The sequence below is a fragment of the Bos mutus genome, chromosome 11 (assembly GCF_027580195.1).
Source record: "Bos mutus isolate GX-2022 chromosome 11, NWIPB_WYAK_1.1, whole genome shotgun sequence".
Lineage (NCBI taxonomy): Eukaryota > Metazoa > Chordata > Mammalia > Artiodactyla > Bovidae > Bos > Bos mutus.
In genome coordinates, this window is record NC_091627.1 from 18,576,472 (window position 1) to 19,133,387 (window position 556,916).

General features: G+C 46.7%; 7 protein-coding genes, 1 long non-coding RNA gene and 1 pseudogene across 11 annotated transcripts; 4 read left to right on the forward strand and 5 right to left on the reverse strand.

Annotated features, from left to right (window-relative positions):
• Positions 1 to 88,722: 88,722 nt before the first annotated feature.
• Positions 88,723 to 249,439, forward strand: ASAP2 (ArfGAP with SH3 domain, ankyrin repeat and PH domain 2). Its single transcript, XM_070379081.1, is given in 29 exon segments — positions 88,723 to 89,220; positions 136,015 to 136,087; positions 154,065 to 154,210; positions 176,054 to 176,128; positions 177,983 to 178,032; positions 181,653 to 181,782; positions 186,187 to 186,272; positions 192,966 to 193,041; positions 193,314 to 193,400; positions 199,936 to 200,039; positions 201,118 to 201,152; positions 201,155 to 201,186; positions 206,551 to 206,638; positions 210,572 to 210,620; positions 210,698 to 210,864; positions 213,339 to 213,472; positions 223,995 to 224,089; positions 229,648 to 229,837; positions 230,578 to 230,663; positions 232,580 to 232,695; positions 233,721 to 233,788; positions 234,962 to 235,075; positions 237,314 to 237,566; positions 239,833 to 239,967; positions 241,457 to 241,625; positions 245,953 to 246,002; positions 246,460 to 246,551; positions 246,907 to 247,029; positions 248,309 to 249,439. Coding segments are annotated over 29 exon segments (3,024 nt in total). The 5' UTR covers positions 88,723 to 89,094; the 3' UTR covers positions 248,384 to 249,439.
• Positions 147,391 to 150,180, reverse strand: LOC138989960 (uncharacterized). Its single transcript, XR_011466149.1, has 2 exons — positions 150,076 to 150,180; positions 147,391 to 148,081 (listed from the first exon to the last, which is right to left on the reverse strand). It is a non-coding gene; the product is annotated as an uncharacterized lncRNA (long non-coding RNA).
• Positions 171,699 to 173,311, reverse strand: LOC138989864 (E3 ubiquitin-protein ligase KCMF1). Its single transcript, XM_070379080.1, has one exon. It carries the CDS (start codon positions 173,206 to 173,208, stop codon positions 172,063 to 172,065), a length of 1,146 nt encoding a protein of 381 aa, XP_070235181.1. The 5' UTR covers positions 173,209 to 173,311; the 3' UTR covers positions 171,699 to 172,062.
• A 673-nt stretch (positions 249,440 to 250,112) lies between the features above and the next one.
• ITGB1BP1 (integrin subunit beta 1 binding protein 1) lies at positions 250,113 to 266,425 on the reverse strand. 4 transcript variants are annotated; one of them, XM_070379085.1, is made up of 9 exons: positions 266,273 to 266,425; positions 260,328 to 260,436; positions 259,264 to 259,367; positions 256,279 to 256,357; positions 254,829 to 254,965; positions 252,882 to 252,974; positions 252,300 to 252,449; positions 251,711 to 251,802; positions 250,113 to 251,444 (listed from the first exon to the last, which is right to left on the reverse strand). In XM_070379085.1, exons 3-8 carry the CDS (start codon positions 259,333 to 259,335, stop codon positions 251,731 to 251,733), a joined length of 603 nt encoding a protein of 200 aa, XP_070235186.1. In that variant the 5' UTR covers positions 259,336 to 259,367; positions 260,328 to 260,436; positions 266,273 to 266,425; the 3' UTR covers positions 250,113 to 251,444; positions 251,711 to 251,730. The 4 variants fall into 4 exon arrangements, with proteins under 4 accessions (XP_070235186.1, XP_070235183.1, XP_070235185.1 ...); XM_070379082.1 differs by lacking the exon at positions 250,113 to 251,444 and having other exon boundaries at positions 251,576 to 251,802; XM_070379084.1 differs by lacking the exons at positions 250,113 to 251,444; positions 266,273 to 266,425 and adding an exon at positions 265,429 to 266,174 and having other exon boundaries at positions 251,576 to 251,802.
• Positions 266,426 to 266,518: 93 nt separating this feature from the next.
• Positions 266,519 to 299,911, forward strand: CPSF3 (cleavage and polyadenylation specific factor 3). Its single transcript, XM_005905511.3, has 18 exons — positions 266,519 to 266,713; positions 271,458 to 271,521; positions 272,940 to 273,037; positions 273,947 to 274,075; positions 275,565 to 275,742; positions 277,054 to 277,143; positions 278,210 to 278,360; positions 281,098 to 281,273; positions 282,253 to 282,411; positions 283,699 to 283,845; positions 286,492 to 286,644; positions 287,643 to 287,751; positions 289,092 to 289,190; positions 293,690 to 293,784; positions 295,512 to 295,599; positions 296,542 to 296,611; positions 297,661 to 297,757; positions 299,727 to 299,911. Exons 1-18 carry the CDS (start codon positions 266,664 to 266,666, stop codon positions 299,826 to 299,828), a joined length of 2,055 nt encoding a protein of 684 aa, XP_005905573.1. The 5' UTR covers positions 266,519 to 266,663; the 3' UTR covers positions 299,829 to 299,911.
• A 7,056-nt stretch (positions 299,912 to 306,967) lies between these two features.
• IAH1 (isoamyl acetate hydrolyzing esterase 1 (putative)) lies at positions 306,968 to 318,177 on the forward strand. The gene is made up of 6 exons (XM_005905510.2): positions 306,968 to 307,109; positions 309,191 to 309,243; positions 313,722 to 313,870; positions 315,968 to 316,129; positions 316,734 to 316,855; positions 317,763 to 318,177. The coding sequence occupies exons 1-6, from the start codon at positions 307,029 to 307,031 to the stop codon at positions 317,943 to 317,945; spliced, it is 750 nt and encodes a 249-aa protein (XP_005905572.1). The 5' UTR covers positions 306,968 to 307,028; the 3' UTR covers positions 317,946 to 318,177.
• A 79-nt stretch (positions 318,178 to 318,256) lies between these two features.
• ADAM17 (ADAM metallopeptidase domain 17) lies at positions 318,257 to 362,558 on the reverse strand. Its single transcript, XM_005905509.3, is given in 20 exon segments — positions 318,257 to 319,990; positions 319,993 to 320,059; positions 320,508 to 320,558; positions 322,085 to 322,173; positions 323,148 to 323,226; positions 323,950 to 324,080; positions 324,209 to 324,343; positions 328,984 to 329,087; positions 330,074 to 330,273; positions 332,042 to 332,194; positions 334,916 to 335,004; positions 335,118 to 335,262; positions 336,777 to 336,890; positions 338,765 to 338,854; positions 341,179 to 341,312; positions 342,810 to 342,978; positions 345,249 to 345,337; positions 346,215 to 346,345; positions 347,595 to 347,727; positions 362,214 to 362,558. Coding segments are annotated over 20 exon segments (2,475 nt in total). The 5' UTR covers positions 362,305 to 362,558; the 3' UTR covers positions 318,257 to 319,709.
• Positions 362,559 to 386,896: 24,338 nt separating this feature from the next.
• On the reverse strand, positions 386,897 to 418,101 carry YWHAQ (tyrosine 3-monooxygenase/tryptophan 5-monooxygenase activation protein theta). The gene is made up of 6 exons (XM_070379086.1): positions 417,947 to 418,101; positions 417,081 to 417,454; positions 391,543 to 391,666; positions 389,610 to 389,773; positions 388,880 to 388,975; positions 386,897 to 387,942 (listed from the first exon to the last, which is right to left on the reverse strand). Exons 2-6 carry the CDS (start codon positions 417,372 to 417,374, stop codon positions 387,883 to 387,885), a joined length of 738 nt encoding a protein of 245 aa, XP_070235187.1. The 5' UTR covers positions 417,375 to 417,454; positions 417,947 to 418,101; the 3' UTR covers positions 386,897 to 387,882.
• Positions 418,102 to 418,322: 221 nt separating this feature from the next.
• Positions 418,323 to 425,884, forward strand: LOC102281591 (large ribosomal subunit protein eL42-like; annotated as a pseudogene).
• Positions 425,885 to 556,916: the final 131,032 nt, after the last annotated feature.

The window sequence follows — 556,916 nt, forward strand, 5'->3', positions numbered from 1 at the left end:
CTGCAGCTTACTTCTACTTTTTGTGAGGGGAGGCACACTAAGATACCTGAGATTCCAAAGAATACTCACAGGAATTGTGATGGAGTGAGCAGGGAAGGGGAATTAAGATGCTTCATTTCTTGTAAAAAAATAAAGTTGAGAGTGTAGACCATCTATGATAACTCCCAGCAAATGCCATTTAAAGCCAACAGTCCTTTAAAGTCCAGTTAATAAACTGCCATGTGATACAGGATATGTGATAAGAAAAGTATCTTGTTTGGACTAATCTCACTTTCACTATTAACTGTATAAGTGACCATAGCACCTAATAATGTTGAATATTTAATATCTAGTTGGACTTCCCAGGTGGCTCAGTGGCAAAGAATCCACCAGCCAATGCAGGAGATGCAGGTTTGATCCTTGGATTGGGAAGGTCCCCTGGAGGAGGAAATGGCAACTCACTCCAGTATTCTTGCCTGGGAAATCCTATGGACAGTGGAGCCTCGCAGGCCACAGTCCATCAATCAGGTCCCAAAGATGGGACACGGCTGAACATCTGAGCACACACACACACAGCATACTACGCAAGTCGTCCAGTTTTATGTCTACCTTTTCAAACTCTAAGTTTTTTGTTTCTTTTTCTTGCCTTCTAGCATTGGCTGTAGCAATAATCTTATAATATCATTTACTATAGAGAGAACCGGAAAATAATTCAGCCTTTCCTCTAATATGGCTGACTGAAATGTTTTAATTATTTTTCTTTATTCCTGATCATTGGACTACATTCAATATATAACAACACACAGATATATTCACTGGAATTCTGATGACTTTACCAAAAATATTTTTGAAACGTTTGTAAATAATTGTATGCTACATGATCTAGTACATTCCTTTAATGAAAGGTTGCTGCTGCTGCTAAGTTGCTTCAGTCGTGTCCGACTCTGTGCGACCCCATAGACGGCAGCCCACCAGGCTCCCCTGTCCCTGGGATTCTCCAGGCAAGAACACTGGAGTGGGTTGCCATTTCCTTCTCCAATGCAGGAAAGTGAAAAGTGAAAGTGAAGTCGGTTTAGGCATCATTATTTTGGTTAGGCATCAATAGAAAACAAATTTTCTGCTCATGAATATACATCTGATCATTGTAAACATATTCCAAGACAAGCTGACTTTGTATTTTCAAACCTTATTTCATCAGTGGCTACACACACGCTCCCAAAGCTGTGCAGAGGGGGACACATCTTTACCTGTAAACAATCTAGGTCATGATGCTGTGTTGGTGGATGATAGGATTATTCCTGGAAGTCATTTGTATACGGAAACAGCTAGAATGATCTTAAATATGCACTGATGTGACTGCAAATCCCCAAACACATTTCAACAAATGGAACTAAATATAATGTCAGCTTGACTGCCCTTTAGCCAGGTCCCATGTGTACATAGCCAGTGTTTTGTTAATATTTTCAGCATACAGATTCTGCACAATTTTGTTAGACTTATATCTAAGTATTTCATAATTTGGGGTGCTATATTAAAGGGCAGAATTTTTTCAGTTCCAAATTGTTCATTAATAAAATATAGAAATATGATTGGCTGGCTTTTTTATACAGTGATATTGTGACCTTGATAAACTCACTTATTCTACTAATTTGGAGTCGATTCTTCAGGAATTTCTACAATCTTGTTGTCTGAAAATCAGAACGGTGCTGTCTTTCTTCCAACCTGTATGCTGTTTTTTTCCTGTCTGTGCCTTCCTGCTCTGCTAGGACCTCCAGAACAATACTGAGTAGAAGAAGTGATAGCAAATATCCTTCCTTTTTCTTGATTGTAGGGGGAAAGCATTAAGCCTTTTACCATTAAGTGTGCTGTTAGCTGTGGGTATTTGCACAGGGCTCTTTATCAGATTGAGAACATTTCCTTCAGTTCCTAGTTTGTTCCTTTTTGTATTTGTTTTGCAATAAATGGATGCTGGATTTTGTCATGTGTTTTTCCTGAACTCATTGAGATGATCATGGAGTTTCTTTTCTTTTGTCTGTGGATACGGTGAAGACGCTTGCTCATTGAAAGGAAAGCTATGACAAACCTAGACAGCGTATTGAAAGGCAGAGATATCACTTTGCCGACAAAGGTCCATATAGTCAAAGATATGATTTTTCCAGTAGTCATGTATAGATGTGAGAGTTGAACCATAAAGAAGGCTGAGAGCTGAAGAACTGATGCTTTTGAACTGTGGTATTGGAGAAGACTCTAGAGAGTCCCTTGGACTGCAAGGAGATCCAACCAGTCCATCCTAAAGGAGATCAACACTGAATGTTCATTGGAAGGACCGATGTTAAAGCTGAAGGTCCAGTACTTTGGCTACCTGATGTGAAGAGCCAATTCATTGGAAACGACCCTGAAGCTGGGAAAGATTGGGGGCAGGAGGAGTTTGAGCACACTCTGGGAGATAGTGAAGGACAGCGAAGCCTGGCATGCTGGGATCTCAGAGAGTCAGACACAACTTAGTGACTGAACAGCAAAATAGTGAATTACAGTGATTAATTTTTAAGGCATAAGGCATGTTATTGATTGATTCATTTGACAAACACTTATGGGCAGTTACTTTGCCCAGGCATGATGTTAGGTGCTGGAGATACAGTTCTGACCCAGGGGCAGGCCCCACCCTGGGAGAGCTCAGGGAGAGCTGAACTCCTTGTGCTCACTAGCTTTGGAGCCTGCACCCCATATCACTTCTGCTTGGAGGAGCATGTCACCAGGGTCCCCCTCAACCAGGATGGCATGCTTTTCCTGCACTTCTAGGGTGAATGGGCAAGATGCTGCAGGCCCCAGGAATAGGGGAATCAGGAGACGTGGGCTGGAGGATGCAGGGCCGGCCCTGTAGCTTCTACTGCTGTTTGCTGTTGTTTAGTCAGTCATATCCGACTCTTTGTGGCCCCCTGGACTGTAGCCCTCCAGGCTCCTTGCTCCATAGAATTCCCCAGGCAAGATACTGGGGTGGGTTGCCATTTCCTTCTCTAGATGAAAGCGGGTTCAATTCCTGGGTGGGGAAGATCCGCTGGAGAAGGAAATGGCAACCCACCCCAGTATTCTTGCCTGGAGAATTCCACAGACCAAGGAGCCTGGTGGGCTACAGTCCATCACATCACAAAAGATTCAGACGTGACTGAGCGACTAAACTACCACCACGCATCTCAAGCAAGTTCCTGGAGCAACACCCCACTCTGTGCAGTGGACAGCAGGCAGGACATGGCAGCAATGTTCGCTTCTGGGGGCAGGGAGAGGTTATCAGTTCTAAGGGGAATTGTCATCAGGTTAACTCGTCAGTTAGGCTTCCCTGGTGGCTCAGAGGTTAAAGCATCTGCCTGCGATGTGGGAGACCTGGGTTTGATCCCTGGGTTGGGAAGATCCCCTGGAGGAGAAAATGGCAATCCACTCTAGTATTCTTGCCTGGAGAATCCCATGGACAGAGAAGCCTGGTGAGCTACAGTCCACGGGGTCGCAAAAAGCCACGCCCCTCACCATCCCTTTGTGGTGGAGATGTTCTGAACTAAAGTTCGAGTAATCAGTAGCTGGGAAGGTGTGTAGGAAGTATTCAGGAAAGTCAGACGTGTGAGGAGGTATATGTGAAGCGGGCACTGGTTGAGCAGGGAGGCACAGAGAGTGAGAGGACAGCTGTCTTCATGGCCCAGTCATACACGTCCTAAGCTGCACAGTGGCAGGGCAGAGTCCTCAGAAATAAAACCGCTCAGGACGGCCCAGACTTGGCTGAGTTCTAGTATGTATGAAGCCCTGGTCTTCCAGTGTGGAGCCGCAGGGCCTGCACCTGGTTACCCAGCTGGCCAGGGCTGTAATCCCCCCAAGCCCTTTTGTTAATTACTCCTGAGATCCGAAAGCAGAGGAACCTTCAAGGGGCATCTAGCCAAGACCCTTCGGAGAAGGCAATGGCACCCCACTCCAGTACTCTTGCCTGAAAAATCCCATGGACGGAGGAGCCTGGAAGGCTGCAGTCCATGGGGTCGCTGAGGGTCGTACACGACTGAGTGACTTCACTTTCACTTTTCACTTTCATGCATTGGAGAAGGAAATGGCAACCCACTCCAGTGTTCTTGCCTGGAGAATCCCAGGGACGGGGGAGCCTGGTGGGCTGCCATCTATAGGGTCCCACAGAGTCGGACATGACTGAAGTGACTTAGCAGCAGCAGCAGCAGCCAAGAACCTTAAACCATCTCCTTAAAAATCTCTCATTCCCACTCTGCTGCATCTAGAGTGAATATTTGCTAAAAGCAAGCCCCTCCTTGGAGAAATTTACCTACACTCTTGTTGAGCTCTGAACCTTTTAACTTCAGATGTGAAAATGAACGGAAAGTGTCAGAGGCAGGATGGAGGGGGTGGGCGGGAGTTTGAGTCTCAATATGTACATAACACCTGTGGTAAGTGGGTGGCTGAATAACACCTAGAGAAGTTGGGAGAGCAAGGTGATGGCTGAGCCTTCTACAGGAAATTAGTTTGTTCTATCCTTGCTTCTCAAACTGGGTCCTTGCGGGGCCACGTCAGAGTGGCTGCAGTGTGCCTTCCTGCTGTGTCAAATTTACTCCGAGATTTTGGATGAAATCGGTAAATTCAGTGATCAGTCAGTGATTGAAAATATTACTTGCACATCAAAGTAAACATGACTATATTAAGGAGTAAGGTAAAACTAAGATGGGAAGCCTCGTGGACATGTGATCACTTTGGAAGCTTGGATGCTCCTCTGTAATCAATGCTCCCTCTTTTCTGAAGTCAGGGAAGCGCAGGGGAAAGGCACTGCCCACAGTGATGTGCTCCGCCCAGGAGCGTCCTTTCTGGGAGACAGACGGGCAGGTGTGGAGGTGTGACTTCCCTGCCCACTTCCCTGTCATTGTTATTCTTGTCGTTTACGCCATCGTGAGCTAGGGAGGTGGATGAAACCAAAATCCATTCCTGTGTCTGGGTTTGGGAAGAGCCGATGCGCCAGGCCCCCAGCAGAGGTGGCAGCTGGGGGGCGGGGGAGACGGGAAGCGCTGACTGAGGCCTCCCAGGCCTGCTTGATATTCTGGGGACGCAGGCAGCAGTGGTCAGAATCCTCAGCTGAACCTGCCTGGCCGCTCCAGAGGCCAGAGGGCGCTTGGCAGGAAGGCCAGGAAGTGAAATAGCAAACAGTCTCCAAAGAGCACACAGCCAAGGGGCCGTTTGCTGCCCCCACCCTGCCGAGAAGTCCGGTTGGGGGGCGCGGCAAGGGCTCTGAAGGGCCCAGCCAGCATCACCCCTTCCCCACAGGGACCTCTAGCCCACTTGTCTCTCCGTCTCTACGGGTGCAAGTGACTCTGGGCCGTGATGGCAGTTGTGGTGGTTGGGTGTGTGGTTGGGAGATGGCTCTCTCCCCTAGAGAGCCATCTGGGGAGACCCAGGACATGGGGGAAGTCCAGAGAGGGGGAGGCCAATGTGCCAGAGACGCCCCTGCCTTCACGGTGTCCCAGGAGTCTAAGTGATGTTGTTGTTCAGCCACTAAGTCGTGTCCGGCTCGGTGCGACCCCATGAACTGCCACCTGACATAGGAACAACCTAAATCATATGGAAAGCAGAAAGGGGTCTGAGTGACGCAGGGTCCATCGCCTTCCGACACTGAGGGATAAGCTGGGGTCCAGTGAAATGAAAATGTTTCCTTATTGGCAAAGGAGGACCCACACACGGCCCCTGGGTGGGGAAGTCTCCTCTCCTGAGGAGGTCTCCTCCGTGCTGTCCTTCCCGCCTGGGCTTACTCGTCCCAGGTTTGCTCCGGGACCTGCCCAGCAGGACTGCAACACCCTAGGGAGACGTAGCCCCGCAGGACAGTCAGGCCCGGCTCCAGGTCCCCGGCAGTGGGCTCCTCTCAGTCCAGCTGGCCCACAGGAGCGCTTGGTGTTATCAGAGGGGCAGGAAACTCCACAAGCCCTTTAGCTGAGCTCATTGTGGCGGTTCAGTCGCTCTGTTGTGTCTGACGCTTTGCGACCGCACAGACTGAAGCACACCAAGCTTCCCAGTCCTTCACCAGCTCCGGGAGTTTGCTTAAACTCACATCCAGTGACTCAATGATGCCATCCAACCGCTTCATCCTCTGTCACCCCCCTCTGCTGTCTCAGCTGAGCTGGAGACCTGCAACAGCCCGTGACTAGGTCCCAAGAAAGGAGGGGACCCCGGTTGCACAGAGAGTGAAAGAGTGAAGAGCAGGGATGGGTGCAGGCAGGAGCCACCTGCTGCCACCTGGGGGGTGGGCCCTCCGCCCAGGATGGGGGAAGGAGGGGGTGGGCAGACCCAAAGAGCTAGTCATCTGAAGCCAGGAGAGAGAACGGCAAACTGGGGGCCGGAGGAGCCCTTGGGCCAGCAAGGGGAGCAGGCGCAATAGAGGGGGCTCAACAGAGTCTAGGCGCCAGGCTGAGGGCCGCACACACCCTCTTACAGCAGGAGGGACAGGGAGAGCAACCTGACACGCACCTGATGCCCCATCATCCCAAATGAGAGCTGGTCCTTTTTGAAATTCTCCCTCCACAGCGGAGATGTAGACACAGCCAAGAGTTAGGCGATGGTTGGGCTGTCCGTGCAGACCAGGAGGGGAAAGCCATCCCGGGTGTGGGTGCTGGGGTCATGGGGATGCAGGGTAAGGAAGAGTCTAGAAGACCCCTGGGGGCTCTAGGGACCCCTCTCCAGCCCTCAGGCTCTTTCTTCCAAGACTTCAGCTGGCCGGTGGCCCCAGGGACTGCTCCAGGACTGCGGTCTCCATGGCTGGCAGACACTGAAATGTCAGGAATGTCAAAGTCAAAGCTTCCTGCTCCACAGACCTCTCCCCAAGGCCCCGGGTTTGGGAGAGGGGGTCTGTAAAGGATGTGACATGACTGTTACTATTCATAGTACATGGGCCTGCACTCAGGCCTGGGACCCTCCCCGCCCCAGTGTGTGCACGCATGGTGTGCATGTGTGTGTCCACTCCCCAGACTCTTGAAAAAGGGTTACAATGACCGGTACCAGGACCTGGGTTCTAGCCAGCTCTTCCCAGACACGCCACGAGGCCTCCAGCAAGTGGAGCCATTAATATTCTCTGGGCCTTTCCTCTCAGGTTTAAAAAGGAGTCCGAGCCATCTGAGGTTGTTCAAGAATCAAGGGAAATAACAGATGTGAAAGGAGACCGCCTAAAATTCACTTTTTTGAATGAAGCCGTGTGCATATCTTCATTTATTTGTTTTTGCTCACTCATTCATTCAGCAAACACGCCTTGTCAGGTGTTGAGAACTCAGCAGGAAGAAGAACTGGCATGGCCCTTGTTCTCAGGAAGCTGACAATTTTGTTTGGAAAGACAAACATTAGTAATAAACACAAATGCACATACCATGTTCGAGATTATAGAGGGCAGGAACAGCCAGCTCTGAGCAGGAATAAAGCACAGACGTGGAGTGGGAGATGGGCTGGAACCTCAGGCCTAGAATGGCCCCCCAGGAGGTGGGCCCAGGAGGTTCTGAGCCCAGAACTCTGTCCACAGGGAACAGGACACAGGCTTATTAGCCAGGACAAGACCAGGAACCTGGGAATTTGCCCAGACAGGCATGGGGTCCATTGCAACAGACAGGGTCCCAGGCGGCAGACTGGCAACAGGACAGGAGGCTTAGAGTCAGGGTGTGTAGGGAAGTAAGACCATCAGAGTCCAGTTCCTGGTGGAGGAAGGTGCCAAGGTCACAGGAGGACTCCTCCATAGGAGTGGGGCCCTGACCCTTAGCATCCAAGCCGGCCTGGGGTGCTTGCCCGGGAACCCTGCTCGCTGCCCACACTCCTCTCCTGGCATGGCCAGCTCGGCATCCTGTGGCTTTGTCCCTTGTCTCCAGCCCCAAGCAAGAGCCAGGGAGGCTAAGACTGGTTCCGAAGACTCTAAGACTGGTCCTGGCTTCTCTGCTTTTCTTCCCCATACTGTTCAAGGCCAGAATTCACATAACTTCACCTTGTAACTTCCTGGGGCAGTGCTGGTCTCCTGACCAGGGCGCCACCCTGACCTCCTCTGACCCTCCTGAAAGGGTTTGAGCATAAGGCTGCCGCCAGCCTGGGACCCGCTAGTACACGGCTTATCAGGACCTGAGTGGATTTCAGAGTCTGAAACAGGGACCGTCATCTTAATGGAGGTTCAGTGGTCCCAGGCCAGTGGGCCGATGAGTGAGTGAACGGATGACTGAGAAAGAAACCTGAGGGCTGAAGGTGTGTGGAACCAAGATGCTCTTTTGCATTTAAAAGAAACAGTTTGAAGGCCAGAATTTCCAATGTAGATGGAAATGGCTAATCTTCCTAAGTATCTTTTCTAGAGGGACTTCTAAAAGAGTCACACATACTCCTAAACAGGTTTTACTTTTGAGCCCTACAATCACAGAAAACAAATAACAATCTAGCTCTCAATATTGAGATTATATTCTTAAGTAGTTATAGATAGAAAGGGCTTTCCTCACTCAGTCCTTATAATAACACCACAGGGTAGATGCTGCATGTGTCCACCGCAAAGAAAACCCTGAGCTCCAAGAAGGATGGCATACAGCCAGTGGCTGGAGGAACATAGGCGGCTACACGCACAGCGAGTCTCGCTCATGACCTTGAAGTTTGGCTTCTGCAGTTTGGTGCTGGTTAATTTCGTTTAAGCAACTAAGGCTATGAAACGATTTGGCTCCTTTTTGGTGTTTGTTTTCAAACTTTAAAGGCTGATCCAGACCTCTGGCTGCCCCCACGGTTCTCCTCCTGTATTCAGTCCTCCTGACAGTGACTTCCAAAAAATCACGTGCTAAAGAAGGTGGGGGTCGGGGAGGAGTCTGCTGCTGGAAACCTTCCCGGGCGTTGTGGGGGGCAACCAGCAGGCATCCTTCCTCATCAGACCCCCATCAGGGAGACAAGCGTAGCACCGGTTCCCTGGGGGGTGGGGGGTAGGGAAGGAAACCAGTGTCCCAAGGTGCCTCCGTTAGTCATGAAAAGCTGGAGAGGTATCCTGGTGCCCACCTACAGCGCTAGGCTTCAGCAAGTATTTCAAATAAATACACAGACAATGTCATCACCAAGATACTTAGATGGCAAGCCTACTTAAGGGAAACACCTCTTTTTTTTTTTTTTTTAACTCTGAGAACCCTCGGGGAGCCTTTCAAGCATCTACTCTACATGACTTAAGTTGTATTCGGCTCTGAGAGCATGTTAGAGACCTGCAGAGACCCTCCTTGTAGATCAGGTGATTTAAAGGTATAGCTGAGAAAACCTAGTGAAGCAGTATGACTCTCAGAAATCAAATATGCCAAAACTGTAACTTCATTTTTCTATTTCACTAGCCCTCCCTCTTCTGGGTTGCATGCATGCTAAGTCGCTGTAGTGTCCGACTCTTTGCAATCCTATGGACTGTAGCTCACCAGGCCCCTCAGTCCATGGGATTCTCTAGGCAAGAATACTGGAGTGGGTTGGCTTGCCCTCCTACAGGGAATCTTCCCAACACAGCGATCGAACCCTTGTCTCCTGTGTCTCCTGTTTTGCAGGCAGCTTCTTTACCACTGAGCCACCAGGGAAGCCTTACCTCTTCTGGGGTGGTAACAACTCATCTTGGTCGTTTCATTGTTCCCTTACCCACTTTCCCCTGTGGTTCCTGTAAGTTCCAGTGGCGGAGTGATGCTGGCGGGAATTCCATGGCGCTGAGGGCTTGGGGAAGGGGACATCTCGTCTTCATGTCATCATTTCACACTGTCACCAGCTGAAACTGCCCACTTGCCCGTTGGTCAAGTGGCTGTGCCAGCTCTCCTGGTCTGTCAACCCTCCCCTCTTCCTGGTGTTCCTCAAAGACCCATGGACAAACTTCAGCAGCTCCTGTGCGTTGCTGGGGACAGAAAACTCTGGGAGGTGGACAAAGGCCCTGCCCACTGGGACACATGGTGCCACTGCTTCTCCCAGAAGACTTTCTTCTAAGTTAGGAGCTTACACGCTCATCGGGGATTTCAGCTCCAGCCTGAGGCTCACAGCCTGGGAAATTGGTCTCTCGGCATCTTGTTGTCTGTGCCCGTCAATCTAAACCATCAGTGCTACAGAAGAATCTGAAGGGCTCCCCATCTCCTCCCTTTATCTATGTCCCCCCAGTTCCCAAGGACAGCTTTCCTCTTTTTCTTCTCCATCAGTTTTTCCTGAAATTTAAGGCATTAAAGATCTAGTAGGATTGTCCCTGTGGAAAATGCCATGGAGACCTGGTGCGGCAAACTGACCCCAAGCAAGAATCGAGAACTGGAATTGATGCTGTGTGAGGGGGCAGTCCAGTGTGGCTGGAGCTGAATTCCTTGGGCCAAATCTGGTCTTTCTCACATGCTGTGTGATTCTTGGACAGCTTATAAAAATTAAAAATTTAGAAAGCAACAACAAAAACTCTATGCTTCCTTTTCCATACATAAAGAGAAAGTAATAGAATCTCATGCAGAAGGCTTATCGCGAGAATCAAGCAAGATAAAGCAGGTAAACCACGTGACTCGACCCTGCTCACTGGTCTCACTGAAAGGAGGCTATGACAACAGAGATGCTAATATTTCACTGTGTTATTCACGCTGCAGAAGCACAAGCTGAATGTTGTAAGTCCCCTTTGGTGTTCACCTGGAGAGGCTCCTGGGAGTGACCCAATGTGGCTGGTTGCACATGGAGGCAGAAGTCAGCAGATAGAAGGTAGAAGAAGCCACATTCTACTTTCCAGGCAGAGCAGACCACAGACGAAGGCTCATAAGGCAAAGGGAGCCATCCCTGAGAAGCAGGCTGGAATTCAGCAGAAAACTTAAAAAAGCAGGCAGGTTTGGGCACGTTCATTCGGGGACTATGTGCCAGGCAGGGAGATGCCAGGTGATGCGTGTCCAGAATGAGGGCTCCAGGGCAGCAAATGGCCTCTGGACCAGATGGAGACAGAGATTATGACAAAAGAGCCCCTGAAGGTCAAAGCCAGCACAGAACTGGGCATGGGACTTTGGGGATGTCCTTGGGACATGTCCATGGGACTTTGGAGCAGGTGGGCAGGGGCCCTGGGCAGACTCATGGCCAGTTGTATAGAAATGGAGGGGACCGCATTTATGTGGGTGTCAGGAGGGCTCAGGGCACAGGGCTCCACGTCTGCACTGGAACCGGGTTCTGAAAGGAGACTGGCCCCCCCAGTGGCCCTTTGGGGGAGTGAGGAGACTAGTTTGAAGCATTAGGAATTCTTTTGACCTTTTTCTCCCTCGGAAATTGGAATCCGAACGAGCCTCTTAGCTTATTATTGAAAATCATCAGTATCGAAAGGATTAGAAGCTGAGACTGAGATTTCCACAAATTTAAACTTACTGGAGCGAAGTGGAAGGAATTATTGTAGGCAAATCAGCTCCTCTAGAAAACACAAGAAGTGAAGATAAGCCTCATTGGAGAGGTACATTCCCTGTGGTCACACCCACGGGGGAATTCCTGATCTCTTCATCATCCCAAAGGGCCACAACAGACAGACCTGTGTCCCTCGGAATGCTTAATAAATACCTGTTAAAGGAATGAATCTGTGACCTGTCACCAAAGCTTAAGTACATGAGTGTCACAAGAACCCCCTTGGGGAACCCAGGTCTTAAGCAGTACAAAACTAGCAATTTTCTAACATGTTTTCATTTTAGCATTAGAGTTTTTTTTTTTTCTTCTTCTTTCTTCCACTCTACTGTTTTGTGATGTCTTAAGGCATCATGCAATTCCAAGGAGATGGAACACAAGATTTGAAAAGCAATTCCACCAGTAAGCTGAAGAATGGTAGAACTGAGATCCGTGTGACACCTTTCAGTTTACAAAGCACTTCACTGGCCATTCCAGGGTTTTCAGCTTTAGAGGAGATGGAACTGAGGGGCATGATGTGGAAAAGAGGTCGCTGTCTCTAACACACAGAAACGGACGTGAGAGATGTACTCAGAAGTGAAACCCCGGGGCTACACGCAAGTCTGTGTCATTGACAAACTCTCACTCTGAGATTTCCCAGGTCAGTAGATGACTCAGATTCTCTACCACCAGCTGCAGAAGAAAAAAAAATGAAAAGAGTAGGGAGAAATCCAGGGCTTCCCCTGGTGGCTTGGTGATAAAGAACTCCCCTGGTGGCTCGGTGATAAAGAACCCCCCTGCTGATGCAGAAGACATAAGAGTTTGAGCTGTATCCCCTGGAAGAGGGCCTGGAAACCCCCTCCAGTATTCTTGCCTGGACAATCCCATGGACAGAGGAGCCTGGCGGGCTACAGTCCATGGGTTCACAGTCGGACACAACTGAGTGACTGAGCACACAGGGAGAAATTCAGCTTCTGTGCTCATCTGCGGAGGAGGTGAGCTGGGATCAGGATCTCTCCTGAGTGCAGAAGACTTGGACAAGAACAGCAGTAGCCAGGCACCAAGCAGAGTCTTGACGATCTGGTCCAGACTCTGGTCCCCTCTTAGTAGGTGACTCTGAGTCAGGGGGGAGGTTTGAAACCATCACCTGAGCACCTGAGCTTTCAGCCAACGCATTTGGAAAATATTCTCTCTCTCTTCGCCAGGGTAGGGAGGGGTCATTCACATGTGCAAGGATCACTCTGATCCTCGCTGGAAGGTTCCAGGCCAGCTCTGGTTATCTGGGGCGTCCACTGACACTCACTTTTCTCTCTCGGCACAACTCTGCCATGGAAGGTGTCAAAGGAGATGGATACTTGGTGACCGTCAGGTCCGGCCCTGGCGCTTCTGGCTGTTGTGATTGTTTATCTGCATTTTCAATTTACTGTGCAGATTCCAAACCTCCGAGGGGAGATGATATCTCGTTTGGGGAAGTTGTAACACTAGACCTGTGCCCCTTCCACCCCAAGAGACAGTGGTGCATGGGGTACAATTGGACAGACTCTTAAAGGCCTCACACAGCCAAGAACAAGCCCCATGACTTTCATAGGGGCTGGAAATCCCTCCATTAAAAATTCACTTCTGTGGACTTCCCTGGTGGTCCAGTGGTTAAGACTGCGCTCTCAACGCAGGGGGCCCAGGTTCCATCCTTGATCAGGGAACGAGATCTCACATACTGCAGCTTGGGGCTTCCCTGGTGGCTCAGATGGTAAAGAATCTGCCTGCAAGGCAGGAGACCTGGGTTTGATGCCTGGGTTAGGAAGATTCCCTTGAAGAAGGGAATGGCTACCCACTCCAGTATTCTGGCCTGGAGAATTCCCTCGTACAGAGTTGGACACGACTGAGCGACTTCACTTTCACTTTACTGCAGCTAAGACCTGGAGCAGCCAAATAAATAAAAACAAGCATTTAAAAATAAATTAATACTTTTTTTAAAAAAAATTCACTCCTTTGGTCTCAGATATTTTTCCTGAGTCAGGAATATTGGAGTAGAAAGAGAACACAGCAGGAGTCAGAACACCTGGCCCTGGGTCCCTGCCCCTGGTGTGAGGCTGGCTCTGCCCTTTCTAGCCTGATGACCTGAAACTCCAATACTTTGGCCACCTGATATGAAGAACTGACTCACTGGAAAAGACCCTGATGCTGGGAAAGATTGAAGGCGGGAGGAGAAGGGGACGACAGAGGATGAGATGGTTGGATGGCATCACCGACTCGATGGACATGAGTTTGAGTAAATTCCGGGAGTTGGTGATGGACAGGGAAGCCTGGCGTGCTGCAGTCCATAGGGTCGCAAAGAGTTGGACACGACTGAGCAACAACTGAACTGAGCTGACCTGGCCTAAACCCCCTCTCTTCCATTGCTTCTCTCTCTTTTTTTTTCATCTAAAATGGCACCACTAATGCTTGTCTCGCAGGGCTGCTGTGAGGATCAGGCGAGATAATGGATGTGAAAGCTGAACACTGCAGAAACCTAAGAAGGACTGTGATTACTGAAATGCTGGTCGGCAGGGCTGGCTAATCCCTAGTGGGGATTAGGGGGCAACTCCTCAGGCCCAGGCACGCACCTGGGGTGGGCAGAGCAGAGGGGCCAGGGGATGACAGTGGGGAGGAAGACTCCGGGAAAGGAAAGGCAGGGTACCCCCCCCAACTCCTGCTGGCATGACTGAGAAAGCTTTGGGGTGAGGAGGGATCCAAGATCTTTCTCTGCTTATCCCAAGGACTGGGAGCATCATGAGGGTCCCAGGGCTACAGGCCCACCTCGGCCTTTGCACCCTGCTCTCCTGTTGGCCACGGATGTGAAGCCCCGGGGAGATTCACTTGGGTAAAGAACCATTAGCAGGGGCTTCCCTGGTGGCTCAGCAGTTAAAAAAAAAAAATCTGCCTGCCAATGCTGGAGACACAGGTTCTATCCGTGGTCCTGGAAGATCCCATGGGTCACAGAGCATCTAAGCCTGAGAGCCACAACTACTGAGCCTATGCTCTGGAGTCCAGGAGTCACAACAACAGAAGCCCGAGTGCACGCCAAACCCCACACTGCACAAGAGAAGCCCCACAACAGTGAGAAGCCTGCACATCCAACCAAGAGGAGCCCTCGCTCGCTATAACTAGAGAAAAGCCCCACAGCAACAGAGACCCAGCACAGCCAAAAATAAATAAATTTTTTTTAAAAAAAGAAAGAACCATTAGGAAAAACAACCAGCCATGTCTAGGTCTATGCAGACATATCACGCAGGTAATTGAAGCAGAAGGTCTGGTTTTTGTGTGAGAAGCCCGCATGCATCAGAGTAATTGCTTGCTTTGTCACAATTTCCTGGATAATCTCCTCCTCATTGTTTGGCTGAAAGAGCCGACCTCGCGTCTGGGAGCTTGCTTGCCAAACATGATTGGGTCCTTGGAGATGAAAGGCACAGACAGCATAGCGATTTTCCACAGACACGTTGGCATACATGTTAATTATCACGAGGGGGAAGATATGACTGTGTGTTCCACTGGGGAGGGTGGTGCAGGATGAGAGGTGTGGAGAGGAGACAGCTGGGGAGGGAACCACAGAGCTCCTTCTTATCGGGAAGCTGGCGGCATCCAGGCTCTGTCCTGGGTGAAGTGAGTGAGTGAAGTTGCTCAGTCATGTCCGACTCGTTGTGACCCCTGTAGCCCACAAGGCTCCCCTGTCCATGGGATTCTCCAGACAAGAATACTGGAGTGGGTTGCCATTCCCTTCTCCAAGGAGATCTTCCCAACCCAGGGATTGAACCCAGGTCTCCAGCATTGCAGGCAGATGCTTAACCATCTGAGCCACCAGGAAAGCCACCCTGTCCTGGGTATCTTACATTAAAAAAAAATCTCATTGAATTCTCACAAGAGAGTGGGAGGCCTCCGCCAAGATCGTAAGATTTGATAATCAACAGCTGCCGTTTGCTGTGGGAATGAAGCAAGAGGTCTGGTCTTCTCTTCTGTTTGTGGAAGGGAGGACAGTGGCCTCAGAGGGCAAGGGGAGCCGTGATCACGAGTGTGGTGCACCCGGGGGCACAGAGCAGGCATGTGACAAGTGTCCGACTTTGCAGATGAGCCTGACTGCCCAGCAGGTGCAGAGCTGTCTCCCGCCATCTGGCAGGCGTTGCGCTGAGAGGTGATTTAACCCACACCCTTCACGACACCTGCTGCAACCCTGAGGTCTTACCTCCAGGGATTGCAAGCAGGTCAAGGGCACAATCATGCATTTCTCTCTGCATCCTCAGTGTCTCCCACACAGCACCTGGAACACACCCAGAATTCCTCCAGAATGTGTGTTCAGTTAAGTTCATTTGCTCAGTCGTGTCCAACTCTTTGCAACACCATGGATTGCAGCACACCAAGCTTCCCTGTCCATCACCAACTCCCGGAGTTTACTCAAACTCATGTTCATGGAGTCGGTGATGCCATCCAGCCATCTCATTCTCTGTTGTCCTCTTCTCCTCCTGCCCTCAATCTTTTCCAGCATCAGGGTCTTTTCAAATGAGTCAGTTCTTCGCATCAGGTGGCCCAAGGATTGGAACTTCAGCTTCAGCATCAGTCCTTCCAATGAATAGTCAGGACTGATTTCCTTTAGGATGGATGTGTGTAAAGTGCGTTAAGAATGTGTGTTAAGTGAATGGGAAAAGCCTGGATTGACCGTGCTAAGTCAGGTAACCCTGTGACAGGGATCCCCCGGTGCCTGACAAGTCTGGGTTGGGCTGTGAGCTGCCCTCTGGCCACAGGGAACACAGCATGAAGGCTCTGTGATGCGACCATCCTTGTAGGCAAAGGGACAGCCCTGCAAGGAGGAGGTGGCGGAGGTGGCCAAAATGACACAGACTGGGGCCCATAGGGAAGCTTGTGATGAACAAGCCCTGGGAAGACCAAACAGGATAACAGCTGGAACACGCTCTGAAAGATGCCACAGCAGGGGAAAATGAAAGGGAGGGTTTCATGAAGAGTAGCACATCCCAGACCAAGAGTTAGGGCGTTGGGTTTGGGCTTCCCTGAGTTGCAGTGAGAAGACAGGAAAAACAAAGGCCCAGACAAGAATCCCAGTGGTGATACACACCTCGGTCTCTAGGTGTAGGTCTAGAAGAAGACAACCAGAATCAGCGCCCTCACCGCCCAAGGACACAGGGCAGTGGCTCCCTCAGCCCCCAAGGAAGGCAGAAAGACGCCCTTGATGGAAGAACTTCAGTGAACTCCAGAGGGGCTGGATGGGGTGATGCCCTCTGGCCGAGGCCAAGCTTACTGCGAGCCCCAGTCTTCCTTCTGCAGGACAAGCCCTCAGCAGGCAGGCTCCCCTCCCAGCCCTACCCAGCCCCAGGCCCCAGCCTGCAGGGCGTGCACCTGGGGTGGCACACACTCTGTCCCTACAGATGGAACCAGAGGCTCCCCTAACCCAGCCCTTGGTGCAGAGCTTCCCAGGGGCGGGGCTCCCCTCTGGGCAAAACATGGGTTCCTGTCCCACCCCCAGGGCCTCGGTCCAGCCACTGGGAGAAGTCACATGGCTTCCAGCACAGCTGCAGCACCTCGCAGAGTGGCTAATTATGGTCCCCCCCACCCCCGACAGTCGGCAGCCTGCAATCCCGAGCTCACAAGCTCACAGCGGCTTCCTCTTCCCTGTCCCTCCAGACCCTCCCCCCTCCCTCGTAGATGGCATCTGACTTCCTTGATTTGCATAAACAAGTCCAGTTCAGTTCGGTTGCTCAGTTGTGTCCGACTGAGTGCGCCCATGAACCGCAGCACGCCAGGCCTCCCTGTCCACCACCAGCTCCCGGAGTTTACTCAAACTCATGTCCATTGAGTCGGAGATGTCATCCAACCTTCTCGTTCTCTGTTATCTCCTTCTCTTCCTGCCTTCAATCTTTCCCAGCATCAGGGTCTTTTCAAATGACTCAGGTCTCCGCATCCGGTAGCCAAAATATTGGAGTTTCAGCTTCAACATCAGTCCTTCCAATGAACACTCAGGATTGATCTTCTTTAGGATGGACTGGTTGGATCTCCTTGCAGTCCAAGGGACTCTCAAGAGTCTTCTCCAACACCACAGTTCAAGGGTGCTGCTTTATTCAAACAGCAATAACTAGTTGGAGGATGTGCCCTTGGCAATGATGGGGGAGTTAGAGAGACATGTACGTCTCCTGATGTCAAGGAGTCAGGGACCTGGAAGGGAGAGGGTGGCCAGAACCAAAATCCCGACTCACATGCTGGTGGAGGAGGGCAGGCTTCCCAGTGAAGTCCCCTTGAACTGGGCCTGGAAGGGGAGGCAAACAGGAAGTGGGACAGGATGCAGTGAGGTGTATTTTACTATGTTGACGGGGTGAGGGATGCCCAGGTGGCTGGTAAAACATTATTTCTGGGTGTGTCTGATGGGCTGTTTCTGGAAAAGATTAGCATTTGAATGAGTAGACTGGGTAAGAAGATGGCTCTCCCTGTGTGGAGAAAAAGGAACCCTCTGTTGGTGGAAATGCAAACTAGTACAGCCACTATGGAGAACAGTGTGGAGATTCCTTAAAAAACTGGAACTAGAACTGCCATACGACCCAGAAATCCCACTGCTGGGCATACATACCGAGGAAACCAGAATTGAAAGAGACACGTGTACCCCAATGTTTATCGCAGCACTGTTTACAATAGCCAGGACATGGAAGCAATCTAGATGTCCATTGGCAGACGAATGGATGAGAAAGCTACGGTACATATACACAATGGAATATTACTCAGCTATTAAAAAGAATGCATTTGAATCAGTTCTAATGAGGTAGATGAAACTGGAGCCTATTATACAGAGTGAAGTAAGTCAGAAAGAGAAATACCAATACAGTATATTAACACATATATATGGAATTTAGAAAGATGTGAGACAGCAAAAGAGACACAGATGTAAAGAACAGACTTTTGGACTCTGTGGGAGAAGGCGAGGGTGTGATGATTTGAGAGAATAGCTTTGAAACATGTATATTATCATATGTGAAATAGATTTCCAGTCCAAGTTCGATGCATGAGACAGGGTGCTCAGGGCTGGTGCACTGGGATGACCCTGAGGGATGGGATGGGGAGGGAGGTGGGAGGGGGGTTCAGGATGGGGAACACATGTAAACCCACGGCTGATTCATGTGAATGTATGGCAAAAACCACCACAATATTGTAAAGTAATTAACCTCCAATTAAAATTTAAAATTAAAAAAAAGAAAAGAAGAAGACGGCCCTCTCTCATGAAGGTGGCAGCATCCAGCCTGCTGAGGGCCTGAAAAAAACGAAGGAAGGGCTAGGACATCCATCTCTTCTGTCCTAGGATGTTGGTGGTCCTGGGCCTTCAGATGTGAGTTGGAACTCCCACCACCACGGGCTTCCCTCGTAGCTCAGTTGGTAAAGAATCCACTTGCAATGCAGGAGACCCAGGTTCGATTCCTGGGTTGGGAAGATCCTCTGGAGAAGGGAATGACAATCCACTCCAGTATTCTTATTGGAAAAATCCCATGGACGGAGGAGCCTGCGGGCTACAGCCCATGGGGTCGCAAGAATCAGACACAACTTGGCGACAAAACCGCCACCACAGTTCTTGGGCCTTTGGACTCAGACTTGCGTCTTGAGCTCCTCATGCTTCTCAGTCCTGCAGACTTGGACTCAGTTACCCACTGGTTTTCCTGGTTCTTCAGCGTACAGAGTAGTAGACCTAAGGACTTAGTTTTCAGCCTCCATGGTCACATGAGCCACTTCCTATGAAAAATGTCCTCATATCTGTCTATCCATCCTGTTGGTTCTGTTTCTTTGGAGACCCCAATACACTCCTCAAGAGACTTAGGCCTCTGTGTTCAGTCGTGTCTGACTTTTTAGGACCGCAGGGACTGTAGCCCACCAGGCTCCTCCGTCCATGGGATTTTCCAGGCAAGAAGATTGGAGTGGGTTGCCATTCCCCTCTCCAGGAGATCTTCCTGACCCAGGGATAGAACCTGGATCTCCTGCATTGCAGGCAGATTCTTTACTGTCTGAGCCCAAAACATTACTTAACACATTCCTATTCAGGCACAAATTAAGAAGCATGACGTAGCCAAGTACTGGAGATGACGTGGATCCACAGATCCTCAGAAAATGGTTGAACAGTCCCCAGGGCAAATTCACATATGCCATGACCCAACAATTCCACCTCCAGGTTTATTTCCAAGAAAATGCACATACAAAAAATGTTCGTAGCAGGATTGTCTTAAATAACAACAGAAGACTAGATAAACAGACTGAGATGTACTCACACCACTGAGGATCAGGCAGCAGTCAAAATAAATGGACCACAGTGACAATAACAGTGAAGGATGCTTATCAACTTAACATTAAGTGAGAAAAACAAATCCCAAAGGACTACATACAGCATGACCTTCTTAAAGAAGGTAGAGATGGTTAAAATTTAATAGATATATTTTAGAAATACGTATGAAAGAGATAAATATCTGTAGATGACATGAGATGATATAAAAAGGCAAATAAGAAAGAAGGCACTGAGGTTTAAGGATGGTGGTTACTCAGGAGAGGGAAGGAAGAGAGGAGCGACAGGGTGATTCACACAGCTGCGTGCTTGCCTAGGGCCCTGGGTGTCGGGTTGAGAGGTGGTTCCAACCTGACAACCTGAAGTGTTTATCTCATCATTTTTATACTTATTTACTTAGCTGCATGGGGTCTTAGTTGCAACATGTAGGATCTAGTTCCCCTACCAAGGATCAAACCCAGGCCCCCTGCATTGGGAGGGTGGAGTCTTAGCCATTGGACCATCAGGGAAGTTTCTATCTCATTGTTTTTTAAATGTGATGTATAATACAGGTAGGGGGATAGGTAGGTATGTAGCAGGACCATGCATGGACCAATAATAAAAGTATATCATGAACCAAGGATATAATTTAGTCAATTTTGTACACTTAAGGTCCATGAGATTTTTTTTTCAAGTGGTAGAAAATTCAAGAAAGGGGGAACGGCATGAGCAGAAGGAGTGAGTCTGGTCCGCACTGGGGGCAATACAGGAACCTGACTTGCTGATGCAGGGGGTCATCTGAACGCACAGAGCTTCCGGACTTTCTCCAGGTCTCAGGTTGACAGGTCAGGTGTTGGTACCTGGAGCCCCAGAGCTTGGAGACCCAAACTGTGCCCTTGGAAACCAGAACCAGAGCACTGGACAGCTTCAGCCCCCAGAGGAGAATGAAGGCTGGTGTGAGCCGGAGAGGCTGGTGGGGCCGTCCAGCACTGGTCACACGGGGCCTGGACACAGGGATGTGCCTTTTGTTGCAGCAATCTGCCCATCCTTAACTGGTACCTCTGCCGGGACATACCCTTCCCTGAAATCACGTGCACATTCCAGGACTGGAGCGGACCCACACCCAGGTTCTAGAATGTGGCCTGGCAGAAGGTGTGGAGCCCTGGACTCACAGGGACTGGGTGTTCTGCCAGAATCCTCTCCCCCGTCTGCAGTCCTCCAGGCCCGCTGGCTCTCCCAGCTCCTGCCACACTCCACCTCCCACCCCCAACCCCGACCCCCCAATACCCCCCACCCACGACCCTGAGGTCCCCTGAGAGCACTGGCCCTGGCCCCTGCACCCCTCACCCTGCCCTACCCCAGGCTTCCGGAGCAGCCATCCTCAGACGACACTGCCTCCCAGGACACCCCCACACCCCTGAGCCCCAACTCAGCCCCACCTCTTCCTCGCCCTGCAGTCCGGGTGGGTCAGCTTGACCACGCCCTCTCTGCCCTGACCACGCCCTCTCCCTGGGCTTCCTCCACCCACTGTGTCCCTCCACCTTCCACGTTGGACCTTCCTTCTCTCTGACCAACTCCCTCCCTGCTCAGTCCTCACACATGCTCACTGACCTCCTCTTCTCTCCGCTGTTCCCTTCCAATCTCTCCAGGAAAAGTCTACACTCTGCTCTCCACACCAGCTTCCCTCCCTCATTACCAGATTACTTGCAATTTAGATTTCACCCCACCCACCACACCCATGTTTCTGAAACTCGCTTCCCAGGTGGTGCTAGTGGTAAAGAATCTGCTTGCCAAAGCAGCAGACCCAAGAGATGCAGGTTCCATCCTGGGTTGGGAAGATCCCCTGGAGGAAGGCATGGTAACCTACTCCAGTGTTCTTGCCTGGAAAATCCCATGAACAGAGGAGCCTGGCAGGCGACAGTCCATGGGTTACGAAAGAGTCAGACATGACTGAGCAACTGAGCACACACTCCCAAGTCCCTGAAACAGGTCTGCTTCTCCAGGCCCTTAATTGCCAAACAGAACAGAACAGCATTCTTAGTCCTTATCTTTCCAGCCATCTCTACTGGAAGCTCTCTTGTAACTTTCTTCCCAAAACTCACTGGTCCACTGGTTTCCACGGTCTGTCTTGGCTTCCCTCTTACTTCTTGACCTGTTTCTTCCTGGACTCCTTCTTTTATTTGCCCCTAAATGTGGAAGCAAGATTTCCCTAGAACAGCAAGGAGATCAAACCAGCGAATCCTAAAAGGAAATTAACCCTGAATATTCATTGGATGGACTGATGCTGATGCTGAAACTTTAATACTTTGGCCACCTGATGTGAAGAACTGACTCACAGGAAAAGACCCTGATGCTGGGAAAGATTGAAGGCAGGAGGAAAAGGGGACGACAGAGGATGAGATGGTTGGATGTCATCACCAATTCGATAGACATGCGTTTGAGCAGGTTCCGGGAGTTGGTGATGAACAGGGAGGCCTGGCGTGCTGCAGTCTGTGAGGTCATGAAAAATTGGACACTACTAAACTGAAGTGAAAGAGGAGGGTGGAAAAAGTTGGCTTAAAGCTCAACATTCAGAAAACTAAGATCATGGCATCTGGTCCCATCACTTCACAGCAAATAGATGGGGAAACAGTGGAAACAGTGGCTGACTTTACTTTGGGGTGGCTCCAAAATCACTGCAGATGGTGATTGCACCCATGAAATTAAAAGATGCATACTCCTTGGAAGGAAAGTTATGACCAACCTAGATAGCATATTCAAAAGCAGAGACATTACTTGGCCAACAAAGGTCCGTCTAGTCAAGGCTATGGTTTTTCCAGTGGTCATGTATGAATGTGAGAGTTGGACTGTGAAGAAAGCTGAGCCCTAAAGAATTGATGCTTTTGAACTGTGGTGTTGGAGAAGACTCTTGAGAGTCCCTTGGACTGGAAGAAGATCCAACCAGTCCATCCTAAAGGAGATCAGTCCTAAGTGTTCTTTGGAAGGAATGATGCTAAAGCTGAAACTCCAGTACTTTGGCCACCTCATGCAAAGAGTTGACTCATTGGAAAAGACTCTGATGCTGGGAGGGGATTGGGGGCAGGAGGAGAAGGGGATGACAGAGGATGAGATGGCTGGATGGCATCACCAACTCAATGGATGTGAGTTTGGGTGAACTCCAGGAGTTGATGTTGGACAGGGAGGCCTGGCGTGCTGCAATTCATGGCGTTGCAAAGAGTCAGACACGACTGAGCAACTGAACTGAACTGAACTGAACTGAAATGTGGAAGGGTCTGTTTTTGGCCCCCTCTTCTTCCTCTTTCATCACTCTCTTTGGATAATTCAACGATAGCTGATTTAACCATCAGACACTTGCTCAGGCCTCTCCAAGCTGTGTCCACAGATGAGATGTTCCTTCTGACATCAGCTTCTGTTAGTTGTTAAATTACCTGGGCTACCTGCAGTCACCTGGAGCTCACATGTCAAACGGGACTTGTCAACTTCCCCCCAAAACTTGCCTTTCCTCCTTTATTTCCTCACACAGCGGGCACCGCCACTCTCCCATCCAGACTGGGACTCACTTGATTCCTGCCTCTCCCTCAACCTCCCCCCAGGACTGAATCAGTCACTGGGTCCTTCTAATTTCACTTCCTACCGGTTTCACTCCCTCCGCTCCCCAGTTCAGTTCAGTTCAGTTCAATCGCTCAGTCATGTCCGACTCTTTGCGACCCCATGGACTGCAGCATGCCAGGCCTCCTTATCTATCACCAACTCCCAGAGTTTACTCAAATTCATGTCCATTGAGTCGGTGATGCCATCCATCTCATCCTCTGTCAACCCCTTTTCCTCCTGCCTTCAATCTTCACCAGCATCAGAGTCTTTTCAAATGAGTCACTTCTTCGAATCAGGTGGCCAAAGTATTGGAGTTTCAGCTTCAACACCAGTCCTTCCAATGCATTCAGGACTGAGTTGAATGTTGAAGCTGAAACTCCAGTCCTTTAGGATGGACTGGTTGGATCTCCTTGCAGTCCAAAGGACAATCAAGAGTCTTCTCCAACACCACAGTTCAAAAGCATCAATTCTTTGGCACTCAGCTTTCTTTATAGTCCAACTCTCACATCCATACATGACTACTGGAAAAACCATAGCCTTGACTAGATGGACCTTTGTTGACAAAGTATGTCTCTGCTTTTTAATATGCTGTCTAGGTTGGTCATAACTTTTCTTCCAAGGAGTAAGCGTCTTTTAATTTCATGGCTGCAATCATCATCTCCAGTGATTTTGAAGCCCAAAAAAATAAAGTCAGCCACTGTTGACACTGTTTCCCCATCTATTTGCCATGGAGTGATGGGATCGGATGCCATGATTTTAGTTTTCTGAATGTTGAGCTTTAAGCCAACTTTTTCACTCTCCTCTTTCACTTTCATCAAGAGGCTCTTTAGTTCTTCTTCACTTTCTGCCATAAGGGTGGTGTCATCTGCATATCTGAGGTTAACAATCAACCATCTCTAGCTATTCTATGGAAGCAGCCTCTTAATCTCTATTGTAGTTGTTGTTCAGTCGCTAAGTCGTGTCTGACTCTTTGCAACCCCGTGGACTGCAGCTCGCCAGGCTCCTCTATCCATCACCATCTCTCAGAGTTTACCACTAACACCATCTGGGAAGCCCCAAAACCATTGGAATTAATCCTATTTCAAATGAAAACTTTTCATTACAATAAAAGTGGCAAACTTCTATTTGATAATAGAAGAATCAGCCACCTATTTGTTCTAGGTTCTGAGGAAGTAAAATGCTTACAGTCTGGATAAAGGGTTAATTTTAATGCATTGATTTTTCTCCCCTACTTTAATCTCATAGTTTATAAATAACATGAGCAGTGGCTTGCAGAGAAGGCAATGGCACCCCACTCCAGTACTCTTGCCTGGAAAATCACATGCAGGGAGGAGCCTGGTGGGCTACAGCCCATGGAGTCACTAAGAGTCAGATACGACTGAGCTTTCACTTTTCACTTTCATGCATTGGAGAAGGAAATGGCAGCCCACTCCAGTGTTCTTGCCTGGAGAATCCGAGGGATGGGGGAGCCTGGTGGGCTGCCGTCTGTGGGGTTGCACAGAGTCGGACACGACTGAAGTGACTTAGCAGCAGCAGCAGCAGTGGCTTGAATTTATTTTTGCAGCCTCCAGGAGAAAATAGGTTCAGTGTGACCTCCCAGGGGCCAGCCTTGTTCATCAGACCTGCTGTGTGATGAGGCCAAACTCTGAAGAATGGGTGGGCGCCTGAGTGGCTCCACTTGGCACCTCCAAGCTGGGCCAAGTGCAAGTCTACAGCTGTCCATCCTCAGCCTGTCCTCCTCGTCCCAGGCAGCTGCTGTCCTGCCCTGGAAGAAGATACACCAGGAAGAAAATGGGGCAAGAGGGTCAGAGAGTGCATGGGGTGTCACAGGGGGCACGCCATGTAGGACACATCTGCTGTGAACCCAGTTCATGTTCGGAGTTTGCAAATACAACTCCAGACTGGTGACTTGGGCTCTGCTGTCTCATCTCCAGGATGTGACCTGCAGGGTCATGGAAGGACAGGGACTGTCACTCAGCAGGCTATGACCTGGCATCACTTCCTACTGCTTCTGTTGGGTAGAATGCGGTCCAGTTGCCCCAATCCAACTACAAAAAAAGGCCAAGGAATGCACGCTTCATGTGTGCAAAGGAAGGAGAAAGGCCAGTTTCCTATATCCTATATTCAACAGCAGCCCATCCCAACCCCACACACCTCATCCCTCTACCTCACTTTGCCTCCGTTTTTCTTTCCCATAGCTCTTCTTCACACATTGAGAGGGTAACAGGCAGAAAGGCCAAGGGTCTCCCAACCGAGGAAATAGGCTGCAAGTGTCAGACATTTTTTCTTTCTCTTAAGTGGCAGAAAGAAACAAACAAGTGTTAAATTTTTTCCCCTTCACTATACAAATTTAAAAAGAGGTTTCTTTTAAAATTCTGTGTTGCCATGACAACACCTGGTTCCACCTGAACTCAACTTTCTCAAACCTTATGGGAATGTTTGTTTTAAACTATGTTAATGAACTCACAAGCTAGTAAGTTCAGTTCAGTTCAGTCGATCAGTCGTGTCCGACTCTTTGCGACCCCATGAATTGCAGCACGCCAGGCCTCCCTGTCCATCACCAACTCCTGGAGTTCACTCAAACTCACGTCCATCGAGTCAGTGATGCCATCCAGCCATCTCATCCTCTGTCGTCCCCTTCTCCTCCTGCCCCCAATCCCTCCCAGCATCAGAGTCTTTTCCAATGAGTCAACTCTTCATATGAGGTGGCCAAAGTACTGGAGTTTCAGCTTTAGCATCATTCCTTCCAAAGAACACCCAGGACTGATCTCCTTTAGAATGGACTGGTTGGATCTCCTTGCAGTCCAAGGGAAAGTAATGCTCAAAATTCTCCAGGCCAGCCTTCAGTAATACATGAACCGTAAACTTCCAGATGTTCAAGCTGGTTTTAGAAAAGGCAGAGGAACCAGAGATCAAATTGCCAACATCCACTGGATCATCGAAAAAGCAAGAGAGTTCCAGAAAAACATCTATTTCTGCTTTATTGACTATGCCAAAGCCTTTGACTGTGTGGATCACAATAAACTGTGGAAAATTCTGAAAGAGATAGGAATACCAGACCACCTGACCTGCCTCTTGAGAAACCTGTATGCAGGTCAGGAAGCAACAGTTAGAACTGGACATGGACCAACAGCCCGGGTCCAAATAGTAAAAGGAGTACATCAAGGCTGTATATTGTCACCCTGCTTATTTAACTTTTATGCAGAGTACATCATGAGAAACGCTGGACTGGAAGAAGCACAAGCTGGAATCAAGATTGCTGGGAGAAATATCAATAATGATGTTGAGATGCAGATGACACCACCCTTATGGCAGAAAGTGAAGAACTAAAGAGCCTCTTGATGAAAGTGAAAGAGGAGAGTGAAAAAGTTGGCTTAAAGCTCAACATTCAGAAAACTAAGATCATGGCACCTGGTTCCATCACTTCATGAGAAATAGATGGGGAAACAGTGGAAACAGTGGCTTACTTTTTATTTTTTTGGGCTCCAAAATCACTGCAGATGGTGACTGCAGCCATGAAATTAAAAGACACTTACTCCTTGGAAGGAAAGTTATGACCAACCTAGACAGCATATTAAGCAGAGACATTACTTTGCCAACAAAGGTCCACCTAGTCAAGGCTATGGTTTTTCCACTAGTCATGTATGGATGTGAGAGTTGGACTATAAAGAAAGCTGAGTGCCAAAGAATTGATGCTTTTGAACTGTGGTGTTGGAGAAGACTCTTGAGAGTTCCTTGGACTGAAAGGAGATCCAACCAGTCTATCCTCAAGGAGATCAGTTCTGGGTGTTCATTGGAAGGACTGATGTTGAAGCTGAAACTCCAATACTTTGGCCACTTGATTTGAAGAGCTGACTCGTTGCAAAAGAGCCTGATACTGGGAAAGATTAAGGGCAGGAGGAGAAGGGGACAACAGAGAATGAAATGGTTGGATGACATCACTGACTCAATGGACATGAGTTTGAGTAGACTCCAGGAGTTGGTGATGGACAGGGAGGCCTGGCGTGCTGCGATTCATGAGTCTCAAAGAGTCGGACACGACTGAGCGACTGAACTGAACTGACTCAACTATGTGTTCACCCTAGACTCTGTCTTCAAGTTGGTTCTGAGTCTTTGATGGAAGTTGGTCTCCGTCTAAGACTCAGAACCAACTTGACAAACCAGTATGTTTTACTTATGCACATGTTCTCTTCAGTTCAGTTCAGTCGCTCAGTCATGTCTGATTCTTTGCAACCCCATGAACTGCAGCCTGCCAGGCCTCCCTGTCCATCACCAACTCCCAGAGCTTACCCAGACTCATGTCCATTTAGTCTGTGATGCCATCCAACCATCTCATCCTCATCAACCCCTTCCCTTCCCGCCTTCCATCTTTCCCAGCATCAGGGTCTTTTCCAATGAACCAGTTCTTCATATCAGGTGGCCAAAGTATTGGAGTATCCACTTCAGCATCAGGCCTTCCAAAGAATATTCAGGACTGATTTCCTGTACGACTGACTGGTTGGATCTCCTTGCAGTCCAAGGGACTCTCAAGAGTCTTCTCCAACACCACAGTTTAAAAGCACCAATGTTCTCTTAATCTATGTTAATGAGGCTGTATTTGATTGGAAACCTGCCTTTCCTCGGAAACCTGCCTTTCCTCAAGATTCATGTTAATCATTTTACGGCCCAGGACAACTCACCTGGTCCCAATGTTATCTCCAAATACATGTTGTGGGTGAAGGGCTTGGTGCCAGTCTCTGAGTTTTGAGACATTTCCTTTCTCTGATTAGCAGACTGCTAGTTGCTGGAGAAGGAAATGGTAACACACTCCAGTATTCTTGCCTAGAGAATCCTGTGGCCAGAGGAGCTGGTGGGCTGCTGTCCATAGGGTCACACAGAATCGGACATGACTGAAGCAGCTTAGCATGCATGCATGCATTGGAGAAGGAAATGGCAACCCACTCCAGTATTCTTGCCTGGAGAATCCCAGGGACGGAGGAGCCTGGTGGGCCACCATCTGTGGGGTTGCACAGAGTCGGACACGACTGAAGCAACTTAGCAGCAGCAGCAGCAGTAGCTATATAACATTTGGCTATAGACTAGCAGCAGGGACACTGTTTCTGTCCCCTTCTGATGTCTGTGTCAGAAGCTTTCTCTATCTCTTTTATACTTTACTAAAACTTCATCACACAAAACCTCTGAGTGATCAAGCCATGTCACTGGCCCCAGATTGAATTCCTTTCCTCCAGAGGCCAAGAATCCTGGTGTCTTTCAAGGCTCAGCAACAACTTTTCAACATCACATGTATTTATTTATATGTGAATTTATATATTTATTTATTATGTTCCTGTTAGTCCTCCCCTACAAATAATATAGGCTCCACTCAGGGATTTCTGTCTGTTTTGTTCATGGGCCCAGAAGGGTACCTGGCACACGTGTTAGTTAAAGAGACATTTCCTGGTGCTTCCTAAGGTCCTCATGCTCCCCACCCCTTCCCTTTCCAGCTCCATCACTTCCCCATCACCTGCCTGTCAGCAGCCTGTTCATCCTTCAAACTTCAGCCAGAATCTCCCCTGCTTTATGAGGTCTCCATGACCTCCCTGTCCTCCTGCAGAACTTGTGCCAATTTCTACAGTGGATCTATCCCACTATTTCAAAGAAGTAGATACCTTCCTGATGAAACAACAAGCTCCATCAAGACCAGGAATATAGGACTTCCCTTGTGGTCCAGTGGTTAAAATCCCACTCTCCAAATGCAAGGGACCTGGTTTCAATCCCTGGTCAGGGAACTAGATCCCACCTGCTTCAACTAAGACCAGTGCAGCCGCAAACAAAAATACAAACAAAAAAGTGTATTAAAGACTTCATGCTGCCACTAAATGTATGCGCAAACACTTGGAGTGGCCAACCGACTGTTCACGATGTGGATGGTCTTTAAAATGCATGAAATTTGAATGCAGACTGGGCAGCAGATGATATTGTTAAATTAGGTGCAAAACTTTGGCATTAGAGTTAGATCATGTACAGTTACGTACATCAGTGAGAAATACATCCTGGCGTTTGTAAGTGAACTAAGAACATGTCTGACATTTGCCTTAAAAAATTAAAAAGTGCGTTAGGAAGAAGCATGCTTACCTAATGGGAAAAGATATTTGCAAGTGGTACATCCAATAAGGAGTTAAAATCCAAAAAATACAAAGAACTCATACAACTCAACAAGAAACCTAGGTCAAAAAATGTGCAGAGAGCTGAACAGATATTCTTTCCCGAGATATGTAGACAGCCAAAAGGTGCATGGAAAACTGTGCCACATCACTAATTATTAGAGAAATATAAATGAAAACCACAGTGGGATATCACCTCATGCCTGGTAGAATGGCCGTTATCAAAAAGACATGACAAGTGTTGGTGAGGATATAAAGAAAAGGAAACCCTCGTTCTCTATTGACAAATGTAACCCAGTGGAGCCACCATGGAACAGTATGGAGATCCCTCAAAAAATGAAGAACAGAATTATCGTATGGTCCAGTTATCCCACTTCTGGGTATTTATCCAAAGGAAATGAAACCATTAATTCTAAAAGATGTGTGCACCCCCAGGTTCACTGCAGCATTGTTTACAACAGCCACGATGTGGAAACAACTGAAGTGCCCTTTGATGGGTGAATGGAAAAGAATATGTGACACACGCACTGGTTGTATACACAGTGGAATATTACTCAGCCATGAAAAAGATAAAAGCTTGCCGTTTGCAACAACATGGATGAGCCTTGAGGGTATTATGTTAAATAAAGTAAGTCAGAGAAAGGCAACGATCATACAATTTCACTCACATGTGGAATACGAGAAACAAAAAATAAACACACACACAAAATAAATGAACAAACCAAACCAAAGCAAAAATGTTGATGCAGAGAACAGGGTAGAGGTCCCCAGAGGGGAAGCGGGAGGAGCGGGGGAAATGATGGAGAGAATCAACTGTGTGATGACAGACAGAAACCACACGTTCAGTGGTGAAGACCTACGGGGCATATGGAAGCAGAAGCACAGTGTTGAACACGTGAAACATACAAAGCTACAAACCAATGTTCCCTCAACAGACAACCTGTGAGGGGAGGCCCATGAAGAGCCAACGTGGGGAAACCGTCATCCCTGGTGACCCTTACACTGCTCTCCCCACCTGTGTATATGTTTGAAATCTCCTTCATAAAACCCAAAAGCAAACAAAGCGATGGCAGCCTGGGTGTCACCGTCTGGGCTCCGGCCCTGCCGCCCCACCCTCAGCCCAGGCCCTGCCGTACAACATCTCAGCTTCCCGCTTCCGACGAAAGTCATCTGAGTTCAGAAAGTGTGGATTGAGTGTGGAGATTAAGATTGAAACCAGGAAGGCCTGACCACAGCACAGTCCTGTCTCCCAGGCCCGCTGAGGAATGAGGGCTGGTAAAACCACTTCATTGAACTCCTTCGTGAATGGAATCCATGAATCACAAGGTTGAGTGAGTTTCCTAACTTCACTGCTGCTGCTGCTGCTAAGGCACTTCAGTCGTGTCCGACTCTGTGCCACCCCATGGACTGCAGCCTACCAGGCTCCTCTGTCCGTGGGATTTTCCAGGCAAGAGTACTGGAGTGGGGTGCCATTTCCTTCTCCATCCTGCAACTTCCCTGGTGGCTCAGATGGTAAAGCATCTGCCCGCAATGCGGGAGACCTGGGTTCAATCCCTGGGTCGGGAAGATCCCTGGAGAAGGAAATGGCAACCCACTCCAGTATCCTTGCCTGGAAAATCCCATGGATGGAGGAGCCTGGTAGGCTACAGTCTTCAGGGGTCGCAAAGAGTCAGACATGACTGAGCTACTTCACTTTCACTTTCTCCATTCTAACTTTACTCAATAAAGCAATAGGGACACCAGAAGTAAAACCCAGGTCTGGGGCACCTAGAGCCAGCTTCCCTCCACCCCTGAGTCTCCAATCTGTCTGTGAAGAGTGCCCATGTCTTGGACATTTTTCAAATACTTTCCCTTATCTAAACTCATCAGAGAGGGAGGCCTAGAAGATGGACTGGTATGTGCTGGTTAGGTGGATAAATATTTGTAAAATACTGAGCGTGGCTCCGACGTGCAGTCATACTCGCTAAACATCCATCAGGGAAAAATTCAGAGTCCCTTGGAAACCCATGAGTTTGTGGAGCTGTGGAGGAAGGGTCATTTGTGGGGACCGAGAAGCAGATGAAAGCTGCTGGCCCTCCATTGTCTGCCCCCAGGTCAGACTCCCCTGGTAAGGCAAGGAGTCTTACCGGGGTCAGGGGCAGACAATGTTTTAACAGAGTGGTCAGCACTGTTCCAGCACAAGCTGCTCATTGACTATCTCCAGGCACTCAGTGTTCATCACCAGATGCGCTCAGCAATCCTTCTCTTTTTCCTCAGATAAAGGCAATGAGGCTCAGAGAGAATGCACTTACTGAGGACTGTGAGCCCGGTAAGTGATTGACCCAGGACGGAAATCGAGTTTGTCCAATCTGAGCTTCTCCTCTTTCCACTCTGCCAAGCTGTGTGTGAAGAATCCTAATGATTTTGGCCAAATGAAGATCACTGGTATAGGAGCTGGAGGCAACTGACATCCTGACACAAGACGGCGCCCAGTGAAAAGGGGGACAGACAGTGCATCCTCTCAGCTCCCCACCAGTCTGATAGACACTCTGTCTCCTATAGACTCAGGGGCCCCCCAGGATCGAGCAGGACAGGCCACGGCGACAGGAAGGTGATCTGTGGCTGACTCACCAACAGCCGCCAAGTCAAACTGAGTGGATCTGACCTCGGAGCTCAAAGCGCTAAACCCTTCTCACCTGCATCTTGCTCCAGCTCAGCAGAGGGGACGGGGAGATGAGAGAGGATAGGGTCAGTGATCCACCTCTCCCCTCCAAGAATGTCGTCCTGAATTCTCCAGGGCTGGGCTGTCGTCCTGTTCTGAGTGCTTCTCCAGCCCCCCTTCTAGTCTGTTTCTTGATCAGCTAGCCTCCCCACCTTCACTCCAGCCCCACACAGGGAAAGATAGATATACGTGCATGCATGCACGCACACACACACACGTGCACGCATGCATGCACACACACACACACACACATACACACACTGTGCTGTTCTTCCCAGATCTGTTTTACAGACTAGAAATCTGAACCCAAGCAGACGAAATGTATGTAGTGCCATCCATGAGGGACCTACAGAAACCACAAATGGCTCCTAGAAGAGAATCACATTAACAATGAAGAATAAATGAAAACACATGGTCACACAAAAAATCTATGCACGGACGTTCAGAGAGCATTATCCGTAATAGTCCAGTGGGAACAGCCCAGTGTCTGTCAGCAGACGAATGGGTAAACAACATGTTTCCCACACAGGGGAATATTTTTCTACCTTAAAAAGGAATGACGGGCTGACATGTGCGACAAATGTGAATGAACCTTGAAAACATGATGCTCGGTGAGTGAAGCCAGACCCAAGGGGTCACATGTTGTATGTTCCATTTCTATGCCACTGAACTGGCACGTCCATAGGGACAGAAGGCAGATTAGTGAGGGGATGGAGGAAGAGGGGTTACTACAAAACCATGTGGGGCTTCTACTGGGGGTGATGAAAATGTTCTAAAATTAACTGTGGTGGTGGCTGTGCAAATTATCTCAATAAAGTAAAAGCTATGGTATTATATACTTTCAATGGGATGATTGTACAGTATGTGAATTATATCACAGTGAAGCTGTTACTAAAATTAAAAATGAATGCTAAAATCTCCTAAACGTCTGAGGAACCTGCACAGTTCACTTTCAGAAGCCTTGAGAAATGCGGGAGGCTAAAATAATGAATCTGACTATCTTTAAGAAAGATAAATATTGTATACTAACGCATATACTGATGTTGAAGTTGAAACTCCAATACTTTGGCCACCTGATGGGAAGAGCTGACTCATTTGAAAAGACCTTGATGCTGGGAAAGATTGAGGGTGGGAGGAGAAGGAGATGACAGAGGATGAGATGGTTGGATGGCATCACCGACTCAATGGACATGAGTTTGGGTAAACTCCAGGAGCTGGTGATGGACAGGGAAGCCTGGCGTGCTGCAGTCTTTGCTTGGGGTCGCAAAGAGTCGGACACGACTGAGCGACTAAACTGAACTCATGTATATGGAATCTAGAAAGTTGGTACTGATGAATTTATTTGCAAGGCAGCAATGGAGAAACGGACATAGAGAACAGACTTATGGACATGAGGAGAGTAGAGGAGAAGGTGAGATGTATGGAGAGAGTGTCATGGTAACTTACATCACCATATGCAGAATAGATAGCCAATAGGAATTTGCTGTATGTCTCAGGGAAGTCAAACATGGGCTCTGTATCAGTCTAGAGGGGTGGGATGGGAAGGGAGATGGGAGGGAGGTTCAAGAGGGAGTGGGCATATGTACACCTATTGCTGATTCATGTTGATGTTTGACAGAAAACAACAAAATTCTGTAAAGCAATTATCCTTCAATTAAAAATAATTTAAAAAAATAATAATCAAACTGGCTCTCTTTAGACACTTTTTTGGAGTGACCCATGATAAAAACCCCCAGAAGCCCCAGCTCAGGGAACACACTGCCCACAGGTGTGCAACACAGGTAACAGGACCCCAGGTGGGGAAACCAGGGAGACCCAGACCTCAGGTTGACTCTGTCCCCCTCCCCAGTCAAGAAACACAGGCCAGTTCCCTAAGTTAGAGTGTTGTCTGTAAAATGGAGAGGGAAGGAATAGCAGTAGTAGGTGTGACTTAAATGAATCCTGGGCATGTAGTGTGAGTTCAAAGAGGTGACTGCTGTGGAGACCATTACTGCACCATCCAAAGGGCAGACCTGGATGGTCAAGACCTGGCTGATGGGAGGAAGGCATCGTGTCTTCATTTCAGTGTTCCAAGCATCTTCAGGGGAGGTTTTCGAGGGTCTGTGCACAAAATGAGCAGGGTCTGTCATCCTCTCGTGTGAAACCCAGGGTGGCAGAGTCTGGTGGGCACATTGGCACAGGACACCAGACGGCATGGTGTGACAGCATCACACCCAACCCATCACTCGCGCGGCTTTGCCTGAGACATGTTCCTGCATGAAATTTCCTCATCAAGCGTGACCTGAACCCATACTAAATGCAACGTGCTGGACTGGATGCACACAAGGTGCAAAAGGAAGAAGGTGAGTCTCTACACTCGAGGCTGCTGCTGCTAAGTCACTTCAGTCGTGTCCGACTCTGTGTGACCCCACGGACGGCAGCCCACCAGGCTGCCCTGTCCCTGGGATTCTCCAGGCAAGAACACTGGAGTGGGTTGCCATTTCCTTCTCCAATGCATGCAAGTGAAAAGTGAAAGTGAAGACGCTCAGTCGTATCAGACCCTCAGCGACCCCATGGACTGCAGCCTTCCAGGCTCCTCCATCCATGGGATTTTCCAGGCAAGAGTACTGGAGTGGGGTGCCATTGCCTTCTCCACTACACTCCAGGAGCTCCTAGAAATTCCAGGGGGTAGGAGGGGCTACTACTTGCATGCCGGTTTTACAGATGAAGAAACTGAGGCCAGGAGAGGCCAGATGACCTGCCCAAGGGCTCATGGCAATTTCAGGTGCTAGCAATACTGAGAGGACAGTGCTGAGAGCCAGCCTCAGGCTTTCTTCCGCTGGCTCTGAGTTCTCTCCTTCAGACACCTGAGCGTGGGTTTAAGACTGTCAGTGGCACCACTTGCCTCACAAATGACCAAGCACCAAGGACACTCATCAGGACTGCTGTGTAATTTGCAGGGACCAATACAACATGCAAATGCAGGACCCGTTGTTCAAAAACCTTAAGGATTTCAAGATGGCCAGACTAAAGTGTAAACTGAGCCCAGGGCTCTTCTAAGCACAGATCACACAGCCCTGAAGCCACCCTGTCCCATCACTGTCTCACAGATGCCCAGATACACGGAACAGATGGGTCTGTTGCAAGAAAGGAATTCTCCTGGGCTGAGCTGTGGCTCGCTCTGACCCCAACATCCAGCCACCTGCCCTGTGCACGTGGATCTCTTGGGCCAGCTGACCCAGCATCCTTCAGCATTTTCGGCTCCGCAGATGTGAAGTCTCTGGGCTGACACTGCACTGCCTCCTTTGCATGAGAAATCCAGTCTCCCAGCCAAGCTTCAACAGCAGTGACACACGGATCCATTAACAAACCCCCAGGCACGGAGAAAAGGAAATATCTACTCAGAGCTCCGGCGTGTTGGGGCTTCATTTGTCTTATTCAACTCTTTCCTTCCCTAGTTTGCCGTGCCTGTAGCTGTCTTGCAGAAAACAAGACAGTCCACCAAAAACTAGTTAATCTTTCCATCCGCCATACAAATCTTCTTTTTCTTGAATAATAGGTTACATAGCAATTGCAGACAAGCCAGAAGCTACTAGAATTTCAACAATCAGAAAGATAACTGGATTTGCTGTATGATGCAGGAAGCTCAAACAGTTCTGTGTTGACAATGTAGATGGGTGGGATGGGGTGGGATGTGGGAGGGAGGTTCAAGAGGGAGGGGACATACGTATACCTTTGGCTGACTCATGCTGATATGTGGCAGAAACCAACATCATATTGTGACGCAATTATCCTGCAATTAAAAATTTTAAAAAGAGAGAGAGAAAGAAAGATAATATGGTATTAATTAGGCATCAGAGGCAGACTAAAGTGAATTAATTAATGAATTAGTTGTAAGGCTTTTAGGAGGTCAAAGACCCTCTGTCATGGGTGAATTGCTCCAACCCCAGGACCTCAGAATGATCTTATTCGGACATAGAGTTGTTCCAGATATAATAAGATGAGCAGAGATAGTGAAGGATGGGGAAGCTTGGGATGCTGCAATCCATGGGGGTCTCAAAGAGTTGGACACGACTGAGCCTCTGAACTATAAGAGGAGGTCACACTGAAATAGATCAGTCCCAGGTGTTCATTGGAAGGACTGATGTTGAAGCTGAGACTCTAATACTTTGGCCATCTGATGTGAAGAGCTGACTCATTTGAAAAGACCCTGATGCTGGGAAAGATTGAGGGCAGGTGTAGAAGGGGATGACAGAGGATGAGATGGTTAGATGGCATCACCGACTCAATGGACATGAGTTTGGGTGAACTCTGGGAGTTGGTGATGGACAGGGAGGCCTGGCAGGCTGCAGTTCATGGGGTCACAAAGAGTCAGACACGACTGAGGGACTGAACGGAACTGAGCTGACATGTTTTTACTACTATGTATGATATATGTGTATATTTTTCTGGCATGTATTTATGTATGTTTCCTGTCGTGCACACACACAGAATGCTCCTTGGTGGACCATACATCCCCTAGATCCCAGTCCCTACTGCTCCCTTCTGCCCTGCTCTTTGGGGTCTCTTCCCTGCACTTAATTTGCATGTAAGGGTGCAGAGCTGTGACCCAGCAGCGCCACCTTCTGGTCACCTTGGGATTTCTGGCAGAATCTGACTGGCCACCTGTGTTCCAGGGGAGGGAGAATCTGAGGGAAGCCCCCAGAATCACAGGGCCCTCAGATGACCCCAGAAGCCCATTTGTAACTGTAGAGATGGATTCAAAGAGCCAGAACCCTCAAGAAGTCAGTGATTCTGGATGAGGGGGAAGGTTGAACCCCAAAGGAATATGAAGTCTGGGTGACCCCAGGAAGGGAGAAGAGTCTCCACCTAGCAAGGCAAGCTTGCTGGGCACCAGCTGGTACTTCTGCCCCATCTCAGCCCCACACCCAACCCCGTGGCCAGGCCCCAGAGATGACATCTGGCGGGGGGGCAGAGGGCAGAATTTCACATGCAGATTAGAGGGTTGCTACTGCTGCTAAGTCACTTCAGTCGTGTCTGACTCTGTGTGACCCCATAAACGGCAGCCCACCAGGCTCCCCCGTCCCTGGGATTCTCCAGGCAAGAACACCGGAGTGGGTTGCCATTTCCTTCTCCAGTGAATGAAAGTGAAAAGTGAAAGTGAAGTCGCTCAGTCGTGTCCGACTCTTAGTGACCCCATGGACTGCAGCCCACCAGGCTCCTCGGTCCATGGGATTTTCCAGGCAAGAGTATTGGAGTGGGGTGCCATTGCCTTAGAGTAGAGGGTGATGGGAGTCTAATCCAGGAGGAGGGAAGGTTCCAGGGGGCCCTGGGGGGTGAATTAGTCCCTGGGGAACCTGGAGAGAAGAGAGATTTAGAAGAATCAAGCCAGAGACCCAGACATCAGGGTGTGGAAAAGGTCCCCCAAGCCTGCTCACCAGAGCAGGTGTCGGCAAATCACGGGGGCAGAGCCAGAGAGGAGCAGGGAGCCCCCACCACCACCCTCCTGGCCGGAGCCCCTGGCAGCACCCACGGGGGGGCAGGCAGGGAGCTCACCACCTCCCTGTGGCCTCATCGCCTCCGTGACCATCATCCCTTGGTCCATCCTCCCCTCAAGTGGCGTCTGCTTCCTTACAGGGCTCTCGTCCTGCCTTTGGGATGGTCCCAGGTGAGCACACTCCTCCCCCAGAAGACAAGCCCCCGTCTAACTGACCAGAGCCTGGAAGGCAAGGTCAGCCTGGCATTCCTCCCTCCTCTTCCCAGCCCATATGCGCTGGATCTTAATCCCATAGTCGCCTGGGTCTCAGGTCCTTCAACTGTAAAACAAAGGTTAGGGGACTTCCCTGGTGGTCTAGTGGTTAAGACTTCCCCTTCTAGTGCAGGTGATATGAGTTCAACTCCTGGCCGGGGAGGTAAGATTCCACGTGACTCACAGTCAACAAAACATAAAAAAGTTTAAAAAAAAACAGAAGCAATATTGTAACAAATTCAATAAACATTTTTTAAAAAATTGTCCACATCAAAAAAATCTTAAAAAAAAAAATGAAGAGGTTAGACTGGATTGTTTCGAAAAGCTTTAAAGTTCCATCGTTCTCCAAAAGCTGAAAAGCCATCTACGAGACGGATAACATTAAAAAGGGTTGATAAGTAGGCACACATGTAATCTAAATATATAAATAGGTATAGAATATAGATGTCAGTGTGTGTATACAAAGACACATATATTCCGCTGAGAGTCTGGAAGCCATGACCCCTAAGAAGTACACCTGGCACCTAGATCAGTTCAGTTCAGTCGCTCAGTTGTGTCCGACCCTTTGTGACCCCACGGACTGAAGCATGCCAGGCTTCCCTGTCCACCACCAACTCATGGAGCTTGCTCAGACTCATGACCATCACATTGGTGATGCCATCCAACCATCTCATCCTCTGTCTTCCCCTTCTCCTCCTGCCTTCAGTCTTTCCCAGCATCAGGGTCTTTTCCAATGTGTCAGTTCTTCGCATCAGGTAGACAAAGTGTTGGAGTTTCAGCTTCAGTATCAGTCCTTCCAATGAATATTCAGGACTGATTTCCTTTAGGATTGACTGGTTTGAGCTCTTTGCTGTCCAAGGGACTCTCAAGAGTCTTCTCCAACACCACAGTTCAAAAGCATCAATTCTTCGGTGCTCAGCTTTCTTTATAGTCCAACTCTCACATCCATACATGACTACTGGAAAAGCCTTAGCTTTGGCTTGATGGACCTTTGTTGGGAAAGTAATGTCTCTGCTTTTTAATATGCTGTCTAGGTTGGTCATAGCTTTTCTTCCAAGGAACAAGTGTCTTTTAATTTCATGGCTGCAGTCACCATCTTCAGTGATTTTGGAGCCCCCAAAAATAAAGTCTCTCACTGTTTCCATTGTTTCTCCATCTATTTGCCATGAAGTAATGGGACCAGATGCCATGATCTTCATTTTCTGAATGTTGAGTTTTAAGCCAACTTTTTCACTCTCCTCTTTCACTTTCATCAAGAGGCTTTTTAGTTCCTCTTCACTTTCTGCCATAAGGGTGGTGTCATCTGCATATCTAAGATTATTGATATTTCTCCCGGCAACCTTGATTCGAGCTTGTGCTTCCTCCAGCCCAGCATTTCTCATGATGTGCTCTGCATATAAGTTAAATAAGCAGGGCGACAATATACAACCTTGTACTCCTTTCCTGATTTGGAACCAGTCTGTTGTTCCACATGCAGTTGCTTCTTGACCTGCATACAGATTTTTCAGGAGGCAGGTCAGATGGTCTGGTATTCCCATCTCTTGCAGAATTTTCCACAATTTGTTGTGATCCACACAGTCAAAGGCTTTGGCATAGTCAATAAAGCAAAAGTAGATGTTTTTCTGAAACTCTCTTGCTTTTTTGATGATCCAGTGCATGTTGGCAATTTGATCTCTGGTTCCTCTGCCTTTTCTAAATCCAGCTTGAACATCTAGATACTGACTGTAAGTTCTATTCCCCACTAGGTGGACTGGGGCTCCTTGGAGAACTGACTGCTTCCATGGCGTGGGCAGAGGAGAGGAAGAACGGAATGAACTTGGGTTATCTTACTGCACCAGAAAATGGGGAGCACTCAAAGAATGAGAGAGCACACCAAAAGGACACAGAAGCCAGCTCCAGGGGCTCCTGGAGCCAAATCTGAGACAATTTGCACATAGACATACAACAATAATAATGGATTGTAACCCACTGAGTAAACAGAATAGAGATAAATAAACAGAAAGTCTGATGAGGAATGAGATATTCACAGAGTGTCAACGTATCCCTCCACAGAATATTTATTAATTGCAAAGGTAACTTGCAGGGAGAAGCCAGGCAGTCATCACTGTAACCAGTGGATATACCATGAGTGTGGCGTCCATCGTTAATGGGACGAACTGAAAGTGCCACATAAGCAGCACTTCTGGGATGTTCCTGCCAAAGACTTTTAACCTGAATCCCATCACAAAGGACCAGCAGACACTCAAACAGAGAGACAGGCCATAGACAAACAGATCCTTAATCCTCCAGTTGTCAAAGTCATGAAAGTCAGGCTTTCCTTAGCTTAACTGAGGAGGAATTGTTCCAGACTGCAGGGGACCACGGAGCCCACAGCCAGATGCAGTGTAGATCAGAACTGCATCCCTTTACAACGAAGGAATCATGGGGACAGGTGGTGAGACTGGAACCACAATGCCACGTTGTGATGGCTGTGTTGTGACTAAATAGGAGGAAGTCTTTATTTGCAGGAAATATACTGAAGCGTTCAGGGGTGAGGTATTCAGGGGAGGCCTGGCATGCTGCAGTCCATGGGGTCGCAGAGTCGGACACAAGTGAGCGACTGAACTGAACTGATTCAGGGGTGACAGAGCATCATGTCAACGTGTTGTCAGACGATTCTAGAAAAAAATATGTAATTTGTGCTGAAACTTTTCTGTAAGTTTGAGATTGTTTTGCATTTTTAAAAAATGACATCAGTTCAGTTCAGTTGCTCATTCCTGTCCGACTCTCTGCAACCCCATGGACTGCAGCATGCCAGGCCTCCCTGTCCATCACCAACTCCCGGAGTTTACTCAAACTCATGTCCATTGAGTCGGTGATGCCATCCAATCATCTCATCCTCTGTAGTCCCCTTCTCCTCCCACCTTCCATCTTTCTCAGCATCAGGGTCTTTTCCAATGAGTCAGTTCTTTGCATCAGGTGGTCAAAGTATTGGAGTTTCAGCTTCAACATCAGTCACCCACAAAACGATCTCTGGAAATTCCTGAGAAAGGAAAAGCAGAGATCTCTTCTTTCCAATAAGGAATTGCAACCAAGAAAACCTTTCTAAGTGTGTGCACCCAGCCTGAGAATCTGGCACCCTGAGTGGGCCTCCCTGGCCCCAGGCCTATCTTCCCTCCAACCCTAACAGCACAGATGTCAGGAAAACATGACACCAGCACCCCCGGCAGCCCAGCACTGAAGAGCGTCAGAACTGGGGTTGTATCTGCTTTCACTGAGCACGAGCCACGTGCAGGGGGTTTGAAGTCCAAACCACCAGGAAGTGAATCTCAGCTCACATTCACTGTGTGATCTTGGGTGAGTCACTTAACCTCCCCGAGCCCCAGCTTTCTGCTGCGTGCAATGTCTACTTCGCTAGGCTGTGGTGCAGCTTAAAGAGAATTACGCAGAATGCTTGGCAGAATTATGGTTTTCAGACATTAGACCTTTGGCAGGAGGCCTCCGAATCCCCAGGGAATCTTTGTAAGAAACACAGAGTTTTCACCCCCTCCTAGAGATTTTTAAAGCTCACCTGCCTAGTTTCAGTTCTACCAGCTCTATGTCCCCCTCACCCCAACTTCTGCTTAGATTAAACTATGTGCCATTTCCCAAATGCCATAGTACTTCTTACTGTACTTTTGTACATGCCGTTCACCCACACAGAATGCCCTTCCCCTTAGTTGGACTGGAAATCCTTCAAAACTCAGCTGAAATGTACCCTCACTTGGAAAACCTTTCCTGACCCCCACCTCCCAGAACCCCCTTCTCTGTCTGATCAGTTGTTATTACATCAGTAAGAAATAGAATTGCCTTCCTTTGAAGGCAAGAGGAGAAGGGAATGACAGAGGATGAGATGGTTGGATGGTATCACCGACTCGATGGACATGAGTGTGAGTAAACTCAGGGAGTTGGTGATGGACAGGGAGGCCTGGCATGCTGCAGTCCATGGGGTCACAAAGAGTCGGACACGACTGAGCAACTGAACTGATGTACTTTACATTTCACAGTGACTGTCTTTTTTAAACAACCACACCAGGAACTAATTATTAGCCTTGTTTTCCTGTTTAATACAAAACAGCTGAGCCTAAAAAGAGCCTAAGCCGCTTGCCCCAGGTCCTATAGCCGGCAGGGGCAGAGCCAGAACCGCACCCCCCAGGCAGCTCAACTCTTAAGCATCATTGTCTTGGTTCTCGTCTTCCACCAGGTGTGAGTTCTGGGATGTCAGGGACCATTTCCCTTTCATCCCTGATCCTCATTGTAATTTCTGAGACACAGCCAGTAGGGATCCCTAAATATTGGTCCCTGTCTCCCACGTCCACATCTGGGCTTTCCCAGAGCTGGGACAGCTGGGAGCCTCTGGGGCTGGGTAAACCGGATGCTTGTAGAAGATGTAGGAGAGGAGAAAAGCTTTCGGTTTTCTCAGGGTGCAGCTCTCAGTTCCACCAGACGATGGCGCCGCTGCACCATTTAGGTTTAGCGGAACAGCTCCGGACGTTCCGCTGTGGGGTTTTCATTGGGCAAGTGTCCATTCTGCTGTATAGGCAGAATTTGCAAAATTCTGAAACTTCATGGATGAAAGAATTAATGTGCAAATGACAGAATAAAAATAGAGAGAGCATGGAATTGATACTAAGGCACCCCCTCCTCCTTGGGGAAAATACCCTCCTTACTTAAGTAGGAGCTGACTAAAACAGACAGCATGGCTGTGTGCTCTGATGGGAAAAGATACCAAAAATCATAACACTTAACCACAGACAGCTGAGTGCACACAAGCGTGCCCTGTGCAGCGGGCTCTGTGATGGGGTGAATGAGACTCCAGTGTCCAGCCTCACGACAGTGACACCAGGGTCCCCTCAGCCTTGGTTACAGTATTGTGTCATTGACATATTATTCAAGTACATTTACAATTTTCCAAGCCTAGGGAAAGTTGTGACAAACCTAGAGAGCATATTAAAAAGCAGAGACATTACTTTGCAAACAAAGGTCCATCTTATCAAGGCTATGGTTTTTCCAGTGGTCATGTATGGATGTGAGAGTTGGACTGTGAAGAAAGCTGAGTGCCGAAGAATTGATGCATTTGAACTGTGGTGTTGGAGAAGACTCTTGAGAGTCCCTTGGACTGCAAGGAGATCCAACCAGTCCATCCTAAAGGAGATCAGTCCTGGGTGTTCATTGGAAGGACTGATGCTGAAGCTGAAACTCCAATACTTTGGCCACCAGATGCGAAGAGCTGACCCATTGGAAAAGACCCTGATGCTGGGAGGGACTGGGGGCAGGAGGAGAAGGGGATGACAGAGGATGAGATGGCTGGATGGCATCACCGACTCGATGGACATGTGTTTGGGTAAACTCCAGGAGCTGGTGATGGACAGGGAGGCCTGGTGTGCTTCGATTCATGGGGTCGTAAAGAGTTGAACACAACTGAGCAACTGAACTGAACTGAACTGAACTGAAGCCTAGATTTGGTACACAGGCTCATGTCCTCAGTCGTGTCCGACTCTTCAACCCCATGGACTGTAGCCCGCTAGGCTCCTCTGTCCATGGAATTTTCTAGGCAAGAATACTGGAGTGGGTAGCCATTCCCTTCTCCAGGGGATCTTCCCGACCCAGGGATCAAATCTGCGTCTCCTGCATCTCCTGTGTTGGCAGGCGGGTTGTTTACCATGGAGCCACCAGGGAAGCCCAGATTTGGTACCCAGGGTGCAACAAAGCATTCCAGATGCAGATTGCTTTCTGAGGAGCCTGGCACAGGGACCACCATGCTGGTATTTGAGGCTGATGGTTTGGGGACCTAGGAGGAGGTCTGGAAAACCCGGGGCCAAGGGCTGAGATGGGGTAGGCTGGGCTGAGGACAACATGGTGCCTTTGAGGGGAGGGAGCCTGAGCCCCTTCCCTTCTCAGAAACGTCTCTTCCGGGAAGGCCCTCCAGGAGCCAGAGCAGAACCGTCTTCCTCCATCTGGTATCTGCCACCCTTGCTCCACTCAAGCCTCCTCCTCTTCTTCCTCTGTGTCCTCTCCTTGGAAATCTCAACCAGGTCTGTAGCCTTAAGTGTCTATCACAGATGCTTCCAAGACACCATTACTGAACACAGAGATATCCCATCAGCAAATAAATACACTCACAGTTGATGTCGGTGTGGTTACCCAAATCTAACGTGTCATAAAATTGCCTAGACCTGCACACACAGACAACATATGAATCTGCTGAAATCTGAACCAGCTCTCTGGATGGCACCCACGGCAGCTCCCTGGCTTTGATACTGTACTTATGCAAGACATCACCATCGAGTGAAACTGGATGACATCCTAACTGTTATTTTTATTTTTCTTTACAACTTCCTGTGAATCTGCAATTATTTGAAATTTTAAAGGTTGTAGGGAAAGAGCAGTTAGCCAAGATGGCAATGGTCAGGCTCTCTTGCCCCATGTTTTGTAAACACTGACTTTGCCTGGTTATGTAACACTTGAGGTTATTTGTAGCTCTGTGCACGCACATCATGATGTATTTGCTTGGCCACATGACACTTTTATTTGGTCCTATATAGTGAAAATCACTCAGTTGTATCCAACTCTCTGTGACTCCATGGACTATACAGCCCTTGGAATTCTCCAGGCCAGAATACTGGAATGGGAAGCCTTTCCTTTCTCCAGGGGATCTTCCCAACCCAGGGATCGAATCCAGGTCTCCTGCATTTCAAGCAGATTCTTTACCAGCTGAGCCATAAGGGATGCCCGTCCTATATAAGCACCCCCTGAAAAGCCCTTGCTGTGCATTGCAGCGATGTCTGCCATTAGAGGATAAAGAATATCTGCAGTTCCTATGGCATCTTCTCCCAGCTTCTTCCCTTTTGCTCCCTAGCGCATGCCTTGCCTACCCTGGGTTCAGTGAATAGTGAGACAAAGCACTTCTTTTGAAAAGTATCCAGCCCATGCTTCTGTCCTGGGCTCCAAGATTGTGCCTCCAGCCACGACCCCCCCCACCCCACCCCCCCACCACCAATTCAGATTCCTGCAGCTTCCTCAAACCAGCTTGGTTGAGGAACCCCTTCACCCTCCCCACCCCCACCCCACCTCACTGCTCCTGCGGCTTCCTAGTCTCCCCAGGACCTCCAGGCCACAGTCTGGACCCCTGCCTCAGGCCTGTCTTCAGCCTGCAGCCCCAGCGCATTTTTTAAACACAAAAGCCATCCTAACATTTTGGCTTCCAGGTGCTGCACATGCTCAGCCGTTGCTTTGAAGTCTGAGAGCAAGGCTTCCCCGGTGACTCAGTGGGAAAGAATCCAACTGCAATGCAGGAGATGAGGGTTTGATCCCTGGACTGGGAAGATCCCCTGGAGAAGGAAATGGCAACCCACTCCACTATTCTTATATGGGAAATCCATGAACAGAGGAACCTGGAGGGCTACTGTCTACGGGGTCGCAAAGAGTCAGACCGACTTAGCAACTAAACAACAGCAATATGGTCATCAGGGAGAATCCATTCAGGTGGTGGCCTCACTCACTCAGGTTCTCTGAACCATTGAGGCCTCTACCTGGGTTGTCCTTGTTGGGCCTGCACAGCCCAGTTGTAGCAAGAATCTTGTTAAGTCAGCTGAGAAGGAACCTCACCCTCTAATCACCTTGAATATCTGATCAAATTCTACGACTGATCCCCCAGGCCTGCCTCCAGCAAGAATCCAGTTTAACCAGAAACACCGCCCGCCCCCCACCCTTACCCCAAAGCTTCCTCTTAGCAATTTTCCGTTCACTGACCCCTACCTCATCCCTGGGCCATAAATGCCCACGTGGCCAGGCTGCTCTCGGATTTGAGCCCAGTTCTGTCCTGAAGGCTCTTTTCCCCACTGCAGTAGCTGCTGGTTAAAATCTGCATTGACTGCTTTAACCACCATCCAGCTCTGTGGCTCTTGGACAGTAGCTGAAGTAAAATTCGCTTCTTCCACTGAAGCTTGATATCAACCAGGCCTCAGAAACAAAGGGCTGGCACCCTGGGCTGGTGAGAGTCGAGATGTTTGATTTAAGGCTGACGGACACGCAGGACTTGTAAGGGTCTAGTTGGTCACGTGTGTAGTGTGCTAACTCGCTTCAGTCATTTCCAACTCTTTGTGACCCAATAGACTGTAGCCCTCCAGGCTCCTCTGTCCATGGCATTCTCCAGGCAAGAATACTAGAGTGGGTTGCCATACCAGGATCTTCCCGACCCAGGGATCAATCCTGCATCTTTTACGTCTCCTGCATTGGCAAGCAGGGTCTTTACTATGTCCACTAAAAAGATGCGCAATTTGAAAGCTGTGAGTTAAGTTTTATTTGGGGGCAAAATGAGGACTGCAGCCTGGAAGGCAGCACCTCAGAGAGCTCTGAGAGACTGCTCCAGAGAGGCAATGGGGGAAGGTCAATATATGAGATTTTGGTGATGGAGTTGAATGCAATCCAGCACTTACTTTACAAGGTTTTCTGCTAGTCACAAGATCTGATGTCATCTTTAAGGGATTTAATGCTTATCTAGATACCAGAAGATGCAAAGATGCAAAGTCAGTTCCTGAAAATATCCAATTATCTAAACACCTGTCCCACCAGATTCCCTGCAGCACAGAGTGCCTCACTCCACCCTGAACCGGTCCCTCAGGCCGTGCGGAAGGTCAACAGCTGCAACAGCACAAGGTTCAGTCTCCACAGATGTGTGTGCTCAGTCACAGTCGTGTCTGACTCTCTGAACTCCCTTGGACTGTAGCCCGCCACGCTCCTCTGTCCACGGGATTCTCCAGACAAGAATACTGGAGTGGGTTGCCATGCCCTCCTCCAGGGGATCCTCCCACCCCAGGCATTGAACACAGGTCTCCTGCATTGCAGGCGGATTCTTTTACCGTGTGGGACACCACAGGGAAGCTCAATCTCCACAGAGTCTGAGTCTAATCTCCGCAGAGGCAGATGGCAAATGCGCTTGTTGTTCACTCATTGGCAATGCTATTGGCACGTGCCAGTTGGTAACTGACAACCACCAGCATCACCTGAGAGCTCCTAGTCAGTCACAGTTCAGTTCAGTTGAGCTCAGTTGCTCAGTCGTGTCCGAGTCTTTGCGACCCCATGGACTGCAGCAAGCCAGGCCTCCCCCACCAACTCCCAGAGTTTACTCAAACTCATGTCCATTGAGTTGGTGATGCCATCCAACCATCTCAGCCTCTGTCTTCCCGTTCTCCTCCTGCCTTCAATCTTTCCCAGAATCAGGGTCTTTTCCAATGAATCAGTTCTTCGAATCAGGTGGTCAAAGTATTGGAGTTTCAGCTTCAACATCAGTCCTTCCAATGAATATTCAGGTCTGATTTCCTTTAGGATTGACTGGCTTGATCTCCTTGTAGTCCAAGGGACTCTGAAGAGTCTTCTCCAACACCACAGTTCACCATAGTCAGTCACATCAAGTAGCAAAACCTGAACCTCTGGTTTCTAGAACCGATGGAGCTTCAGAAAAAACTGTATCCCTCTGACTGCACCATCTGCTGGGTGTGGACCTTGAACAAGTTACTTCATCCCTCCCAGCAGCTTGTTGTCTCTTTTGTGAAATGGGGACAAGAGTGCCTGGAAATCACGCTCCGTGGGTTAAACAAGGAGCTCAGTGTGTGTTCCGTCTGTTACCGAGTCCAGGCTTGCTCAGCTCACCATACAATAGGCCAATGAATCCGAGATGAAGTGTTGGGACAAGGAAGGGACTTTATTCCGGAGACAGCCAACCGAGAAGTTGACAGGCTAGTGCCTCCAAATAACCATCTTGTCGGGGCTTGGATGTCAGATTCTTTTATGGATCAGAGATGGGGGGAGAGGTGAAGAAACAAAGTAAAAAGACGATTCAGTCCTTGCAAATGTCCCCTAGAATGGCGAGCCCCCGGTAGGCGGTTGTGTTAGTTTCACTTCCTTACTGTCCTTCACAGGTGGGCTGGCTCATGTTATCTCTCTGTGGCAGGCCATCACGTATGCCTACAATAAGCTGGGAAAGATTGAGGACAGGAGGAGAAGGGAGTGACAGAGGATGAGATGGTTGGATGGCATCATCAATTCAATGGACATGAGTTTGAGCAAGCTCCAGGAGATAGTGAAGGACAGGGAAGCCTGGTGTCCTGCAGTCCACGGGGTTGCAAAGACCCCAGTCGTGTCCAACTGAGAACCTGAACAACAACAGCTCCTACATTTCTCAGAGGCCAGGTGGTGGGTCAGGGCCCTTTGGAGACAGATGGTCTGAATCCCCATAGCACCACCCTGAGATCCCTGTGCCATCTGAGAAGTCACTTAAGCTCCCCAAGCCTCTGCTGCTTCCCATGTCAAATGGGGCTAACCATATCTGCCCATGCAATTTTAGGTGAGAAACTGAGGAAAGTCATCTGGATAGAGTAGGTTTAAGGCGTTTACTCCAAGATTCCTGGGCGCGAACCCCAGGTCTGTCACTGTGCGACCTTGGGAAGGTTTTCTAGCCTCTTGTGCCTCAGTTTTCTCATCCATAAAATGGGTGCAGTTATGGCACTTGCTCCGTTACGTAACCACTGGGAATTGAGTTTGTCTTCCCCTGGGAATTGAGGTGCTTCCCCTGGCCTGGCACGTAGTGAGCACTAGTACAAACATCTTGATAATAATACAAGCGGTTGTCATGGTCCTTTCAGGAAGGGTCTGGCAAGCTTCATTCTCACCCCACACCACTACCACGCCTCTCACATATGCTCCATGACCACTCAAACCAAACCGAACAGTGAGGAAGCTTTGTCTCCCAGCCGGGGCAGGGGCAGGAGAGATCACAAAGCCTGATTTTGTGCCAAGGGATCTGGCTCACTCCTCTGGGGTTCCCTCTACCCCTTCCCCTCTTTCATGGGCTGTCTTCACGTGTGGGCGGGGCCAGGCTTGCCTCTCATTCCCCAGACAGCACACCAGTCGCGTCCATATTCATCACTTCCCAGAATCATCTTGACAGTCTCTGAGATGGGTCCCTTTGAAACCCGTTTTACAGCTAAAGAAACGGTGGTTCAGAGTGGTCAAGCAGCCTGTCCAGGATGGCACAGCCCACTGGAGACAGAGTTGGGACTGAATCCCAAGACCCTCAGAATGGAACTCAGTCCAGGACTTCCCACCGCCCCTCCCTGTGCTGAACTTGAGAAGACAGGCCCTGGGAAGGCCACCATCGGCCTCTTCCCCAGAGGGGACAGACCAGTGGCCGCTGATGCAGACCGCTTTTCTGTGACCACAAAGATGATCCTGGCTGTGGCCGTGACACCCCTGGGGGTGGTGGGGACCACGAGGAGGGCCAGCCCTGCGCTCTGCCACTCAGCCAAGTCCTAGGGCGAGAGGAGGGCTGCTGGGGGACCTGGAGAAGGAAGACAAGTCGGCGCTCACAGTGGACCCCCTCTGCCCCAAAGCTGTCTGAAAAAAGAAGTCAAGACCCAGAGAGGGCAAGCTACAGAGAGAAAAATTACACTTCTCCGCAGGCTCGAGGGCAAGATGTTTAGCACTAATGGCTCCTTTTGTTTGTCCCAAATCATGAGAGAAAAGCCTACCATAAACGGCTACCTTTGGGGTGTGTTTCATCCACTGTTTATGCATTGAGTCTCAGATACAGCCCGAGGGCCCAGAGGACGTGTCTATAATGTCCCCCCATCCTGAAGCCTGGCTCCCCAAGACTGGCAAGAGGAAGACAGAAGAAGGAAAATCTCTTCTCAAATCACCTCCTTGCCTAAAGTCCTGGTCAGAACAGAGGGCTAACCACGAGTAGCTTAATGGCTTTCACTCACTTTAGTAAACAAGAACTTTGAGCCAGGTTTTATCAACCAGAATAGGGTGTCTTTTCCTGGCACGATGTGAACCCCTCCAAAGTCAGTGTGATTCTGGCTTCTCTTTTACAAGAGAAAGTTAGCAATAGTCTCTCTGGAGGGCGCCTCACAAATGGCCTGGTCCCCACTTTTCCCTTTTCAGCTCAAGCCTCAAATGCCATGTTTAAAAAGCAGAGCTTTGGGAATTTCCTGGTGGTCCAGTGGTTAAGACTCCATGTTCCCAATCCAAGGGGCCTGGGTTCGATCCCTGGTTTGGGAACTAGATCCCACATACTGCAACTAAGGCCCAGAAAAGTCAAATAAATGAATATTTTAAAACTTTTCTTATTTTTTTTTTAAAGCAGAGTTTTAACAAACCCTGCAGCAGTGTTTCTCTACGTGATGCAGCTTAATCCTGGGAGGTGGATTCCTGTGTCTACTTTTAGAAGAGGAGCCTCAGAGATGGACACACTCCTCTCAGAGCACCTGGGAGTCACAGAGAGGGTCTATCTGCCCTGAAGCCCGGCTCTCTCCCCTGCATGAGGTCTTCAGCCCAGACTTACCAACACTGAGAGCCATCCGGGGCCTCCAGGGACAGCGTCTCCCCCCGCTGCTGCTGGGGCTTCTGTGATTTTATGACTCCATCAGCAGTGAAAGTGTGTTTTAATGAATGGGCTTTCGACAGCAATTCATCAATTAGTTAAAAATTGCATCTGATCGATCTTCCCAGGAGGTTTGGCTTCTCGGAAAGAGCAGCCAGAGCGCCAGCTGTGTCCTCTGACCGCATCTGTCTCCATCTCACTGGCTTTTGTCATGTCTAACAGCCAGAGTGAGATAAATCTATTTAAGCCTGGGGAAAGAGGTAACTTTTACTTCCTTAAACCATGCTCCTTTCGGTGGCAATTTTTAAAAGTCAACAAATCAAATGCTTTACATTTTAAGAATAAAACAAGTCCATTTAAATAGCCTCCAGCTGTGTGATGCCTTGTTATAAAGTGTTAGGAGTGCGGATCCTTGGAATTCTACACATGATGGATCCGATGTGGGGCAAGAAGGGCAGGAGAAATAAGTCAGCAGGAGCGCAGTGTCAGCTGGAACCAAGGGGCTGGCGAAGAGCTCGGAGCATCTCCCAGATGCCTGACCCAATAAAGTGGTCCCTGGGCACACAGGTACCTATTAGGATGTTAACCAAGTTCTGGGCATTAAGTCCTTTATCAAGCCCATCTTTGCATGAAGTGTTCCCTTCGTATCTCTAATTTTCTTGAAGAGATCTCTAGTCTTTCCCATTCTGTTGTTTTCCTCTATTTCTTTGCACTGATCGCTGAGGAAGGCTTTCTTTTTTTTTTTTTTTTTTTTTAAAATTTTATTTTATTTTTAAATTTTACATAATTGTATTAGTTTTGCCAAATATCAAAATGAATCCATCACAGGTATACATGTGCTCCCCATCCTGAACCCTCAGAGAACAGTGTGGAGATTCCTTAAAAAACCAGAAATAGAACTGCCTTATGATCCAGCAATCCCACTGCTGGGCATACATACTGAGGAAACCAGAAGGGAAAGAGACACGTGTACCCCAATGTCCATCGCAGCACTGTTTATAATAGCCAGGACATGGAAGCAACCTAGATGTCCATCAGCAGATGAATGGATAAGAAAGCTGTGGTACATATACACAATGGAGTATTACTCAGCCATTAAAAAGAATTCATTTGAATCAGTTCTAATGAGGTGGATGAAACTGGAGCCTATTATACAGAGTGAAGTAAGCCAGAAAGAAAAACACCAATACAGTATACTAACACATATATATGGAATTTAGAAAGATGATAACAATAACCCTGTATACGAGACAGCAAAAGAGACACTGATGTATGGAACAGTCTTATGGACTCTGTGGGAGAGGGAGAGGGTGGGAAGATTTGGGAGAATGGCATTGAAACATGTAAAATATCATGTATGAAACGAGATGCCAGTCCAGGTTCAATGCACGATACTGGATGCTTGGGGCTAGTGCACTGGGACAACCCTTGAGGAAGGCTTTCTTATCTCTCTTTGCTTTTCTTTGGAACTCTGCATTCAGATGCTTATATCTTTTCTTTTCTCCTTTGCTTTTCGCTTCTCTTCTTTTCACAGCTATTTGTAAGGTCTCTCAGACAGCCATTTTGCTTTTTTGCATTTCTTTTCCATGAGGATGGTCTTGATCCAGGTCTCTTGTTCAATGTCACAAACCTCTGTCCATAGTTCATCAGGCACTCTGTCCATCAGATCTAGTCCCTTAAATCTATTTCTCACTTCCACTGTATAATCATAAGGGATTTGATTTAGGTCATACCTGAATGGTCTAGTGGTTTTCCCCACTTTCTTCAATTTAAGTCTGAATTTGGCAATAAGGAGTTCATGATCTGAGCCAGTCAGCTCCCGGTCTTATTTTTGCTGACTGTATAGAGCTGGTGGCTCAGACGGTAAAGCGTCTGCCTGCGATGCAGGAGACCCAGGTTTGATCCCTGGGTTGGGAAGATCCCCTGGAGAAGGAAATGGCAACCCACTCCAGTACTCTTGCCTGGAAAGTCCCATGGATGAAGGAGCCTGGTAGGCTAGAGTCCATGGGGTTGCAAAGAGTCAGACATGACTGAGTGACTTCACTTCACTTCACTTCATAGAGCTTCTCCATCTTTGGCTGCAAAGAATATAATCAATCTGATGTCAGTGTCGACCAGCTGGTAATGTCCATGTGTAGAGTCTTCTCTTGTATTGTTGGAAGAGGGTGTTTGCTATGACCAGTGTGTTCTCTTGGCAAAACTCTATTAGCCGTTGCCCTGCTTCATTCTGTATTCCAAGGCCAAATTTGCCTGATACTCCAGGTGTTTCTTGAGTTCCTACTTTTGCATTCCAGTCCCCTATAATTAAAAGGACATCTTTTTTGGGTGTTAGTTCTAAAAGGTCTTTTAGGTCTTCATAGAACCGTTCAACTTCAGCTTCTTCAGCGTTACTGGTTGGGGCATAGGCTTGGATTACCGTGATATTGAATGGTTTGCCTTGGAAATGAACAGAGATCATTCTGTCGTTTTTGAGATTGCATCCAAGTACTGCATTTCAGACTCTTTTGTTGACCATGGTGGCTACTCCATTTCTTCTAAGGGATTCCTGCCCACAGTAGTAGATAGAATGGTCATCTGAGTTAAATTCACCCATTCCAGTCCATTTGTTTGCTGATTTCTAGAATGCTGACATTCACTCTTGCCATCTCCTGTTTGACCACTTCCAATTTGCCTTGATTCATGGACCTGACATTCCAGGTTCCTGTGCAATATTGCTCTTTACAGCATCAGAACCTACTTCTATCACCGGTCACATCCACAACTGGGTATTGTTTTTGCTTTGGGTCCATCCCTTCATTCTTTCTGGAGTTATTTTTCCACTGATTTCCAGTAGCATATTGGGCACCTATCAACCCGGGGAGTTCCTCTTTCAGTATCCTATCATTTTGCCTTTTCATACTGAAAAGAAGCAGAAGACATTAAGAAGAGGTGGCAAGAATACACAGGAGAACTGTACAAGAAGGAGCTTTACGGCCCAGATAATCATGATGGTGTGATCACTCACCTAGAGCCAGACATCCTGGTATGTGAAGTCAAGTGGGCCTTAGAAAGCATCACTATGAACAAAGCTAGTGGAGGTGATGGAATGCCAGTTGAGCTATTTCAAATCCTGGAAGATGATGCTGTGAAAGTGCTGCACTCAATATGCCAGCAAATTTGGAAAACTCAGCAGTGGCCACAGGACTGGAAAAGGTCAGTTTCCATTCCAATCCCAAAGAAAGGCAATGCCAAAGAATGCTCAAACTACCGCACAATTGCACTCATCTCACACGCTAGTAAAGTGATGCTCAAAATTCTCCAAGCCAGGCTTCAGCAATACGTGAACCGTGAACTTCCAGATGTTCAAGCTGGTTTTAGAAAAGGCAGAGGAACCAGAGATCAAATTGCCAACATCCACTGGATCATCGAAAAAGCAAGAGAGTTCCAGAAAAACATCTATTTCTGCTTTACTGACTATGCCAAAGCCTTTGACTGTGTGGATCACAATAAACTGTGGAAAATTCTGAAAGAGATGGGAATACCAGACCACCTGACCTGCCTCTTGAGAAGCCTGTATGCAGGTCAGGAAACAACAGTTAGAACTGGACATGGAACAACAGACTGGCTCCAAATAGGAAAAGGAGTATGTCAAGGCTCTATATTGTCACCCTGCTTATTTAAGTTCTATGCAGAGTACATCATGAGAAATACTGGGCTGGAAGAAGCACAAGCTGGAATCAAGATTGCCGGGAGAAATATCAATCACCTCAGATATGCAGATGACACCACCCTTATGGCAGAAAGTGAAGAACTACAGAGCATCTTGATGAAAGTGAAAGAGGAGAGTGAAAAAGTTGACTTAAAGGTCAACAACATTCAGAAAACTCAGATCATGGTATCTGGTCCCATCACTTCACAGGAAATAGATGGGGAAACAGTGGAAACAGTGTCAGACTTTATTTTTCTGGGCTCCAAAATCACTACAGATGGTGACTGCAGCCATGAAATTAAAAGACGCTTACTCCTTGGAAGGAAAGTTATGACCAACCTAGATAGCATATTGAAAAGCAGAGACATTACTTTGCCAACAAAGGTTCGTCTAGTCAAGGCTATGGTTTTTCCTGTGGTCATGTATGGATGTGAGAGTTGGACTGTGAAGAAGGCTGAGCGCCGAAGAATTGATGCTTTTGAACTGTGGTGTTGGAGAAGACTATTGAGAGTCCCTTGGACTGCAAGGAGATCCAACCAGCCCATTCTGAAGGAGATCAGCCCTGGGATTTCTTTGGAAGGAATGATGCTAAAGCTGAAACTCCAGTACTTTGGCCACCTCATGCAAAGAGTTGACTCATTGGAAAAGACTCTGATGCTGGGAGGGATTGGGGGCAGGAGGAAAAGGGGATGGCAGAGGATGAGATGGCTGGATGGCATCACTGACTCTAAGGACGTGAGTCTCAGTGAGCTCCGGGAGTTGGTGATGGACAGGGAGGCCTGGTGTGCTGCAATTCATGGGGTTGCAGAGTCGGACACGACTGAGCGACTGATCTGATCTGATGTATGGATGTGAGAGTTGGACGGTGAAGAAAGCTGAGCACCAAAGAATTGATGCTTTTGAACTGTATGGTGTTGGAGAAGACTCTTGAGAGTCCCTTGGACTGCAAGTAGATCCAACCAGTCCATCCTAAAAGAGATCAGTCCTGGGTGTTCATTGGAAGGACTGATGCTAAAGCTGAAACTCCAGTACTTTGGCCACCTGATGAGAAGAGTTGACTCATTGGAAAAGACCCTGATGCTGGGAGGGAGTAGGGGCAGGAGGAGAAAGGGACGACAGAGGATGAGATGGCTGGATGGCATCATCGACTCGATGGACATGAGTTTGAGTGAACTCCTGGAGTTGGTGATGGACAGGGAGGCCTGGAGTGCTGGGATTCATGGGGTCGCAAAGAGTCGGACATGACTGAGCGACTGAACTGACTGAACTGAACTGAGCTGGGCATTGAGTCCTTTCTTCCTTCTGGGCTACTGTTTACCATTCTCTTCTGTGCTAATATCTCTTCTGGGCTTGAGAAAGGGGAACCCAAGAACCATTCTTCCTTTCTTCCTATTAACTAAAGTGAAAGTGTGAATCACTCAGCCATGTCCAACTCTTTGCAACCCCATGGACTGTAGCCAGCCAGTCCATGGAATTCTCCAAGCAAGAATACTGAAGTGGGTTGCCATTTCCTTCTCCAGGGGATCTTCCTGATGCAAAGGTCTCCCACATTGTGGGCAGATTCTTTACCATCTGAGCCACTTGGGAAGTCCTTATTAATTAAACCCACATTCAATTCAAAGAAGCAATGTGTCAGTCTAAATTTCCCAGTCTTTCTGTAATTATGTGAGTTTCTGTGACACAGTTCTGTCAAAGGAGAGTCAGTGGAAGATGTTGGTCCAGGTTTCTAGGTCCTTCTTGCCTTTTAACCTCCACCTCTGTCTTCCTGGGACAGAGACATGATGACTGGAGCTCCAGCAGCTATCCTGGGGCCACAGGGCAACAAATTCCTGCCAAGGATTGTTGTAAGGAGGAGTAGAGGGAGCCTGGGTCTCTGAGGAGCTGCTGTATCCTCTCCTGGACTTCTTTTGCATGAGAGAAACATACATCCCTATCTTGGGTTCAGTTCAGTTCAGTTGCTCAGTCGTGCGCAACTCTTTGCGACCCCATGGACTGTAGCATGCCAGGCTTCCCTGTCCGTCACCAACTCCCCGAGCTTACTCAGACTCATGTCCATTGAGTCAGTGATGCCATCCAACCATCTCATCCTCTGTCATTCCCTTCTCCTCCCTCCTTCAATCTTTCCCAACATCAGGGTCTTTTCCAATGAGTCAGGTCTTCTCATTAGGTAGCCAAAATGTTGTAGTTTCAGCATCAGTCCTTCCAATGAATATTTAGGACTGCTTTCCTTTATAATTGACTGGTTGCATCTCCTTGCAGTCCAAGGGACTCTCAAGAGTCTTCTCCAATACCACAGTTCAAAAGCATCAGTTCTTCAGTGCTCAGCTTTTTTAATAGTCCAATTCATACATCCATAAATGACTACTGGAAAAACCATAGCTTTGACTAGACGGACCTTTGTCAGCAAAATAATGTCTCTGCTTTTTAATATGCTGTCTAGGTTGGTCATAGCTTTTTACTGTTATTCATATTATCTATTAATTGCAGCCAAACTCAGTCTCAGAAAGTGAGAAGGGAGTAGTTGTAGTACATTAAGAAGGTATCAAAATAACCATAACATGTTAAATGGTTGGCAAGAAATAACCCATACAGTGCCCAATGTGGAATAAAATCTACAGAACTATTAGTTCCTAAAGCTGGGCTTCTCTTCTACCCTCATGGCTATGAAGACAGAGTAGTAAGGGGGTGACAGATTCTCCTTCTTGGGGAGAAGTCCCCATAGCAGGAACAAAGCTTGTCTTGGAGTTTGCAGAACTATCACAAAGGGAACCACCCCAAACCCCTAAGCTGCTCCTGCCTCCTGGACCATCATCTGTGATGGGTTGCAGTTTCTTTGACAGGGGAACAGGGGCTCAGAAGGTTACCAAGATTTTTAATTCTTGGAAATTGTAAGTATAGCTCAAAAATAGCCACAAAATCAGCATGTAAGTAAGGTACACCAGTTAACAGCATTTTTAGGACACTGTTAATGAACCAGTTTTAATCAGGAAGTTAATATAGTCTTATAATCAATATTATTTATTCAGGGCTAGATTATAGAGATTATCTTTAAAATCTGGTATGTCAAGAATTGTTCTTTATGTGCTTAAGCAACCCCACATAATATTACCTTGCTACAGCCCATTCAACCAGGGAATGATCAGCCAGCAATATGCAAGTGAGTGATTGAAAGTTGAATGAATGATATTGTTCCCAACAGAACACAGGCTGGACAGGGAGAGAAGACAGTGGATATCAGAGACTCCAATCAAGCATTTACCATCTGCCAAGCACTGCTAAGGAACTGTCCCACATTACCTTGTTAATCCTCAAACACCCCACGAAAGAGGTATTGCGACTGTACACATTTCACAGTGGAAGAAATTGAGGCTGGAGAAGATTAAGGTGCCCACAGTGACTTGCAAATAAAAAATGTCTTTTATCCACACCTATGTAGTTTTATTTACTGGCATTCATTCTTTCTTCATGTGGAATTGAGTTCCTATCTTGGGTCCTTTCATTTAGGACTCCTTCTTGTATTTTTTGTAGAGGAGGTTTGCTGGGACAAATGCACTCAGAAAGTAATACACTTGGCATGAATCCTACCTGAGCAGAAAGTTCCTCTCTGCTTTTGGTGTGGGTTCGAGCTGCTATTTCTCCAGTGGCCCCAGGGGGTCAGCTGCAGCTGTGGGGCTGTCAGATTGGGAGTGGGGAGCTGGGAATGAGGAACAGGCCCCATAGACTGGGGGTCCTCACTGCCGTCTCATGTGGACATCAGTCTCCGTCTGAGGGAGCTCACGCTGGCCTCCCATCCTAAGGGCATGGCGGTGTTGGTGGTTGTTTAGTCGCTGAGTCCTGTCCAACTCTTTTCGGCCCCATGGACTGTAGCCTGCCAGGCTCCTGGGACTTCCCAGACAAGAATACTGGAGTGGGTTGCCATTTCTTTCTCCAGGGGATCTTCCCAACCAAGGGATGGAACCCGAGTATCCTGCATTGGCAGTTAGGTTCTTTACCACTAAGGAAGTCCTCAAGGGTATAGAATAATGAAAGGGACTTAAATACATTTTGCCCTGAGAATTCCACATCCAACTTGAGATAATAGGTGAAGCTCGAGACTTCATAAAACTGGGACTGAGACTTAAATTGTTGCCCTGGGCTCTTGCTTGGTTTGCTTATGGATGAAGGCCTCTCTGATATCAGGAAAGCAGAATTCTAGAGAGCTAGAGCTGGCAGGCTGGAGCAAGTTCTTGAAGCCAGCGTCCTCACATACAGATAAAGGTGATGTGACTTGCCCAAAGCCGTGGGATGAGTTAGCAGTCATTCCAGGCTTCCTGCCAATCCACAGAAGCACCCATGTCTCTGGATGACTCACTTCCCAGAGGCCGTGAATCAAAGAAGTGGGAGAATTAGCCAGAAAGATGCTGAGTGCTTCCTCAGTGGTCTGTGTGACAGAGGTGTGAACTTTCCTGGCCCCACTGGCCCCAGCTGGCACCCAGGTGCTAATCAATGGTCAGAGCTGAGTCCTGGACCCTGAGTCAGGAAGGCAGGTTCTCACCGAGACTCTGTTGTTCCCTGGACTCCAGAGTCAGTGACCTTTAACGTCCCTTCCGGCTTGAGGATTAATGAAATCTGTCAGCCACTCACTGTTCCGCCTGTCGTTTGATCAACAATGTCTGTTTGCATAACAAGACTCTTTCATCTCAGGATTGTGCATTTAGTTATGTCCACTTGACCCTTCTGTCAATATTCAGCAGGGCGATAAGACAGAGCCTTCCAGTCTGGGTCCCCAAACACATCATTAGCTGGAAAGACAATGGAAGCCGTGCGTTCTCCAGGCTGTGCTGTCAACTCTGACTTCAAACATTAAAGGACAGGTGACACTTAAGTTCGCTGAGAGTTGACCAACATTTGAAAAATCTGAAGAGATTGCACTGATGACTCTTATGACCCTGGGTGAAGTGTGCTTTTCATATTTATTAATAGTCTAAGGCTATTTGCTTTCCCACGAGATAGGCAGTTAAATAGAATCTGAACATTCTCCTTACAATACGGGAATTTTCCTGAGCTGATTCTTGTCTAGGAATGTCAAGATACTTTATGCTCTAAGACCAAGACCTAAACATCTGGCTAGAAATCATGGGTTTGGTATTCATTTTACCCCAAAGTTTGCCCTTTACCTCAATATCCCCATTATAAAGCCAAGAGTCAACACACAGATCATGAAAAATAAGTGGTCAGTGCACATAAAGTGTTCTGAAAATAGAATAACTGCATATGTGTTTTTATTAGCATCTTGGACAATAGTAGCAAAATGTTAGTCATTCAAACAGACAAGTTCAACTGCATTGTGAAGCTTCTAACCATTCCAAGGCAGAAATCTCCACTAAGCAAACAAGTTGTTAATATTTGCATCGAGACCCAAAGGTAGTTGTTGAATTTCTTTTTTAATCTTCTCCTTACTGAGGATGTAACCCACAGGGGTTGAACATTAGATGATTAAAAGCAAAAGTGTGAAGCAGGCATTTTCCTGCTCTCTGATAGTGCTTGGCCCTGTCTCTTTAGAACAGAAGGAACAGGCCATGCCATGGAAATGGGTTTGTATTGCTTCCAAGGGGAAGTTCTCTTCCTGCCACTATCAGAAGCCAGTTCCTCTCCCACAACTCAACAGGATTTCCTAAGGGCGAGATAAACAGATGGGATTACAGAGTGAGTGACTGAGAAAACCTGCAGACAACCCTGGTGACGCAGCCCAGATGCCCAAGGGGAGTATATCTGATGCTTATTACATACCAAGTGGGGCTTCCCTGGTGGCTCAGTGGAAGAGAATCTGCCTGCTTATGCAGGAGACATGGGTTCAATCCCTGGAGAAGGAAATGGCAACCCACTCTAGTATTCTTGCCTGGAAAATCCCACGGACAGAGGAGCCTGGTGGGCTATGGTCCACGGGGTTGCAAAGAGTAGGACACGACTTAGTGACTAACACTACTACTATTGTATTGCTATGTGCCAGCAATGAGAAATCAGAAATTGAATTTTTTAAAAATTCATTAACAGTAATGCCCCCAAGTCTGAAATATTAAGGATCAACATGACAAAAGGTTAAGACCTGCACTCTTACACCTACAAAATATTGCTGAGGGAAATTAAAGAAGACCTAAACAGGTCTCTGAATTGAGTGATCTCCAGGTTCCTGGTCAGTAGATTGAAGCTACTCAGGAAATATTTAGTAATTGCTTTTTTAAAAAAATGTCCATTTAAGCCTTATTATCAAATAATGAACATCCACTGAGTAGACTTCTACAAGATTACTTTTTTCCTATAGCCAAAGGCAGAGACATTAAGAAAAAAGAGAGAACGTAGAGCCTGAGATTCTTACTGGGATATCCGCACGAAACAGCAGATGTCCTGTTATGTAAGCTCCATCAGTTCAAATGGGCCAGACCTGGGTATCTCTGCCTCAGCATTACTGCTGTCATTTGTCGTGGGGGCCTGTCCAGCACACTGTGACTTGCTTGGCCTCTCCTCCACTAGACGCCAGCATCACCTCCCCGGGTGTGACATTCCCCAAATATCTCCAGACCTTGCTAAATTGCCTTAGCCGTGAACCACTGGTTTCAAGCCCACAGGGCAATCCCATTTATTGATAATGTTCTAACTCAATCTTCAAGACGTTCCTCTGACAATTCTATCTTCCTGTAACAAGAAACTGCATCAAAGAATAGTGTCACAGTAATGACCAAAGTTGCCACGGCTATTTTTCAAAAATGGAAACCAATTAAATACCTACCGTGGATAAATACCACCAGGAGCCATCTCAGAGCTTTTAAATGGGAGCGAAAGTGGGCAGACTTCAGAATCTTAAATGAACAGAATTCCTGAGAGACACATGACTCAGAATGGAGGTTAAGGGCTGCCTTAGCATACACTCAACAGCAAGAAAATGTTTCTATTCTGTCAGGAGTTTGGCTGGTGTGCGTTTGGATCTCTTCTCTGCCTCTGACCAGCCGTGTGATCTTTCCTATCTCAGCCTGTTTCCTCATTGTACCATGAGGATAAAAACATATGATGAAGACAGCTAATTGCTCACTCTGTTATCCATTTTCACCTTTCTCCTTCTTAACAGAACCCTGAATTTTGGTGGCCGTATTGCCACCAGGAAAAAAAGACTACAGTTTCCAGCTTTACAAGGATAGAGGTATGACCTTCACTACTACCAGCTGTTTCCTTTTTCCTTCCTGTTGCTTGAAATAAGAATATCATAACTGGAACTATGGATGTAATAACTGGAGTTCTAGCAGCCATCCTGGGCCCAAGAGGAAACCTTGAGAAAGGAAGCCATGTGTTGAGGACGAAAAAGAGTAAAAAGAGGCCTGGCTCCCTGATGACACCTCATAGAGAATTTCCAACCTCTAGAATCCCTCTGCATGAAAAAGAAATAAAACGTCTTAAACTTTTTTTAAAATGTTTTGGTCATACACAGTTTAATCTTAGCTTGTGGTGGGGATGATGAGATATATACTTGAAGTCTCTAATGAGGTACCTGCATTTCTGATGGGACCAGGACCGGCGGTTGGTCAGTATACCAAAAGGGCAGAATAAACTTGAAAGTCATCAAAAATGCTTACCTATTCTTAAACATCTTATTTTAATTTAAAATGTACACTTATTCGTTCATATTTTGAGTAGTTGTACTTGATGAGAGCTCCACATGTCATGCACCCTCATGAAGTCATTTTTCTAAAATGAATTTGTTGGTAATGCCCTGGTGTCCAGGGGTTGGGACTCCACCCTTTCACCACCAAGGGTGTGGGCTCAGACCCTGGTTGTGGAACTAGGGTCCCTCACACCACACAGTGTGACCAAATAAAAATTTTAAAAATAAATAAAATTGGGCTTCCCTGGTTGCTCAGACCAAAAAGAATCTATCTGCAATGCCAGAAACCTAGGTTCAATCCTTGGGTCAGGAAGATCCCCTGGAGAAGGGAATGACAAGCCACTCCGATATTCTTGCCTGGAGAATTCCATGGACAGAGGAGCCTGGCGGGCTGTAGTCCATGGTGTAGCAGAGTTGGACATGACTGAATGACTAACACATCGGTTGTTTCTAGATGACGCTGTTTACACCCACATATTTTATTGCATTACATATAATTAAATAATATAATTAAAATAGAAGGTGCTACCAGGGTAAACAGGTTTGGGAAGAAGCAGCTGCCTCTTGATAAGCATGCAGCTCGGCTGTCAGGTGCAGTGACAGCGGTGTGAGTGCTCCGGGGAGTAGCCTGCTGACCGTGGACTTTCAGCTTGCACATGGCTTTCAGAGTGAGAGTGTCAATTCATCTGTCAAGCAGAACTCGTTTGAGTTCCACTCACCATAGAGAAAGAGGAAACGAATATTATCGGTTGCCTATTACATACCAAGCACTGGACACATATTTTCTAATCTAAACTTCACAGCTGCTAGGTTAGATACAACTTATTACCTCCATTTCACAGAAAAGGAGCTGAAGGGTCCGTATCTTAGGTACTTTGCCCCAGCGGCAGGAATTTCGATGCTCATCTGCCTGGTTCCATAACTTCAGCCCTTTTCACAGAAGGAGAGCAAGAAGGTTCAGCAACAGAGCTGATTCAGTGCAGTTGTGTCTGACTCTGTGAGACCCCATAGACGGAAGCCCACCAGGCTCCCCTGTCTCTGGGATTCTCCAGGCAAGAACACTGGAGTGGGTTGCCATTTCCTTCTCCAATGCATGAAAGTGAAAAGTGAAAGTGAAGTTGCTCAGTCGTGCCTGACTCTTAGCGACCTCATGGACTGCAGCCTACCAGGCTCCTCCATCCATGGGATTTCCCAGGCAAGAGTACTGGAGTGGGGTGCCATTGCCTTCTCCAGATTCAGTGTCTGGTCGATGATAAAAGATTCTTGGTGCTCTGTCGTAGAAGTGCTGGCCGCCAAAGTCCACAGAGTGTTTGGCAGGATACAGAAGCTCCCATACCCGGAGTGAACAATCTTCCCCAAACTGCCAATTCATAGGCACCTACAACGGGCACTAGGCATCATTGCTCATCAAACAGCCTCCTTGTCAGGCGTGGTCACTTAAAAAAAAAATAATTTTGTTTATTTATTTATGGCTGTGCTGGGTCTTCTTTGTTGCTCAGGCTTTTCTCTAGTTGAAGTGAGTGGGGTTACTCTAGTTGCAGTGCACTGGCTTCTCATTCTGGTGGCTTCTCTTGCTGCGAAGCACAGGTTCTAGGGTGCTCAGGCTTCAGTAGTTGCGGCACATGGGCTCAGCAGTTGCGGTTCCTGGGCTCTAGAGCACAGGCTCAGTAGTTGTGGACCACGGGCTTAGTTACTCTGGAGCATGTGGGATCTTCCTGGATCAGGGATTAAACCGTGTCTCCTGCATTAGCAGGTGGATTCTTTACCACTTCTTTACCAGGGAAGCCCTCAGGCATGGTCTTGCTGGCCAATCAGACTGACCAGTGCCTGGGCCTTACCAGTTGTTAAATATTTTGAACATCACTGGTGGCCATCCCAAAACCAAACCCCAACAAACTGCACTTCCCAAGCAGGCTCTAGAAAGATGAATAAGATCAAAGAACTGAATCCAACGCTGAACACAGCTGCCCTTGGAGAGGATTTTGTGCAGTCCCACACCAAGTGAGCACGAGCCACCCAAGCCATTTACTCCTTTGCCAGGGCTCACCCAGCACAGAATAAGGCCCTTGCTGGCTGCCCCGTGGTCATCCAGTGAGGCAGGGCCTGCGGAAAAGGACTTCACAGTCTAGGGAGATAGACAGATGGACGATGACAATAGAGGACAGGAAACGATTGGGCAGAGGTGACCCAAAGGGGCTCATAAAGCACCAGCTACGGTGCTGTGTTATTGTCCACTGTCCACTGTCCGGGTAGAGGGACAAGAGCACCCAGCGGAGTCTGGAGGGACCAGAAGAAGTCAGCCAGAAGAGGATGCTGCTCACGGGTCTAACAGCACATCTGGAGCTGGTGCAGAGGGCCTGGGGCCTCAGGACACAGACACGGACAGTGTGTGAGGAGACGGATGAGGGAGGGCGGAGAAGAGGGCCAGCTCTGCACACCTGCCGGATGCTCTCCGCCAGGTCCTGGAGAGCGAGACTGCAGCAGTGTCCCATCCCCACCCCCAGGGCCCATAAACTCTGAGGCATCCTCAAATTTCAGCTCAGAAGTTGCTTTCAGGACTTCTCTGGTGGTCTGGTGGTTAAGACCTCGCCTTCCAATGCAGGGGATGTGGGTTTGATCCTTGGTTGGGGAGCTAAGATTCCATGTACCTTGTGGTCAGAAAAACCAAAACATAAAACAGAAGCAATATTGTGACTAATTCAATAAAGGCTTTTAAAAAATGGTCTACATTAAAAAAAAAAGTCAGTTTCTCAAGGTCTTCCCTCCCGCCTGACTCCCTTGCTCCAAGGGGGCAGAAACTGGGGACTGTTTGTTCACCACCCTGCTGCCTGGGGCCAGCACGTGTGTTGAGTGAGTGAGGACACAGGTCGCCAAGGGTGTTATGAGTCATGGGTGGAGCTGACAGGTGTACCCAAGTCATGGGCAATCACGAAGGGTTTCCAGAAAGACAGTGAGAGGCTCATAAATGAACTTAGGGAGCCGACTCTTAAAGTCGAGTCGAGGATAGATGGGAATCGGGAGAGGACGGGAATAAGGGGAGCCGTTAGAGGTCATGTAATCACCCAGGAGTGCCGCGGGGCCCCACGGGCTGACTGAACCACAGGGCGACAGGGGCGGGCACCCAGCATGACCCAGACTCCTGGCTGGTACTTCACGTGCATGAGGTCATCTGATCCTTGCTACGACCCCAGGAGGTGGATTTATTATTTATTATTCTTGTGCTGAAGCTGAAGCTCCAATACTTTGGCCACCTGATTCAAAGAACTGACTCATTTGAAAAGACCCTGATGCTGGGAAAGATTAAGGGCAGGAGGAGAAGGAAACGACAGAGGATGAGACGGTTGGATGGCATCACTGACTCAATGGACATGAGTTTGAGTAAACTCCGGGAGTTGGTGATGGACAGGGAGGCCTGGCATGCTGCAGTCCATGGGGTCAAAAAGAGTCGGACACAACTGAGTGACTGAACTGAACTGAACTGTAAACACGGCTGGTGAAACAAACCCAGAGACACCAAATAACTTGCAAGGTCATTCGATAAGGAGTGGCAAGTGCCTAAATCAGAGATGCTTACGTGCTGCCTGCCCACCTGCGGCTGAACGTGGACAGGTGGGCACAGGCTTGGAGAGAGCCAAGAGGCATCTGTCTAGCCAGGCCGGGTCTGGGTGTTCTGTGGTGAAGGCACTGGGTGCCTGGGAGTGTGTGGGACACCCCTCCCTGTTCCTCTCGCCCATTTGCCTCAGGCGTCTTCATGTTGATGACAAGGGACAAAGCTCAGATGTTGGAGTTGCCTCTAAGAAGAGAACTGGTTCTGGCCTGACCCTCCACTCCTTGTGAATCATGGCAGTGAAACTGAAACACGCCAGGCTCCTTGGGCAGAAGCAGTAGGAAGAGTGTCAGGGCCGATGCCCAGCACACTCGGCTATCACAGAGCCGTCCGCCTCTGCGTGCGAGTGATGGCGCTGCGCTCCGACAAATAGTGTTCATGTTTGGAATCCAGCTGTTGGGAGAGAGAACAACCAGGATCAGGCGCTTTAGGCACCTCTAAGACATGTTTTCAGATTTCAGAAAACCATGTGAACCGCGCTGTTTCAACTGCTTCCCCGTGGAAGTCGCAGACTGAAGCTTCTTTGTTAATGCCGAATGACTCATGGATGCCCTTTAAAAGAGGACGAAGCAGACGTGTTCTGGTGAGGAAAATACATAAAGAATGCAGTGCATTTTCCCAAATAGCTGTCAGACCATCTGGTTTAGGCCAATAAGAGCAAAGCCTCTGAAGCTCTCAGGCTGACCTCCCGCGTGAGGGTCTCGTCCTGAGCCTGGGCCCCCAGGGACAGACTGACCAGGACGGGAGAGGGAAGACCGGCTTCCCCAGGGTTATTAGTGCTTCCGGGGTTCTATTTGAAGGGAAACCGCCTGTTCTTCAGGAACGTTGTTTTTCTGGGTGGTCACTTTCAGTAGCAAGTAGATAATAATAATAATCTTTTTATTGTAATAATTATTATTACACAATAATAATTTGTTATTATATTAATAATTAATTATATATAATATATTTTATATAAAATATAATAATGATAATTATATTACCTCCTAATTATTGTAATAATTGTAAGAAGCTAAGGACACACTTTTACAGCTCTCCTTGTGTGATAAACATGGTCTATGTACAATAATTCCTTTAATTCTCATAGCCTTCCAGATGAAAAGCTAAGGCTCAGAGACAGTAAGTCACTTGCCCAAGGTCACACAGTGAGTAAGTGACATGTACCGTGCGTGCTGAGTTGTGTCCGACTCTTTGTTACCTGCCAGGCTTCTCTGTCCACAGAGTTCTCCAGGCAAGAATACTGGAGTGGGTTGCCACTTCCTATTCCAGGGGATCTTCTCGACCTGGGAATCGAACCCACACCTCTTATGTCTCCTTTATTGGCAGGAGGATTCTTTACCACTGAGCTACCTGAGTAAATGGCACAGCTGGGCACCATCAGGTGGTCTGACCCCTTCCAGCATCTCTGCGTCTCCAGCCTTGGTGCCCACCTTCCACATCTGGCCTCAGGCACCCCGGGCTGCAACAGCCTCCTCTGAACCTGCTGGCTCGATTGATCTCAACCTTGGTATATTTAGGCCTTCTCGTTGTACAAGCCGATAAATTCTCTTTTGTATGTTTAAGTTCTTTAGAATTGGATTTTAAATCTCTCAAACATACAGAGTTCTAATATAGAAATATTCTATAAAGTGTGTAGAATGCCAGACTCAGCAGCTTGAACACTGACTTGTTGGCAGTGGGAGCCTCTGGAGGTTTTGAGTCAACAAGCTCCTCCTTTGGTTTACGCTAATGCTTAGAATACATTTGAGCACCACAGGCGGTGGCACCCCACTCCAGTGCTCTTGCCTGGAAAACCCCATGGACAGAGGAGGCTGGGAGGCTGCAGTCCATGGGGTCGCTAAGTCAGACACGACTGAGCAACTTCACTTTCACTTTTCACTTTCATGCATTGGAGAAGGCAATGGCAACCCACTCCAGTGTTCTTGCCTGGAGAATCCCAGGGACTGGGGAGCCTGGTGGGCTGCAGTCCATGGGGTCGCACAGAGTCAGACACGACTGAAGCGACTTAGCAGCAGCAGCAGGGTACCCCTGAGCTGGATCATATACTGATAAATACACATGACCCCTACCCTGAGGAAAACACTGTTAAATTCTCCCTCAAGTGATGCTTGACAATGTCTTGCATTGTGTAAGTGCTTGTTGACCTAACACACTTGGCTCACAATGGTGGCAAAATGGTGCTATTGGAAGGATGAATGGTCTGTGTACCAGGGGGTAAAGGTCTGGGTGGGCTGGACGTGGTGGGGATACCGTCGGGGGCTGCTGTTGGGGTGGGGGGGCGTTCCTGAGCAGAGACGAGAGCACAGTAAAGTAGGGGCAGCCTGGAAACCATCCGACTGGCAGGAAGATTGAGGACAAGCTGAGCAACTGGATGTGGAAGCAGAGAAAAGAAAAAGGAGACGGGCGTGAGGAGAATGGGACGCTGTGACTAGCAGGGCATCGGGAGTAGAAGCTGGTTTGAGAGGGTGGCAAGGAAGACTGAGCTCAGTTAGACAGGTGGAGTGTGAGCACCTGTTCCAAAGCAGTGGGAAAAGCCACCGTGTGCCCTCCAGGGGGAGGGGGAGGAGTGGTGGAATTCTGGAGCAGCTCAGACCCACAAGACCTGGATTTGAGTCCCAGCTCTGTGCTCTCTTTGCTCCGTGGCCCCAAGAGCATCACTTAACCTTTCTAAATTTCAGAGGATAATGGTGCCCACCTCACTCCGCCTGTGCATGGGCAGACGGAATGAAATGATGTTAACGGGGTCACACCAAGGACAGGGTGGTTATTAGTTTTATTCCAAAAACTGATAGGGGCGTTTCCTGGTGGCTCGGTGGTAAAGAATCCGCCTGCCAATGCAGGGGACACGGGTTTGATCCTTGGTCCGGCAATGATCCCACCTGCAGTGGAGCAACCGAGCCCATACTGAGCCATGCTCTCACTGCAACTAAAGAGTAGCCCCCACACAGCAACAAAGACCCAGCACAGCCAAAAATAAATATATAAGTAAAAAAAAAAAACTTTTAAATTAAAGAAAAATTGATAGGAGAGTTCCTTTGTGGTCCAGTGGTTAGGACTCGGGGCTTTCACTGCCATGGGGCCAGGTTCAATCCCTGGTTGGGGAACTAAGATCCTAAAAATAAAATCGATAAACTGTGAAAAAGCATTAAAAACCATGTGCCAGTGTAAACAGTTATCGACTCTTTGGATTAGAAGTTCGAGATCATCAAATGCTCCCTGGATAACTGTAAAGACAGAGACAGTAGGGATTTGGGGCCTAAATGGTGGAAATAATGACTTTGGGTCTCAGTCTGACCCCTGCACTGGGATAAAAGCTTGAATATGCACTTTTTCTCACCCACTGAACTGCCATCCCAAGCAGAGCCTGTCACTAATGAAAGAGACAGGCATGGACTCCGCATTTCAAAACTTCATCTGGAACAATGAACAGAAGTCAATTATCTAGCGCCAGAAATCGCTTCCCAGATGATTGATGGAGCTATTAGCAGGTCCTTGGCAGGCTCTGCTGCTGCCTCTGGGCTGCGCGGTCCGACAGCAGCGGCCTGACCCTCCCCGGAGCCCCCTGTCTGGGACCAGTCCACCCCTCGGTATGGAGCTTCCCAAGGTCAAGTGGGCCCCGGGTGGCTCTGCCACGAGCCCACGAGCCACCTCTGTGCCCAAGCCAGGCTGTGTTCTCTATTCTGACTTACTCGGTAATCTGGGCTCAGCACAGAACAGTTAGAACCAGAACTTCCACAGCATGGGGAAGCAAAAAGGGTATCTGCCCCCAGGGGCTTCCCTGATGGCTCAGCAGTAAAGAACCCACCTGCCAATGCAGGAGACGCGGGTTCGATTCCTGCGTTGGAAAGAAGGAAATGGCAACCCACTCCAGTATTCCTGCCTGGGAAATCCCATGGACAGAGGAGCCTAGCAGGCTATAGTCCATGGGGTCGCAGAGAGCTGGACATGACTTAGCGACTAAACCACCATCATCTGTCCCTGGTGCCAGCTAAGAGCAGCTTCTCAGCCAGCCCCTTGGAACAGATGTGATATCTAAGGGGCTGAACAGGCATGCCAGGTCCAGCATAGGTCAGACTGTTCTGAAAAGCAGCCATTTGATATTTTGACTCTCTCTGACTTACCTTCAACCTTCCAGAAAGATGCCCAGTGGGTCTAGAAATTTGTGAGGAGACAGAGGAAGGCTGAGTTGATGAGTGACCCCTGCTCACAGGTGCTTTTCCCAGGAGGAGGCAAAGTTCCAGGAGCCATGGTGGGTGAATTCAGAAGTGCCTTCCTCCCAGGGATGCACCCTAGGCACAGGTGGTGCTGGTGGTGAAGAACCTGCCTGCCAATGCAGGAGACCTGAGAGACACGGGTAAGATTCCTGGGTCGGGAAGATCCCCTGGAGGCGGGCACAGCAATTCACTCCAGTATTCTTGCCTGGAGAATCCCATGGACAGAGGAGCCTGGCGGGCTACAGTCCGTGGGCTCTCCAAGAGTCAGACACGACCAAGCGACTAATACTATTACCTCTACTAACCCGTGTAAAGTAAATGGCAAATGAGAAGGCCCCACAAAGACGCTCCATAATTATGTTGAGTGACAGAATAAAGGATTGAATGAGTGAATATATCTCCATTTTCACCAATGAGTTTTCACTTGCAGCATCAGCAGAGGTGTTTACCACTTGAAAGTCTCTGGAGTCCCAGGCCCCAGCTCTGATTTCAGAGCTGCAAATCAAACAGCTCTGCCCGACTCCTCTTAAGACCCTTTCAAAAGAGCCAGCCGTCTCCTTACATCAATCAATCCTAACTAAAAACTGCCGGAAGCTACTTGCAAATAATCCAAGTCATCAACCACATCAAGTTTCTAACCTCTTCAATGAAGACCTACTCCTGGGACTTCCATGGTGATCCAGCATTCAAGACTCTTCACTCCCAGTGCAGGGGGCCTGGGTTCAATCCCTGTCAGAGAATTAGATCCCACTTGCCCAGCTGAGAGTCCAAATGCTGCAACTAAATATCCCGCAGGTCACAATTAAAACAAACAAACAAACAAAAGATCCCACGTGCCCCAACTAAAACCCAGAGCAGACAAGTCAATAATATAAATATTAATAATCATAAAGACTTACATCTTTTAGTTTATCAAACCCACACAGAGCCATTCAGTGCCTGGTTGGGAAAGGGACTCCTTCAGAGACACTACTGCCTCTGGGACCGTGCACTCAGAGAGTCTAATAAATTCGCAGCATGGTGGTGACCGACAGGAAAGGCCCCGAGCTCTGAGCTGCACAACCAGCCCTGGGCCCCTTCAATGAAAACAATTTTAAATTCGACTATCTGACTAGGCCTCTGCCCAAACTGAGGTACAAAGTCTAGGGGTTCCACATCATAGAAGACTAGAGGAGGCTGTAGAGACCACGTTCCTTCAGGAGCATTTGCCAAGACACGCTGCGTGGGAAAGAGAAAAGGGACGGGCAAACCCATGAGGTTTCTGGGTCCAGGATGACAGGGACCTCCAGTGGGGAGGGAAGGACTTGATATGAAGGGAGTCATGGAGGTCTTGAATCTCAACTTTTCTGTTTTTTTTTTTTTTTTTGCCTCTGGTGTAAACCCACACATTCAAAGCATACTTAACACATTTAAGGCCACTACTAAATGCTGGGTCTCAGGGATATAAAGCTGAAAGAAAAACAGACTGAATTCCCTTTATAAACACACAGTCTAGTAATGGGGACTGACGTGATGTTTTTCCAGTAGTCAGGGACGGATGTTAGAGTTGAACCATGAAGAAGGCTGAGGGCCGAAGAATGGATGCTTTTGAACTCTGGTGCTGGAGAAGACTCTTCAGAGTCCCTTGGACAGCAAGGAGATCAAACCAATCAATCCTAAAGGAAATCAACCCTGAGTATTCATTGGGAGAACTGATGCTGAAGCTCCAATACTTTGGCCACCCTATGTGAAGAGCCGACTCATTGGAAAAGACCCTAATACTGGGAAAAATTAAGGGCAGGAGGAGAAGGAGATGGCAGAGGATGAGGTGGTTGGATGGCATCATTGACTCAATGGACACAAGTATGAGCAAACTCCAGGAGATAGTGAAGGACAGGGAAACTTGGTCTGCTGCAGTCTATGGGGTTGCAAAGAGTCAGACTGAGTGACTGAACAACAACAAAAAAGGAACCACATGCCATGGGAGCAAAGATGGAGATATGCCCGACTCCACCTGGACGGAGGGAAGGGGTGGGCTCTGAATTTTAAGGATTATGAGCTGAGCTACGAAGGGACTCACTAAGTAGACAAGAGCCACAGGGCATCCCAGAGACATGAAAAGGCTTGTGCTAAGACCCAACTGTGCAGAAATGTTCAGCACCTTGGGCGCTATCGGTGGTTTAACCCATTCCCTAAAGTCAGCCAGAGACGTCTTTCAAAAATCAAGTCTGCTCTAAATGGTTCTGTGGCTCTCTATTCCTCTAGGTTACGTCACAAAGTCCTTAATATGGAATCTTCTGAGCTCTTCCATGACCAGGAAGACCCACGGGCCTCTCTAGCTTTCTCTCTCGTCACTGACAGGCCACGTTTCCCTTCGGATACTTGAAAACACTCAGATCTCTCATCTGTGACCCTTCTCATATACAGGCTCTCACTACCAACTTCCAACTCACATCCATCATTTCTCATTCATTCCTTTGGATCAGAGGGATCCCTGCCTTTGAGGTCAGGTGATGTCCATCTGCTGTGCTCTAGCAAAGCACCTGTTGAACTCAATGAAGTATATACCTTCATGTCCAAAGTCTGTCCTCCACCTTTGATTGCCAGCTCTAGGGTATCAGGGACTGTGGGTGCCTTGCTCGCACTACTGGATTATCAGAGTCCAACACAGGATCAGATACACGACAGGAACTCGAATGAAGGAATGAGTCAAGTGTGATTGCATCTCTGGATGTATGTGAGGCTTGATGAGAGATTAGGCTGAACAGTTACATACTCTAGATTGTGAAGGACCCTATACAGTACACCAAGGAATCTGGGTTTTATTCGCAGACTGTGGGAAGCCATTACTAGACTGGCATTTTTAAAAGATCATTTTCGGAAAGATAACCCTGGTTCCCATGTAAACAGGAGGGACTGGAGAGGGACTTTTTGATCCCTGGGTCGGGAAGATCCCCTGGAGAAGGAAATGGAAACTCGCTCCAGTATTCTTGCCTGGAGAATCCCATGGACAGAGGACTCTGGCAGGCTACAATCTCTGGGGTCGCAAAAAGTTGGACACAACTTAGCAACTAAGCATGAATGCACACAAGCACCCTGGGCCAGAAACAGGAGGACTTGTCGTAAAGCCCATTCTTCATGCACGGACAGAATGAGGACCTGAATCAATGAAGGATGAGGTGGGGAACTGAGGGGACAACCATGTGGATATTAAACAGGTGGAAGCAAGAGCATTGGGTGACTGACTGAATGTGTGGAATGAGGAAGGAGAAGGATTTAGGATGGTGCCACAGTTTCTGTTTGGACAACTAGATGAAGTTAAATGAACAGAAGCATGAATTGAATTGTCTTTTTGCTTTGGTTTAGCATTCACTGGGGCCTGAATCAAAGAAAGCCATCTTTCCTCTGGTTTGGGGTTAGCCTTTCTGAGCAAGGAGGTGAGGAGGTCTGGCTTTTAGCATTGCAAGAGACCCTTACACTCAAGAAGTGTGGAGACTACTTATTCAGCCTGCAAGCCAGGGATCTCTGAAGCCCTCCTAAAACCATGTGAATCAGTCCTACGCTGTTTTAGCATCCCTATCTTTGCTATCTGATTCAGGTCCATAAGCTTTTGCTTCTAAGAGCTCCAGGCTGGACTGCAGTGCCAGTTTATGGAGCAGGGCACAAAGGAGTCATTGATAAGCTGCTTCTCCTCCCATCAAATCTCTCGGCCATTCCTCTGCTGGGTCCTGTCTCTGGGGTAATGACTCCAGCTGACCCAGTGTGCCCGACCCTGTTTCCGGAAGTCTGGCCCTATGGGGGGCCTTCTGGTCATGTTGAGGGGCAGTGCCCAGGGGAGGTTCAGGACAGGACCCTGGTGGAGCCCAGAAGCCCAGGCTTAGAGCTGTTGTGCTCAGAGCTGATGGAAAATCTGATCAGGGCCTGAGCAAACAACACAGCTCACATCTTGGCATCTGTAAGTGGGACTCACCAAAATGCAATGTGGAGTCAGTGAGTGAAGTCAGCTTTGGCTGCAAACCTCGAAAGGGGTGAGTGGGGGCAGAGTCCAGGGAGGAAGGAAAGGACAAAGCAGCACATGTCGCTAGGGTGTCACCCTGGTTTGAAAATGAGAACATAAAAAGGAGCCCTTGGAGGAAGGTCCTGACTCCAGATCCAGAGGCATCAGCCATCGCTCAGCTGGTGTCTGCCCAGGGAAGCCTGAGCACCCTCCAGTCAAGTTAAACGGCCTTAGGAAAGAACTCACAGACCCTTTCCAAGGAAAATCACACATACGGCCTCGCAGACACTGGGAATTCCACGGAACCGAGCAAATGAAGTCTCTGTTTAAAGTCATGCCAAGGTCTCTTATATGACTAAGGGTTATTACTTCTGCTTAGAGGCAGCACATGTCTACAGCTCCAGATCCTACTGGCAAACCAACCCCTCCCCAAGTGCCAGTTAAGCAAGCACTTTCAGAATGAGTAGTGGGCATTCTCAGATCCCGTGGGAACACTTTTGCTCTCAGATCATAATTTTATCAGGAGTTCTCACCTCAAACCTCCCCTCTAGGATTTGTTCTGACACAGGCAATGCACTTGAAAATGAGTCCAAAAGTCTTGGTTTGGGGTTTCTTCTTTAAAATGGTAGATGTAGCTTTCCAAACTTGCTTTATCTAAAATCTCCTGGAGTTCACATAAAAAATCCAAATTCCCAGACCCCTTTCCTAAACACTGATTCAGTGGGTCTAGAGTAGGGCCTTCTGGAATATGGATTTTACTTGTTTTTTGCTGTTTTTAAAAAGGATATATAATGTGGACTATATAGCCCTCCAGGCTCCTCTGTCCATGGAATTGTCCAGGCAAGAATACTGGAGTGGGTAGCCATTCCCTTCTCCAGGGGATCTTCCTAACCTAAGGATCAAACATTGGTCTCCTGCATTGCAGGCAGATTCTTTACTGTCTGAGCCACTAGGGAATAATACAATACATATATATTATTGGATTATAATTGCATTATCATTTTGTGTTAGTTTCTGCTACAACAAAGTGACTCAGTTATGTGTATACATATATCCCCTCCCTTTTGAACCTCCCTCCCCCCCATCCCATCCCCTCCCACCCCACCCCTCTAGGTCTTCACAGAGCCCCGAGCTGAGCGCCCTGTGCTATACACAGCTTCTGACTGTCTTACACGTGGCCGTGTATATACATCAGTGCTATTCTCCCAACTCATCCCCTGCTCCCCTTCTCCCGTGGCGTCCACGTGTCCTGACTCTACGTCTTCATCTCTGTTCCTGCAAACAGGCTCATCTGTACCATCTTTCTAGATGGAATCTGGCTTTTTTAAAGGGTCCCTGGAAATGCTTGGGATTAGGCAAGTAAAAGCACTGTTTTTGAGTCATGGGCTCTGGTAGAGGGTTTGGGCCAGCCCATGGTCATTCCTACCGCACCCCGGACAGGTAAGCAATGACCAAATGAGGAGAGCATGCCGACCTGGGTGACCAGAAGGTGACGTGGGGACAACAGGCAGGAATGCTTCGGGGGGAAGGAAGCAGTGCCAGGATAGGGTGGAGAGGCGGAGGGACTTTTGCCAAGCATTCTGCATTTCCTCAAAGTTCACAAGAAGATCATCTCTGAATAAGATGTTCTAAATAAGGCTGCATCTGCCGGGATTATGAATCACCACCGCAGGACTGTTTGGACAGGACCTGTTTGGGATGTAGCGACAGGATGGAATTAATAGACTGTCAGGAAAGTTGGGAGAAAATGTAATTATCGGGGAGGTTTCATTGGCTCTGGATGCCCAGACCACAGGCACTGATCATAGGTTCTGCGTGTGACCTTGAACTCCTGTTACACAGACCGCAGAATGCCCCTGTGAAGGGCGTGTGTTTGCTTCTGTGCACGAAACCAGGGGCCTCTGCAGACACCACTTCACCATCATCTCTGCATCCCCAGGCCCAGCACAGCACAGGACACACCATCCATGAGTGCCACCAAATGGTTTTGCACAGCATCTTGTATCTTTTTGGACCTTACATCTCCTGGCATTGTGATGAAGGCATCTGACTCATGGCCAGGGCGAGATTTGATTCTGATTTCCTCAATAAAACATCAGGAAATGCTTAGACCTGTGGCATTTCAGAGACTTATTCTTAAGTCTTTCTGTATTCACTTCAGACTCAACGCTGACTCAGGTCCGTCCCTTCAAACGGATGTGCTGGGAAACACCCCCAGACACAGATTTAATAACCCAACAGCCTGGAAGCTCAAGGGTGGGCTCCTTCCTGGGGAACCTTCGCTCTCTGTCTCCAACTCGGCAACATGCCCTTTTGTCCCAGCTGGAACATGTTGCTGAAATACCAAGTAGTGTGAGCCTTCTTTGACAGCTTCAATTATCAGCTCAAGGAATAAAAACAAAAGACAGGAAGGGGTGTCAGGGGCAGAAAGGCAGCACGGAGTTGGTCCTCCTGTGGCATGAAAAGTGTGAAGGGATGTTTTTCTTCTAAGTTTTAATTCTCTTTTGGGAGTTTGATTGTTGAGGGGCATGATAAAGGTCTTATTGGACCATTTAGAAAAATAAATGACTCAAAGAAAGATTTATCCATGATAGAATCACACTGTGTTTTCAAGGGTAAAATGTATGGACTATTAAAGATTTTATTGAGCAGCTACTGTGTGCCTGGGGCTTCCCAGGTGGCTCAATGGTAAAGAATCCACCTGCCAATGCAGGTGATGAGGGTTCAATCCGTGGGTTGGGAAGATTCCCCTGGAGAGGGAAATGGCAACTCACTCCAGTATTCTTGCCTGGAGAATCCCATGGGCAGAGGAGCCTAGAGGGCTACAGTCCATGGAGTCACAAAGAATCAGACACAACTCAGTGACTAAACAACACACTGTGTGCCTAGATAATCTCTAATTCTTGAACAATCCTGCTAGACTCCTTTTCCCATATCCGCATCTTTTCGGTGGAGAAGTTAAGGCTATTTGCTCAAAGTAACAGAAAGTCGGAGAGCCAGGATCTGAATTTTGGACCCAAATCCTAAGTTACATTTTTGGAAAATGTCTTCAACACTTTTTATGATGTTAATTTGTGTTTTGCTTTGGTAATTTCTTTATTCACATACCATACAACTCAACCATTTAAAGTATACAATTCAATTATCTTCAGCATATTCACAGTTGTACAACCATCACCACAAGCAATCTTAGAACTTTCCCATCACTCATAAAGAAACCATGTGCCCTCTAACTAGCACCCTCGTATTCCTCCAACCTCTCCCGTGCCCTAAGCAACCAGTAATCTGCTTTTGTCTTTATAGATTTGTCTTCTCTGAATGTTTCACATAAAGGGAATCATATAATATGTAGTTGGCTTCTCTCACTTAGGACATTTTCAAGGCTCATTCATGTTGTAGCCTGTTTCAGCACTTCCTTCCTCTTTATGGCTGAAGAGTATTCTGTTGTTTTAGGAATGGAACTGTGCTCCCTCAAATCCGTATGTTGAAATTCTATCCCCTAAAACTTCAGAGTGTGGCTTTATTTGGAAGTAGGATCATTGCCCGAGAAGGTAATGGCAACCCACTCCAGCACTCTTGCCTGGAAAATCCCATGGGCGGAGGAGCCTGGTGGGCTGCAGTCCATGGGGTCGCTAAGAGTCGGACACGACTGAGAGACTTCACTTTCACTTTTCACTTTCTTGCATTGGAGAAGGAAATGGCAACCCACTCCAGTGTTCTTGCCTGGAGAATCCCAGGGACGGGGGAGCCTGGTGGGCTGCCATCTATGGGGTCGCACAGAGTCAGACACAACTGAAGCGACTTAGCAGCAGCAGCAGCAGCAGAATCATTGCAGATATAATTAGCCAAGTTGAGGTTGTATGGAGCAGGCGGGTCCATATTCCAGTATGATCAATGTCCTTATAACAAGGGGACATTTGGACACAAAGACAAGCACACAGGATGAATACCATGTGACCACAAAGAGAAAGCGAGATGAGAGTCACGCTTGTACAACCCAGGGAAACACCAGAGATTGCCAGCAACCCACCAGAAGCTAGGAGACAAGCACATATTCTCCTTCCCAGATGTCAGAAGGTATCAGTCCTACCACAGCTTTGACCTTGGACTCTAGCCTCCAGGAGTGTGAGATGATAAATTTCTGCTTCAGCCGCCCAGTTTGTGGTTCCTTGTTGCAGAAGCCCTAGCAATCTAATACACATTATATGAATTGACCACACTTTGTTTATCCATGCATCAGTGATCGGACATTTGAGTTATTTCTACTTTCTGGTTATCATGAATAACCAGGTACACATGTGTGGACAAGTTTTTATGTCACCGTGTGCCGTCATTTCTTTGGGGTATATATCTAGATGTGGAATTGCTGGGTCATTTGATAACTGTGTTTAAACTTTTGAGGACTGTTTTCCTTAGTGACTGCACCATTTTACATTCCCACCTGCAGTGTATGAAGGTTCCAGTTTTCTCCATATCTTCGCCAACACTTGTTATTATCTGTCTTTTTTTATTATAGCCACCCTGGTGGGTTGGAAATAAATTATACTTTGGTTTTGATTTCCATTGCTCTGATAACTATAATGTCGAGCATCTTTTCATGTGCTTCTTGGCCATTTGTAGATCTGTTTTGGAGAAATAATCTATTCAGATCCTTTGCTCATTTTTAAAACCAGGTTGTCTTCTCATTATTGAGTTGTAAGAGCTTTATATTGCACATTCTAGACACAAAACCTTTATCAGATGTCTACTTGCAAATACTCTTCCACAACTTGTGGATTTTCTTCAATTTCTTGATGTGCCTTTGAAGTACAAATTTTAAAATTTTGATGAAGCCCAATTTATCTATTGCTAATTAGGGTTTCGGCCCCCTGCTTTGCTGCTACACCTGCCTACAATCATTTTTCCAAGAGCAGTCAGTGACCTTTTTCGTTTTTAAGTATAAAGGAAAGCCTGCCATCCTTTTTGTGCAGGAAAATCTCCAGGATTCTGAGGCTTCACGTGATCTGCCCCCATCCTCCTCTTTCATCACTTCATGTCCTCTCTCTCTCCCTCTTTTTTGATATTGTTTTGCCCACAACAACCCAGATGCTCTGTCCTTTTTTCTCTAAATGTCTATCCAGTTCCTGCTTTGGGAACTCTGTGTTCACTCTGCCTTTGTAAAAGGCTCCCCTGCTCCTTCTTTTCATTCTGGGCTCAGCTCAACTGTTCGTTTCTCCAAGAAGTCTTTCGTGATTGCCCTCCCTAATGTCGCCACCCCTCACCCACACCAGCTACTCTTTACTACCTCATCCTGTCCATGTGTGTTGATGGGACTCACATGAAATTATTTTATTTATGTATTTACTTACTATCTGCCTTTTCCTGCTAGAATCTAAGTATGATAACAGCAGCAACCTTTTCTGGCTTGTTCGCAACTACATCCTAGTTTGGGGGACGGTGTTTAGTCTACAGTAGAGAGTAAGTACTAGTTGAATTACTGAGCAATGGAGTGCAACAGCAAGTACACAGAATGGGTGAGAGCATGGCTTTTCAGAACTGAAAGGAATCTTCATGAATCTCAGCATTAGAAAGAACCTAACCCTTTAGGTTTTATCAAGTCCCGTGGGCACAGTATAGTTTACATATTTTGGAATACTGGGCTTCAGACAGGATGGGAAAGCCAGGTTCCTGCTTGTGGAGTATGCATCCTTTGTGTATGCTAGACCACGGCTCCTCAAATTTTAAGCAAATGACTTGGGGGTACTGTGAAAGTTCAAACTCTGACTCCGTAGGTCTGAGACTCTGCGCTTCTACCAAACTCCCAGCTGATGCTGATGCTGATGCTGCCAGTCAGGGGACCACACTTTGAGAAGTAAGGGTAGAGGGGACAGAGTGCCTTGGTTTACATGGGGTGAGGTCACCCCACCACCAGGTGGAAACCAGCCACACAGTAGGTCTTCTGGTATTGATATCAAGGGAGGAAGACTGAACAAGTCCATTTCTGAAGAAGTCAGGCCATCAAGCAAACTGCCCCCCACTCCCAAGTCTTGACTTCCCTCTGCAACTGTATGTTTACCAGGATACTCTAGCCAACCGAGAAGGAAAAACCCAGGAGGCTGCCTACATCTTCATCTCACAACCCTACAGATTTTCCTTGTATTGAATTCATATGTCTTCTCTCATTTTGTGTATTAGAAGAGAAGCACATCTAAGCAATTCAATTCGTGTTTATTAGGCACCTACTGTGTGCATGTTCTGCGTTTTGGGGCAAAGATAAACCAAACCTGGCCCCTTTGCCCCCAGGAGCCTAGCCTCTGAAGGCAGTGAGATAAGAAACAGAGGCTCTGGTCAGGCTGTAACGTGGAACTTCCTGTCATGGAAGCATCCAGTTCTTTGGGGGAGGTGAAGCACTTTTTCTTTCCAGGGAGAAGTTAAGGCTCATCAGTGGAATGAAACAAGAGCCCCCATCTTGTCTGGCTAGTGCAGTTGCTCCACACGCCAATGAGAGGAGAGACGGTGGTGGGGAGCACAGGAAAGGAAGGACTGGAGACCTACTCCGGGTGTTAGGATGCGGCAACAGGCACTTCGTTTCACTTCCGGGCAAGAGCATCGGGCACAGGTCTGAAGCACAGTGGAAGCACAGAGACGGCTGACCCTGCCTGGAGTGTTCAAAAGAGACTTCATGGAGGTGAGGTTTGCCTTTGACCCTGAAAGGTGGCCAGAGGTGTGTCAGATGGACATAAGACGAGGGTTCCAAGCCAAGCGGCTTGCGGGTGAGGGAACACTTAATGTTAAGTGAACAGTGAGAGTTAGGTGTGGCCTGAGGTGGCTGGGGTTGCAGGGTGGTGAGAACCTGGGGATGGGAGTGGGGAGGGGATGAGGCTGGAGCAGAGAGAAAGCTATGAGAGGCCTTGCTAACCGAGTTAGCACTTGACCTTCTAGGAAGCAGGTTAGAGGCAGAGAACTGCATTAATTCACTTCATAAAAGGACTCTATGGGCCGAAAAAAATGAGAAGCTTGGTGAGGTTGGAACAGGGTCAGCAAACTTCCTCTGTGAAGGGCCAGATAATTTCTTAAACATTTTAGGTAGGTGGGTTGTAGGTGGGTTGCAACGACTCAACTGCACCACCACCCTGGATAATTTGTAACTGAGTGGCTGTGGCTGGGTGCCAATAAAACTGTGGTTTTTGTTCAGTCACTCAGTCGTGTCAGACTGTTTGAGACCCCATGAACTGCAGCGTGCCAGGCCTCCCCGTCCCTTACCATCTCCCAAAGTTTGCCCAAGTTCATGTCCATTGCTTCGCTGATGCCATCCAGCCATCTCACCTCATATCATTTTTCATATCATTTTCATGTATTAAAAAAATATTCTTCTCCTGATGTTTTTCAACCATTTAAAAAAATGTCAGTGGCTTCCCTGGTGGCTCAGTGGTAAAAAAAAAAAAAATCTGCCTGCCAATGCAGGAGACTGGGGTTGTATCCTGATCCAGGAAGATCCCACATGCCGCAGGGCAACTGAGCTTGTGCACCGCAACTATTCAGCCTCTGCACTAGAACCCAGAAACCTCAACTCCTGAGTCCACGCACCGCAATTACTGAAGCCCAAACGCTCTAGAGCCTGTGCTCTGCAACAAGAGAAGATACTGCAATAAGAAGCCCAGGTATCACAACTAGAGTAGCCCCCTACTTGCCACCACTAGGGAAAAGTACATGCAGCAAAAAAAGACCCAGCACAGCCAAAAAAAAAAAAAAGTCTAACCATTCTTTCCTTGGGGACAGTACAAAGTCAGGCTGCAGGCCATCTTTAGCCCCTGGGTAGTCTGCCAACCTGGCTGGGAGAAGGTTAACAGTCAAGGGAGTTAAGACGGAGCCTGGGACACATTAAAGGGTTTAAACTTTATCCTGTGGCCAATGGGGAAGCACTGGAGGTCTTTAGAGCCAGGATCATGTACAAATGGACTGCTGGACCACCTAAGAAGGCGTCCCACAAAACCTAAGAATGGGTCTAAATGGTGGGAGAGTGACTGGACTCAAGAAATTATTGCAGGCACTCTTTAATAAAAGTTTTAGCAAAATTTATGGGCATACAGAGAGCTAATTAAAGGGTTTTTTCTTTGCTTTTTGATTCAAACAGACCACACCCTCTGTTGGCACTGGTTCGTGTTGGCCTAGTTCTTGAAAACAGCAAATGGCATTTTCTTAATTAATCTAAGACAATTTCTATGAACACAAGTTGCCTTTGCGTGTATAGTCCAGTTTATTGAGGTTTTGTCCTATGTGGGCTTTATCCTGTTAGCATGACTCAGAGTGGGAAGGTCTCATGTTCTGCCTCTTGGCAGGGAAGATGCAATTACACTCAGCAGCGGGCTGGTAAATGTTTAACAACCTGCTCTGCAAAAAATGTCTGTGTGTGCATACATATGTAAGTTTATTTTCATTTAATTCTACAAAGGATGTATAGCACCCAATTTGTAAATAATAATAAATTATATAATACTCTTTATTATAAATTCCATTTGTTGTTGTTGTTTAGTTGCTAAGTTGTGTCCAACTCTTTTTCTGTGAAACCACGGGTTGTAGCTCCTCTGTTCATGGAATTCTTCAAGCAAAAATACTGAGTGGGTTGCTATTTCCTTTTCCGGGGGATCTTCCTGACCTGGGGATTGAACCTGCATCTCCTGCATTGGCAGGCAGGTTCTTTAACAGTAAGTTACCAGGTCATTGAGCTCACTGATTTTCACAGAACACTGACGTTGATTTTTGCCCAGCTCTTGTATTCAGAGCCAGTCGGTGTTTGCAGTTCAACCATGATCTGACAAAATAAGACTATAAATAAGTGCTTGATTATTACCCAGTTTGGCAGAGAAGTTCCTCATGTCACTGACAAATGAGTGTGATTCCGACATGAATGCTGGTTGACATTTTTATGTTAATGGCTAAGATGAAAGTGAAGCCATGAAATGCCTGCTGTGACTTCACTCATCTGTCAATGAGATGAGTGCCCTCTTTGCTGAATCATACGACAGTTTGCAGATACTGGAAGAATATTACCTCAAATATTTTCACAACTCATAATGTAAGGGCTACAGACACGACACACTTTTTTTTTTTTTTTTAAGTTTACATCTTTTTTGGGGCAAAGTGATGCCACTGAAAGGTATAAATAAAGGGAGTGACAATTATGCCCTCTATCTCTGAGCTTTGACATCTGCACTTTTAACATTTTCTTGACCCCTTTATTACACTTAGACAATCAGCAAAACAATAAGGTTGTGCTTTTTTTTTTTTTTAACATTTGCCAACTATGCTGGTGTAAACAGTCCTACTGTGGACAATTTCAAACTGACAGAATGTAGAGTTAGGAAGAGTTGTGTAGTAGTACACCATTATAGTGGTATTTATACCACACAGATACAACCTACAGTTTGCAAAACACCAGGAAATTTAACAGTCAGCTCTCTGGAGTCAGCAGGAGCTGCCTGCAGCACAGTAAACGATACTTTACTTATGTAGAACTGATTTTTGCAACAGATAAAGAAGCTATAGTACACGTATAGAATAGAATATTACTCAGCCATATAAAGGAACGTGTTTGAGTAAGTTCTAGTGAGGTGGATAAACCTAGACTAGCCTGTTATACAGAGTGAAGTAAGTCAGAAAGAAAAAAACAAATATCATATATTAATGCATATACATGGACTCCAGAAAAATGGTACTGACAAACCTATTTGCAGGGCAGGAATAGAGACTCACATAGAGAACAGATTTATGGACACAGTGGGGGCAGGAGAGGGTGGGACGAATTGAGAGAGTAGCACTGAAATACATACATTACCATGTGTAACAGTGGCTGACTTTATTTTTCTGGGCTCCAAAATCACTGCAGATGGTGATTGCAGCTATGAAATTAAAAGACGCTTACTCCTTGGAAGGAAAGTTATGACCAACCTAGATAGCATATTTAAAAGCAGAGACATTACTTTGCCAACAAAGGCCTATCTAGTCAAGGCTATGGTTTTTCTAGTGGTCATGTATGGATGTGAGAGTTGGACTATAAAGAAAGCTGAACGCCGAAGAATTGATGCTTTAGAACTGTGGTATTGGAGAAGACTCTTGAGAGTCCCTTGGACTGCAAGGAGATCCAACCAGTCCATCCTAAAGGAGATCAGTCCTGAGTGTTCATTGGAAGGACTGATGCTGAAGCTGAAACTCCAGTACTTTGGCCACTTGATTCGAAGAGCTGACTCATTTGAAAAGACCCTGATGCTGGGAAAGATTGAGGGCAGGAGGAGAAGGGGACGACAGAGGATGAGATGGTTGGATGGCATCACCGACTCGATGGACATGGGTTTGGGTGGACTCCGGGAGTTGGTGACGGACAGGGAGGCCTGGCGTGCTGTGGTTCAAGGGGTCGCAGAGTCAGACACGACTGAGTGATTGAACTGAACTGAACTGAATGGGAAGTTGCTGTATAACACAGGGAGCTCAACCTGGTGCTCTGTGACAGCTTGGAGGGGTGGGATGGGGTTGGAGGTGAAAGGGAGATTCAAGAGGGAGAGAACATATGTATACTTATGGCTGATTCATGTTGATGTTTGGCAGAAGCCAACACAACATGGAAAGCAATTATCCTCCAATAAAACTAAATAAATATAATGAGCTTTATTAAAACAAAAAAATGAACAGACTGAAAGTATCTTCTGGTGAAGTTAGCTATGAATAAATCAATTTGCCATCTAAATCTACCAGCTTAACAAAATGACAACATTCTCAAAAATTAGCCCCCAATGTCATCTAAAACAGGCCTGTTCTCAAGCGAATAGGACCACTGATTAAATTTCCCCAGTAGCAATGTGGCCCTTGTAGCAGTTCCCTCTGGTGCCTAAACTAACACAGAATACGGATGATGGAATCATGAGATGCCTGCTCAGGAAGTAGCCTTTGAAATTAGCTCATCCAGCTTCCTTCATTTTACAAATGGGCTGAATCCAGGGAGGTTAATTATTATAACTTATTCAAAGTCACAGAGAAGCAAAGCTGACATCAGAACCTAAGTTTTCATTTGTAAAATAGTTTCTGCATGCTGATTTTTCCCCTTCAAGTGCTAAGGTGGGATCACTGTGGTAAGTGTATTCAAATTTCTCTCACTTTGTGGATAATGGGTCCCTTCAGAAACACTGAGGGTGAATATTGTTAAGCATGGAAATGAAACTTCTGCTTAAGCTTACATGTTCACATCTCAGGGCGGGGTGGTGGGGGAGCATTTCTTTTTGTTTTACTATTTAATTACACTGTTTACCATAGTTCTTTTAAGACATAGATCTTTCCTTTCCAAGAAAAATCATTTACAAATTAATCATTTACAGCAAGTGAACTGGCTAAGTCTTGTGTTAAGTCAGCCAACCCTCAAGCAAATTTCAGAGATAAGAATGTATTTTAAACCTTGATTTCAGAGTGAAAAATCTCAGGTTCTTGAGAACTACTAGGGTTAGAAAATTCCTTTGGAAAATGGGCTGTTGGCCAATCTCAAAGGGCTGCTGAAAATTTCATTTTTGAGAGAAGAGTTTCTTTCCTCTTCTTTAGAAATGATAAGTCTGCAACACCATGTTTCTTTCCTTAATAATACAATCCTGCAACCTCTTATCTGAAACCAACCCCTGAGGTGAGATGTATACGAAATTTGTCAGAGTTTAGAGAGTTAATACAGCACATACACTAGATTTTCTAAGTCATGCCCAGTGAGGTCTGGGGCCATACTCCATAAGCAAGTATATTTATAGTTTGCAGGAAAACATAAATATTCCGATGAAGCAAGACTGTAAATAGTCATGTCAATTTATTTTAGGTCAATTTTACTACTAAAAATGTTGCTTTTGAACTTTAGATTTTTCAGAGATATTCAGAATTTTAAAGTTCTAGATAAGGGAGTATAGGCCTGTAATGGTTTCCCCGGCATGTTTATCTTTTCTTCATGAATCCCCACCCCCTGCCCAAAAAAAGGCATGTGTCTATTATGTCTTCTAGATCCACATTCAACTCTCATTTTTAAAATTTATTAGAAACTACTCATTCTATTAATTTCAGAGACACATTAGCTACGTTTGGTTCTGATCTTGTTTAATTCTGGCTTCTGTGCGGGCAAGGTTTTCTGAGATTCTCAGGGATGGCTAGAGGAATGAACTGCTTGGGTGTTCTGTCATGGATGTTCTGCAGTGGACTTGGTAGGATGACTTGCTTGCCACCAGCCTTCTCTTCCCTGTGTATAACGCAGTGCACCTTCGCCATTTTATTTTTGTTTGCTACAGGTTTCTGGGGCTTCCCTGGTCTATCAGACAAGAATCCCCCTGCAATGCGGGAGACCTAGATTCAATCCCTGGGTTGAGAAGATCCCCTGGAGGAGGGCAGGGCAACTCACTCCAGAATTCTTGCCTGGAGAATCCCCATGAACAGAGGAGCCTGGCAGGCTACAGTCCATGGGGTCGCAAAGAGTCGGACACGACTGAGCAACTAAGCACAGCACAGCACTTCTGTACCTGAAAAATACTATTACATTATAAAAAACAAGGGCAGTAATTGCCCACGAAGAGAGGATAGAGAAGAACACGAAGCTCAACTTGGTCCTTGTAGAAGAAGTTTGGATCAGTCTGGTTAATGCCATACTAGTTGTCAAGGAAAAACACTACTTTCTTCTCTTCTTATATCCTTAAATCTGTAGCCTGATAGATACTATTCCTCTAAAAATCAAAACTTAAAAACTTACCCAGGATAAGAAAAGCAATACAACTGTAGCTAGAAAGCTACCTAGGAGGGAATAGAATCTTCATGGTGTAGGAGAGGATGTGTGTGCTCGGTCGTGTCTGACTCTTTGTGACCCCATGAACTGTAGCCTGCCAGGCTCCTCTGTCCATGGGATTTCCCATGCAAGAATACTGTAGTGGGTTGCCATTTCCTCCTCCCTGGGATCTTCTAGATCTAGGGACTGAACCAGCATCTCTTAAGTTTCCTGCATTGGCAGGTAGATTCTTTACCACTGTGCCACCTGGAAAGCCCATAGGAGAGAGTATATTAGTATAAATAATACCTACAGAACCTGAATTGTAGAGAGGAGCAAATAGCAGAAACTATCAAAGACACCAAAAAGGGTGAAAAAACATAAATAGAAGATAGAAACAGAGATGCTACATCTTTAAAAACAGTAACTTATTGCCTGGTACAGTTATAAAAGCTATCCACTCATACAGTTATTTCAGAAAAACAAAATTTAATATGAAATGCTACTAAAATACCAAAGGCCATACATAATGTCTGACCCATGCTGCCACTGCATATAGCAAATTCTTACAAGGGAGCTTTAAAAAGATTGTTTGACTGGTCCACTGTCCTACAGTGTCAGGAGACTGCTTTGTCTCAGATATTAAATTTCCAATGTCTCTCACACTTCCTCCTTTTCTGATGAACAAAAGGTTTTTGTAAAGTTTCTCTTGGTTTTCCTGCTGGCAGCTACAGAAAACACACCATATGCTTGGTGTAGCGTTATGAGGTCGGATTTTATTTGACCAGTGTCTTCAGAACTTCTGGATTTAAAAAAAAATTTTTTTTTATTAGAGTATGAAAGTGTTAGTTGTCCAGTTGTGGCTCAGTCCTGTAAACTCTTTTGTGACCCCATGGACTATAGCCTGCCAGTCCCTCAGGCAAGAATACTGGAGTGGGTACCATTTCCTTCTCCAGGGAAATCTTCCCCACCCAGGGATTCAGCCCAGGTCTCCTGCATTGCATGCAGATTCTTTACTGTCTGAGCCACCAGGGAAGCCTTATTAAAGTATAGTTGATTTACCACGTTGTGTTGCTGCTGCTAAGTCGCTTCAGTCGTGTCTGACTCTGTGTGACCCCATAGACGGCAGCCCACCAGGCTCCCCAGTCCCTGGGACTCGCCAGGCAAGAATACTGGGGTGGGTTGCCATTGCCTTCTCCAATGCATGAAAGTGAAAAGTGAAAGTGAAGTTGCTCAGTCCTGTCTGACTCCTAGTGATCCCATGGACTGCAGCCTACCAGGCTCCTCCGTCCATCTGATTTTCCAGGCAAGAGTACTGGAGTGGGTTGCTCTGGTATAAGGTAAAGTCAATCAGTTATACATATACATATATCCACTCTTTTTTAGATTCTATTCCCATATAGGTTATTACAGAGTATTGAAAAGAGTTTCCTATGCTATATACAGCAGGTTATTAGTTATGTGCTTTATATATAGTAGGCTCCTCCTGTCCCCATAGAATTTCCCAGGCAAGAATACTGGAGTAGGTTGCCATTTCCTTCTCCACGGATTTCCCTGGCCCAGGGATTGAACCTGAGTCTTCTGCATTGGCAGGTGGATTCTTTACCACTGAGTCCCACCTGGGAAGCCCATAGTAGTGGTATATCAGTCTTAATTTCCCAATTTATCCCTCCCCCCCAATTTAAAAAATGATTATGATAGTTTCTTTAAGAGCTGTTCAATGGAAATCTGTACTAATTCAAACTCTTTACTGAACCAGTTGTGTATAAGCTTTGCCCCCTCTTGTTGCATGTTCTGGATGAAATCATAAGAAAAAGCTCCTTCTCCTGGTTCTGTCTTACTCCCCACTGGGCCCCTCTACTTCCCCCAGGAGAACCATTTTAGCATATTCTTACCTGCCTAGAGTGAGTCCTGGCCTAGTACCCCGAAACTATTTCTAACTAACCGAGAACGACCCAGGACGGCAGGAACACGGACCGGGACATTGACCAGGGGTCCTATTAACCCTCGGAGGAAGCGCCCCGACTTGGATCTGAACCCCAGTAGGCCACTCAGTGTACTCTCGGGAGCACCGTTCTGTCTTCCGTGTTAAACGAATAACCACCTCTTTACTTGCCTCACAAGGTTGGGAGGACTGGGTGACTCCATGGTCGTTTCTCATTACCGTCACCGAACCCCAAAACTGGCTAGCGGGGGGCGTGTCGTCCTGTAGGGGGCGAGCTCCTCCCACACTTTCCCGAGCGCCCGGACGGGCATCCCCGGCGACTCGGGGGTGGGGGACGGCCAAGAAGGGAATCCACTCCTGGGGTGGGGCGGGGACGGGGCAAGGGGGAGCCGGTGCACCGCCCGGGAGGTGTCCAGAGCACCCCGCGCGCGGGTCCGGGCCCGGGGCGGGAGGGGGGCCTGGGACGCGCCCGGGAGGTCTGTCCGGCCGGCCCGGCGGGGCGCGCCATGGAACCCCGGCGCGCGCGGCTGGGCGCCCGAACGCTGAGACAATGCGGCGCGCGGCGGCGGGCGAGCAGCTCGGCGGGCCCGGGGCGCGCGCCGCCTTCCTTCCTGCAGGATCGGCTTCCCGGCGGCGGCGGCGGCGGCGGCGGCGGCGGCGGCGAGCGCGCGGATTGGCGGCCCGGCCCTCCGCGCCGCCCCGCCCAGCGCCCGGCCGGCCGCCGCCCCCCGGCCCGGGCCCGCCCCTCTCTCCGCGGGAGTCGCTCGGGGCCCGCAGCTGGCTGGCGGGCACTTCCCGCCGGCTGTGCGCCTCCGCTTCGGGGACCGATCGCGAGCGCAGGCGGCGGCGGCGGCGGCGGGCGGACGGACGGACGGACGGGCCGCGCCCGAGCTGCGCGGGGCTGCGCGCGCGCGGCCCCTGCTCCCGCCGCCCGGCCCGGCGGGCGGCCCACCCGCGCCCTGCGGCGGCTCGTGCGGTTCCCGCGGCGGCAGCCCGCGCCCCAAAGCCTTCCTTTGTCCGCGGGCCGGCCGGCGGCGTCCGGGCGGCCGATCGGAGCCCGCGCAAAGAGGCTGAGGCGGCGGCTGCCCCGCGGCTGGCCGCCCGCCGCGCCGAGGCGATGCCGGACCAGATATCCGTGTCGGAATTCGTGGCCGAGACCCATGAGGACTACAAGGCGCCCACGGCCTCGAGCTTCACCACGCGCACGGCGCAGTGCCGGAACACCGTGGCGGCCATCGAGGAGGTGAGCGGCGCCCGCGGGCCTCGCGGGGCGGCGGGGGGCGGCTCCGGCCGCAGGTAGCGCCGCGCCCCGGCGCGCCCCCCACCCCGCCCGCCCCCGCCCGGGCCCGGCTTCGGCATCCCGGGAAAAAGTTTCTTTCCCTTGGAATCCGGACGCGGCCGGGCGATCCCTGCCCGAAACAGAAGCCCTTTGTTCCAGGAGAAGGCTGCTGCTGCCAGGCTACCTTGGGCCTTTTTAAGACCATCCCCCGCCCCTTCCCTCCCCAGATCCCCGCGGGGCAGCGGGCCGGACGGTTCACACCCCGCACCCCCAGCTCGCGCCCCGCTAACTTTGGCCCGAGAGTCGGGGCGGTGGTGAGCGGGGAGCCCTCCCTGGCCGTCGCGGAGGGGTCATCGGCTCCCCCGCGGACCCCCGGCGCCCACCCCGCCACCCCTCTCCCCCAGCTTGGGGAATTGCCCGGTGCCCAGCCTGCCCGGCGCGGCGCTCTGTGACCCGGGTCCCGCTCTGCCGGACTCGAGGGCCGGCCGGGGGACCCCGACTGCCCAGGAAAGGTGTGCGCACCTTTAGCCAGGGAGGCCCGCCCGGTCCCTCAGCGCGCCCGGGGAGGAGTGCGGGGAGCCGGGCTTCTGATCCGAAGGCCTTTGCTCCCCTCCTCTCCCCAGCCCCCACCACCCCGGGATGTGTATGTCTTACCTGATCGCACCCCCCGGACGCCTCCCTTCCTCATCAGCCTGGAAAAGGCCTGATTTTTAGGCGAGGTGCAGAGTCATCCTCTGCTGCTAACTAGGAAGCCCTCCACGTCCTGGGCGAGCGCACTTAGGACCAGCAGGCTTTGGTGACGGTCAGAACGGCCTGCTACCGAAGGGCAGGGTTTGGGAGGCCAGGGCCACCGATGACTGTGGTTTGGGGCTTTTCCTCCTTCTCTGCCCTCATTTACCCTTACCTGTCAGATGGGACGAGCAGTGCATCCTTTCCAGGGTGGTGATGAGACAAGTGTGTGTCAAGTGCTTGGCTTATACTAAATAGGTATGTACTAAATATACTAAATAGGTAACTGGTTTACAAGCCCTATGATGCCGCTGTTGAATCGATGATCACCTTCTCCCCCACAATGTCAAGGTACATTCTTGAAATGGGGTATGGTAGGTATTTCAGAAGGAGAGGACTGGGCCTGAGTGAGTGAAGGGAGGTCACCAGAAGAGCTTAATTAAGCGATGGCATTCAGTTTTTTGCCCGCTTGAACAAAGCAGCTGCTGTTAGGAACTGCTTGGGAAAAAATAAATCCAGAATGTTTTCCTTTAATGAAAAAAAATTTCCTTTGTAGGCATTAACAGTCAATAATAGGCTAAATGAAAAGCAGCAGATTCAGCGTGCTGAATGTTTTAAGAGTAGTAAGGGCATCCTCCTCTCCTCCTTCCTCACCGCCCCCTTATTTTTGGAGGAAGAGAGCTGCATGCAAACGTTCTGGAGTGAGCTGTGTGATCCCACATCACTTAATTCTACTCTTATTAGCAAGGCTTCAAAATGATGCCTTCAAATTAGGCTGATGGGGGATGAGCATCATAAGTTTCTTCAGAAGTGCTGGTTGAAAAACAAGAAAAAAACTTTGGCAGTGTTTTGAAAATACATCATTAATAATGTTTATGGACTGATTGCAACCCAAAAGGTAGCTGAGTATGTTTTCAGGGAAGGGAGCTTTTATACACCATGCCTTAAAAAGAATGCTTAATTGTGTTTAAAGTTCTGTTTCTTTTCCTTACTGCAGTTTGTCGGTTAAATATTATTAACACTGGCAGATGTTGGAAGCTAGGCAAATAGGAGTTGCTATTAAAATTGGCATACCCTTTCGTGATTAATGTTAGTTTGCGGTGTGTAGTTCCAAAGCTGTCTTAGGGTGCTGGGCAGATTACCCTAGAGCTCAGTTACTGAGTGGATGAAAGAGAGACTAGATTTGGTGATTTTATTAAACTGCAGGCTTGCTCTATGTTGCGTCTAAGAACACGAATTGGTTAAAATCTCAAAAAAAAAAAAAAGAAACTCATTACAGGTCTGTCTCACTTTAAGCAGATCCTGTACACATACTAAGATGATGCTACATGTGAGCTTACATTAATGAGAACTGGATTGGGAACAGTTTTATTTAACAAGTATGTCTTCATATTTTGATTTTAATCAAGCATGTGCTCTTCCTGCAGACCGGTTTATTGGGACAGAGTTACTCATTTCACAGAAATAAATATAAAATTTGCAAGTGTGTGGTCCTATGTTTAAACAAATGTGTCACGGAGTTAGTAAACTAATTTTGAACTGAGTAACCTTTGTGTATCTGTTATTTTCAGGATAGGCTATGTCTGCTAAAAATCATCCTATAACTGAAGTGTACTTTTTCTTTGATACGCACGCCTGTAGCTGGACTACCCTACCTTGTACTCTGAACCTCTCATCTGTTGTATTTATTTCTCATCCCCACGTTACACGTGAGGAAGTTGAGGCTTAGAGATGTTAATTTGCTCAAGGTTATAGAGCTAGTCACTTAGATGCATTGGAGAAGGAAATGGCAACCCACTCCAGTGTTCTTGCCTGGATAATCCCAGGGACGGGGGAGCCTGGTGGGCTGCCATCTATGGGGTCTCACAGAGTCGGACACAACTGAAGCGACTTAGCAGCAGCAGCAGCAGCAGCAGCAGCAGCACAGAGCTAGTAAGTTGAAGAGCTAGAGTTTGAACTTGGCTCCATGCTGTTTTCAGAAATAATGCTGTTAATGTGTTACGTTCAGTAAGGCTGAATTCTCTAAATGACTCTTTGGTCAGATTGTCCAAGTTCAGATTCCGCCTCTGGCCAGTTGTGTGAACTTGGATGAGATACCTAATGTTTTCTCATTTGCCTTGATGTTAGTCTGGATAACAATACCTGTCTGCCTTGGAGAGGTGTGAGGGTTTAATGAGATAGTCCGCAACACAGTACCTGGTGTATTACACAGACAACCGGTGTAATACATGCTAACTGCTTTAACAGTTTGTATTATAATTAATCCATAGAACCTAAAGGGGATATTTGGCCCCAAGATGAGATGTACATGGGTGGATTGATGTGGCCTAGGAGAGTAAGGGGAAGGAATGGTTGAATGAGTAAGTGAATGGAAAGCTACTACGTGTCTGTTAACCATTGCTTTTTAACTGGTTTGTTGTCTTGGCAGCAGGTCAGCACAGCAGTGTTTTAAAATTTTCACTTGGTGATCTCTTGGTGAAGTAATTGTTTTGCATGGTTTTAGCCAAGTCTGGTGCTTCAACTGGGATCTGCCCTGTGTTTTGGGAAATAATGGAAAAAATCAGTAGTGACTGAATCTGAAAACCCTCCCCTCTGCTGTTTGTGGGGGTTTTATTGCTGTCTCACTTTCTTTGAGTCTCTGAGCTCTTTGAAATATTCTCAGAATAGGGAAAAGTTGTACACGTGTGTGAAATGTTCATAGTTAGAGACCCTTCTGGAGCATCAGCCATTCTGTCGTGCTTATTTGGCTTTGTCAGATACATAGTTTTAAAAATAAATTTGATGTTGACTTGTAAGTATTAAAATTTAATCTGCTTCCTTCCGGGCCATAGTTCTCCACTCTGTTGTCCTTGGTTGCCTTGGAAATCTCATTGCTGTCACAAGCACAAGGTTCTAACTGCAGGGAGAGAAGGAGCATCTGGACTGCCCAGACTCCCAGGGGCCTTGCTGTCCTTGGGGCCAGATGCCCCTCCCAGCAGCTATTAGTGGGAACCCGGCCTGTGTACTTTTTAAGCAAGAGTATGATTCTAAACCTTAGCCCTGTGTGACTTGTTTGAAAAACACCTCTTCCAAATAGCAGATTAATGGATTTTAGATTTATTGTCGGGTTTCCCTGATGGCTCAGACGATAAAGAATCTGCCTGCAATGCAGGAGACCCAGGTTTGATCTCTTGAGTCGGAAAGATCCCCAGAGAAGGGAATGGCTACCCACTCCAGTATTCTTGCCTGGAGAATCCCACGGACAGAGGAGCCTGGTGGGCTACAGTCCATGGGGTCTCAGAGTGAAAGGACATCACCTACTTGCCCAGTCCATTCTTATTTTCAGAAATGAGCCTGTATGGGTCAGTTAGGACCACTGTAAAAAAAATAGACATATATGTTTATTTATGTGGCTGCGTCGGGTCTTGTGGCAGGTGGGATCTTTGCTGTGTCCCTCTGACTCTCTGATTGTATTGCGCTGCCTTCAGAGCCTGGGCGCTCAGTAATTGTGGCTCAGGGTCTTAGTTGCTCCATGGCATGTGGGATCTTTATTCCCCGGCCAGAGTTCAAACCTGTCTCCCCTGCACCACACAGGGCAGGTTCTTAACCACTGCACCATCAGGCCCAGGGCTGCCTTTTTATGCTGTGTTCTGTAATCCGGTCATAGGCGTCTGGAAATCTTGGAGTGATTTGAGAGAATGATCTCTGCTTATGAGATTCCTATTCTCCACACCCCGCCGCTGCCCCTTCAATTTGTCTCTTTCTTGTGATTAACAGTTAAAGTACTAATGCCTTCCTGGTTGGGTTTCAGGCCTGTCCCTCATTCAGTATTTAGTAAGTGCTGCTGTGTGCCAGGTGATGGGAAGAGAGTTCCCAGGAGGAATGTGTTCTATCTTTGAAGCAGCCTGCAGCTGAGTGGGAGAGACAGCCATCCTATAAACAAATCAATGCAGTAAAACATGGTTAGGCTGTGACCACAAGATTGTCCAAAATCCTGGATTGGCAGGGGTCAGGTGTGTCTGGGGCCATGGATTGGAGGACCTTGGTGATGATGTGGGATGGAGTCTCAAAGTCAAGATAGTCATCTGTGGGTTACCACGTGCTTTAATTACTAAGCTGTCTCCATAGAGCCTTTTGTATTTGTCTCCCTGCCTTAGGTAAATATTGACCCACTCCTGAGGTGATGGCCATCTAGGCTTCTGGTTGGATTTTCATAGCCAATTCATAGAGCACTGCTTAGACCACGAATTTGGAATAATCCTTGATTCTTACCCTCCTCATTCCCAGGCCTTGATGCCTTTCCTCAGGGAACACACACATTCTAGATCTGCACTGTCCAGTTTGTTGTTGTTCAGTCGTTCAGTCGTGTCCGACTCTCATGACCCTATGAACTGCAGCACATCAGGCTTCCCTGTCCTTCACCATCTCCTTGAGTTTGTTCACACTCATGTCCATTGAGTCAGTGATGCCACCCAACCATCTCATACTCTGTCATCCCCTTCTCCTCCTGCCCTCAATCTTTCCCAGCATCAGGGTCTTTTACAGTGAGTCCGTTCTTCACATCAGGTGGCAAAAATATTGGAGTTTCAGCTTCAGCATCAGTCCTTCTAGTGAATATTCAGGGTTGGTTTCCTTGAGAATTGACTGGTTTGATCTCATTGCAGTCCAAGGGACTCTCAAGAGTCTTCTCCAACACCACAGTTCGAAAGCCTCAATTCGTTGGTGTTCAGCCTTTTTCATGGTCCAACTCTCACATCCATACAGTTCAGTTCAGTTCAGTCGCTCAGTCGCGTCCGACTCTTAGCGACCCCATAAACTGCAGCAGGCCAGGCCTCCCTGTCCATCACCAACTCCCGGAGTCCACCCAAACCCATGTCCATTGTTTCGGTGATCCCATCCAACCATCTCATCCTCTGTCGTCCCCTTCTCCTCCTGCCCTCAATCTTTCCCAGCATTAGGGTCTTTTCAAATAAGTCAGCTCTCCGCATCAGGTGGCCAAAGTATTGGAGTTTCAGCTTCAACATCAGTCCTTATGAACACCAGGACTGATCTCCTTTAGGATGGACTGGTTTGATCTCCTTTCAGTCCAAGGGACTCTCAAGAGTCTTATCCAACACCACAGTTCAAAAGCATCAATTCTTCTGCGCTCAGCTTTCTTTATAGTCCATGACTACTGGAAAAACTGTAGCATTGACTAGACAGACCTTTTTCAGCAAAATGATGTCTCTGGTTTTGAATACACTGTCTAGGTTTGTCATAGCTTTCCTTCCAAGGAGCAAGCATCTTTTAATTTTATGGCTGCAGTCACCATCCACAGTGATTTTGGAGCTCAAGAAAATAAAGTCTGTCATTCCTTCCACATTTTCCCTTACTGTTTGCCATGAAGTGATGGGACTAGTGATGGTTAATTTTAGGCAGTATCCAACATGGCAGCCTGAAATCAAGCATTCAGTTTCTTGGCTGCCCCAGCCACATTTCAAGTGCTAATTAGCACGTGTGCATTGGACAGTGTAGGTTTAAAACATTTTCGTCATCAGAGAAAGTTCTGCCAGACAATACTTTTTAGATGCTTGCAACTCAGAAGGGTCTACTGATAGCAGCATCGGCATCACCTAGAAGTTTGTTAGGCACTCAGACTGTCAGAGCCCACCTTAGGCCTTGAAATCAGAATCTACGGTTTCCCAAGATCCCCAGGTACATTCTGTACACATTAAGGTTTGAGAAATGCTGTTCTCATGGTGACTGACAGTAGAATCACTTGCAGGGAGGGAGGAGGTTGTAGAATAGAGAGATGCCTGGCCCACTCCATGAAATTCCGACTTTATTAGTTAGGGTGGGCCCTGAAGCATTGGCATTTTCTAAAGCCACCCCCTAAATGGGGGTGATGATCACTGCAGTAAAGTAATGTAATGCCAGGTAGTGGTAAGTGATAAGTCACACAGGATACAGGAGTAGAATGAGACTCTGAAGAGCAGGAAACTGAAATCAGGAGAGGCCTCTCTGAAGAGGTGGCATTAGAGCAGAGCCCAGGATGCAGGGAGGAGCCAGGGAGGGGCAGCTTGTGAAAAGGCCCCAAGATGGAGGTGACTCAGCCATCCTGGAGGAGAGGAGGGGTGAGGGTGGGGGCCAGGCAGGCCAGGAGGCCTTGGCGATGTCGGGAGGGAGTTGGATTTTGTTCTCATGTGGTGGGAAGCTGTTGGAGGGTTTGATCTGATTTACATTATCGACATTTCAGGGCGGTTGTTCCAGGCAGGATAGACAGGCAGGGCAGGAGAGAACAGACGAGACTGGTGGGGGCGGGGGTCTTCCCAGCAGGCAGTGGGGGTGATGAGAGTCCGATGGAGACCCTCTGTGCTGACGGTTCTGGTGTGCGCTGGGGCCAGGTGAACAGAACTGGGTCCCTGTCCCAGTGGAGGCAGAGGCCAGGCTCCGGCCCTCGAGGAGTGGACCTCCTGGTGTCCCCCTGGCGAAGCTGACACCCTGGTGCTGCTTAGTGTCGAGGCCCGTGGTGTGCTGCTCAGCACGGCTTGCTCTAGAAGTTGTGTTGAAACCAATGCTGGACGTTCACGTGGTTTTCCGTAGACACAGATCAGAGAAGGGAGAGAGGATGTAGAGCTGTGTGGACAGGGTGTTTGCTTCTCTCCTCTTGTTTGTAGGTATATGTAGCCGGTGACACTTTCTTAGCAGTGTCAGATGCCTGGGACACGGTTCCCATTCAGCTCCCCAAACACTCTTCTTTCCACTAAAAAAGAGGTAGTGAATTCATTTCCCTCTCCTGCCGCAGTAGGAATCTGCCTGCTTTGCTTATACTTTGTCTGTGTCATATGGCCTTCAGGTGGTTGCCAGGATCCTTCCAGGTACTTTTGTACCATTATGGTTTTATCATGTGGATGATGTGGAATAAATGAACCAGAGCTGGAATGCTGGGGCTGTGTTTTCTTTTGTATTTGGTTGTGTTGGGTCTCCTGATTCGTAAATACGTCTGGGCACCTACCTGTGTATTGTCACTGTGCGGTGCCAGTGATGTAACAGCAGGTGGGACCAGCTCCTTCCCCGTAAAGCCCTTATTTTCTCAGGCTTTTGTGTGCAGTTAGTGTTTATCCCTTCAGCCTTTTTTCGTGCCATGGACCCTCTGGAACTCTGGTGAAGATGTTTCAGAAAGACGTTTTAATGCATTGAATTAACTGAACCCACTGGAGTGCAGGAGACCGGGGTTCAATCCCTGGGTGGGGAAGATCCCCTGGAGAAGGAAATGGTAACCCACTCCAGTATTCTTGCCTGGAGAATCCCTGGTAGGCTACAGTCCACGGGGTCGCAAAGAGTCGGACAAGACTGAGTGACTTCACTTTCACTTTTCTCCTGCACTGCAGGCGGATACTTTACTTTGTCTGAGCCACCAGGGAAGCCCAAGAATACCGGAGTGGGTAGCCTATCCCTTCTCCAGGGGATCTTCCCAGCCCAGGAATCAAAGCGGGATCTTCTGCATTGCAGGCAGATTGTTTACTAGCTGAGCTACCAGGGTCTCCACATAGACTCTTAAACAGGACGAGATATATTGAAATACAGTTAGAAAAATGTTTGAAAAAATCTATCATACTAATATGTATTTCTTTACTAATGCATTGAATATCAAAATTTGGTTGGTTGTGGGTCTAATAAATACTTTAATTTTGAGGTCCTGATGAATGTAAGCAATGTGGGGAGCTATTTCTAACGACTCTAAAACTATATTAAGTCTTCTCTTTGGAGTCACAGTACTGCTGATGTTACCACGGTGTGTTGCTTACATTCATAATTGAGGGAAGTGCTAAATTTCAGTTGGGGGCTAATGAAATACAGATGTAATTATTTTTTCCAATCCCAGCTCTCTGAATTCAGACTAAGAATTCCAGGCTTGACAAGATTATTTTAGTCGATTGTCTTTTGGAGTGAGTGAGTGAGTGACTCTGTAACAGTGTTGTTTAAACAAGCCTCGTGATTATTACAGTGTCATTGTCATGAATTGGTTCTTGGAGTTCGGCAGAGGGGTGACACCCCGAGCCTGTGTTACAGTCATCGAGTCGTAAAGGTGCGTAGAGGAACTAGGGGTGGAGGGCAAAGCTGTCAGTTGTGGCTGGACAGCCATGCTCTCTGCATTTTTGTCAAGGTTGGGGCTTGGCAGTTTCTCATGTGATCCCAGGTTAGTTCTTACCCTCGTGCTTGCCTTGGAGTTCAGGGACACTATGAATTGCCTCTGTGAGTCCTGTAGTTAGGACCCTGAGCTGGGCTGCTCAGTTCTCCTATTTTTACCTTTCTTGTTTTTCTGGTTTGTCGTCTGCTGTCCTCAACTCTGAAGGGCAAGCTTGGGTGTGAAGTGATAGATTTATAGGTACCTTCTGCCCAGAATTCTAAGGGGAGACTTGGACTTCCGCCTTGTTGAGGCTAACGTATTTGAAATGATGCTGTTGTTGCATGAGTGTGTTTGGGGTGTCTACAGCATAGCTGAAATGTTACTGTCCGTCCTCCCCCCGCTTTTTTTTCCTTTTCTCTTGCCTCTTAGCAGTTATTGGATGCTTACAGTATGCCAGGCTTGCTTTAAATTTTTTACACATATTAACTCTTAACTTGTTCAGTGATTACAAAGATCCTGTAAGGTCCCCGGAACCTAAACCACTTTACCAGGAGCAGAGAGCTAGGAAGTGGTGGAGCCAGGATTCAAATGCAAGCATTCTGACACGCGAGTTTCCGCTTCTGTAGCCGCCGGCTGCCTCTGTGGAGCCTGGCCTGGAAAACGCCATCCGTGTTGATGCCTCTGTGATTAATTGGCACGACCTGTCTCTTGCTGTCCAGTTTAGTACCATGCACCTGCTGCCTTCCTTGAGTGGGTGCTTCTGGGGAATGCTTGCTGCCTCTGCCTCCTCTGTCTGTGTTGCCCCCCAAATGGTTCCTCTTTACTCCCTTCACCGCTCTGCTGACATGTCCAGCACTACAGAGCCCAGTGGCCCCAGGGACCGCTCACACCCTGGCAGGAGGCAGCCCTACTAACGGGATTATCATCTTCCTGCTCCAGCTGAAGATGGCTCTGTCAATATGATTTTTATGCAGGTGCTGGCAATCAAAGTCCTTGGCTGGTGAAGGCAGTTCCCGCAAATGATGAATTGCCTTGGCTTTTAGGATTCTAGCCAGGCACTCCGGATTTGAGGGCCTCTTTCCCTAGTTTCCTAGAAATCACAATCTTAATAGAGTTTTTGTTGTTGTTGTTTTAATTTTTTAACAGCAATGGCTGACATTTCTTTGAGCCCTAATTCTGTGTTAAGGGCTGTGCTGTGTTTTAATTGGAAGTTTTTGATAATTGAATCCTTTCACTTGGCCTGTCTGGTGTAGATCCTGTTACCTCTGTTCTATGGTTGAAGACACCAAGGCTCAGACAAGTGCCGTGACTGCAGGTAGCTAGCCTGTCCCACAGTTAGCAGATGATGGAACCAGGAACCCCAGCCACGTCGAGATCAGCCTGTGTGCTTAAGACTGTTTTCCTGTTGGCCCTTTAATGCCTCCCTGCTAGTCTCCTGCTGGCATCTCTGTTGCCGGTAAAGATCCCTCTTTAGGTGTTTCTCTGGGCTTCAATCGTGCAGGCTGATAGTCGTCCACCTTCTGCAGGTGGGTCTCCACTGTCGATGCCATCGAGGTGAGGTTGCCTGAGCAGGGTCATCAGACTCTAACACTTGGGGAGGTGCTTCACATCAGAGGTGTTTATTAAGTGGCCTTGCCTGCTTTGGAGTGAGTTAGAAGGACACACACCCTTACCCCCAGAGCTGAGGACACTGTCACAGCTGCTTGTAGAGGACTCCAGAGCCACATAGGCAGTGAGCAGTCCATCCAGCGTCCCCGCAGTGTCAACAGATACGTGTTTGGAGAGCGACCACTGCAGGGTTACAGATGTGACTTGTCTAGGCAGTCAGGGAACTCTGGGGGAGATTCTGAGGGGAAGAGAGAGTGTTCAGTCCCTGTACTGTGTCTGTTCCTCTGCTAGCCCTGATCTGACAGCTCTCCTGGTGTTGGGCCTTGGGCAGCTGATTTCACTGGTCCAGCCTCAGTGGCCTCAGCTGTAAAGTGGAGGGTGGATGAGATGTTTCTTAACATTGTGTCTGCAACACAGTTCACCTGCCTCTTGCCTTCTTTCCTTTTCCTGACCATCTCCTCCACTTTCTCTTGGCCATTCAAATCCATACCTTTAGAGAGGTTAGAAGTGAAAATATCTCTTTCTCTACTCCCCTGTTAAACATTCCCTCCTCCAAAATACCACTGGAGTCGATAAGGTGGTTGGCCCAGAGGCTGGAATTTCCTTGGGTGCATCACTAGTTTGTCTGGGACAAATGGGGCTCTGTACTTTGCCATCCCATCTCACGGTGAAGGGTCTTTCCAGGTGCACACCTTGGTCTCTTGATTACAGCTCTGTTGTGCTTGGCTTCTCTGGTGAAAAGAAGTAGGACTTGCCCACGTGGTCTCTGATTGCAAAGTCTGTTAGCGGGAGTGTCACTGTTGATCTCCTGGTTGCAGATACGTGCCTCATTCAGCCGGATGTGCCGTGGTACCTGGGAGTTTTCCAGTCCAGGGCCAGGCCTTGTCTGTCTCTGCAGCAGCGAGCTTATAATGGTCCATTGTTTTTCGTGGTTATCCTGGCCTTTTGGCTGCTGCTTTCTGTAAGCATCATCTTGACCTGTTCACAGTGGGAACCCCTTGCTTCTTGACCAAAGGGAACTGTTGAGCTTCCCGGTTTTCTTCTAATCTTGTAAATTCTCTTGTGGGTTTTTCTTCTGTGGCCAGTAGGAATGAGGTGTGTTTACTCCTGGGTCGTTGGGCTGTCAGAACCTGCAGCTTTTGTTTGCCCTGGTGGTAGCTTGCCAGGCCACAGGCTTTTCTCATGGGGAAGAGGTGTCAGGCAGGCTGGTGCACGGCGGAAATTGTAAGGAGGCAGAAGGCTCCCCACCTCCTCCATCTCCCTTCCCTTTCCTCCTCCATGCTATGATTTCTTTTCCTTGGAGACCAGGTTGCTGATGCTGGTGACTAGACGGTGTCCAAAGCTGAAAATTCTCACCTGCCTTCTTTTTTCTCCTGCGTTCTCTTGCCTGCACTCCTGTGGTGTATTTCCAGACCCCCAGGCCCTGTATGTCCTTTTTAAAGCGGATTTTCCAGCCAGAGGAGACTCACAGGGGAAGATTTCGTTTGGGGTTTCAGTGTGCAGCTTTCTTTCCTGGGGAGCTGCCCTTTGGTGATGACATTTCATGGTGGCCTCCTTTACTACCACCCTGCCTCCTCTCAGTTTTCTAGGAACTGGGTTTATTGTTCTGTCTTTTAAAAATGATTTATTGTCTTCTGTAACAGTGTGGAAGGAGCTTAATTTTTTGAAGTGCACCGTCTTCTTCTTTATGGCCAGAGCAAAGTAAAGGTTTGATTGATCTTATGACACAGTTGCTTTAGTCATAGCTAATGTGAAGTCTCTTAAGGGCTTCTGTTTTATTTGATCTTTTTAATTTATGAACCTCCTTGCATCCCTGAGCATCTGTGCACAAAGCCAGTGAGGCCTGGGGTGTCGCATTCAGGGCTTTATTCCTGCTTCTGATGCACTGCGAGCTAGTAGAGCATTCTGACAGTTGGTTAGGTTTTGGGTTGAATTAGGGAGTAGTGATGGAGAAGGAAATGGCACCCCACTCCAGTACTCTTGCCTGGAAAATCCCATGGATGGAGGAGCCTGGAAAGCTGCAGTCCATGGGGTCGCTGAGGGTTGGGCACGATTGAGCAATTTCACTTTCAGTTTTCACGTTCATGCATTGGAGAAGGAAATGGCAACCCACTCCAGTGTTCTTGCCTGAAGAATCCCAGGGACGGGGGAGCCTGGTGGGCTGCCGTCTCTGGGGTCGCACAGAGTCGGACACGACTGAATCGACTTAGCAGCAGCAGCAGCAGGGAATAGTGGTGTCAGTAGATGACTGTTTCAGGAATTTGTTACTGGTTTTCCCAAGGAAAACATACTGTTAGGTTGAATAATTAAAGCCAGTGGTAGACGTGTGTTAGAAGGTAAACAAGAAGAAAAGGCTGTTGTCAGTAGCTGCTGGAACACCCATCTTGTTTCTCTGTAGGGCAAGGTCATCCTCAGGGTTCTTGAAAAGGCCGGGTAGTGAAATAGAAATAACAGGGACCAGTGCTCAACAGCTGAGACCAGTGGAAGGGAGGAAGAGAGAACATTGGACTCACTCAGAGTGTGGGGCTACCCCTTCTCCAGAGATCCTCGAGGTTTCTCCCCGCTCAGCAGCAGGTCTAACAAATGAGTCAGTGCTCTCTGCCCTGATGGGCAGGGAGGCATATGATCCATTGAGGGGAGTTTGCACGAGGATGGTTTTTGAGCTTTGCTGTGTAATTTTGATGACTTTTAGTTCACTGAGAAAATTCACCTGGAACAACTCCTTCCTTTGGTGTTGGTCCGAATGTAGCATTTAGGACATCTTTCAGGATGGGGTTTGGGCCATGGCAGAATGATGTGGAATCAGTTTCTGGGTCACGCAGGCTTTTGAGAGGACAACCCTGGGCTCTTAGATGTCTGCTGTTAAGGAGCATGCGGTTTGCTGTCAGACCTCAGAGTGTCTTGGCATTTCCTTCTCAGGGGCGAGGGAGGCTCGGAATCCACAGTTAGGCCTGCTCTTGGTTTTCCTGTTGGACCCTCCTGCCAGACCTTGAGAGTGCCTCAGGTTAAGTGGCCCTTCTTTTTGAATCCTCAGAGTCCCAGGTGGTTCCCAGACCATGGTTCTCAGAAATTGTCTGTTGAGTGTGAAGGCCCAGGTAATCGTTGTTTTTGTGATTTTATGTCTTGACCTTCAGATGGCTTGCTGTATGTTTAGAAATAAATTTGTTTTGATTTGTACAATCAAGATTGTCATGTTATCCTTTGAAACAGGTAAATCTCTATAAGAATTACAGAAATCTCCTCTCTCTAAAGCACCCTGATATCAACTTTCTTCATTGAAAAATATCTCTTACTCTGTAAAACCTTCCCTAACATCCCTCATCTATCAGAACTTTCTTCTCTTTTTTAAAAATAATTTTTAAATTTTATTTTTTGGCTGTGCTGGGTCTTTGTTGCTGCATTGGGTTTTCTCTAGTTGTGGCAAGTGGGGGCGACTCTAGTTGCAACGGGTGGGTTTCTCCTTGTGGGAGCTTCTCTTGTTGTGGAGCAAGGGCTGTAGGGCCCGTGGGCTTCAGTAGTTTTGACTCCAGGCTCAATAGTTGCGCTCCATGGACTTAACTGCTCCGAGGAATGTGGGATCTTCCCAGATCGGGAATCAAACCTGTGTCTCTTGCATTGGCAGGCAGATTCTTCACCACTGAGGCACCAGGGAAGCCCTTCTCTGAAATCTTAAAGCAGTTACTGTGACTCACTTTTGGATCAATCTATCCGTCCATTGATTCAGGGTTTGGTTGATCCATCCGTCCATCCATTGATCTATTGATCCGTCAGTGGTGGATTGAGGCATCCATCTGTCTGTCCGTCCGTCCATCCATCCATCACTGGGGCAGACCTGGGCTGTCTCGTGCTTGACATGAAGTGTGCTGCGTGCAGTGTGGTGGGCCACGGCCGCTGTGGGTCCTGCGTGTGTGCCGAGAGTGGCCCGTGCTTCCCTCCTTGGTGCTCACTCACTTCTGCAGGGCCGGAATCTCGTCAGGGAGCACACAGGAGGGGGTCACTTGTCTGAGGGTTTGGGGTCCTCAGGGTTGTCCCTGTTTGGTCAGGACAGAGGATGGCAAGCTTACAGTCCACCCTGTTTTTGTTTGCAAAAAAAAAAAAGCTAAAACAAAAACAAATATGAAGACTATACAACAGAAACTGTGTGGATGTGGCCTGCAAAGCTTGAAATACTTCCTGTGGGGCCCTTTACAGCAAGTGCTTGTGCTCCAAGTACGCGGATGGGCTGTGAGTGGAGAGAGTCTGGACTGAGTGGGCAGAGTGCTGGGGTGTGTGGAGCCTTTGGGTGGCTGAGTCCAGTGGTCTGTGTGTCACACAAGCGTGCTGAGCAGGTCTAATCCCTGTGGAAGCACCTTCTGTGCCCCAGGCTGCAGGAAAACACCACAGCTATTGAGTAGAGGAGTGAAGTGAGCAGGGCTGGGCTTCAGGCAGCCCATCTGGTGTGGTGGGCAAGGGGGGCGGGGGGAGAGGGTCAGCCCTTCGTTGTGGGGGGCCCTCGGAAGGGGTACCTGCTGTTCTGCACCCCGAGTCCTGCGGGGGCCAACCCCAGGCCAGCCCGCAGGAGTGGTCAGGGGCGACTCGCCTGAAGCAGGCATGCGTTCCCACCGTCAGCCTGCTTCCTGTGTTTGTGTTCTTATTTCCTGAAACAAAACTGATGACTCCTGAGAGCAGGAGCTCTTTTTTTAAAAAAATAATATGCTTATATTTTTATTTAAACTTGACTATTTTTCAAAACACAGTTTGGGCTGGACAAGTTTTATGCCCATTTTACAGCTGAGAAAACAGCCTCCCAGGTGTCTCGTGGCTTCATAAAAAGACAGTCAATGGTAGCCCTGAGAACTGAGCCCAGATCTCACAGCTCTTGTCACTGAGGGATCTTTCTGTTTCCCAGAGCAGCTGAGTACCTGCTCAGTTATCGTTTTATGGAGCTAAAAAAAAAAAGGTGTGGGTACAGTATTTATGCAGAGATTCTGTATGCTTAGAAGCTTCTTCATTCAGTCTATTTTAAGAGATTCAGAATGATGTACATGTATCATTTGCTATGAGTTACTGTCTTTAGAAATGGCTAGAGAGGACAGATAATTTAGAAATATTTGCACCTTACATCAGAAGAGAGTTAATAGTACCCGTTACTATTAATACTAGTGGTATTAGCTGTTCCGGGAAAAGGTGCTATTTATTCATAATAAGCAGATAATAGCAGCAAGATTGGAGAGGAAAGCCCAGATAACATTGAGTGTAGGTGTAATTATAATTTAAATTCCATGGTGGGGGAGGGTATTTAAATACAAGGTTTTAAGAGCTGAGTGGTAGTGTAAGGCATAACTCCAGTCTTGTCTGTAACAGGAGGTACTTTTTGGCCCTGTAACCTTGGAGACGTCATCAATCTTGAATTTTTCATCATTGGAATGAAGTATCTTTTGAGAGAAGCATATCTTCTTCAGTGTTAAAAATATGTTTCTCTCATGTGTCATAGTGAGTATTCTAGTTACATTGCATATTTCTTTCTTTCTTTTTTTTATATCCTGCCCACTCTACTTGGTTATCCTTGAGAAGAGAGAGAGGGTTTTAGGTGATAGCTATGTGGTACCCAGTCTTTGGGTCTATAATCATATTCCACATTTTTACAGTTTTGTCAGTCCTTTTTGTTGCTGTTCTGATATTTGACTGTAGATCTCTTTCTTTGGGGAAGGTCACTTTGGTGGCTGAAGGAGAACTGGGCTCATTTAGGGGCTGCTAGAGGATGTATTTTTGTTATGCTTGACAAGTAAGCAGCGCCCTTCCTCCTGAGTGGAGCTGATCAGTGATCGACAAATGAATGGTCTCTTTCCATCTGGTTGTCACACAGACAGGCGAAAACGATGGTGCCGTTTGAACACTGAGTTTCTCAGACTCCCAGGGGACAACAGAATGTGTATATGAGTTGGCATGCCCAAATGCAAATGATTTCTATTGATACCTAATGTATGTAAATTTATGCTGCTTGGTTGACAAAGACATTATGAATGATACTGTTTCTCAGTAGTGTTATATAACTGAAATTTTTGTTTCATCCTCACAATGGTGAAGTACAATTCCTGCTGAATTTCTGTGACATTTCCAGCAGCTCCAAAGCTGGCTATGGGGCTGTCGCACCAGAGATGGAAGATTCCACATCTTCCAGAGTGAGTGAGTGCATGCCTCTCTCCTAAAGGCCTTGACTGTCTTCTCCCCACGTGGAAATGCCCTGATTGAGGGCAGGGTGAAAGTGGATGGTCAGGGTAGTGCAGTGACTCAGCAGAGAAGAGGGGTCTTAGTCCAGTTTGGGGGGTCAGGGTGTGGCGCTGAGACAAGGGACTGCTTTGGGAAGAAAGTTATCTTTTCCTTTTTAACATTGAGTCCTTCGTTTCTGCTTCTGGCAATTACATTACATCTCAAATTCAGGGACAGAGAATCCAGACAGGTTGTGAGAGAGAAGGGTTTAGTCAGTAGAGTTGGTGGGATAGGGCCCCGTGTGCCTGGTGAACCCCACTCAGCCCTGGTGGGGGAACGTTGGGACTGGGTGTGCTTCACCTAGTGGTCATGACAGCGGTATTAGCCCCGCTTCTTCTATCTTCACCTCTGCTCTCCCCTGAGCCCTGACTGTGGGGTCTCCCCATCTGGCAGTTAACCCACCTAAGGACTGTGTGCCCACCCTTGCTGAGCTGGGTGCTGGGGCAAGCTGCCCAGTGGGTAGATGTCCCTGCCCTCCCGACCATGCCACTAGCGTGGCGGGAGAGGCCGGTGGCCAGTGTGCTTCCTGCAGGACCTGAACTTTTGCTAGGTCTGGAAGCATAATCAGGCGTTAGGTAGCGCGCAACAAAGCCTAATGCACAAAAGAGCCCTCTGGGATATTTGCTGAGTAAATGGGAGAATTGAATGATAGCAGGAGGTGAGACTCTTCTAGAAAGGGGACTAAGTACCTGAGCCCAAGGTGGAGCTGAGTAAATGAGAGAATGAATGATAGCAGGAGGTGAGACTCTTCCAGAACAGGGACTAAGTACCTGAGCCCAAGGTGGAGCTGAGTAAATGAGAGAATGAATGATAGCAGGAGGTGAGACTCTTCCAGAAGGGGGACTAAGTACCTGAGCCCAAGGTGGGGCTGAGTAAATGGGAGAATGAATGATAGCAGGAGGTGAGACTCTTCTAGGTCGGAGACTAAGTACTTGCGCCCAAGAGGGGAGACTGGTTGCATGCAGAAAGATAAGATAGCGCAGGGCTCTGGAGGGCTGTGCCCAGTGGGTGATTCTTGCTTGGGGTGGGGCAGTGTTGGGCTCTTTGTCCGTGTGGCTGGGAGAGAAATGAGCATGTGGAGTAAAGAGTCCTAGCCTTGCTCTAGGAGGACGGAAGGCATTGGTCGAGAGCAGCTTTATGATTTCTGCAATAGAGGGGATTTCTGCAAGAGGAGATGCTTGTGTTTGCTTTTCCCCCATCATTCATTGAAGGTCTCCCTGGCCCGTTCCAGCACTGGGCGTTTACTCATGTGAGTGAAGAGCATCCTGGATTTTTAGGCGTTCACAGTTTCACATGGTTCATCTGTGTAAACAGATGAGTAAACAAACAATTACAGTATGGTTTGATAAATACGGTAAGATGCAGAGGCGGTTGCTACGGCAACGCCAAGTCACTCATGACATCCTGTGAGAGCCAATAGGCTTGCTTGCTCAGGGTCTTCTTATAGGGGACCCAGCGGAGGAGTGATGGTGAGTGGTAGCCTGCCGCTACCACTCAGATGAGCCTGCTGCTGTGTGCCTGGGTCAGACCTGACCCCAGCAAGTGAGTTTGCCCATGCAGAAGTCTTAACAGCAGCCGTGGGCTGAGCCTGGGCCCTGTGACATCTCTAGCACGAGCAAGAAAAATCTGCGCTGGGACCAATTCCCCAGAGGGCAGTCCTACAACCAGATTGTGGGGCGCTCTCCCCGGGTAGATGCAGCCTCGTGAAGGGGAGGGTGACGGGGATGGAGAGTGGCTTCCGCACGCCGACCTGGGTTCTGCCAAGAACCAGGATGCTAAATATAGTCCCTGTGTCTCCTGAGCTACTGGGTGAAGAGGATGTTTCTTGTTTCCCATCTAGTCTGGGAGTGAGGGCAGGTATGGGAGAAGCAGAGTAGGTTTTTCCCCCTATTTAGGGTCGATTACCAGGAAAGCATCTGCATTTCATAATCAATGGAAGAATCCTTTCAGTCAGATCAGGCAGATGTACCAGGGTCTTGACTAGAACGTGGAGAAGGCAGTGGCATCTCTGTGGCGGGGACAAGACGATCTCTGTGCAGAGTCCGGCTGTCTGCGCTCCAAGTGTGGACCACAGGGTTCATGGGGGCCCAGCTGTCCACACTCTGAGTGTGGACCATGGGGTCTGTGAGGCCCAGCTATCCAGTGCTCTGACCAGAGGACCACAGGGTTTCGTGGGGCCCGGGCATTGTGTGCGGAGGTGGAGGGGGTCCTTGGCTAGTTCCAGTGGCAGGGGACAGGTCAGCTTCCTGCCTCCTGACAGCACAACCACCTGCCCGTTTTCAGAGAGGAGATCAGGTTGCTCTGTGGTTGTGTGTTACTTTCCCGAGCCTCTGACTTCCTGTTTCCTCTTATATACCAGTCTGGCGGGAGGAACTCCTCTTCCAGCCGCAGGGCAGGTGGGCGGCATTCCGTCTGCTGGAAGGATTTTTCTGGTACGACTCTGCACCTCCCATCCCTCCAGCCAGGACTCGCCACTTCCAGGAGGCAGGTGACAGTCTCCCCTTGACTCCTGACTGGGCTCCCAGGCTCTGTGACTTGACCTGTGATCCCCTCTTCCTCACTGCCTCCGCTTGCTCTGGGATGTGTGCGGAGTCACATCTAACTTTGAGCCCCGTTTGGATGGCAAAGCCGACTCAATGGACATGATTTTGAGTAAACTCTGGGAGTTGGTGATGGACAGGGAAGCCTGGCGTGCTGCAGTCCATGGCTTGCAGGCAGTCAGATGCGACTGAGCGACTGAACTGAACTGAGGAGCGTTTGGTGTGGTTGCAGCCTGGACTTCATATAAATGTGGGTTTGAGTCACAAAGCAGGCTTGCCGTCTGCTGAGTGCGTGCCAGTCACCAGGTGTGATCTGGCGAAGGAGTTGCTGTTGCTGGTGTTCGGTCCGAATCTTCCCTCCTGGAAGTGGCGAGTCCTGGCTGGAGGGATGGGAGGTGCAGAGTCATACCAGTTTTTCTTAGAGTGAAAGTCCCTTGATGAGGGACCCTGTGTTGTCTTCCCGACCCAACCCCACCACCCTGCTCCCAACCCCACACTGCCTCCCGGGGACTCTACTTCAGAACCTTTCCCCGCCGTTCATTCTGCCCAGAACCATCTTCTCTCCTCACTGCCCATCCACACGGTTCACCCCACCCTCTTACCTCTTTTAAATAAACATCACCTCCTCAATGTCCTACCCTGACCACCATTTAAACCAGCTCCCTGCTGCCAGCCCTCTGACCATCTCTTGTCCTGCACAGCTCTTAGCGCCTCATAACCTAGGACATAACTTACTTAGTTGTTATGAAAGTGAAAAGTGAAAGTGAAGTCGCTCAGTCATGTCTGACTCTTTGCGACCCCATGGACTGTAGCCTACAAGGCTCCTCAGTCCATGGAATTTTCCAGGCAAAAGTGCTGGAGTGGGTTGCCATTTCCTTCTCCAGGGGATCTTCCCGACCCAGGGATCGAACCCGGGTCTCCTGTGTTGCAGGCAGACGCTTTACCAACTGAGCCACCAGGGAAGCTCCAGTTATTATAGTTTTAATTTATTTTCTAATTCCCTCTTCCCTTCGTTAGATCATGAGCTCCGTGGGGGCAGGGATTCCTGGCTGTCTCAGTTAATGATGCATCTCCAGCGCCCAGAATTGTGCCCTGTGCCTGGCACACAGTCCATTAATAGTGCACATTTGTTGAATGAATAAAACTGGCCAGCAAATACAATTTGGATTGCAGGAAGTGAAACACGTGATCCACGAGCACTGGTGCTGTTGGTTCATAGAAATCTTGTTTCTCGGGAATTCTTTGGTGGCCCAGCGGTTAGGACTTTGCCAAGCCGAGGGCTGGGGTCTGATCCCTTGGTGGGGAAACTGGGATCTTGGAAGCTGTGTGGTAGGGCTCCCCGCTCCTCCCCAAAGAAATCTTGTTTCTCTGGCTATAGTGAAGACACTTAATTCTTAGAGGGTACTGCTTGAAAATTTTTATTAGTGAATGAAGATCCCTGGAAAAGTGAGAGCATGTTTGCATGGCTCAGTTCCACAGGGCTTGAGGCTGCTGCTTGCCTGCAGGGGTTCGGATCCAGGGTTAGAAATGTGCCCAGCCTCTCTCTGTATCCATCTCCAGACGGGCTCTGGGATTCCCTGTATGTTTCCAGATTGCTGCTTAGTAAAAGTGGAGAGTGTGGTTCCTTATTTCTTTTACTCAGTGGATCCAGAGTAGTTTGGAGTTAGAGTAATTCACAGACACAGCTTTAAAACTGTGAGTCAATTAATTATTGTCCAAGAGAGCTTGGAGGTTCATCTCCAGGGTTGCTTTGGTGACAGTGATCTGATGTCTATGTGACAGTTATGACAAAGGCTGGAATTATGTTGGGACCTTGAAGAGTCTATCAGATGGTAAAGGAATTGAGAAGCAATGGTTACCACCTGTCCTATCTCACCCTTTTTTCTGGTTTGGACTGTTGCCTTGTGGAAATTTATTTATTTGTTAAGGCCTCCAAAATAAACATTCTCAGAATGGTTGCCAGGATTACAGGGTTATCATGATGAGAGGCTGGTTTGCTTTTTCAACTTCTTTCTTTTGTAAGCCCTGGTTGTTTTTTTACTGTTTATAAACTATTTTTAAAGAAACCATATGAATTCTTCATATTTCCCTCTCTTAGTAACATGACACTTCTAAAACTTGTATGGTGGCCTGGGACCCATAGTTTTGCAGAAATGACGAGATGGATGAGATGTGGTTCGTGCCTAAGAGGCGCTTATGTTATCCCTGAGCCTTGGACTTGGACTCCACCACTGATTTCACCAGTTAATGCATGTGTTAAACCTATTTAGTCCTTACAACAACTGTGTGGGTAGTAGGTACTGTTGTCATCCCCACGTTGAAAGAGGAGGAAACTGGGACACAGAGATTAGGTCCCTTTCCTAAGATCATTGAGCTAGGCACTCACAAAGCTGGAATCTCCACCCCAGATACTCTGACTTTTTGAGTCCATGCTTCTCATCATAACACTCTGCTGCCTCCCTCAAGCTTCCTACCAAGCTTGAGCTTCCTAAATCCATACAATGGACGAACTGGTCATAACGCTGCCTGGATGAGGATTGGTGTGAGAATCAAGTCAGAAAACCCCTGTCAGAACACTCAGCCTGTTGCGTGGTGAGGGCTTGTGGCAGCTGGCACTGCTACTCCAGCCTGGCGGAGGGAGATAAGATGGTACACAAATTATACTCATGGAAAGTAACATGTGTTAAGTGTCCTCGAAGAGCACTGATAACAGAGATGACTTCCTGTGGGGCCCTGGGAGGCCTTAGTTGGAGGAGACACCACCCGGGCGCTGACCATCAGTCCCGTTTGATTAGCTCCTGGAGCTAACTGGGGCTCTCATCAGTTACCAAGCCCAGGGTTGGACTAGATGGGAGATATCACAGGGTGGAGGAAAGGTGGGTCTGTTGGGAGGAATCAGAGGGTTGGACTCTTGAGTTGAGCAGGAGTTCAAGGAAGGCTGACCAGCATGGTGGGGCCAGGAGGGCCCACTTCCAGCCTTGTGAACGCTTAATTAGCTTTGCATATTGTCCTTCTGTTCCCTCTCTTTGGAAGTTTTCTCCCACACCTTCCTTCCAGTGGATTTCTAGAAATACCCTGTTTTTCATGACTCACTGACGGAGCACATCCTGTTTGGGGAAGTCCCAGGGGAGGCGTTTCAGGACGGTGTGAAGGGTGCTGCCTGTGATGTATGGTGCGGGCACCAGACGGCTCTGCTTTTCTGAAGCAGAAAACCTCCAGAAAACCCTCCCTGCTGTGTACCCATCTGAACTTCTCCACATGTGGGGTTTCAGTGCCTTGACCCAATTGTGCCCACTGGAATCTCCCTCCTCGTGTTGTAGGCAGGGACCTATGTGTGGCTGGCTGCAGCGTGACTGATGACGGGATTAATGGAATTAGATACGGGGCCTGAAGTTTGAACCTGACTGAGTCAGGTGACCTTTTGAACCAAGTGGGTGGCCCCACTGCTTGTGCCATCGGGGAGGCCGTGGTGGAGCCTCTGCCCGGTGCCCTGGACCGATTGCTTGCAGAGTGTTGTTGAGAGAATTAGAGAAATGGGGACGGCCTCTCAGGGCACCCAGAGCGCACACAGTGCAGTCAGCTGGCCCTTCCCTTGGATAGTCTGATTTTACCATGAACTGCTGCTATTCCGGTTTTTTTTATTATTGGCCTTCCTCCTTCTAACAGAGGCCGGATGTTTTAAATCATCATGCAGTGGCTGTCTTCTGTATGGCCCGAGGCCTTCTGGCAGGCTGATTGGAGAGCTCAATACATTAGGTGGTGAAATAATAGAAAAAAAAAAAAAATAGGAGAGGCTGAACTTGAGCTGTGAAGAGGGCTGGGGTTGGGGGGTTGGCCAGGTTTAGATGGGAGGAGTGGGCACTGGTGTGGGAGGGGCTGGCCACTGTGATGTGGGGCTGGACCCAGGGGCTGGTGGCAACATGTGAGGAGCCAGTCAGGCTGTTTTGTCAAGACTCTGAACCCCGAGGGCGGCCGTGGTGGTGGGGTACCTGGCATGGGGTGCAGAATGGAGGCTGATAATGCCCTCGTGTGAATGGTGAGGGCGGTCGGATTAGGCTGGCACAGAGCCGCTCAGCCTGGGCAGGTTTGCCTCCTAGGGGACTTTTGGCAACATCTAGAGACATGCTGGATGGCTTCAGCTGGGGGAGGAGCAGGGTGCTGCTGGTGTCCAGTGGGTGGAGGTCAGGGATGCTCCTGAACCCCCTCCAGTGTGCAGGGCGGCTCCTGGGTGTTATTAGTGCTGTGCCCAGAACTGCAGGGCTGGAAGGTAGTCAGGTCCTGGGAGACTTGGGGGGCTCAGGGGGCAGCTATCTGTACCCCCGGTGGCTCTTGCTTCCCTGGTGAGATGAGGGAGGGTCTTGGTGGGCCTGAGTTTCTTCTTAAATTGGGACAGGATGAAGACTGTTTAGGAATTCTGATAAGCTGAAGCTTAATCAAGTGCCGTGAAGTGAGGATCATGATTTATTAAGGATCATGATGTATTAAGTCGATCAAGACCTTCAAAGGATTGCATTAAAGTGCTGATCCTCTTAAACTCCTGGCATGTTCTCATCTCTCCCTGTGTTATTCTTTCTGTCCTTTAACCTTGTGCTGTGCAGAATACTAAATGACCTCCTTTGGGGTATAGTTTGATACCTTACTTTTATGATATGAAGATTAATAAAATTAAAACTGCTTTAGTACTGATATAAAGAGCTTGAATTTCATTTACTTTTATAAGTATCTGCACTTAAAAAATCTTAATTATCTGTAAAAATAGGAAGACTTTTCACTAGAGAGGTAAAGGGAAGCATAAAGATTGATAGAAAAAAAAAAAAGGCAACCCATCACCCCATTATTGTGTATGTACATGTAGCTATGAGAGTTACATGATACATTTTGCTTTTTTTGAAATGCCCTGCCTGTAAAATTTGGAATTATAATTTATTTCCAGCAGAATTAAAATCCTTTTTTTCCTCTTGCTTTTCTGTCTCCTTTTCTGTGTCAGATAAAAAGTGTTTATTTGCTTCTGAGAATGTGTTGACTTCTGATTTATCTCTCATTTAAAGTTCTGCCTTAAGCTGAAGAGCTTAGACTTTATCCTGTTTGTGTAGGGAGGTGTGGCCAGCTTTTGAGCGAAAGGACAGGGACAGGGCAAGGTCTGAGTCAGAAAGAGCCCTCGGAGGCTGGAAGCAGGGAGACAGGCTGGCTGGCCAGGGAGAGGCTGGTGAGAGAAGAGGATGAGGTCTGAGCCTGGGCCAGAGCCAGGGGATGGGGAGGAAACAGACAAGAGGGACAAGTCTCAGTGACCTCTTGGTTGCGGAGGCTGAGGAAGGGGTGGGAAGTCAGGAAAACACCCAAATTTCTGGCTTGCATGGGTAGAATCTTCTTAAAAAAAGAAGTAGGGGGGAAAAAATCCCTGGTTTGTACATGCTTTGATTGTTAATGTTGCTTTCTGGCTTTGGCCTTTCAAAAGTGAAAACGCCGTCATGTCTTGGGGCTAGACTGAGACCTTTCTTACTTTACTGTGAATTTTGGATTAAAAGGTGATGTCTTTGGAAAGATGAGGATGCTTCTGCTTCCTTCTGCTGTTTAGGAAGTCCTCGTTTGGTCTGTCCGCTGTGTGATTGGAACGCTGGATTCTGGCCCTCCAGGAGGATGGGAACTGGTCTTGATCTTCTGGTGAGGCGCACGCAGCACACACAGTAGGCAGGCACCCAGCATCTGCCTTGGATTTGAGGAGTGGTTGTCCGGACAAGTGGACGGTCAGATAGAGTTTGAAAGGGGTCTTGCACCTATTCCCAAATAAGAGCAAGCGGTAAGACTGAGGAGGTCCTGGCTGGTGTGTGGCATCCTGTGTCTGCCTTGTGGGCCCACGTGTGCAGTTCCGTGGCAGGTGTGGAGCCCAGATGGTGTCTTGCGTGGCTGTCTCGTGTTCTCTGTTGTTTTTTTCTCTTCTGCGACCAGGCAGTGGCGAGTGGGTAGCCCTTGCCTCTGACCCTGGGTTCGAATCCAGATTCCGGCACTCCTGGTATTGCTCCTGGACGGGCTGCTTAGGGGTCTTTCACACGCACTGTCTCCTGACGACGCACACACACTGCAGGTTCAAGTTACACAGTGCGGCTTTGCGTTTGTTCCATCTTTAAAACAGAAACTCACCTCCTTCTGGTCTTCGGTAGAAACGTCTGTGTTCTCTTGGACTAGTCACTCGTCCTCTGTTTGGAGCCTCTGTCTGCTTGCCTGTGACACCAGAGAGCTAGACTAGGGGCCCCTGGAGATGCGAACCGTTTGGGTCCTGACGTTCAGGTCTTTGTCAACGCCCATCTTCCTTGGAGAAGGAAATGGCAACCCACTCCAGTGTTCTTGCCTGGAGAATCCCAGGGACTGGGGAGCCTGGTAGGCTGCCGTCTATTAGAGTCGGACACGACTGAAGCAACTTAGCAGCAGCATCCTCCGAGCAGCCACGCTCAGTCCCCTTCTAAAGCTGTGTCCCTCCTGGTCACGTTTGTCCTTATGTGGAAGTTGTTTTATCCCTGCGTTACTTAAAAATGTCTTTCTCAAGAGTCTTTTCTGATTTATAAGTCAGAAACCCCTCTTCAAGGCAGGGAAACCGCAGAGCTTGAAGCATTTTAGGTCTTGAAAGTACAGTGTTGTGTCCCAGTGGGGAGGAGGGTGCAGGCCTGCAGCCTGCAAGCAAGGAGTGGCTGAGTGTTTCCTGTTGTGGTCAGCTTTATCCTGATGTGATTTACATGTAGTAAAATGTACCACCTTTAAGAGAACAATTCAGTGAACGCTGACAGATAGTCATGTAATCGGCACCACAATTACGATGCAAAACTTCTATCACCTCTGCAAAAGTTTCCTCCTGTTTCAGACTAAGGTATTGGTGGTTCTTGTAGCTTTTTTGTAGGTTCCTTAGCATTTTCTGCTCAGATGATCATGTCATCTGTGAATAGCAAGTGTTACCTCCTTCCGTTACTGTTTGTCTTGTTTTTTTTTCCTGCTTTACTGCACTCCTGGGTGCTCCAGTGCAACATCAGTGGGGGGGAGTGGGCATCTCTGGCTCGCTCCTGATCTTACAGGGAAAGCGTTCATTCTTTCACTGTGAAGCATTACATAGCCGCAGGCATCTTCTGTAAGCCCATTATCAGGTTGTCTTCTGTTTCTGGTTTGCTGAGGATTTTCCGACATGAATGGGTGTTTAATTTTGTCAGATGCTTTTTCTGCATCGATTGAAATGACCATATGGTTTTCCTTTTTTAGCTTGTTAAAAAGTGGTGAGTTCCATTACATTTTTAATGCTGTACTACCCTTTGGTATGGAAGCCTTATGTGTAGGGTAAGCACAGATTTTGTGTCATATTGGGATTTGAGGATTAGCTGCACTTCATTTTCTGATTTTTTTCTCTTCCATTATGGTTTATTATAAGATATTGAATATAATTCTCTGTGCTATACAGTAGGACCTTGTTTATCTGTTCTATATATAGTAGTTTGTATATCTGCTAGTCCCTAACTTCTACTTCATCCCTCCTCCACCTCTTTTCCCTCTTTAGTAAACGTAACTTTGTTTTTTTATGCCTCTGTCAGTGTGTGTCCAGGAGCATATTTTATTAATATTAAGCAGCGATGTTGATACTGTAGAATTTGGGTTGAACTGTTGGCATGTAAAACATTCTTTACTTGCCTAATAGTTTTCAGTGAAAGGTTTTCTGGTAATACACACATTGCCACTGTGTATGCTAAGCTATGGTTTGATTATGAGTTCCTTATACACAATTGGAGTTGGCTATATATATACGTACTTGAAAATGAAACGATTTAAGTAAATGCTCATGCCTTCACAGCGAAGTGTCCCATAATTTTCCCATTGTGGACACAGTCAACATATACTAAGCACCTACATCATGCCAGACATCCTGCTAAAACACGGAAAGGGAGATGAGAGAAAGGCCTCAAAGGATGAGTTCAACAGGCACAAACAGGGTTGAGGGCTGGCAGACACAGAATTCCCTGGTGGCATGTGTTCAAGTCCAAATAAGTTTAATGTTTCAGGCTGCCTATTACACTGATTGAGAACTTTGTTATTGGACAGACATGTGTGAATTTCAAGCCTGATTCTGCCGTTAGTTCTGTACTTCTGGGCAAGGTGGTTTATCTTGTTTAGCCCTAGTTTCTTTGTATGAAACAAAGGAGATGAAGGTACAAAGGGTATTTCACAGGGGTTTAGTGTGTGTGTGTTTCTTGTCTTGGAAGTGAGGTGAGAGGTCTATGTTCTATGCTGGAATGAACGTTATTTTTTTGGCCGGACAGTAGTGATGGGTGTTGTGTTTGGGCTGGGATCTCATGGGAGCCTGTTTTGGTGGTTTACAAATAAAATCTGCTCTGGCCTGGATCTTGGGAAGTGCAGGCTCAGTCCCTGATTGAGACTGTCAAGTGCCCTTCCAGCACGCAACCCACTGTCAACACATGGGTCAGGCAAGGTAAATATGTTTGCTGAATCAATGCACCAAGGTTTTACAGTAACCTCTGGAGATCTGCTTTTCTAAGTCTTTCCTTCTGGGAGGATCAGACCTTAGGAGGCTGGATGCTAACAGATGGTGACCAGTCCCAGCTCTGTAGCAGCTGTGTCCAGTATGGTGGTGATGGGTGCTTGACAGTCTTGCAGCCTGACCTGGAATGAACATCTTGTGTTGAACAGAGCCTGGCTCCTGTTTTCTGAGCCTTCTGTTTGAAGCCTTTGGAGAGAATAGCTGGTGGCTAGATCACTGTTGGCCTTCCCCAGTGGCTCAGTGGTAAAGAATCCACCTGCAGTGCAGGAGATACGGGTTTGTTCCCTGGGTGGGGAAGATCCCCTGGAGGAGGGCATTGGCAACCCACTCCAGTATTCTTGCCTGGGAAATCTCATGGACAGAGGAGCCTCCCTGGCTATAGTCCATGGGGTTACAAAGAGTTGGACACGACTTAGCAACTAACCAACAATAACAAAGATCATTGTTAGAAGAGGATCCAAAGGCCTGTGTCTCCTTGTAGTTCCAGGGTCGATTCAAAGAGAGAATTCACAGCTGATCACCATCTTATTATCTTTTTTTTCCTGTTTCCTTTTCTGTTTCAACTTTTCTTTCTTTTCCTACCTCTTTTATGGAGGAGAATTGCCCTCTGCAGGGCAGCATGATATTGGGGAAGCAGCTTTTGATTGTGTAACGATTGTCAGATGAGACTTTACATGTTTTCAGACCATTAGATATGAGAGCTTGGAGAGTATTCGTTGCTTGGATATAACTGAGGCCCAGTAACATAAAAATCAAATTTTTGCTCATACAAGATACATAAGTGGCCTTGTGTATTTTCTTTATTCTGGCTTTATTATACCCTCAGTAATGACTTCAGGTATAATGGAGAAAAGGCATATGGATTACTAAAAGTTTGTACTTTGACTTCCATCAACAGGAATGTTTTGCCCCAGTGAGCCTTGAAAAATTCTACCATGCACATTTTTGTTCACAGATTATAATCACAGTTGGTAAAGGAACTCAAATGGAAAATGTGACTAAATCAGAAAAGGAACTGTTGAAATGATATTTTTTTAAAAAGCATCTGCTTACTGTGTCATGCAGATGAATTTTAATTAAAATACTTTCAAGATCTAGTTAGGTGGAAAACCAAAGATATACTCTATTTTTCAGGGAGGTAGGGTCCACTTGGAGAAATGGAAGCTGGTCACGTTTGTAGATGGAGTAATTGGAGGCAGAATGAATGGGTAGGTAGGTCACTCTGGTGTGTATTTATTCACTCATTCACTTGTTCATTTACTCATCAAGCAATTTGATTGTATTCTGTGCTAATTGCTGAGAATTGTATAAACATGGACCTTGCAAGGCTCACAGTCTAGCTGTAAGGGACAGAGAGGTATAATCTGGAAATAATGTGGTAAAAATAGCCAGCAGACTTTGTTCCCCAAAATGAAAAGTGGTGCATGTGTGTTAGTTTTTATGAAACATGTATATGAAGTCTGCTTTTGGGAATTAGTGGAAAATGTACATAGGTTTATCATTAAAGAATTTGAAGCTAATGAGGTTTTAAGAAGCCATTAAGATTAGGATTAAGAAAATTACTAGAGTTAATCAATGAATATAGTGAAGTTGCAGGATATAAAATTAATACCCAGAAATCCCTTGCTTTCCTCTACAATAACAATGAAAACTCAGAGAAGTTATAACGAAACAGCCCCATTCCCCACTGCAGCAAAAAGAATAAAATACCTAGGAATAGACCTGCCTAAAGAGACAAAGGACCTGTATGCAGGAAACTATAAGACGATGAAAGAAATCAAAGATGACACAAACAGATGGAGAGATGCACCATGTTCTTGGATTGGTATTTTTCACAGAACTAAAACAAAAAAATTCACAATTTGTATGGAAACACAAAAGACCCCGAACAACCAAGGCAGTTTTGAGAAAGAAGAAGGAGCTGGACTTCAAGTGGATACTTAACTGTGATGTAGAAGGTCAAGACAGGAAACATACAGGCCCAGGAAGGATGTTAGCTTCCACCTCTCATTGTAGGTGTGGCTGGGGCAGTTTCCTTTGTCTCCCAGTCTGCAGACTGTAGGGCTTCCCTGGTGGCTCAGACGTAAAGAGTCTGTCTGCCGTGTGGGAGACCCGGATTCAATCCCTGGGTCGGGAAGATCCCCTGGAGAAGGAAATGGGAACCCACTCCAGTATCCTTGCCTGGAGAATCCCATGGATGGAGGAGGCTGGTGGGCTGCAGTCCTTGGGGTCACAAAGAGTCGGACATGTCTGAGTGGCTTCCCTTTCACTTTCACTGCGGACTCAAGGCTCAGGAGGCTCAAGGTCATAATGCGTGTCACGTGCCTCTTCCAGTGTGCAGCTGTGGTCAGGATTCAGTACTAAGGTGGTGATGATGTTGTTATTGTTATTAATAGAAATTCTGGGAACTAGGGTTGATTTTCATACAAAGAGCAGGAATCCTCCTGGACAAAAGCTTCTGGTCTGAGAAAGACTAGTACTGCCTCTGTTGGGGACAATGTTTTTTTCTAGATCTTTGATGACTCTGGGGTGGTTGTGCTGCTGCTGCAACTCCTTGACATCTCGGGCTGGGGGGATGGTACTGCCTGAACCAGAGCTGGCCTACAGGACCAGTCAGTGTATCCTGGGCCTGCTCGGTCACTCACCATGCTCAGTGTGGAGCATTCTGTAAACACAAGCCCTAAAAGATGAGCCATACATTTATATTGGGGCATTTTTTGAAGTAATGGCAATTATGTCCTGTAACACAGTTGCTACGTCTTTTTGCACATGTTGCTCGAGTATCACATCTTCCTGACTTCCCTGTCTGGACGAAACGCTCTTCACTGTTGTGTATTCCTGGGGAGCTGTGCACCAGCAGTGTGCAGAGGACACAGGAGGCCCTGCCTTGGGGAGCCCGGTGATGCTCTTGCTTTGCAGTTGCCTCTATTTGATGCGTCGTGCCCGCGTGTATCACTTTCTGTGTCTACTGGGGTGACTCTGGACCCTCCAAGGGTGTAGAGACTTTGTTTCTTGTTCTCTGATTTTTACTTATTTATTTTTGGCTGTGTTGGATCTTTGCTGCTGCGCATGGGTTTTCTCTAGTTGCTGTGAGTGGGGGCTACTCTCTACTTGCGTTGCGTGGGCCTCCCATCGGTGGCTTCTCTTGTTGCAGAGCACCTGGGCTCTAGGAGCACAGGCTTCTGTTATTGTGGTGCACGAGCTTAGCTGCCCTGAGGCACTTGGGACCTTAGTTCCCAGACCAGGAATTGAATATGTACCGTGCATTGGCTGGTGGAGTCCTAACCATTGGACCACCGGGAAAAGTCCAGAGACTTCGTTTCTGTTTGCCGTCAGCTCCCTGGTGCTCTGAACAAAGCCAGAGACATGACCGGGGTCGCAATAAATATTGATGGTTGGGGCCCAGGTGCAAGAAGAGTGAGCCCCACCTTTGACTCGCTGATAGAACGTATTAATACAAGTAGTGTGTGGAGGAGATGGTTATTTAAGTTTAGCGAAAGGACCACAGGGTTGTGTCCTGGGGCCAGGATGGAGCTCTGGACTGGGGGCTGTGGGTCTGCTCCCCAGAAACTGCTTGACTTTGGACAACACTTTCCATTTGTGAGCAAAAAAATTGGATGGGATTCTCTCTAAGTCTCTTCAGACTCACCCTCCCTGCTCATTTAGGATAGGCGATTTAATCACTGTTCAAGGTGTACGTATCTTTTCAGTAACCCAGATGCTGCTGAGCAGGTGAGCGGTGTGAAACTTTTAATCCTTCAGCTGTATGTAAGGTTTCATCCTGGGTCCAGAATTCTTTTAAGCGAATATGCCTGCAATTCAGTAATCTTCAGTACAGCCTGCCTTCCTCGCTCCTCCGTCCCCCGTGTTCTTGATCCTTCCTCTGCATCCCAGTCATTCAGCCACCGTGGCACCCCTGTGTGGGAAACGCTTGTCCCCGGGAAGGCCTGGTGTGCAAGTGGCGTGTGCAGAACCGTCAGCCAGTGGGGGTTTCATTGAGGAGACAGCTCTTTGCCTGGCAGCAGTTCATCTGTTCTCGAGTTTTGATGCCACAGGCTGCAGGGGCCGGGTGTTGAGGAGGCAGCCGCTGGGAGCCTTGATGAGGCTGAAGTCTCTGCTGTCAGCTGGGGGAGACCTCCTTGTGCTTTGAGCTTCCCTGGTGGCTCAGATGGTAAAGAATCTGCCTACCATGCAAGAGACCTGGGTTCAAACCCTGGGTTGGGAAGATCCCAAGGAGAAGGGAATGGCTACCCAGTCCAGTATTCTGGCCTGGAGAATTCGTGGACAGAGGAGCCTGGCAGGCTACAGTTCAAGTGGTTGCAAAGAGTTGGATAGGACCGAGTACCTTTTGCCACCACCTTATGCTTTGGGGGAGAGGCACCATCTCCGCACAGTTCCACATCACCAGGTGCCTCAGGTGGGGAGTCTCAGATGGTCCCCTGTCCTCCTGTGCTCCAGGTGATTGATGGTTTAGCCGTTTGCCTCCCTGATAGAACATCAGCCTCAGGGACCTTATTCCTCAGGTGCTCCTGTCGCTTTTTGATTCGTGTGCTTCTGTGGGTTTGCTGGCTGCTTCCCTGGTGGCTCAGACTTTAAAAGCGTTTGCTGCAATGCGGGAGACCCAGGTTCGGTCCCTGGCTTGGGACGATCCCCTGGAGAAGGAAATGGCAACCCACTCCAGTGTTCTGGCCTGGAGAATCCCATGGATGGAGGAGCCTGGTGGGCTACAGTCCACAGGGTTTCGGAGTCAGACACGACTGAGTGACTTCACTTTCACTTTCTGTGAGAAGGGTCTTTAAGGGAGCGTGAGAGGCGGAAGGAACCTGGGAGGGGGAGCACTGGCATTTGTGTTCCCGGGTTCAGAGCTCACCCCCACTGCTCGCTGTCTTGTGTGTCGTCCGTCTTAAAAGCTCAGTCTGGCCCTCAGTGTCCTCATTCTACAGTTTGGGAATGGTGCTAAGTCAGTCGTTAAATGAAATGGTGTCCGAGAGCACAAGGGCCAGCAGCAGGCACAGAGCAGGTGCTCGGGGCGTGGGCGCCGTTCCTGTTACTGCTGCACGTGCCAGCAGTGCCCGTCCTCGCCTGGTCTCTCTCCTCCTCACTGCACGCGGCAGGTGTCCTCAGGTTAAAACCTGGCGCTCCGCTGGGCTGATCGGAAATGGTCCCCCCTCCACTCCACACAGACACATGGACACACACTCACTCACACACTCTCACACTCACTCTCACACACACTCTCACACTCACACACACACTCTCTCACACACACACTCGCATACTCACACATTCACACATACACACTCTCTTACACACTATATCTCACACACTCACACTCACATACTCACACACACATTCACTCACACACACACACTCTTACACACACACTTTGTCACACACACATTCACTCTCACACACACATACACACACTCTTTTACACACTCTCACACACACTCTTTCACACACACATATGCACAGTTTCTCATACACACACTGACACACACACATAGACTCACACACGCACACACTCTCTCACACACACACAAACTCTCACACACACACTCTCTCTCACACACACACACATTCTCGCTCTCTCTGTCTGTGATTACCTTTCTGTGACATGTCCCCCAGCTCTTAGGCTCAGTCTTGCCCCACATATCTAGGGGTCAGACACTTAGCAGCCCCGGCTGCCTGAAACAGGTCCAGGAACTGGAAGTCAACAGAAGAGGCCTCAGCTCAGCCGCCCTGGAGTCTAGGCTGGCCCAGAGTGGGAGGATGGTGGCCGAGGGCAGAGAGGACGCGGCGCGCGGGCGGGGCTGTGGCGTGGTGCCCAGTGGCCCTACTTCCCACATGGACCGTCCAGGTGTTACAGGCCAGGTGGTCTTGGTGCTCCCAGCGAGCCTGAGCATTAAGCAGAATTGTGCTCCATTCTCTATTTAAGAAAACAGGACAATAGAAAATTTGTTTCTCTGGGATTTCCAACCAAGATAAGTTTTTTTTGTTTTTGTTTTTGTTTTTTAAGTTTTATAAGTTTATTTTTTGAAGTTTTAAAGCTAAAACTTTTTTTTTTAGTTAAAAAAAAAAAAAAAAAAACTTTTGGTTTTTTCCATGTTATTTTTTCCCCCCAGATAATCAATTTATGTAGAACTCTTAGTTTTCAAATATGAGGAAATGTTAGACCGTGGGCTGTGGAGTCACAGTCGAGGGTGTGACTCTTGGTGACTTCTGCCACCTACTTGCTAGGTGACCCAGTGAGAGCTAATTGTTTGAGCCTCAGTTTCTTCTTCTCTGAAACAAGGGTAATGCCCCCAGCTCAGAGGGTTCCCAGGAGAATTCATAGCACGCTGAGCAGAAGGCATCAGTTGCGGGTGATTGGTAGGTATGGGAATTTGCTCTGTTTCCCTGGCATTCACTGATTCTAGCCGTAACACCCCCCGATGTTTGCTAGTCAGTTACCTGGTGAATTTTCCTGGACCATTTAACGTGTAGGTTGTGTATTTCAGTTAGATTGGAAGTCCCTTATGGTCAGGGACCCTGAATCCAGGGATGAAGTTTGTGTTAAATAATGCCGTTCTTTGTGATCTATCCACTCCCATGTGCATAGAGGCATAGACTCCTGGAATTTAAGTCTAGAAAAAACTCCACGCTAGCATTCCTGTGGACAGTGGCGAGTTTTCCGATGAGCCAGCCCAGGCCAGGGCTGAGAAGCTGACCGTTGGCCAAGGCCACACAGACAGTTAGTGGTGGAGCCAGGTTGGCCCCGGGGTGTCCTGCGTGACCCAGGTTTCTTCCCTCTTTACGGCCGATGGGGGCCTAATGCCTTGTTCTTCTGCTTGAGGTTTCGGGCTCAACATCCTGCTCTGAGAGCACTTTAAATGTGGCATGAACCTGGCATGAACTTGGCCTGCACAGCAGGTCTGTGGCTTCACCCTGCCCTTTAACGCTCTCTCTGTCTACTCCATCTGCCCCTGGGTCTCCAAAGTGGGCGGCAGAGCTTTCCGCACATAGCAATTTTCATGTCTGTGATGGTTGTGGCATCTATAGGGTTACGTAGTTATACACTTGAACCACACACTCAGGCTTGCCTTGTGCTCAGATGGGGAGGGGTTTGCAGGGATGTCGTCGGCTGTGTCTGCCACGCACGCTCCCTGGGGGCCTGCCGGCAGTGTGCCCTAGAAGCGCCTTGCTGAGGTCATGGGGAGAACCCCTGGGAGGAAATCACAGGTGTCACGTGCCTGCCCACTGGGCCTTTGCGGGGTGGGGCAGCACCAGTGGTGCCATGAGGCCCAGAGAGTGGACACCGCGGGTGTGCTGAGTCCCGCCGGCGGCCTGCCTCCGAGGGCCGAGTGGAGTTGGCCGCCCTGCTCCTTCAGAGGAGGCCAGGACCTCCCCGGGGGCCCTGGTCACAGAGGACGCGCCCTGGAAGCCCTCTGCCAACCTCTGGTTTCTTGTTTGGGCTGGTTCTACGTGGGGTCTGTGAAGGGAGTGTGGGCCCGTCAGGCTGGGTGCCGTGGGAGAGGGAAGGCAGAAGCTGGGGGTCACACCCCAATTACAGCTCCTCCCGTCTGTGCTGTTTCCTTACGGAGGAAATGTACTTCATCTCCTGAGCCTCAGTTTCACTGTCTGTTGTTGGTCATTCGCTCAGCGTGTCCAGCTCTTTGTGACCCCATGGACTGCAGCACGGCAGGCTTCCTTGTCCTTCACCATCTTCCAGAGTTTGCTCAAACTCATGTCCATTGAGTCGGTGATGCCATCCAACTATCTCATCCTCTTTTGTCCCCTTCTCCTCCTGCCTTCAGACTTTCACTATCTATAAAATGAGGGAAGTAACACCTACATTAACTACCTCTGGGATTGTTATGAAGCTGAAATAGTACACGTTGTCTCTCTCCTTGGGGCTGAACCTCCATCCATCCTCATCACTTCTAGCATTTAGCTTGCTGCCGGACACAAGTGGGCATTTAAGGTTTGTTGACTAGCATTCTGTAATCTGCAGGGTATGCTGCACACATGGTGATTGTTCCTCATAATTCAGCCGTTAGTGTTTGACCACAGACTCTATGGTTGGTCAGGGGAAGGGGCAGGAAATGCCAGGCAGTCTCATTGCATCCTCATTTCTAGAACCCTGGAGTCCTGGCAACTCCCAGTGCCACGCACGACTCTGGGGATGTCAGGCCCGGGGCCCTGGGCAGCGGTCATGGTCTCAGTCTTAATCATTTAACACGCTTTAGAATGTATGAAGTGTTACCCCATCCCACAGCTGGTCTGAAAGGATGTGGGGACATGGCCTGGTTCCCCGAGGAGAAATACAGCATGGTGTGTTTTTGTCTAAACCGAGTCCATAAATAGCTACCAGACACGGTTGGAAAGCAGTAAGCTGTAGCTGAGAGATTAACCGTGGCCGGTCCAGCGAGGGAACCGGCAGGAAGGAAGGGTGACCTGACAGGACCACGGATGGGCCTGGGCTGAACTGAGGGACTTGAAGAACAGGAAGTGCAAGCCAGCGTCTCTCATTTTCTCCTTTCCTTAATTTTCTTTTTTTTCTCCATTAATTAACTTGTCTAGTTCACCAAGTTTCTCTCATCAGTGTTTTGTAATGAGCCAGACTGTATGCTTGGCATGCACCGACAGGGAGACGTTTGCATGTGGCCTGTAGAACATGGCCCTCAGGGAAGGGCTGGAAGGAGAGCTGTCCCCAGTGTCAGACAGCCGGTGACACTCCCTGCTCAGATGCTGACCGGAGGTGCTGTTGCCTGTGGGCAGGGGGGCAGACGGATGCCTGAGGCCATAGTGTTGGAACTGCATTGGAGTTCAGGTAATTGAGGAACCGGTGACCCTAGGAGTTGATCTTAAAGGCCTTTGGAAGGTACTTGAAGAACTGAGAGCTCATGCAGGTGTGAGATTTATTAATACCTCCACCCCTAAGGTGACTGCTGGCCGACATCTCCATGTTGGTAGCTTGACCTTCTGATGAGTTGTACTGACACACACTTGACATTTCTTCCTCTTTTGAGAAGTCCAAGCCAGGGAAATACGACATTTTTTAGTTAAAAATTAAGTTTTGCTCTTACCAAGGATTTGTTTGTACGTTTGGATTAGGATTGATTATTCACAGCATTAATGATCGCTCTATTCTGTTGAGATCCTTGGGCAGGATTCTCAGTCACCCTGGAAAATTAATCCATTGTGTCAGGTGTGTTTGGCTTCCCTGGTGGCTCAGAGGGTAAAGTGTCTGCCTACAGTGCAGGAAACCCGGGTTCGATCCCTGGGTCAGGAAGATGCCCTGGAGAAGGAAATGGCAACCCACTCCAGTATTCTTGCCTGGAGAATCCCATGGACAGAGGAGTCTGGTAGGCTACAGTCCACAGGGTCGCAAAGACTCGGACATGACTGAGTGACTTCACTTCACTTCGGGTGCATTTGAATGCACTTACAGTCTCTCCTTGGAAAGATGGATAGGTGAAATGCAAACTGCCTTAAAGACAGTAGTTTCGTTGACTCTCTTGTCTGGGACCTCAGAGGAGAAGTGACTTGTCTCAGGCCATGATATGAGTAGGTGACAGAGCCTGCCCATGCCTTTTCCCGGCCATTGCGCCCACCCTTGGTTTTGCACAATCCATCATTCCTATCCCTGTAATAAATGTAGATGGGGCTGCTCAGCTTCTACTAGTAGAACGTCTATGGACACTTGCAGCTTCTGCAGGTTTCTTGAGAAACAATACGCATTTTGTATCTTTGCTTTTTTGAGGGATAGTAAATACTTCACATGTTAGCTTTAAAAGCAGATAGCATTCTGGTCCGAGAAATGTAGGATATCTACTTTTATATCATCTGGGATGGCAGCTGCAGTGGCTGTGTGTCCTGAGTGGGGCAGGTGGTGGGGTGAGTTGAGGGTGGAGAGGAGAATGAGGACTGACCGGGGGTCCTGCAGGCGGGAGGGGGCCTCTCCCCTGGGCTGTGGGAACCCGTCTCCTGCTCTGTCTCTCTGACTCTGTCAGCTGGGGTTTAGTTTTCTTTGGATAGAGAACAAAGAAAGTAAAACGAATGGTCTGAAGCCCTTCCTTGGGGAGAAACACTCACATCCCCAGATGTTGAAAATAAGCAGGCTCTGAGACCCCCGGCAGCCGCCTCAGTCCACCGAGAGCTGCTCTTGCCTTTGGCTGCCCGTCCCTGCCCCCAGGTCCAGCCGCACCCCACCAGCTCGCCTGGCTCTGTGGCCGCCTCTTCCTGCCGAGTTGCTGGCTCCTCTGAAACCTTACCTTTCCCTCCGCCCTGACCTGGCCGGTCCCGCGGTTTTGTCCAAGCTATGCTCTCCACTCCCCAGCTACCCACCCCAACCCACCCCCCGCTTCCTGGGTGAGAGAGTGCCGTCTGGGGGTGGAGTGGTTCAGAGGGAGAAGAAGGGGTGAGGCCCTCTGCCCCGCTGCGGTCCTCCTCTCTGGTCCCAGCTGGGTTCAGTTTGCTTTCCGTCGTGGTGGAAGCCATCGTCCACTGTGTGTGTGTGTGTGTGTGTAGCAGAGGTTTCTGTTCTTTGGATGAACTCATCTGATGCCTTTTCTGTAAAGCAGCCCTGCCGTGTTCCAGGCTGGGGTTGCTGATGGTAAATTCCCCCCACACCCTCTTTTCAGCTCTCACACCCCTGAAGGGTTCTGCACGCTCCTGAGATTAAACGGAGCAGGGAGCAGGGGGCCCCTGGTGTCTACCCACCTGTAGGCTTCCTGGCGCCAGGAGTCCCATTTGGAGCGCCAGGGCTTCGGGCAGGCTTGATGCCCTCATGCCCTGGGCACCTCAGCTTCACCCCTTACACAAGTGTCTGCCCAGTGTTCGTACAAGCTCTATCACTCCTTACAGATGACCACCCTTAGGTTCTGGGGTGGAGCACCCTGGGGAACAAGCCCATCCAGACCCCAGCTGTGAGTGCAGGGTCCTGGGGTCTAGGTATCCTCCATGCCATCTGCGGGGTGGGGGGGGGCATGGACTCCCAGTAGTTGGCCCCCTTGGCCCCTGTTGTTCTCACCCTAAGTGGACCAGGGCCGGGTCTCCCGAAGCAGCCACCAGGCCCTGTGCTGCCCTGGGTCTGTCCCAGCAGTGACCAGCCATGTGATCCGCCCATGGGGCTGGGCTGTGCAACAGGAGTCCAGCGAGCATGTGTACTGATTTGCATTTTCACCTCCTTTTCCCCCCTGGAAAACTCCCGCTGCCGTGCTGCTGCGAGGGTGGCTCTGTATGTGGCAGGTGTCTCTGGGGCCTCAACAAGCTGGCTGGTTCCTTCCTTCCTCCTTCTGGGTTTCCCTTCTCCCTCCTTCCTGCCTCATCACAGGGCAGGGTGCCAGGCCTTTGGGATGGGAAACAGGAACCGAGAAGTGGAGGATCAAGACACGGCCAGATAGCGGTCCTCTCTCTGAGCTTCCCCTGGAAAAGCCCGGAGTCGATGGTGGAACTAGGCCCTGCCTACCCCTCCTCGGCTCTTGGAAGATTCTGGAACCCCAGACTGGTTACACCCGTGGTCTGGGCAGGTGTGCCCCTGCACCTGGATGAGCTTAGAGGAAGGGGCTTAAAACGAAGCCCAGGGAGTAGGGTGCAAGAGCGATGATTTCCCAACATTAGGAAAGGTGCGTGTAGAAGCTTGCTAAGCTCCCCTGGCCACTCTGGAACTCTGGACGCCCAGCTGTCAGCACACGGGGTTGGGGGTGCAGTTCTGGAAGCTTGCTCCTTAGCTTGCAGAACAAAGTCTTACTTTGTGCTCCTTGTCTGCACACGGGGCCCGAAAACAAAACGACATCTCCAGTCCCCCCTGCCCCGTTTGTGCTGACAGCATGGCGTTCGTGTGGCTTGCTCCTGTGCCCCCAGGCTGACCTCACTCCCAGCCTCCCATGCTGCTTTTTCTGCATGGCCAGGCCTGCGGTGCTGGGTCCACGCCTGTTCCCCACCCCGCTTCCTGCAGGGGTGTGCTGGCACCTTCTGGGATAAGGTCCCTTCTGTTTGTGAGCAGAGCACTGTGGGAGGTGTTGGGGGACCGGGCCAGGCCCTCCCCCCACCCTTCATCTGTCCGGGAACAGGGCACCAGGGCCAGGTGCCTTTCTTTGCTTTTGGTGGATTGTAGCTCTCTTTCCGAAATTCGCCTTTGCTTTTTAGCTCCTCAGATTTCCCAGAACTCACCCCCCAGTAAAATCAGGATGGAGAGCACTTTTATAAAGCTGGGTTCACATCATCTGTTTCCGTTTCTCTGCATTAGTGATTCTGATAAGGCCTGTGTTGGGGGCTGACTTTCCAAGGAGAAGGGTCCATGGGGAGCCTGTGGATACTCGGTCCTTCAGCCTTACATGGGCCTTATTGAGCCCACATCCCTCAGGGCTCTCCTTTGTTATCCCAGGTCTTTATACATGGTCTGTGTTCTTTTCCACTTCACAGCTTCAGCTATGTGACCCAGTTGGCATCAGTCATCCTAACAAGTCTAGACTTGGATCCTAGGAGGGCACTATCGTGTGTGAGGTTACCCCCCTAGTTGGGCATTTGTGGCTCTTTCCCATTTTTTCTCAGTAACATCTACACCCTTAAATATAATCTAAATCCCTGAACACAGTCTAATTTTGTCTATCTAAAAATTTTTTATGGTATTGTGCATTTACTTTTGCAAATTGCTTCTTTAATATTTCTGTGAATTTTCATTTGTGTTCTGTGTGGGCAAAGTTTGCTCGTTTCCATCACTGTGTAGCATTCTGATATATGTATATACGACAGTTCATCCATTTTCCCATTGATAGGCATTTGGTTTTGCCAAGTCTTCAGCTCCATGGAAGTGTGCCACGAACATCTTTGTATGTATCTTCCAATGCAGATATTCACATACTATGAGTAACTTTGATTGTGTTAGGCAACACCAAAGTTCGACCTTCTGGTTTGTCCTCACGCACACGTTGCACACAGCTGTGATCCAGCTTGGCTATTTATTTGATCTTTATTCTTCATGACACCTGCTATTCTCCTGGCCTCTGCTTTATTCCCAGGAGGAGGGCAATCCATTATTGCTCTTGCTTTAAACCGAGCCTGCAGGCCACAGTGCATTTCTGTGCTTCCCAAAAGGCTTCTGGAAATATTTGACACTGTCATTAATGTTCTCCGTGACTTCAGAAGGCAGGTCAAACGTGCGATGAGGCAAAGCCGCCATCTCGATGTCTGTACAACCCTTTCTTGGCAAAGCTGTCCTTAGGGCACAGGTCTGCGCATTGTTTTGTTTTGCTATTTGGTCTTCTGTCCTTCAAATCTGTCGTTTTCTCTCCAGTTGGTCCTTCTTGAAAGGACTGAGGGGACAGGAGATGGGTCAGGCTTGGATCGTGGCCTGAATGGGGAGGCCTGTGGTCCGCTGTCCTCCGGGGCAGCATCTCTGGTTTCCAACGGTAGGCCAGGCCATTGCCACCCCTGCTGGCTCCAGTTGTGGCCTTAGGGAGCTGGGGACGAAGCTGGGGACGAAGCTGGGCCTCCAGGTCAGGGCAGGAGCAGCAGGGCGCCTGACGGTGCTGGAGAAACGTTTCTGTGGATCCACAGGTCAGGGGTCAGCAGAGTTTATCTGCAAAGGGCCAGATGGTAAATATTTCAGCCTTTTCAGCCCCAGAGGCAAAATTGAGGAAACTGTGTACATGCTTAGATAATAAGAGATAAAATAAATTTCCACAAAAATGTTTTATTAATAAAAATCAAAATATAATAATGATGATGATGAAGTGTAGTTCTTTTGGTTTTGTTGTTGCTGTTCAGTCTCTAAGTTGTGTCCGACTCTTTGTGACTCTGTGAACTGCAGCATGTTAGACTCCCTTGTCCTTCACTATCTCCTGGAGTTTACTCAGATTCATGTCCATTGAGTCCGTCATGCTATCTAATCATCTCAATCTCTGCCATCCTCTTCTCTTTTTGCCTTCGGTCTTTCCCAGCATCAGAGTCTTTTTCCAACGAATCAGTTTTTCGCATCAGGTAGCCAAGGTATTGGAGCTTCAGCTTCAACATCAGCCCTTCCCTTGAATATTCAGGGTTGATTTCCTTTAGGATTGACTGGTTTGATCTCCTTGCTGTCGAAGGGGTGCTTAAGGGTCTTCTTCAGCACCGCAGTTCAAAAGCATCAGTTCTTCAGTGCTCAGCCTTCTTTATGGTTTTTTGGTAATGCAGGTCTACTAATGAGAAGAGTGGAATTCCTTCTGGGAGGGATGACTTTTCTTTCTCTCACTTTCTTTTTTTTTTTCTTATTCATTTATATATGTATGTATGAACCTTTCTTTTAACGGGGGTTCAAAGTTGGCATCCCGCATCACCCCATCATCATGTATTGGACAGATCTTTGGCTCATGGCCGCCTGTAAACAGACTGAGGGGCGGACATTCCTGTCGACCCCGGATGCCCGAGGCTCGCCTCAGACAGCCTCGAGGTGTGGTCCCGCAGTCCAGCATCAGGACCAGGGTGCCTTTGTGCCAGAATGGAGGTCCCCGTACGGCCCTTGGAGCAGGGGAGACGGGCGTGTCACATGGTGATGTTGGTGCCAAGCTCACCGAAGGAAGAGGGCGTGGGCCCCTAAGTGCTCCCAGTGTTTTATGGGGCAGCCCTGGAGGGTGGCACACAGAGGGACCCGCAGAGAAGAGAAGAAGCATCGAGGGCAACCTGCTTGGAAATGGTCTCTGGTCCATTACCGGAGGGAGCTCCAGAGAAAAGGGAGCGAGGCTGAGGAATTGACTCTGTAAGTTTACCCTAAATATTCGTCTGTGGCTAGTGGCTGCCATCCTGGACAGCACGGGTCTGAAAAGGAGAAGCGTGTGCGTCCTCCCGGGAAGATGTCCTTTCCCACGCACAGCCCTGGACCAGCCATGGACTCAGAGGAGAGCTGCTTCCGTGAATAAATAAGAACTGTGGCTATTAATACAACAGTTTAGGGGATCAAAAGAGAGGCCTTAAAAGTGGTTGTAGACAGTTGTTTATTTTCCTCTGAAATATCTGAGACACATCCCCACAGCCTTGTTTATGTGATAAATTTACTCTGTGAAATTTGCTTTATAAACTAAAGGTCAGCTGTGGTCGGGCTCCTCAGAATTAATGAGCTTTGGCCAGACGTAGGCTGTTGCAGGGTGCCTGCTTAGGGCTCAATTGTCTATTAGATTTTTGCTTGTTTATAGTTTTTACATGCAAATTCTGGTTGTAATTACAGCTTTTTTTTTTCTCTTTTCCTGAGCTCGTGTAGATTTTAGAGAGGGCAGGGTGTGGGTGAGGGTGTGATCTGGTTAGAAATCTCAGCCCAGTTGGTACAAGCTTTTGGTTCCTTGAAACTCTCAAATTTTTATTATTTTTGTTCTAAGATTCCTGTGCTGTTTTTATATATAAATGACAGAGGCTTTTTGCAGCACTCAAGTCTTTATCACTTGAACTTCTAAGTTCAACCTTAATTATCTGTAAATATGCACTATAATGAGGGGTGTGTTTTTGAGTGGGGCGGTAATTGCATTTCCCTCTTGTAATTTTAATTAAAAATTACCTCTACCGCCCACCTCACCTTTACTTCCAGGCTCTTCCTAACAGACTGGAAAAGCAGCTGTTACTGCTTATCTGCTCTTTTCTGAGTTCAGGAAACAGCATGGCCCTTTAATGACAAGGCGAGAATTCCATGGGGCGGCATATTTTTACAAGACTTTGATCAGAGAGGGTGTGTCCTACAGTATAACCTGGGAGGAGAATGTCAGAGTTTAACCTTGTGATAAAGCCTGTTTCCCCTGCTGTCAGCCTTCCACACTGAAGTTCCCGTTTTTCTCAGTGTGATCGAGCCAAAGCCTTCGTGGACAGATTACTCTCTTGGAGGACCAGCAGCTGGAGAGTTGAAGCCTGGTTGAGAGAAGATCTCGGTGGCCACTTGCAGACCTTTCCAGCGTGTCTGCTGCCCTGCCTCGACCTTCCCACTGTGGGGCCCGGCCAGTCCGCCACCTTTGGTTGGGCTTTCCCTGAATCCACTCCCCTGCCTGCCCAGATCCATGTTCTCACTGGGTCCGCATGACCTTCTCCTCCCCTCTGCCCTCTGCCAAGAAGACTTCAGTGGCTGCTCCTTGTCTGTCCTTAGAAGAGAACATTAAAGAACAGTAAGATTAGTTTTATTTATATTTTACTTAACCTAGTATGTCCAAAACAGCATCAGTTTAAGGTGTGCCTGAGCCACATTTCCATACTTAGCAGACACTGGGGCCTGGTAGGTACCCTACGAGACAGCATCCATATCGAGGCAGAGCTGGTCAAGTAGAAAAGCAGGTCAAGCTCAGTCCTGGACCCCAGCTGTGGTCACAGTTAATTTGTGTTTATTTCAGGCATTGAGTTGCTAGATTATAAACTCCATGAAGGCAGGGGCAGGTCCTGTTTTGCGCACCATCGTATCTGTATAATGTAGCTCATATTCAGCTCCTGGTAGGTACTCAGTAAATCTTCAATTCAGTCGCTCAGTCACGTCCGACTCTTTGCGACCCCATGGACTGCAGCATGCCAGGCCTCCCTGTCCATCACCAACTCCTGGACCTTGCTCAAACTCATGTTCATTGAGTTGGTGATTCCATCCAACATCTCATCCTCTGTCGTCCCCTTCTCCTCCCACCTTCAATCTTTCCCAGCATCAGGGTCTTTTCCAATGAGTCAGTTCTTAAGCAAAAAACTCCTCGGTACGAGAAGCTGTGAGGAGCACCCAGATGACCCATCCAAGAAGACTTTGAGGAGGAAGAGGTACCTCTAAACCAATCAAATCAGATTCAGCATGGAAGCTGAGGGTCATGAGGAGGAAGGGAGAGTGTTCTGGGTGGTGGGGGGAGGAGGTGTACAGTATTTGGAAGCCAAGAGAAGGTAGCAGGTTGATGGGAGCCTCATTAATTCATTGTAACCGAAGTTCAGGGTGCAGGTTCATCAAGCTTTGCCGAAGAGCTGAGAGGTTGTCCTAGGACCTTCTGGGCAGGGAGCGGTCCCTCCGACTCTTGTGAGTTTCTCTCTTCTGTGCAGAATGTTTTCAACCTTCACACCTCCTACCACACAGGAGGGGCTTAATATGAATACTGGCTGACTTACAGTGTTTCCATATAGTCTGACCAGGCTGCTGTTGATGTCTTCTGCTGTCTGAGGGGAGCTTTAGAAAGAGGAGCAGGTTTTATTATTTGAAGGCAAGTCAGACTCTTTTCTACACACTTTTCTACATAGCGCAGTGGTAAAGAATCCACCTGCCAAGGCAGGAGACACGAGTTCCCTCCCTGAGTGGGGAAGATGCCCTGGAGGAGGGCATGGCAACCCACTCCAGTATTCTTACTTGGAGAATCCTGTGGACAGAGGAGCCTGGCAGGCTACAGTCCCTGGGGTTGCAAAGAGCTGGACGCGACTAAGCATGCAGGCACAATAGATTCTTTTCTAGTGATTCCAAAGTCTGGGCAGGACCAAATTGCCTCAATACTCTAGGTGAGATGTTGAGTAGAACAGATCAGATGTGGCCCCTTATGTGGGGATTGGGCCCTTCCGGAGCTTTTGATGCCTGTATTGAACTTGTCTTTGTATGTGAGAGCCGTGTTCTCTGACACATCATTGTCCAAGCTTCAGGAAGTAGGGTTTCTGACACAGCCCTGAGCAGACCCTGTCTTCTTGCTGGCCCTGGGAACCCTGGGAGTCGGTGCATGTGTGGGCAGTAAAAATTGATGAGATTTTGTGAGAAAGATAGTTCAGTAGTGATGTTCATTTTTATTTGCTGTTTCCAAATCTCTTTTTATATCTCAAGGGAAAGTCAGGAATGGATTAGAGATGACCTCCTAGGAAAATAAAAGCTAATTCTCTATAATTATGTTTACTGTCCCTACCTACTCTTTCCTACAAAATATTGGAAAACAATGCTTTTTTATTGCATTCTTTCTTTGTATTTAACCACTCTGTCAAATATCTGATGCCTTGGGATCATTTTTCTGTTTAAAATTGTCAGCAGCAGTCACATCTGTTTTTAGCATCCAGCAAAAAATAGTCATTGCTGCGTTAGAACTAGGACTTAAGAAGCAGGTATTGAAAAGGGCTTCCCCGGTGGCTCAGTGGTAAAGAATCCACCTGCCAAGCAGGAGATGTGGATTCTCCGTCCCTGGATCAGGAAGATCCCCTGGAGAAAGGGAATGGCTACCCACTCCAGTATTCATGCCTGAAGAATCCTATGGACAGAGGAGCCTGGTGGGCTACAGTTCATGGGGTCTCAATAGTCGGACACGACTGAGCAACTGAGCTCACGTTGAAAATGGATTCAAGAGGAGATTCAGGAAGGCTGGATGTCCAGAATCTGTCTCTCTGGGCAGAGGTGTGCTCTGTGTAAGATGATCTGTCGTTGTACTTTTTGGATCAAACTCAAAATGAGTAACAAGTACTGTTATTGATTATCTGTTGTACACCAGATATTAGCTGGCTACTTCCCTGCAGGTGTGCCTTGAGTCTTCACGAAAGTCCTGTGTTTGGTGTCCCTGTCCCAGTGTACAAATGCTTTTTCTCTCCCATCACAACAAAAAGTGACACCCCTTGCTCTTCTGTAGAGTTTTGTTGGGATAAAAGGACATTTTACCCCTGTGTCTTTTGTGATTAAAACTCCAGGTATGATTAGTCATTGAACAAATATTATTTGAGCCCTTACCGTGTGCTAGGCATCGTAAGAGCTGTATACACCTATGGTGTGGTGGTTGGTCCAGGCCCTGGCAGGCTGGCACGTCCCTGGGCCTGGCTGGTTCATAGGGATAAACTGAGGGTTGGTGGAAGCAGAGTTGGTCCAGGTTGACTTGCTACACCGTGGGAGGCCAGTTTCTAGCGGGCACAGCGATCAGAGACAACTCGGGTGTGGCAAGGCGGTGGCTTTTAGGGACCACCTGCCTCCCCACCGCACTGAGCCCTGGTCCCAGGGAGGTGGCCCCAGACCGGCCTCCTCGTGGCTCTCGTATGGCTGTTCTCTGTAGCTGTGATCTAAGCTCAAGCGTGTGTTAATGAGTACATTCTCTGTATTTTAGGCCTTGGACGTGGACCGGATGGTTCTCTACAAAATGAAGAAATCCGTGAAAGCAATAAATATCTCTGGGCTGGGTGAGTATGCATTCTTTTCTAGTTTTCTTTGTGGACAATTTTGTATTCGCAGTCCTCATATCATAATGTTAATTACCGTGAGTGAATAATCAACCAGACTTCTTTTTCTGGGTGTGCAAATTAGAGAGGTGAGTTGGGATGTGTCATTCTTAGGCGCGCGTGTGTTTCTTGTCTTCTGAAGTGCAGTTGAGTTTGCTGTGATCACCCTGTGTGAACAGCTTTGTCAGACTGGTTGGCGGGTGGACTCACTTCTGCCTCTGTTGTTTGGTTTGTGCTGCTTGTTAATTATGCCAGATACCCTTTCCATTTTCTCTCTTACCTGTCTTATCTGGAAAGAAAATAAAAAAGCATAATCAACTAATTTGATTGTAGTAATATTTGATCTAGGCTTTATTATATGTTAAAAACAAACATGGAACTTTTGACCTAAAAATGATGGGCTGCACGTATGTGGTGGGTCTGCTCCCTGGACAGGACCTTACAAGTGATAGAAAATGTTTTTTAAGTCTTTAAGTGACTGTGAAGTTTGACTCAGAAAGAAGATGGCAGCCTCGGGGGACCAGCAGTTGTGAGGAATCCTGAGGAGGTTGGAGCAGGAATGATGGCGGGCGGAGAGAAGTGCTGGCTGGTAGAAGACACACACCGCTGCTGAGGGAGGCAGGTGCCCCGGGTGCCTATGGGCGGTGCCTAGGAGGGGAGGGGCCCGGGCTGCGCCCCCGGGAGCACCACGTTGTGCCCTTCACCGCCGTGGCCCCTCCTTCAGGGAGGACAGTGACTGGAGCAGAGGGCAGGGAGTGCTGCTGGTGGTGTGGCGTCAGGAGGAGGGCTGTGAGACCTTCTGGAAGTGCAGGTCCCACGTGACATCCCCGCCCCCCCAGCTCAAATGCAGGTGACCCACGCAGGTCCCATGTAACAGCCCCATCCCCCAGTTCAAATGCAGGTGACCCTCACAGGTTCCACATAACAGCCCCATCCCCGAGCCCAAATGCAGGTGACCCTTGCACGATGCTGGTTTGAGCTGCGCAGGTCCACCTACACGGCGATATTTTTCAGTAGCAGATTCGAATAAGGTCCATGGTTGGTTGAATTTGAGGATATGAAGGAACCACAGGTATAGAGGGCTGGCTATAAATTATACCCTGATTAATCCCCGCCTTATTCAAGAGTCACCTGTAAAACAGACTCAGAGAACAAACCAGAGGGGGCAGACGGGGGAAAGAGGCAGGGAGTTCGGGATGGACGTGTACACACTGCCATAAAGACATTAAAAAAGAGTCCCCTGTCATGTGAGCACAATTCTATTAGCTGCTCTGTCTCTCGTCCAGGGAGGGCTGTGCAGACCAAGACAGTGAAGAATAGTAGATTTCAGCTACAAAGATGATACTGCAGTTGAGAATAGCCAAGTATATTTAGGAACAGATTTAACAAAAGATACGTAAGAAACTGACATTGAAAACTACAAAACGCTGCTGACAGAAACTAGAGAAGACCTAAATAAATGAAGAGGTATATGGTGTGTGTGGGGGTTGGAAGACAATATTGTGAAGATGTCATTGCTTCTCAAATTGATGTTACTATTCAACACAATCCTAATCAAAATGTCAGCAGGGGAACTGACAAGCTGATTCTAAAAGTTAACAAATGCAGCCAAAACAGCCGAATATCTACATGGAACAAGGGAGCCACGACCCTCTCCCATCCCTTACACAAAATATTAATTTGAAATGGATCACAGATTTAAGTATAAAAGCTAAACCTACAAAACTTCTTGAAGAACACAGGAGGATATCTTTGCCCCCTGGAGTAGGCAAAAGTGTCTTGGGTAGGGCAAAGAAAGCTATAAACAAAGAAGAAAAAAAATGGGTAGACTTCATCAAAATGAAAATCTAACTTAGATAGTATCAAGAATAGCCTAACAGTTGAAGAGAAGTTGAAAATCTCATACTTGAAGAAACAGATTTAATAAGGCAATCAAAGCAAGGCTTTTCAGTAAGAATGAATGATTTGGATTCTTCAAGGGGCTAGGGAGGTTATTAAATTATTGAAATGGGCAAGTACTAGTGAAAAAGAACCGGTAAAAGGCTTGGAGATTTTTTTTTTTTAAGCAACTTGTTGAAATGAAAACTAAGATTTGATAAATGGCAAGCTACACACATAGGAAGACGGAATGAGTGGGGCCCCATGTTATGCGAACACAAGGAGCTGATGGACACTGAAATAGAAATTAAGAGCCAATGAGAATAAATTCAAAAGAGTCAATATTAGCATCCACCTTAAAGGAGCTCCAGAAGAGGGAAAAGAGAGTAGAAAGGGGGGAGTTTTTTTTAACTGATAGCTGAAAAAGAGTCCCTGGAACTAAAGAAAATTTCCGATCTCAGATTTAGAGAGTCCACTAAATTCTCAGGGAAACAAGTTTTATGTAAATGTGTGTGTACTAATATCCACATGTACATATATGTATGGGTGGATATGTGTGCATATCTCAAGACTTGTCCTCCTGTTGTGACATCAAGGATAAAGAGAAAATTAAAAATTTACCAAGATGGGGACAAAAGCTTATCCATAGGAGAAAATATTTGTTGAGGAAAATAGGCTAAAAATGAATGTTGCAGAGTTTTTACTTTATAGATATTTCTCCTCCCTTTACTTTGCATACTTTATGTGTTGTAATTATATTGATGTTAAGATGATTAGACAGGTGTTAATTGTTTACGACAAGTCCCACATGCATGTGAAATAAGTTTAGGAAAGCCAAGAAGAGCTGGGAGCTAAGTTCCCCACTGAGCTGGTCCCCCACTAAACTGGAAAGCTTTTTGGGCCTGGAGTTTGTAGCACGGGGCTGCTGTGCCCTGGAGTAAGCACTTAGCGTCTTTTAGCCCTGGCTTCCTTGTCTCTGAAATAGTGCATTTAGGTTAGGATGCGGATCAGTGGTTCTCAGCCGGAGTGATTTGCCACCATCAACACAACACACACACACACTGACAACTGAAGAATGTGTGTGTGTGTGTTTCGTGCATGCACACTCGCTATTGGTACCTAATGTTAGAGGCCAGGGATGCTGATGAAGGTCTTGTGACACACAGGACAGCCCCCAGCAAAGAATTATCTGGTCCCAGATGTCAGTAACGCAAGCTTGAGAAACCCCCGTCTAGATCCTCACAGTCCTCTGCAGCTCTCTTTTGAAATTTATTTTATTGAAGTATAGTTGATGAACAATGTTGTGTTAAATTCTATGCAGCAAAGTGATTCAGGTGTACATATATACACATTCTTCTCCGTGCTTTTTCCATTATGGTTTATCACAGGATACTGAATGTAGTTTTCCCTGTGCTATACACAGTGGGACCTTGTTGTTTATCCTCGACAGCTTTTTAAAAAAAGCAACAAAAGAAAAACAAAACCACCACCATGCTTAGCTTGCCAATACGTAGGTGTTACCTGACTACCTGACAACCGCTGATTTTATGAAAGAAGGAAGTGGGGTTTTCAGTGACTAACACCTAGCTGGAAGTAAACATGTCGGGAAATTTTTATTAATTTTTTTTCCATAAACGTCAAAGACAAGAGTATAAAGCTTCTTCCACTTACTAGAGCCCTGACATTTGCTGAAACAGGGGTTTTTCAATACCCGAAAAGGTAGTCACCCCCCAAAAAAAGCAATTTTCCTGGTTAAAGTGGGGGGTAGACAGAATGATGATCGTCTTATGTTTTCGAACGTTTCTGTGTACCTTGGTGTTCTATACCTTTATACTCTTTGCAACACATGGTCCTCGTTTACAAAGAGGACGCTGAGGGCAAAGGCTGCAGGCGTTCTCTGGATGCTTCTGGCGCTCAGCCTCCTGCTGGCAGGGCTGTGATCAGTGGCCGCTCTGCTGCACGGCTGCCACTGTTGACCCTGGCAGGCTGTCTTCCAGATGTCAAGAAACCACTGAGAGATGGATGTCAGTTTCTTTGACAAACAGCAGATTGCAAAAAGTATCTTAGGAGATTGTTTTTTAATTGTGTTCACTTATAAACATTTGAGTTAATCATTTAAAGCTTGTGTAAAAGGGATATTTCATAGTCTGATCAGGTTCAAAAATGACCTTGAAGTCCTGCATTGAGAAGTTGTTCTGATCAGAAATAATGTGAAGTCACGTGCACACGTCTGCGTGGCCGCTGCCCGCCTCGAGGAAGGACTTCCCATGGCTCCCGAGGCCGGCCCGGGGCCCGGCAGGGCAGCTTTTCAGCAAACTAGCATTAGGAGGGGAAAGTGTGTGCACTTTGGCGTCCGGAAGCTGCCTGTATGAATTGAACACTACTGGTGGCTGATCCGCCTTTCTGACCTGTTGTGCGGAACGCATGCCTTAAACCTCATGACCTGCCCCCCCTAGAGTCATTTTCTGAAACACGCCTCGGTGATGTCGCTTCTGTGCTCACAACTCTGCAGTGTTTCTTGGTTGTCCACATTGATGTTCGTGAAGTTCCAATACTTGAGAGAAATGAGGAAGGACATGCTTCTGTGGACTCCAAACATTTTAGGGAAATTGGACCAAAGCACGGGTGACAGGTTTCTCTTCCTGCGAAACTAGCCAAAAAGGGTAACATGCTAGAGTGGATTGTGAGGGGGAACTGGTCTTAACCTTTTCCAGATTCATTTGTCTGTGAAACTGCTGCTGCCTCCCTGAACCTGCCCCCACCTCGAGCCTCAGCCCAGTCAACAGGGCAGGAGACCAGACGCAGTCCCAGCTCCTGGCAGCCCCTAGACCCTAGACATCTGTGCAGAGTCCCTCCCACCTCTCCACACCCTTCTTGGTGCACACGCAGCTCCATGTGTGCCCAGGTGCCACACTTTGTGTCCTCTTTCCCCGGCACACGCTCTTCCATCTGCTTGAAATGGCATTTTGCCACTTGGTTGGAAGGGAAACTGAGACTTCAGGAGGTTGAGGCGTTTGCCTGGAATTTTGACACCGTATTCTGGGCACCAGCCTGGTCTTTCTGAAGCACCGCACAGAGCAGGCTGACCGTCAGCCTGACTTTGCAGGGGGGGGCCTCTATTTTTGTTGCCTTTTACCCATCTTTACATCATGCCAAGTTTGAGTTATTATAAGGCTGTGAGTCTGAATTTTTTTTTTTTTTAAGCCAGAGTACTGATCCTGGAATCTTTATTTCAGAGCAAATGTTGTCTCCTTCAAAACAGTCACCCGAGGAAACCCTGTACCTCCTCATGTGAGCTGCTGACATAGTTCACAGCATTTTGAATCTCTTCTCTAGCACATTTTCTTGATTATATTTAGTAGGGGGATTTAAGGATAGATTAAACCGTTTTAGAAATAGATGTCAGAAGTAAGCCAGGCAGATTCAGTAAGGGTTTGAGCTGCTGGCGACGATTCGGTTAGGAGCGTTGTAACTACCGTCCTTCTGGCTCTGAAGACAGTTCCAGGAGGAGTCATCATAGTGGTTTGATCATCCTTCTTGTTGTTCAGTCACTAAGCCCTGTCCAACTCTTTGGGACCCCATGAACTGCAGCACACCAGGCTTCCCTGTCTCCCGGAGTCTGCTCAAATTCATGTCCATTGAGTTGATGATGTCATCCAAACATCTCATCCTCTGTCATCCCCTTCTCCTCCTGCCCTCAATCTTTCCCAGCATCAGGGTCTTTTCCAGCGAGTCAGCTCTTTGCATCAGGTGGCCAAAGTATTGGAACTTGAGCGTCTATCCTTCCAATGAATACTCAGAGTTGATTTCCTTAGGCAGGTAGGAATAACGCTCATTTTATGCACTATTAGAAGAACAGTGAAGATTATTTAGTATTTATGCCTCACACTGCCGTATACTTTTTTCTGTCTCATGTTCCTTAATTTATGTGCCAGAGGGACTTCTCTGCCAAGTCTCATGGTTGGAGGTGGGTTGGCCCCATCCGACCTGAGGGCTCTCCCAGGCTGGCCAGTGCCTCTTGCTGCAGGAGCGTGTCACCTCTGTGTCTGTGTCCTAAGTGGCTCTGCTCCTGGTCTGTCCACACGCTCTCCTGTCCCAGGCCTGCCCAGCCTTCCCCATCCAGCCAGGACCTGACACGGTACTGGCCTCCTTTCACTCTCTTGTAGTAGTGTCCCGTGGCCACTGTAATTACCACAGGGTGCCTTAAAATGACAATGATTTATCTTCCAGCTCTGGAGATCAGGAGTCCAAGCTGATCTCACCAGGCTGAAATCACAGTGTGAGCTGGCTTCCTTCCCGGAGGCAGGGAGGTTTCCCTACCCTTTCCGGCTTCTAGAGGCCCCTGCGTTCCTCTACTCAAGGCCCCCTTCCATCTTCAGAGCCAGCCACGGCTGGTGCAGGCTTTCTCATGCTCCATCACTGTCTTCCTCTGCCCGGGGCTGCCATAACAGTGCCACTGGCTGGGGGGCTTAAACCTCAGACATTTGTCTCACAATTCTGGAGCCTGGAAGGCCAAGGTCAGGGCTCCGGTGTGCTCATGTTCTTGTGAAGGCTCCCTTCCTGGCTTGCAGACGGTCATCTCCGCACATGGTAGAGAGCGAGATGGAGAGTGTAGGCGTCCTAGAGCTGGTGGGCTCTCTGGTGTCTCTTTTTATTAGTGTGAGGACACTAATCCCATCTTGAGGCCCTGTCCCCCTGATCACATCTAAACCTAATCACTTCCCAAAGGACTGGCCCCCAAGTATCATCAAACTGGGGGTTCTGGCTTTGGGGGTGGGGGAGTGGCTCACGGCTCAGGCCCCAGCAACACTGCCTCTTCCCTCGTCCCATGGTTACGTCGGGGGAGCCCCCCGGGATAATCCCAGATAAGCCTCCCGGCTCAGCTGAGCTGATTAACAACTCAAATTCCATCTGCAACCTCAGATGGCAGCACACCCTACCGTCCCCCCTCCAGGGATTAGGAGGTGGATGTCTTTGTGGGGGAGGAGACAGCGTTCTGCTGACCACACTTCCCCTCTGAATTTTGAGTTTTGAGGTCAAAACTGAAAGAGACTCTAATATGCAGACTCTGTTCACTCTTTAAATCTTGCTCTTTATTGTTCCCTAAGAGTTTTATGTCTCTTGGTCTTTGCCCTCCAATTAGATGACAAGCCCTGAGGTCCGTGACCCATTCTGAGAGGCAGTGTGATTTAATGGGTATCAGAATCCTGAAGGCTAAGTGGGTGGTGCTGCTCAGAAAGTCACTGGGGAGTGTCATTTACTATTCTGAGCCTCAGTTGCTGCACTTGTAAAATGAGAATGTTAATATTTCACAGGCCTGTTAGTGACAGCGAGCTGAGATAACATGGAAAAGTGAGAGACGTGATTCTGGACATACAGTGAGGCAGGTGCAAATGTACTTCTTGTGTGTTCCTTGCAGTGGCCGGCATGGAGGCTGGCAGATACACAGTGCGTGCTGGTAATACTCATTTGTATATTGTTATGTTTCTCCTGTAGGTTCTCACAGTGTCCTCTTAGCGCAGGAGAGATAAACTTATAATCCTACTTTTCTAAAATCCTTTTTTAAAATTGGAGTATCGTTGCTTTACATCCCGTATCAGTTTCTGCTGTACAGCAGAGTGACTGGGAAATTTAGATCGACAGACAGCTTCCTTGAAGTGAACGTAGATTTAATTAATAAGGGTTCCCGAGGTGGCTCAGGTGGTAAAGAATCTGCCCACCACATAGGAGACCTGGGTCATATGTATACATATATCCCCACTTTTTTGGATTTCCTTCCCATTTAGGTCACTGCAGAGGACTGAGTAGAGTTTAAGCTTGCAATTTTAGCTGTAAACAGGATGTATATAGATTTGTGTATGAAGAAGGGGAGGCAGTCGAGATGTCTCGGAGCAACCAGCTGTGCTATTTACAGCCTATGAGCAAAGAATGGTTTTTAGCACCTGAGTGCATATCTACCCAGTAACCTCAGGATTGCCTCTTGGCCTGTAAAAGCTTTTAATATTTCTCTCTGGCTTTTAGGAAAAGTTTGCTGACCCTTGTCTCAGAGCAGTGGTTCTGACATGTGAGAGTGCCCCAGAACCCCTTGCAGGTCTTGTCAAAACCCAGGCTGCTGGTCTCTGCCTTCAGGAGCTTCTGGCTCAGTCAGTCCAGGATGGGGCCTGAGTATGTTCCACATGAATGAGTTCCCAGGTGATGCTGAAGCTGCTAGTCTTGAGAATACACCCCACCCCCACTTTAAACATTGGACCATGCCCCCATATATGCAAAACAATAATTTTCTCGCACAATAACAAGTATATTATGTTTGCTCCCAGTTTCCAAAAGGATATCAACACAGCTAGATGTTGTTTCTCTAGATTGTCTTGTGTACAGGTTTACAAAAGCAGTTACTATGATGATTTGTTGAGAAACTGTTTCCACAGTAATTTTTCCCACCTAAAATAGACTGCTGTCTGACCTCTTAAAAAAAACCCAACAGTTCATATTTATTCTAATCCTTTCTTAGTCTAGACTTTTCGCAATCTCTTTCTCAGCTCTTAGGTGCTTTCCCCCCCGCCGGGAAGTCGATGCCAACATTTTTCAGCTGTTTGACATATCAGTGGGTGGAAAATTCATCTTTATCGAAAAGGAAGCAACAGAAGATTTTCATTTTCACTTCTCTAGAATTCCTCTAGCTTAAAAGTTTGGAGCTATTTTTACCGAGAGTGAGATATTCCTTCTTTACCCTTAGTCTGAATATCCTAGAGAAATTGGCACATCCTTGAAGTAAAAAGTACAAAGAAAGAAATGCTAATTTTTCTTGAGACCCTTATTATCTACTACCTACAAAATAAAATGAGTTCAACTTTGTTTCTCTCTGTTATTTGCAATGCTAAAAAGAATGTGGCTGTTAACACAGAGAATTATTTTTATTACCATATCATAATTAGGATAGAACGATTCAAAAATATATGTAATTATTTAGGTAGTGAAGTGTAATGTGCATTAAGCAGGTAGTATATCTGGCATGATTTTCCACCTGTTACATGAGAAAATAAGTTATAATCCTCAGTGTTTGTCAAGAATAAGGTGAAACTGGTATTTTGTTACTTTGTTGTGGCATTGAGAACTGGAGCCTGGAGTTTTTAGAAAGAAATTTGGCCATGCATATCAAGAAAAAAGGGAAGCACTGATTCATTGGAAAAGACTCTGATACTGCGAAAGATTGAAGGCAAAAGGAGAGAAGGGCAGCAGAGGATGAGATGGTTAAATAGCATCAGTGAGTCAGTGGACATGAGTTTGAGCAAACTCCAGGAGATAGTGAAGGACAGGGAAGCCTGGTGTGCTGCAGTCCATGGAGTCGCAAAGAGTCAGATGCAACTTCATGACTGAACAACAACTACATCAAGAAAAATAAAATCATTTTTGGGGAAAGGCACAAAGATGCTACTTGCATTACTTATCAACGTGAAAACCTGAAAGCCTCCTATAACTAAGTCAGAATATAGCTCCTTGATTGAATAATGGTTATATAGCAACATGAAGAAAAATGCTTATGGTGAAACTTTCAGACAATAAAACTGAGACTACAAAATATGTGTATACCATTATCTGTGATTTAAAAAAGAATAGATTGTAATCCATGATGATAAAGCAAAGAAAGTACATCTGTTGAAGCACTTTTATAAATTTAAGAATGGAAACAATAATAATAATAATAATCTGACACTCATATAAAGTGTCGTTTATAGGCCAAACCCTCTTCTGAATAAATACATTGAGTCCTCACGCTGTGAGTTATGTAATTCCATTGTAGATGAGGTCCCTGAGCCGTAGAGGAGTGACTGACCCGGGGCTGTCCAGCTGGCAGTTAGAGGAACTGAGATTCAAAACCAGGTCTGCTTCCCAGGCTCTCCTGTGACCATGGCAACCTAGAGACACTGCCTGGGGCACAGGGGTGATGGGGTGCCAGCGGGGAAACACTGGGCAGTAATGCCGTGGGGGCGTCCTAGACCTCATCCGGCTGAGCCGGAGCGGCTCTGATGAAAAACCTCCCGGTGGTCTGGTTGGTCACACGTTCACTGTGAGCCTGCATGTGACCGGTGTGCCAGAGGTGAGCACAAGTGACCTTCGGGAAGTGTGTAGGTAGTGGCCCCACTACCTGCTGTTGTTAGAGCAGCTTTCTAAGAGGAGACCCACATGAGTGCCGGAACCCCGTGGCGGTGGCGGGGGACGTGGGAAGGCCCTGGGATGTCTTCACTTGCAGGGGGGTGGGGGTGAGCAGAGGGTGCATCTGAAGGCTTTCTTAGAATGAGGAAGTGAGAGGATTCCCTGCCCCTCTCTCTGGGGTAGTTTCAAGATAGCAGGTTTTGACTCAGGTCTGAGGGAGAAGTTAGCTGGGGGATCAGCCCCGGGGTGAGCTGGTCGTCGAAAGGGCTCCAGCAGAAAGAGGACTGGCGGGTAGCCTGGTGTCTCTAGGGCAGTTTAAGGGGGAGCTGGAGTCGTGGACTCGAAGACTTTGAGGTGTCTTCCAGGGACAAGGCTCTGAGCTCCTAGTTGTCTCTTCTCTGCTGGTTAAAAACAGTGACTGGAACTTAGATGGCTAATTTGTGGAATCCCAGCAACTGTGATCAACATATTAATCATGGAAGGATAGCGCATCTGAAGGAAGGCTAAGATCTGTGACTTAATGTCCCAAGTATTAACATGAATCATGTGTGGTTTGTACGTAATCAGGTATGATCACACATAATTAAATATGATTAACATGGTCATATTTTGGGGGTAGGGCATTTATGCTGGTCTAGGCTAGGGCTTTTTTACCTGGTGTGTTGGGTCTGTGGACAGGCCTAAAGGGTCCATGCATCCCAAAATCTGTATGAAAAATTATGTCAGGATACCTTTTCCTGAAGAGAGAATCTACAACGTTCTACTGATTTTTATTGTACATCATCCAGTCCCTTGGACTGCAAGGAGATCAAACCCATCAGTCCTAAAGGCAATCAACCCTGAATATTCAGTGGAAAGAACTGAAGCTGAAGCTCCAATACTTTGGCCACCTGATGCGAAGAGCCAACTCATTAAAAAAGACCCTGAGGCTGGGAAAGATTGAGGGCAGGAGGAGAAGGGGACGACAGAGGATGAAATGGTTGAATGGCATCACCAACTCAATGGACATGGATGTGAACAGGCTCTGGGAGATGGTGAAGGACAGGGAAGCCCGGCATGCTGCAGTCCATGGGGTTGCAGAGTCGGACACGCAAAGAGCGACTGAACAACAACATCCAGTAGATAGGTCTCGATTTCTCACCCCCTCCGCACCTCCCCAACCCCGGGTATGCTGCTGCACCAATTTTATACAGAGGTGACTGGGGTTGTGTTCAGTTAGTTGCACAGACTCCAAGTGTCATTTTTAAATTTTTATTTAACTGTTTATTTAACTGCACCACTTATGCAGGATCGTAGTTCCTCAACCAGGAGTCAAACCGACGCTTGCACTGGACCACCAGGGAAGTCCCCCCAAGTGTCATTTTGTTGCCATTGATATAGGGCAGGATCAAAGAATATCAGGTGATCACAGGCAACAGTTGACACATTTTAATAGCTCGCACCGTGACCTTCTGAACTGATTATTGGCTTCCTGTGCCAGACATCCGCAGCGGTGACATCCAAAGGTCTCCATAAGTCAGAGGGGACACCCCAGGGAAGTCTTGATGGAAGTGAGTTCCGTGTGAAGTTTTGAAAGTAGGAGGGGCCCAGTGTGTTGCAGAGAGCAGAGGACATGGTGAGACCTAGGGGCGAGGCCGTCTTTCCAGATGCCTGTGCGCCTGGCTTGAGCGGGACCCAGAGGGCTTGTGAGAGAGGACAGGAGTTCTCACCAGCCCTCCTGGTGGCAGGTGCTTGCGTCTCATGAGGGACGATGCAGGTACTCAGGCCAGCTTGCAGAGGCTGTGTCTGTCATGTCAGCTGGCCCAGGAGAAGCTGGTCCAGAAAGACGGATTCTGGTCATCTCAGAGGCACAGAGAGCCAGGGTCAGTGAGCTGTTGTATCTGGCATTTCAGATTTCTCTCTTTTATTTATTCCTTGCATTGTTGTCTGATGATAAAGATAATATGAGCTTAGTTTAGAGCATTTTAAAAAATCCAGAAAAGCAGTGGATCAAAGTCAGGGTCCAGTGCATGCCCGCCTCTCTGAGATGGGAGGGGCTGGGCTGTACTCCTAGTCTGAGGTTCCCAGGCTGTGACTCTGGCCAAACAGAATTGCCACCTGGCCCCGCAGACTGTCTCCTCCAAGAAATGCCCTCTTGAGGAGGACACAGCGATGCACAGGAAAGCACCTGGCTTGCACCAGCTGCCAGGTACGGAGCACCTGCTCTTTTAACACCACCTTAGCATTTTGATGTTCTTTCCTTTCAGCCTTTTGCCTACGTTTTACATTTTTAAAAAATTGAGATGAAATATATAGTTCTGTGTCCTGCCTTTTTTTAGCTTGGCATTCTGTCCCGACCATATTCCTACATCATGATGTTGAAAGCTTACATAATATTCCATTTTATAAGAGATACTCTTAACCATTTCCATATCGTTTGAGCTTCATGCAGTTTCAGCTTATCAGTGGTTCCCTATATATATCTCTAAGCACTGGATTATTTCTTTGGGATAAATTTCTAGAAATAAGAGGGAATGACAGACAACAACGTTTGAAAAACTTTTCATGCAGATTACCAAATTGTGAATGGAAAGATTGTTATCTGGGATGACTCCAGAAATAAACGTTCTAAAAATGGTTTTCTCCCATGGGGTGTTCACAGGGTTGAGATTCTGTTAGGCAGAGAGGATTATCTTTGACTCCGGGAAACTGCTTTCCCATGTGCTGTTTGCCGAGAGTCAGATCTGGAACCAGGGATGTGCAGGGCCCACGGCCTGAGGGCAAGTGGCCCGGCCTCCTTGCCATTGAGTTGTGCAGGTTCTCCTGATGACACAGTTGTGGCTCATATTTGAATGTTAATCATCCTCTAGGTAGGGTTTTTAAAAAGCTGTGACTGTAGAGAATGTATTTCTCTCCCTTGGTGCACCCTTGGTGGAGCTGTCTGCATGGATGCTGGGTGTGTGCAGTATCTGCTTGGATTTGCTTCCGCCTGACCCGTGAGTGGCTGGTGGGCTGGAGGGTCCCAGTCAAGGGGAGCACCAATGGGCTGCCTTCCCCCACCCCCACCCACACCCCCGTTTCTCTCTAGTCAGGGCTTTTGGAACTTTGGGTCACTGGTGCATGTGCTTGGCCTGGAGGATTGTAGCACATGCCTGTGTTAGCCTAGAGCTGGGAATAGTGACTGTGTGACGAGCAAGTGAAGAAACGTTTCCCCGCATGCTTGGGGGGACTTGGGAGGACTGGGCACTGGGAAAGCTGAGTTCTAGTTCTCTAGCTGCATCAAACTACCTTGTGTGAAGCTGAGCAAGTCAGTGCCCTCCCTGAGTTTTGGTGTCCTTGTCTGTGCAGAGGGAGTCTCTGTCCTGGTTTCTTTTCAGGATCCTCCAGACTGTCAAGACCCCAGGAATGGCTGTGGGTGGGTGGGACAGTGAGGCCAGTGCTCTCCTGAGATGGCCTTGCGTCAGGAGCTGGATGCTGGCGGGCACTTGCAGACTGGGACAGTGGTCACAGCCTCTGCACACACGGGACCCTTCGGCCATTCCCCTGGGGTCAGTCAGTACCTTCCTGTTCCTGCTCGCCTCTCTTTGGTAGCACCAGGCGGGCGGTTGGCTTCCCCGACATGCTGTGGTCCATCCAGTGGGAGTAAAAAGGCTGCCCTTTTTCCTTTTGGATCCAACATTTTGCTTGAACGGCATGCACTGGGCCTCTTCCTCGTATCAGTTTTTAAACTGACATAATCAAGTAAACTAAAAGGCACCCAGCAAGGCCCGGTCTTCACCCCTGGACGCACTATGTGCACCTGTCCGCTGGCCTCACGGCAGCTCTTCCTGCAAGAGTCTCTGATTGCACCCCCTTTGACGGATTGGTGGAGGGTCTGACCTTGGTGCAGTGAGGTGGGGGAAATGGGAGGGCGGCCGGCCAGGGGAGAACTGGGGTCTCACCTGCTGTGGTCTCAGGGATTCACATTCTCATCCTCTCAAGCCCGTCCCGCGTCGGAGTTTCTTGGCCCTGGATCATGAATGAGAACCAGTGAAGATGCAGCTGAGCAAGGAGGAGGTGGGGAGTGAGCTCTTCTGAGAGGGACAGCCTTCACAGTGCTCTAAATAGGAGATGAGAGACCCGGGTTGGGCTCTTTCCAGAAACTTGATTCCCAAGCCATTTATTTTAGGTTCCTATTTTAAATTTAGTTTTGGCAAAAGAAAAATAAAGCAGCTCAATGACTTTCTCTAGTAGGAACATCTCAAACTTTGGGTGATGTGGACCAGTAGGCTAGACAGACAATACATTATGTGTGAAGAGTTTACCGTCCTGATGGTGGGCACCAGGCCCAGCTGTTTCAGGGAGACGCCTGCATGGGCTGTGGTCATTTTTCAGGAAGCTTTTCAAGTGTGTTTGCAAGAAGAGAAATTGGTCTTAAAAACCTCACCTCGATCAGTGTGTGAAGAGGTTCCTGTTGACCTAAGCTGGGACAGTTTTGCACATCAAAAGACAGTGATTGCAGTGGATCAGAACGCTTGAAGTATAAATACATGAGGTGATGGTGACAGTGATGGTCCAGAACGCTCATTAATCACCATCGGGGTTGCTGGGATCAGTGCATTATTTTGAAGGTTGAAAAGGGAAAGAATTTTTATGAAAAAAAGTGACCTATACCAGGTGGTCAGTTAAAAGGCCCAGAAGGAGGAATGAGAGGAAGTGCGTCTGTCCTTCCTGGCCTTGCTGGCTGTTTGTCCTCTGTGCCGGGTTGGTTGACTACCCCTGGAGAGAAGGCAGCATCCTTTCTCCCAAGGTTGTCCCAGGCTGGGGGCAGCCTGCATGAATAGAGGATGGACTTGACCCCTGACCCACCTTCTTGTGTGATCTCGGGCAGATCATATAGACCCTCTGAACCCTACTTCACTCAGCAGATAACAAGGGATGCTGCAGCTGGTACCATGTAGTGTCATTAGGTTTAATTGAATGAAAGGCTTGTGCGCCACTTAACTGCCTTGACTGAAAACTGACACCCCCTCTCCCTGCTCACCCAGAGCAGCTGTGAGGGTCCAAGTGTGTTGTGAAGGCAGCACGTGGCTCCCGAGGTGACTGTAGCCTCCGAGTTCCTGTCTGACTCAATGGGGGCAGGGGTGGGGGGTGGCGATAGTGACATCAGCCCCAGACAGCTGCTGGTGGCCGCCACACCCTTACAGAACCACACGGAATTGCCCACGTCTTGACCGCCAGTTTTTAAATAGTTACAAAACGGTGTGTGGTTTGAAAGGACCTGCCCCTCACTGTTGGCCGTGTGTTCTAGAATTATAGGGCAAAGGAGGAGTAGCCGATCTGCCTCTGAAATGGAATTTAAAAAATATAAAACTTGCATGCCTTTGGCTTTGGCAAGGTAAGCTATTTTTAGAATGGCCCGCACAGCAGGGAGACCTCAAATGGGCTTTGGGGTCAGGCAGACTTGGGTTTTGCACCCCAGCTCAGCCACTTTCTGCCCTGCTTCCGTGGACAGTTTCCTCTCAGTGTTGTGAGAAGTCATGCATTCACGTGTAGGTTGTTGTGAGATCTGGAAGAACTGTGGACGTTGTCTGTGCTCAATGTGGATGACATCTGTGCTGCTCTTCACCGTTGTCACGGCTGCTGGCGTGTGCTGGGTGTGGGTGAGCGGGATCCTCCCCTCATTCTTTGATTCTTACCTTCTCCTTGCGAGTGTCTCACAGCAGGTCTTTGTCCTTCACGTGGCCCTGCCTGTAGCCCCGTGAGAGTAAATGCATGTGTTCCCAGGTCATCTGTGTTTACTAGGAGGTACAGACTCCAAGGTCTGGACCTGCTAAGGGCTCTTCCAGCTTTACCGCCTGTTCAGCACAGGGTGGGCTGTGTGTGTGTGTGTGTGTGTGTGTGTGTGTGTGTGTGTGTTTGCTGAGTATAGTCTCAGAAAGAAAAGAAAGTGAAACTCGCTCAGTCATGTCTGACTCTTTGTGACCCCGTGGACTGTAGCCCACCAGGCTCCTCCATCCATGGGATTCTCCAGTCAAGAATACTGGAGTGGGTTGCCATTTCCTTCTCCAGGGGATCTTCTTGAGCCAGGGATCGAACCCGGGTCTCCCGCATTGCAGGCAGACGCTTTACCATCTGAGCCACCAGGGAAGCCCACAGATACATGCAATGCATCCAGAACTCTCAGGCTCTTTTCTAGCATAGAAGATAGTCGTAATAGAAAGAAGGAAAAGGACCGAAGTGGTAGAATTAGTGTTCTCTTGTCTTTGTTAGATACTCAGGGGAATCCCGTAAGGCACCCACATGACCCCGATGAAAGCCGAGGGCCCAGTGCCTGCCGGCAGGTGGGTGGGCGCACCATCAGTGTATCCTGGGGTCCAGCTCAGGCCCAGGGCCGCCTTCCGTGAGGACGTGTCCCCTGTAGGTCCCAGCACTGCTGACAGTGGTCCCGTTTCCCTGAGGAGGACTTTGGGGGGGCCACAGGTGGTTTTTCAGGATCCATTCTTTGGTGAAGGAGCTGCAGCACGGGGCTTTCTGTGGTCACCTGGCAGCCTGGGCTGTCCTTGTGAGGCAGCAGTCTGGAGACGTGGCTGACGTTGCCTAGTGTGGTTCACGTGCAGGCTGACACGCCCGCCCTCCCGCCCTAATACAACTGTAGAGTTGTGTCACATTTCTGACTGGAGCCATGGAACTCCATGTGCCCATGCCAGGAGGCTGTTTTATTACAGACTGGCGGGTTCATTTAAAAATGCTGGCCCTGAAGTGAGGGCTCACATCCAGCCACATTGGCTAACCAGAATTCCGTGTCCCCTTCCCACCCTGCTTCTAACCCTGAGATGGGACTCTGGCTTCTGCAATTTGACAAGGATCCATGTATGATTTTGATGTCCCACGGGGCCTGGGACCCTCAGAGTTGGAGACTCAGAACCTAGGCTTTTCACGCATTAAGCTACTGCTGCCTTGGAGCCTAATGGTGATAAAACACCTTCAGATGGGTGACCAGGGTTTGCTTTTTTCATTCAGACAACACATATGTGGTCTTACATCTCAAGCACAAAGATGAATAAGACTTAGTCCCTCCCCTGTAAGCACCCGGTGTGTTGGGGACCACGCTTCCCAGGTGGTTGCATGCTTACCATGCTGAGTACAAGGCCAGGATGGTGTTGAGGACATGGGTGGGGGCATGGAAGGCCTGGAGAGGAGGGCAGGGCTCCCGGGCAGAGGGTATGTCATGAGGAGAGGTGCCCCAGCCTGTGCTCCAAGGACTGTGGCTCGCCTGTGTTGCAGGAGAAGCCAGGGTGTGTGGCTGGCTGAGTGTCCTACCAGAGGCTGGGTTCCAGGAGAGGACTAGGGCTATGGGCTGCGAGTCCTGCAATCATGTGGGCCGTGAGGGGTGGAGGGGGCGTCGCCTTGGGATTTCATCGCATCAGTTAGAGATTGTGGGGCCATGGGGGGAGGTCCCCTTGGGATCTCATCGCATCAGCTGGAGACCATGGGACTTGTGTGAGGTGCCTCCCTCCTGGTCATCCTGCTTGTTCTTTGGGGTCTGTTGCTGGCGTGATTGGGGGCTTCCCTGGTGGCTCAAGTGGTAAAGAATCCTCCTGCCAATGTAGGAGATACACGTTTGATCCCTGGGTCAGGAAAATAACCTCAAGGAGAAAATGGCAACCCGCTTGAGTATTCTTGCCTGGGAAATACCATGGACAGAGGAGCCTGGTGAGCTACAGTCCATAGGGTCGCAGAGTCAGACACAACTGAGCACTCACACACGCACGCTGCTCCGATGGGTGGTTGTTGGGACGGCAGAGTTATTTCTGTCCCTGGTGCAACTTGACTTTTCTCAGATTTTCAGGCTTTTAACAGGTCCAATTTTGCTCACACGTCAGGACCTGGCAGAGGGCAGGCCTGGAGTGCTGATGCCCTGACCGTGCCTCTCCCGTTACTGTTGCAGCACACGTGGAAAACGAAGAGCAGTACACACAGGCGCTGGAGAAGTTCGGGGGCAACTGCGTGTGCAGAGATGACCCGGACCTGGGGAGCGCGTTCCTCAAGTTCTCAGTGTTTACAAAGGAGCTGACGGCGCTGTTCAAAAACCTGGTGAGTGTCATGAGCGTGCAGGTGGTGCGGAAAGTGCCGGCCGACGCTCTGGCCAGGAAGGGGGCTCCATAGATGGTAATTGAGGTTTGCCTGATGAACGAGGAATATGTTTCCTACCTGCAGTACCTAAAAGAATTATATTTTCTATGTACGTTAGGTCACTTTGGAATAATTTTAGAATTGCAATTTTTACTCTAGTGAGACTTTTTTAAAATTTAACTCGGTGTTTTACAGGTGCACAGCTCAGGCTCAAAATGGATAAATGCATTCATCTTCTTAAGGGGCTCTGAGTTCAATTTTCAGTAGTTTCTTAACTGGGCAGAGTAAGCCTGTTTCTGGTGATTAAAGTAGGTATTTAAACTTCCAGGATTTAATAGATGTGTTTCAAACTCATCTTACACAGCAAGGTAACCTTTAATCAAAGCCCAGAAATGACCGTGAATATTTAAAGGCCATTCATGCTCCCAAATGCAGAACCTAAGAAAAAAACTCACTTTTTAAAGCAAACGGAAGTATGGACTGAGTAGTTCCTGCCTGTGGTAGGAGCTGGGTAAAACGGGGTGAATGGGCTCTTTCTTGTGCTTGGCAGCCCTGTGTCACCCCTGTTATGGGAGCCGAATTCTGAAGAAGTGGGCAGCCTGAGAGGGAGGGGGTGTGACCCTTTGGGCGGTTTCTTCCATGAGGGGAATGTACTCGGGGATGGTCCCGGCATCTCTTTCCTGTTTTTCTCTCCTTAGCTTCTCCCAGAGGTCATGGACAACCAGACCAGGTCAAGAACTCAATAATGCTTTCTGTGTAGGTCACAAACAACAGCGTCTTTTCCGTTTGTCCTGTCAGCAAGCTCATAACAAGTGAGAAATGAGCTCCTCATTCTTGCAGTGGTGATGGTGGCTGGTTTGGACATCTGGCCTTGGAAGGGCGGAGACAAGGGACCACAGCGTGGGGGTTAATAACCAGGAGGGGAGAGGACCAGATCATTACGGCTCTCTCGGTCTCTCTCCGTGTCCTCTCTCGTGAAATGTTTCAGTTGGAAATGGTAAGAGTAAGAAGCCGTTGCTGTGCTGAAGTTCTTTACTCGGGTTAATCTGGAGCCTCTTGGGGCTGTTGTCATGTTTGTCTCCCGTTTGTCAGGTGACAGGCTGATGGCACGCGGACCATACCTGGAGCCCGGCGCCCCCCTTCCAGCCCCACTCCCTCCCCGGGCACCGGCACTTGGCTTGTTAGGGCCTCACCGCTGAGTCACAGGGGAACTTTTCTTTCCTTCCCCCACCCCCCCAACTGGAGAAACTGCATGGTCGCTGGGGAGTTCTCTTTAGACACTGACATGCGGGGGGTCTTCTAGTGTAAAACCAGCCTGCGGACTAATCCCCCAAGCCCCTAATCCCCCAGCCCCTCGGGAGGTAAGCCCCTTTCTGTCTCACTGAGCTGCCAGCCAGCTGCCACATGCCTCCCTCTTAAATATGAATGAACTGCCCCCAGAATCAAAGAGACCAAAATAAACAGAAGGAAGATCTGAGGGGGGAACAGACAATGCACAGAACAGAAGATAACTTTAAAGAAGCTGCATTTAATTCCTCAAAAGAAATTGGAAGGGAGAGTGGGATACAGCTTGTCATTAAAGAGGGGGAGACGGTTAATGTAGGAAAATGTGACATTGGAAATCCTACAAGAAGGGATAGAGTAAGCCAAGTCTCTCAAAAATAGATCAAAAGGACCAACCAAGGCCAACAAGTAGGGGAGCATTAAAGGATGGGTCGGGGATTCATCCTCAAGGTCCATTGTCCAACTGACAGGCGTTTTACAATAAGAGACTAGGAGAGAGAAGAGGACAACCAAGTGAAGCTGCGTGTGAGCTCAACCGAGTGTAAGACAGTTCCTGAAACTAGATGGAAGGGCCCAGGGCAGTGAGGGAAAGGACCTGCCCACCCCAAGGCATCCCCTCCGAAGTGGTGAGAGACCTTAAATGCCTTCAGAAAGCATCACCATGGCACTGGCTGTCTCAACAGTAACTCTGCTGCTGCTGCTGCTGCTGCTGTGTCACTTCAGTCGTGTCCAACTCTGTGCGACCCCATAGACGGCAGCCCACCAGGCTCCCCCGTCCCTGGGATTCTCCAGGCAAGAGCACTGGAGTGGGTTGCCATTTCCTTCTCCAATGCATGAAAGTGAAAAGTGAAGGTGAAGTCGCTCAGTCGTGTCTGACTCTTCGCGACCTCATGGGCTGCAGCCTACCAGGCTCCTCCATCCATGGGATTTTCTAGGCAAGAGTACTGGAGTGGGGTGCCATCGCCTTCTCCACAACAGTAACCCTGGAAACTTTGAAAGGTCTGGAACGTTGCTGCTAAAATCCTGGGGAACATAGTCTAACCTAGAATGAGACCCAGCACCTGAGCGTGAAAGTGGACTTAAGAGACGTTTCAGGCATGCAAAGCTCCCAAGCGTCATTTCTCTGAAACTCCTAGAGGTTGTGCTTGAGGACCGTGAAGAGGGAAGCCAAAAAAGAGGAAGATGTGTGAGTCAGGGACCAGGATCCAACCAGAAAAAAAAGCAGTAAAAGGGGTCCCACGAGGACGGAGAAGGGAAAAGTCAGCGCCGCAACTGAGCGGGCGGCGTGGAGGCAGGAAAGGGAGGCCAGGGGCCAGGGTCTGTCCCCACCCCAAGCAGCCAGCCCTGGGTCTTCTTTCAGCTGATCTCCACTCGGGTTTTCTCAGCTGTGAGATGGAGATGATGACGCCATGCCTGGTTTTGTTAGGAGCACAGCCAGTTGCTTTTGCATATCTTAGCTTATTTTATCCTTGTAACAATCCCATAAGGTGAGTCAGTATTGTCCCCACTTTGAAGGTTAGGTAACTGAGGCCCTCCTGGTTTAAAGAGCTCATCTTCCTCCCGGCGGCTTGCAGTCCTTGCCAGCCTTTGGACGTGCGCCTCCAGGTGTAGACGAGCCCACCTGCATCGATCCATATGGTGGATCCTACGTGAAGTAGCTTGTCCTCAGCTTTAACATGAGCAGCCGCGCAGCTAGACAAAAGCAGCCCCTTCGTTTCTTGATTTTCTGCAAAACTAAAAGCAGAGCAGGGCCTGGACATTGTGACGCATACGCTGCCACGTGCGGCCACTACCCCATGGTTCTGCCACCCAGGGCACATCAGAATCCCCGCCAGGGACAGTTAGGAGTCACATCTGGGTCTTAAAACCCCAATCCCATGCCCTTTCCTCTTGGTATTTAAAGGAATTTAGGCCCCTTGTCACCTCCTTGGGAGGAAAAAGGGACAGAACAAAAGGGAAGGCAATGCAGGGAAAAATGTGGCATAAAGACAGGCCCCTGGGTTGTATTGCTGCAGCCGTGAGGCGCCTGACACCGCAGCTGCCTCATCCTGAAACAGGGGTGAGAAAACCACCCTGCCTCACCTGGCCAGCATCAGGATAACAGGGATCAGTGGGAACAGCTGTTGGTAAATTAGAAACCCAGCACACAGGTGTCATGTCTGTGTTACTGTGGTCAGGTAACTTATTACAGGGCTTCCCTGGTGGCTCAGACGGTAAAGAACCTGTCTACGATGCAGGAGACATGGGTTCGATCCCTGGGTCAGGAAGATCCCCTGGAGAAGGGAATGGCAACCCACTCCAGCATTCTTGCCTGGAGAATTCCATGTACCGAGGAGCCTGATGGGCTACAGCCCATGGGGTTGCCAAAGAGTCAGACACGACTGAGTGACTAAGCAAAAGCAGTTTACTACAGCTCAGACAGCAGTAGCTCTGAGTCCAGGTGCATAACTGTCATTTTGGTTTTTACTTTTTACTATCCTGTTTCCAAGCAGATATCTTATTTGTGTGCAAATTCACGTTCCCAGGCCAGGTGCCCCTGTCAGGGTTGGTGCTGCAGGTCTGTGGCCTTAGGGATGCCAAGGGGCCTCTAAGAAGCTATCACTGAGAGTGAGCTGCTTATAGGAGAATTCTCCTTTTTTGGTATTTTGTATACCATTCTTACTCCTATTTTGGTCAAATCTGTTCTATCTCTTGTTTTAAAAGCCTGGCTTTTGCTTTTCTCTCAGGCATTCAAAAACCATTTCAATTCCACATGGCCAAGACCTTCAGTTTTACCTCCTCGTCCAGAAAGAATAATTACCACCTACCTGCTCTTCAGGATGAAAGAATGTTTATAAAGCAGTTAGAACATCTCCCAGAGAAAAGCTAACTTAATAGAGAGTGATGATTTTGTTACTAATGGGTGAGATTCTCACCTTCAGAGAGGCTATGAATTCTCTCTGCAGTAATTCAGGAGAAAGCAAAAAGCAAGGTTGCCCCCAGAAATGTAACAGGTGTGAAGTCAGGCTGGTGATAAAGTCAGCGCAGTTTCCTGTGTTCCTCGAAAGGTTTTTCAGGGCTGCTTCAGTGTTACAAGGGTGCCTTCTGAATGCATTTGACTCAGTTCTAATCGGATGGATGAACCTAGGGCCTATTCTACACAGTGAAGTCAGTCAGAAAGAGAAAGACAAATACTGTTTATTAATGCATATATATGGAATCTAGAAAGAGGGTACTGACGAGCCTGTTTGCAGGGCAGAGGTGGAAACGCAGACAGAGAAGAGGCTTGCGAGCACCAGAGGGTGGAAGGAGAGGGTGGGATGAATTGAGAGAGTAGCATTGAAACATATACATTACCATGTGTAAAATTAGAGAGCTGCTGGAAATTTGCTGTATGGCGCAGGTGGCTCAAGTCCAGTGCTCAGTGACAAGCCAGGGGGTGGGCTGGGCTAGGAGGTGGGAGGGAGGTTCAAGAGGGAGGGTGCATAGGTATACGAATGACTGATTTCATGCTGGTGTTTGGCAGAAGCCAGGGCTTCCCTGGTGGCTCAGTGGTAAAGAATCCGCCTGCAATGCGGAGACCTGGGTTTGATCCCTGGGTTGGGAAGATCCCCTGGAGGAGGGCACGGAAGCTCACTCACTCCAGTCCTCTTTCCAGGAGAATCTCATGGACTGAGGGGCCTGGCAGGCTACAGTCCATAAGGTTGCAGAGAGTCGGACATGGTTGACTGAGCAAAAGCCAACACGATATTGTAAAGCAGTGTTCCTCCAATTAAAAATAATTTTTAAAATAAGTGGCCTTTTAGTGAGGGGCTGCGTGAAAGAACAGATTTCCTGAAAGTTCAGTTGCAGGTATGTCGTGTCCAGCTCTGTTTTCAGAGAAAGGCTCATGAAACACATACCCTCAGATCATAAACCTGCCCCAGGTGATAGCATGGCCCAGGAAGGAGCTCCAGGGTGAGAGCTGACAGCGGCCCAGGGGTTGAGGAATTTCACTTCACTCACATGGAAAGAGGAACCTAAAGTCCCACTGACCAACGTGCACGGAAGTTAAAAAAAAATTTTTTTTTTAATACACGATTGGAATTAGAAGACGTAAATAGCAACAGAGCAAAGAGCTAGTAAGGTTGTTGGGAAGAGTGTGGCTTTGTCCCTGTGATGCAGGCAAGGCCCAACATGGAGGCCTGAGGCAGTAGATGCTGATTCTCCACGATAACAAAGCTCATCGCGTTTTGCTCAATGTGGAGCTCACTTAAGCAGAGGCCCTCAGCCTCAATGATCCCGTAAACTTTCTCCTGTTTTCGTGTCTACTGAAAATGTCTTACATTCTTTCTCTTCTTAAAGCATTTTTAAAAATTGCAATAGAGTTAATTTACGGCGTTGTGTTAGTTTCAGTGTGTAGCAGAGTGATCCAGTTATACAGGTATATTCTTTTTCAGATTCTTCTCCTTTGTAGGTTATTATAAGACTCTGACTATAGTTCCCTGTACAGCCTGTTGTTCCTGTGTTTTATCTGTAGTGTGTGTGTGTTAATTCCAAACTCCAAATGTGCCCCTGTCCCTGCTGTCTCCTCTGATAACCGTAAGTTTGCTTTCTATGTCTGTTTTCCGTTTGTTTTCAAATGCCCTACAGTATTTATTCAGCGGAGGCATTGATCGTAATTTCATCTTTAGAGGAGGAAGGTTTACTGTTGTCTCAGTTCAGTTCAGTCGCTCAGTCATGTCCGACTCTTTGTGACCCCATGGACTGCAGCACTCCCTGTCCACATCCCCAACTCTGTAATTTACTCAAACTCATGTCCATTGAGTCAGTGATGCCATCCAACCATCTCATCCTCTGTTGTCCCCTTCTCTTCCCGCCTTCAATCTCTCCCAGCGTCAGGGTCTTTTCCAGTGAGTCAGTTCTTCATATCAGGTGGCCAAAGGATTGGAGTTTCAGCTTCAGCATCAGTCCTTCCAATGAATATTCAGGACTGATCCCCTTTAGAATAGACTGGTTTGATCTCCTTGCAGTCCAAGGGACTCTCAAGAGTCTTCTCCAACACCACAGTTCAAAAGCATCAATTCTTCGGTGCTCAGCTTTCTTTACAGTCCACCTCTCACATCCATACATGACTACTGGAAAAACCATAGCTTTGACTAGACAGACCTTTGTTGGCAAAGTAATGTTGTACAGTTGTCTAGGGCATAAATTAAGGAGCTGTGCTGAACTCTAGAGAAACCCCCCCAGTGCCTGGTACCTGCTGTGTAGGAGTAACTGCCCTTAGACTGGTGTCAGACTGTCAGATTTCCATTTCAAGGTCTGTTTTTTTTTTTTTTAATATCCTGACACTGTTTGCCGCGCTAATTGCTGGTCTCCACCTCTCTTAGTGCCTGCTTCCCCAGCACTGTGAGCTGGAGAACGCCATGACCAGCTGCTTAGGTTGTACACAGAGTAGGAGTCTGTGATGTCTGAATGGGAGGGCTTGAAGGCTGGGGCTTTCCTAGGGGAACAGAGTTCTGGATGGACCTACTGACAGTCATGTTGGACACCTGGAAACCTCTGCTGTGAATGATTTTTGTCTGGCCTGATACATGCTTGGAAATTCTCTTCACTGAAGAAGACCCTTGAGAGTGCCTTGGACAGCAAGGAGATCAAACCAGCCAATCCTGAAGGAAATCAGCCCTGAATATTCACTGGAAGGAAACTGATGCTGAAGCTGAAGCTTCAATGCTTTGGCCACCTGATGCGAAGAGCTGACTTGTTGGAAAAGACCCTGGTTGATGGGAAAGATTGAAGACAGAAGAAAAGGGCAAGAGAGGATGAGATGGTTGGATGGCATCACCGACTCAATGGACATGAGTTTGAGCAGACTCTGGGAGATGGGGAAGGACAGGGAAGCCTGGCGTGCTGCAGTCCGTGGTATTGTAGAGTTGGACACAACTGAATGACTGAACAAGAACACCACAAGACTTCAGCACTGCAAGCTGTTTCCTATACTTACAGATTCCTGACCCAAATGAGAGCATGTCCTTAGTCGGACCAAAACAACAAAAGCAGTAGGGCCTCTTACTGTCAGAGCCTGTGTTTGGTTGCAGCACAGACACTACTGTGTACGCGTTGTACTTCGATTCTTTTTTTTTTTTTTTTTTTCAGAAAGGCAGGGCCACTTCATTGTAACTCTTATGGTACACTGACTCCTCAAGGTCAGAGAGGGTGGGAAAAGCCCTGGAGGGGCGGGCCCAGGAGGAGAGCTCAGCTGAGAAGAGTGAGCGAGTGCCTGTTGAGGGCACCCAGTTCCCTGGGCAGGAAGCACTCACTGCTCCCATCAGGGCTACTTTGATTAGGATGCTGTGTGGGCCGGCCCAGCCCTGTACGAATGCCGCGGAGGCCTGCGGTGCGACCTCAGAAGGTGTCGAGGTGACTCTCACAGCCTCAGGTGCTTGGGTCCTTGGTAGAGGCGGGCGGGGGTTCTAGGGGCTATCCCAGGGTCCGTCCACGTCCAGGCCCTTCACCAAGTTCATGAACACATCCCTTACCTTAAAAGTGAAACTGTTCGTCGCTCAGTGTGTCCAACCCTTTGTGACCCCTTAGACTGTAGACTGCCAGGCTCCTCTGACCATGGGATTTTCCAGGCCAAACATACTGGAGCAGGTTGCCATTTCTTTCTCCAGGGGATCTTCCTGACCCAGGGATCAAACCCCTGTCTCCTGCATTGCAGGCAGATTTTTTACCCCTGGAGCTACCAGGGAAGCCCTCCTTTAAACCTAAAATTTGACAAGCTACATCAGTACTTGTAAATTCTGGTTTACAAAGCTCTTGGACATCATTTGTTTCATTTGCCATCCCCAGAGCCTCGTCTTGCCCTCAGAGAGCCCTAGCCTTGCACTCAAGTGGAGTCAACTGGAACTACTTAGAAACTCAGGACCCCACCCCCAACCCCCAGGCCCTTGTCTGCTAGGCCTGCCGAACTCCATTTTCCCAGGGCACAAATCAGCCCATTCTAGTCTGAGAAGCATCACCTGAGAGCCGAAATTCTCAAAGTATGGTCCGTGGACCAGCAGCAGCAGCATCTGCAACTAGTTAAAAGACACAGGCCCCACATACACCTGCTGAATTGTGGTTCTCGAGCTTCACCCAGTGACAGCACCTGAATAGCTGCTAGAACACTCTCTGCTGGGCACCGTCTCCCAGAGTTCACCCTCCATTCGCATTTATCAGTCCTGGTGACACTGAGCTTGGTGTCGGAACCAGCTGTGCTAAGGACAGCCCAGTGGACCACTTCCCATCTTCCCCCGGGGAGACTGAGGCCGGGATACCAGAGTGTACACTCGGCTGTGTGTCCACCCTCAAGTTCTCAGAGCTGATGCGTTGGAAAAGGTGCTTTCGTTTTTGGTGATGGCTTAACTCAGCAGTTTTAACGTCACGTGGGTCTTAGAAGACACTGTGGATTGATGAGTCCTGGGCTTTTCTGTGCCGGCCCCCGCGCCTCTCAGAGTTGACCACATGGCTGTAGGTGGGCTGTGGTGGGTCGTTTCATCATCTGCTCCCCAGTGGAAGAGGGTCGCTGTTTTCTCTGCACTTAAAACCTGAAAGATCAAAGCGGAGTGACTGCCAGAGACGCAGCGCTAAAGGCAGAAACCGGGTCAGCTGTCTCCCCTCTTTCTTGTGTGAAAGTTGCCAGTGTTTTTGGCAGCTGCCTGGTTTTGATCTTTCAGTTTGCGTTAAACACTCAGGAACTGCGTGGGCTCCCCATCTCCCTTTTTAATTAAACAAACCATCAGAGTGACTCTGCTGCCAAGAACCAGGCCTGGGTGCGTGTGTTCATGAGGGCCCCACGTGAGAGAGCACGCAAGACACTGTGTGGTGTGTGCACGTGTGTGCATGCGTGGTGGGCCTTCGGCAGTGTTTTCACCAGCCCCTGGGGAGAAATCTCCAAAAATGAAAGTGGGCTAGGTGGTTTTCCTTTGTCAGGTTTTCCTGTGTGTCTCTGAGGAACTGCTCTATGGACTGGAAATAGGGAACCCCGACATAGACGGCACATCGTGGAGGGTGGGCACCTCCAGGGGGAGCAGGTGTTCGGCCTTCCAACCCAGGAATGGAACCCAGATGTCCTGCATCACAGGCGGATTTGTTACCGTCTGAGCTACCGGGGAAGGAGGCCCTTTGTAAGATCTGTAGCAGCTCCCAGATTGGGAAGAACTCAGAAACTTGTGGATAAGCCAGGTGATGGAAAACTGTTTCACAGGAATGGGAGGGAGCCACTGATGCAACAACACTGATGGCTCTCAAAGCAAGGATGAAAAAAGCCGGCAGAAAGCAGTGCACGGTGTAGGATTTCACGAATGTGAAGCCCTGGAAAATGCAGGTTACTCTGTGAAGACAGAAGCGGATCAGCTGTTGCCTGGAGACGGAGATGGAGGAATGAGCAGCTGGGAGGTAGGGACTGCAGAAAGGCCCCGGGGTGACGGGTGCATTCACTGTCTGGATTTGGGCAGTGGTTTTCTGGGTGCGTGTACCCATCATAATGCCCACACTAATGTGGGCAGATTATTGTACTGAGACATTAGTTACACCTCAGAGCTGCTTAACGTATTCTTGAGGTTGCTCATGTAAAGCACTGCTGTCCACCAGAACCGTGTGTCGATGGACATGGTCTGCATCTGCTCTATCCAGTATCAGAAGCCACTCACCACCCGTGGCTCTTGTGCACCTGAAACATGCTAGCACAGCTGAGGAACTCAGTTTCTAACTTGATTCAGTTTTAAGCCACTTCACTTTGGATGGGCCTGTGTAGCTAGTGTCTTTTGTAATGGACTGCACAGGTGTAAAGCCTTTCCTACTACTGTAACACACCCTGCAGCGGACACACATGCATGCACACACACACACACACTCTCTCTCTCCCTCTCTCCCTGCCCCGGGTCTCAGGCTCCAGCTCCTGGAGAAGACTTCGCAGCTCCAGGCGGGTGCAGCCTGTTTCCTCCGTGCATGTCCTTGGCTCATGCCAAAGCCTCTGCTAGGAATGCCCTTGTTCGAAGCAGTGAGATCTGAGGTCTTTGAGCTCTCCGCCCTCCCACACAGAGGTGTGCACGTGTGAACAGGTTTTTGCCCTTCTTGAAGTCTTGACTTTACCTCCTTAACTCTGTGATTTCCAGTAGTCATGTATGGATGTGAGAATTGGACTAAAAAGAAAGATGAGCACCAAAGAATTGATGCTTTTGAACTGTGGTGTTGGAGAGGACTCTTGAGAGTCCCTTGAACTGCAAGGAGATCCAACCAGTCCATCCTAAAGGAAGTCAGTCCTGAATATCCATTGGAAGGACTGATGTTGAAGCTGAAGCTCCAATCCTTTGGCCACCTGATGCAAAGAACTGACTCATTGGAAAAGACCCTGATACTGGGAAAGATAGAAGGCAGGAGGAGAAGGGGATGACAGAGAATGAGATGGTTGGATGGCATCACCAACTCAATGGACATGAGTTTGAGTAAACCCCGGGAATTGGTGATGGACAGGGAGGCCTGGTGTGCTGCAATCCGTATGGTCGCAAAGAATCAGACACGACTGAGGAACTGAACTGAACTGAACTCTGTGATTGAGCAGCATTTGCTCAAGTTAAAAAGGAAACAAAACCCTGCAGATCCCAGTGTTGTCATTTCAGTCTCTGCTTTCATAGATTAGGCATATTAAAATAAGCTTACGTGACACAGCTGCATTTCAGGTAAGGCACTTTAGCCATGTTTTATATATGACCTTTTAAGGAAACACTGATCGTCCGTGAAGAGTTGGCCACTATGAAGGGTTTTTGAGGAGAGCCCTTAAAAGACCTATTCTTTTCTAGACTCAAAAGCCAAGAAGATTCTGCCCAGCAGCTTTTGTCCTGAGTCTTCTTGTTGTTTGTTGTTCAGCTGCTAAGTCATTTGGACTCTTTGCAACCCCATGACCTGCAGCACACCAGGGTTACCTGTCCTTCACCATCTCCTGGAGCTTGCTCAGACTCATGGCCATAGAGTTGATGATGCCATCCAACCATCTCATCCTCTGTCATCCCTTTCTCCTCCTGCCCTCAGTCTTGCCCAGCATCAGGTTCTTTTCCAGTGAGTCAGTTCTTTGCATCAGGTGGCCAAAGTATTGGAGTTTCAGCTTCAGCATCAGTCCTTCCAGGGGGTATTCAAGATTGATCTCCTTTAGGATGGACTGGTTGGATCTCCTTGCAGTCCAAGGGTCTTCTCTTTGCTGCTTCTGAGAATAGTGTGCTGAGATGTGAGAATACTTTCTAGCTTCAGGCTTCTGGACGGATCTCCAGGGCAGTGTAGGTGTACTCGCTGCCCGAGTTGGGAAGGGGAATGCTTGCGGGGTCCTGGGGGTCAGGCTGGGACCACGGGCGGAGCTTTGCCTGGCTCAGCAGCTGCTGGTGACCAGTGATGAGCTGAAGGAGCAGCTGAGACCTTGCCCCTGTGTCAGGGGAAGTGTTGGGGCGGGAGCGGATTTTAGAGTATGAAAGTGGCAAAGCTAGGGTCGAGGAATTTTGAGACCAAAACATAATAATTAGGAAGAAGCCATGTGGAAAGATGGCTGCTGTCTGGCTGTATTCCCCCACTGCCCCCATCTCCTTATCTGTCTCTGCTGATCAGCTGTGACATTACCGAGGCCGCCCTTGGTCTCTGATAGCCTGTCTGCCTGTCTCTCCATGACTGACTCATTCTTCTCCTTCTGAGATTACAGACATTTGATCACTTATCAATTCTTCTTGTCAAGACATATCCAAGTGAACCCAGGAAAAGGGAAGACAGAGAAGGGGAGGACTGTTAAAGATTGCCTGTGTGCTCTCGGTGTTGGATCCGTACTTGCAGCGATTAAGAGTCATAATTTGTACTCAGATCGAGCTTGGTGTTTCAGAAAAGCCGTTTTACTTGTTAAAACTAAGTCAGAAAAGTCAGAGGATAAGAGAAAGCCCAGTGCTTGCTCGGTGCTAAGGAAAATATTCGCGTTGGGTCGCCCAGGGGTAGTTTTAATTCTTCCCATAGATCATAACGGTTGCGTTGCTGGTAAATTGAGGCTGGAGCCATTGAGCACGACGTATGTGCGGTGAGCCCTTGGCTGTGGTTTTCACCTCTCGTGGCCGGAATGGGGATGGTTTGTTCAGCTGTGGACCTGAGACTGCGGGACAGCTCTGGTACAGGCTGTCCGAGGGAGGCCCGGAGCTGGTCCTTCCTGTCCCAGACAGGACACCTGGGCTCCGCACACGGTTCAGGGCTCAGGCGGAGACCTGGACCAGTCATTTCCTGGATGCTCACGCTGAGTCATTGTGTGTTGTTCAGGTTGCGTATGAGAGCAGGTAGATGCAAAGGGCAGGCAGAGGCTGGGGCCGGGAGTGCGGGTGGGGTGCTTTGCTTGTTGCAGCTCTGCATATGTTCATAACAGTTTCTTCTTTAAAAAAGGAAAAGCAGCTTTATGAGCTGTATTGTATATCATAAAATTCACCCATCCCATTTCTACAAGTCAGAGATTTCTAGTAGCTTTACCAAGTGTGCAGCCGCGACCTCGAATCAATTTGGGGACATTTCCTCACCCCCGCCCCCCCACTGTAAGGTCCTTCCCGTCCCCTCATAGTTAATCCCCATTTCCACCCCCAGCCCCAGGCAACTACTGATCTACTTTCCATCTCTTTTGTAGTAATTTTTGCTAATTATGTTCTAATTAGAGAAGTAATAGCTTCTTATTTTAGATCACTTAAGTAACCCCAGAAAGAGAAGTGGCTGGAAGGAGGGCCGGAACCCCCTTGGTGGGATCCTCTCCGGACTGCTCTTTCTAGCTCTTACCTTCCGCTGCCCCCTCCTCCCACCTGGCTGAGGTGCTTCCCTTCTGCTCGGGTCCTGTGCCGGGATGCCCTCCACCCGCTCCCACAGCAGAGTCCTCCCCGTCTTTGAAGGTCCGTCCCATGTAATCCCCCGTCAGCAAAAGATTTCCCTGGTGTTCAAACTGAAAGCGATTCTCTCTTCTGAGCAATTCCGTGGTGTTCTATTTATGGCTCATAGGGTTTCCGTGTGGCACATACATGCTTCATCTTCCTTACTAAACGGTGAGTCATGAGGACCGAGCTTCTGTCTAATGCGTCTTTGTCGCCCAAGCCCTCTCACCTGCTCCATCTCCCATTGCTCCCTGAGTGCCCCGTGTGCCGCCTCCATCACTGTCGTCACGGCTGTGATGGCTGTTGCGTGTCACGCCCACCTTGTCCCCAGTGTCCAGCGTGAAAGTGGGCCCTGTGTTTGCATGTTCTTAGCTTTTTACTCTAATGTTTAATTCTTGGATGCTGAAGCCAAGTTTACCTCTTCTCACCTAATACCTGTCCTCACTACCCGACTTCTTATTTCAATTAAAAAAATAATAAGAAATAATAATAAAGTCTTTTTTTTTTTTTTTGGCCACACCACACAGCTTGTGAGATTTTAGTTCCCTGACCAGGGGTTGAACCCAGGCCCTCTGCAGTGGTAGCGCGGAGTCCTAACCACTGGACTGCCAGGGAACTCCTGGTAACAGTCCTAAAATAGACAAGTAAACAAATTCTGGGTACTGTTCTTCTTCCCTGCTCTGCAGAACCTTGTTTTTCTCTCGTTCATGCATGCACTCACACGTAATGCACCTCGTAGAAACACACCAGAGTTCTTCCTAGAAACACAAGTTTTAATCAGCAGGCACCTTATTCTTTTTTTCCCCCAACCCACCGTGTATCTGTTTGTTCCAGTATCTTTAGTTCAGCCTCCTGCCCTAAGCGGCTCTGATGCCCCCTCCTCAGGCCATTCCTGCTGCTCCTGGTCTTACACTGGCCTCGTCCAGGCAGCACTCAGGACTGACCTGTCCAACTCCAGCCAGGACTCTGCAGTCCAGTGGACAAAGGGACAGAGTTGAGGCTTAGGAACTGGAACAGTCACGTTTTTTCCAAGCCCAAGTCAGCCCACCTGACTGCTCAGAACCACTAGTATCTGTACAGAGTCCAGCATGTTGCATGTCGTGTGTCTTACACTTTCGTTTAATTCTTGGTGTCTACATATTTATGAAGACTCTTGAGAGTCCCTTTGACTGCAAGGAGATCAAACCAGTCAACCCTAAAAAAAATCAACCCTGAATGTTCATTGGAAGGACTGATGCTGAAGCTGAAACTCCAATCCTTTGGGCACCTGATTTGAGGAGCTGACTCATTGGAAAAGACCCTGATGCTGGGAAAGATTGAAGGCAGGAGGAAGAGAGCAGCAGAGGATGAGATGGTTGGATGGCATCACTGACTTGATGGACGTGAGTTTGAGTAGGCTCCGGGAGTTGATGATGGACAGGCAAGCCTGGTGTGCTGCAGTCCATGGGGTCGCAAAGAGTTGGACACGGCTTAACGACTGAACAACAACAACATATTTATTCTTCCTCTGAAATGGCAAACATTGATTTGTTCATTTGTAGCCAGCTTTCTGCTGTCTGTAAAATAGGTGCTCAATAAATACATGGTGAATGAGTTAACAAATTCCCACATTCATAATGTGATGTTTAAAGCTATTAATGTATCTCTAGATTCTGTCTCTTATTGTTGTTCAGTTCACTCACTCAGTCGCGTCCGACTCTTTGTCACCCCATGGACCGCAGCACGCCAGGCTTCCATGTCCTTCATCTCCCAGAGCTTGTTCAAACTCATGTCCATTGAGGCAGTGATGCCATCCAACCATGTAATCCTCTGTTGTCTCCTCCTGCCTTCAGTCTTTCCCAGCATCAGGGCCTTTTCCAATGAGTCAGTCAGCTCTTCACATCAGCTGGCCAAAGTATTGGAGCTTCAGTAACAGTCCTTCCAATGAATATTCAGGGTTGATTTCCTTTAGGATTGACTGGTTGACTCTCCTTGCAGTTCAAGGGACTCTCAAAACTCTTCTCCAACACCACAGTTCAAAAGCATCAATTCTTTAGTGTTCAGCCTTCTTTATGGTCCAACTCTCACATCCATACATGACTACTGGGAAAACCATAGCCTTGACTAGATGGACCTTTGTCGGCAAAGTGATGACTCTGCTTTTTAATATGCTGTCTAGGTTTGTCATAGCTTTTCTTCAAAAGAGCAAGCATCTTTTAATTTCATGGCTGCAGTCACCATCTGCAGTGATTTTGGAGTCCAAGAAAATTAAGTCCGTCACTGTTTTCATTATTTACCCATCTATTTGCAATGAAGTGATGAGACCAGGTGCCAGGATCTTAGTTTTTTGAATGTTGAGTTTTTTTTTTTGAAGGGCTTAAATTTATTTTTTATATTGATAATCTGTGTCTTTCTACCCTAATACATTATTATTGATTACATACAGGATGAGGTGAGGTATTTGTAAAATATCTGGTAAAAAATAATATACAGTATTCTGTATGAGATGGAATTTTATGAACCTTTAGGTCTTCTGAAGTGTCAAATTGATCATCTAAGTTAAATTAAACTGCCCTGACTGGACTTACAGCTGTTCCCTCAAACCATGTTTAAAAAAAGGAAGGATCTTACATTTTCCCAGAATTTGTGCAGAAAAGGGAAAGCACATAATTGACAATTTCTATTTCTCACATCCAAAGTAATGCATTCATACAAAATCAGGACCTTCAAAGTCAAGCATGAAAAGAACAAAAAAAACAAAAACAAAAAAAATAGGTTAGAGATATATAATCTCTGAATAATGTTTAGGCTAGTTCACCAACACCAAAGAAATCCAAGTGGCCAACAGTCTTGAAAATGCTTTATTGAAATGTGTGACGTATGTGCAGAAGATGTGTGTGAAAAGACCACAGCTTGAAAACTGGTTTTGGAAACCTCTTAACAACCGATTGAAAAAAAAAAAAAAAAATCCTACTGGACTGGACTTCTAGTGTAACCAGAAGCCTGTGTAAAATTTTCCTTGAAAACATTTTCCATCACAGAGACTAAAGAAAACAAAGCTAGGGTATCTGGACATTGTTGGAGGCTGAAGTTTCAGAGGAGGAGAAGCCACAGTTTTTGTTTTGTTTTTAAAGAAATGTGGGTGACATCTTTTTGGTTACATCTGAATGAGCATGGACTTCACAGTTCTCAGGAGAACACCGAGGGTGCTCGAGTCTGTATGCTTCTTGAAGAAACAGAGAAACACAGATGGGAGGAGAGGGGGAGACAGAGGAAGGGCTTGGAGGAGAGAGCACTGGAACAAGACATGATTAGGTTAAGTCTAGTTATAAATTTATCAGAAGCTGTGCGCACCTTTTTAAAAGTCCTAAATTTACATTCCAAAACTGCCCCCCCGACCCCCAAACCCACTGTCCCTGCCTTGGAGCTATTGTGAAAGTCTATGCACAAAAACTGGAACAGAAAATAAAAAATATCCCAGCCCCTTCAAACCCCAAAACAAACCCAAGAAAGCTGTACATTTTTTTTTTAACACATAGGATTAATAATATAGGCATATAGGTGGCATGATTCAATTAAAAGGCTTTACTTTTTATGCTTGAAAAAAAAACCCAATAAATAAAAAGGTGCTAAAGTTAGCATTAAGAATTTGGTTGTAATATATTGACAAAGTCTGGGAAGGCAAATCCTCAAAGCTCCCCTGATACTGATCTGTCTCAGCAAAACTATGAAGCAAATACATAAATAACGCAACATATGATTGAGAAGGTGAGATTTTCAAAAACAAAGACAACATAATCCAGGTTAACTTTGTTGAACAGTGAATAAATGAAATTCATCTACACCTGAATAGAACATATTTAACAACTGAAAAAAATTTTCAACAACCACAAAAAGAACTTTTTCAACAAAGAGAACAAGACTTGTTTTCAGGACACACAGACGCCTGCAGCAGATTCCCACAGCAGCTGTACTGGTGTATCTTCTATGGATGAGTTAGACAGGCTGAGCTCCACACGGAAGATGACTGACAGGGCGACGGGACAGCCACACAGGGCGGAGCGACACCGGCTACGACCCCAGGTCCACTGCAGAGCTGGCTTGTGCGTAGGAGGCACACAAAGAAAGGTGATTCAGGCAGACATTATTCAAAAGCTACTTTGTCAAGGAACTCTCTTTGCCTCGTAACCATTGAATAATGTTTGGGAAAGCTTTGGGCTTTTATGTTTGTTTTAAGTTTTACTCCTTGTATTTAAATTTCTTAAATAACAAGGTCACTAAAACTCATGCACGCTGCAAAAAACCTCATGCAGTAGTTAAGGTAAACCATCCAAGCAGTTTTTATTCATTAATATTCATAAATACACACAGCAGCTTCATTAGAGATTTCCATTTTCCTCTTCAGTTTGAATGTGGAGTATTACGAGAGCCTTCTGCATGTCAGGGTGCAGGAAGCAGAGATCACCCCTGCACTGCTACCTACATTTACCTGCTAGAAGTAAAAATTAGTTAAGTGGAAATGATTATCATATATATTTTCTCTCTTCCTTTTTGAATGTACACAATGTAACAAGAGTGACAGACCTGAAATTACAATCACCAAACAAACCCAAGATAGTTGTTGTCCACTTTCATTGGCAAATACAGCACAGAGGACATTGTCTGCGAATTGGGATGTCATCAAAGAGGAGGTGGTGGAGGCTCATTTCCTTTATTACTCTCTTTTAAATTTAGGTTTTCTAAAGCAACATCTAAAGGCATAATATCTACACAGCCCATAGCACCAAAATCTGCCATTTCCCCCCGTTCATCCTCGTCTGAGGACGAGCTCTCTTTGCGCACTAAAGTGGACAGAAGGAGCTCTTGGACAAAGAGGCTGCGGTCTGCGCGCTCACTTTCCATGGACTGGCGCTCTGTTTCAGACATTTTAGGATCATTCAACCTTGTTAAAAGAAACTGGGAGTTCTGGATCGTTTGCTGACTGCTTTCTGTGTTAGCTGTGTTGGTTGTTGCTGTGGATTGCGTGATTGTAGTGGTAACACTGCTTGTGTTAGTGCGCCGGGTTGCGTTGCGTGCGGTCTCCAGTTGTTGCCGTGCCGCCTGGGCATGCTGCCGTTCGAGCTGCAGCTGCATCTGCAATTGTTGCAACTGAGAAGCGGAAGGGCCAGAGGAGTTCAGCTGTCCTCCTGCAGAACGTCTCACTCCCGATAACTGAGATAAAAGCTCAGCTATAGGATCCATGGCTTCCCTATTGCTTGGAGAATATGAACTCTGAGAAGAAGAAAGTCCACCAGTAGAACTGCTAGTAAAGTGCATGTTTGATCTGCGCGCACGAGGACCTCCTAACCCCTGGCCAGGGTGAAACATTCTACGTACATGTCGGACACCGCTCGACTCATCTAAATCTCTAGGGGCTCTGTGTTCAAGTGTAAGATGAGCTGCAAAGTCATCCGTGACATGATTAGGATCGCCTCCAGGTAACGCTGCACATATTGGACAAATCACTTCTGTTGATGTTTCTGCGTGTTCAGAAGTAACATGTTCTTGAAGAGATGTCTCCGTATAGCCCATTTTTCCACAATAGGGACAAGTAAAAGACTGTGGCTGCTCTACGGAGAAAGCTTCCCCACCATAGTATAAATCAAAATCTACCCTTGTTAATATGCACTGCATTGGGTGGTCAGTTGTATGCCTTGTTGTTGTTGCACCACTCTCATAACAAGATGCACAAAGATCGTAATCGTAGCAAATTAAACACTTGTATCTGCGACCTCGAAAATTTCCTTTTAAACATGCATCACAGCTGACACCTTCATGTCGGGACATCCTAGTTCAGACGGTGGCGGCGCGGCCCCTCCCGGGCTCCGACTGCAGTGTCCCCTGTGGGGTCCCGGCGCTGCCGGCGCCGGCCGACTCCCACTCGACTCCCGGGCTCGGCCGCGGGGGCAGGGTGGGCAGGGGAGCGCTCCCGCGGCGGCGGCGGCGGCGGCGGCGGGGAGGCGGCGCGGGGCGGGAATGGGGCCGGGCCTGGCCGGGGCTGAGCTCCTCCAGGAGGCGGGTCCGACGCCGCGGCTCCGCCGGCGCCCGCCGTGACTCGGTCACTCTCGGGCCCGCCGGCTCCCGGCTGCGGCGCCGCGCTCCGCAAACCCCGCTCCTTGAATGTTGAGTTTTAAGCCAGCTTTTTCACTCACCTCTTTCACCTTTATCAAGAGGCTCTTTAGTTCCTCTTTGCTTTCTGCTGTAAGGGTGGTGACATCTGCATATCTGAGGTTATTGATATTTCTCCCGGCAATCTTGATTCCAGCTTGTGCTTCAACCAGCCCGACATTTTGCTTGATGTACTCTGCATATAAGTTAAATAAGCAGGGCCACAATATACAGCCTTGACGTACTCCTTTCCCAATTTTGAACCAGTCCATTGTGTCCTTGACCTGCATACAGGTTTCTCAGGCGGCAGGTAAGGTGGTTTGGTATTCCCATCTCTTTAAGAATTTTCCACAATTTGTTTTTCCTACGCTAAAGTCAAAGGCTTTAGTGTAATCAGTGAAGCAGAAGTAGATGAGTGCAATGGAGAACAGAAAAGCTTGAAGCCTCCCCTTAGAATTTGTGGCATGCGTGAGCTTGATAAGACGAATGCAGGGTGGAACCTGTTAAGTCCCTTAAGATGTTTTTAAAAATGAAAATTCTGGGTATTTCCTGGGTGGTCCAGTGGTTAAGAATCTGCCTTCCAATGCAGGGGACCGTGGTTCAATCCCTGGTCTGGGAACTAAGATCCCACATGCCACAGGGCAACTAGATCCAAGTGCCACAACTAAATCCTGACATAGCCAAAAATAATAATTTTTTTTTAAAAAAGAATATATTGGAGGATCAGTGTGGGGGTGGGCATTGCTTCTTGCTGAGCAGTTGGGATGTTAATGAAAATGATGGCAGCTGAGTCATCCTCATGGATGGGCAGGTTTGGGGCATCAGGGGCACAGGGAAGACCGTGAGCTCAGGACGGAGCATGTCATCCATGAACTTAGACTCCGGGGAGCAGGAAATGAGAAAGACGTCTGTTCAGCTAGACATGGGAATGAAATGTGGCAAATGAGGTTGGACTATGAGGGTTGAGATGCAGAAATAGGTTTGGTTTTTATCAGGGACACATCAGAGAAACCAGACAGCTGCGAGGAAGGGGTTGGGGTGGGAGGGGGAAGTGATGCCTCAAGTCCAGAAAAGGGGCAGGGAAGTGAGAAGGCAGAGGGAGCATGTGGACGGGTAGCAGCTGGAGAGGCCAGAGCCCCAGGAGGCAGGCTGAGTGCTGAGCTGGCGGGTGGAGACGTGGGACACGTGTGGGGAAACCCAGGCGTGAGTCACCTGCATGGCCTCACCTTAGACTCAGGTTTTCAGTATTTAAATCCGAACTCTCCAGGCTGATCCTGGCAAGTCATTGCTGAGGGCGTTGTGCCTCTGCTGGTGCGTGCCTAGTCGAGCTGTGGAAGCCTCAGACAGCAATTACCCCAGAAGGCATTTCGGAGATTACAGTCATGACTTGACCATTTATCTAGCAGGGGAGATGGCTGGTGCAGGCATGGTTACACACCTTGCTAGTAGTAGTTTTCAGGCAAATTTCTTCCTCCATTTTGAAAGTTCGTGTGCTGAATAGTGCATGGAAGTCAGATCCCACATGGCTGTAAAAGTTGTGGTGGTGGTTGGCCTTCCAGCCCAAGGTAATTCTACTAAAAGTGAAATTTTCCTTTGTCGGGTTGTAAGAAGGAAGGGTCTTACACAAGGCTTCTCTCTCCGTTGACGGTCCCATAGTTTCGGTGCAGGTCTCTGAAGTGACACAGGCACGTGCCACAGCGGGCCGCGTGGCAGCTGTGCTGACTTGGGGAGCACGTGCGGGGGAAGGTGAGGACGGAGAGCCTCAGCTTTCTTTTCCCTGGGGCGGGACTCTCATCAGGTTGAGAACCCAGGGACTCTGTGCCTTGAGCTTTCTTGCTCACTGAAGCTTGGTGTCTTCAAGTTGGCTCACAGCTGAGTGGCCGGCGGGGTCAGGCCCCAAGTGTTTCAGGAGGCTTTGGTTCTCCTTGATTTAATCCATAGTGACAACTTGCTAAGCCACCATTTCTTGCCTTCTTGCTTCAGGGGGAAGAACAGGGGACCTCGAGACCGCTTGTCCCTCCTTTTCTCGCTTACCTGCTTTCTCCAGCCGCCCCCCACCCCCCTCGGTACTGTTCCCTCTCACTCTTTCACACACGTTCTCTTTTAGTTTCCTTTGTTGGGGGCCGTGCTGTGGAGACTGGGGGTGCTGTGGACCCCCAGAACTGACCAGAGCCACAGCCCCAGGCCATGGATGGAGCTGTGAGAGGAGGAAGTGTTGGTGGGTTCCCGTTCCTGGATCTTTAAAGTGCTTCTGTCGTTGAGTTTTTCCTTCATTGTAATGGTTATCTTTCCACAGACTTCATAGCCCAGTAATAGGTTAATATTTTGTGAAATATAAACAGCTATAGACGTTTCACTGTTAGGTTTTCATTCATGAGATGACATCATTACAGAGAATGTTAAGGATGATGGGGTTTTAGGGAAAGTTTATTACCACGTGTTCTCTTAACCTCCTTACTGTCCTTGCTTTAGATTAAAAAGGAAATAAGAATATTTTTCTGTTGTTTTTTTTTTTGTCTTTTAGATTCAGAACATGAACAACATAATCTCCTTCCCTCTGGACAGTTTGCTGAAGGGGGACCTGAAAGGAGTGAAAGGGGTACGACCTGCGGAGGCCTGTCTGGGGCTGGCGGTCCAAGGACAGCATCGTGGTCTTGCTGGCCCGTCCGGGCAGATACCCCTCAGGCCTTCCTGAAATGGCGGGACAGCTCCGTGCCACCTCAGGCTCCCTTGACTGGCCGCCTTGGCACCACCATTCACCCCTAACAGTGGTGACCCGTGGCTTTCTCACTTGTCCCGCTGGTGCTTGAGATGTGGGAGGGAAAGCGACAGAAAACTATGAACAGCCATGGGCTCGGCTGGCGGAGCAGGGAAGCCTGTGTGCAGTCCGGTTTTCCAGCTAGTCTGGCCCTGACTGGTCCCTGTAACAGGCCCCTTGCAGGGACGTGGTCTCCCCACTGGGAGATCAGCACCAGCAAGGCCTGAGCCACCTTTATTTTTCTATCCTGCAAAGGGCACCCATTGTTGAGGCCTCATCAGCCTCCCACAAACTCTCAAGTCGTGGTCTGTGTCCTGAGCACGTGCTGTGTGGGGCCAGGTGCTGAGCAGAAAGTCACTCGTGCATATCTCTGGCACAGACAGGTGTGTGATACAAAAGGGAGACGACCATGTCCCAGTCCTTAGGAGGCCGAGCTCTCTGATCCCCAGCAGCCTCCGCAAGGCCAACCTGGCCGACCTGGGGTCTCTGCAGAGGCAGACCATGCACGGAGAGCTGTCGGGGCAGGGAGTCTGGCCGGGTGAGCCGTTAGGAGTGAAGACACTGAGGAACGTTACTCATCATCCCCTGGGGCCCCGAAGAACCTGTCAGGAGAGGTAGGCAGTAAAACGAGAGGGTGGAGTGCACAGGGCAAGTCGTGCCCCGGGGCCTGCAAGTCCGGCCTGTCTGCAGCAGCCAGATGCAGTCCTGCCCGGTGGCCTGAGCTGGCGGGAGTAGAGGTGAAGCTGATGGGGTGGACTGGCCCCCTTCCTGCAGGCTCTAGGTGCCAGGCTGTGGAGCTTGGGCCTTGTCAGAAGGCTGGAGAAGAGCCAGAAAGAATTAGAAATCCCCGCAACAAAAGGGTTTTCTCTTCCAAAAGAGCCCTGTTAAAGGGAGCATACATAGGTGGGAACAACTTGATGGAATTTTTGGTGGCTCAGTACATTTTTAAGTCAGGTTTCATCAGAGAATGTGAATCAGAATCGATCCCCTCGTAGCTCACATGGTAGAGAATCCGCCTGCAATGCAGGAGACCCAGGTTCGATTCCTGGGTTGGGAAGATCCCTCTGGAGAAGGAAATGGCGACCCACTCCAGTATTCTTGCCTGGAGAATCCCATGGACAGAGGAGCCTGGCGGGCTACACAGTCCATGGGGTCACAAGAGTCCAACACAACTGAACGCCTAAACCATCAGGTCACAGGGGACAGTAAATGGCTTTTATATTCTTGTTTTGGGGCCCACGTCAGGGGTACGTGTGTTGAGATTCCTGTATTAATAAAAAAAAAAAAAGCCAGAGTCCTTTTATTTCAGAGGGATAAATATTTGCAGATTAAATGTTATGTCTGTCTGGGTTTAATTTCAGAATGATTCTAGGGCAGAGGGCACAGTCTAGGTGAAACAAGACATGCTGAGTTGATAACTCATTGTAACTAGCCGACTGGCACATTACACAATTCCCTCTTCTTTGTGCATTTTGTATATTCTATAATAAAGATTTCTTAGGAAAGAAATGCCACCACTAGTCTAATTAAAAAGCCTGTACTTAGAGCTTAGGCTCTTTATTTTTCATGGGATCACATATGTCATTTATTACAGAAATTAATACTCCTTTCAGGGCTAGTCTTGGGAGACGTTAAGTTTATCTTGCCCAGAAGTTCATGATTAGTTCAGTTTAATTTATGCCTCTCTGTTTACAGGATTTGAAGAAGCCTTTTGATAAAGCTTGGAAGGACTATGAAACAAAAATGTGAGTGTTTTCGTTTTAAAAAAATAAGCATGGGTGACTTGAGGCTTTAAGATGGCTCTTTTATTGCTTAAAGGTATTGTCTGAATGAACCTTAATCCAGGAAAGAATTCACCCAGAACTGTGTTGCCCTGTTCTGCTGTGATTCTAGATATTTCCTTCCATGCCAGGTGTCTGCCTTCCTGATGTTAACCTCTTCAGACAGGCTTTTTCTTGTCCCTCCTCTTCTGTCTGTCCTATGACTGCCTGATTGTTGTTTTCAGGAATGTTAATTGACTGCCGCTGGTTGACTTTAGGCAGCTGTTGTAACATTTCTGATCACAGTTTCTCGATTCCTGGAGTGGAAAGGATCTAGCTAGCTAGAACTGGGTGAGCAATGGTGGTGATAATAGTTTCAGTTATTTTAAATACCTGAGAAGTAGAAAACATGTTTTAATGCCTCATGTTTACTTTGTAATGGCTGTGCATTGGGTAATAGAGTTTTCTCAGTGGAAATAGTAACTTTTATATGAAGCCATCTGGGAAGGTGGGAAGTGTTCAGAAGAAAGCCTTTTCAGATATCTCGGTTGTTGGTCAGTCGCTAAGTCAGGTCCAACTCTTGGTGACCCCATGGACTGCAGCACACCAGGCTCCCCAGTCGTTCACTATCTCCTGGAATTTGCTCAGATTCACATCCATTGAGTTGGTGATACCATCTAGTCATCTCATCCTCTGCTGCTCCATTCTCCTTTTGCCTAAATTAATCTTTCCCAACATCAGGGTCTTTTCCAATGAATCAATCTTTGCCAAACAGGTGGCCAAAGTGTTGGAGCTTCAGCATCAGTCCTTCCAGTGAACATTCAGGGTTGATTTCCTTTAGGATTGACTGGTTTGATCTCCTTGCAGTCCAAGGGATTCTCAAGAATTTTCTCCAGCCCTACAGTTTGAAAGCATTGATTCTTCAGTGCTCAGCCTTCCTTATGGTCCAACTCTCACATCCATACATGACTATCAGAAAAACCATAGCTTTGACTATACGGACCTTTGTCAGCAAAATGATGTCTCTGCTTTTTTTAATACGCCATCTAGGTTTGTCATAGTTTTCCTTCCAAGGAGCAAATGTCTTGTAATATCATGACTTGCAGTCACTGTCAGCAGTGATTTTGGAGCTTAAGAAAATAAAATCTGTCACTGCTTCCACCCTTTCCCCTTCTAGTCCATGAAGTGATGGGACTGGATGCCATGATCTTAGTTTCTTGAATGTTGAATTTCAGGCCAGCTTTTTCACTCTCCTTTTTCATCCTCATAAAGAGACTCCTTAGTGCCTCTTCATTTTCAGCTATAAAGGTGGTATCATCGGTCTATCTTAGGTTGTTGGTATTTCTCCTGGCAATCAGATGGAGCTACATGTAGGTAATTGGGTTTGTTTGCTTTTACCAGCCCCAGGCATCTGTTCAGAGGTGGAGGATCACAAAGCTCACACCAAGCAATACCAAATCGTTGGTGCTCATCCTGTCCTAGAAATCTAAAGTTCTATACTCCAGATTCTGGAGTTTTTCTAATGGCGCACATTCACATATTAACACAGATTATTAAACCAGAATACTTTGAAGGTTGGCTCAACCCAGAGAGGCTCCAAACTCACTATGCTTGGGCTGTTAGCGTCCTGCATCCATGTGCCAATTCAGTTCAGTAAATAAGAAGGGGATCCAAATTCCTGCTTTATAGATGGGACACCAGGCCTCAGGATTTGCTCTGGTCAGTCACAAGAGACAGTTGAGCCAAGGGCAGGACGTGGGTTTGCCCACTTCCATTCAGCTGCTGTCGCTGCCAGACTCACGGCCCTTAGAGAAAATGCTTCTGTGCATTTCTGAACCCGGAATGTGAGGGGGTCTCTGAGGAGGATTGCTGGAAATGGTTTGAAAGAAGAATGAGATCAAATTCTATAAAATCAAGACACACATAGATATGGTGAGGACTCACAAATCCCAGAATTAGAGGACAAATGAGCACCACCCTTTAAAACTCAGAGTAATTGTGGTGCTGGAGAAGGCTCTTGAGAGTCCCTTGGACTCCAAGGAGATCAAACCAGTCAATCTTAAATATTCAACCCTGAATATTCATTGGAAGGACTGACGTTGACGCTCCAATCCTTTGGCCACCTGATGCAAAGAGCTGACTCATTGAAAAGACCTTGATGCTGGGAAGGACTGAGGGCAGGAGGAGAAGGGGACCACAGAGGACAAGAAGACTGGATAACCTCACTGACATCATCATGAGTTTGAGCAAACTCCAGGAGATGGTGGAGGACAGGGAAGCCTGGTGTGCCACAGTCCATGGGGTCGTGAAGACCTAGCAACTGAAAAATAACAACAATCCTGGGATAAATTTTAAAACTCACTCTACCCACTTACACGTGAGATTAGATTATTCTGAGAGGCCCTGTGATGTGTAACAAATAGCTTTAAGACATCTTTAAAATTCCTGGCCTGCAGTTCCATACCTGACCATTTTGAGAGTGACCGACGTCTGTCCTGGATCTCAGGCCCTTTGCAGTAGCGGTGGCGTCAGGGGCGCCTCGGGGCTGCGTAATTGTCCTGTGACCTCAGGGGCCTCCAGTCACACTCCCTCCTGGGGCGTGAGTCACTGCAGCAACATCTCTACCAAGTGGTCACCTGCTGCTCACCTGTTCAAGTCAGTGACTGTCTACTGCGTGCCTAGTGCTGTGCTTCAAATAAAAAACAAGAATTAGAAGCTCTGTCTCTTGCCTCTTCTTCAATACCCCCTCCCCAAACGATGGGGACTCTGGACCCAGAGGAACCCATTTCATGTTGAACACTTTCTGAGGAGTGCTGCTTGTGTGGTGTTGGTGTCCGCCTTGGGTGCTGTGCAAAGAGTCTCTGCCCTTCTCTTGGTGGTAACCTTGACACTTCTGAGTGCTTTCTGTGGCTTTTGTTTAGTTTCCTTTTTCTCCCGAATAAAAGTCTAATTAGTATTTCAAGCCCTTCCTAACTGATGTGACTTGTAGTTATCCAGGTCCCCCGTCTTAGGACACACTCCAGAGAGGGGTCAGCTGGTATCCTTTACTGCACGCTGGACTCAGGAGCACAGTCGAGCAGGAAATAAAGACAGAGGGGAATAAAGCTTAAAAACGGGAAAGGTCATCTGTTTCCTTCTGTGACTGTGAAAGTGTTAGAGCTCAGTTGTATCCAACTCTTCGCAATCCCATGGACTATAGTCCCCCCAGGCTCCTTTCTCCATGGAATTCTCCAGACAGAAATACTGGAGTTGGTTGTCAATTTCCTTCTCCAGGGCATCTTCCCAACCCAGGGACTGAACCCAGGTCTCTTGCATGGCAGGCAGATTCTTTACCATCTGAGCCACCAGAGAAGTCCTCTGTGACCTTGAGCACTGTCCTAGTGCAGTTGCTTTGGAAGCATTTGCTGAGTTCAGTACTCAACAGAAAGGGCCAAGACGGATATTTTTGGGGACAATTCGCATCTTTTCTTCCCAGTGAGTTCAAGTCCGTCCTGTGCTGAGACATCTCAGGGAGCATTTGTGTCCAGGGTGGGCGTCAGGATCGCAGAGGGGACTCCCCAGTCTAGAGGTGTCTTGACTGATTCTCTCGCTTTTCCACATGTTAGAACCAAGATAGAAAAGGAGAAGAAGGAACACGCCAAGCTCCATGGGATGATCCGCACGGAGATCAGTGGGGCTGAGATCGCGGAGGAGATGGAGAAGGAGCGGCGCTACTTCCAGCTGCAGATGTGCGAGGTGGGCGTGCGAGGTGGGCAGGCAGGGCTCACAAGAGGCCTCGGGGCAGCGCCGAGGTGCCGTGGATGCTGTTGTCCACTTTCTGCCTCTCAGGCAGCCTTAGGCTCCTGGAGTGTGGGATTAGATTAATCTGACATCAAGATTTATTAAAGGTAGGGAAAGACTCATTTGAAAGATGGAGGAGGAAATGGCAACGCAGTCTAGTATCCTCGCCTGGGAAATCCTGTGGACAGAGGAGCCTGGTGGGCTACAGTCCATGGGATCACAAAAGAGTCGGACGTGACTTACAAATAGAACTTGGAAGAAGGTTCTTTCTGCCTCACACAGATCCTCCTGGAAACACCTCTTCTCTGCTTTAAGTCAGCTAGAATACCCCCTTAAAGTGAAGTTGCTCAGTTGTGTCCGACTCTTTGTGACCCCAAGGATTGTAGCCTACCAGGCTCCTCCGTCCATGGAATTTTCCAGGCAAGATTACTGGAGTGGGTTGCTGTTTCCTTCTCCAGGGGATCTTCCTGACCTGGGGATCGAACCTGGGTCTCCTGCATTGCAGGCAGATGCTTTACCATCTGAGCCACCAGGGAAGCCAGAATACCCCCTTAGGTGCTTTTAAGGAGGTACCGGGTGGTGAGACCCCCTCCCCCAACAGCCGTGGTCCCCTCTGTGAGAGTGAGGGTCTGTTTCCAGAAGCCCCTGCCTTTGCAAGTGTCCGCCCCCCACCCCAACCCTGGGCTCCACCTGCTCGGGGTAAGGATGCTCCCAAGGCCTGAAGTCCTCTGTCCCGCTCCACCTGCAGCCTGAGTCCTCACCTCCGGGAGGGGAAAATGGCAGGACCAACACTCAGAACTTTTCTTTGCTGGAGGCTCAGGGATGGAAAGTCCCCAAGACCAGCCATGCAAGCCTTTGCTTCCAGCCTGTTTTTCATGCCTTGCTTGGAGGTCTGTTGGTCGAAACAGCTCCTGAAAACAGTTCCCCTCGCTCGAGGGCTCGTGCCTCCAGGCAGCGGCAGTGGAGTATCCGTGCTTGGTGGCGTTTGTGTTCCCCCACAGCAGTACGGACGTACGTGCTGAGTGTGCCCGTGCAGGGGTGACGTTTGTGACAGGCACCGAGGCTCGGTTCAGCCAGCTCTCCTTTCCCTGTAAGCTGTCCACAGCAAAGCTCATCAAAAGGCACTTTGTGATTTTAGGATGTTTGTTAATTACAGCAAGCACCTAGCCTTTCCATACGTGTATCTTAGGAGTGTATTTAAATGACTTTCTATTCCCAGAGCACACCAAGTGGTCCACAGAGGAGAATCCGTCCCTGGGACGAGAGACGTTTGTCTGATATTAGTACAGCCACACCGACTCTCTTCTGGTTTCTGTTTGCATGGGATTTCTTTTTCCAGCCTTTTACTTTCAACTTACTCATATCTTTGGCTCTGAAGTGTGTTTCCTGTGGGCAACCTATATTTGGGTCATGATTTTTTTATCCAGTCTGACAATCTCTGCCTTTTGATGGGATTCTTTAATCATTCACACTTGATGTTACTGTGTATGTGGTTGCGATAGTAACATCAAAAAAGTCTGTTCTTTTACTTTTTTTTTTTATGTCTTAGGTCTGTTTTGTTCCTCTGTCTCTCCTTTGCTACTTTGAATACGTGAATCCTTTGCTACATGAATATTTAGAAAGGTGTAACTAGGCTCAAAGTGTTCCTGTAGACAGGAGAGTGGATGTTTTTATCCACATGCTGTTTTATCACAGCAGGCATCACTTAGACTAACACCTGTCTAGCCCATTTCGCACAGTGTTGGAGAAATCAGCCCGGACGACAGGAGACAGGGATGAGGAAGCAAAACTGCTGCACGTCATGCAGACACAGGGCGTTGCTTTTATTGAAGGGGGATAAAATGAAGTAGAGTGTTTCACGGAGAGTGGATTTGGAGGGGCCTGTGTGTGAATTCAGGTTGTGCTCTCTCTTTGGCTAGTGAGGAGGAAAGCCGTCGACCTGAACTCGGCAGGACTGCTTATTCAAGTACGTTTAGGGACGAGAGACTCAGCCTGGGTGTTACTGGCATTTCCTCATGGTGAGGGTGTGCTTTCTGCAGTGTGCACCCAGCACTGGGGCTTGTCCTTGTCTGGGTGAATGGGCTGTGAGGACTGTCAGAAGGGTTATTTTATTGGAGGGGCTCTATCTACTCGACACCACTAAGTCACACACATGAGTCGTCTTTTGGGCGGGTCCCCAGGCTGTGCTGAGCGTCACAGGGTCCCCGCTCTTCAGAGCTGGCTGGGGCAGGGCCCAGCCCTGTGTGCAGACACAAAAGTGGAGGTGGGCCAGTGGGCTGTGAGGTCGGAGTTTGCAGAGCAAGACTCATCTGATGAAGCTGCAGACGGTGACCAGCCAGACCTGGGCTGGAAAGAGAGCGTGTCTGAAAAGCAGTCCCCGAGAACCTGGCCCCTCAGTGAAGACTGCTGGAGTTACAGTGGCTTTAAAATCGTTCAACCGCTTCCTCAAACTGAAGCCCTAGAGCTTTGTAAATGCTCGACGTTATTCAGGTGTTTACCATTTTAGTTGCCTCGGATCTAATGTAGAGAAGTGACTTTCAGGTGTTTATATTCTAAACCTGTGGGATTTTCTCTTCAAAATGAATTTTATAAAGACATTCAGTATGCCAGATCGGTAATACAGATGAATAGAGAATGTATGAGAGATCTGTTCTTGCTTTTCTTATGATTGTAAAAATATGTGCTTTAAAACATTGGTCAGTGTATATGTGTGTGTGTATATGTGTGCATGCATGCATACTTAGTTGCTCAGTTGTGTCCGACTTTTTGCAACCCTACGGACTGTAGCCCATTAGGCTCCTCTGTCCATGAGGATTCTCCAGGCAAGGATACTGGAGTGGATTGCCATGCCCTCCTCCAGGGGATCTTCCTGACCCAGGGATTGAAGCTGTGTCTCTTATGTCTCCTGCATTGGCAGGCGGGTTCTTAACCACTAGCACCACCTGGGAAGCCCATGTATATATGTGTATATGCATAAAAGAAATTAAAAGTCACTACACATTTTACTTATTAAGGTAACCACCTTGACATTTAGTGGCACATCTTCCAGATGTCCCTGGTACGCATACGTTAAAGACAGTGTGTATAACCAGGATCATTCTCTACTGCTGCTTTGTATTCTGATTATTTTCACTCACTAGTGTGCCACAGACATCTTTGCCATCAGGAAGTCTCTGCTTTATTGGCTTGATTACTAACAGCCCTTCTTTCTATGGATGCACCACACTGTAGTTCCCCATTCATAACATTTGGCCTGTTGCCATTTTTCACTTTTACAGGGAAGTCTGCAATGGACCTTCTTTTCCATTCATCTTTGTAAATTTTTATGATTGTCTTCTTAGAATAAATACCCGAAAGTAGAATTTCCAGGTCAAAGTGCACATGGATTTTAACATTGACACATGGCCAAACATCTCATTAACCATCTAACCATTTTGCTACATTGCCAGACATCTTTATTTAGTTAACAGTGAATAAGTATCAGAAAGGAGGGAGATGAGGATGTAAAGGCAATGATGTAGTTACCGTTTCAGAGCAGCCGGGCAGGAGGACACTTGAAGGCGAGTTTCCCAGATTATAGCTGAGACGCCAGTGGTCAGTGGGGGTCAGCAGCTCTCTAGGGGGCTTTCAGCCTTAGAGGTGACTTATTCTCAGGATTGTAAATATCTCCTATTTCGATAGTGAAGGGGACAGGGAATTTATGGGATCTTTTGTTCTATAAACTCTTAGCAAAGAGCAAATGTACATCCTGATACTAGTTCTATATATCCCTGGGGTTTCCTGTTGTTTTATGATTGTTAATGAATTCTCCAAGTTAAAAATGATTTTAATTTATTTGAATTTAAACTTTGCTTTTTTAAATTCAAAGAATCACAATGTTTATTTAAAGTGTTGGGGAAGTGTTTCAATATCAGAGATGTGGAGACAAAGCCTTAACTACAGAAGACCAGCAGTTAGTGTTTAGACGGTGACCTACCTGAAGAAAGGGCCCTGGAACAGGGGATGTGGACAGCTGAGTCCAGAAGGTGGAACCCTTTCATTCTAACCATCCTCACTCTTCCATGCAACTGGGGCAAAAGTTTCCCCTAGCTGGTAAAGACAGGCTGTTTTATTGCAGGGAGTTCTTGGCACTTAAAGCTAAGTATTTGATTACCCAAAGGTCAGGTAATTCATGTGGCACCAAAATAAACGAAGCATTTAGTTGTGGCATTCAGAAAACATTAAGCATCTATCATGAGCCCTACCCGTAATACAGGATGTCAGAGAAGGTAGGGAGGTGACCTGCCCTCAGAAGTTCATGTTCAGCTCATATTCTGTTTCTTTGACATTTCCCGTTTGTTTGTTTTTTTTTTTAAACAGTATCTGCTGAAGGTCAATGAAATTAAGATTAAAAAGGGAGTGGATTTACTTCAGAATCTGATCAAGTATTTTCACGCTCAGTGCAAGTAAGTTCTTGGTTCTTTTCCTTCATTATCATGGTATTTCAGATGTTTCTCTCTTTACAGCAGCTTCTCGGAGATCTTTAGTATTATGCTGAGGAAAGTATGCATGTATTTAAAAAATACTAGTAAATAAGTAAAAAGAGTGAAACAGTGAGGCATGCTGCAACACAGACGAACCTTCAAAACACACAAAGTGAAAGAAGCCGGAAACAGAAGACCACAGACTGAGTCCACTTGAAAGATCGGAAATGGGCAGACCCCCTGAGACAGGGCTTGAGGGGAGGAGAGGAGTGGGGAATGACTCCCAGGGGGCACAGGGTTTTTTTGGGGGTAATGAAAATATTCTGTAATTAGACAGGGCTGATGATTTCTCAACTTTGTGAATAATAAATATACTAAAACCCACTGAATTGCATGTTTTAAAAGGTTGAATTTTACAGTTTGAGAATTATATCTCAAAAACTAAAAAAAAATCTCAAAATCTACATTACTTTATCAAATATAATTTTTTTTTGGTAAAGTGCCAAATTAGTTTGATTCTTGGATGTTCTTTTTGTTAAAAGAGAAGTGAGATAGTGTTAATGCAGAGTCTTAAATTAGGAGAATACTTCCATGTATTATTGATCTATAAAACAGATGATGTGCTAAGCAAAGGCGGCTGTCTGGAGAGAGAGGGAGAAACGTTCAGGTTCAGGGGCCTGCTTATGTGCTCATCTTCGCGGTGACTGTCAGCCCTCCACACCCCGGGCCTCATCTCTTGGCCTCATTATCTTTCCCGTTCCTCAGTCTGCATCTCACCATTGACGTGAACAGGCTGTGGGCTCATTCGCTGCTGCTGTTGGGTGTGTGCTGTGTTTTAGGAGCCCCCTGAGATGCTGGAGACAGGGTGGTGTACATCCCTGGCACAGCGCCTGCTGGAGCGAGACGCAGGCAAACCCACGTATAATCGGACGCTTCGCTAAGTGTTTTCAAGTACCAGAGTCTGAGAGAGAATATAACAGAAGGACCTAATTTATAATTTAGATTGAGATGGAGGGCAGGGATTTCTTCTCTGTTTCATCCTTGCTGTGGTTTCCAGCTGGCAGAGCACAGTGCCTGGCCCACAGGAGGTGTTCAGATTCTTGAGTTACCTGCAGGTCTCTCTCAGGGATGTGGATTCAGGGGTCTGAAGGACACGGAGGGGCCGGCAGGTGGGGAGCAGAGGAAGAACCTTCCAGGCAGGGGCAGGGTCTCGAGGCAGGAGGGAGGCCAGCCCACCTGAAGCCTCGTGAGTGAAGTGAAGCTGCGTGGGAAAGCTGGAGGCGGGCACAGCCTGGCGTCTTGTTCACAGCATTAGATTCTGCCCCACACGTATGGGGAGGCGCCCAAAGTTTCAAGCAGGGGATTTGTTCAGCAAGTGTTGGTTGAGCTCCTGCTGTGTGCCGGAGGACATAGAGTGATACAGAAGGTCCAGGTGATGCAGCAAGAAGGAAACCGAGCTCCTACCTGTGTGGACTTACGGTGGGACTGGGCACAGCAGCTAGCCAGCCAGCAGGGGTGTGACAGTCTCCGGGAGTGGCTGTGACCTTGAGGAGGCTGCTGCAGGACGAGAGTGGAGTGGAGTTGATTGGGAACGTCAGGGAGGTGTCTCCCGATCCAATTCTGCTTTCACGGGGTTGCTCTGGGTGCCGAGAAGGACCAGATGGAATGGGGTGGCTGTGTGACCACTCAGGTGCAGGGTCGTGTCTGAGGGGGGCTGGAGCCCGGGCTCCCTGGGCCTGGGGATGTGTGAGTGGCGTGGAAGTCTCTCAACAGTGTTGTTCCTACATGCGTCCACATGCCTTTCCCTTAATGGGCCGTGCCCCGCACTGATACCCTTTGCCCTGCTGTCCCCTTTGCCTGGAACGCCGTTCTGTTGCTTCTGTGCCTTCCCCCAGCCTCTGGTCCTGTGAGACCCGGCTCAGGTGTAGCTGCCGCTGTGAGAACGTCCGCCCGCCCCACCTGCGCATGGCTCTTCCCTCTTGTCACCATGGTGCTGCCTGCACATGCCCGCGATGGCGCCTTTCATGTGTCGTGTCTCCCGCCCAGCATATCCTCTGCAGAGATGTCCTCCGTGACATGTACGTTTTCACCTTTGGCCATGTCGCGTTTCCTTGGCCCGGTTTGCGGTGATGAATTGCACTGAATTGGGTGGAGCCGGGCTTTGGAATTCTTAACACGCCTCTGGCCATGTTGTGTTTCCGAAGTCGAGGCCCAGCAGCAAAGGGAGATGTGTCGTGTGGTTCATCCTGGGTTAAAAGAAGAGCTCCCGGTGTGGAGTTCAGAAAATAGGAAGACCCTCAGTTTGTAGAATTTGTAGGATGAATTCTTTTACAGAAACTCAAAATGCTATGTGATGATCATGCAAGTTACTTGTTCAGTCTTCTCCTCGTAACCTTATGTGAGGCCATTTAGGAAGTGGGTCGCTTCCTTGCTGATATTTTATTTTTGAAGAAGTTATTCTGGGGTTTCCTTTTTTATTTTTTTTCCTTTATTTTGCCCAAACTAATCAGTTGGTTAGCAACAGACCACTTGTGGAAAAGTGAACGAGTTGGCCTTTTATGGGCCTGAGCTCAGTAACTTTTAAAAGTGATGAGTCCTTCCATTACTTCCTTTTTGGATGGAGCTTGTGTGTGTGTGTGTACACATGTATAATACTGCATGCTCTTCAGGTAATTTGAGAAGCTTCGACTTTTCAAATGCATATTTGGAGGGCATAAAACGTGGAGCTTGAGTGCTTCAGCCATTGGATGAAGGAGCCTGTGGCCACACACGTGTTTATCCGCCGGGCAGTTCCCACGTGTCCCCATTTCACACTCTCCGTCTCCACGTCGTGAGCACGGCCCAGCCTGGCGAGCGCGGTGACCCCAGGGCAGAGGCAGCCTGCTCAGCAGGGGCAGCTGGTCTCTGCAGGTGCCCAGAGGCCTCGTGGTGAAGCCTAGATTCCCTGGACGCGTACTTGCGTGTTCTTCCTGAGAACTGCTTAGACAGACTTTACTCTTCTTCCTTTTTGCTTTCTCCAGAAGCCTTCTTGAAGAGTATCTTCTTCATCTTCAGTTGCTCAGATGTGTCCAACTCTTTGCGACCCCATGGACTGTAGCCCACCAGGCTCCTCTGTCCATGGGATTCTCTGGGCAGGAATACTGGAGTGGGTTGCCATTTCCTCCTCCAGGGAATCTTCCCAACCCAGGGATCAGACTCTGTTCTCCTGCATTTCCAGGCAGATGCTTTACCACTGAGCCACCTGGGAAGCTGATCGTCTTATAAACTTATGATCTATGCCTTTTATATCATGTAAGGAAAGAACTTGCATCTCCAGTTCCTAGAAGAGCCTGGACAGTGTCTTACTAGCCTTTGCTGCTGAAGACTGAGGCTCCTGTTCTCTAGTGGAATCTAAAACTAGGCAGTCTTTAAAACAAAAACGGTGACGTTCTAGACAGTGGTGATGAGCGCTGCAGTGACTCGTTCTTTGTACCTGCTGGGAACCTCTGTGACCAGTGGCGGCTGATGTCCTTGGTGTTGCAGATGGAATAAGACCTTCTCTGGTGCCCGGGAGAAGTTCCCTCCAGGAGAGAGAGGGCCAGAGGCCATCAGCCGTGAGGGGGTGCTGGTGGGAAGGCTTAGGAGGGGGAGCCCGCCCTGCTTGTTGGGCACATGAAGGTTAAATTTCAATGGGGGTGTTATAAAGCCTGGCGAATTTGATCAGGTAGGCTAGAAAACATTAGATAAAGAGCAAAATGTGGTATTTGGTAGTATGGGCTGCCGTCTCTGGTCGCACAGAGTCGGACACAACTGAAGTGACTTAGCAGCAGTATGGATGATACTGTGGAAGCCTGGGAAAGCGCTGACAGGCTCAACCAAAGAAAACTGCCTGGGAGTTTGTACTTAGGCTTGAAGTGACAGCAGTTGGTAAAGAGGCCCCTTGTTTTGAAGCATTCCCCTTAAGGGCAGAGAAGATAGACACGACACACATGCCTCAATAAGGATTGGTGCACAAAAGATAGGAGTTTTGAAAATCAGGGGGAAGAGCTTTCTAGGTAGATGGTCAAGATTGGCAAGGCTTTCCACAGCGACGAAATCTAAGTCTGGATCATTCTTGCAAGCACAGGGCCCAGTGTTGCAATGCGGACGGTGTCTGTGATGAGAAACACTTCTCTGGGCTCCTGACTCCGCTGTGGGGTGCACCGGAGACCGTTGCCAGGCTCGGAGGTTCCGGGGCCAAGCACCTGCTGCCCCGCGCCGGGAGCAGGACCCTTTCTGGGCCAATCCCCTGTGATGTTTTTCCCCCTCCCTAAACTAGTGTGTGTTCAACTTCCCTTCCCTCTCTGCCTCCTTCTCTCCCTCCCCACCCCCTGCCCCCCAACCATCACCTCTTGCCTTCACCTATTTTACAAGAATTTGAATTGATTAGTGGAATAGTTATACAAGAAAAAAATAAAACTCAGACAAAACGTCAGAACCAAATGAGTTCATGACAGGAGGGAGATGTTTGCCCTCTCGTTCCTGTGTTTGTGCTTCCCAGTTTCCTTTTCAGTTTAAAATTGCTGCTCTGGGTCGGGCATTGTGCTCAGAGTGGAAACACAGGGACATGCAAGACATGGCATTTCTGCCCTGGCAGTGGAAACAGACACGTGGAAAAGTCATTATAACCCGGACACAATTGCTCTACCAGAAGCATGTTCTATATTTAGGGGAAAAAAAACACAAGTTAGGCAAAATGCAGGAATGAGAATGTAAAGTGAAATTACGCAAATATCTAAAGATTAAAGTAAGAAATGCTGATAGCCCAGCCTCTTTCCTAATAACCAGCTCGTCATGGTTTGTGGCCCGCATGCCATGTGTGTGTTTCCCCCTTCCTTCCTTCCTCCTCCCTCCTTGGAGTTATTGTACTAAGTGCCATGCAGTGTTGTTTCTACAACCCCTCCTATTAATTGCAAACTTGATACAGGAAATTCCCACAGGACTGTTGCTGAGTTTAAAAGAAAGAAACGTGCGAACCCCAGGTCACTTTTTGAAGATAGTCTCCTTGGTACCCAGTAAACCGGCAGAAGTTAGAGACACCTTCCTTCCTTCATTAATTTCTTCCTTCAGCAAATATCGTGTGCTTGAGATGTGCCAGGCTTTGCGGATACTGTGTCCTCACTCTCCCAGAACTTCGGATCTGATGGGGGAACTATATTTTAAACTGTTACCCCAATGAACACATAACGGCAGTTGTGGCAAGTGTTTCGAAGCCAGAGACAGGATCTCTGAGAATCTGGTGAGGAGGCCTCTTTGAAGGGAGGGGAGTGTGGCACACCTTGCTGATGAGACTGTATTTAGCTGAAAACTTGGAGAGTGAGTGGGAACCAGCAGGTAAACCAGAAGGCAGACTTCAGGGCCTCCTCAGAGGGAAGAACAGTCTGTGCAGAGGGCCTGAGGCAGGGATGGCTGGGTGGCCACGGAGGCGTAGGGAGAAGTGAATAAGGGGCAAGGAGAGTGGACTGGAGCTTGGAGGTGGGCGCTTTAGGCCTTCTTACAGGTTTTGAACCCTCGCCTAAGCTCCCGGAAGCCTCTGCTGCCCCTCAAATGGGCTCAGAGGCCGAGCTGCAGAAAAAACTCGTCCAGCCTCCATTCTCATTCCTGAATCGCTTGTTATAAGTGACTTTATGATCCCTGGGTTCTGAGTGTTAAAAATGTTCCTTTTGATATTCGATCTCAAGTTCTCTGACCACGTCTCCCTGCTCTGCACACACGGCCATCCGTGTGCATTTAAGCCAGCTTGCTTTTTATCTTTGTCCTTTGTCTTTTCCACTTAGCTGTGGCCTGTTAAGGAGCCTAATTTAGTGTCTTACTCTTATATTCACCCTGTGCTTCTCTGGCCTCAGACTCTTCTACTTCTGAACCCAAGCCTCTGCTGCGATTTGTCGGGAGAGTCCTGTTTTCCCACTATAAACTGAGAATTTAGGGTTCATTTTATATGAAACGGTAGCATTTCAACCTTTTCTGCTCTGTTCGTCGCTAGATAAGTAGCTTTTAGCGCCTAGGCACATGGACTCTTGTTATTCAGATGGTTGTTTCTCTCGCTTGGGCTCTGTGGTTCCCCTACCCTGGTGTCCACAGACTCTGCCTGTGTGGCATCAGCAAGTGACTGGTGACCATCTGAATCTTCCAGGAAAAATCACAGACACTAGGCTTATTGCCAGAGAAGGCAATGGCACCCTACTCCAGTACTCCTGCCTGGAAAATCCCATGGGTGGAGGAGCCTGGTAGGCTGCAGTCCATGGGGTCGCTAAGAGTCGGACACGACTGAGCAACTGGACTTTCACTTTTCGCTTTCATGCATTGCAGAAGGACATGGCAACCCACTCCAGTGTTCTTGCCCGGAGAATCCCAGGGATGGGGGAGCCTGGTGGGCTGCTGTCTATGGGGTTGCACAGAGTTGGATACACTAAAGTGACTTAGCAGCAGCAGCAGGCTTATTGTGGTTCCTTCTCAATTCATCGCTCATAGTTTTGAACATCACTTTGTTCGTGGTTTGCCTGATATTTTAAGGTTTGGTTCCTAGGTTCCTAGTCTTTCCCCCCCAGGAATTACATCATGATCTCAGCCATTTCCTTTAAAGAAGTCTTTTTTCTCCATCTAACAAAATTCTTTTCTCTTTTATGAAACCCAGCCTATGCTCTTTTTTCCTCCTAGTTTTTTCCAGGATGGACTGAAAGCAGTCGAAAGCCTCAAACCTTCCATTGAAACACTTTCCACAGACCTTCACACAGTAAGTAACTTCCCTCCCACGTGCGTGTTGTAAGTATGCACTATGCACTTGGATTTAAACATTGATCCCGTGCAATCTCGTGTTTATATGCCACGCTGCCCAGAACGTGACTGCCCTGGAGCACCCCCACGCAGCTTGGGGAACGGGGTTCCCACTCTATCCTCCGTCTTGGAGTCGGGGGGAAGGTTGCAGTTGTTGAGAAATGACCATGAGCTCCACCGTCTCGTTGCACCTCAGCCGTACTTTCTCTGCTTTGTTATATTTTTTTAAAGATCAAACAGGCCCAGGACGAAGAGAGAAGGCAGTTGATACAGCTCCGAGATATTCTGAAATCGGCATTACAGGTTGAACAGAAAGAGGTGAGGGGATTTAAGTTTGAAAAACCTTTCATCCCTTAGTCTTGGGGGCTCTAGGACTGAAGAGGTGAGATCCAGGTCTCTGGGTGCTCCTTCACTCCGGGGTTGTATTGGACAGCATGAAAATATGTAGTTTGTTCTTTGAGTTGGTTTTATAAAACCATCTTTTAAAATACACTTGTTTCGTGGAGGAACCATTACCATAAGCCTTGCCTTAACGGCAGCATTTCAACAATTGCTGCTCCGTCCGTCTTACCGTCTCTTCACGTAGACACTCGTCGTTCGTATCAGTTACTGTTGATTCGCTCCCCGGGGCTCTGTGGTTCCTCTGCCCTGATGTCCATGGGTCCTGCCTGTGTGGCGTCAACAGGTGACTGGTGACCATCTGGATCTTCCAGCCCAGAGATGATGTTCCATAAAATGGGAGGAGCTCGATTTTCTGCTTTCTGAAGGGTAGAAACCTTGGTTTCTTACATCATCTCTTTCATATAATTATTCCTTCTTTGTGTACTAACACATTTGCAGTGATCATTTGTATGTGGGGAGCTTAGTAGAAAAACCATTAAAAGGTACATTTTAAAGTGATTTCATATGTTTGCTACAGTGCACATATTATAATGTGAAATTTAATGCAAACACACATCCTTGTCGATGAAATTAAGTGAGTTTCAATTGTCAATGAAATCAATCATCTATTAAATGACAGCAGAGTGTAAAGTTCACTGCTAGCATTTTGGCATGCTCTATTTTGTTTGAAGTTCTTGTACTATAACTGAATATTGTTGTTTTTCTCCCGAATGCATTTACCTTTTGTGACCGAAGTCTAGGAGAGTAAGTAGTTCAGTATTTTTAATAAATCGTAGAACTTTGCATGCTTTCTTCATGAACTTCAAAAAATAGATATTTCTTCCGAGAAATGTCTAGTAGCAATTTTTATTTTTGTGCTTCCTCTTCCACAAGAGCTGTGGGTTTTATTTAAGACCAAAGAATTTGAATGCATAACTGTTAGTGAAATGGAAGTTTTCCAAATTTCCAGTTTAGCCTTTGGGGGTCACTTCTTTGTGAAGGTGAAACCACTGGCCCCCTCCCCTTCCATTGCATCACGGCCTTCTGCCTGTCTTCTGAAGCACCTCAATGTCTGCCTTGGGAGCGGGGGCCGCCTCTGTTCCCCCCAGCCCCAGTGATCTGTATTGCACATTCTGTTTGAGTGACTTTTAAAAAAAATGACAGCATATATATTTGGGGGCTTGTTGGCCGTGTCCTCAAGTGTACAGATGCTTTTTTCTCCAGCTGGACCTCGAGCGGGCGGAGGAGGCCTTCCAGCCTTCTGTGCCCGGCCGGCCATCACGTCATCGCACCATATTGCTCCTTCTGTAGGCTCTTGGTAAACACGGGTCAGCTGAATGAAAGGTTGGCAGATTGAGGTAGGATGTAGTGCTGGAAATTTCTCATAGCCTGGTGACTTCCTCCAGGGCTAGAGAAATCTGGGTCCTGATATTCCCAAACATGGAATATAAACAGCAAAAGGCGGGGGGTGGGGGGGGGGTGCGGGGGAAGAGCTTGGAGTATGGAGACTACAGTGGCCTGATTGTAACCAGAGGAGATGGCATTGATGTAGGAGCCACCAGCCCCAGAGAACTCAAAGGGGATCCCTGAAGAAGGGTCAGACCTGTGAAGCAAAACCCAGGTTTAAAATCCCGGAGAGTAGGTGCTGGGGTTCAATAGCCTTCTGGGCACAGAGAGGGAGGCCAGTGTTTGCTTTGGCTGGCTAGGAAGAGGAGGTTATTTATAGCTCTGCAGAAAAGTGTAACAAACTTACCAGCACAGACCAGAAGTCTTTAATGGCTTGTTGTTTTTGTTTTTTTGTTGACCAGCCTGTCTGCCCCAGATGCACACAGGGGTCAGGTGAACCTTCTTGACCGGCTCCTCTGGCTTTACACCCAAAGATGGAACCCACCCATCCACTGGCTGTGAATGTGTTGTCTTTTCTGTGTCTCACACTCTGTGTTGCTTTTTGATGATGATATTTCATCAGCTGGACGTTATGTGAATACACTGCAAGTAGTTAAAAAAAAAAGTGTGTAAGTTAAATTTGATCTATTTTAAAATGATTTTTTAACTGAGGTCCCTGCAGTTACAAGAATTGAACATTTGGGCGTTGCTGTTGTTTAGTTCTCATTGCTTTTTGGATTCTCTTCTGTGACGCAGAAAAATGAAGGTGTTGATGGATTTTATTCAGTGTTTTAAAAATTCTAAATCTCCATGATTATAGTTCATAAAAATTAGGTAACATGCCCCAAAGAAACTGCATTGTTGGTTGGTAGGACTTACCCTCTATGTCCTGCCTGCTTCGCTTCTCAGGACTTTCCAGGCACTTATCAAGTGTGACTAGTAATCAGGCCTTACAACAGCATGGCAGGCAGGTAGTGTTAACCCATATTCACAACTTGAGTCTGAGAAATGCAGTTGCTGGAGTGAACTCAGGTTTGAGCCCTGGTCTCTTCCACTGCAGGGCTCTTCTCTTTCCAGCTATATTATGTGACTTTAATAATATCTCTGTCAGATAGTATCTTTTAAGAAGCTACTCAGAGGAAAGTCTCTGGCGGTCCAGTGGTTAGGACTTGGTGCTTTCACTGCCAGGGATCGGGTTCAATCCCTTGTTGCTGCTGCTGCTGCTACTAAGTCGCTTCAGTCGTGTCCGACTCTGTGCGACCCCAGAGATGGCAGCCCACCAGGCTCCCCCGTCCCTGGGATTCTCCAGGCAAGAACACTGGAGTAAGTTGCCAGTTCCTTCTCCAGTGCATGAAAGTGAAAAGTGAAAGGGAAGTCGCTCAGTCGTGTCCGACGCTCAGCTACCCCATGGACTGCAGCCTTCCAGGCTCCTCCATCCATGGGATTTTCCAGGCAAGAGTACTGGAGTGGGGTGCCATTGCCTTCTCTGCAGTCCCTCGTTGGGGAACTAAAATTCCACAAGCTGCGTGGCAATGGCCAAAAACAAGCGCTGCTAACAGGGAACCAGTGGTAGGAGATGTTCGCAGACCACAGCTTAGCGCTCACTTAGCAGAGCCCCGCCCTGGTGTGTCTATGCACTTGTGCCCAGGGACATGCCCGGGGAAGACGGGGGCAGTTGGAATCACACCCATCCCTTGGCAGAGAGACTTGAAGCCTCCAATCCGCTCATCATGACAGGTGTCTGAACATAGACTTTCTGAGAGGCAGATGGATACAACGTAAAAGTGTTTGTGATGTTCTAGATTCCTAGGAAGCTCAGGGATATTTCTTGGGTGTGTGTGTGTATCTCTCCCCCTGATACTTCTCGGGTGTGTGTGTGTGTGTGTAAAATAATATGCAGCATCCTCCTTCTCCCAAGGCCTTCCCAGGTGGGGCAGTGGTAAAGAATCGGCCTGCCAGTGCAGGAGACTCATGAGGTGTGGGATTGATTCCTGGGTCAGGAAGATCCCCTGAAGTAGGAAGTGGCAACCCACTCCAGTGTTCTTGCTTGCAAAGTCCCATGGACAGAGGAGCCTGGCGGGCCACAGTCCATGGGTTGCAAAGAGTCAGACACGACTGAGTAACTATGCACAGGTCATGTCCCCACCCCATTCCTGAAGATTTCAGATACGGAGTCTACTGTTCATCTGGGTGGTTTCTATCTCTGCAGGCTCCAGTGGCTAACCCTTCATAAGGCCACACAAAACTGAAGATCTTGGTTGGTGCCTGGGATCTGGGAATTTGTCTGGGTGTCACAGGACAGAGGCTATATGGGTATTGATAGAATTTTGTGAGCTCTTTCTGAAGTTCTATAAAATGCCTACATAACCTGTGTGCTTCAGACATACAAACCGTCCCCACAGGGAGGCTCACTCAATTGGGTCTTAGGTCGTCCTTGGCCCTTCTGGGGAAGCATGGGTATGTTGGAGAGTCTTCCAGAGTCTGGGCAGTGTGGACGCCCCGGCCAGTTGTCCGTGTTGTTAGGTGATGGATCTCCTTAGAATGAAAGGCTCTTGTTCCTTGATGTACATTCCATTCAGCTGAAATCTTGGTTATATGAAAGGGCCAGCTTTACTTCCTTCCCTTGATCACATGTTGTTTTTTTTGTTGGGTCACAATAGAAGTCTCCTGGAAGGTGTTGAAATAGTTCTAAAGCAGGTTCAGTTTTATGTTAGAGGGATTACATTCCTCTTACAAATTTTAAATTTTATAGTTTCAGATTTGCTTGCACTTTTAAATTAATTCAAGAAACACCTTGTCTGAAGAATAAAACAGTAATTTCTTCCCCAGCCTCTGGCATCGCGTCTGATTCTGTTGAAAAGAAGAACGTCCTTAACATCCTGTTCATAAGACCTGTGAAGAGTTCTGATTAATATGCATGGCATGAACACTTTTAGCAGTGTGTCACAGGTTGCACCACTTACTTTGTTCAGGGTTTTTATTTTTTTTCCCTCCCCAGATCAATAGACATATTTCTTGGTTGTACAGTGTAGCCTTTTGACAGGTCTATTTTTAGTCTTTCTCAGAGATTCAGATAAGTGAACATGGTTTCTCCATTTCCCCTCTACTGCATTCAGTTCCAGTGATTTTAAAGCTGGTTTGCTCTAAATGTCTGCAGAAGGCAGTGGCACCCCACTCCAGTATTCTTGCCTGGAAAATCCCATGGACGGAGGAGCCTGGAAGGCTGCAGTCCATGGGGTCGCTGACGGTCAGACACGACTGAGCGACTTCCCTTTCACTTTTCACTTTCATGCATTGGAGAAGGAAATGGCAAGCCACTCCAGTGTTCTTGCCTGGAGAATCCCAGGGACGGGGGAGCCTGGTGGGCTGCCATCTCTGGGGTCGCACAGAGTCAGACACGACTGAAGTGACTTAGCAGCTCTAAATGTCTAGTGCCAGTGTATGCTGCCCTTCTGAGCGAATGTGGGAACTGGGACCATTCTCATCTCATGAACGAGCTGTTTGACTTAGTTGTTTAGGGGCATGAATCCCCCTGGAAAAGGAGGATGTTTCTCCTGTCTGGGGCCTGCTTGTTCAGGCTCTGTTGTCAGTTCAGTTGTGGAATGGTTGTGCATATTATTGATTTCTCAGATGAAGATTTAAAAAAAAAATTTTTTTTGTTTTGTTTTTTTTTGCTGAATTATCTCACCTATATTTCAGAGTTTAAAAAGTCAGTGCCAGACAGCCCATGTTCATGGATTGGAAAACTTATTATCCTTGGGATGGCAGTATGCCCCCAAATTGATCTACAGATTGAGTGCCATCCCTATCAAAATAAAATCCCAGCTGCCTATTTGCAGAAATCTGCAGGCTGATTCTAAATTCATATGGAAATGCAAAAGGACCCAGAATGGCCAAAGCAGTCCTGAAAAAGAAGAACAAAGTTGGAGGACTCAGCCTTTCTGGTTTCAGAACTTACCACAAAGCTGTAGTAGTCAGGACAGTGTGGCATTGACAGAAAGATGGGCACATAAATCAGTGAAACCCTCACACTACAGTCAGTGGATTTTCAGCAAAGGTGTTAAGACGGTGCAATGAGAAGGGCTTCCCTGGTGGCTCAGATGGTCAAGAATCTGCCTGCCATGCAGGAGACCTGGGTTCGATCCCTGGGTCGGGAAGATCCCCTGGAGGAGGGCATGGCAACCCACTCCAGTGCTCTTGCCTGGAGAATCCCATGGGCAGAGGAACCTGGTGGGCTACAGTTCATGGGGTCAGACAAGAGTCAGACACGACTGAGTGACTTTAATTTTCCAATGAGGAAAGAGTCGTCTTTTCAGTAGATGACGCTGGGACAGGATAGCCAGAGCAAAAGAACGCATTTGGCCCCTGCCTCACGCCATAATAAAAAATTAGTTCCAGAAGGCTGGAGGTTGCCGGATGTGGTAGAATGGGCCAGATTCTCAGCTGATGGGGTGGATGGTCTGCCCCGAGGGATGCCCACGGCCCCGCTGCTGGGGTGCATGGGGTCAGAAGGAGGGTGGCATTCATGTGTGTTACGTCCCAGGTGTTCACACAGGTGGTCTCCCTCGAGCCTTCCTGGGTTTACGGTCCTGACTAGCAGTTGTCTCCTGTTTTCCCGAGAGGAGACTGAGGCGGGGAGCTTAGTATCTTGCCCAAAGAAAGAGGCGGGATGTTGCTTCGTGTGTTTTGCTTGAAAGCCTCACCTTTGTCAGCGCGCTGCGTTTCCTTTCTTCTCAAAGCCTGCTTTTGCTGCACCAGGAGCTTCTTGCCATTGCCAGGGACTTAAGGCTTGTAAATAGGTGAAATCTAAGGAACTTCACGAGTCACTGCCAGACAGCCCCTTCTTCTTTCAGCCAGTTTGGGGATGCCGGTGTTTGTCATCTCCCTCTCCAGCCTGTGGGTGGCATTTATGGGTCCCAGGATATGAATTGTGTATCCCTTTTTGGATGTGTTTAAGAGGAGAAATTCTCTAATTAAAAAAAAATTTTTTTTTTTTTTTGTAAGGGCGTAAGTGTCTTTGTGTGCTACCTTTTGAAAATTGGAATCTGGACAGGATTAAAAAAACTCGCTTCTTGACCCTTTTCAGGACTTGCAAATGCGCCAGAGCACGGCCTATAGTTTACACCAGCCTCAGGGGAACAAGGAGCACGGCACAGAGCGCACCGGCAGCCTCTACAAGAAGAGCGACGGGTGCGTAGATGGGGTCGCTACAGGCTAGGGATGTGTGTGTGTGTGTGTGTGTGTGTAGACGGTGTCGCTACAGGCTAGGGCTGTGCATGTGTGTGTAGACGGGGTCACTGCAGGCTAGGGGTGTACGTAGGGGTATGTGTCGATGGAGTTGCTACAGGCTAGGGGTGTGCGTGTGTGTGTAGACGGAGTCGCTACAGGCTAGGGGTGTATGTAGGGGTGTGTGTGTGTGTGTGTAGATGGCGTCGCTACAGGCTAGGGGTGTGCATAGGGGTGTGTGTGTGTAGACGGCATCGCTACAGGCTAGGGGTGTGCGTGTGTGTGTGTGTAGATGGCGTTGCTACAGGCTAGGGGTATGCGTAGGGTTGTGTGTATATGTGTAGATGGTGTCGCTACAGGCTAAGGGTATGCCTAGGGGTGTATGTGTATGTAGACGGGGTCACTACAGGCTAGGGGTGTGTGTGTGTGTAGACAGAGTCGCTAGAGGTTAGGGGTGTGCATGTGTGTGTGTAGACAGGGTCGCTACAGGCTAGGGCTGTGCGTAGGGGAGTGTGTGTGTGTAGATGGCACTGTTAGAGGCTCAGGGTGTGTGTGCATGCATAGATGGCATCGCTAGAGACTCGGGGTGTATGTGTTTGTGTGTATAGACCGTGTCTCTAGAGGCTTGGGGGGTGTGTGTGGTGCACACATAGATGGCATCGCTAGAGGCTCAGGGTGTGTATGTGTGTAGACGGTCTTGCTAGAGGCTCATGGTGTGTGTGCACACATAGATGGCATCGCTAGAGGCTCGGGGTGTGTGTTTGCGTGTGTGTAGACAGTGTCTCTAGAGGCTTGGGGTATGTGCGTGTGTGCAGACGGCGTCACTAGAGGCTCAGGGGTTGGGTGTGTGTGTGTGTGTAGATGGCGTCGCTAGAGGCTCAGGGTATATGTACATGCATAGATGGTGTTGCTAGAGGCTCAGGGAGGGGGGGAGGTGTGTGTGTGTGTGTAGACGGCATTGCTAGAGGCTTGGGGGGGTGTGTGTGTGTTGTCCTGCGTCCACAATCTCTGAACTCCTTATCTTTCCCCATGTATCTGTAAGGATCCGAAAAGTGTGGCAGAAAAGGAAGTGTTCGGTGAAAACGGCTTTCTGACCATATCCCATGGCACCGTAAGTATCCTCTCATCGCGGTCCCCATGGTAATGGGATGAGAGGTGCGGGCTGGAGGCCTGGGGAAGGGACCCGGCCCTGGGTGCTGGCCCTGAGGGTGCATTTTAAACACATTTCCTGCTGAGAAGAGCTTGTCTGGGTTCCTCCTCTGTTTGGTATCCCTGCTCCTTGTTCACGGTTCCCTGATCAGGGGCCCTTGCTGCCTAACAGCATCAAGAACATCTGAGGAGTCGGGTGGTCTGTGGAAATTGAACGTCGCATTTGGGATGATTTCTTCTTTTCCATTAGAGGAAAACAGGCGGTCAGGACTCTGGGAATCAGAAACCTAAGAAAGGAGAGATTTCAGTAACTTCCCTGTAGACACACTGCACCCAGCCTTCATCAGGTTCTTTTCTCTAACCCTGTATACAGTTGCCCATGCAGGAAATTGAGCCAACATAGGCTGAGCCAATTGGAAAACCAGTTGGAACAGGATGGTTGGCTAATCTGGCTTGCAGAGACTGGGACTTGTAACCACAGTTACAGACACAGCCCTTGTCCGTGGTGGTCTTGAGGCTTGTTATCACCTTACCGGGTGTGGACGTGGGATCTAGTGAAAGCCACGGAGGCTGGTAGACATTTGTTAAATGTCTGGAGGTGGAGTTGGTGGCCATTTTGCTATGACCAAGGACGCTGGTGGTGGCCTGTGTTCCCACGCTCCTGACCTTAGGCCCATGATGGAGAAGAGCCTTCTTCTCTCCCCCACCATCACCAGCTCCCCTGGGAGGGGCAGAGCTGGGCAGAAGCGCACACAGGCTCTCCGGGCACCCAGACGGAGCTCATGGCTCAGTGTGGTTCCAGGGAAACAGCCCTTGTCTGTGTTGAGGAGTCAGGAGACAGAGTAAACCCAACCGAAGGATGGCACTGCGGCGTGGGCTGCGTTCCACTGGGAGAGGCGGCCTCCTTCATGTCCTCTGACTCTGTGTGGGGAGGGAGAGACCATAGAACTAGTGGGTGCCAAGAGGCAGGAGGGGTCTCTGGGGACCTCTGACCTGGGGGTGGAATGGGGCTCCTGCCTGCACAACTGAAGGTCATTTCTCTAAAATCTGGCCTTCATGGGCCTTCTTTACAGTCACCTCGTCCCTGTGGGGCCTTGCAGTCTGGGTCCTGATGTGAAGTTCTGTGCATATAGGGGTGTGTGTGTGTGTGTGTGTGTGTGTGTGTGTAAGGGTGACAGTGCTGTAGACTAAGGAAAGCAGATTGATTCAGTCATCAATCCTCTTTAATGTGGAGAATGGAAAAAATAGAGTAAGGCCATGTTCCCTTCCTGCCTTAACACCTGTGATTCTGTGGTTTGCTTTCCAGCTGTTCTCTACTCTGTTTTAACTCAGGTTTACTGTCTCAGTGCAGAAAATGCTATAAAGTGAGACTGGGTTTCCCTGCATGCTTGTTTATAGCCCTAAAGTCATCAGGTCTCTTCGGCTTCATTGGCATGTCCACAAGACCCAGGGCCTCAGCTTGAACCAAAGAGTGGTTCTGCCTGCACTTCAGAGATGACAACAGGCCTGGTCATTTCTGCTAATCCTTTGCTGACAACATTGGTTCTCATCACATCTGTTGCTTGAGCTTCCTCTTGAAAGATACAGAGGCTTAGTTTTCTTTAAATGTTGCCGGGTTGTCCCAGTTTTCAGCAGATAGTACAGTTATACCCAGCTTTACTAGTGTGGTGACAGCTCAGCTTGCCATACCACCGCCTGTTGAGTGAGCGTTTCCTCTTCGGGGGTTCTTCTATAGGGAGTCCTTCTCTCTGGACGCCTCCTCCTGCCTTTAGCTGCCTGGCCCTCAATGACCTCTGCCTCCAGCCCAGAAGAGTGGCAGGTGCGGGCTTCGTCCCTCTGCCTCCCCTGGGAAACAAGTCAGCCCTCTTTCTTCAGCAGGGTTCCCTGCATGCTGCAGAAGGCAGACCCCAACACCCCAGTGCCACCGCACCCACAGAGCATTCACACGTGAATGAACCCCTACTGAGAAAGGAGAGAGGCCTGTTTGGTTTGGTCTGGTTTGAATCTGGCTCCTTGTGTAGCTTACCTGTTTAGCCAGCTTCTCCCTTAGTGTGCTAATTTATCATCAGGAAAAAAAGGGGGCAGTTTTTCCAAGACTCGACCAAGTAAATGGGAATCTTAAAAGCAGAATCCACCACCCAGCTGAGAATTAGGTCTTTAAGTCGTGCGGAAGCTTGGGGTATATTCACATTGCTAGGAAAGCTAATTTCTTCCCAGGGAGCTGGCAGCCTTTGGCACATGAGATTATTGTCTTCTGTGTTTCAGCAATGATGACATCCAGGGTGGATTCAGTAGGAAGCCCAAGTTGGTATTCCCCATTAGCCAAGGCTAATTGTGTTTTCTGGCACCGGAAAGAAGTTATCCTTGGGACAAAATGAGTCTAATTAGATATCCTCCTTGCCAGATTCATCACTTTGCCACACTGCCAAAGACTGGAGACTGCACCAAGCTGGAAGAGAAAAGTCTGTTGGCTCTTAAAAAAATTTTTTTTTTAATGATTATCAATCAGGCAGAAGGAAGAATATAAGCTTCCTTTTTAAAAACCTGACAAACTGGGGAAAAATGAAATAGCCTGATTAAAATGGAGCCTCACTAATAACCCGTGTCTTCATAGCAGACACTTAGGGCTGTAGGTCTGTTTTCTGCTCCTTCCTGAGTTTTTTCCTACTAAACTAGGGCTCTTCAAATTAGGCCCTCAAGAAACATTGGTATCTGATGAACTAGACGGACCTGTTCCACAGCTGAATTTTAATGATGGGAGCGTTGCCCCCAAAATTGTAGCACGGAGGGAATTTAATGGATAGAATATTCTCTGCTTAAAATTTTTCTCCCATGAATTTTTCGGACAGCTTTGCTGGCAAGCTCATCATTAATCTGAATGGGCCAGTAGCAAGCCCTTGTTAGTGTAAAACTCGGAACAGCTCAGTGTGGTCGGCTTTTGTGTGTCGTGGCCCATTCTCATGGTTGTCCTTTTGGAATGGTAGCCACATTCACTCCATCGTCATTCCTATTTCATAGATAGGCACTGGATATTTTTCCAGTACTTTGTGTATCTCATGGTGCGCTCACGGTGAAGTCAGAAGTCTGTCTTTGAGAGGAGTTGTGTCTCAGTAAGAATGGACCACTTTCCCAACTGCCCAGGGAAAACGAAAGAACGCAGGTTGGCGGGGGATGGACGGAGGGGAACGCTCACTCCAATGTGGTTCTTTGCTGCACTCAGGACACCAAAGATGATCCAGAAGTGGCTCTGCTTCCCAGGAAGCCGTGTCGAGGGCCGTCAGGAGCCCGGGCTCCAGGGCCGCGCTGCCTGGTTCCATTGTTGACGTCACTGCTCCCAAACTGTGCCTGCATCATCAGATTCACTGTCAGGCTCACTTTCTTTGTAAATGATGGAGCAGTTCCTCCCTGCTAAGTCACTTCAGTCGTGTCCGACTCTGTGCGATCCCATGACGGCAGCCCACCAGGCTCCCCCGTCCCTGGGATTCTCCAGGCAAGAACACTGGAGTGGCTTGCCATTTCCTTCTCCAATGCATGAAAGTGAAAGGTGAAAGTGAAGTCACTCGGTCGTGTCCGACTCTTCGTGACCCCATGGACTGCAGCCCACCAGGCTCCTCCGGGGTTTCCAGGCAAGAGTACTGGGGTGGGGTGCTATTGCCTTCTCCTAAAGTTCCTCCCTAGGAGAATTAAATGAGTGAGTTCTTTAAAATGCTTTCAACAGTGCCTGCCTCATATAAGCACATACGATAATAACCAGAAGAACAACAGCAGCAACTGAGTAAAAGTATCTATTCTTATTCAAAATCATCTTCTCGTCCATGGAAGCGTTTCTACATTGACCATGGTCTGTCATCACCCCTCTAACCGCTCCTGTATCTAGATTCAGTGGACACCAGCACTTGGAAGTAGTCCTGAGTGCACCTGAACGGTTGTGGGATCCCAAGAGGTAACACAGTAGACGGATACCTCTGGTTGCAGTTGTGGTGGTGTGGGCTCCTACTGTAGAAATATACCATTAGATCTCCCGGTTCCCGACGAGCCAGTTAACTCTCCTGATACAGATCTGAAACTGGGTTTATGGTGCTTGGGATTGTCAAGGTGTGCTGGATCAGGCCAAGCATAGAGTCCTGAAGCACGGATTTCTGATGACCCAGGGTATCTGTTGGGCATCTGCTGTGATGGACACCCCATGGTTTCCACGTGAGGGATGAGGGCAGCATGGCCATGACCAGGAGAGTCCAGTCCAACCCTGTCTGTCCAGCTCCTGCTCACCCCTAAGTTCCTTTTATCAAACCCTTGTCACGCTGCTGGGGTCAGTCCTCTTGGAATGGACACCCTCACTCGACTCCGAGCTCAATGGAGGTGGGTCTGTAAACGCTGGTCTGCCCAGGTGTGCATGCGTGTGAGTGTGTGTCTCGGTTAGTCCCACATCCAGGCGTCTGCCATTTCTTGCCTCATCTGGTGGCCTTTGGAAGGGTGAGTAAGAACGGCTGAACTCTGAGACATTTGACTCGGTCTCTGCTTTAGCAGCATGGTGGGTGGTAAGGTAAGCCATTCCTATTGGGAGGTTTCTCCGAGATTTCCAAGGGCATTTTGCCATTCGGAATTATTTTTTTTCTGAAATTATCTTCTTATCCTCTGCCCTTTGCTTTCTGGGGACTAGGTATGATGTTTTTGAAATGGTAGTAAAGTAGTCATTTTTGCCACGTCTCTGACAAAAGGGTGCTGTGATCTCTTGTTACCATTGTGTGTGGAGTGGGGAGGGGATACATATGTGAATGAGGTGGGTTTTGTGGAAAGTTCAGTCACAGATGGCTGGCATTAAGGATCATGAATCTATCATCTGTCATTATTTCAGAAAGCCGGGGATATGATTTCGCTATTATGTTTGTGCCCTGAGATTATTCTCCCTGAAAGTGCTCAGGAAAACACTTTGAGGTCGCTAGAAGCTGATCTGGGAGCCCGTGTTCCCAGCTGATCAGGATGGAGTGCCTCTGGGCTTTGGCCAGGGAGCATTTTGATCTCAGGGAGCCCACTGCCCTTTGACCTCAAAGCTGGCCCAGCATCACATGTCCCCCTACGCGGGTAGGGGTGTAGGCCCCCGAGTGTCCCTTGCAGGGAGGGGCAGCTGCCCCCTGGGAGCCGAGACCCAGGGACACCCTGCCAGGTGCCTGTGTCGTGACTTCCAGAGAAAGCCTGCCTTCTGGTCGCTGTTTCTGCAGCCCTGAGAGACCCTGTTCTCGCTGCATTTTGATGAGGAATGACGCTGTGGTTTCCCATTCCCTTCCACCCAGATCTGTTTTTGTTTTTTGTTTTTGTCTTTCAACAGGCTAACCGGCCTCCCGCAAAGCTTAACCTGTTAACCTGCCAAGTGAAAACCAACCCCGAGGAGAAGAAGTGTTTTGACCTAATTTCACGTAAGCTTCTTTCTCAGACACTCTGCTGCAGAGAAATTATTTTAAACTCTCGTCTAGGGCATCAACCCTATTTCAAACAGTGCATTTTGAAGAATTGGTTTTCATGGAGAAATGCCTTTTTTCCGGTGACAGCATCCTCTCTTTCCCCCTCTGGTGACTACAGTCAGCTTGCCGGTCTCTTGGGTTCAGGACATGAAGCTGCTCCACTCAGGGGCTCTGTAAACCCGCCACATCCTCTCCGGTTCCCAGGCCTCTGGTTTCCTCTTTGTAAACAAGGAGATTGTGCTACATCAACCCTCTAGCCTACAGTCCTTTCACTGTGAAAACAGGGCAACTCTGTCTTCAGAGCCCCTTTGACTTGGGGGATGTTAGAAACGCTGCCATACTGGTGTGATGCGGCCCCCAGGAGAGCCCTTGAGACCCCGCAGGTTGGAAATCAACTTGTTTTTCCACCATAGAATCAGTGTTTCTGTTCCTGCGTGCTGCTTGTTTTGGGGGCACACCCAGAAGAACCCCACAGACTGCTTCTTTGTGGCGTGAGGCCTCTCGACCTCCCCTGAAGATGAATGCTGTCTCATTAGCCTCAGTCTCTCCTCAGATCACGCGGCTTTTAAAGACGTGTGTGGAGGTGTATTATTGATGCTGGGGAGTTTACTATGTAGTTTAATGCTCACAGCCCCTGGAACGATCAAGGGAGACAGGGCAAAGTGAGAAGACCCTGGCCTGATGAGCCTCCTGAGAGGCCGGGGAATCAGCCTCCTGACAGACCAGGGCTCGGCCTCCGGCCTGACTCTGCCTGACTCTTCCTGCTGAGCAAGTTGCTGGGGGCACGCATCACTAAGATACCTTTGTTCTTTTAACACACATGGGTGGTGGGGAAACACAAGTCAAGCTACAGACGGGCAGCAAGGGTGCAGTTTTGAGTGTGGGTCCACCAAGCCCCCAGGAGCACCCATTCCTCCTGAGCCTCACCCTGCAAAGCCAGCTTGGCTCTCTCACCCAGAGAGCCCAGAAGAGGAACAGACGGACCACCGGCTTCAGCTGTTTCCCTGCAGGATCCTCCTTTACCCATCTTTCCCCTAGAGGGGGATTGCCGTGCTGATCAAGCTGTCTGTGAGCCTGGCTGCTCAAGGAGGACATTCCTACGGCCAGGCCAGCCCTTCCGGGAGTGCGACCTACCCCCTTGCCCTAGATACCCTCTCCCCTCCCCCCCATTTATAAATCCAAGTCCTGAGCTGTTAGCCTCAGATCACGTGGTCCACTTGGTTGGGTTGGAGGTGCAGAAGCCAGAGATGGTCTGGGTCAGTCCCCTGAATGGGACGGACCCTCAGGGTCCACACAGAGGGCAGGTGGCCAGCTGGAGCCCGAGCCCGCAGTGGAGGAGCAGCCCAGCCCAGGACCTGGCGTAGCGGGGCGCCGACCGCATCCTCTTGCTCTTCTCCTTCTGGCCGAAGGTGCTAGAAACTATTCTTGGTGTAAAGGCATCTTACTTAGTGTGCATGCCAGGGAATTCTTATTTGGCAATCTTCACGGACGTGGGTTGCTTTACACACACACACAGACACACACACACACACACCTTAATTTTCCTTGGGACACACACACACTCCTTGATTTTCCTCAGGACACACACACACACACACACACACCTTGATTTTCCTTGGGACACACACATACTCCTTGATTTTCCTCGGGACACACACACTCTCTCTCTCTCCTTGATCACACACACACACACACACACTCTTTCTCTCTCTCTCTCTCTCCCCTTGATCACACACACACACACTCACTTTCTCTCTCTCTCCCCTTGATCACACACACACACACACACACTTTCTCTCTCTCTCTCCCTTGATCACACACACACACACTCACTTTCTCTCTTTCTCTCTCCTTGATCACACACACACACACTCACTTTCTCTCTCTCTCTCGATCACACACACACACACTCACTTTCTCTCTCTCTCTGTCTCTCCTTGATCACACACACACACTCACTTTCTCTCTGTCTCTCCTTGATCACACACACACACTTTCTCTCTCTCTCTCTCTCCTTGATCACACACACACTCACTTTCTCTCTCTCTCTCTCTCTCCCCTTGATCACACACACACACACTCACTTTCTCTCTCTCTCCCCTTGATCACACACACACACACACACACACACACTCACTTTCTCTCTCTCTCCCCTTGATCACACACACACACACTCACTTTCTCTCTCTCTCTCTCCCTCTCTCCCCTTGATTTTCCTCGGGGCCTGTGCCTGGTCTGACCGTGAAGTGACTTGGGGAGAATGGAGGGTGTTAGCCTGACGTCAGATTGGGGCCTCTGGACAACCTGCCGTGGCCAGGGCTTCCCCAGGACCCGGGGTCTGCTTGGGGTGGGTGAGGCCCTGCACCCCATGTAGACTGGAGGCAGGGAAAGTGGCCTCTCCTCTCTTCCTAGCATCAGGCAGCGATGCCCCACTCGGCCACTAACATCTGCACTGCAGGATCAAGTTTATTTTTCTGAACTTGACACATTCTCTTAAACCCCTTTCGTTTCCTCAGTAACGGGGGTGGGGGTGGGGTTTCCCCTGGGTGTCAGAAGAAAGGCAGGAGGAGGCTGGAACCTGGAGTCAGAAGACCTGGCACACTCGTTCCTACCCCTTCACCTCTCATGGCCTCGGCCTCCTCTCGGCCAGCTCGCCAGAAGTCTCCTGAGGACTAACGTGCCTGCACGGGTGTAATAACAGCGGAGGCTGGGATGCCATGTTTGCGCACTTCAAGGGGCACAGATGTTTATTGTGAACCCAGAGTATAGGCACGAGTGTAATAACAGCGGAGGCTGGAAATGCCATGTTTGTGCACTTTGAGGGACACAGATGTGTATTGTGAACCCAGAGTATAGGCCCTGCCCGGCCCTGCCCTGCTGGCTACAGAACTTGGATCTCCCTCACCCCTTTTTCTTTCTTTTTTTGTGTTTTAAGTTTAACTTTGTTTTTTATGTTGTTTCTGGACTGATTGTAGACAGAATTTCTGTATATCCCTTATCCAGCCCTCCTAATACTGACAGCTTAGTACAGAACTGCCAAATGCCATTAGCTAGTCACTCAGTCGTGTCCGCCTCTTTGCGACCCCATGGACTGTAGCCCACCATGCTCCTCTGTCCGTGGGATTCTCCAGGCAAGAATACTGGGTGATCCCACTCCAGGGGATCTATCTTCCTGACCCAGGGATCAAACCTGCGTGTTCTGCATCTCAGGCAGATTCTTTACCATCTGAACCACCTCCAGGCCATGTCTGGAGCTGTGAAAACCAGGACGTTTGCATGGCTGCGATGCCAGTAACTGAGAGTCTTACTCACATTTCACCATTTCTTCTGTTAGTGTCCTTTTTCTGTCCAGGGCTTCACATTGCTCCTGCTGTTTCGTCCTAGTCTCCTACAGCCTAGAGTGGTCCCGTATCTTTCCTCGTCTTTTGTTACTTTAATACTTTGAAAATTATTGATCAGCTTTTTGGTCACCTGACTCTAAGTTTGTGTTCCTCTGATGCTTTCCCACAACTGGACTGAGGTTACACATTTTGGGTGAAGAACCCAGAAAGCTTGTAAGATCCTTGCTTTAGAAAAGGCTTTTTTATACTATTCAAAGGGCCATAGCAATTGGGACCAACTCTGTAGCAAGTTAAAAAAAAAAAAAGACTGGTTCTCTTTAGACTTGGAGGAACCGAGGCGGCTCGCTAATTTGCATCACAAAGCCACACTTTCAGAGCCAGGGCCTGCCAGCGAAGGGGTGGGAGTGCCTGATTGTACACAAATCTTTGACTTCCTAGCGGAGTTTAGACTCTTCCCGAGGTTAATTACAAACCACTTTCTTTTGGAATTGTGTGTGAATTACTGTCCAGGCTTACAATTGACAAAAACCCCCTCTTTGCCCTGCAGATGACAGGACGTACCACTTTCAAGCCGAGGACGAACCGGAATGTCAAATGTAAGTCACACAGCGGAGGAACCTGGGACGGGCCATTGTCCTTGGGATTTAACAGAGCGTCACTGTTACTTCTCTAGATGGATGTCTGTGCTGCAAAACAGCAAAGAAGAAGCTCTAAACAACGCATTTAAGGGAGATGACAACACGGGGGAAAATAACATCGTCCAGGAGCTGACCAAGGAGATCATCTCGGAGGTCCAGGGCATGACGGGCAACGACGTGTGCTGTGACTGCGGGGCACCAGGTGACTCAGCGGCCCCCTCCCAGCCTGGGGGCTGTGGAACCTGGTCACGGATTTTCGCTGTCCTGTCACATGTCCAGTTCAGAGCAGCCCAGCCCAGCCCAGGCTTCTTGAACTGTGTGCAGACTGTGTGGGGAGAGGGTGCTTGCCTCACAGCCCTCAGGACAGGCCCTGGAGGGGAGAGAGCTGGAATTTATAAATGCTTTCTGAGAACTGAAAACGGAAGCACACAGCAAGGGTGAAGCTGGGGTCACCGGTCACTGTTGGCTGGAGGCTGCGGTTCCTTCCGGGGTTTGATCCATCCTCTCTTTGTACTACATCTGAGGCAGCTTTAAGCCACTGTCTAGCCAATAACCCTGGAAGAGCCACTGGCTTTGTCAGATGGCAGTTTTCCTGTTTGGAAAGCGAAGGGACCAGTCCAGACCCCTTCCAGCTGCCATGTTCTGTGAAATGAGGTTTTTATTTCTGAGTTTTGATAAAGCCTGCTGGGCTTCCTGGGTGGCACTAGCCATAAAGACCCTGCCTGCCAGTGTGGAGATGTAAGAGATGTGGGTTCGATCCCTGGGTCCAGAAGATCTGGAGGAGGGCATGGGAATCCACTCCAGTGTTCTTGCCTGGGGAACCCCATGGACAGAGGACGCTGGGGGTGACAGTGCATAGGATTCCAAAGAGTCAGACATGACTGGAGCAACTCTAACACTCACTGGGGTTTCATTTTTAATGGACAGAAATTATCATTGTAGATTTTAACAAACAGTACTTTAAAAGTTTAAAGAGTTGACTTACTTTTGTAATTCAGATGGAATGGTGTTGGTCAGGGGAGCTGCAGAGTAGTGTTTTCTGAATATTTGTAAAATGGGAAAGGTTGTGGCTTGGTTAGGATGGCCACTTACCTTCTCGTTCCTCTAGTTCTATGATGATTTTTATTGAAAACAAAGCAAAGATAGAGTGGACAATTGAGACGTGCCGTGGTGTGGGGCGGGGGGTTCCTGTTAGGTTGGGGGCTGAATTTGGGGGTAATTCGAAGAATTACCTCATGAGGCCTTGGGCCATTAATAACATGTCTTTGGCAGGAGATGAGGTGGGTAGCAAAAGTAGTAAATCGCACTTTTTTCTTAGATGAGTACTTGGACTTATAACACTCTTATAAGGAAGAAAGAGCTACAACATTTTTGTTTTAAAATGCTAAGACAACACTAAGACTATAAAGTATTAATAACCTACTTTAATATGACATGGCATATTAAAGCTTGTCACTAAGCATGACACAGTGGATAACAGCAGAATAGGTCCAGAAAAGTGGAAACACAGGTGCCCAGAAGTGTTTCCAAACTCGGATAAAATTTTTATAACTTGAACATTTTAAAAATAACTTCACGATTCATATGACCAAGGTTGTGGTATTTACCTGCAATGAGTTTCTGAGGGCAAACAAGCAGTTCTAAAGAGAATTGAACTTCCGGGCTGTGCTCACATGTTCAAGTGTGTTTTATTTTGAATTCAGAGTTTTTCAGTAAACCTAGCATGCAGCAAACCTTTCTTGACTGCTTACTGCGGCACGTGGTTAGGACACTTTCGCGAATAAGTGAGCATGCAATGCGAGCTGGGCTTGAACCTGGCTAAAGGCAGGGCTGCGGTCTAACTCCGCAGCATCAAGCAAGGCCCCTGGCCTCTCTGAGCAAGATCATAAAGGCACCGGCCCTGTTTGCATCCAGATCCTCCTGTAGGTGTTAAATGAGTTATTCAAGGAAAGCACCTGTAATTTCTAAAGCTCTTGTTACAGGTGGAGCTATTCCTACTGTAATTGCTTCAGCTCTGTGTTGAGCAGAGCTTGGCATCATCACATAGTAAGTGTTCTCTGCTGGCATCATTAGCATCTTTGACATACAAACATGTGATTTAAGACTGTCCCCCATGTGGCACTAGACTGTCCCCTTTGCTGATACAACCTGGTTGCTGGTGGGTGTGGTCTGTGTCCAGGGACCCATGACCGCTAGAGGGCACTGTGTCCTATTCTACACACAGCCCTGTCCCTTGGGAGTATTTATTCACTGAATGGAAAGATGGGCAGGTGGAGCTGTAGGAAGAAAGGGAATAGATATGTGCACGTGTGCACTGTGTGTGACTTGTGTGTGTACTTAGTTGCTTAGTCGTGCCCGAGTCTTTGCGACCCCATGGACTGAGCCCACCAGGCTTCTCTGTCCATGGGATTCTCCAGGCAATGGAGTCGGTTGCCATGCCCTCCTCTAGAGGATCTTCCCGACCCAGGAATCGAACCCAGGTCTCCCGCATTGCAGGCGGATTCTTTACCATCTGAGCCACCGGTGGTAACTAACGATGGATGAGGGTTCCCACTGCACCTAGGATCCCGCTGCATGGTGCATCAAAACTCCATGTTGAGTAGTAACTGTACAAGAACAAAGTTCTGACCCTGGCCCCTCCTCACAAGCTTTGGTGTTCCTCGCTGTCTTTGGCAGATCCTACGTGGCTCTCCACCAACCTTGGCATTCTGACCTGCATCGAGTGTTCCGGGATCCACAGAGAGCTGGGGGTCCACTACTCCAGGATGCAATCCCTGACGTTAGACGTGTTAGGAACATCTGAACTGCTGGTAAGCTTGAGGTCCCTTGATTTTGGGATTTTGGAGTGAACACAGATGAGCTGAATGTGAGGTTTCCATTTTGGTCTTCTAAAATTCCCCTGGGCCTGGTAGCTGTTGATATTGCCAAGTACATTTGGGTAATTAGAAACTCACGGGTAATCCCTCCTCCTCAGCTACTAGCGGTTTAGGGTTGCAAAGCTTTATTCTTAAATGAATAAAATGGAAGTGAACTCATAAAGGACCATGAAGACTGGTGTGAGCGTTGGCAAAGTCCGATTCACCCCAGGCACTGAGAGGACACGGAGTCCAAAGTCCAGAGACAGGAAAGACTCCTTCTCCAGAGATGTCTGCCAGATTCTGCTGAGTCTGCGGACACTGCCTGGCTCGAGCCTCGGGTGGACTTTTTCTCTGCCCCTTATTGTTTGCCTTTTGGGAGAGATAATGATATTTGCTTCTACTGCCTGTATTTCTTTAAAAAACAAACAAACAAACAAAAAAACCTCTCATTCTTGGTTCAGCAATACACATAGCCATGCACTATAGATCACTATTAAGAGGTTGAAGCATTTTCTGTGAAGTGACTTTCAAAGCCTGGAGACTGTGGTCCCATCAGGGACCAAGTGCTTTGGGGACACCTAAAACATGAGCTCTTTGGAGTGTTTTCAAAGTCTGTAACTGCTGATTAGAAGGCAGTATTTGAAGTTCTTTGTTGAGATAGCCAAGCATTGGATAGTAAATATTAAGAGGATATTGATTACCATTGATTTTAATGTCAAGAGCAATAGTCTTGGCAGAAAATCAATTGCTGTGGTCAATAGACCTCTCGAGGGGCCGTAAGTCTTATTGATGACCATTCTGGAACCAACGTGTCTGAACTTGTAATGCATTTTGAACTATCTTGTCAAACAAATCCTTCGTGTCTTTCCAAGGACTTCCTTTATAGTCTTGAAAGACAAAGCTGGGAGAAACTACAGTGGGTACTGGTAGCCCAGTTAGTAGCATCACTGATTAACTGAAGTTTAAAACTAAGCTATATCCTTAGAGCCAAAGCAAAAAGAATACCCAGCTGTGGATGTGACTGGTGATAGAAGCAAGGTCCGATGCTGTAAAGAGCAATATTGCATAGGAACCTGGAATGTCAGGTCCATGAATCAAGGCAAATTGGAAGTGGTCAAACAAGAGATGGCAAGAGTGAATGTCGACATTCTAGGAATCAGTGAACTCCAATGGACTGGAATGGGTGAATTTAACTCAAGATGACCATTATATCTACTACTGCGGGCAGGAATCCCTCAGAAGAAATGGAGTAGCCACCATGGTTAACAAAAGAGTCCGAAATGCAGTACTTGGATGCAATCTCAAAAACGACAGAATGATCTTTGTTCGTTTCCAAGTCAAATCATTCAATATCACAGTAATCCAAGTCTATGCCCCAACCAGTAACACTGAAGAAGCTGAAGTTGAATGGTTCTATGAAGACCTACAAGACCTTTTAGAACTAACACCCAAAAAAGATGTCCTTTTCATTATAGGGGACTGGAATGCAAAAGTAGGAAGTCAAGAAACACCTGGAGTAACAGGCAAATTTGGCCTTGGAATACGGAATGAAGCAGGGCAAAGACTAATAGAGTTTTGCCAAGAAAATGCACTAGTCATAGAAAACACCCTCTTCCAACAACACAAGAGAAGACTCTATACAGGGACATCACCAGATGGTCAACACCAAAATCAGATTGATTATATTCTTTACAGCCAAAGATAGAGAAGCTCTATACAGTCAGCAAAAACAAGGCCAGGAGCTGACTGTGGCTCAGACCATGAACTGCTTATTGCCAAATTCAGACTTAAATTGAAGAAAGTAGGGAAAACCACTAGACCATTCAGGTATGACCTAAATCAAATCCCTTATGATTATACAGTGGAAGTGAGAAATAGATTTAAGGGCCTAGATCTGATAGAGTGCCTGATGAGCTATGGAATGAGGTTCGTGACATTGTACAGGAGACAGGGATCAAGACCATCCCCATGGAAAAGAAATGCAAAAAAGCAAAATGGCTGTCTGGGGAGGCCTTACAAATAGCTGTGAAAAGAAGAGAAGTGAAAGGCAAAGGAGAAAAGGAAAGATATAAACATCTGAATGCAGAGTTCCAAAGAATAGCAAGAAGAGATAAGAAAGCCTTCCTCAGCGATCAATGCAAAGAAATAGAGGAAAACAACAGAATGGGAAAGACTAGAGATCTCTTCAAGAAAATTAGAGATACCAAAGGAACATTTCATGCAAAGATGGGCCCGATAAAGGACAGAAATGGTATGGACCTAACAGAAGCAGAAGATATTAAGAAGAAATGGCAAGAATACACAGAAGAACTGTACAAAAAAGATCTTCACGACCCAGATAATCACGATGGTGTGATCACTGACCTAGAGCCAGACATCCTGGAATGTGAAGTCAAGTGGGCCTTAGAAAGCATCACTATGAACAAAGCTAGTGGAGGTGATAGAATTCCAGTTGAGCTATTCCAAATCCTGAAAGATGATGCTGTGAAAGTACTGCACTCAATATGCCAGCAAATTTGGAAAACTCAGCAGTGGCCACAGGACAGGAAAAGGTCAGTTTTCATTCCGATCCCAAAGAAAGGCAATGCCAAAGAATGCTCAAACTACCACACAATTGCACTCATCTCACACGCTAGTAAAGTAATGCTCAAAATTCTCCAAGCCAGGCTTCAGCAGTATGTGAACCGTGAACTTCCTGATGTTCAAGCTGGTTTTAGAAAAGGCAGAGGAACCAGAGATCAAATTGCCAACATCCGCTGGATCATGGAAAAAGCAAGAGAGTTCCAGAAAAACATCTATTTCTGCTTTATTGACTATGCCAAAGCCTTTGACTGTGGGGATCACAATCAACTGTGGAAAATTCTGAAAGAGATGGGAATACCAGACCACCTGATCTGCCTCTTGAGAAATTTGTATGCAGGTCAGGAAGCAACAGTTAGAACTGGACATGGAACAGCAGACTGGTTCCAAATAGGAAAAGGAGTATGTCAAGGCTGTATACTGTCACCCTGCTTATTTAACTTCTATGCAGAGTACATCATGAGAAATGCTGGACTGGAAGAAACACAAGCTGGAATCAAGATTGCCGGGAGAAATCTCAATCACCTCAGATATGCAGATGACACCACCCTTATGGCAGAAAGTGAAGAGGAACTAAAAAGCCTCTTGATGAAGGTGAATGTGGAGAGTGAAAAAGTTGGCTTAGAGCTCAACATTCAGCAAATGAAGATCATGGCATCCGGTCCCATCACTTCATGGGAAATAGATGGGGAAACAGTGGAAACAGTGTCAGACTTTATTTTGTGGGGCTCCAAAATCACTGCAGATGGTGACCGCAGCCATGAAATTAAAAGATGCTTACTCCTTGGAAGGAAAGTTATGACCAACCTAGATAGCATATTGAAAAGCAGAGACATTACTTTGCCAACAAAGGTCCGTCTAGTCAAGGCTATGGTTTTTCCTGTGGTCATGTATGGATGTGAGAGTTGGACTGTGAAGAAGGCTGAGTGCCGAAGAATTGATGCTTTTGAACTGTGGTGTTGGAGAAGACTCTTGAGAGTCCCTTGGACTGCAAGGAGATCCAACCAGTCCATTCTGAAGGAGATTAGCCCTGGGATTTCTTTGGAAGGACTGATGCTGAAGCTGAAACTCCAGTACTTTGGCCACCTCATGCAAAGAGTTGACTCATTGAAAAAGACTGGTGCTGTGAGGGATTGGGGGCAAGAGGAGAAGGGGATGACAGAGGATGAGATGGCTGGATGGCATCACTGACTCGATGGACATGAGTCTGGGTGAACTCCGTGATTTGGTGATGGACAGGGAGGCCTGGCGTGCTGCGATTCATGGGGTCGCAAAGAGTCGGACACTACTGAGTGACTGATCTGATCTAATCTGATCCTTGGCAAGACCCAAGCAGTGTATTCTTTGTTACATGGTACTGTTATTGTTAATGTCATAATGCATACAGGCTGCATCATAGATCTGTGTATGCAGGCAGTGTCCTGGGTAACTGGAGACAGCGTAGACATGAAACCTTGGTAACTGGGGACAGCACAGACGTGAAACCCTCACGTGTATTTTCATTGAGCACTGCTAAACCAGGGTAGCTGCTATACAACCATTTTTGTTGTTCAGCTACTCAGTCATGTCCAACTCTTTGCAACCTAGTGATTTAAAAAAGAAAAAGAAAAAAGAAACAGTGGGAAGTGTTAACTGGTTTACGTTGAGGTTTAATTGCTGATTTTGCGTGCGGCACTTTGCAAAGCACTTTGTGTGTATTAGTTCATTTGCTCTTCAGCCCCGTGGCCTTGGTATATTATCCCCATTTTACAGAAGAGGAACTGAGGCTTAGAATGTTGTAACAAGCCCAAGGTTATGTGTTATCCACACACCAGGTCTGGAATGGGGGCCTCTTTAGTCAGAGCTCACACTCTTAACCCCCGAGGACTCACCCCATGGGGAGTGCATAAACCTCACTGCAGCCCCTCTGTATATCCCCCTCCCCATCCCTGACAGTGTCTACAGCCAGCTCTCCGGGGGGCAGAGACGTCCTGCTTTGTAGTCTGCTCAGTGACATGATGTAAACACTCCCACTGGGGCCGTTTTCAGGCCACCGTGTGAATCACTGAATGAGCCGTAAGAAAGAGATTTGGTCACACACACATAGTAAGGTCACCCCACAAGAACACTGTTGTTGCAAGTATCTTCAAAAACAGAATAGTAAGATGTAGGAAAATCAGAAGTGATGAGTTTTGCGGACTGTTTTGTTTTTAGTCTGATTTTTATATTAAAGCCACGCCATACTGCTTTCAGGGTCTTAGTTCCCTGACCAGGGATCAAACCTGGGTTCCCGGCAATGGAAAATGCGGAGTCCCAATTCCACTGGACCACCAGGGAATTCCTTAGTATAGTTTATTTGATCATGCGTTTATAGAATGTAATTTTTAATAATGACTGTTTAACAGCTGAGCTCGTATAAGCTGGTGGGAGCCTGATACCAGCACATCTGTTACACCTGCTTAAACACGTCTCAGAAATTTATCTGATGGTCTGCATGAGACTGTTGCCTACTGCAGAGGGAAGCGCCAAAGAGGGCTGGAAGGAAAATGTTTCCGTCTCAGTGAAAGGAGGAGGTGACTTCTGATCCCTGGCTCAGAGCTTCCTTCCTGTCTCTCATCTATGTAATCTCTCAGGCGTTTATAATCTGACCAACTCAGCCGTTATGGAGAAATCCAGGCAGAGGCCGCTTAACTGACAGCTGCAACTATTTCTGATGTCTAATCTCTGCCTAAACTCCCTTATCTAAGCCTCTTTTCCTCCGTGATTGTCAGAAAAACAAAGGGCAGAGGCCTGAATCACGTGGCATTTATTCCCACCCTGTCTTTGCCCTGAACTCTAGCCACTCGCAGGCAGGGGAGGTCTCCCCGCCTCTCATCCCAGCCCGGTTACTGCGGGAGTGACCCCACGCCCAGACCCTCACTCCGCAGGTGCAGAGTGTGTCAGGTGTTGGTAACACTTGTAAAGCATGAGAATTTCAAGCCTTTTTAAAGCACCCGGTTATTTTGTTTAGACAGATGCTGCCTGAACAAAAGATCTCCTGAAGGCTTGACTCACACATATCCTGTGTGTGAATGTATGTGTTTAGAATTCCACCTGGTACATAGTGAGAACTGTCAAGTATCGTCATCTCCTCCTCCAGAAGGATTGGAACAAAATCCTCCCAGAAGAATGATCTGCGTGTCATAACATGTGAATCCTCCAGCTGGACCGACTGCTTCCTTTGTGAGCTTTTCAGGTTCACAGAGCCGTGGTGTCAGGGTCCTGGGCTGGTGTGTTCATCGGAGTGTGTCTTCTGGGGTCGCACATGGTAACTAGACTCTCTGAAAGAGATATGAGGGTAAACTGGAGGAGGACTTGCGGGCGTATCTGAGGCTGCAGCCTGCCCTGAGCCAGGGTCCCAGCCCCACACGGGGACTGCTGTGACATGAGACGGGGTTTCGAACAGCCTGATGGAGACAGCAGAGACATGAGCAGGCAGCTTCGTTTCCTGTCGGCATTGCGTTCGGAACAGACAGATGCTCACCCCGTAAAATGCCGCCCCTGTCCCCCCGAATGGCCTCAGCGTAGCCCTCATGATGGAAGTCTTTAATTCTGTCTAAATTGTCTTGCAAACAGCTTCCCCTGATGTGGTGCTTCACCATTTCTTTTTTAATTTGTTTTTGTTTCAAGCACGCTAGAGTCCCCATGTTTACTGCTGCAGTGGTTTTAGCAGCATCCGTGAAGGTGGCTGGTTGGCAGTCATCTTTTCTTCCCTTTTCCTTCTCCTGGAATCACTTCTTATTCAGTGGAAGGAAACGGGTAATTGAAGTATTAATTTGATTAGTTCAGGGAAGCTGTGCCATCTTAACTGGCGTGCACCAGCTTAATACCCTTAGATGTTAAAGCAACTCTGCTTTCAGAAGGCCTCCTGAAAAGCAAAGATTTTAAAAAGATAAATTTCCTCCTTAACATGGAAGATTATGATTTCAGCTCCAATTTTTAGATCCTTCATAGAACGGTATTGTTGGTATGAGACTCCTAGTTTCATATGATCAGTTTCACATTGTAAATGAAGTTACTAAAGAAAACTTCAGTGTTCTGTAATTGAATTTGAGTCAGTAATTTAAAGGGCTTCCCAGGTGGTGCTAATGGTAAAGTATTCACCTGCCAATGTAGGAGACGTAGGGGACATGAGTTTGATCCCTGGGTTGGGAAGGTCCCCTGGAGAAGCGAATGGCAACCCACTCCAGTATTCTTGTTTGGAGAATCCCATGGGCAGAGGAGCCTGGCAGGCTATAGTCCATGGGGTCGCAAAGAGTCAGACACGACTGAAGCGACATAGCATGCATCCACAGTAATTTAAAAATCATCTAACATCAGAGAATGGGGTCAGAAACCCCAGGAGCCCACAATCCTGATTCAAGCCCGTTTTGTGACCTCATGCCTCCTTCTCCTGAGGTTGTTAACAAGCTATTAAATGCAAAGCAAATGAACTAACAGCTGGATCTGTGAGAGAGGTGAGAAGAAAACCCTCAGAAACTGAGAGCCTCCTTACAGATGACACTGCTGTCTCACTTGGGGCTGAAATGAAGCCGTTCAGGCTACAAAGAGCAACCGGAAGTGGCAGCATCGGTCCCCGTTTACTGAGTGACTGTCATGCTCCAGACATCGTCCCAGGCCCTTTGTCTTATCTAGCCTGAACAAGAGCTCTGTTTTAAAAAGGTGGCTAAAAGGTTTATTCTTAAATCACAATTATGAACTTTTTAAAAACCACAAACCCTATCAGAAAAAATTGAGCGCCAAAACCTAGAGCTGTGTGTAATGTATAGTTGCATTTGTCCCACTTACTAAAAGTGTGTTGTATACTTCATAAAATATATCTAAAGTAGAAATTTTCAAGGCTCAGGAGAAACATACAGTTTTTCCCAGCATATTTTTTTGTGCTCCCTTCTTTGGAAGCAGCAATTTAGAGCTCACTGCTCTTTCTTAGCTCTGCCTACAAGGGTCAAGTTCTTTCACTTTCCCAGAGCCTTTCTTGTCCATCTGTGTGCCATGGACTCCAAGCTTTCCAACCTTCTGGGACCTGAGGGGGCCCAGGAGATGACACCCCATTTTCCTGTGTTGATTTGAAACCGCTTGAGAGATTGAAGGTCCGATTCATTGTTGAAAATCGCTGCATCCGCTGACCTGGTTCCCACGTATGGGGGTAGCCAAATCCCAGACTTGGACTCGGGGCCCAGGCGGGGCCAGAGGAGCAGACCCACCCCTGCGCTGCGTCCTGGGGGTGTCCCAGGGGTGTCTGTCCTTCTGAGCCCCTCGGGCAGGGAGATCTTTTCTCTCACTGTCCACTCCTCTCCTCTGGGGCATAAGTACAGGAAGACAGAATGTCTCAGGAATGGTGACCTTCCACCTGGAAGCATGAAAACAGGGCACCAGAGGCTCCCCGTCCTCACCCAAACTCTGGAAACCAGAACCTACAGCCCCTTTCTGGCTCAGGGGCCCGAGAGGGTAGGTGCCCCGGGTCTCCAGGAATGTGTGACTCCCAGACCCTGTCCTCAGGTGCTTTGAACATCAGGGAGACGCAGTCCCAGGGCATGGGGTGGGGGGTGTGTCCAGTCCAGACCCCTGCTGTCCCACCATCCTGCTGTCTCCATTCCTGCATTGCTGGTTCAGCCCTTATCACAGGTCCCTTCCTTTGCTTTTTTGTTCACCGCTGTCTTGTTAGACTGATCCTCTTGGAACAGACCTAGAGCCCAGCCTGCCTGAGGCCCCATGTGTGTTCTGGCCATCCCTGAGGCTCACTTCCCTGACGACATGGCTTGTAAATGCCCTGGACCCCCCAGATCTGCTGGGGCCCCATGTCCCCTCGACGAGGCCCCTTGTCCAGGGACAGTGCTCTGGGAGCAGAGGTTGTGTGGGTCAGGGCTGGTTAACCCGCCTTCCTGCTGCCCTGGCTCCTGCCCTATCCTGCCGGGCCCCCGTCTTCTTGACATGATGCTGCACCCTCCATCTGCAAACACTGTGCTTTGGCTCATGGTTCCAGAGGGTTCTCCGCAGGCTGGACCATCCACTAGGGCTTGGCGAGGCTGTGAGGTGGCCCATTGCCCGCGCTGGGCAGCTGTGACGCACAGCCATGGTGGCCCCCTGGACCAGCTGGCCCCTGTGAGCCAGCCAAGCCCAGCAGAAGGAAGGCAGTTCCCAATTGCCGGGAATCCTCCTCCTCCCCTCGCCCCCTCCCATCTGCCCACAGCCCACGGGCTCCCGGGTGCGGTGCAGGGGTTCATCCTGTCACCCCCCTGAAGGTGGCTATGTTTGGCTGCGGGATGCTGTTCATGTTGCGTGGAGCGGTGGGGCCTTAGCAGGTGCCTGGCTGTAAACTGAGGCTCCGATACCAGGGTTCAGTCTAGATTCTCAGTACGCCACATCACCCACTGTGGCATGCTACTCTAATCTTCAGCTTTGTCTCCGGAGACAGAGCAGTGAGGCACCTGGAGTTTTGCCACCGTAGACCCTGGGCCACGCTAGAGGCCCAGGCAGGGGCTCCTGAGAGCCTGGAGCTCAGGACACCCTGAACTTGGTTCACAAGGACTAGGAAGACTCAGGAAGCCTCCCCACCCCGATCATGAAGCTGGCATGTTTCTCTGTCCTTCGCACCCACCCCCAAATGACCCCCTCTCCGTGTCGTGTGACCTGCCACCAGGAAGCGTGGCCTTCTCCAACCCAGACCCCTTGGCTGTTCCTTCAGCCGCGCCCCCTGAGGGGCTGTTTGGGCACAGCTTAACCTCCCAGAACATCCCCCTCACCTGTGTCCCTGTGGTTCACTGAGGGCAGGAGCCCCAGAAGCATCACTGCTCCCACTGTTGTTGTTTCCATTGTGAAAACAGGAAATGAAAATACTTGTTCGCTGCAAAGCACTGGGCCTGGTGTTCCCGTTCAGTTTCTTTGTTTCATTAGATGTTGGAGAACCCAGTCTCCATCGGGTGTTGAGCAGGGTGCTGGGGGTGGGATGAATAAGTCCCTGTTCCTAAGACCCCAGTCACCCGATTTGCACTGGGCCTGGTGTTCACATTCAGTTTCTTTGTTTCGCCAGATGTTGAAGAACCCTACCTCGGTCAGGTGCTCAGCTGGGTGCTGGGGGTGGGACAAATAAGTCCCTGCTCCTAAGACCCCAGTGACTCCGGATTTGCACATCCATTCAGGAGTGTGCCAAGTGCCACGCTGCTGGGGTGGCCTGGCTGCCACCAGCCATGGTGTTTACGGGGTACCCACCACATCCAGTACAGAGCCCGTGTCAGCGAGCAGTGATGAAACCTGCTCGTTTCTAACTAGGTCAGGGGGTTGATTGGCAAATAAGAACCTTACCTTGAAACAGACACATTTTCAGTGCTTTGGTGTATTGAATGCTTTCATGTAAAATCCCATTTTATCATTATTTGCAGACTGGCAAGGTAGGTATCATCCCCATTTTTCTATTAAAAAAACCGAAGCTCAGGGAAGCCACCTTGCCTGTGGTCACAAAGCCAGTAAATAGAACCACGATTGAATGTGAATCTTGGCTTCCTGGCCCAGGTCCCCCCTCGCTGGCAGGAGTAAATGCTGTTACATCTCTCTCAGCTAGAGTGCAGGTTCTTCTTGGGGTGGGAGGTTGGGGAAAGAATAGAAACTTGAGTTGAGCCGAGTTCCTGCTCCTCCCCGTCCATGGAGGCTTTCTGTCCAGGGGACATTTTACGAGAGCCCTCCTCTGAAACAGGCATTCTTGTCTCTGGTTTTATGGGTACCTCTGGGGTTTGGGTTTTGTCCAACTTCATTAAAGGCAAACCACTTTATTGCTCTATTTCTTAGCGACCATTAAATAAATCATCAGCTGTGTGAGTAGTGTGGAGCGGTGGAAGGTATTAATAATTGAGTGCACTGAAACAGACTTTTGTTTTTGCAGCTTGCCAAGAATATCGGGAACGCAGGCTTCAATGAAATCATGGAGTGCTGTCTCCCCGCTGAGGACTCAGTCAAACCCAACCCGGGCAGCGACATGTACGTATGCGGCTGGCGGGTCTCGCTGGCTGAACTAAGGCTGGCTTGCCCCGGGCCCCCAGAGGCAGGGGGCTAACAAGTCTGGGTGTATCGACTGTTGCTTCTTCAAGGAAGAAATCAGCCTGTGTTGTGTATAAAGTCTCTGCAACCCTTCAGGGTGTTGAGGTAGAAATTTGATGTGGCAGTTTTTCTTAGAAGCCGTAGGCAAGCAGATTTCCCTGGGGGTTGGGGGGGAACACTGAGTGTCGCCCTCTGTGTGGGCACCGCCTTGCCTCTGTCTCAGGGCAGGGTCGTCGCCCTCCCACCTGAGTTCTCTCTGAATTCTGAGCTGCTGAGAGGGTGGGTTGTCATAGATACGTGGTTACGTCTGGTCCTCAAAGCAAATGTTTAGTGTGTCGTTCCCTTCAAAAAAAATTTTGTTTCTGTTTTAACTGTTGACACGAAACCTGATTAAGACACGTTCGTGCCTTGTCATGCACCCAGCTGCCCCACTGAGGCAGAGCTGATAGCAGGGGAATTTCCTACCAGTCTTATCATATAAAGCATAAACCACCCGGGCCACACACTGCTCCTTGAGAGAGGTAATGGGTGACTGGGGGCCAGGGCAGTGCCTGGCCTGCCCCCCAAGGCTCCAGCCCTGTTCTCCCTGGGTGGCCTGTCTGCTGCACCAGGACTGGGGTGATTTACCCACTCTAGGAGGGCACAGTCAGGCAGATGGGGGTGGTCCCAGGCCAGTTCAGCATTTGAGTAGTATTGCTGTTCAGTGTCTCAGTCGTGTCCAGCTCTTTGCAACCCATGGACTGCAGCATGCCAGGCCTCCCTGTCCATCACCAACTCCTAGAGCTTGCTCAAACTCATGTCCATCGAGTCAGTGATGCCATCCAACCATCTCATCCTCTGTCGCCCCATTCTCCTCCTGCCTTCAATCTTTCCCAGCATCAGAGTCTTTTCCAGTGAGTCAGCTTTTTGCATTGGGTGGCCAAAGTTTTGGAGCTTCAGCATTAGTCCTTCTAGTGAATATTCAGGGTTGATTTCCAGTCAGAGTGTGTTTTGGCAGGAAAGGGAAAGTGAGAAATATGTGCTCAGGAACTTCCCTGGTGGTACAGTGAATAAGAATCCACCTGCCAATGCAGGAGACACAGGTTCGATCCCTGATTCTGGAAAATTCCACATACCATGGAACAGCTAAGCCTGTGCTCTGCAACTACTGAAGCCGGCACACCCTGGAGCCTGTGCTCTGCAGCAAGAGAAGCGACTGCAATGAGAAGCCCCACTCACTGCAATGAGAGGAAGCCTGTGTGCAGCGGTGAAGATCCAGTACAACCAAAAAATAAATAAAAAGAAGAAATAAATAATTTAAAAAAAAGAAATATGTACTCAGAGAGAAGAGAAAATCCATTCACTGAGACAGCCGTCCCCTGGGAGTAACCAGAGCGAGAGCTGCCGGCAGGGCTCCCCCAGGTGTCAGGCGAGGTCCCCGAGCAGTGGTGGGGAGAGGGTTTCATGCTGTGGGGGCGGGTCTTTGGAGCCAAGGTCACAGGATCTGTGTTCTTTGGCCTTGGGTGAGGTGACTTCCCTCCAGGGAGGAGCGGGTATCAGGAGGTGAGCGTGGGTGGGGTTGGATTAGCATCAGTCGTCTGGGTCCTGGAGCAGATGGCGGTGGTGTGGCATTTCCTTGAGATTGCACGAGGTGTGATTTTAGATTCCAGGCACGGGACTTACCGAGTTGGTATCCTCTCCTGCTAAGGATCTGAGTTCCAAGTCTGTATCCTTACCCAGAGCTGGAGAGACAACAAGGAGGTGTAGAAACCTGCATCCTTGCCTACCGCGGGAGCTGGGAGGGTTCGTCAGCTTCCCCGGGCCCTTTTCCTTTAATAGAAGCAGAGGGACAGCCATCCCCCTGCTCACAGAGTCGCTGGGACGTACATCGGGGTGAGGGGGTCACTCACCTCGTGCTTGGTCGGTGTTGGCTGCCCTTGTTGCTCACTGTGGGTGTGGGTGCTGAGAAGTTCGGGTCCTCTCGAGGCAGGTGTCCGTGGAGAGGTCCCTTGACATGGGCTGACTGGGTGTATGAGAAGGTCTGTTAGGACAGAGACGTCGTGGTCCCCTGGGGCACTTCACTTAACTGTCTCATAGACACCTGCTCTCACGGTGAAGGGCGTGGTCTCCTGAAACCCTGTAGTATTGATCCACTTTGAACAAAGTATAAGACATGGTCACTGATTTCTTCCAAGTACCAGGGGTACTTTATAAAAGCAGAGCATTTGTTTATTCTGGGGGAAAATGGTTCTAAAAAGTGAATCCTGTCTGCGTGGGACTCTTGGATATAAATGTTCCATCTACATTGAGACCCTGCCCCGCCCCCCAGCCTTGGCACCAGTGAAAAGATGTTTACTCCCCTCCTTTTTTTTTTTTTTTTTTCAAAATGAGGGCAGATGACCAACCTGACAGCAAACTGGCACCCACGTGGATGCCCCCTCAGCTGAAACCAGTTGCGGGCGGAGCTCTGTTTTAAAGCATTTCATCCCACTTTACATTGTACCTAGGTGTCCACATACTTTTTTCTGGTAAATCTCACCTTACTCGTGTTTGCATGTCCCACCACAATATGTTGCTTGTGATGGGAAATATTTGTACATAAACAAGGAATCAATGAGTAAGAGGTGAAGCTCTAGTTCAGTGACTACTTTAGAGAAGCTACTGTCTTACTTCCAGATTAAAAGGAGTGCACTGCTCCTGGCTTTATCTCAAAGCAGCACACCATCTGCAGATGAATCTGTTGAAAGGGAAGCCAGAGACCGTCTCATGGCCTGTGAATCCCCAGATGGATTTGGGGGTATGTTGAGAGATATAAATAGGCAGGAAGCAGGGAGCTTCCTGCTCACAGAGGCCAGAACCATTTCTCTCCTGTGATTCAGGTCGCTCACGCACGCCCTGTCCTTTGGAAGTATAAGAAGCCTCCCTCTCTGAACGCATGCCAACACATTCTTATTAAATTCATTGCTTTCCTCCAAAAGCCTTAACCTTTCCCAAAAAAAGAGGGGGTGGAGGGGTCACACTGGCAGAGTCAACTTCCACCAGGAATCCGTGGGGCCTGGTGTGGCCCAAACAGACCTGTACCTGTGCTGGGGGAGGGACCACCTTCCGGGTTTGGGACCCAGAGCCTGGACAAGTGGATAAAACATTTAAAAAATATAAGGTTCAGTTTATCAGTAGCCCCTTCCTGAGGGTCCATAGTGATGCTGCCCCAAAGTGATTATTGGAGCCATCTAAGCCTTGACACCTGTTCAGCCCTGCCTCCCGTCATAAGAGACCTGTAGAGTTTCATCTGACGGGTTGTTGGTTTTGTCAAGCCAGGACGGTCACCAGGCAGCAGCCAGAGCATCACTCTGGCTGGGAGCCCCTGCAAGGAGAGTTCAGTCCAGCGGAGCAGGGCGGCCCTCGGAGCTGCCGGGCTGCTGGAGGCCATGGGCTCACGTTCACAACGCTGTTGCAAGGATCAGATGGACAGCACAGCTCCACCCGACCTGTGGCCTGCAGTAACCGTCCCCTGTGGGGGACACGTGTGAAGTCCCCCAGCACAGTTCAAGCGAGGCAGCGTCTATGGACACCTAGGTGGTAGTTTATTAGGTGAAGCTGGCAAAGTGTTGTGTGCCCCCGCTGGGATCCTGGAGTTGACCCACCCACTCCTGAACCCTGGTGGGCTGCAGCAAGGACCCACGTGGGTCGACCTGGGGGCCTTGGGCCCTGATGATCATAGAAGCAGGTGCGGTGGGTGTCCTGGTCCCAGGGTAGGAGCGAGCGGTGCCCCAGCCAGGAAGAGCCGGTGGGTCCCCCCAGCACCTCTTCACTCTGTGCTGCCCTGGTTATTGCATGCGGAATCCTGGGCTGAAGGCCTCAGTGTGCTGTCTCCTTCTCTGTGATCCTGCAGAGGCCTGCGCGTAGACGTCGTCAGCTTGTGCATGCCTCAACTGTGTGCTTTTGCACAGGATAAGGAGGTTTGAGTCGCTGGCCCAGAGTCACCAGGGTGGGGGTCCGGGGGGGAATGCCTTGATCCGTGCTGAATTTTTGTCTTTGGAATTTTTAACACTTTGGTTGAAATATGACTCACATACCATCACAGTTCACCCATTTAAAGTACAGTTCACTGGCTTCTAGTATGTTCTCAGTTGTTCTTCCATCACCACAAGCAATTTTAGAACATTTTCTTCATCCCATCACAAAGCCCTGTCCTTGTAAACCATCCCCTACTCTGTCCCCTTACGCCCCCCCCTCCACCTCCCCCTAACACCCCATCCCCTCCAGCCTGGGGCCGCTGCTCCCCGCTCCCTATCTCTACGCATTTGTCGGTTCCGGGCATTTCAGTGAACGGAATAACGCCATGTGTGGTCTTCAGTGTTGGCGTCTTTCATTTAGGATTTCAGGATGTTTCCAGGGCTCATCCACGTGAGTGCTTCATTCTTTTTGTGGCTGAGTCGTACTCTTGTTATGTGGACACCACATCTTTTTCACCTGTTCATCAGCTGATGGACCCTTATGACTTGGTTGTCATGGGTAATTAGTGTTTACTGTCCCTCAAACACCGTGTCTAGGTTTTTATTGTTGATGTTGCTGCTTATTAGGGTCCTTGGAGTGAGATTCTCAGTCCTCTGGACCAGGAGCTGCTGTTTTTCTTGCTCTATCTTTCGAGTTCATCAGTACTTTCCGAGGCCCTAAGGACCTGCCGGGAGCGCGGCAAAGTGTCATCTCGTGTGCTTCGCCCAGGCTGTGTGCATTTCTTAGATAAGATTTGGGGTCACATACCTGCCCAGGGTCACTTGACAGTCTACGGCGGGGGAGGATTTTGACTCCCCTGGAGTTGCTGCTGCTCCTCCACGCTCCTTGGAGAGGTGGGGTCTGTGCCCTCAAGACCAAACTAGAGCCAGGAAATAGACCATGAAGATGGACAACTTGTTTGATTTCATGGGCACGTGGGGAACCTGGCTGCCAGGCATGGTGTCCACAAACAGGAAAACAGTCTTCCCTTGGAGTCTGCCAGTCCCCTCACCCGGCTGCTTATCCCTTAGACCCAGACCTTGATACCTCTTGTCTTGGGTGTCCAGCCTCCTGAAAGTGGAGAGGCAGAGTGGACGCTGGTGCTGCAGGAGAGCCACATGCCGCCTGCCTCCTGCTCTGTACTTTTCTGCCCGTGCCGCTTGTTACCATGTTGTTGTTCAGTCGCCAGGTCGGGTCCAACTCTTTGCCACCTCATGGACTGCAGCATGCCAGGCTTCCCTGTCCTTCACTATCTCCCAAAGTTTGTTCAAACTCATGTCCATCGAGTTGGTGATGCCATCCAGCCATCTCATGCTCTGTCACCCGCTTCTCCTCCTGCCCTCAATCTTTCCCAACATCAGGATCTTTCCAATGAGTCAGCTGTTAGCATCTGGCGGCCAAGGTATTGAAGCTTCAGCATCAGTCCTTGTTACCATGAGGGGGTGGGATTATTTTTAACTCATTACAGATGAATGGATGTTAAGGCCCTTAATCATTTACAGGGCAGTTATGTTTGATTTCAGGAACGCAAGGAAGGACTACATCACTGCCAAGTACATTGAGAGGAAATACGCACGGAAAAAACATGCGGATAATGCGGCCAAGCTTCACAGTCTTTGTGAAGCCGTGAAAACAAGAGACATTTTTGGATTACTTCAAGCATATGCTGACGGTGTGGATCTTACAGAAAAAATCCCACTGGCCAATGGACATGTAAGAAAGGACATGTAGAAACAGAAAGGGTTTGGGGGGTTTGATGGGGAGTGACAAAGCAGTGTCATCAGAAGTGCTGACAGTGTCATGAAACACCCTGAGAGAAGAGGCAGTGAGTCCTGGGTGAGAGGAGATTCATGGTTGATTCTTCAGCCAAACTGTGGTGGCAGCTCCGGGAAGAGAGTCCATCCCCAGGGGAAGGAGCCTTTTCTCAGAGGCCGAAGCTTCATCATGTTAATGATGCAGGGAGGGGGTCAGAAACCTTGAGAGGACTTTGCAATGAAACTCCCGAATTTCTCATTCTTTCCCGGGGAGGGAGGAGGACTAGGACCAGTCTCTAAATGATAGGCAGTCTCTAAATTCCTAAGGGCAGAATTTGCCATGGGGATTGGCTGCCATGGGGATTGGCTTCCCTGGTGGCTCAGCTGTAAAGAATCTGCCTGCCAGCGTAGGAGACTCAGGTTTGATCCCTGGGTTGGGAAGATCCCCTGGAGGAGGGCATGGCAACCCATTCCGGTATTCTTGCCTGGGAAATCCCATGGACAGAGGAGCCTGGCAGGCTACATACAGTCCATGGGGTTGCAAGACACAACTTAGCAATAGGTAACATGTTTTAGAGATAGATTTTTCAAAGAACAGACTCAGAGGCTTTTAGAAGAGAAATACATGCTTTCACTCACATTGGCCGCAGAGCTGAGTGCCCCCCTTGGGATTCTGGAATGTTTCTGTTTGGTCTTCAGGAGCCGGATGAGACTGCCCTCCACCTTGCCGTCAGGTCCGTGGACCGGACTTCTCTCCACATTGTAGACTTTTTAGTTCAGAACAGGTAGGTGTCCTTAAATCAGGGCCAGTGTTTGATTTTGCTCCTGGGTGTTTCTGGGGAAGGGATCAGGGGTTGCCTCACTGCTTCTGCCGTGTGGCCAACGTGCTGGAATTTCCTCAGGTGTGACTAGGATTACGCGACAGCGAAACGGCTGCAGGTGTGGGGTGTTCCCGTGCAGTCTTAACCCCTCCTGGTGTCAGCAGCATCCAGCTTCCAGTGTCTGGGGCTCAGGGGGATGCCCCGTGAATAGGTCTGCTGAATTCTAAGCCCCTGGAAAGCAGTCTCTGGCTGCAGCCCCCTTGACTGTCAAGTGGGGGAGTGGTCCCCATGACATCAGGCAGGGCAGCCACCAGCTTGTCCTGTGAGGTTGGAGTCCCACGACATCAGGCAGGGCAGCCCCCAGCTTGTCCTGTGAGGTGGGGGTCCCATGACATCAGGCAGGGCAGCCCCCAGCTTGTCCTGTTAGGTGGGGGTCCCATGATGTCAGGCAGGGCAGCCCCCAGCTTGTCCTGTGAGGTGGGGGTCCCATGACATCAGGCAGGGCAGCCCCCAGCTTGTCCTGTGAGCTGGGGGTTCCCATGACTTCAGGCAGGGCACCATGAGCAAAGGGAGAGGGAAGCAGGAAGCGGGGCTCCACCTCCAACGCGGGCTGAGGCAGGGTTGTGGGTGTTTTGTTTGGTAGGAAAAGCTGTTATTTTCAATTAGAGCATGCCTGTGGAGAGGACATGCATGGGCAGTTTCCTTGGCCCCAGCGCTCCCATCAGGTTCGTCCTGCCTTGCTTGGTGCAGGGCTGGCCTGACGGTCGGAGTCTAGTCGTGAAGCCCAATCGAGGTGCATCGTGTCTCCCTGAGCGTGGGTCTGGGTGGGGGTCAGGGCAGGGAATGGCCAGAAGCCATAGAAACTCTTCAGCAAGTGCAAAGCAAGGAGACGTTTTGCGTTTTGTGTCTTCTGCCGTTTCTAGAGGGAAGAGGGAAGAGATGGCTGGGGCTGGAGGAGCTTGGGGGCAGTCAGCTCCTTCCCCAGGAGCTGGGAGCTCATTGGACGCCTGCGGGGAGCTGCCCACCCAGCACCAGGAGTGTGGAGGGGCTTGGAGCAGTTGTGCGGTGCCAGCTCCCTTAGAGCAGACTCTCAGGGGGCAGAAGGGCAACCCTGGTCCCTCTTCTCAGGAGCGGAGAGTAGAAAGATCAGAGATCAGGCTCTTTTTTACTGAAAATATAGCTGCTTGGAAAAAGGCACAGTGAACGTGGCTGGTTTCCTCCTGTCGGGATCCTGGGCATCGTCTCCCAGTGGGCCCTCCGTGTCCCCACGTGTCTGTCCAGGGCGGAGCCCTGCTGTCCCGCTCACAGTGTGACTACGGCCGCCCCACCAGTGGGCTGAGTGGCTTGTCCTGGGATTGCCCAGTCCGTTCTGTGTTGGCAGAACCCGTGTGGTCCTCTCATTCCCCCGGAGCCTGTTTTCAGGGTGGTCCAGGGCAAGCCAGCTCAGAGGAGCCTGGTGACTCTGAATTTTAGAAAAAGTGGCCATTCCCCTTCCTGGTAAGAGTGTTGTCAGTAGGATGAAAAGAGCTCAGCCCAGCCTTCCGTGCGGTGGGACACACTGGTGGGGCCTTAGCAGTGCAGTGGGAGAGACCCTAGTTCACCTGTCCCTCTCCCAGCCCCTGGTCAGGGGTGTACAGGTGCCTCGCCCCCTTTTTTTGGCCGGCTCTGCCATCGCCGTTTATTCCCTGTTGGCCTTAAGTCCAGGCCACCTCCTGCCACAAGCTGGGCTGGCGCTGTGGCCCCCCACCTGGAGGAGGACGAGAGGCCCTGCCAGCCACGAACCCCAGTCCCCTGCGCAGCACCCCAGCCCTCTGACCTGAGACTTCCCTGTCCTCCAATCTCTCTCTCTCTCTCTCTCTCTCTCCGTCCGTCCTTGCCAGCGGGAACCTGGACAAACAGACGGGGAAGGGCAGCACGGCCCTGCACTACTGCTGCCTGACCGACAGTGCAGAGTGCCTGAAGCTGCTGCTACGGGGCAAGGCCTCCATTGGCATCGGTGAGCCTCAGCCCCGCCTCCTCACTGACCCCTCCGGCCACTGGGCTCCGGGCAGAGCTGGGAAGCCAGCGCCACCCAGCAAGACAGGGCCCACTCTGCCAGGCTGCTGCAGTCCAGTACTTATCAGCAGTTTTCCTCTGCTGTCTCGTGGACTTGCCCCCATGTTGCAGGCGTTTTCTGGGCTCTGAGAGGCAGAGGGTGGCCTGCAGCTGTTAACTGGTGGCCAGGTGACCCTGGACAAGGTTCAGGCATCTTGCCCTCCTTTTCCTGACTCCACCTTAGATCAGACTTGGTCCCTCACTGGCCCTGGGTGGGCACGTTTACTGCTGGGAGTCACTGCCCACTGCCCCTCTGTTCACTGGCATGAAACCTCCTCCATGAGGGACCATGTCTGCTTGGCTTCCATTGCTTCCTCCTCCCAGGGCCCTGACCTGCAGCTGGCCGGGCACGGCCTAACCCCCAGGACATCTGGCTGTGATGTGTCCTGGGGAGGAGCTTTGAAGAATTATCAAACTATCCAGACAAGACTGGAAAAAAGGCTCATGCCTGCTTGAGAGCTGAGTTTTTTATTTTTTAATTAATATCCAACCTCATTGACTGAGGCTTGTTTAGAAGAAACTACACAATTCCAAATTTACAGACTACTTATTAATAAAAGGAGGTGTAAAGTCTTTCAGCCAGGTGCCCGGAACTAGATTAGCAGTGCTTTTGGTTTGACAATTACCATGAACTGCTTTACGCAGTGAATTATGCCTTGGATATTTAGTTTTACATTAGTTGGCTTAACTTTAGTGCTTTTACTTTCATGATTAGTTCAAATCTTGTCTTTTAAAATGTTACTGACTGCATACTGCTTAGGTCTGTATGATTTCAGAACAGATGAGCCCTGATGGGGGCTAAGTTGCCGGAATTCATTAGTCAGTTTCATTTGGGCTGCTTGACTGGGTCTCTATTTAATAGCCTCCGGGTATCAGACCTTTGCTTGATTTGGCCACAACATGTCCTTTCATCCCACCGTCCCTTAGCTAACGAGTCAGGAGAGACACCACTGGACATCGCCAAGCGACTCAGGCACGAGCGCTGTGAGGAGCTGGTGAGTCTCCCCCGGTGGGGTTGGGGTTGCTCCTTGGGGAGGGTCCGCAGGAGGGTCCTGAGCAGATCCCAGTGTCCTAGAGGGGACAGCTCGGAGCAAGTGTCCTGGGGCACCTTTAGAGAGGAGGGGACCACCTGCCTAGAGGTGACACTTTTGGAACATGAGTCAGTATTTTCTGGTTGGACGTGTTGGAGGCTCTGGCTTTGGGGGTGAGTGGAGCTGAGGCCCCCTGGGTTTGCAGGGAGCTCCACTGCTGTGGCTTGGGAAGGTCGCGCCAGCTCTCCCCACTGTTGCCTTGTTTGTAGAGTCATCTACACCAGTCTGCAGGGTCGTGGTGTATTTGAACTCTGTGAAGCTGTGGGCACATACTAAGTGCTCAGTAAACAGAGCCATTAACAGTCACTGCTGTAGAAAATGAGGAACGTTATTATCCTGAGCTCTTGGTGTCCATTAGCTCATTTAATCTTGATAACCCTTAGGACACTGATTAGTAGGCACCTACTGTTTCCCCTTAGGATACTAATTAGTGGGCGCCTACTGTTACCCCTTAGGACACTGATTAGTAGGTACCTACTCTTACTCCATTTTACAGATGAGGAGACAGCTTCAGAGGGTTAAATAACTTGCCTGCAATCACATGGCTACTGTCTGGCTTTGGAGAAAATTTAGACCCTGATGTGCTAAGATACCCATTTATCTGATGCAATAACTTCTCACCTGTGCATCTAGAATGAAACCAGCTGTCCACTTTCCCGGAGAAAGCTGAGAGAGCAGTCATTCACATCATTTTCCGCAGGGCTTAATTCTCTTGCGTTGGTCAGGAAAAGTGGGGTCTACAGTTAGCGGGCTTGTTCCTTCTTGAATTCAGTGCTCCTTGTGTGGTGGTGGGTACCCAAGGGCTGGCCATTGCCTTTTAGACCTCAAACACTCCTTGGCTGCATGCTGTGACTTTGTAGCTTACAAAGCACTAAATGGGAATTGTTGGGTTTGAGCTTCCAGGGTATGTGTAGATTCGGGAGGGGCGATTGGCCTGAGATGCAGCAAATTAAATAAGCCAGCCTCATGCTGGGGCACAGCTTCTCTGGGGCACAGGCCTGCTGCCTCTAGATCCACATCTGCTTTACAAGGTTGAGTGTGTGAGCAGCGTCACTGACGGCCCGTTGTCATTCTTAGCTGAACCAGGCCTTGTCTGGAAGGTTTAATTCTCACGTTCACGTGGAATATGAATGGAGACTGCTCCCTGAAGACCTGGATGAGAGCGACGACGACATGGACGAGAAGTTGCAGGTCTGTGCCAGCTTGTAAAACGTGAAGAGTTTTATGATGAGCATCCTTCAGAGCAGTGTGGGTCCTGGCCTATATTTAGGGCAGAAAGCTGTTGTAGGAAAGGAAATAGAGTTTACTTTGTGCTTCTGCTCATCTCAGTAGTTCTTGGGTTTTAACCATCCCACAACTGCCCCTCTCTCACAGCTCCTACAGATGTGACTTTACGGGACATTGTGTTATCATGGCAGCTGCTCACCTTCTGATACGAAGGAGAGATACAAGAGGGCCTCTGATTCTGGTGGATGTTAGAGGAAGCTCTCTCACTGAGAATGACGTGATGAAAAGCCATGTTTCCCCCAGGAGTGGTTTTTGTGTTCACCGAGTTGATCTTTAAAACCTTCACTGAAATCAGTGACCCTTAGAGCTCATCTGGTCCAACCCTTTCCTATGTCAGATGGGTCATTCAAGCCTCAAGACTGAGAGGCTGGCTTGGCCACAGTGAAGCCAGCACTTGGAGACTGCCCGGGGGCTCTTACCTCTTCCTCTAGCTGCTCCTCAGGATGCTCTGGCTTGGGGCCACCCCTGGAAGGTAACCACTTGGGGGCACCCCTGGAAGGTAACCACCTTCACAATCGTCTCAGAGTCAGAGTCAGACCCAGGACCACTACTCCAAAACCTGTATGCCTAGAAGCTGTGAAATTAGTGGGAGTGCCATGATGTAATGTTTTAATTCTTACTGATGGACTTTAATGTCCTCACGTGTGTATTTCAGAAATATATGGCATTTCTGAAAGCTGTTGGACTCTTCTGTTTCTTAGAATAAGGAATTTCTGAGTTCGCTGTAAAACAGTGTCAAAGTGAGAGGAGCTGGTTATTTTATATTTAGATTTTCCTTTTAAAAAAGTGAAGGTTTGGGACTTCCCTGGTGGCCCAGTGGTTAAGACTCCACGCTCCCAGTGAGGGGGCACAGGTTTGATCCCTCCTTGGGGAACTAAGATCTTGTATGAGTCAGCCAAAAAATAAATAAATAAAAAATACAATAAAGTAAATATTTTTTTAAAAAAGAGAAGCTTTGAAACATCTGCCCCGGCATGAGTGCCTCTTGGTCAGGCACATATCACGTTTTCAGGTTCCCAGGGTCATGTGGGCAGTGACTGGGCGGGTCCTATGGTCCCAGTGAAAGCCCAGCAGCAGTGCTAACACTCATGCCCCCCACTCCACCGCGCACCCCCCGCCCCAATGCCCCAGAGCAGAGAGCGGCGGGCATAGTTCACACAGCTGTGCTCCCTGTTGGAATTTAAACTCTGTAGGAAGAACCACTGGCCATTGAGCTCTATGCACTGGAGCTGAGTGTGAGCCTTTGGTTGGCCAGAGCCTTGACCAGGCAGGTGGTCGTGTGAGGGCAGGTGGGTGTGACAGCCGATACTCATACCTGCTAAATTCTAGGCTCTGGGCCGGTAGTTAAATTTGTACCCATTTAACAGATGAAAAATAGGATCAGCAAGGCTAGTTTGCTCAAGATCACAGCTGTTAAAACAAAGCTGACATTTGAGATAGGAGTTTGATTGAATTTACCCAAGTCCCTGTGTTCCATGCACATGACCATCAGGTGGAGCAAGGGTCAGCAAACCCGTAAAGGGCGGATGACAGATGTTCTAAGCTTGTGGGCCTGAAATACGAGCCTGTGTTCCAGCTCCTCTCCTCCAGGGTGGTAGGAGAGCAGCCATGGGCAGCGTGTAAACCGCAGGCATGGCTGCTTTCTGCTCACGTTTTACTTATTGAAAACAGGTGGTGGTCCCACAAGTCATAATTTGCTGACCCTGAGCTAGAGGACTCTTTAGAGTCCTAGTACTATGGGAGGAAGACATTGATCTCCCCTGAATTAGCTGTGTGTCTGTTGGGGATCGGTCACAGCTGTGGGTGCTGTCTGAGAAGGGTGCTCGTGGAGGGGACGTGCCGTGAAAACAGAGCTAAACTCAGCCAACTCTGGCTGGTACAGATAAAGCAGCTTATATTATAAGTTCTTCCCAGAATGAAGAATTGCAAGTTCTTATAAAGCACAGCTCTTTTGGTGGGTGTGTCCATTAAGAGACACTCTAAGAGTGAGGTTTAGGTCTCGCTGCTGTCCTGTAACGGCAGAAATGCGCTGTGCCCAGGTGGTTGAGTGGCGTGCCTGGGCTTGTCACCAGCACATCCGTAGCCATGACTCGGAGGTCAGTGCATCTGTGTCTCACAGACCTCTGCCCACCACCCCCGCAGCCCAGCCCTAGTCGGCGAGAAGACCGGCCTGTCAGCTTCTACCAGCTGGGCCCCAGCCAGCTGCCATCCAGCGCTGCAGCTCTGGCGAGAGACGCCGGCAGCCTAGCCAAGGACAAGCAGAGGGGCTTCGTGCCCAGCCTCCTGCAGAACGAGACATACGGTGCCATCCTGAGTGGCAGCCCGCCGCCCACCCAGCCTGCGGCCCCCGGCTCGTCCAGCGCCCCTCCACTCCCACCACGGAACGTCGCCAAAGGTACGTACCAAGCTGTTGGTCACCCTGGGTGCGGGAGCGCTGTGGTTGGGGTCACGCTTTGGGGACTCTCTACTTGCTTTGTCCCCAGCTAGCTTGCCTGTGGGCCAGCGTCAGGACATGTTTTTCTTTTGGGTCTCTTGTTTTGCACATAACGTTCTTTGCTTCCAAAATGAGCTCCATCATTCTTAGGATGGTGGGAGTGTGTCTTGGCTTCGTTCTTGTTCTGGGCAGGGAGGTGGCTCGTATGACTCAGGGAACACGGGGACTGCACTGGGCAGGCCTGGATGGCCGGGTGAGCCCGGTTGCTGTCCCTGGGTGTTTCCCACAGACCTGCTTCCTGGTGCTTTTCTCTTTGCTGTCCACCCCTCCCTTTGCCTCCATTCTTCCCCTTTCTATCTCTCTCCTGCCTGTACACGGCCAGCTTATGACGTCTGATTATTTCTTCTCTCTGTGATTCCCCATGAAGTGAAAGATAGAAAGATGCTAATTTGGGAAGCAGTGCTCAGCCTAGCTGTAAAAATACAGAATAGTCCCTGAGGGTCCTGCTGGCACTTCAGGTGCGGCAGCTTTGCTGTCCTGGCCTCAGTCGCTCTTTCACAGCATATTGAGTTTGACACCACAGATGCTATTTCTGTTTTTATAAAAATGGAAACTGAAATGAAATGAAACCTTGCGCCTGCCCGCAAAGGTTAAGTAATTTACCCAGCACTGGAGGCCCACTGGCCATTTTGCTCCTTGAAGGTTCAGCAGGTAGCCAGGCTGGCTCTATGCTGGGGCTCCAGGAGGCTTCCTGGGGGCAGGGGGCAGGAGCCTGCCCTGGGTGTGATGTCCAAGCCCCACGGCTGCTCTAGGCTGATGGCAGCCCCAGAAGTAAGTCCCAGATTGTGTTTTGCAGGAGCTACTCTTGGAGAAGGGCACGTAGCCAAGTGGCGGTGATGCTGGGAGGCCTGAAGGCTGTGCTCACAGTGTGGGATGGCTGTTGCCCCCCCAACCCCATCCCCCCACCCTGGCTGTGGTGCAGTCCTTTCCACACGGCTCTGCCCCGGTGCTCAGGGAGGCCCAGAGGTCACGGGCAACCCTGGGCAGACCTCAGAAACCAGCCTGCCCCCTTCCGCAGAGCCTGTTCCTCCTCCTAGGCCTGCAGGGAGCCCGGGTGTGAGGAAGGAAGTCACGTCCCACAGCTGGAAGGGCCTGGCATGTGAGGCCGCTGTGTTCAGGGGGTCTCATGGGGGCGGCTTGTCGCCTCCCCCTCCGTCCTCCCAAGTCCCAGGCGTGTGTGTTGTCTTGTGAGGCTGGAGCTAAATGGTTAGGTCGTCCCCACCTCGTGAGCGGCTTTTCCTGACTGTGTGTGTCGTGGGCGGAGAGGTTCTCTTTTGCTCTGTTGGGTCACAGAACAGCGGGAGAAAGCTGTTCACCTGTTTTTCTTGGCTTCCTTCAAGTCTTAGGATGAGAAGGGTTTGGAGGATTCCCCATGTCTTCCTTTGATGATGGAGATCGCCCTTCACCCCCTCCAGCCCCCTAAAGCCTATCTTTGTTTTCCGTGTGTGCTACCCTTGACCCACGTGGAGTATCCACCCAACAAATGGAAGGTCGGCGCTGTCCCCGTCAGCAGACGTGGCAAGACTCCCCCTACCCCAGGTCTGCCCTATGTGGCCGTGGCCTGTTTTCATCTCCAGGCCCAGCCGGCCATGGGGCCACACGCAGCCTCAGGCATGGTCACGCCTGTGCCCTGGGCAGACACTGCTCCGTGAGGAGGAGCGGGCAGGGTCCAGCCAGAAACACATCCACCCTTCACCAGCTATGTGTGACTTGGCCCTCCTCTCACGTGCTCTGTCTGAGGACAGGTGCCCCCTCGGGTGAGGTGCTGACCCCACAAGAGGATGTAAATGGGTAGAGACGAGCAGATGTCCCATCCCCGAGCGCAGAGCTCAGGAGGGTCACTGTGGTTATCATTTCCCTTTTCAAACTGTACTTCCATTAGCGAAATCGGTAAGATGGAGACCAACTGGGAATTTTCCCAGGAGCATCGTTGGTTTAGTGTGTATTAGTATCTGTCTTCCAGGTGCCAGAAAGAATTTTTTTTTTTTTAAACAAATGAGTATCCTATTTGTGGTCTTACCGCTGTTCTGTCCACAGAAGGGTCATGTTTCCCGTCGTACAGGGAGAGGATCAATAATGCCGTGTTCTGTTTCTGTTTTTGTTCTGTGCTCCTGCGTGCGTGTGCATGCCTGCGTGTGCATGGGCGTGCGTGTGCGTGCGTGTGCAGCTCAGCCAGCCTCCTCCGCTAACGCCCCGTGGAAGACAAACTCTGTAAGCGTGGACAGTATAAGCCGGCAGCGATCTTCGTCAGATCCGCCCGCTGTCCATCCACCGCTGCCCCCTCTCCGCGTGACATCTACCAGTACGTTTTTTTTCTCCTTTTTCCTTTCTTGCCATCGGGCTTCGTACTACACGGATGGCTGGTGGGGAGGAGGGGGGTGGTCCTCTTGGCCGCCATGTGGGGAGCAAGCCCCGGCCTGCACACTGCTGGGGGCTCCTCCGTGGCTGCCTCCCTGCGGCCCCCCTTCTCCCCAGCGGCTGGCTGCTGTCTGTCCCACTTCCCACGTGGGCCACCCCCGCCCCTCCTCCGTCTCCAAGCACTCCAGCAGCGTTTCTTTCTCTCTACGGTGGTGCTGGGGCTTCCTCTGGCTGCTCCATGCTTGGGGTACTGGGGTGTGTTCCTGTGGATTAGAATCTGCTCTGTGTTTCCCTTCAGTGTCACGTGTGCACCGGGGGGAGGGGCGGGGGGCTGCAAAGCAGAATTGGGGGGTGGCGACTGGACCAGGAGGCGAGGCCTGGAAGCTGTAGGAGGAGGGGCTCCGGCCTCTCCGAGTGTGGGTCTGCTCCGAGAGTGCCGAGGGTTTCCCTGGGTTTCCATAGCTGGAGTTAAGGTGGGAGAAGCCACCCTGGCTGCAGTCGGTGCCCTCCGGGTGCTGGAGGCCGAGCGGGCACCTGCCTTGGTGAGGGGCTTCCAGAGGTTGGGGTGGGGCAGGGGCACCCAGGTCCAGGGGTGGCAGCGAGGGGGTTGGTGGTGAGAGGCTCCCAGCAGGTCTCCGAAGCCCACTTTTCTGCCTCATGGTCCTGCGTCCCCAGGGCTGTAGATAGGCATGCGAGAGTCTGCCTTTTGACTTTGCTTTTAAAGCTTATGAAAAAAGGAAAGAAAGCCTGAACTGACCCCTCCCTGCTCAGCCAGCACTCCCCGCCTCCGCCGTCCGGGGCTGAGGCTCCTGAGGTGTCCACGTCCAGGCCCAGGGGCAGGTCGCTGCCTCTGCGCGGACTGCGGGACGTGGGTGCTGGCCGTTGAGAGGGGCGCTGATGTTTGTCAGCAAACGGGAAGGAGGCTCAAGGTCCAGCCCCTTGTCTTACCAGCCCCATGCCCTCGTTGAAAGCCTTGGCTCCCTCATTCTCTGTTAAACGTAGAGAATATAACTTGCTGCCCTGTCCCGTTACAGACAGGAAGCCTTCACGGAGTTGGCTCTTCACAGACTGACCCCAGACTGACCGGTGATACGGGTGGGCCCCAGGGCAGGACCCAGGCCAGGCCTCCTACGGCTGCTTCCCCAGGTTCCCTGGAGGATGGAGATGAAAGGTGGCTTTCCCAGGGGGTGGTTCTAGCTGAGAAAACATCTCCAGGCCCATGGAATCATTTTAATCCTCCCTTGAGACCTGGAAGGACTCTCCGCCAATACTGCTGTCTGAAAGTCTTCGGTGGAAGTGGGTGTTTTTCCCATGAAATAGTGGAAGGAGAAAAGGAAGCCTTTGTTGGAGGAGCCTCGGGTGGGGAGCCTAGGAATATGATGCCTGGAGGCTGACCCTCTGCGTGTGTGTCTCTTTCTTTTTCCTCTCTGCAGACCCCCTGGCTCCCACGCCGCCCCCTCCAGTGGCCAAAACGCCCAGTGTGATCGAAGCCTTGAGCCAACAGAGCAAGCCGGCCCAGTCCGGACTCCCGCCCAGCAAAGCCCCGCCGCCCTTGCCGCCCCAGCCGCCCAGCCGCCTCCCCCAGAAGAGGCCTGCTCCCGGGTAACTGCTGCTCGTCTGCGTCCCCCTCGGGCCAGCCAGGTCACCATCCATGCTTCCTGCCTTCAGGGGGCTTCCCAGTGCACCTGCCCCACAACTTCACCTGCTGGGGTTTCTTTGAATGTTTTAAATTGTCCACGTTTCAAATCCTGCTGTGACCCCTGAGGTCAAGTGTTGCATGACTAATTCATTATGTTTCAGGGGTCTTCAAAATAATTTACCAAGAATATTTAAACTGCAAACATTTCATACCAATGTGTGTCTTATATCCACATGATGAATTTAGATTTCTGTCGAATACAGACACTGGGACTGGGGGAGTTAAAGTCCTCAAGACAGGGCCTCTAGGTCTTACTTGTTCACTCATAGGATTATCTTGAATACATGGACTCTTTGCAGTGCAGGGCATATATTTTCAACAAACTAGGACATTTTCCCACATAAATATAATACAGCCAGCCAGATCAGGAAATTAACGTGGTTGTTATTGTTTAGTCGCTAAGTTGTGTCCGACTCTTTGCGACCCCATGGACTGTAGCCTGCTAGGCTTCTCTGTCCATGGGATTCTCCAGGCAAGAATACTGGAGTGGGTAGCCATTTGCTTCTCCAGTGGATCTTCCTGACCCAAGGATCGAGCCCATGTCTCCTGCATTGGCAGGCAGATTCTTTATCACTGAGCCACCTGGGAAGCTCTTAACCTGGGAAGCTTCCACCTGGGAAGCTCTTAACCTTCCAAAATTCAGACTCCAGGTTTGCCATTTGTCTAAATAAATGTCCTTTACCACATTTATTTTAGTAAAGTTCATGGGATCCAGTTCATGGCTTTCAGTCTGGATCTTTATGGTAGAGAAGTGGTTCCTTTTAGTGGAATGATACTTAGACGCCAAAATCTGGGTGCTCGGTGTCTTCATTGCCATTGGAGTGTCAGTGCTCCCAGGCAGGCCTTGTGAGTGATCAGAACTAGGGATACACATGTGTATCTTCATACATGTACATGGATGCTTGTATACATGTATAAACACATTTATTTCTGTTTCTTGTCTATATGGATGGAAATCCATGAGTTCACACACTCTCCAATTTCTCTGGTTCTGAGTAACAAACCACACAAAAATGTATTGACTTAAGACACAACTGTCTTATGCTCACGAGTTTGGGTCAGCACAGGGGGAGTGGCTTGTGTTTGCTTGACAACATCTGGGCCTTTAGCCAAAAAGACTCGAGGGCTGGGGGTTGTTCAACAGAGATTCATCAGGAGAGGCCTCCCCAGTCCACACATATGGTTGGTGCTGGCTGTCAGCTGGGACTCCAGCTGGGGCTCTCGGCTGGAATACTTAGCATGTCCTGGCCCATCTCACATCAGGGTGACTGGGCCCAAGAGCAAGTCCTGGAAACCAGCAGGACATCACATCTGCCTTCTGCTACTGCTCGGCACAGGCAGAGCCTGGACTCGGTCAGGGGAAGGTGGGGCACTGCAGTGGCCATGCAGTCCATTCTCGATGTTTTAAATGCTCCACAGGGTTCATTCTATATAGCTTTTTATTCCTTTCTGCATTTGTCACTCCCCTTTCTAATGGTAAAAAAGTCCGGCTCCCATGTTTACTTAACCCTTAGGAAACACATCTCCCATCTCCGCCTTCTCCTCTGTGCAGAAGCCTCCTCTCCCTGCTGGAATCTGGGACCCTCCTGGGTTTCCAGCTCCCCTGACAGGCCAGCCCCTGCCCCCAGCCAGGTGGATGCCTTCCTGTGTTCCCTCAGGCAAACCCCCCTCCGGGCCCCATCCATGGACACCTTGGGCTTTGACTCCCTGGGGTGAGGTGGTCTGTTTTCATCCCTGCTCCCAAGTAGGTGATGGAGCCTCTCAACATAGAAACTACATCCTGCATCTGAGAAATCTTCATTGTTTTTTTTTTAATGACTTAGCATCTGTATTTTTCTGTTCTAAGTTATAGTCTAATTCTTACTATTTGGATATCAGATCCCCTTGGCCTTTCCTCTATGTGTATCACCTTTTCTCTTTATTAGAGTAAGCTGATTGCTCTAACAGCCGACCCCTGGACCATCTCAGTGGTTTAACATAAGGAATTCACTTCTTGCTCCCATGAGGTTGAGTGTCCCCATTCTTGCTTGTACAGCAAACCCAAGGGGGTGAGTCAGAGACTCAGACCCCTTCTACTTCTGACTCCACCATCTTTATCCCCTGGGCCGAGGGTTAATTCAAGATTGCCGGGAGAAATATCAATAACCTCAGATACGCAGATGACACCACACTTATGGCAGAAAGTGAAGAACTAAAGAGCCTCTTGATGAAAGTGAAAGAGGAGAGTGAAAAAGTTGGCTTAAAACTCAACATTCAGAAAACTAAGATCATGGCATCTGGTCCCATCACTTCATGGCAAATAGATGGGGAAGCAATGGAAACAGTAGGAGACTTTATTTTGGGGGGCTCCAAAATCACTGCAGATGGTGACTGCAGCCTTGAAATTAAAAGATGCTTGTTCCTTGAAAGAAAAACTATGACCAACCTAGACAGCATATTAAAAAGCTGAGACATTACTTTGCCAACAAAGGTCCATCTAGTCAAAGCTGTGGTTTTTCCAGTAGTCATGTATGGATATGAGAGTTGGACTATAAAGAAAGCTGAGCGCTGAAGAATTGCTGCTTTTGAACTGTGGCATTGGAAGAGTCCCTTGGACTGCAAGGAAATCCAACCAGTCCATCCTAAAGGAAATCAGTCCTGAATATTCATTGGAAAGACTGATGCTGAAGCTGAAGCTCCAATACTTTGGGCACCTGATGTGAAGAACCAACTCATTTGAAAAGACCCTGATGCTGGAAAAGATTGAAGGCAAAAGGAGAAGGGGACAACAGAGGATGAGATGGTTGGATGGCATCACCGACGTGATGGTCATGAGTTTGAGCAAGCTCCATGAGTTGGTGATGGACAGGGAAGCCTGGCGTGCTGCAGTCCACGGGGTCACAAAGAGTCAGACATGGCTGAGCAACTGAACTGACTGAGGGTTAATTCTGCAGGAGGAGAAACAGGGAGGGCTGGCAAACCCCTGGGGCCGGAGTGATGCTCTCACTCAGGCCAGTCCCGTGGCCCCACCTAGAGGCAGGGGCTGGAAGTGCAGCTGCACTGCAGAGGGGCCAGTTCCCAGCCCCCTTCTGGTTCTCCATTCCGACCTTGTTTTCCTGCTTGCTTGCTTTTTGCAGTCAGCTTTCTGGGAGATTTTCTCAGCTTTTTGCCATCATATAATGTTCATGTTAATAGTATCCTAGTGGTTTCACAGACTCATTTTCTCTCATCTCTTCCACAATTCTTTCTGTTCTGACTTCTGTTATGTCATGGACGTTTCCCATAAGTGTGGTCTTCCCTGTCGCTAAGTTGCCCCTTCATATGCAGCATTAGAAGCTGGCAGACTGCACCCTGATGCACAGAGCTGCTGGCATGGGTCTTGCCGTAGAGCAGTCTCCCTGGGAGGCCCTGGTATTGGACACTGCGGGTTCCTTAGAGAACAGACTTCTAGTCTATTGCCCGAATGGAGCATGTTCTCTGGGAATTGAATGTAGAAGTAAAGATAAGCTTTCACTTGGCCCCTCGGTCCTGAGGGGAGCCGAGCCATGGTCAGTCTTGGGGGGTTACACCAGGGGTCACAGTACAGAGGACGACACGGGCCAGAGGGGCCCGGACAGTCCTGGCAGAGCCCCCAGGGCCTGCGGATTGATCCAGCCCCACCTGACACAGGAGGAGAACTGGGCCACGTGGGACAGGAACATGGGAGGCAGAGCTGATTCCGTGCCCAGCTTCCTGCCCAGACCTGGGGTGTTGGCTGCAGGCTCATGCAGGACAGGAGAGTCCCAGGAGGAGCCTAGTTTTGTAATCAGGAACCCTTGGGGTCTGGTGCTGTCCTCTGGGTCTCTCATTCTTTCTTTTTCCAAGAGCAAAAATTAACTTGGATTGGCAGTTGATAAAATTAGCTTGCCCGTTTTCAGTTTGAACACAGGTCCCGTAGAACAGGGAGTGAGGTAGGGCAGTCACGTGCCTTTCGGGCTTCCTGTACCAGTGACTCTTGGCTGCCCAAGGGGTGCTTATGGTCAAAAACCTGCCTGCCGAGGCAGGAGATGTAAGCAACGCGGGTTTGATCGCTGGGTCAGGAGGTTCCCCTGGAGAAGGGCATGGCAACCCACTCCACTATTCTGGCCTGGAGAATCCCACGGACAGAGGAGTCTGGTGGGTTACAGTCTGTGGGGTCGCACAGAGTCGGACACGACTGAGCAACTCAGCATGCACGCGTGTGCCAGTGACACTATTTCCCCTTCTTCGTAGGCCTGACAAGTCCAGCCCACTGATTAACAAAGGCCAGCCGAGAGGACCTGGTAATTATTTCACCTGAACTGGTCTGTGAGGGCAGAGTGGGGGATGTGTCCCGTCGTGGTCAGCTGTCTCCTGGCCCAGCTGTCCTGTCCAGGGCAGGGCAGCCACCCTGCCCCCGGCAGAGCCCCTGATGCCCCTGTTCCTGGGGCTGCCTGGTACCATACCCCACATTCCACTCCCCTTCTTTCACTGGGGGTGGGTGAGGGGCCCGGCAGGGGGTGGGGGGCCTGGTCAGTGGAGGAGGTTATAGCATCTGTCCCATGGTGACAGCTGCAGGCCAGCACTCTACAAAGGCCACAGGGGAGTCACAGTTTCTTCGGCCTTCAGGGGACTTTCTGTCAATTACAAAAACCTCAGGAAACCTGCCTTGTGAACCTGACACAATGGCCTTTACGTTGTTTCTGTCTCGTGGTGATGGCTGAGGGGGCATATTGTGAAGTTTTCATTTTGGCCCTAAAGCAGTGGACCTCTCTGGAACAGAAGCTCTGGGTCCTCTGTCCAATGCCGTGGTCATGCAGCCCCCAGCGCCCATGCCCAGGAAGTCCCAGACGGTGAGTGGATGAGCCCCTTCTTTTCTGCCTCTCTGCTCTGGCAAGGAGTGTGCGGGTTATCCTCCAAGGGCTCAGATCTAAGCCAGACGCAGCCCGGAGCTCACAGCTGAGGGGCTGGCTCTAGGATTGACCCCTGTCTGCACACCAGGCACCGGGCTGCCACTCTCTTCCCTGGGCTGGCCTCCTCCAGGAAGTCCCCCTGCCACCAGCTGCACTGAGCCTCCCCAAGTTGCCCCGGGTTGGTATGCAGGCCTGCAGGCCCCAGGGACCCGTTGGAAGCAAGGCAGCCCGGTTCTCCCCTGAGCAGGTGTGTCTTCCCACACACTGAGCTCTGAGCCCCCTTTCCTTGACGCAGACCAAGCTGAAGCCCAAGCGGGTCAAAGCCCTGTACAACTGCGTGGCCGACAACCCCGACGAGTTGACGTTCTCTGAGGGGGATGTGATCATCGTGGATGGCGAGGAGGACCAGGAGTGGTGGGTGAGTCTGGGCCTGAGGGGGTCTTTCCCCAGGTGAGGCTGCCCTACCCTGAGCAGCTTCAGCTGTCCTTTCCGTTTCCCCCTACTTCTGAGGGGTTCCCCCTCGTGGGCGAGCCACGTGGGCTGCAATTTCCAGAGTGCACCTGAGCGTCTGCGAGGAGGATGTGGCCTTGGGAGTCTCGGGCTGCTGCCTCCTCCGCAGTGCAGCGACAGATCAGTGCTTTTTAACGTTTAGATTCTGACCAGCAGTGGATGTGTGCTTAGTTAGTTGCTAAGTCGTGTCTGACTCTCTGCAACCCCATGGACTGAAGCCCGCCAGGCTCCTCTGTCCATGGGATTTCCCAGGCAAGAATACAGGAGTGGGTTGCTGTTTCCTTCTCCAGGGGGTCATCCCGACCTAGGGGTCACACCTGGGTCTCTTCCATCTCCTGCTTTGGCAGGCGGGGGTTCTTTTTCCGCTGAGCCACCAGGGAAACCTGAAGTCACAGCCAGCCTCTGAGCCTTTTAAAAAAGGCTCAGAGAAATATACAGCATGGTGTTCCCTGGTGGCCTAGTGGGTAGAACTTGGTGTTTTTCACTGTCGTGGCCCCTGGTTCAATCCCTGGTCAGGGAACTAACATCCTGCAAGTTGCATGGCATGGCCAAAAGAATAAGATATATTTTTTAAAGTATCAAGTACGGAAATGCTGCTCGTAACTTCCAGGGCTCCTCCACTCATAAACACACACACACACACACACACACACACATTTAAATTTTGGTGGTTTTCTTTTAGACTTTTACTTACCTACTTAATTTACATCGAGATCAGACTTGATATAGAACTTACATAATTTTCCCAAAGCAAAAGTGAATGATTTACTGAAGTCTCATAAATGCTTGCCTACATTTAAATAGGGCTCCCTCATGTTTGCCACTTTCTGTGACTTTGAAGCTCACAAACTTCTGACATTCAGTCCCTTCATCTATCAAAAAAGCAAAAACACAGATGGGGTGGTGGTCAGATCCTGTCCTATGTGCCCCCCAAGACTGCCAGGACTGTGGTGGGGGCATCTTTGAGGGCACCGACTGCCCTTGAACAGGAGTTCCGAGTAGTAGGCAGGGACTGTTTGAAATGTGAGTGGAAGAAACAACAGTTCAGATGTTTTACCCAAGTAATTCTTTCCTAGAAGTTCTTCCAGACAGTCTTTTTTTTTTTTCCCCCTCCAAATGCTAAAATGCCCTTCAGAGTTTCCAGCATTTAGAATTTTTATAACCACCTAACCTTGTATTCATTTCAGATCGGCCACATTGACGGAGATCCCAGTCGCAAGGGAGCATTTCCTGTGTCTTTTGTGCACTTTATTGCTGACTGAATTGCTACTGAAGAAAAACACTTCTTTTAAAAGTCATGTCCTGTTTCATTTTTGGTACCAGTACTCTTGCCAGATAACCTGTTTCATGACTTGTAATGTACCCACTTTCTCTAATGCCACTGTTCTGCTTTATAAACTCAAAAGCCAATTTATATATATATATATATCAATGAATTGTTTTTATATTTTGTGTTTTTCATGAAACATTGCTATACTTTTATTAGGAAAAACTCAATTTCCTAAGAGGTGAACTGAAAAGTGATTTTTTTTTTTTTTTTCCGAAAAGTGATTTTAACTACATAATCAAGCCTGAATCTACAGCATTAGCTGAACCTCAAAATAGTTTTGAGTGTTGGGAAGAAATGTGTCCTGCTTTTCTTGGCCCATTTCTTTACTCGGTGACCTTTAGCACAGTTATTCTTTTTAGAAAGCCAGTAAACTTTTGCTTTCCAATTCTGCAGCTAACCTGCACTTTCTAGATAAAATGCTTCAGTTCACCTTTAAAGACTTTTTTTTTTTCAAGATACCTTGAAAGTTTTCCTTTGAAATCCACCTGACATTTATTTAAAGCAACTTGGGATCCTACACGTAAGCGTCGTATTTTCCAGCACCTGGTGTGCGAGGTTGCAGCTGTCATTGTGTCCTGCATGAGTGTGTAAACTATTATGAACAAGCCTACCTAAGCCAACTAAAGATGGTTTGCTATGGCATACGTCAGCTCCAGATTGTATAAAACTGCATTTCCTGAATTCGGTTGAAAACTAAAGATGACAGATGGTGACACGGTTCTTAAAGCTAGTTTATGCGCTTTAGGTGTCCTGGGATTCGCTTTCTCGAGCCCCCTGGCTACAGCCAGAGTACCGTCACCAAGTCCTCGCTGTTTCCTGCCGAGTGTGCCGCTGCCTTCCCTCCTAGCTCGAGAGAACGTTTCCTCGATTTAGTGTCTTGTGTTTATAGAATATACCAACAGGAATGGTAGTTACACTGTCTTGCAATTTAATCTGTCCACTTGTTTGTAATCACGAACATATCAGAAATCTGTAGGTCCCAGGTAATAAAATAACCCCAGACATCTGGATTTCCTGTTGAAGTCCCATCATATCATTCTTAAACTTAAGCTACTGGGGGCAGGGGGTGGGGGTTAGGTTGTATACAATAAAATAAAAACTCATTAGGTTTAATGAACTTGACTATCATACCTCTTCTTAGTCATGGTGAGCGTAAGATTCAGAGTAGGTATGTTGAAAAATTTGGCGCTCTCTGAGAATAAATAGGCATGTGATGCCAACTTAGATTTTTACCAAAAGCGGTAAATTTAAGGATAGGCTTGGAAAGCAAGGCGACGATGCGGTTTCTGCATGTCATGATGGTACATTTGATTGAAGCAGCCTGTCTTTATTATGCAAGACTCTTGTTGAGTGTAGAGCTTTTTTTATTTCATTGTATTTTTTTTTTCATTGATATTATAAAGGAAGACAGAACAAACTGGAATGTTTTACGATGTTGTATGGCAATTGCGTTTTTGCCTTTCAAAGTTCTGGGTAAAAATGTGTTAGATCTGTAATTACAGTCTTTATTTCCTTTTTGTTTTTAAGCACTACATCTGTTTTCACGAATTGTTCACTTGTTTTTGAACCCTTCATCTAGTTACTTCTCTCACAGACTGAAGGACGTAATCAGCTGTTTTGCACAGTGCACTTCATGTGTCTATCTTAGCACAGCCCTCCCACATCTGTACCTTATGCTCAGTCAGCCTTTTGCCTACTTGGTGCCAGCTATGTAAGGAATTAAAGCTGATCCATATCAACAGTGGAACACCAGTCCCAAACTGATACATCAGGGTCACTGGTACACACATAAATACCTAGGAAATATTTTCCCAGTCTACAATTTGGTGGTGCTATTGTGCAGTAATTAATATCACTCTTACCAGAAGAGAAATTATATTAACTTCCCTACTAATGATGTCCTTTCCTAGTTATTTGCTCTTTGCAAATTAAAAAAAAAAAAAGCAACTGAGAAAAAGGAAAACACTGTAGATAATCTATTTATATTTAAAGTTTACGTTTTGTGACCTCAGCTGCAGGATTCCGGCATTTGGCATGCCATCCTCCATCAGGTCTGACCTCTAGGGATGGCAACTCAGAAATCTGTCCACGGACTAATGGTTAGCGTGTGATCTGTGAAGGGTGGGAACCACGACTGCAGCCTGGATGCTATCTGAGATGTATGATATTCAATTCATTCACTCGATTATTTCCGTCTAGTTGCAGCGCAACTGTATATATTGTATAACCTAAATCAGTTATTTTCATTGTCCTAATTAGAGCATGTTTAATAAGTTTACTCTTCTTGTTAACTAGTCATCTGACTGGAAAAAAATAAAATACTTTTAAATGGACATGGTGTTTTTCATGTTTTTAATCTTTTGAGTGTTCAGTTTTTCATGTTTTTAATCTTTTGAGTTGCTTCAGTTGTGTCTGACTCTTTGCAAACCCATGGACTGTAGCGCACCAGGCTCCTCTGTCCATGGAATTTTCCAGGCAAGAACACTGGAGTCGGTTGCCATGCCCTCCTCAAGGGGATCTTCCCAACCCAGGGATCGAACTACCATGTCTCTTTCGTCTCCTTAATTGGCAGGCAAGTTCTTTACCACTAGCGCCACCTGGGAAGCCCCCTTTAGTCTTTAGTAAAGCACTGTATATAAAAAGTCTTTTAAAAAAAAAAATACACTAGTTTACTGAACATGAAATTCTTCACAGTGTATGACTTCTAACATGATCAGTAATCTTTGAGGGTTTTCAAAGATAATTACTGTGATTTATATTGTGGTTTGCTAACAGGTTATCCTGACAATACACCTTTTAAAGTTTCCCTTTTTGTGACTTGAGTTGACAGCATCACTGTTTCAAACCAACATGATTCGTGGGTCCCTGGACCAGACCTCTGCCTGATTAGAGCTCTGAGCTGGTGAGACTGCATCGACAGCCAGTGCTGCAGGACAGGTGACCTAGGTCTTCCTCAGAAAGTTCTCCATGCTCATTACTCATCCAGAGTGCTTCTGTAACACATAAAAGTCATTAGGCTTATTTGTGTCTAAAAGCAACAAAAGATGTTGCTCTTTTAGTTCCAGTAGGTAGGTAACTTCAATGAGCTAATTGGCTGTTAAATAAGACACATTTTACTAGAAAAACAAATGACTGGTATTTTATACACTTGCATTTTCTTCAGAAAATCCAGAGCAAAAGATCACTCATATTTCTGTAACAGTTCAAAACTGTAGACTGGAAACAAACTATTGAGAAAACAGCTGAACATGAAGCTTACTTCCTCCTTGACTGCAGAATTCAAGGTTTCTCAGAAGTCAATACAGAGTCGAAAGCAGTGGATAAAACTTTGCAGATTGCTTGTGCTTGTTCCTACATAAGTGAAGATACAGTAAAAGAAATAGTAAGTCTGTTCCCCAACTAGATCAGACCCTCCTAATACCTGTCCTAAACCTACAAACCGCCAGCGTGGGGACATCCAGGACACGGCCTGCCTGGGTCACCACTTCCTGGGCCCCTTTAGTAACTGCACGCGTAACACAGGACCCGCGGCCATTGGGAGGGACCCTCACGAGTCAGGACTACGAGGTGCAAGAAAGTGGGGCTGCTGGTGGACGACACACCCCTTCTGCTCACCTGCTTTGCATTCCCTCAAGAGGCAGGAGTGCTGGTTCTGGGCTAACAGCTCACAGCCTGCAGTAGGCTGGTCCGCTGGCTGACCTGCTGTCTGATACATGCATTTCCCTTATGCCAGGTATCAGACAACGTGGCAGACAGCATCTCTCCTGCCTTTGAAAAACCTAAATAATATGGTTTCACCACTTGGTCTGATGAATGAGACTAGTAACCAAGGAGACTGAAAACCTTACCAGGCTGTTGCACTGGTAAACCCACAGGCTGTATTCTTGGTTGTTTGCATCTGTGGTCTTCAGAGCCAGTAAGCTCTTTCCTGCCCCGAGACCATCATCATAACACACCATCCGGATGATTAAATACAGAGCGTGCCGATGCAGAACGTCCTGCAGAGGTCGGGGAAGAAGAACCGTGCTATTTCTTCACATGTCCACATTTTCCACTGCAGAATTTACCGTGAGGCTTTAAACAGAATGTATCCATCCATGGGTCTATCTGGCTGAACACAGTTTTTACAGGTTTTTCACCAAAAGGGACATTCCGGTGAGCTTGGTTAGGGGCCAGTTTGCCTTTAGAATCATGCCTCTCTACATAAGTTCTAAGAAAACTGAGACAATCTAAATTCACGGCCCTGTTTTCTACACCCAGCTGACAGCTGCTCTGAATTGGCGTGGGGTCCTAAGCTGAAAACACATGATGGACCAGCCGTGGGTGTGGGGTGGGACAGGGGGGGGGTGGGCTTGGGCCCTGTGCTGTGATTCCTGGTCTGAACTCCCCAACACGTAAAACCCATTTTCCCCTTTAATTAAATTACTTACATACTGATCTGATGTAGACACTTTTATACCGTACTTGGAAACTCCCATAATAAATTCTTCCTCCAGAGGAACGAAGGGCAACTTTCCATCTTGCTTTAAAGTAAAAATAAATTACATTTAAAAAATCATGTTTCCTTCTTGATTCTGATTAGTCAATTTTAGCATCTGGCCATCGCAAACCCAAACCCTTTAAAGAATGTGGGGCACACAACAGCCCCGCCCTCTTCTCTCCAAAGAGGCAGAAGAAATACCCCCTCACCTTTTTTTTTTTTAAGTAAGATGTCCACAAATTTGACCAGAACTGAGATCCATGTGCTCCATGGTTCTTGTTTGTAAATTGACACTCCTCACAGATACCAGTGGGGCTTATATATTTACACTAGAAAAACATAAGGCTCCTTTTTCAAAGTTTACCGTAACGTCAGCACATTAAATAATAGGAAACATGCTGCAGGAACCACTCTCAAACAGTTTATATCCTACGCAGGTGATGATATGTCTGGTTATCCCAGTGTCCCAGGGCTTTGGGCGAATAAATACAGCTTGACAAATGGTTTTTCAGCTCTTGAAAACATCCATCAGTACTTTGAGCTCTTCAGAAACAAGGAAGACAGCAGATAATGCCTGATGGTTTTCCTAGCAGAATATCACATTTTATCTGCTTAGTGTGCCTGACTTGCCTTCTCTACAACAAATACGATACTGTCAGCCATCAGTAGATGTTCCACACGGTCGACATTTTTGTGGAACCGTTTGCCTGCACTGAAGAAATTACAGTCATGAGCTGTGTCCACCGACCTTAGTTCGAGTCCTCAGACGCAAGCACACCCTCATGCCTATCACCTCTCACACAGGGTAAAGCAACTCCAAGAACCCACAGCAATGCTACTGTCAGTCGTGAAGTTCTGACAAGCCCAGTTCTACAGTGCTGTGAGAGACTGAGCAGTCCGTCAGTGTGAAAATAATCCTCGTGTACTTTGTGGGGGGCGGGGGGAGCGCTATTAGCAAACTTTCAGGAGACTATTAGTTGTTGCTTGCACAATGCTGGAATGACTTTATAGATTCCAAAGTAAAATGCTGGGATAATCGTGTTAGTTGCCTGGTCAACGGCAGATGAGACTGGCTGATTTCCCCTCAGACAGAGGAGACTTCCTTCAGGAGGACACGAACGGCATATGAACCGAGCTCACCTCCGTGCGTTAAGAGACCACATGATCTTAAGAGTGACTGACATGCTACAAATTTGGTAAGGGAACCTTCCCATTGCAGTAACATCCCTTTGTTCATGAACACAAAGATGGCAGTTCCATCTTCTAGAGACTCGGGGAGCAACTGACTGTGGCCAGAGTCAGGCTTCCAGCTCATCCACTCCCTTCACTGCTAAGAGTACCGACCTCACAATACTTGATGCACAAACCTGACACTTTTGTCTTCATTTTCACTCTGAATTTTCTTTCGTGATGAATTCATTCTTTTATTTTCTCGGCCTGGATATATTTTCAAAACCCACCTCACCTCAATCCTTGCTGGAGACAGGGTATGAATAGAGAGAGATGGGAGTTCAACACCATGAATGAGATTGCTCATTCAAATAACTGAAAACAGTTCCATGGAGACACAGTTAAGACTTGCCAGAGTGCTCTAAAGCTAAGCCTGTGGTGTGCACTCGCTCACTGCGCTCAGCTCCCCGTTTAAACAAAGAGACATCCTCAGTCGACCCCAGAAAGAGTAAAAATCCACTGTTTGAAGGGAGGAACTAAGTCCCTGTGTTCCTCCATGACTCGGTCCCCAGGTCCCTCCTCTGACCACCGCGCTCAGTGACATCTTAACAGTGATAAAAGCGTGGCTTCAGGAGAAGCAGTGAAGAGACTGGAAGAGTGGCATCTGTCTCCAAAGCCACGAATTCACCCCAAAATCTGAGAAAAAAAATTCTTTTTTTTCTTTTACCTGAGCAACATCTATATAATTTATCAGGTCCAGTGGCCCCTCAAGACTTTTCCCCTCTGAGAGTTTCAGTTTCTCAATGGCACCAACATACTTTATTCGAAATTCTGCACAGGTGTCTGAATTGTTGTTGCTTTGTCCTAAAGGTGAAGGAAAAATCGTTTAAGAGTAAGACTTCAAAAGAAACAGCTGCGTTACAGGGTATCTTTAACCCCTCCCCACACAAGAAATCGACTGTATCATTAGAACTAAAACTTTAATAAAAATTAAGAATTTTTAAATGCAAACTTTTTGATGTAATGGGAAAGAACTTGAATTTTCACTAACCTTTCCCTCAGTGACTCACAATGTACTAAATGTATAAAATCTCAGTAGGAATAAATTAAGTATTAATAGCCTTCACTTCATCAAAAAGAAAAACTAAAATGTCAACTTGACAATGATTGAGCACCTCTATAATGCATATGACATTTGATTATTTTTTTGGTTTCTTCTCCCACTTTCCCGGAACTTTAACTTTCTTTCCTGATTCAGGAAACCTGATCTACCTTTCCCATTCAGCCAGAAAAGACCAGGCTTTCTTTCCCCCAGTGTAGATGAAGTAATGCCAGACAGGACCAGATGGTAAGAGGTGAAGAACTCCATGTGCCATAAAGTCCAGCCAGTACAAAGTACCACAAAGGATTTACAACATCTGACATAGTAAGGGAATACCATGGTCATTCTTAGATCATGTTTATGTAACACAAAGATGCCCACATTTTAAATATTTCAAAGCACCTGGATAAAGACAATAGACCTTATGCTACCATATCCCCTTATACACCTCTCCTGCTCTCACCACCTTGCATGGACTGAGTTGTCTGTGATCCCAAAAGAAGAAGGATTTTGTGTAACAAAATGAATGTAGTAGGTTTCCAATTAGACACCAGCTAACAGGTGGGTCAGAAGCCACCTTTTGATTTCTAGAGAGCTGTCTTTCAGGAGGCTGCATAAATGTTTCCAAGGGCCAGTGACAGACCCCTGCTTATAACCATGTGCTCCTGATGTTAACGAGCTGGTACATCTCTGGGAACAAGGCTCCTTAGTCTTTTTAATCAGCAGGACATTGTTCTATCCCCCGCAAACAATGTAACTCCAAAATAACTCACCCTCCACCAGCCCACTTCTTAACAAAGCTATTCTAATACTTCTAAACTGTCACTACCAAGTAGCCACACATAATTTCACTCCACAACCATTACGAGCAGTTTGCTCCCATGGCTTTCACTACCCATTCCTCACCCCAACCCTCCTTCCACCAGATCCTGGGCCATTTCTGAACTCTTATCAAAAATGACAGAGCAGAGAAAGAAAACCCCAAATACTCAAGAACTCCTCGTCCACTCTGGTAAAACCATGTGAACCTCAGTTAAAAGCCCGAGATGATGAACGACCCCACCTCCGTCCATACCTGAGCTCTTGGTGGAGTCGGTGTCGAGGCTTGCCACCGTGCTGGACCGTGAGAGCCCCCCAAGGCTGGAGTCTACAGACTGAGAAATAACAATCAAACACACACACACACACGCTTTTAAACATAATCAGAAGCACTATCTTCTTTCAAGTTTTTTACCAAACATTCAAATGACTTATTTACTATCACTGAATTAACACATATAAAATCAGGTCAGTTATTCATGCAGATCGACTGCGACAGAGTCTTTTGAAGACAAATTCCATAGCAGACTTCAAAAAAAAAAAACAACCCATAATCCCAACTGCTCTTCCCATAACACAATAAGTCTGGGATCAACACTTTCAGTTTAAATTAAAGCCATTACCTCTATAGCCTTATAAGATAGTTGATATATACATCATATTGAGACTTGAAATTTCACATCGCATGTGAAAAATCTATACTTCACTTTCACATTATTTCCACAGAACCCAAGAAGAACTCTGTGCAGAATGCAGGCAGGGAGTGTTCTCCTGTTTAGTAAATGAGTAGAGAGATGCAGAACGGTGAAGTGATTTACCCAAGGTTACGTCTAGTCACCCCAGATCTCAACCCCACGTCTCCTGACCCTCACCCCGGTATCGCAATGCCTCCAACTACTACCTGGCCCCAGCAGGTAAACACAGGTGGAGCGGCAGACCAGAGAATAACTGTGATGTAAATCTGTGATGTGAATTACAAAGAAAAACCAATGAAACTGTTCAGCAAAATTCAGAGAATCATACGTGTCAGTGTAGTTTGTTCTACAGAATCATACTCTCAGTGTGCTTAATTTTTTAGAAATAAGTAAAAACCTTTGATTAAAAAAAAAATCACTTTTTGGGAATTCCCTGGTTGTCCAGGGGTTAGGACTCAGCACTTTTACTGCCGGGGCCAAGAGTTGATCCCTGGTTGGGGAACTAAGATCCCACAAGCTGCACGGCTTGGCCAAAAAAAAAAAAATCACTTTTTTATGCTTCAAATCAAAATTACATTTTAAAAATACAGTCAAATTTTCATGTTTAAGAAGTGAATCAAGATGAATGTAAAAATGTATCAAGTCTTCAATTTTATTTCTTCCCTTTCTTAATAATTGCATTTCTGGGAATCTCAAACAAGAGCAGAGCTATATGCATAGAGAGGGTCATCATCACGTTGGGCTTCCCTGGTGGCTCAGATAGTAAAGAATCCTCCCACAATGCGGGAGACCTGGGTTTGATCCCTGGGTTGGGAAGATCCCCTGGAGAAGGGAAAGGCTACCCTCTCCAGTATTCTGGCCTGGAGAATTCCATGGACTGTATAGTCCATGGGGTCGTAGAGTTGGACACGACTGAGTGACTTTCATTTTCAAACAAGAGCAGAGCTGTATGCACAGAGAGGGTCATCATCACGTTTGTGTGGTTCTGACAACCTGGAAAAAACCTGAATATTCAAAGAGTGAAGGAAGGGGACCTGGAATTAAGATGCTGTTACAGAGTCAGGCTGCCTTCTGGGAAGGGAGTAACAGAGCGAGCTTTTGTGCTTCCAGTTACCCCCATACGCAGGAGAAGGCCAGAACCTAGCGACCCCCTGAGCAAGGAGGAAGGGAAGGGAGAAACTGGCCTATTTCCCTGGTTCTGAATGCAAGAGCAGAAGCTTACTTCATCCTAGAGCACACGTCTAACTGTCACAAGCCTGCATAGAAGCCACACGAGACTCCCCGTCACTTGGGGGTAAGACCTCACTCAGGAGCACGGGTCTTTCTGGATCCCCCCGGCACACCCAACCCTGCCAGGGTGGCAGGTCCTTGAATCTGCACACGAGCTCTGGTCCAACTCGGCCAGCAGCAGGTCCGTGCGTCTCCCCTTCTCCATTGTCTGAACTAGAAAACAGGAAACTGGGCCCAGTTCAAGCCTACGGGCCTCATGCTGAGGTAAGAGCCAGGCGATTCTCTACGAGCTTCAGGAATTTAGATGCCTTAAAGAAAATCATAGTCGTCCCATTCCCAGACTGCACAGGTCTCCAAAAATGTCAGGTTTCCATGGTTTCGGCTACACGCTGAAAGCTCAGCCCTCCCGCCTGACGGAAATTCCTGCAGGGCAGTGGTGTCAGTGGTGTCATGTTCTTCCCTGAGTGTGGCTATCCTCACCCAGGGCGCTGCCCCCAGGCTGGCAAGAGGCACCCCCTGGAGGTTCTAGGCCTTGGGCTCCTCTCCTGCCACCTGCCTCGCCCAGTCCAGGTTCTGGGCACAGACACCTTTCACAATTGGGAGCTCACAAAGGTGAAGAATGATTTTAAAAAGGCTTTCTAGTCCTGGGGGCTTCCCTGGGGGCTCAGACAGTAAAGCATCTACCTGCAATGCAGGAGACCCGGGTTCAATCCCTGTGTCGGAAAGATCCCCTGGAGAAGGAAATGGCAACCCACTCCAGTATTCTTGCCTAGAGAATTCCCTGGATGGAGAAGCCTGACAGGCTACAGTCCATGGGGCTGCAAAGAGTCGGATACAACTGAGCGACTTCAGTTTCAGTTTTCTAGTCCTAGTCCAGTGGGCCAGGACTCGGGACTCTGAGGGCCCTGAACACTCAAATCAGCACATTTGCCTCACTCTCCAACTCACTCCCTGTGGTGGACACAGAATTATAATGACACACACACAAGTCAAGCCCTAGAATCCAAGACATCCAGTTCCTTGACCGCCTGTCAATTTCCTTGACTGCCTGTCAATTTCCTTGACCAGTGTTTCAATGAGACCTCTCACAGGTCCCAATTCATCTACATTAGTGGATTTAAGGACTTCAGAAAAATCTACCAAAGCAAAATAAAATTAAATCAAATGCAGGATGTATCTTGTGCAAAAAAAAGAATGTAAAAACCTCCAGTTTGAAGAATATCAGCAGGTCTGCCACACTTAGTACCTTTCATGCAGCATCACTCAGAAGAAACAGTTCTCACTGTTATGACCGAAGTCTCCGCTCCACCACCTACCTTGCTCTTGGTACTGATTTCACTGCTCTGGGAACTGCTACTGCTGTGGCGCTTTTTGCCTTTCCGAAACATCTTCCACCATAGCTTGATCTGCAGGCGCTCCTCTGGAAAAGCAAGCTTTATTTAGATATATGGAGAGAAGCAACTTTAAATCCCTTTACAACATAGTAGGAATAAAATTAAATAATAATCATCAATTCCTCCCAGTTCCCTGGTATACTTCTTTTCCTTAAAAAATAAATATTCCCTGCCAACCCACAAAATTTGGATACTATTTCATTCTTATACTTTTCTTGAATAACCAAGTTTTAACCCAGTGAACCTGAAAGGTAGGAACCTTTCTGTCGTCTCTAGAAGTATGAAAAGCACCAATCTGAGGTACCAGACACCTGTCAAATAGTCTCAAAATAGTCAAGTGCCTGCCTTCTCTTTAATCAAGCCTAGACGTTAGTAAAATATGTGACATATTAGTTTATCAACCAAGATTCTGAGATCAGTTACCGTCTCCACTTGCAGTTCTGTAAACAGCAGGGCCAAGAACTGAAAGCACTAACACCTCTGGGGTTTGGTGCATTTTTCTTAAAGTCGCAAACTATGTTTAGGGAAAGGCAGACATGACAATAATGTCAGGTGCTACCTCTCGCCTCATTCCAGTAAGGCCAGGAAGGTGACCTTAAATATTCCAGAGTCAGCCTTATGTAGATCTTTAATGAACTATTTCTCCTTACCCACTTCATAGGAGCAAGCATATTATACTTGAACAATGATGAACTGGCCAGAGAAATGTTTCATAGTTCAAGCGCTTTCACACTGTCTTACTTAATCCTCACAGCATCTGGAGACACCCGGAGTCTGCTCCAAGTGTTCTGTGCGGGTCTGTCTGCGTCCTGTATCCCGCTGGGCTCTGCCCCCAACCCCCAAAGGGGTTTACAGAAGGGAGGTTAGAATCCACGTTTCACAGATGAGGGAACTGTGACCCATCTTTCAGGAGAATGTATGAATTTGAGAAACTAACAATTGTTTACTAAAGACTGATTCTACAGAGGGAAAGGGGGTCTGCTTACTGCAGAATCGAATGCTATTCTACCGTCTTCAAAGGTTCCAGAGAGCGGTCTGCAAAGATAGCTTCCTTTCACTCTGACATGGTCAGGTCTTGACAGAAAAACAAGATACCTGATGAAGGAAAAGAATGAGTAAATCAGTGAATGTCCCTCTCCAATGAACAGTTTCTCCCAGTGAAACTGGAGATACTCCCCTCCCCAACCCCCCCACCAAGTCCATTCACAAGCATCTGACCTTTGACTTGACTCCTGAGCCCAAGCATTTTGATCAGCCCCATCATCCAATTTATTTCTATTATTTTTGCTTCATTTGTGGAGTAGCAAGAACACCCAACTCATTCATTCATTCTTTCTTTCCTCAGTGGCCAGCGAGCCCCTATCAGGTGCTTGGACTACACCAATGAATAAGACAGATAAAGTCTCTGACCTCAGGGAGCTTATTTTTTATTTATTTTTAATTACTTTTATTTTTTTCGGTGTGGGACCTTAGTTCCCCCACCAGGAATCAAACCCATGCCCCCTGCACTGGAAGCATGGGGCCCTAACCCCTGGACCACCGGGGAAGTCCAGGGGGCTCATTTTTACAGGGAGCAGCCAGACCAACATGAAAACCAAGTATCAAACACGTTATTTGGAAATAATAATTGCTCTAAGGGGAACTAAAGCAAGTTAAGGAGATAGTGATCAAAGGAAGGGGTGACTCTGTGAGATAGAAAAAAAGACGTTCTGAGGAGATGACAGCTAGGACCTGAGAGAAGCAGGAGCAGACATGATGTGGAGAAGCAGGACCGTGAGTGGAGCACACAGCAAGTGCACAGGTCCTGAGGGACGCCAGCTGACGCGAGGGCCAGTGAGACGCCAGGACGACTAGGAACAGGAGGCGGAGGGACAGGGACAGGCGAGGCAGAGCCACAGAGCACCTCGCAGGCCACAGCAGAAGCTGGGGTTTTATTCTGGCTTTCACAGGAAGTCTCTGGAAGGTTTCAAAGAGCAGTCAGGTGGTACGATCAAATTTCTGTTTTAGAAAGATGACTGGCTGCTGGGTAGGGAACTAGCTACAGAGCGTAAAAGTAAAAAGAGGGAGACTACTGAGAAAGCTTTGGTGGGTGACTTGTTGGATAATTCTGTTGCCGACGAGAGCTTCGCCATTGCGGGATACTTTTCCGTTAGAGAAGGCAAGACAGCCTTATTCCAAGGTATGCCCAAAACTGGATAACCCTAGCAGCACAAAGTACCATAATCTTTCAAGTCTCTCTCTCTCTCTCTATATATATATATAAATTTTAATGATTTTTTAAAAATTTGATAGTATTGTTATAGATTCCCAAAGCATCTATTCAAACCCCTAGAATACTAGAATGATTTGAAAGTCACTACATTATAAGGCCTTGGCAACTCCTTAAGACTTTCTTTTTTCATCATTAGTCTAGGAGCTGTAGGGGAAAAGCACTTATGAAAGCCTTTGATATCTGCCACTATTTTGATGCATGTTCTTAATTAAGCAAATCATTCTCATCTCTGAATTATTCATGCATAAAGATGAGGCCAAAGATACTGCTACTTGGATGTTGCACAGACTCATCAAAGGCAGAAATGCCTAAAGCAGAAGCCATCTTCCCCTCCACACCTGCTCCTCTCCTCTCCCTTTCAGTAAATTACATTATTTCTAGTATAAAGTGGGAAACCACCAACCCCTCACTGTTCTCCAGCCCCACATCCAGTTAAACCCAAGATGCAGTGATTCTACCATCTGTAGATTATACCATTCATGAATCAAACAGGGCCTGCATTGTTCTAGACTATGGTTACATAGAAATACTTTTTCATTATCTGATGAAAGTGATAGATCCTTAACCTATAAAAAAATGCACAAAGTGTGGAATGCAATTTAAGGAATTCACCAGCCTCCAGGAGACATTTCAAGGGAGAGGGACCCTGTCCTGAGACAGGTTGGGTCCTGGGACCCTTTGCTGCAATGCCTGCATCTGGACAAATGCCTCCTTGAGCAACAAAATATGAAGAAACTATATGGAACTAAAAATAACCATGTGCGTGCATGCACAAATATCTTGGAGGAAAAGCTATGACAAACCTAGACAGCAAATTAAAGAGCAGAGACATGGCTTTGTAGACAAAGGTCCATATAGTCAAAGCTATGATTTTTCCAGTAGTCATGTACAGATGTGACAGTTGGATCATAAAGAACGCTGAGTGCTGAAGAATTGATGCTTTTGAATTGTGGTGCTGGAGAAGACTCTTGAGAATCTCCTGGACAGCAAAGAAATCAAACCAGTCAATTCTAAAGGGAATCAAACCTGAATATTCACTGGAAAGACTGATGTTGAAGCACCAATACTTTGGTAAAAGAGCTGACTCATTGGAAAAGACTGATACTAGGAAAGATTGAAAGCAAAAGGAGAAGGGGGCAGCAGAGGATGAAGACAGTAAGATAGCATCACTGACTCAACAGACATGAATCTGAGCAAACTCTGAGAGATAATGGAAGACGGGAAGCCTAGCGTGCTACAGTCCATGGGGTCACAAAGAGTAGAACACAACTTAGCAACTCAATAACAACAATACACGTGCAGTTGGGGCAAATTCTGGACAGGCACAAAAAGACCAAAACCCCAACTACCACTTCTGAAGACCAAAAACGGGGTACTGCACATGCCTCCTGCACTCACCACCAAGTTCAGTTCAGTTCAGTTGATCAGACGTGTCCAACTCTTTGCGACCCCATGAATCGCAGCACACCAGGCTTTCCTGTCCATCTCCAACTCCCAGAGCTTACTCAAACTCATGTCCATCAAGTTGGTGATGCCATCCAACCATCTCATTCTCTGCATCCCCTTCTCCTCCTGCCTGAAATCTTTCCCAGCATCAGGGTCTTTTCAAGTAAGTCAGTTCTTCGCATCAGGTGGCCAAAGTATTAGTTTCAACTTCAAAATCAGTCCTTCCAAGGAGCAAGTGTCTTTTAATTTCATGGCTGCAGTCACTGTCTGCAGTGATTCTGGAGCCCAAGCAGAGAAAGTCTCACTGTTTCCATTGTTTCCCCATCTACTGGCCATGAAGTGATGGGGCTGGATGCCATGATCTTTGTTTTTTGAATGTTGAGTTTTAAGCCAGCTTTTTCACTCTCCTCTTTCATTTTCATCAAGAGGCATTTAAGTTCCTCTTCACTTTCTGCCATAAGGATGGTGTCATCTGCATATCTGAAGTTACTGAAATTTCTCCTTGCAATCTTGATTCCAGCTTGTGCTTCATCTAGCCCGGCATCTCACATGATGCACTCTGCAGAGAAGTTAAATAAGCAAGGTGACAATAAGCAAGGAGTACCTTGAGGTACTCCTTTCCCGATTGGAACCAGTCTGTTGTTCCATGTCTGGTTCTAACTGTTGCTTCTTGACCTGCATACAGATTTATCAGGAAGCAGATAAGGCAGTCTGGTATTCCCATCTCTTTAAGAATTTTCCACAGTTTGTTGTGATCCACAGTCAAAGGCTTTGTAGTAGTTAATAAAGCAGATGTTTTTCTGGAACTCTCTTGCTTTTTTGATGATGCCAACGGAAGTTGGCAATTTGACCACCACCAAAGGGGTGGGAAAACCACCTAAAGCCACCCCTCCTGCCTGACCCCTAAACACACCCCTACCCTCTGGCCAAGCTTTGCTTGAATTTCTTGACTGGACTCTTATCAATTTCTATTGATTAGGGAAGGCTAAGACCACTGGCTGGTATCAGTCCTAGCTGGACTTCTTGCCATTTCAAATCTATCACCAAGCTCCAGCTAAAATGATTTATTTAAAACTCAAGTCAGATGCCATGTAACCAACTTAAAATCTTTCACTGGCTCCGTAAAGTTAAAGCCTGAAGTCAAGGCTCTTTGCCAGGACAAGCACAGTTGGTCCTGCCTGACCTGGCTCACATCGACCTCTCCAGTCTCATCTTCCACAATCAACTTCACACTCACCTAATATGTAAAGAATGCACAGCTGCTTGAGGTTCTCAGCATGCATTATGCTCCCTGTTTCCACACTTTGCTCCTGCTGTTCCCTCTGCCTACAATACTCTTCCACCTTCTACTTGATTTGCTAACTTCGGTCACTGTCAAGACTCAGTTCAAACTTCTTCTAGAAAGCCTCCAAGTTGGGCTAAGGGATGGTCCTCCACATCTTGATCTTAGCATGAGTCGGCTACTGACCACTTGTAACTATCTCAGAACTGTGAGTGCATCAAAGACCAGGGCTAGGTCATCTCTGTATACCCGATGCCTGGCACAGCCTGACAGAGGCCACGCTAGCCAACTAGAGAACTTTCTTATGAGATAATACCCAGATGACAACTTCCACATACTGAATACCTACCATTTGCTGCCCAGTGCTCACTGCCATATACATACGTACATAGAGGTATCTACATGTATATGTATGTGTATGTATGTGTGTTACCCTGGTGGCTCAACAGTAAAGAATCCTCCTGCCAATGCAGGAGCCCGGGGATCGATCCCTGGGTGGGGATGATCCCCTGGAGAAAGCAATGGCAACCCACTCCAGTATTCTTACCTGGGAAATCCCATGGACAGAGGAGCCTGGAGGGCTAACAGTCCATGCTCAGTAGCTCAGTCGTGTCCAGCTCTTTGTGATCCCAAGGACTGTAGCCCGCCTGGTGCCTCCATCCATGGGGATCTTCCTGGGGAAGATCTTCCTCATCCTGGGGATCTTCCTGCCCCAGGGATCTAACTGCTGTCTCTTGCATCTCATGCATTGGCAGGCAGGTTCTTTATCACCAACACCACCTGGGAAGCCCAAAGTCCATGGAGTCACAGCAGAGTCAGACACTACCGAGCGACAAAAAGTGCATATATATATGTCCTTGTGCTGTATATACAGTACCTCTGACCCTCTCTACTTACCAGCAAGGTTGCAATATTACAGCCCCTTTCAAATGAGGCAGTCAAAGCTCTAAGTTTATTAAGCAGCTTGCCCAAGGCCACAAGGCTAATAATCAGTTTGGTTCAATCACTTAGTCGTGTCTGACTCTATGACCCCATGGACTGCAATACACCAGGTCTCCCTGTCCATCACCAACTTCCCGGAGCTTACTCAAACTCATGTCCATTGAGTTAGTGATGCCATCCAACCATCTCATCCTCAGTCGTCACCTTCTCCTCTCGCCTTCAATCTTTCCCAGCATCAGGGTCTTTTCCAATAGGTCAGTTCTTCACATCGCCAAAGTATTGGAGTTCCAGCTTCAACATCAGTCCTTCCAATTAATATTCAGTGCTGATTTCCTTTAGGATTGACTGGTTGGATCTCCTTGTAGTCCAAGGGACACTCAAGTCTTCTCCACAGTTCTTCCGCGCATCAGCTTTCTTTGTGATCCAACTCTCACATGATTAAGGCCAAATCTGGAGCCTCGGTAGAGCTGCCGCCAAAGCTCCTCGCAGACTCCACCCAGCTCCCCAGGTATTCGTCGCCGTCGTGACCGCCTGCCACGTGCTGGTGCGCTGCACAACAGACAGACACAGCCCCGGCCCCGCGCTGCGGGGAAAACCCCAGCGAGCGGAGAAACCGACAAGATCCCGCACAAAAAAAGGCGGCCGCTCTTCGTCGCCCTGAGCTCAGATCACGGCCGGGCGCGGGGAACAGCCCCGCGGGTGTTCGCACCCCATCGCCTTCCGACAGGACCGGCCAGACGCCACACCCGTCGTCACCGGGGCCGCAGTCCCAGGACCCTGCCTCTACCCGCAGGCCCAGGCCCGCTGCGCGGCTCCCGCCGTCCGCCTGGCGCTGTCCCCGGGACCCGGGGCCCGTGGAAGGCGGGTCCCTGCGGAGACGGCGGCACCACCCATCCGCCCCGCGGCGCTGGCCTCCCCGCCGGCGCCACCCTCGGGGCCCTCGTCCCTGACCACGCTAGGCCCGAGCGCGGCGACGGCCGGGCTCTCACCTCCGCGTGGTCTGCGCTCAGGCGTCAGACACCCACCGCCGGGGCAGCCAGAGGAGCCGCGGCGGCCCCTACGCTCCTAATTCCAGCGCCAGCTCTTCCGGGCCCCCGAGCCCCGCCCACCAGGCCCCGCCCCCGAAGCCTCGCGCAGGCGCAGTCCGGACCCCGCCCCAGGTCCCCGGAAGCCTGGGCTGGGAGGAGCCTTGCGAGTTGGGCTCTACGACCGGAAGTCGAAGGGAGGAACCTAGTGTCGCGGGCGCCTAGATGCCGGAAGTTGTGCTCTCGTGGGATGGAGCGGGGGTGGTTCTTCCTTCTTAGGGTCTCTGTGTCTTTTCTTCTAGTTTAGAAAGACTCCTGCGGCCTGTTGTTCCTCATTCCCGTTTGGACTTCTGAGATGTCCGCGATTCCTGCAGAGGAGAGTGACCAGCTGCTGATCCGACCCCTGTAAGGGACCTGAGAGGGACTGAAGCCGTGACTGTGAGGCGAGGAGGGGAACCCGATGGTTGGCCTCAGTCGCCCTCCGCCCCAGGGCCGGTTGCCTCGGCAGCCAGCTCCTGGCCCGAGCCAGGCCTCTGCGCTGCAGCGGTTTGAGAAACTGAATCGGAAGGGGCCTGCTAACTTGAATAGGATTTTGCTTTTTCTTCAGTCTCAAGGGAGGATAGGATGTCGCGTTTGGGGGCGAGGGCCTATGGTGGGACCGCAGGGCGCTTTCGTATACGCCCAAGAGGGGCGACTCGTGAGGGAACCAGGGATGCTGAGGATGGCAGGGTCAGATGATAACCTGGATAAGGCTGTGACAGCGCGAGGAAGAACTAAACTTGTGCCTTATTAACCTCCAGGACTCATATTTGCCGAAATGTGAAAGGGGAAATACATTAGGGAACTTGTGAGTTCCATTCAGAGCTTACACTCTCCGGGACTAGGGAAGGTAGAAAGTGGGAGAGGTGAAAAGGCAGAAATGTTAGGACAATATCTCAGTCGCTGATTGACCGTGAGAGGCCTTGTCTTTCACTGGAAATGGCCTTCTGTCAGAGAAGCACCTTATGGACCTGGAATGCTGCTTAGAGAAATGAGAACTTGCCTAACTGCGCAGTTTGAATCTGCAAACACGTTTATTGTTAGACATGAGTTAGCACCAAATGAACACGTACATTTTTCCAAAGGTAGAAAGTATCTCCTTCACTTGGTCATTCAGTAACTCCTTGAGCACCTACTGGGGATGGAACACAAGTTTGCCCGCCGCTCGCTTCGCACCTGTCATCTCTTCTTGTGTTCAGCAAACTCTGAGCCAGTGTCAAGCAGCACACTAGGCACTCGGGATACAAATAAGACAGGGCTGAGTTAACTGAATTCACCCTTTTGATGGGAATTGCAGTGCCAAATGAAAAGTGCTGGAGAGAGAGTTTGGAATAATAGCAGCCAATTGCTTTGGCGTCAGACCTGAAATCCAGTCCATACTCCAGCGATTACTAGGACAACAGCCTCACTGAACCCACTTCCTCCTGTGGAAATAGTCGAGCAGCACTTAACTGTCCAGAGCAGAGCTCCTTGTAGGTGCTCAGTGAATTGTGACTACTGTAAGAGGACACATAGGCATTGCAGTAAGGCCCTGAGAGCATGCAGAGTGGATTTCTGGTGAGAAGACAGTGCCATCCTGCGTCCTGGAAATTAGGACACTGAACTGAGTCCTAGAGATTGACTACAAATTAAAGACAGCCAAAACATGGGGGCAGGGATGTTCCAGGCTGAGGAAGTGGCACATGTGAAAATGAGAGGTCTCTTTGTGGCCAGTCTCCCTGTGGGTTCAGCTAAAAGATAACAGATGAGACTATAGAGGCTTTCAGAGTCCAGCTTATGAAGGACCTTGTATACATGCATACTAAGGATTTGGAGTCTTTATTGCCAGTTATAGGGAGCCAAGGAAGGGTCTTAAGCAAGGATAGGATGTGGTGGAAATTATGCTTTAGGAAGATCAAAGATGCTTCTGGCAGCAGTGGCACAGATGAATTAAAGGTGTATTAAGGGACTTCCCTGGTGGTCCAGGGGTTAAGACTCTGAGCTGCCACTGCAGGGAATGCAGGTTTGATCCCTGGTCAGGGAACTAAGATCCCTCATGCCCATGAGGGATCCCTCATCCCTCATGGTGTGGCGAAAAAAAAAAAAAAAAAAAAAAGGTGGATCAAGTGGAGAGAATCCAGTAGGATGAGATTGAAACAAACCAAGTGATAAGCAGTGAGATCTTGAAATGAGTGAAATGAGCAGCAGTGGGTTGGAAAGAGAGACCTGAGAGTAAAGAAGTGAAAGCTTTAGAAGTGAAAGCTTTAGAGCTTTGTCAGTGATCAGATATGTTAGAAAGGGCAGATGTGGAAGGGAAGGCCGGGCAGAGAGGAGAGTTAGGATGACTCCAGTTCCCAGGTAGGATAACTGGTAAGTGGTGGTGTTTGTTACTCACTCCAGGAGTACCCAAGATGGGGCAGGTCTGGAGTAAGTTTGGGAGTTTTAAATTGTTTTATAACAGCCTTATTGAGATTGAAATCACATCAGCACACTCATTTAAAGTGTACAGTTAGACAGTTTTTAATCTATACAGTTTTACAACTATCACCACTGTCAGGACATTTTCATCATTCCAGAAAGAAACCCTGTATCATTGCCCTGCAAATTGCCCAGCCCTCGGCCACCGTTAATCTCCTTTCTGTCTCTGCAGATTACCCTGTTTTGGACATTTCATATAAATGGGTTGCAACATGTAATCTTTTGAAACTGGCTTCTTTAACTTAATGTAATGTTCCCAAGTTTCCTAATTTGGGAGTTTTTACTCATTCAGTAGGTTTTTCTTGAGATTTATTGCATGTCAGGCACCTTACTATATAGCAGTGAGTGAAATAGACATCTATGCTATTATGGAGCTTTCATTTTAATAGTGAGAAATAAGCCATAAACAAGTAGATATAATGACATCATGTAGTAATAAGTGTTACAATATAGTGGTCTGAAGGGCAAATGAGGTGACATTTGAACTGAGACTCAAATGATACACGGGAGCCAATATGTCAATATTAGGGCAGAGTGTTCCAGAAAGAAGAGCACGGGCTAGGGACTTGAAGTACAAACTTGTTTGGCATATTTGAATGTTAGGCGCCTGTGAGATGTCCCAAGAGAGACCAAAACCAGGTGACTTAGAAGTCTGGGATTCGGGAGAACAAATACCTGAATCTGGACTACAGATAGAGAATTGGAAGTCCTCATGTGTTAACTGTAGGACTTCCTAGGTGGCCTGTCTGGGTGTAGCGTCTGTCTACAATGCAGGAGACCCGGGTTCAATCCCTGGGTCAGGAAGATCCGCTGGAGAAGGAAATGGCAATCCACCCCAGTACTATTGCCTGGAAAATCCCATGGACAGAGGAGCCTGGTAGGCTACAGTCCATGGGGTTGCAAAGAGTTGGACACGACTGAGCGACTTCACTTAATGTATTAAAAATGTGAAGATGAAGATCAGAAAGACTGAAAAAGGAGCCAAGGGGAGAACCCTTGGAATAACAGCTTTTGAAAGATGGGTAGAGGCAGCTGCATGAAGGAAACTAGGGGAAACCAGCAGGACAGGATGAGAGCATGAAGTCAAAGAAACCAGGCTCAGAGAGGGAATAAGATGACGTGCTGCCTGGAGAAGAGTGAGATAGGAACTGAGAAGGGCTCTCTGCACTTAGCAACAAAGAGCTGTTTTGCAGGGAGAGTTTCAGAGGGATGGTTGGTAAAAAGCCAGAATTCAAAATATGTAACCTTTAGTAAGCGGACAGGGAGACTAGAGATTAGAATTAAGGGATTTTCATTTGGGGACAAGGATGACTGGGATGTTTAAATGCAGATGTCAAAGAAGATAGTAAGGGGAAAGCCAGTGATGTAGCAGGGGTCAGTACCTCAGAGGGAGGGAGGAGGTGGGCAGAGTGTAGAACCATGGTGAAAAGGTTAGCCTTACAGAGAGAGGTCTGTTCTCTGTTCCAGGAGAAGTGGAAGAAGAGAGATTTGAGTGGGTTGGCAAGTTGAGGGAACCAACAAACTATGTAATTTTTTGATACAAAGAAAGCCCATGACTCAAGAGTAGGATACAGCATGGGAAAATTTAGGAAAGGGGAGAAAGTTTGAAATAGTTACTATACCAACAACTGTAGGAAAAACTGCACCAAAAACTGGAGGGACACTCAAGAGGGAGGGCAGAGGGCCAGTTAAAGTGGCAGGCCAGGGGCTCACGGTGGTCGTCTGGTTTTCTTTGCATCCTGCTCTGAAGTAGGATCTCAGTCTGAGGATGCGTCCATCTCATGTCAGTCCTGTAGCCTATCCATTCTTGGAGCCAGGGTCCTGGTATTAGGCCTTTCCATATGCTAGGTGCTTATCTACACTGCTTGGCAAATAGAAACTGCTTGAGGGAGTTCCCTGGCAGCCCAGTGGCTAAGATTTAGCACTTTCAAACCTGTAGGCCTGTAGACTACAGGAACCTAGGACTACAGAAGCTGTAGTCCTAGGTTCAATCCCTGGTCAGGGAACTAAAATCCCACGCGCCCCACAGTGCAGCCAAAAAACCCCAAAAAACTGCTTGACATTAAATAAGTGGTTGAATCACAAGCTAGAATGGTTGGGATAAGGCATCAAAGAAGGCGAGGGGTTAGACTGGTGAGGCTTAAAGCCTTGTGATAATTGGAAAGAAAGGCTGTTTATTCTGAAGAAAGGAAATTTGTTTTAAGTGAAATAACAAAAGTAGCAGGAAAAAGGAATGAGATTCACATGTATGAATATTTAAATTTAAGCTATTTGGTAAATGTGTATTATCATCTTGAAAGAATTTTTAACTGCTTATGGGTTTTTACTTAAGTGCTAATTCTAAAAGTTTTATTAAATCATCTGAGTCACTGCTAGTTTACATTTTAAATACATCATCATTTTAACCCTAACATTCATAAGGTTGGATTTAACCTTTGATCCTCTCGGTCTGACCTCTCAGAGGTCACTTTTCATTTTTTCCCCAAGTTGATGCTGTTCTTCCCTGTCTTTGTAATTTTGTGGAACTCATCTGTCTCAAGTTAATGTCATCAGATGGAACGTAGTTTAAGTTGTAAAAAAAAGTGTGAATTTATTTGGCTTCATTTTGATGGCTTTTTAATCATTTTTATTTTTTTCCTTTGAATGTTTACAGTGGAGCTGGGCAGGAAGTGGGAAGATCATGTATTATTCTGGAGTTCAAGGGGAGGAAGATAATGGTAAGTGGCTCCGATGGTAAAGAATCCACCTGCAGTGCGGGTGACCTGGGTTCGATCCCTGGGATGGGATGATCCTCTGGAGGAAGGCATGGCAACCCCCTCGAGTATCCTTGGGCTTCCTGGTAACTCAGCTGGTAAAATATCTGCCGGCAATGCAGGAGACCTGGGTTCAGTCCCAAGGTTGGGAAGATGCCCTGAAGAAAGAAGTGGCTACCCACTCCAGTATTCTTGCCTGGAGGATCCCCATGGACAGAGGAGCCTGGTGAGCTACAGTCCATGGGGTCAAAAAAAGTTGGACAGGATTGAGCAACTAAGCACAGTATAGTCAGATTAACAGTGTGTCTATGTCTGTATTGAGTGTTAGGTCTGTTCTAGTTTAGTAGTTTTTTCTATTCAGCATATTAACTGTTTTGCCCCCAGAATAATGTCATGGTTAGTATATGCGTCTATAAAATGTTAACGTGGAAAACTAGTATACTTCCACTTGGCATTGACATAATATTAGACTGAGGAACTAAAGATTGTAAAACTGTCAACTGGATCTCCTAATCTAAAAGTCTTCCAAATCCCTCTTCCATTCCTGAAGGTCTGCCAACCTGTCTGCCCCACCCGCAGTGGGAGACCCCAGGGAACTGGCCTCCTCAACACATGCAGAACTCCAACCTCCTCCTGTGCAGTGGGACAATAGGCCAGGCCCTGGTCTGGTAGCCGAGGTGCCTAAGTTAGCACCAGAGTGCCTGGCCTTGGGCAAGTCAGGCCCCTTCTCAGCCCGTTTCCTTAGCTGAGAGCTGGAGGGACTGGAAGAGGTGGTCTCTGGGGTCCTCATTATGAAGGCGGTGCAGAGGCTCATCAGGGTCTTTTGGTCTCACTCTTCCCCTTCTCCCACTTAAAAGAACAGGCACACGGCAGACACAATCTTTTTAATCATTTACTGTATTAATTTGATAGAAACACCCTCCCAAATGAGGATATAATTCAGGAATGACTGGTTCTGAAGAATTTGTCTTCTAATACCTAAATTGTCCTGATCAGAGAAGTTTCCTGTTTTTCTAATCATTGCCTTCTCACGATAGTCACATGTGGTAGTAGTGAATCTATGAACTTTAAAAAATGCTAGCCATTTCTGATGTTAAAGTTCTTGCAAAAGAGTTCATTCATTATTAGAGTGCCTACAAAAAGTAACTAGAAAGAAGATTTCTTGTATTTTGTGTCCTTGTGACTCTAAATATGAGCTGTATTTAAATTTGGGAAGTTAGAATTGTTAACAGCGTATTTACCCATTTAATAAGAATTGCATTCCAAACATATAGAATCTTTCCTGATTGTGTATGGTATGATGGATCAGTTATGATGTCTATTTGTTGAATGAATTTGAATAAAATGTGAGAAGACTGTGATCTCTTTCCCATGTCTTTCAGCTGGACTGTGGGATCCATCCTGGCCTAGAAGGAATGGATGCTCTTCCTTATATTGATTTGATTGACCCAGCTGAGATTGATCTCCTACTAATTAGTCAGTAAGGCTTTTTGTTTGTTTTTGTTTTACTTTTTATTTCGGGCATTGTTTTTCAAGGACTTTTACTTTAAAGATCAATCTTTACCAGATTTTAAGATTCTAGTGTTTTAAAAATATTTTCTACTAGGAATTATATCGCAGACATCTAAGACAGCACGCCATATTGTCATCACAGGTGAGAGAAGTTTATGACAGAAAACTTCCTTTAACTTATCTAGAGTAAATGAGGAGGAGGGAAGAGATAACATATGCCTTGATCATTGTAAAACTTGAGACTAAGAAAGCCCTCTCACAGAATATCCCTGAGGCTGCTGTGTTGCCTGAATATTCATCAAGGACTGATGCTGAAGCGCCAATACTTTGGCCACCTGAGGCAAAGAACTGACTCATTGGACAAGGCCTTGATGCTAGGAAAGATTGAGGGCAGGAGGAGGAGAAGGGGACGACAGAGGATGAGATGGTTGGATGGCATCATCGACTCAATAGACACGAGTTTGAGCAAACTCAGGAAGATAGTGAAGGAGACGGAAGCCTGCCGTGCTTCAGTCTGTGGGGTCGCAAAGAGTTGAACACGACTGAGCGACTGAACAGCAGCTGTGTTGTCACACTGTTCTGTGGGAACTTCATATGTAAACCGTGATGGGTTTCATATAAGCCATATGAAGTGGGTTTTATACCACTAAAGCGCTTGTTATAATTTTGACTTTTGAGAATAGGCTTGGCTATATTTGAGAGAAATACTTTTGTTTTTCTTATGTTAAAACTAAATACATTATTCCTTCCCTCTGCACATACCTACTCTGGGTGTTCTGAAAGTATCTAATGTTACATAGAACTCTTCTGTATCTAAAGTATATGATATATTATTTTTTAAAAAATTGACAGAAGATCTTTTTTCTTTTTTTTAAAGTTTCCATTTGGATCACTGTGGAGCTTTGCCCTGGTTTCTACAGAAGACAAGTTTCAAAGGAAGAACATTTATGACTCATGCTACAAAAGCTATTTATAGATGGCTTCTTTCAGATTATGTCAAAGTTAGGTAAATTACCTTTATAGATTTATACATGCACTTGGTTCTACCCAATACATACAGTTGATGATATAGACCATTTTGTGTTTTGAAATGAGATGTTTTCTTCTTATTCACAAGGGTATCACTCATGTATTCATTCAGTACCAACTCATCAAATAGGTATTGTGTCCCTAGCACCTCCTTGGCGTAAAGGTTTTATGTAGTTTTTGCATCCTTTTAAGTCTTTGAAATTTAGGTGAGTTATAAGGTATGATAGCAATATTCTATATATGGAATTTCATAATTTTATTAAAATTTAAAGCAGAATACATTATACAGTGGTATCTATTGAAGTCTTTTTTTGGGTGATTTGATCAAAGCAAATTGACTGTCTGAAGTGAAAAGGTTCCCTGGGGAAGCTTTTTCCAGCTGCAAGAGAAAAATCTGCTCCTTTTCCAGAAAGTTTGGAGCCTTCTTGTGATAAGTATAGCACAAATGATAAACCTTCAAAGGCTTACTGTTTCATATGTATATTCCTAGGGTAGCTAAGATGCAGTTTGTTATTCTGTAAACATACAGAAAATGGAAGAGTTATCCTTGGTAATGATTTTACTGGTTAACACTTAAATGAAGCTCACCATATGCCAGGCATAGTCCTCAGTTCTTGACATATGTTAACTCCTTTCATCTTCATGTCAGCCTTGTGATGCAGACTCTGCATGAATCCCATTTTACAGATGATTAGACAGGCATGGATTTCTTTGGTGGCTCAAATGGTAAAGAATCTGCCTGCAATAAAGGAGACCCAGGTTCGATCCCTAGGTTGGGAATATCTACTGGAGAAGGGCATGGCTACCCACTCCAGTATTCTTGCCTAGAAAATTCCATGGACAGAGGAGCCTGACGGGCTGCAGTCCATGGGGTTGCAAAGAGTCGGACATGACTGAGTAACTAAAACTTTCACTTAAATTCACTTTTCAGCCTGAGGCACAGAGAAGTTAAGTAATTTACCCATGACGTCACAGTAAGAGACAAAACTGGAATTCAGATCCAATCAGTCTGGCCCTAGACTGTGTCCTTAACCCCAACCTCTCTTGTTTTTTTTGAAGTATGTTAGCATAATTTTCCAGAGAAAACTTGTTAGATTTTCTAGATAAGTCTTTTTATATCACAAGTGGGGAAAACTGCTGTGATTCAATGTGTGTGAGTGCCTTTATCTCACAGAAGGTGTTGGGGTAGGAAAAAAGGTTGAGAAGTGCTATCCTAAAGAGTACTTTGCCTTAATTTAGTGTGTGTGCTTTGCTTGAAATCATGCTTTATATACACTAAGCATTTTTCTCATAATAGCAGAGTAAAAACATATACAAAAGGTCCAAGAGATTAGAAATAGCATAACACCTACAATATGATTTTAAGAAATATGTGGCTATGTCATCCACAGACAATTTCTTTGAGTTTAAAGACTTATAAAAATCTTACCCTTAATTTTTTTGTGTTGGCATCTTTAAAAATTTAGTAACATATCAGCAGACGACATGCTGTATACTGAGACAGATTTGGAAGAAAGCATGGACAAAATTGAAACCATCAATTTTCATGAAGTGAAGGAAGTTGCAGGAATCAAGTTTTGGTGTTATCACGCCGGCCATGTCCTGGGAGCTGCCATGTTCATGATCGAGATCGCAGGCGTGAAGGTACACTCTAGCTTGGGAATTTCCTGCCCGTAAGAAATCAGTGCAGGGCTTACGCCACCAAGTGTACTAAACAATATTCCCTAAGGCTAGCAAAGTGCGAAAACACTGAAACAAGGTAAAATTAAGCTGGTACTTTTGCCTTGTAAATATTGTTCCTACCCCTGTGTTAGTACTTTCTGTATCATGATTGAGAAGAGTACAATAAGCATCTCAAAAAAGTAAAGAGTTCTTTCCTGATCATCATGCCCTTTTTCTCTAAGATGCTGAGAATACATCTCAAGGTTATCTTTGTGGACAAATTCTGGGATTATATTATTCCCATTAGTTAGATTGAATAATTGAAACTCTAGATGGTTTATGACTGAGTTAAGTTATACATTTTGAAGTAGATACAAGCGATGACACCACCCTTATGGCAGAGAGTGAAGAACTGAAGAGCCTCTTGATGAAAGTGAAAGAGGAGAGTGAAAAGTTGGCTTAAAGCTCAACATTCAGAGAACTAAGATCATGGCATCCAGTCCCATCGCTTCATGGCAAATAAATGAGGAAACAGTGGCTGATTTTATTTTTTTGGGCTCCAAAATCACTGCAGATGGTGATTGCAGCCATGAAATTAAAAGATGCTTACTCCTTGGAAGGAAAGTTATGACCAACCCAGACAGCATATTAAAGAGCAGAGACATTACTTTGCCAACAAAGGTCTGTCTAGTCAAGGCTATGGTTTTTCCAGTGGTCATGTATGGATGTGAGAGTTGGACTATAAAGAAAGCTGAGCACAGAAGAATTGATGCTTTTGAACTGTGGTGTTGGAGAAGATACTTGAGAGTCCCTTGGAGTGCAAGGAGATACAACCAGTACCTCCTAAAGGAGATCAGTCCTGGGTGTTCATTGGAAGGACTGATGTTGAAGCTGAAACTCCAATACTTTGGCCACCTGATGCAAAGAGCTGACTCATTGGAAAAGACCCTGATGCTGGGAAGGATTGAGGGCAGGAGGAGAAGGGGATGACAGAGGATGAGATGGCTGGATGACATCACCGACTCAATGGACATGAGTTTGAGTGGACTCCGGGAGTTGGTGATGGACAGGGAGGCCTGGCATTTTGCGATTCATGGGGTCGCAAAGAGTTGGACATGACTGAGTGACTAAACTGAACTGAATGCATCTACATTTCATTAAAAAATTAGGCTATTTTTTCTATTGCACTTCATTTTCAAGAATTTATGAGTGAAATATATTCAGAGTAAAATGAAGCATTCCAGAATTCTAACTTTCTAACTTTTCTAATTTCTAACTTTCTCTTTTTCTCAGCTTTTATACACAGGTGATTTCTCAAGACAAGAAGACAGACACTTAATGGCAGCTGAAATTCCTAACATTAAACCTGATATTCTTATCATTGTAAGTATTAGTGCCCTGTATTGTAATTAGTGTAATGTAAGTAGGATTTTTTCCGGGGAAAAATAACATGATCTCATTTTCATATCTGTGGTCAGATATAAATATGTCTAGTTTTTTAGTACAAAAATGTTTTGGCCTCTCTTTGTAGTGCAACCCCACTTCGTGTTAAATATATTAGCTAGTCTAATATCGGAGATGATATTCTGTCTCCCAAATATTCTTGTTTAGGTTAATTACTCCAAACATGTAGAACGTCTTAAAGGTTGTGTAGAATGGCGTGGCCCCACTGTCTTTGCCGTGGTGACTGTCTTCTGGCCTCTAGCACCTGCTAACTTTATGTGTATGTCTTACCTTCCTACTAGGTTGCAATTAGCTGTACAGAAGCTTTGGTGGGGAGGGGATGAGTGGTAAGGAGCAAATTAATAAATTTGCATTGGTCCTATGGTTTATATAAGAATATCGGTGGAAGTGCTGTCTGTTGCCCCCTCACCACCCACAGCATCCCCCAGCTACCCAAGCATGAGGGACTGGTGTGTATTGCTGTCCATATGCAGTGTATTGTGAGTGAACTCAGTTTGTCTTAGCTCATGGTATATTCAGCATGTAAACTGACCTTAAGGAAAGTTGCTTTTTTTTTTAATTCTCAGGGTAAAAAGTTATTTTCATTATATCTGGTACTGTAGAGCAGTACCTTTCAAATTTTAATGTGTTTATGAAACATCTGGTAATGCTATAGAAATACAGATTCTGACTGTGGCTGAGCTTGGGCTCTGGTACTTCTGATAAGCTCCTGGGGGGCGGCCAGTGCTGAAAGAAGCATCCTAAAATTATCTTGAGCAGGGAAGATACATTTTTGAACTATTTCCTGATATTTTTCCTTAGCCAGACCTGAATTCTAACATTTTTATTCACTCTTCTTTCCAATTAGTGTTTTAACAGCATATGTTCAAGTAAATTGCATAATAATAGAGACGTAGGTCACTTTGCTTCTACATTTCATTGATATTTACCTTTTGTATTCTTTGAGACTCACCAGCCCTGGTCTCACCCTTCTCATGTTGTTTAGGAATCTACTTATGGGACCCATATCCACGAGAAGCGAGAGGAGCGAGAGGCAAGGTTCTGTAATACCGTCCATGATATTGTGAACAGAGGGGGCCGAGGCCTCATTCCCGTCTTTGCTCTCGGACGGGCCCAGGAACTCCTCTTGATTTTAGGTACGCCTTTTCCTTTTTATTTGGGATAGTCTCAAAATCCTACAGTGCAGTTAGAGCAAGATCACTGCATGTCCTTGGATAGGTCACTCTACCCTCTAGGCTTTGGTTTCTGTGTTTAAGACGAGGGAATTGTTGCCAGTAAGAGCCCAGAGATGCAGCGACTGTCTTCCAGCACTGCTGGGACTATAAATGGTGAACAATCAGCGTCTTAAAAATACCCTACCCTTGGACCCAGCAGTTCAACCTCTGGGAAATAAATACATCGAAAATTCTGTGAGTTAAGAGATTTCATAATTCTAAATATTTCTAATGAAATATTATGTCAATAAATATCACACTCTAGAAAAAAAATCATGTTTCAGATGAGTTAATACATATTGTTACATAATATATTAAGTGGACCAAAAAAGTAGGGTTCAAAACTGTGGACTCCGACCCTAGTTAGGTAGAAAATACACAAATGACTGGAAAGATATCCAGATATTAAATCTAGATATCTGGATGACTTCTTTTTCCTGCCTTTCTCCATTTTCCAAATACCTTAATGTGCATGTATAACTTTTTGTAATAAGAGGAACAGTGGGTATCACTTTTTACATATATTTATATTTAGCAACCCTTTTTAACATTCTGTGATTCTTTTCTGGGGAATGCGCTCTTCTTTAAGAATAACTGGTAAGCGCTGTATACGTACATGGCTTCAACGTGAAGAACTAGAAAAGGTCTTGAGCTCTCACTCTCAGTTCTTCCACATGTGTGATGACAGGGACAAATAGAATCCCTGTTACACTGAAGAGGGAAATAAGGGGAAAGGGTAAATGACCTCAGATCAAAAGCAAATCTCTGAGAGAGGCAGGGCTTCCCAGGTGGCGCTGGTGCTAAATAAAGAACCCACCTGCAGAAGACAGAAGAGACGTGAGTTCAGTCCCCAGGTTGGGAAGATCCCCTGGAGGAGGGCATGGCAGCCCACTCCACTATTCTTGCCTGGAGCCTGGTGGGTTATATACTCCAAAAGGTCGCAAAGAGTTGGACACAACTGAAGGACTTAGTAGAAGCTAAATTTTCTAAAGCCTTAGCCAGTCCTTTTTCTCTTGGTTCTCCTTTCCTACTGCATGTCACATTTGTCCTTATAGAAGTCTTAAAATGAAAAGTCTCCATGGCAAAGTAATGAGAGGAGTAGAAGAAATAAGATGGAAAGCCAGGTTGTCACCATCATCAGGTTGCCAGATTTAGTAAATAAAAATACAGGACACCAGTTAAATTTTAATTTCAAATAAATAATATATTTGATATTATAGCAAGTATTTCAGACAAATTATACTAAAAATCTTTTATTTGTCTGAAATTAAAGTTTAACTGAGCATTTGCTGTTTTTGTCTGACAACCCTACTATCAAGTATATTGTGATTCCTTTTATGAATGAGGACTGCTCTCCGCCCTTGTTCCTTGTCCCTTAGATTCTCCCTGTACTGTTCTATAATAGAGAGGATGACCTTGCCAACCACTGGTTTCAGATCTCACCCATGATCTAACCATATGACTCTGGGCAAGTTATTCATCTTTTTTTTTAACACTTGAAGTTTTCTCATAAAAGTACACACAAAAAGTACCAGGCTGTGATGTGATCTTGGGATATAGTATACTTTGGAAGGTATTTGAGAAATCATAAGAGTATATATGAGAGCATCGACACCGTTAAAAATTCTAATCATATCTAAAAGAATATGAACAGTTAAACCAGAGGGCAAAGCAAGAAATGTAACACATGTGATGGGAAAAGTCCCAGTCCTTATATAGAGGTTTCACTTATAAATCAAGTTTAAAAAAAAAAAAAATTGCCACAGTTTTCAGCCTTTTTTACCTTCAGCTTCCTAATATATATAGACCTAGAGATGATCATACTAAGTGAAGTAAGTCAGACAGAGAAAGATAAATATCATATGTTATCTCTTATATGTGGACTCTATAATATGATACAAATGAACTTATTTCCAAAACAGACACAGGGACAGAGAACAGACTTAAAGTTACTAAAGGGGAAAGGCTGGGGCAGGGGGGATAATTGGGGCGTTTGGGATGAGCAGGTTCAGACTACTGTGTATAAATTAGATAAACAGCAGGGCTTTACTGTGTCACACAGGGGAACCGTGTTCAGTATCTTGTGATAAACTAGAGTGGAAAAGAATCTGTGTAACTGAATCACTTTGCCGTACACCAGAAACTAACACAATGTTCTCAATTAACCATCAGTTCAGTTCAGTTCAGTCGCTCAGTCATGTCCTACTGTTTGCGACCCCATCAATCGCAGCACGCCAGGCCTCCCTGTCCATCACCAACTCCCGGAGTTCACTCAGACTCACATCCATCGAGTCAGTATACTCTCATTAAAAAAAAGAAGGAAAGAAGTTCTGGTTTTTTAAGCTTGAGTTAGGACCAATTTTAGTAAATTTTTAATTTACTTAATTTTTCTTAACCTCTTTATAGTTTTGTGCTTTATTTCTTTTCTGAATTTTTTTAAAAACTTCTTGTGTGTATCATTTATTATTTGAGCTATTTACCCCACATTAAGGGAGAAAGGAAATGGCAACCCACTCCAGTATTCTTGCCTGGAGAATCCCAGGGACAGTGAAGCCTGGCAGGCTACAGTCTATAGGGTTGCAAGGGTCAGACAAAACTTAGCAACTAAACCACCACCTCACGTTAAAAGAAAAATGTGTTTCTTGTAAAATCTCTCTAGATGAGTACTGGCAGAATCACCCAGAACTCCATGATATTCCAATATACTATGCATCATCTTTGGCCAAGAAGTGTATGGCAGTGTACCAGACATATGTGAACGCCATGAATGACAAAATCCGCAAACAGATCAACATCAATAATCCATTTGTTTTCAAACACATTAGTAATCTGAAGGTGAGTGCTTGTGGAAGAAAGAAGGACGAATAACACTCAAGTAAGTCATTAACAGTGGGAGATGCCTGCCATTGATCCTCTGGTTGACTCCATGCTAAAGTCTTACCTTTCATCACTTTTCTGAGGGATACCATAAACTTCACAACTGGCATTCCTTTTTGCTTAAACATATTTATTGCCATTTGTTCCAAGTCTCTACATGTTCTCAATATTTACTATTGTTATATAACTTGGATTCCTCTGCCATAGAAATAAAAAGCCCTGATGAGAAAAATATCTGCTATGTATTTTTTCTGTTCTTACTCAGACCTAATCATCTTTTTGATTAGCACTGCAGATTCCATATGTGAAAATTTTCATGTTTATTTTTCTAGAGTATTCAATAAAATCTAATTTCCTTTCATTTAAATAAAAAGTTTCATTTGAACTAATGCTCTAATCATAATAACATAATGCCCTAAATAATTCAAGTTATAAGTGGTCTTCCAATTATTAATAGGTTCTGTTCACAAAGTATTTTTTAGGTTAATTGCTTAGGAATTAGACCCAAATTCTCCCTAGAAACAGTGTTAAACTTAGTTAGATTTCCAGGCCAACTCAGAATACTGATGAAGTGTGCAAAGCCATTGTGAATCTTTGGGGAAATTCTTTTGGAGTTCTGTCTTGGATAGATAGAAACCCATTTGACTTTTCCTTCCATTTGACTCTGCCTGTCTGCTAGGCACTGAAAATGCTCCTAATGGTTTTTTAGCTACCTAAAGAAGGTTTTGAAGGTCAGTGTGAACTAATGGCTTTTTATCATTTTGTTTTCCTTTCATTCCCAGCCTAAATAAACTGTTCAGGAACTTAAAATGTTTGCTAGTTTTGTCAAGGCCCTTCCAGTCACGTGGTTAACCTTTTTACCTCACTTTTTGGTGTTCTTTATAAATAAGGAATGCTTTATCTTAACATGCTGTTATCATTTCCTTTTCTCTCTCAGAGCATGGATCATTTTGATGACATTGGTCCCAGCGTGGTCATGGCCTCCCCAGGCATGATGCAAAGTGGTTTATCCAGAGAGCTCTTTGAAAGCTGGTGTACTGATAAGAGGAATGGCGTCATCATAGCCGGCTACTGTGTAGAAGGCACGCTTGCCAAGGTCAGTCAGAGCCTGAGACCATTGGGCACTTCCTGATCAAGGCTGCAGAGGTGGCGCTGTCCTCACAGGTTTCTCCATTGAAGTAGTTCTTTAAATGACATAGGTCTTGATTTTTTAAAATGAGGATGGCAATAGGCAGCTGGAGCTGATCTTAATTAAGGTTGACGAATGAGATCCAGGTGATGGATAAGCATGTGAAAGCTTGAGAAGTGCTTATCTAGTTACAGTTAAAAAAAAAAAAAGTGGAAGGGAATCTATTTGAGACAAACACATGGATATCCTCATCTGATGAAGAAAAGGCTTCATCGGTGTTCATAAGGCTTCATAATGTTCTCTTGAAAAGTTGGAGAATGTGTTTTGGGTTGAGTGCCCACCTTCCTCTTGACATAAAATGTTTGAGGGCTTCTCTAGTGGTTCGGTGATAAAGAATCTGCCTGCCAGTGCAGGAGACAGCGGTTTGATTCCTGATCCGGGAGAATCCCACATGCCACAGAGCAACTACGCCCATGCGCCACAGCTATTGGGCCTGTGCTGTAGAGCCAGGAGCCACAGCTACTGAGCCCACGTGCTGCAGCTACTGAAGCCCACGTGCCCTAGAGCCTGAGCTCCGCAACAAGAGAAGCTGTCACGTTGAGAAGCCTGCGCACTGCAACTAGAGTATTCCCTGCTCCCCGCAACTAGAGAAAAGCCCATGCAGCAACGAAGACTCAGCACAGCCAAAGATGAATAATAAATTTTTTTAAATGGTTGATATTAACTGTGAGGGATGTAGACACTGATGTGCAAAGCTTGAGAGGCAGATTCTGAACATTCCTGCATCACATTCTCTTATTGATAACTAATAAACACATTATGATTCCCAGCTCAGATCATTTTTATTACTTTACCTTATTCTGCTAGACACTTAGTGTTGGCTGTGTATCTAACATAGATTTCAGAGTAGAAATACTTTGGTCTTTTATACAGATCCTGTCACCTGGAAAGGGACTTTTCAGGGCAGATGGTTGGGGATGCAAGTGTGCTTTTCCAACCACAAGTTAAAATTCTCCCTTGTAGGACTCCAAATACACTGAAGTTTTGTTAATTTGCTTACTTTCCTGATTAAACGTTTCCTTGATTGACAAAATAAGTATTTGATATTGACTGAGTCAGTAGTGTTCGAATGCTTTTTGTGCTAAAACTCCTAAATTAGCATGAGTTTATGGCTAGGTGAAAAAGTAGAAAACATACCTTTTGTTTTCTAATTAAGAGTTTATGTTTTTGTTTACTTTTCTTTGTTTATAACAGCATATCATGTCTGAACCGGAAGAAATCACTACCATGTCCGGGCAGAAGTTACCTCTGAAAATGTCTGTTGATTACATCTCTTTCTCTGCGCACACGGATTACCAGCAAACCAGTGAATTTATACGTGCTTTGAAGCCGCCTCACGTGGTCAGTGTATGCGTTTGACTTTAGCATTAAAGACTCAGGAAGAGGCTGGCCCAGCAGCAGCTGATCCTCAGAGCAGCCCTGCCCTGATGGTAGTGCTCTCATCACAGGCCTCATGCCCTTACATCTGACCTTCACCACTTCCCTTTGAGTTAGGCAAGCTGTGCACTTTGATTTTCTCCATCTTACACGGGATCTCTGGCTCAGATCTACCAGCTCAGCTTCCTTTCCCTTATTTTCTTGCTGTTTCCCCAGTAACTTAAGAGCACTGACTTCGCAGTGTGACTGTTTCGAATCTCATCTCCATCCCTTACTTGCCCTGTAGTCCTGGGCAAGTGACTTAACCTTTCCTTAGCTCATCTGTAAATGGGGATAATAACACCTCTTAAAGTTCTTATGAAAACTAAATGAGAGAACATATATTTACAGCGTGTAACATGGGGCCTGGCATATAGGAAATGCCTCTTAATGTGGAGAGAGGAGAGAGGCAAGCCATCATAGTAGGAGTTAATGATGCAGTTAGATATGAAATACATTGCACAGCTCCTTAAGTTTTATGTAATTTTGATGGTAACAGTTATATTTTGGTGGGGTTGGAGAGAGTTAAACTAAAAAAAAGTTTCTTAACTTAGAGGAGCACTTACAGAACGTAAGATGAAAGATGAGGAAATGGATGAAGTACTGAAGTACCCTCTCTCAATGTAGCATGTATCAAAACTCCATTCCTTTTTATGGCTGAATAATATTCTATTGCATGTATATACCGTGTTTTGTTTATTCATCTGTTGAGGACACTTGGGTTGTTTCCACCCTTTATAATTAGTGTTTACATTTCCACTATTGTAAATAATGCTGCCATGAACGCTGGCATGTAAGTATCTGTTTGAGTCCTTTGTCTCAGTCCTTTTGGGTATATACCAAGGAGTGGAATTGTTGGATCATGGGCTAATTCTCGTTTAACTTTTGAGGAATCACCGAGCTGCTTTCCACAGCAGTTACACCATTTTACATTCCCACAGCAATGCACAAGGGTTCCAGTTCTCCATATTCTTGTCAGCTTGTTATTTTCCTTTTTAGAATCATCACCATGCTAGTAAGGGTGAAGCAGCACCTCTGTAGTTTTGATTTCGTTTCCCTGGTGACTAAGGATGCTGAGCGTTTTGTGTCCCGTGTTGTTCATTTTTTAGTTCTTTCTAGCAAATAGTCCTGACAATTACTGCTGCCCCTTGATGAGCAGCAGTCTTTGGTGGGAAAAGTTCCTCTCCTACTGGCTTTATATGAGTTAAGTGTAGGCCATTCATGGGTGTCTACTACTGTGTGTGGGTAGCTTTATATGAGTTAAGTGTAGGCCGTTCATGGGTGTCTACTACTGTATGTGGTTTATGGATATTCTCCCAGATTTTAAAGCCATGGAGGAAAAGCTGTGTGGCACTTTCTCTCTGGAATCACCCCCTCATCCTCAGTCCCATTGTGTTGCTCTCCAGAGTCTAGCTCTGCTGTCGGTTTAAATCCCTGAATTGGATTTGATGTTTACTCTCCTCCAGTAGCCAAGTCAGCAAAGGTCTGCCCACACGATAAACTAATAATAGTACCGGTGGCAACAGTAAACAAAACCTAGCATTTATTGATTATCTACTATGTGCCAAGCACTGTGCTAGGGTTTTGTATACATCAACTTGCTTACTCCTCACAACCAACAGTGGTTCTGTAGACGAGGCAATGAGATGTTAAATAATTTGCCCTAAGTTACACAGCTAGTAAGTGGCAATGCCAGGATTTGTGTTACAGCAAATAACACAAATCTGTGTTATAGCCCCTAGAGCTGGGGCTCATCATCTCCAGGCCATATGCCTCTGCCTGCAGTAACACTGGGCAAGCTTCTTTAGCCCAGGCAAGACATCAACTACCAGTAGTCTGTAGGTTAGAAATGATCTGTCCAGTGGCTAAGACGTTACACCCGCAATGCAGAGCACCTGGGCTCGATCACTGGTCAGGGAACTAGATCCAGCGCAACTAAGACCCAGCGCAGCCAAATAAATATTTTAAAAAAGAAGAACATTAGGAAAAAAAGAATGCTCTATCTTGTAAAATATAGGTTATAAAAGTCAATTAGAAAGACTATTAGCTAATGTAATACTTGTAAATACCTCTCTAAAACATAATTTCATTTGGTTGTGAAATATTTTATATGGCATTCCTTTAAGAAATAGAAGAAAGCATCAGAAGTCCTTTTTTTCCATAGAAAGCTTCTCTTCATAGTCTTATATTAAGAAACCTGAAGAAAACTCTGGGTGTTTTCTGGGACAGTAGGAGTAGCAGTAGTTGCACGCGAGAACCACGTGCACTTAAAGTGGGGAGAGACTACAGAAGTCACCTCGTCCAGCTGCTTTCTAGAAAAAGTCATCTTCCATAAAGGTGTGTGTCTCACTAGTGGCAAATACTGGAATGGAAAAGAGATTTCTTTACTCCCTCTTGAAATAAGCCAAATAGAATGAAAACCTCATACATGTTTGGGAATCCTTAAATGTAGTAAAGTTTAATGACTTCAAATATATCTCCATTTCATATAATAACTAATTCAGATAAAGGCCAACATTAACCTGAACTAAGGATGCTTCCCTATGTGCTTTTAAAATTTATGCTTTGTAGATCTTAGTCCATGGAGAACAGAATGAAATGGCCAGATTGAAAGCAGCCCTGATTCGAGAATATGAAGATAATGATGAAGTTCACATAGAGGTTCATAATCCTCGGAATACAGAGGCAGTGACCTTGAACTTCAGGGGAGAAAAACTAGCCAAGGTAAAAGGTTATGGTTTTTGTTTTTTTTTTTTTTTAAGGTTATGGTTTTTAATCCTATCCATTCCTAATAGTTCATAATCCCTTTAGGGAAATGTATATTAAGAAAATCCAGCTCTTAATCGAATCAGAATAATGTGCTCAACAATGATTTCTGTCTACTCAGTATTTTAATACTATAAGACTTTATCCTTGTGTTTTTAGGCTTTTTCTGTTTCCACTAATGTTTTTTCATATGGAAAATTTTCAAATAAATTAGGTTTTGAGTTTCATAGCTTTTAATCCACATTCCCAACTTACTTTTCATACCTATATCAGATAGTAAACAAATGTCCATTACGGTTTTGTTTTTTCCACTACTGTTTTTTACTACATCCAATACAGTATTCTGTCTACCTCCTGGCATTCTCCCTAAGAAACTGAAGATAGGCCCGTGTCTAAACATAATGTCTGTGGATACAATGGAATTTATAAAAATTTGTTTTTTCAAGAGTTAATCATTTTTGATGAAATGTAAGATTTTTCACAATTTAAAAAAGAAATAGTTGAGAAAAAAAATCTTCACCTGAAATTTTAGTGGGATGCTGTAAGAAGTCTGCATTTTTACCTCCTGTTCATCAAAAGTCTTTTAAGATACCGCTAATGGGAGCTTTTTCATGATTTGTCTGAAGCTTTAAATATCAAGCGTGTTAACGAGCAGCTTGACAGAATTCTTTTAGTCATGAGCCAAATTCCAGGAAGCCATTTGATAAATATCATTTCTTGCAGTTAAATTGAGGAAAATTTGCAGAAATAAGGATGTAAGGCTTTTTTTGCAAAATAGAGCCAATGGTTGTACTGACTCCTGAATCTCACTGTTCACAGAACTTTCCAGGGGATAGTTTAATGGAAAGGCTCAAATGGTCATCATTATGATTGAGTCCCTGAATTTTTAATTGTGTTTCACAAGATTCTGTTCTCTTCAAATTGTTTTGGGCTCTTTTTCTTCTTTTTTAAAATAGGTCATGGGATTTTTAGCAGACAAAAAACCAGAACAGGGCCAGCGGGTCTCAGGAATACTTGTTAAAAGAAACTTTAATTATCACATACTTTCTCCTTGTGACCTCTCCAGTAAGTATACTATTAAATGTCGAATGTAATTTGATTTTAGTAGATTAAAAATCTGGGACTTCCCTGGTGATTCAGTGGTTAAGACTTCCTGCTTCCACTGCAGAGGGCTCAATTGGAAACATAAGCTCTTCTATAAGACCAGTTGGCTACTGCTGATGCTTCTTAAGCCTGTCTTCTACATTTCACATGAAGTACTGGTACTTTCATTTCCTGAAATGATGTTAGACTCTCCACAGAAACTTTTTGATTTGTATGACCTTCAGTGTTAAGTTGCTGGCTGAGCCTTGTGTTTAAGCCCGTGCAAATGCTAAGCTGTCCTCACTTGTGCAGTAACTATGGTGTTTGTGCATGCGTGCTAAGTCACTTCAGTCATGTCTGACTCTTTCAACCCTATGGATGGTAGCCCAGCAGGCTCCTCTGTCCATGAGATTCTTTAGGGAAGAATACTGAAGTGGGTTGCCATGCCCACCTCCAGGGGATCTTCCCAACCCAGGGAGCAAACCTGCATCTCTTACACCTCCTGCACTGGCAGGCAATGTATTCTTTACCACTAGTACCACTTGGGAAGCACCAACTATGGTATTATCTTCAAGTAAATAACTGTGCTCAATTTTATGTATATGACACTAATAAAAATGATTTAGCAAGGAATAAGAAATAACAGTGATGTTTAGGGTGCAGCTGTTAGATGAGCCAACTGTCAGCTTTCAGACCATCACACAGTAGAAATATAACTTGTTCCATTAACAATTGGTGAGGTCTTAACCCTATGCCAGACATTGTGCCAGGTACTGGAAGACTAGAGATGTATTAAAACACACAATCCCAGGCCTCGAATAGCTCTCTGTTAAGGGAAAGCATCTTGTGAAGAGCTAATCACAGTATTGACCCAGGACCTACAGAGTGCATGAGTACGTGAGGAGAGAATGGGCCAAGAAGAGTTAGGAAAAGCTTTGTAAACCAGGTTGCTTTTATGCAGGAGGTGAAGGATTGCTAACCAGAAAAGATGGCAGAACACAGCTGGCCTACTGGCTTGGAGATGTTTAGCGACCTGATATGTTTGGGGAAATGAGAGTGCCTTCTGGAGCACAAGTTAACTGTTGGCTGGGGTGGGGGTCCGGGTGAGGGGAGTAGGGGGTGGGGGTCGGGTGAGGGGAGGGGGTAAGGGGGAGGATGTAGAATAGGAACCAATTGCGGAGCACCTTGTTATCTTGAAAAACGTGTTCTCGCTTATTTTGCTTTTACTTCTCTTTCCTTTACTCCCGATCTGTGTTTGCAAACTGTGTTTTGTGGAACTAGTATTGTTTCCTATAGCATATTTATTTTAATTTCCTCTCCAGATTATACTGACTTGGCCATGAGCACTGTAAAACAGACCCAAGCCATTCCATATACTGGTCCTTTTAATTTGCTCTATTACCAGCTACAGAAATTGACAGGTGTGTATTTATTAACATTCACTTAATTCTTTTCTGTTTTTTGCGTAAGTATATATCTAGGAAGCCAATACTGTACCAATAAGAAAGATGTCACATCTTCACAAAGACAGCACGTTTTAAGATTTAGTGTGTGTGACATCTGCAGATGGGCTGATAAAGTGGTTTCTCCTATTCTAAGAGAGAAGTATACTACACAGTACTGTAATTTTTTGAAAGCAACAAACAGGTGTTGCCCCCAGTGTTCCTGCAGTCTCTGGGAGCTGCGGGTGGCTCTGAGGGCAGCAAAGGAAGCTCTGGGCACTTGGCTCATGGGGTGGCGGCGATTTAGATCCAGCCGAAGAGCGCCAGCACCCACACAGTGGCCTACCCAGCAGCGATGCTACCAGCTCCTCGCTCTGCTTAGGCCACCCGTGAACTTGGAGTATGGAATGAAGCAGGGCAAAGACTAATAGAGTTTTGCCAAGAAAATGCACTGGTCATAACAAACACCCTCTTCCAACAACACAAGAGAAGACTCTATACATGGACATGCAGCCAAAGATGGAGAAGCTCTATACAATCAGCAAAAAACAAGACCAGGAGCTGACTGTGGCTCAGACCATGAACTCCTTATTGCCAAATTCAGACTTAAATTGAAGAAAGTAGGGAAAACCACTAGACCATTCAGGTATGACCTAAATCAACTCCCTTATGATTATACAGTGGAAGTGAGAAATAGAATTTAAGGGCCTAGATCTGATAGATAGAGTGCTTGATGAACTATGGACTGAGGTTCGTGACATTGTACAGGAGACAGGGATCAAGACCATCCCCATGGAAAAGAAATGCAAAAAAGCAAAATGGCCGTCTGGGGAGGCCTTACAAATAGCTGTGAAAAGAAGAAAAGCAAAAAGCAAAGGAGAAAAGGAAAGATATAAACATCTGAATGCAGAGTCCCAAAGAATAGCAAGAAGAGATAAGAAAGCCTTCTTCAGCGATCAATGCAAAGAAATAGAGGAAAACAACAGAATGGGAAAGACTAGAGATCTCTTCAAGAAAATCAGAGATACCAAAGGAACATTTCATGCAAAGATGGGCTTGATAAAGGACAGAAATGGTATGGACCTAACAGAAGCAGAAGATATTAAGAAGAGATGGCAAGAACACACAGAAGAACTGTACAAAAAAGATCTTCACGACCCAGATAATCACACCCAATGGTGTGATCACTGACCTAGAGCCAGACATCCTGGAATGTGAAGTCAAGTGGGCCTTAGGAAGCATCACTACAAACAAAGCTAGTGGAGGTGATAGAATTCCAGTTGAGCTATTCCAGATCCTGAAAGATGATGCTGTGAAAGTACTGCACTCAATATGCCAGCAAATTTGGAAAACTCAGCAGTGGCCACAGGACTGGAAAAGGTCCGTTTCCATTCCAATCCCAAAGAAAGGCAATGCCAAAGAATGCTCAGACTACCGCACAATTGCACTCATCTCACACGCTAGTAAAGTAATGCTCAAAATTCTCCAAGCCAGGCTTCAGCAATATGTGAACCGTGAACTTCCTGATGTTCAAACTGGTTTTAGAAAAGGCAGAGGAACCAGAGATCAAATTGCCAACGTCTGCTGGATCATGGAAAATCCAAGAGAGTTCCAGAAAAACATCTATTTCTGCTTTATTGACTATGCCAAAGCCTTTAACTGTGTGCATCACAATAAACTGTGGAAAATTCTGAAAGAGATGGGAATACCAGACCACCTGATCTGCCTCTTGGGAAATTTGTATGCAGGTCAGGAAGCAACAGTTAGAACTGGACATGGAACAACAGACTGGTTCCAAATAGGAAAAGGAGTACGTCAAGGCTGTATATTGTCACCCTGTTTATTTAACTTATATGCAGAGTACATCATGAGAAACGCTAGGCTGGAAGAAACACAAGCTGGAATCAAGATTGCCGGGAGAAATATCAATCACCTCAGATATGCAGATGACACCACCCTTATGGCAGAAAGTGAAGAGCAACTAAAAAGCCTCTTGATGAAAGTGAAAGAGGAGAGTGAAAAAGTTGGCTTAAAGCTCAACATTCAGAAAACAAAGATCATGGCATCCAGTCCCATCATGAGAAATAGATGGGGAAACAGTGGAAACAGTGTCAGACTTTATTTTTGGGGGCTCCAAAATCACTGCAGATGGTGACTGCAGCCATGAAATTAAAAGATGCTTACTCCTTGGAAGGAAAGTTATGACCAACCTAGACAGCATATTCAAAAGCAGAGACATTACTTTGCCAACAAAGGTTCGTCTAGTCAAGGCTATGATTTTTCCTGTGGTAATGTATGGATGTGAGAATTGGACTGTGAAGAAGGCTGAACGCCAAAGAATTGGTGCTTTTGAACTGTGGTGTTGGAGAAGACTCTTGAGAGTCCCTTGGACTGCAAGGAGATCCAACCAGTCCTTTCTGAAGGAGATCAGCCCTGGGATTTCTTTGGAAGGAATGATGCTGAAGCTGAAACTCCACTACTTTGGCCACCTCATGCGAAGAGTTAACTCATTGGAAAAGACTCTGATGCTGGGAGAGATTGGGGGCAAGAGGAGAAGGGGACGACAGAGGATGAGATGGCTGGATGGCATCACTGACTTGATAGATGTGAGTCTCAGTGAACACCGGGAGTTGGTGATGGACAGAGAGGCCTGGCGTGCTGCGATTCATGGGGTCGCAAAAAGTTGGACATGACTGAGCGACTGATCTGATCTGATCTGATATCTAGGAAAGGATGTTAATTTTGATAATTGTGTCAGAATTGCACAAATTTTATTTGTACTTCACCTGGTCATGTTATCACCTTTAGGTGAAATTTTAAAAATAGTCTGATAAACATTTTTTAAATCCCATCATATCTCTTATTCTTGATCCACATAAAATTCTAAAATTGCTAGTAGTTTTTGCTTCTTGTATTTAAAATCCACTTCAGTTAACATAATTTTTATACCTAGTATACCTAAATTTTATAATGTCTTTTCTTCGTTCAATGAAAGTAATTTTTCTGGTTCCGTCAGTACAGATCTCTAGAGCAGATTTTTTAAGAGTGCATGACCACTGCCCAAAGGTCAGTAAAGAGTAACCTCTTCTGTTTTCATATTAGACCATTTTGAATTAGAGACTTTTGTGTATGAACATCATGAAGGTCAAAGACTAAAAACGAGGGCTCTATCTGATAAACAAGAGCTTCAAATCACGAAGTTATACTTTCTATTAACATGTTCTTTGTAATTGATATAGTACAGTACTGCTAAAAGATAAACCAATAGAAAGAACATCTTTTTTTTTTTAACCTCAGAACCTCATGTTAGAAAATAACACAGGAAGTTAATAAAATATGTCTGAAAGTGTTAAGTGTCAGTTGCTTGAAAAGTGAAGTCGCTCAGTCATGTCCAACTCTTAGCAACCCCATGGACTGCAGCCCACCAGGCTCCTCTGTGCATGGGATTTTCCAGGCAAGAGCACTGGAGTGGGGTGCCATCGCCTTCTCCTTACAAAGCATCTATTGGACACTTATTAAAAGAAAGGTAGAAAACACTTATAAAGGACATATTATGTGCTCAGGATGATTCTAGATGCTTCACACATTGTATACCTACAACAGCCTTATGAAGAGATACTATTATTATCATTTCCACTCCATTTTGGATAAGGGTTGCTTAGTTGTGTCCAACTCTTTACAACCCATGGACTATAGACCACCAGGGTCCTCTGTCCATGGGATTCTCCAGGCAAGAATACTGGAGTGGCTTGCCATTCCCTTCTCTAGGGGATCTTCCAGACCCAGGGATTGAACCTGGGTTTCCCTTGCAGGCATCTGAGCCACCAGGGAAGCTCAAAATATGTCTGAATTAACCCTTAATTAAAAGGTTACTGGGAAGACCAGAAAAGCTTTATCTTAGACAATGGAATTTCCCTGTAGAACTATTAAAACCTGTTAAGACAGAAGGTAGAAGTGACGGTTCATGTTAAATATTAAGATGCTAGTTGCTGAATCTCTTGAACAGACATAGATGTTTGACAGTCATCAGTTTGCAATTGATAACATGTTTAATGTTCAAGGTAAATTGTGTCTAGTTATGTGAATTTTTGTAATATAAGGCATTTGTTGATCTCTTTCAGTTGCTATTAGCAATTTATATAAAATCTACTCAACTATTTAAAGTCTGTCTATACACATGAGTTATTAAATTTTTTTCATTGTACCATCTTATTTCAGCTAACTCTAAACTAAATAAATTATGCTATAGAAGATTATTAATTTTTTATTATGGCTTTTTTCCAAAATTTTTTATGTTTACACAATTTTTAAAGGTTGCTTTCCATTGATAGTTATTACAAAATCCTGGCTGTCTTCCTCATGTTGTGCAACACATCCTTGAGCCTATCTTATACCCAGTAGTTTATACCTCCCATTTCCCCGCCTTGTATCGCCCCCCTCAAAAAATTATATACATCTTACAGTTTCTTTTTTTTCAGGTGATGTGGAAGAATTAGAAATTCAAGAAAAGCCTGCTTTGAAAGTGTTTAAAAATATTACTGTAATACAGGAACCAGGAATGGTGGTATTAGAAGTAAGATGAGATCATTTACCTAAACAAGGAGGGGGAAATGTTTTGAGTTCACATGTAATTGTAGAGAAAATTGGGTTCTTCCCAATCAGGAAAAAAATTGTTGGAAAATATATATATGTATATTTTTCTTTGCAAGATCAGCTTTAAATATAGCATAGGTAGGCATTTTCTATATAGTTACAATAGCATAGACACTAATAATAAATTAAGACTTAGTATTTAGTGTGTGTAATGAGCCAAAGCCTCTCATATGAGTAAGTGTTAACTGATTTTGTGGTATTCTAGAATGTCTTCAGTAATATTAAAAGGTCTTAAAATTCTCAAGATAAAAATATAATTGTTACTTTAAAGCAAACAAACTTGTCATGCAGTTCTTCTTAAGAGGGTGGAATCCTGCAACATTAAAATGACCCAAATCCACAAAGGCTCGAAATGATTAATTTAGGTAAATATGGTTCCCACTGTTATAATTTTAAATTCATATTGGTAGAATTTAGGACCCACACACCAAATGACTCTGATGGTTGATTTTCATAGGTTGTGAAGGTCACTCAGTCGTGTCCAACTCTTTGTGACCCCATTGACTGTACAGTCCATGGAATTCTCCAGGCTAGAATACTGGAGTGGGTTACCATGCCCTTCTCCAGGGATCTTGCCAACCTAGGGATCGAACCCAAGTCTCCCACATTGCAGGCAGATTCTTCACCGTCTGAGCCACCAGGGAAGCCCTTTCATAGGTTGGCATCTATTTAAAGAAGGATTTTCTTCAGTGAGTCCTGGAACTGAATGATCCAGGAAGATACCTTGTCTGTTTCTTTGCCTCACGGCAGACTGTAAATTTCCCAGCTCTGTGGTCTACTATTCTGTTTATACATATTACTGTTTAAACAAACAGAAAAAGATTGGTCCGTGCTGTTCCCACTGCAGTTCTCTGATTTAAGTTTGAATTGTGTTTATAAGGTTAAAAGTAACTGAAAAACTGTCAAGAGAAATAGTTATCTATAACATGAAGTTACATAAAATAATATAGTCATATAAAGCATATCTAAGAAAGGGGAGAAGTTATTAGAGACATTAATTTAGCTCTTGCTACTAAATACTATTAAGAGAATGCATTTTTTTATTTCCTAGAATTAACATGCCAAAGAAGATCTTCAAGGTAGATCTTCAAGTGACTCTATTGCTTATAAAAGTACTCTTTGGACAGAGAATGATAAGAGGCGGGGTGGGGATCTCACCTAACCTGGCAGACAGGGAAGACTCTTCTAGAGCACTGGGCACAGGACAGTGACAGAGGACCTTAGGCTTCATATGAGAGGCAGAGTAAATCTTTAAAGATGAAACTGGCTGTGCTACTAAAATATAGAGACTAGCAATTTAAGTTTGAATCCCAAAACTAGCAATTAATTACTGTTTATGTTATCTTACACAAATTACTTTTGAGTCAGTTTATTCCTTTATAATGAAGATGTGAGTTAAATGAGAGGATGCGTATAAGACACTCACCACAAAGGACCTACTTGGTATAAAACATTTTACTGTTGTTTAAAAAAAAAATTAGAGAAGTCAGCATTATTAGTTAATTTCAGTAAATAATGGGTCGGTTGATTTCAGTGAAATGCTAGAAGCAGTAGTCCCCCACGTACAGTCTGTGGATGGGTGCTGGTGATTACAGTTTGTGAGCGTGGCTGGGCTGGACCCTGCTAATTCTGCCTCTTTCCTTGCAGTGGTTGGCAAATCCTTCCAATGATATGTATGCAGATACAGTCACAACCGTGATACTAGAAGTTCAGTCAAACCCAAAAATAAGGAAAGGTACAGAAGTACTTCATTTTTTTCAATTCTTTCATTTATCCCATGGTTCTGTGAAATATAAAGCATAAAACAGTCCTCAAGAACTTGAAATTTCTTTATTATTTCATTCCTATAATCCAAGATATATGAATAACAGTGTATATTACTAATATTTTACTTACTTTTTATCCTGATTCTCCATTCGTGCTGTAAAAATGTGGTTGCAATTAACAGGAAGATAAAAAATCTCTTTAGTAATAGTCCTCTTAAAAACAATCAGAAATTCCAGAATATTGCTGAGTTGAGCCAACATTTCTAATATGAAAATATGCTGCTATATTCATGTCTAGTAAAACTTGTTAACAAAATGGAATTTCCATTGGGGGCAGTTTTGCAGTAATTTTGTTTTCTTTGCTAAGGAGCATTTTTTAATCAAAGAAAACGCCCATGAAAATATCTTTGTATCATTTCTTTATAGTTTGATTCTATTTTATGCATACTTCAGTGTAACGCATGTTAAGGTACACGTGTACGGTGGGCCTTTGTGTTCCTGGGGAGGAAGCTAAGCTTGAAATATTCCAGGAAGCCTCACATGCCAGCTCTATTCTAGAAGCACCTTCTGTGAAACACTATTATTCTTCATTGATAGCATTTGCTCCTGTTTCGTTTCTTCACCTGATGACACCTCAGTCTAGGTCTGGAAACAGCAGCTGTATCTGTACCTGCATGCATGTTCAGCCCTATCTGCCATTTATTTTGAGTCCCCCCACTCTGAGGACACATAAGAAAGCTACACATTTTTCTCAACTTACCTCCACAAGTTGATGCTCTATGTATATTTGTCACTTAAAGGATTCCAATTAACCATTTTGGTTTCTCAGCAACTGTCTTCTGATTGTTGATTTGGAAATTATCCTAACCAGGAATATGGACATTGAACCCACCGTTCCTTTTTTTCCCCAGGTGCAGTACAGAAGGTTTCTAAAAAATTAGAAATGCACGTTTACAGCAAGAGGCTGGAGATCATGCTTCAGTAAGTGCTGCGTGATTACTGCTCAGCCGGGTAGTGACGCAGGAGGGAGGGGCTCAGTGCCGGTGCCATCGCTGCCTGGCTCTGAGGCTCAGACAAGGTCACCGAACTGGTCTGGGTGACTCTTTTCTATCAGTAAAGTGCCTTGAACCGCTTCTTTCCAACTAAATACCCCAGCCACTGCTGAGTGTAACTCACAGGAGGCCTTTGGAATTGATCTAAAGGCCCAGAGAGCCAGTGGACTGGGGTGCTTGGATTTGAAGACTACTCCAGTGCTTCATAGCCTTGGGGCTTTAAGCAAATCTGTGTCTTGCTTCCCTCCTGTCTGGAAGGGGCTCCTTCCAAAATGAAGTGAAAGTGAAAGTTGCTCAGTTGTGTCCGACTCTTTGAGACCCCATGGACTATACAGTGCATGGAATTCTCCAGGCCAGAACACTGGAGTGGGTAGCCTTTCCCTTCTCCAGGGGATCTTCCCAACCCAGGGATCAAACCCAGGTCTCCTGCATTGCAGGCGGATTCTTTACTAGCTGAGCCACCAGGGAAGCCCCCTTACCAAAATACATACGGATTAAGATAATGAATATAAAGTACCTAACACAGTGCCTGCTGAATGGAGCATTCTTAATAAATGATAGCTGTGTATTTCACCTGTCTTGTAAAATTAATAAAATATATGAAAGTAAATAAATCTCAGGGGTAGATGGGGATAAATGCTGTGGCTGACAGTAAAGACTCTGCCTGCAATGCATGAGACCTGGGTTTGATCCCTGGATGGGGAAGATCCCCTGGAGTAGGAAATGGCAACTCACTCAAGTATTCTTGCCTGGAGAGTTCCATGGACAGAGGAGCCTGGCGGGCTATAGTCCATGTGGTCACAACAGAGTCAGACACAACTGAGCAACTGACACTTTAGCTTTTGGGGGGTAGGTATAAGTATTCCACTTCACAACTATAGGCTATTTCCAATATTATTTTCCCCCAAATATATAAAACTGTACTCTACATATTTGTAAAGCATTCTCCACTAATAGCGCATCTTTGTTTATTTTAAGGGACATATTTGGAGAAGACTGTGTTAGTGTAAAAGATGGTTCTATTCTTAGTGTCACAGTGGATGGAAAAACTGCTAACATAAATTTGGAGACACGGGTATGTAGCTGTTCATTTCTACGTTTCAGGACATCTGGAGGAAAAAAGTGAAAGCAAAAATCTCTTACATTTTGGCATTTCCTTCCAGTTTTTTCCTACATTTTAAAAATTGTGTTTGTGTTACCAGTTCTGTGTCCTTTTTATTTCTCTTTCATCATGAGTGTTTTTTGCACGTTGCTGCGTAGCACACATTTCCCTTGTCTTTATTCCTCCACTGTTTTCTATTTGAATAATGTGCCTTAACCTCAGCATTTCGCTAGTGTGGCATCCAGTTAACTCCAGATTTTTCAGAGAAGCTGCTCTTCTGTTGGCAGCAAGATCCAAGTGATTTTTCCAAACAATGGGCTTCGAGAGTGTAGGGCCTCCTCCCACCACACCCAGCAGATCTTTCAGGATTATGTCACAGACAGAAATGAATAAGTACATCCTCCTTGTGGAGTTGTTTTTGAAGATTAAAACAGTTCTAAACAAATAACACCTTTGGTATTTCTTCTGTATATACTTTGACTGTTTAGATGTTTTGAGAAAACACTAGATTTATTTTACCTCAATAAGAAGGAAAAAAAGCTAAGAACCTAGAGAAGAAATATTGAGAGCTAGTAAACCTATGAAACAAACGTTCAAATCAGATCCACTAATAATTAAAGGAAATACACATTTAAAGCATGAGACGTCACTGTTTCTGTGCTTATATTGGCACGAATTAAAAAGGGTGCTATGACCCAGTGACAGTGAAAGAAGAGGGGAACAGTGACTTCCAGGGCTATTTTGGACAAGGAAGAGGCTAGAAGTTGGGTGGCGCATTCTTTCTGCAGGGTGGTTTGGTGATCTGCATCGAAAGTCTTCAAAAAATAAATACTTTTATCCACAATTCCACTTCCTGGATTTAACCAAAGAAGATAATTAGGCAAGTGAGCAAAAGTATCTATAAAAGGATGTCTATTTTAGCATTGATTATAACACAGAAAAACTGCAAGAGACCTACATTTCCAAGAGTAGGATCTAATAAATAAAACAACTGAAAAAATAATATGTGTGTTATACCCTTATGATGATACTATATGTACAGCCACTAGGAATGATTTATTAATGTGCAAAGTCATCCATTTACATTATTGAGTGGGAGGGGAAAGTTATAAGATAGCAAGTATGATAAATTATCCCATTTTTGTTTTAAAGGAATATGTGTATAGCCAGAAGTCTAGAAGATTATATACTGAAAGGTTAAAAGTAGTTATCAGTAGGTCATAGAATTAAGGGTGTTTTCATTGCTAAATTTTTACATGAGGGATATTTATTGTATAACAAAAATTCTTTTAAACAGTATAGTTCTTTGTAGTTAAGAAGTAATTGGGAGATGACTGGGCTTCCCAGATGGTACAGTGGTAAAGAATCCACCTGCCAGTGCAGGAGACATGGTTTCCCCTGGGTCGGGAAAATCCCCTGGAGGAGGAAACAGAAACCCATTCCAGTATTCTTGCCCAGGAAATCCCATGGACAGAGGAGCCTGCAGGATACAGTCCATGGACTCACAAAGAGTTGGATGTGACTGAGCACGCAGGCACAGGAGACGATGAGTGAATATAAATCAAATTTAATACCAGATGTTGAGTAGATGACCACATCTATTGTTTGCTCAGTGTTTCAGTAATTTGTGTTGCATAGACTAAATTCCTGGAGTATCATTTGCTGGATCAAAACACAGGCTATGAAGTAAACAGTTCTCTCAGCTTTCCTTTTATTCTTTTTTCCCTCCCAAGTTAGCCTCTCGTTAGACCCAGTCATCATGCCACTGGGAATCTCTGCATCCAGTGCAAGCGCACAGGTATGCAGTGCAGCCCTTCTGGCTTTTAATAATCAAGGCCCCACCCCCTTGGGAACCAGTTGTTTTTAAAGAGCATTAGTTTACCTTGCATATAATAATTCTAGACACTTGCATTAAAAGGCATGTCTGTGCTCTCACTTTCAGACTGTAGAATGTGAAGAAGGCAGTGAAGATGACGAGTCCCTCCGAGAAATGGTGGAACTGGCGGCCCAGAGACTGTACGAGGCCCTCACACCCGTCCACTGACAGCCTCTGTCTGTCGACATTCAGCCTTTTGTAATGCCTGAGTCTACTTCTGTTGCTTAAAATAAAATACATTCATTTCTCTGGGGTACCCTGTTCACTTTCGATGGCAACTGGCCTTTATCCAAGCACCTTGAATACTGCTAAATCACCACCAAATTTGTCCATTATTCTCACACCGCTGAATAAACTGCTGTTACTGATTCTACTTCTAGGCATGTATGCAGCTCCCTCAGGAACTTCAGATCTGCTCCCAGCAGCAGGGTCGGAATATCTTATGTCCCTTTTAAGGAAAGGTAATGTGTGATGGTTTGAGTTTTCATTTATATCCTCTTAATTTGAATTGCTAATTAGAGATTATCACTTAAAAGTTTTAAGCCCCCTTTCTATTTCTTTCCAATATTCTTACCAAATTCCTTAATTTATAGTTTGTAAAATTAGGACTTGAGATTCAATATTATTTCTTTGTATAATTCAATTCAGAGATATTCAAAATAGAATTTTTATGACTCAGGTTCAAGGGTCATATGTTGTCGAATTGTTTTATGCATAAAGTAATCAGCAGTCCAGTTTCCTCAAGTACAAGTAATTTAGACTTGCAAGTAACTGGACACAGGAGTGTTGAGTGCCATGTGTGGAGGGCTCAGCCCGGGGCTGCTTTCTCAAGGAAAGGGCCTGATTGCTCCCTCTGAATGAGAATGAGCACAGACCGGGGCCAGGTCCTCAAGTTGCAGCCCAGCTGCAGAGCTGTTACACTCACTGTCAGGCTAAAGCCTCCACTCATCCAGGCACTGTTTAGTTCTTTCCTGTGCTTCGGTGATACACACGTCAGTGCCTGAATCTGAATTTTTGCTTGAAACAAAATACATCTATTTCTATAAAGTACTCTACTTTGGCCCAAACCAGAGGTCTAAGGGTCACCTTTTATAAGTGTCATTTAGGATTTTGTTGAGATACATTTAAAAACATTTTAAAATTAATACACACTTGTGTTATCTTTACAACCCAGGTTATATGCAGCAAAAAAAGCAAGTCCTGTTTCCCAGTCCCTCCCCCTAAGGTACCAATTTCAGTTAAGGATGTTAAGCTGCTCTTGAATCTGGACTGTGGCTCTAACTCCAGGTCATTTTCTCCCATCTGGTTCCTGCCACGGTCTTCCTTCTCCTCTCCCTATGACTGATTCCTAAAATAACAGACCTGCCCTCAAGCCACCCCTGCTGGAAATCCTGCAGGGCTTCTTCGCCTTAATTAGGGTGAAGTCCAAACCTTAACTTGGCCTCACAGAGGGTTCTCAACCCTGGCCACATACTGGAATCACGTGAGAAGCTGTGACAATGTGCTGATGCCACATCCCACCATCTGCAGTGTAGTTAACTGGTCTGCAGTGATGCCACTTCATCAGCACACTCTTAAAGTTCTCAGATGATACTAGTTGAAGCCAAGAACTCCCAACCTGAAGACTGGGTCCCTGCCTGCCTCTCCAGCTCCAACCACTCCCCCCACACTCCATGTCCAAGCCACGCAAACGGCAATATTTCTGACACACATAACTTCCCTGCTGGTCTCCCCCTTAAGCTCAGTTCTTTCAGGACATCCTTCTGGCTCACTTCAGTCATAGCTGTCAAACTTCATGGCAATGACTGAGGTAACAAGGACTCTCCTTTGAGCAAACATGGGCCAGGCTCCTCTGTCTTCTAATCCCCCACCTTGGGTCCTACCCTTGGCCCCTTTAGATCAGTTTTAGCAAGAATCCTGCTGAGTCAGTTTAGCAAAAATTCTTCACTCTTGATCTACTCACCCAGAATAGCCACTCAGATTCCTCATCCTGCTATCACCCTACCCTGCCTTCAGTGGGAACCAGGTCAGGGAGATTTATCCTCCCTCCTCGTGGTTTCACATTCATCTGACCCCTCCCCCTGCTCCTTGGCTACAGACCCCTACTCTTCTTTCTTATATCCAGAGTTTAGTTAGATCCATGAATCAAGGTAAATTGGAAGTGGTCAAACAGCAGATGGCAAGAGTGAACATTGACATTTTAGGAATCAGTGAACTAAAATGGACTGGAATGGGTGAATTTAACTCAGATGACCATTATATCTACTACTGTGGGCAAGAATCCTTTAGAAGAAATGGAGTAACCATCATAGTCAACAGAAGAGTCTGAAATGCAGTACTTGGATGCAATCTTCAAAACAACAGAAAGATCTCTGTTTGTTTCCAAGGCAAACCATTCAATATCACAGTAATCCAAGTCTGTGCCTTGAACAATAATGCTGAAGAATCTGAAGTTTAACGGTTCTATGAGGACCTAACAAGACCTTCTAGAACTAACACCAAAAAAGATGTCTTTTTCATTATAGGGAACTGAAATGCAAAAGTAGGAAGTCAAGAGATACCTGGAGTAACAGGCAAATTTGGCCTTGGAGTACAGAATGAAGCAGGGCAAAGGCTAACAGTTTTGCCAAGAGAACACACTGGTCATAGCAAACACCCTCTTCCAACAACACAAGAGAAGACTCTACACATGGACATCACCAGATGGTCAACACCAAAATCAGATTGATTATATTCTTTGCAGCCAAACATGAAGAGGCTCTATACAGTCAGCAAGAACAAGACCAGGAGCTGACTGTGACTCAGATCATGAACTCCTTATTGCCAAATTCAGACTTAAATTGAAGACAGTAGGAAAAACCACTAGATTATTCAGGTATGACCTAAATCAAATCCCTTAACGATTATACAGTGGAAGTGACAAATAGATTCAAGGGATTAGATTTGATAGAGTGCCTGAAGAACTATGGACGGAGGTTCATGACATTGTACAGGACACAGTGATCAAGACCATCTCCAAGAAAAAGAAATGCAAAAAGGCATAATGGTTGTCTGACGAGGCCTTACAAATAGCTGAGAAAAGACGTGAAAGGCAAAGGAGAAAAGGAAAGATATACCCATTTGAATGCAGAGTTCTAAAGAATAGCAAGGAGAGATAAAAAAGCCTCCCTCAGTGATCAGTGCAAAGAAAAAGAAGAAAACAATAGAATGGAAAGACTAGAGATGTCTTCAAGAAAATTAGAGATACCAAGGGAACATTCCATGCAAAGATGGGCACAATAAAGGACAGAAATGGTATGGATCTAACAGAAGCAGAAGATATTAAGAAGAGGTGGCAAGAATACACAGAAGAACTGTACAAAAAAGATCTTCAAGACCGAGATAATCACGATGGTATGATCACTCACCTAGAGCCAGACATCCTGGAATGTGAAGTCAAGTGGGCCTTAGGAAGCATAACTACGAACAAATCTAGTGGAGGTGATGAAATTTCAGTTGATCTATTGCAAATCCTTAAAAATGATGCTGTTAAAGTGCTGAACTCAATATGCCAGCAAGGTTGGAAAACTCAACAGTGGCCACAGGACTGGAAAAGGTCAGTTTTCATTCCAATCCCAAAGAAAGACAGTGCCAAAGAATGCTCAAACTAATGCACAATTGCACTCGTCTTAAATTCCAGCAAAGTAATGCTCAAAATTCTCCAAGCCAGGCTTCAACAGTACATGAACAATGAACTTCCAGTTGTTCAAGTGGATTTAGAAAAGGCAGAGGAACCAGAAATCAAATTGTCAACATCCGTTGGATCATCAAAAAAGCAAGAGAGTTCCAGAAAAACATCTACTTCTGCTTTATTGACTATGCCAAAGCCTTTGTGTGGATCACAACAAACTGTGGAAAATTCTGAAAGAGATAGGAATACCAGACCACATGACCTGCCTCCTGAGAAACTTGTATGCAGGTCAAGAAGCAACAGTTTGAACTGGACATGGAACAACAGACTGGTTCCAAATAGGAAAAGGAGTACTTCAAGGCTGTATATTGTCACCATGCTTATTTAACTTATATGCAGAATATATCATGCAAAATGCCAGGCAGGATGAAGCACAAACTGGAATCAAGATTGCCAGGAGAAATACCAATAACCTCAGATATGCAGATGACACCACCCTTATGGCAGAAAGTGAAGAACTAATAAGCCTCTTGATGAAAGTGAAAGAGGAGTTGGCTTAAAGCTCAACATTCAGAAAACTAAGATCATGGTATCAGTCCAATCACTTCATGGCAAATGGATGAAGAAACAATGGAAACAGAGACTTTCTTTTTGTGGGGCTCCAAAATCACTGCAGATAGTGACTGCAGCCATGAAATTAAAAGACGCTTTTTCCTTGGAAGAAAAGTTATGACCAACGTAGACAGCATATTAAGAAGTAGAGACATTACTTTGCCAACAAAGGTCCGTCTTGTCAAAGCTATGGTTTTTCCAGTAGTCATGTATGGATGTGAGAGTTGGACTATAAAGAAAGCTGAGTGATGAAGGCCTGATGCTTTTGAACTGTGGTGTTGGAGAGTCTCTTGAGAGAGTCCCTTGGACTGCAAGAAATTCACCCGTTCTAGCCCATTTTAGTTCACTGATTCCTAAAATGTCAATGCTAAAGGAAATGATTTCTGAATATTCATTGGAAGGACTGATGCTGAAACTGAAACTCCAATACTTTGGCCACCTGATGGGAAGAACTGACTCACTAGAAAAGACCCTGATGCTGGGAAAGATTGAAGGCAGGTAGAGAAGGGGCTGACAGAGGATGAAATGATTGGATGGCATCACTGACTCGATGGACATCAGTTTTAGTAAGCTCCAGGAGTTGGTGATGGATAGGGAGGCCTGGCGTGCTGCAGTCCAGGGGTTGCAGAGTCAGACAGGACTGAGTGACTGAACTGAGCTGAAGCCTACCTACCGCTATCCCCTACTGCAAAATCCCACTGGAGTCCTTCCTGTGTAGTCTGCTGTACTATCTTTAGCAAATGTCTTAACTTTTTTTAAAAACTGAGGTCAAAAAGTTGGATGCCTAATTTAATTAACAAGGGATAGCTGTGATGAATGAATCCCTTGGAAGTCCTTGCTATACCGTTCGTTAGTTCTTCAAATGACTGCTCAAACATCTGAACCCACCTTCACGCGGTAGATGTTGGATCTGATGGCAGCGCCACATCGCTCTTTCGGGGTTGTCTGCCACTTGCAGAGCTGACATTTGATACTGGCCAGAGGGTGGGTGGATGCAGCCTCACCTCATCTGTCTCAAAGAGTCGGTGGGCTTCTAGATGACAGGGTCGCCATGCGCGCCCCACATCTAATGGCTCGGGTAATGGAATAAAAAGCTAATGAATTGCAGGAAGCTGAGCTTTTGTAAACTGACAAAAATGAGCTCTCCAAGAAGCGGCAGCTAGTGCATGTTTTAAAGTGACCTCCAAAGGGTCCAACTAGTGGCTCAGCTGGTAAAGCATCTGCCTGCAGGAGACCTGGGTTCAATCCCTGGTTTAGGAAGATTCCCCAGGAGAAGCGAAAGGCTACCCACTCTAGCATTCTGGCCTAGAGAATTCCATGGACTGTATAGTCCTTGGGGTCGCAAAGAGTCGGACACAACTGAGAGACTTTCACTTGGTCTCCAAAGGAACCCCGCTCCTGGAGCCCCTAAGGGACCATCCAGGAAGAACAGCCAACCAGCAAAGACCTGCTGTGGAGGTGATGGGATTCCAGTTGAGCTATTTCAAATCCTGAAAGATGATGCTGTGAAAGTGCTGCACTCAATATGCCAGCAAATTTGGAAAGCTCAGCAGTGGTCACAGGACTGGAAAAGGTCAGTTTTCATTCCAATCCCAAAGAAAGGCAGTGCCAAAGAATGCTCAAACTACCACACAATTGCACTCATCTCACACACTAGTAAAGTAATTTAGTAAAATAATTTTTTACTAGCTCAAAATTCTCCAAGCCAGACTTCAGCAATACGTGAACCGTAAACTTCCAGGTGTTCAAGCTGGTTTAAGAAAAGGCAGAAGAATCAGAGATCAAATTGCCAACATCCTCTGGATCATCGAAAAAGCAAGAGAGTTCCAGAAAACATCTGCTTTATTGACTATGCCAAAGCCTTTCGCTGTGTAGATCACAATAAACCTTGAAAAATTCTGAAAGACATGGGAATACCAGACCACCTGACCTGCCTCTTGAGAAACCTATATGCAGGTCAGGAAGCAACAGTTAGAACTGGACATGGAACAACAGACTGGCTCCAAATAGCAAAAGGAGTATGTCAAGGCTGTATACTGTCACCCTGCTTATTTAACTTATATGCAGAGTACATCATGAGAAACACTGGGCTGGAAGAAGCACAAGCTGGAATCAAGATTGCCGGGAGAAATATCAATAACCTCAGATAGGCAGATGACATCACCCTTACGGCAGAGAGTGAAGAGAAACTAAAAAGCCTCTTGACGAAAGTGAAGGAGGAAAGTGAAAAAGCTGGCTTAAAGCTCAACATTCAGAAAACTAAGTTCATGGCATCTGGTCCCATCACTTCATGGCAAATAGACGGGGAATCAGTGGAAACGGTTTCAGACTTTATTTTGGGTGGCTCCAAAATCACTGCAGATGGTGACTGCAGCCATGAAATTAAAAGACGCTTACTCCTTGGAAGGAAAGTTATGACCAACTCAGCATATTCAAAAGCAGAGGCATTACTTTGCCAACAAAGGTCCGTCTAGTCAAGGCTATGGTTTTTCCAGCAGTCATGTATGGATGTGAGAGCTGGACTATGAAGAAAGCTGAGCGCCAAAGAATTGACGCTTTTCAACTGTGGTGTTGGAGAAGACTCTTGAGAGTCCCTTGGACTGCAAGGAGATCCAACCAGTCCATCCTAAAGGAGGTCAGTCCTGGGTGTTACTTGGAAGGACTGATGTTGAAGCTGAAACTCCAATACTTTGGCCATCTCATGCGAAGAGCTGACTCATTGGAAAAGACCCTAATGCTGGGAAGGATTGGGGGCAGGAGGAGAAGGGGACGACAGAGGCTGTGATGGCTGGATGGCATCACCGACTCGATGGACATGGTTTTGGGTAGACTCTGGGAGTTGGTGATGGACAGGGAGGCCTGGCGTGCTGCGATTCATGGGGTCACAAAGAGTCGGACAGGACTGAGCGACTGAACTGAACCGAAAGACCTGCTAGCGAAGGCTTCGGACTGCGCAGGCGCCTACTCCTCCCGCCCGCCCCATCCCGGGCAGCTCGCCTCGCCCAGGTGTCCAGCCTGGCCCCGCCCCTCCGCTATCCGCCCCGCCCGGATATCCGGCGTGGCCCCGCCTCCTGGCCGTCGGCATCATGGCGCTATGCGAGGCTGTGGCGAGCGGGAGCCCTCTGGTCTGGCCTCGGGTTCTGCTTTTCGGAGACTCCATCACCCAGGTGACCGCCGCTCGGCCCCGCGTCCAGTCCGCAGGCCCCGGCTCGGCCTCTCCGCGCCCCCTGGGCCTGCGGCCCCGACCGAGAACCGCGACCCTGGTTTCTTGGCCGATCCCTGGCTCCCGTTTCCCCCGACTGTCCCGAGGTTGCGGGGCCGCCTCCCCCCGCAGCCCGCCGCCCCCAGGCCGTTCGCCTCCGAGCCCGGCAGCGCGGGCCCCTTCGTGACACCGCGCCGGTGGCTCGTTTCTCGGCGTGGGGAGTGACGGCCTCGGGGGGCGGCAGCGGCCTCGCAGTACTGGACCCGGGTCTTCTTGAGTCTTCGGGAGCCCGTTTGACGGAGGAGACCGTGTGCGGGCGCGTTCAGGGGCTCGTCCCGGCCGCGCCCTGGGGTCAAAGGGCCCGCGCTGGCTGCCCTTTCCTCTCCGCGTCATTTTTCATGGAAATCTCAACAAGCCCTGGCACGCTGTCTCCAGTCGTGTTGTCTTCCTGCTCAGTGACCCTTGTCCTTCTCCCTGAAAGGAACTTTTTTTTTAATTAATATTTTTTTTTGAAGGATAATTGCTTTATAGGATTTTGCTGTTTTCTGTCAAACCTCAACATGAATCAGCCATAGGTATACATATGTCCGCTCCCTGTTGAATCTCCTTCCCCATCCCACCCCTCTAGGTTGATACAGAACCCCTGTTTGAGTTTCCTGAGCCATACAGCGAATTCTGAAAAGGGACTTTTAAACTCGCTCACAGCAGGAGCAGGGCTCTGTATCGCAGAGCTTCCCTGGGCAGGTCGCCTGCACAGGCCCCAGGGTGGGGCTGAAGCACCTTCTGCAGTTTTGTATTGCCTGGGCTCCACGCAGAAACCCTGGAACCAGTTCACCTCTGTGCTTCCTCTGATGGAACAGGTTGATCCAGAAAGAGATACCTCCAGGTGTTAGCAACCAGGGTTCTTGGCCTTTTCCTAATCAGAGTTGGTGAGAGACCAGTCAAGGAATTCAAGCAAGGCTTGGTTGGAGCTCCTGGGGCCACATGGAAGGAGTGAAAACAAGTAACATGTTCCCTTGCTTGCTCCCCAAGGTGGGGCAAACTGCTTCCTTAGATGGGGTGAGGGTAGGTGTGAGTCTTGGGGTCCTGAGGGGGGTGGCTTAGGTGGTTTGCCCAGGCTCCGAGTGTGTTGAGTGCAGGGGGCACTGGGCAGTATCTTGCTTTTGCTCGTAACACCCCACTTTTGTTCCCAGCTCTTCAGAAGTGGCAATTGGGTTTTTGGTCTCTGTATCTTGTCCATAATTGGCCCCACCTTGGCATGGATGCAGCTAGTTTTAGCCCCTTAAGGTGTCTTTTTATTTTGTTGCTCCCCTCTCCAGAGGCATACACTGCAGCGAAGAGCCAGATCATCTTTTCACCCAGGATTATTTCATCAGAGGAAAAATAGATGTTCTTACTTCAGGGAAGGAGTGCGTTTTTAAAATTACCCTCTTGTGGCTTTTGTTTCTTATTTTTCTCACATTCAGACATGACTTCTTAAACCAGTTTTATTTTTAGGCTCCTGAGGACTTTCCAGATTCCACAAGGGAATGTATATCAAAAATACTCTGAGTTCTCTAATTTCCTTATTAATTCAACTATGGTGAGATAGTGTAATGTGGATTTCATTTCCTAACTAGACAGTTGATTTTATTTCTTGTATCTCTCTTAAGTATCTTTTCTAAATAACAGTGACACTAACACAGGTCTCAGTGAGATGCAGCCGGGGACTTCGCTGGTGGTCCAGAGGTTAGGGTCTGCACTTCCACCACAGGGGCAGTGCGAGTTCACTCCCTGGTCAGGGAACTAAGATCCTACATGCCTCATGCTGTGGCCAAAAAACAAATAATAAAATGCAGCTGACTGGCTCAAATCCTGTTGCCAGGGAAGACCCCTCACTTCTAGAGCGCTGCTGCAGTGCAGCTACGGTAATCCCTGAAATGACCTCGGAGCAAAGCGAATGGTGCAGGCCAAGAAGTCAGAGAACGCAGAGAGAACAGGAGGGGGGTTGCTGAACAGATTGTCCTGATGACATGGATAAGTGGTAATCGGTTTTTCTTTCTTCAGTTTTCTTTCCAGCAGGGTGGATGGGGAGCATCACTGGCTGACATGCTGGTCAGGTGAGAATAGTTTCTAGATTGATGCTTGAGTGCTTACTGATGGAGAAGAGAGGGAATGGTGGTGCCGAACAGTAAGTCCCTCCTCTGTTCCTCTTTTCCGCCTTTCCCAGTTGGTGTATGCAAAGGGGTGGGGGGGCGGGGGGTAGCACTCAGGTTCAGTTAAAACTTGGCCACCACATGAAACCAAACCCTCAAAGTTGTGACAAAATGTGTCAGGGGTTTGGATCCAAAACATATGGCTATTCACTATCTAAACAAGACAAGTTCTTTTTCACTTATGACCGAAATAATTAGCAAGGAAGTCAAATGAAATAATACAAAATATGTCCTGAAACTATAGTTGGATTCCTTTTTGGGTAGAGACTTTTTCCTCCCAAATTCACTTTATAAAATATAACAGAAAAGAAATATATATATAGCAGAAATAGTGGGGGTGGTGGGGGGAGAAATAATGATTTTGACATCCCATTTGCCAAAATTCATTTAAGCATATGCTAATGGAATTATTAAAAGGAAAACATGTCCCAGTTCAAGAGGTTAAGAAATATTTAGAAACATTTCCACATTAGAAACAGGAGACACCAGGATTTGTGATTGGGTTTCGGTAAGCCGATCAGCAGTTTTCTTTTCCTCCTTCAGAAGAAACAACAAGCTGGGTGTCTGCCGGCTTACATTACTTGATAGTTTTCTTCAGCAGTATAACTAACACACCAAGAAAATACATTTAACATAATTTCTGAATTTGAAGTGTTTTAAAATATCTTCATTTCTTCTTCATCTCCTAAACTAGAAATGAAAAGAATGACTTTCCAGCTTTTTCTATTTCCAAATGCTTTCTCTGTTTAAATTGACTTAATCTAAAAGCCCAAAAGTGTCGTTTCATTCCTGTTTTCTCTCCTGTAAGAAGGGTAGGAGGTTCTAATAGCTAACTTTATTGAGTGCTCACCAGGTGCCAAGAGAGGTTAAAACACTTCATGTTTATTGTCTCATTGAATCTTTACAGCTACCGGTAGCACAACTGGGGAGTCCCCCCATCCATTATAGCTGAGAAAACTAGGGTGGAGAGAGGTGGGTGAGGTTGCCCAACAGCAAGTGTCAGGTGGCCTGGCCTTGAGCCCAGGCTCCTCCCCTCTGCGGACGAGAGGGACCCTGCTCTCCTGTTGGAGGGTGAGTGAGCTACTGGGTGCTGCGCAGTCAAGTACCAGGCTCATAAGAAGTGCTCAGCAAACGCTAGCTTTTGTTTTTAGTAGTTCAGTACCTGTTTAATTGATCGATTAACCTTTCCTGATCAAATAGAAGATACTGAAAAGCAGAATATTCCAATTGTCTGAAACTCCAGAAATGTCTCACCAATAACTGTTTTCTGAATCGTTTTAGTACTAAAATCTGGTCAGAACTGTTTGTTTACAGGTGTGATTGCTAAGTGAGTGAGTGAAAGTCTCTCAGTCGTGTCTGACTTTTTGTGACCCCATGGACTGTATAGTCCTGGAATTCTCCAGGCCGGAATACTGGAGTGGGTAGCCTTTCCCTTCTCCAGGGGATCTTCTCAACCCAGGGATCAAACCCAGGTCTCCCACATTGCAGGCAGATTCTTTACAGCTGACCCACAAGGGAAGCCCAAGAATACTGGAAGGGTATCCCTATACTTTCTCCAGGGGATCTTCCCAACCCGGGAATCAAACCAGGGTTTTCTGCATTGCAGGCGGACTTCCCTCATGGCTCAGACGATAAAGCATCTGCCTACAATGCAGATGACCCGGATTCGATCCCTGAGTTGGGAAGATTCCCTGGAGAAGGAAATGGCAACCCAGTCCAATACTCTTGCCTGAAAAATCCCATGGACAGAGGAACCTGGTAGGCTACAGTCCATAGGGTCGCAAAGAGTTGGACGTGTCTGAGCGAATTCACTTTCACTTTTCTTTACCAAGTGAGCTATGAGGGAAGCTTGTGATTGCTAAAGACCATTTAATTAGAAGCTAGTTAATTTTTAGAACTGAGAGTAATTGTAGGGAATTCCCTGCTGCCTAGGACCCAGATTCAATCCCTGGTCAGGGAGCAAAGATCCCACAAAGCCACACAGCCAATAAATAAATAAAATTATGTGTATTTCTTAAAGGTGAAGTTGTAGACCATGTATGGATATGTCACATTTTAAAAGCATCTTGTGACAGAACAAAACTGAGCGGCTGTGGCTGACCCACAGGGAGGCCTGCGTGGGCTGAGATCTCCCTGACTGGGGCTCTGTCCACAGAGCCTGCCTCCCCGTCCCCTGGGCTCTCTGACCTCAACCAAGGCCACTAGAACCTGTCATGAACCAAAATGCCATGTGGAACAGAGACTAAAAGCTCGGCAGCAGTGGTTCCTCACGTGGGCACCCTGAGCCCACCTTCTCCCAACGGGCAGGTCCCTGGAGCAGCACACCCAGCATCAGAGGCACTGTCTGCTTCACGCTGCGGTCCCGTGCGCTCCCTCTGTGATGCTCCTTTCTGTCCCACCGACATCTGCCCTTTGGAAGGACACGTTCTGTCTTTAGCCATGTGAACACTTGGTGTGAATGTTTTTTGCAGACCTAAGCCTGGAATTGATTTGATTCAGTTAAAACACTGAATTAACTTACCTAACTAACTTACCTTACTAAGAATCACCTTACTGTAACTGCCCTTCTGTACTTCCTGGATGAGCATGCGTGTGCACTGTTGCACCGGACTCTGCGGCCCCATGGACTGTAGCCCACCAGGCTCCTCTGTCCATGGGATTCTCCAGGCAGGAATACTGGAGTGGGTTGCTGTTCCTTTCTCCAGAGGATCTTCCCAACCCAGGGATCCAATCCGAGTCTCCTGTAGCAGTCTGCCATGTGCCCCCTGCCTGCATGGAGAGCAATACACTTAAGAAATGGAGTCCCATAGGGAATCCCGAAATTTTAGCTTTAAGTAAAATCTTTGTATATTCAGTACAAAAGCATTTTAACAATTCTTAAATCTACTTAAATGCTTTTGATATTTATTGATAAATATTAATAGTTTGAATAATTCTTTTAGCCTCTGAACTTAAATTCCTATTGTTAGCCAAGAATTTATGTGAAAACCTTTCTTAATTTTCCAGTTTCTTTAGCCATTTGAATAACGTGGGCACTACTGATTGTGTGAGTCAATCCAGAGAAACTTGGATACTCTTCCCCTTTCAGACAGGAACTGTAACAGTTTCAACCCTGGGCCTCACTAGCAGTTTTTTCCTGGTTCCCAGCCTTATTATAATGATTTTTTTTTTTTTTTAATCTATAGTGGCTGGCATTTATTGAGCTCCTTATATAGATCTGGCCACTGTATTACTTTTAATCATCAGGTAACCTAGCAGATGAGGTAGTAGTGTTCATCTCTCAGTGGTGGGGAGACAAGCTCAGGGAAATTGAGCGGCCAAGGCCCTTGCTGGTCGAGGGCGGCGAGGTCCAGCCACTGGCTGCTGTGACCGCAGCCCTCACTGTGCTGCTGCCACACCACGCGGGCGGGGGCAGCTCTGCTTGTTTTTTAAGTGCGGCAGGGACTTAACCGCTGGATGATGTAAGACAGACTTAGCGGATTGTAGAGTGCTCCACTGTCAAGTGTTCTAAGTGGAGGCGTTAGAACGGCTAGTCAGTTTTTTGTAATCCGTATACGCTAAGAACACAAGACTCAGAAGTAAACGTTCCTGAATTTCTGTCGTCGCTCCGAAGACTCACAGATGCTGAGCTATCAGAGCAGAGGCCCTCCTCCTCTCTCGGGCCTTTGGTGCCCCAGCTTCTCTGCTTAGTTGCTTACATGTAAGAATTTGAACCACACAACAAAACTAACCACGTCAGTTTGCTAACCATAAACTGAACTCTGAGATTCACTGGGGAAAAAATTGTTTTAATGGGTAACTTAAAACATCTACAAACCTACCAAAGATCATAGCTACTCAGTGTTAGATCCATTTCCATGGTTTGTGTTTTCAGCATTCCATACAGTACTGTGAATCAAGTCATATAGTTTTAAAGAGGAATAAAATGCCTGTTAGAACTGGTTTAAACTGAAACACAACTAATCTACTGAATCAAAACATGGGGTGATAGTGATGGCAGTGTCGTTGACGACCTGAACGAATGCCCCCACTGTGGGTGTGCTGTAGACAGCGGGGGACACACGGGCAGTCTCTGCCTTCTGCTCCTTTAAAAGCAGCCCACCGACCAGGCATGGCACCAGCGAGTCTGCACAGCCCCTTCTTCTTCACAACCTCTGTCACGGAGGCCTGGGCAGATTTCCCTGGGTCTCGGAACCAGGAAGGAGTCCGACATGCCTTAGCCCGGCCCTGCCCCATCCACACGGTGAAGCCCGGGCAGTCAGCCGCCGGGCACTGCCTGCCTCCTCACAGACACACCCCCTCCCTTACCAAAGTCTGGCTGCAGGGGGCCGAAAACAGTTCTCTGCCCACAATTCACCTTTAACTTTTTTTTTTCATTTTAGAAAATGTGACGTCCTGAATCGTGGATTTTCAGGTTACAACACCAGATGGGCCAAAATTATCCTCCCCAGACTCGTCAGGAAGGGGAGCGGGCTGGACAGCCCAGTGGCTGTCACGATTTTCTTTGGCGCCAATGACAGTGCGCTCAAAGGTACAGGCACTTGTGTTTCCCTAGGCCATCTGTCACTGTTTTCTGTTAAAGCCAACTTAAGTTTCTACACTCTTTTCAAATGTTTTCGTTATCTCCCAGGAGGTAGTTTTGCCAAACTTACAATAGGTTCCCCGTTTACTTCCACTCATTTCTTCTGTCTTTAATGTCAGTCAGTTTTACTCCCGACCTCGCAGAGGCCTGGGTCCTCGGCAGACCTGCAGCTTCTGGAGTTTAATGGTTTTGGAGTCCATCTGTGCTGCGCTCGGTTCCTGAGTGCTCGCTTTAGCTGATGCAGTTGGCAGGAGAGAGCCAGCTGTACACGTCGCGGTGCGACTCACACTGACGGAGAAAGTACCGCTCTGGGCAGCAGCACCCTGACCAGGCTTGAGTCCCAGGCCACGGGAAACAGGTCCGAACAGGAGACGTGTCTCCGTATTTTTGGAAGAACTGTTTCCGTGACTGGAGGCACAGCTGGCGAGCGCGAGCCCGTTTTCCTTCCCTGCTCGTGAAAGGAGGGCCCTCTGATCGGAGTAACTGAGAGGAGCAGCGGCTTCCAGAGGCTTCTCCGGTGCCCCTCCCCTCTCCGCAGCGCAGGTGGGGCCCTCAGGTGAGGCTGAGAGCAGGGAGGAGGCAGCTCCCAACTGTGACAAAGGCGTCTTGTGCCTGTGAGGTTATAAACAAGTGTTGGTAGAGACTAGAAGTGCTCTCCATGAGACAGAAATTTCCCAAAGAAGCAATTTCTTTCAATTCAGGACAAGGAAAAACAAGTATGAAAACAATGGAGGAAATTGCCAAGGGAAAAAATATAGATTTATGAAATAGCCTATGTCAAAAAAAAGAAAATGACACTTTAAGGAAAGTTTTGCAAAAACATGACAACAGAAGGTTAATGTTTTTAATGTAGAAATCAATCAGAAAAATACTCACTACAATTTTAAAAAATGGGCAGAGGCAGAACAGATGGATCACAGCAGGAGAACTGTAATAGCCAGTACATGTTCAGAAATGTGTAACGCCTTCCGTCACGCACAAAGGGAAAACTGAATATTGACTCTCACATCAGTGCGTTTAAGCAGCATTACTACAGCTGCCAAGTGTGGAGAACAGGTGCTCTTACAGGACTGGAGGAGGGGCGGGGACAGGGAGGACTTGAAATCTTTCCGGAAAGCTGCCATCCAGACCCCCCTCATCTAGAAACCTGGCCAGCCAGGTCCATGTGCAGAGACGTCTCTGCTGTGTTATTTACAACAAAACGTTGGTGTGCTACACAGTAAGGAAGCAGAAGCGTTCACTGTGGTCACCCTACAACCAGGCACCAGGTTTCTGAGGACTCCTTGTGAACACAGACACGCTTATAATGTATGTTTAAAAAAACACAGTATGGTCATTTATCTTTAGTGTGATGCCTGTTCTTTTGTGAAGTATACATTTCAGCTTGGCAAGGACTGGAAAGAAGTACAGCCAAGTGCCAGCAGTGGTTCTCTGGGTAGTAGGATCATGAGTGCTTTGACTTTCCTCCTGAATTACACTTTTGTGGGGTTTACAAAAAGCCTGCAGCGAGCCTGTGTGAGCCTGTCTAGAAGGAAACCTTTGCAGTGATGACAGCTGTGCTTAGCTTATTACTGAGAGCTTCCTTCCCGGCAGGCACCTTGCTCTCAGTGCCTGGCACACTTGGCTGATGTAATTTCACAGCAAGACCCTGCTGTCACCCCCATTTACCAGCAGGAAACCAGCAGGAGGGGCAGAAAGGTGGATCATTTGTCCAAGGGCACAAGGCCAGCCAGTGACAAAGCCAGGCTAGAACCTGGGCAGGCTCCCTCCACAGCTCGGGCCTCCTTTACAAATCCAGCCTTTTGGGTTCATGACCACAGGACAGAAAAGCAGGAGAGGCAAGCGCACTTAAAAGGCTCCAAGCCGTTTTATGAAGTCCATTTTATGAAGAACCCTGTGCTGGAACTCTCCCCACTTCCCGCCCTCGGTGCCACACATTTCCCCGGCAACGTCAGGATTGGGGCCCACCTATGAACATGCATCAGCCTGACCTGTCACCCCTTAAAAAAGCTTTGGGGCTGAAGTGTCTGCCTCCCTCCCGAACAGATGAGAACCCCAAGCAGCACGTGCCCCTGGAGGAGTTTGTGGCCAACCTGAGGAGCATGGTGCGGTACCTGCGGTCCGTGGACGTGCCCGAGGGCAGGCTCATCCTCATCACACCGCCCCCGCTCTGCGAGGCTGCGTGGGCGCAGGAGTGCCTCCAGCAAGGTGAGTGTGGGCTCCCGGACGCAGGGCTGCGTCCTCAGGGGTCAACTCCCTGTCTCCACTTTCCGTCAACAGAGGTCACAGAAGAGCTCCCATCGTGTCTCCTGTTGACAGAAAGCGTGTAGGGGCCAGCCCTTTGCAGAGAACTGACTGAGCACTGTGGTCCCTTGCGGCTGTCACCGCTTCTGGTTCAAAGTCAGATGGGTGGCTGTTCCCCCGTCCGGCACCGGCCTCTCATTGCATACGCCAGTTGAGGCATCCGGACCCTGCAGTCTTCCCCACCACACCCTGCCCGCGCCGGTCCCCAGCCCGACTCCATCCACCTCCGGCCAGGGCTCTAGCCAGGCCACTCAGCTCCCCCGGCCCCTATCTGTCCAGTGTCCCCTAAACGCCCTTCATGGTTCCATTGGCCTTGGTCCCATGCTGGGGAGCAGGACACGCGTGACCTGCGAGGCCCGTCCTGTGTCCCGAGCCCCATGGCAGGCCAGTTCGGGTCCGTCAGCAGGTACCCATTCACCTGTGCTGAGAAGCCCTCCAGGTAGTAGGGCTTGCACAGAGGCCAGCACCTGGGTCTGTTGGTTGCACCTGGATTTTCTTTTTTCAATAGGCTGCAAGTTAAACCGCCTGAACTCGGTTGTTGGTGAATATGCCAGGGCCTGTTTACAGGTAGCCCAGGACTGCGGGGCTGACGCACTCGACCTGTGGACCCTGATGCAGAAGGACGGTCAGGTACAGTGGTGTGCACGGTCCTGGGGGGACCCGGTGCAGAGGGTTGGATGGGTGGTCCTCTCCCCTGCTGAGACGGAGTGGACGCGGGGCGGGGGACCTGGAGAGGCTCCGGGAGAGCCTGCAGTCGCAGCGCCCCTGGCTTGGCCATGTTCTCTCCCTGCATGCAGCAGCTGGCATCATGCTCTGGGAAGCCCTCTGACAGGAGTTGGCACACAGTGAAACAGATGAGCAGTAAATGGTCGATGGCGTGGGAAAGTACTGCTGCTAGAGAAAGGGGCTGGCGGCTCTCAGCGTGTCACGTCCGAAAAAACTTCCCAGGGGTCTAGAGCTGGGAAGGTCTTCCTTGGCGGTCACCTGCTCGGACGTCAGCAGAGCAGAGGAAACTAAGGCCCAGGAGCGGTGCAGCCTGCGAGTCCTGAGCCAGCTCCCGATTCTGCTGGGCGGGGCGAGGCGGGGCTCGGCTCGAGCAGAGGAGAAAGGGCTCCCACGGTCAGTGTTGTTGAGACCGGGGGCCGCGGGGGTCTGGACTCTTGGCTGGACGGTACAAATTCTTTTTACCTAATCGTGCACCTGTCAATGTAATACCCAGACTAAGAGTCAGGACAGCTCAGGACCCAGTGTGTCAAGCTGTTTCTCACGCGTTTCACTTTGTTGATCACAGTCGAGTGCTGTATTCACTCACTGATTCTCTTCTTCCATCTGCCGAGCCGGAAGGACGCATCAGCTCAGGTGCTTTCTGATGCTGTGAGCGTGGGGCGCTCCGTGTGTCCTCCACAGACGGTCAGGGCCTCCGCAGAGGACAGGGGGCGTGGGACGAGCTAGGGCAGCTCCAGAGGGCCACCGGGCAGGCTGGGGACCCGCCGGCAGACCAGCACACGCCTTTAACTGGGTTCTCTCCCCCTCACAGGACTTTTCCTCCTATCTGTCAGACGGACTACATTTATCACCAAAAGGAAACGAGTTTGTATTCTCCCATCTCTGGCCTTTGATAGAGAAGAAAGTCTCCTCCCTGCCTTTTCTGCTCCCCTACTGGCGAGACATAGCAGAAGCAAGACCAGAACTGAGTCTCCTGGGAGATGGGGACCACTAGTCACTGAGAACCAGGTCCTGCTGTCTCTCTACAGAACCTGAAGTCACTGGTGCACAAAGACCCCAAGATAAGTGGTCGAAGAATTTTTTTTAAAACGTTTTAAGTCTTTTGCTTATGACTCTGGAACAAAAAGTACTGTCTGCCCCCAAGATGAATAAAATCATTAGAATTTTCTTAGGACAGCTTTGTACCTAGGTACATCATGTTTTGATAATAAATATTTATTGATTGATGCAGGTGTCATCTGTGCCCCAACTACAAAATATGCCCAGAGCAGCTTGTTAATAAGTGTAAAAAAAAGGTAAAGACAGTTTTGTTTCTTAAAAAGTCACAATTTTATAAAAAATGGTTTTCTTACATTCACTCATACGTACACCCACACACCCCACTCACCTTCTATCCAACTGCAGAAGTGTAACTACAATGTGAGAATATCATGACTAGAGACAGCAAATACCATAAGGTACAGGTTCAAGTATTAGTGTAACAGGTATCTGCGTAACAAATGTCCTTAGAAAAAAAGATATGATTTGTCACAGGTTTGGATGATTGCCCTCAAAGCTTAAGTTATCTCAGTTAAAATGTGTTGGCTGGTGAGCACAATTCAGAACTTAGCAAGGGAAAAAAGCTTTTAAAGCAGATCAGAATTCAACCTGATGGTTTTTATCCTTCACATAGTAAACACAGACGTTACTGAAGCACTAGATCAAGAATGAACACAGGTGAATACCAAGGGTTCTTAGAAGTCAGTTGTGTGGGGAGAAAGCCCCAGGCCAGCACATCACACCCTGTTCCTTTGGCAAGAACCATCTCACACAGCCTCTTGGCCACTAGTGTTTGAGCAGAGGCGACCATACCCTTAATCTGAAGTAGTTCAGGTTTTCTAAATGGCAAATGTTTTAAGAGCATGGTAAGAGTGCTGACACGTGAAGATACTTACAAAACACAGAAAAACTGCCCAGCTCACTAGGCTCCAAAAACTGTTGGCAGGATTTTGTAGATTCATTTGGCTATAATTTGTAACCTTCACTATAAGCTGCTGCTAAGTCGCTTCAGTCGTGTCCGACTCTGTGCGACCCCATAGACGGCAGCCCACCAGGCTCCCCCATCCCTGGGATTCATTGTTTTAATTCTAGAAATTAGAAATTCTAACAATTTAGAATTAAGAAACATTAACCTATTTCTTAGTGTAATTCCCTTCTTCTGTTACAAGTTCTAGGTATTACCTAGAACCACCTAGAAACAGAACCCACATTTTGGAGATAATGTATAACTTGTTGCTTTTATCTCCCTTTGTCTTGAAGGCAAAAAGTAAATCTGTGTCTGGTTACCCTCACACAAAACCACTACATGCCTATGTTCACTAGGTCATTACAGTGTATTTAAAAAAGAATCTGATCATCTCCCTAATCAGTGCTGTTCTCAATGTAAAAAGTTAATTTACAAAAACGTAAATATTCATAACCTAATCCAGCCATAGTTTCTGCTTTTGCACCACAGGTTGAAGGATACTTTAAAGATCAAAAAAACTGAAACCTGAAAGCCTCAAAATAAGCCAGATTCACCTTACCTCTTCAAAGGAAAAGGGCCTGACCACACCAGTATTATGTATGCAAAGGAAGTCCAAACACATGACCAGCATCTGCTGTGAAGTCACTTCCTTATTTCTCCCAAATCTTCACCAAAAATATGCAGTGATTTGGGGTCAAATCCCTAAAAAATACTCTGTCCAGGAAGTCAGAGAGCCCGGTACGCGGCTGGGGACTAGCACTCGGTCTCCTTGCTGTCCACGCGGTTCTGACGCTGCAGCTTGAAGGACGAGGCCTTTTCACTTCTGGTGACTGGATGGTCTGTAAGGTCCTCGAATGACTTGGCAGCTGCACTGCTATTTGGGAAGGGATCCTTCTCAAAGCCATCCTCATCAGCATGTGAGTCCGTGCTCGGGTCCTCCTGGATGGTGTCCATCCGCTGGTGGTCCAGCTTCGGGGCCAGGGGCGCAGAGGGCGCGGGGGGCATCACGGGGGTGGTCTGCAGGCGACCAGGGTCTGGGGCGCAGGAAAGGGCTTGATGATGCGCACCGAGGCCGAGTCCATGCTGCTCAGCATCTCGACGTTCTGGAGAGACATGGAGCAGGGGGTGAGCCCCACCAGACGGCCGCACCCATCAGCACCCTGATCCCCACCCACCTGAGGAAAGCACCCTCAGAAGCAATTAAACAGCTTCCAAGTGTCCTGACAACCCGTATGTGAAGACCCAAGAGAGTCAGAAGAACCCTTGTCAAGATCCTAAGACAGGAAAAGCTCTCCAAACGTGAAAATGAAGTCAGCGCCGAACAGCCAACTACTCAGGGCAGCAGGGAGGGGCAGAGTGGGGCTCCTCTGTAGTGTCAGTCTCCATCCAAGCGACTGACTAAAAGATCACCGTCAAGAGGTTCCCTTTCACATCCTGCCTGCCAGAAGACGGCCCTCCAGCCAAGAAGGCGCAGCTGGGGGAGGCCAGTGAAGGTGTCTGCTCAGCAGGCCTCCAAACACAACCGAAAATGCTTTTTTGTGAGATACTTACACTGGGGTGGAACAGAGACAGAGACTCAAACTGCTTATCCAGTTTCTTATCCTAGAAAGACAAGAAGAGCGGGGTCATTCTTACAACCTGCTCAGTAGAGGCTCCGTCCTCCTAAGCCCCTCCTAATAGTAACTAGTGAAGAGCTAGCTTAGAACTTGAGCTGTAGGAAGAGGGAGCAGGTCCAGCAGATGAGAATGTGAGTTCTACTCAAGCTTGAGGGGTTCTGCCACAAGTGTTTCTCTTACACTTGAAGAAGTATGTTTTTTGGCATTAACTGCAGAAAGAGGCAAGGTTTAAGTGCTGTTTTTCTGAGACACTTGCTCCACACCCTGGGCAGGAACAACCAGGGCACCTCCATGCAGGCTCAGCACTCAGAGACAAGGCTGACCCTAAGGGCAGCCCTAGGAGGTGGAGGGGCACTGCCTGTGGCCTCACTTGGCACTGACCTCAAAGTGCCCCAGACCCCCCAGCCTCAGTACTCTTCTCAGCGTGTCCTGAGTTTCTGTGGCCCAAACTCTGAGAGGACCTAGGCCTCAAGTCCCGAACTGGCCCTCAAGTCATACTCTGAAAGGCTGGACACACAGTCCCCCCTCCACCCTGCTCCCTGTCTGGGGCTGACTAGTGACAGGTGACCACAAGCGAGGCAGGAGGCCGAGCCCCGGCCTGACTGCCCTGACCGTCTTCTGTGCTTGGAAACCAGCCACTGCCCGCCCTCCTGTCGGCAGCTCTGCTCAGAAATCAAAGGTCAGGCCTCCATAGTGGATGGCAGTGTTGCTGTGTGTCAGAGCTTCAGCTCTTTTAACAGAGCAGGGCTTGAGCAGAGGTTTCCTCAGGCCCACCAGGCTCATCAACCGGAGGAAGAACCATCACGAGACAGCGCGCGAGGGAAGGAGGCCAGGGCCACGGAGACCCGAGAGTTCCCTGCACCGCACCCTCCCATGTGCTCACGGGAGGCACCCTGTCAGGGCTTTCAGAGCAAAGGCCTGAAAGCCTGGGTCTGAGTGCCTCGTCTCTGCACAGCAGACAGATCTTCACTTTCCCACAGAAGCAAAGAGATTGGATTTATAAGAAAACTTATAAAGTACTGGAGCTTCTCAGAGTGCAACCAAGCTTGTTAGCTGTTACTCGTCTTGAACAATCAAAATGACTGCTCGGTGTCCTCACAGGGAAGGATTCGAACACCCCAAACGGTGCTGCCGGGACCCTGGACGAGACGGGGCAGCGTCTCTGGACGGCTGCTGGCTGCCATCTGCGCTGTGACAACAGCCTGAAAACGTTCATGCCGCAGCTTCACTCAGAAGTCCTAGACAAGTCCAGCTAAACAGTCTCTGGTGCTTAGCAAGTATGAAATTCCTCAGAAATTACACACGAGAACAAAACAGCCACACACAAAAAATACCATTTTTTAGAATTTAGTCTTTTAACAAGATACACTTTCCTGGGGGTAACACCAAAAATGTCATTAGAAACAGGTCAGAGTTTTCTGAGAATAAATTTTATCTTTTCAAAACAGCCCTATGGTTGGAGGTGCTCAAGTTTAACAAAATGTTTCAATTACTTAAAAACTGGTGACTCACCACACAATGGACCAGAATGCTGAAAGGAATCCAGAATATCAAGGAGAAAACCAGGACGGAACCGACGATGTTGTCTGCTAGAAACTTCCCTGTGAACAGTTCCAAACAATGAATGTCCTGAGCAAGGACTCAGAAGTCGAAAAGCAGCCTTCTTAGAGTATCATCAGGTGTCGGGGCACAGACTGCCGGCGGGGTACCGCGACGTGGCTGGCATTGACAGGCCGGAACCATGCCACCCACGCGAGACCCGAGCACCTACCCACTCACGGGCACTCTCCCCAGAAAGGCCCAACGCACTTGTGGAGGACACATCACATCACAGGGCGGCCCACCGGTCCCCAGAGGGACGCCGCAGGGGGCTCCTGCTGGAGGAGGCTCCTACTAGGAACGATGCTCGCCAAGACAGCGCTGCTGCTGTCTGGGCACTGTGGTGGTTTCTGGGATGAAACTCAAGTATGCACCCTAGAGGACACAGCGTGCATCCTCACTTCTGGAAAATCTGAGGCCCACTTGTAAATGAATGATTCTCACACCACGCAGGAGTCTGGCAGTCTACAGCTTGCAGTCTACCATCTGATGCATGCTTATGCTGTCAAGAGTTCATTTCCAGTAAAGCAGTCTGTACTTTCTCTTCCCTTGTCTGAAAATCTGTGTGTCCATGCTATACAGGTGCAGACCTGTAAGGCCATTTTTTTTTTTAGCCAACAAAGTCATTTCAGAACGTAAGTGGTGACTATTTCCATCCTCTGTTGAAAGACTGTTAGTCGCTCAGTTGCGTCTGACTCTTTGTGACCCCAGGGACTGTAGCCCGCCAGACTGCCCTATCCATGGGATGCTCCAGGCAAGAATACTGGAGTGGGTTGCCATTTCCTTCTCCAGGGGATCTTCCCAACCCAGGGATCGAACCTGGGTCTCCTGCATCGCAGGAGGATTCTTTACCCCCTAAGCCACCAGGGAAGCCCATTGCAGGATTCGGGCATATCAGTCTGAAACCACACTTTCTAACATTGTCAGGGAAGTCAGCTCAGTTCTAAGCAGCCTCCCACCCAGGGAAACCACGTACCGAAAGTATTGATGCTCAGCTTGTCAATGAACTCCCAGAAACGCTCGATGACATCCTGCACTCGCTTTTCACATTTGCCCTGAAAACAAAAAATGTCAGGTGTTATTTCAAGGGCCATGCATTTAGAAGGAACGTGGCTTCCTTCATGTTAAAACACATAACTAACGTGAAAAGGGATCCACTGAAACCAAACAGCCCAAGAGACCCACCTGTGACACACTGAAATGGGAACCTAAAGTCCATTTTTATAAGTGAATTTAGAGTCACAAGACACACACACACACACACACACAAACGGACAGCCTGCAGAAGCCTCCCAAGCCCCTAGCAACCCTCTTCTGTGAGTGTGCCGGCATAGTCGTGTTTCTGTGAGGAGCACGAGGATCTGACGAAGGCCGCCGACACATCATTCCTACCTACTCTGTACCCATTTCAAGGTCAGAGCCCACAGTTCTGCAGCATGAGTTTTACAATTAGCCTAGAAAACCAAGTAAGTGGGAAGTGAAGTCGTGTCCAACTCTTTGCAACCCCATGCACTATAGCCTACCAGGCTCCTCTGTCCATGGGATTTTCCAGGCAAGAGTATGTAAGTGGGACTCACTGCCTGCAAGCAGCCAGCTTTAGCATGAAGCCCCCAGGGCCTGTGCGGTCTCCTGGAACACCCACGGAACCTGCCTGGACTCTCACATGAGGACAGTGGTCAGACGTGGCACCGTCTGTGTTCTGATTTCCTTCCATTTGCAAAGCCAAGCATTTACAAACAAAAACTTCACATGAATAAACACTGTACATAAATACTCACATTCGTATCACAGAAGCCTACTGTACAGGGCTTGCCCTTCCTCAAAAACAAGTTCTTCTGTTCGGCGTTGACGTAAGGCACACAGCGGCCCATGGGGTCCCTGCAGCACACCTTGCACGAGTTGTCGGTTTCTGAAACAGAGCAGAGCCTCACATACACACGGTCCTCTGCTGCCCTGACCCTGCTGGGCCCCCAAGGGCGGGGTCGGGCTGGCAGGCAAGGGCCACCTCCGCCCCTCCTGCCTTGGACACGCACTCACCATTACACGCACAGGACTCCAGCCTCTGCTCGCGCTCGCAGAAGGGCACGCACTTGCCGTCCTTACACTTGCCGAGATCCAGGCACACGGTGTCATCGGCAGCGTTTCCGGGAGGCGGGCACTCGCTGCTGTTACCTGCAGTGCGGGGCACACGGTCACCGTGAGTCACCCGGACCTGCTCCATCGGGAGCTGGGGAGCACCGTGCCGAGCACTACGCTGCCCAGTGTCCGCTCAGCCCTGTGGCCTTGCCTCCATCAGGACCTACTCGTTCCAGGTATCCTGCTTTTTTACCTCTTCATAGTGAAACAAAACGTGCTTATGAAAGAATGTGTATGTAAAACAGATCCTACTGCTGCCACTAACAAAAGATGCCTGTGAGCCCTGACTTGACTGCACCCTCCCCCAGCGGGCCTCCTGCCCACAGCCCTCCCTGGCCCACATGCCCACCCTTCTTCACCTCCTTCCATTCCTCTCACCTCAGAACCTTAACGCATGCTGCTCAGCCCCCAGAGGATTCTTGTCTCCCTCTTTCAGGAGGCCAGGCTGGCCTTCCTCACCCTTTACATTTTCTCTCAAGTATCTCCTCCCCCAGATGACCTGAGAACCACACCTCCACTGGAGGCCCCTCACCCCATCAGGCCCCATCACTGCACGCCTCTCCCCGCCTACAGCACCTCTTGCAATGTGCATCCATCTGATTATCTGTGAGGCCCCATCACTGCACGCTGCCTATCCCCCCACAGCACCTCTTCCAGTGTGCATCTATCTGATTATCTGTGGTTCTTTTCTGTTTCTGACCACCAGACTGGTAAGCTCTATGAGATCAAAAACCAAATCTATTAATGAATCAATGTATGTCCAGTCCTGTCACACTGTAGGTAAACCACAGATATTTCTTGAAAGAATCAATGATTCTTAAGGACAAAGAAAAGCCACCCAAAAATGTTAAATTCAGGAGAATAGGTGAAACAAGTGACTCATTCTGGAAAATGAGAAACACAAGCAGTTAAAAGTCCACACTAAAAGAGAAGACAAAAACGACTGTATGAAGACACCATAGGCCTGGCCTTTCAAGTGAGGAATGAAAGTTAAAGTCATTCAGTCGTGTCCAACTCTTTGCGACCCCATGGGCTATACAGTCTATGGAATTCTCCAGGCCAGAGTACTGGAGTCGGTAGCCTTTCTTCCCTTCTCCAGGGGATCTTCCCAACCCAGGGATCGAACCCAGGTCTCCCACATTGCAGGCAGATTCTTTACCAGCTGAGCCACCAGGGAAAGCCCCCAAGTGAATCAAAAGAATTCAGACTTAAAGGTCTGTGAACTTAAAGGACTCTGCCCTTTTCCCCACAGAAGCAGACTTTCATTAACTACCTAACACAGATGACACACTTAGGCTGTTAACCTTTGCCTCTGATTTTATAAAAATGTGTCACGTGTGCTGGGCATTCAGAGTGTCAACAAGACTGTCTTACAGACAACTCACCCCCACTGAAAGCAAGCTCTGGAAAAAGGACAGCAAGTTCAGTGCAGGTTTATACTCTGAACTGTCACCACATTTATGTCATGCTGCTCTCAGCAGATCCAAAAAAAAAAAAAGCTTTTGTTGAACATCTGCTCTTAAAAGATTAAAATCAGAGCATGAAGATGCACAGGAAAATAATTAAGAACACAGCATCACCTATTCAGCACAGTCCTCTGCGTGGAGCAGGCACCAGGGTCCCCCAGGGGATGCTGTGACAGAGCACTGGGCTCTGTCCACAGAGTGGCTGGTGCAGGAGGCCCAGGGAGGGGCCGGAGCATTTCTAACAGGAGCCCAGGTGATGCTGCTGCTACTTCATATAAATACCACGGGAACAAAAGTCTCTTTGATAAGGAAATCTTTTCTCAAACTGTTTTACACGTATTTAAAAAGAAAGCACCTTCCTGAAACTGTTTGGTTATTACAGTAAAGACTAACACTGAGCACAGCCAGAAAATGTTTTTTAAAGGTTGACTGAGATATCCAGGCTCCTGATATGTGACAAACTAATGTGATATTGACAGATGGCAGAATGTTTGAATCATGAGTAACATAAAATGCACATTTAAAAGCTGAAGGAAGAATCGAAGTGAGATAAAACTTCACATCCACTAGGATGGCTGTGATCAGAAACACGGGGGAATTCCCTGGCAGCCCAATGGTCAAGACCGTGCTTTCCACTGCAGGGGGCACGGGTTTGATCCCTGGTCGGGAAACTAAGAACTTGCATGCAGTGCAGAGTGGCCAAAAAAATAAGACAAATAATAACAAGCACTGGTGAGGATTTGTAGAAATTGGAACCTTCACACATGCTGGTGGGAATGTAAAATGGTGCAGTCACTTTGGAAAAATATCTGGTAGTTCTTCAAAGGATTAAACAGATGTGCCACAGGACCCAGCAATTCTACAACTGGATACACACACACACAGACACAAGAGAAATAAAAAGCTAAGTCTACACAAAAACTTACACACAAATCTGCATAGTAGCATTACTCACAGCAGCCAAAAGCAGCAACAATCCAAAATCCATCAATTGATGAATAAGAAAATGTGATATATCCATACAATGGAATATTATTCAGCAATAAAAATAAATGAAGGACTGATTCATGCTACAACATGGATAAATCCTGAAAACATTCTGAAAGCAGCACACATATTGTATGATTCCATTTACATGAAACATCCAGATCAGGCAAATCCATCAACATAGAAAGTAGAGTAGTGGTTGTCTGGAGCTGGGAGAATGAGGAGATTCGAAATGATAGCTAAAGGGTCTGGGTTTCTTTCTGAGGCAATGAAAACTGACTGGTAGGTGGATGCACAAACATGAATATACTAGAAACCACTGAACTGACACTTCAAGTGGACAGGTGGTATGATATGCTTATTATCTCTCAATAAACCTGTTACAAAAATCAAGCCAAGCAACCAAAGGATACATAAATTAAAAAATATAAGACGGGATAGATACACCAGACAAATAAGGACACCGTGACCACACAGGTAGCAAACTGAATATTAAACAATTTAAAAGAGGATATGCATAACTGTTTCACTCTGCTGTGTGCCTGGAACTAACACAACACTGTAAATCAACTGTAGTCCAATAAAAATTTCAAAAATTAAAAAAAAATTAAATCTCAAGGGTCAGAAAGGAGCATTATATAGTGATGAAGGAATAGCAAGACCAAGAAGATGTGGAGAACGTGTACCTGATAATACAGCTTGGAGATTTTTGAAAGGAATAACTGACAGAACTACAGGGAATATTGACAATCAATACAGATAATCTTAAAACTAGCTTCAGATAGATTAAAGTCCTAAAGATGAAAGATAAAATTATGAAGCTAACATAACCAACTGTGGAAAATATCTTTATAATGATCCACAACTCAAAAAATACACACACACACAGAAACAAAATGACACATTTAATGAGAGGTTTCTGTTCCAAAAGGACAACAGACAGGAGGAAGGCATATGCAGTATTTAAACCAGATAGATTATCATGAAAGAACTCCTCCAAAGCAATAACAGCAAAAATTAAACCCAATTTTTATAAATGGACCAAATAAATGAACTAATTATGTGCAGAAGAAATCTAAATAGCTAACAAATATACAGATGTTCATGGAAAATGTAAATAAGGAGAAGAAATCACCTTACACTCAGACTGGCAAAAAAGAGCTACATAATACAGTGTGTTGACAAGGACACCAGAATACAGGAACCTGGACGCCCCACGGTGGCACTGACTAACCCATACTGCTGTTCCAGAGACCACTGGAGTGCTACCCTCCACGACTAGGCAATTCCATGCTTCCCTATGCACCCAGGAAGCCCTCATGGCTCCCAAAGATGTGTGAGGATGCCCAGTGTAGTCCTACAGGCAGCATTAGGAGAGAAATCCTAGCAGCTACTGCTTGGTGAGCAGATAAGCACACACAGTGTATCACAGTAAATCACTGGAAACCCAGCAAGGACCCAAAACAATGAACTAGACACACACAGAAATACAAAGCAATGGAAAACACAATTGTAAAGACATGGCATTGAGTTTTCAAAAAAGATCTAATGTAGAGTATCATTTTAGCACATTAAAAACACACATGTAGAGAGTTCCCCGGTAGTCCAGTAGCTAAGAGTCTGTGCGCCACTGCAGGGGGCCAATTTGATCCCTGGTCAGGAACCTAGAGCCCACATGCTGCAACTAAGACCCAGTGCAGCCAAATAAATATTTTTTTTTAAATGTACAGAAAACAACGGGCTTCTCAGGTGGCTCAGTGGTAAAGACTCTGCCTGCCAATGCAGGAGATGCAGAGATGCAGGTTCAACCCCTGGGTCGGGAAGATCCCCGGAGGAGGAAATGGCAACCCACTCCAGCATCCCTGCCTGGGCTATCCCATGGTCAGAGGAGCCTGGTGGGCTATAGTCCATGGGATCACAAAGAGTTGGACAAACAACTTAGCAACTCAACAACAACAGCAACAAAAAATAACACTATCTCAAGGACATACACCTATCCAGGCAAATATCAAAGACACTAAAGCTGATGCCTATGAAGGAAAGGAGAATGGAAGTGAATGATCGCAGGTCCTGCAGTGACCAATGTGAAGCGTGCTGTGATCAACTCAACTCTGTCCGTGAGGTAAAAGGTTCGAGTCATCTGAATGAAACCCAACTCTGCTTTCAAACGCAGGCATGCCCATCTGAACAAATTATTCTAAGAGATCCACCAGGAGGACATACCTGTACAATAAGACACGCCTTTGCAAGTAGCGTTAATGGCCTCTTGGCACTTCTTCTGGGCCGTCTCGAACTGACAGTTTTTACAGCAAGGACTGTTCCTGTCACTGCAGAGGAAGAGCACACAGTCCAGGTCAATGGCCAGCATCACAACGCAGACTATGGTCATGCCACAGGCCCCGAAAGGGCAGGGCAGAGCCTCCTGAGGCCACCCACTCCTGCACAGACGCCCAGGTGCTGGCACCCCCAGACATGGTCCCTCGGCCCTTCCAGATGCAGACACGGGCAGCAGAGTGGTCCACGGTGACTCATCTTTAAAACACCTTGGTGTCCTTGGTTTTCATTCACTTGATAGATTTTTTAAGTGACTTTTTTTTAAAAGGGACTTCCCTGGTGCTCCAGTGACCTCCCAATGCAGGGTGCGTCAGTTGTCAGTCCTTGGTCAGGGAGCTAGGATCCCTCATGCCACATGACCCAGCCAAAAATTAAAGCAAAAAAACAAAACAAAAACAAAAACCAACCCCACAAGGCAATCAGTAGTTAAGAAACTAGGCAGCCTGGTCAGTACTTGCAGTGTTAATACGCACTGTATGCAGTTCAGTCTGCATAAATTAAAGCTGCCCCTCTACTTCTCAGCCAGGCACAGGGCATTAAAAATGGGACATAAGACTTATAACTTGTAACCTGTAGTAAGTTAGAGATTTGTAACTAAACCTTCCTCCACATTTGGTTTCTGTGATTCAACAGCATTCTTTAAGGCTATTCTACAGCACAGATACAAGTAATGAGTTTATGTCCCAGAATTGTTGTTTTGAAAGAATGTGGCCATAAACCTCCTTGCTGAGTCATCTTTGTACATCTCTGCTTCCTTAGGATTCTCTGTACCATGGCATCACTACAGCAGAGAGGATGCAAGACCAAGGATTTGTCATGGAATGTCAAACTGCTTTCCAGAAAACATTTTCTTTGCTGCACAGGGGTAGACACACACTTTCACAGGCCCTCTAATGACTCTCAAGGCCCTGCGTTTTCAGCCCACGGTTCCGGGGATCCCTCGTTAGGCGCCCGCACGCCTGCCACATGCAGCCCTCACCTGCACTGCACACCCGGCCTCAGCGTGCAGTCGCTGTTGCAGCAAGTGTCGTTGTTGAGGTACATGATGCCGGGGTCGCACTCCTCGCCCTCGTCCACCCTGGAGTTCCCGCACACTTTGTTGCTGCGTTCCTGGAAACACTCCTGGGACTTGCTTTCAATGGTCTTATAGATGGACTGTTTACTGCAGTTTGAAAACATCTTAAGAGAAAAAAGGCCACACAGGACCCAAGATAACATAAAAATTCAGGTAAGCGCTTATTCTCCAGGGACAAACTTTAACGCAAAAGCCACAACCAGAACCAGCTTGAAGGCTTATCAGGTTCACTGTTGCCTTTAAATGCCATTTGCTGGCACCTTCCTCTGCAGGAGGCTAGAAACGTTATGTGAATTTGGTGAAGCCTAAAATTCTTCACAGGAAAGTAAGCCACACAAATGCGGAGACCAAACACCTCCACCAGTCAGGCATGAGCAGAGTCACCAGACTAAGCTCAGTGACTCAGTAGCCAAGAGTGGCCCCACTCAGAGTGGCCCCACTGCGGGGACACTGACCGGGCAGACCCCTGTCTTCCTAGATACAATGATCCAGGCCTGCAGAACACGTCTGCTCTGATTCTCTGAATTTACATCAGTCATCCATGTTTAAAGTGTTTTAACAGCTGAGTTTAGTAAGAGGTGTGATACTTCATATATATGTGTGTGTGTATGTATATATGTAGTCTATTAAATTAAATTCCAAATTATTACCTAAACGTCTTCATGGGTTCCCAAGATCTTAAGTTTGAGTTGCTACAGCTGACCCCTAGCTTGTCCACTTGATATGCAAAACCATAGAAATGACCCACATTTGGGCATTTTTCCTGATGCTCTAAAATAGAGTCCAGTTCCCAAACAATTTGAAAATATCAAGAAAAGCAGAACAAGATTTGGGTAAAACTCAGCCTGAGTACTTTTAGAGGTAGGGCCTCCACAGTCTGCAAATGACTACAATGGCTTCATCTGCCACCCAAACAAGCACCATAAGACCCCTGAGGAGCAGAGAGCACAAGACCCTCATAAGACAGTATAAAACATACATTCGTCTCTGGCCACAGCTCCTGGCACAGAGCTCCTGAAACCTCCATAATTTCCTAGGTAATAGGAGTGTCTTTTGTTGTAATGAGCAGACTTTGAGTGGGCTCCTGAGTGGGCAATGGTCACCAGAAAGACCAAGCCATGGTTAGAAGCTTGGAATTTTCAGCCCCACTTTCCATTCTCTTGCAAAACGGAAAAAGGACCAGACAGACGTCTATGAAGACTTTCAGTTCAGACTCTACGAGTGAGTCACAGCCACTCTCAGGAAGTCTCTGAAGCTGTTTCCCATGTCCCAAGTCAACGAGTGTCGAGTATTCCAGACACCTTCAACAGAATATGATCTCTCTACTTATTTGACAAAGCAAATATTATTTACTGCATACCTGGTACCCTGAATGAGCACTGGAGACAGAGCTGTAAACCAGAAAGGCAAGCGCCCTACCCACAGGACACTTACATCTGGCAAATTACATATTTTGTTGCAAAAGTTTATTAAAATATGCAAATTAGGAAGCAATGTAGAGCTAATATGAATGATAGGCTTATAAATGAAAGAAAAATTTAAGTGAAAGTCTAAGCCCACCAGACCCTGCAAACTAGGATTCCAGTGCAAGGCATTAAATAATTAACTTTCCATACAGCTCAAAGCAACACATGATTAATCTTGACAACGCACAGTCCAAATGAGCAGATTTAGATGGACCACGTTTCACGGTACTTGGTAACGTGCAATTCCATCCCTAGCTGCTGCTGTTCAGTCACTCAGTCATGTCTGACTCTTTGTGACCCCATGGACTGCAGCACAAATGGAAAGCTCTTCTGGGCTCTCTTATCATTCAGCATCATCTCTTCTTCCCTAATCACATTAAAAACAAAAGCGCCAGAAGACACGTACCTTATTGTTCTCGTGGTCGCCGCTCACAGCTATGGGGTACATGACATACTTCCCTCCCTGGTCCTCATTTGGGGCACATTCCGCCAGACCATCTGGGTCGTGCTCTGCTCCAAAGTTGTGCCCCAATTCGTGAGTTGTAACGAGGTCAGCTTCCTGAAGGATCACACAGGGAAAATGTTACTTCCTAACACCCTAACCATCACCTGCTGTGGCCAGCTGGGTTCCTCTCTCTTAAATGGGACCTGATCAGTCAGATTCAGATCAACAACAGGGCAACAGCTGGACTATGACTTCTTCTATCAGTTATAGAAATTAAATGGAATATTTAAGATTGTATTGAATACTGTTAAGTAGTATTACATGGATGAATTTAAACAAAACATAAATTAAAAGATAGACTGGAACACTCAATGCGGAACCAAACACTGGCCATTCCAAAACTGCCTGGCACTGATAAACCAAAGAGCTAATAACCAATCACCCAAGCCCCCCGCCCTCCCACCTCTCATCTCAGTCACACTCCCATTAGATCTAAGTGTGGTGGGAAGGTTAAAACTAGACAACTAAAGAAGAGCAAAACAATGTTCCTTATCCCAGTGACTGAATTCCTGTCCAATGACAGTGACCTAGCCCTAGAGGTTCAGAATTTTGTTCAGAATCCAGTTGAAGGGTTGGTTGTACTGAACCTATCAGATCACCAGAGGATTTCTATCTGAATAGAATGGTAAATTTAGCCAGTAAAGCTAAAAAATTTCCCATATTTAACTGCATGAGATAACAAATTACTGATTTTTTTTTTTTCCCTGAGATGGGAGGGGGGAAATCACTCCATGGACATGAAAATAATCTATACATATTTTTACAAGACACTGTTTATTTTTTTAAAACGAAGAGTCCCAATTCTGAAACCAATGTGTTGAAGATTTCCATGTGTTAATATTAAAATGGTAGTAAAGAAAACTTTGCATTTTTAGCAAAAAATATTCAAATTCCAAAGGTTCAATATGGGGAAGTAATTCCATACTATGCTTTGGAAAAATTCATTAGTGGATTCTCTAATCCACTTCGAAAAAACAGACTAACATTTTAAGAACTGCTTATCATATTTTCTTCTTTCATCCCATTTCACTTTTTTTTTAATTCACCAAAGTCCGTAATTTATATTAGGTTTGCTCTTTGTATTGCACTTTCTATGGGTTTTGGCAAACATATAACGTCTTTTCTTTTTTAAAAAAATTATTTTTGATGTGGACTATTTTTAAAGTTTTTATTGAATTTTTTACAGTATTACTTGTTTTATGTTTTGGTGTTGTGGCCATGGGGCATGTGGGATCTTAGCTTCCTGACAAGGGATCAAACCTGTGCCCCCTGCATTGGAAGGCAGAATCTTAACCACTGGACTGTCAGAGAAGTCCCCACATAATGTTTTATATCCATCACTAAAGTATACAGAACAGTTTCAACACCCGAAAGAAAACCCTCTGTACTCCACCTACTCATCCCTCCCTCCACTCTTGGCAACCACTCATCATTTTATTGCCCCCATGGCTTTGCCTTTTACAGAATGTCATATAGATGGAATCAAACAGATTGTCTCCTGCTGCTGCTGCTGCTGCTAAGTCGCTTCAGTCGTGTCTGACTCTGTGAGACCCCATAGACGGCAGCCCACCAGGCTCCCCCGTCCCTGGGATTCTCCAGGCAAGAACACTGGAGTGGGTTGCCATTTCCTTCTCCAATGCATGAAAGTGAAAAGTGAAAGTGAAGTCGCTCAGTCGTGTCCGACTCTTAGCGACCCCATGGACTGCAGCCCACCAGGCTCCTCCGCCCATGGGATTTTCCAGGCAAGAGTACTGGAGTGGGTTCCCATTGCCTTCTCCTTGGCTTCTTCTACTTAATAATATATTGACTCTTTGGGCCAGACAATTATTTTGTGTGCTTGTAGCGGGTGGTGGTGCTGTCTTGTATATTATAGGCGGTTTAGCAGCATCCCTGGCCTCCAAAAAATATATATAATATACATTTATGGTTCCTCCATGTGTTCATAACTTGATAGCTCTTTTTTAAAGTGCTTAATAGTATTCCATTATCTGGATGTACCAGTTTGTTTATCCATTCACCTACAGAAAGACATCTTGGTTGCTTCCAAGTCTTGGCAATCCTAATAAAGCCGTTATAAACATCCACCGGCAGGTTTCTGTGAGGACTCCTTTGACTACATACTAAGGGTGCCGAGTCCAATGTAACACCAGAGTATGTTTATTTTTCTGAGACACTGCCACACCGTCTTCCTAAGCGATTGTATTAATACCATTTTGCATTCCCACCAGCAGTGTATGAGAATTTATGTTGTTCCACATTCTCACTAGCATTTGGTATTATCACTACTTTGGATATTAGCAATTCTATTAGTTTTATAACGGGCTTTCCTTGTTTTGATTTGCAACTGCCTAATAACATACAGTACTGAGCATCTTTTCATTATGCTTAGTTGCCATCTGTATATCTCCTTTGGTGAAGTATCTATTAAGATCTTTGGCCTATTTTAAAATTGGGTTGTTTGTTTTTTTGAGTTTTCAGTATACTCCTTATATGTTCTGGATAGCAGTCCTTTATCGGGAGCTGCAGATGAAGGGCTCCAGAAAGGATGTCTTTAGGAAAAACAATAATACCAACTGGTCTCAAAAGAAGTTTGACAGCTGACAATATTTCTTCTTTATACTTTTCATATTTGTCACTAAAAATATATATCTGTTTAGGCAGAGACAAAGAACAGTATGCATTACTTTTTAAAAAGATATCTACATAAATATTTAACTGCTGACGTCCCACTACAATAAACTCAAAATCTACTCTTTTAAAACTTGAAGAACATACCTTTGTAAGGATGGTTTTACCATAATTTTTTGTGCTGGTCAAACCACTATTCAAATAGATATTTTTCTTTCCAATTGGACTGTAATAAGCTACAGGAAAAAAAAAACAAATGGCTTGTTCAATAATTATAATGACATAATTATATCATAATCCAATCACCTTCCTATTCCCACATATTTCATACAACAAATGGAAAACTTACCCTTTGGACAAACACCTCCGTGACTGTTCGCTCTGGGAGAACCAACATAAGCTAAGCCAAGGGTTCCCATATCAAAATCTTGGTACGTGAAGAGATGTGCTAGGCAGACTTTAGATGCTTCTTCAGCAATATCAAAACTAAATTGCTTTTAAAAAAACAAAGTGTTCTTAATTAGATTAACAATTACATCAGACCAAGACAGGTTTCAACTAAATATTCCAGAATACTACTATACTGTACAACTGCCTTTTTACATTTTTTTAAAGCCAAAGTATAGTTGTTATAAAATACTGGCTATATTCCCGTGTTGTACAGTATATCCTTGTAGCTTATTTTATACGTAACAGTTTGCACCTCTTCATTGCCTACGCCTATATTGCCCTTTCCCTCTCCCCACTGGTAACCACTGATTTGTTCTCTATATCTGTGAGTATTTCTTTGTCGCCACATTCACTAGTTTGCTGTATTTATGGATTGCATATATAAATGGTATCACACAGTATCCTTCTCTAACTTATTTACTTAACATAAGACCCTATACATCCATCCTTGTTGTTGCAGATAGCAAAATTTCATTCTTTTTCATGGCTAAGTAATATTACACAGATACAACACTCTATGGATCTCAAACTAATAACAGCCTTAATTCCCCTCAAGCTTTGAAAACCTGACTTCACTTCAGTCTTGTGAGACTCTAACCAGAGAATCCAGATGAGCCACACTGTGCATGGACTAAGCCTAGAAACCATCAGATAAACAAAGTGCTGTTTTAAGCCGCTAAATTTGCGGTAATCTGTTACAGCAGCCATGGGAAGCTAACACATTAACAACACAGAAGATAAATGCTATCACTTCACAGAAGGCCATTTTACAACAAAGCAAAGGTATAGACAGCGTGTGTGTTAGTCACTCAGTCGTGTCCAACTCTGCAACCCCATGGACTGTATGTAGCCTGCCAGGCTCCTCTGTCCATGAAATTCTCCAGGCAAGAATACTGGAATGGGTTGCCATTTCCTTCTCCAGGGGAATCTTCCCAACCCAGGGATCGAACCTGTGTCTCCTGCATTGCAGGCAGATGCTTTACCATCTGAGCTACTAGGGAAGCCCATAGACTGAGACCCGGGGACAAAAATGATAAATTGTATCTTGTCAGGACAAGAATCCATATGGCATACAGTATTTATGTTATCCTTAGTTACCAGAATAAAAACACAGAAATTTAAAATTTCCTAGAGTACTTTCAGATCTCCACATTACACCTCTACCATCTAATACATTTTTATACCATTTGGTAATTACTGACCTCAGAGATCTACTAATAAGCTTCAAAGAGACCTGAACTAACAAAATCATGTATAAGAAATTTATTCAGAATAAGGTGGATATCCATTTATCTCCTAAAGCCCCATTACTTCACTAGATTCGCAGAAATTTTACCATTAAGAAGCACTGCTTTCTAGCAATTTTCGCTTTCAGTTCTTTCCACCTTGCTGTCTGCCCAGCAACAGGGGAAGAGGTCACCACTGGATCAGCTGGGGTGTGCTGACCCTGGTGCTCACCACCTCTAAGACATCCCCTCATTAACACAGACATGACCCATATTTTTAGAAATCACAGAATGGTGTTAAACAGTATCACACTCAGGGTTCCATGACCTACCTCTAGCAACATCTTCACATCCCAAGCATCTTTTTCTTCATTTGGGTAACTTTTTGCCATATTGAAGTGCCTTTCACCAGGTTTTACCACTTGTGGAGACTTGAGAATGCGAATCTATACTTAAAAAGATAAAACACTTAGAACACTTGAGAAAAGTTCACAAGATTAAAATAATACTGCATTGTTTCAACTAAAAAAGACCATTGACCATTCTTAAAAAAAAAAAAAGTTTTAGAGTCAAAATTCCATAAAATTCTTCAATTCTAACATCCAATGATTAAAAACAAACTGAGAAGCAACATGGTATGAAAAATACGTCAAAGACTGATTTACAAATTATAAGTGTGCTCCTTTTTATTTCTTCTTTATTTAGTTGGAAAAAATTAAAACCTAGGTTCCATGAGCCTAAAATCATTTATTCCAGTGATTCAGAGATAAGAATGAGATGTACAGCTCTGCACACCACAGACATATGAGCAAAAAAAAAAAAAAGGAGTTTTTCCTTATACATATAGCACAAATTCATATTAATCCTACTTTAAAAAAAAAAAAAAGGGATGTTGGTTTCTCTCCAAAGGCTAATGCAGAAAGGAACAAAGTCATGCTCAGCTCACTGTTTCTGGCATCTCTTCCATATCTGCCTGCCTGCAGAGGGGATACTGCAGTCTGCCCCCGCCCTCCAAGTGGTGAACTCACTGGGGTGGGCTCTGAAGCTCTAGTACTGGGTGATCAAGATCCATTCTGGGATGAAACAGGTGGGAGACCACTGTGACTGCACGTCTAAACCACATTCTCCAACCACCTATCATCAGCAAAGAAGCTGGTATTTTATCTCCTACCAGATCTAGTTTTTTTCAAATGGGTTCCAAATTCCTAAAGCAGAAAGCAGCTGTATTTATTGGTCTGCTAAAATTCAAATATGCTGCAGCTATTTTCAAGTGAGACTCCTTTATTGTATCATAATGGGATAATCATCAACATATTCATGAAATGAAAAAGCAAGGTGCAAAAGAGTACAACGTACCAGACACAGACAAACACATGCTATACATGCATAAAATATCTCTGGGGAGATGTGGATGAAACTAGTGACATGGATGTCTCTGGGGAAAGGAACTGGTTTGACAACAGGTGGCTGAGGAGACTTACTTTTCACTGGCTTTTGTACCATGTGTATATATTACCTATTCAAATAAAAACTTTAAAAAGGAAATGCAAAAGAGTAAAAGAAAATGGAAAAGGGAAAAATAATTCTTAGTTTTATACAAGTACTATAAAAGTGTAACATTTATTAAAAGTATGATACATGACTTCAAAAGCTTTTTTCTTTTTGTTCTCTATATTCTACACTATAGAACCTGTAATATGGCTACTTTAGTACAAACAACCTGATAAAAGAGATAATTTCCTTAATTTACATGTCAAAATATCTGTCCAAAGTAATAACCAATTTCAGAATACTTGTTAATAACAAGTCGTATCAATTTGGAACAATTTTTATTATGTGATATAATTAGGATGACATTAATACATCAGTGATGGACATCATTAACAGATAGGAACTCAGAAGATTCTTAGGAAAAGAGATCTAATGGTTCTATATGTATAAATGCCTTGAAAACATACACATAGCATTGTTGAATGAATTTTCTAAGGCTCCAACAATGTGTTAGAATTCTAACTAGAGACATTAAGCATAATCAAAAGTAAAGCAACACAGAAGAAAAAAGGCCATGAATTCAGAAAAAAGGAAAGATCTTAGTAGCATAAGAAGGCTTCCTGCCTAAAAGAAGCCTAAGAACAGAGTCTTTCATAATCTATAAATAGTATCAAAACACTTAAGTTTATCAGATAAAAATCACTGACATATCAGAATATTAATTCATGATTAAAGGAGAAGATAAGTTTCTGGGCTGTTAATACAAGTGACAAATATTTATACCACGCAACTTAGTTGAACATTATAACAAACATCCATTGATAAATACCTGTTCTATCTGTATTCCATAACCTTTAAAACCTGCATTGTCCCATGAAGTGTTTCGATAGATGTCATCAACTCTGTCAATTAGCTCTATCTGTGTGTATAAAAAGAGAGTAAGAGAAAGACATTATGTATATTTTACCATTCTTTGTGGTCTAATATAAGTTCTTCAGGGATTAAAAAAAAAATCAATTTAAATACCACTGTAAAAGTTTCACCAAGTAAAAAAACTGACATTAGGATGTTACTCTTAACGTTGACAGTTCTATCAAAGAAATTATTCCTAGCCTCAAACTTAAAATGTTACCAGAATAAAGCAGTTGCACAGTTAACCCCCAATTTCAGGTAATCAACTGCATAAAGAATGGAAATATCAAGTAATGGGTTTTTTTTAAAAACTGCCACTCAACTATGGAAATCAAAATTAATAGTCAGTTTACCTAAAATAGCCCAAAGAAGTACTCTGTTCACTCTATCTCTTGCCACATACTTCAAAAAAAAAAAAAAAATCCTTCAGAAAGTAGTAAGGAGCAGTGGCACATACCACCACCCCTATCCCAGACCCTCCCTAGGCAAAGTTCAGCACCCAAGCACAAGGCAGAAACAGGAGTGAGGTCTCACCATGTCTCCTCTCTCCCATCCTCTGATGGGGGTAGGGGGAGAGGTAGAGTAGAGATCACTGAGGGAGGAGGGACAGTATAATAGCCAAGTATGATCCAAACTACAGTAGGAACAAAATATGCATTACCTATCTTTTCCTTAAGAGAAGACTTTACTGTTCAAACTGGGTAAATGAGGTTTGTTCTGGCAACTGAGAAGCATGTTACAGGTCTAAGAAATTGTTCTTTGCTTATGGTAACTCTAAGACCAAGAAATTCAATTTCTGGGAATTCCATGTGGTCCAGTGGTTAGGACCCTGCCTGCCAATGCAAGGGACACGGGTTCAATCCCTGGTCTTGGAAGATCCCACATGCTGCCCAGTAACTAAGCCTGTGTGCCACAATTATTGAAGCCCGCATGCTCTAGAGCCTGCAAGTCGCAACTACAGAAAGTCCACACTCAGCAACAAAGACCTAGAGCAGCCAAAAGAAAAAGAGAAATGCAATTTCTAAGACCTTTCATTATATTCATATTCCTGGTATAATGAACAAAGAAGTAAACTAAGAGCCCTAATACAAAACCCACACTAAGAAAAGAAGCCTCTCAAGAAAGAATACCTAGGCTTCCCTGGTAGCTTGGTGGTAAAGAATCTGCCTGCCAATGCAGGAGACACAGGTTCAGTCTCTGATCCAGGAAGATCCCACATGCTGTGGAGCAGCTGAGCCCTACACCTGAGCACCCAACTGTTGAATCTATGCTCCCCAACAAGAGAAGCCACAGCAATGAGAAGCCCAAGCATCCCGACAGGAGAGTAACTCGCTGCAACTACAGAAAAGCCCGCACAGCAACCAAGACCCAGCACAGCCAATAAACAAATTAATTTTAAAAAGAAAGAGTTTCTTACTTAGGAACAAGACCTATAGTGACTTCACACACTACTCCTACTACCCTCGTAATAAAATTACTTGACATGGAGGGCAACGGAAAGAAGGGCACAAAAAACGCACAGTATGGGGCCAGCAAGGCGCCGAGAAAGACGGCTTTGCTGCACTGGGCTCTAGCACTACAGAATGAATAGCCACATTCTCTTTAACTCCCTCAACGTCATTTCAGTCACTGCCAAGTGATCACGAGGAATGAGGTCAGACTGATAAAAAATGTCAATGAAATATGATTCCCTTGACTTTTAAAATGACAATAGTAAATGCTGAAAAATCCAGCATCAGTGGTTCTGTAATCTTGCCTTCAAATTTCTGTGTTACAGTTACAACACCACAGTTCCATTTATTTCACCCAGTTACCGTCTAACGATTAGATATTTTACATGATACAAACTAAGTGACCAACCCCTCTGATAGACATATATAAGCAAAAAGAACACACACAAGTTCATACAGATACTTTTCCCCCCACTCTGGAGTATACATCCATATGTCCCACCAAGGGGACCACTGTCATCACAACAGTGATGTTTTCACAGAGTTCAGGTCTATAAAGACAGAAGGTCTACGTTATGAACTTTCCTTAAACATAATATGCATGAAAATTCTGACGTGCAGAAAAGCCTAGTTGAAAGGTAAAACGGTTTTCAAAAATTTGAAAATAGCATCTAACAACTAACAATAATCAAACTGCATTATTGTTTAAATAACGTTAAGAACCTCAGGTGATAGACCTCAAATATTCTAGGAAATCACAAACCATCTGAAACAGATCTCATTTCATGACATTTCAAGTTACAGCAGTCTTCTCTTAAATGGCACTTGCCCGCCTAAGGAATGTTTCTGCCCATTACATCCTCCAATTTCAAATACTCACCAAGTAGTTGGTAGTTGTACTCTCTTCCCCTCTGCCCATGTATTTGTAAAAGCGATGATCTGCTACCACCAATAATTTACACGTGTTCTTCAAGGGATTAGGGTCAGCTCGTCTCTTCACTCGATGAACAAGCTCTAATATGAATTTGGATGCACTATTAAATCAAAATTCACCAAAACAAGGAGTTTTTTTATAGCAAATTTTTAAATCTAGCATATTTTTGAAACAAATATTATTTGAGCTCAGTATCCTTAACAATATTTGAACAAGAAAATTTGGAGAAAGAAAAGTGAAAATTAAGGATGAGGTTTTCAAACTGTAGAATTCAAGGGACTTCCCTGGCATTCCAGTGGTGAAGACTCCGCACTGCCACTGTAAGGGCGCAGGATCAGTCCCTGGCTGAGGAACTAAGATCCCGAATGCCTTGTGGTGCCGCCAAAAAAACAGTAATAATAAAAAAGTTTAAAAAAGTGTAGAATTCAAAAACAAGGAAAAGTGTAAAAGTACTTCACAGAATACAATAACCACCTATCTACTGCTCGACTATGGAGGTGTCATTTTTTTCTAGAAGAAGTCTACAAATTAACTAAAGTAACAGCAAAAATATCCAGATACTCCGACATTAGAAAACTAGCGAGGGACTTCCCTGGCAGCGCAGCGGTTAAGACTCCGCACTCCCAGTGTGGCAGGTGCAGGTTTGAGCCCTAGGCAGAGTATTAGGATCCCACAGGCCACTTGGCATGGCCAGAAAAAAATTTAAAAACAAAATAAAACTTGATCTTTTTTTTTTTAATTGGAGGTTAATTACTTTACAATATTGTATTGGTTTTGCCATATATCAACATGAGTCCGCCATGGGTGTACACGTGTCCCCATCCTGAACCCCCCTCCCACCTCCCTCCCTGTACCATCCCTCTGGGTCATCCCAGTGCACCAGCCCCAAGCATCCAGTATCATGCATTGAACCTGGACTGGCAATTCGTTTCATATATGATATTATACATGTTTCAATGCCATTCTCCCAAATCAACCCACCCTCTCCCTCTCCCACAGAGTCCAAAAGACTGTTCTACACATCTGTGTCTCTTTTGCTGTCTCGCATACAGGGTTATCGTTACCATCTTTCTAAAAAAACTTGATCTTTAAATAAAACAGCAATAAATGGGTAGACGATCTTTAAAACACTCTAAATTCATCTGTCCCAGGGCTGCTAATCTTCTTTTAGACAAAACATACCCCTCTTGCTACCAACTGATTGCTTATAAACATATCTGAAGATTGTTTTTTCACCATACTATTCTGTCATTTCTAAATACCTGCTAATTAAAATGTTTTTCCTCAGATTATTCAATTTCCCCTTTCCCCAATCTTTTTTCTAGTGTTTTCAATTATTACAGGCAAAAAAAATGTAACTTAAGAAATTTCTGAACAATATTGTTTCCTGTCTATAGCCATACCACCCTGAACATACCTGATCTCTCCTGAACAAAACTATTTTTAAGCCAAAATTAATACTATAGTTACTTGATAATCATGGTTCTTTTTTTTTTTTTTAATCAACTAATAACCACCCCTACTGAAGACAGCTGTTATGCTTGCTTTTTATTTGAAATGTATGTTTTTCATCTTACCATCAGGTGGCTCGCTGTCTACCAGGCCTTTTGGAAGCAACTCTTCATTATTCGCCTTTATATAACCACACACTTTTGGAGACTGCAAACGTGAAACATTCTTGATATCTTCAGATTTATAAACTAACATTCTTTTGTCTTTAGTATCATTAATTAGTCTCCAAAGCGGCTAAAATAGAAAACAAATATAACTGAGATGGAAAATATAAAAATGCTTAACTATTAAATTCTTATACCATTCTTTGCCTATTTTTAGATATCAGTAACATTCATTTCCAGGTTAAGTAAACTGACTAGTGAAGACCAAGTTCTTCTCTGTAAGGACACTGGTCTCATCAGAATTAGACAGCTCATACAAAAAAAGATGCTATGTCTGTGTATCTGTGCATCTGGTGTCTCCATATCCATCATGGAAATGAAAATCAAAAACTGAAGGACACCATATCCACTACAATAGCTGTAATCAAAAAGACATATAACAACAAGTAAGACATGTAACAACAATTGGCAAGGAGGTGGAGAAACCCTCATCTACTGCTCATGAGAATGGAATATGAAATACAGAATGCAATAAATGTAAAATGCTGAGGATGTAAACTGCGGTCACTATGGAAAACAGTGCAGCAGTTTCATAAAAAGTTAAAAAGGGAGTTACCATATGACCCAACAATTCCATTCCTAGTATATTACATACCCAAGAGCAATGAAAACATAAGCTCACATAAAAACCTGTTCAAAAATGTTCATAGCAGGATTAGTCATAACAGCCAAATAGTAGACACAATGCAAATACCCAACTGATGAATCAATAAACAAAATGTGGTATATCCAAACAATGGAATATTATTTGGCAATAAAGAGAAATGGTGTACTTGACACATGCTATAAGATGAATGAACGTCAAAAACATTCTAAATGAAAGTAGCCAGACACCAAAAGATCACATGTTGTGTGATTCCATTTATATGGGTTGACCAAGCAAATCTAAGGAAACAAAAAGACAAATATAAACAGACAGAGAATAGATTAGTGATTTCCTAGAGCTGGCAGAGTTGGGGGTGGGAAGCAGACAGCGAACTTCTAAGTGAATAATAAACCACTTGATCACTTTAAAAATCACTAATCTCATGCTAAAGTCCTTCAACAAACCTGATGAGTTTACTTTTAAGTGACCATTTCACAGGAAAATGTTAATTATGATCATTTTTGTACTTGGTGAAACAGAGACGAATGAATAAAAACAGAATTCCTAACTGTCCCAAAGGGAATTATTTGGAAAAGTGAGGAATCTGAGAAAATTTAACTTGGATGTTAGGGCTTCCCTGGTGGCTCAACAATAAAGAATCCTCCTGCAATTCAGGAGACCACCTGTGATGCAGGAGACATGGGTTCAAGCCCTCGGTCAGAAGATCCCCTGGAGAAGGAAATGGCAACCCACTCCAGTATTCCTGCCTGAGAAATCTCATGGATAGAGGAGCCTGGCAGGCTACAGTCCAGGGGGTCAAAAGAGTCAGACACAACTGACTGACTAACCACCATCACCAACTTGGGTCCTAAATGCACACATTTTTGGACTAAGAAAAGATGATCTTAAGGAAATAAGCAAACATGTGCATTGTGGCAGAAACAATGCTCTGAAACACTCCCCCCACTGTTTATCTTTCTGAGCACAGGAGGTTAGCTTTTCCAGCCTCTTCTGTAGGCAGATCAGAGACAAGAGTTTTGGAACGTGGGCAGAAGTGACGCAGGCCACTTCTAAGCCTGGCCCATAAAATTCCCCTGTGGAATTCTCCAGCTGTTTCCCTTCTGTGGCAACCTCAGAGAACATGTGTTCATGTTCCAGAGTATTCTCTAGAGACGCAGAAAACACTTCAATCCACAAATCAGAAGCAAACGGTTTGTTTTCTGGACCGGTATCTGACATGCAGTGATGTGTCTCACACAAACGTGGCTCCTTTGGGCTTGGTTTCAACTGCTAGGGTTTCAATGAAAGAGTGGTCAGAGCCTGAGTGTCTTATAGCTTCATCTTTTAACTTCTCAGACTATGAACTGTCATCTTTTATTGACCACGTACTTCTACAGCATCTAGGAAAGAGATTTCCCTTTCATCTTTGAGAAGCTTTACCTTTTGGAGATTATTAAGAGAAAGAATAAAGAAAAGAGGAGGGAAAGAAACTTTCCTCGTCTATTATCCATCCCACATGTGACTTTCTCTCAATTGTTGTACTTAAAAATACAGAGTGCGTCCTATGACAGTATCTTAGATAAGTTTTTTAAAAGTTTTTCATCTATTTTTCTGGTCTTAAAAAAAATAAAATTTAAATACAAGGAAAAAAGAAGTGTAATTAAAGACCTTTTTCTTCCTGAAACAACTGTGAAATGGCTTTCTAAAAATAAGAGACATATGCTCCTTGAAAAAAAATTGACAAGCAGACTTACCTCTATATTATATTCTGCCCCATCTGTGTTGATTCTTATTGTAATATCATCATCTCCAATGTGTGCCAGAACCCTAGAGTCAGGCTCACCTTAAAAAAAAAAAACAGCCATTATTTTAAAAAATTTAAGCCAAAAAAACTATGCACTACTGTCGATAAAAATCAACCACACCCTTCTACAGTGTGTAATGCGCCCAGGCACCATGGAGATCTAAGGAAGACAGGCCCAGAAAGTGGGTGGGTATTCTCACTCCCGAGGAGGAATCTCAACTCTAGTCATCTGAAACTGGCCTCTTTCCCTCAGGTCTCCTATGAGAATTATCTAGAGTGTGTTACAAAACAAAAGAAAGTACAAATTTTCTTCTGGAATAACTTTACCTACTCTGGGGTAAGACAGAGGAGGCAGAAAACATGATCTAGAATATACAGGTTTGGAACTATACTTTTTGAGTATTTTAGGGCCATTTTTTTTTCTTATTGCAGAAAAATTTTCCAGAAGTAAACTGCAATTGCTTGTTTAATATAATTTATTAAATAAATACATGATAAAAGGTAAAATAATTGATCTATGATCCCATCTTCCTTGTTTACAATCTCGTAAGGGAAGTCTACAGTCCTTCCCTGGAGACAAAAGGAGGTTAAATTCCTATGACTTAAGAGGAACTCTACTGTACGATCAAAATACCCAATCAGTAATGACATGCTGGATAATATCCATTTCCTCCTGTTTGCATGCTTCTGTTTCCAGATTTACAAAGCTCAAATAAAAGAGACAAACAATAGAACTTCTTTGCCACCCCATTCTCCTCCCCTCAAAAAAGAAACTACAACTCTAGTTTAATCTGGACACCCAACCTCCCAGCAGTGGTAGCAGTGTTAGTCACTCAGTCATGTCCAACTCCTTGTGACCCCACGGACTGTAGCCCTCCAGGCTCCTCTGTCCATACACAAATGAACACCTACTCACCAACCACGTGTCCGCTAAAGAAGTCCTGCCATTTGACGGGGTACTCCCTTTCATCTTTCCCATCTACCACCACGACTTTGAAATTTTTGGAAAAGCGTTCAGTACTTGATGTCAGGTATAATTTAAAATGCCTAAAGAAAGAATGCATCTCAACTTGAAGCACATAAACATGGCAACATCAATAAGCACTTATAACATGTACACTCTGACCCAATACAGTAATTCACCTTTTAGGAATGTATTCTAAAAGGATACCTAGACAAAGTATATTTATAAAGATATTCCCTGGAGCACTGTTTGTTATACAGGGGGGAAAATCACTTTGACTAAACAATATCCATCTGCAAGGTACTAAAAACAGGAATATTTATGCAGCTGTTAAAAATGAGGTAAATCTATGCTATCCATATCACCTACACATACATAGATCTATATGCAAAAAATACTCATTAAAATCTTTTGGAAGTTTATAAGGAAACTTGCTGGGTCTGGGAAGTGTAACAGAATTAGAAGTAAAAACCTCTTATACTTGCTGTCTGGATTTTTAGGGAGTGGGGGCCCCAAGCCCTAAGAGATCTTAGTTCCCCCACCAGGGACTGAACCCTCACCCCTGCAGTGGAGGCCTGGAGTATTAACCACTGGACTATCAGGGACACCCCTCTGTAGTTTTTTTTAAAGCTAGGTACATATATTAGTTTAAAATACTTGTTGGAGAAGGCCTATCCCATGTATAAAGAAAAAGTCAGCCCATTTATATCCCCCTGATGTTTGTTTTTTGATATGAATAAAACTCTAAAAAGACTTTGGAAAGAGGCCTGTAATTATCTAACAAATTTACATCTGCAAAACATGAGATATTAAAATTAATGACCAAATAGACCACACATCTATCCATGTATGCTATGACATAAGAGCAATTCAATGAGGAGAGAGCACTGAATTGTAGACCCAGCTCACCACTAGGCTGTGAGCTAAATAAATCCTTTATCTCTAAAGCTCAGTGTCTTCATATATAAAATGAAGACAGTACTCAGTATAAGGCTGACAATTCTAAAGCAGCACCAAAGTATTACAACCATTCAATTAATTAAAATTCTTTGTCAAAATTCCAAAAAATAAATTATACCATCATTAAACAATAATAAACAACCATCATTAACACTTTTGGAACACACATTTAATTTTTAAAAAATAGTCATTAGTATGAATTTTAGAATAAGCAATACATTATTACAAGAAGCAGGACAAACTATAATTATACTAATCACAAATCTTTACAATGTAACTTTCTAAGATTTAATTAGACACTCCAATTTTTCTGCTTTTACCAAACCAAGTACCCCACTGCCCCAACATTATTTTATGAATACTTGAAATTACCTTTTCAAGGCTGAAAAAGTCAGTAGTGTTTCTAAGTGTGTCGAGGCCTGCAGCTCCCTTTTTCTCACAGAGTGCTGCTGGATATTGGATAAGCAGAGGATATCGTAGTCTGAGAGCAAAGAATCAAGCTTTTCTGAAATAAAGGTAAAAAGATTATTAACACTGAAACCTACAAATCAATTGTAGTATCATTAAAACGAGAGTCAAACAACAAACTCTTCCTGATGTAATGTCCCAGTAGTATCAAAGTATTCTTATCAAACACACACACACACACACACCCCTGAATCTAATTAAGAGCAAACTTACAGTTTTTAAGACAAAAAGGGATTAGAGGTTGCCAAATTAAATAACCACCTTAGGAAGTCACCAGCCACACCCAGAATATTCCATTCCTGCAAAACAAATGACCCAATTTTTCCAGGAAACAAACGGCATGAGAAAGAAGGGAGGGGTGCAGACAGAAGAGACTTGAGAAACAGGAAGCGAGTAGAGATGTGAGCCTTTCGGGTTCCCAGGTCAAACTGAGTGGGCTCTGGAAAGAGACCTGGGACACGTGAACGTGAGTCCATGTCCATGTCCTGATAATTTTAATACCTCAGAGAGTATCACAGTATGCAATGAACTAACTTCTAAATTCAAGGCATTTATGGCTATATGTTCAGAATTTCTAAGAACAAGGCTGCCTACGTGACCTGCCCACTGCCCACCTGGGCAACATCAATTCCTTACCACTTGATGTAAAGTAACAATGAGCAACAAATGTACCAGTGGTCTGGGCAAACCAAACTGGAAAAGCAAATCTTTTATAGAAAAAAACATATTCCAAATTAGAAAGCAAAACAGTGGTGATATCTCTATCACTGTGCCCTCAACAGACGCAGAAAAGCATCCCACGGGACACCAAGAAGTGCAGTGCTAAGACCAAACGAATCCCTAAGAAAAGAAATCTACCACTTTTTCACCAGACTGACTTGGAACCCAAGAAAAGCAAAGCTGCACTGCCGCAAAGGCAGAACAAGACTGAAAGTTCCTGTAAACACTGTAGGTGGAAGTCACTTTATCAACAGCAACTCTGCTGTCTCTCCCACAGTCAGGAAGGTTTCTGGAAGACACTTTCAGTGACTTAAGTTTCTGTAAAAACTGTCTAAAAATACTTGAGCCGATGTTTCCTTTCCTCTCAACAACTATCACTGCAGAAGCAACGGTATTCAAAATCATTCCAGTGGACTTAGAATGTCCTCAAAATAGAGCAGCAGGAGCTTAAAATACAAGTCTGTTGCTGCTGCAGTTAAAAATGCTCACAAAACCATTTTTAAAAGAATCTACCCTACACTTTTCTCCATCCTCTTCTCCTAAATACCCTCAACTGGTTCTTTCATCCATTCATTCACTATGAGCCAACCACTGGTCTAAGGGCTAAGATACAGCATTCAACGAGCAAAGTCCTTGCCTACAGCAGTGGGAGAGACAGACAACACTCAAAAACACCCACGCCAGTGCTGTGGGCATGAGTGGGGAGCAGAGGCAGACAGCAGGGAGGGCCAGTGTCCAGAGTGGCCGAAGAAGGGAAAACGCCTCCCTCTCACATGGTATTCAAGCAAACCTGCGGAGGCACACTGCTATGTAGGCAAAGGAGATTTAATCAAAGTCCATTCAAGGCTCTAACTCAAGATTAAAGGGGTAGCAAATTTCACACTCATTGGGTACCACCCATTTTTTGTTAACAAAAATTTGCCTTTTAATTTTATTCCAGAGGAAAGCTGTTTCAGAAGGCGTAGATCTCCTTTATGCCAATGGATGGTTACTGGTGACTTGACCTTGCTAATTATAATGCTTACAGGCACAATGAAAAACCTTCAAGAAGCTTGTCATTTATTCAACAATTTGAGTGTTTTGTCTCCTACAAGACTCCATACTAGGCATTTCACGTTATCTTCACAAACATCCTTCGGATATTTCCCTACCTTACACATGAAGAAACAGATTCAGAGAGAAGAGTATCACAGAGCTAACACAGCACAGTACAAGGATTTGAACTGGGTCCTGTCTGGCTGAAAACCTCAACCTTTATTGATTTCAACTTTGAAACTGTTTAAAAATAGCCTAGCTCTTCCTGGACCCTCCACTTCTTGGCCGCCTCCTTTCTGATGTGTCAATCAAACACGATTCTGCCTCCCTCTGAATTCTGCAGCCTTTTGTTTACACCTCTCTTCTGCATTTTTGAGTTATATTTGTCTTACCTCACAAATAGACTGTAAGACGGCCAAAAGTGAGCTCCGTTTTAAAATCACAGTATCCTTACCTCACGACACCTGGCACAGAACCCTGAACAAAACAGCGTTCCCACGTTCCCAAATTGCACAAATTCTCAATGCTGAGATGCTGACACAATCCTTTAGCCCTTCAACTTCCTTGATACAGGTTGGTACATGGACTGAGTTTCACTCAAGATCATAATCACTCCTACTGACTGGAATACTAGAGTTTTATTGTCAACGATACAGGCTAGTTGTTCTCAGAGTGTGCTCCCCACAACCAGTACCACCTGGGAATCTGTTTTCTCCTCAGTTCTCCACAATCGGAAATTCTAGGCAAAGGGCCCAGAATTAAGGTGCTTAAGGTGCCTTCCAGGTGATGCTGACGTTCACTCCAGTCTGAGAACCACTGAACTAGGCAACTAAGGAACAACTCAAAGTGAAGGGAAAAATCTTCAAGCGCAAAGATGTTCACTGTTCAGTCTTGGTTAGTTTTAAGAACAAAAAACTGGAAACAAACTAAGTACCTGGCAAACAGAGAAGTGACAGCACTTCCTAATGACAAAGAAAAGAAATCTGCAACCATTTAAAAGCTGTCAATAACAGATTTTAAGAACATAAGAAAATACTTATGCTATAATATTAAACAAACAAAGGTAGATTTTAAAATCTATTCACATTGCATGACCTTAACTATGTACAAAAATAGGGCTAGGAAAAAAATAAGAGCAAGACAGTAACATCACTGGTTATCTTTAGGTATTTTTCTATAATAAGCACTTTTAAAAGGGAATTAGCTAAAGCATGTTAAAGTACTTAACTAATATGTTTCCACTGTAATTTACCCTCTTTTTAACTAGAGATCTCAAACCAGACAGCCTGCAGCCATTACAGACAGACAGCAGACGCCTCTTGTCCTGCACTCTTGAGCTCCTGCTCTTATGCAAGCAGTAACCTCTCAGATGCTCAGTATTTCACTGCACTTCACCAACTTCTGGTGATCCAATTTTCCATAGCTTTTCCAAAAGAATTTCTATTTCCCCCATCCAAATCCAAAAATCTCCAAAAACTTAAATATAAAACATGTAACTTCCTGTGGTAGAGTTTACGACAGTCAATACCAGACAATGCTAAGAGAACGATCTGCTCAGGTCACCTTCATGTTCTCTCTTTCAGAAACTCAACGGCTGCCCAGCACTGTGCACATGAGAACACTTTCCTCGCTTCCTACAAGTTGCTCCAGCAATCACCCTGAACAACCGAGCTTTTCTCATTTCAGCTGCTACAAACAAAAACTGGAAAAAGACACTATTTAAAAAGAGTACAGCATATAATTTATACTGTAGTAATACAGTATACTGAGCTTCCCTGATGGCTCAGTGGTAAAGAATCTGTCTGCCAATGCAGGAGACTTAGATTTGATCAGGAGGATCCCCTGGAGAAGGAAATGACAACCCACTCCAGCATTTGTGCCTGGAAAATTCCAAGGACAGAGGAGGCTGGCGGGATATGGTCCATGGAGTCGAAGAGAGTCAGACATGACTTAGGGACTCAGTTCAGTTCAGTTCAGTAGCTCAGTCGTGTCCGACTCTTTGCAGCCCCATGAATCGCAGCATGCCGGGCCTCCCCGTCCATCACCATCTCCCGGAGTTCACTCAGACTCACGTCCACTGAGGCGGTGATGCCATCCAGCCATCTCATCCTCTGTCATCCCTTCTCCTCCTGCCCTCAATCCCTCCCAGCATCAGAGTCTTTTCCAATGAGTCAACTCTTCGCATGAGGTGGCCAAAGTACTGGAGTTTCAGCTTTAGCATCAGTCCTTCCAAAGAACACCCAGGACTGATCTCCTTTAGAATGGACTGGTTGGATCTCCTTGCAGTCCAAGGGACTCTCAAGAGTCTTCTCCACCACCACAGTTCAAAAGCATCAATTCTTCGGCACTCAGCTTTCTTCACAGTCCAACTCTCACATCCATACATGGCTACTGGAAAAACCATAGCCTTGACTAGACGGACCTTTGTTGGCAAAGTAATGTCTCTGCTTTTTAATATGCTGTCTAGCTTGGTCATAACTTTCCTTCCAAGGAGTAAGCATCTTTTAATTTCATGGCTGCAATCACTATCTGCAGTGATTTTGGAGCCCCCCAAAATAAAGTCTGACACTGTTTCCACTGTTTCCCCATCTATTTGCCATGAAGCCAACTTTTTCACTCTTGTCTTTCACTTTCATCAAGAGGCTTTTTAGTTCCTCTTCACTTTCTGCCATAAAGGTGGTGTCATCTGCATATCTGAGGTTATTGATATTTCTCCCGGCAATCTTGATTCCAGCTTGTGCTTCTTCCAGCCCAGTGTTTCTCATGATGTACTCTGCATAGAAGTTAAATAAGCAGTCTGACAATATACAGCCTTGACATACTCCTTTTGCTATTTGGAGCCAGTCTGTTGTTCTATGTCCAGTTCTAACTGTTGCTTCCTGACCTGCACACAGGTTTCTCAAGAGGCAGGTCAGGTGGTCTGGTATTCCCATCTCTTGAAGAATTTTCCACAGTTTATTGTGATCCACACAGTCAAAGGCTTTGGCACAGTCAATAAAGCAGAAATAGATGTTTTTCTGGAACTCTCTTGCTTTTTCCATCATCCAGCGGATGTTGGCAATTTGATCTCTGGTTCCTCTGCCTTTTCTAAAACCAGCTTAAACATCTGGTTCCTCTGCTTTTTCTAAAACCAGCTTGAACATCTGGAAGTTCACGGTTCACATATTGCTGAAGCCTGGCTTGGAGAATTTTGAGCATTACTTTACTAGCATGTGAGATGAATGCAATTGTGTGGTAGTGTGAGCATTCTTTGGCATTGCCTTTCTTTGGGATTGGAATGAAAACGGACCTTTTCCAGTCCTGTGGCCACTGCTGAGTCTTCCAAATTTGCTGGCATATTGAGTGCAACACTTTCACGGCATCATCTTTCAGGATTTGAAATAGCTCAACTGGAATTCCATCACCTCCACTAGCTTTCTTCGTAGTGATATTTTCTAAGGCCCACTTGACTTCACATTCCAAGGTGTCTGGCTCTAGGTGAATGATCACACCATCGTGATTATCTTAGATGTGAAGATCTTTTTTGTACAGTTCTTCTGTGTATTCTTGCCACCTCTTTTTAATATCTTCTGCTTCTGTTAGGTCCATACCATTTCTGTCCTTTACTGAGCCCAGCTTTGCATGAAATGTTCCCTTGGTATCTCTAATTTTCTTGAAGAGATTTCTAGTCTTTCCCATTCTGTTGGTTTCCTCAATTTCTTTGCATTGATCGCTGAGAAAGGCTTTCTTCTCTCTTCTTGCTATTCTTTAGAACTCTGCATTCAGATGCTTATATCTTTCCTTTTCTCTATTGCTTTTCTCTTCTTTTCACAGCTGTTTGTTAACGCCTCCCCAGACGGCCATTTTGCTTTTTTGCATTTCTTTTCCATGGGGATGGTCTTGATCCCTGTCTTCTGTACAATGTCACGAACCTCAGTCCATAGTTCATCAGGCACTCTATCTATCAGATCTAGGCCCTTAAATTCTATTTCTCACTTCCACTGTATAATCATAAGGGATTTGACTTAGATCATACCTGAATGGTCTAGTGGTTTTCCCTACTTTCTTCAATTTAAGTCTGATTTTGGCAATAAGGAGTTCATGATCTGAGCCACAGTCAGCTCCCGGTCTTGTTTTTGCTGACTGCATAGAGCTTCTCCATCTTTGGCTGCAAAGAATATAATCAATCTGATTTCGGTGTTGACCATCTGGAGATGTCCATGTGTAGAGTCTTCTCTTGTGTTGTTGGAAGAGGGTGTTTGCTATGACCAGTGCATTTTCTTGGCAAAACTCTATTAGCCTTTGCCCTGCTTCATTCGGTATTCCAAAGCCAAATTTGCCTGTTACTCCACAATACAGTGCGCTATTCAAGAGTACTGCATCATTTAGGATCTCCTCCCAAACCTCTCAGCTCTCCGCCCACATGTTAGTTTCCCTCACTTGGCCTCTTCTGCCTAGTCCTCCTTAGGGATCTGACTCTCACTCCTTTTTAAGGTCTTCCACCCCCACCCCTTTCTTACAAACACATCCTGCATGTACTCCTCCCCTTTCCACCAGACCTGACCTACTCATTTACTCAACAAATATTTTACTGAAAACCTCCCACCTTCCAAGCACTAGGGATATTAATGGAGAGAAAGAAGATATATTTCCAATATTGTGACTTTGGGAGAAACAGCATGATACCCGCCCCCCTCCCCCGCCCCCCCCCCAAAAAAAGATAAAGTACTTCACAAGTCTAGGGAGAGGAAACTGCAAGAAGTTATAGAAGGACACAGAGGGAGCATGACCTGTGTGGCAAGCCATGGATGCTTCCCCAGAGAACAGCACTGAAGTTAAAACCAAAAGGAGGAGGCGGCGGCCAAGAGAAGAAAAGGACAGGGTTCTCAGTGAGGGCATATCTATGCTGAGGTCCACAAGAAATACAGAACATCATACACTCAGAGACCTGAAAGCAAGTCAGGGAGGCTGGAGGGCAGATTGGCAGGGAGAATATGAACAGGTGGGAGGCTGGAGAGGCAGGCAGAGGTCTGGTCAGGGAACTGAATTAAGGACACAGGACTTTGGACAAGGGCAACAGGTATCAATTGGAAATTTCATCCTGACTGTGAAACCAAATCCTCTAAAACAAAGTTCTCTTGCTGAGCTTATGATCAACCTCTCTATCCAAAACTTAACCTCTCTATCCAAAACTTAGGACTGAAACCAAGCAGGACCCTCCCAGGTACAAAAGCCTTTCTGTCTCCTGTTGTTTGTAGAAAAGGCTTTAGCCTCCCAAGCATTCCCTGAGTTCCAAACGGCAGATTCAGGCAATTACTAATTAGAGAAGTAAGGGACTGCAGAAACAAAGAAAAAGCAGTCAAGAAACAATAGAGTCCAAGTTCCTCCTCCAGGGATATACAGAACAAAATGACACAAACCCCTGAGTTGTTCTGCAGGAACTAGGACACCTCCCCCTTCCCCGGTGACGACAAGCTGACCACCAGAACGCAGACCCGACTGGTTGGAACCAGAAGGCTGAAGATCAAGACTCAGGAAACACCACCCTGTTGCCTCACCACCAACCAATCGAAAGGTCATGCTCCCTGCAACACTCACCCCAAACGTTACCTTTAAAAACCACGGGCAGCCAAGAAGATGGATCTGAGACAAGCCTACATCTCCCATCTTCTCCACTGGTGCCCTCCCAATCAATAAACCTTTTTCAGCTTCAAACTCAGACATTTCCATTTGTTGGGCCTCACTGTGCGTCAGGCACATGAACCTGGGTTCAAAAACAACTGCAGTGACTCTTTGCAAACCCATGGACTGTACCGTCCATCGAATTCTCCAGGCCAGAACACTGGAGTGGGTAGTCTTTCCCTTCTCCAGGGGATCTTCCCAACCCAGGGATGGAACCAGGTCTCCCACGTTGCAGGCATATTCTTTAATTCCCTGAGATTCAGATTCCCTGAGCTACCAGGGAAACCCTGAACGGGCTAGAGGAGGACAAATCTGCAGTCTGGGAAATCAGCTAGTAAGCTGCTGAGCAATCTGGGTAGAGATCACTAGCTGACCCTCAAGCTTCTCACTTGGATATCTGGGTAGACAGTGGCACCATATACACTGATATTACAAAAAAGAAAACACAACTGGGAGCAGGTTTGGGGAAGGGATTTGTTAAAAAGAAAACACAAGCCTATGATACCAAATCAGGCTTAATACCTAACCTAACTGTAGTTTCAATCTTCACCAGAAAAGTAATCTTAAGCAACAAGTTTGGAATTGCCTGGTCAGCACGAAGGAGGTAATGCGTCAAATGGGCCCCTTCATCCCACAGAGAAAGAAGAGATATTCCACATGATAAAATCCTTGCCAGTTCCCTTCCCCCCTAAAAAGATGATGTCTTGGCCTAAAATTCTTTCACTCACAGCACCCGTGTCCCATCCTTCTTCCTATCCAAAGCTTCCATTTGGTCCAGACCCTCAGAGAACCCTTCCAGCTGCTGGCAGACATACTGCCAATGCATAAAGTGCCTCGCCAAGCCAATTAGATCTTCAAATTTACTTGGCTGAATTTTGTTTTTAACAGGTTGACATAAGGGGACAAGTGGATGCTGAAAGATTCTGAAGTTCTATACTACATCTTGTTCCTTTATATACAGTCTGCAATTATTCATTTACATAGAACTTTTTTGAATTAAGTCGTCATATGTTTGCAGTTGCATCACTGAAAATTCAGTGATTTTAGGCAGGAAAAGAGTAAATTTGTTAGTCTATGATGTTCAAAATCAATATCAGTGATAAAAAACAGCTGATACTTTCTTCTTTATGTTCTCAAAGAATACAGAGAAAGCTGCACCTTAAGGTCCGCAACAAACCAGCTTTCTGGATCCAGAAATGGAGTGGCCCACGGGTTTGATAAACCTTCCACCTTTCCCTCAAACCTGAATTGTTGTATCTTCAGGATATGCTTTTATGGCCACTGACTTTGGTACAATGACATAAAACATACCCTTATATCATTCATCATGTCCAAAGTCAAGTTTTTAAAGTAAAACTGATTTTCGAAAAAAAAAAAAATTTTTTAACATCAGACATTTTGTTTTGGGGTATAGCTGATTAACAATGTTGTGGTAGTCAGGTTAACAGCAAGGGGACTCAGCCACACATATTACATGTATCCGTTCTCCCCAAACCCCCTCCCATCCAGGCTGGCATATAAAAATGAACAGAGTTCCATGTGCAACACAATAGGTCTTTGTTGGTTATCCATTTTAAGTATAGCAGTGTGTAGAAAATCCTCCCAAAGTCCCTAACTATCCCTTCCCCCTGGCAACCATAAAGTTCATTTTCTAAGTCTGTGAGTCTATTAAATTTATTTTTAAACAATGAAGTGTTAGAAGAATCTGGAAACATCTGTGAACTTTTTACTTGATTTCTCTTTTCTTTTTGCAATCAACGGCATCTTCCTGGAATTCAGCTTACGGTTGTCATGCAGCGCTGTTGGAGCACTCTGCTCACTCTCCACGACTCTGCTGCACAGAATGAACAGTTCCTCCAAAAGACACAACCAGAGTCATGTCCCCACTTCTCGCACAAGTGGGAAAGGTAAAGCCAGCGCTGCAGTCAAGTGTGTATTTCGCTTGTGCATTAAACACAGGAGACGTGACTGCTCTTCAGTGCTCCTCCAAATATGCAGGACAAGGGAAAGGCCTGGTCACTTTCCAACGAGCCCTAGGCATGGGAGAATCCCTCCTTGGGACTATGGGATAAGCAAAGAAGAACTGGGCTGTCTGCGAGGCAGTGGGCCCCAAAGACTGGGAACTAAAAACTTCATTTTATGGGTTTATACCACTTAGTGGGGATGAAGGGTGAGCTGCCTCAAATAACTCCTTATCAAGAGCCCTTCAACTGGGCTGGGACTAAACCTGGGCCAAGACTCTCCAGCAAGACCAGTCACAGGGAAACTGAGCCAAGGGGAAAGTAAGCCTAGCTCAACGTGTGTTTAGTTGCTCAGTCCTATTCAACTCTTTGTGACCCCACAGGCTCCAGGTCCATGGGATTCTCCAGGCAAGAATACTGTGAGTGGGCAGCCATTCCCTTCCCCAGGGGATCTTCCCAATCCAGGGTATTCCCAAACCCAGGTCTCCCGCATTGTACTTGGATTCTTTACTGTCTGAGCTACCAGAAAAGCCCCTGCCTAAGGGAACCTTGAAAAAACCCTGGATTGATCCCTAAGGCTCTGCAGCTGAAATGGATGCAAATTCATGTTAAGAAATGAGGTTACTTCCACAGTTTGCAACATTGCTGCCTATTCCTGGATTAAATCTTGTCTCCTATTTACATTCTTCTAATCAAATAGATAAGAAATTCTGGACATCTGAAATAAGTGGACATTTGAAGTATCTGTGAATACTCACATGGATACATGAGAGTGGAGCTTCAGAGAATAAGCCTAGGTCAGAGATCTATATTTGGTAGTTATCAGAACAGTCAAATGGTAAGTGAAACCAGGGTAGCAGATGAGACGGTCAAAGCTTACAACTCTTATTCTAAAATCATGGCATCTGGTCTCATCACTTCATGGTAAACAGATGGGGAAAAAGTGGAAAACAGTGGCAGATTTTATTTTCTTGGGTTCCAAAATCACTGTGGATGATGACTGCAGCCATGAAATTAAAAGACGCTTGCTTCTTGGAAGAAAAGCTATGACAAACCTAGACAGCGTATTAAAAAGCAGAGACATCATTTTGCCAACAAAGGTCCGGCTAGTCAAAGCTATGATTTCTCCAGTAGTCGTGTATGGATTGAGAGTTGGACCAAAAGGAGGCTGAGCACTTAAGAATTGATACTTTTGAACTGTGGTGTTGGAGAAGACTCTTCAGAGTCCCATAGACTGCAAGGAGATCAAACCAGTCAATTCTCAAGGAGATCTACTCTGAATATTCACTGGAAGGACAGATACTGAAGCTCCAATGCTCTGGCCACCTGATGTGAAGAGCCAACTCACAGGAAAAGACCCTGATGCTAGAAACGAGGGCAAGAAGAGAAGGGGGCAACAGAGGATGAGATGGTTGGATGACATCATCAACTCAATGGACACTGAGCTTGAGCAAACTCTGGGAGATAGTTAAGGACAGGAAAACCTAGTGTGCTGCATGCAGTTCCTGGGGTTACAAAAAGTCAGACACAACTTAGCAACTGAACAACAACAACTCTTATTAAAAGGCGGGCGGCGGGGGGGGGAAACCACAAGGGACGTAGGGAAGGAATACCCGGCTCCTTGGCTCACTTTAGGACTAAGGGACATATGAGAACACACTTCATTTCACCTCGCTACCTCTATGAAAGTGAAAGTGAAGTCGCTCAGTCATCTCCAACTCTTTGCAACCCCATGGAGAGTGTAGCCTACCAGGCTTCTCCGTCCATGGGATTTTCCAGGCAAGCATACTGGAGTGGGTTGCCATGTCCTTCTCCAACCTCTATGAAGGTCTCCTGTGAAGACTTTTCCTGTCCTTTCCTCCCTCCCTCCCAATCTTCTGACTTTCTTCAAATTATACTTCCAACAGAAAACACTCACCACCTCTCACAAATACAAAACAGTGACGTATCTGATATTCAGCCAACTGGGCCTTGAAAGACACCTACACTTAATGTTCTGGAAAACCCCATGAGGGCCAAAAGGAATTCTCCAGTTTCCCCACCCTGGCTCTCTGCTTAACTCTTCGTTCTATTTTAGAAATAGTTTATCTCTTTCACTAGTACACAGCAAAGCTGTATTACATTTCTCTTCAAGTAAAGTGGGGTGGGCAAGTGTTTCAGTTTCAATAGAATCCATCCTGTAAGCAAAACTTACATCAAAAAAGGAAGTCAGATGTCAAAATATTGAGCAGAATGATGCCATCAATAATGAGAAATGAGCACTGCAAAGTGGAGAATCCTCACACCAATTACCTCAGGGTACACGTTTCAGATACAAACTTTCACCCCTCATCTGTGACAGTATTTTTTTCTTTCCACCCACTATATTCTCTTTTATTAAATGTTACACAGGGTAAACTTTTGAAATCAAAGTGAGACTTATATACCCCAGCTGCAACCTCAACAAGATACCATGACTAGGCTCACATGACTCATAAATTTCCTAAATTATGCAATTCGTAACAGTTCAACTGAAATCATTTTCCACGGTCTATGCAGTACTCCAAAAGCCAGGATTCTATTATATATATATGTATTCTTCAGAAAATGTTGTCAAACCCCTAATCAATATTTAGTACTGTGGTTATACATGGTAACATTTATAGGATAAGAAGGCTGTTAAACAATAAACCACATTCTTTAACTATGAAATTACTCATTGGCCTTGACCAATTCAATCTAAATGCTAGGGCAGAGTTAAGCAACAAATTACATTCAAAGCCATCAAACACATACACACACACACACAAACATTTTTCAGAAGAAAAAATACCCACAAGGCATGTATTTATTGGCATATATTTATCACTAATGGTATGAACCTGACCGGTCACTACACTTTTCTTGAGACTCATCTTTCCTGCCACTTTATTTAAAAAACTAGACATGATCTCCAAGTTTCATTTCAATTCTAACACTAAATGCCTCCATCAGGAATGTCCTTGTTTTCTCTTTTCAGCTACTTAACCTTACAGCCGGGCTCAATATCATCACCTCCTTCAGGGAGCCTTCACTAGCCTTCCCCAGCTAGTTTCAATACCACCTGATGAAAATAATTCCCCACCATAATGTCTTCTAACAGTCTCCTTCATACTCTTCTAGCATTTTCTGCTTAGATCTCTCTATTCCACTAAACCAAAAGCCTTTTGAAGATGGATTTGTCTGATCATTACACTTTCAATGTCACACATATAACCTGCATACAGTATGCGTTCTTCAAACATGCAGTGAATAAATGGCTAAGTCTGTGCATTTTTCTGGCACCAACTGTCTGCACTTTGCCAATAAAAACACAAGGTCAAAAAACAAAAACAAACAAACCCTTAAGATTTGTGACTGTTCCTGAGAATAGACCTAGAAAGCAAGGTTTTCTTAGAAGAAAATATAGATAGTGCAGGTACTATGTGCATTCCTAGGATTCGTGCTACTTAAAGATTCCCACTTGTGAACAAGAGAATGATAACAAAACTGAAAGTTGTATTAGTGGTACAAATATTTGTATTTCAGTTTTGTTATTCCTCTTGTTCACAAGTGGGAAACTTTTAAGTAGCACAAATCCTAGGAATGAATATAATACCTGCACTATCTATATTTTCTTCTTCTTCTTTTTTTAATATTAGGGCTTCTCTGGTAGCTCAGCTAGTAAAGAATCTTCCTGCAATGCAGGAGAGACCTGGGTTTGATCCCTGGGTTGGGAAGACCCCTGGAGACGGGAAAGGCTACCCACTCCAGTATTCTGGCCTGGAGAATTCCACGGACTACTCAATGGGGTCGCAAAGAATCTGACACAACTAAGCAACTTTCACTTTTTTTTTTCATCCTTATGAGTGGATCCTTACCCTCTTCCTCCATTCTGACCACCCCAATTTACCATTTTCCTTCAATCTGTATTAAGTTACCACATCTCAGCACTTCCTACCAGGTTCTCCCTAGCCGGTTATTAAACTAATCAATCACCTGCAACTCATTTTCAATTTGAGATAACCACAAAGCAGTAGTTCAAGTGAGAACACAACACCTTTAATACTTTCCATCAATTACGGTTTTTGTCCATTTAATAAGAAAAAAGGATTGCCAGGTAAAGTAATGCAAATTTTTTACTGGCCATAAAAAAATCTACATAGTGTCTCACTCTGCACAGTATTAAGGCATCATGGTGAGATTTGGAGACCAAAACAACCATGAAAAATCACCGAGGCTACAGCTTCTCACAGTGGGAAAATACAGTCTCATACTTTATTACTAATTAACCAAACTCTCTTACATGTTAACTTTTAACAGAGAACCCTAACGGTCACTGTAAGTTTTCACTAACTTCCACCAAATTTCACATCTCTCAATGTTAGTCCTTTAAAATCCAAGCTCTTCAGAAAATCTAAATAACCCTCTACTTCTAGCCTCAAAACTGATCAAATTGGGGGTCCCTGATCATTTTTGTTTAAAATGACAAGAAGGCGTTCAAAGTAAACGGCATCACGAGCTGACCTAGCAGGTTTAAGAATCTCCAACAAGCAGCTACATTTTAAATAACTACACACACGATGTTAAGATGTTTGCAAAACGCAACTCCAAGAAGAGTTCCCCAGTCACCGCCTTCCAACCAGATTACAGCCTAAGGACCTCCTAGGCAGAAAATCTAGTTCGCTTCCTCAGAGCCGTGGAAGAGATGGGGAGCTCTGGGCCTTCCTATCCTCCTCCAGAATCCTGCCTTTGCTAAGAACAAAATGTAGCTTTGTTTGTTAGCGGGGCAGGACCGGGACCGCATCTCCCTCTCCGAAGACGAGCCGTCACCACTCCCTGCCTTACCGCTTTCCGGAACACACGCCCAAACACAAACTCGAGGAGCAGACCGCTCCCAGGTCCTCAGTCACTAACAGGAGGCCCCCCACCCCACCCCAGGACCCCTTTCCCATTCAGAAAGACAAGCCCAGCTCCTCTCCTTCCCTGACTCCGAGAGCCACACCCCCTTCCTACACCGAAAACTTCGGGAAGCGCCACCGTCGTCCAACACCCTGCCCCCAAACACCTGAGAGATCCCGCTCGCCTGCTCTTCCCCCCAAAAGCTGCGCGTCCCAGGCACCCGGAGCCAACTCCTCTGGGTCCTTACCGAATCGCCGCGGGGATTCCCGCTCGTCAGGAGGTCGCGGCGCCAGCACCAGATGAACCAAGCTGGTGAGCAAGAGGACACGGTGCCTCATGGTCCCGGCCCGGCCACCGGCTCCACCTCTCTGGGGGGCAGCCTTCGCCTGAAGAGGGGGCTCGGGACGCCGCTCACATTGGGAGACGAGGGGATCCGCCCCGGCCGGCCCTTCAAGCTGCTTATTCCTCCCGCGCCGCCTACCGGAAGACTCCAGAGCCGGGCTAGAGGCCCCCAGGAAGTGCAGGCAGAGCTCCCAGAGGCTGGCGCAGCCTGCTTCCGGCCGCCGCCGACCCCCGCACCGCCCACAGCCGGAAGCCCGGCGTCACGCGCGGCATGTCGGGAGGCCCGCGCTCGCTCCGCTCCGCGCCGGCGCGCCGCAGTCTTGCCACCCCCACCCAGTCCCGTCGAGGGTTCCGCCGGCGCCGCCTGTGACGCGCAGTGCGACGTCCTGACTCGACCCAGTGGGGCCGCCTCTCTGTCCCCGGATGACCTCCGCCAGGGACGGGGTCCCTCACGAATGGGCCCGCAGAGGTGCGTCCGGCCGCGTCCCTCGGTCCCACCGCGTCTGAAAGCGATGGCCGTCCGCTTTCGGTTGTGTCCGACTCTTTGCGACTCGATGGGCTGTAGTGCTCCAGGCGCCTCCGTCCATGGGATTCTCCAGGCAAGAATATTGAAATGGGTTGCCGTTTCCTTCTCCAGGGCAATCTTCGCGACCCGGAGATGGAACCCGGGTCTCCCCGGGTTGCAGGCAGACGCTTTACGGTCTGAGCCACCAGGGAAGTCCATCTGAATAGGATCCCTGTTTTCCCTGGTGGCTCAGAATCCGCCTGCCATGAGAGAGACCCGGGTTCGATCCCTGGGTCGGGAAGATTCCCCTGGAGAAGGCAGTGGCTACCCACTCCAGTATTCTAGCCTGGAGAATCCCATGGACAGAGGAGCCTGGCGGGACTGTAGTCCGTGAGGTCGCGAAGACTGAGTGACTTTCCCTCTCACCCTTTTCACTAAGCGAGTTGTAGAACCCTGGGGTCCAGAGCGGACGAGGAGCCCCTGGCCGGGTGTGCTAGGGGTGATGACCCAGTAGCGAAGTGCTGGAGCGAACGAAGGACAACTCCAGGGAGCGGGAGGCCCCCCGCGGCCGTCCCCGCGCCAACTTCTGCGAGATCAGCTTCCCAGTTTCAAACGGGGTGCAGCTTGGCTTTCCGGGCCCCACGTCGGACCAGCCGGGTGTCTTAGGCCTCCGTCCGTTTTAAGGAGAAAGGCTTTTTTTTTTTTTTGTCAAGACGGAAATAAACAGGTGCTTCCTTAATGCAGTTTCTCTTTCGCCCCGCTGTACGTAGAAGGTGTACAAAGAGTTCCATAAAATATACGTTGGACTTAACCCCTCTGCCTGTACAGGTTAGGTTCTAGAATCGTCCAGCTAACTTCTTGAAATTCAACTTGGTGGCCACTTTTTACTTAGATTGGAGATTTGCCAAGACAGTTTGTGTTTTGTTTTGCAAATCCTTTGCATCATTTTAGCTCTAGTTGAGTGTTCATGGTACTTAATAAAACATTCTAACAACGTTGGATGTGAATTGCTGTTTTGGTTCAACTAATGTTTATACGAGTAGGACATAATACATTTTCCACGTAAGAATGAGAAATACAGCCTTTTCTCCATTCACTTCAGTTCAGTCGCTCAGTCGTCTCCGACTCTTTGAGACCCCATGAATCGCAGCACGCCAGGCCTCCCTGTCCATCACCAACTCCCGGAGTTCACTCAGACTCACATCCATCGAGTCGGTGATGCCATCCAGCCATCTCATCCTCTGTCGTCCCCTTTTCCTCCTGCCCCCAATCCCTCCCAGCATCAGAGTCTTTTCCAATGAGTCAACTCTTTGCATGAGGTGGCCAAAGTACGCGAGTTTCAGCTTTAGCATCATTCCTTCCAAAGAACACCCAGGACTGATCTCCTTCAGAATGGACTGGTTGGATCTCCTTGCAGTCCAAGGGACTCAAGAGTCTTCTCCAACACCACAGTTCAAAAGCATCATATGAAATGGTAAAATGTTAGAAATGGAGTGTTATTCCTGTCTGGCCAAGTCTTAAGGCTTGGCCTTAAGATACTCATACTGTGGTTTAAATTTAGGTTCACTGCGACATGCCTCCGTAAAATCTCAGCAGCTTTTCCCAACAGTTATTATCCATAGTAACAAGTTTTGTGCATTTTTGGCATAACTAAATCTGGTGTGATCATCTGAGGTGGAAAATGCCTTCATTAAACATACACACTGATAACATACCTAATCAAAAAGTAAAGCAGAGGTACACCTCTGCCAATTGTACATAATTTTTAAAAGATGAATACCATATAAAATGAGTTGGGTACAGTTCTTTGTACAGTAAGAATATATTTTCTGAGCATCCAGATAGTCTTTTCCAGCTTATAACTTTAACAGATCCTAGATAGCATTGTCTCCTACCCCAGCTCCTGTACTGTGCCTAGATCACAGTACTTAACAGTTTAATAAATGCCATTTTAAAATAGTAAAATTCCTGATTGATTTTATTATTCATATCCAGAAGCCCTACATTTTCAGATAGTCAAACTTTCCAGTAATTTTTCCCATTCACAAATCAGGACCCAAATTATACTTTCCAGTTTGAGGTTTATCTTAAATTTATAAATTGTCCATATAGTTAAGATACAAGAGCACCACATGGGGGAGATAAAGAGCCAGAAGAACAGCTTAAGAGGGATGCACTGGATAGAACCAGAAGTCTGAGCCAGCTATCTTCAAACTTTTATACTCATCCCCAAAAGAATTTTTTTAAAACATATGTACATTTTTAAATCATCAGATCAGATCAGTCGCTCAGTCGTGTCCGACTCTTTGCAACCCCATGAATCGCAGCACGCCAGGCCTCCCTGTCCATCACCAACTCCCAGAGTTCACCCAGACTCATATCCATCAAGTCAGTGATGCCATCCAGCCATCTCATCCTCTGTTGTCCCCTTTTCCTCCTGCCCCCAATCCCTCCCAGCATCAGAGTCTTTTCCAATGAGTCAACTCTTTGCATGAGGTGGCCAAAGTACTAGAGTTTCAGCTTCAGCATCATTCCTTCCAAAGAAATCCCAGGGCTGATCTCCTTCAGAATGGACTGGTTGGATCTCCTTGCAGTCCAAGGGACTCTCAAGAGTCTTCTCTAACACCACAGCTCAAAAGCATCAATTCTTCGGTGCTCAGCCTTCTTCACAGTCCAACTCTCACATCCATACATGACCACAGGAAAAACCATAGCCTTGACTAGACGAACCTTTGTTGGCAAAGTAATGTCTCTGCTTTTGAATATGCTACCTAGGTTGGTCATAACTTTCCTTCCAAGGAGTAAGCGTCTTTTAATTTCATGGCTGCAGTCACCATCTGTAGTGATTTTGGAGCCCAGAAAAATAAAGTCTGACAGTTTCCACTGTTTCCCCATCTATTTCCCATGAAGTGGTGGGACCAGATGCCATGATCTTCGTTTTCTGAATGTTGAGCTTTAAGCCAACTTTTTCACTCTCCACTTTCACTTTCATCAAGAGGCTTTTGAGTTCCTCTTTACTTTCTGCCATAAGGATGGTGTCATCTGCATATCTGAGGTTATTGATATTTCTCCCGGCAATCTTGATTCCAGCTTGTGTTTCTTCCAGTCCAGCGTTTCTCATGATGTACTCTGCATAGAAGTCAAATAAGCGGGGTGACAATATACAGCCTTGACGAACTCCTTTTCCTATTTGGAACCAGTCTGTTGTTCCATGTCCAGTTCTGACTGTTGCTTCCTGACCTGCATACAGATTTCTCAAGAGGCAGATCAGGTGTTCTGGTATTCCCATCTCTTTCAGAATTTTCCACAGTTTATTGTGATCCATAGTCAAAGGCTTTGGCATAGTCAATAAAGCAGAAATCTTAAGCAATGGCAAAGGATGAAATTTCCAGCATAGTGTAGATACTAGCATTTAAAATTAAAGCTGTTAGGTTTAAATGTACCCAATGGAATATAAATACCTGACAGATTTGAAAGTCACTATCATGGCCGAGAGGAGCTACTCCACATTCAAGGTCAGGAGGGGCGGCGGTGAGGAGATACCCTTCGTCCAAGGTAAGGAGCAGCGGCTGCGCTTTGCTGGAGCAGCCGTGAAGAGATACCCCACATCCAAGGTAAGAAACCCAAGTAAGACAGTAGGTGTTGCAAGAGGGCATCAGAGGGCAGACACACTGAAACCATAATCACAGAAAACTTGTCAATCTAATCACACTAGGACCACAGCCTTGTCTAACTCAATGAAACTAAGCCATGCTGTGTGGGGCCACCCAAGACGGGCGGGTCATGGTGGAGAGGTCTGATAGAATGTGGTCCACTGGAGAAGGGAATGGCAAACCACTTCAGTATTCTTGCCTTGAGAACCCCATGAACAGTATGAAAAGGCAAAATGATAGGATACTGAAAGAGGAACTGCCCAGGTCGGTAGGTGCCCAATATGCTACAGGAGATCAGTGGAGAAATAACTCCAGAAAGAATGAAAGGATGGAGCCAAAGCAAAAACAATATCCAGTTGTGGATGTGACTGGTGACAGAAGCAAGGTCTGATGCTGTAAACAGCAATATTGCATAGGAACCTGGAATGTTAGGTCCATGAATCAAGGCAAATTCAAAGTGGTCAAACAGGAGATGGCAAGAGTGAACATCGACATTCTAGGAATCAGCGAACTAAAATGGACTGGAATGGGTGAATTTAACTCAGATGACCATTATCTCTACTGCAGGCAGGAATCCTTTAAAAGAAATGGAGTAGCCATCATGGTCAACAAAAGAATCCGAAATGCAGTACTTGGATGCAATCTCGAAAACGACAGAATGATCTCTGTTCGTCTCCAAGGCAAACCATTCAATATCATAGTAATCCAAGTCTATGCCCCAACCAGTAACGCTGAAGAAGCTGAAGTTGAACGGTTCTACAAAGACCTACAAGACCTTTTAGAACTAACACCCAAAAAAGATGTCCTTTTCATTATAGGGAACTGGAATGCAAAAGTAGGAAGTCAAGAAACACCTGGAGTAACAGGCAAATTTGGCCTCGGAATATGGAATGAAGCAAGGCAAAGGCTAATAGAGTTTTGCCAAGAGAACACACTGGTCATAGCAAACACCCTCTTCCAACGACACAAGAGAGGACTCTACACATGTATATCACCAGATGGTCAACACCGAAATCAGATTGATTATATTCTTTGCAGCCAAAGATGAAGAAGCTCTATACAGTCAGCAAAAACAAGACCGGGAGCTGACTGTGGCTCAGATCATGAACTCCTAATTGCCAAATTCAGACTTAAATTGAAGAAAGTAGGGAAAACCACTAGACCATTTAGGTATGATCTAAATCAAATCCCTTATGATTATACAGTGGAAGTGAGAAATAGAATTTAAGGGCCTACATCTGATAGAGTGCCTGATGAACTATGGACGGAGGTTCATGACATTGTACAGGAGACAGGGATCAAGACCATCCCCATGGAAAAGAAATGCAAAAAAGCAAAATGGTTGTCTGGGGAGGCCTTAGAAATAGCTGTGAAAAGAGAATCGAAAAGCAATAGAGAAAAGGAAAGATATAAGCATCTGAACGCAGAGTTCCAAAGAATAGCAAGAAGAGAGAAGAAAGACTTTCTCAGCGATCAATGCAAAGATATAGAGGAAAACAACAGAATGGGAAAGACTAGAGATCTCTTCAAGAAAATTAGAGATACCAAGGGAACATTTCATGCAAAGCTGGGCTCAGTAAAGGGCCGAAATGGTATGGACCTAACAGAAGCAGAAGATATTAAGAAGAGGTGGCAAGAATACACAGAAGAACTGTACAAAAAAGATCTTCACATCCAAGATAATCACGATGGTGTGATCACTCACCTAGAGCCAGATATCCTGGAATGTGAAGTCAAGTGGGCCTTAGAAAGCATCACTACAAAGAAAGCTAGTGGAGGTGATGGAATTCCAGTTGAGCTATTTCAAATCCTGAAAGATGATGCCGTGAAAGCGCTGCACTCAATATGCCAGCAAATTTGGAAGACTCAGCAGTGGCCACAGGACTGGAAAAGGTCCATTTTCATTCCAATCCCAAAGAAAGGCAATGCCAAAGAATGCTCAAACTACTGCACAATTGCACTCATCTCACACGCTAGTAAAGTCATGCTCAAAATTCTCCAAGCCAGGCTTCAGCAATATGTGACCCGTGAACTTCCTGATGTTCAAGCTGGTTTTAGAAAAGGCAGAGGAACCAGAGAACAAATTGTCAACATCCAGTGGATCATCAAAAAAGCAAGAGTGTTCCAGAAAAAACATCTATTTCTGCTTTATTGACTATGCCAAAGCCTTTGACTATGGATCACAATAAACTGTGGAAAATTCTGAAAGAGATGGGAATACCAGACCACCTGATCTGCCTCTTGAGAAACCTATATGCAGGTCAGGAAGCAACAGTCAGAACTGGACATGGAACAACAGACTAGTTCCAAATAGGAAAAGGAGTACGTCAAGGCTGTATATTGTCACCCTACTTATTTAACTTCTATGCAGAGTACATCATGAGAAACGCTGGGCTGGAAGAAGCACAAGCTGGAATCAAGATTGCCGGGAGAAGTATCAATAACCTCAGATATGCAGATGTCACCACCTTTATGGCAGAGAGTGAAGAGGAACTAAAAAGCCTCTTGATGAAAGTGAAAGAGGAGAGTAAAAAAGTTGGCTTAAAGCTCAACATTCAGAAAACTAAGATCATGGTATCTGGTCCCATCACTTCATGGCAAATAGATGGGGAAACAGTGGAAACAGTGTCAGACTTTATTTTGGGGGGCTCCAAAATCACTGCAGATGGTGATTGCAGTCATGAAATTAAAAGATGCTTACTCCTTGGAAGGAGCGTTATGACCAACCTAGATAGCATATTCAAAAGCAGAGACATTACTTTGCTAACAAAGGTCCATCTAGTTAAGGCTATGGTTTTTCCAGTAGTCATGTATGGATGTGAGAGTTGGACTGTGAAGAAGGCTGAGTACCGAAGAATTGATGCTTTTGAACTGTGGTGTTAGAGAAGACTCTTGAGAGTCCCTTGGACTGCAAGGAGATCCAACCAGTCCATTCTAAAGATCAGTCCTGGGTGTTCTCTGGAAGGAATGATGCTAAAGCTGAAACTCCAGTACTTTGACCACCTCATGCGAAGAGTTGACTCACTGGAAACGACTCTGATGCTGGGAGGGATTGGGGGCAGGAAGAGAAGGGGACGACAGAGGATGAGATGGCCGGATGGCATCACCGATTCGATTGATGTGAGTTTGAGTGAACTCCAGGAGTTGGTGATGGACAGGGAGGCCTGGTGTGCTGCAATTCATGGGGTCGCAAAGAGTCGGATATGACTGAGCGACTGAACTCTATTGAACTGATCATAGCCAGCCTCCCAGATGGCCATTAGTGGTCTCTGCTCCCTAATACTCAAACCCTTATATAGAATCACACCCCTTCCACACTAGACCAGGGTTGGTCTGTGTGACCTATAGCACATAGAAGTGATGGTATTACACTCCAACGATTAGACTGTAAGAAACTGTGTCTTCCATCTCAGGTGTTGTCTTGCTTGCTTGCTCCCTCTACGATAGTAGAGGTGAAGGCAGCTTTTGTGACATGAGAACATTCAAGAAGTCTATGGAGTGATTCATAGGAATACAGGTCAACAGCCCACAGCCACCAAGTAACTGAGACCACCAAAGACTATCTGCCTCAACTTGGAAGTGAATCCTCCAGCCCTAGGCTACCTTTCAGACAATGGCATTCCCCCAACCCATCAGGTTGACTGCAACCTCATGAGAGAGGGAGCCAGCAATGCCCATCCAACCATTCCCTGATTTTTGTCCACCAGAAAATGGGAAATAATAAATACTAGTTATTTTAAGTTTCTAAATTAGGGGTAACTTGTTACACAGCCACTATTGCCCATTTGAAAAATAACATGAGCAAGATGACTGGATCCAGATGCCTCTCCTTAACACCATAAGGGGTTCTTTTAATTTAGGATTTAATAAAGATATGTAAACAATGACTTGGGATTTGCTGATCCCATGCTATAGAATGAAATATTTACCTTTTACTTGCTGCAAGTGAACTTAAATTTCCAATTACTAAACACCTGTCACCACATGACTCTGGAGTTAACTACTAGATTCACACAAGCATTGGTACTGCTTTCATCTAAACGATCAGATATAGCTCTCTAGTTTTGGCTGAGCTTGGGGGCATTTTCTTGTCATCCTTGCTGTGTTTCTCTTATCGGCCACAATTTGTCCTATACCAATCCCATCAGTCCTTATAGACATATAACATCTTTAACACTCTAACGTGAATTATTCCTACATCCGTATGCTTTTTTTTTGGCCTGAATAAATCTGTGTGAAGTTAGCACCTGAAAAAGTATGAGTAAATCCACAAGTCTCCCTCAGAAAACAGACCCCTCTTATTGGAATATGACTATATACAAAGTCGTGTACCAAGAACACGCGTACCAAAATCGTGTTCCAAGATTTTAGTTCAGAAATTTTAATGTATTTCAGATCCTTTTAGAAGGAAAGGGGGCTTCCTGGTAGCTAAAATGGCAGAGAATCTGCCTGCAATGCAGGAGACAGGTTTGACCCCTGGGTTGGAAACATCCCCTGGAGAAGGGAATGGCTACCCACTCCAGTATTCTTGACTGGAGAATTCCATGGACAGAGGAGTCCAGAAAAAAAGTGAAAAAATATATCATGCATGGAGCAAAGCACAGTATTTGAGTACCTATACTGATAAACAGATGATTCTTTGGGAATCTTTAATAAGAAAAAAAAATAATAACCAGCCATCTTGAAACTGAATTATTTCCCCTCAAGTCTGAGAAGAGAAGGAAACTAGTCATTTCATTGAAAAAGACACATGCATCCCATTATTCATTGCAGTACCATTTACATTAACTAGAACATGGAAGCAACCTAGATGTCCATCAACAGATGAATGGATAAAGAAGTTGTGGTACCTATACACAATGGAATATTACTCAGCCATAAAAAGGAACACCTTTGAGTCAGTTCTAATGAGATGGATGAACCTAGAACCTATTATACAGTGAAGTCAGTCAGAAAGAGAAAGATAAATATTGTATTCTAACACATATATACAGACTCTAGAAAAATGGTACTGAAGAATTTACTTACAGGGCAGCAATGGAGAAACAGACATAGAGAATAGAATTGTGGCCATGGGGAGAGGGGAGGAGAGGGTGCAATATATGGAAAGAGTAACATGGAAACTTACATTACCATATGTAAAACATATTGCCAAATTTGCTGTATGGCTAAGAAACTCAAACGGGCTCTGTATCAACCTAGAGGGGTAGGATGGGGAAGGAGATGGGAGAGAAGTTCTAAACAGAGGGGATATATGTATATCTATGGCTGATTCGTGTTGAGGTTTGACAGAAAACAACAAAATTCTGTAAAGCAATTATCCTTCAATAAAAAATTTTTTCAAAAAGATAAAACTTGTAATCTACACTGCGTCTTAGGAGATGAACAGGAGGTGGGAGGGAGGATTTTCTCTACATATCCTTTGTAGCTTTGTAATACGTACCATGCTAATGTACTACTATGCAAAACTTAAATCAATTTTTGAGGTAGTTTTACTACTATATTACTTAACAAGATGCAGTCATTGAGAATGATGTTTCTGAATAATGTCTCATGACTTGGAAAATTGGCACATATTAGATGAGAAAAAGCATAAAATTGAACTATGAACTACTTATACTTACCTCTTATTCTTCCTTATGATTATATGCTACCTATATTCTCTAAATTGCAATGAAATCAGTTAGCATTTATTAAAAAGAATAAAAAGGTTCATTTCTAAAATTTCAGTAACAATTTCTTTCTCTCCCTCTGTCTGTCTCCCTCATACACACACACACTTTTTTATGTATCTTTTTTACAGGCATCCTTGTCTTTTACCACAGAATGATTTGCAGTAGCTAATCTGGCTGCTGTGAGCAAAGCATATCTCTTACAAACTGTATACCATACAACATATGGAGCTGTGTTCTTTTCCTTCTTAAATCTCTCTCTTCTCTTTAGATCTCAGAGAAATTGAGCCAAGTGAATAACTGAACATAGAGAACACATTGGATAGAGAGAAAAAAATGTCAACTTGTGCTGGTTTGAAATCACCTCAGGTCTGAAGTGGCCAAAAGTCATGACCCTCAGGTTGACAGGCCCCAGAGGGAAGGCAAGCACCAATTACCCTCCAGTTCCGCAGTGACCGGAGGCCTTAATTGAAAACATGTTCTATTTAATCCTTTTTAGAAAAACAGAACTCAGCCGCTGAATGTTTAAAATATGCTAATTCTACTAGCATTTTAGGAAAATACCTCCAAAGTGGATGAAATCAGTATCTCAAAGAGATACCTGCACCCCCACATTCACTGCATGGTTCATAGTAGCCAAGATTTGGAAACAACCTGTGTCCACTGGCAGACAAGTGGGTAAGGAATATATGGTATATACATACAATGAGAGATTGAATATTCAGACATAACAAGGAAGGAAATCTTGCCATTTGCAACAACATGGGAGGAACCTGAAGGACATTATCCTATATGAAATGTCAGGACACAAAAAGATAAACACAGTATGATCTCATTTATATGTAAAACCATATAAAAGGTTAACTCAAGCAGAGAGTAGAAAAGTGGTTGCCAGAATCTGGGGATGGAAGCGGTGGGGATGGGAGATCTGGTCAAAGCTCCAAGTTTTCAGTTATAAATGTGGGGATCTAAGGTACACTATGCTGACCATGGTTAAGAACACTGTTTTATATACTTGAACTTTGCTCAGAGAGGAGATCTGAAGTGTTTTCACCACACAAAAACAGTAACTATAGATACGGTAACTAGCTTGATTGTGATAATCATCTCACAGTGAAAAGGTATATAAAATTAACACATTGTATACTTTAAATATATACAATTAAATATATATGTGTTGTGTGTGTATATACAATTGTTTATCAATTATACCTCAATAAGGCTGGAAAAAAAAATACCAGAGACCCGCCTCATACCTTTGCCCTCAATAGACTTACATTCTAAAAAATGAAAGGTACAGAGAAACACAAAAACACATACAATGTGATACTGGTCTTTAAAAACAAAGCTGTTATGCACTTTTTTTCCTGTTAATTTTTTTAAATAAAATTTTCATTTGGGAATAATTTCAGATGTACAGGAAAGCTGCAAGATAGTTCAGAGTTCCCATATTCTCTTCACTCAGCTTCCTCTAATGTTAGTATCTTACATAATCTAGGTCTGTTTTATCAAAACTAGAAAATATTAGATTTCACAATTTTTAGAAGTGTGTGCCTTTTTAAGTCTTTTAAAAATTATGATGAAATAGACGTGACATAAAATGTATCATTAGTGGCATTCAGGACATCCACTATCTAGTTCTAGAACACTGAAATCACCTTCACAGAAAATCCCCAGACCCACTAAGCAGTCATTCTTCACTACTCCCTTCTTCCAGCCCTTGATAACCACAAATAGGACTGCACAGTTTCTGTTCCAGGATTCATCCCAGGATACCATATTGTATTTATAGTCACACTGACTTTTTATTCTTTAGGTCGTACAAAGCTGTTTCTAAAGAAGCACCATTAACATGCTTAGCTGGTGTTAATGGAAACTGCCCAGCTCAGTCCCTCCCTCTCTCTCCTCTGTCCGTCTAACAGCCTCTGACGTGACTTTCTTGCCTCTGGTCTCAGATTACACTTGGATGCAATGTCTACTTCTTGCCTCTTTCACAGTCTCTCCTGTTTTGTCCCACACTGCTGTCCACCGATGGTATCCTGCCTTTCTCCACAAAAGCACACGTTCCTGAGGCAAGGACCCTGTTACCTTCAACAGCAAATAACACAGTCCTGCACAGAAGGCTATTCCCGTTAATCAGACAAATTAGACAATTTAATGCTTGTAATGGGTGGAATTGTGTCCCATAAAAAAGATATGTCTGGAACTTTTTGGGATAAGTTCAATCCCTGGTGGGGGAACTAAGATGCCATATGCAATGAAACATAGTCAAAAGATGAAAAATTAAAAAAAAAAAAAATACTCCAGCTTAGTGACAAAGATGTGAATTTTAAACAAACAAGGTGATGTAGTTGTCATCTAGCTTGGTGATGTTTGGAAGCCTTTTTTGGCTATTATTGTTTTTAGCTGTAGCACTCTACTCCAAAAGAAATCTTTCACAGAAACTTAATGTATAAAATAGATCAAAGCAGAGCATTTAGGATTGAAGTACTCCTGAAACATCTTCCTAGAATTCCCAGGCCACTGATGTTCGCCAAGTCCCAGAGCAAGTTAACTGCAGGAATGACAACCCAGGGCTCTGATCTCCAGTCCACAACTTTGTTATCTAAACCATGGTAACTTTTTTTTTGGTTACACAGTGGCAGCTTATAGGATTTTAGTTCCCCAACCAGGAAGGGCACGTCTGCCCCCTGCACTGGGAGTGCAATATCCTAACTACCGGACCTCCAGGGAAATTCCTGTCTCTTTTTCCTAATTTTTTTTTTTTTGGGGGGGGGGGCGGTAAGTATAGTTGATTTAACTTCCCTGGTGGCTCAGATGGTAAAGCATCTGCCTACAATGCAGGAGATCTGGGTTCAATCCCTGGGTCAGGAAGATCTCCTGGAGAAGGAAATGGCTACCCACTCCAGTATTCTTGTCTGGAAAATCCCATGGATGGAGGAGCCTGGTAGGCTACAGTCCATGGGGTCACAAAGAGTCGGACACGACTGAGCAATTTCCATTTTCACTTTTCATAGTTGATTTACAATGTTGTGCCAGTCTTACACCGTGGGAACTCCTTAGGCAACTGAAAACGGGCCCCAGCTGAGACAGGCCAGTTTCCGATTTCCATCTGACCCAAGAACGTAATCCAACAGTTGGTAGTAACAGGATCATGCACCCAGCAGAATACAGGAAAAAACAGCTGGAAGACTCGTATTCCACCTGCTGTCATCTCCAATGCCTCCATAACAGGCACTTAAGTTGAGCACTTAATGCAAAATTCAAACAAACGAGACATCTATTTTGAGAGACTGAGAGGGTACGATGCTCTCTTTACAGTTCGTAAGAAGAGAAAGACAGGGAGGGCAGCCTAATCTTTTATTCTGGTTTAACCTGTAAAGAACTAAGGAGAAAGAGACTCAGTTCAGTTCAGTCACTCAGTCGTGTCTGACCCTTTGTGACCCCATGGACTGCAGCATGACAGGTCTCCCCGTCCACCAACTCCTGGAGCTTGCTCAAATTCATGTCCATCAAGTCGGTGATACCATCCAACCATCTCATTCTCTGACGCCCCCTTCTCCTGCCTTCAATCTTTCCCAGCATCAGGGTCTTTTCAAATGAGTCAGTTCTTCACATCAGGTGGCCAAAGTACTGGAGTTTCAGCCTCAGCATCAGTCCTTCCAATGAACACCCAGGACTGATCTTTAGGACTGACTGGTTGGATTTCCTTGCAGTCCAAGGGACTCTCAAGAGTCTTTTCCAACATCACAGTTCAAAAATATCAATTCTTTGGCACTCAGCTTTCTTATAGTCCAACTCTCACATCCATACATGACTACTGGAAAAACCATAGCCTTGACTAGACGCACCTTTGTTGGCAAAGTAATGTCTCGGCTTTTTAATATGCTGTCTAGATTAGTCTTAGCTTTTCTTCCAAGGAGCAAGCGTCTTTTAATTTCACGGCTGCAATCACCATCTGCAGTGATTTTGAAGCCTAAAAAAATAAAGTCTGTCACTATTTCCATTGTTTCCCCATCTATCTGCCATGAAGTGATGGGACTGGATGCCATGATCTTAGTTTTCTGAATGTTGAGCTTTAAGCCAACTTTTTCACTCTCCTCTTTCACTTTCATCAAGAGGCTCTTTAATAATTCTTCACTTTCTGCCATAAGGGTGATGTCATCTGCGTATATGAGGTTACTGGTATTTCCTCTAGCAATCTTGATTCCAGCTTGTGCTTCATCCATCCTGGCATTTTGCATGATGTACTCTGCATATAAGCTAAATAAGCAGGGTGACAATATACAGCCTTGACGTTCTCCTTTCCCTTAGCACACTCATTTCTGCTAAGAAGTACTACCTCCCCAAAGTCATAAGGAATCTTCTGCACTTTAAACTGAATAAGTTAGCAATGAGTTTTCTCTAGCTATAGCTGAGTAAAACAAGGTTTTGAAGAACAATAGGAATTTGCTAGGCAGAAAGGGAAGGGAAGGATGTTCTAGACACGGAGAACAAGACTTACAAAGATACACAACCATGGTCCTTGATGTGCTGTGTCATGAAGCACACAGCACAATCACAGGTTTCTTGCCAGGAAAGTTGAACGTGACTCTCATAAAGCCTCTTGAGCTAACTTCCACTTACAGGAGATGTGGATGAGGGCAGAGAAACACCAGCTACATAAAACTACAAGCAGCAAAGGGAGACATGGATAGAATAGAGGGACCCGCTACATAAAAGTACAGGAAGCAAGAGACAAGTCCAAAATGGGGACATCTAACAGAACCTGACTTCAGCACAAGATGACGCTCCCACCCCTCAAAAAAGAGGAGCGTGCTCCACATTAAGAAACATAAGACCCCCTGCAAACAAGCACAATGTGTAGACCCTTTTTGAACCTAGACGGCAACAAATCACTACAAGTATTTTTTCAGACAATTGGGGAAATATGAACTGAATAATAAATGATGTGAAACAATGAATGTAGTTTTGTTAGGTGTGATCACTGTTATTATGAAAGGAAATACTATGTTTAAGAGATATACACTTAAATTTGTATAGTGAAAAGACATAATGCCTGTTATTTGCTTTAAAACACTTAAGAGAAGTAACTTTATTTCATAATAAAGAATGAAAGCAAAATGGGGACAACAGAGGGTAAGATGGTTGGATGGCATCATTGACTCAATGATCATTGAGCAAGTTTCGGGAGATGGTGAAGGACAGAGAAGTCTGGTGTGTAAGCAGTCCATGGGGTTGCAAAGAGTGAGATGCAACTGAGCAACAAAAGCAAAATGATATAGCGACATGAAACACTAAGGTAGACATCTGTTAGGTTCCTACTCCTGCCTGGATCAGGCCCTTGTCTGTTCTGTTCACTTGGCATAATGCATGGCATATCATCATCAGATGTTAATAGTTGCTATACACAGGAGGTGTAAATTACTGCACTGACTCCTCTAAAAATCCTTTGAAGCATTATCTCTATCCTACTTTATTTTCCAGCATTATTCCCAAGGTCACATGGCTACAAAGTGGTGGAGGCAAGATTCAAATCCAGAGTCATCTGACTTTACTTCCTTCACAACAAGAACTATAGGAAATCTAGCGTAACTTCAGGCGTGATCCGTATCAGCAGGTGGTACCAAAAGATCCTAGACGGCATGGGCTATTTGCATCACCTTCCTTTCCCCACATCTCTTCCACACTGTGCTCTCCTCCCACTCCGAAATGCAGACACACCACACACATTTCATCCACTGGGATTGACTGAGCTGCTGCATGGAACAGGCACTGTGTTTCGGTATGTCTGGTGCTTCATATGTTCATTATGCCTGCCTCGTCAGATTACAAACCTGACAGGTGAGTGAGGCCAGCTCTGTATGTCTTCAGAGCCTTTGTTGCCAAATACAGGATTGGAAATATACTAGGTCAGCAACAACTTGAATCACTTCTTTGAAACATTATTCCTTTCACTATCTGATCTATTAGAAGTTTAAGCAAAATTTGTAGAGCTAAACTCAGAATACCTGTTACCCTGCGAGAAACACCTGTGGTTTGGTCTGAAATAAGCATTCTGATCGATAGCTGCAGCCCTGCACCTTACAAGCAAATGAAATACGTCAACACAACGCAACAGTAAATGCCTATGTAATACTTTTTCCATTTTATCTTTGAGAGAGAAAGCTCATTCAAATTTTACTTTTGCCTTGAATCAACAATTTGAGAACTAGAGGGATTAACAGAATAAACACAGAAGGAACTCAACTGCTCTACCCCGCAAGAGAAACATCAGGCCTCTAGTTTGATTCATGACCCACAGAGCTACTGATCAGCTCATACGAGGCCCTAACAAGTTTCTAGGCTTCCGGCCCATGGTTGAGATGTTAATACATCCCTGGCTTCCTGCCTCAATCTCCCAACACTGATCTCCCATTAATTCTGAACACAGACCTCTAACCGCATGTCCACCAGCCAGATAGATCCCCATTACCTAAGACCTTCAGGATCAGTTCTAAGTCACCCTCTCAGCAGCTTGTCAAATCACACAATCTGCTTGCTCAGTACTAGACTATAACTGCATGTTTACTTTAATACAAAAACCATTAACATGGGCATGAGTGCGAGGGTCAACACAGAGTGAAACAGAACCTCCTGTGCTCGTCTGCCTATCAACGCAACAATGTCTGTTGCTGAGAGGAAGGCCCTCATTCATCTGCCTCGGGTGGGCACAACTCTCAAGTGTGCTGCTAGATTTGAAAGTGACTCCTTTTTATTCCCCTGCTGTGAAAATCACCTGACCTTTTACTTTGGCCTTATTGTCCATGCTTCCTTAAAGCCGTGGTCTCCTAAGAACCAAATCCTGAGCATCACCATCAGCATGGCATGGGAACTTGTTAGAAAGGCACATTATCTATGGGCCCTACCTCAAACCTACTGAATCAAAAACTGTTGCAGTAAGCCCTCCAGGTGATCATGATGCATGCTAAGGTTTGATAATTATGGCCTTGTGGCACTACAATCACTTACCACAGTTAACTCTTGAGAAACAAAGGCATTTCTTCTTGGTACTTGTTCTCTGGGTCTTTATTCTCTACCTATTTCAACAAAATGAGCTTTCCCCATCTTTTCCATCAGAGAATGCTAATTAGAAGCAAAACCAATGCTTAATAGTTTTTTTTTTTTTAATTTGCATTCCCAAGTTACACTGTCATTTTCTTTTTGTGTCTGCCATGTCCTTGAAAATCTAGGGCAATAGGTCTGGTCCAAGTGTGGTTGGTTTTCTCTTCCACAAGACTGCTTTCACCTTATTAGAACTTTTCAATTCTCAAATCAGGCTGTCCTGCTACTGCATCAAAGTAGTCCTCATCTATGCATCCCACAAATATTTACACCTAGAAATACTTTCATGTATTGGCTCAGAGGCAAGGAAGGTATCTATCTTTCATAGGCAAGAAAACTGAAGCTGAGAGAGATGAGGCCTACAACTAAAAAAGTGGCAAAGCTGCAAGTTAAACAAGTGAATAAAAGAATGAATGACCACGTAAGCTAGATCTCTTTCTGACAGATCGTATGTCTCTCACATGAATCGACAAGTAATCTTGCCCCACTTATGCTCCTAGCTCCTAAGTGGTGGTATTGCTTCAGTCTCAGAAAACAACAGTCTTCAGAAATCTTTCCAGTGAATCCTCCAAGGTTCTAAGTTCCAGAACAGCTGAAAGAACACCACCTGTTACAGAAATGGCTCTGTTTAGACGCTCAGGGCCATGTCTAAAGACCTACAGGTCTCAGCACTAATTCCAAATGGGCAAAAAACCTGGCAACACCAGCAGAAAATGAGAAACAAGTAGTCTGATCTCCTTCATGGGCCCAAGTTAAAGTCAGATGGTGTGGAGTGGCACTCACAAAATGAGGGAGTTTTTTCAATAAATGCCAATTCCTCATGTATACATGTCCTCAGAAATGAGGTTAATCTGAGCCTCAGAGTGGATTTAGCTCCCCTATATTTCCATAGTGGAAAGAAAACCACTAAGTTTTCTTAGTGTATTCTAAGTTAAACTGGCCTTCAACAAACCTTTTCTAGTTTTCTGCTGCCACAGAATGAAAAACTGTGATCCTGTATATACAGGCAAATTTCTACTATTAATAACTACATCAGGGCATTTCCCAATAGCCTAGGTGACAGTGGACACTAACCTCAGGGGCACAGACCATCACAGCCAGGAGCAAAGTGAACACCCGAGTGAGAGAGACAACTAAATCCGCGTGCCACAGCGCAGCATCCCAAACAAATCAGTCTACAGTATATAATTTCATTTGTCTAAATTAGCAAAGAAATTCCTAAGTCTTTAGTTCAAATTACAGTCATTACACAACTTTTTTGATAGGCACTTGGATAAGAACCTCAGATACTCCTCACAGAACTGTATTTCAGCTCAAATAAAAGAACTTAAGAGCCTAGAGTAGTAAGGCCTATTGTACTGATTTTTACTTGGGACTCAACCCAGTTTGAAATCCATTTAATAACTGATGTCTCATGAAAGCCCTTAATAAGCCTCTTTACTAGTGGTTTAAGTGCCTCTTCGATGGTCTTAGGCCAAGGCTTCGATATGTTGCAGAATCAGTGTCTGAGGACAACAAAAAGACAAAAGAATTAATCTTTACAGAATCCCTCCAGCAAGTGAAATAAAAGTATCACTCTCAAAAGGAATCTCCTTTTTTTTCTTTAAAAGGGCATCAAGGGACTCACTACTCAGCACAGTCTAAAGCAGAAAGTGCGCCATTATCACAATACTGTTTAGTGGAAGGGACCCAGCAGTGCCACCATTAAAACTCTGACACCATTAACCACAGTAAAACTATGAGCAACTTGCAATCCTAGGACATGAATCTTGTCAAGAAACCTTTAAGCTCATCTAGAAGAAATCACTCTTAAATTCAGTTGAAATCAATTTTACATCACAACCCACTGTTTACATAAATTGAAAATGATTTCAAACTATTACCCTTATTAACATGCCCCTATTTCTATTAAAAAAGGGGAGGGGATGGCTGTGACTCACTAGGTTTCCATTGTCCACTAATTGGTCATATCTAGTTTAAAAAAAAATCTCACTTTTAATCTCAAAAAAGGGCAACATTAACACAGTAGCAAGTGTACCAACTTTCAGGTAGATTACCCAAGTTTGAATCCTGATATGAATACTCACTTAGCTATGAGACTCAAGTCCTAGAGCATGTCATTAGCTTCCATGCCTGTTTCCTCATTCAAAAATCAGGAGAGAAATCTACCCCCCAAATTTTATGAAACTGAGTTGAATTTGTGAAGATGCTTAAAAACATAACCCGTGAAGATGAGTAAGTCTAGCTCCCAATACAGTCACCCAAGATCACAGGCAGCTGTCAGTGGGGACCCTGGGATAGAACCCTGTCAATGGCCTTACTGCCATACTACAGCGTTAGTATATGATTAACACTGATTATACGAGGGCCTTCAGTGTGAACCACGCGAAATGCTTGGTGATGAACATTATTTTTCCCCTTACTTTCTGAAAATCATTAGATGACTCACACCTTTTAAAAAGACTTATGAGAGAAATATAAACTAAAGCCTTCAATTTCTAAATGTGAATGGCAAAAGAAACAATTTTCATTGAAAATTCTTTTCACTTTACGCAGCAGAGAACTACTGTAAATCGAGCTATTTTCACCTGTTTTTGTCTACTTTGGTCTAGTTTCAGGTCAGACATTAGCTGGGATTTTGGGAAAGTCAGTTGATTTTTTTGGACTTCTTTCCATAACCATGGGTTAGGTTCAGAATGTCCTAATACTGCTTGAGCTGGTTTTAAGGTCCCTCAAAGGTAAAGCTGACAGATAAAGGGGTAAGTTGGGCAAGAGTTAAAATAACAAATCCTCCAAATACGGGAGAAAAGAAACTAATTCTACTTATCTGCCACAGTAAACAAGTAGAAGCACCCACAGCTGGCAACAGTGGCACAGAAATGAATTTGGTCTGATTTCAAACTATAGTTCTGCCATTTAAGACACATAATTTTGGACAAATAACTTCATTTTTTTTTCTGATCAGATGTCCTATTGGTCAAAGGGAAATTTATTTGGCAGGGCAGCTGAGAGGATTAAATATGAAGGTACATGACCCTGCACTAGAATGATTTCAATCAATGTAGATTCCCTGTAACTAAAACAAAAGGGCCAGACTACTTATGGCCATGCTCAAGGTGCTATAATCTGACAATGGTTCAGTCTCCAGCTTCTTCCCTTGTCTATTTATTATTACTTACTCCCTTTAAGCATCAGGTCTGAGGCTTTTGTAAGTAAATGTGGCTAAGCAGTAAGTGGCAAGTCTGCTGTGAACTGGACTTCATGATGGTCTGGACTCATCTTCAGGTACTACAGGTTTCTTAAGCACCTGTTGAATGGATGAAAAATGTTATTGTGGCAGGTTGTTCATACTGATACTTAACTGTGATGGCCTCAAAACTCAATAGTAATGTATATGATATTCATACATGGTAACCGTCCTCTTGCAAAGCTGGTAAAACACAAACTATACAAGGCAAGATGATACATGGCAGAATAAAACAGACAACATAATTGCCTTAATCACTGTAAAACAGACGTCTTCCTAAACCATAAGAATGAGGAGTTTAAGTGTTAGTCTTGTATGTATCAAATGACACCTATCTATAATCAGTACAAATAAAACCTGGCTCATATTAGTAGCTTAACAAAAATTATCACATTTGTTTCCAAGGCAAACCATTCAGTATCACAGTAATCCAAGTCTATGCCCTGACCAGTTATGCTGAAGAAGCTGAAGTAGAAAGGTTCTATGAAGCCTACAAGACCTTCTAGAACTAACGCCCAAAAAGATGTCCTTTTCATTATGGGGGACTGGAATGCAAAAGTAGGAAGTCAAAAAATACCTGGAGGAACAGGCAAATTTGGCCTTGGAGTACAGAATGAAGCAAAGCAAAGACTAACAGAGTTTTGCCAAGAGAACGCACTGGTCATAGCAAACACCCTCTTCCAACAACACAAGAGAAGACTCTATACATGGACATCACCAGATGGTCAATACTGAAATCAGTATTAAATATTAAATATTTAATCAGTATAAATCAGAATATAATATACTGATAATATTCTTTGCAGCCAAAGATGGAGAAGCTCTATACGGTCAGCAAAAACAAGACCAAGAGCTGACTGTGGCTCAGATCATGAACTCCTTATTGCCAAATTCACACTTATATTGAAGAAAGTAGGGAAAACCACTAGACCATTCAGGTATGACCTAAATCAAATCCCTTACAATTATACAGTGGAAGTGAGAAATAGATTCAAGGGATTAGATCTGATAGAGTGCCTGAACTATGGACAGAGGTTTGTGACATTGTATAGGAGGCAGTTATCAAGAGCATTCCCAAGAAAAAGAAATGCAAAAAGGCAAAATGGGTTGTCTGAGGAGGCCTTACAAATAGTTACGAAAAGAACAGAAGCAGAAAAGCAAAGTAGAAAAGGAAAGATATACCCATTTGAATGCAGAGTTCTAAAGAATAGCAAGGAGAGATAAGAAAGCCTTCCTCAGTGATCAGTGCAAAGAAATAGAGGAAAACAATAGAATGGGAAAGATTGGAGATCTCTGCAAGAAAATATGAGATACCAAGAAAATTTTTCATGCAAAGATGGACACAATAAAGGACAGAAATGGTATGGACCTAATAGAAGCAGAAGATATTAAGAAGCAGTGGCAAGAATACACAGAACTGTACAAAAAAGATCTTCACGACCCAGATAATCACAATGGTGTGATCACTCACCTAGAGCCAGACATCCTGGAATGCGAAATCAAGTGAGCCTTAGGAAGCATCACTACGAACAAAGCTAGTGGAGGTGATGGAATTCCAGTTGAGCTATTTCAAATCCTAAAAGATGATGCTGTGAAAGTGCTGACTCGATATATCAGCAAATTTGGAAAACTCAGCAGTGGCCACAGGACTGGAAAAGGTCAGTTTTCATTCCAATCCCAAAGAAAGGCAATGCCAAAGAATGCTCAAACTACCACACAATTGCACTCATCTCACATGCTAGTAAAGTAATGCTCAAAATTCTCCAAGTCAGGCTTCAAAAGTACATGAACTGTGAACTTCCAGTTGTTCAAGCTGGATTTAGAAAAGGCAGAGGAATCAGTGATCAAATTGCCAACATTTGTTGGATCAAAAAAGGAAGAGAATTCCAGAAAAACTAATTCTAATTCTGCTTTACTGACTATGCCAAAGACTGACTGTGTGGATCACAACTGTGGAAAATTCTGAGAGATAGGAATACCAGACCACCTGACCTGCCTCCTGAGAAATCTGTATGCAGGTCAAGAAGCAACAGAACTGGACATGGAATAGACTGGTTCCAGTCTGGAAAGGAGTACATCAAAGCTGTACTTTGTCATCCTATTTATTTAACTTACATGCAGAGTACACCATGAGAAATGCCAGGCAGGATGAAGCACAAGCTGGAATCAGGATTGCCAGTAGAAGTATCAATAACCTCAGATATGCAGATAACACACATATGGCAGAAAGCGAAGAAGAACTAAAGAGCCTCTTGATGAAAGTGAAACATGAGAGTGAAAAGGTTGGCTTAAAGCTCAACATTCAGAAAACTAAGATCATGGCATCTGGTCCAAGCACTGTATGGCAGATAGATGGGGAAACAGTGGAAACAGTGTGAGACTTTATTTTGGGGGGCTCCAAAATCACTGCAGATGGTGACTGCAGACGTGAAATTAAGACGCTTGCTCCTTAGAATAAAAGTTATGACCAACCTAGACAGCATATTAAAAAGCCGAGACATTACTTTGCCAAAAAAGGTCCATCTAGTCAAAGCTATGGTTTTCCCAGTAGTCATGTATGGATGTGAGAGTTGGACTATAAAGCAAACTGAGCGCCAAAGAATTGATGCTTTTGAACTGTGGTGTTGGAGAACTCTTGAGAGTCCCTTGGACTGCAAAGAGATCCAACCAGTCCATCCTAATAGAAATCAGTCCTGGGTGTTCATTGGAAGGACTGACGTTGAAGCAGAAACTCCAATACTTTGGCCACCTGATGCGAAGAGCTGACTTGTTTGAAAAGACTCTGATGTTGGGAAAGATTGAAGGCAGGAGGAGAAGGGGTCAACAGAGGATGAGATGGTTGGATGGCATCATGACTCTATGGACAGGAGTCTGAGTAAACTCCGGGAGTTGGTGACGGACAGGGAGGCCTCGTGTGCTTGTAGTCCATGGGGCTGCAAAGAGTTGGACATGACTGTGCAACTGAACTGATCGCATTTGTGCTTAAAATAAGCCCTCAAATATTTTTGAATGGTTGCCTTAACTCCATTAAAAAAAAAAAAAGCAATCTATTTAAGTGACTAGAATTCTGATCTTCTCGAATTGTTTTACTCTTACTAGAATTTTTACACTTTACATGGGCTTTCCTACTTTTCACGGTTTTTAAAAAACTGAGTCTCTACTCATAAACTCATAAAGGTGTAGACATGAATGTAGTCTACCAATCCCATCCCAAAAAAGTACTGTTCTTTCCCAATCTAAGCTCTAATAATCAAGGCTGAATGTTGGAAGAGAAATCCCTAATGCTTCGATTCTGGATAATCAGCATTAATATGCAATCCCCCCTTCATTATTTCCAGTTATTAAAACCTAAATGACATTTTAAAGGGAAAACTGTCAATGAAAAAGTTCAACTATTGGGGAATACCCTGGAGTCCAGATGTGAACCCTGGTCAGGGAATGAAGATTCCTGCATGCCACACAGCGTGGCCAAATAGACAAATAAAGAAAAATTCTAACTACAAAATAGATGTAACATTTAGATTTTCTGAACTATCTCAGAAAGTAATTATAAAAGTTAAGAAAGCTTAAATGTGGCTTTAAACCCTTCCTCTATCCCAACTGAGTTCTCTGCAGTACTCTATAAATATTCTCTATTCATCTGGAGGTAATACCATAGCCTGGGCCCACTCTTAAAGATGTTCACTTCTGCAGCAACGAGATAATCTGGGACTAAGCTGCTCTTTAAGAAGGAAGGTACTTTAATAACTCACTAAAGTAGTGGAGTGATTACTTTATCCAGTACTTACAACTTGGTTAGGACTGATAACTGTTGTATTCAATTCTGTCTTTTCATTTTCCCTCAGAAAACAAATCAAAGGTAAATGAAACCTTGTTTCATAGTCACAGATTATTTCCTGACTTTAAATTCTCAGGCCAATACTCAAGACAGGCTAGTGTAATAGCCATGGTGATATTATAAAACCAAAATTATTTGGAATTCATCAACAGTATAACTGTTTACAAAGAGAATCATTTGAAAACTAAAGGTACTCTTAAGCTTTTAACATTCTGCTGGAATAGCCACTGAAGCATAATTCTAACACCAGCCAAAGCACTCACAATTACTTAATTTTAACTTGTCTGGTTTTAAAATGCCCACTTTAACAGTTCACTAATACCCTTTACGTCTAAGGAAGAGAGTGAGTGTCCACAAAACGGATCTGAGGTAAAACACCAACTCGGAAGAAATGCAATCCAGCTTCACACAGGTCCAGGCTCCCCAAGACAAGTGATCGCAACACAGAAAACCGGGCAGCACCGCTCCATTTCACAGAAGCAAAAAGGAAGCAGCAGTAAACTTCAGAAGGCAGTACACTTATCTGTCCCTTAAATGTGAATATGCAACTGTTACAAAGCCAGAGTAAATGGTTTATAAAATGTAATTTTATTTTATGTTACTCTGCTGTTACATAGGGCATAACATTTTCACAAGGCTTTTTTGGGACTACAGTCAATGATTAGCAACATACAATAGTGGTCCAACTCTCTAAATAACAATCACTAGACAAACTGGACACCCTCTCACATGTGCACAAATCTGCATGGAAAAGTACTAATGTTTTAGACTGGACTGTGTGCTTTTTTCCCCCTTTCTAGTGTATTAAGAAATGACATGCACTTTAATTTGCCAAAAGCAATGGTTGTATTCTGGCAGCAACATGCTACTTCTATTACATAGTAAAGTGAATACCAGAACTACAAAGGCAGGAGGTGTAAGTGAGTTTTTATTGGGAAGAGTGAATAAGGAAACTCCCTGTTGTCACAGATACACAAGACCTCCATCACATATGATACAGGAGGCATTTAATCTGTGATTCCCCCAGCCCCAAAATGTTGAATGCTTTTCCATTCAATCTAATACTTCTGGATTCCTACTAAAAAGGAATACATTAAGAGGATGGAAAAGTTGCTCACTGAAAGGAAATCTCTGAAGAAGAGTAAAGGAGGGAATGTAGAAATTAAGAAGTTATGTAGAACACTCTTTAAATTGTAATTAGCTACATTTTCATATCTTCACAGTAATACAAAACACAGTCACTTGCAGAACTGGTTCAGATTACTTAAATACCAGATACATTTTTAGTCTTCTACATAAGTGTTTGGAAGTTACTTATGTTTGTATGAAATGAAGCTATTAATACTTTTCTACAGCAGTAACTGCACACCAGGAAGGCTAAGACAAACACAAATCAAGGAATGGAGTTTTCCCAAAGCTGCAGTGTGAAAAGACTATAAACAGTTGATTCCATACACATGAATGGGTTTCTTTGCTATAGGAAATCCAAATGGAATAAGGAATGGAGATGAGTAAAAAGGTTTCAAGGGGAAGAAAGATGACACCCTGTATGCACTTAGTTTTCTGCCCCTTCTGCCGCATCACATTCTTCTCCTGCACTGTCTGATGTCCATAACTGGAAAGAAAAAAAAAAATCACATTAAGTTACTATTTCTAGATGACAATTATTTCAGGTCCAACTATTATATTAAAATATAATTGTGAAAGCAGTAAATTATTCAAATAGAGACTATGACTAAGATTAGAAGTTATATTTCTCAAAACCTCAAATATCATCAACTCTTCCTAAAGTGTATTCTAGGAGACCTTTCACTGTATATGTGCAAAGTGATATACTCTGAGTACATTTTTAAAGCTTACTGTAATATCAGTCAAAAAGAAGGTAACTAACATCCTTAGAATTTAATGCTAGTTTCAATTCCTGACAGCTCAATGCTATTCTTAAAAAGCATTACTGAAATATAATTTATGAGAGTAATAAGGCCAAAAAATTTTATCTAGCAGAAGAAAAAGCATCAAAACTGGGGCAAGGGGAGGGGCCACAGGAGAACTACATTTATATTAAAAGGTGAATTCCTTCTTCCACATTTTGTGTAAGATGTTGACATACCAAATGTTCTTGAACCTACAAAAGTTAAGTAAAACTCAACCTGTACTTTTTCTCTATTACTTCTTCCTTGATGCCCTTTCTATACAAGTAGGGTGGAAAACTAAAGAAAAAAACAAATTAAAACAGACAAACTCTCCATATTAACATAATTTATCAACATCTTCATACCAGTGTAACAATAATGTTAATGAGTCCCTAAAATCTTAGTGTATTTTCTCAGGAAGGTCTTGATAAAATGCCTATTCAACTGCCTACAAAAGAAGAGTTGTCCTATACAAAATACTAGCGTGTATTTAACATTTTTGTGTAATTTTTATACATCTGTTTTCTAAGACCAGGTGTAGTTCTACTGTAGCTTCCCTGGAAGACAGAGAGCCTGAATAGATATTGACACTTTTGTCCCTAAACAGGAAATACAAATGAGAAAAAGGGGGACGCTCACTGTGAGGTTGTCTCTCAGCAGCTGCATGATGAGGGTGCTGTCTTTGTACGAGTCTTCATTCAGTGTGTCGAGTTCTGCAATAGCCTCATCAAAAGCCTGACAAATATCAATATCCATGATGAACAATACTTAACATCAACATAAACTGATACTCTACGATCACAGACCATTTTTATGTAATATATGAACAGCCACCTTACTTTCTATTATCCATTAAAAAGAAAACTCAAATCACTTTCTCAGATTCTCAACATAAGAATTTTTGAGGATGACTTGAAATTTATAAAGATATATATACTTAGTCAGTTACACAAGCATTTCTTAGTTCTTTCATAGGACAGACAGCACAGTAGCTATGCCCAATATATTTCTTACAAATAAGAACTAGTATTTATTTGCCAAAATCCCTCTCAATGCATCCATTTTAAAATACTTTGAGGAGTGCAGAAATTCTAGTAATCGCACTTGGTAGGCATTACTTTCTGACCCTCTACATTTCTTTCATACTTTTTTGATTACTCTGACCAATATGCTCTTTAGACAGATCTTACTGCTTACAAACAAAGCTGGGAGAGTAAGGTAGTGGTAGGTCTCATGATGGTAAGAAAAAGGAGATAATCAAATAAATGTAGGAGAAATCATACCTGGCTATCCAAGTAAAATGCCTAGAAATTAACATGCTTGCTATCTCAAATAACCTAAGCAAGGTATTTCTGGATGCGCATCTTACCGTTTTAGCCAGTGTGCAGGCCAGTTCCGGGTTATTGAGGATCTCATAGTAGAACACAGAAAAGTTAAGAGCCAGCCCCAGCCGGATGGGGTGTGTGGGTTGCATCTCTTTCTTGCTTATATCGAAAGCCTCTTGGTAAGCTCCTTGGGAATTATCTATCGTTTCTGTGAAGCGAAAAAAACGAAATAAAAAAACATGGTACTGAAAATATCCCATCTGGTATACAGTCACACCTTTAACACACGCTACTAAGTTGGTAGAACCAGTCTTTGCTCTGCAGCATTCTTTTGAAATCACGGTAGTAAACCCAAAACATTATCTTGTACCAGGTTATTAAAAAACACTAGTTTATAAGGCTGCTTGCTTATACTCAGCTTAGTTTAAAACAACATCAACAACGACAACATAAGAGACTCTATTTTTGTTACTTATCTGTAAAAACAATACTGATCCTTGGTTTCAAGATATATTAATGTGAAAGCAACATAAAAGTGCCAGTATATAATCACAATCTGATCTGAGTTTGATGACTGGCCTAATAAAAATGTCACCTTCCTGAAAAAAATCTTCAGGAAGTACTACCAACACTAATCTGATGATGTCATATCTTGAAAAGGTTAGCTTTTCTGAATGAGGCCACCACGCCCATTACAAGCTCTAAAAAGCCTGACCTAACAGAAATTAAGTTATCCCTTTAGAACCCAAATATTCACTTTTTTTTTTCTCCTCTGAAATGGCACATTTACTGATCTAAACATAGCTGGTATAGCCCTCACACTGAACTAAGGAGCTTGCTCTCTCGCACACAAGGAGGTGCTGCAATGGGAGCACTGAAGTGTCTCAGTTTCCAGACTGTAAATACAGACTATTTACAAGTCCCAGACTGCTGGAGTGTTCTACGTTTAGGACGAGAAAATCCCAAAAAACCAGCAAGGGTTAGATCAGTTAATGCTGGGGCTATGGCCCAGTCTCCAAAGATATCCCTTGATGAGCTGACATTTATAAATGTTCAGTCTGTGCAAACATCTTTCACATACCAGTTTGCTTATCTTTGTGGCAAAATAAATTATACATTGGTAACACAACAGTTTAAGTGTACAGACTGTTACAGCAAAGTACAAAAGCTTTCTCTATCTTCAATTACACTGATATAGGGATAGTAAAACTCACATTTACTTAGTAACTCTTTGTAGAAAAGAGAAGAAGAAGCCATAACTACCATTTTCAGGGGCATGCCTTTTTCGGATGGGGTAAAATTAGGAATAAAATAAACTAATTGAAAAGAAAATGAGTTATGTGATACTTGTACCTAAAACTTCCTTGATAAATTTAGCAGCAGGCACATACATAACATACTACAGTATACTCAACTACCAATACTCCAGAGACTGGGTTCACTACTAATAAATTCACTTCAGCTTTTTTAACAGTCAAGTTAGGAAATTTGGTTCCTCTTTTCCCCATATCTCTGCTTTCTGTGATAAATTATATACCAGCAGTAATACTCTCATCTCATTTCTCCTCTGTATCTGGTTATGGGTAATTAGTCAGTGTTATGAGCCCTCAAAACAGGTAGTAAGAGTTAATAAATTAATATGTCAAGCAGAAGTAAAACGTCTTCTGTATGTAATTTTTAGTCATCTTAAGTTTCAAGATACAAGATGCTGAAGACCACATGACATAACAGAATCACCCAAAGCATATGTAAAGAACTCTGGGGCTAAAAATATGGTGAACCAAATTCTAAAGCCTGAAAGATTATGTTTGTTTTTAATAATATCAGATTATAATCAGAGTTTATGAATTTTTCATAAAGAGCACATAATGTAAATTCATGACTGTATTTTCATTTTTGAGAACATAAGATAACATTACAAACTTATTCTCCCTTCCTTTTATATTTTAGCTTTACCCATAAACCGAATACACTTACGCTTCCGATCATCACCACAAGCAACTTCAGCAAGGTACCGGAAGTAATCTCCCTTCATTTTCAGATAGAAGACCTTACTCTCTGGATTAGTTGCATTGGCTATTAAATACTTATCCAACAATTCCTGAAAGAAATAAGTTACAACATTAGGCACTAGTAAAAACAACTGCCACAGTAATCCACACCATACCACCCTGGACTGGAAGCATGGCTAGAAAGCAGGGGTCAGGTGGTTATCATTAGTTGAATGCTTTGGGATCACAACAAGTCATAATGGTAAAGCTAGATTACATCAAACACTAATTAGAAAGAGCCTGTCTGTCTACTCATCCATTCATTTAAGCAAGCATTTCCTGATACTTGGGCCTCCCTTGTGGCTCAGCTGGTAAAGAATCTGTCTACAACGAGGGAGACCTGGGTTCGATCCCAGGGTTGGGAAAATCCCCTGGAGAAGGGAAAGGCTACCCACTCCAGTATTCTGTCCTGGAGAATTCCATGGACTGTATAGTCCATGGGACTGCAAAGAGTTGGACACAACTGAGCGACTTTCACTTTCACGATACTTGCTGGGTGCTAGGCACTCTACTTGACCAGAGGGGATATAAAGATAAAGTCCCTGCCCTCAAAAGAGTCCACAGTCTAATAAGAAAAGAAGTGAGTACACCATTAACAGGGCAGCTCTGTAAGAGGCTATGGAAGCACAGAGGGAATGTCTCGCTCTATTGCAGATGGTAATCGTTAAGACAGGCTTCCCTGGAGACGGGGTATCTGACTTGTCAAGAAGTTACAGAGGGAATGCAGCAGTTAGAAAACAAGGATGTGCAATCATTTTAGAGAGGAGAAATAAAATATTTAAGACATAGAGTATGAAGAAGACTACAGTCCCAGAACAAGTAAGTCATTATGGCCTAGAGCAGGGCTACTCAGTGTCCTCTGCAGACTAGAGCTCATCCAAAAGGGGGAGAAGTACAGGGGTCGAGAGGAAGAGCTCTAGAAATGTTTCAAGCAATACGAGAGTCATGTCCCTCATGTGGAACTATTTTTTTAAATTGGGTTAATATTTAAGTCTTTTATTAAGACTTAAGATATGACTTAATATATTAAGTCATAATATTTATGTCTTTCTTTCCCTCATTTTGTACTAGGAAATGCCCACTTGATCCAATGAGCCAGTGCCTCTCAAACTGAGGTATTTGCACAAGGTGCCCCTAGGAGTATTAAAAAGTCACAAAAAACAAACATGATAGATCTTCTTGGACTATCAATTTTGCTTGATGTTAAGTAATTTAAAAATCTTTCTGTAATAAAAAATATTATAGAGAATAAAATTATTTTAGAAAATTTAAAACAGTAACACACCTCAGATTTGTTTTGGGAGTAAAATCAACAAATAGATAGTGAAGAAGTAAAAAATGGCTTAGAAAATATACCTTTAACTCAAGAACTTTCTTGTTTATGTGAATAAAAAGCACCTAAACAAAATGCAGTGATTATATGCATGTTAAAGGAAATAAAAACATTTTATATCTTTAATGAAAAATATGTTTAGGTTAAAAAAATGTATTTTAAAAGGGTCTGAAGCTCAAGGGAAGTTAAACTTAGGATTACAGTTAAATTACCTAATGAAGCCCCAGAACCATATACATTATAAAAGTGGCAGCTATCAAAAGTGTGGCTTACATCTGGAAAGCTGCTGGGCCAAGGCCGAAGTAACAGAGGGACCACACCCAAACACTGAAGTCAACTGAGACTAAATGTTGCTTCTTAATTGAAGGCTCATGTTTTAAGAGTTTTCTGTTGCCGGACATCACTAATACAATTTTAATAGTACTGAAACAAACTTGAGGAAAAACTCTTTCCCAGAATTGTACAAAATCATACTACTGTACTCTTGCCTGGAAAATCCCATGGACAGAGAAGCCTGGTGGGCTGCAGTCCATGGGGTCGCTAAGAGTCAGGCACGACAGCAACTTCACTTTCACTCTTCACTTTCATGCATTGGAGAAGGAAACTGCAGCCCACTCCAGTGTTCTTGCCTGGAGAATCCCAGGGACAGCAGAGCCTGGTGGGCTGCTGTCTCTGGGGTCGCACAGAGTCGGACACGACTGAAGTGACTTAGCAAATACTACTGTAACTTATCCCTCGAATGCCATTTTTACATATCATGGATGACTTTTAACTTTAAAATTACATCTATGGGACACTGAAATTTAGGTCTTTTTTTTTTTTTGATAGGGGTGCAATGGTAAGACAGCCACAAAAAAGTTCTCTGAGTTTCTAAATCTCAAACTGACTCAGTCATCCCTAACTTTAAAAAAAAAGTAAACCAAAAGTAGATTCTGAGAAGCATTATCAAACAACGCCAACACAATATTTCTACTGTGGTAACCAACACCGCTACTTGCATCTGAACTAAGGAACTACAATGTAAAATGAAGTGCCTCTCACTTTTCTTTTTCTCCAAGTGAGATTCCACAGAGGATCTCCAAAACAGTGCCAGCTCTGGAAAACACAGTACTTACAATCAGAAAAAGAAAAAAAAAAGCTACTAGGAACATTTAAGACCTAGATCTCTGTGACTAAGTTTGGCAGAAATGTGGGAGCAGAGGCTCAGAAAAGCCTGACTGGAATGAGGATATGGGGAGATGAGAGAGAAACGTGATTCTAGCTCTCATCACCCCTCCATCACTTGAGGCAATATATAAGAGTGCTCATGAGGACTGTCTTACTGACACACTGGCCTTCCAAGGATTCAGAAAGCTGCTAAACAGCTACTGCATTAGTGGTTACACAGCCACTTATTAAGCAAACTGTACACTCTTCCCTTCTAAAATGATTAACTTTGATCACTAGTTTGCATATAGCCATTACGTACGATTTACAGTGTTGGCTTTTATTAAGTGACTTGTGCATTACTTCCATCCTGGAGTTCAGCCAGGTCATGGTTCTTTGTCAGATGCCACTAGCTCTCTGTGAAGGAAACAACAGGTACAGAATAACTCTGTCTTTTCACGTGCTGTCAAGCAGTAGCCATGCAGATTTTAGCCCAATTAAAAAACATTGGATTCTGCTTTATGTCTTACCAAAATGATCATGGCTATATCAGGTATTATACATACCAGTTATTCATTATTAATACCACATAGAGTAAAGGTTAAACATACTTATGGTATATAGCATAGATATACATTTTTTGTAAAAAAAAAAAAAAAAATTAAATTATAAAGAAGACTCAATACAGGTTAGACAGTAAAAACCAAAATGACAAGTGGCTCCCTGGAATGAGAAAATCTTCCTAGATAAGGTCATTGGTAAAAAGTCAGTAGAGAGGAAGTGAATCAATTTTTAACATTAACGTATTTAAAAGTCCCTTCCACTAATTTGTCCTGTCATTACTCTCGTCAATAAAACAGGCGATCCCCTTTGTAACCCTTCAACCAGCAAATTTTATGATCCTGGGAGGCTTGGAGAGCTAAATCCGGGTTCCCTCCAGGGCTGAGTGTCACTTGACCAAGAGGCAGAACCAAGAAGTTACATGCCTTTTTGAGAGACATGTGACTAAGTCAGTGCACTAACTACCCAAAATTACAAGATGTACTAGAAACAGAACATTCTAGACCAAAGAAACTCAAATACGAGCAAAAGTCAGAGGAAATAGCCATTATTATAGAAGTCATTTCAGGAGACACTGACAGACCTTAGAATAAACTTAATCTCAGAAAAACAGGATGGGGATAACAATAAAGAGGATTGTATCATAAAAGTGGTAAAGAACCACTCAAGAAATGGAAACTGTCAAGAAATAAGTGATGCAAATTTAGTACAGTAACTAATTCCTCAACCCCATATCTTAGAGAAAAGATTAGGAATAACCAAACTCCAATACTAATTCTATCTCTAGGAGTGAATTATTTTTACATACAATAGTCCAACCATCACTTCAATTAACTTTTCCAAAGTACTTCATTAGGCTGCAGTGGTTAATAGTCTGTGGCATTCAACAAATATTTTTACCTTAAATTTACTTATAAGTGATTTGTTTTATAGACAAAACATATTCCTCATTATATAGTTTATACACCAAACTGATTTTTTAAGTGAGCAAATAACCAATGAAGAATCTTAAAACACAAACAAAATAATTGACAGGAAATAAAAAAATGTTCTAAGGAGTTTCAATTTCCTATCAGCTTACTGAAATTCATTAAATAAAAATACTACTAATATGTTCAATTTCTAACTTCAGGGTATATATACTAGTAGTCACTATCTGTATATTTTTATCAGCACATTATCACAAAAGATTACATTATTCATTCAACAAATATTTAAGCGTTCAATATGTTAAACTGTGTTTAATAGTTTAACACAGTATGTTAAACTGTGCCAAGCTGTATCTTAACCACTCATGTATATGTTATTTATATAGAGAGAACCATTATGATAAATTTTAAAAATGAATAAAATCACCAAGGAATCAAGAAACTTATACAAAGTCATATAATAAATTAGATGGGACCAGAATCGGAAAATAAAGCTAGCATTCTAAGCACCACCCTATAAACAATGGAGCATATCTATCAGAGATAAGGCTTTGGTCTTAAACTATTCAATTAGTAAATTAGCAAACAAAAGAATATAGAGTAACATAACTGTTCAACAAATGGAACATTTATCTAAGCTATTTATCTAAAGCTATTTTTTTTAATAAATCCCAACTTCAAGAATTATATACAGTATAAAGAACCACTGACAAGTAGGAAGAATTAAGTCTCTAGAAAAAACTGTTAGGTTTAATTCCAAGAGACCAAAATCAAAGTAAAATTCAATACTCAAGAAGGAAGTCATATTTCATCCAGGAAATTCTATTGGATTTTATAAACAGGCAGAAACCATGGAGGAAGAGGACATTTCCAAGGCAGAGCCCATGTCACAGGAAAAGGCACAACTGTACAAACAGGTAGAAAGTCACTTGAAGATGGTAAAATCTTAAAACAAAAAGTAGAAAAAATTGCCCAAGATACCAAAAGTACATTTTAAAAAGGAATCAAATCTCACAATATTCATCATAAATTACAACTGAACCTCAGTTGAACGAATGCTGAACCAAAAATCTGGTTTTCCATCTATAACAAGTTCCTTAATTTCTTCTACAAAATAATAGAAATATTTTCTAGTTTTAATAATCTATGCTAATTCTAAGGTACTAAATCAAAGGAGCAACCTGTTAAGTAGAGCAACTTCCAGATAAAAATGTTTCCTTAATATTTTTCATTCACAAAATTCTGTAAATACGGTATGTTAAACATTTAGCACATTGCCTACCACACAGTAAGACTCATTATTTGTTAAATGAACATTAACCATGACATAGCCACATGGTAATGAAATGGATGCAAAGCAAAAAAAAGTCACACATAGTACAAGTACAGGGCTTAAAATGGCACAGGACTTTTCTTGAATAATTTTTCTAATTCTCTATTTTTATCAAAGTAATAATGTACAATCATTAATTAACCAGCATTCTAAATTTTTTTTTAAGTCCCTCCCATTCTTTTCTCTGTTTAACTCCTTCAGCAAATGTGTGTGTGTGTGTGTGTGTGTGAGAGAAATCATGATCTCATACTAATATATCCACAATTCCAATTCAACCTCACAGGATTCTTCTTCCTTTACTTGGATCTTCACACAAAGACAGACTCTGGTTTCCATTAAAATAATATGTAATACATGTCATCACCTAAAACTCAAAAGTGAAAAATAAACTCTCTCTCCCTTCCCTGGATCCTGAGACAGCCAGTTCTTCCCCTCCCAAGGCAACCATCACCATCATTTTCTTCTACGTTCTTCCAGATATTTTATACATTTTAAATCCACATACATTCCCATTCTCATGTTAGTCTACTATGTACACCTTGCCTTTTCCATATAATCATTCCTCTGAGATCATTCCCTATTCACATGTTATAACTGTCTCACTCTGTAATACATAATAACATTGAAGAGCACTGTGTATGCCTACTATAATTTAGTCTACTCTGATGAACATTTAAGTTGCTTCCCATCTGGTGGTATTTCCAACAATGTACCAAATGTACACTTGATCCTTGGAAGAAAGATGCTGAAGCGTCCTTCCTCAGGCAATTTTAATTTACATCCCCACTAGCAATGTGTGAGTGTTCCAATTTCTCAGCATCCTTCTGAACCCAGGGTATTATCAAACATTTTTTATCTTTTCCAATCTAATAAGGAAAAAATCTTACTATAATTTTATTTACAGTTTTCTTAAACAGTATGTTTAAATCCTTTGCCATTTTCCCAAAGAGTTTTTTCCCTTACTGTTATGTACGGATATATGTTATGTTATACTGTTATGTAGAGATATATGTTCATTTTTCAGATGTATCTCATATAACTTCATGTATTCCAAGATTCTATCTAGCAATAAATTATATTAAATCAGATGTAATATTACCAACATTTCTGACCCATAAATTAACGACTATTTGATTCTAACACAAACAAAATATACAAGCAGAAGACTTAACTGAAATACAAGTCTGAATGTGTGTTTAGGTTCTGCCCACCTGACCAGATGAAATGAGAACACATATTAAATGTGACCTGAACACTAGCATATCAGATTAAAAGATACACACACACCCCTCTCACTCACTCCTATATGAAGTATTTAATAAATTTATAACATCACCTTAAATAGACAGGTAGAAACGTAACTTTCTAGTTGGGCAATACAGTGAGACCAAGCACTTTCCCTTCTAAAAATAATCAAAATGCTAAACAGAAATAGATAAAATAGTAGAAAAAATTATAGCAAAGTTCCAAAGGAAGGAAGGGAGATACTCAAGAGCTAGATAGGAAGATGAAACAAAGTTAGAGCAAAAAGCAAAACTTTGTCATTGCTGAGAAGTAGCAAGAAAGCAATTTCCTGGACTTCTAGGGGTTATGGGCATAGTTTCCCACGAAAAACTAAAAACCAAACACAATCTGTGCAGGTGCTATTCAAATTTTTATCTCATATATGATGTTTGACTCTATAAGCTGAAAGTGTGCGTAAAAGTGGGCTGTGGCTTATTGTGCCCAGCAGAAACAAATCATCAAAACCACTTCCATAATCCAAGGTACCCACACAAGTTCCATAGGAAATACCACATCCAAAATTTTTAAAATAACAAAACTAATCAAGGAACAGATACACCATGATGAGAGATCAACAAACAGATGGTTAGTACCCAAAAACTTAAATGAAACAGTGTGCATTAAAACATAAATTAAGAAAAATGTTTATAAAGACTCTTGAAGAATCCTTTAAGGATATATATTTTAGTATTTACAGATTAAACAGATGATGCCCAGGACTGGCTTCAAAATAATGGATGTGTGTCTGTGGGGATATAAACAAAATTCATAATTGCCAGGGCAGGGTAATGGTACACGGGGAGTTATTACAACATTCTCTTTATTTTTGTTAAGTTCGAAATTTTTCTTGATTAAAACAGCCAAAAATATTGGAGAGGAAAAAAATAACAGAAGTCCAAAGATAGGATACAATAATTCAAAACCGTAATTCAAAAAGATACATGCAGCCCAATGTTCACTGCAGCACTATTTACAATAACCAGGACATGGAAGCAATCTAAATGTCCATCAACAGAACAAAGGATAAAGAAGTGGTACATATGTACAACGGACTATTACTCAGGCATAAAAAGGAATGAAATTTGTGCCTACGTCTTGCAGAGATGTAGATGGATCTAGAGACTGTCATACAGAGTGAAGTAAGTCAGAAAGAGAAAAACAAATACCGCTTATATATGAAATCTAGAAAAATCATACAGATCAACTTATTTGCAAAGCAGAAATAGAGACCCAGACATATGAATACCAGGAAGAGAAGGTAGGATGAATTGGGGGACTGGGATTAACATATATACACAGCCGCTGCTACAGTTAGTCACTTCAGTCGTGTCTGACTCTGTGCGACCCTAGGGACTATAGCCCACCAGGCTCCTCTCTAGACAACAAAACCAGAGCGGGTTGTTATGCCTCCTCCAGGGGACGTTCCTGACCCAGGGATCGAACCCAAGTCTACTGCACTACAGGCAGATTCTTTACTGCTGAGCCACCAGGGAAGCTCCATATATACACTACTATATATAAAATAGATAACTAATGAGAACCTACTGTACAGAACTGAGAACTCTACTCAGTGCTCTGTGGTGACCTAAGTGGGAAGGAAATCCAAAACAGAAGGGATATATGCATATGTAAAGCTGAATCATTTTGCTGTACAGGTGAAACACACACAACATTTTAAAACAACTGTACTTCAATTTAAAAAAAGAAAAGCATCTTGGAGATGGGGGAGAGAATTTTTTAAATTAAAAAAAAGGACTTCTCTAGTGGTCCAGTGGATAAGAATCCACCTGCCAATGCAGGGGACGGGGGGTCTGATCCCTGGTTTTGGAAGATTCCACATGCATCAGGGTAAGTAAGCCCATGTGCCATAACTACTGAACCTTCGCCTAGAGCCTGTGTTCCTCAACAAGAGAAGCCCCTGCAATGAGAAGCCCGTGTACTGCAACAAAGAGAAGCCCCCGCTAACCGAAACAAGAGAAAAGCCCAAGCAGCAATAAAGACCCAGTGCAACCAAAATAAATTATTTTTTAAAAAAGCAGTAAAAGAGAAGGCATGTTTGAAGAAACTCCTCAGAATGCAGAACAAAGAACCAGCAAGATGAAAAAATGTGGATAAGTCAAAAAGATGCAAGATAATATGCAACAGAAATTCCAGGAGAAATTAGAATGAGGAAGAAATGTTACGTAGAGATAACGGCTGAGATTCTTCCAGTTACTAGTATAAATAATCCTCAAAGTGGAAAAGCACACTAAATCCAAAAAAAAAAAACAAAAACGAATTCATATGTAGACCAGCATGGGAACACTGAGGAATGTCAAAGACAAGAAAATTCTTAAAAGCAACCGAAGAAATGACACATTACCTATAAGGAAAGAAACAACAGTATGGCTGACAAGTTGATTTTTTATGAGAAAACAATCAAGTATCTTAAAAGTGAGGAGAAAAAAACTGTCAGCTAAAATTTCATAACCAAATAAAGTACTATATAAAAGCAAGTGCAAAATGAAGACGTTTCCAGACAAAGAAGTTCCTGCTTAGACCTTTACTGAAGAACCCCTTTAGTTAGGAAGAAAGTAATGGAACAAGAGAAGTCACCAAGTAGAGTAATACAGTAACTAAAATATGTATTTTAGAGTAACTGGAAAATTCCTGGTCATAATCTATGAAAACAACTCTTCCAAAATTGCAATATAGACTCATTACAAGATGCTGAATAACAATACATATGTGACACCTCATGTTTGCAGAGGATAGTATTTCAGATTATTTATAAGGCCAAAAGTTCTTTCATATTAAGTATGTGCAGAGGATTGAGTTGGCTGTTAAGAACATGTGCTTTCCAATCCTCTTTTAGAAGATTATCTAAATTTTTAAGGATAGTTAATATGTTCCCCCTTGTTTAATCCAACAAGTGTCTGGCTTTAAGACTACACTTTGTATTATCATAGTTCAATTGGCTACTAGAAGGAAATATTTCACTAGGATAATCATGGATCTGAAACATTTCAACAGCTCACTATCTATTTTAAGGTAACTGACAAGATGTGGACTCATTTTAGATATTTATTGGCAGGAATTTAGCCAATATTTATATGCTAATGCTCACAAAATCTGCCTTTTATCTAGCTAGGTAATTTACTTCTGTAGCTCCTACCTCATTTTACTGCAATTAATGACAATCCCTACTTTGCAGCCTGTTGTGAAGACTGAATGACTCAACATAAATTACTTAGAACACTGCTTGGTACACAAATCTCCATCACCGCACCACCACACAAGTCTCTTTAAGCACCGGGCACAGTGCTCCTATCTGTATTTATGGACATTGGGATGGGCCATTGGGACTTCACTCATCCTAAAACATATTAAATTTGCCTTCCAAACACATCTCCTATTAATTCTCCTCCCGTACTAAATTTTGTTTTCAGAAAAGCACTCCCTTGCCCTAGTTAGAAACCTGAGTGTTATCCTAGTGCTTCCTTGGCCTCACTCCTCGATCAGTGATCAGTGAAAAGTCGCTCAGTCATGTCAGACTCTTAGTGTCAGACTACACAGTTCATGGAATTCTCCAGGCCAGAATACTGGAGTGGGTGGCCTTTCCCTTCTCCAGCGGAATCTTCCCAACCCAGGGATCGAACCCAGGTCTCCCATATCGCAGGCAGATTCTTTACCAGCTGAGCCACAGGGAAGCCCAAGAATACTGGAGTGTGTAGTCAATCCCTTCTCCAGCGGAATCTTCCCAACCCAGGAATCGAACCAAGGTCTCCTGCATTACAGGCGGATTCTTTACCAGCTGAGCCACAAGGGAAGCCCAAGAATACTGGAGTGGGTAGTCAATCCCTTCTCCAGCGGATCTTCCCAGCCCAGGAATCAAACCAGGGTCTCCTGCATTGCAGGTGGATTCTTTACCAACTGAGCTATCAGGGAAGCCCTCATATCACTCCCCTAGCACCCCATATTTAGTCACTCAAGCCTATGGATGTAGTATTTTCCAAGACTTTAGAAACTTTCTTGAAGAAGCACAGTATACTTTTGGAACACACATCTCCCCTCTCTTAACTATAAACCACTAAAGAAGACTTTATTTGATCTAGAGTCACACACACACACACACACACACACATTTGTATAGTAAGTTAACAAAAATGTAAGACAAGTGTAATATGACAGTATGTAAATATACTTTAAAAATAAGGATGAGTCAATCAGACTGAACAGTGCTCAAAGGCATGGAAACAGAAGAAGGATACAGACACTGAAGGAAAAGGATACAATATACAGTCATAATCAGGAAGTTGCTTACTTGGAGGACCAACTGTACTTATTATACTACATCGTTTTATGTGACAGACTTGTATTTGCAGATTTTGGTTTCATGGAGGCTCCTGGAAATCAATCCCCATGATACTAAGGGATAACAATTAATTTATAGTCTTAGGTGAATGAAAATCCCAATCAATTCACTGACTAATCCATGCCCTACCCAGGAGATGCCAGCCATTAAACATGTGAGCAGCCATGCAATTTCTCATGTCATAATGCCACATTTCCTAAGCAACTCCCTCATTATGACTTGATTCCTATGTGAGCCTGCCTCCTGAATGAGTACTTACTGGTCACACCACACGTACTTCAATCTTTGTGCTAGTTATTCCTCACTGTAAATGAATAAATGAATACTATCTGTTTCATACACCAGTTACATGAGCCTGATTATCACTGGATCTATCTATGAAAAATAGCTCCACCCTGATGTGTTTGAGTCAACAAGGCTGAAGGTCATACAATAAACTCCCAGAGGTAACACACCCCCTTCCCACCACTCCATCCACAATCTTACTTCTCTGCAGTGTCACATGGATGAGTATTCTAACACCTTTTGAAATATGAATAGCCACTAGATCTCAATATGCCCTAAACAGAAATAAATTTCTAAACCTGTTTTTATATTTCCATTGCTTATTTCTACTAGTCATCGCACCATCACTCCTACCCACAGCTCATCACAACCTCTGATTTTTCACTCTCCATTTCCCACCCTACCACCAACTGTTCAGCCAATATTTTCACCTGTCCTCTCAGTCTCATTCCTATTTCTACTACCCAGAATTAACCATATCATTTCACTTCAACTAATCCAATAATCTAACTGATCTACCAGGTTTTAGGTTTTCTTCTTTCTCTAACCCGTTTTATACCCTGCTGTAAGATTAATAAGCATAAATTCCATTCTGGGTATGTTAATCCACTGTTCAAAAAATCCTAATGGCCTGTTAAAGAATAAACTTAAAGCCTAGCGCACATGGTCCTCCAAGATTATACTCCAAACCTAGAGCCTTTGACTAACGTAAGTGATAAGTAAGGGCTGATGTCCTCGGCCATCACAGCAGCGGGTGAAGCTGGGGGAGAGATCCAATTTCCCCAGTGTGCCATACAGTATGGCTCTTCCTGTATGCCACAACACAAAGAAGCTGGGAAGCACTGTCTCGGGTGACTGACATCCAAGACATATCCATTATCACCGCTCCTGCACTAGCAGGTTCAGGTTCACTTCAGTTCAGTTCGGTCACTCAGTCGTGTCTGACTCTTTGCGACCCCATGAATCGCAGCACGCCAGGCCTCCCTGTCCATCACCAACTCCCGGAGTTCACTCAGACTCACGTCCATTGAGTCAGTGATGTCACCCAGCCATCTCATCCTCTGTTGTCCCCTTCTCCTCCTGCCCCCAATCCCTCCCAGCATCAGAGTCTTTTCCAATGAGTCAACTCTTCGCATGAGGTGGCCAAAGTACTGGAGTTTCAGCTTGAGCATCATTCCTTCCAAAGAAATCCCAGGGCTGATCTCCTTCAGAATGGACTGGTTGAATCTCCTTGCAGTCCAAGGGACTCTCAAGAGTCTTCTCGAACACCACAGTTCAAAAGCATCAATTCTTCGGCGTTCAGCTTTCTTCACAGTCCAACTCTCACATCCATACATGACCATTGGGAAAACCATAGCCTTGACTAAACGGACCTTAATTGGCAAAGTAATGTCTCTGCTTTTGAATATGCTATCTAGGTTGGTCATAACTTTCCTTCCAAGGAGTAAGCGTCTTTTAATTTCATGGCTGCACTAGCAGGAGGAGCAGAGAATTACGAGGTAGCTCTGAAATACAGCAGCACGCTAAGAAACAAAACAGTAGGTATGGGCACATGAAAAGACAAACGCTGTAAGTATAATATCTCCAGCACTATGCAGAGAAGATGGTCTTGGGTCTCTGAAGAGTCTTCAAGTAGCAAGGCTGGACACAGCAGAGTTGAGAGTTTAGTCATTAAGATAATCCGGCCTGCTGCTTCTTGTTGGTTTCTGTGCTCATCAAACAATCTTCTAATGCTAATTTGGCTTCTCCAATAAATTTGTCTTCAAACAGTAAACACTGCTAGACAATGACTGCCTCACCTGTAGCTCTGGCAGCTCCCCTATCTGTGTGCCAATGAACATCTGGAGCCCATGAGTCCAAGGGGACAAACGCTGGGCTGTAAGTGTACATTGCTGTGTTGCTCATCTGGCACCCTGACAGACAGACCAACAAACAATTCTTCCTTATCCTGACCTGAGGGAGGGAAATCTGTAAAGATGTGTTATCAAGTCTTCATATCTCCCAATTTCTATTTACTAAAATGTAAACAGCTCTGGAACATTCATGAATGTGAACATGCCATTCTGGGAGAAAGGGCGTAGACTAAAAACCACCTTGTATAAAAAGTGTTCAGACTTTTGAGATATGATTCTAAAAGTAATAAAAGATCTAAAATTCAATGCTGGTTGAAATATATGTCAAATTAATAATCTAAAATTAATATGAATTAATGTGACATGATGACCTGTCATCGTGGTCAGAGAAATTAATATAGATTCCTCAGATCCAAAGGGATATGTGCTACTGTAGTCACAGTGAAAGCAAAAGAAGCCAGAGTGGTCCAAGCAATTGTGTGGTTAATTATTTTTGTGGGCAAAAGGAAACAAGGAGATAAAACCCAGAAGATAAATAGGGGAAGAAACAAAAAAAGAATTCACGGTTCTCAGAAAAAGAGAAAAAACTTTACTATGTCCCTGTCCCCAGTTATTTCTGAAGTCTTTCTCCTGGCCCACAAGCTGTTGCGCATCCCATGACGCAGGCGAAACGAGCACCAGGGACAGCAGTACCGTTGCCAACATCTACTGGAGCACAGTGGCGCTTTTAGGGGCCCTTTTGTGAGGACAATACCCCTCTCTCCTCTCCTAAACAATGAGCACTTAAAAAATAAAAATACTCTCCTGTAGAAGAAGTTTGTCTTATCTTCCAACTCAGCTACAGAGCTGTTACAATGCAGTGGTGAAGACACATAACAGAAAGAGTTTTAGCCTCAGACAAATAATGAGGCTTGTGTAAACTACAACGTTAAAGAAAATCACGATCTTTGTCCCCTTACTTCACCCAAAGCAGCCGAGCCAATTCCAGATACGCTTAGAAACAAGTGTAGTGTCCAGTCCTTTGTCTCTGACCTGCTGTTTCTCCATGTTTTAGCAGCTGGATACTGAGTGGCCACAACAGCAAAATAGGAAATGTTATCCTTTCACCTCAAAGTTCCCAACTTTCTGGCCAAAATACAAAGGTCTGGAAGGACAGTTTAATACATACACTGGCAATACTAATACTGCTTTCCAAATCTGCCAATCTGCATCAAAAACAATTACACATACACAGCCACAATTTGCCAACATTTACAGATCAGTGCTACCAGAAGAACCAAGGCGAAAATCAATGTCCATACTTCCTTCCCCTTAGAGACTAAGAAACTATGTTAGCATCCAAAACTATTTTAGCCCCTGCAATGTGCAAAGTAAAACAAGACAAATGATAGTGAGAAAACAAGAGTGTTCCTTAAAAGGAAAAGAAAAGAAAACAAAACGAACAGAACAGGAAGTCAAATCTTAGTTTGGTCCTAAGTAATCCAACTGGACAGACATCCTAAAAGAAAATACATTCAAGCAATTAAAAATAGGTCAAAATTGCCTTCCTAGCTTAGTAGATGGGTCAAGTTTTGCTACATCCTAGGAAAACTACCAAAAATGGATAACGGCGAAGATACCAGTGTACTTTCACATGAGCTTTGTCTTTTGTGAGTCTACGCATTTCTACATTATAGAAATTACACAATTATTTGCAGATTAACTTTCCCATCTATGGCTAAATCGCACCAAACGCATTCATCTCTGCAGCTGTACTATATACAACCCTCTGGTCTAGCCTTTAGTCTACAAAATCTATTTCAGGGCATAAAGAGAAGAACAGGGTCAACAGGAATTTCAGTTCAGTTCAGTTCAGTCGCGTCCGACTCTTTGCGACCCCATGAATCGCAGCACGCCAGGCCTCCCTGTCCATCACCAACTCCCAGAGGTCACTCAGACTCACGTCCATAGAGTCAGTGATGCCATCCAGCCATCTCATCCTCTGTCGTCCCCTTCTCCTCCTGCTCCCAATCCCTCCCAGCATCAGAGTCTTTTCCAATGAGTCAACTCTTCGCATGAGGCGGCCAAAGTACTGGAGTTTCAGCTTTAGCATCATTCCTTCCAAAGAAATCCCAGGGCTGATCTCCTTTAGAATGGACTGGTTGGATCTCCTTGCAGTCCAAGGGACTCTCAAGAGTCTTCTCCAACACAGCAAACATATAGGAGGATGTTCAAAGCTTTAATGTCTAACTGAGGATACTTTACAACATATATTTAGCACCAGACTATGGCAAATCCATCTGGAGCAAAACGTGCAGCAGACTAAAGAAATCATGGAAAGTGCTGTTCCTATGGATGGAAAGAATGTAAATGGGTAAGAATAAGAAAAGAATGGATAAGAATAAGAATGTAAATGTCAAGGATCTGTGCAAGTTTCATTAAAATGCTTCAACGCTGGCTAACAGCTAACCTGACTTCCTATCTCCAAGAGCTGGTAACTTTCAAACCTAAATGCAACCAGCTCCAAAAGCCATTATCTACAAATTTCATTCATGCCAACTCAGCTTCTAGGCTGGGTACCGGGGAGTGAAATCAGATTAACCTTCCTTAACCATTCTAACATAAGGAAGCAGAAGCCATTCCAAATATGAGTTCTTAAGTAAGTTTTTCAGGAATTAACCAGGGATTCTTTCTTTCCCAATACCTAAAATAAATTTTTCTTTATTATCAAGTCTGTGATTTTTCTGTCTCCAAATCTATACTCCTAGAATAATCTGGGGGGTAGAGGGACTGGGCAATTAGAAAGGAGGGGAAGGTGTTACAAATTTCATTATCACCACATAATCACAACTACTTAGAAACCTGCTCAATCACACAAAATGATCCAAGTACAGCAATTTTCAAAGCGTGTTCTAAGCACTCCCCTGTTGTTGTTCAGTCACTCAGTCATGTCCGATTCTTTGCGACCCCACGGACTGCAGCACGCCAGGCTTCCCTGTCCCTCACCAACTCGGGGAGCTTGCTCAAACTCATGTCCATCCAGTCAGTGATGCCATCCAACCATCTCATCCTCTGTTGTCCCCTTCTCCTCCTGCCTTCAATCTTTCCCAGCATTAGCATCTTTTCCAATGAGTCAGTTCTTCACATCAACTGGCCAAAGTATTGGAGCTTCAGCTTCAGCATCAGTCCTTCTAATGAATATTCAGGGTTGATTTCTTTTAGGATTGACTGGTTTGATCTCCTTGCCATCCAAGGGACTCTCAAGAGTCTTCTCCAACACCACAGCTCAAACGCATCAATTCTTCAGCGTTCAGTCTTCATGATCCAACATCCATACATCACTACTGGCAAAACCACAGCTTCAACCAGATGGACCGTAAGCATCGAAGTAATGTGTCTGTTTTTTTCTGAGAACTCCGATCCCTCCCCCCATTTTCTTTGAGTGGGGTGGGGCACAAGCACAAACTGCTTTCATAATACCTATTAAGATACTATTTGCTTTTTCACTGTCATGCTCTCACGAGAGGAGTTTTCCACAAGCTACAAAAGGTGTGATATAACAAATAAAACAATGCCACCATTCTCAATTTTCTTTTTAAAAGGTGTTATTATTATACTTATATGACATATCTAGAGTTGTCAAATTCAGACAAAGTAAAACGGTGGTTCCTGGGATGGGAGAATACGGAGTTAAGTGTTTAATGGGTTGAGTTTCATCTGGAGAAGATGAAAAAGATCTGAAATGCTGGTGATGACTGTGCAACAAAGCGAATGTACTTAATGCCACAGATGGCATGCTTAAAATGGTAAATCTGACATCTGGTTTAAGTGAAGTATAAGTGAAGTTGCTCAGTTGTGTCCAACTCTTTGAGACCCCATGGACTGTAACCTGCCAGGCTCCTCCGCCCATAGATTTTCCAGGCAAGAGTACTGGAGTGGGTTGCCATTTCCTTCCCCAGGGGATCTTCCCGATCCAGGGATTGAACCCAGGTCTCCCACATTGCAAGCACACTCTTTACTGTCTGAGGCACAAGGGAAGTGACATCAGGTATATTTTACCACAATTAAAAAAAAAAATACAAGTAATGTTAATTTCTAATGTTTTTATTATTCTAAAATGGGTTACAAAATCTTCAGTTTAAAATTTTAATAATGTAAATATCTATAGGTATAATCTATACAAACAAAAAGTTTTAGATTCCACAATTTTTTGTTGTTGCTGTTCCACAATATTTTAAAGTTTGTGCAAAGGGGTCTTAAGACCAAGAAGTTTGAGAACCACCACGCCAGAGTATAGTCAATTATGTAAGTCTTCCATTGCATTCTTTACCTCCATTAATCTACTTAGCACTTAAATAAAAGCAAAAGCAATGGTGCAGAGTCTATCAGTCCAGTCTTCTAAGTGGACAGCAATACCTTTCCATAAGTTCTCCTATCTTGAGGTCAACAAGACATGGGCTTCACTGTTTTGGGTTTTTTTTTATTTTTTGGCAGTAAAGGCATTCAACCACAGCAATGTAGAATTATACTGCTAACATGGCAACAGTGAGCACCTACTTACCCATTACCCATATCTTACCAATTAACCTTTGACCAAATTGCTTTATCATATATCTATACAATTCTACTTGTTTTTGTGTAAACTGAAGGTATCAGTACGTGACTGTCACTAGCCAATGTTTATTTTCTTTTGAAGTAAAAATTTATATACAACAAAATGTACAAACATTAAGCACATTCTTGCCAAGTTTCCACAAACACATATACATGTGTCATTCAAATCTGTATCAGCACAAAGACCGTTACAATCACCAAAGAAAGTTCCTCCATCCCCTGAGGTCCCCACTCTTCTGATTTTTCACCTAGAGACTACTTGTGCTTGTTCTAGAATTTCATGTAACTAGAATGACATTATGTACTTCTTCACTTAGCATGTTTTTGAAATTCATCTATATTACAGTATGTATCAATAGTCCATTCCTTTTTACTGCTGAGTAGTACTCTATGAATATACCACAGTTAATTCATTTTCCTAATAATGGACTGTTTTCAGTTTCCTGATTTTAAAACAAAGCTACTATGGTCATTCTTGTACAGGGCTTTTTCTCTAATGTAAAAACTTAAGAGCGGAAAATTTCTAGGGGAAAAAAACCTTTAAATCATGGAAAATCTCAAACATATACAAGAAGAGAGAACAGCATGATGAGTTCTCATTAAAGCCAGCTACTATTATATTAATTCACACACACACCTGTTTCACCTTAACCCCTTCATACTATTTTGAAGTTGTAGATACCATCATTGTGTCTTTAAATACTTCAACATGTAAACAACACTTATAATCTGGTCCAATTATTTATTATGAAATAATCAAGAAACCTTCATTTGATTTACCCATGGATTAAGTGTTTAATTATTAAAGTAGAAATGAACTATAATTTTTCTTCTTTTCACATCTTTCAAATGATGTTTCTCTACCATCCCTCCTTGATACCTAGAAAGTCAATGGTACAAAGAAACCTGCTGTTACTCTGAAAGAACTAGTGCTAAACACAAAATCTGGTATTGATAAATATCATAAAGAAATAAACATCAATATGATCAAGCAGATTTCCCAATTGTCAAGCACTCTGAATTACCTAATCTCATGACATGGTTATCATTTTATAAGTGAAACTGGTGTTGTTCAGTCGCTAAGTAATGTTCCACTCTTTGTGACCCCATGAACTGGCTTCCCTGTCCTTCACTATCTTCCTAAGTTAGATCAAACTCATGTCCATTGAGTCAGTGATGCCATCCAACCATCTCATCCTCTGTCACCTCCCTTCTCCTCCTGTCCTCAATCTGTCTCAGCATCAGTGTCTTTTCCAAAGAGTCAACTCTTTGCATTAAGTGGCCAAAGTACAGGAGCTTCAGCATCAGTCCTTACAATGAATATTCAGGGTTGATTTCTTTACAATTAGTGGGTTTGATCTCCTTTGTTGTCCAAGGGACTCTTAAGAGTCTTCTCCAGCATCACAATTCAAAAGCATGAATTCTTTGGCCCTCAACATTCTTTATGGTCCAACTCTCACAGTCATACAAAATACTGGGAAAATCATAGCTTTGACTAGATGGACATTTGTCGGCAAACTGATATCTCTGCTTTTTAATATGCTGGTCTAAGTTTATCATAGCAAGTGACACCGTATATGAGAATTCAAAAAAAGTCTGATAACTAGCCCTTTGTGAGAACAAAGGTAGTCCTCATTACATTCTTAGGAGGTGAACAAGGAGGTAAAATTTCAACCCTTTCAGTAACTAGATTTTTGTTAACCTCAAACAACTATCTGTGCTGGAGAGGGTAATGGGAAATGGCGATTCTCAACAACAGCTGATGACAGTATAAACACACATAATTTTTTCCGAGGGCTATCTGGGAAAAAGCTGGAAATTTCATTTCCAAAAACTTAACTAAGTAAACTCTTGCATAAAGCATGCAACAAGGATGTTTTTCTCAGTGTTGTTTGTAACAAGAGAAAAATTGTTTACAATCTAAATGTTCAACAAGAGAAAAATTGTTTACAATCTAAATGTTCAATAGGGCATTAGTATAATTATATAACATCCAAATAAACACACTACAGGGTTTACATCTAGAAACACGTATGCCGAACTATTAATGGCAGTTATGAAAGGGAGGGAAATACTTGCCACTCATCAGTTCTAACTTCCACTTTCTAAATAGGTTTCACTATAATTTCAGTTGGATCCTTTTTCTCTGTGCCAAGGTTGGTTTTTTGGGTTTTTTTGTGTTGTTGTTGGTTTTTTTTTTTTTTTTAAAAAAAAAAAAAAAGCTCAAGGCCTTAGAGGTAATCCTAAGGTGGAAATTCGAAAATACAGGGTCCCCTGAGTAACTGCCAGAAAGGTGAATTGTAGAGTTAAACAGCATACAGAGTGACAAAGAAATAAAAAATAACTGAGATCTTAGACAAAGGATTCTGACAAGATGCCAATATATTAGTAAGAACCTAAAGGACAGGTGTCATACAATTCAATACAACTTAACACTGCTTGTTTTATTTATGACCTAACCCAGAGTTCCTCAACCTTGGCATGCTATCATTCGGGTTGGGTAATTCTCTGTGGCAGGGGACTGATTCTCCTATGCGTTAAGTGATGATCAGCAGCATTTAGGCTTCTATTTACAGTATGTTAGTAGCACCTCCTCACTCCCACCTCAGTCTTGACAACCAAAAAACCTCCCTCCCACCCTAGTCTTGACAACCAAAAACACTATCTCCACAACTTGCCAAATGTCCCCTGGTGGGTAAATTCACCTGACTGAGAACCACTGATCAAGCCTTATATATCCGTATATACAATATTTCATTCCATTTCACTCTTCAGAAAGAACTCTTTAGCTTCAAGGAGTTTACATTTTAACAGCAAAAAAAATGCAAAAGTTTTAAAATGTTATTGCATTTTATTGAGGAGGGCATCAAAATTAAAGATCAGGTGAGTTTTGTTCACGACAGATCTACCCTCCCTCCCTCCTCTAACTTACATTTATCAAACTGTACAAATTCCTCAAAACACTGATCTTTTAGTCAGTTACTATGTTATTTAGAGCTAAATGTGTTTCACACAATTTCATCTGGAGTCACACCACCTGGATTCCTTGCTCTTCCAAACTCAGTTTTGTGACATCAACCAAGTTACTTAACTTCCTCATGTCCCTGTTTTCTTAACACAGTGTGTATATCAAGTTCTTAAAGCAGTACTTGGCATATAGTAAAAGCCCAGTAAATGTCAGCTATTACCTATTATCTTAACTACAAGCCTATAAAGACAAGCATCATCTTCACCAATTCACAGATAAAGAAACAGGCTGAAAGAAACTTGCCTAGAATCGCAAAATTATAAGGTTACAGAGCAGTGATCCTAAAATAGTCGGTCTTGACTCTAGAGCCCATGATTTTTCAGTCATGTCAGTAAGCTTACGTTGAGACTAACTATCAAGAACATACTGGTTTCTTACTTCAAAATAATAACTAGTACTAGACACATTTTCTATAAGACACTCATTTAGAACACAACTGAATTCAAATGTATTATGGAATTAAGGTAATAGGATTTACACACCAACAGAAACAACTTTCAGTTTCTATATATTTTAAGATCAGTCTTATGGACTCTGTGGGAGAGGGAGAGGGTGGGGAGATTTGGGAGAATGGCATTGAAACATGTATAATATCATGTATGAAACGAGTCGCCAGTCCAGGTTCAATGCGCGATGCTGGATGCTTGGGGCTGGTGCACTGGGATGGCCCAGAGGGAGGGTATGTGGAGGGAGGAGGGAGGGGGGTTCAGGATGCGGAACACCAGGTATGCCTGTGGCGGATTCATTTCGATGTTTGGCAAAACTAATACAATACTGTAAAGTTTAAAAATAAAATAAAATTAAAAAAAAAAAAAAAAGAACACAGACCTTAACTCCTGAAATTGTTTAAACATTATACTGAAGCAATCTACTGAAATCAGTCTAATAAAAGACCATCAATACAGAAGGACAACACGGGGTTGTGAGACAGAGGTTACCTTGTATACTGCATTCGCTGAAGTGTCCTGTTCTTACTCCAAAGTAATAGAGTAAGAGTTTGTAAGAACTCCAAAGTTCTTACAAAGTCATGGACTTTGTACATGATGTTTGTTCCCAAGTCCGAGAAGGGCTCTGTATACTCCTTTGGTTTCTTCAATTTGCCCTTACCTCACACTCAAGTTCTTAATGACTCGTGAACACCTTACTCAATTTGTTAACCACTGCCTTGCTGTCATACAACTTATTAATCTTTTTTACTTAAACTTTACCATTTCCAACATTTAATAGGATCACCCATGACTTTTTCATCACCTCTTCCTAAAGGCATTTCACTGCAGTTGTCAGCTTTTCAACACTTTTTTTGGGGGGGACTGTATATATTGAATGTGTTAATTACTGCTTACAGCAAAGCGACTTATAGATATACACATACATTCTTTTTCCATGTCCTTTTCCATTATGGTTTGTCACAGAATATTGAATATAGTTCCCTGTGCTATACAAAGTTGTTTTTAACATTTCTTTAACAACTAACGACATGTTCTTCAACCTGGACTATAAAAACTACTCACATTAGAGTTGGAAGTCAGAGCACAGGTGGAATGACTGGGAGCATATAACTTTAATAGTCCGAGAATACCAGAATTGGAAGAAACAGAAATTTTAGCCCAACTCTCTGGTTTCACAAATGACAAAGACAGATAACTTGGTGACAGCTTCCTCTCTAACTTCTCTTAGATTCTACAAAGAACTTGGCCTTGACCATTTGGGTCCCGTTATTTCGTTTGCTCTTTAGATTACTTGCATTTCAACATTTTTTACTGCCTCCACAATTCAATATTCTCTCTCAATACAGTGATTATCAAAAAGGTTGAGAGTTGTCCACCATGTTCATTTTGAGTTAATAGTCCAAATAATTCCACCCAAAACTTACTCTATCAAAGAGAAAGACAAGACTGAAAATATCTACTTATGACCAAAATCCTGCCTATCTTCTATGTTACTCTTTTACTACTAGCCTCCTATAACACATCAGTGTCATCTACTTCCTCCACACCAAATTCCTCTTCCTGTTTACCAGAGGGGGGCAAAAAGAAAACCTAATCTTAGCACTCATGTTCAGCAATTTTAGATTTCATTTTTCTTTCCCCATTATTTAGATAGATTCCTTATTAAATCACTAATTTACCAATCTTCAGACTTGTTCACTAACCAACCCCTTTCTTATCTATCAGTTCAGATTACAAACTGGTAATTAGCACCCAAACTATGAACTAGATGCTGCCACCTACACATCATTCAAAAATCCACTATCAAATATGGAATATTCCCTCTGACATTCTCTTACATAGTTCCTACCCTCTTACGGGCTTTTCTACAAATAGCTCTACACATACCCTGCTCTTCACACAAACCCTTTTCCATGAATAAGGCTGATCCTGTATATTCCTTCTGTCTGTTCTGCCTGAAATATTGACACTCCCATTCCCATCCTCCTCCTCGATGCTCATTCCAAAAGCCACTCCTTGTAAAGCCTTTCCTGAGGTTTCTTCTTCCTTCAAACGACAGAGCATTTTGTTCAGAACTGTCTGCTGGGAATTACATATTTACATTTGAGTACTTTCACATACACTCCTTTTTATAAATTACTGGAGGGCAAAATCTCCGGTTCTCAGCTTTGTTCTTCCCCTGCTGCTTAGCACAGTGCCTTGTACATGCTAACCTCTCAAACACAGCCAACTTGAAGATGGGCTTTCTCAGGATTTTTTGGTAAGTTGGCCAATAAGTCACAATTGGTTTCTTAAGCCATTTTACTAATAAAAATGTTTTATTTATACCCTGGCATCTGAACTCTTTCACTTAGTTTAAAAAACAGAAACAAAAAACCTGTCCTAATTTCAGGGGATCTGGCCTATTGAAACGATCTTCTTGGTCTCTCTTTGAAGTCACTTATCAACTAAGCAAACTCACCTTTACTTAAGCCATCATAAAAACTAAAATTTATAGGAGCCAGAAAATAAAACAAGTATTCCCGGTTAATTTGCTAGAGAACAGGAAAAATTCTGTGGTCATTCTGAATTGCTGCAGGGTAAGTAACAAACTCCAAAGAAGTAACAGCACAGAACAAGAGACTGAAATATGATGTGAGAGCGCCCCAAAGTAACACCTGTACAGAAATGCTTCTTGTTAACAGAGGGAGTTCTTACAGTCTTCCTTGATGACACGGTGGATGTTGCCAACAACTGCTACCACATGCTACTGAAGTCTCCAATCACTTTTATTTCTAAGTTGGCAAATTTTTTTAATGTAAGCAATTCAGTTTAAAAATCCTACATGCCTCTTCTACGCTAGGCAGGGAGTGGAAGACAGAGACGAACTATGACTTTCATAAAACAAAAAATCTCAGTATGGTTTTCTCCACTTTGTACACACTCTCAGCATTGCTTCCTTTCCCCCCTTACCAGCTATCTTCATCAGCCCAATTTTGTTCAGATCACCTATTATTTGTACTGGAAAAGGAGGTGAAAGAAAAAAAATCCTGCCCCATGAATTTGATGGAGCAAGGAAAAAAAGGTTGGGAGAGCAAGAGGTTATTATCCCCTCTTGTCCCTCTTGAAAAATCACCAATCTACAAGATGTGTCTTTCATAAGCCCATCTAAAACATGTGTAACAGTCACATCAAAAATTAGTAGCCCTCTTGTAAAAGTGGCACTGAAAACAGGTAACGACATCAGGTATTTCGTATTTTACTAGCAGACCCTTAAAAACATTCGGGATACAATGCTGGTACTGAAATTTTAAAATCTTACCTTACTAATCAAAAGATCCATACAATGACAAAGCTAAAATGTTCTTTCTCAGTAATAAGCGTGAATCATAGCAGTCACCCTGCTCCACCCAAAAGCCACCCTAGCTAGGACCGGACAGTTCAAAACCTGCTTACTCTATGCCAGATAGGAATTCATTTCAACACCTCAGGGTTTAAGTGTGGCTATGTAGCAGCAAGGAAACGTTATCCCGTACTGAAATTAACCAGGATACTTCATTCTTTTTATTTAGCTGTGCCTTTTCCACATTTAAGAAACTTTCCCCCTTCCCCGTTTTTGAGGAAAAAGCTCAACAGCTACTCTACTTGAAAAATGAACAATCTATTCAGATTTTCGAAGTAAATTTGCATTATTCCTAGGTTTGGGAGGAGAACCGACTTCACACTGTCACTATCCAAAAGGTCCCGCACTTTCTTTCAACGGAAGCCTGAGCCTATGAATTGATTAAATACATGTGAAGAACGGTTCCCAGATAGCCTCTATAAGCTGAGGAACGAGTTTCAGTCTGGTACCAATCTACTCGCACGTTTCAAAGTTACTTGGTGTGGAGCAACCCACTATCTAGGAAAGATCTACTTACCACTGGGGAGGAAGAAAAAAAAACCAAAAAGCTTCTTGATCTCAAGAACTGAAATGCACCAACCCACTATCTAGGAAAAGATCTACTTACCACTGCTGGGGGCGGGGAGCTTCTTGATCTTAAAAACTGAAATGCAACAACCCACTATCTAGGAAAAGATCTACTTACCACTGAGGAGGGAGAGGTGGGGGAGGAAAAAAAGCTTCTTGATCTCAAGAACTGAAGTGACACATCAAAGAGGCCAAAGCTAACCACCTCAAACACAGCGGCAGACCATCAGGCAAGCCCCGGCCCCCATTCCGTTGCCATGAAAGTCCCAGGGAGGGCCTCACACAAAGCTGGAGGGAAGGAGGGGAGGCCGCCGCCCCCCATGCCCCCAACTTCTCCCTGCACCCGGAGAAGGTCCGCGGGACTCACCAGGACCGTGGTGCAGATGGACCTCAGCTCGGACTCCACTTTCTCCCGGTAGTCCTTGATCAGCTGCAACTTCTTGTCCGAGGTGTCGGTCTTCTGCTCGATGCTGGAGATGACCCTCCAGGCGGACCGGCGGCCCCCGACCACGTTCTTGTAGGCCACCGACAGCAGGTTGCGCTCTTCGTTGGACAGCTCGGCGCCCTGCTCCGTCACGGCCTTCATGCAGGTGGCCATGTCGTCGTAGCGCTCGGCCTGCTCGGCCAGCTTGGCCTTCTGGATCAGCTCCGTCTTCTCCATGGGGGCCGAGGGAGCGGACAGCGAGGTCGAGCGCGGACCCGGGGGGGCTGGCGCGGGGTGGGGGGGCGCGGCGAGGAGGCCTGAGGGCGGGCGCCGGGGTGGGGGGGGGGCGGCAGGAGGGCGGGGCGGCGCCGTCAGACAATGCGCCCCGCCGCCCGGCCGCCCCTTTTGTCCATCCCCGCGCGCGCGGCCCAGTTGAATTTCCCTCCCCCCGCCCACGCTCCCCACACCGCGGGGCGCCCCAGAGGGTCTGGGGGGTGGGGGGGACGCCCGCCGAGCCGGGCTGCGCGGCCTGAGATAGAAGCTGAGGTGAGGTGAGGCGGGGGTGACGAGGAAGGGCCGCTCCCGCGCCCGCCTGGGGCCCAAGATGGAAGCGGCCGTTGGCCCGCACCTTCCCGCCGGAGCCTGTCCCTGAGAGCGGGCGTTGAGACCCGCCGCTCTCCCTCCCGCCCCCCCGACCCCACCCCGGGGAAGGCCTCCCGCCGGACTCGCAGGCCCGGCCAGACCCCCGAGGAGGGATTTCCCCGTCCCCCCAACCCGGCCCCGCGCCCCGGGGCGACCCCGGCGCTCACCTTCACGTCTCCGCGGCCGCGGCGCGAGTCCCACCTCTTGGATCCCTCTTCTGGCTTTAGCCGAGGACCCTCCCGTCTCAGCCTACCTCGGAGCCGAGAGGCGGGGCCGCCGCGCGGCCCGGCCCCTCGCGGCCGCCCACCCCCGCCAATGGCGCGCCGAGATGTCCCCGAGAGTTCCGCCTCCCTCCCCGCCTCTGGCCAATGAAGACTGAGCGCGCGGAAACGGGGGCGGAGGAGAAGGGGGCGGGGCGGTAGGGGGGAAGGGGAGGCTAGGAGGGTGGGTCGGCTTGGGCAAGTTCGGTTGGCCGGCAGGCTGCGGCTTCGGCCACGGGGTTTCCTCCAATTAGATCCAGGGTAAAAGGACGTCACTGTTACCATGGCAATGCTGTTACCAACGCCCCTCATCCTCCCAGCCACCCCCGGCACTCGTGGGCGCGGCACGGGAGCGGGAGGCTCGCACGACCTCTTCTGCGGTGGCCGGGTTCTCTTGCTGCTGCGGCGTTGCAGACGGTTCACTGCATCTTGTTGGCTCCCCATGCAGCTGCGGCTCTCGTCGGCCCGGGTGAGGTCGGACCTGGGAGGGTAACACCATTGGCTGTTTTGTTACCCAAACTCCTGTCTTTCCTCCACCTTCCTATTCGTGACAAAGGTTTGGAGCTCGAGACACTGAACACAGCCTTTAATGACGTTGCGATGGGGACCGTGAATTAGAAATAATCCCATCCCCATTAAAGAGGAACTAGTTCCTGGAGAAAGTGGCATAAGCTTGGGTTTTACACGATACGTTCTTTTTCAGACCGGCACCTAAAACCTGAAATTCCCTTGGAAAATTACCCCCCTCCTCCAAAAAAGTCCAGGCAATGCCAGATATTATGATTTTCTTTCAAGTGGGAAATAACCTTAGGGATAATTGGAAGAAAAACATACATTTAATCCTGCCTCCCCCCGCCAAAGCAACTGTTTTTGTATTTCTTTCCAGACTTTCCAGGTTACGCGTTTAAATACTTATTTTTCACATCACTGCTGTCTTACATGTACATGCTTTTTATCTTCTAGTACTATTTTTGAGAGGACAATCGAAAAGCTAAACTTCTCTCCCTAGATGTTGACTGCTGACTTTCCCTTGTGAACACCCCTCTGAAATGAGAGCGATCGCCTCAGATGGCTTCTATTCAGGGTCATCACCAGCCCTTTCCCTTCCCTTTAAAGTGGGCGCTCCCCTCCTGCCACTCCCTTCTCTCCGGAATGTTCCCAGTACCAGACTCCAAATAAGGTGGCTGTCCTGGGTGTCTGGAAAGTGGTCTTTGTGCCATCTGGGCTCACACAGCCGTGATTCCAGTTCCAGCACATCCAAGGAAAAACAGATCATTGAGAGCAAAGAATGCCACAGCCAAGAAAGAATTTCACATTCTAAGTGGAGGTCTTAGAAGCAGATCTGGAGACTCTCTAGAATGGAAGATCTGAGCACTGACAGATAGCAGGAGAAGGTGCGAATTTTCCAGAAATCTAAACTCCCTCCCAGCTGCCCCTCCCTATCCTGACTTGTAAAGGTTGCTTTGTGCTTTGACAGACAGGAGAGGGCTGGGCTGGAAAGGGCTTGAGTCTTAGTGCAGAAATGCCTTACTATGTTGCAGGGTTCTAATGGAGGGCCCTGCTGTTATTTCTGGAATCCCTGGGGCCAGGCTGTAGACACACGAGTGTTTATGGCCATGTGGGCTGGGGTGGAGCCGGACACCAAGAAATCCCCATGGAAAGAATTTGCATGTGCAAGGGCAGATAAAATGCTTTCTGTATGACCAGTGCATTTCGAGCTTACTGGAATTAGAGACAGTTCAGGCGAGAGGAGAGACAGCCCAGCAGAGGTGAGTGGGGGATGGAGACCCCGAACAGGATGGTCAGGGGATAGAACCTCTGGTAGGGAGGGAGGGTAAGGGCAAGAACACTAATTCTTTATCAGAAAGCCTGGACTGTACTGCCATCTCCCGAGGTGACCTTGGGCAAGGTTTACTTCTCTCTGTAACTCAGTCTCTATAATTTCTGCTTTCATCCAATCAGATATTTATTGAACACCAACTCATATAGTTACAGTCACCTGAACTCATGGATAAGAACTGCTTGGAAGCAATGGCACACTATAAAATTATATTTCATCAGGGACCAGAGGGGTAGGTTAAATCTAAAGTCCTCTGCCCCTGAAAGAACTCAGAAAAAATTAAAGCTCTGGGGACTTGAAGCCCCTGGACACATAAAGAGCTAACACTTATTGAGTGATCACATGTGTCAAACACCGTTTTAAGTCTTTTGCAAGTCTTAACGCATTTAATCTGCTTAAAGCCACTATGAAGTAGGTAGTACAGTAAGTCCCCTGCCTACAAACCTTCAAGTTTCAAACTTGCAAAGATGTGAATGTGCCTTTGACGAAGGTCAGGTGTGAGTGACACTGCAGCTTGTCTGCCATCTCATATTGACGATCCTTCAAGTCTGCCACCTCCCTCCTCCAGTCAGTAACTCTTCTTGGCTGTTCCCACGATGCCAGCCCTTGTATGCCAGCTGTTGTACTGTACTAATGTACTTTTCAAGGGACTGTCCTGAAAGATTAAACATGTTTTATTATTTGTTTTTGATTTGTATGTATTATTTGCGTGAAAAGTATTAAAACCCATTACAATACAGTACTATACAGCCGATTGAGTTCGTTGGGTAATTGGGCTAACTTTGTTGGATTTATGAACAAATTGGACTTACAAATGCACTCTTAGAACAGAACTCATTCATATGCAGGGGACTTACTCTACTCTTATGATCACCTTCTCCGTTTCACAGATAAGGAAACTGAGGCACGATGCTTGGATTGAGCATAGAGTGGAAGAGCTAGCAATGGCAGAGCCTGGATGGATGTACCCCTGTGTGCACTGCCTGGTGACCAAAGCCCGTCCCTGTAATGGCTCTGCCAGCCCTCTGCTCACCACTGTAGGGATGCTAGGAAAGACCGCACTAGTCTCTGTTCTCTAGGAGTTTCATCCTAGCTTAATATAAAACGTGTTAAATGTCCACATTCAACGTGCTGGGAAGAATTCTAGGGAACAGAGAGCTAAGAAAGAAAGCATTGAGTTCTTACTTTATCTGTTTGATGTTCTTGTTATTTTTTCTAAATTGCTTGGTGAGAAGAAGCTGCTGGAGGGAATACACTGAGCTTGAAGCCAGAAGATCCTAAATCCCAGCTCTGTTATTTATTTGCAGTTTGACCTTGAACTTCCCAGGTGGCTCAGTATAAGAGACATAGAAGATACAGGTTCGATCCCTGGGTCAGGAAGATCTGCTGGAGTAGAAAATGGTAACCCACCCCAGTATTCTTGCCTGAGAAGTCCCATGGACAGAGAAGCCTGGTGGGCTCCAGTCCACGGGGTCCCAAAGAGTGAGACAAGACTGAGCCACTAACATTTGACCCTGAACACCATGATCCTCTCTGGACCTCAGTTTTCTAACCTGTAAAAGCAGTCCTTACCCCAAAGACGTCGTGGAGCTATCCCACAGGAAACGTTAGGCATACAGCAGGCGTTCATTAAATATTGGGGTTTTTCCCCCTTCTTTCCCTCTGCTTGGTGGTAGAGTGCAGGGGAGGAAGGGAAGTGCCAGTTCTGTTATAAGCCTCAGAGCCTTATAAAAAGTTAGTGAAGGCTTATCTCTTGAATCACTGTTGTAATTAGTGGAGTTAATGGTCTGCAGAATGGCTACACTCAGTGTACACTTCTGAATGAATGAGTCCTTCTGGTTGAGTTTACTCTCATAAATTGTTTCAGTGGTTTATTTGCCCAGAGCACTGGGTCCTCCCAAGGAACTTCTTCCTCTCCTGCCTTGTGGCAGGTATTTCACTGACAAACATGTGAGTGGGACTTTTCACTGCAGATTTCTGTATAATCACCATCAGTGCTTCTGTTGAGAGGGTGGTTGAAAAACTGCCTGACTGTCCACTCCACTGGGAGGGGCTGAATGAGAGTCACTGAGAGCCAGGACAGTTTGGTCAGGGCAGGGTCTTCCCACACATTTCCTGGCTGAGGGCCTGGGTCAGGCCAATGGAACTCAGTCTCCCATCAGCCCTGCAGCGGGCAAAGCTCATTCTTGCCATCTGCAGGCATCCGTCTGTGCTTGTGGGTGTCCCATTTCTGGCACCTCCTGGACACCCATGGGCTATTTATTGTTTTCCAACTCTCACTGTGTGTTCTCAGGGAGAAAAGTCTAATCAAATCATTACATCATTAAAAAACAGATAAGTCTTCCGGCAATAGTTCTTCTGCTACGATTTGCATTTTAAAAGAAAGAAAGCTCTTATATTTGAAGAATAAAAGTTCACTGGTAGGGGAATTTCCTGGTGGTCCAATGGTTAGGACTCATGTAACATGGCCAAAAAAAGAAAAAAGTTTACTGGTAGAATTTCATGCATTCGGAACCAACATTTGGTCCACTAGCCTTTTGGGGAAGGACTTCAGCATTCTGACATTTCTCCAGCATTTCCTATATGTCAGTAAGGTACTTTAAGAAAAAAAAAGATTGCTTTTGTAATGATAATAGTGATGATGACAGTATTGATTAAAAGTGTAACAGCACACATCATGGCTTCCCTTGTAGCTCAGTGGTGAAGAATCTGCCTATAGTACAGGAGACCTGGGTTCAATTCCTGGGTCAGGAAGATCCCCTGGAGAAGGAAATGGCAACCTACTCCAGTATTCTTGCCTGGCAAATCCCATGACAGAGGAGCCTGGCAGGCTACATACAGTCCATGGGGTCACAAGGGTTGGACACGACTTAGAGACTAAACCATCGGCACACATATTAAAAATGAAACAATACATAAATGTACAAAAGAGAGTATAAAAAGAACCGGTGAAGCTGTCTCTGCAAGGGGACCATTGCAGGCATTTGGGGGAACCTCCTGCTAGACACAGCTGCTGGTTTCATGTGGAGACATGCATGTCGTTTTACATGCGTAAGATTACATTCTTCACTTTGTTCAGGGCAATGGTTAATTTTATGTGTCAGCTTGGCTGGGTCACAGTGTGCCCAGTGTTTGATCATACATTATTCCAGATGTCTCTGTGAGAGTGTTTCAGGGAGAGATTAACATTTAACTTGGTGGACTCATACATTATTCCAGATGTCTCTGTGAGAGTGTCTCAGGGAGAGATTAACATTTAATTATTCCAGATGTCTCTGTGAGAGTGTCTCAGGGAGAGATTAACATTTAACTTGGTGGACTCTGAGTAAGCAGATTGCCCCTTCTAATATGGGTGGGCCAGATCCACCAGTGGAAGGCCTGGATAGAATAAGAAGAACGGTCTTCCCTGAGCAAGAGAGAATTTTCCAGCAGACGGACTTCGAACTTGCTCTGTAATGTCAGCTCTCCCTGGGTCTCCCACCAACTTCAGACTCTAACAGAAATACAGTTTCTCCTAGATCTCTGCCCTACAGGCTGATCTTGGAAATTTTGGATTTGCTAATTCCTTGTAATAAATCTCTCTATATATCTATCTTATTATTATCTTATATATGCATGCATGCGTGCTAAGTCACTTCAGTCATGTCTGACTTTGAGAATTTATGGATTGTGGCCTGCCAGGCTGCTCTGTATACGGGATTCTCCAGGCAAGAATACTAGAGTGGGTTCCCATGCCACCCTCCAGGGGATCTTCCTGACCCAGGGATCAAACCGGCATACCTTAGTTCTCCTATATTGACAGGTGGGTTCTTTACCACTAGCGCCACCTGGGAAGTGTATGTATGGTGGTGACAACGCAGGAGACACAGGTTCGATCCCTGGGTTAGGAAGATTCTCTGGAGAAGGAAATGGCAACCCACTCCAGTATTCTTCCCTGGGAAACCCCATGAACAGAGGAGCCTGGCAGGCTACACAGTCCACGGGGTTACGAAAAGTCAGACATGACTGAAGCGACTTAGCATACCTGTATATCTTATGATTTTTCTCTGGAGAATCTTGATTAATACTTTCATTCAACAAATGATATGATATCTTTAACTGGCTTTAAGTGTTTGTCCGTGACATCAGATTCACCTCTGAGCTTCCTGAGAGCTAGGGTTTTCTTCTTTGATCTTGTATCCATAGTGCCCTCTCAACAGAGGTGAGCCACCCTCCTCTGCGGGTGAATAAACTGATGCCCAGGGAGGTTAAATTACCAGTCTCAATTGCTAAACTACAGAGGTAAGATTAAAAAACAAGTCTGGGTGATTTCAATCTTCTTCTACAACAATAAACAAGACTGCACTACCGGCCATGGAAGATGAAAACTCCAGTGTTTGCTGGCCTGGGAACAATGTTTAGTTATCTGAGGCTCGTGGGTGGCTAAGTATATATCTGCTGGTGAGTCAGCGGCTGATTTTATTTTCATGTGGAAGTCTCTGTTTTTACTCTCAGTGTCTCTGCAGGGAGAGGGTACCTCTTCATCCTTTATCTGTCTCCTTTAATTAATTACATGTCTGTCTCTCCTCTCTTCTCCCTGTGCGCCCTTAAGTCTGTGACCTTCCAGCGGGCAGAGTTTTATCTGCTTTCCATATCCCTGGTGACTGACTGATGGAAGACATTCATAGAGGGTTTGTTTTGGGGCTTCCCTGGTGTCTCAGATGGTAAAGAATCTGCCTGCAAGGCAGGAGATACGGGTTCATTCCCAGAGTGGGGAAGATCCCCTGGAGGAGGGCATGGCAACCCACTGCAGTATTCTTGCCTGGAGAATCCCACGGACAGAGGAACCTGGCAGGCTATGGTCCATGGGGTCGCAAAGAGTTGGACACACCTGAGCGACTAACACGTTCACACTTCACACTTTTGGGCCGTTAAGGGGGACATTTCTGATACCAGCAATTGTTGGTGCTCTGTGCTTACTTTGTTTCCAACCATATGCGAAATCACTAGAAGGTTAGTAAATTCACAGAGGAAAGCATGTAAAGCAGAGCTGTATACCCCTCAGAGATTCTATGAATACGGAATTGCATCCGCTTTGACAAGCACACCAAAAACCTTGAGGTTGACCCCGAAGGGACCCGAACATCAGAAATAGTCCTAAAGTTTCCACACTGATGCTCACCCATGGAGGAGTGAATGAGCTCTCCAAGGAGTTGCCCACCCCTGACTCAGGCTCAACTTCCTATCTGTTCATTCAACAAAATATCGAAGGGTCTATCCTGGGTCAGACATGACCCTCGGGGCTGGGATTCCAAAAAGAATAAAGACACAGCATTTGCCTGGTGAGAGCCTGATGGAGAGCAGGGAGGTGGGACAGCTCAGAGGGGCAGCAGGGAGTTCTCCCTGGCTTCTCAGTTCTCAGTTGCTCGACGACCTGACTTCCCAGCCACAGCAGTTTCGAAGTGACTGTTCAGAAAGTAGAATTAGTTTCAGAATAGAATTACTCCTGAAAGCCCCTCTGAAATCCACTCGACCTTCTTTCTCATCCAATGATTCAGAGCAGAGGAAGCGCTGGGGCTCCAGGGCCAGCCTGGGCCTGTCCCTGTGTCTGTGTGGAAGGTCTGTGCAAGGCAATCAGTTGACAGATAGAGACGACAGGCCTATGAAAAGCTAATGAGCTCGCCACGCTGACAGCACGCTCGTGAATGTGGTGAGCTTTCCTAAAGCCCACCAGACTTTCTGTAAAAGGTGTGGCAAGCACCAGCCCCACAACGTGACCCAGTGCAAGAAGGGCAAGGAGTCTGTATGCCCAGGGAAAGCAGCGTTAGGACAGAGAGCAGAGTGGCTGTGGTGGGCAGACGAAGCCGATTTTCTGGAAAAAGGCTAAAACAGCAAATATTGTACTAAGGCTTAAATGCATTGAGCCCAACTGGCAGATCTGAGAGACTTCAGGCTATTAAGAGCTGCGTGCATTTTGAGCTGAAAGGAGACAGAAGAAGAGTAAGGGCCAAGTGATCCAGTTTTGAGCTTCCTAATTTTGTTTTATTATGAAAATAATAAAAATTTGAGATTATTTAATTTAAAAACAAATTAGAAAGCCCAAGAAGCTGGTGCCTTTTAGTGGAAGGGCACACAACCCATATGTCTTAGGCAGGTCTAGGTAAGCAGCAAGGAGCCTCAATCACCACCAAAAATGCTCATTATGTTATTTTTTTTGCTGTTGTTGCTCATGTCAACTATATATATATATATGTATAGATATTAAAAATATAAACACTATGTGTATGTGTATACAGCGTTTAGATATTTTTTTAAGTTTGGGTACATAAAGCAACACATCTTCAACCATCTCCCAAATTATGACTCATCTGCAGACAATTCAGGACAGTTGAATGGATGAATGAACACAACAGCCGGAGAACAATGCACACAGCATTGATTGTGTGGCTCTCACAATGAGAGCTATGGGAGTGGAGAGCAGGGAGACATGAGTGTGGGCCAGAGCCGTTGCAGAAGACATCAGGGCTCAGAAGGCTCCAGAGAGAGGGGGATCATGGTAAAAGGGGGGGTGCCACCCAGATGATGATGGTGTGGATACCCATCTTCCGCTGTCCTGGTGGAGGCCTCTGGAAGGGCAGGAAGGCCGTAGCATCTCCTCTTTGTGAGGGAGTCAGCTCTGGATGGGCCTGAGCCCTAAGAAGGGGGTTCTGGACAGAAGGCTGGAGTTCAGACCACCCGAGGAGGGCTCAGCCTCCACAGTGTGGAGGTGGACCCTCGTCAGTCTCTTAAATTCCCTCTGCATAACAGCCCAATCACACAGGCAGCTTAACAAGTGCACAGCAAGTTGGGGAGACTGGTTCCATTAATGTCCTGGGCCGTTGGGCAGGGCGGATCTCATAAAAATGCAGGTCTCTGCTTTACTTTCCTGCTTAAAACCCTTCAGCTTCGTTTAACTGCAGCTCAACATGGTGGTTGGATTCAGAAGCCAGATGGCCTAGCTCCGCTACCCACGGGATAGGGGATCCTAGGAGGTTAGTTAAGTGCACGGAGCTTCACTCTCCTCACTTGTAAGACGGGATGATGACCTAGCTCTGAGGTTGTTATCAGGATTCAATGAATTTATAATAGAATGTGCTTTGAACAGTGACATGTAAGTGGCACTAGTGGTAAAGAACCCGTCTGCCAATGCAGGAGATCTAAGCGATACAGGTTCCGCCCCTGGGTAGGGAAGATCCCCTGGAGAAGGGAATGGCAACCCACTCCAGTACTCTTGCCTGGAAAATCCCATGGACAGAGAAGCCTGGTGGGCTACAGTCCATGGGGCTGCAAAGAGTCAGACACGACTGAAGCGGCTTCGCACACAGCACACTCACATATGTGTTTGTTAGATGAATACTACTACTACTACTAAGTCGCTTCAGTCATGTCCGACTCTGTGCAACCCCACGGACTGCAGCCCACCAGGCTTCTCCGTCCATGGGATTCTCCAGGCAAGAACACTGGAGTGGGTTGCCATTACAATCAACTCTAAATCCTTAAGATAACTCACAAACCCCCCAGTGATGGCACGCCAGTTTCTCTTCTGTCTGATCTGTTGCTTCACCTGTGCTTTGGCTTCTTCTGAGCTCTGCTCCTTCCATCCCCTCTTTCCTTACATCTTCACCTAGTTCACCCGTCATCTCCTGAGTCTGCAGAAATGGCCGCCTCTCGGGGCTGTCCTTGGGTTCCTCTCCCCTCCCAGCAACGCAAGCTCCCCTATCCTGTGCTCTGCAAGCAGGAAGCATGGGACATCACCTCCCCACCCCCTGCACCAGGAAGGTGGGGATATATCTATGTAACTATGTCTCTGTAACTTGTCCAGGTAGCCCCAGTGCCCAGCAGAGTGCTTGGTGGCTAGACTGGGTACCAGGAGATGGACAACTGAAGAGACAAGTCGACAACCGCTGGAAGGAGGAGTCACAGACAAGTGTACATCAGCCACAGGACAGGGCGAACTGAGGGCAAGGCTCAGGATGGCCTCAGGCTCTGGCCAGAGCCCAAACCCCGGCTGGAGGCACCTGTGACTCACTGGGAGGGGCTGGAAGCCCCAGGCAACCCCTGGTGTCTTCCCCTTCCCTCCATCCTGTCCAGCTCTATAGACAAATTCCCAGTTGCTCCAGAAGGATGGTGATTAAGAGAACCCAGTGACGAAACTCAGGGAGACAGTGAAGGACAGGGCAGCCTGGTGTGCTACAGTTCATGGGGTCACAGAGAGTCGGATATAGACTTGCTGACAAGTGAAGGAAATGTTGCAGAGGGAAATCCCTTTTGAAAATGAATAACCCCCTGATTTATTTGGACAGTTTCTCTTCTGGATTTCCTGAAAACCCAGGTAAGAAATTTAGTGATATCGTGGTGGTGGTGGTTTAGTCACTCAGTTGTGTCCGACTCTTTGCGACCCCATGGACTGTAGCCTTCCAGGCTCCTCTGTCCCTGGGATTCTCCAGGCAAGAATACTGGAGTGGGTTGCCATTTCCTTCTCCAGGGGATCTTCCCAATCCCAGGGATTGAACCCTGGTCTCCTAAATTGCAGGCAGATTCTTTACTGACTGAACTATGAGGGAAGCCCCCAGGGACGTCATATATCTAAACAAAATACATGAAAGCCTGTTCTATCAAAAGCCACCCCTGGAAGGAAGGAGCAGATGCTGCCTTGCTCTGTTTTTAATGGACCACGAAGCGCTTGGAGGCGGCCATCATTCTAATCAATGTGAATAAGCAAATGATCCCCAGCCGCTCTCCCTACTCCTGGTTCTGAAACTCAGAGACATGCCAGGCAGACTGATGAGCCCAGGACCACTTTGAAGGATCCTATAGCAGCCAAATTGCCGAAATGTGTTCAAACAGAATGCGGTAGCAGCAGCTGCTACAGCTGTCAAGCAAGCTTCCTGAAATAAAGGGGAAAAGGCAGCAACAGACTATTGCTCTTGAGCCAATGCATTTAAAACACGAGATCAAGTAAGAGCGATGGAAAAAAAAAAAAATACAGGAAGTCGGTGAAATGAGAACTTGGCTCACTGGGCCAAAGTAGGCAGTCTGGGGTCATGGACAGAAAGTTTTAGCTGTCACATAAGCAGTCCCTGAAGGGTTAGGGATTGGGGGGCTGATGCTGAAGCTCAGCCAGGATGTGATGATGAGGGGGCAGGAATCTGACAGCCATTCTGCTGTCAGAAGTCTGGCCAGCCCAGACGGAGTCATGAGAGGGCCACCAGGGTCCTTGGAGCCTCCGCACATAAAAGCACATTTAGTCACAAGGCTAGGAGGTGCTCAGAAAATGCATGCTTCCCTTTCCCTTCCTGAAGACCAGGGACGCAGTTTGGTCAAGGTTAATTTCTGCATCAGAGTCCTTAGTTGTAAATAACAGAAACTGATTCTGACTTAAATGTAAGACCATTACTCCTTATCAATTGTGAAGAAGGCTGGGGAACCAGCCAGTCAGTCAAGATGGGTGGGTACTGGGGACAGTGTGCAGCCAGAACCATGGCCAAAATTTCACCGCAGACTTCAGCCAGAGGGATTCCCGTTGCTTCTGCGGCTGGACCCCAGACCTTGATTGGTCCCTACTGCACTGACTCCATGAGCACCAGACCCTGGACCCTGGATACTGGGTTCATCTTCATAGGAATCCCAAGGCAGCTTTACTACTGCCCCCAGAAAGAACTCTCCACAAGCCCTGCTTCTTTGAGCCACTCACCTGAGATTCAGAATCCCAATGTGGGGTTGTCTGGCCAGGCCTAAGTTAAGTGCTGTGTCATGCTACAAGACAAGCTAGGAGGTTGGTACCTCAAGTATACGTCTTCCAAAAAGGAAAGTGGGCTATGCCTCCACCTCCCCTCCCCCATAAGATTCATAAAGTGAAGAATTCCTCCAATAAAAGAAGAGGCTTCAATGCTGGGTGGCTCCCAAAATAGCCCAGTTTCTTGCAATTACACTGGAGCTTCAGGTCCACATGATGAAGAAAAGCAAAAGCTGTTGGGGGTGGGGGGCTGGTACATGAAATTAGGAGCCTGAGAGAAGCCTTAGCCTGCAGGGATCTCATCTTTCTTTCTCTGGAAAAAAAGGGGTGGGGGGGTTGCTTTGCTGTCATCATTATCCCTACCTGGAAGGCTTGTCCCCATTCAAGCTTGACCTCCTCCCAGATCCACAAAGATCTCTCTCTGGTCTAAGATGCTATTTCACCTCTAAATTGCATCATACTTTTTAGAAATGAATCACTTCATTTATATATGACTTATAAAGCTCCTCTAGGATGGAGACAAAAATCTTATTCATTTAATAGTCAACAAACATTTATTGAGTGTCTGTGAGGCCTTGGGGAGCCCGAGGGGACAAAGACAGGGCCTGTGCCTTAGAAAAGAAGATCATTGCTGGTGCAGACGTGGAGGTGTAAAGCCTCCTGACCTGGTTTAAATGGATCTCCAAGATTAAGATGTTCTCGGCCATTTGGCGGGTGGGGGTAAGTAGTGCCTTCCAGACAGAAGGAACAGCGTAGACAGAGGCAAGGAGTCGTGAGAAGTTGTGGTGTGTTTGGGAAACAGAGTGGGTGGGACATGGGACGTGTGCAACTCAGCAAGGGAATGGGGGATACGGTTGCCAGTGAAGAGGGGACCACATTCTGAGAACCCTTGAATGTCTTTCTCAGGAAGGGCGGGTGGTATCCTGAGACATCAGGGATCATCTGATACTCTCTTTTTTTTATTCTAGTAATTCATATATACATAACATAAAATTGACCATTTTAACCATTTTGCAACTTAGGTTACATTGGTATTAAGTACATTCACATCTTTGTGCGCCAGCTGCCACCGTCCATCTCCAGAAATTTCTGATCTTCCCAAACTGAAACTCTGTGCCCAATCGACAACAACTTCGCATTCTGCCTCCCCCACCCCCCAGCCCAGGCAACTCCCATCTACTTCCTGTCTATGTCATCAGATACTTTTATTTATTTGTTTTAAAATATTTATTTACTTGGCTGTGTTGGGTCTTCAAGGTGGCACACAGGATCTTTAGTTGTGGGCATGCAGACTCTTAGTTGCCACACGTGTGATCTAGTACCCTGACCAGGGATCAAATGCCAAGCACCTTGCATTGGGATCATGGAGTCTTAGCCAGTGGACCACCAGGGATGTCCCTCATTAAATACTTGTAAGCAAGAGAATGAACTGATGGAATTTTCTAGAAGGATCCCTCTGCCTACGATATGAAAGACGGCTTAGAAGACTTAAGGTAGAAAGCAGCTGCAGAAAACTCCAGAAGAACCAAGAAGGCTGAATGGAGGCAATGCGATGGTGACCAGACAGGCCGGAAAGACTAAATTTCAGAGATATTGATTAGATGTAGGAGTTGATTATTCCAAGGCATCTTTTTCTATTTTATTCTCTCTATATTGACCCCCACATCCCTTCTTGTGTGAGGAAGAGAGAGGATTTATGATCCTATAAAATTGATTTTTAAATAGCCCCTCTGACCCTATTGGCTCACAAATATTTCAAAATTACAGCCTATGTAGATGGCAGACTACTTTCCCACATCATTACTGTAGGATACGTGCTGTGACTTTGGAATAGACCTTGATCACTGCACACTTTGATCAATTTTATTAAAGAGAAATAATTTACAAGAATAGTTTGTGATCATTAAATGTTCAGTGGCAACTCAGAACAGTTTCTGTGCTAGGAAAAAATTATCTGAAGCTTGCATTCAAAAGACAGCTGACTACTCATAGAGTCTGGAGTGGATCTCAAAAAAAACCTGGATTTCAGCCCAGCTCTGCCATTCACCAGCAGTGTGGCCCTGGGCAATTTACTTAACCTCTCTGCATTTCTGTGTCCTCTTTAGTAAAGTGGTTGTTGATTAAATGAGCTGATTCGTATAAAGCACAGCAGCATCTGCCCTACAGTAAGTGCTCGGTTTGTGTGGCTATTGCTACAATCCTGATGGTGGTGATGATGATCAGCATCATTGCTTCTGAGGCCTCTTGCAGTGCTGAAACCCTGTGCCTGGCAGCTGTTCTTGGACGGAGATGGAATTGTCCATTCCTTGTGGTTCTGAAAGGAAGGACTTGCCCGCTCCCTGCAGGGTCTCCCTCCCTCCCTGAAAACTCGGGCTTAGCTGTTCTGCAGGAGAAAACATTGCACATGTTGCGTCTGCGAGCCTCACTCTCCAGCTTCTCATTTCTTCTTCCAACTTGCTCTGGTTCCAGTCACCCTGCCCAGGTCTTCTTTAGCAGCTGAGATGTTTCCTTTCTGGTCCGGATGATGTCTGTATCTCCTGCCGGGTCTGGGAGCACAGGAGGTGGAGGACTCAGGCCCTCCTCGCTCTCTGCTGTCTTGGACCACAGCCGTCTGTCTTCCTCCGCAGCTCAGCTGTCCTGCTGGTTCTTTCTCAGAGCCTGCACACAGCCTCTCTCTGCCTTCCTTGGCTTTTGGAACTCCTCTTTGGTGCCCTTTTGAAAGGTGTATTCTGGGCACAGAAACTCATCTAAAGCCTTGGATGATGGGGCTTTGAGCTCTGAGCCAGCTGATGATGTGTGAGCAGGTGCTAGACCACATCCAGGACAAAGCAGGGGCCCGTGTGAACTCTGCTGAATGAGAAGATACTGGCGAGACGATGGATGAGACATGAGCTGGAGGCAGCTTTGAAGCTCACAGCAATAGGCAATGGCTTCAGCCTTGTTTGTGCACATAGGACCGGGCTCTTTTTCTGAGGGAGACCTGTGCCACCTTCTTCATGGTGTGTAGATCATTTGTTTTGCAGGCAAGATCCACAGGGCTGGGCATGTACCTAACTGACCGATTGATTAGAGAACCAAACATTTGTTGATGGAAAAAGCTTTAAGGTGCTTTTAAAAAAATTTCTCCTTGAGGTTAAACATCACAGATCTGAAAGCACTTCGGCTGTGAGGCTTGAGGTTCTATATCCCCCTATGTAGTTTAGTTTTCAGGTCTTTACATCTCTCAGGGTCTTTAAAAAGTACTTTCACTATGTGCTTTGATGCTTCCCCAACTTGAGGGTAGGGGCAGTGCTTATCTCTCTCCCTGCACATAGAAGGTATTCAATAAATATTAATCTCAGGAATCTTTTATCGCAAAAATTATTCATTCCAGACAGTTTACCTTAGACTCTCCTTCACGTGGTCCCAGCCACAATCTGAGTCTTTGATTCAAGCAAGTGAGACACCATAAGTGTTCACTGGCATTCTCCTTGATTCCAAGGTAGCTGACTAATGGCTGGGGATATGGTTCAGGTATTAAAGGGATCGACGCTTCACCAGAAGCCCTTTTTTGCACCTGCCTTCACTTTGTAACCATTTCCTTGGTTTCTTATGATAGCAAGTATTTGTCTTCTGTTCCTGATGCAAGATTCTAGGCTCCTGACAAGCTTTCAGGAAAAATTCAGGCAGGAAAACCATGACACTTTCCAGAGTTCTTTTAAGGTAAATTTCATCATAGGCCAGAATTTGGAGAACAAAGACCTATTCTTCTGGTTTGTAAGGAAGAATATTTCCAACAAACAGGAGTTTCTTCCAACTCTGCTTTGCTGAGTCTGGCTTGAACTCTGCTTCACTCAGACCAGGGCCCTCACTGTCTGTTGCTGGGAGGAGCTTCAGTGAGCCTCTCTTCCAGGTCTCCATCTTGGAACCCTGAGGTTATAGCAGGTCACATGGGGCCAGCCTCAGTGAGTGTGTGTGCTGCAGGATAATGGTGTAGATTATGGACCTATTGAAGCATGTCTGTCCCCAGGAGTAAGTAGCTGTGTTGTCTAAGCCTTCCGAGCTTCCCAGGCGGCGCAGTGGTCAAGAATTTGCTGGCCAATGTGGGAGGTGCAGAAGACGCGGGTTTGATCCCTGTGTCAGGAAGATCCCCTAGAGTAGGAAATAGCAACCCACTCCAGTATTCTTGCCTGGGAAACCCCATGGACAGAGGAGTCTGGCAGGCTACCAGACTCCTCTGTCCATGGGGTCATAAAGAGTCAGACATGACTGAGCAGGCACACATGCTAAACCTCCCAAATGCCCCCTGTTGCTCCAGCTTCTCTCTGGGACTCTACAGATTCTCCCATACCTCTATCCAGCCACCCCTCGCTCCGCCCTGGGAGGTGGGGTGGGGAGAGGGATCCAGCCTGGCAGCTAATGGGACCCCGACATGCTGGCTGGCTAAATACTTTGGATACCATTCCTGGGCAATGTGGTTTGATTCCAGTGCACCAGAGAGCTGCATTCGTGAGTTCACAGCAGTGGAAACTGTGCATGACAATTGCTTTAGGAGAGTGAAGTTGGCTGCTGCTGTGGGCTAATCCTTAGAGATGGGCTAGCAGCAGGGTGAGGACCTATTTGATGCTCGAGTAGTGTCTGTGAGAAGCCGTGGCTCTAGCTGCAGAGAACTGAGAATCTGCGGCAGAAATGATTAGAGAAATGGAGAGAAGAGAGAATGATGCTCCCTCTTTTAAACCTCTCTGCAGCTCTCCATCCCCTAGGATAAACCAAGCCCCTAGGTGGGTAGCATCAGCCCCTCGTCCTGCTCCTTGCCTCCTTTACCCTCACTTCTAGCCAACCTGCTGCCCTCAGCCACCCCTACCCCAGCATTTAAGGGTGGGGAGAACATAACCGAGGATTTCAATCAAGTACAGAGCAGAGAGATGAGAGATGGGGCTGAAAGGGAGGTAGGAGTGAGCAGACGAGAGGCATACGCAGATTTTATATTTACAGAGAGATCTATGAGTTACGTGTTACAGTAACTCATCATTTATTGAGCTGTTTCTTTTTTTTTTTTTTTTTTTTTGACCCCATGGACTGCAGCCTACCAGGCTCCTCCATCCGTGGGATTTTCCAGGCAAGAGTACTGGAGTGGGGTGCCATTGCCTTCTCCGTGAGCTCTTTCTATATGCAGGATATTTATCTTCTGATCTTCTTGGCAATCCTCATATACTTCCATTACTACCTAGTGGGGGTGTCATAGACACCACACAGTCTAGACCCATTTTATAGATGAGGAAACTGAACTCAGACTAGTTAATGTGATGTCTGAGAGCTCCCAATTAATGGCAGCAGCAAGACCAGAACTCAGCTCTCCACATTTCCCAGTGTTGGGTCCCAGTCCCTCGGCCCACATGTGCAAAGCAAGCCCTTGAGAACTGACACAGCTCCTTGTTTATTCAGGAACGAAACGGGCGATGAAAGGATACTCAGGATGAAGCAATCAGGATCTTATCTGAAGTTCAGAAAGTCAGTGGAACCCATGACTTGTTTTTTTTTTTTCCTTCTTTCTTTTAAAAATAATTTTATTTATTTATTTTTTATTGTACTGGGTCTTAGTTGCTGCGCAGGCTTTTTCTCTAATTGTTGCAAGTATGGGCTACTCCCCAGTTGTAGTGTGCAGGCTTCTCCCGGCAGTGCCTTTTCTTGTTTAAGAGCATGGCCTCTAGGCGCGAGGGCTTCAGAAGTTGCGGCTCTCAGGCTCTAGAGCACAGGTTCAATAGCTTTGGTGCACGGGCTCACTTGCTCTGCGGCATGTGGGATCTTCCTGGACCAGGGATTGAACCCATATCTCCTGCATTGGCAGGCGGATTCTTTACCCCTGAGCCACCAGGGAAGCCCCCCCATGGCTGGTTGAACAGATTTCCACTGTATAGGCATAATTTTTATTTTGGAAAAACAAAAAGTGCTTAGAAGCACCAAGCCTCCTTCCAGGCGTCTTCCAAAGTCCACTTCTGAGGCCTCCCGTCATTGGCTCGAATGTATGTGTCAGTTTGCACACAATCCACCAGCAGGGCATTGACTCTTCTCCTGAGTCTCCTGCTGACCTCACCGTCAAGAGTGCACTGCTTGAGGTCCACTCCAGTTCTTGTTCAAAGTCACCCTCAGACAACCATCGATCCCATCAGCATTCTTTTCAGGCTGCAGCATTATTGGTCTGCAGAGAAAGCAAATATTGGGGGATTAGAAGCTGTGTGCTCCTGGCTTTTCTGGAAAGTGCTGAGCCCTGCCCCAGGTGGGGTTTGCAGAGATACAAGGAAGGGGCAGATGGAGGCTGATGGTTGGGCAGAGCTGGCAAGAAGGCCTTGCCTGTGTGAGTGGTCTCGGATGACAGCTTCAGCCCTTAGAGCCTCGTTGGCTGCTGTCACATGAGTCCTCCCCAGCAGCCCAAGGATGTAACTGTACTTTCCTGCCCCTGGTTCATTCATCTCTACCCCTATCCCAATACAGGAGTCATCTTTTTAACTGGAAGTCAATGGGCACCTCTTGGCACCAGTCCCAGATGTTGACTTTTGGGCATCCTAGTTGTGGGAGGCTGTGGGCTGTGCCCAGGTTGGGTGTCAGACAGGTAAAGTGCAAATCTTGGCTCTACAGTTGCTAGCTGTGTGACTTTGAGAAAAGTTACCTGCCTTTTTTGAGCCTTTATTTCTGAAATGGGTGTAGACTCAATGTCCAACATGGTAGCTGCTAATCTCACGAATGGCTTTCCCTGATGGCTCAGCAGGTGAAGAATCCACCTACACACCAGGAGACATGGGTTCAGTCCCTGGGCTGGGAAGATCCCTTGGAGGAGGTCATGGCAACCCACTCCAGTATTCTTGCTGGGAAAATCCCTTGAGAGGAGGAACCTGGTGGGCTACAGTCCATGGGATTGCAGACAGCTGGACATGACTGAAGCAACTGAGTGCAGTATAGAACACTACACAACCTCATGAGCACTTGAGATGTGGCTGGCTCAAACTGAGATGTACTGACAGTGTAAAATACACACAGGATGTCCTCCCCTGCCAGATCCACAGTGACTGGAGATGCTGATGGGAGGGCTATTTTTCTTGCCCCAAGGAAGCCTGGGATGGATGCCTACATAGCTCTGGAGAGGCCTTTATGGAAGGCCCTCCTCCCTACCAGTCACACGTATAGGGGCACCAGAAGTCTGGGAGGCCAAGTGCATGCTGAGGCTGGCAGCCTCTTGGGGCCCAGCCTCCCTTGTACCGGGTGCGCCTGTGGCATGGTATGAGAGAGAACATACTCGTCATGGATTGGGGGTGCCACGCTGGGGAACAATGAGGTGTAGATGGTGCCAATGAAGTTTCTGGTTCTGGCTCTGCCACCCACTGTCTGGGGCACCTTGGATAGGTACTCCTTCCAAACCTAAATTTCCTCATTTCTGAAATAGACTAGCCTCCCAGGGCTGTTGCTAAGTGATCTCCAGGCCTTTTTTTTTTTTTTTCCCTCCACTAGATGGTCCCTGGTTTATAGATTCATCATTCCAATCTCTGCCTCTGTTATCACATGGCCATCTTTTCCCTGTGTGTCTGTCTTGACATAACATTCTTCTCGTGTATAAGGACACCGATCATAGTGGATTAAGGGCTCATCCTAATCCAGTAGGACCTCATTTAATTAATTACATCTGCAAAGACCTTATTTCCAGATAAAGTCACATCCTGAGGTGCTTTCAATATGTCTTTTAGGAGGACATGATTCAACCCATAACACTGAAGCTGAGGCTCCAATTCTGTGGCCACCTGATGCAAAGAGCCGACTCATTGGAAAAGATCCTGATGCTGGGAAAGATTGAGGGCAGGAGGAGAAGGGGATGACAGAGGATGAGATGGTTGGATGGCATCACCAACTCGATGGGCATGAGTCTGAGCAAGCTCCAGGAAATGGTGATAGACAGGGAAGCCTTGTGTGTTGTGGTTAATAGGGTTGCAAAGAGTTGGACATGACTTCGCAGCTGAACAATCCAACCCAGAACTTATCAGGAGAAGCTGAAATCAAGGTCTGTTCTTTGCTCCCTTGTGTGGCTACTTCCCTCTACTGGAAGTCACATCGTTCTCTCCTGTCAGCTACTCTCTCTAGGTGCTGGTAATCATTCTTCTCCTTTGCCTTTGAACTGCATCCATCTCTTGTTGATTGTCCTAAGCCCTTGCTCGTTACTTTGTAAATAGTTCTTAAGTAAGCTCTCCTTCAATTTCCTAATTCGTACATCTGTTTCCTGACACAGAGTCTTACTACCCATTCACCTGTCTATCCATCCATCATCCATCCATTCACCCACCCATCCACCCACTCACTCATCCACCCACCCATCCATCCATCCATCCATCCACCCATCCATCCATTCACCCACCTACCCATCCACTCTTCCTCCTGTCCATCCACCCACTCCAGCTTTCTGCATAGCACACAGTTCACTGTGGATGCTCCACATATTCAGCAAACACTGAGCCTTAGCTCTTCGGAAAGTGCCAGGTCCTGTGCCAGGAATGTAGTAAGTAAACCACAGTCCCTATTCTCTGGAAGCTGGTGATACAGTCCAGGGATAAGAATATAACATACAGACCATATTTCCTAATAGTTATCTGCATCTAGCGGGGGTGGAGGGAGCATAGAGGGGAAAAAATGCCTGGAGAATTACTCAGCAGGATTAGGAGACAACTGAGGAGGTACATTCTCGGCTCTGTTGTTTTTAAATTTTGGAGCAGTTTGGGTCTGAAATTTTCTGTTTGTCTTGTAAGAGACAGAGGGAGAGAGAGTGCAGAGTTGATCATCAACATCTCCCTCTGAAAGAGGCTTCTAGATAGCCAGCTGTCCCCTGACTGTGTCCTTGGAGGACTGCTCTCCCTTGGGCCCCTGAGGCAGCTCTCTCTTTGTTCTTGGGAGGCAATTTCTGAGAACAAACACATGAACAAGGGAAAGGGGTACAGCCAGAGCAATTTGGATTCATGGTGAAGCTCCGACAATGGCTTCTTTGAACAGGCGCCGTGTAACCTGTAAGGGGCTGAGCCGGTGGGTGGGAGAGTGTCATAGAAGCCCACCAAGGAGCTGAGCCTCCTCCAAGGATGAGTCAAGTTGAGTCAATTCAGCGGGCCTCAGCTGAGTCCCTGGAATAGTGATTCATCCTTTCAGGCTTGGTGATACAAAGACAAGGTCCCAGCCTGCCCCCTGCAACTTCATCATCTAGCTGTAATGAGTGATGCCCATTGGGGTCCAGGAGATGTCCCCAGGGTCATACAGCCATCAGCGGGTGGTAGTTTTGAGACAGGGGTGAAATTTGTTCGATAAATATGTAATGAGTGCTGACCACGTGCCTGGCATTGTCTGGTTTCTAGGTGTACTGGACAAGAGGGCAGAGAGGGCCTCTAATTCTGGAGGGCTTTCCTTTTGGGGGGCAAAAGGGGAAGGCTGTCGGAGGAGGGGTTCTAAGAAGATCGTGTGATTTCACCCTCCACAGGCTCCAAAAACTGCCAAGGACTGAGCTGGGTGTGAGCTCTTGGGGTTAAGTACTTAGAAGGGACTCTGTGAACTGCAGAATTTAATTGATTCTGTCAAGAGGAGGCCCTACACAAATGAAGATGTAGGGGACAATCAGCATTCAAAATGTGTTACAGTATGTGTTAATACAGGATATGTGTTTTTCTCTTTCTGACTTACTTCACTGCAAAAAAAAAAGAGTGAGAAATACTAAAAAAAAAAAAAGTTACAGTAACAAGCAATCAGCAGAACTGCCCAGTGACAAGGCTTCTCCCTCTCCCCTCTCTTCCTGTCTGTCTCTATGGTGACCATTACTAGGACTGGTCAGGGTCAAACATGGTCAGTCAAACAGCAATACTCCCCGGGGACTCCAGCAGCTGCATCTTGGGTTAAACGATGGTATGAAGGGCTTTTGTATTTCACATTATGAATTTCTTTGCACGATGGCAAAATCTTTTGTTATGGGACATATGATAAAAACATTAAATACGTTTTTTTAAGAAAGAAAAATAAACCAGCCGTTGGCCACAGGACTGACTTAATTTTCACATTTCCCTTCCAGCTTTTGTCTATATGCAGCATTTTTAAACTCATTGCTAATCACAGTGGACAGAGAATTTTGTATTCTGCTTACAAAGCCTTTTTTCCCCTAAAAGCATTTGTTCTCTCGTATAGATGCTGTACTTGAGGCCAATCTTTGATGGCACATCGGTTTTCCTCTTAGAAGCACGAACGCGTCACTGAAATGACGATAAGAGATGTTTTCCTCGCTTGATTGGGTGTCTGTGAAATGCTTTGTTGTTCAGAGTTTTACAGACGAAGGGGTTGACACAAGAACAGAACAGAACAGACTTTGCTTAAAGATTATTTGTATTGTTATCTAAATGGGGTGTTCTCTCTGTGTGGGAGAAAATTTCCCACGTAAATTGAGTAGACGCAGCATTGGTGGTATAGCACAAGATACCAGGCTTGGGACCCTCGCTAGCCATGTGACCTTGGGTCACTTACCTAATTCTCTGGTCCTCAGCATCTGTCTCTGCACAGTGAGGACTGTAGCATCTATCTCGCTGGGCCGGGGAGAGGATTCCACGAGATACAGGCTGGGCTTTGACCCTTAGAGTGTATAGTCTATGTATGTGTCTGCATTAACTATAATATGTTTCCTGTGTGATGCTGGGATTGACCTTGAGCAAGCTTCTCCGAGCCTCTGTTTATACATAGTAAAAAGGGAGAACAGAAGTCCCAGTGAGACTAGACAAAATAATGAAAACAAGAATGCTTTGTTATGTAAGATGTGTCTGTCCATTGGCCCGGCCGTCACTCCACCATCTTCCTGTGTCTCTTCCCCCTGGTTCTAGGATGAGGGATGGAAGTTCAGGGGCTATTTCTGAGGTATGTCCCACAACCGGAACCAGAGCCAGAAGCTTCCAGGGACTCCCTGCCCAGGCCTAGCTCCAAGCCCGTGGGCTCAGGGGCATGTGCTTCGGCTCTTCACTCAGTCATCCTGCACTGCTCAGCCTCCAGGGCCCCATTCCCTGGGAGCTTGAGCAGAGATGCTGAGGACTCCATCAGGAGTTAGCCTTCCCCGAACAGCAACAAATGGGCATGGAGTGGGGTCCCGGGGCCGGGATAGGATGGCCCAGCGTCTCGCAGGTGGGCGGGGGAGGCACTAGCAGCAGCTCCGGTAGGAACACTGTGCAAGCGCTGCTGGCAAGTCATTGGTCCCCCCTCCTTTCTTATCTGACCCTTTCACTTTCTTTCCTCCTCTCCTCTGCCCCATGTTCTTCCTTGGTTTCACAATCCTGATTATCTCCGGACCCCACTGATATAGCCAGCCTCCTCCTCTGCCATCTGCAGCCTGGGGGTGGGACATGGTCCCCTCCCCAGTTCTCAACATTCATTTTGGAAACTTTTAGAACAAAGCAAAATCAACAAGTAGGTTTTGAGCCACCTCTCTTGCAAAGATAAACTTTTCAAATGAACTGCTTCTTCTGGGAAAGGAAACCAGGGGGAAAAACCATTTACAGATGATCTCAGAGTTTGACGTGAGAACCAGCCATCTGACCTCGGTTCCCGGATGGGGTGGCTTGGGAAGGCTGGGTGTGAAACGGGCAGGCACCTGGTCACACACAGCCCGGCCCCTTCCCCTGCACTTGCCTTCCTCCTTACCTCTACAGAACCCACAGAGGCTAGCCAAGGCCGTCCCATCCACCATGGGTGCTCAGTGACTTTCCTTTTTGCAAGTTTTCATATTGAAGTGCCACTCAGCACGCTTCTGACGGCCGGTCCTTTGTGAAGCGTTCCCAAAATACCACCTGCTCTCTCTCTCTGTTCAATTTCTAACCACCCAGTTCTGCTTTTTCTAGGAGTTCTCAAAACACCAAATAAAACTCTTTGAGTTTATTAGTTAGCAGAATGTACAGATATCTTAAAAATCAGAAATCAGATAGTTTTTTTTTTCTCTCAAACAGGGCTTTAGAAGGAATGTTTTACTGCAGTCAGTTCAGTAATGGGCTCCCAGCTGGTGGAAGGTATGGCAGTCAACACCTTGTTTCTCTTTTCCAGGTAACAAATCCAGTGCTGCTGAAGGGCTTCCCGTTGGTATCCCTAAAAGAAGAAACACTTCTTTCCTCTTCTCACACTCACACCAACACTTCTGACACCTAATGTGTCACCAACAACTTCTCTACCTCCTTGGAAAATCAACTCTGAATATTCATTGGAAGGACTGATGCTGAAGCTCCAACACTTTGATCACTTGATGTGAAGAGCAGACTCACTGGAAAAGACCCTGATGCTGGGAAAGAGTGAAGGCAGGAGGAGAAGGGGATGACAGAGGATGAGATGGTTGGATGGCATCACCGACTCAATGTATATGAGTTTGAGAAAACTCTGGGAGATAGGGAAGGACAGGGAGGCCTGGTATGCTGTGTCCACGAGGTCACAAAGAGTCAGACGTGACTTAGTGCCTGAACAATAACTGGACACCAAGTGGGTATCCTGCAGTGCATTTCTGACACTAACTAGGAAGTTATCACTGACCCCAGAGGTTAAGAGCTCAATATACAAGATTGCCCCCACTTCAGATGTCAGTGGCGAGATACCCATACTTCTGTTTGACTTTGCTACAAGCTGAGGTCCCCACAACCCCCTCTCCAGGTTCAATAACGTGCTCTAACAGCTCACAGAACTCAGAGAGATGCGTACCTGTGTGACTATTACATAATAAAGGACACAGATGACAGATAGAAGAAGGTACCTAGGGCAAGATCTGGAAGAGTCCCAAGTGCGGGAGCTTCTGTCTCAGTGGAGTTGGGGTACATCATCCCCTCAAAACATGGATGTGCTTACCAACCTAGAAGCTTTCTGAGTCACTTGGTTTAGGGATTTTTATGGATGCTTACCATGTATTAATAGGAATGATTATTTATTCCTATACTCAGTCTTGGTCCCCTTCTCTTCTCTGGAGGATGAGGGTGGGGTTGACAGTTCCCAAGCATGGCTGGGTCTTTCTGGTGATCAACCCCCTTCCTGACGCTATCCTGGAGCCACCAACAGCCACCTCATTAGAACAAAGGATGCTCCTGTCACCCAGAAAATTCTAAGAGACTAAGAAGCTCTATGTCAGGAACTGGGAATTGAGACTACGGCAGCCTACCAGGCTCCGCCGTCCCTGGGATTCTCCAGGCAAGAACACTGGAGTGGCTTGCCATTTCCTTCTCCAAAGCATGAAAGTGAAAAGTGAAAGTGAAGTCGCTCAGTCGTGTCCAACTCAGCGACCCCATGGACTGAAGCCTACCAGGCTCCTCCATCCATGGGATTTTCCAGGCAAGAGTACTGGAGTGGGCTGCCATTGCCTTCTCCGATATATATATATATTTCACCATTAACCATGTAGAAGTGAATGAGTCACTGCTACAGAGTGACCATCTATGGCTTGTGTTGTCACTGAACTCCTGAATATGCAATGTTTCAGTGCTTTGCTTCCTTTAACTCACACGATTGTTCCAGTCACTTTGGACATGCAGAAAAGCTACTCAGTAAATGAGCAGTGAATAGATCAATGCTTCTCTGAGGCTATTATTGCTTTCCTTCTTTCTTTCTAAATTTAACACTGGATTATAGACTTTTTCTTTACACAAGACTAGAGAGATTGCACATTAACCACCATACACCTATCACCCAGCTTCAGTAATTACCATTTTGCTACTCCTGTTTCATCCACATTCCCACCAACACTCTTTTTGCTTGAGTATTTTACAGCAGACCTCAATCATCATATGGTTTCAACCGTAAAGACTGCAGTATAGATTTCAAATAGGAAAAGGCTTACACAAACTCAGCTACATGCCATTTGTTGTTAAAAAAAATTAACAACAATCTCTTAATATCATTTTAGTACTGAGGCTGGATTCAATTTTCCTTGACTGTCTCAAAAAGTTTTTTTTTTTTTTTTGCAGTTGCTTTGTTCATTTTTGCCACCTCTCAAGTCTTGTGGGATCTTTAGCTCCCCAACCAGGGACTGAACCCATACCCTCTGCAAGGGAAGCCTGGAGTCCTAACCACTGGACTGACAGGGAATTTGAGGATACCTAAAAGGACGTGGAATTGGATTGGCATGTCCTTATGTCCATTTTAATCTCTAAGTTTCTCTCTTTTTATTTATTTGTTTTTAAACAACCATTTATTTGTAGAAGCCAGATCATTGGTCTTGCAGACATTGCCCAAGTTTTGGGTTTGGCTGATTGCACCCACCTGGTGACCCTGGGCATGTTCCCCTATCCCAGGATAGCAGATGCTGGTGATGAGCAGTGGCTAGATTAATGCTTCTCTGAGCCTAATATTGCTTTCCTTCTTTTTTTTCTTCCAAATTTAACACTGGTTTATAGACTTTTTCTTTACACAAGACTAGAGAGAATTGCACATTAACGGCCATATACCTGTCACCCAGCTTCAATAGTTATCATTTTGCTATCAGGTGGCCTAGACCCGCCTGATTTCAGTGAAGCTTAAATGGTGAAAATTGTGGTCCCACACGAAACTGCAGCTGTTACTCTGCTTAACTGCTTTGTGGGTTTCTCCCAAATAATTTTTTGGGGGGAGGGGAGGTAAAGATGGTGGGGACTAACATTCATGGGAATCTTTAACCAATGGTAGATAAATTCCCTGGCTTCCCCATTTGCTGGTATCACTTTGAGGCATGCTCAAGATGACTTTCAGAGGGTCCCCAGTTATCTGTCTTTCATTGTTTCTTGGTTACTAATTTATTAGTAAAGGGTGCATAACCACTCATTATTATTAGCACACACACTTTATCGTCTTTTATCCCAGGTTTTATTTTCTTTCTTTCACTTCTTTCTGAGACCATCTCCCAAATAAGCTCGTTGTTGTTTAGTTGCTAAATTGTATTAGAATTTTTGCCACTGCAAGGACTGTAGCCCACCAGATTCCTCTGTCCATGGGATTCTCCAAGCAAGAATACTGGAGTGGGTAGCCATTTCCTATTCCAGGGAACCTTCCCAACCCAGAGATCCAAACTGCGTGCATCCCCTGCATTGGCAGGTGGATTCATAAGGGAAACCCCCTAAATAAGCTCCCCACCCAAATACTTGTCTCAGGTCTTTTTCCTCGTGAGTCCCAAACTAAGATTCCTCCCTATTTCCTGTAAATGATGGTTACACCTAGATGCTTAGCTAGATTCAGGTTCCTTATGTTTTCTTTTTGGCAAGTTGGCTTCTTAGAAGGTGTTGTGTGCTTTGCTGTACCACACCTGTCACTGGCATCATGTGGGCGAGGGCCTCAAAATAGTAGGGCTATTAGGGATCTACCTCAAGACTCAAGAGCTTTCCTCTAGTGTGTCCCTTGACCCATTTTGGAGCTACCCTCTCTGCGTCTGCATCTGAGCTCTTCCAAAGTGAAAGAAAGTGGAAGTGACAGTCGCTCAGTTGTGTCCAACTCCTTGTGACTCCATGAACTACACAGTCCATGGAATTCAGGCCAGAATACTGGAGTGGATAGCCTTTTCCTTCTCCAGGGGATCTTCCTAACCCAGGGATCGAACCCAGGTCTCCCACATTGCAGACTTTTTCTTTACCAGCTGAGCCACAAGGGAAGCCCAAGAATACTGGAGTGGTAGCCTATCCCTTCTCCAGCAGATCTTCCTGGCCCAGGAATCAAACCAGGGTCTCCTGCATGGCAGGCGGATTCTTTACCAACTGAACTATCAGGGAAGCCCCAAGATGGATATTCTTCACCTGCAGGTAGCATGCTGTTTGTTTAATTGGAGGAGACATAAATGACTCCCTCTGATACACAGCTCTCAAAGCAGCAGAGTTTGGTTCCCTCCACCTCTCCAGAGCCTCCACGTGTGAGTCATTTCTGCTGGGTGTGTATGTTTAAAAGTCCTCATGGATGGAACACTAGTATCACGAAAATAGAAGCTCATCAAAGGTGTGTTTTGCTCAGCTGGGTGGCCGTTAACCAGTTCCTATGAGGCTTAGCATCTTGTAATGGAAAGTGAGGGGTGGGGGGAGACATCAGCTGTGTGAGTGCATATGAACGTATGCGCAAGTGTATGGATGCACAAGAACTCTTTCCCCTTAAGTAGCACAAAACGTCACCTGTCTGATACAATTTCTCCATCTGAGAAGTCTTCCCCCTTCTCTGTTTCCTCTCCTGGCCCTCAGTTGGTCCCTCCTGTCTGAAATACCTGAAACAGAGGACATGAAGGTTGGAGGTGGCTTAATGAGTGAAGAGAGGTGGAATTTCAAGTTGAAAGACTTTGAAGAGTCACTGCATAACCCTGGGTCAGTCACTGAACCCCCATGGGCTCTATATTTTTTATCTTTAAGTTGGATATAATAAAAAAACATATATTAAAATGCTTTGACTTAAATGAGAGAGTACATCACGAAAGAAGAATTTTTAAAAATAGTTTTATTTGTTTATTTTTGGCTGTGCTCTGCAGGCTTTCCTCCAACTGTTGCGAGTGGGGACTACTCTCCAGTTGCAGCACGTGGGCTTCTCATTGTGGCGGTTTCTCATTGTTGAGGCTCCAGGGTCTAGAACACAGACTCTAGCAGTTGTGATACACAGATTTAGTAGCCCCGCAGCACGTGGATTCCCCATGGACCAGGGATCGAACCTGCATTGGCAGGCAGATTCTTGGCCCCTGAGCCACCAGAGAAGCCCTGAGTGAAGAATATTGTAAGCAGTAAAGACTTTGGACAAACGAGAGAGGGTATTTCTATGCCTCAGTGGGAATGAATTTTCAATTTTTTCTTGGACAGGTTTCAATAGGAATAGAGATGAGGATTTTGCTTAGTTGCAAACAACAGAAACAGGCTCAGGCTAAATGAAAGAGAAAAGAGACTTACTGACAGGTTATTGAGTAGCTTTTAGATTTGCCAGGAAGCCACAGAGCCAGTGTGCAAAAAGGTCAGGAGTGAAGAACTCTGCAAAATGACCATGGTCACGGCCGAGACCACACCGTGGAACTGGGTCACTGGTATGGTCACTTTTAAACATAGGACAGCACTGCCCAGAATGTCCATACTCTACAGCCTCTGTGCCTCCTCCTTCAGCCTGTTCTCGGTGGTCCCTGCTCCTAGGCTTGCTTCTGGCCAGCATCTGGTTGGGCATCTGAGGCAGGCTGGATCACCCCTCAGCAGTGAGAAACGGGGGAGATCTTACATCAATAGGCAGGAGCAGCAGAGGGATTAGGCAGGAGGCTGACAAAGGCCAAGCTGAACACTGATAATGTTGTTTAGTCACTAAGTCATGTCTGACTTAGTGGACTGTAGCCGGCCAGACTCCTCTGTCCATGGGATTTGACAGGCAAGAACACTGTATCTGGGCTTCCCTGATGACTCAGCGGTAAAGAATCTACTGGCCAATACAGAAGACTTGGGTTCAGTCTCTAGTCCAGGAAGATCCCACATGCCCTGGAGCAATTAACCCTGTGTGCCACAACTACTGAGCCTGTGCTCTAGAGCCCAGGAGCTGCAACTACTGAAGCCTGCGTGCCCTAGAGCCCGTGCTCTGCAACAAGAGAAGCCACTGCAGTGAGAAGCCAGCACACTGCAACTACAGAGTAGCACCCGCTCGCCGAAACTAGAGAAAAGCTCATGCAGCATTGAAGACCCAGAGCAGCCAAAAAAAAAAAAAATACTGCAGTGGGTTGCCATTTCCTCCTCCAAGGGATCCTCCCTACCTAGGAATCCAACCTGCATCTCCTGCAGGCAAATTCTCTACCACTGAGCCACCTGGGAAGGCTGCTGTTGTCATACTATTGGTTATTGATCAGATCCAAGACTTCCTGACAGGTGTTTGTTGAGGATCTCCTGTGGCTGAGTATCATGGGAGCTTTATGTAGATAAAATACAGCTCCTGCTTTGAACCCAAAGCAAAGATTGTGTAAACTATAATATGCCACATGATGAAATCGTTTGTGGCCATTATTAATGACCTTTATGAAAATGCTTTTGATACACTGTTAACGAAACAGAAGAGGAGAATACCAAATTGAACATACACTTGATCACAAAGTATGTAACAAGTGTGTATGTGTGGAAGGTCATGTGTAAAATGGGAAAGGGTTGTTTTGGGGCTAGAGTTAGCAGAATTATGGATGTTTTTTATTTTTAAATATTTTTTCTTTTAAGAAAATTGAAGAGAAATGTGGCAAACCTTTTAATATATACACTTAAAGGCAAACTAAGAGCTTTGGTGGTCTGATGTTAGCAATACTCAAAACTTTAGTAGTATCCCCTTATCCTCATAAGGGATGAGCCTGAATAGTTCATTCCATAGCATGGGCACAGTGTTCTTCAGCTGAACCCTCAGATCCCAATGCAGAGTCCAAAGTGCAAGAATCCTCTGTACAGACTGTTCTGGCGAAGATACATTGTGGCTACTACTTCCTTTTCTGGAGGGGGGACTGGGAAGATTAAATCTGTTGGAACAGGCCACACCCTGCCCTTGTTCAAGACTGACAGGTATCTGCTCTGCTGGGGCTGGGGCCAGCTCATGTTGGTTTGCTCACTGGCAGGTCCTTCTTGAGGGCAGTTGGCAGAACTTGAGGCCTGGGTGCAGGTGCTGAGGCCTCCCAGACTGGCTCCCTCCAGGTCATGACGACTTCAGCCGGAAGACTGGACAGCTGCCTGGAGTTGTCTCTTGGGTTAGAACGTGTAGATTCAATAGTACCGTCAGCAAATTTGTACTCTATGCCCTGCTGGCTTTAACACTCTAGGATTTTGTTTACTCATAAATACAAAAGGAGATATTAACTCTACTTGAAAAGTAAAGAGTTTCCTGCAGCCTAGAAAACACCAACAGAATATTTCACACGCTCTGGTTGGCCCCAAAGACTCTCAAGTTGAAACTCTTATTTTACAGAAGGAACTGCGAGTCTCATGAATGAATGAATGAAGTCTATCTTGAGCCCCTACCTATTCTTCTGAGCCTCCTCTGCCTTGGCTGGACTTCTTGGCTTCTGCAGTACCCCACTTTCCATAACACCCCCTCCTACAGGCAGCCTCCCAGCTTCACCCTGGTTCCCAATTCAGCTTCCATTCCCTGACTTCAGGTTTCTGACTCTTTCTGAGACTCTCTCAAAGCCTCTTTGTCAGCACATAGAGATGTAAGTTTTCATTTTCTCATCGTGACAGCTTTAAGGCACTATGAGTCTTGAATTAGAATCACTCCCTTGATACTCTTTAATGCTTCGTAATACTCTTCTGGGCAGCCATCGCCGTGGGGACAAGGCCATTACTTATTCTCTGGCCGTGACACAAAAGAGCTGATGGATTTCTCACCAGCCCTGTCTTTTTTTTTTTCCACTTAAAGGACTAAACATCACTGCTAGTAAACATCTATACGAACTTTTACTTTGTAGAAGCTCAATCGTTTTAAGTGCAACTTTCCTAAAATGTGCAGGTTTCATAAAGTGAGCTGCACCAGCGTTTTGCACGCTGGCCTGCTGAGTAAAAGAGGGCCTTCGTTCAGGGTGCCTGAGGCAAGGCAGGGCAACTGGCAAGTGCCCTGACCCATAACCAGGTCAGGACTGCTCAGCAAGGTCACAAAACACATCCACTTGCATGCAACCTAGGTTTCCTTCCGCTGGAATTCGTGTTTCTATATTTGTGTCAGACCATCTTAGTGTCACTGATACTGTGTGTGTGTGTTAGTCGCTTAGTTGTGTCTGATTCTTTGTGACCCCATAGACTGTACCCCGCAAGGCTCCTCTGTCCATGGGATTGTCCAGGTCAGAATACTGGAGTGGGTAGCCGGTTCCCTTCTCCAGGGGATCTCCCCCACCCAGGGATTGAACCCAGGTCTCCTGCATTGCAGGTAGATTCTTTACCATCTAAGCTACAAAGGAAGTCCATAACTGGTACCATTTATCACTTAATGCTTTATAAGGAAACTTTCTATCAATACTATGAATGCTAACAACATTTATTCTGATAGACATAAAGATGTCAGAATAAAATAGGTTCATTTGTGTACCACCTAAAATCGTTTCACGTGTTATTAATACTAATACTACTCACGCCTCAACTGGATAACAGTGTGGTCATTGCAACAAGAAGTTTGACCAGGTGTAGATCTAGCATAGAGGTAGGAGAAAGATGATGCTACCCAGAGTCCTGCTCCTGGATTTCACTTTTATTTTGAGAATGATGTAGCTCCACCCCATATCATATCCCATATTAAATAACATGGTGCTAAGTCGCTTCAGTCGTGTCCGGCCCTGTGCGACCCCATAGACGGCAGCCCACAAGGCTCCCCCGTCCCTGGGATTCTCCAGGCAAGAACACTGGAGTGGCTTGCCATTTCCTTCTCCAATGCATGAAAGTGAAAGTGAAAGGGAAGTCGCTCAGTTGTGTCCGACTCTTAGTGACCCCATGGACTGCAGCCTTCCAGGCTCCTCCGTCCATGGGATTTTCCAGGCAAGAGTACTGGAGTGGGGTGCCATTGCCTTCTCCGATTAAATAACATATATACCCTTTATTTTTTAGAGCAGTTTTAGGTTCACAGAAAAACTGGGAAGAAAGGAAGAGATTTCCCATAGGCCCCTGACCCTATCCCCACCCCCACACTCAACCTCCCCCCATTATCAACATGCTCCACAGAGAGTATGTTTATTTCCATTGATGAACTTACACTGACACATCGTAATCACACAAAGTTCATAGTTTATGGTAGGGTTCACTCCTACAGTGTTGTGTGTATTATGGATTTTGACAAATACATAATGACACGCATCTGTCATTATGTATCATAGAATATTTTCACTGCCCTAAAAATCCTCTGCGCACTGCCTTTTCATTTCTCCCTTCCTCCTGACCTTTGGAAAACGCTGATTTTTTTTTTTTTACTGTCTCCATAGTTTTGCCTTTCCCAGTGTGTTATACAGTTAGAATTATGAAGCATGTAACCTTTTCAGATTGTCTTTTTTCTTTTAGGAATGTGTATTTTGGCTTCCTCCGTGTCTTTTTGTGACGTGATAGCTCATTTCTTTTTCTCCCTGAATAATATTCCATTGTCTGATTGTTCCACAATTTATCTATCCGTTTACCGACTGAAGGGCATCTTGGTTTGCTTCCAAGTTTTGGCAATTATGAATAAAACTGCTCTAAACATCTGTGTGCAGGTTTTTGTGTAGACATAAGTTTTCAACTCATTTGAGTAAATACCAAGGAGTGTGGCTGCGAGACCATATAGTCAAAGTGCGTTTAGTTTTGTCAGAAACCACCACACTGTCTTCCAAATGGACTATGCTGTTTTCCATTCTTACCAGCAGTGAATGACAGTGCTTTTGGCGTTATATTTTTGCCAACCTTTGGTGATGTCAGGGCTTCAGATTTTAGCCATCCTATTTGATGCATTGTAATATCTCACCACTGTTTTAACATGTAATTCTCTAATGACATATGACAGTGAACATCTTTTCATATACTAGTATTTGCTCTTCGGACATCTTCTTTGGTGAGATGTCCATTTAGATCTTTTCTCATTTTTTAATTGGATTGTTCATTTTCTTACTGATGAATTTTAAGAGTTCTTTGTACAGTCCTTTATCAGGTATATCTTTTGCAAATATTTTCTCCTAATCTGACTTGTTTGCTCATTCTCTTAATGATGTCTTTCACCAAGCCACTTTTTTAATTTTGAGTTTTGTTAAGACTATTTAATTCTTATAATTTAAACTTAATACAATTATATCTCTGTAACTTGAGTTGTGGATGACCAGTTGATATAATGCTATGCTTTAATTAAATATTTAACATTCTTGATTTTGTCATCTTCATGAGTCAATATCATTTTTCTGGCGGTACACATTTTTATAAAACCTTGCAGCGCATGTTGACCCTTTGAGTGTGGGCCCTAACAGGTAAATTGGTTCTGTCTGACAGCAGTGGTACTCTTGGCTTAATGCTTGGTCAATGCTATAAGGCAACCCTCAGAGTCTTTTAGGACTGGCACTGGTGGTGATAAATGATTTGAACTGGAAGAGCTCTTAAAGCTCATCAAATCCGATTCCTCAATTTTCTAATAAAGAAACCTGAGGCCCAGGGAGAGGCAGCGACTTGCTGTGTCATTATTACCATCACCATTGTCTCCATCACCGTCTACCATTTATCTAACACCTTCCAAGTGTATGTATCTGAGGCCACAGAGAATAATAAGACAGGTTCTTGCCTTCAAAGAGGACTTCCTGGTGGCTCAGACGGTAAAGAATCTGCCTGCAATGTGAGAGACCCGGGGAAGGTGTCCTAGAGAAAGGAATGGCTACCCACTCCAGTATTCTTGCCTGGCGAATTCCATGGACAGAGGGGCCTGGCGGGCTATATAGTCCATGGGGTTGCAAAGAGTTGGACCCAGCTGATCAACTAACATTTTTTTATTTATTTATTTATTTTTGCCTTCAATGAGTTTGCAACCCATTGAGATGATTGGTCAGGTAGTGAGTTAGTGGTCCAGCTCCGACTAGAGTCCAGGTCTTTCTCTGGATTCCCAAGGCAGTGCATGGCCCATACACTGTGGCCTCTATCACCATGGTCACATGGGGGTGTGCATGCTTACTTAGCAGAGCAAATTAGCACGGTAGACCCTTACAGGAAATGATTATGTTCTTGATAGCAATGGTGATTCTGGCTCAATGTACAGGTGTATGGGTGTGACCTGGACTGGATGCCAGACAAGATGAGTCATAAAAATGCCTAGGGAAGGATTCCATAGGCCTGGCTTGGATCAGGTGTCCCTTTTGGGGCCAATCATCTATGGCCATAGAGTCAATGAGAGTATGGAAATGCCTACTGGAATCAAGTGGTTGGAGATGCAGGAGCAGTCTTCAAAAGGAGGGTGCTTTTCCCAGAGGAAGAAGGAGGAGCCAGGCAAAGCAACAAGCCAACCTCCTCAATCATAGAAGTTCGTTCAAAATGATACTAAAGATGTTTAAAGAGGAGAGAGGCTCTGCCCCATTGTGGATCAGCAATGGAATACTAGTCATGGCATTTCAGATGGAAAGTGATGGAATAGGCATTGGCAAAGGCCCAGGGGGAAGCAAGCAAAAGGCAAAAGGGAAAGCCACATGTGGAAGGTAGTTAACTTTGTCTGCAAACTAAACTGGATAGAAGAAAGATGACAGTGAGTGGGAGGTGAGGTTTCAAAGTCAGTAAGGGGCTATATCCTGGAGAACCAGATACCAGAATCTGGGCTTTAATTTGTAGCCATTGGAGATATGGTTTGCCAGATAAAATATAAGATGTTTAGTTAAATCTGAATTTCAGATAAATAGCAAATAATATTTGCATAAATATACTTATATTGCTGCTAAGTTGCTTCAGTTGTGTCTGACTCTTTGTGACCCCATGGACTATAGCCTGCCAGGTGACTCTGTCCATGGGATTCTCCAGGCAAGAATACTGGTGTGGGTTGCCATGTCCTCCTCCAGGGGATTTTCTCGACCCAGGGATGGAACCTCCATCTCTTAAGTCTCCTGCATGGGCAGGCTTATCCTAAACAGCATTAATTGTGTATCTGAAATTCAAATTTAACTGGCATCTAACATTTTTATTTGCTAAATGTGTCCTTCACAATTGGAGAGCCAATGAAGGGTTGTGAGCTAAGACATGCATGAAGCTGTTGATGGAGCCCAGACTCCAGCATCTCTTCTGTCTGGGTCTCAGAATCCAGGCCAGTGAAATCCGAGGTCCTTAACAGTGAGACAGGCTTTGCCAGCTATCGGGTTTCCTTGGGTTCTCTGACTCTCCCGTTGTGGAGCGGGTGTTAAGTGCACTCTTTTTAATGTCTTAATGCTCTCAGCTCTGGGACATTTATCCTTTGTCACTGTGGTAACTCAATTGGAGCCCTAGAATTCAATTAGCCAGATGCCCCATTCCCTGGAGGATGACTCAGGAGTCAAAATCCGGAGGCTTGCTGACGTCACCCACAATTTATTCCCTCAGGGAGCATCTGGATAGAAACTCAGGCAGAGATGAAGAGAAAGGAATCATGCATTTGCAAACGTGTCGCCTGCTCTCCTACCCCTCGCATCCTTCCTCCATGGCGGTGTGGTCACAGGCCCGATCCATATGGCCTGGGCTCCCTGCACAGCTGTGAAGAAGGAGCTCATCAGCCTTCACAGCCAGGCCCCTGGGGGAGCTGTTATGAGCGCACCCAGGAGCTGACTCACTCGGGCAATTTTCACTTACAACAGCACCAAGTCAGCTGGGAAAACACATCCTCTTCAAGGAGTAATTCAGGTGCCCCATCCCAGCTTCTCACTCCTCTCTTCTCATCCTTCACACCCTCCTCACGGCAGTACAATTAAAAAAAAAAAAAAAAACCAAGAAAAAGACGGCATTTGGGATCTTGCTCCAACAATCCTAGTAGATGCCAGAAGCAGCCAGAAACTTCTTCTCTGAAGCCTCCACTTTGACTGCAGCTCCAGTGACTCCTTCCTCAGATGGCTGAGGTCCCCTGGCCCCACGTGCCCCGGCCCCTTCTCCAGCTGTGCCTCTCACCACATCCCACACCCATAGCATCCTGCCCATTGGACTCCTGTGAGCACTCTTCTTTCAGCCTGGGGTCCACCACCTGCCCTCACCCACCTTCAGATCTCAGCTCACCCACTGGCTCCTCCAAAAGGGGGCCTTCTCTTCTACCCCCCCAACCCCCAGAAGGCTGTGCCCACTCTGTCACCCTCAGAACATTGCCCGCCCCCCAATCTGTCTGTTTACATTCCTGTCCTAGGGGTGGGGCTGCTCAAAGTCAGCATGTGACCTTCATCTCTCTTCTCCAGGTGCTCAGCACCAATTTCAGACTGCTTTTAAAAATAATTCCAAGGGTCTTCCCTGTTGGCCCAGTGGTGAAGACCCTGAGCTCCCAATACAGGTTCCATCCCTGATCAGGGAACTAGGTCCCACAGGCTGCAACTAAGACCTGGTGAAGCCAAGTAAATAAATCAGTTCAGTTCAGTTAAGTTCAGTCGCTCAGTCATGTCTGACTCTTTGCAACCCATGGACTGTAGCACGCCAGGCCTCCCTGTTCATCACCAACTCCCGGAGTCTACCCAAACTCATGTCCATCAAGTCAGTGATGCCATCCAACCATCTCATCCTCTGTTGTCCCCTTCTCTTCCCGCCTTCAATCTTTCCCAGCATCAGGGTCTTTTCAAATGAGTTGGCTCTCACATCAGGTGGCCAAAGTGTTGGAGTTTCAGTTTCAACATCAGTCTTTCCAATGAATATTAAGGACTGATTTCCTTTAGGATGGACTGGTTGGACCTCCTGGCAGTTCAAGGGACTCCCAAGAGTCTCCTCCAACACTACAGTTCAAAAGTATCAATTCTGCGGCACTCAGCTTTCTTTATAGTCGAACTCTCACATCCATACATGACTACTGGAAAAACCGTAGCTTTGACTAGACATACCTTTGTTGGCAACGTAAAAAAATCATTCCAATATTGCAGAAGAGTATAAAGCAAAATTGGAGGAGGAAATGGCAACCCACTCCAGTATTCTTGCCTGGAGAATCACTTGGACAGAGGAGCTGAAAGGGCTATGGTCCATGGGGTCGCAAAGACTCTGACACAACTGAAGCAACTGAGCACTGAGCATAAAGCAAAATAAATAATGCTGTCTGCCGCTTCTCAGTCCTACTCCTCAGAGGCTTCTCTGGGTATTTCCTGTGTGAAGGAGCATGGTATGTGGGCAAACCCCAGGCGACGTGATGCTCAATGTCCCAGGCTCTGCCTCTCTCTCTTTGTCAGTTTATCTTAGACAACTTCCCACATCAGTACATGTGATCTGCCTCAGTTTCTATTGACAGCGTAACATACCATAATGTAAGTGTAGAAAAATGCATTTGCACAATCCTGTGTTCATGAATGTTTATTTTTCCCCCCTTGATGTTTAAAAGAATGCAGTATGGATATGCATGTGGTAGATGCATAAAGGTACATAAAGTAATATGCTCCTTTCTGCTCTTGTGCAGGGGTACTTATAAGTTAAATTCCTAGAAATGAAACTGCTAGGACACAGAAAAGGTATTTGGAATTCATCAGATGCTTTGCAAAAAGATGGCAACATATCAAATTCCTATGTACAGTGTTTTCCTTTTTCTAGAAACTCTTACCATCATGAGGCATAATCAACCTTTGTGATTTTTATCTGTAAGAAAAATATAATTCACTGTTCTGGTTGGAACTAGTTTGTGTGTGCACTCAGTTGCTAAGTTGTGTCTGATTCTTTGCGACCCTCTGGACTGTAGCCCATCAGGCTCAGACTCTGTCCATGGGATTTCTTAGACAAGAATCCTGGAGTGGGTTGCCATTTCCTTCTCCAGGAACTAATTTAATTATGACTAAAGTAGCTTTTTTTTTTTTGTAGTTTGATTATTTATATATATATTTTTAATGAACTGCTGAGTTACAATGTCCTTTGACCACTTTCATATTTGCTTATTTTTCACTTTGACACTGATTTGTAGAAGTCTTTTATATTTTGAGGAAATCAGTCTGTTTTCATATATACTATAAATTTCTTCAGTTTGTTGCTTATTTCTTCTTTCTTCCTTTTTTTGAGCTCTCGTAAGTTATTATTTTTTATTCCTTTCTTGTTTATCTTTGCCACACAAATTTTTAAAAATAACAGTGAAATCTGTTCATCTTTTCTGGCTTCTGAGACTATATACTCACTAAAAAAAAGTGAATAAGGGACTTCCCTGGCTCTCCAGTAGTTGAGATTCCTCGCTTTCAATGCAGGGGACACAGGTTCGATCACTAGTCCGGGAACTAAGATCTCACATGCTGCTCAGCGTGGCCAAAAAAAAAAAGTGAATACATGAAAGAAAAAGCACACACCTGTGGCACTCACTGTGTGTATCCTCCACATATAGTGAGGGTTCTGAGCATGAAGAAGATGCCAGCCTGGGCCTCAGGGCCAGTCTGGTTAGAGGCCAGAGAGTCTGGGGAGTGGTGGCCCAGTGCCCAGGCCTTAGCCCGCGGGGACTGTGACATCACAGGGGCAGACACCTGGTGGACTTTCACCGACACCTCCTTCTGGCATTGCTTACAGCCCCCCGCTCAGGGCTGGGAATGGGGGAAGGGCACTGCGCTCTGCCTTCAAGTCCACGATGGTAGTGTCATGGCCGGGGCAGCACACGGTGGGTCTGGCAACGTCCAGGGCTGCTGCCCACCCAGCTCTCTTGTGTCCTGGGCCCGGGATCTTTCCTGCCGACCTCCCTCCTGCACGGGTACCATCTAGCCCCTCGTCTTTCCATCCCCATGGGGGCTTTGCGGCGTCCTGACCCTAGATTTGCACCTGGAGCCCCAGCCCCTGCCAGCACCACACTGCTCTTGCCTGCCAGCCCCCAGCCTGCCTCCCCCCACCCCCAAGGTGTCAGGTCCACACTAAGACCCCAGGGAGACTCCCCCCACATTTTCCTGGTGAGTGTATATTCTTCATACGATGAAACTACCACTGACTGGCTGTCTGCCATGTGCTTGATGCTGTACACCTCAGTTCAGCTCAGTCGTGTCTTTGCGACTCCATGGATTGCAGTACTCCAGGCCTCCCTGACTATCACCATCTCCCGGAGTCTACTCAAACTCATCTTCATTGAGTCGGTGACGCCATCCAACCATCTCATCCTCTGTCATCCCCTTCTCCTCCTGCCCTCGATCTTTCCCAGCATCAGGGTCTTTTCAAATGAGTCAGTTTTTCACATCAGGTGGCCAAAGTATTGGAGTTTCAGCTTCAGCATCAGTCCTTCCAGTGAATATTCAGGACTGATTTCCTCTAGGATGGACTGGTTGGATCTCCTTGCAGTTCAAGGGACTCCCAAGAGTCTTCTCCAACACCACAGTTCAAAAGCATCAATTCTTCCGTGCTCAGCTTTCTTTATAGTCCAACTCACATCCATACATGACTACTGGAAAAACCATAGCCTTGACTATACAGACCTTTGTTGGCAAAGTAATGTCTCTGCTTTCTAATATGCTGTCTAGGTTGGTCATAACTTTCCTTTCAAGGAGTAAGCGTCTTTTAATTTCATGGCTGCAGTCACCATCTGCAGTGATTTTGGAGCCCCCTAAACTTAAGTCAGCAACTGTTTCCACTGTTTCCCCATCTATTTGCCATACCAGATGCCATGATCTTAGTTTTTTGAAGGTTGAGCTTTAAGCCAACTTTTTCACTCTCGTTTTTCACTTTTATCAAGAGGCTCTTTAGTTCTTCTTCACTTTCTGCCCTAAGGCCGTAAGGGTAGTGTCATCTGCATATCTGAGGTTATTGATATTTCTCCCAGCAATCTTGATTCCAACTGGTGCTTCATCCAGCCCAGCATTTCTCATGATGTACTCTGCATATAAGTTAAATAAGCAGGGTAACAATATACAGCCCTGACATACTCCTTTTCCTATTTGGAACCAGTCTGTTGTTCCATGTCCTCCTTTACAGTCATCAACAGAGTTCTCAGAGCACTGTATCCTCATTTCACTAATCAGGAAGCTGAGGGTCAGGCAGATTAAGTCAGCCTAAGATCTCATCTCCTTCAAGGGACGGGTCCCAACCCTGACCCACTCTATCTCTGCACCTGGGGAACTGAGGCTCCTTCTGGCATCAAGCTCCACCTGTAGAACGAACTTCCGTCCAGGGCCCGCTGTGAGCCCGCCCCCAGGGAGACCCATCAGTCCAACCATTCTGGGCCACCCCTGAGCCACCCACTGCCTTCTGGTAGGAGGTGGAGGTTGGAGGGTTACTTCACTTCTGTTCCTACAGCTTTTGCAAATGTTGTAAACAACAAGAGGGAAAAAGCATCCAGTTCTCTTCCAATGGCTTGACTCCTCCCCAAAGTGAGAAATGCCAGACCTTTTGTAACCCCTGAAAGACAAAGTGCTGCACCACCGGCCCCTCAGAGGCCCTCCCGGGGGGATCACAATGCTAGGAGACCAGCTCTTCATCTACCACCCACCCCAGACACTTCATCCTCCGGAAGGAACAGATGTGGGGAGATTTCCCGGGAAAGAGCTGCTGTAGCATCTCAGGTGGGCCTCCCTCCTGAGGGCTGCCAGACTCAAGGCCTTCTGGAGGTGAAAAGCTGAGATAATGAGCTCCTTTCCCAGCTTTTGTCTTAAAAAAGTGTTTCGTCATGGAATGAAGCAACGTGTGAATACATTATTATGAAAGAAAGTGAAAGTCTCTTAGTTGACCCTTTGCAACCCCACAGACTGTAGCCCACCAGGCTCCTCTGTCCATGGGATTCTCCAGGCAATAATACTGGAGAGGGTTGCCATTCCCTTCTCCAGGGGATCTTCCTGACCTAGGGATTAAACCCACATCTCCTGCATTGCAGGCAGATTCTTTACCATCTGAGACTCCAAAGATGCACTACATTATTATAATCAACTCAAATATCAATAGAAACTTAAAGCTTCTCAGAAGATATTACTGATGGTATGGTATGTATCATACATCTATAACTAATTCTTATTTATAACTTACGAATTTCAAATTATAATTACAAATAGTGTAGTTGTATGTGTCATATACATTGTACATATTTTTTTAACATAAATGCAATCATGCTGTAGTATACAAAATATTATTATTCTGTGACTTTTAAAATTTTAATTTTTACATGTTAAACTTGAATTGGAAAAAATTCTACGTGAGAATATGCAGTTCTTCAGTTTTCCTAATGTTGTTCTGGCATATTTTACAGTATTATTAACCATCATTTTGGCTTCCTAGGTGAGTCAGTGGTAAAGAATCCTCCTGCCAATGCAGAAGACGCAGGAGACCTTGGGTTTGATCCCTGGGTTGGGAAGATCGCCTGGAGGAGGAAATGACAACCCACTCCAGTATTCTTGCCTGGAAAACCCCATGGACAGAGGAGCCTGACGGGCTACAGTCCATAGGGTCACAAAGAGCTGGACACGAGTTAGCCACTAAGCACACACGTGACCATCATTTTAAAAAATCTTAGCTTAGTGGCTCTCAAATTGTGGTCCTTAAATCTCTAGGGAAATCTGAAAAGCTGCAGGAAGCCCTTGAAATCAAAATTATTGTCAAACCAAGACTAAGATATTCTACTGTTTTCTCTGTGCTGACAGTTGCCCTGAGGATGCAAAAGCACTGCTGGGTAATGTGCTGGTGCCTTAGCACAAATCAGAGCAGCCAGAGACCCCAAACTGTTCTGGTGGCTGTTGTTTACCACCCTGCACTCACAGGGAAAAAATAAGCCACTTTCACTTCAGAATGTCCCCGATGTGGTAGTAGAAATTATTCATTTTATTAAATCTCAATCTTTAAAGACAGGCCTTTTAGCATCCTGTGGGAGGAACTGGGAAATAACGGTAAGGCAATTTTAGACATACTGCAACACGGCGGTCATCTGAAGAAAAGTGTGTGTGTCATGGAGTTGCAAGCTGAGTTAGTGGCCTTATCTACGGCAGATCATTTTTACTTGAAAAGAACAACTGACAGGCAGGGGATGATTATTCTGACTCGGATGTTTGGCAAACGTTTCCACAAAAATGAACAAAGTGAGCCTGTCACTTCAAGGAAAGCAACAGGCAGTATTTGTGACGGTGAGAAGATTCACGTTTTCAAGTGAAACTGAAATTAGAATTTGGAAAATTTGTATCTGCCACCTTAAGCTTGATAGCCTGTCAGTACTTAAACACTGATGAGCTGTGGTTAAAGATTAATGTGAGTTTTTAAAATATTATATGTTGAAATACGTCAACATTAGGAAAGAGCTGTGTAACTCAATGAACCAATATTTTCCAAACAACAAATGGATTGTTACAAAATCATGCATGGATAGAAGATCTGTTCAAAGTACAAGACAGAACAATGGATTTTCATGTAACAGAGTATAAAAGGGATATTGATACGGATTCAGAGTCCACATGGCAACTATCTGTAAGAATCCAGCACTTGTTCCCACTGGCTATCTATTTTACATACGGTAATGTGTGTGTTTCCATGCTACTCTCTCAATTCATCCCACCCTCTCCTGCCCGCACTGTGTCCACAAGTGTGCTCGCTATGACTGCGTCTCCACTGCTGCACTGAGTAGAGGTTCATCAGTACCGTCTTTCTAGACTCCACATACATGTGTTAATACACAATATTAGTTTTTCTTTTTCTGACTTACCTCGCTTACGTGCAGTAGGCTCTAGGTTCATCCACCTCATTAGAATTGACTCAAATACATTCTTTTTTTATGGCTGCGTAATATCCCATTGTATATATGTAGGGAACACAAACCCGGTGCACTGTGACATCCTAAAGGGATGGGATGGGGTGGGAGATGGGAGGGAGGTTCAAGGAGGGGACAATTGTATACTGATGGCTCTCTGGTAGCTCAGCTGATAAAGAATCCGCTTGCAATGCGGGATACCTGGGTTTGATTCCAGGGTTGGGAAGATCCCCTGGAGAAGGGAACAGTTACCCCTGCAGTATTCTAGCCTGGAGAATTCCACATATGGAGGAGCCTGACAGGTTACAGACCATGGGGTCGCAAAGAGTCGAACACGACTGAGTGACTTTCAGATGGCTGAGTCATGTTAGTGTATGGCAGAAACCAACACAACATTGTAAAGCAATTATCCTTCAATTAAACATAAATAAATTTTAAAGATGTAATGGAATATACATGAACTGTATTTCCTAAGAGAAAATGAGCCAAATTACAGACTCAAATAACCAAAGAAAAAAAGTTAATGAAAGAAAATATACTAAATATAGCAAATATACCAAAATGATACTTCTGGTAGTTAGTTTATAGACAGTTTCAGTATTCTTTTCAGTGTTTTATATATATGTATGTATTCTCTGTTAAAATGTTTTCTTAACAGAGAATGTGTTGCTTATATAATCAGAATGTTTTTGCACGAGCAGTGATATTATGCCAGAAAAATAGAAAATACACGCAAGCACTAAAGAAAAAAATGCAAAGTAAAATTATCCGTAATCCTACCTCTCAGAGGCAATTATATATATAAAAAAGATCCTACCACTTTTTGAGACTTTAAAGTTGAAGAATATCCACAATTATCTGGAAAAAACGATTAACATATTCCTCTTTTTAAACTATGTATCCAGCTATTCTTTAAATAGTTCAACCAAACCCATATATCACGATGGATTGAATGCAAAATAGCATGAGAATCAAGCTGTGAATATAAAACAGTGACACTTTCCCACTAAATATTTTTGTTTGAGGTGTGCAATTCTTTTCCACAAAAACATTTACATTCACAGTAATGGATAACTATTATTTAAAATTTATTAATAGATATTTTAAAACTTTACCAGTTTTAATTTCCAATAGCGTTAATATGGATAGATGAAACCAAAGTGTTCATCGCTCAGTCATGTCCGACTCTTTGCGACCCCATGGACTATAGCTTCTGTCCATGGAATTCTCTAGGCCAGAATACTGGAGAGGGTAAGCCATTCCCTTTGCCGGGGTATCTTCTGGATCCAGAAATCAAACTAGGGTCTCCCTAATTGTGAGCAGATTCTTTACATCTGAGCCACCAGGGAAGCCCATGGATATGTATGATCCACATAATTTAAAGCTCTGTGGATTTGTTGATGATTTTTAAGAGTGATTTTTAAGAGCATAAAGATGTCCTGAGACCAAAAATTGAAGACTGTTGCTGTATATAACAAGCTGTTAGACCTGGAGGCTAGTTGCTTCACTCAACCTTCCTTTGGCCAGAACAGGCAGCTCAAGGTCATTCAAGGACCAAAGATCTATCTGTCTCTGTATCTGGCAGATTCTCCTCAATACCCAGCACACACGTACTCCTGACTTCCTCTGTCCTGAAAAACCAGATAAACACGTTTGACTTAAGTGTAAATCTGAGTTCCCATGGTGGCCCCAACTCCCTGGAGCATGGTGGCTCTGAGGGGGCCTGGGGGCCCTCCTGAATGAGACCTCAGTCTGGTGTCACTGTGCTCATTCCAGAAGGCAGAGGGGAATTTCATGGAAGAAACGTGGCCCACGGGAGATTCAGAATTTACATTTGTGCAGATCTGTCCAGACCCACCTGGGAGGAGAGCAGTGGAGCTTCAGAGAGAATCCTGGTGGATTCCTGTGAGGAACCTGGAAGGGACGCCAGCCTCTGTGCGGGCTCAGAGGAGCTGCTGCTCCAGCTGCCCAGGCCTGAGCTGAAATTCAGCACAATTTCAGGTTTTTTTCCTCTCTCTCTCACATATACACACACACCCACAAGACTTAGCCACATAAATACATATGCACATTTAAATTTCACCCCCTCCCCTACCATCAGGTTTAACTACACACACGTGGACAGACACACCTGTGGACAGACAGACACACGCACACAGAGTTACAGTTGTAAGCTCAACACACACACACCGCTATTCCAAACACTTGTCATTCCCAGCTTGATCGTGGGGGACCAGCCAGGAATGACAGGAGGAAACAGGCCTGGGGCCACTCCCTGCCCAGAATAGTGGGCACACTGTCCAGGAAGCCGAGAATCTGTAAGCTGTGGTCTCGCTATTCCTCGTGGAATCGACGTATGGAAGAAACCACATCTTTTTCTCCCTGAAGAGCCAAGTGCAGTAAGATCTGTTTTCACAGGAGCTGTAACTCGTCCATTCCACTGCACTGAGCTCTGGGTGGGAAGTGCAGGGGCAGCCCATGCCCCGGAAAGCACAGGCTTTGAGGGCAGGTGCGGGTGAGGAATGACGAGAGAGCTGGAGGAAGATGCTGAAACTGTGAGGTGGGGAGAAGGGGTCACACAGGATGGACCAGAAGGCAGGTCTCCCCAGCCTGGTGCCCAGCACTGCCGAGGATACAGACCCCACTCACCACGTCTTCTGGCATCCTCATGACCCCTGACCTCATGATCCAAGAGAGATACACCCGGAACTTGACACACAGGTCCTGGGAGCCAGCGAGAAGCTGAAAGGCTGCTTCAGGAAGTTCAAATACAAGAGAGAAGCTGCTAGATTAATAAGGTTGCCCTGTCCTGTGAAAGGGCTACGTGGAGATTCAAGTCCTTGGCATTAAAAGGAAAATTACCGAGTACTTCTGTGCAGACTCATGTGAGGCAGCGGGAATGGTCTGGGCTTCAAATATCGAAAGCCCCAAGATGGACACCTCTGTGGTCTCACGTGGCAAACAGAGGTAAGGTTTACAAGGATCCAGGCTCGCTTTGTCTCTCTGCTCTGCTATCCTTTGCCCTCAGATGAGTTCCTCGCGGTAAAGCTGTGATAGATCAACTGTCACATTCTCATGACAATGTCCAGGGAGTTTTCTTCCCACGTGCTTTGTTTTTTCCTTTTAATCCTGGAGGAGCTTTCCCTGGAAGCCCCCAGCAGACTTCCTTTCGTCTTTTATGTATATATTTTAAATATTATTTATTTATTTGGCTGTATTGGGTCTTAGTTGTGGAGGCAGGATTTTCTTTGCATTTTTTGTTGTGGCACGGGGTTCAGTAGTCGTGGCACACAGGCTTAGTTGCCCCGGGGCATGTGGGATCCTGCCCAACCAGGGATCAAACCCGTGTCCCCTGCATTGGCTGGTGGATTCTTAACCACTGAACCACCAGGGAAGTCCCCCTTTCCCCTTTTATTTTTTTATTTTTAATTTTTTTTCCCCTTTCCTCTTTTATTGGTCAGAACTCCCAGAAGACCTACATTGAACAGTGACTAGGCAGGAGAATGACATCATTACCACGGTCCTCACACCCTCGGGGTTGACCGCTCACGAGGGTGGGTACCTGACACCGTCTAGTTCTGCTGGAGGGAGGAAGGAGGGGCTGGAAGCTTCCAAAAGGGGCTCCCTCACCACCTTGCACACCTTCTTCCTCCCAGAAACACCCCGAGGTTGATAGAGCGGGAAGTTGTGTTTACATGTTGTTTCCTTGGAATCTCACAAAAGCCATAGTAACATCGTCATCTGAACAATGGGCATCACAGAAAAGTAAAGAGATGGATCCACAGTCCCCAAGCCCAGGGCTTTCTACCTTCCCGTGTGGCAGCTGCAGGCTCCACACCCTGCCCTATCCTGCCCTCGAGAGGAGACGGGGCAGGAGGCTGGGGCTGGGGGTGGGTTGCAGCGATGAGCCTGGCTGGGTCCGGGCCCCACCAATGCTCAGATGAAAGTCCTCTGCTCTCAGCCTTGGTGACCCCATTCACACAGGGAGGGGTCACACTCTGAGACCTGGAAGGTTCCTTCCAGCTCAAACATCCTTTGATTTAATACCCTCTAAAAGAGATCAGGGGCCCTCCAAAAACAAAAACAAGAAAAGAACCCAGTGCATCTGTGGCTTGTCAGCGTGGAGGCCCCACGACAGGCCTCCAAGGGCTTCAGCTCCACCTATTTTGGGCTCATGATTTCATTCTGAGGCCCGTGCCAGGGCCTGTGGTTTCTCATCTTTCCATCCTGGTCTGGATGACAAAATGACTAAAAATACTGAGCTCCCACAGGCCCGCCACCCAGCCGACGCCCTCCCTTGAGTCAGTCGTGTTCGGTGCGAGGTGTGCTTTGGGGGTAGGGGCCCAGGACCAGCCCCATGTGGCGGTTTTGATGCCCGGCAACCCCACGCCAGTCCCTCCGTGTGGCAGGTGTGGGGCGGGGGGCTCTGCTGTATTGCTTCTCGCTCTGCAGCTGGGTGAACTTGGCCTGTCAGGAGCTCCTGGACCTCAGCTTCCGCATCTGGAAGATGGGGATAACGTTTCTAATGTATAACACTGTTGTGAGAATTAAAGAGAGGCTGGGGGGAGAGCCCAACCCAGACCGAGGGCTTGATCTGTGCAAGACCCCACTTGCCCTGGCTGTCCTCTCTGCTAGGTCCCGCTTGGAGGGTTCAGACCCCGATACCTGGCTCTCCCTCCAAATCTGATGTGAGCGAGGCGGGCTGTGGACAGGAAGCCCCTCCCTTAGCTGCTCCCTGAGCTGGTCTCAGATGAACTATGTGAGGGGGAAGGTACCAGGGCAGGCAGCCGATGGCTCTGCTGGGGTTTGTGCACACGGTCTCCCGTGCCAGAGCCTGGACACCTCACCTCCCTCCTCTCTGCTGAGGGTTCTGGGAGGCCTGCTGGAAGTGGGAATTAAAGATGAAATAAAAGGAGGTAGGATGCCTGAGCACAGGTGAGACCCAGAGTAGGGGAGTTTGGGAATATCTTCTCAGGCTCCACAAGGAGCCCCACGGCCTGGGGTTCGTGCTCTTAACCTCTCAGACTCTTGGTTTTGTCTTCTGGGCAAAGAGAAAGATTAAAACGCCTGCCTTATACATCCCTGGGGCTTCCCTGGTGGCTCAGATGGTAAAGAATCTGCCTGCAATGCAGGAGACCTGGATTTGATCCTTGGGTTTGGAAGATTCCCTGGAAAAGAGTACAACAATCCACTCCAGTATTCTTGCCTGGAGAATTCCATGGTCAGAGGAGCTTGGTGGGCTACAGTCCATGGGGTCACAAAACATCCTTAAAGGAGGTGAGGATCAGAAGGGGTGAGTCTGCAGTGAGAGCATACTAGGGACATATACATATTTATTTTGTCACTTACAACCTGAAGACAGCCTTAAAAAGACTTACACACACACACACACAACAGGTTTGAGATCAAATTTAGTCAATATTTTGTCCATGACACTAATCCAACAAATGTTCAGAGCACCCAAAGCGTGTCAGGCCAGGGAAGTTGGGACCTGGGGCTGAACAGGTGTGTGTGACCACTGTCCATAAATGAGGCCGGGCTGGAAACTCACCACTGCTTACCACTGAGCTCTGCTCATGGTCCTCAGGGGTGGGACTTGAGAGCTTTCTGCGTTCTCAATGGTCCCAGGCCTCTGCGCTGCAGGATCCCTCCAAGAAGCCTGTAATTTAGCATCTCAGGCTCCAAAAGAAGACTCCAGTCCACTGCCTGTGCCCCTGCGTGCTGCCCAGGGCTCTCCATGTGGCCATCACTCACTAGGGCAAAAACGCTCAGCCACCCCACTCTCCCCAGTGCTTTAAGTTTTATGCCCTGGATCTACTAAGGGGTCCAGTCACTCTGGAGCCGCAGTCCCCAACCTTTCTGGCACCGGGACCGATTTCGTGGAAGACGATTTTTCCACGAGCTGGGGATGGTTTGGGGATGATTCGAGCACATTACATTCACTCTGCACTTTATTTCTATTGCTGTCATGTCAACTCCACCTCAGATCATCAGGCATTAGATCCCAGAGGTTGCAGACCCCTGCTTCTAGATGGTTGGTTGTGAAAACACAACAGGACTCCCGGCCCCTCTCCCAGACAGCCATGCCCAGTCTCGTTCCCCAAGGATTTGGTGTGGCCTCTGTGTCTCAGACACACACATGCACACTCACTGTTTCATTTTCCAGCCTGGACACTGTCTCCTGACTCACCACTCACTGCTCCGCCCAGACATGGGAGCCCTCCCCACACTCGCTCTTCCCCATTGACCTGTGATGCAATTTTACATAGATCAAGCCACTCTTAATATTATTAGACCACAGAGACACTTTCTATAGCTAAAAAAAATATGTGGTGAGCTATGACTCTTTTTCCTTCTTTACAGAGTGCCATTATCCTTGAAGTTAATCACTGTCTTGTTTCATAGCCTGATTTTCTGTATGTTTATTGCCAATTCCACTCCAGGCGTTTTGCCAGTCGCTGAAGGCCCTCCTGAGACATTTAGGTGTGTCTGGGGCTCTCTTGGATTCATCTTCATGGAGAAGCCCGTCTCCCCAGCACTTCCTCACCCCTGAGACCAGGACTCGCCATCCCATGTCTGGAGCTCAGCTGTTGCCTGACCTCTGTCTTGGCCTCTTTGGGGAAACTCCCCTGGCTGCTCTTCTCTCCTGTCTTCGAGTCACCTGTTTCCTGGGTCCGGCAGCCTCTTCCTTCTTGGGTTAGTCCTCCTTTTAAGAGGGACCACATTCTCTAGAGGTTTCTGAGAAGGGAGTTCTCTGGGTATTTTTGAATTCTTGTGTGTCTGGAAACTTCCTGCGTTTTAACTTCTCATCTGACAAAGAGTTTCACTGTTTACAGAATTCTAGATCATATCACCACCCACCACCTCTTGAGTTTTGAAGGGTCTTCTAGCTTCCAGTGTCTCTGTAAGAACCTAAACTTGTGCCTCCCTTTGTGAAGGCGGCTTGCTTCTCCCGGAAGCTGGCAGAAACTTCTCTTGGCCACAGTGTCCTGAAACGTGGCGGTGTCCTGAAACGTCATGGTGATGGGAGTGGTGAGATCTGAATAAACAGGTGAGAGCAGCCAGCTCACCAGAGCTCCTTTCTCCAGAGAAGACATTTCCGGTCCCTCCCCACCCCACCCCCACCCCCAGGGCAAAGACTCAGCTCTCTGCTTCAGGCAGTGGGTGTGGGGACAAGGCCTCTGCATTAGGCATTTGGAATTTGCACATTTACTTAATCCCAAAGTTTGTGATGAGACCTTGGAGCCTCTGGTCCAAAGGGTCACTCTCTGCCTTTCCAAGGGTGTACATCTCCTATCTCCCCTGTGATGGGAGAGGGCAAGTGTCCACCAGTGAGGTGCAGAAGGGACCTCAGGACCCACCTCCTTCTTTGGCTGCTTTAGGTTATCCTTCTCATTTCTGCCACTCCTTTACCCTGAGTTCCAAAGGGTCAGATACTTCTGGTTCCTTGAGAGTTCTCTCTCCGCTGGTTGGTTCTCAGTTTTCTTCCCTGTGGGTTTCAGATTTCACTTTTGGGGATCTGTGAAGTTAGTTCCACTCTTCCACTTGCTTTCTAGCTTTTCAAACATTGTTGTGGTCTGCTCCCCTGGCGCGTGTGTGCGTGTGTGTGTGTGCATACACACATACGTGACTCTCTTTACTACAGCTCTGGTGGGGTTTGGGAGGGATGAGACTAGATGTTCAATCTGCCATCTTTCCCAGGTAGTCTGGTTTCAACAATATGAGCAAAGTCTAGAAGCCTCAGGGCGTGGCATTCACGCTGCTAACCACACAGGGGTTTTTCCACCCCAGAGACAGTGGGATCCTTTTGAGGTCAGGGAAGCAGTTTGAAGAGAATCTGAGAAGGAAGGAAGGAAGTGTGTAGCTGTTGTTGGTCTTTGAGAAAATCCTGGCGGGGTGTGAGTAGGAGTGGCAGAGACCCCAGGCAGACTGGGGAGAGCCTGCTGGTGGAGCCCACACTAGAAAACCTAGCAGAGCCAGCCCCACCTCAGGCTGAGGCCAGCGGGACAGAGGCCGGCCTGGAGTTGGACAAGTGGGATGTAAGCTCCCCCGGAAGGTCTGTGACCCTCAGAGAGAGGGGAAAGGGAACTCCAGAATCAGAGTCATGAAGCTGTCAGGGCTGGAAGGCCTTTAAGAATTACCTTCTTCAGTGTCCGCATTTTAGGAAAGGGGATTCTGGGGTGTGGGGAGGGAAAGGGACTTGTCCCAGGCCATCTGGTCAGGGCAAGACAGTGTTACTTCTGCAATGCCTTTAAAGACAGTTTAAAAAAAATTTATATATGGACCATTTTAAAAGTCTTATTGAATTTGTTACAACATTGCTTGTTTCATGTTTTTTGGGGGTTTTGGCTGCAAGACACATAAGATCTTAGCTCCCTGACCAAGGATGGAACCCATGCCTCCTGCATTGGAAGGCAGAGTCTTAACCACTGGACCACTAGGGAAGCCCTCAAGACAGCTGATGGAGAGTCTTAACTGTTTATTCACCCAGAAGTCCTGTCCTTGACCAACTGTTCCCCTCCTGTTCTGATCTGCTCAGCTAGAGCTTCCTTGAAGCCTTTTGAATGAAGCTTATCTTTGCCACCAACTGTCTTGAGCTTATCTCGGGGTGGTCATGTGACCGAACGAGGGGCTGTTTGAAGTGGACGTTAAGGTTGAAGGAAGAGTTCACCACTCGGAAGAGAAAGGACATTCTCAGCAGAGATTGTACCAAGATGCCCAAGATGCCCAGATGCGGGTGCAGAGATGTAATAGGTTTGCTGAATGACAGAATAAATACAGGCAGAACCGAGCCACAGGGTCGGCCGCTTAGGAGGCGGCCAGGGCCCTCCGCACCTGGTGGCAGCCGGCAGGCTCGGGCCTCAGACCTCAGTCCTCCGGGCCGCCAGCTGCGGCACCCACTGGCTGGTATTTGTGGAACAGGCTCCACGAAGTTGCCGGGGAAACGAGGCATCCTGTCACCACCGTTCACCACCACTGGGCCGCCAACACCCACCACACCCAGCTCGGAGGCTTTACTTGGCCCCTTTCTGCCAGAGTCACATGTACATGAGCTTTTATGTCGTGGGTTTGCTCACTGGGGTGGGGGGTGCTGCCCAGAGTGAGGGCATTACCTTTGGTGTCTGAGCGCCACCCACCCATGGCTCTTGGCACTGAGTTCCGTTCAGCTAGTTCCAGGGACTTCCCTGGTGGCTCAGACAGTAAAGAATCCGCCTGCCAATGCGGGAGACATGGGTTTGATCCCTGGGTTGGGAAGATCCCCTGAAAGAGGGCGTGTCAACCCACCCCAGTATTCTTGCCTGGAGAATCCCATGGACAGAGGAGCATGGCAGGCTATCATCCATGGAGTTGCAGAGAGTCGGACATGACTGAATGACTAACACATGCACACAATTTCAGGGAAGATTTGGGTCATTGACTGTCAACACCCATATGTTGGGGCCCCCAAGCACCCCTTACTTCTCCCTGTTTTGACTGACGCCCTCTCTCACCAGGATACAGACACAGACGACCTGCCTGCACGGGAAGAGCAGTGGGAAGGGTAACTAGCAGATGATCCCCAGAGCTGGGAACCTAAGTGCTCTCTGCAACCTCCCCATCCCACTTGGTTCAGCTCACTGGTCTCTCTGGAGCAGCCTCATCTCTGCCCAGCGGTCAAGGCCAGGGCAGCAAGAAGGGCCAGACCTGGGAGTCTGGAGACTGGGGTCAAATCCTGGCCCACCGCTGAGAACCTGCATGGCCTTGGGTAGATGGAGGGGCTCCTGAGTGCCGTCTACCATCTGCCACCCCTGGGCTCCAGGAGCAGGTGAGGATCAGAGAGGGGGGCAGGAAACCTCCTCCAGAGACACCCTGGGATCCTGGAGTGGGACGGGGAAAGTAGCTCTAGGGGGAGTTTGCTGACATTTCTAGAAATTCTCAAGTTTAGACAGACTCAGATTGGGAAGGTGGGCCTGCCCTGCTGCTGGGGAGGATGGTGGCTGCAGAGTGGGAAGGAGAGACACGAACCCTGCTTCTTGCCGAGTGTTGTCCCAGCGAGGGCCCCACTCCTCAGCGGCCTCCCGTCTGTTCAGGAGAGGGCCTTGTGTGTTGCCTGTGCCAGGCGCAATCGTGATGTGTGTGTTCCCAAAGCAAATCCCTCCCAACTGCCATGCGGGGGAGGCGGGGGCACACTGTGAGTTATTCCTGGGTTATATCCCATTGGTTATATCCCAACTGGTTATATCCCAGTTATATCCCCCACCCCTCAAGGTGTAAAATCTACACTGGGTCGGGCTGAGACGTCCCCTGGCCCAGCTGCACAGCCCACCCTGAGGCCCCGCTGCCTCTGAGCCTGCCGCCAGGGGCCTGGGACCTTGAGGCCAGCCTCCCTGGATGCCCCCTACTGAGGGTGATGGTCTTTCAGCAGGTTCAGAACCCCACAGTCCTATGACCTGGCTCTCCACCTCACCCTGGCCTCCAGGGTCCCCCTTCTCTTCACCCACCTCCAGACTTAGGGTCCCCAGGAAATAGACTTAGGCCCCCACTAGGGGCCTGTAACGGAGGCCTTCAGAGCTTGGGACCTAGGAGGCTGGCTTTTCTGCTGGGGAGGGGCATGGGGGTCATGCAGGGGGGACAATCCTTATATTCAGCCCCAGAAACTCTTTCTGAGATGCTGCTCCAAAGGCCACGGGATTTAGAGACCAACTCTCTTGCCTCTTCCACTTTATAGCTCTTTTCTAAAAGCTTTTAATGTAGCTTTTGTCTCACAGAACCATCAAATACCACCATGCAGCCACCATGGAGAGAGATGTTCATCCCTTGCACTCGTTAGTTTATTCATCAAATAGGTACTGATATCCGTCGGATACCGGGCAGGGAGAACACAGAGAAGGAGAGGCAGGGCCTGCCCTTGGGGAGCTCCTGGTCTAGACAGGACACAGGTAAGTCATAGGGGAGTTTGGTGAGTTTGGGAGTAGCCTGTCCATGTGTGTACAGGTGTGTGTACAGGTGTGTGCAGGTGTGTCTATAGGCGAGTGCAGGTGAGTGTAAGCAGGTGTGTGTACACATGTGCAGATGTGTGTGCAGGTGTGTGTACAGGGTTGTGCAGGTGTGCTACAAGCGAGTGCAGGTGTGTGTGTACAGGTGTGTGTACACACATGCAGGTGTGTGTGCAGGTATGTGTGCACATGTGCAGGTGTGTGCCCAGGTGTGTGCAGGTGTGTGTACAGGTGAGTGCAGGTGTGTGTACACATGTGCAGGTGTGTGTATGCGTGTGTGTGTACATGTGTGCAGATTGTGTACACGTGTGTATGCAGATGTGTGCAGGTATATGTACAGGTGTGTGCAGGTGTGTGTGCACAGAGAGAAGGTGGATGCCTGTTACGTGAGGGGGATCTCAGGAGGACGCTGTGGTGCTCTCTGCCCTGGCCCTCTGAGGATGACCTCTGGGGCTTGGCGGCTGCCCTGTTCATCTTCAGTGGGAAGGAGGGGCGGGTGGGGGCTGAGGGATGAGGAGGGAGGAAATGGCAGAATACTGCCCATTAGGAGCACATGCCTGCAGCAGGATGTGAAGTGGCTCGTTGTCCTGTTGATAAGCGGTGCTCAGGATGTAAACTTGGTCCTCAGGCTTTTCTCCACAGTTCCATTTGGAGGCTGGAGGGGCCTGGAGGGCGGAGGGGTGCGGGAAGGGAAGGTGTTCCACGGAGGAGACACAGCCCCCCCGGAGGAGGCTGGTCTGCATCCCCAGGGAGCCTTCACGCTGCCCGCCTGGGGGCCCAGGTCGCCTGTGAAGGAGGCTCCGCGCCTCCAGGATGAGCCCCCTCTGCTCCGCCTTTCCTGTGCTAATGAATCCCGGATCCTTTAACCTTCCTCCCCAGCCTCTGTCTCTGAGCAGGTAAATCATTTTAACATGCATCTCTGCTCCCTGGTTTGCCTGCTCCTTCCAATAACTCAAACCTCGAAGAGCTGGCTTTGGTGAATGGCAGCTGAAGTGGGGAGGATTTGAACAACATTTTCAAATATCTGAGCCACACGTGTCGTAGCATTTCCCACTAGGAAGGGGCCCCTTCTTCCTCTCCTTCCCGCCCCATCCCAGCCATGCAGGCATTCCCATCACGACACTATTCACTCAGTATTCAATAGTCACTCACTGAAGCTGTGGAAGAAAAGTTATGACCAAACTAGACAGCATATTAAAAAGCAGAGACATTACTTTGCCAACAAAGGTCCATCTAGTCAAAACTATGGTTTTTCCAGTAGTCAGGTATGGATGTGAGAGTTGGACTATAAAGAAAGCTGAGCACCAAAGAATTGATGCTCTTGAACTGTGGTGTTGCAGAAGACTCTTGAGAGTCCCTTGGAATGCAAGGAGATCCAACCAATCCATCCTAAAGGAAATCAGTCCTGAATATTCACTGGAAGGACTGATGCTGAAGCTGAAATTCCAAAACTTTGGCCACCTGATGTGAAGAACTGACTCTTACGAAAAGACCCTGATGTTGGGAGAGAATGAAGGAAGGCGAAGGGGACGACAGAGGATGAGATGGTTAGATGGCATCATTGACTCAATGAACATGAGTTTGAGTAAACTCCGGGAGTTGGTGAGGCACAGGGTGGGCTGGCGTGTTGCAGTCCATGGGGTTGCAAAGAGTCGGACATGACTGAGTGACTGAACTGAACTGAAGCTGTCCTCTGTGACCATGAGAAGGAGTGAGGCTGCATAGGGGAGACAGAAGAAAACAGATCACGCATAGTGGGACCAGGGCTGGAACAGAGGGGCAGACTGATGATAGAATAAGAAGGTGGCAGAAAAGGGGACATTTGGATTGGGATTGAGTGATGAGTAGGAGTTCACCAGACAAACACAGAGCAATGAAGAGAACAGAGTGAGCAAAGCCAGAAAAGCAAGGGCTGTGTTTGGAAGACGTGAGGGTAACCACGTGTGTTGCAGCTCCGGGTCATGTGAGTTAGGAGAGGCAGCAAAGTCAAGTCTGCAGAGGCCTTAAGTGCTGAGCTAAGTAAATGAGAGCCCTGCAGAGTGGCCGAGAAGGGCCCAAGCAACCCCTTTCATTTGGACTTCACTGTGACTTATCATTCCTTGGTGATGACACATTCTGTTTGGAAAGGAGATGAGTTGGAAACACACATGTTCAGAGGCCAAATCACTTTATTTAAAAACATTTCAGCTGGAAACCAGTTGCAGACACCCACTGGAGCATCCACGCTCCCGCAGCCAAGCGGCCTCTGCTCCCAGCAAACCAAGCCTGCCGCGGGCCTTGGGACATGCATTTGGTTTTATCTTTGATGACACCTTGAGCGAGGCCTCCCATGAGTCCTGCAGGGCTGAACCACCTCCACTTACACAACCGTTCAATGGAAAATCTCAGAGGATGCCTGGTGAACACACTCATTCACACCCCCACGGTGGAGAGACAGAACATACTTTTCCTGAATGCCTGAATATTCTCTTTTTTACAGGCAGGTGTGTGCTCTGGTAGAAAGAACAGTGTACTTGATATAAAAAAATGCCTGGTTTTGAATTTTATCCCCACCATCACATTTAAGGTCTCTGACAAAATAGTGAACTCACTAAGTCTGAGCTTTCAAATTTGTCAAGTGGAAATGGGAGGGTTGTTATGTTAAACTGGACAAGATCACGTATGGAGGACCAGCCCAGACTCGTAGTAAGTAAATAAGTAGCATGTTTGTCCTTCCTTAAGAAACTGATCTTCTGGTTTGGGAATTTATTTTGGAAAATATTGGTACTTGACTCCTTCATTCATGCGTACATTTGGTAAATCTTAATATTTATCCATCTCCTGCTTCATGATCGGCCATGACATGGTATTGAGGAAACAGGAAAGGCCTTGTCTTATCTTTGGGGAGGCTCCAGGTCTGAGGGGAGGGCAGGAAGAGTGAGTGTCTCCTGTCCGGGTCCCCAGGTCCAGCCGGCACTGCCCTTCCATGCAATAGTCCTGAAATGTGAATCTGATCCTGCTTTACTGCTGAGTGGGTCCCTGGTGTCTAACGGTAGGTAAGCCCCTGCTGACCTCAGTTCCCTAGAGCTCTGGTCCCAGCGGCCCCTCTAGACACACATCCTATACCTCCTCCTCCTGCCTCTTTGCCCTGCAGCCTCCAGCCCGGACTGTGCCTCTGGGACACACCTGTGTCTTCACATCCTATTCCCTTTGTCCATTGCCTGCTAGACCTCTGACCGCCCAGCTTGGGTACCTCCTTGCCACGTGCTCCTGCCCCTTAGACCCATCATAGGCACTGATGTCTGAGTTTGTTACAGACACTCGTCTTGCCCAGGGGCCCCTCAAGGGCAGGGCCTCTGTTTTACTCATTCTGATTCCCCAGGGGAAAGTCCTCAGCCTGGTTGCAGGGGCTCAATAAGTTCAGCTGAACTGAAGGTTTAAGATGCAGGCTGCTTCTTTTCAATGCGCCTTATTAGTTAGCAGCTTTGGAAAGAGAGGTCCCCCAAAACCTGTGACCCTCTCACCTGGCCTGAGGCAGGAGGTGGCACTGGGGAGGCCAGGCCACTACTCAGGACCCAGGAGCCACGGGGACACAGCCAGGAGCCTGGCCGCTCCCAGCACATGCCTGTTGAACCAGCGTAACCCATCCGCCCCCACTCCTCCCGCCCTGCACCTTCTATTTCCAGTTCTGTTTTCTGCATCTTGCTGCCTGGGCACTTCTTGGAAAGTCATCTTGATCTCTTTGGAAAGAGGAGGGGGGTTTGTTTTTGAAAGTGCTTACTGATATTCCCAGAGGGCTGCGAGGAGCATCTGCAGAAAGTCAGTGTTGTCTAAAACTTATTCATGCACAGCTCCGCTCCGGTCTCTCTACTGCCTGGAAGCCTTTAATAAACAACAACAGCAGCAACCGCAGCAATAATAAAAGCAGGCTGCCATTTGAGTGCCTCCCATGTTGCTTGAGGGCTTCCCTGGTGGCTCAGTCTGTAAAGAATCCACCCGCAATGCAGGAGCCCCGGGTTTGATCCCTGAGTTGGCAAGATCCCCCAGAGAAGAAAATGGCAACCCACTCCAGTATTCTTGCCTGGAAAATCCCATGGACAGAGGAGCCTGGTGGGCTATGGTCCATGGGGTCGCAAAAAGTCGGACACAACTGAGTGACTACACCATGGCCATGTGGTTTCTTCACTGTTACTTTGAGGGGCTTAACACAGCCAAACCCAATACCCTAACCAATTCAGGTTTGAATCTAGGCTTAGTTGACAAAGCTCTAGATTTTAAAGCCAGGTTTTAAAGCCACAGCCTTGTGGAAGGCAACCCAGCAGAGAGGGAGGTCACAGACAAGAGGCAGAGGGCACGAGGGTTGAAGTGAGCAGGAAAGGGGAAACACCATCTGCTGTGGTCTGAGAGAGGCAAGAGCCTGAACTAGGGCCTCAGTTCAGTTCAGTTCAGTTCAGTCACTCAGTTGTGTCCGATTCTTCGCAACCCCATGAATCGCACAGCACGTCAGGCCTCCCTGTCCATCACCAACTCCTGAAATTCACCCAAACTCATGTGCATCGAGTCGGTGATGCCATCCAGCCATCTCATCCTCTGTCATCCCCTTCTCCTCCTGACCCCAATCCCTCCCAGCATCAGGGTCTTTTCCAATGAGTCAACTCTTCTCATCAGGTGGCCAAAGTATTGGAGTTTCAGCCTCAGCATCAGTCCTTCCAATGAACACCTAGGATTGATCTCCTTTAGGATGGACTGGTTGGATCTCCTTGCAGTCCAAGGGACTCTCAAGAGTCTTCTCCAACACCACAGTTCAAAAGCATCAACTCTTGAGAGCTCAGCTTTCTTCACAGTCCAACTCTCACATCCATACATGACCACTGGAAAAACCATAGCCTTGACGAGATGGACCTTTGTTGGCAAAGCAATATCTCTGCTTTTGAATATGCTATCTAGGTTGGCCATAACTTTTCTTCCAAGGAGTAAGCATCTTTTAATTTCATGGCCGCAATCACCATCTGCAGTGATTTTGGAGCCCCCCCATAATAAAGTCTGACACTGTTTCCACTGTTTACATGAGTAAAAAACAGTATGTTGACAAGACAGCAGGAAAAATATGCATGTGTGCTCAGTCGTGTCCAACCCTTCGCAACCCCATGGACTGTTGCCTGTCAGGCTCCTCTGTCCATGGGATTCTCCAGGCAAGAATACTAGAGTGGGTTGTGATTCCCTTCTCCAGGGCATCTTCCAACCCAGGGATCCAACCCACATCTCTTGTGTCTCCTGCACTGGCAGAGGATTATTTGCCCCTGAGCTACCTGGGAAGCCCAGCAGGAAAAAAAACTCTCGATCAGCAGAGGTGCTTTCCCAGCCCCATAGGGGAAGTCTTCCAGGCCCCGCAGTGAGCACTGTCTGCCCATGACCTTGAAGGCCCAGGAAGCAGAATTCAACCACCACGGTTTAGGGGTCTGGGCGGGCATGACCCCTTCTGCACCCTGTGGGCTGCTGGAGCAAGGGGACTTTCTCATGGATCCCAGTCCCATGGGAGCATTCTGGGCTGCAGCCTTCCCCTCCTTGTCCTGGGTGCACTTGGAGTCAGGGGCTCAGCACCTCTGATCTCCCATCCTGCTAGAGAGACCAGGGGGACAGATGAAACCAGTTGCCCACCCTGGCACTCATGGCTCTTTGCAACCTGGGGCACCCAGATTTCATGTGCAGCCTGATGGATTTCTCACCATTACCCCAAACCCTGGCTCTATCACTGGCCTGTTCCCTCGGCCTCCCTCTGGCTAGCTACCCCTCAGGCTGCACTGCCCAGGCCCAGTATCACCTCTGGGAAGCTGAGCCTCCCCTCCTCCTCCCCTCTCTCTCCCAGGGTCCTGCTCACAGATGTCCTTCACTGGACAGAAAAGCTTTGGAAAGAGCAGGGATTTTGCCCATCTTCCCACGAGATGCTTGGCATGGGAAAGGGTTTCAATGACTTTCTGATGGATGAATGAAGATTTGAGCCACTTTTCCACAAGCCCAGAGTGATGGAAAGGAAGCAGATGAGTTTCTCCACAGGCTCAAGCAGAAAATGATGGGAGCCACACAGGGACATGAGTGACAGAGGTGAGAACTGTCCCTGTGATGACCTCTGGGAGGCTAAGGTGGCCTCATCAGCTCAGGAGCGGGCAGTTCTGCACCCAGCTGACAGTGCCTGCTGGACCCAGGGTCCTCCAGCCCTTACTCCCCTATGGGTTTCAGCTGATGCTGCAGAAATAACACAGATGGGAAAACTGAGGCCTCGGAGCTGAAGAATCAAGTCGCCTGCTTTCTAAAGGCAGCTTCTGACTTCCTGTTCCTGGTTTGACATGGGCCACGAGGCACTGCGGGCTGGTGGAGAATATTCCAGACTTGGATCCAGAACATGTGGGTTTAAGTGTGGTTTCCACCTCTGATAACCTCACATTGATACCCACCCCACCGCTTTCCGGAGCCTCGACTCCTCATTCGGGGAACAGGCATGGTTTCCTTTCTGCTTACTTCACTGAGATGTTGCACCAAGGAAGAAAAGAAGTGAAAAGTTTCATAAATGATAAGGACTTCCTTCAAACATGGATTTTATTCTATATTTTTATCTAAGGATTGCAAATTAGATGAAAGACCAGTAAAACCATGACTTTTTTTTTCTAAGATTTTTTTTTTTGATGTGGACCATTTTAAAAGTCTTTATTAAATTTGTTACAATATTGCTTCTGTTTTATGTTTTGGCTGTGAGGCATGCAATCTTAGCCTGACCAGGGATTGAACCCATACTCCCTGCACTGGAAGGCAAAGTCTTAACCACTGGATCACCAGATAAGTCCCTAAAATCATGACTTAAAAAGAAAGCTTACAGGAAAGACAATCACCACTATGTGATTAAATCTGCTAACCAGTGTGCACTGACTTTTGCTTTATCTTGTGTTTGCCTTCTAAAGTATTTAATCTGACTTGGTGACCTAAGGAAACACACACACACTTATTACCTACTTCTAAAAACAGAAGTGGTAAGATATTCGATAAATACTGGGTTTGTATACTTAATGTAAAAGAACATTTAAAAAAGAAACAAATCAGGAAAAATATCCCAATAGAAAAATGGACAGAAAGTTCAAGGTAGAAAATATAAATGCCCAAATAAGTGCTCAAATAAAACCTTAACCACATCAGAGACAAAACAACATACGTTAAAAATAATGAAAGGATAGTGTTTTGCATATAAAACCAAAAGTAAAAAATATGACAATATACATTAAAGTAACAAAAGGATATTTCACCACAAAATTTTACTTCTAAGAGAATATGCTAAATAGTTAAGAATATACTCAAAGATTTAGTTACAAGAATGTTCCCCCCGATAGTGTTGACTATTGCAGTTAACGATTGGCTACAACCAATGTAATGGTAGGGGATTGGTGGTCTTTCAGTGGGCTACTTAAGTGCCAGCAAAAGCGATATTAGAGTACACACACACACACACACACACACACAGAGTTCTAGTGGGGTATATTCAAGCAAGATACATGGTTAATCTCTAGGTGTGAAATTATGGGTAAATTTTATAGTTTTTGTTGATGTTCAGTTGCTAAGTCGTGTCTGACTCTTTTCAACCCCATGGACTGCAGGACGCCAGGCTTCTCTGTCCCTCACTATCTCCTGGAGTTTGCTGCTCAATCTCATGTCCATTGAATCAGTGATGCCATCCAACCATCTCATCCTCTGTCGCCCCCTTCTCCTCCCGCCTTCAAACTTTACCTGCCTCAGGGTTGTTATCTTTATTTTTGTATTTGCAGTGAACATGCAAAATCGCTGTAAAAAGAAAGCACTTGTGGGTGCTCTCATTGGTGGAGTGGTCTTCCCGCCCATTGCCTTAGATCCTCACTAGAAGCGTGGAGAGGGCAGGGGGGCTACGAAGGTGGCATCGCTGGCCACAGCCGCAGGGGAGCTGGGGGAGGACTCAGTCTCGCCTACCCCCAAAGCCGGCGCTCCCCGAGCGCCAAGTGACGTTTGGGAAAGGGGCAGACTCTCTGATGCCCTAGAGAAGGGTGCTTCCCTGTGGGGCGGCGGCGGGGTGGTGGGGACTGTGGCATCCCTCTGGCTCTCTTCTTGAACCAAGCTCGGGAATTCCCTGGTGGTCCAGTAGTTAGGACTCAAGCTTCCACTGCAGGGGCCATGGGTTCGACCCCTGGTCGGGAAACTAAGATCCCATAAGCCATGAGTCACGGCCAAACACAAATAAATAAATAAACCAGCCTCATCAGAACTCATCAGACATGGTCCTGCCACCAGGAGCTCTGCAGCTCCTGGAGACCTGAAGAAGTCCACACTAGCCTCCCAGTTCCTTCATGTGAATCTGCAGGGCCCTACGTTCTCTGGGAGGCTTAGCTCTAGGTAGGGACCTCGGCCCTCCCTGCCTGTACCCACCATGAGCGGGAGATGCTGGCAGGTCCGTATGCATCCCCGAGCCTCAGTTTCTCCAACTTCACAATGGCTATGGCGTCTTCTATCCAGTGGAGGCCTTGAAGGCCACCCTAAAGAACTCAGGTTTAGTCAGTTGAAGAAAACTCCCCACATGATTCTGCCAAGCCGAATCCCAAAGGCCTCATTCTCCTGACCAGGGTCCACCAGGCTCAGCTGCAATGAGCAAGGCTAAGCTGGAGGGATTTGTACCCCAGAGAGGTATTCCCTGCTCAGAGTGCAGGGGGTGGCATGGCCCTGGGTCAGTGTTGTGATGACCTTAAGGTCAAGGGTCACTTCAGCCTCCCTCCCACAAGTGGTACCTTGACACAGGAGTCTGACAGTGAGCAGGGAAGAGTGACATCCACACCTGCGTGGTTAGCAGGCGCCTTGCTGAGCCCTGAAGATTTGGAAGATGAAGACTGTTCTCTGAGGAAAAATTTTCCAGATGTTTTTGGAGAACAGGCGCTATTTCTGAAAGATGAGAGACTTCCTTTCTGTAGCTGCCAGATGTTTTCTCTCGTACACTGTTGTCCTTCAAGGAACTAGAGAAGTTTATCATTATTCTCCACCAGTGAGATATGGAAAGATGGGTTTATTATCCCATTTTATGAATAGGTCACACTGAGGCTTGGGCAGTTCAGTGGCCCTCCGCTAGTCAGAGCTTGTTTGTGGTGGACCCAGGAGTTCAAGTTCTGCCTTTTTAGCTAGTAACTTTTTCACTTCCTGCCCACACCCATGATGATATTTTTTTTTTAAGCTTAAAGCCCTGAGTGAAATAATGGTTTTTCCACATACTGGTTGAATAATCTTGAGTTGGTTATTTGTAGCCAGCTAAAATACAGGATGTCCAGTTAAATTTAAATTTCAGGTAAACAATGAAGTTTATTGCATGGAACATGTAATATTTGTTAGCAACTTAAGTGTCCACCACAGAGGAATGGATAAAGAAAATGTGGGATAGATAGATAGATAGATTTAGATATACACACATATACATACAATGGAATAGTAGTCAGCCATAAAAAAGAATGAAAGTTTTGCCATTTGCATCAGTGGGGATGGACTTGGAGGGCATTATACTATATTATAACACATAGATGTGGGACCTAAAAATACAACAAACTAGTATGTGGTTAGTCAGTAAGCTGAGTCCGACTCTTTGTGACCCTATGGACTGTAGCCTGACAGGCTCCTCTGTCCATGGGATTTCCCAGGCAAGAATACTGGAGTGGGTTGCCATTTCCTTCTCTAGGAGATCTTCCCAACCCAGGGATTGAATCCATGTCTGCTGCACCAGCAGGCAGATTCTTCACCACTGAGCCACCAGGGAAGTCCACAGCAAACTAGTAAACAAAACCAAAAAAGAAGCAGATTCACAGATCTGGAGAGCAAATGAATGGCTACCAGTTGGGAGAGGCAAGAGGGGAGGGGCAGAATAGGAGTGGGGGCAAAAAGGGTTATTTTGAGATTATAGGAAATCCTGTGTGTGAAACTTTTGAGAATGGTAAAGCACTATATAATTTAAAGAACTTTTAATTAAATTAAAAAAAAAAAAAACTAGGCAGGGATAGATTTGGCGAGGGGAGTTAGCCTGTTAGCATGGTGGTAGCTATTAGCCTGTCAAGTGATTTGATTCCAACTTCTGGAGGTATTTTCTCATCAGTCACTGATTGCTAAGCACAGGTATTCTGCCCTCAAGTCTCTGAAAACCGCACACCTAGCTGTGAAAACAACAGGCTTGGGTCCAAGCTCCTTGGGGGAGCCGGCAGCACCCTTGTCTCCCAGTCCCAGAGTCCACGGACAAGGCTGTTGTTACCCAGCAGCTGCCTTTTCCACCAGCACAGACAGGAGGTTGCAGTTACGGACTCCCTGTCAGGACATTGCCATGGTAACCTCTGGCAGCTGTGTCTCCAGCTCAGAGCTGAGAGATATGCAAGCAAGAAAATGAAGTCCTGGAAAAAAACCAATCGACTTCAGCAATCTAAAGAGCAGTCATCGAGCCCAGGAAGCCGTGGAAGGAGTGGAATGGAATAATACAAGACCAATAATAATTATGCTAACAGAAGTATCAAAATTATCTGTTGTGTTCATACAGCACTCCGCATCCATGATCTTAATTTATGTCCACCATCTTCAGCATTTCCTCTAGTCATTTATTCATTCAGCACTGACCCTGTGTCAGGAACTGTTCTAGGCCCTGGAGTGTCAGTGATGAGGCGGAGTCTGCCCTCAAGGACCTTAGAGTTTAGTGTAGGGTTGTGGGGAGCCACAGAAATAAAGAAGCCAAATCATTACAAATTGTGACAAGTCCATGAAGGAAAAACACAGGTGCAGAGTGAGAAATGAATGTGTCCCTGGGGTAAATCTACCTAGATTGTAGGATAAGTGTGGGTTGCTCAAAGGAAGTGATGTTTCAGCTAAAGGGCTGAAAGGTTAGAATGAGTCACTGAGGAAAGAATAGGGAAGAGGGCGCCTTAGGCAGTATGACCAGCATGTGCAAAAGCCCCGAGGCAAGACTGGTGTGTTCCAGGAGGAGTGGAGACTGGTCTGACTGGTGGACAAGGAGTGAGCAGGAAGTGGTAGTAGGTGAAGCCAGGGGAAAGTGACTTCAAAGCACAAAGCACATTTTGTTCTCGGTAAGTGTGTCTGTCAACACCACAGCCTGAATGTTTGTGTCTGCATCCCCAAATGTGTGTTGTTGCTCAGTTGTTCAGTCGTGTCTGAATCTTTGCAACCCCATGGACTGCAGCACTCCAGGTTCCTCTGTCCTCCACTGTCTCCCCGAGTTTGCTCACACTCATGTCCATTGAGTCTGTGATGCCATCCAACCATCTCACCCTCTGTCCCTCCTTTCTCCTCCTGTCCTCAATCTTTGCCAATGTCAGGGTCTTTTCCAATGAGTCAGCTTGTTAGGGGAAGCACACTGATTGAAACCACCCACCCTGGCCAGGCACCATAGTAACAATTTGCATGAGTTGTTTTATGACAGGACATCCTGATAAGAAGTATGGAACTAATAAGCTACCGCCAACCGGAAGAGTTCGGGAAAGGTTGAAAAGAGACACCGCGTGTCCGTCCACTAACCAGAATCCCTCTCGCTAGTATCCATCTCGGCTGAGAGATGCATGCGACACCAGGAAAGACTCTGAATTAGAGTGATTGGCCACCGGAAACTAATCCCATCACCATAAAACCCGAGACTGCGAGCCACGCGGCAGAGCAGTTCTCCTGGGTTCCCTTACCACCCAGGAGAGTGGTGCCCTTTCCCAATAAAATCTCTTGCTTTGTCAGCAGATGTGTCTCCTGGGACAATTCATTTCCGAGTGTTTGACAAGATCCCAGTTTCGGGCCCTGGAAGGGGTCTCCCTTCCTACAACAAGCTCTTTGCATCAGGTGGCCAAAGTGTTGGATCTGTGTGTGGAATCCCTAATCCCCAAGTGATAATGTTGGGAGGTGGGGACTTTGGAAGATAATTAGGTTGACACAAGGTCATGAGGGTGGATACCCCGAGATGGGATTAGTGCTCTGATAGGAAGAGAAAGTGACTGGAGCTTTCTGAGGACACAGTGATTGTTCACAAGGCAGGAAGAGCGCTCTCACCAGAACCTGCCCGTGTTGGCTCCCTGAACTTGGACTTCCCAGGCTCAGAATTTTCTGTTGGTGAAGCCACTTGCTCTGTGGGGTTTTGCTACAGCAGGAGCTGGCTTAGCAGTGTTAGGGAAGCAGAAACGATTCTAGGTACTTCCTGTGTGTGCTCAGCCCCTTCAGTCGTGTCCCACTCTTTGCAGCCCCATGGACTGTAGCCCACCAGGTGCTCTGTCTATGGGATTCTCCAGGCAAGAATACAGAGGGAGTTTAACACAGGGAATTGACTACCACATGTCAGAAGGGTTAGAAGAATGAAAAACAAAGGGGATGGTGGTGGGGGGCGGGGGTGGAGGAGAAAAAGAAAGAAAACAGGAAATGATTGTTACCCAGAGTCTAGTGAGATGCTTGTGTACCTGTACTGGGTCCCATGAGCCCACATGGATAACGAACCACGCTCCCATCCTCATCCCGCAAAATGAGCAAATCAGGGCAGAGCTTTTCAGTGAAATTAAGGACACCATTTTAGAAAATTATTTTTATTTGGCTTCACTGGGTCTCAGTTGGTGCATGTGAGATCTAGTTCCCTGACCAGGAATTGAACCTGGGACCCCTGCATTGGGAGCTCAAAGTCTTGGCCAATAGGCCATCAGGGAAGTCCCAAGGACACTATTTTTAAATTCTTTTTTTTTTAATATATAAAAGTTTTAAATTTTTAATTAATTTATTTGTTTCATTTTTGGCTGTGCTGTGTCTGTTGCTCCGTAGGCTTTTTTCAAGCTGCGGCGAGCGGAGGCCACTCTCTAGTTGCAGGGAGCAGGCTTTTCATTGTGGTGGCTTCTCTTGCTGCAGAGCATGGACTCTAGTGCACTCAGGCTTCAGAAACTGCAGCACATGGGCTCAGTAGTTGCAACTCTCAGGCTCTAGAGCACAGTCTCGGTAGTTTCGGCACACATGCTTCATTGCTCCAAGGCATGTGGGATCTTCCTGGATCAGGGATCGAACCTGTGTCTCCTGCATTGGGAGGTGGATTCTTTACCACTGAGCTACCAGGGAAACCCAAGAACATCATTTTTTTTTTTTATCATTTATAGAAAAAGAAAACTTAAAAAATAAGTAAAAAACTGGGCACCTGAAACCATCACAATCTTGTAAATCAACAATACTTCAATTTTAAAAAACTAAACAATTGGTATAACGAATAAGTGCTAAAATAAATCAATAAAGAGTGCCTACAAACCATGAAGAAAACAGGTAACAAACAATAGGAAATTAGGTAAGGGGTACTCTTGCCTGGAAAATCCCATGGATGGAGGAGCCTGGTGGGCTGCGGTCCATGGGGTCGCTGAGGGTTGGACACGACTGAGCGACTTCACTTTCACTTTTCACTTTCATGCATTGGAGAAGGAAAGGGCAGCCCACTCCAGTGTTCTTGCCTGGAGAATCCCAGGGATGGGGCAGCCTGGTGGGCTGCCGTCTATGGGGTCACACAGAGTCGGACACAACTGAAGTGACTTAGCAGCAGCATTAACAACCAGTTCCAGAAAAAAAGAAATGTAAATGTATCCTAAAATAAGAGAAATAGAAAGCAAACTTCAGAGGACACCATTTCTCACTCATCAGGTTGGTAAACATCCAAGAGTTTGAGAGTGCCAGGATACAGAGAGAGGGACCAAGTTTCTGAGCTGCTGTGTTTCTGAGAGTGGGACTTGGTCCTGCATCTCAGGGGGTCAGGTGACCACCCCCACCACACTTGGGGTGTGACCTGCCACTGTCACTTCGTGTTTATCTATCCTCCAGCTGAACTCTCACTTGGGGAGGTAACGTGTGCAAGGGTGCTCACCATAGCACCATCTGTTATCAAATGTCTGGAAACGAATTCACTGCCTTTGGTAGGGGGCCGGTTAAATAAGCTAGAAAATAAGATGAGGCAGAAAAAATTCTACATGTACTAAAAAGGAAATTTCTCTAAAAATATCTGTAAGGGAGAAATATGATAGTTCAGCAATGTTATTGTTCTGGTCCCACTACAAGCCAATTCCAAGATGGAGTTAGACATGCAAAAGACTTATCGGGGGAGGGATCGGGGAAGGTGGGGGTGGGGCAGCCATCAGACTGGGTGCAGGTCTCACCCTGTGCAAGGGGAGCAGGAAGGAAGGAGGGTAAGAAGTCAGGAAGTATCTTTTTTTTTAATAGTATGAGTCTTTTCTTTTAATTTAATTTATTTGTGGCTGTGCTGGATCTTTGTTGCTGCACAGCCTTTTCTCTAGTTGTGACGAATGGGGGCTACTCTCTAGACGTGGTGCACAGGCTTCTCACTGCAGTGGCTTCTGTTGTTGCGAAGCACAGGTTCCGGGGCAGGTGGGCTTCAGCAGTTGCGGCTCCCGGGCTCTAGAGCACAGGCTAGATAGTCGTGGCTCATGGGCTTAGTTGCTCCACGGCATGTGCAGTTCTCCTGGATCAGAGACTGAATCCGTCTCCTGCACTGGCAGGTGGATTCTTTACCATGGGAGCCACCAGGGAAGCCCAGAAAGCATCTCGAAGGCATCGCAGGGCAAAAAAGTCTCCACCAGGCTGATGAGGGGGGTCCCCAAGCTGAAGTGGCCTGTCAAGGTGGGTTTCCTGTCTCGTGGAAGGAGCAAGCCTGCCGTGGTGCCCCTGTTGGAGGTCACCAGCTGGAAATACCTTCAGCAAACCCGGCCTCGGTGAAGCAGGTGGTAGATCCAGAGGGCAGCAGCCGAGCCGTCGGCCAGCTATGCTCCCTGCACCAGCTGCTCCTCTTGGAACCATCCTCAACATCCTCACAGGGCAGCTTCCTCTTACCTCCTCAGGGAGGCTTCGCCCTCTGAAGCTGAATCCACGCACATCCTGTTTCCTAGCTCCTCCACTCCTGGGCAGAAACGTGCTCCTATGTTTGTGAAAAGACATGCACGAGATTGCTTGCAGCACGCTCTTCATAATTTCCCTTCAAGTCTCTGCCAGGCCCAGGGTAAGATCAACCGGAGTTGGCCTTCCCTGGGGGATCCAGTGGTTAGGAATCCGCCTCGCGATGCAGGGACACAGGTTTGATCCCTGGTCCAGGAAGTTTCACATTTCTGTAGAGCAAGCAAGTGCATGCACCACAACTTCTGAGCCCAGGAGCTGCAGCTACTGAGGCCCGCTCACCCCAGAGCCCGTGCTCCCCAAAAAGAGAAGGCGCTGCAGTGAGAAGCCCGGGCACCGCGCCTAGAGAGCAGCCCCCGCTCACCGAAACTGGAGAAAGCCTGTGTGCTGCGACAAAGACCCACCACAGCTAAAAATGTAAAATAAAATAAATAAACCTTTTTGCAAAAAAAAAAAAACAAAAAAAAAACAGGGTCAACTGGAGTTCATGGAGCACATGGTCTCAGAACCTCCAGACCTGAGTTTCCAGGGAAAATGAGCGGGGGCCCAACAAGCTCTGTTCTCCTTGCGGAAGGTCTACCCTCCACACAGCTACCCTCCACACAGACTTCCAGAAGTGGAAGTTGGCACCGAATCTTTCCCTCTCCTCGATTTGTAGGTGGGACAAGCTGATGCCCAACGAGGGTGGGAGAGGCGATGATTTTTCCCAAGGTCAGACAGTAAGACAATAGAATTGAAGCCTGTTGACTCCCTGGTCCTGGGAGGAGAAGGGGAATGACAGAGGATGAGATGGTTGGATGGCATCACCGACTTGATGAGTTGGTGATGGACAGGGAGACCTGGCGTGCTGCAGTCCTTGGGGTCACAGAGAGTCGGACACGACTGAGCGACTGAACTGAACTGACTCCCCGGTGGCCTGCTCCACTGTGCTCTGTGTCTTATCTTTCCTGGCATCAGAGAAGGTGAGGCCTGGAAGCATGGAGGTCTTGGGGTTCTGGCTGCCCTTTAGAATCACCTGGGAATGCCCAGGCCTGGACTCCGCCCTGGACCAGATGACTCAGAGCCACTGGGGGTGAGGCCTGGGCTCGGGTATTCTTTTAAAACATCCTGTGTGGTTCTAACATGCAGCCAGGATAGAGAACCACTGTTCCAACCCCAGAGATGAGCGTGAACCCTGGAGATGGGCGTGAACCCTGGAGATGGGCAGTGTCCAGGCCGCAGTGATACAGTTATTGAGACCAGAGTGGATACCACGCCCTCTCTTTGGACTCAAGCTCAGGGCTCTTTCTAATTCAAGACACTAATACCCCTCTGCCCCCACAAACCCTCCAAAAAGGGTCTAATATCCAGTCCACATCATGGTGGTGCTAACCCCGGTAAGGAACACATCACACTCTATACCTTTGGAGCATAATTCAGGTCAAATAACAAGCAAGTTTAGAATTCTGGTGCCACAATGGCAAAATTCGCTCGTTTCCAGTCGTTGAGAATTTCAGCCACCCCACTTTTCCCTGAGCTATACTGTCCACTCCTCCCCAGAGCAAAGCTTCTATAATCTCTGTTCTGACAACACACCTGCAGCATGTATCGTTAGTGTCACTGAACAGATTTGCTACATGAGGCCTCAGGGAAGATGAATGAATTCTTCAGGGTCACAGAACAATGAGGTGGTCTTAGTCAATAATTTGAACCTAGGTTTGCAAAAATCCAAGAACATGCTCTTTCTCTTGTCTTTTGCCAACTCTGCTCAAACTCTGGCCAGGCTCAAACTGTTAGCCACTTTGTGACAAGTCGCCGTGTCCTCGATCTCACCCTGGGTTCAGTTCAGTTCAGTTCAGTTCAGTGGCTCAGTTGCCTCCAACTCTTTGCGACCCCATGGACTGTATGCAGCATGCCAGGCCTCTCTGCCCATCACCAACTCCCGGAGTTTACTCAAACTCATGTCCACTGAGTCAGTGATGCCATCCAACCATGTCATCCTCTGTCGTCCCCTTCTCCTCCTGCCTTCAATCTTTCCCAGCATCAGGGTCTTTTCCAATAAGACATTTCTTCACATCAGGTGGCCAAAGTATTGGAGCTTCAGCTTCAGCATCAGTCCTTCCAATGAATATTCAGGATTAATTTCCTTTAGGATGGACTGGTTGGATCTCCTTACAGTCCAAGGGACTCTCAAGAGTCTTCTCCAACACCACAGTTCAAAAGCATCAATTCTTCAGCGCTTAGCTTTCTTTACAGGCCCCCAGTTAAGTTCTCTGACTCTTTCTTTCCCAGAAGCCACTGGCTGGACTGTGTTTCAGGGGCCCATGAGGCCTGTCGGGGTCTGAGACTGAATCTGAGACTTGTGGCTGGTCAAGAACTGGCTTTGGCTCCAAAATTCTGCCTCCTTATCTCTACAAGGGTCTCCGGAAGGCTCTCAGAAACTGTCCTTGGAAAGAGAAACATTGAAATTAGCGCTGAGGTTCAGGGAAACTTGTGTTGAAGCAGAGTCTGTCATCTGAAGCCTGGGCTTTCCTTTGTAATTTTCATTTTAAATAAGGGTGTTTATGCAAATTTGTCATGAAGGTTTAAAAATCTTGACTTGCCCCCGGAGCCAAACTCTGCTTTCCTAATTGGATAGGGAGTCATTGTTAAAGCTCAAGACCAATGTTCTTCGCCAAATTGCATGTTTTACAAGAGCAGCTCTTGAAAACATATAATTCTGATGTTGTGAAACTGTTGCATCAGTGCAGAGTTTTGAAAAAATGGAAATGTTCACTCCCGGAACGGCGGGGGTTGTATTTGAGATTGTAACTGTCTAGAGTACTGTCTGCCTAGCGGGGGAAGGAGACAGGCATCTGTGGGCTGATTTCTCAATAGTGCAGGAAGATTGGGAATTGAGTGCTATGAAAAGAAGAAGGGACTTCAGATTCGGAGACCTGGTCACCCTTTGCCCCAGGCAGCCAATTGCTCAAGGCCAATCATTGAAACTTGCCGACCTGGTTTTCTCAGTGGGAAAGTGAGTGAGTTGGAGGTAGATGGCCCAAGTGACTTGGGTTCCTAAGGACCTTACTTCTCTGGGCCTGCTTTTCCCACTTGGCAGGAAGAGGTGTCAAATGGGGTGACTAATGGAACAGCCTGGTCCTAAATTCCATGAACTCTGAAATGTTTGCCTGGTGACGACTCTGATTGTCCCTGGTAAGTCCTGGTCCCCAGGAGGCCTCTCCGGGCAGCCACCTTCATCATGTCTTTCTTGCAGTGAGGTTAGTCGAGTACTTCTTCACTAACCACTCTTGGGTCGAGTCTTTCCAATGCCAGAAATAAAGGAGGATTTAAGGAAATTTCATTGTTTTCTTTCAGATCACTGTTTGCTGTTGAGAAATGGAACGTTTTCCACCATATCAGTAAACAAAAATGTCACAGTCCTCAGCCCTCCAATGTGAGCCTAAGGGCACTCAGGAAGGAGAAAAATATCTGCAATCTAACAGCCATCAGATTTTAGCCACTCCCAACGGTAAGCCTGAGGCAGCTCAGGACCTGATACTGTCCTGGGATAGCTGAGATGCAAATGAAAGAATACTGTCTGTGAGCCCAGACTCTTGCATCTTCCCATACAGAGAAAACTGCTAAATTCCTTAGCTTGGGCTATCTGATTTTCTTTGATTAGCAATGATCTTTATATGTTCAGGCTACCTGCCCTTTTTTTGCAAAACTTCCATGTAACCTGGCTCCTCCTCTTGCTTCCTCTGAGCTGTTCTCCCAGGGTCATTTGAGATTCTGCCTCCCGGGGTTGAAGTCCTAAAAATTCCCATTGAATAAAACATAACTCTCAACTTCTAGGTTGTGACTATTTTTTTTTAAGTTGACACCCTATGTATACACTATAAAGTGATTGATCTGTTGGGGAGAGAACAAGGGTACAGACCAGGAATGAGTCATATTTTCCTCCTTTGCCTTGAAAAGATACAAAGCTCAAGGGACTGCTTGAACAACACGTATCTCCCGGAAACCTCTCTGCCACTTTGGATGGGGGGCGTCTTGAGTCTAGGGCTGGCCTGAATCACACAATGGGCTGGGGAGTGGCCTGGCTGCCACTGCAGCTCTTTTACATTGTCCTGTCTTCTCCTGTGGTCCTAGAATGGCTCCTCAAGTCCATGACTACCTCCCCTGCCAGCTCTGTGGCTGTTGGGGACTCAACTTCTGTGGCTCCTGTCCCCAGGAGGGTTTCTCACTATTTAGTTCCTTCTGGGTCGGTCCTTGTAATCAGAAGCTTTCCCCTTTGCTCCCAGCTTCCCTTCTAGTCCACCTTACATCTCTTCTCATATCTCAAGGCCAGAGTATCTCTCTCAGGTCCCTGTGAAGGGAAGTGATAGTCACACAGTTGTGTCTGACTCTTTGTGATCCCATGGACTGTAGTCCACCAGGCTTCTCTATCCATGGAATTCTCCAGGCAAGAATCCTCGAGTTGGTAGCCATTCCCTTCTCCAGGGGATCTTCCAGACCCAGGGATTGAACCTGGGTCTCCCACATTGCAGCCAGATTCTTTACCAGCTGGGCCACAGGGGAAGCCTGAAAACCAAGGCTTTTTTGTTTGGGCCCCCACCTCTTATTCTGGCTCCAGCTCAGCACTGGCCATCCCTACCCCCAGCCCAGTTCCCTAGAGTCCGGGGTGTGCTTATGGGAACAGCCTGTGTGATGACTTCTGCTCCTGTCTGATCTGATCTGACCCTCTGTGCAGAGGGAACAGGTCCCGGCCAGCAGTGCCTGCTCCCCATGTGTGCCCAGGATGGTCCTCTGCTACTCCTCATGTGTCACTCTACCACTGCCCCTTACTCGACCCCCTGCCTCTCAGGGTCAGACTCTGTGCTTTGAGAAGCTCCTTCGATTATTTTTTGCCATTTTTACACACAAGCACACATTCCTTCGGTCCAGTCAGTAGTGGAAACAACGGCTCCTGATTGAATGTCTACCAAATGCTCAGTGTTGACGCATTAGGATGCTTCCAGCTGCAAAAAGCAGAAAAGGCTCCAAATGACTTGTGATAACAATGGCCAACATAGGAGGTCTTATAATCCTGCAACAATCATAAAGTAGATACAGTTACTCTCTCTTTGTCTATTTTATAAATAAGACTAAGAAGAGAGAGAGAAGCATACCAAAAGTTATAAGTGGTAGAGCTTGGATCTGGTGGTCTAACTCAGAGCTTATACTCTGGGCCACTACACATATACTGTGTATTGAACCGTAGGATAGAATTCTTTCATTTAACAAGATGTCCCAAGGTGGGAACATTTGAAAACAATGAATGGTGGCTTAACTTTGCCACCAAGTACCGGGGTGGTTCTCATCTTTATGCTCTGCCATCTTTACCTCTTGGCTTTTTTGTTCAGTATTATCCTTTTATGTTGGGCTTCCCAGGTGGCTCAGTCCATCTGCCAAGCAGGAGACGTGAATTCGATCCCTGGGTTGAGAAGATCCTTTGGAGAAGGAAATGGCAATCCACTCCAGTATTCTTGCCTGGGAAATCCCATGGACAGAAGAGCCTGGCAGGCTATAGTCCATGAGGTTTAAGAGAGTCAGAGAAGGTTTAGCAACAACAACATCAATCCCTTCATATTATATTATTGCTGCAGCAACTCCAGGCATCACATCCTCACTCAACAATAACCAAAAGGCAGCAAAAGAATAAGTCCTTATGGTTCTTTTTAAGATGAGGGAAACATTCCTTAAGTTCCCCCAGACACCTCCTTTCATGACCCCTTAGCCAGAATAAAATGACATGCTCATTCATGAACTACTCACTGAGAAGAAATGGGCTTGCCACAATCAAGACCAACCCCTGGTGAGCTGGGAAGAAGCACTGCATCTTCTGAATACAAGGATGCCTGAGAACCTGAATGAAGTTGGTTGGTTTCTGGTTTATCAACAGGGAAGGGGAGCCCAAGGGGTGAATGCCTGCCAAACCCACCTTATTTCTTTTTCTCATCATAACCTTACCAGATAGGGATTATTATCTCTGATGCTGGGAAAGATTGAGGGCTGGAGGAGAAGGGGGCGACAGAGGATGAGATGGTTGGATGGCATCACTGACTCAATGGACATGCGTTTGAGCAAATTTAGGGAGATAGTGAAGGACAGGGAAGCCTGGTGTGCTACAGTCCGTGGGGTCACAAAGAGTCGGACATGACTTAGCGACTGAAAACAGCATTATCATTTTATAAGTAAGGAAATTAAGACTCTGAGGGAATGAGTTGGTTGGCCAAGGTCTGTATCCTCAGGTGGTAAGGCACGACTGGAAGTGAAAACCTCCTTTCCCATGGTACACCAACTGCACTGAAAGATGCACTGTCAGACAGATCTCGCTGTCCTGTTCCAGTGACTGCATCTCTGATAACAGTTTAATGACCAGAGGAATCCTCACGTTTTTTGCCTCACATTACTTTGCCAATATAGGTCAGTCTAGTCAAACCAGTCCATCTACTGGTTTTTCCAGTAGTCATGTATGGATGTGAGAGTTGGCCCATAAAGAAAGTTGAACACTGAAGAATTAATGCTTTTGAACTATGGTGTTGGAGAAGACTCTTGAGAGTCCCTTGGACTGCAAGATCCAACCAGTCAATCCTAAGGGAGATGAACCCTGAATATTCATTGAAAGGACTGATGTTGAAGCTGAAGCTCCAATACTTTGGCCACCCGATGGGAAGAACTGACTAATTTGAAAAGACCCTGATGCTGGGAAAGATCGAAGGTGGGTGGAGAAGGGGATGTCAGAGGATGAGATGGTTGGATGGCATCACTGACTCAATGGACATGAGTTTGAGTAAGATTTTGGGAGTTGGTGATGGACATGGAAGCCTGGCGTGCTGCAGTCCATGGGGTCGCAAAGAGTCAGACATGACTGAGTGACTGAACTGAACTGAACTGAATCCTCACGTGGTGTTCATAGTCCTCAGGATAGCGGGGAGCAGTGCACTGGGCAGCAGTGGGGAGGCAGGCTCTCCCAGCTCCCTCATGTGGGGGCACAGCCAGGAAGCACGGCATCTCTGGGCATGGGATTCTCTCTTATCTGCAAGCCTGGTTCTGTAGATTAGAGACAAGCCTTTGCTGCAGGTGCCATTCCAGAAAGCCCCTGAGGAGAGGTGGCCCCAGGGCCTGCTTTTACAGACCGCCTTTCTAATTCTCTTCTGAATGCTGCCACTTTTGATTTTCCAAGCCCCAGGACAGGCTCAGCCCTCTCACCACCCCTGTGCCCCTTCCTCTAAGATGTGGGGCCTGCTCTCGCCCCAGGGCTCCCTCGCCTCATCCTGTGATCAGAGCACAGCTCGGCTATTTGTGGATGCTACTGGGGACTACTCTCCAGGGAGGTGCGTGTACAGGAAGCTGCAGCAGCCCGAACTCTAGGCAGGCCTGGGGGGCCAGGTAGCTGTTTGTATACATGGATGGTTGACACTATTAGGAAAGTCCTGGGATCTGCTGTCCAGGCACATATGAGGTGGCAGGTCAGGAGCACCATGCTTCTTCCTTGGAAACAAGCAAGAACACAGACTTTGATTTTCCTCTCCTTTCTATTTGTGAATTTTTCACTCTATTCATCCATCCACCCCTTCATCAAACATTTCTGAGCCCTTGCTGAGGGGCAGGCAAGGAGTACAATAACTCACACGTGGTTCCTGCCCCATCAGTTCAGTTCAGTCACTCAGTGTGTCTGACTGTTTGTGATCCCATGGACTGCAGCACGCCAGGCTTCCCTGTCCATCACCAACTCCTGGAACTTGCTCAAACTCAGGTCCATCTAGTTGGTGATGCCATCCAACCATCTCATCCTCTGTCGTCCCCTTCTCCTCCTGCCTTCAATCTTTCCCAGCATCAGGGTCTTTTCCAATTAGACATTTCTTTGCATCAGGTGGTCAAAGTATTGGAGCTTCAGCTGCAACATTAGTCCTTCCAATGAATATTCAGGACTGATTTACTTTAGAATTGACTGGTTTGATCTCTTTGCTGTCCAAGGGACTCTCAAGAGTATTCTCCAACACCGCAGTTCAAAATCATCAATTCTTCAGCACTCAGGTTTCTTTATGGTCCAACTCTCACATCCATACATGACTATTGGATAAACCAGCAACCTTGCATTCTAGGGATTAAACTCCCCTACCAATGAGTATTTAAAGTTGTAACCCCTCTCCCTCCATGGGCATTTGGGTTTGAACTTTGGTCTCCACAAAATGAATACACAAATATGGATAATTTAGTGGTGGTCTCTCCAAGATTGAGCAAAAGTGAATCCAGAGCATTCTTTTTAAGAAGGGGCTCTGCCTTTCCAGTATTTTTTAAATCTCTTGAGGGTCGGTTAGACCACCCCTCTTCCTGGGGGTCTTGAACACCTACTTCTGAGCTGCATACCTCAGGAAAGATTAGTGATTCAAGCCTTGAAAGGGCCTCAGGGAAGTCATAAGTGAGCCCTGAAAGAGGGGCTCGGGTGCTTGTTTGGGGGGACCAGTTTAGCTGGCTGGGGGCTTCCTCTCCACAGGGGTCTGAGTTAGTTGGGAGCTGCTTGGGAACCTTAAATGTACTGCAGGTCTGGACCTGCCCTGGGGACAGAGCAACTTCAGCCCCCAAATGCCTGGTTTGGAGCCCTGGTGGGACCTGACAGTGGGTGATGAGTTTGACACCAGGTTCTCTTCCTGAGGGAAGAGACTGACATGTTCGAGGGATTGGTATATTTCCAAACCTGGCTCTGTACTTATTATTTTAAACACATCTGTAGAAGCTGTTGTGTTTAACAAAAGGTAGCCTTTTAAAGGCATTACTAAATTTTTAATGGCTTTTCATCCCTGCACATTTTCTCAGATGGTAAAACCAAAAGCATAATCATTGTCACTTTGGGGCTTTGTTATAAAACAGTTGTCGAATGTCTCAAAAGGGTCTCCACACTCAAAATGTGGAGGGCAGGGTGATGACCTCTGGGACTCCCGTGCTCTTTCCCCACCCTGGCAGGAAGCCCTGTGGGCTGGGAACCTCTTCTCCATGGCAGCCCCCTCCTCCATGGCAGCCCCCTGCTCCATGGCAGCCCCCTGCTCCATGGCAGCCCATGTGCTGTCACTCTGGCTTTGGACAAAGCCTGAAGTCACAGCGGGCCTGACTGCATCCAGGTCACTGCAGCCAAGTCCCCCTCCCTCCTGGATCCCACCCCACCCCTTGCTGTGAATTTTGCTCCCACAAAATCATGCTTCCTTTTATTATGTGGTATGAATTCTATTCCCTTAAAACTAAATGGGAGAAGGCAATGGCAACCCACTTCAGTACTCTTGCCTGGAAAATCCCATGGATGGAGGAGCCTGGTAGGCTGCAGTCCATGGGGTCGCAAAGAGTCGACTGAGTGACTTCACTTTCACTTTTCACTTTCATACATTGGAGAAGGAAATGGCAACCCACTGCAGTGTTCTTGCCTGGAGAATCCCAGGGATGATGGAGCCTGGTGGGCTGCGGTCTTTGGGGTCGCACAGAGTTGGACACGACTGAAGTGACTTAGCAGCAGCAGCAGCAAAACTAAATGACGGTCCCAGAGCAGGGCAAATAGGTTGCTTCTTTTTAAAGCATTCATTGGGAAAAATCCCTGATGCTGGGAAAGATGAAGGGCAGAAGGAGAAGAGGGTGTCCAAGGATGAGAAGGCTGGCTGGCATCACTGATGCAATGAACATGAACTTGGGCAAACTCTGAGTAATGGTGAGGGACAGGGAGGCCTGGTGTGCTGCACTCCATGGGGTCGCAAAGAGTCAGACACGGCCTGGCTACTGAGCAACAACACCTTTTCAGTTAAAATTAGGTTCATACCGTATTTGAATGTGCAGCACTGCTCTTTATTAAGTTTCAAATTAAAACACCTGACCCCTTGATTTTAGCTAGTAAGACCTATGTCAGACTTCCAACCTACAGAAATGAAAGGGAATAAATCTGTGTTATTTGAAGTCACTAAAGGTGTGGCCATTTGTTCCCATAGCAACAGGACTAATACAAGTACTCAAGAAATCTTGGGTTTCTCAGTTGCTTCTGGGAACGGACAAGAGTGAAAAAAGCATACCATTTAAAATTTTTAACTATGTCAATGTGTTATTTTAATGCACATGAAAATGTTTTGAATGTTTGGGGAACCACTGCTGTGACCTTCAGGGGCACTCCCTTAACCCACTGTGGACTGGCCTCCACACACCTGTGAGTGTCCAGTCTTCTCTGCAGCAGAAGACAGGATTCAGGAGGGAGTCAGTAGAGATCCCAATGAATCCAGGAACCCCAGGCAGGCTGGGCATCCCTCTCCTACCTTCCTACCCTTTCTCTGACCCCTCCTGCCCTGTGGGAAGCAGCATGATACAATGGAAGGGCCACTTAGAATCTGAAGACTTTGGGTCTGAATTCCTTTTCTATCACTCACTAGTTTTGAAACTAGGCAAATTCCTATACTTCTGACTCTATTTCTTCATCCAAAAATGAGATGAGTAGCCCCCTTGCAGTGTTTTTGTAAGGATTAGGTGCATGGTATTTAGTAAGTGCTTCGTAAATATTAGATAAACCTGGATCCTGTTAAAGTTCATCTTGTTTACCTTTGGGAGAATTTACACTGCTCTTAGCAGACATGAGATTCATATTTCCCTTGGCCAGAGAGCCCCTGAAGAAGATGAAAATGATCACCATTGCCATTCTGTAGGGCTTCCCTGGGGGTGCAGTGGTTAAGAATCCGCCTGTCAATGCAGGAGACATGACTTTGATCCCTGGGTCGGGAAGATCCCCTGGAGGAGGAAATGGCAACCCACTCCAGTATTCTTGCCTGGGGAATCCCCATGGACAGAAGAGCCTGGTGGGCTACAGTCCATGGGGTTGCAAAGAGTTGGACACAACTTAGCACCTGAGTACACACGCACATAATTCTGTAGCAAATCACATTCTCCGATCTGCCTTCACCTGGAGGATCCCAAGCACCCCTCAAAGACGCCCGTCCTCAGCTACTGCCAGAGGTCCTTAGCTATGTCTGCCTCTGCCTGGGCATGCTGGGTGCACTCGGGGGTGTGCCCGCCTCTCCTGGGTGCTTGACGCTGCTAATGGTCGGGTACTGAGAAATCGGAGGCTGGTGTACTACCTATTGATCCACAGTTTATTCTCTCCCACAGTTTCTTTTTTTAAAAAAAATAATTTTATGTATTTTTTTTTGGCAGGGCTGGGTCTTCGCTGCTGCACAGGCTTTTCCGTAATTGCAGTGAGTGGGGGCTTCTCGTTGTGGTGCCCCCTTTTGCAAAGCACAGGCTCTAGGGCACTCAGGCTTCAGTAGTTGTGGCTCCTGCGTTCTAGAGCACAGACTCAACAGTTGTGGCACATGGGCTTAGTTGTTCCACAGCACGTGGGATCTTTCCGGTCCAGGGATCAGACACATGTCTCCTGCACTGGTCAGCGGATTCTTTACCCCTGAGCTACTAGGGAAGCCCTCTCCCAGTTTCTGAGGGTGAGGAGTCCAGCAGTAGCCTAGCCACATAGTTCTGGCTCAGGGTCACTCATGAGGCTAGTCAAGCTGTTGGCCAGATAGATCTGCATCATCAAAAACGGTGAAAGGGTTCAAGGTTCCCTCTCCAAGAGGGCTCGCTTCACGTGGCTATCAGTTGGAGTCCTCAGTTCCATACTGACTATTGGCTGGACTGACTCCAGGCTACCTTCTGGGCCCCTCCAGACTCCCCGTAGGGTCTCTCCAGGGCAACTGGCTCCTCCAGAGTGAGATATATGTGTGCACGTGCATGCTTGAGATGGGGAGAGAGAGCAGAACAGAAGCCACAGTGTTTTCTATCACCTAACTCAGAAAAAAAAATGCATTCATATTGTCCCTAATCTCAAACTGAAATTCGGCATTGCTTTCAATTAGACATGTAGGCAACAAACTAAAGCACTTAAGAGTGCGTTACTGGTTTCTTTATCATTGATGCAATCACAGACCAGTTCATATCATGTGACAGTTAGGGACATCTCCAGATCTAGACTAAATGCATCATCACACAATCAGACCGAGGCTGACTGCAGGTCCAATGCTGTCTTGCTGTCCTAAGTGTTCCCAGCGATGCGCCTGGGCTGCCCTACCACACATCTTTATTCTCTGCCAACTGTTTTTCAATATCGTTGGTTTTCTTTTAAATCCTATGTATTTTACTTCATTCATTCAAAAAATAATATTGGCTTCTAAGGGGGTCCCGGGCACAAAAAAGGTCGAGACTGCCACAGCCAGGTGATCTGTCTCCTCTAAGACCTGCCTCTGCATGGGCAGATCAGGCCTTCCACGTCTACTGCCAACATGGAACAGGAACAGGCTTGTGCCTTTCACCCCCATTAATCCCATGAATGGCTTCCTCGTGGATTTGCTGTTGTTTGCTTTTCAGTGATGGTGCCTGTTGTGTCCAGGCCTGGCTGGTGACTCAGCGCCTAGGGCCTCGATGGGCTGCAGGTGGGTCCCTCCAGACTCTCTGTTCTTGGAGAAACAGCTGCTGAGAGTTCCCTGAATATGTATCAGGAACTGATTTCACTGGGGGAAAAAAAAAAAAAAAACCTGTGAAATTTTTTATGCAAATATGAAAACACAGAGGGGAACTTACCTTCCCTGGCCAAATCCACCTGCCTTCTCCTCAGCTGCTTCAGACGGAGCTCAGCCAATGGACACGTCTCTACAGAGGGAAGTGGGGAACATTTGTGGAGCTCTTACAAGCATCTCCCCATTTACAGCTCCTAGCACGTCTGGGAGGTGGCCTCCTATCCCCATTTAATAGATGAGGAAAGTGAGGCCCCCCGCACTTTACAGGACTTACTCCAGTTAACCCTGTTTGCAAGTGATAGAGCTAGGGCTTGACCCCTAAGCCAGCAGCACACTGTTCTCACTGCCTCAGTGCTGGTGAAAGTTGGTGGCCTGGGGTTGGTGGGTGCCAGCTTGACTGCCAAGTTGAGCAATTATTTCAGCAAGTTTCTGAGTAAGTGAAAGTCGCTCAGCCACATCTGATTCTTTGTGACTCCATGGACTGCAGGCTGCCAGGCTCCTCTGTCCATGGGGTTCTCCAGGCAAGAATACTGGAGTTGGTAGCCATGCCCTTCTCCAGGGAATCTTTCTGACCAAGGGATCGTACCCGGGTCTCCTGAATTGCAGGCAGATTCTTCACTGTCTGAGCCTTGCTGGGAAGCCACAAAAGGTTCTTGAGGTAAGGAAGTGAAAGAGTAAGAGTTTCACTTTAAGAAGTGAATCGGGAGCTGGAAGGTGATTTATGGGATCACCAGCCTGGAGACAGGTAAGCTGGTTAGGAAGATATTGCAACTGATCAGGTGAGACAGGCTGAGGGCCTGAAATAAGGTGATGGTGTTGGGGCAGGAAGGTGAGCCTGCAGGGATGGGGGCAGGGCCGGACATCTGACTGCATGTGGGGGTGGGGCTGGGAGGACCCCATGGAGCATCTGGACCAGGGTGAGGTCACAGGAGCTGCCACACAGATGTGGGGGTGGCCATGGAGGTGTCTCAGCTCCTTCACCTTCGGAGGAAGCCAACCTGGCCTCTCTGGAGCCCAAGCTCCGAGACCAGCCCTTTCTCGCCCCATGCCTGCTGTCTGATTTTCTCCTCTTCTGACAGTTTAGCCCCATAAGTTATGGGAGCAGATGCTGTGACAGCAAGCTGGAGCCGTGAAGCTAATTGTGGTTGCACAGAATGAGCCACCCCAGACGTGGGGGAGGGTTGCATCACTTTACGGGAGATCATCCGAATGGCGGAGGCACACATCTCCTCCTTCCACAAATGGCCAATCACAGCAAGCTTTCTACTAAAGAAAGAGCAGTGGGCCCAAATCTCACCAGTTCCTCACCAGGAGCCTCAGGCAATGACCTCATGTCTCTGTCCCTGAGTTTCCTCATCTGTAAAATGGGAATAATACCAGTGCCCACTTCAAAGGATTGTTGAAGCTAGATGGGTTAAACCATGATACTAGTGCCTGGTGTGTAACTGGAGTTTAATAAATAGGTATTGAGTGGATGAGTGTTTCAGAAGGAGCAAATCAGAGGTTTTTTTTTTTTTTTTTTTTTTGCATGTGAAATGACAAAACCTTAGATAAGAAAGTCCTGGCTTTGTTCTAGCTACTTCTCAATATAGTCCATTAAAGGGGGTGAGGGGAGAGTTAGTGGAAGAAATAAATTTAAAACCCATGAAAAATTATTTCCTTTCTCTGCTTATTGATATTCTTCCAGGCCCAGTATAAATGCCACCTCCTCCGGGGAGCCTTCCCTGGTTGCCACCCTTCCCCACTACCCTCAGACATGGCTTTCTCTTCTTTTCCCAGGCACCATACAGCTTGTGGGCTTAATGGTAGCACTTACTTAATTCTGCTTTATTTTAGCTGCATTCACAGCCTTCTCCTCTTACTGAACAGGAAGCTTCCCCCTGAGGCAGACACACATGGGAGCTTTGGGTTGGGTCTGGGTCCCGGCCTCCTACTACTCACCAGCTGGGCTAGTCTCACAGAGAAGAGACCCAGGCCCACCTGTCAGGAGCTCTCAGCTTGGCCCAGTGCCTTCAGCCCAAGGTGAGCAACACGCTGAATGAGCTGGACTCCCGGGATGAGATCACAAGGCAGCTTCTCCTCTCTCTGCCCCTCCTCCCTGGCCTACACTGAAAGTTCCAGTCCTGTGATTTTTCTGGTTGCTCTTAGTCCAGGAATTTTAAAGGTCCAATCCAGAATTTGATTTAAATGGAGACCTCTTGCCTGCCCCCTGCCCCCCTCCATCTTGAGCTCTTGCTGCAGGAAGGAGGCCTTCAGCTGGGGAGGCGCATGGTTAGCTTTCTCCTCCCTCCTCCCCTGACTCACTGTCTGCATCTCCCTCAGAATTTCAGGGGCATTTGCCCCAGCTGGCCTCTGCTCCTCCTCTGACCCCCCGACCCCAGCCTGGTTCTTGCTCCTCCTGAGTCTGCCATGTTGGAGGACAGGGTTCAGGGCAGGACTTGCCATGGAACCATGGGACGTGCCAATGATAGCACATCTCTCTCTTCAGCCCAGACCCCACCCCCTCCTCCAGCTCCAGACTCTCATCTCCCAGGTTCCACCTGCTGCTGGACCATCTGCTCCAAGTCTTTCTGAACTTGGTAAATGGCACCACTTAGCAGCTGAGAACAGAAAGCTAGAGTGGGCTTGTTTTCTTTTCCCCCCAGGTTTCACAGCCAAACTGTCTCTACCTTCTTGAGCCCCGTTTTCGACCCAGAGCCATTTGTCCTCCAGGGCACCCTCCACCGTGTCTGGGGACTTGTTTGATCATCACGATTTGGGGGTCCGTGCTGGTGGGCAGAGAGGCCAGGGATGTTGCTAAACACCCCACGATGCCCAGGATACCCCGCCACAAAGTTGTTCAGCTCAGACGTCAGTAGTGCTATGGCTGGGAAACCGTCCTCCGGCCAGAATTTCAGCTGAACCACCCTGCCTCAGTACCACACCGGGTCCACCTGTGTGACGGCAGCATCCTCCTATGGGTCTCCTCGTCTACCCTGGTCCTCCTTCAACTTGACTCCACATAAGCAGCCAGGGGCAGCTTTCTAAAAATTCAGGCCATCCCCCCACCTTAAAACCATCCCGTGGTTTTCCACAGCCCTTAGAATGAAGCTCAGACTCCTCTCCTGGCCAGTGAGGTCCCTGATGGTCTTTGCTGCTCCTCACCCGTCTCTCTCTCTCTCTCTGTAACAGGCTGCACTGGCCGCATCTCTTGTCCTCCGAGGTACCAGGTCTTGGCTGTCTGCCAGGGGTGCTCCCCCAGGCGTTCCGTGGGTGCCTTCTCATCACTTGGGTTTCTGCCCACATCTGCACCCACTTCAAAGAGTCGGGTGGGGCTGCCGGAGGGCTGTGTAGTTGAAGGCGGGTTTGGTTCCTGTGATTTTGTGATTCACCGTGTGTTCACTTCTCTGCTCTGGGGCAGTGAGGACTAGGGTGTGTGAGGCTGCTTTTCGTCAAAACAGCTACAGAACTAGAGCAAGTCAGCTGTTCTCAGCATCTGGAAGCTTGCCTGCATCCTCTGATTTATGTGTTGAACAGCGGCTGACTTCTTCCTGCTCCCTTCCTAACTGGAGTGGATGAGGAGGAAATGGGACCCAGAACCCCAGGGAGCTCTCCTCTGCTTGTTAACTCGCAGCCTGCAGCTTACACAGCTCACACACCTGGCACAGCCTTCAGGGGCCACCGCTGTCTGGGGCTCAGCCCAGGCACAGCTCTTGTGACCCACCTTCAACCCCGGGTTAGTTCGGGGCAGATCCTCTGCCTGGAGTGACTGTCCCCCTCCCACCCTTCCCCTTCGCCTGGCCCAGGGACAAGGGGCAGGGCGCCAAGACAGGAGGCACAGGTGGGAGACAATTTACTTAGGTGACGGCTTGGTGCCCAGCTCAGGGAGGCTCTTTACATGCTATTTCTCTTTTAACATATTCATCGTGCCAGACTGTCAGGCCGCCTTCATTATGCTCATTACCCAGACAAAGGACTTCCCTGGTGGCTTAGAAGATAAAGCATCTGCCTACAATGCAGGAGACCCAGGTTCAATCCCTGGGTCAGGAAGACCCCCTGGAGAAGGAAATGGCAACCCACTCCAGTACTCTTGCCTGGAAAATCCCATGGACAGAGGAGCCTGGCAGGCTACAGTCCATGGGGTCACAAAGAGTCAGACATGACTGAGCGACTTCACTATCTAGACAAACAGTCACAGAAATTTAGGTAACTGGCCAGGATTACATGGGGGAACAAGGTTCAAACCCAAGTGTATGCTCAGCTGACTCCAAAACTCCTAGACACCTCCCTCCACATGTCAGCCAAGGTGTGCAGTAACTGAGACCAAGAGAACAGACCATGAAGGTGAGGGGCTGGGAGGGGGGTGGTATTTGGAGCTTGACGATCTGGTCCACCAAACTTCCTCAGCCAAAATAGGTGCAAAAGTAGATGTTCTGCCTTTTTTTTTTTCTTTGCCAAGCTGTGTGGTTTGCACGATCTTAGTTTCCCAACCAGGTATCAAACCTGTGTCCCCCCACAGTGAAAGCGCCGAGTCCCAGCTTCTGGACCCCTAGGCACATCCCTGGATGGTCTGCCTTTTTGAAGTGTTGACCTGAAAACGAAACTCCTGTGAATAGAAAGTGAAAGCTCCGGGACCCACTTCCTCGGTGAACGTTTGCTGAGCCCTGGCTGTGTTCTAGGAGAGGAGACCTGTTCACAGCCCAGGGTGGAGGGTGTGAGTAAAGATGGGGCAGGGAGGGAAGAGGAGACAGGGCCGTGAGAGGCCACTATTGGGAGGGTTCTGACGGTGGAGCTAATCTGAGAAATCCTTGCTGTGAGATTTTGACCCTGCCGTGATTCCAAGTGGGGGGGATAGTTTATCCCAGAGGTGTCAACTCTGCTCCTTTGGGGTCTGGTTTGTGTGTGAAGGGGTGTGGCTTTGTGGATTGAGAGGAAAGCTAGCTGTGTGTGGGGAGTGTGAGTGTGTCGGGGTGGGGAGTGGTTCCCAGGGGCTCCTGGGAGCTGCTCGCTCCTTTGGCCCCCAGGTGGCCCCCTCTCCTGACTCATAAGAGCCTCTGACACCAGTGGAATCTGAGGTGTGTCTGAGGGGAAGCAGCTGAGGAGAACTTTCTACATCCTGAGGAGACGTGGGCCGGGTGCATCCTGAGGGGCTACAGACTCAGGAGGGTCTCCGCAGGCCAGGCCACCTGAGTTGATTGGGAGGAGGTGCAGAGGGGAGGGAGACCCCAGGCGTGGGTGGCCCTCAGTGTGCGCAGCCGTTGACAGAGGGAGGAGGCAGGCCGCCAGGCTCTGCGCTAAGTGCTGACGTGCGTGTCACTTCTGAGGCCGGGAGTCCGGGATGGAGGGGATGGACGGAGCCTGGGACAGCCTTGGCCGACTGCTCTTCACCCCAGACAGATCTGTTCCAGAAACACGTGTGCTCTGGCACCGCAACATGGCCCAGCAGCTGCTCAGGGTCACAGTGGATGTACCAGCTCAGGAAACCAGAACTGAGCCACCGGGATGAAGGTGGTTTTGTCACTCACCGGCGGGTGACCTCAGGCAGCAGTCAAGGGCTCTGGCCTGGAGTTCCTCCCTCCTTGCGTACTGGGGCCAGCCCACCCAGCCCCAGGGAAGCTGTGGGGATCAAACCAGACAATAATAAAAGTGAAGCATCTATTCAGACTCCTGAGTCACCAGGGAAATGCAAATTGTGCATCATGAGAGACCTCCTCCTGCCCACTGGGGCGGGGAGGGGCTGAAATGAATGATACCATGTCAAATGCTAACCAGGACGTGGAGCCACTGGCAACCTCACACACTGCTGTCTAACAGTTTGGCGGTTTCTTGAAAAGTTAGACATCACCTAGACATCTCCAGGTGGGCTTCCGTGGTAGCTCAGTGGTAAAGAATTCGCTGCCAATGTGGGAAACATGAGTTCGATTCCTGGTTTGGGAAGATCCCTTGGAGAAGGATATGGCAACCCCCTCCCAGTGTTCCTATCTGGGAAATTCCATGGACAGAGGAGCCTGGTCACAAAGAGTCCATGGGGTTACAAAGAGTTGGACATGATGGAGCAACTGAAAAACAAGAAGACATCACTAGAGAGTCCATGCTGCACGAGTCCACTGGTAGGTCTCATCCCCATGGTTCATATTTCAGCTCTGCTATCTCCTAGCTCGATGACTTTGGGCACAGTGCTTAACCTTTCTGGCCTCTGGGAGACTGGCTGTTGTTCTCATTTTTTCTGAATTATCTATATTGTCTAATGTGGTCTGTGAACCAGACTAACGGATTCACTTCTTTATTCATTCGTTCATTCATTCTCACAAACACTCATTGGTCCCCTATCACATCAGACCAGCTCATTCCCAGGCCTATAGTCCTACTGACCCCCCTCATTTGCCTGTTAAACCTCAATTGTTGAACCCTATTTTGAAGGAGAAAGGGGTGGCAGAGGTTGAGATGGTTAGATAGCATCACCAACTCAACAGACATGAATCTGAGTCAGCTTTGGAAGTAGTGAAGGACAGGGAAGCCTGGCGTGCTGCAGTCATGGGGTCGCAAAGAGTTGGACTTGACTTAGTGACTGAACAATAACAGCAAATGGGAGATAAAAAAATACTACCTTATTAGAACTTCATCAAAGTGAGAGGTTTTCTGAAAGTGTATCAGGCCTTGTGCTAGGAGCACAGTTAAAGGACTGTCCTTGGGCTTCCCTGGCGAGTCAGTGGTTAAGACTCTGCCTTCCAAAGCAGTGGGTATTGATTCAATGCCTGGTTGGGGAACTAAGATCCCACATACCATATTCAGTACAGTTCAGTTCAGTTCAGTCGCTTAGTCGTGTCCGACTCTGCGACCCCACGGACCACAGCACACCAGGTCTCCCTGTCCATCACCAACTCCTGGAGTTTACTCAAACTCATCTCCATTGAGTCGGTGATGCCATCCAACCACATCATTCTCTGTCGTCCCCTTCTTCTCCCACCTTCAATCTTTCCCAGCATCAGGGTCTTTTCAAATGAGTCAACTCTTCGCATCAGGTGGCCAAGGATTGGAGTTTCAGCATCAACATCAGTCCTTCCAATGAATACTCAGGACTGATCGCCTTTAGAATGAACTGGTTGGATGTCCTTGCAGTCCAAGGGACTCTCAAGAGTGTTCTCCAACACCACAGTTCAAAAGCATCAATTCTTCGGCACTTAGCTTTCTTTATAGTCCAACTCTCACATCCATACCTGACCACTGGAAAAACCATAGCCTTGATGAGACGGACCTTTGTTGGCAAAGTAATGTCTCTGCTTTTTATATGCTGTCTAGGTTGGTCATAACTTTCAAGGAGCAAGTGTCTTTTAATTTCAGGGCTGCAGTCACCATCTGCAGTGATTTTGCTGCTGCTGCTGCTGCTGCTAAGTCGCTTCAGTCGTGTCCGACTCTTCACGACCGCATAGACAGCAGCCCACCAGGCTCCGCCGTCCCTGGGATTCACTGGCAAGAACGCTGGAGTGGGTTGCCATTTCCTTCTCCAGTGCATGAAAGTGAAAAGTGAAAGTGAAGTCGCTCAGTCGTGTCCGACTCCTAGCGACCCCATGGACTGCAGCCTACCAGGCTCCTCTGTCCATGGGATTTTCCAGGCAAGAGTACTGGAGTGGGTTGCCATTGCCTTCTCTGCAGTGATTTTGGAGCCCCCAAAAATTAAGTCAGCCACTGTTTCCACTGTTTCCTCATCTATTTACAATGAAGTGATGGGACTGGATGCCATGATCTTAGTTTTCTGAATGTTGAGTTTTAAGCCAACTTTTTCACTCTCCTCTTTCACTTTCATCAAGAGGCTCTTTAGTTCTTCACTTTCTGGCATAAGGGTGGTGTCATCTGCATATCTGAGGTTATTGATATTTCTCCTTGCAATCTTGATTCTAGTTTATGCTTCATCCAGCTCAGCATTTCTCATGATGTACTCTGCATATAAGTTAAATAAGCAGGGTGACAATATACAGCCTTGACGTACTCCTTTTCCTATTTGGAAACAGTCTGTTGTTCCATGTCCAGTTCTAACTGTTGCTTCCTGACCTGCATATAGATTTCTCAAAAGGCACGTCAGGTGGTCTGGTATTCTCATCTCTTTAAGAATTTTCCACAGTTTGTGGTGATCCACACAGTCAAAGGGTTTAGCATAGTCAATAAAGCAGAAATAGATGTTTTTCTGGAACTCTCTTGCTTTTTCCATGATCCAGCGGATGTTGGCAATTTGATCTCTGGTTCCTCTACCTTTTCTAAAACCAGCTTGAACATCTGGAAGTTCACGGTTCACGTATTGCTAAAGCCTGGTTTGGAGAATTTTGAGCATTACTTTGCTAGCATGTGAGATGAGTCCAATTGTGCAGTGGTTTGAGCATTCTTTGGCATTGCCTTTCTTTGGGATTGGAATGAAACTGATATTTTCCAGTCCTGTGGCCACTGCTTAGTTTTCCAAATTTGCTGGCATATTGAGTGCAGCACTTTCACAGCATCATCTTTTTAGGATTTGAAATAGCTCAACTGGAATTCCATCACCTCCACTAGCTTTGTTCATAGTGATGCTTCCTAAGGCCCACTTGACTTCACATTCCAGGATGTCTGGCTCTAGGTGAGTGATCATACCATCATGATTATCTGGGTCATGAAGATCTTTTTTGTATAGTTCTTCTGTGTATTCTTGTCACCTCTTCTTAATATCTTCTGCTTCTGTTAAGTCCATACCATTTCTGTCCTTTATTGTGCCCATCTTTGCATGGGGTGTGCAAAACAAACAAACAAAAACCAACCAAACAAACAAACAAACCACAGTCCTGCTCAGGGCCATGGTGGATACATAACACACAACAGACATCTACAATGTAGGAAAGTATAGGGACAGTGGAAGCACGGAACAAGGACAACTAATAGGTGCTGGGCGTATCAGGGAAGGCTTCATGGAGGAGGTGACACCTGAGTTAAACAAAAGAAATGGAAGAAAGAAGTCCTGTGGCAGCAGAAATAAAAGCTATTTTTTTTTTTTTAAGAAAGAACTATTCCCAAGCTGGGGTAATTTGTTCTCTGTCAAGAGAAAGCAAAGAAACCACAGTGACCGACTCTCAGGATCTCCTGAATCAGTCAAAAGGAAAGATTTAGAGCATCTGCCTGGGAGGGCAGCTGAAATCTCCAAGAAGGTGATAGCCATAGATTCTAACTGCAGCAGAGCTGTGATTAAACTGCCCACCTCAGCTTCTGGCTACCCTCCCAGTAGCCTCATCTCTCAGGGGACCAGACAGAAAGACTGGGCCTTTTATGTGGTCCCCCCAGAGGCAGGCCTCCATACCATTCTCTGTTTAGGGAGCCCAGGAAGTAGGTGTCCATATCACAGGTGAGGAAATGAGGAGAAAACCCCTAGAGCTAAGATCTAGGTGACCTTTGGCCCAGGTGCATGGGTGAGGAGAAGCAGAGAGTCACCAGAGTCAGCAGAGAGAGGGCTTTTTATGTCCGGGTCTATCAGCCTCAGTGAATTGGTCCGGGTGGTGCAGGAGACAATGGTTAATTCCTATAAGAACTCCGGTGATCCTCATGTGCAGGTTGGATGGAGAAGCACTGACTCAGAGCAGAGGATTTGCGATGTCTCCAGGGGTTCTGGATTTGGTAAAGGGAACATAGGAGAGTAAGTTTGCGAGAGTCCAGAGAGACAAGCAGTTCAGAAGGAACTGAGCTGGATGAGTTTGAGGCATATGAATTAAGACAGAAAGATGTCAGCTGCTTCTTGTTTATTGTTTAAAGGATGAAGGTGAGAATGAAAAATTGGACATCTCGGTTAGGGGTTGCTTCTGAACTCTGTGCAATGAGGATCAGAGAGGGCTCCTCAGAAACCCTGTTTGCAAGGAAGTTGGCATTCAGGCTGAGCACCAGGCGGTGGGAAAAGGTGAGAGGCGTGAGCATGAGCTTGTGGAAAATCACGGAGCGAGCCGTGTAACAGGTGCTAGGGATGAAAACCGAGCCCTGTTTTTACTGTCTCTGCTTCCAAGTTTTCTTCTCTGCACAGCTGAACGATGCACTAACTTTGCTTCATAGCAAATTTCTTAATGGTCTCTGGCAGCGCCGAGGCAGCCTTCATATTCCATTTGTTCCTTGGATAATGAGCCTAGCCTCAGAGCCAAAGGAGAAAGCCCCAGTGCTTGTTAAATCTGCTGGCATGGGCTGTCTGCTCCCTGGAACCTCCATCAGACTCTGTGCTGAAATCTCCCAGCTCAGGAAGGCCATTTGCATCTAGGAAAATGGCCCTTGGTGACTAATAGAAATCCAGTTTTATATTGATGGGGAAGGGCTTTGATAAGCAGCAATAATTTTGATTGCACAGTGAAATGGAGCTCATCTGTATTTCCTTTTGGGGAACCTGGTTTATGCTTCCCCCAGACAGCACTTCCCTGGGGCTCCCAGACAGTGGGTTCACCAGGTGTAATTAATCTCAGAGGCTCCCTGGTCCAGTTTTTGCACACGGCACACAATCTGCCTTATTTTTTTCACAGCCTCTCAGCTCGGAGAGAATTGTGATGATGGGGCAACCTGAATTCTAATAATGCTTCAAGTAGTCATTTGGGCTTGATGCATTTGGCCTGGTGCAGACAGAACCTGAACGGCTGGGAGGATTCTGTCTGGCTTTTCCTCCCCCCCAGGAGTCTGGAAATTAAGGCTGTTATTTTCCATTTGGAGTCCTGGGAGCTGGCTTGTTATTGCCAAAGACAAAGGAATGGGTTTCTAGAATGATCACTTAGGAGAACAGGGCACCAGAAAGGAACCCTAGATGCTTCCAGAAAGGTGGGCAGTGGGGATCTCGGCAGGGTAATTTAAATGTGGAACATCTCTGTCAGCTACTTGGGATCATCTCACCGTGGGTGGAAGACTCCTGGACATATCCCTACTGGGCATTCAGTCCATCTGGGAAGGCCGGAAAGACCACTTTGCCTTCAGGGTTTTACTGCGCCCTTTGGGGAAAAACTCTAGTTTTCCTGCATTTCTAAGACACCCATTCAATGAGGATGTGTAGGCTAAGGCTTCCAGAATGAATTCAGTTCAATGCAAACAAAAGTGTTGCAGACCTACTGGTGCCAGGAGGGAGGTGGGGGGTAAAGACGGGAAAGGATGCACTTGGTCACATAGCCCTTGTGTCATAGACAGTCCTTGATCGAGCACCGGCTTAGTACCAGGGTCTTTACTGCCATGAGAGATGCAGAAATGAAGGAGGGAGGCCCTGACTGCTGGAAGCACTTCTATTTGGGCAGGTAGATGCAGACTACCATCAGAGCCACAGAGTGACAAACACTGTCCTGGGAGCTTCGATAGAGACCCCAGAAAAGATGTAAAACAAACCCAGAAGACACTGGACTTGATGCTGAGCATGGAAACCAGAGAAGCTGGAGAGAGGAGGAATCGGGATTTCAACAAAGTGTTTGACCGTTTCTGTTCTTAGTCTGGTCAACAGTAGCAAGAGCTAACATGCCCACAGCATTGACCATATTCTTGGAGCAGTTTCAGGGGCTTTACATGTATTCATTTAGTCTTCATCACAAGCCTTTAAAGTAAGTACTATCATTATCCCCATTTTATGGATGAAGAAACTGAGACACCAAGAGGTTAAATGACTTCTCCAAGATGACCTCTAATAAGTGGCAGAATAGGATTTGGTCCCAGACAGTCTGACTCTAGACAAATCTGGTACAGTTAGGTAGATCTCTTCTGGTTGAACAACCCTACCCCAAGAGGGTGTTTCTTCATGCTTTGCTTGGTTTAGTCAAAATAATTCATGTTGTAAAAGCAATAAGGCACTGGAGAAAGTTTGGAGAAAAGACTAAAGCTTCCCCTTCAGGGCTGACAGGATGTTGGCATGAAGCAGTTGCAGAGTAACTCTTCTGACCAGTGGGGGTGTTTCCTGGTGTTACAGTCGGCAGTCACAGCCTCGCACCACAGAATAATGTCATTTCAGTGTGAAAAGTGGTAGTCACTCAGTCGTGTCTGACTCTTTGTGACTCCACTGACCTCACCAGACGCCTCTGTCCATGGAATTTTCCAGGCAAGAACACTGGAGTGAGTTGCCATGTCCTCCTCCAGGGGATCTTCCTGACCCAGGGATGGAACCTGGGTCTCCCATTGCAGGCAGATTCTTCACGATCTGAGGGCTTCACCAAATAGGGCTTCACCAAAGCCCTATTTCAGTGCAAACCCCCATAAGAATCATTGGTCAAGCCCAAAGCAATGGTAAATACCCATTTTGGGGAGATGATACAGTCAACAAAGAAAATCTGGACACTGGGCTCTTACCCCAAAGGGCAGTGCAGAGGGCTGCAGCAATAGACAGCCTTTCCCCGAGGAAAAGCCTAAAGCCAGTAGACGAAGGGTACAGAGAATGTCAATGGGAGACCTCAACCCACAAGAAACTACACGTAGAAAGAACCTGGCCTGAAGGACTGAGCTTTTGGCCTAGATAAACCATTTTCTGGGGCTTCCCTGGTGGCTCAGTGGTAGACAATCCTCCGGCCAATGCAGGAGAGCCAGGTTTGATCCCTGAGTTGGGAAGATCCCCTGGAGGAGGAAATGGCAATGTGCTCTAATATTCTTGCCTGGAGAATTCCATGGACAGAGGAGCCTTGTGGGCTCCAGTCCATGTGGTCACAAAAAGCTGGACACAACTTAGCAACTGAACAACAACAACAGAGCATTTTCTACAGTTAAAGAGTTTTCTATGGTGTCCGTTTCCTGAATAGCTCAAGTGGTCCCTGTGCAGGGACAGCACCTACAGACCTGCAGGTTGTCCACTGCACAAGAGCGCCCACCTCAGGGACGAGTGAGGACTAGAATCCCGTCTGCCTTCCACTCACCACACTATGTGCCCTTGGGGAAAATGGAACCAGGCAGTGCCTTGGGAGAAAATAACATAGATTCCAGGGGCCAACGTCTAGTGTATTTGTTGGCCAGTGGGGAGAGCCCAGCCAAGATGGTGAGTGGGTCACCCCAACTGCCACTGCTGGGTCCTGACCATCCTAGGAGAGCGGGCCAGAGGGGGTCCTTCTGCAGGTGTTGGAGAAATGCAGTGAAAAGAATGTCATCGAGAAGCACTCGCACACAGAGGGATGTATCTTCCCTTCCCTGGCCTCTGCTGAAACACAGACAGACAGACAGACATGCACACCCGACCAGGTGCCAGCACACAGGCAGACATCTCCCCCCAGAGGACCCATGACACACAATTAGGCATGGCCAGTGGCCCCCCGGCGCCCCACAGACTGGAATCGGATGAGCTGTTGTGCTTTCTACACCTGTGCCTATACACACGCACTCATACACCTGTGCACACCCCCCTGCCCCAGCAGGCACGCACACCCACACGCACACTGTCACTCTGGCCTGTGGAGGCAGGGTAGGAACGCTCATGAGCTCTGAGTCTTGGCCTGAGCAGGTGTGTGGGCGTCTCCCGACCCCAAACGGGTGGCCAGTTGCAGGAGACAGGCCTTGGGTTAGCTGTGCACAGTGGCCTCGCACGCGGGGGTGGTGAGTGTTGCCATGGAGATGAGAGCTGGAGATGCCACGATGGGAAGCAGGCTCCGTGTGGGTGGCCCCAGGGCACGGATCCACAGACTACAGGGATGGAGGGAGGGTGGGCATCCGAGGGTCTGGGCTGGGAGGAGGGCTCCCGGGGTCTGGTGGGGGTGGAGGGGGTCAAGGATGGCAGGACTAGCTGCCCGTATCTCAGGCCTGGGCATGAGGTGCTGAACTTGTTAGCTGGTCTCTGGCTGGCTGCACAGAACCAGACGATGAGCCCTCGTCCCTCACTGGCAGTTCTGGCTCACCCACAGCTGAGGTGAAGCCCACAAGGAGGGCAGAGCAGGCACTTAGATGAGAAAGATAACCGGCTTCAGGAAAGTAGCTGTACGGGGAAGGTCGTGGACAGACAGAAGTGGTCCAACTCTAGCAGATTTGATATCTGTTTCCTGGGCCATCACTTGTGAGCCTGGGCAAAGTACGTCGCCTCTCTCATGGTCTGATGGTTGCCAGGGCCACGCGAGCTCTCAGTCCATGGGCTGGACCCTCAATCGACTGGCCAGTGTCTCACCTGCATACCCAATGGCTTTGTCTGTGCTTCTGGAAGAGGGGCCGTCTACCCTCTGCTTCTCTATGGGGGAAAGTGGGGTCCAGACTGTCAGGACAGTGGGTAGAGGCTGGCCTCATCACCAGAGAGACCAGGGCTCAGATCCTGCCTCTACCCCTCAGCTGTGTGTTCTCAGGAAAGCCATGGACCTCTCTGAGCTTCACCAGCAAATGCCTCCATCCTTAGCGGCTCAGCTGGGACCCCAGGGCCGTCAGTCTGGCGCCTAACGGAGTCTGATGCCTGACCTGTGGTGCTTCTCAGGCCTCTCAGCTTCTGCCAAGGGTGCCTGTCCTAGGCCTTGGGGGAGGGCAGGTGTTGGAGGAAGATGCAGGAGCCTGTGTCTAAGGTGAGGGAGGGTGCTGGCAGATGGCAGTGCAAAGCCAGGGCAGGGGTGCGAGCCCTTCGCTTCCCCTCTCTGGGCCAGGAAGGAGGGACTGGATTCCCCGTGCTAAGAGCCTGGGGCCAGGGCACCCCTTCCTCCCCCAGTGAGGGCGTGGGGCCAAGGTGGCACCACTGGAAGCAGCCTTGAATAGGGAGGTGGCGAGAAACCCAGCAGGAGCCACAGAAGGAGAAGGGTTGGCTCTGGGCTCAGAGGCCTGGGGTGACAGCGGTGGGGGGTGTGCGATATGGGAGGAGGGTCAGCACCCACCACACTCACTGGCATCTATTGGGATTTTTGTGGAAATGTTTGCTTAGGCAGAAAAAACTCCATTGCCTTGGAAACCCAAAGTCTTCTCTGCCAAGCTGAGTCCCTTGGTGGGAGAACAATCTCAGGGATGCCAAGGATGGCAAACTTAGGGATTTGCCCTAACTTAAGGACCTTCCCAGGCAGGCCCCGGGGCAACCCGCAACCCTGCCCCAGGGAGCAAGAGGGCCACAGCCCTTCACTTACTCACTCACTCATTCAATCAACAAATACCTGCTGGTCTCTGTCAGGCCCTGTGCTGGGCCCTAGGGATGCAGAAATTCATCTAACATGGTCCCTGAACTCAAGGAGGACATGGTGTAATGGGGAGACAGGTGTGTATTGATAAATGAGAATGATTTAGTGGGTAAGGGCTTTCACAGGGCTGTGGGAGAATGCTGTGTAAGTACAGAGGGAGGGTGGGAGGGCTTCCTGGAGGAGGTGACATTTTTGCTAGCCTGGGGCAGGGAGGCCACCCCAAGCAGAGGGAACAGAAAGTGCAAAGGCAGAGAGGACAGAAGCATGGTCTCAGGAGGTGGACAAGATTCACTCACATCCAAGGCGAGGCCGTGTGCTGCAGTGGTCAGTGAGAGAACGAGGCTGCCTGCCCTTGAACTCCAGCTGTGCCGCTTCCCAGCTGGGTGACCTTGGGCAAGGTACTTCAATACTCACTGCCCAATTTCTTTATCTGTAAAATGTTGGTGGTAACACAACCCACCTTGAGGGCTGTTATGGGATAAACACCTTGGAATGTGTAAAACACTAAGCAAGGCTGGCCCCTGGTAATATTACTATTAATAATAGCTCTTCCCCACCCCACCCACCTGAGCTGCTCAGGGAAGGGACGATCCTGAAGGCCAAGGGCACTGGATGAAGAGAGATGACCTCTTCATCTCTGGGTGGGCTTCTCCTGGAAGGCACTTGGGAAACACAGCCCCCCGCCGGGCCCTCACCCATCCTACAGCAGAGAACACTGAGGTCCTCGGAGGGAACAGGGCTCGCCAGGACTCACAGCAAATTTGCAGCAGTGCGCTGGTGGGGTTAGCATTCACCGAATGAAAGGCTGTTATGTATCTGACCTGAATAAATAATTTATTCCTGGATTTTAATAATTTAAAAGCCTTCATTTCATCGGCATCTCATCAAAAATAGAAACTTTCTGCTTTTTTCATTCTAGATTTCTTTTTAAAGTAGCACATGGGAACAGGGGCCGGAGCCGCGGCCTTTGAAGGTTTTGTGGCAGCCGACCCTGGACAGGCCACAAACCCTGCGCATCTGTCTGGACAGGAGGCGAGTGGCCTTCGCTTCAAGCCTCTCCACTTCCCTTTGCTTTGGTCAGTGCCCGCCTGTCCTTGGGTCTGCTGCATGAGGGGACAGGGGCTGCTGGAGGAGCTGGGCCAGAGCCCCGGGGCCCTGGGTGCTATGGACAGCAGGCAATGGCCAGACTCCCATCCCCCATCCTGTGTCTGTGCCCAGACCTGGACCCACAAGCTATAGCAATGTCTGTCCCTGAGCAGGGGCAGGGGTGGGGGAGAGCTTAGAGAAAAGGTTGGGGAACCAGGTGGACAAAGATGCATCGAGGGAGGGAGCACTGGGGGAGGGGAGGCCTCCTCTCCTCCTGGGGGGTCTTGGGGCTTCTCTGAGCCCCACCACTTGAGCAGCTGGGGCTCTGCCTGCCCCAGGACAGCCCCTCCTGGTTCCCCTGTGACCTTGCAAAGCACAGCTCCCCAGAACCAGCATCCTCCAGGGAAGCTGGCTGGGGCGATGCATCGGCACAGGCCCAGCCAGCCTCGCGGACCCTCTCAGCTGCCGTCAGCAAGGAGGGTTTTCCCTGCTCACCCCATGGCTGTTCCTGTCTGCTTCCCTCCCTGGAGCTTCCCCCAAAGGGTAACCACAGCTCAAGGTCTCCTCCCAAACGGGAATGCACCCCCAGCTGGCCCCCACTCCCTCTCCCAGCCTTCAACTCAGACCCTGTTCTTAGCATTTGCATCTCCGAAGGTTGTCATGCCCTGAGCCTTTGTCCAGCCCTGAACATCATGCTCTATCTTGTTCGGCTTTTGGGGTCTTGGTACAATAACTCCTAACACAGCAACCTCTGGGTGAGCTTGGAAGCCTTCAATGCTTTCTATCAATTAACCCCACTGACCGTAAACTATCCTAGTGCGTGTGTAAAGTCACTCAGTCATGTCCGATTCTTAGTGACCCCATGGACTGTAGCCTGCCAGCCTCCTCTGTCCATGGGATTTTCCAGGCAAGGATACTGGAGTGGGTTGTCGTTTCTTTCTCCAGAGGATCTTCCTGACCCAGGGATCGAACCTGGGTCTCCTGCAGTGCAGGCAGACTCTTTACCATCTGAGCCACCAGGGGAGCCGCACTATCCTAGTAGGTGAATAGTATTTATTATTGAGTAACTTTCATGAAGGGCTTCCCAGGTGACACTGAAAGTGAAAGTGACTCAGTCATGTCCAACTCTTTGTGACCCCATGGACTATACAGTTCATGGAATTCTCCAGGACAGAATACTGGAGTGGGTAGCCTTTCTGTTCTCGAGGGGGATCTTCCCTACCCAGGGATCGAACCCACATTGCAGGTGGATTCTTTACCAGCTAAGCCAAAAGGGGAAGCCCAAAAATACTGGAATGGGTAGCCTATCCCTTCTCCAGCAGATCTTCTTGACCCAGAAACTGAACTGGGGTCTCCTGCGTTGCATGCAGATTCTTTAACAGGTGGCCCTAGTGGTGAACTTGCTGCGAATGCAGTAGATGTAAAAGATGCTGGTTTGATTTCTGGATTGGGAAGATCCACTGGAGGAGGAAAGGGCAATCCACTCCAGTATTCTTGCCTGGAAAATTACATGGACAGAGGAGCCTACAGTCCATGGGGTCACAAAGAGTCAGACACGACTCAAGTGTCCTAGCACGTTAGCCTCCCGGGATGTGTTCATTTCTTTAACACAATTTCCTCTCTTTAAGTATTTAAGTACTTGTTGTTGTTGTTTACTTGCTAAGATCATGGGATTTCCCAGGCAAGAATACTGGAGTGGATGGCCATTTCCTTCTCCAGGGCATCTTCCTGATTCAGAGATCAAACTCGAATCTCATGTCTCCTGCATTGGCAGACAGGTTCTTTACCACTAGCACCACCAGGGAAGCCCCATATAAGCCCTTAGGTTCTGCCATTTCTTTGGGCCTTCATTTTCCTGTGAGGCCCCCATGAACAGGTACAAATCTGCACGCTTTTCTCCTGTTCCTCTGTTCTTAGGTCAGTTTAATCCTCAGGCCCAACAGAAGACCTCAGAGGGGAGAGGTCAAGCCCCACCTCCCACATGGGGGAACAGCCAGACAGTACGGGGGGAACAGCCAGACAGTACAGGGTGAACACGTGTTGTGTGTGCTAAGTCGCTTCAGTTGTGTCCGACTGTGCGACCCCACGGACTGTAACATGTGGTGCCTGTGAAAGCCCAGGAGTGGCATGCACCTCAGCCCCAGACTGAGCAGAGAAGAAGCAGACACAAACCTCCAGCCCCAGAAGTCGCGCAGGCTGAGTGGGGACTGATGAGCAGTTCACCACCCCCGCCTGCCCACCTGACTTAGTCTACCCACTGCCTGAACCCTGTAGATGGCAGGTCTCCAGCCCTTGGTGGATGGTCAGGAGACAAGGAGGGGCAGCGTTGGAGCTGGAGGGTGGGGTTCTTGGAAGATGACTAAGGCACCCCCAGAATGTACCTCCGCCTTTAATAAAGACCACAAACAAGCCTGTGCCATTTGGGATGATGGCTCCTACGTGGCATTGCCGTCAGCAAGCCAGACCTGCCGTAACACCAAGCCCCTAAAAGGCAACCAGAACTCCCGCCAAGTTCAATTCCAGCATCTCCAATAAATGACACGATCTTTGGGCGATCAGCTCTCCTGAAGGGACTCATTTCCTCCTCCAGACAATGAAGAGTGGTGGGTTTTCCCTTTGGATCTGAAATATCCCGTTTTTAGGATGTCAGTCTAATACCGCTGTTAAAAAATAATCTCCTCAAATGGCAACATTCTCCCCCATTAAGTCCTTATAGAGTATAAAAAGAAAATTAGCCTGGCAAGCACGGAAATCCTGTTTTTAGGACTCATTTCCTTTGGGTTATAAATAAGCAGATCTTAGCGGAAGGGCGCCTCGAAGCTGGATCTGTGAGGTCCGGCTGCTTTGCCCTTCACCTGGGCACACACATTTCTGGTAGAAGGGACATGACAGGCCCCTGGGGAGACAACATTCCTGTTGACAGTTGTTGCCAAGGGAACATCAGGCCAGGCGACACACAGGTAGAAAGAGCTGGCTCTTCTTGTTCACCTTGGAAAGCACCGGGAAGCTGGTTACATTTTCTTAGAATTACAGTTGGGTCCCGAGAAACCTATCCTCCTTAAGCAGCTCACGACTCAGAGCTGGACTGAAAACGGGCTCGTGTCTGTGCCATGGGCATGCATCATGAATTTCACAGGGTTCCCTGGGGAGGTCACTTCTCTGTTTCCCCACCTGCAACACAAGGGGTTAAATCCAAGGAAAAGTCAGAGGTTTCAGGGTGCCCCTCAGGAGACAGCCTGGGCAGGAAGCCCTGTGTGCTTAGTTGCTCCGCTGTGTCTGACTCTCTGCGACCCCATGGACTGTAGCCCGCCAGGCTCCTCTGTCCATGGGGATTCTCCAGGCAAGAATACTGGAGTAGGTGGCCATTTCCTTCTCCAGGAGATCTTCCCAACCCAGGGATCGAGCCCAGGTCTCCTGCATTGCAGGCAGATTCTTTACCATCTGAGCCACCAGGGAAGCCCAAGAATACTGGAATAGGTGGCCATTCCCTTCTCCAGGGGATCTTCCCGACCTAGGAATCGAACCAGGGTCTCCTGCATTGCAGGCGGATTCTTTACCAGCTGAACTACCAGGGAAGCCCACTCTCATCCATTTTTTTCCCCAGAATGTAGAAATAGATTTATTTTTCACACGTTTCCATCTGGGTGTGTCCAAGTTCAATTACAAGTAACGGCAGACCTTTTGTTTCAATCAAAATGCAATACTTAACCCCATCTAACTCTAGAGGGTCAAATGAAGTGGAAATAATATATATCATAATGCTTATATTAGAATCATCCATCTTTGAAGAACCCTGTCTTAGGAAATATAATTTTATTACATTTCAATAAGAGTAGGTGTGGTGTCAATTAAAATAACAGTGACTAAACTAAAAAATGTTGACCAAAATTTCTCTCCCAGGAGAAAAAATGGGCAAACATCTCTGGGCTGGTGGGGTGACTGTTGCAAATGCAGAATCATCCCCAGGGTGACCCGGGTCCCCCAACCCAGGAGGCTCAGTGACCTCCTCCCCTGCGGGTCTCTGCCCAGGGCCTCTGCCTCCACAATTTGTGTCCGCATCACCCCCTCGCCTCTCACTCGCCAGGCTTCCCCTCAGTGGGAAGGGCAGGTGCCCACAATTTTCAAAGAGGAGACAGAGGATTCTATTGGAAGTGGTCGGCTCCTTTCAGTCCCCTCCCCTGGTTCCTGCCTTCTCCTGCAGGAGCCGCTCCAGTGATGTGTGGCTGATGTTTCCATCCACGCGCGGGAGATTCTTCTGCATCTCCGAGCAGCACATCTCCTCCACCACCTCCCTCCTCCTCCACCGCCTCCCTCCTCCCCCATGGTCTCCCTCCTCCTCCACGGCCTCCCTCCTCCTCCACCATCTCCCTCCTCCTCCACCATGATCCCCTCCTCCACCACGACCTCTCTCTTCCTCCACGACCTTTCTGAGAAGCCCCATGACTGGCTGGTGGGGTGGTTAAGGCAGGATGTGAACTCTCCAGACAGCTCCTGCTTCTCATGTCCAGTTGAGGGGTTTCAGGCTGCAGATTGCTCTCTCACCTTGGAGGCTTCTCATCCAAACCATAAGCGCTTTGCTCATCTGCTTTTCCTCACAGAATGTCTCCTGTATATTCCTCGCTTTCCTCCTCGGAGCCTTTGGAAGGAGAGAGCAGTGGGCCCTCTGCGTAGAGAACAAAAACTCCACATGTCTGGGCTTGAAGCCTCCTTCTACACCTGGATGCTCCCCTGGGAAACAAGAACACAGGACCCCCCTCCTTCCCTCCCATGAACCCTCATGTTCATTGCAGCACTATTTACAATAGCCAAGACATGGAAGTAACCTAAATGTCCACCGACAGATGAATGGATAAAGAAGATGTGGTACATATATATATATACACACAATGGAATATTACTCAGCCATTAAAATATAAAATAATGTCATTTGCAGCAGCATGGATGGAGCTAGAGATCATTGCACCAAGTGGAGTCAGAAAGAGAAAGACAAATACCATACGATATCACTTACATGTAAAATATAAAACATGACACAATTGGACTTGTTCACAAAACAGAAACAGACTTACACAGGAAACAAACATGCTTACCAGAGGGGGGGGTGGGGGAGGGGTGACTTAGGCGTTTGGGTGAGCAGGCACAAACTATTGCATGTAAAATAAATAAACAACAATATGGTCCTAACGTAGAGCATAGGGAACTGTATTCAGAGTCCTGTAATAAATCATAATGGAAAAGAATATGAAAAGGAATACATATATGTATAACTGAATCACTTTGCTATACACCAGAAACTAACATAGGAGAAGGCAATGGCACCCCACTCCAGTACTCTTGCCTGGAAAAGCCCATGGATGGAGGAGGATGGTGGGCTACAGTCCATGGGGTCGCTAAGAGTCGGACACGACTGAGTGATTTCACTTTCACTCTTCACTTTCATGCGTTGGAGAAGGAAATGGCAACCCACTCCAGTGTTCTTGCCTGGAGAATCCCAGGGATGGGGGAGCCCTGGCGGGCTGCCGTCTATGGGGTCACACAGAGTCGGATGCGACTGAAGCGACTTAGCAGCAGCAACAGCAGAAACTAACATAACATTGTAAATCAATTATTCTTCGATCAAAAATTAAATTGTAAAAGATCCGTATTTTTTTCCATATTTTAACATCCCTGAAGTTAGAGTGTACCTTATAATATAGAGGGCTTCCTTATATTGGTGGCTCAGATGGTAAAGAATATGCCTGCAATGCAGGAGACACAGGTTCAATCCCTGGGTTGGGAAGATCCCCTGGAGAAGGCATTGGCTACCCACTCGTGTATTCTTGCCTGGAGAATTCAATGGACAGAGGAGCCTGGTGGGCTACAGTCCATGGGGTCACAAAGAGTCAGACACAATTGAGCAACGAACACACTTGGGCCTTCCCATGTGGCACTAGTGATGAAGAATCCACCTGCTAATGCAGGAGACACAAGAGACTCGGGTTCTATCCCTGGGTCAGGAAGATCTCCTAGAGTAGGAAATGGCAACCCACTCCAGTATTCTCGCCTGGAACATTCCAGGGACAGAGGAGCCTTGTGGGTTATAGTCCATGGAGTGGCAGAGAGTCGGACATAACTAAGTGACTAAGCAGCAGAGTGTAATATAGAGTGTGTCATAGTTTGATTGCTGTAGAGTCCCTCCAGCTGGGGCCCTCTTCATGGGGTCAAGGAGATGCCCTCCCATAGCCACCCTCCTCCAATTCCAAGGACTCTGTGGGCTTGCTCCAGAGGTCTGTTCTAGAGCCCATCCAAGACAGGTGTTTGTGGGGGGAAGGGGAGGATATGGGCACGCTGGGCCGATCACGTGTGAGCCTGCTTGAGTGTGTCCTTCAAGTGTGCTGCAGTGTGGATGGGAGCAGAAGGGGGCAGGTGAACTGGCTCCCTCATACCATCGTGTTTTGGTGCCTAACTCCAAGGACGCCAAAAATTCTGAATTTGAACCTGGTCTTGCAGGTCCTCATGAAGGTATATGTGTCAAGGTAAGAGGCTGGGACATATTTTATTTAGTAATTTATGAACTTGTTGTATAACTTTATATCCATGGAATTCTCCCTTCCAGAATACTGGGGTGGGGAGCCATTCTCTTCTCCAGGGGATCTTCCCCTCCCAGGGATCGAACCTGGGTCTCCCACATTGCAGGCAGACTCTCTACCATCTGAGCCACCAGGGAAGCCCCAATAGTTTATGAACTTGATGTATAACTTTAAAATATTTAGACATGCAGCATGTGGACATCTGGTTGCCCCAGAGACAGATGGTCTTAGGGTGAGGTCTGGAAAGTCCTTTTCTCTGAAAACATCAGCCCTGGAATCTGCACAGGTTGTACCCGTTCCTGGAACGCCCTCTCCATTTATCTGCCTGGCCATCACCAATTTTCCCTTGAAGTCTCAGCTCGGATTCCTGACTGTCCCCAGGCAGGCTTGGGCTCAGAGGCGTCTGTGCACCACTGTCCCTCTCAGCACTCGCGGGTCAGTGCTGCCTGGGCTGTGTGGAGGCCTGACCGATAGAGGGAGCCAGGAGGCTCTGACCTTGGCCAACTCTCCCAGAATTCCTAGGTCCTGGCACGGATGCTGGCTGGGGAAGGCTCAGCATGTGCTCGCATCACCCTGCAATCCATTTGCCCCCTTAGTATATCTGCTTAAGACGGACTGATCCTCAAACCGCTATGTGCACGTGAGTCACCTGGGCTGTGCTAAAAAGCAGGTTCTGATTCTGGGGCCCGGGTGGGGCCTGAGACTCTGCATTTCCAGCCAGCTCCTCGTGGATGCTGATGGTGCTGGTTCGAGAAACGCCCTTGGAGTGGTGAAGCTGAAGAGTTCATCACTTCCAGACAGTCAAGTTCAATAGATGTGCTGCTTGTAGCCAATGCTTTCATGCAAACTGTGGGCAATGCAACTCAGAAACCAGCCTGCAGCTGCTGCAGTGGGCCTGTGGGAGAATCTGGAAGGGCCATCCCAGAGAAGAGCGGTTCCGGGCCTTTGGGAATCACCCGAGGGTGCTTGAAATCTCGGGCACCAGCCTGTGGCTCCCAGGCCTGTGCGTGGCTCTCAGTTATGGGCTCAGCTGAACCAGGGCTGGCCCGATGTCCTGGAGTGGGGCACCTCTCTCTGAGTCTCTGCCCCATGGGCACTGTCTGCCATTGAAGTGAAAGAGGGGACACTTTGCAAAGAAAATAGGACAGATGTGAACAACACTTATCACGTGCCACACACCCTTCCCTGTGCTTTCCCTGGGCCAGGGGCTCTAATCCCCATGGCAACCCTCAGAGGTGGGCACTTGCCTTCTTATTAACATCTTACTGATGGGGAAATTGAAGTCCCAAGAGAGGAACTGCCTAGGGTCACATGGTGCTGAAAGGCACCGACGAGTCTGGCTCCAAAGCCCAAGTACTTAACCGGCTGGTCCCTGGCCTCTCTGGTATGAGGCTGGTTCAGATAGTGAGGAGTGGGCTTCTTCCTACCCCTTACCCCACAGCCCCAAGGCTCCTCTGCAGACACGGCCACAAATGTCTTCTTTGGCCCTGGGGCTCTGGCCACAGACAGGTCAGTCCTGGAGAGCACCCCAGGGCCCCTCCCACCCCTCGTGGGCATCTTTGGGCCTCCGGAGCTGGGACTGGCAGAATCTTCCTGGACCTGGTGGTGCTGGCCCCTGGGAAAGGCTCCTATTCCCAGATTTGGAGCTGTCCTGTTTAAAACTAGCCCTATTTTGTGACCGGGAAGATCCCCTGGGGCAAGAAATGGGAACCCACCTAGTATTCCTGCCTGGAAAGTTCCATGGACAGAGGGGCCTGTTGGGCTACAGTCCATGGGGTGACAAATAGCTAGACACGACTGACATGCACACACACACACACATTTGGTGACACCTTGAGCTCTCCCAACCTAAGCCCCTTCCTCACTGTACTGTCATGGTCTGTTTTCTCCGCGGTCTTCCCCTGCTAAACCGCGCACTCTCAGAACCCAGCAGTCTTCCTCTTTTCTCTCATTTCCAGCTCTGCCTCTGGGGTACCATAGGTGCCGAACTGAGTTGCATCCTGCAGGGGTGACACGTTTGCAGATCCTGCCACCAGAGGGCAGGCGCACCCAGCAGCAGGAGGTCAAGCCACAGGGAGACGGCAGGGCTGGGTGGATCCCTGAGCGCCCAGAGGAGACGGACCTCTGGACAGGAGAGGACCAGGTGAACCGGCTCCCTGCTTAGGACATCTCTGCACTTTCCCCTGCCACGTCCAGCCGCAGCTCCAGAGCCCTTCTTTTCTTTCTTTCCTGCGTCTTTCCCCTCCTTCTTTCTTCCCTTCGCTCCCCTTTTCAGTTTCCCGGGTCAAACTGGACGTTGTGTGCCTTCAGGACAGACACTTTCCCCTCTTAAGTCTTAAGTTTCCTCCTCTCAGCTGTTGTGCATTTCTCCTACCTGGGGACTCGGGACCCTCAGTGTAAGGCCACCCTTAGCCCAGACCAGCCCTACCCACCCCCTCCAGCCCGCCCCCCTGGAGGAAGGAGGTCCAGGCTGAGGCAGAAAGGTGGCCCCTTGTTGTAAGCGGCCTCCTCATCAGGCCTCCTGCTCCATCTCTGGTGGACGGTATCCCAAGGCCAGAGTCTGTCGTGCTGCCTGGGACGGGCTGCCATGGTCAGACCAGGATGACCACCGCTTCTCCAGCCTGTGCTAGGATGCTCACTGAATACCAGCTGGGCCTGCTCTGTTTACGAATAGACCGGAAGACAGGGATGGCTAGATGGATGATGAGTGGATAGACGCATGGAAGAGAGAAATTCATGGCTTGCTTCAGAGCATTTGTTCAGTTCAGTTCAGTTCAGTTGCTCAGTCGTGTCCAACTCTTTTCGACCCAAAGGACTGCAGCACACCGGGCCTCCCTGTCCATCACCAACTCCCAGAGTTTACTCAAACTCATGTCCATTGAGTTGGTGATGCCATCCAATCATCTCATTCTCTATTGTCTTCTTCTCCTCCTGCCTTCAATCTGTCCCAGCATCAGGGTCTTTTCAAATAAGTCAGCTCTTCTCATCAGGTGGCCAAAATATTGGAACTTCAGCTTCAGCATCAGTCCTTCCAATGAATATTCAGGACTGATTTCTTTTAGGATGGACCGGTTGGAACTCCTCGCAGTCCAAGGGACTTTTAAGAGTCTTCTCCAACACCACAGTTCAAAAGCATCAATTCTTCGGCACTCAGCTTTCTTTATAGTCCAACTCTCACATCCATATATGACTCCTGGAAAAAACATAGCTTTGACTAGATGGACCTTTGTTGGCAAAGTAATGTCTCTGCTTTTTAATATGCTGTCTGCTGCTGCTACTGCTAAGTCGCTTCAATCGTGTCCGACTCTGTGCGACCCCATAGACGGCAGCCCACCAGGCTTCCCCATCCCTGGGATTCTCCAGGCAAGAACACTGGAGTGGGTTGCCATTTCCTTCTCCAATACATGAAAGTGAAAAGTGAAAGTGAAGTCACTCAGTCGTGTCCGACTCTAGCGACCCCATGGACTGCAGCCCACCAGGCTCCTCCGTCCATGGGATTTTCCAGGCAAAAGTACTGGAGTAGGGTGCCATTGCCTTCTCTGAATATGCTATCTACTTTGGTCATAATTTTCCTCCCAAGGAGCAAGCTAGTTTGGTCATAATTTTCCTTCCAAGGAGCAAGCATCTTTTAATTTCATGGAATTTAATTTCAGAGTATTTGTAGCAAAGGGAGTTTCATAGTCACTGCCGGCAGAGCCCTAAAGCCTTCTCAAGTCTCTTGGAGTTTGGCTTCAAAGAGAGTCAACTGAGAGCTTTGTCCCCCTTTTGAAGCTACTGTCCACTTGGGACTTCCCACTGGTGCTGGCCCTTCCCACTTGGCTCTGGTCCAGGCTGTCCTGGGTACAGGGCGGGGTAAGGATTCCACTAACTGTGAGGGTTTACTCCTTCACCCCAAGTTGGCTGCAGCACCAGCTGGCCAGCTTCAGAGGTAGTCACTGGCCAAAGGACCAGGTGGGGGGACCCCGGGATGCTCCAGGGTCCTGAAGGCTGTGTGACAATCCACTGCCAGACATCCAAGCCGGATCCTGAACCCAGGTGACCCCTCAGCTCCCGCCCTCCCCTCACGCCATCCTGTCTCTGGAGGAAGGGTTTCTGGGTGGGCCTGGAAATGAGATGTGTCATGATAGTGGGTTCTCGGTCGCCAGCTGAGCTCACGCTTTCTTACATCTCTCCTGGCGCTGGGACCACATGTAGGGACTTGCCCATGGCTGACCTAGATTTCCAGGCTCCTCCGTCAACACCTCCAGGGCAGGGCAAAGCTTGGCTCCTCAGAGGCCCAATCAGAATCTGTGACCCATGTCGCAGAGACTCGACTGGCTGTAGGGGGACACCCACCAGCAGTCCACCTGGGGCTCAGCGGGCTGCCGGGGGCTTCCTGGTGTCGGCCTGGCTCGGCCCCTCTACTCAAGGCATGAGTGAACCCCACTAGGTGCCTCCCAGAGGGGAGGGGGTGGGCAGGACCCCAAGGAGGCATTTAGAGACACAAAATGAAAGAGCCTGGAAGGAGGGACTCTGTGTGTCTCCAAGGTGGTTTCTTCCTTGTGGCTCTCAAACAGTCCCTGCTGCTGGTGGTGGGGTGGGGTGGGGTGGGAATGGGGAGGTGGGGTGGGGTGGCATGGGGTGGGGGGGGGTGTGACTCAGAGCCTCCCTGCCCACCCCACCCTCCCACACCACCCCCTGCCAACCGCTGCTGCAAGCTCCGCCTCTAGGCTCGACACACCCAGTGCTCTCGGGTTGGCTGATCTTGTTGTCACCCAGCCTAGAAGATTCTGCCACTGGCTTGGGGCTCCAGTTGCTGAGTCAAGACGAAGCACACATTTGTCAGAGAAGACTGCAGGGGAACCGCAGACCACAGGCCTCAGACCGCAAAGCTGCGGCCCTGGCCCTGTCGGGGTTGCCTTCTGCTCCCTCCCTGCTGCCCCCTCCCAACCATGGGCCACGATGCCTTCTGGCTTCTCTGGGTCCTTCTCTCCGTGAGCCTGCAGTAGTTCAGAGAGCCCCACGTGATCAGTGCCCCCAAAGCAGGGCGGGGCCCCTGAAAGTCCATGACTGTCTCCACTGATTGGAGGTTTGTCAGGATGAGCCAGAATATTAGGACTGTATCCCTTGTAGATTTTTCCAAGATTACAGACATCTAATTAAAAGTCTTCTTCATAGAGAATTCCTAGACTCCCAAGCAGACCCAGGGGACCCAGTTTGAGGCACTTTCAGAGAGTGGAAATTTAGGGTCAGGGACTAGGCCAGTGTCTGGTCTGCCCAGCTGCTCAAGTGCTGCCCTTCTCTGATTCTTCTTCCTCATCGAAGCTTCCTTTATTGGGAATCCTTGCCTTGGTGATTCCTCAAAGACATCCCGGGCCCCATGGCTGGTCACGTACCGGGCTTCAAGCTTGGAGCTACATCTGGAGGTGGTAAGCTGGCCACCAGCGGAGGCCCCTCTGGGCGGAGGCTGGGATGCACCCAGGGCTGGGAGGCTGGGGGTCTCTGCCTCCCCTCTGCTGCAAGGTCATCACTCATTCTTCAAGGTCGTCTGCACACTGGTAGCTCACTGTTTGGAAGAGCTCAACTCAGGTCTCCTAGCAATGACTGCTTAGGGGTCCAGGCTGCACAGGGCGCTGAACCTGGCGGGGGCCTGGCCTGGGCTGGCGACTGGAAGGTCCATGTACTCAGGAGGGATGGAAAGAAGTTCTGACAGCCCGGGACACCCCCCTCACCATGGTCCTAGAAACATGGCCCTGGCTCCCTCCCCAGTGCCAGGAAGCTGCTGCCCCCATTCTCAGGAGGTGCTGAGGGTGAGGGGACTCAGAAGGCTGTAGAAACTGCTCCCAGGGCCCAGCCCAGAGCTCTCTCCACACACACACACCACAGGTGCAGACGTTTGGGTTGGACGGTATGTGGAGCTCACCTGGCCCACATGCTCCCCATGAGAGAGGGCTGGTCAGGCCCCAGGCTCCCTGGTGGCCGTCAGGGGCACCTGGGCCTCCTGGCTCCCAGCCAGACCTCTGGGCTTCAGAGTCCATAGCTGAGGCCTCTCTCTCAGAATCCGGCCATGACATCAATCAGAGAACTCTCTCTGAGAATGTGACTGCGACACGCAGGTCACAGTAGAGGTGTAAGGACCACTTAAAAGAGGCGGGGCTGGACAGGGCTTCTCTCGGCCTCCCCTCCCTCTTCCTGACCGCCCCTACCGTGAGCTCCTCCACACGGAACACCATCTGGTGGGCCCACCTTGGAGGGTCCCATCCTGTCCTCCCCACCGCCTCCTGTCACCCCCTGGCACGCTAAAAGGACAGGCTCAGGGCTCAGCCAGACCAGCCAACTGCTGTCCCTGCTAGGATTCAAACTCTGAAGAGAGGGATGGAGCACCTGGGTACCAGGAGCCAGTCCTCCCGAGGGGCTGAGGGACAGCTGCTTGGCCCAGCTGCCTGGACTCCAATCAGATCTTTCCATTCCCACTCCGAAGCCTCTCACGCCCTGGCTGCTGCTGTGCCCAGACCTGGTTTTCCATCCTTTTTTGAATTCAGTCTCTGTGATGGTTTGACTTATGTTTCCCTAAAATTCATACCTTGAAGTGGTAATCCCTGGATAATCTAACCTTAGTTAGAAATGGCGTCCTGGCAGATGGAATTAGTCAAGGTCATACCGGAGAAGAGTGAGATCCTAATCCAATACCATTAGGAGTGGTAGTGTTGGTCTCTCAGTCATGTCCTACTTTTTGCAACTCCATGGACTGTAGCCCACCAGGCTCCTCTGGCCATGGGATTATCCAGGTAAGAATATAGGAGTGAGTAGTCATCCCCTTCTGCAGGGGATCTTCCTCACCCAGGGACTGAACCCAGGTCTCCTGCATTGCAGGCAGATTCTTTACCATCTGGGCCATAGGGAAGCCCTGGTGCCATTATAGAAAGTGTGGGTTTGGATACAGGCCTGCATAGACTGAGCATGAAGGTGGCATCTCCCAGCCAGAGACACAAGCTTGGAACAGATCTTTCCTCACTGCTCTCGGAGGGAATCCACCCAGCTGACACCTTGACCTTGGCTGCCTGGCCTCCAGAATTTACTAATAAAATGCAAGAAGAAAGATGTATGGAAGAAGGAATTCTCCTCAAGACATAAGCATAGAGATTCTGCCTGAGTTTCCAGTATTCCAGGCTGCCTTACAAATTTTGAACTTGCCAACCCCCAATCATGTGAGATAATTGCTTAAAATAAATCTTTTCTCTCTCTGAGCCTTGGAGTCTCTGTTTCCCTGGAGAACCCTAATACAGTCTCACATATTCTTCCAATAAATTAATTTTGCTTACGTTAACCTAAGCTTCATTTCTTGCAATCAAAAAATCCTGATATAATAAAATAAAAGATTTTTCCATTTTGATTGAATTTTTAAAGGCAGTTTGATAAAGTGCCCATCAGAGGGCTAAGAGCTTATTCAAGCATGGGAATAGGAAAGGAGAAACACAGACCAATGCTGGCCACATCCCTCCAAATAGAGCCCAAGGAGCATGGTTAGTGAAACTCAAGACTATTTGTGTGGTTGGCAAAGCCCTCCCCATCAGGTGGGGTGGACTCTGTCATCTAACATGGTCTCCTGCCATTGACTACCCGAGCAGTTCAATCCTCACATTCTGATTCCATCATACCAAGAGAACTTCTGCTTCGTAGAGAGAAAAATGCACTAATCATGCCTATGCAAAATGTTGGTCTGTATGACATTCATTTTTAAAGTTTATTTCTAATTGAAGGATAACTGTTTTACAATCTTGTGTTGACATATGTCTTCTCCCTCTTGAACCTCCCCCCAACCCTCCACCCTATCCCACCCCTCTAGGTTGCTACATAACACCTCATTGAACTCCCTGTTTTATACAGCAACTTTCCATTATCTATCTACTTTACGTATGGTAATGTATATGTTTCAATGCTACTCTCTCAATTTGTCCCACCCTCTCCTTCCGCTGCTATGTCCAAAGTCTGTTCTCTATGTCTGTGTCTCTATTGCTAAGTCGCTTCAGTCGTATCCGACTCTGTGCGACCCTATAGACGGCAGCCCACCAGGCTCCCCCATCCCTGGGATTCTCTAGGCAAGAACACTGGAGTGGGTTGCCATTTCTTTCTCCAATGCATGAAAGTGAAAAGTGAAAGTGAAGTCGCTCAGTCGTGTCCAACTCTTGCGACCCCATGGGCTGCAGCCCACCAGGCTCCTCCGTCCATGGATTCTCCAGGCGAGAGCACTGGAGTGGGTGCCGTTGTGCCTCTATTACTGCCCTGCAAATAGGTTCATCAGTACCATTTTTCTAGATACGTGTTAATATACGATGTTTGTTTTCCTCTTTCTGACTTACTTCACTCCGTATAACAGGCTCTAGATTCATCCACCTCAGTTCAACTGATTCAAATCCATTCCTTTTTATGGATGAGTAATGCATTCTGTGGAATATATGTACCACAACTTCTTTCTCCGTTCCTCCATCCACGGACATCTAGGTTGCCTCCATGTCCTAGCTATCGTTGATTAGTGCTGCAGTGAACACTGGGGTGTCTGTCTTTTTCGGTTATGGTTTTCTCTGGGTACATGTTCACTAGTGGGATTTCTGGCTCACATGGTAGTTTTCTTCCTAGTTTTTTTAAAGGAATCTCCATACTGTTCTCCATAGGAACTGTGTCAATTTACATTCCCACTAACAGTGCAAGGGCTTCCCTGGTGGCCCAGATGGTAAAGTGTCTACCTGCAACGCGGGAGACCCAGGTTCAATCCCTGGGTTGGGAAGATCCCCTGGAGAAGGAAATGGCAACCCACTCCAGTACTCTTGCCTGGAAAAATCCCACGGATGGAGGAGCCTGGTAGGCTACTGTCCATGGGGTCGCAAAGAGTCGGACGCAACTGAGCGACTTCACTTTCTTTCAGTTTCTAATAGTGCAAGAGGGGTTGACATTTTCTACATCAGTCATGTGAGCTCGGTCCTCGTGAGCCCTTCCCCCAGAGATGGATCCATCTTGGCCAGTTGCCAAGTCCTCTATGAGCCCGCAAGGCGGACTCCAGAGCCCTGGTGGGTAAACCCTGTGAATTTCGGAGGGCCAGGCCCTGCCGCAGCCTCTCTGGGAGGAGTGGGCCTGCTCTTTCACAGCTGGGCCCTGCCCCACCCCAACCCCTCCTGTGCTGACTGTTGGCTGACCGCCCCTTCACCGCAGGCTGCCTCTCCCCACCCCGCATGGTGCGCTCAGAGTTGAGGACTAATGGCACTTTGACTCAGCTCTCCTCTAAGAGCCTCTCTTGAGGGCAGGGGCCCCTGTCTCTGGGCTCCCCCAGGAATGTCAGCCATCTTTTTATCCACTTGCTGCTGATCAGCTTCCTCCAGAGTAGCCCTCTTGCCAGCCCTTGGATCTGTCTCTTTTCTTCCCATTCTGTGACCCTGTGCCCACTGGCCTCTCTACCCCAATCTGTGGCCCTTTTGAGACATCCCCAGACCTCGGTGCTGTGGCCCATCTTCCCCAGGAACCATCATGAAGGCCGTGGACAAACAGCTTTTGCTCTAAAGCAGGGCTCAGCCCCAGCCCAGATCACAGAAGATGCCCCATCCCTGGCTCGGCGCCTGGACACAGCCTGCCCTGCCCAGCAGCCCCTCCCCTGCCTCTCTGGCCTTCTCTGACACCCGACGTTCAGGTCCAGAGCCCTTGGAGCTTTGCTGTTCACCCTCCACCTCCAGCTCCCCCAGGGCCTCCTCACCTACAATGACTCCTGACCCTACTGCCCGAGGCTGAACCTCCGAAGCCGGACCTGGCCGGTCACCCCACCGTAGTCAGAGCTCTAGCTGACGTGTGCTCTGCCCTGCCAGCTTATACACCCACTCCTCAGGTGGCCTGGGCAGTTAACCTGGAGCCTCTGCCCTCCACCCTGACTTCTTGCTCACGCCCCGTCTCCACCTGAGTCAGAACTGTGGCTGCAATCCCTAACATCAGTCCTGCCTCTGAACCCAGGGTTGGCATCAGTCCCAAGCAAGCTGATGGGTGAGCAGTTACAGCCTGACTCCCAGTGCCATGGTAGATCGGCCCATGCGGTTCCCCAAGCCCATAGAATGACAAGGCCTCAGAGACCAAGGGGACAACAGCAATGAGAGTTCATGCACTGCTGAAAGCACGGGGAGCCAAGTTAAGGGATGTAGCAGCACCAAAGTCACACTGAGGGCCTGCAGGCCAGGCCAGCGGCAATCCAGGTCAGGTGTGCCTTGCAGAATGGCAGACTATTGAAGCCCTTGACGTCAATGGAACCACAGGAGGCCTGGTGTTGCAAAGAGGGGAGTGATGGAAAGTCTTCATTCGAGAGAGCTGGATTCCCAGCAGGTACCGCCCCCCACTTGGCCAGGAGACCAGCCACTCCCATCCCCGGGGGCCACTGGGAGAGTTTCTGGAGAATCTGAGTCAGAGGGGCCCAGCACTGGAGACAGGTGGGGACCGGGAGGGGTCAAGGCAGAGTAGGAGCACGTTGGCGTCTGCAGAGCCATCTGGGCGGCCCTCAGCCCTGCCTGGCCTCCACTCCCTGTAGCGGACACTGTCTGGCTCTACCAGGATGCCTGCGTCCCTGGGACTCCTTCCAGGCACCCCTCCTGGGCATCAGCTGCTGGTGCTCCCTGGGGCTGCCCTTGCAGCTTCCTGGGAGCTGGGGGCTCTGGCTCCTGAAGCCACTGGGCCAGCACTTGCACAGTTCCCCAGGGTGGCCTTCGGCTGGTGACTGGCGGCTGTTCCAACATAGTTTTCTGCCCAGAAGCTTTCCTTCATGCCACCCGATCTGGACATCTTAAAGAGATCAGGATGCAGGGGTCAGGGGTCATAGCTCCTGAGCCCGTAGGGAGCAGGCGGCCATGCCAGCACCTCGAGATGCAGGCCAGGGAGATAGGGCCACACCTAGCCCAGCTCAGATGGCCCGAAGCGAAGCTTCTGGACTCTACTCAGAAATTCCCTCTCCCTTTAAGATGTGGATCCATCCAATGGCAGCCCAGCAACACAGTGATGTGCACCAGCCCAGCTGTAGCCCCTTCTGGGGCCCTTCCCCACCCCTTCCAGTACCAGAGCCCTTCTTTCTGTGGCTCTCCTCTCTTTGTGTCCAGCTTGGCACCACTTCTTGTGAAGCCCCAGTGGACGCTCCGTCGCCTCAGCCCTGCTCCCCTTCTAGAGGCTCACAGAGCCCAGGGGCCGCCATGCTTGCACACGTGGCCGTTCTAGGAGTACTTAATGAGTGGATGGGTCCACATGTGCTTGAAGATGTGTTTGCGGCCTTAGTTTCCCTGCTCCTCTGGGGACCTTTGACCCCAGTGACCCCTCAGACTCCGGGGCATTGCCCCGACTGGCCCAAGGTGCATCACTCATCGTCACTCACCTTCCTGAGATGGCACGCCTCCCCAGCCACTGCCCCTTCGTCTGAAGTCCACTGCCTGGGCTCCCTCCTTGTCCGTCTGCTCCCCTGCCTCCTAAGTCCCCTCTGTGCCCCCCGACTCTCACTCACAAGGGCTGCCTCGGTCCCCTTTGGGAGGTTTGCTGTGAGGACTGGCCTGCTGAGCACCATGCCCAAGCCAGAGGGAGGCCTGTACCAGGAGGGCCAGAACCCACGTCCACTCATTGCAGGGCACCGACTGCAGCTCCCTGCCCACCCCACGTTCAGCTGGCGTGGACAGAAACCTCTTCCCTTGGCTCAGCCTAGCACCCGGTAGAAGAGCAGATACAAATAACCAGGTTTTCAAAGGATGCTTCTAATGCTGTGGTGAACTCAAAGCTTTGGGTCAGGATCAGATCCTCCCATGACTGGCAGTCTCGGTCAAATCAATAGCATCCCTGAGTCTATCACATCCTCAACTGGGAAATGAGAATGCCTACCCGCATGGACAATCTCTGCATGCTGGGCGCTTGGCATCACTCCCATACCAAGAGGGCCCTTAAAGGTGGTAGTGATTATTGTTACTGCCATATCCTCTTGCCATAAAGAGTTGCTACCAGCCTCTAGGGCTTCCCTGATAGCTCAGTTGGTGAAGAATTTGCCTGCAATGCAGGAGACCCCGGTTCGATTCCTGGGTTGGAAAGATCCCCTAGAGAAGGGATAGGCTACCCAGCAGTATTCTTGTGCTTCCCCTGTGGCTCAGCTGGTAAAGAATCCATCTGCCATATGGGAGACTTGGGTTCGATCCCTGGGTTAGGAAGATCCCCTGGAGAAGGGAAGGGCTACCCACTCCAGTATTCTGGCCTGGAGAATTCCATGGGGTTGCATGGGTATAGCCCATGGGGTCGCAAAGAGTTGGACACGACTGAGCGACTTTCCCTTTCACCAGCCTGTAGGGGGCATCTTACTAGAATTTGCTCCTGGAAAATCAGCGTTGGGGCAAGAGCATCTTGATTTCAGACACAAGTGTCCTTGTCATCACCACACGTTAAAGAGTTTAGCATCAACCCTTTACTTGTGGGGTGACTTTGGGTGACTCTGGGAGCACAAGCTGGAATCAAGATAGCTGGGAGAAATATCAATAACCTCAGATATGCAGATGACACCACCCTTAGGGCAGAAAGTGAAGAGGAACTAAAGAGCCTCTTGATGAAAGTGAAAGAGGAGAGTGAAAAAGTTGACTTAAAGCTCAACATTCAGAAAACTGAGATCATGGCATCCGGTCCCATCGCTTCATGGCAAATGGATGGGGAAACAATGGAAACAGTGAGAGACTTTATTTTTAGGGGTGCTCCAAAATCACTGCAGATGGTGACTGCAGCCATGAAATTAAAAGAGGCTTGCTCCTTGGAAGAAAAGCTATGACCAACCTAGACAGCATATTAAAAAGCAGAAACATTACTTTGCCAACAAAGGTCCGTCTAGTCAAAGCTATGGTTTTTCCAGTAGTCATGTATGAATGTGAGAGTGGGACTGTAAAGAAGGCTGAGTGCTATAGGATTGATGCTTTTGAACTGTAGTATTTGAGAAGACTCTTGGGAGTCCCTTGGAGATCAAACCAGTCAATCCTGCAAGAAATTAGTCCTGAATATTCATTGGAAGGACTGAGACTGATGCTGAGTCACTCTTTGGCTATCTGATGTGACAAGCTGACTCATTAGAAAAGACCCTGATGCTGGGAAAGACTGAAGGCAGGAGGAGAAGGAGATGACAGAGGATGAGATGGTTGGATGGCATCACTGACTCAATGGACATGAGTTTGAGTAAACTCCGGGAGTTGGTGATGGACAGGGAAACCTGGCGTGCTGCAGTCCATGGGGTCATAACTGAACTGAACTGACTGGGAGCCCCTCTGGGCCTCAGTTTCCTCCCCTGAAACCATAGGTTCGCAGTAGAGATGAGGACTCCCAGGGCATGCTGTTCCCACACAGAGCCAGCCTGGACATCTGCCCCAGGTTTCGTTTGCGCTGGTGCTGGCGGAGGAGTGGGTCAGCTCTCCAAAGATGCTGACGTGGGAACTCCACGCAGAGCAAAGATGCTCATGGGGAGAGGTTTCAGGCACCTCGACAAGGCAGCTGGAAGACCTGTGGACACTGTGGCCCGTCCAGTTTCTCTCACTGACACACAGCACTGGCTGATTCCACGAGAACCCTCTCTCTGCACCTTAAAATCCTCTCCCAGGCCAGGACCGAGGGGCTGAAATCGCCAAGAGGGGTCTGGCAGGCAGTCCTGCCCCACGCCTCCTGGCTGGGAGATACTGAGTAAGTCACATAACCTCTCTGGAGAAGGAAGCAGGCTGTTCCTGTAGTGAGGATTTCAATAATGTCTGTAGTGAGGCAACAGGAGGCCTTGAACCAAGATACTCAGAAGTAGTGGCTGGTGTTCCTTCAGCCAATGGGCCAGCAGAACTAAGAAGTGAAAGCCTCCCAAACAGGCCTGAGACTCATCCTGGTCCACCCAGAGTGGGTGTTCCCTTAGCGATCTCCTTCCTCTGGCAAATCCTGCCTGAGAACCCCTGGGGTCTATGGGTGACAACCGGGTGATGCTCACACAGCCCCAGATCAGGGCCTCAGACTTTGGGAGTAAACAGGGTGGGACCAGGCTGCACATCCCCCAGCAGGGCCGGGGGGTGTCGGAGGTCTCAGCCTGGAGTCTCCGGGGCCAGCTCAGGCAGGCGTTGATACCTCAGGAGCAGGTGTCCTGGCTTCCCCTACCCCCGGGAGGCAAGGAGGCGGGTTCAGGGCAGGGCTGTGGATGCCAGATGAGACTGAGCCCCGGAGCTGCCCCCCACCCCTTACACATGCATACACACGCACTTGCACACTTGGTCTGCCTGACACACAGATGGGCCAGTTCTCCTGGCCGTTGTCCGAGGGGAGCTGAGCTTCCGGGCGGCAGGGTCGGCTGGACCTGAGAGGAGGGCCGGCAGCTCAGGCCATGCCCTCGGGCGCCTGCCAGGGTGGCCACAGGGATCAGGCGGCTGGAGAGCTTAGAGAAGACGCTGCCCTGATTCACTACAGCCTCCGCCCACCCCAGACACCGGGACTGAAGCCAATGAGGGGCTTCAGACCAGAACCCCAGAGAGGTCTCCTGTACCCTCTGCCCTGGGAGGTGGTAGTGAGATTCCACCCCAGCCGGAGGTAGGTGCCTCGCTGCCCTCAAACCAACCCAACCCAGCACAGGTGGGTGGGCAGGCTTCCTGGAGGAAGTGGGCTCAGGCCAAGGGGGAGGGGGCGGCCCTGGCAGGACCTGCCGGCCTGGGTGCACTCTCTGTCATCACTAAAACCCTCAGTCCCGAGCCCGATTCCATCACTCAGCATGGGGCCCAGTGCAGAATGGGTGATGGTGAGATTTTGTTGAGTTGAATCAAAGCAGGAGGAAGGAAGGGAATGTGTCTTCCCTTCTGGTTTGACGAGGCCTCCCCTCTGCTCTGTGGAAAAGTTCTGGGAGCCATCCAGCACGTCTGGGGGCCGGAGAAGGGGCATCTGAGCTGCCCGTGGGTATATAGCAGGACAGCCAGTCACAGCCAGATTCCAGGACGGCATCCACAGGGAGGCCAGCTGGGCGTGCTTCTCCAGCTGCCTGGTCTGGCCGCCCCGCCTGAGAATGTGTCCAGAGCCCTAGCCTCACCAGTGGCCCAGGCTCCCCAGGAATGTCAGGCACCTTGGCGAAGGCGGGGCTGCAGCCTCACCCACTCAGGCCCTCCCTGCTTGGAGGCCAGGCTAGCCCAGCCCTCCCAGCACAGCCCATGGGGCACCTGTTCCGGGACTTGGGGCCAGCAGGTGTCCGCCCTTCTGCCCTGCACCCTCTCTTCCTCCCCAGAAAGAGGAGGAAGGGAGCACAATCCTGTCTTTTCCAGAAAGTTCTGGAAACAATCCCAGGTCTCCGTTCCTCTCTCCTGGAGCCTGGCTCAGACCCACACTCTTGTCCACCCAGTCCTCACCTCGCCCAGCCTGTGGGCACTGTAGGCACAGCTCTGTCTTCTGTGGCTTCCTTCCCAGGATGGAGCAGGCACCCCGCTGCTCTGACTGGATGCAGGCAGGGCTCTGGTCTCTTGCTTGGCATCTCAACACCCAAGCTCTCCCAAAAGAAACTTGGGGAGTGCCCTCACGAATTCGTTATTTGTGGACCGTCGCATAGAAGACTTGCATGCGACCTTCTCATCCATCTTATGCTGGTCTCACAGCTCCCATGTCAGGAGCCACCTCGGACCCTCATGTCCACCTGAGCAAAGTACCTGGTGCTGCATGAAACGATCTTGAGCCTGCCTGTGTGGACCACCTCCCAGGCTGGTGGGGGTGACCAGCAAGTAGGTGACAGCCCAAGAGGGGCTCAAGTGAAGTGATGAGGGACCCAGGGGCCAAAGGGAGATGTCCCCCAGACAGGGCAGGGAGTGCGTTCCTGGAGAAGGTGCGTGGATGCCATTCAAGTCCATCAGCTGCGACTTTTAGTGCCTAGTAAGTGCCAAGAGTCTGTGTCCCCATCTCCAATTTCTAGGAATGCCCTGGTGTAAACTTGACTTCCCTGGTGGCTCAGATGGTAAAGAATCTGCCTGCAATGTAGGAGACCCAGGTTCAATCCCTGTGTTGGGAAGATCCCCTGGAGTAAGAAATGGCAACCCACTCCATATTCTTGCCTGGAGAATCCCTGGAGATCCCTGGAGAATCCCTGGTGGACTACAGGCCTTGGGGTTGCAAAAAGTCAGACACAACTGGGCAACTGTTTATTTATGGTGTAAATTATTATCCTCTTTTTAAATGAAATCTGAGCCCGCAAGAGATCAAGTGATATGTCTGTGATGGCAGACTGGTCAGCCTGGGCTCCTCTGTGGGCCAGCTCGTCCTCAGCTCCTACACCCCGCTGCACCCTGACAAGCCAGTAGAGTCAATGAGACCTGAGATGGGGTTGGGGGGCAGGGATGTAAGGACCTGTAAGAATGAGACCAATGGGACCTTCCCCTTCCAAGCGCTAAAATCATCTTCTCTGTCAGGAGGCCCTGGGTCCCCAAATGACCCATCTTGGTGGGACTGGGGTGTCGGGACAAGCAGGATGAGAGGGTGCAGTCTTCCCATCCAAGGTCCTGGGTCCTCAAACTTTGGGATCTGCAGATATTAGTCCATCAGGGGTCAACATTCAGCAGGATAAATGCTTGGAGCCACAAGGTGGCGCCCGCACCCCCTTCTCGGGGCCAAGTGCTCATTCCCGCTAGAATTCAGCAGGGCGACTTGGTGCCTACTGGAGCCAGGGGGCCAGAGATGGCTTCTGCCAGAGGGGCATCCTGGAACCTTTCAGAATTCAGGGACTTATGACCCCTGGGATGGGGGAAGGACCTCCAAAATGAAGGGAGGACCTGGGGGTTTGAACGTGTGTGTGTGTAAGACAGTTCCCAGCTTGGCTGTGCCTGAACCTGGGTTTGTGAGAAAGATCCTAGTTTTGCATCACAGGTCACAGTCCTCATACATATCCCATCCTTGTCACTTTGCACATCTCAGTATTCTCGTTCAGAGAATACTCTTAGGGTCTGCAGGCAAAGTTGGAGGGGACATGAGCCTGGAGAGATGGGCCTGGAATGCCAGGGGTAAGGAGTCTGTTTAGTACTCAGACAATGATGCGGAGTGTCTGAAGGTTCTGGATCACTCTGGCTGCATGTCATTGGAGGTGGGGGGAGGGCAGGAGGGGACCCTGGGTACCCGGCACTGGGTGAGGAAGTGGAGCAGAGTGGGAGAGTTCCCTCGTCCTGACACTTGCACCCGGAGTTTGCACTACCTGCTTCCACATCCCTCTCTAGACGGTCCCAGGAGGGCGTGTCCACCATCTCAGTGCCTCCTCCCCTGGGACCCAGGAGGGCGTGCCCCCCATCTCAGTGCCTCCTCCCTGGGACCCAGGAGGGCGTGCTCCCCATCTCAGTGCCTCCTCCCCTGGGACCGAGGAGGGGATGTCCCCCATCTCAGTGCCTCCTCCCCTGGGACCCAGGAGGGCATGTCCCCCCATCTCAGTGCCTCCTCCCCTGGGACCCAGGAGGGCGTGCTCCCCATCTCAGTGCCTCCTCCCCTGGGACCGAGGAGGGGATGTCCCCCATCTCAGTACCCTCTCCCCTGGGACCCAGGAGGGCATGTCCCCCCATCTCAGTGCCTCCTCCCCTGGGACCGAGGAGGGGATGTCCCCCATCTCAGTGCCTCCTCCCCTTGCTACCAGGCTTAGTCTTCCTATCAAAAGTGACCTCCCTGAGCCCCATTCTTTGCAAGCTCTGCTAACAGGGAGCTGATGACCTCACAACCAATCTATGCCTCTGGACTAGCAGGTATGTGTATACATACAACCTGCGGCTTCAGTGTCTTAGGCCCAAGAGGGGACTAGCAGTGAAATTTCAGGCAGAGTGGCAATATTTGGAGATGATCAAGTATAGAAGGTAGGAGGCTTCTGAAGTGCTTCCAGTCAGAGCAGAGAGACAGGCCCCATCGTAACCAGAAAGGTCAGCTCCCTGGGATCCTAGGACTCGTCTCTGGTTCCCAAGACCATTTCCTGCTTCATTCTCAGTGACAGCACGTGGACCAGCTGGCCCAACATTAGTGTCCAGCTCTGCCCCAGGCTTCTTACTGTAGCCAGAAGGTGGTGACAGTCTGAACTCAGGTCAAGGGTCAATTTGTGGCCCAGAAAGATGAAGTCAGTCACTCAAGGTTTCTGTGTCAGCGCCAGCCCAGCTGCAAGACTGAGGCTATTTATCCTAAAGATTTATTTCCTACATTATGCAATACCTATGTGCATGGTTATTCCTTGCAGCATTATATGTAGGAGCAAAAATAGTGGATACTCCTTGAATATCCATAAGCAAAGATTGCATGAGTTAAACATGGTACATCCACAAAATGGAGCATTAGGCAGAGGTGAAGAAGAATGAGAAAGGGCTTCTCTGGTGGCTCGGTGGTAAAGAATCTGCCTGCTGATTCAGGAGACGTGAGTTCAATCCCTAACCTGGGAAGAGCCCCTGCCCAGGAGCGACTAAGCCGATGTGCCACAACCATTGAGCCTTTGCTCTAGAGCCTGGGAGCTGCAGCTATTGAGCTGAAGCAACTGCAACTATTTTAAGTCCACATACCTGAGGCCCGTGCTCCACAGCAAAAGTGACCGAAATTAGAAGCCGGCGCACCTCAACTACAGAGCAGCCTCTGCTCATTGCAGCTAGAGGAAAACCTATGCAGCCCCGAACGCACAGCCAAAAATAAACAAATGAATAAATAAAATTCTCTCTCTCTCCGTCTGTCTCTCTCTATATATATATACACATATATATAAAATGTGAAAGCTCTAAAAGCTGTTATGGAATGATTCCCAGAATATACTGTTAAGTAGAAAAATAGAGTGATACAGGGCATGTCAGGTTTTCTGTAAAAAGAAAAATAAGAAAATACATACAAATCTGCTTATTTTTTGCAAAAAAAGAGAAACACAAGAAGGGTAAACTAGAAACGAATGAAACTAATCACCCCTAGGGGTGGGTAGGCATGGAGTGAAAAGAAAAGGAAAGGAAATGCTTGTCCCCAAAAGGGGACAAATGGGTGACTCTAGGGATGGGAAGGGGAAAGCGCAAGATGAGACTGGAACTTTTTGTTATGCCTGAAAATAAGAAAGGACCTGATATAGGAAGAGTGGGAACACGTCAAAATGACATTCAGCCAGTCCACTTGAAGAGAATGCCCCTGGCCAAATCCGGGACCATTTGAGCGTCAGAAAGCATGATGATAGTGATGGGTTATAAAATATTAATTCAAAAAGAATCCATGGGTCTACAATGATCCTAAAAATGAAACCAACATATAAATAAACTGGGGGAGATGGGAAAGCTCTTCTTCACAGTAGAAGGATGACAAAAGCAGCAGGGATAAAAGTTAGAAAACAAACCTGCAAGCGTTATTGGGTAATTGATACAAATAAGAATATTTAAGCTATTGAGTGAAGATTGTTGGGTAAAGAAGTCTTTACAGTCTCAAAGTATCTCCCCAGAGTTGATTGAGTAATTACAAAGAGAAAAGAGAGATATCTTTATGGCAGAGAGATGCGGTGGAGAAGGCAGAGGGCCCTGCCCCCACCCAGTGATGCAGGTAATTAGCAATGATGACACACTCTGACATCAAGTGTCTCCTGATGAAACTCACTGAGAAGAACACAATGTCACTGGCCCACTGCTCCTGCCAAAATTGCGACATTCAAATCAAGGTCTTGAGGAAACAATCCAACAAATACAAATTGAGGGACGTTCTCAAAACAGTGGATTTTCTTCTTCAAATATATCAGTGTCGTGAAAGACCAAGAAAGGATGAGGACTTTCCAAATTCAAAAGAATGGGATTTTTTACAAGAGCTTAAAAATTTATCCTAAAATTTACATAGAAGTAAAAAAGACCCTCAGATATGCAGATGACACCACCCTTTTGGCAGAAAGTGAAGAACTGAAAAGCCTCTTGAAAGTGAAAGACGAGAGTGAAAAAGTTGGCTTAAAGCTCAACATTCAGAAAACTAAGATCATGGCATCCAGTCCCATCACTTCATGGAGAAACAGTGGCTGACTTTATTTTTTGGGGCTCCAAAAATCACTGCAGATGGTGACTGCAGCCATGAAATTAAAAGACGCTTACTCCTTGGAAGGAAAGTTATGACCAACCTAGACAGCATATTAAAAAGCAAAGATATTACTTTGCCAACAAAGGTTTGTCTCATCAAGGCTATGGTTTTTCCAGTGGTCATGTGTGGAAGTGAGAGTTGGACTATAAAGAAAGCTGAGCGCAGAAGAATTGATGCTTTTGAACTGTGGTGTTGGAGAAGACTCTTGAGAGTTCTTTGGACTGCAAGGAGATCCAACCAGTCCATCCTAAAGGAGATCAGTTCTGAGTTTCATTGGAAGGACTGATGTTGAAGCTGAAACTGCAATACTTTGGCCACCTGATGCGAAGAGCTGACTCATTTGAAAGGACCCTGATGCTGGGAAAGATTGAAGGCAGGAGGAGAAGGGGATGACAGAGGATGAGATGGTTGGATGGTATCACCGACTCAATGGACATGAGTTTGGGTAAACTCCAGGAGTTGGTGATGGATAGGAAGGCCTGGTGTGCTGCAGTCCACGGGGTCGCAGTGAGTTGGACACGACTGGGTGACTGAACTGAACTGAACTGAAAAAAGACCCAGGACTTCCCTGTGGTCCAGTGGCTAAGACTCTGTGCTCCCAATGCAGGGACCCGGGTTCGATCCCTTGTCAGGGAACTAGATCTCACATGCCACATCAAAATATTCCACTAACTAAGACTCAGCACAGCCAAATAAATATAAACATAAATAAATATTTTAAAAATTAGATCCTTGACTGAGTAAGTCAACTGTAAAAAAGGAAAGCAAAAAGAGTTTTTTTGCTTTCCTTAACTTCCTGCCAGAAGTTAAGACTAACTACAAAGCCATTTTAATGAAAATAGCCCTAAAACAGACGAATGGACCTATGTGACATAGAGGAGCACTTCTCATGTATATTTGCAAATTTAATGTAAGGTAATTTGACACCACTAATCAATAGGGGAAAGACAGATTTTTTTTTTTAAAGATAAACAATATTGGGAAAACTGGCTTACTATGAGAAGGAAAATGAAACTGTCACTTACCTGACACAACACAACCTATTGCAAAGACACACTGGCATTTTACAAAAGAGTTGTGAGTAAGGCAAGCAAGCATATTCTGTTAAACTCATCAGTAATCAGGGACAAGGAAACCAGAATAACAGAAGGTTGGCTTCCCACAGTAAAGGGCTGAAAGAACCAAGAGCCAGGAGGGGCAGGAAGTGGGCAGAGGCCCCTCAAAGTGTGCGGTGGGAGTGGGAGTGGAATTCTTACTCTAGTTCCTTACTGACTCTTGAATTAGGTTAATCTCGTATGTGACATCTCATACATGACTCAGCGATTCCATCCCTGGACACCCACAGGGGTGTTCTTCTTGACCTTGTTTGTGGTGGCTTTCCTGGGGAACGTCCAGATCAATTGATTCTAGGTCAGATACATTGGACCAGATCCTCAAGGAGCCAAGGACACCAAAGTCATGTCAAAGGAACTCAGTGTTCATCCTGAAGACGCTCCTGCTGGCCAAAGACCGGCTGAGCCTTCATAACAGTAATAACCACAATTAAAAACACAATGCAAAAACGAATGTGTTTACATTCACGAGTTTATAATGATGCCAAAAAACAAGCAAGCAAGCAAAAAAAAAATATTGATTGCTTTTAGACAATACTAGGAAATGGCTTCATTATTTTGAAAGCAGATAAATAAAGGGAAAGAATCAAGTAATTATCCTGCTTTTCTGAAAAGAATTGTACCTCAGAGTTAAACCAAATAGGTGATAAAGGGACAGTTCTCTTTATATGTGTGTGTGTGTTTATACACACACATTTATACATGTATACATATATATATTCCATCCAAGTCCAACACCACAAAGAAAGAATGATACAGATGACAGTATCTCTGTTACGGACTGCATTTTATCCTCCTGAAATTGAAGCCCTAATTTCAGTGTGATGGTATTTGGAGACAGAGCCTTTTTGGAGGTAATTAAGGTTAAACAAGGTTAAAATGGAGTCTGGAAGTCCAAGATCAGGGTGGTTCCTGCTGGTCCCTTGCACAGCGCTGTGCAGAGGCAGTGACAAATATTTGTCAAATTGAATGGGATGAAATTACGAGACAGCCGGACCTCATGTGTGGTTTTTCATCTCAAAGCCTCGCCCTCTCTCATTGGGACATAGATGTCAACAGAAGACAGAGAATGAGGCATGTCGTGGTTCTTTTTTCTGTGATTCATTCTCAGTTCTACGTGCAGGGAAAAGAAACTCCCTTTCTGGGGTCACTCAATTCACATGGAGAGAGACCCCAGAGATGTCTTCTCATGGCTGGCAGTGTTTTCCAGGGAAGAGTTCAAAGATGTTGAAGTTGACAGAAATATTGCAAGAACTACTGCTTGGCTGCTTGCTGTGAGAATGGTTGCTCTGTGGGGCCCAGAAGTTCCCAGGTGGTTTCTGGTCTTCAGAGTCTGGTTTACCTGAGACCCTGGAAGCCACGACACATGGAAATGTGTCCTTTTCCTGAAGCACCATTGGGTGTCTGGGCACAGAGCTGGAGCGACTCCTGCAGGGGCAGGCAGTGGGAGGGAAATGTGAACCAGCACTCGGCTCACTGGAGGTCCAAGGGGTCCCAGGAATGTGTTCAGTCCATGTTCAGCATTTGTTGTTAGGAGAAGTCACTCGCTCTGCTGGCCTTTGTGAATCTGGGACTATTAGAGGTTTCAAGAACACAGGCCTCTTGGGACTCGAGGCCTGCTTGATTCCTGGCCAGTCTGGATCCTTGTCCTTGGTCCTCCCAATGATACTTTAGGAGCCAAGCAGGGATGTAGGGGTGGGTTTTTTGCTTGGGTTTTGGTCTTGGGGGACAGGGACACCAGCACACAATGACGGGATTGCACAGTGCAGGGCCCTCAGGAGACAGAAGTGCCTCTCCTCTGCCTTCCCAGACCAGGAGGCCATGTCCAGAGATCAAGGTCATGATTTCTGTCCAAGGTCAGGCTTAGGAGAGTTAGCTCATGCCCTGTGGTTCTGGCTCTGGGGCTAGGAGAGCAAAGGTGAAATCATGAGAGCGCACTAAGAGGGCTCCTCCAGACTAAGATCTCAGATGAAGTCACAGCATCAAAACACTGGCTCCTGGACCAACCTTCCTGCTCTGCCAGGCCCTGGAGCTGGGGAGGGGCTAAGAGCCTAGGTTTCAGCTCTGAGAGACACATATTGGACACATGAAATTTAGGAAAGCCACTCCTCTGCTCTGCTTTGCTTTACCCCTCAGTGAAACCCACTCTTGTGGAGAGTCGTGAAGATTGAATGACTCGAGGCAAAAAGTGACCTGAATGCACAATAACTACAGCTCCCAGGACCCAGGGCCAGGGTGGGGTGGGGGTGCGGCTGGAATGCAGGCCCCACCTCCCCATAGGGGACTCTGTCTTAGAGGAAATCTCGCAGCCTCTCTGTCTCCCAGCCTCGGAGTAGGGAGACTCGTTCCACAATGAGGCAGTGTGTGTGGAAGCACGCTGGAGGGCTGAGCACAGGCCAGGGTCCGATACAACGGTTACTGTCAGAACCGATCTGGTCTGACTCCCTCCTCTTGGGGAGGAGAACAGAACGCGCCATGCCAACATATGCATCTCCGGCAAACTGACCATTGTGAGTTAAAGGCATGTGAGGAACAGAAGACCACCCTGATTTTCCCTTCTGTTTCTTAAAAGGGAGAGCTGAAATTCCCAAGACTTCCCTGGTGGTCCAGTGGTTAAGAATCTGTCTTGCAGTGCAGAGGAAGTGGGTTCAATCCCTGGCTGTGAAACTAAGATCCCGCATGCCATGGGGCAGCTAAGCCTGTGGCCCACAACTACTGAGACCTTGCAACAAAGATCCTGCATGAAGAACGAAGATCCCATGTACTGCAACTGAGACCCGACTTAGCCAAATAAATAGATAAAACAAACAAACAAAAAAAGCCAGCTAATTTATTGTACTGTAAAGTTCCTGGTGAAAACAGAAAAAAAGGGCAAGAGAGAGATGAAATCCCCAGGTGAAATGTCCTCCCGACCCCAGACAGAAAGTAGCGTGCTTAGCATCAGGACAGACAGGCAAGACCAGAGAATTCTGGGCCTTGTGAAAATAACTCATCTTCCTTTAGCCTGCTCACACATTTCAGTTTCTTTTCCACAATAGCATCTCTCTGCTTCACTTCATGTAAAAGCGTGGAGGTTTTGCCCCTTCTTTGGGTCTTCATTTTCTTTTGAGGGTTCCTGTGGTTCAGTGGTAAAGAATCTGCCTGCCAACGAGGACAGGTTCTATCCCTGGGTTGGAAAGATCCCCTGGAGGAGGAAATGGCATCCCACTCCTATACTCTTGCCTGGAGAATCCCATGGAAACAGGAGCTTAGAGGGCTACTGTCCGTGGGATCGCAAAGAATCAGGCACCACTTAGCGACTATACAAAAACAACATGTCATATGAAACTCTTGTTAAATAAATCTGTATGCTTTTCTCCTGTTGATCTGTCCTATATCAGTTTAATTCTCAGGCCCAACTGAAAACCCCTAAGAGGGCAGGAAGATCTTGCCTCCCCTACAAAAGCTAAGCCTCAGAAGGTCCCAAGTCTGCTTTCCATGGAGCTTCCATCTGGCTGGTGTTTATCTGCCTCCCTCATCTGTCTGATTTTAGTCTGAGAAGTCAATTCAAGGCCTGAATCAGCCCATCCTTCTATGCCAACCCCTCCCCACTAAGTTTCCGTCAGAGTTTTAGCACTCCTGGGTCATGGGTGCCTGGGGACAAGGCAGAGGCCCTACTTAGGACGTGACAGCACAGGCCACACAGGCAGGGTGTCCCCACGGCAGACAGGGTGGAGCACCAGGAAGCCAAGCTGAGAAGGATGCTGATGTCTGAGAACCTCAGAGCTGGCCGGAGGCCGGTCCTGATGCTCAGGTTGTTGATAGAGAAACTGAGGCCCAGAGCAAAAATGTGACACGCAGGGACACATGGCCCCGGTGGCAACCCTGGGATGGAATTCTGGTTTGCAGTTCTGTACTCTTCCTCCCACACCTTGCCCTCGGAACAAATATTCTAGTAAGTGCAGACTTCGATCTGAATGTGTTCATCCTGAGCTCACAAATGCCTAATCCTCTGTAACATTCCTGGTGAGAGTCTTGAATGCAGTTCAAGGAGCTAATTCCCAGGGTTATGTGTCATAAACCCAGAACTGCCCAGCTTTGGTGATTTAAAGCAATCCTAGTATTCTGATAACGTGTAATAGAATCGCTTGGCTTCCCAGGTGGCACTAGTGGTAAAGAACCCGCCTGCAAATGCAGGAGACATAAGAGACACAGGTTCGGTCCCTGGGTTGGGAAGACTCCCTGGAGGAGGGCATGGCAACCCACTTCAGTATTCTTGTCTGGAGCATTCCATGGACAGAGGAGCCTGGCGGGCTACAGTCCATGGTGTTGCTGAGTCAGACACGACTGAAGCACCAGAACACAAACACACACACATAAAACTATTTATATATTAACTCCTGGCACCCTGCTTCACTATTTGCTTTTTCTCTACACGATCTTATAACTCTCTCAACAACTCCTTGAGACAGGTGTTAGGGTTTCCATCCTGGGGACCCAGAGTCTTAAACAGAGGGACTGAGCCACTCAGTTAGTAGTGACTGGCACCCACAGTCTCGCCCTAACCCCACAGAGGCCTCGAGAGCCCACACTCATTTGCTATCGGCCAGAGGAACGTTCTTCCTGGAGGTGTAGACAGGCTGACTACCTGCAGGTGGACATACTTTGTTTGGCCTCAAACTATTTTTAAATATCTTGAGTCTACATTTTAGAATCCAGCAACTTCTTGAAAAGTGAAGATTTCTGTCTTAAAAAACAAAATCTGTGGAAGCTCTGGCAACACTGGGGTCCCCCACCCAGTTTCTCCTTCCCTATGTTTAGCAGAGCTTCTTTCTTCGACCCGACTGCTTTGTTTGGTTCTTGTCATCGTGACTGCTGGTCACTGAGCCGTGATGAGCCGGTGTCTGGAAACTGCTTCAGAGCTGACAGGGCCCCATCCTGGACCGGTGGCTGGATCTTCCTTAGTCCGGAAAGAACCTCTTCTGAGGGCTCCAGCTGGGTCACAAGGAAAGAGATGTGCAGATTTGTGCACGGCTGTGTCAGCAAACATTTACGGAAGACCAGCTAAGGCTGGGCCCTGTTTGTGCCGAGGGGTGGGGAGCAGAGTGGGAATTCCTCTGCCTCAGAGCAGTCTCGGTTGAACTGGGTACCAGAGTACCACACATGGGTGCTCTGGGACCAGTGCTGACCAGTTGTCCCTGAATAGCATGCGCCCTGGGCAAGGTATCTCCCTCCTTGGGACTTCAGCACCCACCTCCGAGGACCAAAGGGCTCGACCGACAGCTCAGGTGGCTGCCCCCTTGTCTCTCCCGGAGTCCAGGTGGTAAAGGTCATGGCCAACTCTGCTCTCAGAGAAGGCAATGGCACCCCACTCCAGTACTCTTGCCTGGAAAATCCCATGGATGTAGGAGCCTGGTGGGCTGCAGTCCATGGGGTCACTAAGAGTCGGACACGACTGAGCGACTTCACTTTCACTTTTCACTTTCTCGCATTGGAGAAGGAAATGGCAACCCACTCCAATGTTCTTGCCTGGAGAATCCCAGGGACGGTGGAGCCTGATGGGCTGCCATCTATGGAGTCTCACAGAGTTGGACACGACTGAAGTGACTTAGCAGCAACTCTGCTCTGCGTCATCTCATTTAGAGAGGTGGGCAATGAAGGCATGCTCCCCAGGGCTACAGAGCCATCTTCAGCGTGCATATTGCTTTGGCCTGTAATTTTGCATTTTTAATAACACTGAAGAGTGCCCCTGGGCTGTGCTGGAGCCCACTGTCTCCTGGATGGCTTATTGAGGCCACAGGTCCTGGGAACAGCAGAGGAAAATGAACACGATGAAAATGACAGGCTGTCTGGAGTATAGGCCTTTATTAAATCCCAGACTACTGGTAACATTTCAGGGTACAAAGAGATTTTTGCTCTCTTTTGGAACTGCCAGAAAAGGTTTTAAATCAACAGGCGTTTTGCTGAGTGTTGCCTGTGGTGGATAGCTTGAGGTGGTTGAGCTTCAGCCTCATAGAAGAACCACACACAGCATACATTTGAATGGCACTTTACAGTTTACAGAACCTGTTCACGCTGTCTCAGTTAATCCTTACTGCAGTCCTGGGAGGAATCAGACAGAGAGGTGAGGCAAGTCGCCAGGCGCAGACCAGCAAAGAGGAGAAGCCAGGATTAATCCCACATCTTTTGCCTACAGGTTCAGACCTCTTCATACTATATGATGCAATACACAGAGTTAAACTGTTAGGAGACACAAGCTGGAGAATCTAAAACATATATTATTATTATTTTGTGAAAGGCTCTTGGAGGGGTTAGCATTTGAAATAGGTCTTGAAATGGCTATTAATTTTTTTCCTATTTCAGTACATCATTGTAGACAATTTGGAAAGTATAATAAAATGCACCAAACAAAAGATTGATAATCCCGACACAGAGGTGTCATTCACATTGTGTTTTTTAAACTAGTTGAAATCATACTTTCTATATAGTTTTGAATTTTTTTTTTTCCTGTTTAACATACATTTTATCACATTCACTTTGAATGGGTTGAACATCAGTGGGCGTGTGATTAGGGAATTCTGGCCTAAGAACACAGCTGGAGAAAAGGTGTGGGGACAGGGAAACAAAGGGCATATTCAGCCAACGGTGAGTAATTCTTTGAGGCTAAACTTGTGACTCTATGATGAGCTGAGGTTTAGCAAGGAGTCGAGAAAGACTTTTACTGTCAGATGGTGGAGAGCCTTGAATGACACGCTAGGAAATTTGTAGTTTATTCTGTTCTCCTTAAAGAATAATACACTTTACACTGTACATATTTAGAAAAAGATGAATGGAAACATTCAGAAATAGTTCACATCTTAACTAGGCAGATGTAATTGCTATTAGCATTTTGAAATGTATAACCTTACAATTTTTTTCTTTACACATTTCTTTTTTTCTTCAAACAGGGACCTGAAACATGGATTCTTTTCTAATCTGATTATAATTCCATTAACATCTTTCTTGGTCATTAGAAATTCTTTTGCAATAACAGCTTTTAAACATATGCACCAGAACTCTACTTTTAAACAAAGTCCTACCAGGAACCTCAAAAGCCAAAAGGGAGACATAAAGCCTCTATAGAGGGATATAGAGCTACTGTGATTCGAACATAAATGGGGGCCCTGACACCTGCCTGACCCTGTAAGACACTCTGACCCCATTCTGAAAACCGCTGTTGCATAACGTCATGTTTTTGGCTGCAAGGTCAGAGTACAGCATCACTTAATCAGCTTGCTCGGTTGTTTCCAATTTTTCCCTTTGTAAATTGACACTACATTCTTTGAGAGCATCCCATAATTATTTCCCAATGAAGGTTTTTGAACATGGGTGTGACATAGTCAGAGCTATTAGTGTGAATGCCAAATACAGTAAAATCTTACTTAACTGGAATTCAGCTAACCACAGTCCTTAATTAGCCGATTCTCTTTTGCTCAACTTTGGGGAACATAAAGGAAACCTTCTTCCTCCCTCCCTCTTTTTTTCTCTCTCTCAAACACATACGCAAGCACACAGAATTATGAAGTAGGGATATAGTTAACAAATATATGCAATAACTGTACTTTGAAAACTACATAACATTACTGAGAGAAAGTTGAGTACAAATGGTTAGATACACCATACTTACCCACTGGAAGATTCAGTGTTGTTTAAAATGCCAACTCTCCCCAAAATCGGTCAATAGATTCAGTACAATGACATTCAAAATATTAGCAGGGTTATTTTTTTTTAATTTAATAAGAAAATTTTAAAGTTTGTATGGAAGTACAAGCCATGCAGAATAGCCAAAATAACATAGAAAAAGAGCAAAGTTGAAGGCCTTATCTAATCTAGTTTCAAGATCTTTTAATACTATAAAACTGACAGTAATTAGTACAGAATGGTATTCAAGCAAAAGTTGACATACAGACCAATGGAACAAAGTAAAAAGTCCACAAATAGATCCACATATGTGTGTGTTAGTCACTCAGTGGTGTCCGACTCTTTCTGACCCCCAAGGACTGTAGCCCACTAGGCTCCTCTGTCCATGGAAGTATCCAGGCAAGAATACTGGAGTGGGTTTCCATTCCCTTCTCCAGGGATTTTTCAGACCCAGGAGTCAAACCTAGGTCTCCTGCATTGCAGGCAGATTCTTTACCATCTGAGCCACCAGGGAAGCCCAGATACACATGTATTTGTGGTCAACTGGTTTTCTAGCAAAGGGGTCAAGAAAATTAAATGGCAGAAAGGATAATCTTTTCAACAAACAGTGCTAGAATAATTCATTGGCTATATGTACAAAAGTGAACTAAAACTACAAACCTTTTTAAAAAATAGGATAAAACCTTAGTGATCTCGGGTTAGGCAAATATTTAAAAAATATGCCGCAAAAATTTTAAAAATCAGTTACTTGGACTTCATCAAAATTAAAAATGTCTGCTCTTTGAAAGCACAATTAGAAAAAAGAAAAGACAAGGCAGAGACTGGGAAACTATGTTTTGTGTATGTTTGCCAAACATACACAGAATAAAAGGACTTATCTCCACAATACATAATGAATTATCAATATTAAGATAAGACAATTCAAATTAGGCAAAAGATCTGAACATCTTATCAAAAACATAGATGCCAGAAAATCATATGAAAAGACATTCAACGTCACTGGTTGTTAAGGAAATACAAATTTAAACCAAATGGAGACACTACTACATACCCACTGTAGTGGGTAGAATTTAAAAGACTTGGCAATGCCAAGTGTTGGCTAGAATGTGGAGCAACAGGTTAGCATTTATTTACAAAGTTAAATGTGCACTTACCATATGACTCATGAATTCCACTCTTGAGTATTTTTGGTAAATAATAAAATTTGGGTAAAAATAATAAAACTGGTGAATTTTATTATAAATAAATTAGACTTCTACTGGTATTTGGATTCATCTTTATTCATTTTCTTGTCATTCTTCTGGCCACTCAGTGGTCCACATTTAATGGTTCACATTTTCAGTGTCTGCTAGTGTGAAGAACAGTCTGTTTCTGTTTGTTTTCTTCTTTATTTTTTGAGAGAAAAAAGAAGTGGGAACCTCTTTCCTTCACCCTCTTAAATGTTGAAGTCCTGTAGATGATGTGAAAAACCATGGAACAAAAAGAAACAATTTTTTAAAAGAAAAACCATGGACTGGGGCTATCCCCATTTCTTAGTGTACTAATTCTCATTTTGAGACACTGCCATTGAGTTCCCACAAAGATAAATAAGAACTCAGATCTCCCTTACTTTCTCATTTCCACTTCCCTATTCCCTCAACACAGTTATAGTCAGGATGTATTTAATTACGATTGCACAAATGCCATTCCCTAAAGACCCACCTGTGGAGAAGGAAATGGCAACCCACTCCAATTTCTTGCCTGGAAAATTCCATGAACAGAGGAATCTGACGGGCTACAGTCCATGGGATGGCAAAGAGTCCGCCACGACTGAGCACGTCAGCACGGAGACCCACCTGAACACTTTGCCCATCCCATACCACTTCCACCTTTACTGGAGTTACTATGGACAGAGGAGCCTGGCAGGCTACTATCCATGGGGTTGCAAAGAGTCGGACATGACTGAGTGACAACCCACTCACTCATCTTCCCAGGTGCCCGATTTTCTACACACTTATTGTTAATTTCTAATGCCCCAGTAAAGTCTGCTTCAATTCTGTTAGTAATGTTTTCCATAATCTCAAATATGTCATATTTATCTTATTCCTAGAGACCTTCTTCTCAGAGCCTTTCTTCCAAGTTCCCCAATTTACACAGGATGCTGTACAGACGTCATCTGGAAATTTCCATTCATCTTCATTGAGGGAATTCTTGTTGCCACTTACACTTTGGATCCCTCACTTCCTAGATTCCAGGTATTCATTTCTTGGTTTACTCCCTCTTTTCACTGGATCACTACCTCCAGTAGCTCATTAAAGGTACAAGAGAAGTAAATGATTTTCATTCTTGTATGTCTGAAAATATCTTATTCTACCCTTACCTGATGGACAGTTTCAGTTCAGTTCAGTTGCTCAGTCGTGCCCGACTCTTTGCGACCCCATGGACTGCAGATCAAAGGAGATGAACAGTTTAGCTTTATATAGAAGAGTGGACATAAGGGAGAGCATCTTAGGCATTGGTCCATTGTCCACTAGATCCCAAAGCTTTGTTGTTGAGAGATCTGTTGACTCTAACCCTCTTCTTTTTTTCTCTGGAAGTTTATACTATCTTCTCTGTATCGCTGGTATTCAGAGTTAACAGTGGTGTGTCTGACTGTGGGTTTTTTCTTTCTCTCTGCTAGGCACATCCCTTGAGTGAGTTCTTTTGAGTTGAAAACTCATGCCATAGTTCTGAGAAAATCTCCTTGATAATTCTGTCCCCTTGGCTCTCTTTCTGACATTTCCAGTCGTTGGTCTTCAACCTCTTAGACTTACCCTCTTGCTTTATCTTTATTTTCCATTTGTCTGTCTTTTTGTCCTATCTTCTGGAAGTTTCTCTGAATTTATTGTTTATGTTAAATTTTTATTTTGACTCATATGTAAGTTTTCTTTGTTTGGGGGATTTTTCTAAAGATTTTTTTTTTCCATACACACAATATCATCCTTACTCTTTTCAGGGAGATAGTTTGACACTGTCTCTGATTTCTCCCAGTTCTTTTTTCCATTTGTTTGTTTTGTTTTCTGTCTTTCAAGCTAGAAGCTTTCCCACATGTCTGGAGGTACTTAGCTATTGCCTCTCACTTGGGAGTCTAGAAAGCTCTTTGCAGATAAACCAGACTTGGGACCTAGGGCTTCAGTCTAATAGGACAGAAGTTCACATCAGCTCATTGTAAAGAATCCTAAATGGTGGTGTCTGGGCTCCACTCCAGAGAAGACTGTTATCTTTTGCCTGGAGGGGCAGGGGCAGCAGGGAGGGATGTAGAACTTGCTACTGGAATTCTGGGAAGAGAGAGGGGCAGCAATCAGATTTTCACTCATTTCTGAAATACGTGTCCTCCTATCCCACCTGCCCACTGTCAAAGCCTCTTCAGTTACTATTGCCTCTCCTTCCATTTCCCTAGTCCTTGTGGACTTAACCCTTAAAAAATTATTGAAATAGTTGATTTGCAATGTTGTGTTAGTTTCAGGTGTACAGCAAAGTGATTCAGTTTAACATTCTCTTCCATTAAAAGTTACTACAAGATATTGAGTGTAGTTCCTGTGCTATATAGTAGCGGACTTAACTCTTTTACTTTGCTGTTATTTTAGTGAAGTTCAGGAAGGGAAAATAAGCAAATAACACATTATTCAATCCGGCCTACGCTATTTCAATAATAAGGAGACGATATGAGATTCAGAGAGGACTTGCCTTCTCTGTGGGACCCCATGACTACCCAAGTCACTGCTTCTGACTGGGTCTCTACTTTATACATATATCCCTCTCTTTTTAAGATTCTTTTCCCATATAAGTCATTACAGAGTATTGAATAGAGTTTTCTGTGCTTTGCAGTAGATTCTTATTAGTTATCTATTTTATATATAGTAGTATGTATACATCAATCCCAATTTTCCAATTTATTGGCTCTCTTCTCCTTTGCCCCTGGTGGTCACGTACGAATGTGAAATTTGGACCATAAAGAAAGCCGAGCACCAAAGAATTGATGCTTTTCAATTCTGATGACAGAAGACTCTTGAGAGTTCCTTCTACTGAAAGGAGATCCAACCAGTCCATCCTAAAGGAAATCAACCCTGAATATTCATTGGGAGGACTGATGCTAAAGCTGAAGCTCCAACTCTTTGGCCATCTGATGCAAAGAGTCGACTCATTGGAAAAGACCCTGATGCTGGGAAAGATTGAGGGCGGGAGAAGAAGTGGGAGACAGAGGATGAGATGGCATCACTGACTCAATGAACATAAGTTTGAGCAAACTCCGGGAGATAGTGAAGGACAGGACAGCCTGGTTTGCTGCAGTCCATGAGGTCTCAAAGAGTTGGACGCGACTTAGTGACTCAACAACCTTCCCCCATGGTAACCATAAGTTTGTTTCCTATCATGACTCTATGTTTGGTAAATAAGTTTATTTGTACTATTTTTTTAGATTCCACATATAACTGATATCATATGATGTTTGTCTTTACTAGATGAAATTTTAAAACTCTTCGTATTCTAAGATTGTTTGTTTCAGGAAACCAGATCTCCATGGCTACCTTATTGATTTGTCTTATTTTTGGTGCTCCTAAGATGTCCCACCAATCTGTTTTTAAGACCTTTTAAAAAAAATGATCTTTTCTTCCCTACTCTGGAATCAGCAGCCACAGGCAGGGCTGCCTTCGTGGGTGGGCAGTCTGTGCAGTCACAGGGGACCCCATACACAGAAGGGACCCAGGCTCAGTTTAGCACTCTGATGTCACCGTCTTGAAATTCTTATTAGTTTTCAATCCACATTTCCAGTTTGTGCTGTGACCCATGAACTATGTAGCAATACTGGCCATGGGAGGGTCACAAGCCAGGACTCATCCTTCAAGGACTTTAGGGCCCGTGACCGGAGATACGAATACCAGTGTTCTGTTAACTCTGCTTCCTGGGAGGGAGGGAGGAGCAAGACATATTTGCCTGAAGATTAGAAATAGAGAAACCAGCCCCCAGCAGGTCCTGCAACTTGGCTGAGATCTTATCACTCGAGAGCTTGAAAACTCCTGACTTATTTAAGCCACACTCTGAGCGCCTCACATGAATCTTACAAGGCTGTTTTGCTTCTGTTTAATTGGGGCTGTGCCTTCTGGCTGTTGATGTCCTCTGACAAGGCAGCTGTGAATCCAGAGGACTTTATTCAATCATCCACTTACTCATTCACTACGAAAACCTTTATGAAGCACGTACTCTGTCAGCAGAAAGAGTGGGCCCTTTGAAGAAGGGAGAAATGAATGACAAGGTACCCCCTCTGACTCTTGCTGGCCATGTGACCTGGTTTGACCTCCTGGGCCTCAATTTCCCTTCCCCTCTGATGAGAAGAGATGATGACCTCCCAGCCCAGTGATGAGATAACCTGAGTAATGGGCCTTTTACAGGCCCATCGAGTATTCATTTCTTTACCCTTCTCCCCAGCTCTGTGAAAACCAAGGCAGTCTTAGCCTCAGTGATGGACAGACCAGGGTGAAGCAGGCCTTGGAGCCCTCAGTGGTCCACATTTGATTTCCTCTTCCTCCAGCAGAAATATCAATGGAGCCCAGGGGAGAGGGGAGGCTCATGCATGTGATAGGTGTCAAGGATGGCGTTTGCTCTTTAGACTAGCCCGGTGCTTTGTTATTAGCATTTAATAGGTCCCCAGAAAGCTTTGAAGATAATAATAGGTCTCCCCTCCCTTTCAACTGATGATCTTGACGTGATATACTTATGTCTGTAATAAAATTCAAAGGTTCTCACAAGGAGCCAAGACTTGCTCTTATCTTTAAAAAAAAAAAAACTTAAAAGTCTAGTTATGAAAATTAAACTCACAGAGAGGAATGGCCCAGGAATGTATGCAAAGAAATGCCTCCTCTGTGAGCTGTGCCTGTTTTGTGAGATGAATGGGGGAAGATGCAGTGAATGAAGCCTCAGGACAGCTTATGGCATTTGTATCTCATGAACCAGTTTACAGAGCATTTTTTAAAAATTATTTGTTTTCATGTGTTTATTTGGCTGTGCTGGGTCTTATTTGTGGCATACAGGATTTTTCAGTTGTGGCAAGTGGGATCTAGTTCCCCGACCTGAGATGGAACCCCGGGCCCTCTGAATTGGGAGTCTT

Bases quoted from the DNA above. Each gene is read 5' to 3' on its own strand.
- LOC138989864 (XM_070379080.1), bottom strand. From the start codon at position 173,208: ATGTCCCGACATGAAGGTGTCAGCTGTGATGCATGTTTAAAAGGAAAT.
- ITGB1BP1 (XM_070379085.1), bottom strand. From the start codon at position 259,335: ATGTTTCGGAAAGGCAAAAAGCGCCACAGCAGTAGCAGTTCCCAGAGC. The intron at 252,975-254,828 runs GTAAAAGAAAAA...TTTACTTTAAAG, and splicing joins ATTATATAGATGTTGCTCAG to CAAGATGGAAAGTTGCCCTT. The intron at 252,450-252,881 runs GTAAGTAATTTA...CGACCTCTGCAG, and splicing joins TGTCTACATCAGATCAGTAT to GACGTTCTGCATCGGCACGC.
- CPSF3 (XM_005905511.3), top strand. From the start codon at position 266,664: ATGTCCGCGATTCCTGCAGAGGAGAGTGACCAGCTGCTGATCCGACCC. The intron at 266,714-271,457 runs GTAAGGGACCTG...GAATGTTTACAG, and splicing joins CAGCTGCTGATCCGACCCCT to TGGAGCTGGGCAGGAAGTGG. The intron at 293,785-295,511 runs GTAAGATGAGAT...CTTTCCTTGCAG, and splicing joins CAGGAATGGTGGTATTAGAA to TGGTTGGCAAATCCTTCCAA.
- IAH1 (XM_005905510.2), top strand. From the start codon at position 307,029: ATGGCGCTATGCGAGGCTGTGGCGAGCGGGAGCCCTCTGGTCTGGCCT. The intron at 307,110-309,190 runs GTGACCGCCGCT...TTCTTTCTTCAG, and splicing joins TCGGAGACTCCATCACCCAG to TTTTCTTTCCAGCAGGGTGG. The intron at 316,856-317,762 runs GTACAGTGGTGT...TCCCCCTCACAG, and splicing joins TGATGCAGAAGGACGGTCAG to GACTTTTCCTCCTATCTGTC.
- YWHAQ (XM_070379086.1), bottom strand. From the start codon at position 417,374: ATGGAGAAGACGGAGCTGATCCAGAAGGCCAAGCTGGCCGAGCAGGCC. The intron at 389,774-391,542 runs GTAAGTGTATTC...TTCGCTTCACAG, and splicing joins TTGTGGTGATGATCGGAAGC to AAACGATAGATAATTCCCAA. The intron at 388,976-389,609 runs GTAAGATGCGCA...GATATTTGTCAG, and splicing joins CCTGCACACTGGCTAAAACG to GCTTTTGATGAGGCTATTGC.